Raw genomic sequence first — 576716 nt, 5'->3', positions numbered from 1 at the left:
CAATTTTTTACCCGATACGTAACGGGAATGTCCACGATAAATGTATACATTTTTTTCCAAATTACCTCTCGCGTCCTTCTAAATTTAGAGAGCAAGTCTTTAGGTATAATGTGAATGAAAACGCAATTAAATCTATTTTTCAAAAATGAACAAAAACGTTTGCATCAAATATGGCGGTGAAAATACCTGTTTGGTTGATCACAGTTCACTGTTAACAGCTGCATTTGAGATAATGGCTAACAGACCATTTTGGGTTAAAAGTATTTTATTCAACACGTACTTAGTGCAATATGGAAATGAGCATAGTCTTCTTATAATATTTACATTTTTATTACATATCATTTTACTGGTATATTTTTTCAAAGTGAAATTGTGAAAAAAAGTTCAAGCGTTCATTTTTAAAAAGAGATGTTAAGCAAATACAACAATGAACGTTATACTTACTAGACTCACTGAAGAAAAAACCCAAAAAAGTGTTTTAGACAAAGATAGAATTAAAAATTAAAAAAGGCATTTATTTATACTAAATCATAAGGACACCTGATTTGTTCACACTCAATTAACGAAAATGCAAGTGTGATATATTTTGCAGCTCGTTTGAAATTTCTCCACGGACCAGAAATATTCGCTCTCGGAACACCGGTTGGTGACAACTGCTCTGAAACCGATTAAATTCATAATTAAATGCAGAACAGTCAGGCTGACCAGTGTCTTTTGTTATGCCCCTATTTGAGTCTCCATGATGTTCCATTGAACATAAGTTAGCAATTTTTTATTTTTCAAATGGAGTTTACCAAATGTATCAACCGGGATTTGAACTAGGGACTCAGAATCCAGTAACTGATCGGTCTACACACTGATCTATCGTCGTTTCCTTCCCTCATTACCCAATGAAACTATCAACCGTACCGTAATAGACATGATAAGGGTTAAATGCTCCCTTAATGCAAATTTTTCACGCCACAGGGCTTGGCTCGAAGTGAGATTCATCTGCATTCAACGAAAAACTAATCTAGGCGATAATTACTGCGGATATTAAATTGACAATGGTTGGGCATACGGTCACAAATGCAATTTGAATAACCTGCCTGACACTGTTTAAGTTCTTCGAGTAACGGTTACTTCGAATTAAGAGCAAAATGGCAAATTTTTTCAAGGATAGTTTGAGAGAGTTAGAGAGAGACGTTGAGGCAGACGTGAGATTACCCGCTCACTGCAGTGGATTTATGGCGTCGTCACTTTCAACGACCCAACTTTTGAACGGCGCATAGTAACTGAAGAGCTCTTCCCTTAACATCCAAGTCATTTAAGAAACATTCCATTGGCAAAAACGCATATCATCCTCGTGATTTGAAACTTGGTGAGCGGCGCTAGTAATCAATATTACATGCTAGCCCTAACTCCAGTAACCGTGACTTCCAACTTCTACCAACAACTTACTACTGCTTATGGTAAACGTTCTGCACCATTTCTGGTCCGAAAATGCGAAGGCCCTCATAACATTTTAGCAGTTACCCGGTGGAGAGGAGAATGCAAGTTGCGAATCTACAAGTAAGGACAAACAGACGCAGAGAAGTCTATATTGAAAGGAAGATGTTGGTATAAGGAAACACGGATTTTCAAGTAATTCAGGATAGGAGCCTAAGTCTCGCAAATGAAAACTAGAAAAATTATCGGATAGGGTCATCATTAAAACCTGGATCAAACCTTGGGTTTATCTGAGTTGTAAACACAGAACCTTAATAAATTTTCAAGTAGGAAAATACATATAATTAAGTTAATATGACCAAAATCAGACTTAAAACTGTAGAATATGCTGTTTAAGCCCGCTCATTGTTTTAAAGTATTTGTTAATCATGATAAGGACTTGTAATTATCATTTACTTAGTATATAAAACTTATTAGGTGATCCTTATTTTGCACAATAGAATAAGTCAAAAGGATTTCGATATCTTTTCCTTGTTAATCCCATTATTCACTGATAGGTTAACAAGCCTTGATTGAGAACTCTTATTGCTAGAGTATATAAGCTGTAGTGTTATACTTGCCGGAGTAAAATACCTGCCTTAGTTGGTTCACAGGAAGATTTTCTTATATTTTGGTCATAAAAAAAGTCTGTCATCCAAATGCACAATTACTTTTTATGCATCAGATATATCAAATTTAAACCCTGCATACATTGCGAAATGTTAATGAAATTGTCTCGGCTGTTTCAATAATTTTTCAACAGCTCGAATGACATTTGATTGAAGTAATATTTACTCAGGCTAAATTTGAATTTGGTTCTTGGCGGCTGCGACATTCAATAAGCAAGTATAACGAGACATTTACTATCCCTTTTACAGTACAAGGTGAGTTTGAAAGAACACAATCTTTGAGTGAGAAAGGATGAAACCTCTTCTACTCAATAAATACAAGATTTGTCCAAAAAAAATAAGAATAAATCTGGGTAAAAAACCTGTTTCAGATCAATATACAAATTGCTAAACTTATTCGTAAGAGTACCCAAATGTATCGACACACCAATGCCCGATGCCTCCTCCAGTTGTGGAATGCTTCCTATTAGGAATCAACAGGACCCTCGTTCAGGCACCTTGTCATGGCATTTCTGACATACATCCAGTGGTCAAAAATGGTACTCAAAGGGGTTATACTTGGGTCGTACTCAGAGGCCCATGTCTCTTCACCAGTAAACACCTAGTCTAAACGTATTCGGCTTACTTTCACAGTGGTCCTAGAGGTCCAAGGCAAGATTTTCAAACAAGCAGTCTTCTGACAGCACCTTGGGGACCTCTTGGCACACCTTTCTCATAGATAAATCTCCTATTAGAATGCAATGCACTGTGGTTTTCTGAATATTGAACTCTTCTGCTAATATCCTGACACTTGGAGGTCAATCAGAATTGAGCATGTCTCACTCTTTGCACGTTTTCATCAAACTTTGTTGTTGATGGATATCCAGGGTATTCCTTATCGTCAACCTTCTCTTTACCCTCCCAGAACATCCTGTGCAAGCAGAAAACCATCAATTGGGGCATTTCGTCATCTTTATAAGCACCCTTAAACGTGGACAAGGTCTCTGAACCCCGATTTTGCCGAGTTAAGCCCCAATTTTTATCGCATATCATTGCTCCGTGGAAAGTGGCATCGTGAAGTCGTGACATGATCTTCAAAAAGGGGTTCAATCTAGCAGGAATCTGCACACTGTAAATGCCCGCAGGCAATTGATGCGGGTTGCGTTGCTTTCATAAGATCTCCCATTACCTTTCCTACCACTAATCAACCCACTCCAGCCATCTGCCTTGGTGGCAAAAATTCATATCCATTCCATTCCCATTATTTATGGAACAGACTCTTTATACCGTCTCATTAGGTCACTTTTATGAGTTTAACGAGAAATTGGACGAAAACTCAAAGATTTTTAAGATAGGGGTGAGCGAAAAAAACACTTCACTTGGTATTTGAATGAAACAACAAAGTAATGAAAAGCCAGAACTTCCTATTTTCATATATTTTGCTCAAATCGCGAATTTGTGTCAACTTCCATCGGTGGAATGTCTTAATCAGTACAGTACGGAGGGAGTAGAGTGTCTCACTAGGGAGTGTCTTACTTAGAGTGTCTTCGAAGGGAGTGTAGTAGAGACTTACAAGGAAGAGTCAAATAAAAACCTTGAAACTTATATATCTATAACCTTGTGATTTCTCGAATACAAAAGATTCTTAGTTTTCAGTATTATTTTCATATATACTCCCCATGATATTCCATCACTTTGAAACCTGATGGAAATTCTAGATAGACCATTGCTTTAACTGCTACTTAAGCCAGTGATGTCAATACTTGGTGTGCCTTACCTGGTCAAGGGGAGTATATTAGAGAATTGATGTTGTTTGGGAACTGCCTAGTTCACATGGAAACTTGTGGGAGTGACAGAGATGAATCACCAACATTCATTCATCGATGAATTTCAAAGTTTCTCTCCTCTTAACTACTCAACAAAGAAATGCTCCTCTGTGGTTCATGTTGAAAATGCAGTTACCATGTTTACACTATTGTTGCACCATTTTGTTACTTTCTGGCACCATGCTGCTAACTGTGGGACACTCATCAAACCTATCACTATTGCCAACTAACAGGGCAGCGGGACAGAATTCGAAATTTCAGTGCACTTTCAAGGATTTCATTTGATTCGTCCTTTTAATAACTCATGAGTAATCGCGCCTGATATTATATCATCAAACTATGTATCTACAATTATTCAATGAATATGTCATTAGTTTTAGCCGAGATATATATCCTTTTAAACTTATTCATTAATAAAATTCATTTCTAACATCCACTGAGCCGTGTAAACCTGCATTGACTCACAAAAACGAATTGAATGAGGTGAAAGGACGATTCTGGTTCGCTGTCTCCTTGAATATTGAAAATTCTAATGCATTGACCCGAGCTCCCCCTCCCCCTTCCCCAAATCATCCTCTTTACCTCATTCCTGCATTCCCGCAACTCTCTAAACTCTCAAGTCATCTCCGGCGGTTTACCTTCCAGGAGGTAATCATTCATCCCTGACGAGGCAGTTCGGTCGTCCTATGCGGGGGAATTACGCAAATAATCCTAGGAAATGTATTCGGCTTGCAGTTTTAATATTCCTTGGATGATTGCCTCGAATGGATGAGTAGAGTGCAGGAAGGTGAACTTCGAAGAAGTAGGATGAGTGGGGTGAGAGTACCCAAAGCTTCAGACACTTGGTTCGTAATTAAAAAGGGAAGATAAAAGAAGGTGGTAGGCTTTCCTTCCTACCTACTAGTGTCTTAAGAGGTATTTAAGGCGGGAATGTCTATCTCCACGAATTGATTTATACTCTTATCAGCTTTGAACTAAAATATATGAGTGGTTTGAAAAAAATATGATTCCGTTGCTACGAATCTTGCGTACTTTCAACCTTATGCTATTTAAGTGTTTTCAAGATACAAATCATACGCCGAAGTGAATATCCAAATGGAACCTAGAGGCTAAAATTGTCTTTAGGTGACTTTTGTGGCTCCAAGGAACCTTTTAATGAAATAAATGTCAACACAGACTGAAAATAATAATCATTGAATATCAATTTTTGTTGTATTTAGCTGCATAATGTGCCACTAAAAATACACATACCATTTATTCCTAAATAAATAAGGTGCTTTTTTCCTTCGACTTACATTATTATAGTCAAGTTTACGTTTATTAGCCGTTCCAAACGATGGATTAAGATACGTATTATATATATATATATATATATATCTTAATCCTTCCATAATATATATATATATATATATATATATATATATATATATATATATATATATATAATGGGACGGCACAATAGAACACAAATAGAATAGCAACATTTAAAAGGACACTCACACGGTAAATTGTTCGAGCTTTCGGCCCTCTCGGAGGCCTTCTTCAAGTAAGACCTATATACATATATATATATATATATATATATATATATATATATAAACGCAGGCTGACCATAAAGAAACTTACATTTCGGCCTAGTGTGGCTGTGGGTAGGGCTAGAGCCACCACCATCTTGCTATCTAAACGCCCGTACATTCAGTACGTACCCTACTGTGGTGGTGTGAAGGCTGTGTACTTTTACCTTGATCACTTCGAGCTGTTACAATGTGCGCTGTTATAGTAAATCCCGCCAGTTGTGAAGTGTGATCTGTGGTTAGGTTTTACTTGGCAAAAAACCATAAGCAATTAGAAAATCATAGACGACTTTGTGAAGTGCGCGGAGACGGAATGATAATTGAAGGTGGAGTGAGGCAGGGGTGCATTCAGTTTTAAAACGGCCAAAGCACCAATGTCCACGACGAGGACCGGAGTGTTCAGCCTAGCCTCGAGACAGGCCGACATAAAGCTTTATCTTGTCACCAGGTTGATTTTTTTTTCTAACTCTAAGCTACTTTCTGGAAAGACTTCATATATATACATTCACATGGATACAGATATGAGGAAAAGATATAGGAACACATATAAAGGACAAACCCAGTCATGTTGGGGAAGGTGAAATCGAACAGGTATACTTGTATGCAGGGGGCAGTTGGTTGCAGAAATCCCCCGCAGATTTGATTGTAATTTAATTTATCTCGAAAACATCGACAGTTGAGCGAATCGGCCCGGCAAGTCAAGAATCCGTGGTTCAACTCTTGTTTAAGGAAACTTTTCTGCACTAATAATCTCCTCTATTGCACCTTCTCCACCATTCCTTAGTTTGTCCTTTCTATGTGTTCCAAACCCTATTCTTTATATCTATATCCATCCATCTTCGTATTTACCCAAAAAACTGATAAAATACCTAAGCTACTATTCTTTATTTAGAGAATTGGAGACCCACTAATAAGTGAAGACTGGATGTGCTAGCTCCCCTAGAAATTCCGAAGAGTGTGCCGTCAGATTTTGAAATTTCTGATGATATGCTACGAAGAAATGTAAATAGATTTTAATTGGCACATGATTATGGCAAGGTACCTCGGAATATGTTATTGTACCAGGGGAAGTAACAAAAGTTTGCAGTGGGTTCAAATACAAAGGCCACAGACACTTTTCCTAGGCTTAGTGCATGTAAGTTCTCCCGTGCGATGAAAGCGTAATTCTAAAAAATCAAAAAAGTAGCTTAAGCTTTAAGCATTCAAGCAAAAAAATTGGAACGCGGTTCTATTATTTTGCTTTAAATAAAAGAAGGATATGGTTATCTGCAAACTTATGGCTATAGGTTTCACTGATTAATTTGAATACAGTAGCTAAAATTCGAAACATTTTCAAGTTGGACTTAAATGTTTTAGACGCTGAATGAATTAGTAAGATAATTGAAATTCTTGTACCACACAAAGAAAATGTGACAGCAATTGCACTTTGGAAGCCATTTTATGGGAGTAAATTGAACCTACTCATTTTATGTCGTTAGGTACAAAAACACCATTCCCTCTCAAAATGGTGTCCTTCAAATCGCATTTCTCTTTATTTCGACAGCATTATCAATTCAATTACCCATCATATGAAAGGTCGTTTACCTCTTCATTCAACTCAAAGAAATAATATGCTTAAAATAGGCTTGGTTCAATTTCATTAATTTTGAATAATGCAAGTAATATGCCTATTGGCTTTTTTATAGGCGAAATTTGAAACTAAATGAAATTAATTTTGCCAAGGCACCCATAAATATTATTTCACAAGAAACTGCATATTATATTGAATTGGAATATTGTATTGTACGGGTTTTTCCCAGAAATCAATTAAAACGATTTTTGATGACGAAGTAGACGACCGGAGTGGGACGATTTGTCGCGGGGAAAATGGCGAGAGGTCTTGGGAAAGCAACACGACCCGCGTCAGTTGTCCGCGGGCCGTTACAGCCTGCGGATCGCTGCTAGACTGAACCCCTGTTCGAAAGTGGCGTCACGAATTCACGATGCCACTTTCCATGGAGCAATGATGTGCGATGAAATTTTGTGTTAAACTCGGAAAATCGGGTTCGAAGACCATTACCATGGTTAAGGATGTTTGTGGAGATGGAGGAATGCCCCGGCAGAAGAGAAAGGGGTTTGACGATGAGGAACGCCCTGGACATCCATCAACAACACAGTGTGATGAAAATGTGCAAAAAGTGAGACGCATGCTCAATCGATTGATTGACCACGCAAGTGTCAAGATGTTAGCAGTAGAGTGCAATATTCAGAAAAACACAGTGCATGGCATTCTTACAGAAGATTTAGCCATGAGAAAGGTGTGCATATATGGTCCCAGAGATGCTATCGGAAGACTGCTTTTGTGTGACAACCTTGCTTTGGACCTCTAGGACCACGGTGAAAGTGACCCGATTTTTTTTAGAATAGGTGGTTAATGTTGACGAAACATGGGTCTTTGAGTACGACCCAAGTACAACCACTTTTGAGTACCATTTTGGACCACTGGATGATGTCAAATAGACCACGACGAGGTGCCTGAGCGAAGGTTCCGTCGACGCCTTCCAGGAGGCGTACCAGAAGCATTGGAGAGGCGCTGGTATCGGTTTGTTGATATGCACAAAGGTGGTGCTTTGCAGGGTTTTAGCGATTGGTACTTTGATCTGAAATAAAGGTTTCCACGGATTTATTCCACTAATTTTTTTGGGGTAGACCATGTTTATAAAATATGTATTATTTTGAAATAAAACACTGATTCTGCGATAAAATTTACATAATTTATATTTTTATCAAATTTTTATATTTAAAATGCAAGATTACTTACCATGCATTAGTTTTCGCATGAATCAGATATACTCTTATATGATTGTTTAACTCTGGATGCCAACGAAACGGAAAAGAAAAAATCTACGCATAAGACCAAACGAGATGAAAATTAAACTTTCTCAAAACACTATTTCCTTCTTTCATTTCCCTATTCATTGGATCTGCATCAGGATTTCAGTAGTAATAAATATCATTGAAATATTGAATCCCTCCTCATTCATATTCAATCAAATTAAATACTTTTTAAAAGTGGTTTTTGCAAGGTTAATAATTTAACTTGTCACAAAGAGAACCCTTTAGCTGCTCAGAATCTTATTAACGACTTCAAAGTATACTCCGACCTTGATCAGTATAAAGTGCTTAATTAAATCTGCTAAAGTCTTCTCCAGAACGCACTTGAGGCGTAAAAAAATCTCCAAATCGAGAAAAAAAGAAGTTCATAATAATATTCTTCCATTCCTTTGCTTTCTCAAAGGAAGGGGCGCATTTACGGTCCATTTTTTTTACATCCCATAGGAACGGAAATACGGCTGTCGGGGGGAGTTATCCGGGTGGTCCATTGCTCTTACAACACCAGCTAACAAATTACTACAGTCTCTTCATCCACCCACCCTTCGCTCCCCCCCTCCCCTTCCCCCACCCTCCTCCCGCCTCTGAGCTCCGGCGGAAATAAAATGGAAGGGAAGGCTCGGCCCTGCGTACCAATCAGATCCTCGTTTCCTTCGATTGTGCCGCATCATCAGTCCAGGAATTTCCTCCAGCGACCGCCAGCACTGCGTATAAAAAAATCATAACCTCAACCCTCCCGAGAATATCTATTTACGCCTTTCCGATTCACGTACAAAGGGAAAAAGTTTGTCTCTCTTCCATCTTTTATTACTGTTAACATGTCACTCTCCTCGTAATAACATATGAAATGCTGAATTAACTCACCAATAATTTCATCTCAGATAAATCTAAATCCTGAACTCTAGGGGGAGTGGGTAACGATTTCGAAAAGTACCTTAATTTTTTAGTTTCATGAAAGACAAGTATGTTTGAGAGCATGATTGTTTTCCTTTCCACTCATCAAGCGCTTTGAGTACTTGTTTCAAATTCTAATAGCCATTATTAGTACGGGCTATATGAAAGTAATAGTGAAAGCTAACGAACGTTCATACTGGTTATAGTAATTTTTTCAAATTAATGTTTTCTGTTTTTTCATTATGGTCAGAACAAAGTGCTCATTTACTCAAAGATAAGTGAGAAACGATCTTTTTCAAACATAAACGGTAAGCAAGTAATGTACCTACAATACGCATTAATAATTTCATTAATTTGAGATTTTTCTGGAATTAATACGCTGGGCTCAAAAAGGATTTTTCTTCCCTACTCTTCCACATAGATTTTGTGTGAAAATAAAGAACACTATACTTATTACTGTCAGAATATTATCAAAATCTTGTTTCTTCAATTAATACTGGTACATTCTTCCTTGATCCATATTTTTATTTAATTATATTCAAATCGAGAACTCTGTGCGCAACGTAAGGCAATTTCGCGAGTCTTCTATCAAAATTCGATGCTTTTACATTTATTCTATTTGTAAATAAAAATTAACTATCTCACCACCGTGCATTCACAGCACTTATTTTTTCATTATTTTCCCCATACGTCAGCATCACACTCTATCTTCTGCAACTAATCTTCGGCACGTGCTTCGAAAATAAAGCAAAGCATACGAATCAAAGGCCTTCTTCCAGTTAATTTTCATTAAGTTCGTGCCTCGTCTGCTGATGGGCAAAGTATTTATTGGAGTGTTCTCCAGTTCAGTCGTTTTTATTGATTAATTTTATTTCCACACCACCACTCGGTCAAATCTCTATCTTAGGATAATGTCTGGAAAATTGCCTTGGGTGACTATCTCACACTGCGGAAGAAGTTCAGTCCATTGCATTCTGTAGTTGAGTGATTTCAGCAAATAATTATGAAAAATTGAGCGTAATGTCTTTGGGAAATTTGGATTAATGTCATGCTGATATGTTATATGGCGAAGTTTGATTCAGTCGTTTTAAATAAGTGAATACAGTCCAGCTGCCTTTGAGAAATCCTACCTTCAAAATATTTAATGGAAAATTATTTCGACGCCTCATATCTTCTTTCCATAGGACATAAATTGATAGCATTACATTATATGTGTTCAAACTATCTCTGGTCTGAGCGTAACTGAGTTTTAAGTAAGATGAATTGCGATTTTTATCGTATTGCGAAGCTAAGTTGTTTAATTTCATATATCTTCATAACTTCAAGCGATTATTCAATAAAGCTTTCAAATAATTCATAATATTAATAGTTGTCACTAATTCATCTTTTTCCATAGTTTTTCCTACTTATTTTTACAGGATAATTACCTGAGAGTTCCGGTTTAATACGTACTTTCACCAAAATGAGTGTTGTCATTTTAGTTCCGTATTAAAGTTTCATTCAATTCATTTGTCTGATTAGGTAATGAAATAAAGCGGAGGGTAACAAGAAAGTCCGATGGCTAGCGTACTGGCTTCCCACCTTCAAGTTCCAGGTTCAAATCCCGGAGGTAGCTGCAATTTTTTCAGAAATATCTCGATAACTTCAAGGGTTGACACGTGGAGAGCACTTTAAGTGAGTACGCCGTCCTTCGGATGGGATGTTAGACAGCGGACACATCGGCGCCTATCGATAACGAGTAGGCTAATCCCGACGCCGGGTTTCTTTCCACCATTTCTTAATTCCCCGTGTATCCTATCCCTACCATATTATCCCTCACAAATACTGCTTATGCTGATGGCTGAAGTAATTATGCAAAAGAAAAATGAACATTAAAAATGTAACAATTATGAAATTTCTTCAAGCAATCATTTCACATTAGAAACATCTAATTGAGCAATTATCAAACAATACTATCGTTCCCTATGCATTGCAATAAATTTTTAAGATTACTCTCAAAAAATAATGTTTGTTTTACTGTTTATCCAATCAGGACAAAGGAATACATAAGCATTATGAATCTATATGAAATAACAAAGAAGAATATGAAGATAACTTCACGAAAACTTCTTGAATATTTCCAACTGTAAAATTTTTATTTCACTTGGATTCTGACAGGCAGGTGAAAGCAAACCAACAGCTTTTTTATTGCATATTTTAGCTGAAAATTGTCATCTCGTTGTCACCGATAAACTCCAAATCTCTGTTGACAAACCCAAAGCGAGACATGGCGAACGGTATTCATTTTTTTATGATGTTCCTGCATTTCTTTTTCGCTTGTCCACATTCTCTTCCAGATTTGCATGCATGAATGAAATCTTCCGACAAGAAAAAGAATCTCACAAACCGCTCCCTTTCCTCATGGGGATTGAAGATGGGGAAGGAATATATTCCTTTTTGGATATTAAAGCCTATTTCTTGTTTATTCCCATGGCATCTTATTCTCAAGAATTTTCGAAAATCCTCGGGAAATTTGCCAAAATGTTTGCCTCCATCGTTTCTTTGTCTTCGAGTGTATTTTCCCTCATGGATCTTTCTTTTCCGGGTGATGTGGTCTTCATATTTTTTCTGAGACTTCACAACATGAGATAAAGTACATAAAAATATACAAGAAATACTTCGACCTAGTTATTATTGTGATGATAGGCTGATGTCTTGCCTTCTCTTGATTTCAATTTTCCCGTAACACCAAAGCTGGCAAGTGTTTGGTTCTAGGATACTTTCTGCATAAAAAGTTCATCTCATTCAAGCGATTTCTGTAGTAGTAGTATTGTAGTAGTGGGTATAGTAGTAGTAGGTTTAAGTTACACTCGGAACAATTATTTGGTGTTGTTGAGTGTTGGCATTTCACTCTTGATAGGGTTAAAAAAAATAACATATCATTGAGGGTAATTTCAGTTAGTGTACTTGTCTTTAGAGGGGGCTGAAATTGCACCCATAGAAGTAGTTAAAAGGGAGGCGACCAACAGCTGAGGTCTACATCATGATGGGTCTCCTCTTATGTTACTCTATATTGGTGATGCCATTTACTCCAATGGCATCACGCGTGCCTCTCCCTTCCTGGAACCAAAGTTATTATCCCCTAAGTATTCATTTTCCCTGTTCTCTGTCATCTTAGTGATGATATTTTTTGTTGATTTATCATAAAATTATTGTGAATCTTAACTGTACGTATTCTTTTAGCTAATTTTATTTCGCAATTTCATTCTGCAGCAAGTAGTAGTAGTATTTAGAGGAGGCGACCGACAGCTGAGGTCATTTGCGCCTTAGGGGATGGGCAGGAAAGGATGAAGGGTGGAAAGAAACCCGGCGTCGGCATTAGCCTACTCTTAAAGAAAGGTGCAAAGGGGTCCGCAGCTTAACGTCCCATCCGACGGACGGCATACTCACTCAAAGTGCCCTCCACAAAGCACCTCAAGTAGGGATCGAGATAACACTGCAAAATATTCAAAACCGCCGGGATTTGAACCCGAGCCCTCTGGGTAGGAAGCCAGTACGTTAGCCATTACACCAATCCCGACCCCCACGTTTTCTGGCTTGCCTTCTTGTCATGAATCACGTTGTTTCAAATCTGGGAAATTTATTATTAGCTTCCAATAAATTTAAGAGTAGTACATCAATTTTATCAATAAAAAAAGCCTTGGAAAAATAACAAAAAATCGTGGCTAGTATTGAATTAAAAATTACCGATAAGTCACTTAATAATTTTCTAAATAGCCTGAAGGGTTTATCATTATTTAGTAATTTTGCAAAAAATTTCATGTAAACGTTTAATCTACTTTAATTAATTCGCCTATTCATTGGATTTTAAAATAATTTTGCAATCAAACTTAATATAGGATGAATTGGTAATAGCCCAAGTGCATGGTTCTCACAGTGTATTTTCAATAATGACATTTACTTCCATATATTTCGATATTGGTCCGTTAGAAAATAATTGCCCGTAAAAGTGTATATAGGCGCACCTGGGCATATTTATGTTACATGTACTGAAATACAGAAAACATATGCATTTTTTTCTAGATATATATCTCAAAAAGAGAAAAAAAACATTAATTTCCTGTAGGAAGGAAAAACAATTATACGATGGAATAGCTTCAATGTTCCTTGCTGCGACACCAAATCCGCCTCCAATTAAGTCGTGGAACAATTCCCAGGGAATGCTATTCCTTCTACCCTCTTAATCCTTGAACTTATATGATAACAATTTTTTCATCAATATCCACTTTAGGAACTTAAATTACTCTACATGTGTCAAATTTCTAACGTTCATCCTTAAAGTGTACACAATGAACGTGGTATTTTCTTTCAATCAAATTGCCGTCATTATTGCCGTTTAAACAAGGTTTGTCCGAAAAGTATCCGACATGCGTTTTTTTATTCTTTTTGATTCTGAGGGTGTTTTGCACAACGAATTTGCCCCGAGAGGCCAGACGATCAACAAAGAATAAAATGTTGAAGTTCTGAAAAGATTGTGTGATGTCATGAGAAGAAAACGACCGCGTCCCAGGTCAAGCGGTGACTGGCTTCTTCCCCACGATACAACGCGCCAGCGTATTCATTAAACCTTGTGTACGAAAGCTATTTTTGGCAAAACGCAAGATTGTACAGCTTCGCCAGCCTCCGTCTAGTCCCGACATAGCTTCCTGCGACTTTAGGATGTTCTCAAAATTGAAAATGGCGCTCAAAGGAAAGCGGTTCGAGACGACATAATAGTGATGCGAGCTGAAGGCTATTTCAAAATCTGCGTTCGAGGACTGTTTTAAGATGTGGAAGCACCACTGGGAGCGTGTGGCTCAATCAAATGGGGACTACTACTACGAAGGATGGCCGGGAGGACGAAGATAAGCACCAATGCGGAGATATTAATGAAGGTCGGATAGTTTTCGGACACACCTCGTATGTACAAATGGATGGACTCTTACATAACCCCCTGATTCATATATCAAAAAAGTGGTTCTTTGTATAAAACATACCATTCTTTCTTAAATTTGAGATCACATTATTCCTTACCAATCAACTTGAAATTTCCGTGAAATAGTTCGTTGATTGCAAAGCGCACAACCTTAGTAAAAACCAAAATGCAACCACCAAAGGAAGGATTTCGTACGACTTCTACGGTTTTATCGTCCATTGTAATGACACCCCCCCATTTTTACACCAGTAGAGTGAAAGAGGGACTTGGGTGAAAGAAATAACTGCAGAGTCCCCGGACTCTTGTATTTCCGTTGCATGAAATATGCACGGAACTTTTCAGAGGCCGAAAATATCAGCCGACCTCGTGCCCTTTACATATCCCTCATATGCCCGGTGGAAAATACGGAATCAAAATTCGCTTTCCACTCCCCATTTTTCCATGAATTATTCAAGGGTGGCTTCGCCTTCCTCTTCCAAACCCTTTCCTCGTTCGTCTCGGCTGCACCACACTCCCCTTTCCCCCTCTCTCTACCCCCGACGTCTTCCGCCAATTCACGAGCGCAGGCGTCACCACTGCCCACAACTACCCAGTCATCTCTCCATCTCTCAATGCGAACCACCCCTCCCCACACATATCTCCATTTACGAAACTGCGGAAAGGTGAAATATCTCTCGCCAAATTGCTGGGAATAATATCCTGAATTCTGTTCACGAGCAGAGGACGCAGTGAATAGGCGCTCGAGCAAGTGTAGCGAATGCTTGTCAATGTCAAGCGACACACATCGATCATGTACTTAGCTAGGCACAAATTAAAGCAATGTTCTGGAGAGAATAATATCACTCAGTCCTATATATATCTTTTTAGTTAAATTAATCTCCCTGATTTAAACATTCCTCGTAGACTATTATACGCAGACTTTTATGAATACCCGTGTTTGTCAATTCAAAAGAAAATGTGTATATTTTTTCAAAGCTTTCGTTTTATATTCACAGCGTTCTAAACTTCCTTGCCTTTTAACTCAAAATGAGTCATATATGTACTATTCATATAACCTACAAACTAAATTATGCCTTAAAAGTAAATAATTTGCTGCAGGGGGATCGGAATTGGTGTGGTGGTTAATGTACAGGCTTCTCAGCGAGAGGGCCCGGATTCAAATCATTTTTCAGTTAGTCACATTTCAAACTTTCCACGCATTCCGCGCCTTATGCATCCTGCGAGTGATTTGCAGAGTGCGTACCTTAGCATGGCTTTACCGCCCACTCCTATCTTTTCCGGTGGCATCCCGATCCCTACTTGACGTACTTTGTGGAGAGCACTTTGAGTGAGTACGCCGTCCGTCAGAGGGGACGTTAAACTGCGGACCCCTTGGCGCCTTTTGTTAAGAGTAGGCTAATGCCGACACCGGGTTTCTCTCCACTCTTCATCCTTTCCTGTCCATCCCTAATGGCGCAAATGACCTCAGCTGTCAGTCGCCTCCCCTAAATACTACTACTACTACTTACTGCAGTGTGAAATTGGGAAATAAAATTAACTAAAAGCATATGTACAGTTGATATTCACAATAGTTTTATGATAAATCAACAAAAAATATCATCACTAAGAGGACAGAGAACAGGGAAAATGAATACTTAGGGGATAAAAACTTAGGTTCCAGGAAGGGAGAGGCACACGTGATGCCATTGGAGTAAATGGGATCACTAATAGAGAGTAACATGAGAGGAGATGTATTTGTATGTTTCGTAGGTTTCGAGAGAGCGTTTGATTGAGTGAATTTGGTAGAATTAAAGAATTCAATGCAAAAAATTGGAGTAGATTGGAGGGGTAGGAGACTTATCAGCGTCCTATACAAGTATCAGACTACTTAGGTGAGAGATTCACTGCCTGAATGGGCAGTGTTAGAAAGAGGAGGAAATTGATGATAGGAACTGTTAAAAAGGAGGATAAGAAACGGCTAACCAAAACATTAATGTGGATCATAATTTCATACACCGCGGAAAAATGGTCATTGAAGCATGATGATAGGCATTGATTGGAGGCTTTTGAAATGTTGGTGTAGAGAAGAATGTAAATATTGAAAGGGACAGATAGAAAAACGAACGAGGAAGTGCGTCATGATGCATGGTCAGGGAGGAGAGAGAATTGTTGGAAGAAATCCAAATGTGGAAGGAAAGAAGAATGCAGATTGTTTTTAATTGAAATGGGATGTTGGCATTTTTGATACGGGGGAATATGTTAGGCGAAAGAGGAAGGGGTAAGAATAGAATGTTGGGCGGGATAAATGGATAAAGGACACATGCGAAATTAAAGAGAGGACTATTATAGTATCTGATAAGGTCTTGCTTTTGTTTAGCAGAGGCGAGTAACTGCATTGCTGCGCGGTTGCATAGCCCGTGCCTATGCAAAAGCTAAAACGAGAAAAAAAACACTCTACTGTTATTCATTGAAACGCATTCCATAAATCTTTGTTTTGAAGAAAGCGATTTGGACTTTATCCGCTTAACCCTATATTCTTGCCCATTTCGTATAGGAGATTAAGGCAAATGAAATAGTTCAGGATTTTCTTGAGTAAATAATGCAGAACTGAGTACTTTATGCATTACAAAACCATTTTGAAAACTTCCAAACCTGAGTTAATTTTCATACAGACTCATTTTCCTTAGACAATTCCACTATGGCTTTTTTTTAAAATTCAAATAAATAAAACATTTGTGGAAACTCGAAAGGTACCGCTAATTAAAAATGATGTAACGATAAAAAGATTGCTAACAATTTTCCAACGCACCAATTATATACTTTTTATTAACTTTGTAACCTCATCACGTAAGGATTACTTGTTTTTTATTCACTTAGGATAGTGGGGTAATAACACACCCAAATACGGTAGTTACAAACACTCTTCAGGTCTCAATGAACTCGTTGAGATGTTTTATACCACCGCCACCACTCTGTGCTCGGAAAATGAGGAAACCTCGCCGACACTTAATTAATCCGACTTATTCCCACTTGGATTAAGTTAAGTCCTGGGGGATAGGAAGACCACGAGGATGCCCCCTTTAAAGTTTAATCTCGAAAATGGCTAAAAGATTAAGGGAGAGAGTCTGTCCATTTTCATCAATCCTCGTTTGTTTTCAGTGCTCTGATGCTGAAAAAACTCTCCAAAATCTAGGAAATAGAATTCACTCGAGTAGTTCCGTGTACTTCAGACGCAAAGAGATGCCTTGACATTACCTATTTACAAGATGTGCTTGCGACATCAAAGCACTCCTGACAATAAGATTAAAACGAAGAATAGTATTTCGAGACCCTTTAAAAGTGACTTAAAATTCACGACAAATGTTTTAGCCATAGTGACATGTAAAAGTGAAATCATTTCAATGAAATATAGCTATAGAACGAATTAATGGTTGTTGCTAGCAACAACCATTAATTTGTTCACCATTACGAAAGCATTTAGTTTCCTTTTTTATTCACTGTCCCAGATAAATCTAAACATATTAGGCATCTACTATCGGAATTTAAATGCTACAAAATGTATATTTACACAAGTGAGACAGGTCTCTTAAGGGATTTAGGCTGGGAGCCACTTGAGATGCGGAGAGATCAAACGAGACTCAGACTTTTAGAAAGGTTCAGAACAAACGAGTTTAGCAATGACACTAAAGAAATTATTATGGCCCCACACTATACAGATAGATCAGACCATAAAGATAATAAGATAAAGGAGATAGATTCCAGTACATATAGATACAAGATACAACAATCAGAACTCATAATAGCAAAATATCGAAGTCACTTTAGATACATTTAAAATATTTAATTTACAAGTCCAAACAAAATATTGCAAAGACATCAGGTATATTGGTAGGTGCATGTGTATGATAGTTGTTAGTTAGAGTGTTTGCATGTGTGTGGGGTGTAAGGCCTTTGGCATGAATGCATACCATATTTTGTTTGTGGATTGTATAAATTTGTGGCTTTTGCATGTGTTTTTTTCTTAATTATGAGTGGTGCCCTAGCAATCCCCGCTACTCACCCTCGCGGTGGCTTGCGGGGTATTAGGTAGATGTAGATGTATAATAGATAATATCAATCTTAAAATCTGCATTTATCAACCGCATCTTTTGCTTAAGGAGGACTCTAAAAGTCCAATATTCAATGAAGTATATCGTATCAATGGACTAAATCTCAAATTTTCTCCCATTTCATTCATTACGAACGCAACAAAATATGGTGTCATTAACTCCCTGCTATAGCCCTAAGCGGTGTCTCCGCGGGTATAGCGTAACTGTGGATACAGAAAATCAAGTACAATAAATTAAAAGGCTTAATTTGAAAGAAAAAACTATCGTTACATCACAAAAAATAGTTTTTCTCTCTAATTCGCCCAAATGGGAAAGATGAAAAGGCGGAATTTCGGAATTCCTGAGAACACTTCAAATTTCAACTTCAAGGTGGAACAATTCTAAGAAAATATATCGGAAATTAACACACATGAAAAAATTTAATTAATTCGTGGGGCATAAGAAAAATGCTTCTAATAAAATACTCAAGAGATGAATTTACTTCAAAATATCCAAAAATAGGAGTTGCCGTCGATAGTTTTTCAATAGGCCATGAAATATGTACCCTTTCGGAGTACTTAGTAATTACGGTCAAAGAAATATGCCAGTTTTGTTGACTAAATTAGTGTATATGTAGAGTCATTTCAACAGAACTCAGAAATACAGTCATAATACAAAAATACTTACGAGCTTCATAAGTCCCAAGTTTCAAAAATTTTCCAGATAGGGTATTTTATGCATGAGTAAAAAAGGGCATGGTTTACCGTGTGCCTTGCGTCGAAACGTGTTTGTGACTCGGAAAATTAGAAACCCCCCACATATTTCCAACGTTAGAAATAGTGCATGGATGTTAACGAGAAACTATACTTGAGTATACCGAAGTGCATACCTGTGACTTGAATGTTGGGCGCCCACTTCTGACCGAGCATAACATTATACACTATCCTTCGCAAACACTAAGCAGTTCTGGTTTTCGTCAAGTCGTAGATTTTGACGCTTCGGCAACCTCTTCATTTAGGGCTTCGCCGAATCAAAATACCCATTGCCTTAACTAATATAGCGCAGTACCGCAATTTTCACGCGGTGTTCAAACATGAATACGTATGGAAAAGGCTGATTTGTTGTGAAATAGTCGACTTAACTCTATATCAGACAAATTGACATAACAATGAATATTATTTTATCATTTTTAAGTGAGAAAAACTGTTGAGTCATGAATGCATACCCCGGAGGCCGCCGTAAGGTCGTGTGATGGGAAATGTTACGACACGAGCTTTTGATGTACGAAGGTAGGCTGAAAACTAATGAATACATGCTGTTAGACCGCAAACAAAATAACTTTTAGCAGCTTTCCTGGTGGCAAGTGGAAGTAAAATTCCCCCTCAAAACGCATGCGTAGGTTTGAGGTGGTTACATTCATTCAGTGTATTTTGAGAATAAATGTACGGAGACGTGTTTTGAAGGTCATTTTGTTTGTGGTCTACACGCAGGTATGCACTACATTTCAGCCTTCCCTCGTATTAGTATGCAATTATATATATATATATATATATATATATATATATATATATATATATATATATATATATATATATATATATATGTTTTTGTGTATGCACAAAATACGCACGCTTACACATATATATGCCTTATCCATGCCATTTAATATTGGGCTTGATAAAGTAAAACTTAAAATTTTGCTTTTAGAATTAAAAGTGTATGAGTTCTTTCGTTCGATTAGTATAACAAACTTGCACTTTTCCTCAAGTTTATTGGTAATGTACAACGCCTTTCCGTTCACCGAGCTATCATCAGGTACAAGGCATATCAAATAGTTACTTTTTACGGAATTTCACTGATTAATTAAGAAAGAGTTTGGCCTGACATCCTAATCTAGCGTCCCGAATACATTCAATAGATTCAGGCGAGATGTAATGAAAGTTCGTCATTATGAGAAATGCAAATTTGTACATTTCCACAAGTATATCGGTTACCTACCACGCTTTTCGGTTCGCAGAACCTTCATCAGGTGCAAGACATATAAAATAGTGAAAGGTGCAAATTTATTTTTCTCATAACGATGAACTTCCATTAATCTCGCCTGAATCTGTCAAATTTTCATTCGTTCGATGTTGTTATGACTGAACGAGTATTGAACCTATCGGCTGGGGCGTCGACTTCTCTCATTTGATCGCTGTGAGCGGAAACGATGAGCATCGATACCTAAAACCATCGTACCGTCAACCAAATATAACCTAGTGGGTAGGGTTTTCGGCTAATAGAAAAACCCTTATTCAAATTTGAGGACCAACCCTCGGAAAACTCCACTTACAAATAGTAGGATTTTCATGTCTTATTGGTCATAACTTTATTGGAAAAGGAATTAAGGCATAAGGAAAAGAGCCGGCCACCTACCCCTAAAAATTTATGAATTTCACTACCCCTAAGGGTTTGGTACGGGATCAGTTTCTACCCTCCCCCCCCCCCGTCAAAACCAACATTCCGTAGCCAATGCTGAAACCCCTAGTGAAACCCTTTCACAAAAACCAAGGAGGAGCCTTTAAACTGTGCACAGAGCCTCATAATGAGGTGTAACCCTAACCATTCTTGTTGATACGAGGAAAATAGACGGAGTAAATACCCGACGTAAAGGATCCAGTGTAAGTCCCCAAAAATCTCTTCGTTTGAAAAAGAATGTGGGATTGGCGATATTTTTTCCCGATTTCACTTCCGTGCAAGGGGTGGAAATTTATGTGTCATGGGCAAGGCTTAGGCAAGGGCAGAATGAAAGAAACCTCCGCCCCATTCTGGAGGTAATCCTTGCTTATTTTTTGCTTCGAAAATTCTAAATTGATTTAAAGAATTTTCATATAAGCAGGAATATGCGTTTTCCTCGCGGTTCACTAGATAATATTTACGTTTTAGTGCCCAAACCTTGAACGCGAAGGAAACAATTGAAGACTTAAAGATTGAAAATAGAGGTATCAAATTTTTTCCAAATAAGGAAGGCAAAATAAAATCATAAGACAAAATATCAAAAACCAGTCTCCCGCAAAATATTACGTATTAATCTTAGGCATATACCTGATTTTTTTTCAATCCAATACCTTAGTGTGCACTTTAGCAATCTCACATTTAGAACCATCGCTAAAAAAATGTTCCCCATAATTTTGATTTTGAGTACACGCTGATGGCGTGACTATGCAATGCTGAAGACAGGAAATTCTGCGTAGGATTAATAGGGCACAAAGTTGGGCGCACGAAGAAAAGGTAGCAAAATAATTGGCATGTTGGCCGGAACGAAGGGAGGCAGAAAGTATGAAAGTTGGAGAACGGTTTATTGTAGTGTAAGGTGTTACGGTGTTTACAAGTAGCATTGCGCTTTTGAATGGACACTACATTTACTAAACGCGACAAGTTATCTCAAACATTTTCTAGAAAAGAACACATAAAGTAATCCCAAATACTTGCGATGAATAATTTTATTCACAAACTTAATAAGACCGACATGTAGGTGGAAACCAACTGACATTTAATTAAGGAATAATAATTTAGTAATTATAATGATACGAAGAAGCAGACCTGCAGAGCCACCCTATCATCGACGGAAGGGAACCCAACTTGGTGGGATTCGGAGGCGCAGTCTTGATAACTAGTACACACGGACTTCATCCGTTTGCAAACGAGAGTAGTCGCATCTTTTATTATTTTATTTGGTTCTTTAGCCATGGAACAGGATGAAAAATGCCGCATCCACAGTAAAATGAGACCAGACCAGAGAAATAATGAGGGATTTGAACAAAAAATTCGTACAAAACTTTTAAACTGCCCTAATATCCTAAAGAAGGGTTAAACCGATGATTCCGGCTTCAGAGAAAAAAAATGACTGAATTGATAGTGCCAAAGAAAGCTAAAAACACTGGTTGGACTCCGTTAAAGGAAGAAAGCGGCGTCGATGGAGAATCGAGGTCGGTGAGGAGGAGAGGAGATAGAGCAAGATAGAGAGAGAGAGAGGAAAAGGGAGCTTTGGTGTGTGGGAGGGACCGAGGGGGCAAATGGAAGAGCAAGCCCCGAAGGAGAGACGACGGCCGCGGGGGCAGGATGAGAGGGAGAAAAAATATGACGAAAAATATGGAAAAAATAAATGGTGGCGCTTATTGAAGAATCTTTTGATCTTTCACCCGCATTGCTAAGGGAGATGGTGGGAGGCGGGCGTGTGGAAGGAGACGTTGAGCTTGAGACTTTTAAGAGAGAGTTTGACTGGAATGGGGAAAGGAAACCTCGGCTCGTGTGAGAGAAAGGATGATAACGAAGGGGAAAGAGGGGGGAATGAAAAGGGGAAGGGGAATCTTTTATTATTTTTTTTGATTCCCTAACGGAGGTAGGAGACTCTCCTCCTAGCTATCCCTCGCAACCCTCGAAGACCCTCGGAGTGAAATAAAAATGCCCATTAAAGTGATTTATACGAGAAGGGGGGTGTGGAGGGAGAGGTGGAAATGAAATAATAGATCATTTGAAAATTACTCCTTTTAACTCTTCTTCCTTCACTTTTCTCCGGCGACCTCCCGTCCCTGGGAGTATCTCCATGCTCTCCTCCCCCCCCCCCCCGGTAGCAAAAAGGTCCTAGCATCTGATTTGGCCCCGGACGCGGTAATCCGAGTGACCAGAAGCGTCACGTCTTATGGGACATAATTCACTTCGAAATTATTTATCCTTGGTAGGGATATGATTCGAAAGTTGTGTGGAAATGGAGTGCACGTGCTCAAGAAAGAGATGAAAGTCCCGATAAGACACCGTGACTAGACCGCTGAAAATCTTAAGAATACACTCAGCACACAAATGTCATAGAATTTGTACTACTGACGTGAACTTAATTGGGTTGGCGACCACGGAAAATCGAAATATTCATCGAAATCTCCTCGAAAACCTCTTCGAAACATGGGAATATTTTCGTGCCGCATTCACTCTCATTGACTGAGGAAGGACTTAATTTCTTCTACATTTCTTTGTTTAATGAAAGTATAATTTTTTCTCAAGCAATATTTTAAAGCTTCAAACGGCATGCATTTATCACGATTAAATCATTACTAACTATTTCCCATAAGCGTGCTCGACTTTTACAGAAATTTCACCATCAACTCTACGGAACTAAATGAAATTTTCAAGCATCATCTTGCGCATTTAAACGTGTTCAGAACCAACTCTGGAATCAAAGATGAAGAACGGAAAATAATAGAAAATTTATGATGTTTATAATGATCATTTTCTTGTTCCGCCTCCAGGAAAAAGTGGAGGAGGTGAAGGAAAAAATGCCCACGCCCAAATAAAGGAAATAAAAAAAGAAATGATTAAGTTGGTTTGTCCGAATATTAATTTAACCTACGCTTCCCAGAAATCACTTCACGGAATATTGAGCGCAAATCACGGAATCGAAGTGTCCTCCCTCCGTTAACTACTCTATGACCCACTACCGAAGTGACCTCTATTGATACCTCCTCTGAGTAGATTGACGAGTTGGGTGTGCTTTTCCATTATCGTCGAATTGAAGTTAAATATTCACTGTTTTAAGCTATTTTACGTGTCTTCAAACAAAAGACATTTTTTTGGATGACAATATTTGTTTAAATACTCATCAAATAATACTCTAAAAAATCAAAACTGTAATTAATTCGGTTTTAAAACCAGTTGTATAAGTCAGTTCACACTGTGCATTTTGTGGTAATACTATCAAAGTTGCCAATTTTTTAGGATTTTCAGTTGAAAAGAAGCAGATATATTATTTATTCTCTGTCACTTACATTCTTTATCCGTAACAAACCGCCGATGAGATATTATATCGTTTCCTTCAATTTTTTAGCGATTATTCCAATCCGAACATCCGTGTTCAAAAGCCAAAGATTACAAGAACAAAATAAAGTTGATGAATTTTTTGGTCACGTGTTTTCTTATCACACAGCATCTTTCTATTTAGCACTTGTCCATTCACTTGGAGGAACTCCCATACAAAAGAGAGCAAAGGGTCCACGCTGAGCATTTCATATTATAATGTTGAGTGACATCATTCTAAATCATATCAGTCCTTGAAAGCGACTAATTCCCAACCAACCAAATTTCGGAATCGAAATAAAATCAAAAGTAAAACAAGGTAATTGTTTTCCAAGACTATTCGGGTCCCCCACCGGGTCCACGCTCGTAGGCCCGCCGACGCCTATTAACATTATTCGCCGGGAAAGTACCAGATCATTCTTCAAGGTAATTGTTGAAGAGAAAGGGTTGGCACATTTTTTATTCTTTCTTATCTTTAGTTATAGTAATAGTGCGTACCTTATATACGTATACATTATAAATATATATATATATATATATATATATATATATATATATATATATATATATATATATATATAAATTCGCACAGCTTCCCGGGATTGGATGCGGACTCTGACCACAATTTAGTTGTTATGAAATGTAGCTTTCGTTTCAAAAAGATAAGACAGGGGCAGCGAGATAGAAAATGGAATGTAGAAGCATTAAATGGTTTGAAAAGGAAGGAATACAAACAGGCGGTAGAGGAAATCATGGAGGATGGTAAAGAGCTAAGTGCTATCGAAGAAAAATGGGAAAGTATCAAGAAAGGGTTATTGACAGCCACAAAAGACACTATTGGAACCGTTAACGCTAAAAGGACTAGGAAACCATGGATCACGGATGAGATGATTACAAAGATGGATGAGCGGAGAAAATGGAAGAATGTAAATACAGAATTAGGCAAAATGAAGTACAAAGAATCAAACAATAAATTGAGGCGGGCAACAAATAAAGCAAAAGAAGCATGGTGGAAGACGAAGTGCGAGGATATGGAAAGTCTGCAGAGGAAGGGTGAAATCGGTGCGCTGTATAGCAAAGTTAAATCTTTATCGGGAAGTAAGAAAGGAAGTTCTATGCTAACAGTTAGAGATAAGGCGGGTAAGATAACAGTTGACACAGGAAAGATCCAAGAGAGATGGAAGGAATATATTGAAGAACTGTATAGTAAAGAACTTAGACCAACAAAGTTAGACTTAGAAAAGGAATATGACGTAGAGGAAGATAGCTTAGGTCAAGGTATACTCGACGATGAGAGAGAAACGGCATTAAGGGAGATGAAACTAAATAAGGGAGTGGATAACATTCCCGCGAAACTATTGAAATGTTTAGGAAAATGTGGGAGGAAGAGGCTATATGGGCTGATTCGTAGTATCTATGAGGAAGGAATCTGGCCGGAAGACTGTGAGATCAGTTTTAGTTCCTATTCCGAAAAAGGTAAAGGCTATAAAAAAATGACTGATGCTGGATTGCAACCTTAAGAGTACCATAGTTCATGCCATTGGCTTTGGATCTGGTGGTCGCGATCCTGTAACCCTTTTTTTAATCGGCGTAGTTGAAACGTAGCGTGAGCAAAGAGCAACTGTTGAATACCCTTAAAAGCCTTATGAATGATTTATACGGTCGCAAGGTCAACTGCCGAATATGGATGCATTCAGTTTTCGGACTGCTATGCATGGGATCGATTGGCAAGAGTTCGATTGACAAAATGAATGGCCTCATAACTGGAAATGAACAGGCACCAAACTGCTAACATAAAATGATAAAATCAGAACTGAAATCTGTTGCAAACACGTAAGGCGTCTTTGCATGTCTTTCATCAAAACCAAAATTTATGCAATGCAAAGATAAATTCCATTAAGTGTATTTTTCTCATTGAAATGAAATATAATTGTTTCCTAAAGGTCCAGGAAAAAAAATGACAATTTAAATTTTTCTATCCGTATAAATGTTTTTTATTCTTCAGTCCAGCAGACAATCGATTATGCAAATTAATAAACAGATCTAAAGCTTATTAGAGAGTATACTATTTTTCCCATAGCTCTAATTTGTTTGGAAGAATGAATCATTGTATCAATGAAGCTAACATAATTATTATTTTCTTTGCATGAGTAGTCCACAGTCAAAGGTTTTGTCGCTCTACACAGGGTATAAATGACAACGATCGCCGTTCTGAAAACTGACTGGCTTTTCACCGATTCAGGCAGTGTCAGCTGCAAAGTACAAATACCATTAGGACTCACCACAAAAACTATTCGGTAATTATATTTCAATATATCCGAGTATCGATAAGCGTACCTTTGCATTCCCTCGTCAGAAGAAAAAACCCTACCATTGTGTAAAAGTAGTTATTATATATATTGAAAATGCATTCTTTTACAATTTCTTACATTGAGAGTCTCTACCCAGACTATCCCAAACAGTCCTGCGCATTCGTTGAAGGTTGGAAAAAAATTATTATATTATATAGAGATATTATTCACGAGCTTGGAGATAAAATAATTAAATGGGGTGCTCTTGATGGGGTCATAAAGATTATACACATACTATAACTACAATTAGCTATAGAGTATGTAATAATAAAATGCTATAAATATGATATTGGACATTTATTTATGGTCTCTCTCCTGGCAAATGTTTCGCACAAAGTGCACATAAATTACAGTCTAATGCCTAGGAATAATGTATTACATATTCGGTGAATTCAGGGCAACCATTAACAAAAGATCACGTGGCGATAAAATATTAATGGCTTGCGAAAAGAGTATTTGTGGCCTGTTTATGTACGCGGAGATGAATAATTTAACTAAAACGAGAGTAAAAGCCTCCAATTAGCTGTGTTACGAAGCATTGATCAATTATCCAATTAGGCTAGCAGAAATAATCCTACTTTGATCTTTCGGCGATTAATTAGAAATGAAACAAAAAGGAAAAGTGAAGGTAAGAGATCCTGTGAGGAAGACAAAGAGACAAGTTAATACGAAAAAATCATAAATTAGGATATAAAACGGTAAAAATATTAAGGAGGGAATGAACAATTAATGGAGAAGAATGAAGGGCTGCGGTAAAATGAACGATCTTATGCGAAGAAGCATCTTCAAGCACTGTTTCATTATGTCGAAATGCATTAAATTTTAAATTGGTAGATGTAATAGTATTTAACTGTACAATATTTAGTAAATACTTTTTTTTGGATCAGTTACAAATAGATTAACCTGATAGTTAAACGTTTAAAAATCGTGCCAATAAAAAAAAGTAATATTACGATTAAAAAATAAACTTTATTCGGATCATTTCGGACAAAATATAATCATTTCCTCTTTCGCTCTGTGACAACACTTTATCGGCAAATATGAACTGTTAAATATTCAAGAAAGGAGAATCAAATGAATTTTTTCATCGACACTTGATGCGATGAAGCCACTCTCTGGGAAAAAAAGCTACAAGAAGGATTCCGTCAAATTCTCGCAATGACGAATATATTGACGATGGAAGCGTTGTGAGGGCGTGCTTCATTCCAACTGAGGGAGTCAACTTGTCATTCACTAGTTTCCCTGGGTTCATTCGAGTTCCTCTTTAATCAGAACTGCGCTCTCTTCAAATTGCTTCATAAAGCCGTGCCAGGATCGTCAATCCGGGCAAATTTATTGAGCAATTCGGATTGCCACAGGGGAGGGAGTGGGGCGAGAGTAATTGATTTTCCAACTGAATGATTGAATCTCCCCCTATCTGCCCCTTCAGCCACAGATACTTGAACGAGCGATATGTTTTAAAATGTTAAACATTTAAACCGAAATGGTGAAAGACCCTTCCCTTTCATATTCTCATCAATCGCCGGGAATTCATGCGAAAAATGTCTGTGAATAAGATCGCGAAATCTCCGGATCCGCATTTCTTCCCTTTCTTCTAGCTTGAAACAATTTCCCGACCGAGTATCAATGCCGGTGCCTTACCTCTGAGTAATTGGTTATACATATTTGAAGGATTCCCCCTTTCACTATCTTGCATGACGATTAACCATCATAGTGTCATAGCAGATATTGAATGACAAATCCACCCTGAAAGGTGATTAATCCAAAGACACATTTAGCTCTCTACTCCAACTCTTCGTTTACATGTATTATTAATTTGACCGCAGTGTTCGACCAGTGAGAGAATTCATCTCCCATTTAATGACGATTGCTAAGTACTGACGTCATGAACAACACAGTAAAAATGAGCACTTAGCACTTATCGTGCAACAAGGCGATGATGATTCGATTACTTCACTAGGAAAACTTCATCATGTTAAAAAAAATCAAATCACTTAAAAAAACAAACTAAGCTCGTATTTTATCTAATGTAATGTCTAATTTATTTGGTAGTTATTCGAAAATCGGAAAAATATAATGTTATTTACTAATGTTTACGTTCAAAGCTCAGTACTCTTGCAATATTACTGAATTTTCTCTTTAAATCAAGATACCATGTCATGTAATTCAGAAAAATGTGACAATATTCAGTTGTAAAATTGACAACGTACCTAAAGAATCTACGTTCAATGATTCACCTGAATAGCCATTATATAGCTGAAGAGGGCACCTTAACCTCTTACAGGGTTTTTGGACATAAAATTGGCAAAAATTGTCTTAGTATATATCCTAGAGTGAATGAAATTTTATCCGCATTCAATTCATTCTAGGATTAGGAATAAACTCCCCTATCACTTAATTTTAATCGTGAAAAAGCTAATACACAATATTTAAAACATATACGAGTACTTTCAGAAATTACCATATTCTGTCTTCAAAAATGACTTGAATGAGATGGTAATATCTTCAATTGTGAATGGATTATTGGTCAAATGGAAGACAGGACCCAGAAGTATCAATTTGGATTGAATCTGCTTGTCTAATGTTCGTTCTCGTTTCCTCTCTATTCTCGGTCTGATTCCGTTGTCGACGAGGACAGAACATCTCCATCCTGGTGGTGCTATTGCACAGTTGGAGGATAGGAGTCAACGCCAAACGAGCGACAGATTTAGGCGACGTGTACTATGGTAAGAAATTTAACTTCCTATTGCATGAAATGTAAATTACATTGGAATTTTGGAAGGTCACGTGAGGGAAGAAAGGCTCGAGGAAGAGGCCTGCTATGCTGCTTCCCTCGAACGCCAAGAATGTACAGTAGAATTGAAAAAGTCATCAAAATGAACAAATGTTACTTTAAGTTGTAGGCATGAATGCATAGCCGACAACTTCCGCCATTCCTACCAAAAATTCAAATAATGTTGACGTCCATTTATTCGAGAAGTAAAAGGAATGCAAAATATAGGAAGTGATTTGAGTATTCACCAACGAAAATGAGTGAACTCTCGCATAATATTAAGATTTTACATTTATAATGAGCACGTGGCTTATTTTAGCGTTTTTTCACATGGCTATGTACCAATATCTTATGTTTTTGGAAAGTAAAAAAATGTATTATCAGTAGATATTGTTAAATATCCACTTATATCGACTGGTACCACTTAATATCCACTTAATAGTAATAATATGAAATGTCATAGTAGTATTTAATTATTGGCCACTAGTTTATAAATACATACACACACCAAAATAAACATTCTTTCGTAGTGAATAATTGTTTATTTTGGTGTGTGTATGTATATGTATAAATATGCATGAAATGTGCAAATATGTAATATTTAATACTCATAAAATCTGTGACAATTAATATTTCAATTATGGCCTGTTGTTTTCAATGCAATTCTACACATCTAATAAAATTTTAATGTCGACATATGTCAAAAATTATAAATACGAGCCGAAGTACTATCAAAAAATAGTATATTTTTTGCTTTACATTAAGTGCATTAATATTTTGAGCACTAAAATCCTGTCCAAAGAAAGAATGCAATCAATGAAATTATTTTTACAACGTGCAATATTTAAAAAAAATCCATCACAAAAGAATTACAGAATCAGTTTTATTAAAAAAGGTAAAATATTCCCTGTCACTAAACGTATCAAACATAGAAACAGCAAAGTAGTTTATATGTACAAATGTTTCCATAAAATCGAGGGATATGAAATATTTGAATTGTCCAATTTAAAAATTATTATATGGCAAAAGAATTATTCTTTAAATTACCTAAAATGATCTTAACTTAATTGGGGCATTTTTTCCCATTGAATCAAATTATCTCAATGAAAATTTTATAGCAATGACTAAATGTAGTATGCACTCAGTGTTGAAAGTGAATAACGGCGCGACATCTATTGAGATATCACATGTTTACTGGACCTTTACCTTGTGACCTCATTAAAAATCATATGAATCTTGCTATAAATAAATACAAATACACTGATTACCCATTTGAACGTTCATTGATGAACACAATCTTTCCCCTGGACTAATGATTGAACAAATACATAATTAGGTTTTATGAGTTCTTTCCACTTGTGCTGTGGTCTAAAATTTACATAAATATCAACTAAAGTCTGAATTTTCTTCTCTTTAACGGAAAATGTGCAACAATTGGCTGACCAAAGGTGTTCAAATTTCCTATTTTGCCATCATCGGAACGCAGCTGTTCATGATCATCCTCAGCATAGTGTTACTCGTCGGAATATATAAGGTAAGTTCTACAGAAAAGTTTTCGAAACTAAAGCTAATTGTCTAGCTAGATGATAATCAATGCTAAAATATAAGGGATATTCTCTCCTGTATTTTATCCAATGGTTTTCGCACTATCATCAAGTTCCATTGGTATTAGTCGTCTAGGAAACTTGAAGCGTCAGCACATCACCCGTATCCGAGGCAGAATGTTAGCGTTAATCAGATAAGAGTGAAACTTTGAGATTATTCTCGTTCAAGTATAAACTGATTATGATTTTATTCAAAACAAATAAATGGATACGATCATGCATGACTTTCAAACATCTCCAAAGGAAGAACAGAGTAGTTCCACCGGGAGAATCAATCACGACCATTTACATATAATCGCCGTAATCCAGCAATCTGGATGTAACACGGACTCTAGCACCCAATCGCAGAGATAGGAAATTGCGAAAGTTTGTGACGGCTTAAATTAAAACGAAAATTGATGTTGGAACGTAAGGAGAATGATTGCATCAGGCAAAGAGGTTTTCACAAGGAGAAGGGAATTGTTGGCAGGAGTGTTGGGTAAGGATGTTCAGAAAAGACTCGCTAAAACTTTGATATGGAGTGTAGTTACGTACGGCGTGGAAACATGGTAATTGAAGCAGTAGGATAGAGTTAAATTGGAGGCTTTTGAAATATTGGTGTGGAGAAGGATGGAGAAGGTGAAGTGGACGGAAAGGTAAATTAGTAATTGCTGTAGAAGAGGGGACAGTTGGGAGAATACATAAGGAGGCAGGAAAAATGGATGAAATGGGGCGTACAGATCGGCAGTAGCACGCAGAAGAATGTAATAGAGAGGAGAATGTTAGGCAAACGAGGAAAGGGCAGAAATAGGATAGGGATGTTGGAAGGGATGAAAGGGGGCAGTAAGTACACAGAGATGTAGAGCGACTTGTAGAGTGTTGGGTTGTGTTTTTGTAAGGAGGAACAAAATATGTATTTGGTAGCTGTGTCCATTCTAAAGCTACAGACCTTAACTGGTGGATTACTTAAAATAATGTGTGTGCATTCATTGCATTAGGCAAAGAGGTTTTCAAAAGGAGGAGGGGATTGATGACAGGGACGTTGGGTAAGGAAGTTACGAAAAGGCTCGTTACATTTTTGATATGGAGCGTAGTTATGTACGGCGCGTCCGCTTCCGCTTTTTGCCGTTTTTAGTATGAAAGATGCATATGTTAGAAATAGATATTCTCAGGAAATAACCTTTGTCATCACGGAAATAAGTCATAATTCAGGAGAGCGATTCCACCTTAAGGAATTTAAACGCCCTTACAACCCGAAAGGTTAACTTCATCACCGGCAGAATTGCTGGAATCCTGAGTGAAGAGCAAGACAGAGGAATTGGGTTTGTCCCAGTAACGAAATTAGGCACTTTACACTCGCGAGACCTCTTAAAAGTCCGTTTTGATATTGTGTGGTGTCATCGTTCAATTCGCTCGAAAGGGAAATTTATCCATAAATGTTTGATAAGGTGAACGCCTCTTGATCAGCTTACGGACCTTTCCAGGAATACTTTCCGAGGATAATATTCGTGAATATATATATATAGTATATATATATATATATAGTATATATATATATATATATATATATATATATATATATATATATATATATATGTATATGTATGTATATGTATGTATATGTATATATATATATATATATATATATATGTATATGTATGTATATGTATGTATATGTATATATATATATATATATATGTATATGTATATATATGTATATACATATGTATATATGTATATATATATATGTGTGTGTATATATATATATATATATATATATATATATATATATATATATATTCATCCACATGGAAATAGGTACAAGGAAAAGGGATAGGTATCCCATATCTATCCCTTTTCCTAATATCCATTTCCATGTGAATAAATATTTGTTCGCCATATGGCGGGATTTAGTTTTTGAATGTGCACATTATATACATACGCGCAAACAGACACACACGCATGTATTTATAAATGTATATGTGTAAAAAAAAATTTTATACCTATATATAATTATTATTATTATTATTATTACCCAAAGAAATATTTTGTGACTCCTAACAAAACACAAAATCCACTATCCTACTCTACATCAGGTCCCTCTTCATCTCTGAGTACTTTCTTCCTCCCTTCGTCCCGTCCAACATCCCTATCCTGTTCCTTCCCTTTCCTCGTTTGCCCAACATTCTCCCCTCTATTACAGTCTTCAACACCCCACTGCCTGTCAACACCCCCTAGATCCACTTTTCCTGCCTCCATAGGATTTCTCCCAACAAACCCCTCTCTTCGCCCACCATACCATGCCGGCCTCGGTGGCGGCGGGGTAACGTCCTCGCCTACCAACCCAGAGGTCGTGGGTTCGATTCCCACCTAGGTGGATTTCCCTCCATCTAGAGCTTGGTTGTATGTGATTGTCGTCAAATGTCTGTAATGTAGAGTTAGGTGGAAGAAGGGACTATTAGTCCCAACCTCGCCCTATTAAGTCGATAAATAAATAAAATAAATAAATACCTCGCCCCTTCCTAAACCCAAACAGCTCATCCCCTAAGTAATCATATGTCCTAATCTCTATCCTTTTGTTTATGATCCTGAGAACAACTTTAGCTGCGTGGGATATCAAACTTATTGTGCTATAGTCCTCACATGATGTAGCCTTTACCTTTTTCGGAATAGGAACTAAAACTCACTAAGATCTCACAAAGTCTTCCGGCCAGATTCCTTCCTCATAGATACTACGAATCAGTCCATATAGACTCTTCCTCCCACATTTTCCTAAACATTTCAATAGTTGATCGGTCGATCGATATTAATAATAATAATAATAATAATAATACCAAGTACTTCCTCGTTTGTTTTCTTCTCGGTCCATTTCACCTTCTCCATTCTTCCCCACACCCACATTTCAAAAGCCTCCAATCTACGTCTATTCTCCTGCTTCAATGACCATGTTTCCGCGCCGTGCATAGCTACGCTCCATATAAATAGCTCCATATACGCTCTATAGCACGCGAATTAAACGCCCTCCGCGGAAAGGTCACGGGACAGGGTCCTTTCTCTAACAAGTCATGTGTGTTGAGTAAAATGATGGTTGCACGGTCCTTGGTAAAGCTAGTGTCAAGCGATGGCTTATCGTTAATCCAGTAGCCTTGTGTATTCCTTAACGTAAGATCAAGTTATAGTAAGAGTGATGAACAGAATAGGTTAGCGGAATGTGGCCTTCACATTTTGTATTTTTCTTCTTGGCTTCAACCGTGCGTGATTCCATCAAAGCGCGATTCCATTCTTCACAGCTTATTCATCGTTCCATTGGTGTGTTTCACGCATGCTATCTTATTTAAGTCTTAACGCGGAGTGACTCAACATCATCGAAGTCACGATCTCCAATTATAAAATTCAGTCTCTCGAAAGGCACGCTTGTCTGCCACGAATCTTTCTCTGAGTATATGTATATTTATAGCTTCAGTGCCAAAATGATCAAAATGAAGAGTATCCTCAATCTAGATAGCAAATTAAAGTGAAAAGGGAAATATGACTCATGAAAGTTAATCGCGAATAAAGAGACGCGACCCTTTTCGAGAACATGAGATGAATTTTAACGTCAAATATATCTTGAAATAATAGAGTTTGATTATATTTCGTGGTGAATTTCAAAATTTTCAAAAATATTACCAAGGAAAAATTATAGCCTCACAAAATAGTTGTGACAAATTAAAAAAATCAATAAATTTGTGTTATAAGATGTTTTCAAACATTAATCGTATTAAATTAGTACGGAAAAAGGTATTTAATAGAGAATATAAAATGATAGGAATAAATCTAGGAACCTAATTTTCAAATTTTCTTCAGTAGCTAGTTCTTTCGCTTCTGGGAGTCCAAGGGCGAAAAATTAAGAAAAATGATTTTATTTAAGAAATAATTCAAGCGCACTCAAGTAAAACTGATCCGATTAGACAAGAGTGTCAAAAATAGAGAGATAAACTGATGAAGTAGCAGATTCAAAGACCCTCGCACCTTTAACCATCTCAACTCGAAGAAATATACGAGTGAACATCATTTCTTCTTTCAGAAAGCGTCTTTCTTGCCGTCTATGACAGTCCGCCAAAATTTCTTTGAACTCCTTTCCTAGAACGTCAGCTATATTAAAAAGAAATCAACCTCTAATAATGCGTTCGCTCATTTTTACCTGAGACTCCGAATTAGCATCTATAACTCCTTAGGTTAACCCATCCTTCTCCGCCTAAAAATATCACTAAAACGCCATTGGACCAATTAGAACCTCCTGATCTTTCTTTCAAACAAAAAAATCTTTCGATTTTCCACAACTAACCTTTTTAATGAGGAACGATGTCGAGAGCACGGCAGCATAATTTGATTTGAAGAGCAAATTCTATGCAAATCAGCAAGTTATGCCGCTGTTTAAATAGTAATTTCGCCGTTTTTTAAGATTGAATTAAAATAAGTTAGAAAAAAATATAAACCACTGTAGTTGTTTTAAGCAAGAGTTCGTTTAAGATGAATTCGATGGTTTGAGCTTCTGCTTTGAGAAATATCACTAGATAATTAATCAGTATTTTTTCACCAAAAAATACAAGTATTCTATTTTTGTAAATACTGTTCATTTATTCAAAGAAGAGCTATTTACTCCACAGATCGGCTTCGCTCTTGATTTGAATTTCAATTATCCCAGCTGACGATTTTTTGATCGAAAGGAAATATTCAATGCAGTAATGCTGAAGCAGCACTCAAGTTAATCAATCATTTTTTCCACATTAAACATTAATCTTCCAAGCAACTTAAAGGATGTTGAAATTGAGCTTCTTACGGCCTTATAAGATCGTACCTTGAAAGAAATATTTTGTGACGTGCTACTTCGAAATATAATGGTTTCAATAAAATATAGAAAGTTATATATTATCGGTTAAGTTTTTTTACAAATTCATTTTTTATCTATCTTCTCTGTAAACGGAGCGAAGTTCTAGATTTAGATACATTGAATTGAGGAAACAATTCTTTTTCGTGTCAAAAAATCATTTTCTGGCGGTATTACTCTTTAGTTTTTTCAGTATGGATGTACTGAAAACTTCTTCCCTGAATTAATACATTCTGTCAGGGTTTAATCCTTCCGTAAAATTTCTTCAGTTATTTTTGTTTCAACTCCACCACAATTTTTCAACAAATGTGTCCTTATATTTTAACTAACAATAACTAATTTAGGTCAGAAGTTACGCTATACACAATCGAGTAAAATTATGTGTGTGTGTGTATATATATATATATATATATATATATATATATATATATATATATATATATATATCAGATTGATACCTACGAAAACACAGTAATTGACATGAAAGTTGGTTAAATAGGAGGGGACGGAACTCACCTAATACTAAGCCTAGGGGCGTATGTGACATTGAAACATTCATGATAGAAGGGTATTTCCCCTGTGCCACCTACGTTTCCTATGAAGACCTTGGCTTCAGTTTTGGTGACATTCATGGTGCACAGAGGTGTCACCCGAAATAGACATCCGTCTTCGCTACAGTAACCCAGCATTCTTCGTATTTAAACTACCACACCCTTAAATGATCTGCGAGGGTGAATCAAGCGGAATACTTGAAATTGCACTAAAATTTCACATGGTGCCAACTGTTCTGTTAATTGACAATAGTTTCGCCATGGTTTCATTATTGCTCCATAGTTTGCAGCTTGATGAGAGGAAGCAACAATATGGCGCGACAATAGTGTAAACATGTCACCTGCATTTGCACCATGCAACACAAAGGAACATTTGTTTGTGTTTACATGAGAACTAGGAAGTTCCTAAATTGCATTACTTCTCTAAGAGTTCCATTACGAACCCCCTCTCCAAGAGACCCATTTAAATAAACTTGACCAGGTCAGGTGCATCAAGTATAGACACCACAAGCCTTATTAATAGTTAAAACCATGGTATTTGTAGAGTTATTGTGGACTTTCAAAGTGCTGGAATATTTCTATGCGCAATGGAGAGTAGATATGGAGATAAGATTACTGAGATTTTTTTGCATTAAACAATTTGCGAGGTTAAAAAAGGTATCAATTTCAAAGTTTTTTATTTGACTCACCTGGTACCGAACCTACCTACAAGCCAAACCAATATCTATAGATAATTTGAATACAAAAATCTAATTAAAGGAATATCTAGGAATTTTATAGCGCCAATATAAATTGTACATTCAGGGGTTATGTGGTGGAAAATTTCAAGAGTTTTCGTCTCTTTATTATAATTCCCCTATAACAATATTACATTAGATCATTTAAAAGTCATGGGCAAACATTAATAGTATAGAGAAAAATATTTATGGAGCAATATCTACGAAAGTAAGTTCTTGTTTGACCTTCATTTTTAAACACCGAAAATAAAGTCACCGAGCCACACCCACACCCTATTTATTTTAAATAACTATCAACAAAAATCTTCTATTCACCTCTGGTGAAGGAACAATATTGAAAATCCAATTTAAATAAGAACTAAATTCTCAGTAATGGTGAAATAATTGACCAGGTTTCCATCTCTGAATAAACAGCTTGGAAAAATAATTCAGGCTTGAGTAGGTAGCGTCCGCATCGCTGAGAGGAACTCACGAGAAAGGAGAAGAACAATGCAAGACGTATTTCGAGTGACCCCCGGAACTTTGTTCAATTCACTGGAGGGAATATATTTCGCCCTGAACTCGTTAGTATGGAAACTACCGTTGAGTTGCCTTGGATATTGAAATATGAGAAATACTTTGAGAGAATTCTTTTGAGATTTAACTCATGCGCATAATGGACGTAAATTATAATTGAGACGGGACATGTCCTTTCTAAAAATGGTGATCGCTTCATCAACTTCGATTCTGAAGCTATTTTGTAAGTGAATTAAACCCACGTTTGAGAGTCCAAAATAGTGTTTAACTATTATCAATTAGAATGGATTTAGGCGTCACTTGGCCGAAAATATTCATATCGGAAAAGAAAATTCTTTCTTCCTCTACATATATTTTATCATGCACGACCTAGGTTTCGACCTATAAAGTCATCATCGGTCATCACCTGATAATGGCTTTGTACTCGTAAGTCGAAACCTAGGTCGTAAATAGTAAAATAAATGTGGATGAATAAAGTATTTTCTTTTCCGAAGGTAAAAATTTTCCTGAATTTGGACAATCTCGTACTGAACGATATTGAACTAAACTTCATGTCAGATACTTTTTACTATCGTCGGTAGTTTTGTTATACTTTGTGGGGAAATCAGAATGAGATCACCGGAAAACTTAAAAGAGTGAATATGTCATCTGTTAACTTGATTTTGGATTTTATTCTAGTTTAAATGCCTTTCTATGGATGAAATTTAAGGTTGTAAAGGTCATACTTTGCAAACATAGGCATAAAATATATCAAAAAGAAATTTAAATTTTATGTCAATTTTCCAGTGTCAATTTTTCAACACATGCATATTTGGGTAGCAAAAAAAGTGCGATATGAAAATTTTACACCAAAAGAATTATCTCGGAGCTGAGGCATTGTGAAATTGTACTTTTTCGGCGACTAAAAACATTCTTGGCCAATTTTTAAAGACAGAAAGACACTTGTATCCTACGATTCTTCAAATATACGTACTTTGAAAAAAAAATAACCTTAATAGAAATGCGGAAAACGCCACGAATTTGAACAGAGCGAAAGATTTTTACACGCACACCGTGCATTCCTACGTTACTAATTATAATTTTGTCACGCAAAAGGTAAAGCGAGGCAATAACTTTCTTATTATGCTATTTTACAAATTTTTATTTGATTGTTTTTTAATTATTTTGATAAACTAATTGGATGATAAATGAATTTATAGCCTTATAGATTGAAAGAATACTAATTTAGGCGTAGTACACTTATAAAAACTTAAGAGTCAACTTTCTCAGTGAAGTCGAAAGACATTGCGTAAAAAAAAGGTAATAGAGATAAAGAGGGAAACGAAAGAGAAGAGGAGGAAGGAGAGATCAAAGGTAATGGGTTTGAGGGTTATGTAGGCATGAAAAATAGATAGAAAGATGGAAATTTTTTTAAGCAAGTCCAAAGTATAAATAAGTCCTCCATTAGAGTGTAGCAATACAAATTAAAACAATTCAATACATTTCATTGGTGTTTCTGCTTAAATTGCATAAGTTTCAGAAAATAAAGCTTTGTGGTAGTCATAAACATGCTTCAAGCGTCGAACAATTGGCCAGGAACCCCTGGAATAAGGCATCTCTTCATGGAATCATGACAATATTACAAGGGACTTGTATGGCTTTAATAGTGAACCTATATACATATATATACAATCTGTACATTCAAATTGTAAGGGATGGCTACTGGATATTCAAACTGTGAGACAAAAAAGAGGAGAGGCCAAAATTAGGAGCAAAACATCGATTGCAGGACCCTCACATGCAGCCAGCATTTCTATATTATTTCTATATGCCAGCATTTCTATATGTCCTATATTATTTCCATTATAAAACCACCTCCTACAGGGTTTAGGTTCAGGGTAAACGCCTGAAAGGACGGGCGAGAGGAGATGGAAGGTGTGGGGGTGAGAGTGGGGAGTTGCAGTTGAAGGGAAGTGGGAAGATATTTCCTTATGTATATGAACATGTGTATTATATACATATATATATATATATATATATATATATATATATATATATATATATATAAGACACGTGCGTACATAGGAGAGAGAAAATAATACAGCTCAACTAGTCTTAAATATGACAAATGATCCCAGTAAAAATACTGATGGGAAAATGAGCGCATATTTTTCTCAGTCCTTATAATTAATGCATTTCCTTAAAATTGCTTTCCAATGAGCTAATGATAAGTTTTATTCCATTCACTGTTTCAGGAAAATTCGGGTCTCGTGGTGCCTTGGATAATCGGTTTCATCACCTTCATGGCCCTGGAAGCCGTGGCGCTTGTCTACTCAAACGTACTACGGGATCATGTCAACAGGGTAAGATTATCCCTAAGATATATTAGCCTCAACCATCCTTCACATGTCATTTAGTCCACGTCCCACGAAAATTGGCGGTGAAACCGTGAAATACATCATATGGAAAGGTTACTTATATATGTGTTTAAAAATCAAAATATTACTTGTCATTTTTATCAGAGTTTACGGGATAATAATATGCGAATTTAATATTAATGTTACGCATGTGTAATATTATGTTAAATATGACATTTTCAAAAGTTTTCACAGCCAATTCACCCTAATTGGATTTGTTAAAACCTCTTAGTAATTCATTTGATAAAGTATTACATGTTACCACAGACTGTAATTGCTGATCATGAAAAAATACTGGATCGCCTTGGTAAATACTTTAATATCTTAAAAATGGTTTTATATAAGTAAAATGTCAATTATTTTTCTTTTTGAGATATGAGACTACATAAAGCCACATTATGGAGCATAATATGAGTACCGTGACACTTAAATCGTTGGCTTGTAGTGCTAAACTGTGACTCAATAGTTATGAATATAAGTATGCTTTGTCTGCTTAAGATGACTGGTTGAAGCGTCCCCCACCCCCCCGGACGCGAGGAGAGGACTGAATTCCGCGAATACCGCAGTAGCGTTACCGACTGTTCCCTCCCAAACAACAAGGACTCCAAATCGCGGGGACTCGAGGCCAAAACACCACCCTACCCCCCCCCCCTGCCCTCTCGAACGCTGACGGGAACAAATGGCGACGACCTCTCCCCCACTCGTTTCATTATTCCCATGCTTCCGCAGCCGCCATAATCCTCCTTACTATCCGGGGACACGTAATCTGGTCCCCCCCCCCCTCCACAACGCAAGTTTTATCGCCGCTTTCGAAGGTGTTCCGAGAATCGAGGTGGAATTAGAACGGGGGGTTTTCAAAATTACTCGGAGGAGATGAGGAATAATCAGGAGGGGAATGATGGGGATGACGGAGGAACGGCCATAATTTTGACTGCATTTTTTTAGTGTTTTGAGAGATTTAAACCCCTCCCAAAAATTCTCATCAAATCAATCGTAATTTTTTTTCAAATCACACACATTGATGCTAAGTGTATTTTGTACTCTAAGCACGTATTTCCGAATAATTACGAGGGGGTATCGTAATCTTACTATTATTACTAATAATCAATAATAAATATAATTATTTTTAGCAATATAATCAACATAGAAACTTAATTTTTATGTCCTTTTCTTCAGACTTCTCTACATAGCACCATTAAGAGATGTACAGGATGCGTTCAAAAGTTATGCGATTAAATTTTCCGCGCCGCTTCTATTGATCTGAGTGGAATCAAATCACTTGGATTAGGTGGAAGAGGACGCTAAACTTTACCGCGAAATCTGTATCAGTGCTTTCCAAGCTGTGGAAGCGCTTGACGTCAGTAATTGTAAACCTCTGCGCGCCGACCGTAACACGAAAATAAAATCGAATCGATGATCGAGCAACGTTACGCGATCACTAAGTTTTGTACTAAACTGAAAAAATCTCTTGAGACTAACCAAATGATTTGTGAGGCTAACGGGGATTCTCTTCTGTCCTACTCACAAGTTTCGAGGTGGTCAATGGCCTTCAAGAAGGGCTGGGAAGAGTTTCACGACTAACAACGCTCCCGGGTGGCCGTCAACCAGCAAAACCGACAACAATGTGGCTCGTGTTCGATAACTGTTGGACTCTGACCGCCGATTGAGTATGAAGATGGTTACCCATGTACTGAACTTGTAATCTACTGTTGTGTTTTGAATCGTTACTGAAGATTTAGCAATGAGGAAAGAGATTCCCAAGCTTGTGCCCAAGGTGTTTGCCAAAACAGGAAGAGAAAAGACACCTCCGCTACCTGGCAACTCCATCACGACAACGCGCTACGAGTCCGCGAGTTCCTGGCCAAACAGCAGGTGCCAACGCTGCCTCCCCCCACCATAGTTCTGACGTCGTCCCAGCAGATTTCTTTTTGTTGCCTCGGATTAAGGCAGCCCTGAAGGGAACCCGTCTTTCGTCCATAAAAGAGATCCAATCAGCCATAACGAAGACCTTGCGAGAGATCCCCTAAGACGCCTTCCAGGGCGCGAATCGGTTACTGCAGAGTCGCTGGAAAATATGTGTCGAGGCCCGAGGAGAGTACTTTGAAGAATTTTAAGTGTTTGTGCAAATATGTTCACTAAATTACTTTTAAAAATTGTTTGCATTACTTTTGGAATCCACACTGAATACGGTTCCCCCAGCGTTTCTTAAATTTTATAAGGTCATCCTTGTAGAACTCAGCAGATTGCATTGAAAACCATTGTAACCACCGTAACAGTTTTTTGAGATCTGAGAATAAGAAAAAGTATGGGGTGGAACCCCCGGACAAGTGTGACAAATAACCACGCGAACTGGTGCTGATTTTTCTAGATCTCTGGAGTAATAATCCGCAACAGTGGCGTGGAAAATCATTCAAGATAAAAGTAGTTATGCATGAGACTTAACGACAAATAAAAATTATGATTATTCCATACAGTCAGCGCCTATTCAAAGCCAAATAGGATAGTCTGATGGATAACATATCCGAAAATTAGGCCGTAAAATTGGATTTTTATATAACTTCAGGTATGGGATTGCGGTAAATCAATGACTCCGCTTTTGAGTGACTTGGTGATAGTCAAATTGGTTAAAGGTCCAACAGAATTGTCTTCTAGCCAAAGAAAATGGGCAGCAAAGCATTAGCTGCAGCAAGCAATCCGACACCAAAGTTTCACTTGGCGCAAAAAACAAAGTAACCACCTTAACGGTTGGGTATCACACTTTACGTCTGATATCTTAAGGTCAGGTTACTTAATTCTCCTCTAAGAATTGGTTAATTTACAGAAATTTCAGACTAAAATCATTTCTCCGATTCTGTTCACATATAGGAAACGTATTTAACGGGCATGTTTTAGTCAACAAAAAATTGCTAAACACTATATAAATTTCCAAAAACAACAAAAGGAGTAGCGATTTTCACATCATATTAATTGTACTGTAATTCATACGTTTTAAGCAGAACGCCATGCTATTTGGGCGAGATTAGCAAAAACGTCAATTACTGATATCCAAGTACAATTATCAATTCATATCGCAGTTATTAATCAGGTATACATGTGATTTGGTTATTTCCAATGCTGAGGATCAAGATGCATCTAATGCATGTCCGTGTCCTGTTACGAAATTTATTTTTTCCAATTGAAAATTTATTAACTACAAGCATGTCATACGAAAAATAAATATTGACACTTTCATCTCAATCAAATAAAGTGGCATACATCTCTGTAGCATTTTGCATTTTGTAAGAAGCACGTGATATGGTTTTCACGCAGTAAATCGCCTTGGGGCGCAACTTATACCAACTGCCTCACGGAAAATAGAAAATAGAAGATGTCAAACCATATTCCCCATAGGCATACGTATTATTTATGAATCCGCTTAAAACACAGCAAAAATGTACAAACACCAGAGATGAATGCATACAACGGTTTCAAGAGAGATATGGGGAAGTACATAATTATAAGAAAAACAAATTTATACTTTTACACAAGTTTAAAACTTGTGGAAAAGTGCTAAATACTTTTTTCTCGTACTACTATAGATAAAATTACAAAAAACACATCGTATTATAAATTTAATTTTTGTAATAACTAAAGGGAATATAAGGGAAGTGCTACAATACAATATTCATCATTTGACTCCTACCAACAGGAGCACTGAATTACCCATTATCTAAATCTTAATTTACCATATAATTTACCTTTATCAGCACGAAAAACCAGTTACGATATGTTGGGAGCGTGACGCATTAAATTTAGAAAATGCATTTGTGTCCCATAATAATAACCATCTGATTACTCCAATTATACCAATGTCAATTAGTTTCAATTGGACTTGAGATACTGGCTGTATAAATGATATTTGATTCCTCTGCGATTAATTAAACATACAAGCATATTTAGTATGATTGTGAACATGAGTTAAAACAAAATTACTATCGCTATAAACTTCATTATCCCCTCTATGCTAGTATAAATTTCATAATATTGTTCAATGATTCTGCGCTATTAGATTTTGCACCACATTAAACCGCAGTCATAGAACTGCAGACTTCCTTTTACTCCGCTTTCTTTTTATTGCTGCCATTTGTATTTTTGACGCTTGTGTTGAATTCCCGTGCAGACAGCGGAGATGCCACATACGTTACGAAAAGAAATAGTTTTTCGACACATATTTTATTTAACACGACCTAGGTTTCAACTTACAAAGTCATCATCAGGTAAAGTACTACTTAACCTGATGATGACTTTGTAAGTCGAAACCCGGGTCGTGTTTAATAAAAAAATGTGTGGAATAACCAAGTATTTATTTTCGGAAAAACTAAGTATTAATTTGTACTTTACCTGATGACGACTTTGTAAGTCGAAACCCGGGTGGTGTTTAATAAAATACGTGTGGGATAACTAAGTATTTCTTTTCGAAATGAATCGCTTCGACAAAGCCTCAATCCATTCCACTACATTCGTGTTTTACTACTAAGTTTCATCCTCCTTCCCCAGACAATTCAGTGGAAACGTTTTTCAAATTAAAATATTTGAGGACTTTTCAATCCTTCAACCGCTAAATTGCCTTGAAGACACGGGTAGTTTTATACTAATTCAAAAAACAAAGAAGTGTGAGGTATAAAATTATTTCATTACATATATTTTTATTTTTTCATTTCGTTTGCGTGTAGATTTTCGTAAATTTATTTTTCGTATGTTTTTGCTGACTTTTTATTATTCAAATACTAACTGAAATCGACTATGTGAGGCTGATTATTTTTAAAATCTTAAGGCTTGTTTTATATATATATATATATATATATATATATATATATATATATATATATATATATATATATATGTGTGTGTGTGTGTATATATATATATATATATTATTAGGTAATCTACCGGTTAAGGTAGGTTTTTGGATGGACATAATTCATAATTAAATAATTTGTGACCCCTCGCAAAACACAACATCCTACTCTACATCAGGTCCCTCTTCAGCTCTGAGTTTTCTTCCTCCCTTCATCCCGTCCAACATCCCTATCCTGTTCCTGCCTTTCCTTTTTTGCCTATTTCATATATAGGATATATATAGGATTTCATATAGACGCACATAGCAAACGCTTTGACGGTGTGCGCTTACGTTTACAATTTTACAATCTATACAAGGATCTCGCCACTTAACGAATTCACCGCTTACAGATAGAAGTCAACGCCACTGAGGAATACTCGTAGACAGAGGTAGTCAAAGCTTTTATAAAAACTATTTCTGTTCCCATTAAATATTTTAGAGTGAATATACTTCAAGGACACCTAAAACATAAGGCTCAATTATTATTTATCAATGAATAATTCGCAAATTATAAAAAATAATTATAAAATGCAAAGAGACAACAATAACTACTGTTTTCAGCTAGCTGGTTGGTTTTATAGGCGAGGGCAGAGTTTACCTAGTCCGTACTAAGCCAAACGCACAGTTGTTTAGAACCGCTATTTCGGGACCATATTGCGAAAAATAAGGTATCCATTATTGCTATCCTTTTGTTTTGGTTGGCTGCACTGATTGATGAAGCTTCGAAAAATTCCGCTAGATAAGAGAATGATGATGCGCGGAAGAAGCAGTTACCCATGAGCAGTCAAGGGCCTCAACAAACGTGTGAAAGGGAAGAAGCGGTGCGCGAACTGTAAATCAAAGCCGAAGTTCCCAAATGACACCCATTTTCATTTTATAAAATGGAATCATATGCTGAAATTAAGTGAATTTCCATTACTTAATCCTTATGTTTCGTTGTGGTTAAACTATTATTCAAATAGTACGTGCGAATCTTACAAATGGAAATTATGTCAAATTTTTACACGAAAAATTATGAAAAAATAACAAAAAAAAGTGAAATTGATCATTAGTAAATGAAGTACGTAAATATTAGTGTATGATGCAGTGATAGTATCAAGAGACGAAAAAAAAAACATTTCGGAGCTGTTGACATTTTAGACCCATTTGTCAGTATTAAAATTCGATGGGAACTGATGGATGAATGAATTTCATGGATTATGGATTTAGAGAAACGAGGACCTGGAAATATGAAGCATATGGAGAGAGAGAGTATGCATAATTCGTAATTGAGTTGATTATCGGAGCGGAACCAGATGGTTCTTTCAACGCTAACCGAATCAGAATGCGAACAGGAGGCAATCTAGAAAGAGTGCCTCCTGTTAATTTCCACTACGTCGTACAGGCAAAGTAAAATTTTTATTATTATTAATTAATTCGTATTAATTTTTCCCTCCGTCCCAGCAAAAGATAACAAAAACCAAGAAAATTGGATAGCAGGAAAAAGGGCACCTCGTGCGCACTTTAATGCGGTGCCTTCGGTAACCTTAGGAGAACATAAGGACCACATTTAGCAACATCTGGTGCCCTCAGTCATTGGCCTCAAATGTTTCGAAGTTCGTCTCTCATTAGGATCCAGATTTACAGTCAATTTCAAGTAGTTCCGAAAGTTTCTGAGTTTGTAAAATATTCGTCGAGAAATTTATGTTCCAGATGCGTATAAGGCGCTGTTTCGCCATGTAAAAGCTAACTTCGACATTTTAACGGTCGACAGTTGAATTCTAGTAGATAAACACTCGTTTCTAAAGAGGATAGAACCTTAAGCCTTTGCATGACACGCATCAATAAAAGATAGCACAAATATAACAAAACTGTAACATTCGTTAATGATAAGTCATTGCTCAGGATTTACGATGAACTGCGATACGAAACAAAATTCCAGCGTAAAATTGAGGTTAACTCTAATACATATATGGATACGAGAGAGAGGATATGGATAGAGAGAGTTGGGAATCGAGCGTTTGGTGTGTACCCTACTTGGTAAGCCGCCTAAGTGATCCTCTTCAGGTCCGCCGTACAATTAGTTTTCATGTCCACAATAGAGTCGAATCGGCGCCCTTTCAAGGTTAATTTTAACTTTGGAAACAAAACAAATTCTGATTGAGCCAGATCTGGAGAATAGCGTGCATGCGGGATCACAGAAGTTCCGGTTCCATTAGCGCCGTGTGAGCAGGCGCGTTTCGTGGTGGAAACGCCGTGCATTGTTTCTTCTTATGTCAGGCCTCATTCGGCTCACTGCGACCCTCAGCCTCTTCATAAACTTTAAGTAGAAATCTTTGTGGACGGTTTGATCTTGAGGGACGTATTCGTAATGAATCACCCCTTGCCAATCGAAAAAACACATCAGTATGACCTTCATATTGAACCGGGATGTGAGCTTTCTTTGGTCGCGGAGAATGAGGACCTTTCCACTGAGAAGACTGGGACTTTGACCCAACATCATAACCGTAAAACCAGGTTTCGTCACCGGTTAAGATGGTTTTAAAGAACTGTAGATCGGCGTTGGCTCGATTCAGGAGTTCCTGACAAATTTTCACACGCTTTTGTCTATCCTGTTCCTTCCCTTTCCTCGTTTGCCTAGCATTCTCAACTATATTTACCTTCTTCAACATCCCACTGCCGGTCAATACCCCCTTCATCCACTTTTCCTGCCTTCATAGGATTTCTCCCAACAAACCCCTCTCTTCGCCCACCATACCAAGTACATCCTCGTTTGTTTTCTTCTCTGTCCATTTTACCTTCTCCATTCTTCTCCACACCCACATTTCAAAAGCCTCCAGTCTACGTCTATCCTTCTGCTTCAGTGACCATGATTCCGCGCCGTACATAGCTACGCTCCATGTCAAAGTTTTTACGAGTCTTTTCTTAACATCCTTACTCAACATCCCTGTCATCAACTCCCTCCTCCTTGGGAAAGCCTCTTTGCCTAGCGCAGTTCTTCTCCTTACGTCCCTACTACTTTGACCGTGTTGGTCCAAAACACTACCAAGATACGTAAACTGTTCTACCTGCTCTAGTTTTTGCCCTCCTATTTTAATGTTTAGCTTAGCCTTTTTCTTTCTAGAAAATCGTATAACCTTTGTTTTATTAATATTGATTCTCATCCCATACCTGTCGCACTGAATTTCCAATTCACTCAGCAATGCTTGCACATACACATACTTGCACATACCTTGGCTGACTGACAAACTAAAGCTTGGTCATCAGCAAAACTAACCTTTTTTGACGAATTCCCCGCCCAATTTCATTCCTACCTCCAGTTCCTCCCATGTCTCTTTAATCATTTCCTCTGCATACAGGTTGAACAGCAACGGTGATAATGGGCAACCCTGCCTTACACCCCTTCCTAACACTGCCCATCAGGACTCCACGTTTCCCACCCGCACCTGAGCAGTCTGAGACATGTACAGGTTGCGGATTAGCCTCCTTTCCCTCCAATCTATTCCTATTTTCTGCAGATTACTCATTCGTTTTTCCCAATTCACTCTATCAAACGCTTTTTCGAAATCTACGTAACAGGCAAATAAATACCTCCTGGTTGTGTTCTATATTCCTCTCGATTAATAATCTCATTACTGCAATGGCATCACGCGTACCTCTCCCCTTCCAAAACCCAAACTGATCATCCCCTAAGTAATCATATGTCCTACTCTCTATCCTTTTGTTTATGATCCTGAGAACAACTTTAGCTGCGTGGGATATCAAACTTATTGTCCTGTAGTCCTCACATGATGTAGCCTTTCCCTTTTCCGGAATAGGAACTAAAACTGATCTCACAAAATCTTCCGGCCAGATTCCTTCCTCATAGATACTACGAATCCGCCCATATAGCCTCTTCCTCCCACATTTCACTAGGTATTTCAATAGTTGCGCAGGAATGTTATCCAACCCCACGGCCTAATTTAGTTTCATCTCCCTTAATGCCCTTTCTATCTCATTGTCTAGTATGCCTGGACCTAAGCTGTCTTCCTCTACGTCATTTTCTTTTTCAATGTCTAACTGTGTTGGTCTGAGTTCTTTACTATACAGTTCTTCTACATATTCCTTCTATCTCTCTTGGATCTTTCCTGCGTCAACTATTACCTTACCGGCCTTATCTCTAACTGCTATCGTTGATCTCCCTTTCTTACTTCCCGATAACGATTTAACTTTGCTGTAAAGCGCACCGATATCCCCCTTCCTCTGCAGACTTTCCATATCCTCGCACTGCGTCTTCCACCATGTTTCTTTTGCTTTATTTGTTGCCCGCCTCAATTTATTGTTTAACTCTTTATACTTCATTTTTTCACTTTGCCTAACTCTGTATTTATATATTAACACAGTACATCACAGTATAACAAAGTAATCAACCCGAAGGTCGGTTTAGTAGGTGATGGTAGAGTTCACCCAGTACTAAGCCCTATACAGCGTGTGAAAATTCACACATAAGGGTAGGGGGGCCCTTTCCCTGTGCCGGTTATGGTTTCCCAGGAAGTTCTGGTACCCGAAAAATCACATAGCTTGGGTGGAGCTGCAGGTGCCCAGAGTGCCTTGCCCGGGAATCGAACCCGGGACCCTCCGGTCAGCAGTCCAACGCTCTACCCACTGGACTACTGCGACCCAGTATATATATTATATATATATAGAAAATATATATAACAAACTTTGACAGCAACAAACAATATAAGAACACATAAAAATATTACTTACACGTTATATCTTGATCAATTCGACGGAATTCAATTCCGTCTTCATCGGAAGAAATAGAAGTAATACAAGTATAGAATAAATCGAAGGAAGTATATATATACACTACGAAATTATATACCCATTTCTAAAAGTGTAAAATGTGATTTCAAGGTTGCTCAAGCCATAAGGGGCACTGGACAAAATAATGCAATATCCAGGGAAGAGAATATGGGCACTCAAAGTTTCCCCATGCACAATAATTTGGGCCAAAATAAATATTTGTTGGAACCCGATAGATATGCATTTCCGCCCTCGTTTCTCGTCTCTTATGACAACACGAGATCAATTCCGTGGCCGAAAGACAGTCGCACGCATGAATGCAAGGACCCCTCCGCAGCATTGATGCTCTCTCCAGAAGAAAATCCCAAATGTTTCTCAAGCTTTAAAAAATCACATGAGATCCATCGATAAGCCATGGAGTACGCGTGTTACGTCCCTCTTCGCTGACTGAATTATGGAAGTAGTCGAAAATCCCACGGCCACGTGCGTCTCAAAACTTTTTGCCGCCGGAGGAGGGGGGGAAGGGGGGGGGGTGTACCTATTTCCCCTTCTACCAAGATTTCCAATGTTGGTGGAAGGGGAAAGAATTTCTCGCACGAAGCGGCTGGTGCTGAGAAACAGGTCGTCGCACACGCACAGGTGCGATGGGAGCCGTATAAAACGTCTCGAGGAGAATGGGGTGGGGAAGGGGACCCGCCAAGTCTCTGAGGAAATTCCTCCGCATTTGAGAGCATTTCCTGGAAGATAATCAATTCAGTAGCTCCGCGTCTCCCGCCTCTACCTTTTCCCGCGACACTTATTCCGACACGGAAACGGTATTCCTACCTTACAAGCAATGCCCCCGCGAATTATTCCCTCCGTAATCTCGCATTTCTCTTTCCACGCGAAGATATCCATTGCTTTCACCATGTAGTGGAGCAGAGAGGAAAATTTGCTTCCGCGCACTTGAATCCCAAATTGGGGAAGTTGAGGAAAAATAATTTCTCCTTGAGGTCCTTTAATAGCCATTTTCAGGACATCTGTGCGTATAGTAATGAGTTTTGCGCGATAGTGAATTCCACAGCTAAATTGTTTACGATAATCACACCACAATTGTATGAAGAGTTTGTTTTATGTTTTTTTTCTCCTTTTTATTTCTTAACCTTCCTAATTTAAGACATGCTAAGTGAAAAGGTTTTCATATATACAATACATCAACGGTTTGACCACAATTCTAACAGCAAAAGACTGAATAAATGTACATTATGTGTGCTCAGAAGGGAAGATAATAATGCCGAAGTTACGCTAACAACCTTAAAATTACATTCGAAAAAACGATATCCAGTTATGAGATGGAGGGCGAGTTACGAGCAGAAATATGTAATATTTCATTAGTCGCATTGCACATATGAAAAATAAAACCAAAGTATACAAAATATGTTCATTTCGTGCGGTAAAAACGATTTCACTCATTTTTGTGTTTTACCAACATATTTAAAAGCTCATAAAACAATCGAAGAAACTAAGGAGGAGCTTAATGTCGTATCTACAAATAGTAAACTCTTTAAATTACGTTTAATGCCATGATATCTTATTAGGTCTGATGATTCCAATATTTCTGCATACCGATATGCTTTGAAAACAGAATGAAAATCTTAATTACATGAGGAGAGTATTGTTTAGAACTAATAATGCAATAATCAAAGTGTCGAAACATTTTGCTGGTTTTTTGACATCACCTCACTGCCAAATTAAGACTGTTGCAGCCGTTGATTAGAATAAACGAAAAAGTTGGACTAGGAACGTATCCAAAGTTTGGAAAAATGGTTTGCAGTGATCCAAAATGTTTTGTTATGGATCATGAAACAGAATTCCTGGTGGAATTTCATGGACAAAGTACCTTGTGACACGGAATATTTTCCACAAGTGTAATTTTACCCAGCACAAATAGTAAACATTCCTATCGAATGGTTTACATTCTTTAATTGTGCTTATTGTACATAAAATTAATTTTGTAAATATTTGGGAATTATGGTATTATAATTTCGTGGGGTATTTGAAAATATTAGTGCATGAAACAGCACGTATAGCAAGAAAGTGCATATTAAAATAATTTTATAAATTAATCATTGGCAAATTTTAATCCACAATTTTTATCTTTCTTCTAGCACTTCGATGCCCTATGCAAAGCTGAGGTAGCCTTCTTCTTGTCACGGGCGGTGTTGAACGTGAGTTATCAAAATCCTAGATTTGATTACTTGAGCTCCATTTTCCCATCAAACGTTAATAAATCATCTATCTCTGTATTTCCATGGTTGTCAAAAGGCCATGTTGATATGGCGTAATAATATTGGCAGTTAATTAAGTCACAGAAGCGAAGACTAACATCAATCCCAAGTAATATGCAATTCCCTTTGAGGCTCTGAATTCACTATTATTTTTACCGGAATATACATCAATGCAATAAATAATGATTTTATTGATGTTGTCAAATTTAGATGCATTTTGATTTTAAATTTCTTCATTTACATGTATGCTTGCTGTTCATCAATCAACGCCCGACGTGATATAAAACATCCTGAATTAATATTTGCTATTAAGATACTTTCAAGCGCTCGTATTTTTTAAATCTAATGGTGATTATATTATTGTGACTTGTCGAACTTTACCTTGATTTTTTCACTAAACAACGAAACACGAATTAACTTTTTATAAAACTTTCTGATATAAATTTCTAAAACCATGAAAAATTATCCCATCATGATAAATATTTTCATTTATTTTGTTGAAATTGCATCGTAATACAACATAGTTGGATGTCAAAAATATTAATAGAATGGTAAACAATACGTTTCACTTGTCTTGATGTCAATCGTCAAAAATGTGACGATTTCAATGTTTCAAATCACAAATAAAATTGTCCTCGTATCGTAATACAACATTGCTGGATGACAAAAATATCAAAAGAGTCGTAAACAATATGTTTAATCGTGTCTCATCCTTGTCTTGATGTCCCCATGAGTTTTTTCTTCGTTCTGGGGGTTCCATTTGATTAACCCGTGACCTTGACGTGATTTTTTGGCATCATAGCAAAAAAGTTACCTTCTTTACAAAAATAACTATATGTCAGTACTACTTTCTATTGCAAATTTTTAGTATGCCTAACTTTAAGTGATGCTTTCCCCAACTAATAAGGACCATTTTAAATGCATTAATCCTAGAGGTAGGAGAGCTTAATGAAAACCAATTATTTCCTTAAACAAGAAATTAAATTGCGATGAGTGGAATTTGATCTTGGCGAGAACACGTTGAGTAAGTTAAACCGATCAGAGCAGCCGAAGGTAATTAATTTCCAAAACAAGATCCGAAGGTCACTGGTGCATGCAAATTATATATCGTTAACTTAGGTCCTAGATCCTGCGACTAATTGCTTCGCAGCAGTCCTCCATACTACCTATTCCGTTACCGCCCAATCTCTTCATTTCTCAACAGTTCCTTGCACAGACGTTCTTCACGACCCTTACATCTCTCTGCAGTACATATTTGGTTCTTCCCAGCATATATTCCTTACATCTCTCGTCCAATATTCTTCTTAAAAATGTTTTCGTATTCGTTTCCTTCTCTTGCTTGTTGAATAAATTCGATGGCTTCTTCGCAATCTCTTCGAAGAGTAATTAATTAATCACTACGTCTACCCAATTTCAATGGTATCGGACTCAACCTTGTGCACATTCATCTTGAGGTATAACACAAACTTTGTAAAATTAACCAAAAATTTGATTAATGCGGCACCACCAGTTTCATCACATAGGTGATATACAGAGTGCGTTCCAAAAGTAATGCAATTAAATTTCCCGCGCCGCTTCTATGCGTTAGAGTGGGATCAAATTACTTGCAGTGACTGAAGGACACGCTAAACTTCACCGCAAAACCAGCTTTAGTGCTCTCCAAGCTGTGGAAGCGGCAGGACGTCAGTTATTGTAAACCTCTGCGCGCCAACCGTGCCACGAAAGACCAACCGAGCGGAAGTTTGAAGTGAACTTTTGCAACGTATTGAACATGAACCTGATTATTTAGACAACGTCATCACTGGTGATGAAACCAGAGTTTTAGAATACGACCCAGAAACAAAACGTCAAAGCTCTGAGTGGCGAACAGATCATTTCCCAAAGCCCAAAAAGGCAAGAATGAGCAAATCAAAAGTGAAAACAATGCTCATTGTCTTTTTCGGGAGTAAAATATTGGCCCATTAGGAGTTTTTCCTCAAGGACAGAGAGTTAACGATGCCTGCTACGTGGATGTGTTGGAAAGACTACGAAAAAGGGGTCATCAGGAAGATAAAAGACTCCTCCGCTACCTGGCAACTCCATCACGACAACGCGCTACGAGTCCGCGAGTTCCTGTTCAAACACCAAGTACCAACGCTGCCTCTCCCCCCCTACAGTCCTGACGTCGTCCCAGCAGATTTCTTTTTGTTGCCTCGGATTAAGGCAGCCCTGAAAGGACCCGCCTTTCGTCCATAGGAGAGATCCAATCAGCCGTGACGAAGACCTTGCGAGAGGTCCCCGAAGACGACTTCCAGGGCGCGTACCAGTCATGGTAGAGTCGCTGGAAAAAATGCGTAGAGGCCTAAGGACAGTGCTTTGAAGAAATTTCAGTGTTTGTACAAATCTGTTCAATAAATTTTCAAGAAGTTCTCTCGGGTTTCCCACCGGGTCAGGTTGCAGTACACCGACGTTTCGAAGGCTGACTCTGCCATCGTCTTCAGGGTGAAGTCACTTCACCCTGAAGCCTTCGAGACGTCGGTGTACTGCAACCTGACCCGGTGGGAAACCCGAGAGAACTTCTTGAATACCATACGCCGGGAAAACCTGAGATCCTTCACTGTTCAATAAATTACTTCAAATAAATAAAAGCATTACTTTTGGAACGTAGCCAGTATTCTGGTATAATTCTCTATTAGAACATGAATCAATATATATTTGTGAAGACTCTGTGAGAAAGCCCCCCATCCGTCACCTTATTCCAGCCACCTTACTACCCCTCCCCCCGCGTTTGAATCCCTTCTACGCAACCCCACTGATGGCACCACGTTCAACCCACAGGCCCTTACTTCCGTACCCCCACTTCCCCACCTAAAGCCTCCCCCACCAGCCTTACCTCACCCTCATTCCCCCCTTCCTTTCTCTCGGAGACTTCACACATATACGCGTATATTGACACATGTCCTTTCAGAGAATCGCACCTATGTCATGAAACCAGTATTACCGTATGAATACAAAAAAACGTTTTGATGAATTTTACGAAGTTTATTTTCTCCCTCAGATCTATCCAAGTTTATATCATTATTGTCGACACATTTCTATCGTTTGAAAACTTTTTTTATATTATCTGATTAACGGCTCGCATTTTTAGACTAGTATGGTCTTTTACTGTGCTACTGTTGCCATAGTGATTCCATGTGCCGTTAATTTGTTTCTGCTTATATAAAACTTTCATTGATCGGGCTATTTTACCCTTTTTCGGCGTTTCTTTTGCCATTGTAAAAAAATGCTACCACCTAAGTAAATAATATTTTCCCACTTCCTCAAGCGGACCTTTCCATAGTTTTATCCCTCAAAACTGTCCACCCTATCTTCATTTCATATTCACTTTCTACCGTAACTTGCCATCTCCTCCACTATAAAGACCAGTATCCTCGTCAATTCTACTTTTCTATCTGCAAACGTATGCGCAAAGCCCACAAAATTCCTGTCTGCGTGCCCTTCCTAAACCACCTTTCATCTTTTATTTTGCCCCGTCTTTATTCAGCTTTCTCGTATGCGATTGCTTTATTTATTTTATTTATTTGAGAATTTATATCGTTGCAATTAGGCAATTGTACTGGTGGCAACGGTAAAGTCTGGTCAACGTTCACTCTTAGGATACACATACATGCATACCCAAGAAGAACAGATATGAGACATAATACAATGACACTTGAAGATTACCAACGGCAATTTAGCCACCACACATGGGCTAGGTTCACACTATACCTACAACGCTCCGTCCATCGCCGCACTCCGTCCATAATCACGCACCCTTCAATTTCATATTCATCATCGCCGCACCGTTCACAACCAAGCACCGTTAGCACATCATTCACTTTTGCATTACAACTTCTCACGCCGCGCACATCACATACAAACAATATTTTAATAAGTACAATAGTATAATAGTTATCACTGATCCATGAAGTTTATCACCCAGTGGCTGCTTTGCACTTATTCTTAAAACTCATAAAATTGGCTGGAAAGGGCTCAAACAAACCTCCAGGCAACTGGTTCCATTCAATGATATCTCTGTTTAAAAAAGAGTATTTTTTTCTTATTTGTCTTTTGCGTTCTTATTTTTATTTTTAAACTTTGGTCGTTATTTTCCTTAAGGCTTAGTTTTTCTATCTCTTTCCATAAATCTTCCCACGCTTCGTCATTTTTCACAATTCTATGCATTGCGCCTTTCCTACTCCACTTTCTTTTATTTTTCAAACTCTCCCATTTCAGTATATCCCACATATATCCGATCTGCAGCACGAGACAGTCTACTATGCCTCATTCACATCACCAGAAGTGGAACAGACGTGGTTCCTATACAGTTTCCAATTGGATACGGTTACTGTAAATATACATATGTATTACATTTGCGAGGGAAGTTTCTCCCCAACGCTATCGTCGGAGATCACCTCCTCCATGCGCCACTAGGCGAGACAAGTGCTTTTGGCTGTCATTTCCATTACTATACTCATTCGGCTATATCTATTCCAGATGCGTGCTTTAAAAATCGAGGGCAATTTTGAGCATTCCTTTATTAATCAAAGCTTCACAAGTAACACTCCTAATCACAGAGCCCTCTGATCTGAAATTCATAGCGGTAGGCGTTAACCGGCGATGACACAAAAATAGCTAAAAATATATTTCGCTAATTTTCCGCATAAAAGAGGTTTAATTGACCTCCAACGAATTTCCCCTTATGTACATCTTAAGGAACATGAAACATTAAACATATGAGTTACTATATACATGTGCTGATGTATCAAAAGAGACGGGAGAGGTGGTTGGAAGAGGGGTGGCGGCGGAGGACAATTTATTCAAGGAGGGCGTCGGAAGGTTAAGATTAGGGGGTTGAGTTAGGAGGTGGAAGTAAAAGGTACTTTCGTCGTTGTATTAAATCATTACCTAGTTGAATTTCCATGTTTATTGGGCGCAAGTTCACCCATTACTCAAGAGAGTCAAGTCACAACGCCGCCTCTGCCTCTTCCACCTATCCCAAATGCCTTAGTATTTACACATCTGCCCATCAGATTTATAGCTCATTATTTAAAGAAGATGTTTAACGTGAAACTGGTACTTTCATTTTTAATTAATAATTTTACCATTAAATAAGTGAAATATACCCTTATGCCAAAATATCCCTCTCGCTCATATCAATATCCTTATGAGGACGTAGAATAATGTTTGAGAACACGCAGTCGTTCGTTTTGCTTTTTATTAATTATCTTCTCCACAAATTTTAATTGGCTCTAAATTGGTTGGCTCACTTTCATATTCTACATCTACATAATGCCCCTCAAGCAGCCGCGAGGGCTTTTAGTGAGGTCAAAATGGTTCATCTCAAATGGAATATTATAAGAGTTAGTTATATGGATGTACATTTTATACGTAACGCTGATGCATTTTCAATACATTCATGAAACTCGTCGAACGTAATTTTGGTCTCGAATTTTTCAACTTTTATGATTTTGGAGAGGTAACTACTTTAATGACGGCGCATAAAAGTGATTACTCAAATAATTGAAACCCAGAAAAAAATTCTCATGAGTAATTTAAATACAAAGAACTGGAAATAGATTCCGGAAATGCGTACAGTTACCGCGATTTGAAATTTCAGAATCGGAAAACATTTTGGGGTTCAATTTACTTCTGCTATTATTATAGGCAATCTATCAGTTAAGATAGGTTTTAGATAGACACAATAACCAAATAAATATTTTCTTACTCCTAACAAAACACGACCCAACATCCTACTCTACAACAAGCTACTCTTCATTGCCATATACTTCCTTCCTCCCTTCACTCCGTCCAACATGCGTATCCTAACGCTTAGCATCCGTTTGTCCAGGCTCCTTATCATTTCTCCCAACAATCTTTTACTTCATCATCATCAGTATTTCAATCCTAGGATTTGTTTACCGCCGCCCTCCATTCTACTCTATTCAATGTCAATTTCCTCCACCCCTGATACCTTGTGTTTTACGTCCTTCTTAATTTGTCCTTTGTACATGTCATCTTTTACTTATGCGAATGAAATATTTCAAATATTGAATCGATTTATTTATTCTTTTATTTATTTATATACCCTGCAAGCCACCACTAGGGTGTATGTCAGGGGGTGAATACACATCAGAATAATTTTACCCAAATATTACCCCTACCGCGGTCGAACAATGTTATTCTGTTCCCTTGTGGTTCGTGGAAAAAACGACATCTTAAATCTATCTGGTCTACACTTCATCTCTCTAATTTTTTTAACATGATCTCTCCTATCGTAATACGATGGGAGTAATAATACATCTTCAACATCATTGCTAAAGAAACCTCCTCCCAATAATGCAAGAGCTTCAATCTGTAATTTAACCTTCGCTCTGGGAGCGCTTCCAAGCATAGGAGAATTGGCCTTAGACGAATGAGTAACTAATCCACCGACCATCCAGAAATATCCCAGATTTTAAAATGTACTCGTATTAGGTCATGTAATAGCAGGCGTGCGATATTCCAGGTCTTGTTCACGGTGCTTTACATTCCCGCCTGTCAGAGAAGGGTAAATATTCAAAGGTCACTAGTATGATTGACATTCACGTGTAACACTTAGGTTTAAAATTTTAAAAGTGAATTCCAAGCTGCTTTCTGAAGAACAAACATGAATCACGGACACTAAGCACGAGAATTAATAACTGAGAATATATAATCTAGCATTCTATTCCGAGCATCTCAACATAGACTTAATTGAAATGCCACATCAATAATATAAACTAGGTAAAATAAACAGCAAGCAATAGATGCAAAGATTTTGTAACAACGATACACATTGTATTCAAAAGAAGGCTCAAAATATAGTGAAACTTATGTTTAGTTTATACCTTCAAGCAATTGTTTATGTTTAGCAATCGATGCATCAAAAACACTTCTCATCAAATCAGGTTGCTGAAGCAGGAATCGCTTGAAAGTTTTCGATGTTGTTAAATTCCCAAACTATAACGTTCCCTCACTTCAGGAACATAATTTTGATAACGGAGAATTAACTCATGAAAATCCGATACCTTCCCCCGATTTGCGAAACGTTGGCATTTCCGCCATAAATTCCTCACCTATACCCGAAAATCCCGCAAATTCCGGAACTCGCAAAGTAACATTTAAAGGCAAAGTAAAATCTAAGGTCCAGCTTTACGGACATATTTCAGATCACGCCTTTATCTATCCTCGTACATGAAAGTTTTCTTAACTGGAAAAAAAGGAGCTGAGCTAGGGGCGAACTCATACCCGAAGGGAAATCCTGATTGAATTACAGAAATGCCCAAGCGATCTGCACGCGACGGGGACTGGGCAGATGTAATCGAAATCCGCCTCACCCCCACCTCCCTCCCACCCGGGGCGACGGCCCCCTCTATGGCCCGAGCCTTTCAACCAGAGATAATTGAAACCCTTTATGATCACAGAGCCCCATTTCCTCGCACCCCCCCCTCCACACATACACACACAACCCTCTGAAGCCAGTTTCCGGCACTGATATCCTTCCTTTTCTCTCTTTCTCTGCCTTCGCACGAACCAGGTGGCAGCGATGTGCGGGGTCATGAGATTCCACAACCTGATACGCTCCGGAGTGACGTGGAAGGGGCCCGAAGCCATCGAACTCTGATGCATGAGCAGGGGAGGACCGGGAGATGAAGCGGGTTCCTTCCTCCTAACCACCCCTTCCCCCACGACGTCCATGTCCACCGCCTCCTCCTCCTCCAACTCATCCTCCTCCCCGCCCTCCACCGCGGCGATGTGTAACGGCAAGCCCACGGAGACCACGGCCTTCCTGAGCAAGGGCCACTGGGAGCACCGGTCGCCCCGCAGGGGGAAGGTTAAGAGGGTAATCTGGGGGCAGAACGCCACGCCGGTATAGTGGCCCTTTTAACTGCCTCGGTCGCTGTGAGGAGAGGAGGGGGGAAGGGAGTCTACTGGAAGGGATGCGGTCACCGGGTCGGAGGACGGAAGGCTACACCGGGGGTGAAAGGATAGCGGAACGGCGAATCGCTAGAGAGGAAGACCTCACGACCCCATTCGAAAAACTATTGCAGTCAACGAGATGGATGTTCGACGAATACAATGGAACATTCAAAACAATCAATGGATGTGGTCCACAGAGAGAAAGAGATGGAGGGATGCCAATTCTAAACAAAAGCAATGTGTACATGAAATTATCCATCGGCCACCGTCGTCGTCTTGCCAACGAGAAAAAATAACAAAATCGTATCCCTCAAATTTGTGAGTAGGAGGAATGACTGTCCATCCCGTTTCGCAAGGATTTAATTTTTAAGAAAATGATTGCAATGGACAATAATTACATTAGGTAATCATGATAATTGCCAAATACGGATGTTTTTTTAAGAAATAAGTGTTGGTGGTGGTGTGGCGTGTGACGAAGTCGCCAGACAACGGCGGATGAAGATGGAGCGCCACCTCGTCTTTGTATTGGGACTGTGTTCTCCCAAAGGCAGAAAGCGACCCCAGGGGATTTGTGAGGAATATTTAGAAATGTGGACACTTGGGACTTTTTATTAGCTGCTGATAATTTTTGTATAAATGTCCAAGATGTTGAGAAAGAATATAAACACACAACCAAAGAGCATTTATGATTATATCGTGGGTGCTTGTTCGAAAGTTCGGGTAAATGTAGGCTGTATTAAGAGAGACGTATTTTTTACAAAAAAATATGCCTTAAAACAAGTAATGAGAGCTTGAAATTTGAATATCTTCCTTGAAGGGATGTCTTATCACACCAGTGGAATTTCAGTAATGAAAAAAAATAAAGAAACTTGTTCCTGGTCTTAATTCACGCAATGTGTGTGGCTAATAAATTGTAATATTTAGACCAAATTAATACGTGTTTATTCGCTTAATTGAAGGTTTTAACGATTTCCAGAGTATTCTTTTTTTTCGAAAAACATGGAAAAATAAAATAATTCAGATGACCAGTAATATAAAATATAGGAATATATATCTTTTTTACGAATGAAGTCATAACGCAAACGAAATAAAATGATATTCAATAGCAGAGTGAAGTTATGCCGGACGTATAATAAACATGTCTAATTTGATGACATATTTTTGTTGAGTTTTTTTGGTTCTGAAGATAAAAACTGTAACCTAGTTACGAAATCCATCGTATTGCATAGATTAACTGTTTCACAAGGAACATTTGCTGACAATATTGAAAACTTCATAAAGCCTCGTGAATATGGAATATTTTTATTAAATAAACTTTTCAGTTGAATAATTTCTAGGAGAAAAAAATCCCGTTATGTTTTTTGTAAATTTTACTCGAAGACGTTATTGTTAAAAGTGGCTCATTTGTAGAGCAAACTTTTGAAATATTTGCTGTCCCAGAATTAAAGTTACGACATTTAACGCTTGCACAACACTTTTCGAAAATTATGATACCACATATTTAAAACTTTTCAGCGGGGTTTTTAAAAACTTTCAGACACGTTAAAAGTGCTTCTGTAAGACCTGGAGACAGAGAAAGATCCCGAATCTTTTTCTCAATCGCAAGTAAAATGACACGACTGGATCCATGAATTACTGGAGATATTCCAAGAAAGCAAAACATGTCATAAATATATTTTTAATTTACTTTTTAGAAAATTTAATAATTTAAAAATAATTTTTAAACAGAAATAACTTTTTTTTACTTTTTTAATGTCTCTAAATGCGATATCATTTTTGCAGATGACTAATGTACTTCAACTTTCCAAATAGCAAATATTAATGCAGATATAATAGTTTAGCCTGATGTATTAACACCTATAACACCGAAAATTTCAAATACAAACCCAACCAAGTTACAACGTTTGTGCACTATCCTCCGCTAAAATGTTAAAGATCATTACCAGAATGCAATAGAAATGACATAAACTTAAAACAGATTATGTACAGCAGGGATTACTTGTTAATTAACCTCTTCCTACTTGATATTCATTCCAATTTTCTCATTTTTTGATGGTATTGATATTTATATTAAAATATTTATCCTCATTTAAATACGCTTACAAAAATTAAATTTCACTTCACCTGGTATCTTCTAATTAATGACCCAATTACCATTAAAGACATCGTCGACAATGTGACTGTATATTTTATTTGGTTTTTATTGTTGTAAAGCCTTTAGCAATGTCAAAGCGGGACAGAATTTCCTTTTCGAAACAATTAATTTTTTGAATTCAGTGATCTTAGCTCAAAAGCAAAAATATTTCATTAAAATGTTCATTTTGCTTTTTAATTATCATGTAATAAATCTCTTCTATCATATTGTGAGGAGCAGCAGAGTTAAGACTGTATATGGCCATGTATCAACTGTCGTGCTACTGACAAAAATATGTATACATAAATATAAAATTAATGAAATCATTTCGTGTCTGTATTTATAAGAATGTGCAAAGAGTATTTATATTTGGCAAGGTATTGATCCAATTTTTTAAGTTGTCAAATACTTAAATTAGTAAAAACTGTAATGAATTTTGATAATTAATCTTGAACACTTTATTGAGTTCTTCCCGGGATTAACACTGAAATCGACATAATGGCCGAAATAATCAAAGGCAAAATGACACGAACAAGGAAATAGAGCATGAACTATTTCAAGGTAAGTGGAATATTGAGGTAAGTACCGAATTGATATTTAAATACATAAATCAACAATATTTAATTTCTTCTAATTCTAGGTTTTTAAAATTCCAGCTGTGCTAATGACGCCTAAAATATATTCAGGGATACAGTCTTACTCTACACGCGGAAAACCCTTCCGCTTAAGGGTGTCGAGAGGCTTGGAGTGTTTTTGTAGTACCTACAAATACTCTGACAGCAGTTATCAATGATCTTTGCAGCACCGTAATAATGTATAGTTTTTAGGTAGGTATTTATCGTTAGCGTACTATGAAGGAAAATCACAAAAGAATATCACTATCATCTGCAGCTCTACAGTCTGGCAGGTGGGCCTTGGCTTCCTCTACGATATGCCTCCATTCAGTTCTTGTTCTTGCTATTTCCTTCCACCTTGTAACTCCCATTGCCTTCAAATCATTCTCCACATCCTGTAGCCATCTCTTCCTCGGTCTATACCTCTTCTTCTGACCCCTTCCATCTTGCTATCAAGTATCAGTTTGGGCATTCTGTCATTTTCCATCCTTTCTACATGGCCCAACCATGCCAGCCGAAGTGACATGGCAAATCCAACTATGTCCTTCCTTTCTAGTAGCTCATTTACCTCCATATTCATTCTAATTCTCCATCTCTCTCCTTCTTGATGTGGGCCATAGATTCTCCTTATGATTTTTCTCTCAAATTTTCTAAGGGTTTCTTCATCCTGACTTGTTATGCCCATGTCTCGGCTCCATTAGTAAAACGGGTCTTATAAGCGTTCTATAAATTATCAGTTTGGTATTCCTTGATAGTAACATTGATTTGAGGAGTGTTAAATTCGCAAAATATGCCTTCTTACCTCCCATTACCCTTTGGTTTATCTCCTTGGATATCTTATTTTCATCGTCAAGTCTGACTCCTAGATAGGTAAACTCCTTGACACCCTCAAACTCATCATTTCCAATTATTGTTTTGCAGGTCCCGCTTGTTCTGAGAAGCTGACATTTTCAAGTATTTGGTCTTCTCTTCACAAACATTCGAGCCATCAGTTCTTTACCAGTGTTTTCTAAAATGTTAAACATTTCTTTTAGGTCGTTCACATTTCGTGCAATTAGTGCTATATCGTCTGCACATGCCAATCCTTGCTGGGATTTATGCACAATGGTCCCTCTTAAATTCAATTCTTTCATCGCATTATTTAGGGCCAGGTTGAATAAGGTGGCAGAGAGAGCATCTCCTTGTCTTACCCCTGAGGTCATATTAAATGCTCTACCAGCTACCAATGCATAAAGGCTTCACATTGTGATTCATGCAATGCCATTTGAACCAATCTAATCAGTTTCTCTGGAATATCATAACATCTCTACGCACGTAGCATCTCTTTCCTGTTCACGCTGTGCTTGAATTCAAACAAGCTTGAAAAAAGCTTGTTTGAATTCAATTAAGAGATGTAAGTCAACATTATATTCATAGCATTTCTCCATTGTTTGTCTTGCGGACACTATCTGGTCAATGGCACTTCTACCCGCTCTAAAAGAATATTCAATAATTAAAAAAATAAACTTTGAAGACGTCTAGATTATGGAGTTTAACACCTAGTCGACATGTTTTCATTTGTTTTAATTTTCGATGGATTTCAAAAAATCAAATAATATAAATTAGGGGTATTCATCTCCCTATTTCCAATGATTTTGGTTACATCTCATAAGAGAAATCCAAATTAATACTATTTATGGGATGTTTTGGGTCGACTACTTTTCATGGCTTAAAATATATGTTATTGCTAGGAAATGTACAATGCCAAACGGTGATTCAGTGATATTTCTCATCCCACGCATTGAAATAACGATATTCTTTTACAATACCTTTCCAAAACATTCCTAACTATTTTCTATTCTAATAGCGACCAATCCCCGTTTTCCGCGACATTTTCTTATTGTGATCAAATTTAAGCACCACTGTTTACATTGAAAATCGATCTCAAGGTTATATGAGGTACTTATTTTTCCTACCATGCATTTCCTAAATCTGATAAAATTTTCCATTTAATTAAGGATTTCCCTCCTCGAGAGAGTGTTCTATGGAACGATCCCTTCTTTACAGTTCCATTAGTCAGCATAGGAGCCTCCACGCAAAATATCAAGTACCTGGCATTAAGTATTAAGGCTCTTCCTTGATGAGATTGTGAGCCAAGGCTTTTAATTTACATAATTATATAATTTGTGTACATATATATGCATATATATATATATACTCATATATACAGAAACATATATAAGGAAAAGGGATAGGAACACGTATAAAGGACGAACACAATAGAGGTGGGGAAGGCGGAATCGAACGGATCACAAGAGTAAAAAAATTTCCTCAACCGGGACTCGAACACCGGATCTTTCCACTTGCCGGGCGGATGCTCTTAACCACTTGAGCTATGATATAAATTATTTTATTCGGCTCAGAATATTACAGAGTTTGTTAGCATTATGCATAATATCAGGTCACAGATTATGGGTATATCATGTTTTTCTTTAGTATAAGTGTATACATGGATACATACATGATACATATACCCCACATACATATCCACTTGTACATACATACGCACACATGCACATCCACACGCACATACATAAGCATATGCATACAGACGCATACTCGTACATTTGACCATTAACATTCAGAAAGAAAAAAGAAAGGAAGACAAGGTCCACAGATATTAGGAGGGAGATTTTAGCTAGCAAAGGAAAATTATGTATTGTAAGAAATTATCAATGGCAGGGTTGAAATTATCGATTCAATCAGTAATTCAGAAAAAAAAACTCTTCAACGATGGACGAAATGTGTCCGGCACCGGGTGGCTACCGGACATCACTTCCCAGAGTTCTGATCGTGGCTAGCGTCGCTCCGGTCGCGACTCGACCCCGGGCGACGAGTGCTTCGCCGTTTCCCGGGACGCCTCGTCCAACGGGTCGACGAGCGAGGACGCGGCATTTCGCCACATCCCTCCCCCCCGGCCTCGTCCGAAGAGGAAGAGCCAGCCGTGGTCTCCACGAAGACCGGGTAACTCGGCAGCGTTCCACAGGGGGCCTTCTTCGAAGGAGCACCGCTGGGGGCCGCCAAGGGGCAGGAGGTACCCTCGGGGAGGGTCGGAGTGGCGGGCTGGGGCTCATCTGCGGAACGGTTGTGGTCGGGAAAAATCAGGGGCGATAGTTGCTTGTGGTCCGTATCTTGAGAAGCGCTGGGAAGATCGTCGACACCTTGGCTGTCCTTAATGGGGAAAGAAGATGGGGTATGTGGGATTTTTGACTTTGGGAAACTTGTATGCGGGTCGACTTCCGGGGTCGGTGACGCTTCCTTTACAGTCAATGATAAAGGGGTCGAGGGATGAGCTGTTGGGGACGGGAAAACATCGCAATCAGATGCATCCTCCTCACCTGTCACCAGAGGTTCTCGGGGTGTTTGAAACCCGTGATGCAAGGATTGCGTAGCGAGGGCGTCGATGGCGTGAGCGTGGGGAGGGGGGGCGAAAGACCATCCCTCCTCATTTGACGAGCTCACGGAGACGGGGGCTGGAGGTCGTGTGATATTAGGCGAGGTGGTAGGTACGTGAGCCATTTGTAGATCGGTATTCGAGACCAGGAGCTTGGGTTTGTCTGTCCTCTTCTTTTTCGGTTCCCTTTCCTCTGTTGACGATTTTCGCTCCCGCTGACATTTCCCTCCAATTGAAGGGAGATGCGGGGGACCGACGGGAGCAGCCGGGGCCGCACCCTCGATGAGTAGAAGCGACCGCGCTCTCTCCTCCACAGCCACTTCGGGCTCGTCCATCTCCACGGCGGCGTTAGGGTTGGAGGGCATCGTCATTGCCTCCACATAGCTCTTACCTCCCTGGTTCCGAGGGCAGGTCTTGCGCTCGTGGCCTTCTTGGTTACAGCGGGCGCAAGTGCGGCGCTGACCCTCATAGATGATGATGGCCCGGTTGCCGCCGATGTGGAGGTACGAGGGGATATTTCTCTCGACCGTCATCCGCACAACCCTGGTGCCAGTAAGCACCCGCGCCATCTTGTCTCCCTCCCACCTGTTCTCCCACGAGCGATGGATTTTACCAAAGCGTTGGAGCTCGCCTGTTATGTCTTCCAATGGGGTCTCCACGGGGAGACAAAGAACCCTGACATTACACGGGCTGCCGGAAGTCTCGTCAATTGTTATTGTCGTCCTCTGGTCACTTAAAGACGGAAACGGTAGTTTCCGCGGAGTATTGTCTAAAATCCTTGTCATTGTACCTTCGGTTGCCAACTTCAGGAATATCAAATGGCGATTGTATCCAAATTGGATCGCCACTATCTCTTCGGGTGTGAGGCCCAGCGACTCTAACGTGAAGAGGTGGACTTCCAACGGGGTAGGGGGCTTCGCCTTCTCGTCAACTTGCAAGGCGAGCGTGTTTAAGCGGCGCACAGCCATTTGAAGAAATCAAATTCAGCACACTAGCATGACGAAGGAAAGCGCAACAAAAAAAAAACGAGCACTTTAAAGGGAAATAAAACACTCACGAACGCTCCCTCCCCGCCACACGCACCCGGCGGTAGCAAACAAAAGGAGCCTAAGCTCTACACCAGGAGTCAAGGTCAGTCTTGATCCACTAAACAAAACAAAAGTACGGCCTTCCCGGCGGAAGAAGTCGAGAGTCAAACTGCACGCTTCTTGATGAATAGGCGGTCAACCGCCGCTCGAAACAAAACACGATCGGAACCTCGATTTCCGAGAGAGTCCGGCAGTGCCGCTCTCCAAACCCCGGCGGCCGAAGCCTCGGACGCCGGCGATTTTAGACACTCGGTGAACACAGGCACGTCCTGCTGTCAAGGCAGCTATCGAGGATATGTAATTTACCCTGAGATCCGTGGGTCTTATATGTCGCCAAGCGCCCCGATTCTTTAGCCAAGAGATGGCGTCAGGGGGCTGTTTCACCCACCAAAGGAGAAATAGACAATACACAAGAGGAAAGGTGAGGGGTTAGAATTCATACAACATCATACAGGAAAAGAACAGTGTGTTTCGTGGCACGCATAGCCAGAAGAAAGAGATGAGCCACATTGGCCAAATACACATTCAGACACGAAATCCCGCCAAACGGCGAATAAATACTCATATATACAGAAACATATATAAGGAAAAGGGATAGGAACACGTATAAAGGACGAATCGGGGCGCTTGGCGACATATAAGACCCACGGATCTCAGGGTAAATTACATATCCTCGATAGCTCAAGTGGTTAAGAGCATCCGCCCGGCAAGTGGAAAGATCCGGTGTTCGAGTCCCGGTTGAGGAAATATTTTTACTATATATATATATATATACTACCTTGATCAAAAAGTTCCCGGAATAACCACCGTGTGGCGCTCCCATCGTTCCGATTTGAGTTCTGTTTTTTTTTGTTAAATTGGTACATCTGTTGTTGATATTCCCTTTAAATCTTAGTGTCATAACTTGACATTTGCAAAAGTTACGTAGCCAAGAGTACATCTATCCTTGTGTGTGTTGGCGATTTTTTACAATTTCAGAAATGGATTTAAATTTGCAACAACGAACTTGTATTAAATTTTGCGTAAAAAACGGATTTAGTGGCGCACGGACGTTGGAAATGTTGGAAAAGTGTTTCGGCAACGATTCTCTAAAAAAAACGGTCGTTTACCAGTGGCACGAGCGGTTCAGAAGTGGTCGTGAGTCAATCGAAGATGATGAACGCAGTGGCAGACCATCGACATCGAAAGTCGGTGAAAAAATTGATAAAGTAAAAGAAATGTTGGTCAATAACCGCAAATTAACCATCAGAGAAATAGCGGAGGACTTGAACATTGCCTATGGATCCGCCCAAGACATTGTGGTTAATGATTTGGGTTTCCGTCGTGTAGCATGCCAAAAGACCTCAATTTCATGCAAAAAAGAGACCGTGTTGACGTCGCAAAAGACATGATTTGCGAGGCTGAATCCGATCCCACATTCATCAAAAGGATCATTACTGGAGACGAGACGTGGGTTTATGAGTACGACACGAAATCCAGACATCAGGCAAGTGAATGGCGTTCACCAAATGAGCCGAGACCAAAAAAACCACGTCGTTTTCAGTCAAAAAAGAAGGCAATGCTGACGGTTTTCATGGATTACAACGGTGTAGTGCATCATGAATTTTTGCCAGAAGGCCAGACAGTAAACAAAGAGTATTATTTGGGCGTTATAACACGTTTGCGTGAAGCAATTCGCCGAAAGAGACCAGAAATGTGGGCAGAAAACTCGTGGATTTTGCACCATGATAACGCACCGTCGCACAGTGCTATCATTATTCGTAATTTTTTGACGAAAAATGCAACAAATACCATCCAACAGCCACCGAATTCACCTGATTTGGCTCCCTGTGACTTCTTTCTGTTCAATCGAGTTAAAAAACCATTACGGGGAACGCGTTTTAGCAGCCGAGAGGAAGTAATGGAAAAATCGCAGGAAGCACTGATGGACATACCGAAAACCGAATATAAAAAATGTTTCGAGGATTGGATCAAGCGCTGGCATAAGTGTGTTGCAGTCGATGGGGATTACTTTGAAGGGGACAATATAGATATAGATGAATAAACTTGTATTTTTAATTTTCTGAATAAATTCCGGGAAATTTTTGATCAAGGTAGTATATATATATAAACCATAAACACAGTAATCAACCCGGAGGTCGCTTTGGTAGGTGATGCTGGAATTCACCAAGTACCATGCTTCACGGCGTGTGAAATTCACACATCAGGGCAGGGTGGCCAGTGCCTTTCCCTGTGGTGTGTGGGGTGGAGTGGTGAAAATAGGGCAGGTTTTGCATCTTGCTCGATGACATGGAGTGGGTATGGCTCTGGGGGTGTGAGGGGATTTTGAGAGCGGCCTGGTGGATTTGAGGATATCTGCTAGGTTGGCGGGACATTTGAAGGTGACAGAGGGGCATTTGGGAAGAAGGTTGGAGGTAGTGTTGTGATTTTTGAGGATGGGGAATAGGTCTTTGAGGATGAATTTGAGAGACTGAATGCCTGGGAAGTAGGTAGTATAGATTGAGAGAGGCTGAGAGTCTATGGTTGAGGCAGGCTTGGGGGTGTAGGAATGTTTAAGTATTTTTTTATGGAGGAGAGAATCAGGGTATCCTCGTTGGAGGAGGGAGTGGTGAAGGTTGTTAAGGTATTTCTTAAGGGATTCGGGATGGTTGCAAATGCGGTGACCGCGGATAGAGAGGGAGTAAGGGAGGGAGCGCTTGGTATGGGAGGGGTGGCAACTGCTGTAATGGAGGTATTGCTGCTTATTAGTAGGTTTGGTGTGAACAGAGGTAAGGAATTTGTTATTACTGAGGGAAATATTAACATCGAGGAAGGTAATCTGAGAGGATGAAATGGTCGAGGTGAAAGACAGAGATGAGGAATCGTTGAGTTGGGAGATGAAGGAATTGAGGGAATCTATGTTGTGTGGCCATAGTAGAAAGATGTCGTCAATGTATAGGAGCCACAGGAGGGGTTGCAGAGGATAGTTTGAAAGAAAATTCTCTTCCAGGACACCGAGGTGGAGGTTTTCATATGAAGGGCTGAATCTCACACCCCCAGAGCCATACCCACTCCATGTCATCGAGCAAGATGCAAAACCTGCCCTATTTTCACCACTCCACCCCACTCCATCCCACCATTTAACTCTCTCCCGCCCTTCCCCTATTCCTCTTGCACTTCCAAGAATGTTGTTTATTTTCTTACCTGTAACCTCTGCCCGTCCTTTTACATAGGCCAATGTTCCACACCACTTAATATTAAGATTAATAACCACCGCGCCTCGTGCAATCCCTCCTCCCCGTCCGCGGGTCTCCCCATCCCTAAACGCTTCTATGCTTCCCATCATAATACCCCTTTCAACCAGTGTTACAATGTTTCCGTCCTAGCGTCCCTTCCCACATCCGATAAACCTATAGAATTAAAAACTCTTGAAATTGCACTCATTTACATCTGTATGGCCTATCAGCATCCGGGCCTCAATGTCGTTCACTGATGGGAGTGGCCTAAAATTGTTACTTTGTGGAAGAAAAGCATATCGGGGGGTGGACACTGTTTTTCCGAATGAGTTTTGGTGTACGTGGCCTTTGTTTTGACTCGCGAGGTCTTGATCAACACTTTGTAGGTTGAAGCCGGGGTCTCGTATGTTGCAATAGTTGCGGTGAGTATGTTGTTCTATTTTCCGATTTTGTGTCAATTCCACCCCCTCCCTCTCCATTTCCTCTCCCCAACCATTCCTCTCACTCCTCCTTCGCCTTCCGTTCTCCCCTTCCCCTGACCACCTTCCCATTCTCTCGCAACCCTCACCTTAACAATTCCAGCAGTCATTACTTCTATATCTTCAGATGAAGACGGATTGTTTCCGTCGAAATATCAAGAAAATACGTGTGAGTGTTCTTCTTTTTTTTGCGTTTCTATATTGCGTGTTACTGTGTATTGTACTATTCGGCACTTCCGTGTTACGTCTACGAAAGCATATATATATATATATATATATATATATATATATATATATATATATATATATATATATATATATATATATATATATATATATATATATATGTGTGTGTGTGTGTGTGTGTGTGTGTATTTATATAATATATATATATATATTACATAATATATATGTGTATATATGTATTTATATATAATATATATATTATATATATACATATATATATATACATATATATATATATATATAAATATATGTATATATATGTATATATATAATATATATATTATATATATACGTATATATATATATATAAACATATATATATACACATATATACTATGATTTTTCCATTACTTCCTCTCGGCTGCTAAAACGCGTTCCCCGTAATGGTTTTTTAACTCGATTGAACAGAAAGAAGTCACAGGGAGCCAAATCAGGTGAATTCGGTGGCTGTTGGATGGTATTTGTTGCATTTTTCGTCAAAAAATTACGAATAATGATAGCACTGTGCGACGGTGCGTTATCATGGTGCAAAATCCACGAGTTTTCTGCCCACATTTCTGGTCTCTTTCGGCGAATTGCTTCACGCAAACGTGTTATAACGCCCAAATAATACTCTTTGTTTACTGTCTGGCCTTCTGGCAAAAATTCATGATGCACTACACCGTTGTAATCCATGAAAACCGTCAGCATTGCCTTCTTTTTTGACTGAAAACGACGTGGTTTTTTTGGTCTCGGCTCATTTGGTGAACGCCATTCACTTGCCTGATGTCAGGATTGCGTGTCGTACTCATAAACCCACGTCTCGTCTCCAGTAATGATCCTTTTGATGAATGTGGGATCGGATTCAGCCTCGCAAATCATGTCTTTTGCGACGTCAACACGGTCTCTTTTTTGCATGAAATTGAGGTCTTTTGGCACCAACTTTGCTGCTGCACGACGGAAACCCAAATCATTAACCACAATGTCTTGGGCGGATCCATAGGCAATGTTCAAGTCCTCCGCTATTTCTCTGATGGTTAATTTGCAGTTATTGACCAACATTTCTTTTACTTTATCAATTTTTTCACCGACTTTCGATGTCGATGGTCTGCCACTGCGTTCATCATCTTCGATTGACTCACGACCACTTCTGAACCGCTCGTGCCACTGGTAAACGACCGTTCTTTTTAGAGAATCGTTGCCGAAACACTTTTCCAACATTTCCAACGTCCGTGCGCCACTAAATCCGTTTTTTACGCAAAATTTAATACAAGTTCGTTGTTGCAAATTTAAATCCATTTCTGAAATTGTAAAAAATCGCCAACACACACAGAGATAGATGTACTCTTGGCTACGTAACTTTTGCAAATGTCAAGTTATGACACTAAGATTTAAAGGGAATATCAACAACAGATGTACCAATTTAACAAAAAAAACAGAACTCAAAGCGGAACGATGGGAGCGCCACACGGTGGTTATTCCGGGAACTTTTTGATCAAGGTAGTATACATTCCGAAAAAGGTAAAGTCTACATCTTGTGAGGACTACAGGACGATAAGTTTAATATCCCACGCAGCTAAAGTTGTTCTCAGGATCATAAACAAAAGGATAGAGAGTAGGGCAAATGATTACTTAGGGGATGATCAGTTTGGGTTTAGGAAGGGGAGAGGTACGCGTGATGCCATTGCAGTAATGAGATTATTGATCGAGAGGAATATAGAATACAACCAGGAGGTATTTGCCTGTTTCGTAGATTTCGAAAAAGCGTTTGATAGAGTGAATTGGGAAAACTAATGAGTATATTGCAGAAACTAGGAATAGATCGGAGGGACAGGAGGCTAATCTGCAACCTGTACATGTCTCAGACTGCTCAGGTGCGGGTGGGAAACGGGGAGTCCGGATGGGCAGTGTTAGGAAGGGGTGTAAGGCAGGGTTGCCTATTATACCCGTTGCTGTTCAACCTGTATGCAGAGGAAATGATCAAAGAGGCATGGGAAGAACTGGAGGTAGGAATGTAAGTGGGCGGGGAATTCGTAAAATCATTTAGGTTTGCTGATGACCAAGCTTTAGTTTGTCAGTCAGCCAATGGGTTGCAAGCATTGCTTAGTGAATTGGAAATTCGGTGCCACAGGTATGGGATGAGAATCAATATTAATAAAGCAAAGGTTATGCGATTTTCTAGGAAGAAAAAGGCCAAGCTTAACATTAAAATAGGTGGGCAAAAAATAGAGCAGGTAGAGCAGTTTACATATCTCGGTAGTGTTTTGGACCAACACGGTCAAAATAGTAGGGACGAAAGGATAAGAATTGCGCTAGGCAAAGAGGCGTTCACAAGGAGGAGGGAGTTGATGACGGGGACGTTGATTAAGGATGTTAAGAAAAGACTCGTAAACACTTTGATATGGAGGGTAGTTATGTACGGCGCGGAAACGTGGTCATTGAAGCAGGAGGATAGACGTAGACTGGAGGCTTTTGAAATGTGGGTGTGGAGAAGAATGTAGAAGGTGAAATGGACAGAGAAGAAAACAAATGAGGAAGTACTTGGTATGGTGGGCGAAGAGAGGGGTTTGCTGGGAGAAATCCAATGGAGGCAGGAAAAGTGGATGAAGGGGGTATTGACCGGCAGCGGGATGTTGAAGACTGTGATATAGGGGAGAATGTTGGGCAGAAGAGGAAAGGGAAGGAACAGGATAGGGATGTTGGACGGGATGAAGGGAGGAAGAAAGTACTCAGAGATGAAGAGGGACCTGATGTAGAGTAGGATGATAGATTTTGTGTTTTGTTAGGAGTAATAAAATGTTTGTTTGGTAGTTGTGTCCATCCAAAAACCTACCTTAACCGGTAGATTACCTAATAATATATATATATATATATATATATATATATATATATATATATATATATATATATATATATACATTCAGGCAAGAAAAACTCGCCAAATGCCAAACACATTCATTCACATGGATGGAGACATAAATATAAATTAACATATATATATATATAAATATCCCCTCCCCGGACTACAACCTTGACGTGGTGGAAGGGCTTGTGCGTTCCGATGACCCCTAGAGCTGTGCTGGCGGGAATAATAATAATTGCTCCTGGTAGGGTCACCCATGCCAGAAAGGTCGAAGGTTAGCAGCCAGACGAAAGGTAGTCCACGCAGCGTCTGTTCCTCAGTGAGGCGGCTGCAATGGCGTCTGACCCCAGTGGGGCGGCCAGTAAGTGATGGTGTCACGTTAAAAACACTATTGAGGAAGGCAACGGGAAACCACCTCAATTATCATTCCCTAGAAAAATATGATGGACAATAGAAATATTTTGAGTCCTGGCAACTACGGGGCTCGGCCCAATCGGCCGTGTGTCGTGCCCGGCAGCGGGGGAGGCAAGGCTTCCGTGGTCGTCATCCCACGAAACCCTTGCAAGGGAAAACCAGCAGCAGCAGGACAGAAGACGCAGGAGAAGAAGACAAAATTAGTTAGAATAGGAACGTGGAATGTTAGGACAATGATGAGGACAGGGAAATTGGAGAATGTTAAGCGAGAGATGGAAAGGGGAAATATAGATATTTTAGGTCTATGCGAGGTGAGATGGAAAGATAGCGGGGATTACTGGAGTGATAAGTATAGAATAATATAGAGCGGTGGGGACGAGAGCCAACGAGGGGTTGCCATAGTATTAAATGAAGAGGTAGGAAGAAGCGTAGTCAACATAGAGCAGGTAACGGATAGAATACTACCAGTGGAGATAAAAGCAGAACCGACGAACTTAGTTATTATTCAGGTATACATGCCACCGAGCAACCATAAGGAAGAAGAGGTCGATAAGATATACGATCAGTTAGAGGACATGATCGCGTGTGTTCCTGCAGGGAAACATTTGATAGTGATGGGGGATTGGAATGCGACGGTAGGCGAAGGAAGAGATGGTGATGAGGTGGGGGACTATGGTTTAGGCACGCGGAATGACCGCGGGGAGAAAGCAGTTGAGTTCTGCAGGAGACAGGGGTTAGTCATCACCAACTCTTGGTTTAGACACCACAAAAGACGCAGGTATACATGGAAAATGCCAGGTGACTCAGGAAGATATCAGCTAGATTATATCCTGGTTAGACACAGGTTTAGGAATAGTGTGATAAATTCCCACAGCTTTCCGGGAGCGGATGCGGACTCAGACCACAATTTAGTTGTTATGAAATGTAGCGTACGTTTCAAAAAGACAAGGCAGGGGCGGCGCGTTAGAAAATGGAATGTAGAAGCATTAAATAGGTTGAAAAGGAAGGAATACAAACAGGCGGTAGAGAAAATCATGGAGGATGGTAAAGGGCTTATTACTATCGAAGAAAAATGGGAAATGATCAAAAAAGGGTTGTCTAAAGCCGCAAAAGACACTATTGGAACCGTTAACGCTAAAAGGACTAGGAAACCATGGATCACGGATGAGATGATTACAAAGATGGATGAGCGGCGAAAATGGAAGAATATAAATACAGAATTAGGCAAAATGAAGTACAAAGAATTGAACAATAAATTGAGGCGGGCAACAAATAAGGCAAAAGACGCATGGTGGAAGACGCAGTGCGAGGATATGGAAAGTCTCCAGAGGAAGGGTGAAATCGGTGCGCTGTACAGCAAAGTTAAATCGTTATCGGGAAGTAAGAAAGGAAGAGCTATGCTAATAGCTAGAGATAAGGCGGGTAAGGTAATAGTTGACGCAGGAAAGATCCAAGAGAGATGGAAGGAGTATATAGAAGAACTGTATAGTAAAGAACTCAGACCAACACAGTTAGACATTGAAAAAGAAAATGACGTAGAGGAAGACAGCTTAGGTCCAGGCATACTAGACAATGAGATAGAAAGGGCATTAAGGGAGATGAAACTAAATAAGACCGTGGGGGTAGATAACATTCCCGTGGAACTTTTAAAATGCTTAGGAAAATGTGGGAGGAAGAGGCTATATGGGCTGATCCGTAGCATTTATGAGGAGGGAATCTGGCCGGAAGACTTTGTGAGAGCAGTTTTAGTTCCGATTCCGAAAAAGGTAAAAGCCACGTCATGTGAGGACTATAGGACAATTAGTTTGATATCCCACGCAGCTAAAGTTGTTCTCAGGATCATAAACAAAAGGATAGAGAGTAGGGCAAATGATTACTTAGGGGATGATCAGTTTGGGTTTAGGAAGGGGAGAGGTACGCGTGATGCCATTGCAGTAATGAGATTATTAATCGAGAGGAATATAGAACACAACCAGGAGGTATTTGCCTGTTTCGTAGATTTCGAAAAAGCGTTTGATAGAGTGAATTGGGAAAAACTAATGAGTATTCTGCAGAAAATAGGAATAGATTGGAGGGAAAGGAGGCTAATCCGCAACCTGTACATGTCTCAGACTGCTCAGGTGCGGGTGGGAAACATGGAGTCCTGATGGGCAGTGTTAGGAAGGGGTGTAAGGCAGGGTTGCCCATTATCACCGTTGCTGTTCAACCTGTATGCAAAGGAAATGATCAAAGAGGCATGGGAAGAACTCGAGGTAGGAATGAAAGTGGGCGGGGAATTCGTAAAATCAGTTAGGTTTGCTGATGACCAAGCTTTAGTTTGTCAGTCAGCCAAGGGGCTGCAAGCATTGCTTAGTGAATTGGAAATTCAGTGCGACAGGTATGGGATGAGAATCAATATTAATAAAACAAAGGTTATGCGATTTTCTAGAAAGAAAAAGGGCAAGCTTAACATTAAAATAGGAGGGCAAAAAATAGAGCAGGTAGAACAGTTTACGTATCTCGGTAGTGTTTTGGACCAACACGGTCAAAGTAGTAGGGACGTAAGGAGAAGAATTGCGCTAGGCAAAGAGGCTTCCACGAGGAGGAGGGAGTTGATGACGGGGACTTTGAGTAAGGATGTTAAGAAAAGACTCGTAAAAACTTTGATATGGAGCGTAGCTATGTACGGCGCGGAAACGTGGTCATTGAAGCAGGAGGATAGACGTAGACTGGAGGCTTTTGAAATGTGGGTGTGGAGAAGAATGGAGAAGGTGAAATGGACAGAGAAGAAAACAAATGAGGAAGTACTTGGTATGGTGGGCGAAGAGAGGGGTTTGTTGGGAGCAATCCTATGGAGGCAGGAAAAGTGGATGAAGGGGGTGTTGACCGGCAGTGGGATGTTGAAGACTGTGATAGAGGGTAGAATGTTGGGCAAAAGAGGAAAAGGAAGGAACAGGATAGGGATGTTGGACGGGATGAAGGGCGGAAGAAAGTACTCAGAGATGAAGAGGGACCTGGTGTAGAGAAGAATTTAGGGTTGTGTTTTGTTAGTAGTCACAAAATATTTGTTTGGTAGTTGTGTCCATCGAAAAACCTACCTTAACCGGTATATTACCTTAAAAAAATATATATATATATAAATATGCAATCCGGATTTTTCCCCATGTGGTTTTTGTTCTCTGATATCTCAAAGCTAAGGTTTAATGAGGCTGATGGAAGCTCTTAAGGAGGTAATTGCAGATATCATCGCTGGAATAACGCAAGACATACTGAGACGAGTTGTCGAATTTTTTTTTAACGACTCAACAGATGCATCGCTTACCAAGGTCGTCACCTGAATGAATTTTTTTTTTAAATCTTATGTAAAACAATGCATTGACTGTAGTTTTCACAAATGAAAACCTTTTTTTATTTATCTTCGTTCTTTTTTTACAATTTACTCGTCAAATTAGGGATTCTATTCTGCTTCACCGTGTTTATGCATTTGTGCATATAAACAAGTATGTAAACTACCGTATTTTGGTGTATACGAGGGGGGGACCTAAAAGTAATGGAAATTGGGCTGCGGAGGGGAGCGAGAGGGGGGAAGGCTTTTGTTCGGCCGGTCTTACGTCAGTCTCCCGCGTCAGTATGCGCAGCGCTGTCGCTGAGACTGGATCGGTCCCTCCGTGAGAGCTGTTTCAGTGAAGCAACTTTTTTCATTTCGCCGAAAAACGTCATGGTGGATTATCAAGAGCAACGCGCTTCAGTGAAATTTTGTTTCCTGCTGGAGAAATTGGCCGCGGAAACTATTGTAATGCTCAAGACTGTTTATGGGGAAGTTGCCCTAAGCAAAACCAGAGTCTAAGAGTGATTTACACGTTTTAAAAATGATCAAATGTCAATTGAAGACCAACCCCGTCCAGGCCGCCCTTCAACATCAAGAACTGACGAAAACGTCGATAAAATCAATGCCCTCATTCGTGAAGACCGTCGCAGAACCATTGATCAACTCTGTGAGATGTCTGCAGTGTCATGGAGCTCAATTCAGAGGATTCTATCGGAAGATTTGCATATGAAAAGGGTTGCAGCCAAATTTGATCCCCACCAACTCACTCGCCGACTCATACCACCCTCTGTAATGCAGTTTTTGACAAAAAACGGACCGACGTCGATTGTCCACCCCCCCTACTCACCGGATTTAGCTCCCTGTGACTTCTTTTTGTTCCCCAGACTCAAAAGGGACATGAAAGGAAAGTATTTTGACACTGTGGAGGAAGAAAAACAAAAATCGCTAGATGGCCTAAAGTACATCCCAATAAATGAATTTCAGAAATGTTTCGAACAATGGAAGTATAGTTTGGAGAAGTGCGTTGTGGTGAATGAGGAATGCTTTGAAGGTGAACACAATTCAATGTAAATATATTGAGAACTAAATAATCTTTAACAACATTCCTGTTATTTTCGGGGGCCCACACGTATACATACACACGCACACGCACGCACACACGTGCACACACGTGCACACACGCACGCACGCACGCACATTTCTTCGAAAGCAATCGCTCTTCAGCGATGACACGAATGCATAAAAAATTTGATTAAAACATTTGTACACAGAAACAGAGAATTGTACGAACGCACAAGGTCGGAAAAGTATTTGGGGTCCAAAATAGTCTTGAGTGCAATGACTCACTACCATACACCGTGGCGTTTCCCTCTAAGGTACTATGCAAGGCAATGTACAAAATGCTATAATAAAAGAAGAGTTTGAGAAGAGATCCGGATATAGAACACAGCGACATCAATCCTTAACGAGCTTATCTAATCATCTCGTGAAAATTGTTACTTTTTATGGTGAAAATTTAAAAATAATAAAGGTTTATACAAATATGAATATTGAAATCCCACCAGGTCCCATTAAGTCAATCTAAAATTGTCGGTGATTGTCACAGTACAACTATACTATCATTCAGACAGATGTCAGTGTATTGAGAACAATGGCAAAAGCCTTCCAAATTATGCCAAAGTCATTTTTTAAGCTCATTTAAAAAATACAAGTAGAAACAATATCGATTCAGCTTGATCAGAGTGGCAACCGCGGGAATATTTCGGCCAAAGAGCTATCATTACCCAATCTGGACATTTTCGAGGTGATCTCATTCATTCACGCAAAAAGGGAATAACGAATCAGAAACAGTGAAAGAAAATCAAAGCCACCATACAGTTTATTTACCACCCTTTAGCATAGAGTATGTAATGATCCATAATTTTGATCCATGAACAGGGAGAATCAATTAAACATATGCGAGATACGAAGCGTTTAAATATTTTCTCGTATCTCAGGTGTACGTGTCGGTTTTAGCGGTTAGAGTTAGCGCGTGCTGCGAGCGGTGAGTGGCAATCGAATCTGCACAAAGCCCTTGGCGGTCTCGGCGAGAAGTAATCGCGGATGTGTTCCCGCATCCCAAACTACGATTTTAGAGGGCGCAATGCCCCCAAACGGACGCCTTCACTGCCCTCCCGCTGATGCGATGCGATCCCTGCGTGGATTATTGAACGGCGACTGAGTGACCCTCCTCCCACCTACACAAGTTCAAAAGGTGGCGATGGAAAAGGGTTCAAAACAGGGTTGTCTGAACTTTTGGGTTTCTTGGGTCACTTTGGCAGATGAAGAACTGCCTTGGGTCATACTCAAATGTAACTGTTGGATAAAAATATATCCATGGATAAATTTCGTGATAGCCGTTGTTATAAAAATAAAGCCATAAAAAATACACGTTTTTTAACATATGCATTGTTTGATCACAATAAACGGTTTCAATAAATAAAATATAAATACCTAAATAAACCTTAGTTATTTTTTTAAAATATTTCACCTTAAAAATAAAGGTAAGGAAATCAAAAGAGAATTAAAGAGTTATTTGACATTATTTGAGAAACTGAAAATGAATTATGTAAAGTGAGATGAAAGTGCGAGGACTGTTCAATAAAGAGCGTTCATGTTTTTTATATGCATAAGTTATTTTTTTTAATTTTATTTTTCTGTTTTAAGTGTCATAGTTGTGGTTAAGGTTTCACTGGTTTGACTCTAGTATTACGTCATCGGAAGACTGTATATTTAAATATGTTCTACGGCAGCGACTGAGTTAGCACTCGATGACATGCGAAGCAATATGCTGCATTTGCGCTCTCCTGAAAAAATAAACATCCTAGGCCAATAAGCTACAGGAGACTTATGAAGAGCCTGCTTCTCCTGTGATACAGCTAGAGGACTCTTGAAAATGTTGAAAGAGATGAGACAATGAAATTAAATGGAAGATGGAGCTGGAGATCCAGCCACTCCTCTAACGGGATGTAAATGTTACCACTTCCTCTGCTGTCACCGTGACTGTTGGTCGGCAAATAACGTTAAAACACTAATATAAATATTGAAACTTTTATTTAATACCACCCATACGTTGACAACAGTAGAAGTTACTTCAGGTGTTCCCCAGGGATGTGTCATCGGACCTCTTTTATTCCTACTTTACGTTAACTACGTTGACTTTGTAATCACTAGTAAGATACGTTTAATTGCCGATGACGAAGTGACTTAACGTGATATCCGCGATCCTGAGCGCACAGCAGCTTTGCCAGATGACCTTAATGCTATATAACACTGGTGCGAAACTTGGCAATCAGAATTAAATTTAAAAAAGTGCGTAGTCATAAATTTTTGGGAAAAGAGCCATCCCCACCCGAACGCCTACTGCATTGGGAATACCGAAATGGAATATGTGGACTCAATGAAATACCTAAACGCTACCCTCACTCACGATCCCTCCTGGGTGAAACACATACGGGGATTATGTGAAAAAGCTAATCCAATTTCGTGAGAATCCCATATACTTGCAGCATATTCTAAATGAGGCCTAACCAACGACAGATAACATTTCTCTTTGACCTTTTCCTCACATTTATCTAGCACTATTCTGATAAACCCTAATTTTTTTTAGTTTGTCCACATATTCCCCGCACGTGTTTTATTCAGGAGAGATCGTGAGTGAGAGTAACGCCTAGGTATTTAATCGAGTCTACACATTCCATTTCGGTGTTCCCGATGCATTAGGCGTTTGGGTTGGATTTGATTTTGTCCCAAAAATTTATCACTACGCACTTTTTTAAGTTTAATTCTAAATGTCAAGTGTCGCACGCCATTTTATAGCTTTAAAAATAGAACGATAATATTGAATCTTGATGAAATATTGAAATTTAATGGATGAAATATTGTTTCTTTCTTGTCGCTCTGGAAAGAAATAGAAATTTACGAGTCAGTCGCGCACAGCATATACCTGACCCATATCTGGTTGCTTGAATTTCTATCACGTCCACCTTTCACTTTTCAAAATTTAAAGTCCCAATTCAATTCGATATCCAACACATGCCTGCTAGGATGCTGCATTGATTTTCAATCTCACTCGGTCAGATAGCACTTATGACAAGACCAGGAGGCAGAGAGACACGCGGGGAATCGAGTGAAAAGAAGCAAAGGTAGATGCCATCCATAAATAAAGTTAAGCCCACTAGTGAGAAGTGAAGACAGAGGTGTAAAGTATTTCTGCTACTCTCACCGTAAGTATGACTTAACTAAATAAAACACTGTGAAATAAACAGTTCTATCGACCGTTCTTGACATGGAATATGCTTCCTCGTAGCATGATAGTATTCACCTCGATATTGCGGTTAGAGATCAAAAGATTTTTTATCCTATTCTAGTTCTCAAATTGCACTTCTAGAATTGTTTCCGATTGAGCGTCACGCAAAAGTCTTGCGGACACCATGACGCCATGAAGAAGAAAGAAGCGAATTATAAATAGCACGCTGAGGCAGATAATGCCCGCAAAATTACTAAGGACTTTTTGTTTATTAAAGGAGGCAACAACTTGATGTCGTTTCATGGGGACCAGAATGGAAGGGGTAGGTGCAGCATGCCTTGGAATAAATGATCAAAAACAAAGTGATGTCATTTATGGACGGCGCCTGGTAAGTTTCCATGGAAGACAATGGCAGAGACGTCGTGTGGCGACTTGAATACCCTATCTAACTCCCATTCTGCGCTGAAATTGCGGAAATAAAGCCCCTCTGGTTATATTGTTACGTTCTATTTAAGACGTCGGTAATTAAGGAATTTGCTAAACAAGTAGTTTCTGGGGAGTTGTAAGGATTTTTCAGTTTGTTTTGCATGCCCAGGAAAGTCACCCTGGTGTTTTTTTCACGCCATTGTCCTCTATTAGGTAATTAATTAGCATCGCGTGCCTTCAGAGAACATTTACCGTTCTATAGAAAAGTTTCAGGTTACTACGACGGTGGGCACATTATTTTAAAAAGAGAACGGCCATATAAACAATGTCATTATATTTCACTACGCATTCCCTGGACTGCATTCTATTTTTCATGATTAGGCAACCTTTTTACTAGCCCTTCGGAGTACAAAATTCCCATTCCAGTATGTTGCAGCGTACGGTGGATCGTGAATAAAAACCCATTACTAAATAAATGTTTCATTTACTAGTTATAATATAACTTCCTTCATGTTTCCGCTGGATATTTAAATGAGAAAAAAATGAAATCTAAAAGCGTTGGAATAGTTTCCTAGATCAGCAGAACTAATTTAAATGAATAATTAATGCAAAACACGACTTTTATTCTGCACCTACATAATACCCCACAGTCTACTGCAAGAGCGTGTGGTTGGAGGGTGTTAGGTCACCACCCATAAAATAGAATAAAACCAAATACAAAACCAACAAATTCAACCACAGAGGCGCACCGACCCACAAAGTATATGTATATATATATATATATATATATATATATATATATATATATATATATATATATATATATATATATTCATGCGAAAACCTTTTCCAATTAAACATATGTAAATATATATACTATCAACTAATATGAGCATGCACCCACAAATGCAGTAAAAATCTATCAAAAAACTTGCAACTTTGTGGATCTAAATCAATATCTTAATGATGCATACGTATATGCATGTACTCGTATACATTAATGCCCTCATATGACACAGGAATAAATGATATCCCATAAAAAAATAATAATCAGATGGATATGTGTGATAATAGCCTCTGTTTGCAATCCATTGGACGAAACTCCTTCATCAAGGACGAAAATAATTCAATACTGATTGACACAAAGCCAAAACCAACCCCCAAATACGTATTAAAATTACTGCATTTGCCTACGGCAACAAGTTGAGAACCGATATTCTCAGGCGATATCGGGACATGACTGCATTTTGCAATACGAGAGTGGAGTACTGGAAAGGTGGGGAGACCAAGGTTAACCTCGTGTCGTGGAAACACGCAGGAGAAAAGAAGGGATTATTTGTGCCCATTGCACAATTTGAGGAAGAAATAAAGGATAAAGAAAAAGGAGGACTTCTCAAAAACAAAAGCGAACGAGCAAGCGAAAAAAAGAGAGACCTGGCGAGGTTGCTCTGGCGAATGGAATGGTTCCGAATTTATGTATGTAGGCATGTATTATGTATACCAGTAGGTACATGTATAATGTATTATAGACCCCGCCACCCTTAGCGAGGAGGGTCAGTCAAGTCTCCAATTCCAAGTGAAAGGGGGAAAGCGGTAGCGGCGACGACCTCCCGTGGTGGTTAGCAGAATTACTCCCGAAAAGAAGGGGGGATATGGTAGCATTATAATTCCTCCGACCCCCTCATCTTTTATGTGTCCGAAGGGCCCCATGAATTCACTCGAGGTATGGGGGGCTGGAAGGGTTTAAAGGTCCCTGCCCCCTCCTCCCATGCTCCCTTTACCCAGACCTCTCCCCTTACCCCTTAAAAACCCTTATCGTTTCCCTGGACCCCTTTTAACTCCATCCTTATCACACTCTACCCCTCTCACACCCATACACACGCACACGCCTTCCAGCACCGATTTCCCTCCATCCCACCATCTCAAGACGCTCCACAGAGATCCCTAAAGGGAAGGGAGGGGAAAGGGTCACGACCCTCGACTATTTTTTTTCCTTTTCCCTCTTCCACTTTCTCTCGCCTCCTTATTTTTTCCTCTTCGTCCTCTCATGCAAGGGTTTTTTAGGAAGAGAGAGAGAAAGCACGGATTGGAATTCCGGTCGGCGGGGACTCTCACGCCCGCTCCTCCTCCTCTTCTCCTTACACACATCCCCGCCACTCTGCTGACACGCCCACTCTCTCGCCTACCCCTCTCCCCTCCCATCCCCTCTCCACCCCCGTGCGACGTCCGTCCGTGTCACACTTGCCAAAAAAAAAGAAAGAGGAAGGAAGGGACATGAACCGAACAAGAGGCTATCGGGCTGCCGGGGGAGGGATGGAGAGGAATAAAAGAAATCACGGAGAGATGTCGGGGCGAGTGAGGGTACAGGGAATGGGAAAAAAGCGTACGAATTCAAAACTGACATCTAAAAAAAAAAATAATGATAAAAGGGAGTGATGCAAAGCGGGATGACATGGGCATGATGCCAAAACCGAGTTTGCCCCTTGTTTCCCTTTTTACACCTTCGCTGATGTATGTACTTCGACGGACAACCCAAAATACAATAACTTTCCTTTAGATTGGCACGCCCCTGTCGACGAAGCGTGGGAGGGGGATCCTTTGGCGGGTTATTTTTGTCATTGCCGCAGCATTTCCTCGCGAGAAGGGTTGGGGGGAGAGGGTGGGGGGGGGTACGTCCTCACGATAATTGCCTGCCGTAAATCAATCAGCGCCGAACCCAAATTGATTTCGGGTGTACAAAGAAGACCGGAAAATAGGATTCCTGCGGCAAATAGAAAATTTGCTTGGATGATTCGTTTCGCTCGAGAATGGACCTCGAAACGTAACGAATTACGGCGCTCGACTGCCCAGAGGTGTCCTGATGGGCTGGCACTTAGCTCGGCCTCATTGGTGCGTGGATCGGAAGGGAACGATAAATAATTGACATGGCTGGACATCGAGCTAGCAAATGTTTTTGCAAATTAATAATTGAAAAAAAACCGTCGCATGTTGACGAATAAAAAATCGGTGAACTTCACAGTTAAAAACTCTCTCACACGTAACTATGGTTATGCGATGAACACTATGTATACTTACGATACGACACTGGGACGTGAACTTACTAGAACGAAATAAATATCGGCTGCTGTGGCGCATGCCATTTTCCACGTTGGTAAATATCGAGGTGATGATTGCAAAGAGTTGGGTTTACCGCGTTAAAATATCTTGACCCAATATCGCTCTCGGGAAATGCGTATATGACCATCGAGACAGACCGTTGACGCAACAAGAGTTTGGGGAAAATGACAGCTGAATAAATCGACATAAAGAGTCATTTCTCCTTCAAATGGTTCATCTTGTGATACCCACAGAGGTTTTGGAAGATTGTGGAGTTAAACCTCTTGAAAGAGGATTAACTCCACAATCTTAAGCGATTTGGCACCGATATTTCGACCTGAAATACGAACTCGCCGTTTCACAGCGTAACTTCATAACGAGGTAATTAAATCAAAATTCTCAAGAGTTACATATCCACGCGCAAATTTTACAAGCTCTTCCATACATATATATTTCGCATAAATGTGCTATTTGCACGTGGCATTGTGCGATCTCATTCCAAATTTGCTAGTTTAATGAAATAGAAACAGCCGCATGCAATTAATGAATGGGCTGAATTTTTGATACTTTGACTTGTAATAGGCATAATTTAATATCCCCAACATCAATCTTACCAAGGAGCAAATATGTAAACCAAAATGAGACTGATGTAAGATAAGAGTTCCCTCATTTCTCTCCTTTAGTTTCAATAAAATGTGTGCAAATAATGAACATCGGATCCGGAGCAAAAGGTGGACTCGACCGATCTTTCAAGTGAAAATATGACAGCACGTTCCAAGGATAACAGCAGCATAAGTACTCTCTAAAGATGTCCTCCATTTATAAAAACGTAACATTCCGATAGGGCATTTGGCAACTGAAGTTTCTATTGATGCGTCCATCCCCTATCTTCCAATTCTTGCAAGGTAATGCAAAAGCGAAAATTTTCGTGACCCCTGGCTTCCTGCCAAAAATATCTACTTAATTGAACAGAAAAATAATACGGAATGCTTCTAATCCAATGAAAGCTAAGGCAATCGACCCCTATTCGATTTCTACGGCAGTCAATCGTACTGCAATTGTTTTCCTTGGGGTCATCCACTTTTGCCGGCCTACTTCATTTCGATGTTGACTCATAGCACCAATCGGCAATAGAATATGTGGTGAAATGGGAGCAATTCATACTTTTGGATAATAAGTGCACATCCATAAGTCAACAGAGCGCCACAAAATTATTGGTCATAAGCGAAGGCATGACTGCTTTAAAAATAGAAGAAATCATGGCGGAGAGACAAGGAAAATAGTAACGTTGAGGGCTAATGAAATATTTTCTGATTCCAGCTATAAGAAATCTCATTGGTTCCTGAAAGGTAGAACTAATTTTCAGTAGAGGTACTAATACCAATTATTCAATTCCCTTTCTCATTCCCCCAGCAATTCACTCAAAGTTCCCGATTTGTTGCCCTAAATTTACCTTTTCCTCTCTGTTGCATTATTAAGTGGCCCTTGGAGTGATCGTATATTTAAACTTCGCAGACATATACTTAACTCTGTTGTTAACGTAAGGAATTATGCAACAAGTAGTAAAATATTTAGGGAAGATATTGAATATACACAAAAAAGACTGGCAAGTAAGTAAACGGAACGGCCGTGTAAGTCACATCATCTCATCTGAGTCAGGATTTAGGTATTAAGACAAATTACCAACCAAATAAGATTTAAGTTTCGACGTTAATTCATTAAGCTGTGGTGTCCGAGTGGTTAAGGAGTTGGACTCGAAATCCAATGGGCTATGCCCTCACAGGTTCGAATCCTGTCCGCAGCGAATTTTTTATTATGGTTATATATGCCTGGATGTTCCCACCATATTTATGATTTCTTATAACATTAACTACTCAAAAGGTAACAGGTATTCGCCCTTCACTGTCCAACTCTGCAATTCTTTTGCTCTGTGCCAATTTTCTGTGATAGACTGGTAATATCTCATTATTTTGATAAGAAAAACCATTTCCTGGTAATATAGCCCTTGTTCAATTGTTATGTGTTTTCACTTGTTTTCCCCCGTCAATTTTTTATTAACTGTTAGTTAAAACATAATCGAGTAATGTGCACTCAGCGAGTCCCCGCTGCGATGCCACCATCGGTGTCCAAGATTCTTTGTAAGGAATCCATACTGGTACTGATACACTCGAAACCAAGCCTCACGGAAAACATCTCTCTTCAAAAACGACCGCACAAATCAATGTGAAATGAACACCTGCGAGCAAGGGCATCTATTCTGCTCTCCCCGAGACCAACTGGGATAAAGTTACGCGTGAAACTTGAGATTCAATCTTGAGGAACTGCACTTTGAACATCGCTGAAAACCAAGCAAGTCCAGTTATCCGAGATTGAAAATTAAAATCCAATACAAGTCGTGCTGAACCTTAAAAAACATTATTTCGTCGATCCAAATTGAGAACAAAATATCGGAAGATATTTTTGCTTTTTTTAGCGCTCTTATGATAGTTGGAAATAGCAAATGCTCACAGTCATCTGTCATTTTACGCTTTCAAACATTTTTGAAAACAGTTATTTATTAAAAAATATGTGATAAAAGACGCAATTTACGTATATGAGTATACTTTTTGGAGAGATAAAGTCGTAATACAGTAATTACATATCAATAGAAAATTATTAACACGTCACTTTGAAACAGTGAATGGAAATGAAAGCAGACCCTGAAAAAGAATGAAAAATTGAATTAACAACTCAAAATTAGTAACCGTTTGTATTCACATTAGTTTGACAAATAACATCTGACATTGATTAATAATTAGATAATATTTCTTACGTAAATTTCCTTTTGGCAATTAAAAATGAAATGATGGTGTCTTCAACATATCGATTACAGTAATTTTAAATTATATCAAGAATAAAAATTGTTTTACACGATAAAAAAATAACGTCTAACACTTCACCCAAATTCCCGTTTAAAAACTTGATTAAAATATTTAGCCCAATACCAATAATAGATCTTATTTGAAATTCAATATCAATTTTTTGTTGCTTACACATACAACAGATGTAAAAGCACACACAAACCTTCATATAATATATTGGAAGTATCTAATCAATGTGGAGGGTTAAGTTAAAGATTAATGAAGAAAAGAATGCATCTCAGCAAATAGAAAAACGCGCGTATGTTGGCAGAGTTCCGCAAGAAAATAGAAGAATGTACATCCGAAGGAAATTTCCATTACCTAACTCACAACTGTGGATGATTGATGACCAGAGCTTTTAATTAAAGACTAAAGTAGTCATAAATATGTCTCTTTGAAATGTTAAGAGTTGAGCAGCTTTTAAAATTTGAGATATGAACGCCGGTGATTAAATATTAAGTTAGGGAAGGGGACAATTGAAGAAGAATTAGAAATGGCAGACAAACCCTAGCGGAGGCTCGGAGGGTACTAAATTAAACTGTAAAGAACTAGATACTAAGTTGGTGGATGAAATTTGAAGACAGGAAATGCAGATGGTAGATGTATTGAAAAGGTGGGTTTAAGAAAGATTCGATGAAATGGGCCGTGCTAAGCAATCACTGTGCAATTGATAAGACCAGGTTTCTATCATATTTAAGGAAAATAGTGGAAAGGAATGGCTATTTTGAACGAAAAGAAGAAAGCTGAAGACAAGTATAAGCAGATAAAGGCAAAAATAATGTAACTGAAACGTCGTTTGTATCTTGAAGCAAAGTTTTAACAAAAAGTTGAATTCCTACCATGGAAAATCCGAAATTCGTATATACCTTCACCATGGATTTCTTATAAAAAATACATACATACACCACCAGTAAACTGGTAATTATCCCGCCAATATTTTGAGAGCTTTAACTACGTTTATTTGAAAAGAGATGTAATATCCATGAAAGTTTTAATAATGAATACGTATACTATTTTACTTGGGCATTGAGGATGAGATCACTTAACACCACTTGTTATTTTACAGAGCACCGACTTGCATAAACTCAGTTATGGCCCATCCCCATCACATTTTTTTAACTAAAAAGGTAAAGGGTTAACAACCAAACCACGTGCAGTAGAGTAATATCATTCATTTAACCCGATTTTAACATTTCGATATTCAAAAGCACGAATCTCAAAATACGAGGGAGAGATCATCAAAAATTTTACCAATGTACTCCGTGCGTCATTATTCATCGTGTCTCAAAATGTAACTAAATAATTAATTATAAAGATAAGAATACGTGCGAGTGAGAGAGAGACGCACCACGGCTGATCGTAAAGATTCTGAGCATCGAACTTTGAAATTTTGTTTTGACTATAAGCGGCGCAGTCACACTGATGAGATAGCATATCAGCTGGCGCAAATCTCTCAAATTTACTCACGTTATTCGCTATATGTTAAACTTGTCTGCAAATATCTCTTAATCAGACCCTACAATCTGTCACGTGTGCACACAAAAGGGTGAGTTAGGGCACCAGACTAACAAATGGGAAAGAATTGGAAGAAAGTTTTATTTTTTTGTGATCGTGAGTAATGCGAAAGGGACAAACAAGTAATTTATATTGGAAATTTAATGAATGTATTGTAAAATATGAAAAAATCGGCTGTAATAAAAATTAGATGAATCTATTTCAAGAACGGAGTCATTGAGAAGAGCGGACCTAGAAACCACTAAGGGGAATCGGAACACATCTGGTAAAAGATTTTCATTGACACCCGGTAATTTGCAGCAATGCCAATTTCCACCATAAACAATTTCTCGGCCATTTAAATGTATGTTACTTTCCAGACATAATTTTAAACGGACCTGAAGAAAGTGAATGCATCACTATAATACCTAAAACTCTGGAATGCCTTGATACACAAGGATAGTATACAAGACTGAGCTGTAATAAAAAGGAATTATTCATGCCAACGAGTGAATATACGTAATAAAAAACATCAAATTTCAGCGGAAGGCATGATCGCAGTCCTAAGTTGTATATTCTACTAGCTGACCGGGCGAAGTTCGTGCTACCTAACAATCAATGAACAGTTTAGTTACCCCATTTATAAATAAAGAACAGCTGTACCAATTTTAATCGTATTTGACTTGTTATAATAATATTAGGAAAAAACGCAATAATGCTACAAAAATAAGTATTACAATGGCTTGTCAGGAAGACATTTTCTTTATTCAATCTATACATATATACATTCGGATTTATTCTATTGAGTCAAGCTCCTTCTGATATAAAACATTTTTTTGTTTTGTTATCAGGCGCAAGAACAAATAAAGCGGATGGTTTACCAATACGTGAACATGTCACATATAATTGACCATGGGAAATATGGGTTTTCTTGATTCCAACCATAAACACTCAATGATTGGCCTTGTGATTTGTTAATCGTTATCGCGAATTGTAAATTGAATTCGTTTAAACTCAAAGGGCATATCGGTTGCGATTATGGGAATCCGCGAAATGAGAACTTCCTCATCTTTGAATTTTCCTTTGAGTATAGTCGCATGAATCACATTGATCATCAATTTTTTATCACCGAACGCGTTCAATTGCATAGTTCTGGTTGTTTAGGTTTCGAAGCATCATGACCACCGAGCCAACCTTCAGCTGTAAATTGTGTGGTGGTAAGCCAGGCACATCCAAGGAGTTTAAAAATTCAGATGGACAGTTGGTGACTTCGTCTTCCTTGGTTACATAGTCAATAGATTTGAATGAATGCTGAGTACCAACGATTTAATTCTGTATAACGAAGTTTAAGCCATCCACATCTTTGTTCTTAGCCGCCAAAATTGCTCGCTCACTCAACCATTTGTGATTTTTGTAGTTATCGCTTATCTTTCGATGAAACGAAATTACAAAAACTCCGAGGAAATGAAATCAATCCGCTCGACTTGTCGGCAGCAACACGGCCATTACCGACAATCAACAATTGCTTGGAGAAATCTTCAGCAGATGGATCGTTCAGCAATGCAACTCTCATATTTGTTGTCGGTTGATGTTTCTGCGCATAGCGCCACAGATTTGATGATTTGAGGTGAGCATTTATTTCATCGGCTGCCATCGATCTTGAAATTACTGGCAATGTTTGGCGGAAATCGCCACACAGTAAAATCATTGCGCCACCAAAGCATCTCGAATCATTGCACATATTTTTGAAATATCCGGTCAAGTGTTTCCAATGCGCGTTTGTGCGCCATCGTCCATTCGTCCCAAATATTGATTTTAGATGCTACCAAAGCTTGGCCATTGCGGACTGTTTCGAAGTGTTGCATGTTACTTGTTTAGAATGTTGTATGTTTAACGGCAACTTTAACGCTGAATGATGCGTACGGCATCCTTCCTTATGCCAGAAGAAGCAATTGCTACTGCAATGTCCGATCTCGCAAGAACAGTGTTCAAAAGCAATGATATGAGGAATGTTTTCTCAGTTCCACCAGGCGTATCAACAATTTCCATCATCAATTGCCTTCATTAATGTATCATATGTACACTGCCTTCTGTTGGGGATTCAGCAAGGGTACATTCGTTTGAACTGATTGGTCTGATTCATGTCGATCATATTCACGTTCACGTTCCAATTCTCGATTAAACGCATCGTTCATTCCACCATCTGGCGCTGGTATTCCAAATTTGACCCATAAACTGCCGCAATTGAGGTGACATATGTCCTCAATCAACAGCGAAGCCTGGTTATGCGTTTCCTCATCCACCTCAATATCGAGATTTCTTGAACTTACACGAATTCCATGTGAAATGTCTTCTGACATGTTATACTTGTATTTGTTTCACAGGTCTCGTGGATTGGATGGGAAGCATGTCGAAAGGGTGATAGCAAATAATGTGTGGATTTGACTTGGAGATAGACTAGAAATAGTTGCTCCAGCCATTGTCGTGTCCGAATGATTATCGTTTTCAAGCAAAGTGAGCTCTTGACATGCAGCTCAGGATGTTTAGTCCACTATATCATTAACAGTTCGTAGTGATTCGAACGATGCTGGCCTTCGAAACAGCAACAGAATTCATCGTTCTTCGGATTAACTGTAAAAAACGGGCAAGAGCATCAGAAGAACCCACATCCGGAAGACCATGGACCGCGTCGCCTTGCTTCCGACGTAGAAAAATCTTCGATGAAGGATACGATACGATATTTTGCGATGCGATATTATGATACGATAATTTTACGATATTTTAATGGCTATTCTGTTATTCTGCGCTTAGACGAATCCAAAAAACCTAATATCATTCAAATCGATCGTATGATACGATAATTGACGATACGATAATTTCACTATATGTTAATGTGTATTCTGCTATTCTGGTCTGAGAAGAATCCAAAATATCAAATAAAATGAAATTCGACGATACGATACGATATATCACCATTGGGAATTGGATTGAATGCTTAGTAAGATTTCTACATGCCTCTGTCTGACTTGCTCTCATTCTAGTTTTTCTATCAAATCATTTTGAAGCTTTCGAAACCTAGAAAATTCCCATGGCTATTTATCATTAATTAGAATTTTCCCTTATGACTACCGATCACTTTCCGTTAATTCTAAATGTGAAAGAACTGAAAAGGACCGCCCTTATATTACGTAAGGTCATTTATGGCTTGTTGCCCTCTTACTTGCTCCGCATAAAATACATGTTTAGGTGAGTTAAATATCAACAGAGAATGTTCCGGTGAGCTATAGGCCATGATTTCTCTTTTCCTCGGAACGGAATGTCCCATCAAATGGTACCAGCATATAAACTCATTTTTGCCACTTCTGCAAGGACATTCCACAACGCCAAATTAGTCTATTGAAATTTATCTCAATTAAAGCAACTGGTTCCAGGATGTTCACGCGAGAACATGAAGAGTTTACAAATGAAGGGTGAAATGAGGGTTCTGTGCATAAACGTGTAAATCTATCAGGAATAAGGGAGAGTACAAGGACATTACAAGGCATACAAAGATAACACCCATGGAATCAATTAAGGCTTCACTAAAACGTGGTAGGAGAAGTTCTCATAGGCATATAAGGTTTTTATAAAAGGTGTCGGGAAATATTTCAGACAAATAGATTTATTTCAGATACTGCATCAATGCCTTAAATTTCTTCAAATTACATCCCATGAGCGTCGACACCCCTTTGCCAGCGGCTTTTACACGACTCGAAGGCTCGACCCTGGTCGGCGGATTCCGGAAGGTCCTATTGCTGCCTCCTTTGGATTTCTCCCAACAATCGTATCCCTTCCCCCACCATTCCCAGTATTTCTTTCCTTGATTTGATTTCTTTTCTTTAGTTCATTCGTTTCACCTTCTCTATCCTTCTTCACACCCAAATCTCAAAAGCACCAATCTACGCTTATCATCTTCTTTTAACAATCGATCAAGTTTCCAAGGCGAAAGAAACGTCCACGCCCCATACCAAAGTTTTCATTATTCTATTCTTCACCTCCTTACTGAAAGTCCATGTTATCAATCAAATTCCCTCCTTAAGAAAGCTTCTTGCCTTACGGAATTCTTCTATTTATATCACTACTAAAGTGCCATCTTGGTCCAAGACACTTCCAAGGTATCTAGACTGTTCCACCTGCTCTAGTTCGTGGACTCCAATTTTAACGTTTAACTTAGCCTTTCACGAAAACTTCGTAACCTTTGTTCTGTTTTATTACTGGCTATTCCCATCCCATAGCAATTACTTTCATTTTCTAATGTGCTCGGTAATATTGTAACCCTTTGGCTAACTAAAGCTTGACCTTAACGACTTTCATTCCTATCTCCATTTATTCCCACGTCTCTTTTGCCATTTCCTTCACACATGCGTTGAAAAATACGGTGATTAAGAAAACCGCTGGCTTACCCCTCTTTCTAATGCTGCCCGTTTGGACTCCCCATCTACCACACGCACCCGAGCAATCTGAGACATGCAAAAAAAAACATTTAAAGCACTGATATAACAAAATGATTGAAAATATTTAGCACGTCTATTTGCTTTGTACGCGAACCATGAGCACGTAATCACATTTTTCCTCTTTTTTATATTGCACCGCCGGTACTAGTATAAAAAAAAATATTAATTACAGAGGACAAATTCAAACACAGAATCCCAAGAAAAGATTTTGTGTTCATCTTTTTGTTCTCATAGAGTGCATCCTATCACAACAAATTATAAACCAATCTCTGTTAATAACAGTAATACAAATCAATTAATTTCCATAAAAGTTATTTGCAACGTCATTTTTTACTAACTTCAATTCAATAAACGTGTATGTGTGACCATTATGTAATCGCACAGCACAGATTGCATTATTTCAGTCCCAAAGAGCCATGTTTTTTTAAGCACGAACTAGTTACGAGTTCTCAGGGTCTCGAGACCCTGCAGAATAAAATCCTTTGATTTCCGTTGAAATTCATCATCCTATTGGATTTCCATGATCGTTAACGTCTTTCAAATGAATAACCATAAACACCGATCAAAGTTAAAAGAGTATGTAATAACAAATGCAATATGGGAAGGAATCCCATAAGCTCGAACTCCCTCGATCCCATTTTCGAGTACTGAAAAAGACATGCCATGATTTGAATGAGAAAATACCATACTCTACGAACGAATCTAGTAATCTTCTTTCCATTTGTGAGCTCCCCAGCTCAGCAGACCCTTAGAGACTAAGGACGAGCTGCCCTCAATGCCGTCTCCTGTCTGTGGGACTTGAAGAGGTTTCTGCATTTCCCGGAGAGAAAAACAATAGTCCGCGTTTCAGCGACCACACGAGTCGTTAGCGAGGATCGCTTAGCACACACGGTCTTCCAAAAAGACGTGCAATCGATCTCCGGGAAGAGGCTCCACTTCACTTCACCGGGATGTCAATTGGGATTTCCGCCCTGCGCTCCCAATTCCCGCCCGTGCACCAAGAACATTATGCGGACTTCTTTGAAAAGCTCCTAAAAAATTTGGCAAAAACATCTCGTCAAGATTTCACCCCCCCCCCCCACCATCACTAACTAGTCCGACATCCTATCTTGAAGACCTTTTGGTCTATTTTACCTCTTAGGAATGAACGTTTTTGGGAGTTTCCAGATTCTAAAAATGTTTCCGGAAATTATCTGCCGCACGATTAAGTTTGACGGAAAGTTTTCAAGATGATTACCTCCGACTATTAAACCCGTTACGGGGCAACTCGGAAGTTTAATCGAAAGGAGAGCCTTCCCCGTTGAAGTCTTCCGCCCTTTTGTCCGTCTATGCCTCTCTTATATCATTAGATAAGCCAAGAGTTTTAGAAGAGCTAAGACCATGAAACTACGACCATAATTATGTTACATCTACAAAAAAAAAACCTTCGCTCATCGATACAAACTAACGACATGTTTTAGTCCCTGCACGGCTAAGAGTTTGGTGTTTTTATGGAATTATGTCGTGGATCATTGAACTCGGCACTTAGGATTTCCGAAACACGTTCGAATAACTTCACTCTTCACAACTCTGAGAGGTTTCTGATGTAAAGAGAAAATTGATAATGCATAGTCACCTAATAGTTGGGAGCACCATCATATCCCCCAATGGCATCATATACTCTGACTGATGTGCCACGAACAACTTAACTCTTCTGATGATAACAAAAAGGAAGTGAGATAATATTATCCTTTAATTACATTCTCATGAATGTGAAGCATAGACACTAAATCCTAAAGAAAAGATTGAAAAACCTGTAAATACATGCACGTATGTGGGATACCTAATGGGAGGGTTAATGTAGATGTTATATATACTGAAGGAAGGAAGAATATCTGTGTATGCACCACTATGAATGCAAAATCACATGTCAAATATAATTGGCACGATAATGTAGAGAAAGAACTGCAGAAGAGGATTTGTGGCTCGAATTCGAAAACTGGACAAGAGGTGTTATTATCAATACTATTTAGAATTCTTCCGTCTTAGGTTAGTTTTGGAATGGCAGCCTCGCCTAATAAGACGTAACTTAACACCCCATAGTAGAATACTCTGTTCTTCAATTCCGAATATACAGGGTTTGTACCTGTACATGGTTTGTATAAAAAGTATCGGGACAATTTTCGGGGAAATAGATTTATTTCAGATAGCGCTACAATGCAGCCCAGGTTTCGACGTTCAACGTCATCTTCAGGTTAAACGCCATCTTCAGGTTCAACGCCATCTTCATTTTCAGGACCTGAAGATAACGCTGAACGTCGAAACCCGGGTCGTATCGCAATAAATTTTCTGTGGAATCACAGAGTAACTATTTTTTCATTTCCCATGTGAATCGATTCCATAGAGTAACGCTGGAAACCATCAATTGCTACAATGCCTCAAGATTTTTTGAAGTACATGACTTAAGCGTCGACACACTTTTGCCAGTGGCTTTTACAACCACTCGAAGGCTAACAAGTAGGTGGAGGATTGGCGTGTGAGCTTCTTCGACGGCGCTTAGGGTCCCATGGTGGTGTCTTTTGAGGGAGGATTTCACTTTTGGGAATAGGAAATAGTCTACTGTTAAAAGGTCGGGACAGTAAGGGGGTTGGGGAATCGTCGCGATGTCGTTGAAGAAGGCCTTCGCAAGCAGACGCTAGACTCTGCTCTCGGCCCTCTATCATGACCATCGGGACGAGTTTAGCGCAGATCTTTCACATCGGCAAATTTGCAGTGTTAATGGTGTGTGCACTGTCATCTTATGCCAATGCCAATACAACCTTACGATTATTAGCAAACTTAAACAACGGTCTGGATTCAGCACTTCATGCACACTTCAAGAAAAAATTATTGTCGACACTTTTTATGCAAAACTTGTATTCTACATTGCTGCTGATGACAAACACTTACTATCTTCATAATACCGATAATTTTTATTTAAATTATCCCGTACCTATTTGGAGCACGACTATTTTCTATTTATACTAACATTGAACCTTCCTACCTAGTTGATATATTTTAGAAAAGAATTACAAATGTTTTTATGGTTACAAGAATTAAATTGAGCTTTGCTCCGTATTTCCCAGCAGATGCTCAGAGGCTTCGTAGTTAACCTCAAATAAATTATAGGAAATGTTGGCGCCACATATTGACGCACCCGTCAAATTTAATATTTTTCTTGTCCTTAGTCACAAGTAGGAAAAGTTAAACTTATTCAAATATCAAAAAATAATTTATCTAACTTGTCCAAACGTTCCAAATAAGGGCTCCACGGACCATAAAATTGTGTCAAACACTGGTTTAAATTAAACCTTTTCTTATAGCTTCTCCGTTCTTTTCCAGAGATCCACAAATCACTTCTTTCCTCATTGTCACCAGTGAAGAAAACCCTCACTTCCTGGAAAATCCCTTTGACATTCGGTATTTCTCGGACGGAAACGTTTCATGTATTTTCATCGGGTCAAATATCTTCACACCAATTATTTCAGCATGTATATGAGCATGTATGAATTAATTTTTACGTATTATTGTGTACAATAGAAAATATATATTCACATACATGTACGTACATATATTAACTCATGCTATCGAATGTTTCGGAGTATTGTGTAGATGTATGTGCTTCAATATGAACGCCCAGTATATCATCAAGTCGAAGCTGTGAACATACATAGCCACGTGACGAAGGCATGGAAGAAATTCATTATTTATATTTATATACATATAATATTCATTCTTTTTAAACCCAATGCATGTTAGACTATTCCGGCGCATCCCTTTTAATGCAAAACCATCCGCCGCCTGGCTAGCAATAAATTTTTTTTCCGTATCACTCAGCCCAAGGTATAATCGTTTAAAAACGTGGCCTCGTCAACTTTTATCTAATCAAATGCCCAATTACTTGGAAGGTGGATTTAGGCTACTCGTTCAAAACGGTTTCATTGGAATTGTTGCTGTCGTAGAATTGCTAAAAAAAACTCAACAAATCTCTCAGAATTAAAAAATTGTCATTATTTAAGAATTGCATTGAACATTAGATAAATTATTAATATATTTGATGCTTTACATAAGTTCTTATTAAAAATATCTCTCGCTGTCATCTAATTCATCCAAACGATTTGGTAAAAATTAAACTGGTTCAGGAGTGGGTGTATGGCACACTCCTGCGTGTAATTACTGTGTTCAGTAACTATCGTAAAGATCGAATTCTAAAGATGGATTCAAATAGCATGTATTGAATTAATCTTTGATATTGGTTAAATATAAGTAAAGTAGACTGGAAGCTTTTGAAATGTGGGTGTGGAGAAGAATGGACAAGGTGAAATGGAGAGAGAAGAAAACAAATGAGGAAGTACTTGGTATGGTGGGCGAAGAGAGGGGTTTGTTGGGAGAAATCCTATTGAGGCAGGAAAAGTGGATGAAGGTGGCATTGAGCGGCAGTGGGATGTTGAAGACTGTAATAGAGGGGAGAATGTTGGGTAAATGAGGAAAGGGAAGGATCAGGATAGGGATGTTGGACGGGATGAAGGGAGGAAGAAAGTACTCAGAGGTGAAGAGGGACCTGATGTAGAGTAGGTTGCTGGATTTTGTGTTTTGTTAGGAGTCAAACAATTTATTTGATAGTTGTGTCCATCCAAAACCTACCTTAACCGGTAGAATACCTAAAACTTATGTAAAATCATGTGGGTGCTACTCTATCGAGGCCTCTTGAAATTATGTTACATCGATTCGGATCATTCAAGTCCTGACATCATCTATGACTTTATTGGAATATGTACGTATATGCGGTAGATTGAGCTTTAAACTCATCAAACAATTGCCTTTGAATTTCCCACAAATTTACATGCCATTTTAAAGGAATCTACGAGTTACAAAGTGTATAGGTGAGGGCAAAATGATACTATCAATACATTCTAGCATCCACAATGCTCATTATATCGCACTTATGAATATGAGTCGTTGCAGCCAGGATTTAAAGAGAAGTAGATTTTCCGAATACTTCAACTTTAAGAAAACAGATAGGATGACATGGATAAAGAGGAATAATCCGATACAAGCAGATTTTTGGAGTTCCAAAAATAATGACACTTCTCCTCCTTTTTTTTAAGAATTGCCTACCGGGTAGGTGTTTGTTTTTAATGGATCCAGGCACTAAATAGCACTATACTCCCAAGTCCTAACTAACAATTTGTAAAACATTCTTAAAATCCCTGTTGCAATAACTCTAATTCTCTAATTCGGAATTCTTTCCACCTCCATTAAATCCATTTAAAATGCTTATTCTTTTCCTCCCGTTAACTCGCTCCCATCTAATACCTTAATTCAGCATCCAATTTCCCAACCTCAGTATCCAAGTCACCCACTTGTCTTATCTTATGCGGATTCCTCCCAAAAGCCGCCCTTCCTCCCCATCTTGCCTAGAACTTCATCGCTTTCTTTTTTCTTTCCGTCCATTTAATTTTCCCCATTCTTCTCCACACTCAAACATCGAACGCCCTAAATCTGCGCTTACTTATCCTCTCGCCTCAACGATTAAATTTCAAAGACATGAAAAATGATCCTCCTTATTAAAGTTTTCAATAAGTACTTCCGTCTTTACTTGAGGTGCTTATTTTTCTTACAGGATCTGCCATCCACTTCCGCTCCTCCGTTTAAGATTTTTTAAGAAGCGAAATTCTTCTTATGATGTCCTTACTGCTTTTGCCACCTGTTAAAGCACTTTCTAAATAGGTGTGACGGTAGAAAAAGTAGGTAGGAACCATTCATGTTTATTCTTTCCAACCGGAATGCTTTTCTTCTTTCTCTTCCTGAAGCTCAAATATGATTATCAAACTAAGAGTATATAACGTTGAAAACTATTTCTCTGGTTCCAATGTGGCATACACTGACTCAAAAAGCACATCGCAATTATCAGGTGATTTTCTCGATTCGTTCGTTTACCGCTATGAAGAATAGACTTGACGATTTATATTGTTCATTTTATTGAGGTGAAATATCTGAGACGTTTTTAATCAAATTGCGATACTGTTTATAAATATTTCTATATTTCACGCAATAGGCTTACATATTTCAACATTATATGTCTGATGGTTGCAAGCGAATTCCAGAAAAAGTGGAAGATTGAGACGGGGGATTGAATTTGACTAACTTTTTAACCTTCTAGCCGTTTCCATATTAATAATTTTGGCTATAAATTAAAATAGAGAAATGTTAACTTGTGATTACAGGTATTTTTAGAATTTCATAAATATAAGGTCGTCATAATATACAGAAAATACGAACATTTCGGATTTTCTTTCAGTGGTAATTGATATCGACACCTGGTTCACTAAAGTGTGCATTGAAAATACAGCAATGTAGTCATTCGAAAGTGTATCTCAGGAACAATTTTTTCTCTCCAGAAGCCTTAAAACAAACACAATTCGCTCATCATTCAGGTAATGCCAAATGACCTAAATTGTAGCAAATATTTAAAGATCGTGCCTGAACGTCGGTAAATTCATGTAGGAGTTTTCTGCATTGCGTTAATAAAACATGCGGAGTGCCAATGAGCATTTAATTTAAATGCTGTGTGCAATGAATTTAATCGAGTTCGGTTGAATAGTGTACTCTGTCCAACGATTTTCACTAACTGATTTTTTAGGTTTGAATTTCAATTAATGGACGCTCAAAAAATTACCATAATTGAAACTCTCCCTCAATTTTTTTACCCTTTGTCCACACCTTTTTCCGTGCCCAAATATTTACGTATACCCCGTTTTTCAAACACCAAACCATCCAAACGATGATGGACATTCCACCAAAGTGACAATAATTCGCTTTTTTTCTATTGACATTGACTACGCTCAGGAACCGTCCACGTTTTAAAAAAAACACGTTTGTTTATTTTCAGCCATAAACTCTGTATTAGGGTCACGTCCCTGAAAAAAACCGGTAGACAACAGCGGATATTTATGCGCTTACAAATGCTCTCTTGTTTTATCGCCAAGGTTTCATTTCCGCGGCAAAAAGTTCGATTAATGTTACACGGACATAAAACAAATGGGACGACGAAGTCGCCACATGATTAGAACTGGAACTGAAACACCTATATATTTCGCCGTTTTGACGACAGATGTTTCGCAAATGTCGTGCGCTGTTTTTTCTCGCTCTCGTGCAGAAGAACTTGTTGGGTTGGGCGACTTTATACGTATATGAAAGACGCGAGAGCAATTATTACCTTTCAAGGACTCTCCACGAAGCAAAATCCCACGTTTAAATTAAAACGCACGGACACAGAATCTCACAGAGTAACCCCACCCAAACTGCAGATTACGTGTGGGCATGCATTTAATCTCATTACCCGAATGCGTGGGTGTAATATTTATTCTTGCTGGTGTTAAAAAAGTTGCAAGTAAACTTCGGAGGGGATCAAAGCGGGTGTGACCCAATGCTTCACAAACACTGCACCGCTACCGCAGGGAGACGCGTGGAATTCATTCGTATTTTTATGCATGGGTAAATTTTTAACATTAAAAATCTATACATTTTTTTCAATAATAAATTATAATGTTGGGCTGAGTTTGCTGATATTATTTTTTTAATTTTGAGATGCTTTTATATTGAAACAAATATAATCACAAATCTATATTCTTTAATTATTAAGGACCAATTATAATGCTGGGTTATGTTTTGTTGGGAGTGGAAAGGAATTTGTCCCTATACCGTTCGGAGGCTTGGTTTCTATCCAAAAACTACCGTAAAGGGTAGATTACCAATAGCAATAAATACAATAAATTCCTTCATTGAATAATTTTTATAATTAGTTTGTACAAATTCAGCGTTTTATTCTATTTTAAACTGCTATAAATAAACCCGCGGGGTTTCACTTTGTTCCGATGCATACTACACTACCAAATAATTACACAGCACTTCACGAGTCTATGAGGGTAAAATCGATAAATTTACAAATTTCTGACACCACATCGTACATAGTACTGCGGTTATCGTATTTGTATATGGGATAGCCTTATTACAGCAGACACGAATCCATTCAAGAACTTTTCCTAGTATTCAGGACCTTATTACAGAAAATGGCCTTGTTCTCGGCTATACTCTTCATGATCAACGAAATCTTAAAGTGTAATAAAACAACGAGTTATGCGTTAATTTATATGTATTGTGGTCCTACTTTCTGAACTCGACATATAAAGATACAACTCTGACTAATAAGGATGCTGTCCAAATAGTATGTCTACGGAATGAAACTGTAAATTCATTAATCATATAAAGTACGTATTTGCGTTCAATTTTGGAACCAAAACTCATATTTTTCACGGCGCATTAAAATAAGCCAGCCTTTTATCGGTAAAATATTGGGCATTAACTAAGTATAAAACTTAATCACCTACGCGGTGTACGTTTATGGAATAAATCTACTATACTGAACTTCTTCCTTTCCTTCCTTGCTTGGTGCGAAAAAATGAACCATGGCCCAGAATCTTCATAAAGTTACGACATCCGGTATAACAGGATATTCACACGCAGCGACGAACCGGTGGCATATCCTCCCATTTTATTATCTGAGGCGTTTGCACCATTAGGGATGAGTGGGAATGGAGGAAAGGTGGAGAGAAACCCAGCGTCGGCATTAGCCTACTCTTAACGATAGGCGCCAAGGGGTCAAGCACCTCAAGTAGGAATCGGGATGCCAGTGAAATAAAACTTACCACCCCATTGATTCAAACCCGGGCCCTCTGGATGGAAAGCAAGTATATTAACCACCGAACCAACTCGATCCCCCGACTGAATCTGAATTCCTAACCGACAGGAAGATATTAACCAAAGAAACCATTGTTTTAGGCTTTGAATTCCACGAATATTCCACAATAGAGACGTGTACTTTGAATTCCACAAATACATAGAATTATTTTCAGTGAACGTCCAAAATCTGACTTTAGTCGGTTGGCTGACTATGACGTTGATGTCTAAAACGCCATTCTCTTTTTTATGTAAAATTACAACGAATAATTATTAATATTTCATAATTGCTCCTAATGTAGATCGCCAAAAAATAACAACAATACGATGGGTACCGTAAGAAATATTTTATGATTTTTGCGCATACTGTAGCATAAATTCTATAATCATATCACCATCATCAAATAAAAGTACAATTCAAGAAAGACTAGTTTTGATGGACGAAGGTAGATGTCACCCCGAAAAAATCCTTGTGGAACGGCGTGTAGCTCATGCAAAACTGTGTGCGGTAACCAGTTCATTTCCCTGAGCCACCATCCAATTACCAACGAACTTCCGGTGGACATACAATTGCCCCGCTGAGATTTTAGATGGGATTATCGAAAAGCATCACCCGGGATTTGATCCCGGAACCCTCCGGCCAGTCGCTGGACTCTTCGGTCACTCTACTACCACGAATAATAGACTGAATCCAATTAACTGAAGGTTAGTAATGACAAATTCGCCCTCGTCATTCCTTGGACCGTTGTACCTGCACTACGTGTCACATGTATCAAGTTGATCAAAACGGCAAAAGATTGAGAGAAACTCAATTAGCTTCGTGCACCGCAAAGGTCATGCTTTCTGACTAACTAACCAAATGTCTTAACGCAGCTTCGACTGCAGTAATTAATTTCTCCATATAAAAACTTCATTCATGTTTACTCCAATAATGTTTTTAGCCCAAACTAATTTTGTTATGTTATCATAGATATGGTTTGAGCTGGAAAATGAGGTGCATTTTTGTCAGGAAAATATGGAATCTACCACGTGGCAGCACAGTAGCCAACCCAAAGGGTGGTTTAACCACACAAGGGCAGAGCTCATTTCGAAATTAGCCCAAACGCGAGCCCAATTCATACCCACGGGTAATGAATGAGTGGGCTGGGAAGTAGGTGTTTTCCTTTCCCCATACCCCCAGTTGTTCATTGCACAATTATGTCAGCCAAAAAATCGCAACACTTGATATTTTTTATGGGGTTGCCCAATGGGATCCAGGATGACGCCATTTGAACCCAGAACCCTCCGGTCAGCAACCCGAACTCTACCCACTAAGCCAACACGTTGCCAAAATATTAAATTGATAAAATGCAAATGTACGGGTACCATTAAAACAGAAATATATTTCCTTCAATGAAATTCCTGTTGGTACTTTCTTCGTATTCCACCGATAAACTGTAAAATGAGAAGCTGTTAACATGGCCCTGATCCGTGGAGACCTTATGTTGGTAGTGAAGTGGGCTGAACCACACAAACGTATCTGTACTCAAATATTAAATTGGCAATTGATTTTGACGAAGCTTTCAAATAAATCTATTATATTCTAATATGTGTGTATAAATATACATATATATATTAATATATACATCCCTCCTCGGACTACAACCTTGACGAGGTGGGACGGCTTTTGCTTTCCGATGACCCCAAGAGCTGTGCTGGCGGGAATAATAATAATTGCTCCTGGTAGGGTCACCCATGCCAGAAAGGTCGAAGGTTAGCAGCCAGACGAAAGGTAGTCCACGCAGCGTCTGTTCCTCAGTGAGGCGGCTGCAATGGCGTCTGACCCCAGTGGGGCGGCCAGTAAGTGATGGTGTCACGTTAAAAACACTATTGAGGAAGGCAACGGGAAACTAACTCAATTATCATTCCCAAGATTTAAATGATAGACAATACAGAGATTTTGAGTCCTGGCAACTACGGGGCTCGGCCCAAACGGCCGTGTGTCGTGCCCGGCAGCGAGGGAGGCAAGGCTTCCGCGGTCGTCATCCCACGAAACCCTTGCAAGGGAAAACCAGCAGCAGCAGGACAGAAGACGCAGGAGAAGAAGACCACATTAATTAGAATAGAAACGTGGAATGTTAGGACAATAATGAGGACAGGGAAATTGGAGAATGCTAAGCGAGAGATGTAATGGGGAAATATAGATATTTTACGTCTATGCGAGGTGAGATGGAAAGATAGCGGGGATTACTGGAGTGATAAGTATAGAATAATATACAGCGGCGGGGACGAGAGACAACAAGGGGTTGCCATAGTGTTAAATAAAGAGGTAGGAAGAAGCGTAGTCGACATAGAGCAGGTAACCGATAGATTAATACTAGTAGAGATAAAAGCAGAACCGACGAACTTGGTCATTATTCAGGTATACATGCCACCGAGGAACCATAAGGAAGATGAGGTCGATAGGAAATACGATCAGTTAGAGGACACGATAAGTTGGAGGATATAATCGCGTGTGTTCCTGCAGGGAAACATTTGATAGTGATGGGGGATTGGAATGCGACGGTAGGCGAAGGTAGAGATGGGGATGAGGTGGGGGACTACGGTTTAGGCACGAGGAATGACTGCGGGGAGAAAGCAGTTGAGTTCTGCAGGAGACAGGGGTTAGTCATCACCAACACCACAAAAGACGCAAGTATACAGGGAAAATGCCAGTTGACTCAAAAAGGTATAAGCTAGATTTTATTCTGGTTAGATACAGGTTTAGGAATAGTATGATAAATTCGTACAGCTTCCAGGGAGCGGATGCGGACTCAGACCACAATTTAGTTGTTATGAAATGTAGCGTCCGTTTCAAAATGATAAGGCAGGGACGGCGAGTTAGAAAATGGAATGTAGAAGCATTAAATGGTTTGAAAAGGAAGGAGTACAAACAGGCGGTAGAGAAAATCATGGAGGATTGTATAGAGCAAGTACTATCGGAGAAAAATGGGAATCTATCAAGAAAGGGTTATCTATAGCCGGAAAAGACACTATTGGATCCGTTAACGCTATAAAGACTAGGAAACCATGGATCACGGATGAGATGATTACAAAGATGGATGAGCGGAGAAATGGAAGAATGTAAATACAGAGTTAGGCAAAATGAAGTACAAAGAATTAAACAATAAATTGAGGCGGGCAACAAATAAAGCAAAAGAAGCATGGTGGAAGACGCAGTGCGAGGATATGGAAAGCCTGCAGAGGAAGGGTGAAATCGGTACGCTGTACAGCAAAGTTAAATCTTTATCGGGAAATAAGAAAGGGAGATCTATGCTAAGAGTTAGAGATAAGGCGGGTAAGGTAATAGTTGACACAGGAAAGATCCAAGAGAGATGGAAGGAGTATATAGAAGAACTGTATAGTAAAGAACTTAGACCAACAAAGAAAGACATAGAAAAGGAACATGACGTAGAGAAAGATAGCTTAGGTCCAGGCATACTCGACGATGAGATAGAAAGGGCAATAAGGGAGACGAAACTAAATAAGGCCGTGGGGTTGGATAACATTCCCGCGGAACTTTTAAAATGCTTAGGAAAATGTGGGAGGAAGAGACTATATTAATGCGGAAGGAATCTGGCCGGAAGACTTTGTGAGATCAGTTTTAGTTCCTATTCCGAAAAAGGTAAAGGCTACATCATGTGAGGACTACAGGACAATAAGTTTGATATCCCACGCAGCTAAAGTTGTTCTTAGGATGATAAACTAAAGGCTAGAGAGTAGGGCAAATGATAACTTAGGGGATGATCAGTTTGGATTTAGGAAGGGGAGAGGTACGCGTGATGCCATTGCAGTAATGAGATTATTAATCGAGAGGAATATAGAATACAACCAGGAGGTTGTATTCTATATTCCTCTCGATATTCTATATGTTGCCTGCTTCGTAGATTTCGAAAAAGCGTTTGATAGAGTGAATTGGGAAAAACTAATGAGTACATTGCGGAAAATAGGAATAGATTGGAGGGAAAGGAGGCTAATCCGCAACCTGTACATGTCTCAGACTGCTCAGGTGCGGGTGGGAAACGGGGAGTCAGGATGGGCAGTGTTAGGAAGGGGTGTAAGGCAGGGTTGCCCATTATCACCGTTGCTGTTCAACCTGTATGCAGAGGAAATGATTAAAGAGGCATGGGAAGAACTGGAGGTAGGAATGAAAGTGGGCGGGGAATTCGTAAAATCAGTTAGGTTAGCTGATGACCAAGCTTTAGTTAGTCAGTCAGCCAAGGAGTTGCAAGCATTGCAGAGTGAATTATAAATTCAGTGTAACAGTTATGGGATGAGAATCAATATTAATATAACAAAGGTTAAGCGTTTTTCTAGAAAGAAAAATGCTAAGCTAAACACTAAAATAGGAGGCTAAAGCTAGAGCAGGTAAAACAGTTTACGTATCTCGGAAGTGTTTTGGATCAACACGGTCAAAGTAGTAGGGACGTAAGGAGAAGAACTGCGCTAGGCAAATACTACTATAATACTATAGTAGCAAATACTATAGTAGGCTAACACAAGGAGGAGGGAGTTGATGACAGGGACGTTGAGTAAGGATGTTAAGAAAAGACTCGTAAAAACTTTAATTTGGAGCGTAGCTATGTACGGCGCGAAAACGTGGTCATTCAAGCAGGAGGATAGACGTAGATTGGAGGCTTTTGAAATGTGGGTGTGGAGAAGAATGGAGAAGGGGAAATGGACGGAGAAGAAAACAAACGAGGAAGTGCTTGGTATGGTGGGTGAAGAGAGGGGTTTGTTGGGAGCACTCCTATGGAGGCAGGAAATGTGGCTGAAGGGGGTATTGACCGACAGCGGGATGTTGAAGACTGTAATTGAGGGGAAAATGTTATGCAAACGAGGAAAGGGAAGGAACAGGAGAGGGATGTTGGACGGGATGAAGGGAGGAAGAAAGTACTCAGAGCTGAAGAGGGACCTGATTTAGAGTAGGATGTTGTGTTTTGCTAGGGGCCACAAATTATTTAATTAGTAATTATGTCCATCCAAAAACCTACCTTAACCGATAGATTACCTAATAATAATAATATATATTATTTTTATATAAATATAGATATATATATATATATATCAATAATGTGCGAGGAAAAAATTGAAGAACTGAATGTATAATATTCACAATGACCTGTCAAGCTATTTAAGCAGACAAAAATGCAAACATGATAATAATAAATATATGAAGATAACGTCAGACCTGATAGGAAACAAATTGGATTGTATTATTGATGGATTTTATTGTATACTATTGATGACATAATCTATTATAAGGCGAGAAAACGTTCCCATTTCTATTTTCTGTCGCTTCAGATGATGTAGAACTCATATAAGACCTGTTCAATGCATAAGGCACAGCTGAGTAAGGCTGAATCCTTTGCACGGAACGTAAGTTCCCTATTTTCCTCGTGAAAAAAACCATGACATTTACTGAATTGTTTTTCGGCGTTTTTTGTGTGTTTGAATTGCTCTTAACACGATCGAGTTTCTCTGACTACCTCCTTGGATTTTCTCATGCGCAACATTTTCATTAGTTTAAAATCTGAATACTCAGGGTGTACATCCAAAAAAAGAATATTTAAAGCCAAACGAGCGTAATCAAAACTTGAGGTAGGTTGGGTTCAAATCTCAAGTGGAATTAATTATTCACTGACCTAATTTTATCTTCCTATCGGGAAAAGGGGAATAAAATTTGAGAAAATTCAGCAATTTCGCCTTCACCCAGTGAGATCTTCAACTACCCGATAAAATTGATTGTTAGCAAAAATTGTTGTTTCCTACGCATAATCCCGTTCAAATTACCAGTAAAAGTATCATCCCTAAAAAATCTTTCCCTTAGTGTTTGCCACCTCTGCCTTATACTGTCAGCTGTCTTGTAGGAGATATATTTTGAAGCTTATGAACAAATACTCTACACATGTAATGCGGGTTAGAGGTCTCTGGAATTAAAAACTTCACCGTCTTCCTTACCAACATAATCATAAAAATAATTATGAATTAACAGCATTAACAGTACTAAACGACTGAGAACAAAGATAGGAAGGCAATTGAAACTGGAGAAATATATGATTAAAGTTGACAACGAGGATGGATTCAAAGTCTAAAAACCTTATTGGAAGAATTGAGCCACGCCGGAAAGGTTCCGCCATCTGATCAAGCCTTAATATAATAATGATCGACATCAACCAGCGATCCACCCAAAATGTTTGTGGCAGGGGGTGCCTGCACCAGGTGGGACGGATAGGTGATAACGAAGGATATGGAAGAGGAAGGGAAAAGGGGATAATAACTACTAAATTTAAATAACTGCTGGAGGAAGATTCAATTCAAGAGAATGTAACAATTACCATGTATCCATGTTATTTATTATAATAATAAAATGATTAAAATATTGATATATATTTAGAACAATTTATTTGGGTAAATATTTTATTGAAACGTGAGAACAACGATTGGAAGACCTTTGGAAGAATGACGGTAGGAATTTTCCAACTGCAATAACATCATTCCAAACAAGGCGGTGGGAAATGGCTAAATCTTCATGACACTTCTAAGCGGCAATAAATTTTCCTAGCAACGCTTTCAACGCCACCTATCGGTCACAGACAAGAACTAATGCTGCGGGGCATGGTGTTTGGAGAGTGGAAGGATTAAGATGATGTTGAAGATAAACAGAGAGAAAAATTAGAACCGTTTTTTCAAGCCTAACTCACTTGATTCTCCGACCTAACAACTATCTCTCAAGTGATGCTACCAGCAGAAGACGACCCAGTTTCAGATAAGTGCTATTCTACCCGGGACGTCTTACCCATTTCTCTTGTTAACACCGCATGAGACATATAAGGCTTTCTTTACCTTCAGTAAAAAATTACGGGTCACAGATACGCTTCCTTCCTCTCAGAGTTCGTGCTTGGCTGCGATATTTCATCGGTGAAACTTACATTAGATCAAACTGCTATGCGCTCACGTTTATTCAGGAAACGCTTAAGACATAGATGAATAATCGACGCGTCGCATGATTTTGAGGAAACGTTTACCATCATATATCAGCCCACAGAGATAGAGAGAGCTGATAGAGAGGACATTCTGAACATGCTCACGATCCGAAATTTGAGGCGCGCCATTTTCATTCAAGTTACAACACGGAAAACGATCCAGATTCGGAAATATTAAAATAAATTCTTTCCTGCCACTGTTACTTTGACGCTTACAGGTTTCACGAAAATTACTCTGGCATAACTCACAGCGAGATAGTTATTATAATCTAATTGGAAAATCTATATTAATGCAGTTTCTGAAAGTATCCAAACAATCGTCTTGATGGAAAATTTAAACTGGCGGTTACCTGAACTAAATAAACCAAAATTGGAAATTTTCAATTATTTATTTAACCACACTTTTTATAGGGGGCAGTCATTTATTGTAATAGACTGATTTTTTAACTTAGTGCATTAACAGTATTTTTTAAAGTCTACCATACAATAATCATTCAATTAGAATGATGGAGTTTGCCGAAATGGCGTAATAATTTTCAAAGTAATAGGGCAAAGGAAAAGGATTAAAAATTATTGTATTAGAGGTACTTCAGCTAAATGGTAATAATAATATTTCATTTAAATTATCTTCGCCCTATTAAATAGAATATTTTACGTTAGAACCAATTAACTACGAATAACTCGAAAAGTTAATTACCGCTGTAATACCAATGCCAAAAACTGAAAAAAATCTCGAATAAATTCGAAAACACATTCGGGCCAAAAACTACTGTGAGCACGGAAATTCGGAAATTGCGAAAACCTTTGTCATAATAAGTATTAATTAATATGAAAATGCAAGTATCCGAGGACCCATAGTAATAATAAGTGCATTAATTAAAACGTCCACAGTGTTTTATTTCTCTTTTATTAATGATTTTTTTTAGGTGTCACTCAATTTTTATGCCCAACACTAACAAAGTAATTTCGTGGCTGATATATATTTTTCACACATTTTATGTGCAACTTCACCCTTCCATTGTTTCAATTAAAAGAATGTCAGTAAATAGAATTTTTAAAAACTCGGTTTTAAAGTTCAGGTTCTAATGCTAGAAACACTTCGCCGATAAAAGGAATAATATCTGAAAATCTGAATAGAAAATACCACAAAACCTGTACATTACTGTTGTAGACGTAATTATTTCAACATTGTGCTGCGTCTCAAGTGATATTGTCATGAAATGTGGACGTCAAATGCTGGATGGAAATAATGAACAAGACACCACGCGTTGATTAAATACCATTCGCAATTACATTTGTGCATGAAAATATTGAAAGACTGCCGCAAGCGACATCGAGCGTAAAAATGTCACGATAATGCTCAATTGGAGGAATTTAAATTTCGCTTTTAGCATCAAAAAATCTGAGAAAGTATTCCTCCAGCAATACCGTACCGTAGCCATGGATAACAGGCATTGAGTAAAGATATGATCTTTGAAAAATGCGTTAAAAGAAGATTAAACCAATTATCTAACTGAGAGTCGTTAAAATAAGCATTATAAGGTGTAATTGTTTCAGTCATTTCCATCCAGCGGATTCTCACCTCACGCTCTAATTTTTTTCATAGTTAAATGATTAATAGAATGTTTTACTCGAAAATATTTTGCATTACTTCCCACTGATAACATTTACCCAATGTTGTCAAACCTGGTTCACTTGATAGGAAAATAAAAATGTTATTCAATAATTTATTGCGCAAATATTTTTTATTTATTTACTGAGAAAATAGACTGGAAATGAAAAATAGTAACTTTGTTATTCCAGTGAAAAACATTTTTTGTCACGAGACGACCCCGGTTTCGACGTTCAACGTCATCTCCCGGTGACAACTCTGACGGACATCCATCTACTTATATCTATTTCACTCCGGGAGGGGCGGGGAGGTGAGAGGGTGGGAGGGTGGGTGGGGGAGGGAATTGAGCAATGTTAGTTGGAGGGAAGGGTAGAAACATGAGGCACCCTATGAGAAGCAATCCTCTTATTGGTGGAGGAAAGTGGGTGGGTTTTAACGGTCCACAGGCATAAATTCAAAAATCTTTCACATATATCTGAGGTCAGGGGAGGGTTTGAGGGAAGTAGAGGGGTTCTTACCCTCATAAGCGCAGGCATCGAGATGTGGTTAGTTTAGGAAGGGGGAGTGGGAGTTGTACAAAAGGTCATTAACAATATTCTCTTTGGAGTGAACATTTTTTAAAATGCCAAGCTGCTCTAAAGCATATAGTCTAAGTCCTTTCTTTTCTACATGTAACATTTAAAGTCACTATCATGGTTATATCTCAATTAATGTTTTGCAAAATGTGACGCTGACTTTTTGTTCTTCACACAGGCTCGGTGCTCCTTCACCCGTTCTTCAAAATTTCGGCCGGTTTGTCCAATATACACTGCGTCACACTCACATCTTAACTTATACACTCCACTTTTTTCACTTTTTGGAATTTTGTCTTTTGCGTGGGAAAGTAGGTTCCTGAGGTTCGATTTATTATAACAGGCTAATTTAAATCTTTCGGCAGTTTTTTGCAAATTCTCATAGTAATGTGAACATTTTTCATTGGAATCACAAAGTTACTATTTTTCATTTCCAATATGAATCGATTTCAAACAGTTGCGCCGGAAACCATCAATTATACGAGAATATGTACGATAGTATCATTTTTTTAAACTGTCCGCGAGAACCTCATTTGCTCCACTAATGCCAAAATATATTCTCAATTAAATTACTGCCATCCCAATCCTAATTCATATTGTTTTAGTCAAGTAATTCTACACAACCACGCCTGTTTTTTATTGGATGAAATTACGTTTTATCTTGGGTTAATGTTCAATACCTGCCCAATTTAAAACCAGCTATTACATATGATACAAAATTTCCCTAGTGATATCTTATTTCTCCAGCACAATATACCCTGTATTCATGTAACAAAATAGCCTCGATAGCTAACTCCGAGGTTATAATTTTAAATTTCATCTCTTCACATCTAAAAGTATTCCAGGAAAGAAACTGCTCCATAGATATCGTATCATCGCCTTCATACACCAGAATTCAATATTTTTTCGACTCTGTTATGTAACCCCGAGAAGAGAATGGGAAGGCATAAATTCACCTGAACGATGAGTCATATTTGCTACTGTTTGAAATATAATCGTCAGAATAGAAGGAGTTGAGAAATAGCATCGTAGCGCAGCGCCTTCTCCTGTGACTTAACCGAAACTGGGGCAGAAATCTCGGCTCATTGAACGTCTTCCAAAGGAGTCTTCCCTGATCCGAGGAATTCTATGAATCCTACGGAAGACAGGATACAGACAGTTGAGGAATCTCACCCACGGGGTTTCAAGCGGCGTGGGGAGGGTTGGGGGGGAAAGGGGGGAATCATTTCCTCTGCGACCGTCAAGGGACGACACAGAGAATGATGGTCATAAAAAGAACTCTCGGTTTCAAAGAGAAAAGGACGTGAATTGTTTATTTTCCGTTACAAGTCGAATGGACCAACCAATGTGAAATCAATTCTGACTGTTCACGGTCTAATTCGACTGATGCATGGATTGATATAAATAAGCAACCGTGAAGAAACAAACGTAAAAAGAACAAGAATAATGTAATATGACGATCGGGTCATTTGTTTTGATCTCTTAACCTGAAGCATAGGAGTCGGAAATTGTTTCCTAATTTTCCAAAACATTTTCTTCTGAAAAGTGGTTTGAATGAACCATCCGCAAATAAATGCATGGTATGCAGTCAGGAATTCAATTTCCATTCGATAATTTAGTTCGCTTGTTTTTAATGCAATCCATAGTCTCCCATAGATCTTCGAGCCAAAACCAAGAACGTCATTGAATTGTTTCCTTTCCCATTTTCTGAAAGTATGCAAATTGACCAAAGCCGTCGGCGCACCTTAGATAAAAAACGCTACGGTTAAAAAATCTCCAAAATATCGGGGATAAATTCCAGGGAAATGTTTTATGAATTACGCTGTAATCCCCAATGAAATGGAGGAGAGGAATTGAAAAAGATTACACGTGTGAACCAAATAGTAGCGACAGCTGAGCTCATTGGCGCCATTAGGGATGGACAGGAAAGGATGAAGGATGGAGAGAAACCCGATGTCGGCATTAGCCTACTCTTGCTGAAAGGCGCCAAGGGGTCCGCAGTTTAACGTCCCATCCGACGGACGGCGTACTCACTCAAAGCACCTCAGGTAGGGATGCCATTGAAAAATATCTGCAAACCCGGGCCCTCTGCGTAGGAAGCCAGTACGTTAGCCACAGCGGTCCCCATGTATGTTCCAATGTGTGATTTAAAATGCAATGGGTTTTCCTCTATAGCGCGTAAGAATTGAAAGCTTTGTGTCAAACATGAATAAAAACATTAATTCGCTTCATAAATACGACGAAGTGTAGTGTTGGTAATAGCGATAAGCGACGACGGAAAGTCCCTGCACTAAAATAGGTCCAAGGGAACTGGCAATATATTTTTGTCTAAATTTCTCCCCCTAAGGGTTTGTCCATGGCATGCGTCGTAATCGCTGTAAAAACACATTATAATCAAGCTGAACATCCAATCATTTGCCATGAAGCGTTCGGTGCATAAGCAGAAAGTATTTAGTTGAAAAGGTCCTAATTTTTAATATTTCATTCATCTGTATTAATAATCAATTATTTCATTTTAATTATTTTTCCTACATATTTATGTGTAAAACAGTTTTCCTTATGTTTCTTCTCTTATTTTTCATGCATTGATTTATTTTTATCCATTATTTTGCTTCAATTTAGGAAATCACAGGGTGCGACAGCATAACTTCCTTTATTCAAACGCAAAACGCTTTCAAAAAAATTAAATTATGTTGCCGCACCTTATATAGCATTAGTATTATATATTTATTTATTTTATATTTTCGTAGGTTTTTGAAATTCCCTTTCATTTATGGGCGTTTTTTTTGCAGCGGATTTTCGTCGTCAAGGATAAAAGGCTTACGGGAAAAGCCTTAGGCCTGAAATGGGAGAGTTTGAAAAATAGAAGAAAAAGGAGTAGGTTAGGCGCGACGCATAGAATTCTTAAAAATGACGAAGCGTGGGAAGATTTATGGAAAGAGTTGCAAAAACCAAAAAAACGACCTCAGTTTTGAAATAAAAATAAGAACGCAAAAAACAAATACTCTTTTTCAAACAAAACTATTATTGAATATAACCAGTTGCCTGGAGGTTTGTTTGAGCCCTTTCTATCCTATTTTCGTAGTTTTAAGAATAAGTGTACAGCCACTACTGGGAGATAAACTTCATTGCTCAGTGGTTATTATACTATTGTAGTCATTAAAATATTGTTTGCATGTGATGTGGATGGCGTTAGAAGTTGTATTGCATAAGTGAATGATGTGTTAACGGTGTGTGATTTTGAGCGGTTTATGAAATTGATGAGTGCGTGATTATGGACGGAATGCGGCGATGGACGGAGCGTTGGGTAGGTGTGGGGTGAGCCTAGTGATGGTGCGGTTCGTAATCTTAAAGTGTCATTGTATACATATAAGAGCATTTTGTCTCATATCTGTTCTTCTTGTGTATGTATACATGTGCACTGTAATATTGACCGTTGATACCAGGGCAATTGCCTAATTGCAGCGAGATTTATATAATAATTTTCAAAATCCTTACGTTTTTCCCACAATTTTGTCTATATTTCTAAACTCTTTGTACTCATGCATATTCCTTGTAAATCGATTGTCAATATCTAGTTCTTTTTAATATTATTTAGCCCTAAAATGTAATTATATTTTCATTGAAAGTATTTGACGATGGGCTAGATGGAAGAAGGGACTGTCACAGTCTCAATCTCGCCCGAATAAGGCCGAATTATTATTGCTATTAATATATAAAGGAAAACTAAGTCAAGTATTTTTCCGCCGCGCTTGAATAAGCACACGTTTACTTAGAGCAGTAACAAGAGTCTAAACATACGCGATATGACTGCGTCGCCGTAATCGTCCCACGGGGGAATGGAAAGCTCGTTCTCCCGATCGAAATTCGGTTTCCCCTGCAAGTTCGTATAATTCAAACACGCCGCCATACGAACAGATTTATTCTAATTGTAAAACATTTCAGGCCCTTTTTGATACCCCTCTCCTCTTGGTATATGAAATAATATTTAAACCCATTTCCAAACAAATTTCCAGGTAGCTGGTTCCATTACATAATACTTCTATTTAAAAAAGGAAAACTTTTTTCTATTGTTTTTGTGTTATCATTTTTATTTTTAAACTGTGGTCGTTTTTTCCATCAAAGATTGATTTTTCTCTTTCCTTCCTTAAATCTTCCCACGCTTTGTACATTTTTATTCTTTCTATAAATTGCACCTCGCCTACTTCTCTTTCTCCTAATTTGCAGACCCTTCTATTTCAGAATATCCAACATGTCCGCTAAGCTATCTGAGCTCGAGAAAAAAACATTTCATCAAGTGGAAAAGTGCTTCGATCAGTTATTTATCAGTTAAATGCTGTTTAAAAAAGAATTCGATTGAATGAACTCACTTATGCGTTCGTTGAAAATTGAGTGCGAGGATTTTAGTACGGGATGTGATGGCCTAACCACCGTATCTGACGTCATTGCATTCAAGATCTTCCTCACTGATACAATTGACCTCTGGCCGATAATCTTGAGGACGGTTACAAGGCAACTGACGTCCGCTGACGCCATTTATCAATATTTCAATCCGAACGTTCAAATAATGCCAAGGCTTACAATTTTTCTAAAGGCGATCAATAGGAGTACACAAGGCAGGTTACCATCGAATATTTCATTCACCTTTACGATAAAATATATGAAAATGCCAATATCAAACAACAATTAATATTGCTTTGAATAAAGGGATCGAGGGACGAGGTGTTGGGGATGGGAAACAATCGCAAACAGATGCATTCTCCTCACCAGAGGGTCTAGGGGTTTTTGAAGCCCGTGATGCAAGGATTGCGTAGCGAGGGCGTCGATGGCCGGAGCGGGGGAGGGGGGCGGAAGACGATCCCTCCACATTTGACGAGGTCACGGAGACGGGAGCCGGAAGTCGTGTGAGACTAGGCGAGGTGGTAGGTACGTGAGCTACTTGTAGATCGGTATTCGAGACCATGAGTTTGGGGTCGTCTGTCCTCTTCTTTTTCGGATCCCTTCCTTCCGCTGACGATTTTCTCTCCCGCTGACATTTCCCTCCAAGTGGAGGATGATGCAGGGGACCGACGGGAGCTGCCGGGGCCGCACCCTTGATAAGTAGCAGCGACCGCGCTCTCTCCTCCACAGCCACTCCGGGCTCGTCCATCTCCACGGCGGCGTCAGGGTTGGAGGCCATCGTCATTGCCTCAGCAATAGCTCTCCCCTCCCTTGTTCCGAGGACAGGTCTTGCACTCGTGGCCTTCTTGGTTACAGCGGGCGTAAGAGCGGCGCTGGCCCTAATAGATGATGATGGCCCGGTTGTCGCCGATGTGGAGGTACGAGGGGATATTTTTCTCGACCGCCATCCGCACAACCCTGGTGCCGGTAAGCACCCGCGCCATCTTTTCTCCCTCCCACCTGTTCTCCCATGAGCGTTCCAATATATTAGCAGATCTGGTTTGGGAATCACTCACGGAGCGAAAGTAAATTACAGATTGAAGCTCTTGCATAAATTGGAAGGACGTCTCTTTAGCAATGATGTTGAAAATGTATTATTACCCCCATCGTACTACGGTAGGAGAGCTCAGGCTTATAATATTAGAGAGATTAAGTTAAGAACAGATAAACTTAAGATTTCATTTTTCCCACGAACGATAAAGAATCAGAATAACATTGTCCGATCACGGTAGGGGTGAATATATTCGGGTGAAAATTAGTCCGCTGTGTAGTCACCCCCAGCCATACATCCTAGTGGTGGCTTGCAGGGTACTAAAATATCCATCTAAAATATTCCATCCCTCACACCTTACGGAAAATGCAAAATATTATAAGAGTACAGCCTCTTGTTCTCTACTATGCACAGGCATGACTCCACTGTCATGATTTTGGTACATTCTAACACAAAACTTACAGTATTTCTCCTAGCAGTCAATCAATAACATGAGCTCGGATTTCGATGTTGCCTAATACGGACGACACCATCGAAGCAGATGCCTTCTTTTACTTTCAAGCAGTAAAATTCCAGAAAAAAATTCTTATGCCGCTCCAAGATTCTTGTTCCTCATTTATTGCTTCTTCGAATGATATCTTTGAAATCGTTGTTCGTGGATACGACGTGAAACGTGTACTCCTCCTCACTTGAACCACTTAAGCTAAAAGCATCGGCCTGTCGGCTTTCCATTTTAATTTACAGAGGCAGGAAAGCGTCAAAAGGAAACGACTTCATGGATGCACGCTAAATAATGAAAACATCTCCATTCGGTTTGGGAGGAGAGTTTAAATTCTTGTTACCCTGGAGTTAATACTCTTGAGATGTTACACAATGTGTGAAAGTCAAAAATGTTACACGGAAAAGATATATGGCTTTCATTGATCTTCAATAAAATGCCGTGAAGCAGGAGGGAAAGGAAAAATTACTAAGATATCCTTTTTTTCTAATTAAAATATCCTTTCATCGAGCGCTTAAGATTGACCAATATACGAGGTGAAGGCAGCTGTCAAGTCCTGGATTCGAGAAAAGTCGCGTTGGCATTGCACTAGAACACGTCTCCATACTTCCGCTTCTAAAAATAAAATGGATGAATGTAATGACCTCAAACCTGCGCATACGTGTTGAGGGGGGATGTTATTTCCACATGTCACAAGGAGCGCTTCTGAAGGTCATTTTGTTTGTGGTTCACAAGCATGTGTGTATCATTTTTCAGCCTGCCCTCGTAGTAGTAGTGTAGCAATTGTATAAGTTTACTACCCAGAAGTATTTTTGGCTTTTCCAATTACGTAAGTAGTCTGAATTCTTAAGCTTAAGTAGTTTGACATAAATTCATATGCTCTGTTCACTGGTGGATTCAAAGGGGGGTAATAATATTTTCTGAGCGCCCAAAATTGAACTTTTTGCTCTCCTTCTTAGTGTTTGGGCGTTGATTATAAAATACAGAACGATTGAAGAAAATTAGAATTAAAGAAAACGTCCAGCTATTCTCTACAAATATCAGCAAACGCAATAACTATTCTGCTGTTCTGGCAAACACTGCGTGAGGAGCTCCATACCTACGAAAGTAGCAGTGGAGCCCTGACTCGAATAACAACAAATTTCTTTGTTCTTTCCCTCGATGTGCATTTTGTACGTCTTTTTAAGTTGCGTCGAATAACTTATGCCAAAAATGGAAAACATCATTAACGGTCAACATGCATGCATGCATATACATCCTTCTACAAAAAAATACGGCTTCCAAGCAAAAGAAGGAAATTATCTTCTTATCTCGCAATGCAGCAAACATTCCGCAAAAAATGCTCATCGTGGAAGTTTTCTCCTCTTGAATTTGGGCTGAGCTAATTTAAATTGGTTACTAATGCTTCTTCTATGGTATATGCGTCATAAATTGCATTCACTATCTGCAGTTTACTCAGCACTTAATGATAAGGATCAGAATAACGATTTCAAAAGGTCTCCTCAGTGAATGCGTAAATAGAGCTAGAAATCACTTTTGCTAGTTGTCCAACTTGTCTTACTCAGGTTCGAGTGGGGAACGGAGTCCGGATGGGTGGTGTTAGGAAGAGGCGTAAGGCAGGGTTGCCCATTATCACCGTTGCTGTTCAACCTGTATGCAGAGGAAATGATTAAAGAGGCATGGGAAGAACTGGAGGTAGGAATGAAAGTGGGCGGGGAATTCGTAAAATCAGTTAGGTTTGCTGATGACCAAGGTTTAGTTTGTCAATCAGCCAAGGAGTTGCAAGCATTGCTGAGTAAATTGGAAATTCAGTACGACAGGTATGGGATGAAAATCAACATTGATAAAACAAAGGTTATGCGATTTTCTAGAAAGAAAAAGGCTAAGCTAAACATTTAAATAGGAGGCCAAAGCTAGAGCAGGTAAAACAGTTTACGTATCTCGGTAGTGTTTTGGATCAACACGGTCAAAGTAGTAAGGACGTAAGGAGAAGAATTGCGCTAGGCAAAGAGGCTTTCACAAGGAATAGGACAGGGATGTTGGACGGGATGGAGGAGGTACATAGAGATGAAGAGGGACTTATAGTGTAGGATGTTTGGTTATGTTTTGTTGGAAGAAACAAAATATTTATTTGGTAGTTGTGTCCATCCAAAACCTACCTTAACCGGTGAATTACCTAATAATAATAAAAGCTAAGGGTTGTTTGAAAATAATGTAAGATAAATAGCAAACAGCACGTTTCATTGTTTTCAAATCCAAGTCTAATGAAATTAAAAAACTCTGAATGATAAGATTTGAAATATGCATATATTTCATTGCCAAATGTTACTGGATGGCAAGCTTAAATATCTATTTACATTCCTAACAATCTAAATGCCAATTACCGAAATAAATGCTCACTCTCCTCCGTATAAATATCCACCAATGTGCATGAGTACCGCTTACGGGTGTGTTTCTTACCAAAACGAAACTTTAATAAACATCAAAAAATCGAAAACTTCAAAATAAAATTAATGGCTATTAAAAATATTGCAATTTTATTAACATAAGGGACCATTATTTAAACTGAGACAATTGTTTGTTATTTTTTATTATTATTGATATTTTTAGTTGGGGTAGCGTACCGTTAGTAGGATATCTTGAATGTACAGAGATTGAACATCGCTATATTTCTTAGCTTGTACTAACAAGACGCAACTTGACATTCAACGCTAAATTAAACTTATTTTCAATTCCGGATATTCACTTACTCCCTTCGTTCCGTAGCACGCATTGACTATCCTTTTCTTAACCCTACTACGCCTGCCTGACATTCTACCCTCCATCACAATCCAACATTCCATTCCAATTTAAATGTACTGAATCCACAGTTTCTGCCTCTCCGTTCTACACACTATCCTCCCCCACCAGTACTTCTAAGTTTGTTTTCCTCCACGTCTATTCACCTTCCCCATTCTTCTCCACACCCAAATTCCTAAAGCCTCCAGTCTACGTCTATCCTCCTGCTCCAATTACCATGTTTCCGCGACGCTCAAAACCACGCTCCATTTCAAAATTTTTACGAGTCTTTTCTTAACATCCTTACTCAACGTTCCTGTCATCAACTCCCTCCTCCTTGTGAAAGCCTCTTTCCCTAGCGCAATTCTTCTCCTTATGTCCCTATTACTTTGACCATTTTGGGGTCCAAAGCATTTATGAGATACGTTAACTGTTCAACCGGCTCCAGTTTTTGCCCTCATATTTTATCATATCAATGTTTTGACGCGCCTTTCCTTAAAATTCTTACTCAACGTCCATGCCACCAGCTCCTTAATTTATAATAAATATGAATGGAAACGGGTTAATAAATTGACTCCTTGCGTAACGAAGACGAGAATTAACTTAAGCGGTAAGCAATGTTTTATATTCCATAGCTTTTTATCTTTCTTTTTAACCTAGTCATACTTCTTGCGAGGACAATCCGGACTCCTCTGAAATTGAATGCGTGAAGTTTGGGTGTGGTGCAGGGGGCGGAGGGAAGGTTTAAAGAAAAGGGGCGATGGGGGTTGCGGGGGGAGAGAAGTGGTAGTATTCCCAGGGAGCCGAAGAGCGACGACGAATTCACGTTACAGCGTCGCGATACATTCAATCCGACGGATTCCGCGGATTTTTGCTATTGCACTCGGGAAGAGGGAAAAAACCTTGGGAAGAGCCCGGATGAATTTACGGCCGAGTGAAGCCAAACACTTCGCCGTACGCGAAGCCATTCAATCGAATACCCCCGGCTCGCCCGTCAAACACCGCGCCGTCACGGGTGGCTCTCTGGACCGACCGAGCATACGTACGCGGCGGCCCCTGTGCGTGGTGGGATGTTCCAATGGAGAAGGCGCGCAAAAGAAAACATCCCCCGAAATTAAATCGGTGGCAAAGGAAAACCCCAGGCAAAAATATTTTTAAAAAACCGAAAGAATTTCGATTTGTTTCACCGTCAGCCCCATCGGGCTCTCCCTTGCCGGAAACCGCTGCCGCCTTAGGCTCCACCATGCGAGCATGAAGGGAACTACGTCCGCAAGATCCACAAACTCGATCGCGCATAAAATTCCGCCTTTTTCTCATGAATTTTAAAATCGCTTCCGCCCCCGTTCCTCTCTGTAGATACACGCTGAACGGAACGTGTTACGTGTGTCCTTCAGCGCATCGAAAAGCTCTTCCACAAATGTATCTGAAGCAAATAGCATTCTTTTCGCAGAAAATGCGACGAAACATCGGTCGGATTGAGGGCGTCCTTTTCCACAGCTGCTTTACGACTGTTTATTTTTCCATTTCCTCCCAAATCTTCCTCGGGTACAACGATGGCCACTGGAGGCGATGGAATTGGAACGTATTTTTTTCCGATACTAGAGCAACCGTGGTAAAATATCATCGTGGATATCGAACTTGGTAGATTAATAATCAGATAACCATTTCTGACGATCGGAGCCGATTTTAACGCACGGTCTTAGCATTAGCCTATTATTTCGAAACTCAAAAGAGTTTGGAATGAAGACGTTCCATATAAAACGATGAAAAATTCTTTTGAAAATAGGTGCTCATACGTAATCAAATTGAATACGGAAATTAAAATATGAACGTAAACACCTGGTATTAGTATCTGTAGAAGGAAATGTCTTCGCATTGAAATCCCCTTTCAAATTTAAAAATGTAATACAAACTCTCACATAGTGACTAAAAGGCGTTAAAAAAGATTCAATTCAAAGTTGTCAGAGGTGTCATGGGGGTGTTACAGTGATGCCATCAGACAAGTTTGTTAAAGATAAGAAAATATGGAGTATTATGAATTACGCGTGGGGGCCTATTAATAACCAAATGTGAGAGAACCCATTAGAATAATTTTAAGAAATAACTGAAGGGTTTCAAAAAGAGGCTTAAGGATGATTATTACTTTAGATAGATGGTACAAAGTTGTAGAGTTCAAAGGGTTGATTCAATTACTAGCATGTTTAGAGCAAAGTTCTACTTGATAAAAGAGTTACATTTAAGTTTCTAACTTCCGTAAAACCTCGGGCATTGAAGGAACCGTAACATTTTTAGCGTATTAAAGTTTTCTATGATAATTATGAAAAAATCGTAAACACGGATAACCTCCAAGCTGCACAATTCATCCCGTTATTATAATTATTTTGATTCAATTTATTCGCAAAAAAAAAGAATTTAATCAAGCGCAATCTTCATATTTTGCCAACTTTTGCAAGGAACATTGTTAACGGTACCTTGAATTCTTCCCCTTCAATTCTATTTTCATCATACAAACATGCACTGAATTTCGTATTAATGCATCCTACTTGCTTCATTCAACATCACATGCAACGGGGACTTTCAGTATTTCTCAGGAAAGACAAGAAAGGAAAGAAATATGAAACTTAAGGGGAAATTTTAACCGTGAGCATTTGTATGCATGAAACTGTACTTTGAATCAATACTAATAACTACTACACGTATGAGGAGACCTTAATTCACCAGTGTTCATTTATAAACATTAATACAAAATTCCAGAGCATGAAGATGCCGAAAAACGACGGAAACACTCGTCAAAAACTAAAAGTCTATTTTTTTTACTAAAATTACTCTATAGCAACCATTGACTCGTAATTAAGTATCACCTGGTCAGATTTTTTTATGGCGAATCTTAATTTACTCTCGCTGCCAAATTGGAAAATATAATATCCTTTAAATTTGAAATGCTTTCACCCGTCATCAGAGCGTAAGGCAAAAGTTAGAAGTGTTTGTGTGAACGTTTATGCTGTGTGATGTTGATTTTGAAGGCCTTCGGCGTTCTTCTCCGTGCTGGTCAGGTTGTTTCGACTATAATCACTTTTCACGCATTCCTTTCGGCTTATTCAGGGCAGAAGTGGAGCTAGAAGTGAAACCTTCAGAGCAATAGATCGGGGATCAATAGGTGAATAAGGAAATTATAAGTGGGCGCATTGGCAGTGTTGTGTATTTATTTAATTTTAATTTTAACGTGCATCAATTTCAGGAAGCTCATGAGAGACAAGACTCATTTAATGGTGCAACAATAGTAACTAACATAGAGTTTCACACAAACAATATGGCGTATTTCACAAAAGGCATTTCGTATACGTACATATTTAAATTACATACCGAAAACATACCGAAAATTCGGTTTCTTTGTTTTATCAATAGAATTAGAGCTATTTCTCCATTAATAACACCTTTTGGTTCACTTGCTTACAATACCTCCCAGATATATCCATGGCAACGTCAGCAAATATGGAATTCCAAATAAACAATATGGCGTGTTTTAGGAACGGAATTTTGTATAGACGGTAACATAATACAACTTAGAAAGTATAAAAGCTAAACAAAACATCAATCTTGGATGTCATTCGAGAAGAGGATGGAGTCATCAAATTTTAATGGGGCAAATGACCACACTCCATCAAATTAATTAAAAAAGCAAAAAACACAATGAAATATTACTTTTTTAAAACAAGGTATGATTCAAGGGAATATTCGCTCAGGAGAATTCACAAAACCCTTGCTTAAAAATGTTAGTTCTCTTAAAAATCTCCTTGTAAGCTTCAAAGTTTAAGAAATAAGCACGATAAGACAGGGAAGTAATAAATAAAGGCAATTAAACTTCCTGATCTAAATTCAAACTTTTTTTTACTTTATCTTCTCTGTATATAACAGTCGAAGGATATTCATAAGTAAAATTTTAGACTTACCTAACGCCGCTTTTTAGTTCCACTAGATTTGATGTAACTCGTATTAAAATGTATAAATAAATAATAACCTGGCGAATTCGAAGCATTTCGGTCCTGAAATAACATGTGTTGCCCGGGGACAAGTCGGTGTGTTAGCGTTGCCAACTTTAGATACCTCCATCCACTTGCCCCGGGGTCCTAGAACTTCCAAGTCTCTCGAATTTCGAATACATTATTTGCAGGGCAACTGACGCCATGAGGATTTTAACTTACTAGCAAAGCTCTGCGTATGCCCTATAACTATCGAGTTCTGAGAACTTCTGTTTACTAACATATGGGATACCGAGGCCAATAAGAACGTCAAATGAGGCATAAATTTACTTAAAATACCGGATATTTTACAAAATTTGGGAAATGGGGAAAATGGGAAAATTAGAACATCGGCGATGTAACAATGGCGTCGCTCATGTATGATACCATGCTGTTTTTGTCCGTTTCCCGCTTTCCCCCTCTCAGTAATGCACATTGCCGCGTCACAATAGACCAACACTAAATTGACGCCACGTTTTTTCCAATACTCCCGCCTCATAATGATTTCGAAGGAGCTTCTGGGTTGAGACATAATCCATTCCTCTCGCGGTAAATATGGCGGGTACACAATGCACTTATGAGAGGTTCCCTCGCGAAGGCACATAAAGGAACACATAAAACCCCATTCAATGAAGGAAAAACAATGTGCATGAAAATTTCCCCATTGTAATGCATAATGGTAGGCCAAATATATGTACACATTTGGACAACACACTTTTAAAGTGCAAGATGTTTCAGTCACCGTGGCACTGTTCTAAACTGTGAAAACATAATGGCAGAGGAGATTGGGTGCGACAACATAACTTCCTCTTTTGAAAGCGTTTTGCGTTTGAAATGCGTTTGTATAAGGATCATGGCTGGGAACACGAGGTTACTTCACTAACATTCATCATCTGTATTTCAATCCTCGAATTGGTTTACCGCAACCACCATTATATTTTAATGCAAGGCTGTATATTCTAGGGAGAATAATGCGGCGGTTTCCCGTTGCCTTCCACAACGTAATACTGCGGCTGTTACCTTGAACTTCACTCTCGCCCGCAGCTGATGCCGAGCCGACCCATTCGGTCTGCGCCGCCAGTGGCTAATGGTGAAACTGCTGCCTTTCACCATGGGTTCAGGTAGCTTTTTAGTGGGAGTCTATTTTTCTCATTGTCTCGTTCCGAAATACCATTATTGTGTATATTTCTCTTAATACGTGGTTATCTCGTTCCGAAAAACCATTAACAAATTTTTTTCAAAGCTATACAATTTTCGCCGGGCATTGAACCAGCAAACTTCGGCTCCACAAGCAGACACGCTACCTCTGTTCTACCCTCGCCCCCTCACTAACAATAAGTTAATGAAATCAAAGCTCCTATCAAGGGATTTGAAATTCAAGCACTATGAAATGATGATTAGAGCAGACCCGTGGTCTATCGATCTGCATGGACTATGTCCGCTGCCAATGAGAACTCTTTACGTGTATTTCAAAGAAAAGTCCTACGGAGGACCTATGAAGGAGTGAGAGAGACTGACAGATGGGTGATACTCCGGGGAGAAGACATAGACGCGTGAAGTTACGATGACTGGCTTGGCGAGGTCACTTGGAGATAATGAGAGAGGAAGGAATGCCAAAGGAGTTGCTATGGAGGGAAAGAGGAGAAGGCCAAGGAAGTGATGGATACAGGACTTAAAAGATGGGATTTGAAGATCATGAGAGTTACAAGATAGGAGAAGGCTCAGAATAGAGTAGAGTGGACTGGCATCTTGTGGGAGGCCAAAACCCACACCACAGCGCCAATGAAGCAGAAGACAGAACACCCCACAGTGCAAATAAGATGGGAAATACAATATGACATGTCATTGGGTAGGCAAAATAATCAATATTTTCATAATAATGTAGCATGTACGCACTGTGTGGGTCGGTTAAGAAGACTGGTTTATTATTATTCTTATTAGGTAATCTACCGGTTAAGGTAGGTTTTGGATGGGCATAACTACCAAATAAATATTTTGTTTCTCCTGACAAAACACAGCCCAACATCCTACACTATAAGTCCTTCTTCATCTCTATGTTCTTTCTCAATCCCGTCCAACATCCCTATCTTAGTCCTGCCCTTTCCTCGTTTGCCTAACATTCTCTACTCTATCACAGTCTTCAACATCCCACAGCCAATCAATATTCTTTTCATCAATTTTTCCTTCCTCCTTATGATCTCTCTCAACGATCCCCCCTCCCCTTTCCTCGCCCACTATACGAAGTACTTCCTCATTTGTCCACGCACCATACCTAGTTTTCCTTTCGATCCACTTCACCTTCTCCATCCTTCACACCCACACGTCAAAAGCCTCCAATCTACGTCTATCATCCTGCTTTAATGGCCATGTTTCCGCGCCGCACGTAACTGCGTTCCATATCAAAGTTTTGGCGAGCCTTTTCTTAGCATCTTAACTCAACGTACCTTTCAGAATACTGGTTATGTTCAAATCCCGCCTCGCACCGTCTGGAAATCCGCTGCTACAAACCATCTGGGACTATGATCCCGGAGAGAAACACACTTATACACTGCCTAAAGAATGAATAAGAATATTACTCGCCTATGAGTCTTTACTATGTCTTTTAATTTTAAATTTTCTTCATTGTATTAAGCCGCTTCACGGCCGGACGGATCTCTTCCTCCGTCCTCCAAGTTATTTCAGTATCATTTTATCCGCTTCACGGTCTTGCTGTCACCCACTTCCTCAAGCCCAATTGTAATTTCCCGCTGTGGGAAATTGGGTGACCCTCGCCTCCGCTTCCTTTTTGTACCGCTCTATGCTCAGAGTATGCCGGTTGGCAGTTAGTGCTCTTAGTGACGTACTTTTTTTTCTTTTTTGTAAAAAGCCGTTCCCTGTCGGCTTTCCTTTCTAGTTAGATTAAGAATTCATATTTTATTGCTAGTTTTAAGTTTCGCTTTCTCGCAAACCGCACTTCCACCTCAGCCATGTTTCTTTCTTCAATGCCATGCGTTTCTTATGTACAATGACCGGTAAAGGTGGGACTTCACTCACCGGGACGGTTTATACTTTCCCGCTTGGGCAGTCAATGAACTTTTGTGTGTACTGGTTATGTTAGGCCAATTTATTTCATTCAAATGCCCATTTATTGAATTCGATTGTGTAATTTATTCCTACACGACACAAATACAAAAAGTTTAACCTCAATTTTCATTGCTATAAAACATTTCATTTTCAATTGACGAACAAATATTAAATCTTCTTGAAAGATTTTGGATCTTCCTTCTTCTGCTCAAAGCAGGTATTTAATGGCTTCAGGAAGTAAACGATGCCATACTCCCAAGCCCCTCCTGACGGGTCACTAAGTATTTTGGCAGTATAAATACCATTAACCATTCTTTAACTACACATGCCTCCTTCCCCTTTACATTTCGTCCAACATACCCCAACTCAATCTCCCCCTACCTCGCTTACTCAACTTTCTCCATTTTACTATTCCATTGCAACACAAATGGCCTTCCTACTCCTTTTCCGGTCTTCTTCAAACATCTATATACAGCCCTCAATGTCGTACCCCACCACGCTTAGGGCCTCTCCGTTGTATTTCCTTTTCGTCCATTCTACCTTTTCCGTCCCCATCCACATCTCCAGCCCAAAAGCCTCCAATCTACCTCCCTCCAAGCCTCAAATCCTTTTTCCTCAACGACCAAGTTTCCATACTATACAATACTATGCTCCTTGTTAAAGTTTTAACTAGTATTTTGTAGGCTAGCTTGCTAATGGTCCCTGTTATGAACTACCTCACACTGGTAAAAGCTTCTTTAACTAACGCAGTCCTTAGTTTAATGTTCTTACCACTTTGTACACTGTCGTCTAAAACACATCCTAAATGGGTGTGCCATTTTACGAGCTGTAGTTAATGGCACCTAGTCTTGATTGTCTATCTTATCATTCCCATTTGTGGAGAGCTTCATTACGTTTGGTTTATTTTCATTGCCCCATCATGTCGATTAGGCGACTCGAATATGGATGACTAGAAAGCTTTCCAACTCTGAAGTAAACTCCCAGCATCATGAAGTTGCAAAGATTTTTCAAATCATTTTCTCAAAATCAAGTCCTCAAAAGTTATTTTATATGCCTTCATGATATCATCCAAAAGTGAACTTTGTCTATTTATTTGCATTTGACTTATTTTTTCAATTATTTTTTATCGCCCAGGATAAAATATTGATGCTAAAAACCAAGTGCAAATCCTTTCAAAAGATTCCTCAAATATTCTCATAAATTAAGCAAACACAGTTCCTCTTATGACCCTAAATATTTCCTCATCGTCCTCCAAGTTTGCCAAAATTGCCGTCTTTTAACAGCAGCCAGTAGCGAGACTAGACCTTAGCGAAAACTATTGCGTGTAATGTGATTTGATTGCTATTAAATGTTTAAATATGAGTAACTATTGATGGTTCAATTAAAAAAATAGCATAATCAGGGCAACAATCGGCACTTGCACTCCCGAGTGATTGATGTAGATTAATTAATAAGATTTCCAATTTAAAAAAATAGCTTCTCATTCTAAACGCCTTTAAAACAAATTATAACGTCTAATATTACGACAGACAGAAAAATATCGCATCGAAGTAGCACCTAATACACACATTGATGACGAGGGTAGAGTAAAGAGGATATAATACCCACCGCTTTACACTAAGAGTAAATTTTCATCGAAATGTAAAGTCGAACCCCTTTCCTCTGAGGAATAAAAGGGAAACCATTCTCACCGATGTCGTCAGAGAATTCAACATTGTAAAATAATGCACAAATAGTTACAACACTCGAAATGAATATGACATTTACCCTCGTCATTATAAATACCAAAATGAGCGTGATAATACTGAATCATTTGACGAGCATGCTAAAGTAGAATTCAGAAATCTCTCATAAATGGTACCACTAAGAGCTCATTGCTCATCGCACCCGCATACTATATTTCGTCGTACTAAGGATATTGAACGATTTAAGTAAGCAAAGATTTGGCGGAACTTCGACCAAAATCAAAATATTAATACCAACCGATAATGGCCGATACTGCTCATATCAATCTGGGAAATGAAAAACCATGAGCAGAAATTTGTGAAAATGATAATTGCTAGTAGTCTATGGCTGCGTAGATTTTCGCGGCGGTGGCTTGAAGAATTCTGCATGTCCGGGTTTTCACCGCGTTGTTGTTTGAAGCCGACAACAGTTTCGCCGAAGTGTAACATCCCGATTAAGGAATCGGTGGAGATCATCAGAGGCCTAACCACCAACGGCATTCCGGAAGACTTCCCCACACTGGTGGAGCATTGCCTCACGAATGCTTATTTTTTGTGGAACGAAGAATTCTACGAGCAGACAGAGGGTGCAGCCATGGGTTCGCCGCTGTCTCCGGTAGTGGCTAACCTGTTCATGGAGCATTTTGAAGAAAAGATCCTTAATCAGTACGAGAAAAAACCTAGGATGTGGTTAAGATATGTGGATGATACTTTCGTCATCTGGCAGCACGGCGCAACAGAACTTCAGAAATTTCTTCAATTTCTCAACTCACAACATCATTCCATCAAATTTACGATGGAAGTAGAAAAGGACAACCAACTACCTTTCCTGGACGTCTTAGTCAAAAAGAAGAGTTGTGGGAAGCTGGGACATGCTGTTTACAGAAAGAAGACACACACCGACCGTTATCTAAACGCAACCTCTCACCACCATCCGCTCCAAAAGACATCTTTGGTGGACACACTAGTTCACAGAGCGTATGAAATCTCTGACGCCGATTCTCTGCTGACTGAAAAGAAACATCTCCTGAGAGCACTAAAACAAAACGGCTATCGGAACGATATGGTCCTAAAAAGGACCGCCAGGGAAGAAAGGCGAAGACGAGATTCTGACAAGTCAATCAAGCAGACGGAACCGGACCCAAAGGCATACGCGACTATCCCCTTCGTATCCGGAACATCCGAGAAGATAGCCAGAATCCTTAAAAAGCACGACGTGGTGACAAGATTCAACTGCACCAAGAAAATAGCGGACGCGCTCCCCGGACCGAAGGACAAAATCTCGAAAGACCTATACGAAGGGGTCTATCAAGTACCGTGTTCATGTGGGAAAGCCTACATCGGGGAAACATGCCGAGCTATGAAAGTTCGGATGAAAGAACACCTCCGGGCCACTACGAACAAACAGTTTCACCTCTCGGCCATCTCCGAGCATAAATGGAGTGAACCCGGCCATGATATTCTATTCCATGACGCTACAATCATAAGTAAAGAAAGTAGATATTACCCACGCCTAATCAGAGAAGCTATTGAGATAGCCAAAAACCCGGCGAATTTCAATAGAGATGAAGGCTACCATCTCCACAACGCGTGGAAGAGAGTCCTCCGAAAAAGGACCAATCAGAGAGCAGCACTTGGACGGGACCACCTATATAAGGACGGCCAAAATCTGAGTCCCTCATCTTCGACCTGAAGACGCCGGATGAAACTTCGGCGAAACTGTTGTCGGCTTCAAACAACAACGCGGTGAAAACCCGGACATGCAGAATTCTTCATTGCTAGTAGTCATTGCAATTCTAGAGCTACGGAAGAACAGCATACTAGGAATACGAATTATTTCATTCAATAGTAAACCAGGAATACGAATTATTTTATTCCAAACTTATATTTTACGAATTTTATCTACTATTCTTCATTTATCTTATTTATATGAAAATCATTGAATTCCGTTAAAGGGTTGAATTGAACGCACTTCTAAGATACTTGGTTCTTTTAATTTAAACGAACCCATCCCCAAGTCCGCGCCCTTCATTTGTCTCTTCAGCACTGCTCCCCGTGCGCTTTCGCTTCTCTGAGTTAGACGCCATGTCAATATATCGGCTCCATTTCTCAGAACCTCCGGATTGTTTGCGCTCGTGTAAGACTCAGTGGTGTTAACTGTCAATCAAAAGACCGAATGAGAAAGCGTGTGCCCACTTAGGTTAGTTTAATTCTTTTTTACTTTTAGTATTCAAAAGAGTTCGCTGTCGAGGGAACAATTACCCCATCAACACTGGGTGTGCACGCGATTGAAACTCCCTAATGTTAAACTGTTAATCATCATGATGAAATAATTGAATAACATACAAAATTACTGCTGGTGGATGATTTGAATAGACACATGGTTTGTACAAAATGTTTCGGGAAAATTTTAGGAAATTAGATTTCTTTCAGATATTACACTTCAATGCCTCAAAATTATTCAAGATACATCCCTTAAGCGTCGACACACTTCTGCCAGAGGTATTTCCACGACTCGAAGGCTACCTGGTAGGCAGACTCCGGAAGATCCTCAAGGGTACACGTGCAACCTTCTTTGACGGGTCCTATGCCGGTGTCCTTTGAGGGAGGATTTCAATCTTGATATTAGGAAAAGATTTGCTGGTGCCCAGTCGGGATTGTGAGAGGGTTGGGGAATCGTCGCGATGCCGTTGGAAAAGGTCTTTGCAAGCAGACACTCGACTGCTTTTGGTCGTCCGTCAATACCTTCGGGAAGACTTTAGCGCAGATATTTTGCATCGCCGAATTTTCAGTGATAATGGCGTTCACTGCCATTTTATCAATGACAGTAAAATCTGGGATCATGCGTAAATTTAGCCGACGGTATGAATTCAGCCCTTCACGAACAACTCAGGAAAAAATTGTTACCGACAATTTTAATACAAACCTTGTATTCACCGTTCGATTAAAATATTTCAAGAATTGAAAGTAATGGTTTGGTTCAAATAATGCTGTAGAGAACGACTCGCTTTTTTTGCGCGTCGCTCTTAAGAGGGCGTTCACTTCCTCCACTCCTGCGCACAACTTCTTCCAGAATAGGCTGGATGGCTAAGGGAGTCTAAGGTGGCTAATCCAGCTAAATCCTCCCCTAATTGAGAACAGAGACTCAAGCCTGGCCCCGGCAGAATTGTCCCCCCTTCCCGAAAATAAAGCCTTTGGATAAAATCTTGCCAAGGTGGAGGCTAAAAGGGTTAAATGTAAGGGAGGAATCTGAGAGAGTTTCAATTATATTCCGAATTCAAGAAAGAACGCACCTTCTGGAAGACCGCTAGTTTATTTTCAACCAATTCCTTGGGCTAAACTCAGTTTTTCTGTCGTCAACAATATGTTATTGTTTCCAAAATTTAGGCGGGAATGGATTAATTCCAAATTTTAATCGCTATTATAGTTATAGAGAGGGTTAATTGAGCTTTTTACAATTTTCTTTTTTACATTGACAAAATTAAATAATATTTCCTTAAGCTGTAAATGATTTCTACATATATATATATATATATATATATATATATATATATATATATATATATATATATATATATATATATATATATCGTCAAATCTCGTTACCATGCCACCTCGCTACTATGCCACTATTTTGTGACTGTTGAAAGGCACGAGTCGTGAAAAATTCTGCATTTCTCCGCAGTACTCGATTATTACACTCACGTCCCAAAGGCGAAGCGACGAGCTACAGTCCATCTCGATACAACATAACTCCATACGTACGTGCACAAAAGTGACATTTTTTTTTAATTCAGCCCATAATATCAGCTCAGAAACGCAAGCGAACCGACTATCCGCTGAAGGAAAAAAAGAGAACCATTGATGCCGCGAAGATGGAGCCGAATCAGCCCAAGTTGGCCAGGGAGATTAGCAAGAAATGGGGCGTCGGAGTGAAGAGGGCCACCATGAAGGGCATTCTCAGCGAGAAGGGTAATATCGAGGCTGTTATCAAAGCTGGAGATCCACCGAAGCGCATGAAGTTGACGCAGGCTCACGACCCGAATCTTGATGAGGGAGTCCTCATGTGGCTGGAGCAAGCAAGAGGATGGAATCTGCCTGTCAGCGGCGATCTGATCAACGAGAAGGCGATGGACCTGACCGATCTGATGCATATCCCGGACTTGATGGCGAGCGACGGTTGGTTAGATAATTTCAAAAAGCGCCACGGCATCACGTTCAAGACAGTGCAGGGTGAAGCTGGAGCGGTGGATTCGCAATCCCTTCTTGAGTGGCAACAACAGGTTCTCCGGCCCTTACTCAGGCAGGTCTCCGCAGACGACGTCTTCCACCTGGACGAGGCGAACTCGAAGGCGTGAATGACGGCGGAGCTTTTCGAGGAGATATTGCGTGTTTGGGACGGACGAGTCGGCCAGAAGGGACGCAGAGTGCTGGTCAGTCACGATAACTTCTCTGGCCACCCTCCCGAGCTCCAGCTGAACAACACCCAACTGGTGCACTTCCCACCTAGCACGACAGCCAATTCGTAACCTATGGATCAAGGAATCATGAAGAACCTCAACCGCCACAACAAGAAGCTCCTGCTATGCCGCCGGCTTGATTCCATGGACGAGGGAAAGGAGTTCAAGTTCACGTTGCTCGACGCTCTAATAGGCGCCCAGCATGCTTGGGAGCAGGTCGGCAATTCGACGATCAGGAATTGTTTCGCGAAGACCAAGTTCATCGAAGAGATCCAAACTGAGGCACAGGATGCAGAGCTGCTCAAGTTCTGGGAAGCTCTGCCTACCGAGGAAAAGATACACTTCAACGGGTAGATCGAGCTGTCTGACTTTCTCGAAGCCGACGAGCACCTCGCGACGTGCGGGTCTTTCACGTTGGAGGAGATTGCGGAGCAGATGCTGTACAGTGCGGTGCTGGTGGAAAGCGGAGGAAGCCCAGCACGCTTGGAGCACCGTTCGAAAGTTCATGCGTCAGAGAAGCGGGAAGCCCGGTGTGATGCAAGCGTGCGATCGGCTAGACAAAGGGATGGACGAGATCCGCCGAAAGAAGATACGCCTGCCGACGATTCTTAAGAGCTTTGGATTGATGGGTAACTTGAGAAAATAAAGCCGTTTTTACAAACCTCATTACTATGCCACTCTCGCTAATATGGCACTCTTACTCGGTCCTTACAGGTGGCATAGTAACGAGTTTCGACTGTATACATATATATATATATATATATATATATATATATATATATATATATATATATATATATATATATATATATATATATTGCAGAGAATAGGAATAGATTGGAAGGACAGAAGGCTAATCCGCAACTTCTGCATATCTCAGACTGCTCAGGTGCGAGTGGGGAACAGGGAGTCCGGATGGGCAGTGTTAGGAAGAGGTGTAAGGCAGGGTTGCCCACTCTAACCGTTGTTGTTCAACGTATATGTGCAGGAAATGATTAAAGAAGTATGGGAAGAACTGACGGTAGGAATGAAAGAGGGCGGGGAATTCGTCAAATCGTATATTGGCCGTATGATGTTGTTGTCTCGCTGTTTGGCACATATGTAACTCAGTTGGCACGCTGTCCTGCTATTTCCACTACATTTGATAAAATACTTGAGTGAAAATATCACATAAGACAAAAGTTTGATAGTTAACCAATCATTCAATAAGTCCCAGGACTTATCAAACGGGATATTATTTTGGAATGTGCAAGGAATAATTTACATCGACTACCTTTAAAAGGAATAATCTATCAACGGCAACTACTACATTGAGCGATTGTTGCTTTTGAAGGACAAAATCGCAGAAAAACGACCGCTAATGAAGAAGAAAAAATCATCTTTCATCAAGACATAGGCCAAGCCATAGGCCAAGTAAAGCAATGGCCAAATTGAACGAGTTGGGCTTCAATCTACTTCCCCACTCACCATACTCTCCAGACTACTGGCTCTTTGCTTATCTCAAAAAGAAGCTCCAGGGAAAAATATTTGGCTCGAATGAGGAAGTCATAATCGCTGTGACTGAGGCTTATTTTGAGGACAATGACAAATCGTTTCACAATCATAGTATCGAAAAGTTAGAATAGCGTTGGAATGATTGTAAAGCTCTTGAAGGTGATGAACAAAAATGAATTTTGCGAAACAAATGTTGTTTCTTAGTTAGCCCCGGGACTTATTGAAAGATGTATTAGATAAGATCTCATTTCCTATTCATTGTAGCCACTAGAAGTAACCATATGCCATGCTGAGTGAAAGAACAGCGAGCAGTTGAAATCAATACTATCGCCATCCAATGCTTGACTCGTTAAATTCTTTGCTTTCACCACAGGGGGCTTACTGGACATACAGAACCCTAGCGCAGCGCAAAAATTCACTTTTTGACTCCCTCCACTCCCCTCTCACCAATTCTAGCGCCGCTCCCGAGTGGGTTTCAGCACCAAAGAAAGAATGGATGGAAGAGGAAATACTACTCCGACTTGGAGGGGGGAAGGGAGGGAGGGGGAGGGGCGGGGCCGGCACCCTTGTCGAGCCAACGGTGAATTGATGCGAACATCCTCTTTTCCCTCAAGTACGTACTCACCCTCGAAAACCTTCAATTTCCTCATTTCCACCAGCAGCCCTCTCTCTCTCCCCCCCCCTCCGCAGCTAAGACGTTTGAAGAGAGGGAGGGAGGTGACGGAGGAAAGGGTAGGGTGGCTAGGGTGCGGGTGGTTACACAAATATGGCCACCGGATTCTCGTCCGAAGAGACGAAGAAGCACCCTGGGACTTGTACCCTGGGAGAGAGGAGGGAGCTGGCAGAGAGATAAGAATGGATGTCAATTCCTGAGCGATTGTGAAACTGCAGGAAGGAGGGGGAGGGGTGTGCCTGGCAGGGTTTCGTGAAGGGTTTGGAAGAGGTAAGTAAAGAAGATCTCGGGTGGCGAGAAGAAAGACGAGGGAAAGGGGTGTAGTTGTATCCAGTATTTCGATTTGGGGAAGGAGGCAGGATGTATAAAACGGGGAGAGGTAGCGAATGGAATGGTATGAATGTACCCAAGGCACTCCCCACACCCCCCAATATTTGGAAAAGGGATGGATATGGCAGTCTCTCTCGTCTTCCCTCGCCGTTTTCTATATTTTTTTATTATTCGGAGGAGAGGGACTAAAGGAGGAGAGAGTCGAATCCTTCTCCTTCACTATCTCGCTCAAGGATCCGAAATCCCATGGAGCCGTCTCGTCCCCACCCCCCATCCAATCCCTCGCTCCAATTTCTTCCGCAGGGAATACCCCAGGGGATGAGAGGCGGGGAGAAAATCCCGCGCGCCCTGAGATGTTGGGTATCCAGAGATCTCTTTGATCGAGAGCGAGAGGATATTGTCCATCTCTCTCCTCTCAGCCCCCTCCACCCTCCCGGGAAAAGGGAGAAAGTCGAATGGAAGGAGTGGCCGTTTGGTTGGTTGATTTAGTGGTCTTTCTTTTTCGTCTCGGAGGATTGGAAAAGGGAAAACGAATTGTCATGAAGGGCCCGACGGGATTGCGTCGCCGCACGAGTAGAAGGGGGTTAGCGCGGGCGACCGCTCCAAGGAACTCCGCCTCGAAATCTGTCTCTCGCACTAAGGTCGGTTGGAAAGTCTCAAAGGCGGAGTTATTGCCGATAAAACTCTTATAGTACGGTATTTCGTCCTTTGGACTTCCTTGCGATAGTAACGAAAAATTACGAAAATCAGGGTTTGCCGCCGTTTTCGACGTAAGAGTTTTCTCCTTTCGTTTTCTCCCCAATGAATAAAATTTGATTTTCATCAGGTGAATTTTTACCAGCAAAGGTCACTTGACGGTTGGGAAATTTGGTACTCTAGCATTCAAAATCAGTAAAAATGACTTGTTTTCCATGACGATAAGAGTGCAACCGAACTCAAAATTACAGAAATGTCTGTTTTGTAACGATTGACTCTAGGCTAAAGACTGGGTCATTGTGCGTTCTTACATAAGCAAGTCAATCAAGAGTGTGTTTGGAACCATCCAATTCATGAAAATAATTATTGTTAGTGAATTATTATTTATTATTCTTTCCCGGGGGAGTTTCCACGGTTACATTCGTTTAAGTTGGAGAGAATCACTCAAGCAGATTAAGAAGTGTGCGAAGCCCGAAAGAAAGGTTGTTGGAGTATGATATAAAAGTACGTATATAGTATGTAAAATCGGAGTACTTATATAAAAATATAAGCGGCCACTATTGGTAGCAAAATTGAGTGCATTTATATATATATATGTATATATATATATATATATATATATATATATATATATATATATATATATATATATATATATATATATATATAACTATATATATAACCATAAACACAATAATCAACCCGAAGGTCGGTTTAGTAGGTAATGGTAGAGTTCACCCAGTACTAAGCCCTATACGGCGTGTGAAAAATCACACATCAGGGTAGGGGGGCCAGTTCCTTTCCCTGTGCCGGTTATGGTTTCCCAGGAAGACCTGGTACCCGAAACATGAATTTAGCTTGGGATGAGCTGCAGGTGCCCAGAGTGCCTTGCCCGGGAATCGCACCCGGGACCCTCCGGCCAGCAGTCCAACGCTCTACCTCCTAGACTACCGCGACCCCCATATATATATATATATATATATATATATATATATATATATATATATATATATATATGTATGTATGTAAAAAAATGAATATATATATATATATATATATATGTGTGTGTGTGTGTGCGTGTATTCTTCTCAATATCAATGTATGGAATTTAAACTTGGATATGCCGTGAAAAGAATAAATGTCAATTAAATATGATTTCTCGGGTGCTTTAAGAGTATATTTTTATACAAATAGAATAGAGAGGGTGAAAAGTGGGTGTTATGAAATAATAGTAAATTGAATGCAACAGTGACAGTCGAGTATTTGCGTCGTATTGAGAGAATGGCTGAGAGTTGAATCACTGAAAAAGATATATGAGAGAAAAGTACGTGAATGGTTTGATATGAAGAGATTGGGTGGGAAAGTTTTGGACGAATATGGTCGAAGATTGCCCCATGAGTCTTAAGAAAACACCAGAAAGTACCAGTTTTACTGGAAGTCTTGAGAAAATAAGAGTGTTTTCATGAAATAATATTAGAACATGGCAGGAGTAAAATGTAGCAAAGCAAGGCAGTAGGAAACCAGTAAAACGCAAGAAAGAGTATTGATCCCGAACTAACCAATATAAAAATGAGGCATAATTGACCTGTTCTACAACGAAAGGGAACGGGGAACAACGTCAAGGTTACGTATTGTGACAAATTCATTCATCGAGTGACACAGACGGCATTTTGACGAAGCAGTTAAACGCCTAAGTACTACATATTACGCGCAACACACATATACAACTACATCAACACCCTGCGAGCCACCAAAAATGTGTGTGGCAGGGGGTGCAGCACCAGCAGGAAAGGGTAAGGGATGAGGGGGTTGGGTTTTTCAAATGGAAGGGGAAAGGTTGGGAGAACCTGCAAAAAAAATTATAAATATACTAGTATTCCTATGCGCAGTCGCTAGCTTGTAGGTTAATACTTATTATGTCGAGCCGACTAGTGGGGGATTTTGATTACAAGCATTCTGGTCTCTTGTTATTCTTGGAAAAAATGACCATCTAAACCTGTCAGTCTTGCAGTCAATCTCTCTAATCTCATATCCGTGATCCCTCCGCCCGTAATACGTTGGGGTTCGTATTATGTTCTTGATGTCATCGGAAAAGGGCCCATCTTTAAATGTTTTTAATAAGTCTAATCTATATTGTAAACGCCACTGTTTAAGGGAATCCCAACCTAAATTTTCTAGCAAAGTAGTTACGCTACTACGTTGGCCATAACAATTCTTTACAAATCTACCCCCCCCCCCCGCTGAACACTCGCGCGCGCGCAGGAGAACTAGTGCTTAATTTACAGCAAATAAGCCTGGCCCGTCAAATACAGAAAAAAGTGCCAAATAAGCGCATGGGTTCTCCATCAGTTTCGCCAATCAATCACCGGTTCCAGCTGTCAGCAGAACTGCCCCGCTCCACACCACTCTTCAAAAAACAACCCTCCGGAAGGCGTATATTATCTCTCTCTCTCTCTCTATATATTATATATATATATATATATATATATATATATATATATATATATATATATATATATATACACACACACACTGAATTGTAACTAACTGGTGAACATTCCACATTGTAATAAAAATAGCCTTAAGCCCAGTTATCAACCCGAAGGTCGATGTGACAGGTGATGATAGAGTTCACCCAATACTAAACTCAACCGCATGTGAAATTCACACATCAGGGTAAAAAGGGGGGGGGACAGATCCTTACTCTGTCTCGCCTCTGCTTTCCTAGGAAGTTTGAGTACTCGAAAAATCACTCAGGGGAAATTTTAGGGTACCCAGAGACGCGCGCCTGGGAATGGAACCTGGGCCCTCCAGTCAGCAGTCCAACGCTCTAAATCTGGACTACCACGTACCCATCCACATTGTAATACAATGCTCATAATCCGCGAGCCGTATTCTGTGCAACACTTAAGTTTCAAAAAGAGGTGAAATGTCCTTGCTTAAATATTCAATTGGGAGATCATAAACTGGAGCATGTGAAACAATTCGCCTATATCGGGAGTGTAATGGGCCGAAATGCCCAAGGTAGTAAGGACATAATGAGGAGAATTGAGTTAGATAAGGAAGCTTTCACAAGGAGGAGGGAATTGATTAAGCGAGTAAGGATGTTAAGAGAAAGTTCGTCAAAACTTGAATATGGATCTTGGTTTGCACGTTGTGGAAACATGGTCATTGAAGCAAGATGATATCCGTCGAAATTATTTAGAAGTGTATGTTTGGAGAAGAATAAGTTCGTGATTTGGACAGGAAGGAAAACAAACGAGGCAGTTCTAGGTATAGTGGTGAAGGAGAGGGATCTGTGGGGAGAAATCATAAGGAGGAAGGAAAAATGGATGAAAAGCATATTGATCGGCAGGGGGATGTTGAAGGCTGTGATAGAGGGGAGAATGTTATGCAAGCAAGGAGAGAGTAGGAATAGGACAGGGATGTTGGATGGGATGAAGTACACGGAGATGAAGAGGGGCTTATTAAGTGACCGATTTCAGGTTGCATTTTTTTAGGGGATGCAAGTAAATGTATCGTTGTGTATGCTGTGTCCATCCAAGACCCAATTTTAACTGGTAGGCTATCAATAATAATGATAATTTTCTTAGCTGCGTAAACATTTTCACAGACGCGCGTCTATTTCATAGATACGTCGAGATTCTTGATCGACGCAGGATGCAAATGGAAATTAATGAAAGGGTAGAACTGCATATTAATGCACCACGCTCCGAAAATGTTCATTGAATATCCGACAGCAGCTGAACGGACTAATAAGTTATCAACACGAATCAATTGAAACGCAATAAATTTAAAGCTGCACAAATCATATGCTTTGTGTAGCACGCATTTTGCATTCTCTACAGACAACATGAAAGTTCTTATTAGACTTCCAGAGACCGAATGAACCTAAAACCGAATAAACCCCTTCAAGCAGCTCATCTCGCGGGACTAACATTGTATCCATTTGAATTGAAAATTTCGTTCCTCTTAATATCCAGGCAATCCGTATCAGCAATGCTCTCAAGGATGTTCTGAGAAGGAGAAGTTCGGAATTGGGCTCTGGAGAATTCCTAATCGTAATTAACGATTAAGCATTCTCCATCGTGTTGATATCACTCATTGGAGAAATGTAAGTAGGCATGTGACATCTTGGAGATATGAATGCGGCAATCGAATATCTAAACTTTGTAACGAGGAATCAAATGGCATACGAAATGATTTCCTTCGTAGCTTGAAAGGATTGAGGTAGTACTCAAATGAACAGCAAGCTCTCCAAAGAGAACAGATTTACGCATTAATTCGAATTGATATTTATCACGAAAGAATGTATTCGACTAACAACAATCAATTAATTAATTTCATAACAAAATAATTATCATTGGCAACAAGAAATCCCTCAAAAGCAGTCAATAACTGGCCGAAATATGCAAAACACGAAACGCATCATCAAAAAAACAGTGATACTGAAGTGAAAACGTGATTTTTATCGTCGAAAATTGAGAATCGAAAATTCTGTTAAATAGCTATAATATATGGACGTATGTTAGAGATGCTATGAAAAGAGAACCTGGAGAAAAATTCCTTGTAAACATTGCCAGAGTGATCACAGGACAGTCGCAAAACGCTTACCAGGGTGTTTTAGAGTAAAATTGTTTCTAGTCATTCAAAGACTTGAATTGCCATTATAAAAGTTCTTCACCACTGTTGGAAAGAGGGCCAACGTATTAAAATATAAATAAAACATGATTATATTTAATTGATTATTGATTAAAATTAACGACACGACGCTAAAATAGTCACTTCCTAAGTCAAGATACTAACATACTATTTTTTAACTTCAAAAAAGAAAAATCTCACCCAAAATGATATATATAAGAAAAATAGCGTTTTGCAGGCGTTTGGCGTTTTATAGCTATTCCGAAAAAGAAGTTTTATTATAAATAATGCCCACGCTCACGTGAAATTCCAGAAAGCTTTTATGGTGAGTGATATCTACCAAAATAATCATTTCCTTACGCTCGTACAAATCTAAAGATGACTTCACATATTTTAAGTCTACCATGAATGAAATTTGGTGTGATAATTTTGAGGAAAAACATCTCCACGCGTTGTTTCTCAAAAACATATAAATGTTAGCGATAACTAAGTGGAAATAGTTTACGAATGGATATTAATAAATATAAAATCATTATTTTTTCGGACTACTCTGCATTTATCATGCTATCCGTTTCACAAGCTAGTAGCAAAAATAACAGCTTTCTAATCATGTAATATTTTTTTTCTAAGTTTTACGGCTCAATTGAGTTAATCTTATCTTTCTTTTAGCAAATTTATGGCCCCATTTCTTACCAACTAAAAGGGGCTCACTACTGGCTTCGCTAATAAACCAAAATTTTATTTGAAGGCAGATCAAATGTAAGCAGAAGACTCAGGTAAAAATAAATGAAGAGGATCGGGACCTAACCGGGAAAGGAAACGACGACTTCCCTGGTTATCTTAGGCACTGGCTTTCATTTAGGGACATATTATCACAAAACCTCCCGTTAATTTTCCATTGCATGTATTTAATATCATGTGCAACCACTGCGAGAGAACGGTGCCCAAATACGGTGGTTGGATTTATTCCATTTAATTTCGCATATTTTTTATGTGATGTGGTGCTTTAACTTCAATGGCTCGGAAGGTTCATTATCGCATGTTTACATAAGATATACAGGTATTCCAATTCCCCATCTATCCGCCGGTCAGATATTTCATCGAGAATCGTGCGGGAGCAACTTAAATAGACAATAATATTCGGGGTTGGATTAAAGACTCTTTAAATGGACGGGTTCAAAGGGTAGTGACAGATGCAGTTAGCTCAAATGTAGTAGAGGTAACTCCAGGTGTTGTCCCATCTTCCCAGATGAAAGTGTCATCGGGTCTCTATTAATCCTAATTTACTTTAACGACATTAACTCCGTAGTCACTAGTAAGATACGTTTATTTACCAACGATTCAGTGGTTGTCCGTGATATCCGTGATCCTGAGGACACAGCAGCATTGTCAGATGCCTTTAATGCTATACAATGCTAGTTCGGCACTTGACAATTCGAATTAAAGTTAAAAAAAGTGCGTCGTCATAAATTTTTGGAAAAAGCAATTGACACCCGAACGCCTACTGCATTGGGAACGCCTAAATGGAATGTGTAGACTCGATTAAATACCTAGGAGTTACCCTCACTCACGAGGTCTCCTGGGTAAACACATACGGGGAATATGTGGTCAACCTAACAAAAAATTGGGATTTATTAGAAGAGTACTTGGTATTTTTGATAAAAAGCTCTAAGAGATATGTTATCTGTCATTGGTTAGTCCTAATTTAGAATATACTGCAAGTGTATGGGATCCTCACGAAATTTGATTAATTGCCGAATTGGATCGCGTACAGCGTAGAAGAGGTAGATTTGTAAAACGTTGTTGTCATTAACTTATTCGCGTATCCATAATATTAGAGCAGCTTGGTTAGGGATCACCCAGGGTAAATTACAGATTGAAGCTCTTGCATAAATTGGAAGGTCTCTTTAGCAGTGATGTTGAAAATGTATTATTTCCCAAATCGTACTGCGGTAGGAGAGCTCAGGCTAATAGAATTAGAGAGATTAAGTGTAGAACAGATAGATTTAAGATGCCATTTTTTCCACGAGCTATAGGGGATCATAATAACATTGTTCGACCGCGGTATGGTCTTGTTCGAGTAAAATTATTCTTTTGTGTATTCACCCCCTGCCACACACACTGGCGGTGGCTTGCAGGATATAAATAAATAAATTCGTCTGCTCAATTCAAAACCGGCTTTTGACTTCTCCTTAGGCACGAGGGAGCGAGCTCGGGTAAAGCGTATAGAGGATGGAGTAGGAATGCGAGAGATTAAGGAGAGTTAGGGGGAGGTGGGTGGTGAAGCAATATAATGGAACGTGGCATACAAAAGGGATTTAACGAAATGAGCTTTGCTCGCACCATTAGAGTAATGACCTACTTAGTTAAAAATAAGATAGTTTCGAGAAGGCGCTATTTCAGATTTGCAAACATGAAGAGATGTGAGCTAAAATATTCGACGAGCGTTTCCGCTGTGTGATTTTTTTCACTTCGTGAGTTATCTTCGTTCCTGTGGGTCGTTTCCTTTCGGTATTTATGGTTTGGAAATGAACACACGCTGCTGAAGGCCTCGAATTGGCGCGACACTTTAGATTCTAAATCAATGAAGTACGGCTTATGCGAATAATGTAAAAACAAAATCCATACATATCAATGAGAGAAAATATAATTTTAAATATTTACTCTAGTTTTGACACAAAAAATCATTAACAATAATTGATTCAAATGAACATTGTTACGGAGAATTAAGTGTTTTTAACGAAACTTATTATGAAAGTTGGGACTGGTTATGAGAAAACAATCCAAACACTCAATTATCTGCTCCCTTCTGGATAATTGTGTTAAACAGGTTTCATATCTCATTCAAGTGTATATTAGAGGATGAAATGTTAAATATTCCATTGAAAATTCATTTTTAGACAAAAAGACGATGTTTCCTGTGATAGTTTATTCTATACGTATTTAATATCTATTATGGACTCAATGGTGCATAACGAGACGGTACTTTGGTCCTAAACACGTGAACACTTGATTCAAGGGAAAATGCGAAGTAATCTTAATGTCGCTGGGTAAAAAAAGTCAAAATAAAAATTGACATTACATATATCAATTTATTATATTTCAATGCAACAGTTTCAGAGCGTAAAAATCATTCGCCTTGACCGGGATTCGAACCCGGATCCCTCGATGTCCGGCCGAAAGCTTTGGCTAGTTAAGCTATCGAGTCGTCCGATAGCTTAACTAGCTAAAGCTTTCAGCCGGACATCGAGGGATCCGGGTTCGAATCCCGGTCAAGGCGAATGATTTTTACGCTCTGAAATTATTGCATTGAAATGTATATTAGCGGAATGACTCCGTTGCAGTTAATATTAGCGGATGACTCCGAAGTTGCAGTTGGGGTATATTCCGCAGTTTCTTGGATTTTTTTCAATTTATCATAATTTCTTTACGAAAACCAATTGTTCAGCAAAACCTCAATCAGTCGCAATATCTTTCATCTGAAAACAATAAAAGTTGATTGTGAGGGATATTTCCCTATACGCCATAAGTTAATTAAATGAATCCACCAAATCAGTTTCAACCACATTTATACGTAGAAAATAGGATGCTGGGAATGAGTATCTTGGAACATATTACGCAATGTGCCGCTTAACGGCATCAAAGATGATAACTGTGATGAAAGGTTTCCAGAGAGCATACATACTCATAAAACAACGATGAAAAATTGAGTGTATTTAATATTCTGAAAGAGACAAGTAACTTTGGAGTGCGCGATTTCGGAATGGCGTGGAAACGTCGCTCCTTTACACATGCACGCTATTCAACCCGCGTCTGTGTGGCTCTGCAGCGATATTCCACTTAGCCTTTGAAATGCGGAGTCGGAAAACGTTTACTTTTGGTGCTGGCTAAGAAATATGATTCGAACTTTCAAGCTCATGAGTCGAGGAAACTTAAGTGCAAAACCGATAGCAGGGCCGCCGACGCTGTGAGACCCAATGGCATGATGAGATCAATATTACACAGAGGAAGGCCCGTTTCGAGGAAGGAGATGTAATCCAAGCACAAATGCCTACTTAAACGGCTAAGGTGCAGAGAATTATTAATACTTTGCATATTAAATGAAACAACTAATCGGGATGCAGGACTACGCAGGAGCGAAGCATTTTTTTTACGCAGCGAAGCAAGTTCTATTTTATTAGAAGGTACCATTAGCTTTTGTACGAAGGTCATATAGGAAAACCATAAGTAAGTGAAATGTACAGAGAGTACGATGCACCATGATATTGAAAAGCAATTGTAAGCTTAAAATAGCCCCGGGAGGTAATAGTCAATGAGTATTTTTTTTCACTGATTGACCAAAAGAATATTTAAAGTCCACAAATGTATGATTTCTTCAAAAAAATAATCATATCTTTAGGAATAATGGCGAAATACTAAATTTTATTCATAACAGATTGTGCAACTATTGAATTATCTAGAATAAACGCTTAGCGTTCATTGCCTTACCCCATCAGACGATTCAAAATTCAATTTGAAAATTCAACCGTCGGATACTGAAGGATCGCGCGCCTCATTTATAAATCAATTAGATTTATCCATTTACTAAGATAAAATTAAGACCCCTTAAATTAGCAATCGCTGGAAGCATCAATCTAATAATCTGCCAACATTCCAGCGGCTATGAATTCCCATTCCATGACGTCGTTCGAGACTCCTCTTTGGTTCGATGACGGTCACTGACTGCGCGTCCGTAGTTTTAAACTGCAAAATAATCGATTCATTTGAAAATTAAAACTGATGGCATACGTTGACTGGTAGTAAGTTTCGTCCATCATATCCAAGTTGGCACCGGGCTAAAAATATTTTTTCTGTCTACCAGGAGTATTGTATGGATTCCAGGTTTTTTCGGACATGCACGTACAGCTGTATCTGCCAATAATTATACATACATAATTATATTCACACATACATACACACACATATATATTTATTTATTTATTTATTTATATACATGGGCTTTTCAGAAAGTAAATTACGTTTTGAAATAAAATGTAAACTTACTTTAAAAAAATTTACAAGATGAAGTTTTACTATAAACATTTGAAATGGCCATTTTAAAACTTTTTTCCTACATAGCCACCATTCAAATTGAGGCATTTATCATAACGACGCACAAGTTGTTCGATTCCGTCTCTGAGGCCATCTGCCGGCCATTACAAGGCTAGGCCGACCACTGCGGTCCTCGTCGTGGTGGATATTGGTGCTTTGGCCATTTTTAAACTGAATGCACCACTGCCTCATTCCACCTTCACTCATTATTCCGTCTCCGTAAACTTCACGAAGTCGCTGATGAATTTATATTTGCTTGTGGTTTATTTGCCCGTAAAACCCTTATCACGGATTGCTCTTCACCACTCGCGGGATTTTCTATTGCAGCGCACATTTTAACAGTTCACATGGGGAGATACGTACGTAGAGGAACCACAGTCTCCGCACTACCACAGCAAGATGCGTAGTGAGTGTAAGGACGTTTAGACACCAAGCTAGCTCTGGCTCTAGCCTTACGACCCACCGTCACTCTAGGCCGAAACGTAAGGCACTTTCTGGAGAGCAAATTTAGTATTACCGTAATAAGACCATTCCCGAAAAGCGTTAAATATGTCAATTTTTTAAATTTTTTCTGGAATCAGAAACACAAAATATTAGTGATGAGTTCTTCGGAGAAAACGGAGCGGAGACAGCGGAGAAAGAGCAAAGCAAGAGTACTTACAACACATCTAGAAATTAAAAGGTGGGATATGGAACAGGATAGGGATGTTGGACGGGATGAAGGGAGGAAGAAAGTACTCAGAGATGAAGAGGGACCTTATATAGAGTAGGGTGATGGATTTTGTGTTTTGTTGGGAGTAATAAAATGTTTATTTGGTAGTTGTGTCCATCCAAAAACCTACCTTAACCGGTAGATTACCTTAAAAAAAATATGAAAAAGACAAAAAAAATTCAAAGAAAGGCAGCAAGATATGAACTCTGAAGGTATAAAAGAACAGATAGTGCCACGGAAATGTTGGATACACTGAAATGGGAGAGTTTTAAAAATAGAAGACAAAGGAGTAGGTTAGGCGCGATGCATAGAATTGTTAAAAATGACGAAGCGTGGGAAGATTTACGAAAAGAGATAGAAAAACCTAACTTCAAGGAAAAAAACGACCACAGTTTAAAAAAAAATAGAAGCGCAAAAAATATAAGAAAAAATCCTCTTTTTTTAACAGAACTGTCGTCGAATGGAACCAGCTGTCTTGAGGTTTGTTTGATCCTTTTCCATCCAATTTTATGAGTTTTAAGAAGAAGTGTAAAGAAGTCACTGGGTGATAAACTTCATCGATCAGTGATTACTATTATGCTATTGTACTTATTAAAATATTGTTTGTATGTGATGTGGATGGCGTGAGAAGTTGCATTGCAAAAGCGAATAAAGTGCGTAAACGGTGCGTGATTTTGAACGGTATGTGAAATTGAAGAGCGCGTGATTATGGACGGAGTTTGGCGATGGACGGAGCGTTGTATGCATGGTATGAACCTAGGCCTTGTTTGATGGTAAACGAGCGGTTGGTAATCTAAAATTTCATTGTATATAAGAGCTATACTTTTGTGTCATATATGTTCTCCTTGTGTATGCAATCAGGTGCATTGTAAGAGTGACCGTTGCCACCAGGACAATTGCCTGCTTGTAACGAGATTTATATAATGATAATAAAATGCCAAAATTCCATCCGTCTGGTGGCGTTGGTAGTAGCTGGAGTTGCTGTTCGAGCGAATTCTAATTCCGAATAACTCATTTGACTTGTCTTCTTAGCGCAGCTGCTGTGATTCTCCAAAGAGACGAGAGGCATTTATTGCCGCTATGAGCTCGCAATTGTAGAAGCACATTAATGGAATAGCTTGAACGAATCACCTCAATACTTATTACTATTTTTCCTACCTACAAAAAGTTATTCGTGTTATAATATCTCTCGAACAATTTAATATCACATTATGGCTGTTTGAGTTCTCTTGAAGCCATTTAAACTAAGTTGATGATCATAGATATTAAGCAACTACGCAATTAAAGTCATTTGTACCTATACTTCTACCTGTACTTATGATTACTTCTCCTTGGAGGCAAAATCGTCAAAATATATGGCACGAAAAAGTAAGGGACAAGAGAAACGTAAGAAATGGCCAAATTTGCAAATATTTCCTTCCAAAGAAAACCCATCGTAGCCACAAATATGTGACGGAGATGCGGCAGAAATAAATGAATTACACGTGATAATGTGGCATATTTTAAATACTTAGTAGAGGACCCTAAATAAATCGGTTTGAAAGATTCACGCACTTTGGCAGTTCTTATGGCAAAATCGAGTGTGTTCATTATCTCATCGTCAAGGAATTGTCCGATTTTTCTAGTTTTTTTCTAGAGGATTTCGTTTAGTTTTTAATGGAGTTCTTCATGTATTACACAGTCAATGCAGTCGACTGAATGTACCAGTAGTACCGAGGAAAGCAACTGAAGTACCATTAACAATTCATTCGTATCATCAGCAGAGAGAAATCTGAAAATAAAGTATTTGAGAGAAAAATAACATTTCTATGGGAACAGGGAGCCATAGAACAAAAATGCCCTTTTCCTCCGATTGAAAAAATAAATAAACTGTTATAGTATATAAAATTAAACTAAAATAACTGAATGGATACATTTCTATCGTTACATTTCCTGTGACGTTTATAGAAACAATAATTCCCCAGCATCCCATTCGGTTTCTTTGGGTAAAAAGGATCACGTGAAGACGACACTAGACCTTTTTAAAAGCCAGAATAAAATAACACAAAGGAATAAACATAATACGAAATCCGGAATCCATGAATTTTATTCATCAGAAACATTTCACGGAAGCCTTCACAAAAATGAAAACGATTTGCCGGAGCATCATGTCTGGGACATAGAGAATATTACGTAAATGGGTATGGATTGTGCCCAGGTATATTTTAAGAAAGATAAAATGACATCAAAGGAATTGAAATTAAATAAAGATGAGGGGGCAGATACCCTCTAAGCGGATGTAATTAAGAGAAGGACGCATGACCGCATTAGAATGCCATTAAATAATTTACTGCTCTTTACAGCATTGCTTACTCTGCCTTGTCTGTTCTTAAATTTCCCTTCTCCATCTCTCGTCTTTCTCTGTTGGGGGGGGGGGGGCTCCCGCTACCTACAGCGTTGGGTCACGTTCCCTACCTGTATCCTTAGGAAGGAGACCGTTGTTTGATTCATGTCCATGTGGTACGGGAATTTCGCCTTTTTTTTATATTCTAAATTGCACGTTATTAGATAAATTTTTTACTGCATCCTAAGGTGCATTTCTTTCAATGCAACAATTTCAGAGTGTAAAAATCATTCGCCTTGACTGGGACTCGAGCCCAGATCCCTCAATATCCGGTCGAGTGCTAGATGTTGTGACGAAATACCGTACATACAATGTCACACAATACAAATGCCTGTGACTACAACATCTAGTTCCTTTAAAAGCCCCAAAATTTCAGAGTTTAAGAGGACGCCTCGGTAGCCTAAGTGGCTAAAGCACTCGACCGGATATTGAGGGATCTGGGTTCGAATCCCAGTCAAGGCGAATGATTTTTACACTGAAATTGTTGCATTGAAATGCATATTAGCGGATGACTCCGTTAAAAGTAACTGTTGTGGCATCTCCGGCAGTTTCTTTGGAATTTGTTCAATTATTTGTTAGATGAAAGGATTCTTGCATGAATGTATACGCCTCCGTGGGTATGAATTCGCGTGTATGTGTTTATATTGCATGTCGTTTAGTTCCCATTTACCGGTGGCTACTAACACCCCCCGCCACACGCCCTTGCGGCAGCTTGCGGGGTATTGTGTAGATGTAGACGTCATCCAACGACGAGGAGCAAATATTACTGAATAAACCCACCAGGGAGAGAGTGATCGTATTCGATTGTGGCGTCCAAACAGAAGGCTGAGAATTATTTGAAGACAGAAGTTTGCTAGGGAAATTTGCTGAGATACTTATCCGGCAATAGTGCAGACATCCAGGAAGATATGTTTTGGTACCCCTACCTAGAATACTACCTCGATCAAAAAGTTCCCGGAATAACGACCGTGTGGCGCTCCCATCGTTCCGATTTGAGTTCTGTTTTTCTTGTTAAATTGGTACATCTGTTGTTGATATTCCCTTTAAATCTTAGTGTCATAACTTGACATTTGCAAAAGTTGCGTAGCCAAGAGTACATCTATCTCTGTGTGTGTTGGCGATTTTTTACAATTGCAGAAATGGATTTAAATTTGCAACAACGAACTTGTATTAAATTTTGCGTAAAAAACGGATTTAGTGGCGCACGGACGTTGGAAATGTTGGAAAAGTGTTTCGGCAACGATTCTCTAAAAAAAACGGTCGTTTACCAGTGGCACGAGCGGTTCAGAAGTGGTCGTGAGTCAATCGAAGATGATGAACGCAGTGGCAGACCATCGACATCGAAAGTCGGTGAAAAAATTGATAAAGTAAAAGAAATGTTGGTCAATAACCGCAAATTAACCATCAGAGAAATAGCGGAGGACTTGAACATTGCCTATGGATCCGCCCAGGACATTGTGGTTAATGATTTGGGTTTCCGTCGTGTAGCAGCAAAGTTGGTGCCAAGAGACCTCAATTTCATGCAAAAAAGAGACCGTGTTGACGTCGCAAAAGACATGATTTGCGAGGCTGAATCCGATCCCACATTCATCAAAAGGATCATTACTGGAGACGAGACGTGGGTTTATGAGTACGACACGCAATCCAGACATCAGGCAAGTGAATGGCGTTCACCAAATGAGCCGAGACCAAAAATACCACGTCGTTTTCAGTCAAAAAAGAATGCAATGCTGACGGTTTTCATGGATTACAACGGTGTAGTGCATCATGAATTTTTGCCAGAAGGCCAGACAGTAAACAAAGAGTATTATTTGGGCGTTATGAGACGTTTGCGTGAAGCAATTCGCCGAAAGAGACCAGAAATGTGGGCAGAAAACTCGTGGATTTTGCACCATGATAACGCACCGTTGCACAGTGCTATCATTATTCGTAATTTTTTGACAAAAAATGCAACAAATACCATCCAACAGCCACCGAATTCACCTGATTTGGCTCCCTGTGACTTCTTTCTGTTCAATCGAGTTAAAAAACCATTAAGGAGGAAGTAATGGAAAAATCGCAGGAAGCACTGATGGACTTACCGAAAACCGAATATAAAAAATGTTTCGAGGATTGGATCAAGCGCTGGCATAAGTGTGTTGCAGTCGATGGGGATTACTTTGAAGGGGACAATATAGATTTAAATGAATAAACTTGTATTTTTAATTTTTTGAATAAATTCCGGGAAATTTTTGATCAAGGTAGTATACCATACCGGGCTGTTAACTCTCCCACCGTCCATACTCACTCCGCCAATTGGAAGGAGGACTCCCAAATTTTTTCTTTGCGTCTACAGCAGTTCTTGTCCCACGCTTTTCTCGGACAACATACTATATGTAACTTCACACAGATGCGTGAGTGATATGAGTGCATTGGTTCCCGAAACTCTGCCGCGGTAATAATTCTGAAAGGCATAGTAGTGCAGCAACATATGTTTATTCAGAAATGAGAGTTAGTTGGTGGTATTCAGAAGGAAAATTTCAATCCTCAGACTAGGTGATAAACGGAGATTCCCGTCCACTGAATGCCCCGTTCCTCTGAATTCTCTGAAAGTCGACTTTTTGGAAGACAATTAGAGATAACAGAAGGTATGGGAGAGAGGAAGAAAAGGAGACGAAGAATCTTACAGAACCGAAAATAATCACTTGAGGTTTTTAACGCATGCCGTACATATTTAACTAGATACCATAGCTTGCACTAACTGTCATTGATATTCAGGAAAATTATAATGATAAATGGAGAATTTCAATCATAAATTAAAATCCTATATCGTAAGTTATCACGAGTGTTTCCAATTAAAAATAAAATCAACATAGATCAACCCAAAGGTCGGTTAGGTAAGTTATGATAGAGTTCATCCAACCAATATAAACTATATGTACTTCATATTTTCATTACTCTAACCCGTTTGCCTAACATTGCCCCATTTATCACGGTTATAATGGATTTACAGTGACGACAAATTTCGGCTAAATCGGTACTCAATAAAAAATTACCCCTTCCATCTTAAATTAGTATTGAATTAACAGAGAATATCAGCACGCTCTCACTTTCCATGACTTCGTGGAAATCTGTTTTCCCTGATACCGATGAAATTCGTATTCACATACAAATGCTAAATGCATATTCATGACATATTGCAAAGGCTGTGCTGAATATTTATCGGAAAATATTTATCTAATACCGCTTCAATCTTTGTCTGGAAAGATGTATTGTGTATTGTTGATATATGCGTGGGTGGGTGTGTGTATATATATAAAACTACCTTAACCAGTAGATTGCTTATAGTAATATATATATTATTAGGTAATCTACCAGTTAAGGTGGGTTTATGGATGGAAACAGCTACTAAATACATATTTTATGACTCCTAACAAAACAAAAAATCCATATTGGACAAAAGCTTGGTCATCAGCAAACCTAACTGATTTTACGAATCTCCTCTACACCTCTTCCTCTTCCATTACACCTCTTCCTAACACTGCCCATCCGGACTCCCCGTTTCCCACCCACACCTGAGCAGTCTGAGACATGTACAGGTTTAGCGGATTAGCCTCCTTTCCCTCCAATCTATTCCTATTTTCTGCAATATACTCATTAGTTATTCACTCTATCAAAAGCTTTTTCGAAATCTACGAAACAGGCAAATACCTCCTGGTTGTGTTCTATATTCCTCTCGATTAATGATCTCATTACTGCAATGGCATCACGCGTACCTCTCCCCTTCCTAAACCCAAACTGATCATCCCCTAAGTAATCATTTGCCCTACTCTCTATCCTTTTGTTTATGATCCTGAGAACAACTTTAGCTGCGTGGGATATCAAACTTATCGTCCTGTGGTCCTCACATGATGTAGCCTTTACCTTTTTCGGAATAGGAACTAAAACTGATCTCACAAAGTCTTCCGGCCAGATTCCCTCCTCATAAATACTACGGATCAGCTCATATAGCCTCTTCCTCCCACATTTCCCTAAGCATTTTAAAAGTTCCGCGGGAATGTTATCCACCCCCACAGCCTTATTTAGTTTCATCACCCTTAATGCCCTTTCTATCTCATCGTAGAGTATGCCCGGACCTGAGCTATCTTCCTCTACGTCATGTTCCTTTTCTATGTCTAACCTTGCTGGCCCAAGTTCTTTACTATGCAGTTCTTCTATGTATTCCTTACATCTCTCTTGGATCTTTCCAGTGCCAACTATTATCTGCAATAATTTTTTCCATAGATGTATTCTGCTTATTTTCGGGACATATCTTCTATGGGTGTGGAGAAGGATGGAAAAGGAAAATGGACGGAAAGAAAAACAAACAGATGGGATTTTTGGAGAAACTCAAAGGAGACGGTAACAGTGAATGTATATCATTTGTAAAGCCAAAGAATTATGAAGACTGTAGTAGAGGGGAATACGTTAGACATACGACATATGTGGAGAAAGAGAATGGGCATGCATGTTGGGCGGAACAGAGAGAGGTAGAATATATGGGCAGTTAACGAAGGCTTTATTGCAATGTAGTCTGTCAGGTTGTGCCTTGTTAGAGAAAGCTAATAAATGTAGATTTTTTACGTTTTCGTCCATCCCAAATCTAACTGAAACGATAGACAATCAAATAATAATATCAACCGACGTACTTTGTGCGGCTAAAGGGCATTTTCGTAGTAAAACACTCAGGACGTCAGGGAAAAGTTTGCGTTAGCCAAAGAATCATTTACAAATACTGATGGTTGAATTGATGACCGTTTGTGTAGTCTAGGACCTAAAAGAAATGATACATCTATATTTTAATGTGGAGTTCTGCGTTTCTTAGTCACAAATTGATCTTTCAGGAAAGCGGTGGACTTGTGGGAGGATTTCAAATTGAGGGTACGAAATATGGCGAAGAATATAAGTTTAACTTAGAGAAAACTAAATAAAAAAGTTGGGAAAGAGATTTCGGGAGGGATTCAAGAAAGGCAAAAGTTGTGGACGGAGTGAAGAGGGGTAGCTAAAATGAGAAACTGAAGAAGTCAATAATGCAGGGCAAAGTTCTTCTGCTCTGCACTAGACTTTAGGAACCAAATAAAAACTGCCTTTAAATGTGAGTTAACTAATATCGGTATACATGATAAAGGTTTTGTGCAATAAATATGGGGGATTTTTTCAAATATCACTATTACTCACGCTAGCCAAAATGTCGCTGGTTTAATTAAGGTTTTTATCGAATGGTCGGGGATTTTTCGCCGACAATATAATCCATTCTTTTGACAAGGTGCCTGAACGAAGTTCCCGTCGACGCCTTTCATGAAGCGTACTGCGACTGGCCGAGGCGCTGGCATTGGTGTGTTGATACATAAGGGTGCTCTTATGAAGAATTTCAGTAATTTCCACTCTGATCTGATATAATTTTTTCCCAAATTAATTCTACTTTTTTAGATAGACTGTATTTATTTTTACTAATATGTCTGTATATACCCACATTTTTTTGTTTTACGCAATATAGCCATAGTGTCAGCCAACAAAATAAGTACTATATCGTTACCCTGAATTTTCATATCGGCAATATTGCAAAACATCGAAGAACGACATCATTACTTTTCAAAATGATATTCAACTCATTATTTATTCTTTGATCAATGTTTTATGGATTTATATAAATAATCGTTCATCCCACAGCAGGATTTGTAAACGCAAACAATTAAGGCAATTAGTGTATGCTTCTTGGAAAATTAGTATGACTTCAAAATTTGAAATTATTTCCAACAAAGTTTTTTGGTGGAAATGTTAAGTTTCTTTTTACCCTAATAAAAATGAAAGGCATTTGAACCCTAAGTTGGAATTAAGGTTACCCACAAGAAATTAAGAGTCCCGAGAAAGAGGAAAGTTAAGTTTAACATCAAATTAGGAAGGAATAAACTAGAGCTTGAGCAGCAGTTCATGCATTTGACTAGACGTTTCGAGGAAATGTGGCATGCAAGTGAGTAGTGGGGGAATTAGGAGGAGAATTGCTGTAGCGAGAGGTATTTGCTGCAAGCAGAAGAGAACTGATGTGAGGTACTCTTGAGTAAATATGGGAAGAAAAGATTAGTAAAGGATTGAAACATGTAGAGCGTAGTGCTTTATGGATGTGGGACTCGGTCGTCGAGGCAAGATGATGAGCTTAGGAGTTTGGGGGCTTTTTAAGTGTGGGTGTGGCGGAGGATGGATTGAAAAAAGCTGGGCAGAGGGGAAGACATACGCTTGAAGTTTTAAATAGGGTGGGTGAAGAGAGGAATTCACTGGGGTGAAATTCAAAAAAGGCAGATGAAGTACGAGGGTCATCCGGAAAGTAGTACCCGTTCGTGAAATAAAGACACAAAAGTAAATATTAACAAACATAAAAAATTTTATTTGAAAGAGGATACTTTAAATTACTTCTCAACATAATCTCCAAGCAAATTAAGGCATTTGTCATAACGTGTGACAAGTTTCTGTATTCCTGCTGCATAGTCCTTCGCCGCCAGCTCATTGAGATACGCGAGGGACCCATCTTGCACAAATTTTTGCATAATGCAGATGGTGTTTAACAATTTCATGAACAATTGTTCGAGAAACATTGGGAAAATGCTCACAGATGTCATCAATTGTGACGCGCCGATCGTTCCTCACGAATTCGTCAACTGAGCTCACCAGTTGGTCTGTAATGACAGACGGTCTCCCCGAACGCTCATCGTCGTGTGTGTTCCCCCTCCCCATGTTGAAGTTGCGACACCACCGCCGAACAGACGACTCGTCCATTACACTGTCTCCATACACCTCCTTTAATTGGCGATGAATATCACATGGGCGAACGTTTCTTGCATTGAGGAATTTAATCACTGCCCTCACTTCACAACTGGCGGCGTTCTCAATTTTTTTAAACATTGTAAACAATCACAGAAACAACACAGGCAATGCTAGCGTCACGCAACTTGGCTCAGAGAAGGCAGACAAGCCACTGAAGCTATCTGACCTCGTCCAGCGGCTACTCGCGTCGTCAGCACTTCATGCGGCACGAACGGGTACTACTTTCCGGATGACCCTCGTACATAGAGGAAACATTGAGAGGCAGTGAGATATTAAAGTTCGTCTTAGAAGGAAGAACGTGGGGTTGGCGGAATAAGAGAAGAAAGATAAGAGGCTTTGTAGAAAGCATTAAGGCAAAAACAAAGTTACAAGATAATGAATAAAGAAGTAATTTGACTTTAATAAAGAGGTTTTCGCAATTATTAGAAGTAATGAACAATGAACCGTCCGAAACCTATGTACAATCGGAATAATAACATTTTAGTATGAAAAGTATCGGGAACATTTTCGTAAAAATAGATTTACTTTGGGTATTGTTACTGCCTCAAGATTCTTCAAAATAAAATCCCTCGAGTGTCGACACAATTGTTCCATCGACTTTTCCACGACTCGAAAGCTCCCTGGTTGACGGATTCCGGCAGCTCCTTCAAGGTACGCATGGAAGCTTCTTTGACGGCACTTAGGGTGCCATGGTGGTGGTGTACTTTGAGGGAGGATTTCACTTTTGAGAATAGAAAGTAGTCTACTGGTGCCAAGTAGGCACTGTAAGGGGGTAGGGGAATCGTCGCGATGCCCCTTTTCGCCAGGTAGTCATTTACCTTGGAGCAGGTGTGCCTGGGTGCCTTCGGGACGAATTTAGCCCAGATCTTTCTCGTCGCCAAATTTTCAGAGATAATGGTGTGCACTGTCATCTTATCAATGCCAATATACGATCTGTGATTATGTGCCCACTTGAACGGCGGTCTGAAATCAGCACTTCACGCACAGGTTACACGTTGTCGTCGGTTCTTGATACCGACGGCCATACAGCGCGGGGTTCGTCCTCCACACCCTTTCGGTCATCTTTGAAGATCTTGAGCCGCTTAAAAACTGAATTTATTGTCATACTTTCTTTCTTGAACACTTGGCGAATCATTTCTAACGTCTCCATACCCGATCTTATCAGTCCAATACAAAATTTGATGGCGTTCGCTACATTTTCCGCTTGCACCCGAGTCACTCGGCACTAAAAACACAATCTAGTCTGATTAGCCCTGGGTTTGTTTTGGGGGTAAATAAAAACCAGATGACAGCTAAGGGGAAATTGAAAAATCACAAGGGTGTGTTCAGGAAAACAGTGACCCTTCTTAACCGCAGTCACACACAAACAATGCGAAAATTAATGGCAGTGGAAACAGCTTCACGACCACTCAATCACTCGGATGCGTTACGGAATTATGGTGATCCCAATGAATCGCATTCGCACTCAGCGTTTTCAAGGATTTCTCCAATGCCAGTGACCCGTCAATCTCACACAGGAAAGAAAAATAAGGAATGAAACTCGTTGACAATCACAGTCACTCAATCACTCGGGTATGTTCCGAAACAGTGACATTTGTGAATCAAACTTACTCGCACACTCAAGGTTTGCAAGGATTTCTCCTGTGCCAGGGACAAATCAATCACACTCGGGAATGTGGTAGGTAATTGGAGTAAGATAAGTGCCCAGAGTGTGCCTGGCATTAGGTGTTTCGCCTGCCATAACATACTCGCATGGTATCCTAAAATTCGCAGTTTCAATTGGATCAGAGCATTGATGTTACCTTCGTGGAAATCATAATATTTGGATGCAGGAAAGAACTACTTTATATTCTATTCTAAATTGAAGAGTAAATCAACACTTTCCCATCAAATGAAATAACTTTCATTTTCATAATCTCCTAAATAAACCAGGTCTCATTATTTTTTTTAATCGTATTTTACCGATAAAAATTATATTTAACGCTCGTTTAGAGCCAACCAAGATTCATTTCACCCTGTCAAAAGTGATTATTTTCTTCCATCATCAATTTAACCCAAACACCAAATGATAGCTACTGGCGATGAAAAGAGAATGCCTTTGCCGCATTTCGTACAGCGAAATTTCCATTATCATCCAACAGGGTTTTTGTTTCCCACGAACTGTTTGTATCTTGTATTTGTCGGCATTATCTCATTGGTTATTCACTCTTTACCATTGCAGAGGTCGGTGGTAAACACCGACCTCTGCAATGAGATTTTACGAAACCCCTTGATAAAATATATATCGCCCTCGGTTAAATAGCTTCCTTCACCGCTACAGCCTTATCTCTATTTTCCACAACGGTTTTTCCGGGCCTGGAGTTCCGACTACTCAACCCCCGCAGGTCCAACACTCCTTTCGTAAAAAGGGGGAAAAAATGGAGCGAGAAAAAACTTTCCGCGGTATTTTATATTTATTTCACTTTTCAAGACCCCACGAACGTGGAGAGCAGTTTTCAGGGAACTTCAAAATGCACCCATCGCTCGCTCTTCCAATGGAGATAACTTGGGAGAGCAGTGCGGAACAAAACAAGGGTTTTGTTGAGAGGCGGAGATGGAGACTGGAATGGGAAGACAGGTTGGTGGAATGAGGGTGGGGTGGCCTTTAAATAGCCATTCTCTCCCCCCTCCCCCACTGCTTCCCACGCAATGGCTACGCGGCCCTATTCCCACGATGCACACGAGGGTGGCGGTCGTTAAAGGGTTGGGAGACGGATCGAGTTATGCTTACGGAAAAAGAAAGAATGACAATAGTTTAGGATACTGCGGCTGAACAGTCTTTTTTTCACCCCTCCCGTGAACGACATTGTGCTCTCCGAGCAGACCCATACGATTGGTCTCCATCCACTTTTCGCTTTGAAACCTTATCTAGCACACTTACCCAACATATATTTTCACATATCCGCATTTTCACACCCTTTTCCACAAAGATAATGAAAGGGCTCGCGTTTCCAGTGTCGAGGATTCTATTTCTACTCAGGAACAGCCTTTCTTTTCATGCGGGAACAGGACGCAGGCACTCGACGCCATTCTGAGTGTACGTAGAATGGATTATGGAGTCTATTCTTTTCCCTCCTTGGGCATATTTTTCGAGGTTTCCTCCTCGGCAGAACTTAGCTGAAGTGCCGTGAGAAACAAGGTTGTAGACACTTCTGATCCTTCTGAGGAAATCAACTGGTATTGCTTTCTCACTTGATGCATTCGATCAGAATTGAAGAGGACATTTTCCTGAAGTTGCAATCTCCATTTATTTAGATTCGTGAATTGACGAGTGACCAGATCCTAGTCTCAATTCAAAGGTCCTTCCAAGGGTTATTTATTCTTATTCGTGCGCTTTCATGTTTTCAAATCGAAAAACGCCTTCGCACAAGGATGATGATTTGCGTGATCCAGAAATGATTTACGTGCACCAGTGCTCCTTATGGGCACGATCAAATGTAAATTGAGAAACCGAGAGTTCATACGAAGAGAGAGAGAGAGAGAGAGGAGCAATGATGAGAAATGGTTTTCTTCACCACCAAAAAAACTCTAAATTAGACAAAGGTAACATTATAATTCACGAAGAACTTATTTTCCGTATAAATCGCTCAGGATCTTATTTTACACCGATAATTTTTCGATAATATATATATAGCTTTAAAACCATAGATCCTATGACATCACATTTCCACAAGTAACCGTGCATTTTCACGAGGGTCGCATCCCAGGATAACCTACACACAAAATACAAAAAAATGTAAGAGTAAAATTGGCACAGAGGGAATTTCATGATCGAAATCAAAGTAAAAGAAAATAAATTGCCAAACAATTCGATGCGATAATTCTTTTGAGCAGTTAAAATTTGTCGTCACAATAACATTAAACATTAGGCATAGTCCATTTAACCAATGTTACTATACTGCTAATTGTTGATGTTGAACGGGCCTTGCAATACATATCTATCGGAGGTAAAACTTAAATTTATCTCAAATGTTTCATTGACAGCATAACACTCCTCAAGGTTGTTTTTTTCTGATGGACCCAGGGAATAATCTAACCCTTACCCAAGGCGTCACTAAATACCCTAACTCAGTACATTAAAATCATTCATTTTTCAGCAATGCATAGTTTCTACGAGTTCAAAATGTCAATTCTTTTCCTCCCTCTACTCGCCTACCCAAAATCTTTCCCTCTATGGCAGCTGCCTTCAAAAGGCCTCTCCCTTTTAATATCTCCTGTGTCCACTTTTCCACCCTTCTTCGAATTTCTCCCAACGCCCTTCTTTCTACTCCTACAATCCATGGAACTTTTTCTCCTCTGATCCATTTCATTTTTTCCATCTTTCTCGGCATCCACATCACAAAAGCTTCCAATCATTGGCCTTCCTCTTCACTTCAACGACCAAGTTTCTCCACGGAACTTAAAAAAACTGTAAGCGATATCCCATTTTTTTATGTTTCCGATTAGAGATCGATATGATTTCGAATAACCTAAGAAGTAACTTTTTAAAGTATTTCCTGTCGAAGTTCGGTTGTATTTCATAGGCTTCTTCTCCCTTGGATTAGAGAATGAACTTCAATTCAATCGGAAAATCTAACAAAGTTTCCGACAAAAAAGAAGAAACGCAGGCAATAGTTTCAATACCGACGCACTCTCCACGAAAATATCCGCATCTCATCCATGACCGAGGACGTATAAACAGAACCTAGTCACTAATCCTCAATTGCCTATTTAAGCCCCCTCCGATTATTTTCTGCATTACTTTTATTCACAGGATTAAGGATATAATTAGCGGTTGACACTCTCTTTTTCGCATTGAGATTACTGCCCTTTCCTAGCAGGGTAAATATTTACAAGAAACGATATAAACGATTTACGTAATAATTTGATTTATGTGTTGTGTAAAATTGTATGTAACAGCTTAATTTTTGATATTTTTCTTGTTGATTTGGGAAACTGATGTTGATGAGATGGGGATTTTCATTGTTTTGTGTTGGAGATTGGCATTTGGAAGTTTCCTTTAAGTGTTTTTTTTTACTGACTGATTTTATTCATTATCTTTTGTGATATTGATAGGATTTGAGTTGTTATGTTATTTTTCCAAGGCAAGTTTGATTGTAATTCTTGGCACTTGTGTGCCACGTGACATTGTCTATCTGCACGTGTGAGCTTTAATAATAATAATAACAGTGACGTTTGAGGAGGGACTTCGTTGCCATGGTAAAACAACAGTAAAAATATCATAAAATTTGCGTTCAAAATAATTTAATCAATATTTCCTCGGATCGGCGCCTCGTATTTTAGTAATAACTTTAAGATAGCTTCAAGAATACTTCAAAGTTAACATCTGGCGAAACCAACGGCTTTACGGCCTGGAGCGGCAAAAATTAATGTTTCTACTATGTCTCCATCAAAATGTTGAAACTGTATGAGTCCATTGCGGAAAATGAAATCTAAAATAGGTTTTGAGACGGTTATTGTACATTTACCAGGTGGACAATCCCTAATTTATTTTTAACAAAGACTTAAGCTAGTTACAAATAGCTTTAGTGAGTTTCATGGCCCGTGATTAACACAGTCTGATTTTCGAAGTAATGAGTATTTTAAAAATTCAAATGGAATGTAGTATCAATTTAAAATGAAATAAACATCCATACGAGATCGAGCAATTTCAAAAACGTGGAATTCGCGTTTCCTCGTTCTTCCTATGGCCGCGGACGCCTTTTCTAGCCCGTTGTTCTAATGGTCCTCTCTTAACACAGAGCTTGTCTATGTTTATCTATGTCTATGTCTACGTTATGTATCTCCAAATGAGTTTTTTTGAGGATAAATAACTAGAGGCTCTTCGATATTGCATGGGAGAACTGTCCATTATGATTGACTTCTGCCCAAATGAAGAGTTTGAGAAGACGAACTGATGACCGCAAAGGACACATTTTGAGACGCGGCCAGATCAAGTCGTCGATGGAAAAGTGAGCAGGCAGAAGTATAGGGATGAGATAAATAGAACCAATAACGACAGGCGCCAAAGGAAAGAAAAAGATTCAATGGAGAGAAGAATTGAGACGAAGACTGCGCCAAACCAATCTTATGACTGATGACGCGAGAGATTGATGAGTGTATCTTGCCGAGAACACCACATGAGCGTGTATGTGACCATAATTATTGGCTTAAGTATCATCTAGTCGATATACTCTAGTCCAATCCCAATGCTATCTATTATAAGGTGCCGGAGAAGTTATAGTTGCTCCTTGCTTGCTTGTGGATTGTTGCCGAATAGAAGGCTTGTATGCCTCAATATAATGAAGTTCGGTGCTGTTGGTAGTTCTCTGCGAATAGTCACGTTGGACAACCGTCGGGATGTGCAGCATCCGTAGATTTAAAAATAATCAAGAAGGTCGGAGTTGGCGGTAAAGTCATGCTAAGGAACGCCTTATGGCCTTGCTTATGATTCCACAGGAATAAATTTCTTTCATCCAAGCAACGTAATTTCCCCATCCATAGGTGCGTATGGATAGGGAAAAGGGTAAATGAAACTCTGGGCCGTTTCGTTTATTTGACAATTGGGTCACGCGGGTCGAATAGAATATTAAACAATATCGCTTCTATTAACAATGATGGAGTTATAATTAGATCATGACGAGGACACTCGCGAAACCCGATTTTTTCTCAACTTGTGGTAAAAAAAACCCTAAACTACTCCGCGCTAAAATGAAACGTTCTCATTTGCAACCCACAATGAGAGAAATAAATGTTCGAGGGTATTCGAGTCGACCTTGACTGGAGCCAACAACTCTCGAACTTCTGCTCCGAGTGTCGGCACAATAGACCACTGTTTATAGGAGTTCTGTTGACAAAAAGGAGAGGGGTCGGTGACGGGACCGAGCGGGGTCGATGCGAATTGAAAAGGGGAGGGATGGGCAGAGGGAGGAAGGGAGGAAGTGTGGAAGGAGCCCGAAGGTGCCCGAGGGAATCGGGGGACAGGCCAGTAATTGGGATTCGATTCCCTCTTCCCACGCATTTCTCCCTCTCCCTCCCTCCCTCCCTCCTCCCCCTAAAACCTCTCCCCCGTTATCCTTTCCACCCCTATTCACCCCCTTTCTAACCCCTCCCCCGATCCCATTACTCTCCATGCAACAGCAATCGCCCTCCCTTCACACACAATTTTATTCGCCGATCCCAATTCGGCTGTTTTTTTTCAGCGCGAATTGCTTCCATTATCCAAACACCAAGTGCTTAAGTGTTGATACGTTTTCGACCTTTTTTATTTTAAATATGTTCCCTCCCGTGCTCGTAAATATACTTGTAAATCGAAAAGTAAAATTTATGAAACACTTTCACCCAATGACGCGGAGATTGGTCGCACAATACTTCATTTCTAATTTGCTAAAATTTTCATTACCATGAGGTTGGTCAACAGTGCTATTAAAGTGGTTTCTCCAAACGTTAGCCTTTAACTAAGTACTACGCAATGAAATATCATTGAATAAACATTAGGGGGAGGCGACCGACAGCTGAGATCATTTTCGCCATTACGAATGAATGGGAATAGAGGAAGGGTGGAGAGAAATCCGGCGTCGGCAATAGCCTACTCTTATCGAAAGGCGCCAAGGGGTTCGAAGTTAAACGGGCCATCCTACAGATGGCGCACCAATTCAATGTGCTCTCCACAAAGCATCTCAAGTAAGGATCGGGATGCTACTGAAAAATATCTGTCTCCATGATTCGAATTCGGGCCCTCTGGGTGGAAAGCCAGTACGTTAGCCCCCGCACCATTGCGATCCCGAAGTAATGAAATACCTATGAAATTTGTGGCTGAGGTCATTGTGAGATGTTTTACCCGGCCACTTGGGGGTAAATTAAACCTAATATCATATGCAAAGGGGCTAACACTTGCTGCCTGCTTTATGTAACTATCAACCGATTCCAAGGTCCAAGTTACTAGAACTGTGCCGCTAGAATGATCATATTACTGGGCAAAAAAACTAAATAGGATATCTTAACTGAAACAGAACAGGTGTAGTAATATGAATGCACGGAGATACAAAGAAGAATTAAGCTCAGAAGAAAGTTAACAACGGCAAATTTAAGGTGAGCGATAGAAAAAATACATTAATTGATTTGGGCATGCAATAAGAAGCTATGGAAGTAAAGCTTGGAAGGAAGTTCTAGGAGTGGAACGGAAGACGGTTAAGACAGAAAACAGAAGTTTGGACGACTCAAAGAAAATTTTGATAAATAGTTTAAGGGAATGCATTTTGGCAAGCAATTGATCTTACAAAGAGGATAACTCTAATTATTATTCCTGAATAACGGAGCTAGGTCATGGAAGAAGCCCTCAGTAATGCTGCCATTGGGTCGAACATAATACGATGTATTACTGTAATTACAAACAATAGGTGCACCAAAAATAGATAAATTTAACTCGTGAATACTTCAGCTTCCGAGAACATGCACTATTCATCTGTGCAATGCAGGCAAATAATAAGTGCTGCGCCAATTATTGCCACCAGCAGACTTCGGGAGCACAAGTTATTAGGTTATAAGCAGCCTTTCATTTCTGAGAACCGGGATAAACGTAGCAAACTTGAATGAAATTAAATTAAAGCAACCTTTTGACGACAAAAATGATGACTAGAGGGCAAGGCACGTGGCAGGAACGCAGAAAAAGCAACAAGATAGACATAAACGTAAATGTTCGGGCTTAATGTAACCCTTCTTCAGTAGTAACTCAATTGGAGGTGACTTGACTATTGAATTCCAACTCGAGAAGGAATTGGAATGCAATAGTCAAGATTATTATTCTGTCAAACATACATTGTAATACAGCAATTATTGCATATATTCAGTTGAACCGCAAACCAATGTACAAATTCGTTAATAAGTTCATTCTTATTCGTGCTTAATGCCGTGTATTCCGTCTCCGCAGGAGTGTAGAATAATATTGAGCTTCATTTGACAAAGGAAATGAGGGGAAATATTAAAGCCAAAGGGTTATAATAGGGCCTAAATATATATACTTAGTATTAAATTGGTTTGATTGAAATTAAAACTGGAAATAATGAATGTCTGGACTTACGTAAAACATTATATTGAAATCATATAAAAACTGATGTAACCGACATGAAGCGATACCTGGGAAACATTACTACATTTCTATGAATGATATCGCATTTTTTCGGTCGAAATTAAAGTTTCACAAATGATAACTTTATTATCAGCTACAATATCAGTTTTTTTCCATGGAGGAAGCTATGAAAACGAAGAAAAAGAAAACTCAAGTAAAATTCGTTAAGAGAAAGTCCTCAGAAATTATCGGAAACAACCAAGAAAAATCTGTCTTTTTATAACTAAAGGATTGACAGTATTTTTTCAGTCTCGGAGACGACTAAAAAACGAAGGGAAGTTCTGCGTTGCCGATGCCGTAAAATCACGTCGTGAGTGTCTCGCCATTTTTCTCTCCAATCCATTGCCTCGAGACCGAATCCCACTGAGCCACCATGAATAGCGCTAGTTTAAGTTGATTCCTTTGATACGATAGACCATGGATTGAGTCATTTATTCATCGCTAGGCTTATACATATATGAGTCGTATCTCCACGCACCCTATCCCACTTCAACGCCGTCTCATATAACTTCTACTCGAAGGGCGGATTACGTTTTGAATGAGCTTTTGGCTGGAAGTTAGATATTTCTTATTTTATCAAGTAGGCCCAACTTGGTTGATTGAATTGAGCTCTCACGGCTAGTAGTAATGAATGAATGACATGAAAACCCCTACAGCCATGAACATTTTACCTTTCAAAACAAAGTACAAATGAGATTAGCTGGCTAACGCCACAAGTCAAAGGATGGGGTAAAGGTCCTCACTTAAAATTGTGCTGTCTTGACGATTCACCTTCAGTACGCTGAGGAGGACTACTTTGTGGACGAAATACGCGTATTCGTATTCACCTTTCTTATCCCTTTCCTTTTTTACCCTTTAGCCCTTCCCTTGAATTGTGGCGTTAGCCCACTAATATCATTTGTACTTTGTTTTGAAAAGTAAACTGTTCACGGCTATTGGAGTTTTTTCATTTATTCAAGGCCCAACTTTACTCAATGCTACGATTTACCTTCAAAAAATAATCAATAGTATCATTCGGATTGTAACGTAATTCCATCTCAAAAAATCCTCTTCCCAACCAAGGTTATCTAAACTTTGTGAATATTTCAGCTCTCTCACGGTTGGCAATATGGAACATGATAAGTCCTGGATATCGAAAGTACGTCGTAGCGGGCATCCGTAGGGCTCGTCAAAATGAAAACAAGAGAATAATTAAAAATGATTTCAGTTCCAGCGTTTCCGCGGAAAACGATGGCTAAAAATAAAACAACTGAGTGAAAATATCAACTGCGTCAAAATATCTCCGTAGTAAATACTGCTGCTGAAGTAAGTAGGAAAGTATAGCAAGGTTATACCCTAATTTCCGTCTATATCTTTTGTAACTGCGATTTTAACCAAAGGGTGATTTTCAAATAGTAAGGGACTGTACATGTGGGAATTAAGTATGATTAAGTCTCATAACGTAGATGTCAAACAATTTAAATAGACAAACCCTCACGCCATTGCTCAGCGTGGATCAAAACGACTGCTCTAACGGTCGTGAGCCAAATGTGAAACCAATAAGTAAAAATTTGTGGATATGTATTCAAACTTGAAGTTAGGGTAAAAAATGGAATTTTGAAAAAAATATATAATATGAAACATCTAATGGCCTGACTGCGACTCAAAAGTGGTGCGACACATGGGAGCTAAAATTAAATTTGAAGACATGTGTTTCGATGCATTTTTGCTGTAAGAGAATTTCACCCTATAACACTTGCACCATACAGGGAACCAATATTTGAAATTTGCGGAATAGCAAGTAAAAATTAGGATTCTTGAAAAGGATACATGGGATTTTAATGAGATGGCTAAGGAGCTTCGTTATTTTACGTTAGTTGGGCCCCACGTAGAGTGTGCTGCGCGTGTATGGGATCCTCACGCGGTAGGCTTAACTTTGGAACTGATTCGAGTGCAACGTAGAGCAGGTAGGCTTGTGAAAAGTGGTTGTGAAAAAGGTTGCAGGGTCACGACACTATTATAAGAATTAGGATGGGAGCCACTAACTGGCCGTAGGTTGAAATACAGGTTAAATTTACTGCGTTAATTAAAGGCAGGTTACTTTTATGATGATATGAAAGACTTAATGCAGGCCCCTACTTACTATGGTTGATCAGATCACGTACCTAAAATCAGGGAGATAGATAGCAGAACGGAAACATTTAAAACATTTGCGGCATTTGGTCATTTGCGCCATTAGGGACGGATAGGAAAGGAAGGGTGGAGAGAAACCCGGCGTCGGCATTAGCCTACTCTTGTCGAAGGGCGCCAATGGGTCTGCAGTTTAACGTCCCATCCGACGGACGGCGTACTCACTCAAAGTGCTCTCCACAAAACCCCTCAGGTAGAGATTAGGGATACTTTAAAACACATATGCCGTCTCCAGGATTCGAACCCGAGTCCTCTCGGCGGGAAGCCAGTACGTTAGCCACCACATCATTCCCGATCCCCAACATCAGGGGTCAAAATAGGTATAACCGCAGGGGCTTAGGAGATAATTAGTATTGGTAGTATATATATATATATATATATATATATATATATATATATATATATATATATATATATATATATATAATAAAGTACATAGATAGAAGAATATTTAATAGCAGAATTTATTCAACTCATACGAGAGGAGTGTAAAAAAATCGGTCTATTTAAAATACATGCAGGATTTCGACATTATATAAAAATATATAATGTCGAAATCCTGCATGTATTTTGATTTTATTTTACCCTTTCTCCACCTATTCAACCCCTAAAGAAGGTCACGACCGCACAATTGTCTCGCTTTGTAAGTACGCTCTATGATCTACCTCAACATAATAACCCACAAGCAAGGGCGTGTGGCGGGGGGTGTTAGGTTACCAGCCATGCATGCATAATCCAAATCACGTTACTTCTACAAAAATATCGGTTTGATCATGCACTGGAAGAAAGTTAATTACACAAATAAAGTACATAGATAGAAGAATATTTAATAGCAGAACTTATTCAACTCATACGAGAGGAGTGTAAAAAAATCGGTCTATTTAAAATACATGCAGGATTTCGACATTATATAAAAATATATAATGTCGAAATCCTGCATGTATTTTAAATAGACCGATTTTTTTACACTCCTCTCGTATGAGTTGAATAAGTTCTGCTATTAAATATTCTTCTATCTATGTACTTTATTTGTGTAATTAACTTTCTTCCAGTGCATGATCAAAACGATATTTTTGTAGAAGTAACGTGATTTGGATTATGCATGCATGGCTGGTAACCTAACACCCCCCGCCACACGCCCTTGCTTGTGGGTTATTATGTTGAGGTAGATCATAGAGCGTACTTACAAAGCGAGACAATTGTGCGGTCGTGACCTTCTTTAGGGGTTGAATAGGTGGAGAAAGGGTAAAATAAAATCAATGGTTCGTGTGTATGTAGAATTTACATTTATAAAAGAAAATTTTCAATTTTTGAGTGCATTTTTAACCAATTAAATGACGTCTGATACCGCTTGGCTAGCTCGGAAACTGTGAGCAATTTTCACCTCGTAAAAAAAGACCCTTAACGAGACCGTGAACCCGGAGATTGTTGAAGGCCCTTCGTGAGTAATACGTGAGGGTGGAGCTCAGCCCGAACCAAGCCGTAGCACGTGTGAATGCGAACAAGCAGGAGGGATTGCTCCTTTTCATATTCAACCTCTCGGGCTCCCATGAAGTTCCAGTGGCCAGAAAATCCCACCTGTTGGATTTCAGATTCGGTTGTCCGAAGGAATCACCCGGGGTCTGCTACACATCACCTCAAAATTCACTTTATGGTCATAATAACCCCAATATTCTTTCCTGACCTACTAGGGAGAGTCAAAGGAAAACCTTTGTCTGTACAACTTATACATTTTTAGCCTCGTAGTCTCTCGAATACAAAAGGTTCTCAGTTATATTGTTTCCATGTGCAATCTCAATGGTGTGCAATGGAAATATTTCAGCTCTTTGAATACTCACGATACTTCTAGAAATACCACGGCTTTAACAGCTGCCAAGACCGGTGCTGTCAATACTTGGTGTGCCTTATCTGGTCAAGGGGAGTCTTTTAGAGAATTGATGCTGTTTACGAACTGCGTAGTTTACATGTAAACTTGTCGCAGTGGCAGAGATGAATCACCAGCATTCATTCATTGATGATGAATTTCAATATTTCTCTCCTCTTAACAACACAACAATCAAATGAGAGTACAAGCATGAATGAAATTTGTATTTTGTTCTTCTGTGGTGCATGTTGCAAATGCAGTTGCCATGTTTATATTACTGTTCCACCAAGTTGTTTCTTTCTGGTATCATGCTGCTAAATGTGGGTCACTCATCAAACGATGGCTATCACTATTCCTTACAGAACATTGGGGCACCATTTTGCAATGTTGGTGCACTTTCAAGGATTTCACGTAATACACCCTCGTGTAACTGACCGAAGTGAAAACCTAAACCTCATATGCATTTTGTAATAATTACAAAAATCTACCAAATCTTTTTTAACTTAGCCTTTGTCTTTCTTGAAGCAAAATATAAATAAAATAAATAATATAAACAAAACCTTGGTTTTATTTATATGGATTCTCATTCCATACCTATCGCACTGAATTTACAATTCAATCATTATCATCAATGATTGCAACTTCTTGACTGACTGACAATCTAAAGCTTGGCCATTAGCAAACCTAACTGGTTTTATGAATTCCCCGCCGACTTTCATACCATTATTCAGTCCTTCCCATGCCTCTTTCATCATTTCCTCCACATATGTATATGTTAAACAGTACCTGTGACAATGGACAATCCTGACACTGCCCATGCAGACTCTCCGTCCCCCACTCGCACCTGAGTAGTCTGAGACATGCACAAGTTGCGGATAAGTCACCTATCTCTCCAATATACTCCTATTTCCTTCAATATATTCATTAATTCTATTAATTGGGCTGAGTCTCGCAGTTTCAACAGCGAGAACTCATTCTCAACACTGCGCCCATTATTGCTTCTTCAGAAAGTTTATTGAGTTGGTATCCCATTGTCTTCCTCAATAGTGCTTTGAACGTGACACTAACACTCAATGGCCGCCCCAATGGAATCGTACGCCTTTGTAGCCACCTCAATTAGCAACAGACGCTGCGCGGACTACCTTTCGTCTGACTCCGACCCTTCGGCCTCCCTGGCGTGGGTGGCCCTACCAGTAGCAACTGTCATTGCTCACGCCAGCACAGCTCTATGGGTCATCAAAATGAACACAGCCTTCCACCACGTCAAGGTTATAGTCCATGGGGATAGATACACAGAAAACTCAATCGTTTCCAAAAATCCAATGCGATAGCTTAAATTAAAATCGATTCCAATCATGATCTTTTGATACCAAATCGAATATTTGCGGTTCGTTGCGTTATAACGGAGCGTTGCGTTCATGATTCCATACTCAGCAGAAATATGACATGAATCACAAATTATTGCAAAGGTCCTGATGAGATTATTCAAAACTAATTTGCTGAATCAAACTGGACACACTGTTAATATGTTTTCACAGTTCTATTTACGGTACAACTCATTCGGAAAAATTAGGAAACTTTTTTAACATTTTTCTTTTGATGAACATCTTCGTTCGCAACCCGTGATATAACTACTTAGAACGAACTACGGGGAAATTTTTTATGAGTGGGTGTATTATGAAGAAATGGTCAATCTCCTGTTGCATTCAACTCCGAAGAGCTGCGGGCCACTCGGTTCACCGCACCTTTGTAAAGACGCACAGAGTGTATAGCATCAGAAAATTACCTGATCACTGTATCTCAAAGCTACGTGTTGATTTAATTCCTCGAAAACCATGCGTCCGCAAAATACAAAGCATTCTAAATATGTGAAATATAGTATAGTGTTAAGTTTGTTTATTTGAAATATATGAAGATTCATTGACGATGAAAGGCTACGTCGGAGTTGGAGAAAAGCCTTACGACGGTAGCGTTCGAAGGAGTTAGCTGCCCTAGCTAAGCGGAATCAACCCCAAGGAAGGAAATTCCGCTGGCTATAGGTACGAGTAACTTAACTCCTGACATCTTAAACCTATCTTTTCAGCCCTTAATCTCTCGAATGTTATGGATATGATCTTTCCTATCGTAGTACGACAGGGGTAATAATGCATGTTCAACAACTGCTAAAGAGACGCCCTTCCAATTTATGCAAGAGATTTAATCTATTATTTAACCTTCGCTCCGTGACTGATTCCCAGCCTAGCTGCTCCAATATTTTGGATACGCTACTAAGTTACATCATCATAAGAACGTTTTACAAATCTAGCTCCTCTACGCTGCACGTAATCCAATTCGGCAATCAATCCAAATTCGTGAGGATCCCATTTACTTGCAGCATATTCTAAATGAGACATAACCAGCGAAAAATAACATTCCTCTTTGACCTTTTCATCACATTTACCCAGTACTCTTCTAATAAATCCTAATTTTTTATTACCTTGTCCACATATTCCCCGTATGTGTTTAACTCAGGAGACATCGTGAGTGAGTGTAACGCCTAGGTTTAATTGAGTCTAAACATTCCATTTCACATTTAGCGCAGTATCATTGAGATCACCGTGCTACCGCATGAAGCGCCAGACCGTGCGTCACGCCGTGTTACCGCAACTATAAACAAATTGCTGAAGATATTAAAAATAGGCAACAATCATAAATACACCTATCGGGGCCAAGATACAAAAAGGCCTTCCGATTAATCAAGTCAATTTACGAGTCCCTTCAATGTGCGGAGTCTGCTGTTTGTAATAAATTGCTACTTGCCTGATTACAATGATTATACGTATTTGAAAGTTTTGTACAAAAGTTAAAGGCTGTTTTCAGAGGACTTGTAGATTGTAGATGTGTAGCCTTGTAGCTTCGGAGGGCATTATTCCGGACAGAACGCTAATTTCAAAAGAAAATGATAACTTTCCATCCCAAACTAAAAAGAATGGCTGGCTTGATCTTTCTGCTCCTGTTAATATTTTTTCTAGTTTATAATTACAATCGGTGAGCCAAAAGTAGCAAACTCAGAAGACATCTTAAATGAGCAAAACGTTCTTTCCTTCACTGGAACAGAGAGGCAAGCAAAGTCAAAGTATGGGAGCATTCAAATGAGCTTCCACACTTGATATGATCGTCCTATTATTACCTATTAAATCTCCCAACCAAGTTTTATTGTGGCTCTAACTATAATAACATGTTTTAACAACATTTGATTTTTCACGTTCCGTTTTAGGGAAAGAGTGCAGTTCGCACTTCGACACGTGTTTCAAGCTACAGTGCTGTGGGTCATGTGACTTGTTAGCTAAGAATTTTAATATGCATCCTTCCACCGGGATATCCTTTTTGTAATTTATTAGAACAAAAGAACTCAACTAAACAAAGCACAGCTCGTAGCCTGTATTTCAAAAAACAATAATCATCTTCAGTTATGAATCATAACATATATTTATTTATTTAGTTTAGTACCCTACAAGCCAACGCTAGGGTGTGTGGTAGGAGGTGATTACACATCCGACTAATTTTAAGCCGAATATGACCCTACCGCGATCGGAATATGTTATTATGATCCCTTATCGTTCGTGGAAAAAATGAGATCTGTTCTACACTTAATCTCTCCAATTTTATTGACGTGATCTCTCCTACCTCCTAATAGGATGATCTCTGGGCAAACTGGTTCGAAACTACCCTATTTGTTGAAGCTTCATTTGACTTCGTGAGTTGTCTTATGTTTTTGCTTATGAAGTAAGTGCCTAAGTAAGACAAAACGGCCCAAACGTAACGGTTAAACAGTACGGTAAACCAGTGCAGTAAAACGGTGAAACAGTGCGGCCCAAAAGGGACCTACAGTTATTGTAAACCCATAATCCATAGGGGTTCGATAAACGAAAATCTAATAATAGTGAGCCACCAACACTACGCTACCCTCCATCAGCAAATTCTCTCGAGACCAATTTGAAACCCGCAAACCCGCCCACTGGACACCCAACTGCCTTGCAGATGCATATCAAAATTAAGCCGAGCACAAAGACAGAACACGCCACGAAATGCAAATCACGACAACAGGGAGCACAAAACTTAAATAACTTTCCCTAACAAATGAACTCCGGAATTAATTTGGATGGTATTGCTAAAGTAAGTAATTTTCAACCTTTTCTATCATATAAACCAATTGCATAAGGTTACGGCCCATCAAAAATATGTGTGTCCCTTTATTATCTTTGTTCAATATTTCTATGCAACAATATTCATTAATATTTGTATCGCAAACTTCTTTTGATTGTGTCAGGCTCCACAGTAAAAAAAAGTCTTTAATTAGCTTGAAACTAACGAGTTATGGCCCTCTCACGGCCACTCAATGTGCCACGATAACACGTGTGCCAAGTGCCGAGAAAACCGCTGGCACGGTTGATACGATAATATGGAAATGGGATGCTTCAAAATGAAAATTTATCAGTTGAAATATTTCAAGTGTTCAAGGGAATCGTAAATATGAAATTTTTTGTACAACCCATCACTGGGAGATCGTAAAATACAATATATTAACAAAACAAGCGTTCCAGACAACATCGACCCATTTCAAGCAAGACGCGATTAAGTTCGATTGTCAAAAATCCCGCCAACACGTCATCGAAAGGAACAATTATTGCCAGACCGAGTAATTCAACCAATCTGAAACAGAATATGAAATGTATTTCCCTACCTCAATTCCCGTCGCAGGAGGAAGATACTGCAATTGTATTCTTTAAGAATCTCCATCGGCGAATGGCACTCGAAGGACCACATGTATTAGGATGATCGGATGTTTGGTGCACTGCTTTTCCGAGTACAGGAATTGGTTGAAACACCAGTAGAAATGGATTTTGTAGTCTATTTTGATTCACATGCATACTTGAATGCCGAAAGGAGAGGCCTTGAGGCTGCCACACAGTTTTCATTAACCCTTTGGATTGAAAGTACACTCGGCGCCATTCGTTTATGGGCAGGCTAATGCCACCCCACCTTCACTTCTTATAAATCCCTGGCTGCGCAAATTGCTCACAAATTGCAAATGAATCTGTCCCGGTTTCAGGTAGAGTAGGCCGAAAATGTCGCAAAAGATATAGCCGTCGAACAGTACGCACAGGGTTACGCCAGAAGGTTCACTTCCTCGCTTGAGTCACGACTACACGTGTCCCCGAATACTTAAGCCCGACTAATCACAGTTGCACTAGGCGACGAAAAGGCGAGTCTTAGCGACCCCTACGCGAGTAAACAGAAAATAAAAGCACATCAAAAACCGCAGGCAACTTCGTCCATTCGACCAAGGTCAAAGCCAAAGATAGAGGAATAAATGGAATATAATATATTGTTCCAGGACAAACAATTTGACCATTCCGAAGCTGGACGCTTTAATATACCGAACGCGGAGTGGAAAGTGCCAACAGCCTTTCGTGCGTGAGTCCTCCGATGAATATCCCTTGTCCTTGCGAAATCCCAGAGCAAATTAGGCCTGCTCTCTTTCCTGTGGGTCGCTAAATTATCCAGGGTCGCATCTGGGTTTCCCAATGTGCATTTTGAGTTTAAAATTCCATTTTTGCGATCAAATAGGTATTAATTTGAAAATTTTGCCAAAGGTGTAGAGAAACAATTTTCCTTAGTTTCCATCGGCTAAGGTGATTACTTCGAACGTCCGAGAGATGTGGCTCAGGGAGGGCCCCACAATGTTGTCTCAATCAGAAAATGAATGCCCAGGTGTTAAAACTTCCAATTCGAGGGGACAAACTTGGGACGATTCGCGAAGCGATCATCGGCCCAGAGTTCTTGTCCACCTCCCCCCCGTTGGTGACGGGGCAACGTCTTCGCCTGCGACCTCCAGTCGTCGCGGGTTCGATTCCCAGTTACGTACATTTCCTACAACTAAGCCACCGCCTTTTTAGCTGTCTTAATTGCAATGTGGAAGACGCGTGGAAGAAGAGGCCCATGAAGAATCAATTTCGTCCCAATAAAATCGTTCGATTAATAAATAAAACTATGGTACAGCAAGTAACTATTCTGCCCCTGTTAGGATAGGGATGATGGATGGAAGGAAGGAAGGAAATATAAGCAGCTGAAGAGGGACTTGTTGTAAAGTAGAATGTTGGCTTTCGTTCAGTTAAGAAAGATCAGGTAGTTGTGTCCATCCACAAACCTACCTGAATCAGTATAAGTTGGAAGGATGTCTTTTTAGCAATGATGTTGAAAATGTATTACTACCCCCATCGTACTACGATATGCGAGATCATGTCAATAAAGTTATAGAGATTAAGTGCAGAACAGATAGATTTAAGATGTCATTTTGTTATTTTTTCCACGAACGATAAAGGATCAGAATTATATTGAACGGACCGCGGTAGGGGTAAAAATATTCGGGTCAAAATTAGTCTGGTGTGAATTAACCCCCTGCCACACCCCTTAAGGATGGCTTGCAGGGTACTGAAATATCTAAAATATCTATTGTCTGAGATTCATAAAAATTAACAATACCAGATCGTAATAAACGACATTTAATTACTAAAATTAAAGGTGTTAATTAAATTTAAAGGTGTTGCTGCAAAGGACCTCGAGCTTCGCATCGCAAATCACTGAATCTCATCCATAATTGTATCCAAATATTAGGAACTCTAAAACAATTAATACGAAGAAATATCCCGATGCAGCACGTATTTTTAAAATTTACAACAAATTCGGATGAATTTTATGCTGAAAAAAACTATGCACTCGTAAGAGAAAGGTCGGTATTAAAGTTAATTAAAGAGCAACTATTCTACTCTAAATACGACTAATATCATGTATCGGACGACCACTACAAAAGGGTTCACACACACAATTTTAAAAGACATCCTTTCTTATCTTTTCGACATAGCATATCTATAGCGTTTGCTGACTCAGTCAATATTCGCCAAAATCTTACCAACATATAGTATGTTGGTTCCAGATCTCAACGGGATGGCCAGTTTGTAATAATGACTTGTATGACCTGGTGTTTGTACTAACTAGCACACACCGTTTTTAGTGGATTGCGGGGTTTTTATATAGATGAAGATATAAAGTTGACTGTTCGCATTCCAAACGATAAGAAGAATGAATGGGAAGTGGACGGAGGATTGAGAGCAAGTAGAGAGAAGGAAAGAGAAGATTCCACGGCCCAGCACTCTCATTAAAGCGTAACCTTGACCAAACAATATCAAAAGCATTTGCCCATCATTAACTACTACAAAAATGCCACTCTAAATTCATCTTGAAGAAGGACCATATAATCCAGAATGTACAGTGCTTCCCTTCCGTCAACTCCCAGCAGCGTAATCTTCAATAAATGCGACCATCTCCGTGCGGTATCTTTCTTCTCCCTTCCACCTACTTCCACCGCTTCCTCCCTTCAGTTCCTACCCTTATTGTTTCCCGTTTTAAATAGCCACGTTCAACTCTGTATAACTACTATGTAAGCACATTCTACAAAATTTTTTTAATTGAATTTCAGCCTCCATGCTTCTATCACCGAGTTCCCTCTTTCAATATGCCTACATTCCACTTCAGCCACCGAAAAAAAAACCTTCACATTTCTCGGGTGACCTTTTTTCTAATTGGGGTAAGCTCGAATTTGTCGTTCTTGTTTTTTTTAACAAAGTGAACGCCCTTTCTTTGACACGCGTTAGAATCTGTGGCAGTTACTCTCGAGTGAGATGCTCTTTGGCACCATGTGGCTGCTCTTATCCCATCGTCAGATGCATTAGTCACACAGTAAGTCCTCATAGATTCATCACAAGACTCCTCACACTAAGAACCACATCACAAGTAGACATCGTAAATGCCCGCCGCATCGTCTTAAAATGATTCACAATCAGAATAAATTACTGTGTGAAAGGCTGTTGGCCTTTCATGGCTCATTTTATCTCACTTTTCGCCAAGCTTTCTCCGAGTTTTCTTCACGAAATTATAATATCCTGACATTTCCTGACTGTGAGAACCCCGCACATTATTGAAATAATTAACCATACTAACTCTAGGAAACGAGCTCTACGGCCTCATAAAGTAAGAAATTAAAAGGAAACTCCTAAAGCCGTAATAAGATAGCACCACTCAAAGAAATTAGTTTTCTTTGCGGAACGAGTGGCGCTAACTCATTGCGGCTATAGTAGTTTCCTTTTAATTTGTTATCATATCAAAGTTCAAAACAATAGTTCCACAACTAAACCATTTGATTGATGTGTTTTAATCAGTGTGAATCTGTTCCGAGAAGCCTTTAGATTGCATATCGTTTCGTACGAACTTTATCACAGCTGATTTTTCAGCACCAAATATGTGACAAGGACAGTGCTTAGGTTGAATTAATCATTTCGAAACAAAAATATTGATTTCTCTCTGACCGTGCACATTTGGCATTCAATGCGTTACTTTATCTCTTCCACAAAATTAAATCAGAGGTGCATCCTATCACTCCAATCCGTAAAATGGTAACAGCAGAGGCTTTCGAGCAATTGAAAAAAATGAACGCGCGCTAGACACGAAGAAATCAGAGATGGAAAACAATAGAAAATCCCACGAAAAATAATTTTTCTGTCGGAATTCCATTCGTTTCCAATCCTACATTAAAAACCGTCCACCACAAAGCCTCACTTCGACCAGTGAGAGAGCATCATCACGTGTACATATATCTGCAGTGGGTGAGCGGTTAAACGCTTGCTTGTCCGCAACACGTTAACAAAGGGATCACCAGTCAGGCTCACCAGACAATGCCCACGCGATATAACACCATCTTCATTGTATCCCGTGCGTCACTCGAACGATTCGGGAACGACAATTACCGGGGGGGAGGGGGGCGAGAGAACGTGGGGGAGTGGGGCGAGGGTTAGATGAGAGGGTGGGGATGGAACAAATGGGTGAGAGATACAGAGATTCTCGATAAATTCCCCCGGCGATACAACGACCCTCGCGAGATGACAACAATGGTTGTCAACGGTTCATCCGGGTCCCTTCCAGAGTCGAGCGAAAGCAGGTTGGCTGCCTTTATCACCACCCTGCCAACTCTTATCACCTCGACTCTATCTCGCACATCGCGAACATGTCAAAGTAGGAATAGCTTAATTAAACATACTCGAGATTAAAGGCAAATAAAGACAGGTGTATGAGATGACCATTTGGAAGCACAAAGGGCTTAGTTTCGGTGTTAACGCACCCTTATTGCGGAAATCAACAGCTTATCCAATCGACCGCATTTCCAAATATCCTATTGATTAGTTTTTTTTAGGAAAAGATTCATCGAAAGCTTTCCTATGAGCAAACCGTTTACATAATGCTACACGTAGCTTAATATTTCGGCGCTCATCTGGTTGAATAGCCCTGACAACGAAATAGATTGTAGTACGCCCCAGGATAGGGAATGAGAACTTAATTTTAGAGGCCAGAAAACGTTTTGAGATGGATAAGACAAATATGAGTTAAACCATATCATGACTACATTTTCATTAGAAATTTATAAAAGCTCTTAAAGATTTCATATTGGTTACATGAGATTTCAACAAAACTCTAATGTGCGATCCACTCTTCGATTTTTACTTTTTATCGATTGCTCATTATTCAATTGGAATTCAGTTCTCGAACTCCATTTATCGATAACCGCGATAATCAAAATACACATCTAAAGGATTTTTTTCAAAGGAATGTGTTACCAATTTCATTTAAGGCTCTATGCATTGGCTACCCCATTTATATTAAGTAAGAACACCTTCAATTTCCTAATTCCCAGATTCCGACACCTTCAATTTCACAAATCATCTTTCCCAAATTTTATTGGAAAAAGTACTGAACGCTGACTCCCATTCACAGAATTTTGTAGATTTTTGTTAAAATCATAAAATACACAAGGCTAAAATTCGCACGAGAGAGTGACAAGATCAATTGGACATATCGAACAACCAACAAAGAGTTTGCTCAAGGGAAGAGAGGAAAGAAGTGTTAACTCTGGAAATAAGAAGTAATAACCTTGAAGGACACAATATGACTTGACGGAGGCAGTCGCCGAGAGAAAAGTGGACGGGAGAAACTGCTGAGGAAGGCTCCAGATGATATAGTCAACACAAGCAATGACGGGCCTCCCAAATAAAAATATATAAAGACACGTAGAGGTTAACCGATGAATAGAGATCTGCGTAAAACCAATTTTCGGAATGACGACAGTGATGATTTTGACCTTTTTTATTACGAGGGATATTTGATGAAGAGCCATCATATTTTTTAATACTCATAATTTCATCGCACAAAATTTTAATTTTGTTATATTACCAGCTTAATGTTTAGCGTATACGTGGTATGAGTTTCATTGACTTTAACCCCATTATGACGTCAGCCAAAGTCTATTTAATGTTGCACGAGGCTTATGGAGAGTCTGTTCTTAAACTTCAGCGCAGCTAGAAGATGGTTTTAAATGTTTAATGGGAGCAAACAATCAATTTCAGAGGAAGCTCCCGGTCCCCGGAGCTCCAGTCACTGCTGTTACGGAAGTATTACTTAAATATTAGCATCGCTGCTGGCATTTTGAGAGAACATTGTTGGAGTGATAGTAGTTATTAAGGGATGCGACCGACAGCTGATGTCATTTGCGCCATTATGGATGGATGAGAAAGGAGGAGAGGTGGAGAGAAACTTGGCGTCGGCATTAGACAACTCTTAACGAAAGACGCCGAGGGGTCTGCAGCTGAAGGTCCCATCCGACGGACGGCGTACTCTCTCTCCCTTACGCACCTCAAGTAGCGATCGGGATACCATCGAAAAAAATGTACGTCATCTCCAGGATTCGAACCCGGGCCCTATGAGTGGGGAGCCAATACGCTAGCAACCGCACCATCTCGACGACGTCACAGAGGTCAAATACTTCCATGCGCAGCAAACTTTGAGCCTCCAGTTAAACGCCAAAATATTTCGATATAAGCCTTAAAAAGTTACATAACACTTTAAAATGTGTACTGCAATGCTTTGCTTTTTTTCAATTGAGTTGCTTCGAAAATTAAAAAAAAAAACTAATGATCGATAATCATGTTTTCTAGTTCTCTTTATTTTTAATCATATACTATCATGCAGTGAACCCATTCCCAGCATTTTTCCACCAAGTAACAGTAACGTAGGAGTGTTGTCAAATTATTTAAATCCAAATTTTACCATAAAAAATTGTAATTGCCATTGTAGCGCTGAACTTAAAGTAATATAATTGAACGTCCAAGAAATTTGTGACAGTGGGCGTTACATGAAGCGCTCCCCAGTGGTGGAAATAATGTTTAGGCTGAAAGTCTCTTTAGCATCCCAAACTAAATGAAGTGGCAGTTCGTCCTTTCACGGAAAAGTGTCTAACGTTAACAACTTAAGGGTATATTCACTCACTCACCAATTGGCGGTCACTCCTCCCAAAACTCCACGTCCTTTCCAAATAGGCAATTGGGCAACTAATCTCGTGTATAACCGCTCACTTAAAAACTTGAAAGATATACATTTAATTAATTACCAGACCCTGTACTCATCATGGCACGTGAGTAGTTGGTCATCTTTGTTTGCGAAACTGATAAATTACATCTATAGCATTGTCCTCACTATCTGTGCCTCACTCCATGATAACCTGTAAAATAGTTGATAAGAGAATGCTCGTTTGGGAGACTGTTTACGCCCGTATAATAAACATAAGCTGGGGGTTGACATATTTGCTAAGAACGTACCACGAACAAGTATATATTTTTAGCAAAGGTGTTGAAACTGTGTTATTAGCCCCTCCGTGCTACGATAGAAGAGATGATGTCAATAAAATTCGAAGGATTAAGTGCATGAGATAGACAAGATAGATTTAAGAAGCCATTTTTCCCACCAACGATAAGGGATCAGAATAACATTTTCCGACCGCGGCAGGGTCATATTCGGGTCAAAATTAGTCTTTTTATTCACTCCCTGCCACGCACCCTAGCAGTTGCTTGCAGAGTACTAAAATATCAAAATATATTATTTCGTAGTGAACGCTCTTAGTTTCTTGTATTTTACATAAAAAAATTATTTCACCTATTGAAATCTATGTAGATGAAAAATTTTCTGGCCAAACTTACGAGATGAAAACGATAGTACGCACTTATTACAATCAATTTCGACATTAAGACCCTCCCCGCCATTCATCCATGCAACATCTCTATCAGATTGGTTGCATCATTCCGAAGGAGGCCATATGAAGACGCAAAGTAAACGCAAGCAAGCTTGAAGGTCGACCCTTTGCAATAATCCCAGCGACCTCTAGTTGCTCAACGCAGCCTCACCCAATATGATACGGATGCTATTGACTCGAAACGGCCACGAGTAAGAGGACGCCTCCGGGGGCGAGATGAGGAACTCAACTTGTTGATGCCACGATGTCATTACAAAATCTACAGTGAACCCGAAAATGCGAACCTACCGTAATTAAACAATGAGAAATTAAGAAAATATGCGATATGGCCGCTTGAAAAACTTATCCACCAATCAATTCGTACCCTCGTTTTCGCATTTTAGCGCCAGTATCATTTACATACACCTGACTGTTTTGTATGGCTGGATGAAATTGAATGATGAAGATAACATATTTCGTTTGCACACGCGCAGTAAAATGAAATTCACACAATATTCATTTCAGCTGAAGATTAGTCCAACGATGTCACTCCCAACTATCAACGTTTACTTTACAGAAGACTAGACAGGGGCTGATACACGTGATACGTCTCAATAGGATGTGAGTCGATTTTGAGCGTCGATATACAGGCTGGTACTAATGTTCACACTTTTCGCTGCCTCAAACTAACACAATATTTCATTCCGTTATGTACATTTTCTTTCCATAAAATTCTCCAACTTACCGCCTCTACTTGGTCGTTGAGGCAAAAGTAAACACTTTGGACAATTTAATGGGACGCTTTTAATCATATTGCGTGTGGAGAATGGAAAAATGTAAAACAAACGGAGAGGAAACCAAATGAAGTTCTAGGAATCGTAAGGGAGGAAATAAGGTTCGGAGTCTTTAAAATAATATAGAAATAAGAAAAAATGAATGTAGGGAATTTTAATGGCAAGCGAGTGTTGAAGATAGTGATATAAGAAGGGAGGATTTTGGGAAAGCGATGGAGAAGGATGATTGAGCATGTTGGGCGGAATGAAGGGAGGCGGGAATTATTTGACTGAGTTGATTAATGGTTCATTGCGGTTTTAAGGTTTCACACGTCGTTATTGTCGTGTTAGATGATGCTCAGGAGTGTAGTGGTGGATGGTCTGCGTGTCCATCCAAAACTTTAACTGCTTCATTACAATTAATAACAGTTTGTACAAGGTGAACCACTAAGGCCGGTGGTCTGGATATGCACAGATATTGTCGTGAAATACATACAAGAAGACATCGCACTCAAATTGCATTAACCTTAACCCTGCGCTATTTGCCGACATATTTAGGATTTGACGACTTGTTCCTTGAGGGTTTTATGATATTGATTAATGGGTAAGACAGGAATAATAAAGATAATATAGTTTAATCATCTCGATAACTATATTATAGAGTATCGTGACTACAAAATGGAATATGGCACCGCTCATACGTATATCGCAATATCGAGTTAACACCGTATTCCTTAGCGTTTGCGCATCGCAATGGGGTATCGTACCCACATTCATAAATTGCAGCATCCCTCAACGCTGCCAGGCAGAGAATACAGGAATTGGTCTGTCAAAAACTAAGGTTAGAGCAGGCACTCCGGCTGTCACACCAGCAAGTATGCTATATTTGTCGTTGCCATGACCCGAGGAGTCACACCAGAATGTCCGCAGCCCGCCCCTCTCTTCTCACTCCTCTCCGTTCGAGTCTTCGCGTGGGGTATGTTGAACTAGCCATGAGAGCAATGACCTCGGTGCGAAACCGTCTTGTAATTACGAGGGGTTGCTGGTGGGAGGTAGGGTGTGTAATTTCATTAAGTTTCCTTACGGGGAATGGGGGGGAGGGGGGTCCGGAGGAATCTTACGAGAATTTTATCACCGCATTGCTTCGACCTTTTTTTTCGAAGAAAGGATTTTTATTTTCCTCGATCACCAAATAAGACGGTGTGCAAATGCCAACCAAATCAACTGTCACTTAAGAATCATTTAAGAAATTATCCAACAGTCATACAGAGTTTCGAAATGTTGGTTACAATTCACTGCGTGTAATCCAACACAAATACTGGTAATACTGGTTTTCATTCATGTTAATGTAATTTTTTCAATTCAAACATATAATTGGTCAGCATCAGCAGTAGAGATAATCGTAGTCAAAAAACGCTTTCGTAGAACACATTCTCCTTTTCTTTTATTTTTTAAAGTAAAGGGTGCCCGATTGATGTGTTGATAATATTACCGATAATTTGGTTAGATGAAGGAAGGGGGGATGTTAATACTATCGCACTGATCCTTACAGTGGGGAGAGGGCAAAAAAAAATCCGGGAAGGCTTCAAGTAATTTCAGGACCGTTCCAGTCTCGGAGGGCGAGAGTGATGTGGGGCAGGGAGAGCTGGGGAGGGGGGAGAGGGCGAAGAGAGTTGGGGGTGGCGGAGGGAATTACATCTGCTCAAATAACTCGAACGCCTACTACTGGGCGCATCATCAACCACGGAGGTTTTTCTTGCACACACACAGGCGTGCCCCATGGGAGGGGGGGCACCGCTGACCTTGGAAAGCCCAGGCCAGAGTCACGTGACCGCGGGAGTTCTCTGCGCTGATGAGGAGAGAAAAAAGGCGGGAGGAGACTCGGACGGTCAAGATACTTCTTCCCCTTCCCTCCAACTCTCGCCCTCCCCCACCCGACCTCACTTTTCTACAGTCCCTGGTGCGCTATTGACAGAGAAGTCCCACCCTCTCCTCTCGCTTGAGCCGAGCAAGGAAGACAATGGAGCGTTGGGTCGGTAAAGTCGCTGTGGTGACGGGTGCCAGTGCAGGGATTGGTGCGGCGATTGTCGAGGCCTTGGTGCGCCATGGGATGATCGTGGTGGGCCTGGCCCGAAGGGAGGAAATCATACAGGTCTGTAACTACGCCCCTCTCTCCTCATTCCCATGCTGCTGTGTCCATAAAATCAATCCGACCCATCAATTTGTCTTCAATTTCTATCCGAGGCGATGTGTTTGGACATGAGATTATTGAAATACATTCCTGTGCAGTTCTCCAAGACATTGCTCTTAATAATTCCATTTAGCTGTTTTTCTCGCCAATAGCTTTCTCGGCGTGGTGATCCGTTAAAAGGGTTGAAGTTGCACTCGGAACAATTATTTGGTGTTGTTGAGTGTTGGCATTTCACTCTCGATAGGCTTAATAAATAACTTATCATTAAGGGTAATTTCAATTAGTGTACTTGTCTTTAGATGGGGCTAAAATTGCACCCATAGAAGTAGTTTGAAGGGAGACGACCGACAGCTGAGGTCCTTTGCACCATTAGGAATGATGGGAATGGAGAAAGGGTGGAGAGAAACCCGGCGTCGGCATTAGCATTCTCTTAACGAAAGATGCCAAGGGGTCTGCAGGATAAAGCCCCATCCGACTGATGGCTTATTCACTCAAAGTGCCCTCCACAAAGCACCTCAAGTAGGGATCGAGATACCACTGAAAAATATCTATCATCTCCAGGATTCGAAACCGGGCCCTCTACATGGGAGGCCAGCACATTAGCCAGCGCAATTGTAACCATATAGCACTGATATATGGATACAATTGCGGTGGCTAATGCGGTGTGGATACAAGTTCGGTGCAATCCCTTAGTCTATACTCATATCATGAAACAACATTGGTAGGGGCACTGCAGAATTGTATCTAAAATTTTTGTAAAGTGCTTTGATTTTTCAAGAGAATCTACCATCTGTGGGTTCTCCTCACTTGTATTTGTAAGAAACAGGTATCTTGCACTAGATTTTTATCCACAAGTGATCTTAGTTGTTGGTGGGTTCTCCAAAAACCACTACCAGATTTTTTCATTGATTTTTCAATTCCAACTAGAGGGGAATGTAACGCTTAATGAATGCCTGGAGCACCTGCCTTACCCACTATGATACATCGCGAAAGCAAATAAAGTGAAGGTGGAAGAATTTTGTGCAAAAAAATCTATCAAGTTCACTTCAGATGTCACAATCAGCATTTTTTTTCCTAAATTGCAAGAGGGGAGAGGATATGCCATTTTACTATCATCATTTGGGATGTTTCATTGAAAAATATCAATACATTCTGCCATCCCTTGCTCATTGAGTTTTAATCATTATTAGCTACTTGATAATATCATTAGGATACTTTTGAGTCTTGTTCATCACGCTGCCATTAAATAATTTCAAGCTCAGAGATAGTACTGACGATTATTATTTGTCACAGATGCCCACATTTAATCTTATAATGTGGTAATTTGATACTTCTGCAATAAAATATGTTCCTCCTTGAACTTGTTGAAATGGTAATACCATTAATTAATACTTAGGAGGCAGAGATTCAGCAAAAAGGAAATAATTCTGCAAATTACTCATTTGTAGGATATGGCCAAAAAACTCTCTGGAGAAAAGGGCAAGCTTTACGCACTTAAGGCAGATGTTTCGGATGAGGCACAAGTTGCCAATGCATTCCAGTGGGTGAAGGAGAACCTAAAGACATTGCATGTGCTGGTCAACAATGCTGGTGTATTGGGGGACATACCAATGACAGGTAACCTTATCCAAAACACAGGAAGAACCTGATTAAAACCTTTACAATACCAAGTTAAACAAAAATGTGTTAGAAATATTGCCAAGAAACAGTTAACAAAATAATAATTGATTTAAGTAATTATATATATATACATATATATATTATTATTATTATTATTATCAAGTAAACTACCGCTTAAGTTAGGTTTTTGGATGGACACAACTACCAAATAAATATTTTGTGACTCCTAACAAAACAAAATACAATCCAGCAACCTACTTTACATGAAGTCCCTCTTCATCTCTGAGTACCTCCTTCATCCCGTCCAACATCCTTATCCTGTTCCTGTCCTTTACGCGTTTGCCTAACATTCTCCCTTCTATTACAGTCTTCAACATCCCACTGCCAATCAAAACGCCCTTCACCCATTTTTCCTGCCTCCTTAGGATTTCTCCCAACAAACCCCTCTCTTTGCCCGCCCTACCAAGTACTTCCTCATTTGTTTTCTTCTCTGTCCATTTCACCTTCTCCATTCTTCCCCATACCTACATTTCAAAAGCCTCCAGTCTACGTCTATCCTCCTGCTTCAATGACCATGTTTCTGCACCGTACATAGCTACGCTCCATATTAGAGTTTTGACGAGTCTTTTCTTAACATCCTTACTCAACATCCCTGTCATCAACTCCCTCCATCTTTTGAAAGCCTCTATTCCTAGTGTGATTTTTCTCCTTGCATCCATGTTACTTCGACCAAAACATTGAGTTGGTCCAAAACACTTCCGAGATATGTAAGCCATTCTACCTGTTCTAGTTTTTGCCCACCTATTAAAATGTTTAGCTTTGCCTTTTTTTCTGGAAAGTCCCATAACCTTTGTTTTATTAATTTAGATTCTCATCCCATATCTATCGCACTGAATTTCCAATTCACTCAGCAATGCTTGCAACCCCTTGGCTGACTGACAAACTAAAGCTTGGTCATCAGCGAACCTAACTCATTTCACAAATTTCCCACTAACTTTTATTCTTACCTCCAGTTCTTCCCATGCCTCCTTAATCATTTCCCCTGTATACAGGTTGAACAGCAACGGTGATAATGGGCAACCCTGCCATACACCCCTTCCTAACACTGCCCATCCTGACTCCCCGTTTCCCACCCGCACCTGAGCAGTCTGAGACATGTACAGGTTGCGGATTAGCCTCCTTTCCCTCCAGTCTATTCCTATTTTCTGCAATATACTCATTAGTTTTTCCCAGTTCACTCTATCAAAAGCTTTTTCAAAATCTATGAAGCAGGCAAATAACTCCTGGTTGTATTCTATATTCCTCACGATTAATAATCTCATTACTGCAATGGCATTATGCGTACCTCTCCCCTTCCTAAACCCAAACTGCTCATCCTCTAAGTAATCATTTGCCTTGCTGTTCATCCTTTTGTTAATGATCCTGAGAACCACTTTAGCCACTTATTTTTCTGTAGTCCTCACATGATATAGCCTTTACGTTTTTCAGAAAAAGAACTAACACTGGTCTCACAGTCTTCCAGCCGTATTCCTTCCTCATAGATGCTATGAATCAGTCCATATGGACTCTTCCTCCCACATTTTCCAAAATCTTTTTGTAGTTCTGCAGAAATTTTTCTACCCCCACGGTCTTATTTGATTTCATCTCCCTTAATTCCCTTTCTATCTCATAGTCCAGTATGTCTAGACCTAAGCTATCTTCCTCTAGTCATGTTCCTTTTCTATGTCTAACTTTGTTGGTCCTTACTATACAGTTCTTATATATATTCCTTCCATCTCTCTTAGATCTTTCCTGTGTCAACTATTATCTTACCCGCCTTATCTCTAACTGTTAGCATAGATTTTCCCTTCCTACTCCCTGATAGTGATTTGACCTTACTGTATATGGCACCAATTTTGCCCTTTGTCTGCAAACTTTCCACATCTTCACACCACATCTTCCACCATGCTTCTTTTGCTTTATTTGTTACCCGCCTCAATTTATTGTTTAACTCTTTGTGCTTCATTTTGCCTAACTCTGTGTTTACATTCTTCCATTTTCCTCTCTCATCCATATTTGCAATCATCTCATCCATGATTCACGGTTTCCTTGTCCTTTTTCCGTTAACGGTTCCAATAGTGTCTTTTGCGGCTTTAGATAACTCTTTCTTGATACATTCCCATTTTTCTTTGACAGTACTCAGCTCTTTACTGTCCTCCATGGTTTTCTCTACAGCCTGCTGGTACTCCTTCCTCATCAATCCATTTAATGCTTCTATATTCCATTTCCTAACCCTCCGCCCCTGCCTTATCCTTTTGAAACGGACGCTACATTTCATAACAACTAAATTGTGGTCAGAGTCTGCATCCGCTCCTGGGAATCTGTGTGAATTTATCACACAGTTCCTAACCCTGTGTCTAACTAGAATTTAATCTAGCTGATACCTTTCTGAGTCACCTGGCATTTTCCATGTATATCTGCACCTTTTGTGGTGTCTAAACCAAGTGTTGATGATGACTAACCCCTGTCTCCTGCAGAACTCAACTGCTTTCTCCCCACGGTCATTCCGCGTGCCTAAACCATAGTCCCCCACCTCATCACCATCTCTTGCTTTGCTTACCGTTGCATTCCAATCCCCCATCGCTATAAAATGTTTTCCTGCAGTAACACATGCGAATATGTCCTCTAACTGATCGTATATCCTGTCGACCTCTTCCTCTATATGGTCACTCGGTGACATGTATACCTGAACAATGGCCAAGTTCGTTGGTTCTGCTTTTATCTCTACTAGTAATATTCTATCCATTGCTTGTTCCATGTTGACTGCGCTTCTTTCTACGTCTTTATTTAATATTATGGCAGCCCGTTGTTGGCTCCACTTTATATTACTCCATAACTATCACTCCAGTAATCTCTGCTTTCCTTCCATCTCACTTGGCAGAGACGTAAAATGTTTATAATTCCTCTTTCCATCTCTTGCTTTTAACAAATAGCATAAAGAAGTGAGGTCTAAATTCATTTTTCATTCATTGATTTTATCTAAATCTTGACCATCTTACTTTCAATTCTAATTACCTCTCCCAAGACCCCTAGAGCCAGCAACCCCCATCCCACATCCCAACTCGGCACACATAGTCAATCTCTTGTCCATAACACTCTATAAAAGTATGCTTTCATTACTCACTAAAGGCCTCTCCTTCTCCCCATTCTGAGAATCAAACATGTTAGCATCATTACTGATACTCTTAATTTCAGCCATAATCTACACTTGCTTGCTTATTTGAGTCCTTAAAGCCACCAAAAAACCTTTCCACTTATAGGCACATGCCCTCAGACTTTCAAATAAGGCATCATAATCATATGGATGAAAGGTCAAGGGTCACTCTACCAGAAGAAAATCCTCCCTCCCCGTTCCCAATCAAATAGGACCCAAAGAATGCCCTTCATCCACAGTTACTTCAATTCCCAAGACTTCTACTTGCTACCCAAACTGCAGGATATGAAACAAATAATCTGGATGTCAAATTATCTCCAGCATTAACATACCCACCACATACACACCACACCCTTACATTAATAGACTGATACCTGCCACTCATAGACACATCCCTCCCCTCATTCATCCTTATGATGGACTATACACCTCATGGACTAAAGATCAACAGGATCATTTTAATGGATCCCAGTAACTATGGGGCATGACTCCTTTAACCATTTATCATACCTGCCAGCAGGAGAGGTATGGCCTCCACAGTCATCATCACATGAAATCCTTACAAAGCGAAAGTAGCAGCACAGAAGATGACTGAAATAGTTAGAATAGGAACTTGGAATGTTAGGATGATGCTAAGGACAGGAAAGTTATAAAATGCATATAAAGCTAGATATGGAGAGAGGAAATATTGGTATTTTGCATATGTACGAGGTGAAATTAAAGGATAGCAAAGATTACAGGAGTGATAGTTATAGAGTAATATACAGTGGAAGGGAAGAGAATCAGAGAGAGGTGGTAATAATATTGAACAAAAATTTAGGAAGAAGGTTGGTAATTAGTAAATTAGATTATTAGTAAATATTATGAGTAGAAGTAAAAACTGAACCAACAAACATGATAATTGTTCAGGTCTACATGCCACTAAGCAATCATAATGAAGAAAAAGTGCATAGACTATATGCTCAGTTAGAGGGCATAAACATGAATGTCCCTGGAGAGAACTATTTGATAATGACCAGGGATTGAAATGCGATGATAGCCAAAGAAAGAGAGGGCAGTAAGGTTGGGGAATAGTTTAGGAATAAGAAATGACCGTGGGGAGTAAGCAATATAATTCAGCAGGATAGGTGGCTTTTTGACACCACTTAAGGCATGGGTATGCATGGAAAATGCCTGGAGATTCAGGAAGATTTCAGTTAGACTATATTATGGCTAGGCACAATTTAGGAACAGCATGATTAATTTGCACAGCTTTCCAGAAGCAGGTGTAGATTCCAATTATAATTTAGAAATAATGAAGTGTAACATCAGATTCAAAAGGATGAAACAGGGAAAATGGTTAAGATATTGAAATATAGAACATTGACCAGAACAAAAGAAAGTATTATCAGTACGCTGTAGAGAAAATAATGAGTGAGAAAAGGGAGCTGTTAACTTTAGAAGAAAAAATAGGAACAGATCAAAATAGGGATATTGAAACCACAAACAAAACTACTGGAAAACTAGATGGGAAAAGGGAAGGAAACTATGGATTACAAATGAGATGAATGGAAAGATGTATTAGACAAGGAAACGTAAAAATGTAGACATAGCTAGGTGAAGGTACATGGAGTTGAATAATAAATGGAGGTACAAATAGAGTGAAAGAAGTATGGAGTAAGACAATTCATGGATATGGAAAGTTAACACATGAAGGGTGTAATTGATGTGCTATACAGGAAGGTTAAAATCCTGTTAATGAGTTAAAAGGAAAAATCTCTGATAAGGTTCAGAAATAAGTCAGGAAAAATATTAGTTGAACCAGAGAAGATTTAAGGGAGATGGAAGGAAAGTATAGAGGAACCAGTTGGTAAGGTGTTAGGCCAGCTAGCTTAAGCCTAGAAAGAGAATATGATGTAGATGAGGATTGCTTAGGTCAAGGCTTACTCAATGGCACGATAGGGCATTAAGGAGAATGAAATCAAATAAGGTCATGGGGGTACACAACATTCCTGCAGAACTTCTATAAGGTTTAGGAAAATTTGGGTGAAAGAGTTTTCATGGACTAATTCATAGCATTTATGAGAGAGAACTTTGGCCAAGAGGCTTTGTCAGATTAGTGTTAGTTCCTATTCCAAAAATGGTAAAGGTGGCAGAATACAAGGACAAGAGAACAATAAATTTGATTTTGCTCATAGATAAAGTGGTTCTCAGGATCACCAACAAGAGGATGCAGAAAAAGGCAAATGATTACCTAGGCTATGGGTTCAGGAAAGGGAGAGGCACGTGTGATGCCATTGCAGTAATGAGGTAACTAATAGAAAAGAATATAGAATGCAATCAAGAATAAATAATTTATGTATAATTATTAATGTTCACTTTTGGTTTTGATGTTACTTAGCCCAATCTTTTCTCTTCCTGATATATTCTATTTTTGTCTTATAGAGCCTATTGATTCAATGGTGTTCAGAAGAATCTTCGATGTGAATGTTATTGGTTTATCCTTATGCACAAGTGAAGGCCTTAGGCTTATGAGGGAGAAGGGAGTGGATGATGGCCATATTATCCACATTAATAGGTAAGGTGAAAGCCATTATTGGGTGCCTCATTCTATCATTTATAGGAAACCTCAAGTTGATGATAATGCCACAACACTTGAAAAATGCAACTCTATTTTGGGCAACAATGATGCATTGGACATTAAAGCAGTGGAAAGGTCGGGGAGCCAGGTTCTGACCCCATATTATCACCAAGAGCAGCTGACTTTTAAACCTTAATTTGGGCCATTTGATGCCCTGGTCTATTCAGACTTCTGACTAATTGACTACATAGGTGTCTTAAAAAAGTTGCAGATTTTCCATTTAAATTTTGTGTGCCTCGCATCAACTATTGAAATTCTATAAGGTTACTCCTTTAAAAATTATCATTAATTTAATGGATGATTGTACAGTATCAGCAAGGTATTTTTTAGCGGTAGTAATTTTTGGAGTAGAGTCTGGTACATCCAGTAAACTTTCACCAATCTGAACCCACTTAATCCAGACACCCACTTAGTGTAGACTGAGTGACCATGGCCTTGTGGCATGGTGGTTCCTTAAAAAATGGTTGCTCTATAATATTTTGCTTGAAAGTTTCTCTGGATATGAGTGAACACCATTTTTAATTTCATCATTTTTCCACTTATATTGTACATTTTGAATTACCAGTACTGCATGAAGCAAATCATTTATTCAACAAAATAGTGCATGCTGCATTTTTGCAATAGATTTGTTTATGATAGATGACCACTTCTTTTAATTTACTCTTGTAACTTCCCGAAGCATACACCTCTTCATTTAGAGTTCTTCTGGCTATAAAATGGGCCGACAAAAATGGTATCAGAAAAGGGTGGCTCCAACTGAAAATACATAATTTGAACATTTGTAGACAAGGTGAAGCTTCTTGATATGAAGGAAATGGGACCATGCTGCTATTATGGTTCATGATTTGGTATAGATAAAAAAACTCTGTTTCATTTTAAAATGAAGGAGGAAAAAAATCAAGGTATCTGCTCCCAAATTTGATGTTGAAGCCCAAAACATCAATCGGAAACCTTGGTTAACACACTATGGTTACCAGAAGATGAAAAGTTAGAATGAGCCTTCTGCAGAGAAGATTAGAAAAAGTAAAATGGACGGAAAATATACAAAATAGAAAGCAACTAGAGTAACAAAAATTCAACAAATAGATATAAAATAAGCAGTGTGCAGAATGCACACTAAGAATCAAAATATTAACACATCAATAAAATATCATTTGTAAACAAATGAAATCAGTTCAATTTATTTGTTTGCATAAAAGTGAGATCAATATGGTTGCAGCAGATAGAAATTCCAAGACAAAGAATATGCGTTAGTTAGTACAAACAAGAGAAATCAAATGATAATACATAATTAGCCATTAAGTGAACAATTGGAATATATACTGAGTGCAAATAGGAGAAAAGTACATAGCACTAAATATTGGGCCATCGATGAGAAGATGTTTCCCAGAGATATTTCCACAGAGCCCTTTAACACAAGAAATTATTCCAAAGTTTTTGATATATTTGGGAGAGCATTCCATATTTTGCAAGATCTTATATGCAAAGACTATTGGTAATTTTCATATGGGGTATTTCTAGGTTGCTGTTATTCCTCATCTACTTAAATTTTTGAGTTGGTTTACACCATGTGATTCATAAAAATAGTTTGGTTCCTTGACTTTAATATTTTATGCATAAATATACTCATTTGAAACTGTTTCTTCAGAGAAATTTTTAGCCACTTGTACTGACTTTAGTCCCAAAAGGTCACCCAAAGTTTTAGCAACAAAAGTATTAATCACTGAGGTGATCAAATGCAGCACAATGAGGCCATGATTCTTCTTAGGTGACTGGTGAAAGTGTGATAGAGAGCATAAGGGGACAACTGAGAGATGGGTGATGTAAAGTGAGTGTAATAACTTTGAGAGTTGGTAGAGCAAGGACTTCAGGGAGAGTAAAAGAATTTAGGCATGTGTATTAGATCACTGTTACAGGTGGTGTGGGCTGTGTGTATGAAGGGAGAAGCAGGGAAGATATCAATGCATTAGAAAAATTACTATTGATTGCAGAATGGAGGTTTTTAGGTCTTGAACAGTTCTGTGGATGGACAAAGGGGGCAAGGGTGGACATGATCACACTGAAGGAAGAATTTATGCAGGTAAGGAACATAGTGGCAGATGGTGGAAAGATTAAGAAGGCACTCAAGGAGTTGTAAATTACTGGGACAAGCATTAGACCGAATGAGTGGGGAGCAGTAGTATTAGAGTAAGGGAAGCATGCAACCAGAGAAGGCAATTAATATAAAAATTCACACTACAGTATTCTCATTAACAGTGGACAGAACTACTAGGACCGATTTTAATATCATATATACTTAGACAATAGGTAACAATAATAAATCCATAAAAAAGCTCAAGTAACAGCAGGGAATGCTCACAGCTGCTGGTTTCTCTCATATCTGGTAGGAACACTCACTTCCAACAAACATGCTGTTTACCGCTCCAACGATGCCAGGCCAGGAAGGGAAGAAGGTGTTTGCAATTCCTTCTGCTCTACAGTGTCACCATGCAAGTGACAGCATTGAGCAAGAGCATTCTGGTTTTGAAGGCTTGACCTGAAAAGTATGCTCCTTACCTCATGATTTGAACTAACCCACTCTACCCTATTTCAAGTGAATGCAATTTATAATAGATTGGCGAATGGAAACATTTTCTGAATATTGCATAGGAGAAGAGTGAGTTAGTTATCCAAGTCAAAGCAAAACCTCTTGATTATTAGCAAAAATTATTTTTCAGCATTTCTGGCCATTCAATTCACCCAACCCCAGGGACAGGAGGAATACCATATATAGCATCCAAGCACTGTGTAACCGTTCTTACAGAAGGCCTTCGAAGAGAATTAGTGGAAAGAGGATCTAAAATACGTGTCACTGTGAGTGTTGATATAAGTTACTTTTCTTGTCCTAAACTTATTGGTATAAGTTAGAAATTCTTTGCTGTGATGAGATGATGTTACTTTATAAATATTTTTTTTATTTTCTGCATTTTCTATTGCAATATCAATCATAAAATTGAAAAAGTAATATTTTTAGTCCCAGATCACACATTTTTTAGTACCACAGACCAATGTAGAAACTTAAACTTCTCATGCCAAAAGTGACACAGGTCATTCAGCTCCTGCATGGACAATAATTAAAATAATTACAAATAATAATATTTTGGTAAGATAATTTTTTTATTGGCAAAATAGTTAATTTTCTACCTTAAAAAGCATATTTTTGCAATATATTTAGCAGAATATTTTATGCCTTTTGTGAGGTATATTTTTCTAATGCTCTGAATTTTATTAAAATATCCCTGGCATTTCTCATTAATACTACTTAGAAAGTAGGTGGCACTAAAATTGATCAATACTAATTTGCTTTTCTGTTAACATTTCTTTTTTAAAGTGCTATAGCAACAGTATGACCATCTCACTTATCTACAAATAGAGGTGGTGTTGAATATGCTTTTGTTTACATGATATTTTAGGATTAGTTCTGTCAATAAAACATACAGGGTATATTTTTTAATGGTTTCACTGAGTGCATCGGATGAAACAAACTGATTTCAAAGAGCTATTAGCCCAATTAAGCCCAATGAAGGGAATATACATGTCTATCCATGTACTCTCCCCCTGACAGGAAGAGCAGGAGCATATTAATTGACAAGGTTCATAGATACAGTATTAAACCATGAAAAACTATTAATTTTGAAGCATTTATCAAGTGGCCACACCATAAAAGGTCTTGAAATTGTAATAACTACCTGAATTCGTCCTGTCATTTCCTATGAATTCGTTCTAAATTCAAAACTAAAATCACAAACATTTATTACTGCAGGGAACTCACACAAGAGATGGCACATGCATGTTTTCTCCTTCTTAAATCAAATTAATGGGACGATCAGGACCAGGGATGATCCTAGGGGAATATTTTCTGTTTAAATAAATTTGAAAATCAAATTACTTATATGCCGAACACTACTAAGGAATTCTTGCGGTTCCCATATCATCAAACTATTTACTGCAGGGTGGATTGAAATCTCTAAATTGGTACAATTTATTATTAATTATCATATGTGAAAAAAGGTCAATCTTTAAAGATTTTCTTGATCTGTTGCTATGGTACATAGTTATAACCCCTCATTATGAAGATAATGGTACATGAAAAAAGCCACTTATCCCACTTTTAAGGATTAAAATGGCACAGGCTTCAGAAAGTGCCAAATAATACTGGAAAAAAGCCATACTTCTTCCAGATCTATGATGTAATGAATTCCTGAATGAAAACAGGTCTTCATGGAGGGATTCTGTTCATTTATGTTCTATGCTATTGCTGATGATTCCCGTTAAAACTTCAATGCATGAATCACCAGGATTATTGCTTAAAATTTTTTACATTTATTGGTATTGCATTAATAGGTAATAACTTTCTCTAGGCCAAATGTTTTATTTGTATCGTAGTGGGCAAGTTTAGCTATATGCAGTGCATTGTTATTCATGTCATGCAAATGTCCCTTACTTAAATCTAGTGAAAGGAATGCATCATGGTCCATCAATGATGCTCCTGGCCAAGATTGAATAATGTCCACTTATTCAACTTTTTATTGCCAATTTTTGGATAGAGCATCAGTCCAGGAGTTGTGAAAACAGAGATTTTTGCAGTGAGCAATGACAGAAGAGCCTCAACAATTTTCCAAAACAACCCTTCTTTGGATCCCAAAGATATTGCAGATGCATTGATTTATGCACTTGGAGCACCACCTAATGTTCAGGTAGGTAACAAATGTATTATTAGCCTTGGGCCAAAGTTATCAAGGAAACAACTTGTCCTACCCTGGTAAGGGATTCCTCATTAATGTTATTCAGTGGAAATCAATTTTCATAGAAAAATTTCAAATTAGGGAAAAATATGGGAAGCATGAGCACACTTCATCTTTGAAACAATGTAGAGAGGGTTACATTGCTCTAGGACTATGTAAGCTCTTCCCTAGATCAGTCAAATTTTATTGATATATTCCTTAGCACCTTTTTACTGCATCAAAAATTTAATTTTAAGATCAATTGCTGTAAAATTTATCTTATTTTTATGAATTTAATTTTCAGTGAGACTCCTGTGATAGTTGCCTAATTTTGAAGCATTTTTTTTCCACCCATATTCTTGTCAATCTCATGAATATTATTCCCAGTTGTTGTTCTTGTTGTTGAGCAAATTAAGTCATAACTCAAAAATCTCCAAGCCTACTCTAAACAGCGAAGCCTCACAAATCCATATATGGCTAATTCAGACTCGTACACATACTATATAACCCAGGGTCTGGGTGTGTAGTGCGGCTGGCTTACTAAGAAGTTGCAAGAGGCCGTACAGCCCAAAAATATACTTAGCATGCAAGTCCCTATTAATGTGATAAAAATCACTATGTATCAATAACTATTCCAATCATGAATTAGAAATTATTAATAAATATTGCTACCAAAAGAATAGTACAAATTTTCATCTAAACATCGCACATTTTGCATATGAAAGACATCTATTTGAAACAGACGTCAAATTCTTTCCATGTGATTTTGTGACTCACAATATATATATATATAGGTATTTATGATACTGCTTCTTGTGGCAGACAAAGTGAAGTAACTTTTCACAACAGTACAAAAGTAGGGCAGCAGTAAAACAATGTAACTTTGAGCATGAAACAAGGTGAAGTTTCTTCATAAATTGGATGCAAATGTTCCCGATGCGAGGATCCATGTTCTGTCAATGTTTTTGTGATTTATTAGAATTTTTCTTATGTTTTCAGATCCATGATATAATCATCAAACCTGTTGGAGAGAAGATATAGATACAAACAGGTTTTATTACTATACAATTATACCTGTATAATTATCAAGAGCCATTTTCAAGCTAGCATTTGATAATGTAACAAGAATTATAAGTTTGCAATATTGCTTTAACTCATTTAGACACTGTAAATCTAGAATTAAGGTCAATAAACAACTAATTGAAAAAATAATTTCTTAAATTGTTTTCATACCAAAAGGACTGTCTTGTGTAGGTGTTAACTGAACCAAATTTCAATCTTTGAGCCATCCATGTCGTCTGCCCTAATCCAATTGGTGGCCAGATTTATAAAATCACTACAAAAAAGAAAAAAACAGTTGGTCCACCAAATACCCAGAAATGAAAAGTAGGATCAGAATTAAATATTCCATTAAATTTAGGTTTGCCACATCTGTTGCCTTATCCTCTCTGACCACCTGAATTTTGAGAAATGGGGTTTCAACATTCAGTGCCACATGAACATAAATAACAATCAGATATTTTCCAACTCATCTCGATTCATTTAATTCATAAATTTTAAACTCAATTCTGGTGCCACCTACCCTTTAAATTACCTGGCATGAGGGTCCCTGCCAAGAGTAATTACGGTACTTAGCATTAATTTGATCAATCTATGGGTCATTGGTATGTGCCATCCTTACCATCATGTCGAAGTTGTAGTCCATGAGGAGGGATCTACCTACATGACGGACACAAGTATTAGCAGAATGAAGTCTGATAACAATGGCACTTAGCATAATGAGGTGGGGAGATGAGTCTGATATCAGTAGAGACAAATCACCATCCACTGTACCAAATCCTTCCACATCTGAGCCAAACAGCAGCAGAAAATAAGGCATTAATGAGGATGACAGCCATTAGAATAGGGGTATATGTTATGAAATTGCCGAGGACAGTCCACAAATTAGGTGTGTGCGAAATGAAATCGTAAGATAATATTAGTTAAAGGAGCAATAATTTCAGTGTGATTAGAAGTGTATGGGAGGAAGACCGGCTAGTGGAAGTCAAAGTACTGAACAGAAAGAAGAGAGTAGAAGTATGATAATATGTGCATCTCATTATTTTAGCATGCTATCACTATCATTCTCCATAAGATTATCTTCCTCTGTGGCACAGATAATTACCATGGGTCTTACCAGACCTATTGGACCAGAGCTGTCTCCAAATTATCCAAATAGCATCAGAAACTGCTCATACATCAGGTGCAATTGTATTGATGGTGATAAAATTATTGCTTGTTCTTGATGTTGATCATGTGTGTATGTAATGAAGATCAATAATCATGTTTAAAATGATTGATTTTATTGAGATTAAAGCAGGTGCAATAGATTTAGTTGCACTATTATGTGTTTAGTTGGTCATGCTAGTTCCAGGGAGGAGGTATTGTATATGATCAATAGATCAGTGGCTTCCACCAGTGTGCCATTGCATTTGAAGTGCTCTCCAAATGGCATCCCAAGTAGGGATTGAGACACCTCTGGAAAACCTTCCTATCTCTGGGATTTGAACTCTGAGCCCTCAGGGTGGGAAGTCAGTATGTTAGCCACCACACCATCTCGATCACCTAAAGAAAATATTTGGAAAGATTCCTTGAGGAAAACAGAAGTGATGGCAATTGGAATTCAGTGGCGAAGCAAGCAAGAGATGAGATCGATATTAGAGGATTAAGATTTAGGAACAATAAATGATCACGATGAGAAAATTAAAGTTTTGTAATAAATATGGTTTAACATGAATTAAAAACCTGTTCAACTATTACTTAAGTAGTGGTTGCATTGGAAATGTTGGAAAGTAAACAAAAACAATATTTGAATCATATTATGGTTTAAGATTTAGGAACCAGAACATTAATTTACTCAGTTTGCTGTTTTTTTACATTTTAATGGGGTTATTGTGAAATATAAATGTAATTAAAAGGAAAGAATGGAGGGAGGATGAGAAATCGTAGTTTTGAGTTATAGTCGAAATAATAGCAACATCATATTTTTTAAGTACAAGGAAGGCATAACTATCTCAAATAGGAATAGTCTGTCCTCTTGGAAACAATTGGAAGTGTGAATATAAATAGGAGTCAATGATTATAGTGGAGATAATATGAGAATAAAAGAGAAGAAAGGAAGTACAACATTGGAATGAAGAATACAGCAAGAATTGAAAAATAGGTAAATTATTAAAAGGCTGGATGGAATGTGGAGGAAAAATTGGTTCAATATTATAAAGAAATTTTCCAGACAATATATTGTACAAGCAGCTGAAATAAGGCCAAACAATTAGTTGGAGCAAGAAAAGAAAAAATATTATCATGGTTGAAATAGATGAAAAAGGTTGTTGATTTTAATGAGAGGAATTCAGGAAAGGTGGACACAAATATTTGTAAGAACTTCATAATAGGATGGTAAGTTTATTAATGATTCAAGAGTTCAATAATTTCCCTCAATCTGATCAACTCGACTATTGTCTCCATCTTGTAGTGAACACATCATTGATCATTCACAGTTTTCAAATGCCCTCGTGAGGTTTTCAGGTAAATTTTATTAAGGTGTCATATTTCTCTCAGTTAATTGTGCACATTTGCAGAGATCATCATCAAGCGCTGCGAGGAATTGGATTAGGTAAAAGAGAAAACATGAATAACAAAATAGAAAATGGGCACTACATATTTTGGCAAGGAAGGTAGGGAAAGGAACGTTGAATGGGAATGAAAAGATGCTTGCTATGTAAATGCATTTTTAACACTGTTGGAGACTTCAATAGTACAGCACATCAGCTAGGAGAAATTCATATCATCAAAATTCACCACAATGCTCTAGCGATGGTACTTGAATTTGGGACTGAAAGCAAGGTTAAATACCCACCTCAAATTTTTGGAATAGTTTCATTGTTTCAAAGGGCACAGAAGGAAGTTATGTCCACAAATCCTACGCCAGGATTCATTTCCTGGGGATGCCTCTGTATACCCTCAGCTTCACTCAAGTTGTTTGATTTTCTGGGTACCAGATCTTCCTGGGAAGCTATGGGCAGCACGGAAAGGAAATTGTCCCTCTACCCTGATGTGAGACTTTCACAAATCATTGGTCTCAGTACTATGTGAGCTCTACCCTCACCTATCAAACAGACAATCATATCGCAGGCTGCGATTTATCTGTTATAATTCAGACATGATGATAAGAATTTAACATAAGGTGTTCATTATAAGGAATGTGTACATAGTAATAAACTGGCTGACAAAACATTTATGCCATTTTATATTTGTCTAGAATATTAATAATCTATAGGATATTGATCGGCAGCAAAAGTATCTATGAATTATTTTATACATGCTGTCTGTCTGTATTCCCAAGAATTCTAATTTGAAAGCACAGGAAATAGAAAAATGTCATTGATTTATGGGACTTTGAAAGAGTCCAAATCATTCACTTCACATGTCTGGCATGTTATCAATATTAAAATTCCAGGCTAAGGTGTGAATAAAATGTGGTGATCCGAAGGATGATGGTTTGATGGGTTGGCAGGGTAGGTGAGAATAAATTAACAGTCGACAAGTCATCAAATCAGTTAATTTATTTTAAAAAACATACTTCACAAATGTCTCATGAATTTTTTCAACCACTCAAATTTATGGCTGTGTGTGCACCATAATCAACCAGGTAAAAATGATTCCATTGCAGTGCACCAGCCCACTTTTCCAGGCTAATTCACCTACTTAGTCAGTGTACATCAAGTTGAAAGTTATATAACATTACAAAAACACACTTTCCACAAAGTAAAAATGCCAAGCAAACCTCAAATAATAAATGAGTAAGTTTCGATATTTTTTACAAATACAATTACAAGTGGCATCTTTCCCTCACAATCAAATGGCATACCATGAACCGTCTTCTTACTTTTACTGGATAAATTTCTTTTATATGTTAATGGAATCATTAGAAATACTTGCGTCAGATGTAGCAAAGCTTCCGTCACCCCATCTTGTATGATGCGTACTTGAGTGAGTATCAATGCTCAAAGACTTGCTACATTCAGAATAAGGACATTCCAAAGAATTCCCCAGGTAAAGTAACTTACAAGCTAACTATATACCAAAGACATATTTTTATGTGATTTTGGTATTGTGGTTCAAATATGGAATTATACAAATATCTAAGGACAAACAAGAATTAGATTTTGTGAATTTAAATATGACAAAAAAAAGGACTGAACAAATCATATATTATTAAAAAAAAAGTAAACTCAAATAAAACACTTTCATGATAAAACTCATTTTCTGTATTAAAATTAAGTGATCCAAAAAATAAAAAATATTACAACCTTTAGAGCTGACTAATGTGGACACTTCCATTAACATACACACAAAGAAAATTAAATTCTATTCTTTAAAAGAACAGTTACAAAGTAATATTGCATTTTGAACAGTCAAATAAAACAGTGAAATACCTCTTTCTACCAATTAACCAGATTTTTAAAATGAGTCAAGTTTGGTACAATCAAAATAAATCAGCATATATCATCAGCTGTTTCTATAGTAAATATGACTTTCAAATTTAATATCAAAGGTCGATATTGAAATAATGACCTTCATGTAAAGAAATTTAATTCCTTTTTACAAAAATAATTTTCATTTATCTGAAATATATCCTGGAGTCTCAAATAAGTATATTACTAATTTCGTATGCTTTCTCTACTTAAGTTGGAAGACATGGATGACTATTTACTTACAGATTTCATCATAAAGTGCAGAATTTTCTTCAAAAATTATTTACAGATATATGTCATTTAGCTATTACAACTAATGAAGTTTAGTTCCAAATAAAATTCAAGGTTAGACAACAAGACAAATAATCATTATGCTATGAATTATGAGATATTCTAACAACTTGTGAATCTTTGTCAAAAAGTATACACATCTGCCTCCTTCACAGCAAATTCTTATGATGTCTCTGTTTCTTGAGAAAGTAAGTGATGATGTTTTAAAATTTCAAAAAACAGCATTTATAATTCAAAAATGCTTGCGTGCACTTAAAAAGAAAGTCAAACTCCAGTTATTCAAATTAGAGACGCTTGGCGTGTGAAAGTGAAATCAGACAAAGATAAAACAAGACATACTACAATTAATTTTATGCTCTACACATCATAAATGGACAGGGTAACAACTTGCAGAAAACTGGCTACATCTGAACAACCACTTTCAAACTTAATTATAATATATAGCTGCTGAACTTGTACTCACAAATTATCATAATACACTTCACAAAAATGATATATTCCCATTTTTCAAACACCTTTTGGCAAAGGGTAAATCGCTCAAAATCTTTTAAAAAAAAAAGAGTGAAGTTCTACAGAAATCACCGACGCTTGCCTAATTTTTCAAAATTTTTGAAAATGTAAAAAAATAGCTACCAATGGTTTTTACAATCGTAAAAAAGGAAATAATTAATGCTCATAGAATGAACAAAATGAAAGAGGGTGGAGATGAAGTCATGAGACGCAAATGAAGCCATATTCTCAAACATTTTAATGTATCTGTACAAAATATTTTGTCTGGAATTTGCATATCTTTCTTTTGGCTACCACTAATCTGTGGATCATAAGACAAACATACCCAAACTTCCGCGGCGACTCATTAATAAAAACTACAATCTACAAGAGACCAAACTAAACCCAAAACCATAGAGAAAAGCTGCAAAGACATGAGAAATGGGATTGATATCACAAAACACAACCTCTTGGGACACAAATCCGAGGCATTATTTGTTAGTGGCTCAACAATGTTCTTCAATGAATATCCTCTTACACTGTGGATGGATGCTCGCAGAGAAAATAATACTTTACTCCGACTCAATCAGCCATGAGTAACACCAAATTACCCTGCTCTATTCTACTTAACACTCAACAGGGAATAACCCACACACTCTAGATGAAATACAATATTCAACATGAACAGAAAGAATTGCACAGATTTTTTTTATAATCCACACCGCTCTGATATGAGCATATCATACACTGCATGATAAGATATTCAAATTATAATCATCCCATAAACAATTTTCTCACATGAAATATGGCAACTTGGCAATATAGAACCATTTTTGTACAAATTAGTGTTAAACACTTAACTCTGCAACTAAATAAATCACGGACGTAAAAATGCTCTCTGAATCTCAACTATGTATAAAACACTCAAAAATAAAAAAAGATAAAATTTTACATTCACACGAGCTGTCAAAAAAACAGGTGGGCATGATAGGACCTATCACAATGATAATGTGGTAAACATGTCCACATTGCTACAAAGGATGCAAAAAAAATGATTTTTTGATGATGTAAAAAAACTTGGTCAAGAGCAAATATCAACACACCAAAAGAAAGAAAAGGGGGTTCGATAGACATGCAAATAAAACTTCTTTCATTTAGGAATTGAACTGTAAATGTAGTATGTAGTAAAAGCTCTGAACTATTTTGTATCATCTGATGTATGTCCATGCAAACTTTCTTGTTTAAATCTGATAAAGGATTACATAGAGCATCTACAAACAGTGATATTTTGGAACAGTCTTCAATTATTTGTCACGCACATTAGGGAACTTTGTACAAAGATGGACTCGAGAGCTTTTACAAGTATTCAAATTCCTCAGAAGTATACCTTGTTATTCCCCTAAAATATTGTGGTCTATTATTGTACAAGAATCATTTCTGAGTTACTTTAGAATGTAGCCAAAGTTTAAGCATTTACTCATAGATAAAAGCTCTATTACTCAAACAGACAATGCAGACAACATCTTGACCAATTTTCTTTTTCTAAAATACATACGGTATATGCAAGTAAAGCACAAATAGATATGACTCAGTCAATATGAAGAGTACAGAAAGGCACTTGATGAAGTGCAAAAACTGCAACAGTATTTTTTTTGTCTCATACTGCATTCCAAATACATTTTTCAAGTTTTACGAAACTTTCCAAATTTTAATCTAATGTTTTCTTAAGTACAAGGAACATTTCTGTAACCAGCTGATATGGCATGTCAGATATGGCCAAATTCATTACATAGATCTGCTTTAAAAAAATCACGCATGATTTTTTTTCTCTTCTCCATATTATCATACCAGTAGCACACAAGGCGATTATATCAGTGTACCACTTCATTATTTACACTCAAACCTTTTCCTAATGTATCAAAAATGAAGCCACACAATCTTCAAAGCCACATTGCATGGACGACTGCTCCCACTGACATGTCCCTCACCAAAAAAACACCATTCTGTCCTCAAATGAACAGGAAGGCCTTGCCAGCGTTAGCTCTCCTGTTCCCTTCCTACATCAAGTGTCATCAGTCCTTGGCATTACAAGCGAGAGTTAGTGAGTGAGTGAGAGAGGGAAGTAGGAGAAAAAGAGAGAGTACTTACCATTTACATCTTCACAGAAGATAAAAAATCAGAGAATACATACAGTCATTGTTATATGTATAATATGATAAAGGGTGATGCTGGATCCAATCACAACTCTTATTATAGCATTTTATTTTCTCCATATAATAAATTCTTTACTTCTTTCCTTTAAAAAGTTGCTGTCAGAACAGGGAAGGGAAATATATATATATATATTTATATATTTAATAATAGGCTGCCAGACCGCTAACGTAAAAGTCTCACTATAAACAAACTTCTTCCATGTTCCATTTTTCCTCCTCAGCTTTCTCCTTTCATGCTCCTCCCACTTCACCCACTTTCTCCAAAAAACCACTAAACGCATTCAGCTACAATAGAAAGAGATCAATTTTTTCATTCATTTTTTTTTGGAGACATTAAACAACCAGTTTTCACATGTCACCTGCACGCACACACACTTCACCGTAAAAAATAAGGACTGAGATACCATTGGCCGCATTCTCACCACTTGCTTGGCCCTCCCCCCACTCCGCCACCCTCCCTACCTCCCCACCCCCACAAGAAGGAGAATCCCCGCCAGACCTCCTCGAGTTCCAGACGCTGCAGGTTTTGTCCACGTCCTGAAGTTGTGTTGGACCCAGGGTCAAAAAGTCATGGTCCTTAGGTGAAGCTTTGGACCCAGTGCGCATAAAACTGTCAACACTCCCGCCAGATTGAAAAAAAAGAGTTGAATATTGTCAAGTATCATACCAAAAGATTCAAAGATGTGCAGAACCTTTGTCATAGTAGATGTCGTCCTTGCTTCGTGTCCAGCATCTGGTGAGAACATACGCAAAACTTGAGTGAAATCGATTAAAGAGTGAGTGGTGAGAGCAACTGAACAATTACCACAATATATCCACAGGTTCCTCTTTTGTATGTGTACATATAATAATATATATATATATTTCTATACATGGGCTTATATAGATATATACTTAGGCACTGACTGGTGTTAGGGGGTATAAGGGGATGCAGGAGAAGGAAGCGAAAGACTTTCCTCTTCTGGTGGCACTCTTCAATGCTCATCGAGCCGTACCAAACAAGTCTTCGTGGGAACTGGAGGGAGGGAGGGAGGAGAGGGTGTAAAAGGGGGTGGTGGGAGGGCAGAGAGGATCACAATGCGCTCTTCCAAAGGGGATGGTGGTGTGACACCTGACGGTGGAATGTGCCACTCAATCAATCACTAGCATCTCCTTGCCCATGGCTCCCTCCAATCAAGGAGGACCACTGCAGGTTGATTATTTTCAGATATGAGAAAAGGGTTGTCTCTCTTTAATCTTTTACAAGTCTGTAGATGTGGTGTTGAGCACCGTGCTCAGATGTCGACACCTCAAACACGTAAGCTGTGCACAGTAGAGTTTCCGTTGTTTCCCTGTTGGTCACCACCTACAGAAGAGTGAAGAAATTCACAGTGGATTACTGAATGAAATCCATTTAGTGCGGGCATGACAAAAGAATATTTGCCAAAACATTATTACTTTTACAAATACTTTTGTCGACAAAAAGAATTCAATGAAAAAATTGCAATCTCCATATTTTGAAAGCTTAAAAAGATCAAACTGAAGCAAGATGAAAGGTCTTTTTATCACAGTTAATATTATCCAGAGAGTAACACTCAGTAGCATTCAAATTAATATCATATTTAATAAACAAAAAAACCTTTACATCATATTTACTTCATGTATTCTTCAAGAACAAGACTCTGGCTCTATGAATGAGCATAAGAAGGAGCAATTTGACGCAAAATGCAAGCAATGAGAACCAAGAGTCTACCGACTATATTACGGTCATTATTATGAATTTTCGCAGTCATACCTGTAGAATAGTGAAGTTTTCCAGAACGCTGTTCATCATATACTTTTCAGGAAGGCGCTTCAGTTTGTGGATGAAGTTTATCATGTATTCGCACATGGGGGATCGATGTATTCTATACACAAATCTTCCATTCTCAAACCTTGCATACTCAGTCTCCACCTTCTCCACAACTTGCTTCCCAAATGAACACACTTTAGTAGAACAAGTGATTGTCATATTCTCATTGCTTTCATACCTGAGAGAGGAAAGAAGAAAAATTTAGCAACACAAAAAGAAATGATTAAATGAAAGATACATGAATGGCTACTTGACATTAGCTTTCAACTACTTCCATGGAAATAATTCACCAATGCAAGATGAAAAGGTTGAAAAGTTTTTATCTATAATATAATTAAAATTATAGCACTCATAAGAATCAATGCAGATAATAGTAAAAATGCTAGTACAGGATACTAGTACTGTACATATGGGAGTCATGATATGGTAGATTGAGCACCACAGGTGTGCATATAATATTAAAAATAACGCTACCCTGAGGTTATAATATGTAAAATATTAATGAATCTCTTAAGTAATCTAACATATTCGATAATGAAGATAAATCATACTACCTTGATCAAAAATTTCCCGGAATTTATTCAGAAAATTAAAAATACAAGTTTATTCATCTAAATCTATATTGTCCCCTTCAAAGTAATCCCCATCGACTGCAACACACTTATGCCAGCGCTTGATCCAATCCTCGAAACATTTTTTATATTCGGTTTTCGGTATGTCCATCAGTGCTTCCTGCGATTTTTCCATTACTTCCTCTCGGCTGCTAAAACGCGTTCCCCGTAATGGTTTTTTAACTCGATTGAACAGAAAGAAGTCACAGGGAGCCAAATCAGGTGAATTCGGTGGCTGTTGGATGGTATTCGTTGCATTTTTCGTCAAAAAATTACGAATAATGATAGCACTGTGCGACGGTGCGTTATCATGGTGCAAAATCCACGAGTTTTCTGCCCACATTTCTGGTCTCTTTCGGCGAATTGCTTCACGCAAACGTCTCATAACGCCCAAATAATACTCTTTGTTTACTGTCTGGCCTTCTGGCAAAAATTCATGATGCACTACACCGTTGTAATCCATGAAAACCGTCAGCATTGCCTTCTTTTTTGACTGAAAACGACGTGGTTTTTTTGGTCTCGGCTCATTTGGTGAACGCCATTCACTTGCCTGATGTCTGGATTGCGTGTCGTACTCATAAACCCACGTCTCGTCTCCAGTAATGATCCTTTTGATGAATGTGGGATCGGATTCAGCCTCGCAAATCATGTCTTTTGCGACGTCAACACGGTCTCTTTTTTGCATGAAATTGAGGTCTTTTGGCACCAACTTTGCTGCTACACGACGGAAACCCAAATCATTAACCACAATGTCTTGGGCGGATCCATAGGCAATGTTCAAGTCCTCCGCTATTTCTCTGATGGTTAATTTATTTATTTTATTTATTTATTTATTCAGTATAAGTCCGAAAACAGCACATTCTGGCCTTTACATCGAACTATTAACAACGATAACAATGATCACATTTACAAACACCCAAGCCCTAGGTGGAGGAAAACTCACCCAGGCGGGAATCGAACCCGCGACCCTTCGAATGGCAGACGAGGACCTTACCCCGCCGCCACCGGGGTCGGCTTTTGCTCTTTTACTTTATCAATTTTTTCACCGACTTTCGATGTCGATGGTCTGCCACTGCGTTCATCATCTTCGATTGACTCACGACCACTTCTGAACCGCTCGTGCCACTGGTAAACGACCGTTTTTTTTAGAGAATCGTTGCCGAAACACTTTTCCAACATTTCCAACGTCCGTGCGCCACTAAATCCGTTTTTTACGCAAAATTTAATACAAGTTTGTTGTTGCAAATTTAAATCCATTTCTGAAATTGTAAAAAATCGCCAACACACACAGAGATAGATGTACTCTTGGCTACGTAACTTTTGCAAATGTCAAGTTATGACACTAAGATTTAAAGGGAATATCAACAACAGATGTACCAATTTAACAAAAAAAACAGAACTCAAATCGGAACGATGGGAGCGCCACACGGTGGTTATTCCGGGAACTTTTTGATCAAGGTAGTATAGTAATCGAAATTTAGTATTAATTCAACAAATACCTTTCATTTGCAAAAAATAGCTATAAATTGCAAACAATATAGACTCACACTCTAGGCCATGTACATTGATTAAGACACTTTGTGTATGTTTATCCAGCATAATTATTAATTAACTAAGGAACATTTTAATAAATACAGACTAAGACATACTACAGCATCTTTTTATCCTTTACCCATTTCTAAATGTATGAGACCATTTCACAAGAATTAACTAAATGAAAATATCCTTCCGAGAAGAATTTTTTCATGAAGACTCCTTGTTTTCATATGTCGCAAGGTAGCAATAAACATGATTCATGTGGATGTGTTTATCAAACGTTAAGGTTCACTCACTGGCTTGTGACTCCGTAGAATGCTCCAGCCTCATCTTGGATGTTGGTGTTCAGGTCTGCCCAAAACTTGACAAGGAAGAAAGCATTCTGTGGGCCTTTGTCATATAGTTCCTTCAGGCCACCCTTCTTCTCTGGAAACTTGTCGTAAATCTGCCTAATATCTACAGCCTGTAATAAAATTATACACAGTATAATTAATATGCTAAAATACGATGAAAGATACTACATGAAGAAACCACCAGAAGCAGATAAAAATATTTATTACTGATGGAAGGTCATATGCAAATAACACATTTCTTTTAAAACACAAGACAATAATTTTAACTATTTAAAAACATAATTTCAGATCTAAATCAGATACTAACCTCTAGTAAAGAATCTGCATATGTGACGGAGCCTATGTGAACGAACAAATGCTTCTGGTACTGAAACAAAGAAAAAAGCAATCCACACGTTAATACAGAGAGAACAATTGAGTATCAAAATTGGCCATCAGATATAAGATTCTTTCCCAAGCATGCAAGTAAGGAGTTTTCCCTGAATTTTTTTGAGTCAAGTACTATAAAAATGAGAATTTAATTTAATGCCGTTTTTCCACACAAGAGGGAAAAATACACTAACATTCTTCAAATATTAAAAAAATCACATGCACGTCATCCCACAGAAAAGCTTAAAATGCATGCATTGGGCAAATGAGCAAAAGTTAGCGTTCCTCTTGGAAATTATCAGGGTACACACACCATACCCTTTTCTCCTAACAACTCTACCTATATGGAAAAACCATTGTTTTCCTAACTTAGGTGAGAAATGAAAGAATGAATATAATGACATGTAGTAGTTTTCAACAATAGGCAGGTGCGAATAAAAACTTAAATGAGAAAGATATACCTTCCCAGGCATGTGACATGGGATCTGGGGCAATCAAAAGATATATACTAACTATACATACGAGGGTCATCCGGAAAGTAGTACCCGTTCGTGAAATAAAGACACAAAAGTAAATATTAACAAACATAAAAAATTTTATTTGAAAGAGGATACTTTAAACTACTTCTCAACATAATCTCCAAGCAAATTAAGGCATTTGTCATAACGTGTGACAAGTTTCTGTATTCCTGCTGCATAGTCCTTCGCCGCCAGCTCATTGAGATACGCGAGGGACCCATCTTGCACAAATTTTTGCATAATGCAGATGGTGTTTAACAATTTCATGAACAATTGTTCGAGAAACATTGGGAAAATGCTCACAGATGTCATCAATTGTGACGCGCCGATCGTTCCTCACGAATTCGTCAACTGAGCTCACCAGTTGGTCTGTAATGACAGACGGTCTCCCCGAACGCTCATCGTCGTGTGTGTTCCCCCTCCCCATGTTGAAGTTGCGACACCACCGCCGAACAGACGACTCGTCCATTACATTGTCTCCATACACCTCCTTTAATTGGCGATGAATATCACATGGGCGAACGTTTCTTGCATTGAGGAATTTAATCACTGCCCTCACTTCACAACTGGCGGCGTTCTCAATTTTTTTAAACATTGTAAACAATCACAGAAACAACACAGGCAATGCTAGCGTCACGCAACTTGGCTCAGAGAAGGCAGACAAGCCACTGAAGCTATCTGACCTCGTCCAGCGGCTACTCGCGTCGTCAGCACTTCATGCGGCACGAACGGGTACTACTTTCCGGATGACCCTCGTACATAATTATGATTCAAAATTTCTGTGCAGCTTTGGTCACTCAGTAAAATGAGTATTTCTGAGTCATTATATGTTGCATGAAAAGTTGTAATCATCTAATGAATCAAAAATCCTTGATGCCAGCATGGTGAATAGCATAATAATATTTCAGATGAATGCGTTGCATACACTTTACAAAACTCAAAACACCAAGCGGAATTGAAAAAATGCTACATTTTGTTGTATAGTCATTATATTTGATCAACTGAATTCACTGATGCCTATAGATTTTCACCATTACTGAAATGTCATCTTTGAAGCAATCCCATGCTAATTTTCCCCAATGAATATTCATTTCTTACTGCTAATTTCTCCCCAATGTTCTTGTATTTTTATTTCTTTCATTATTATTCTTGCAATTCTTTAATTTCCTGTTTCAGATGTCTATTGACTATTATCCCTGGTAAGAGTGCGGATGATCTTACAACCCAGAAGAAGAGATTTCAATCCTTTTCCAACCTCATTACTCTATTGTTTATTTTCACCACCAGTTATCTTCCTTTGTTTCCGGATAAACAATTCAGTTCCAAATATTTCCAACTTTCCAAATTGATCCTTTTTATACAGTCAAAGGCTTCTCTTAAGTCCCGAATTGGAATGAAGCATAGCTTGCTCATGCAAATCAACGTTTCTACTAACAGCAGAAGAAAAATTTGGTCACTTAGTTTTCTCCTTCCGTGATCAAAATCTTTTTTCGAAGAAGATATCGCCAAGTATTCTTCTCATATCTTTCGGCTAATTATTCATGTTGAGTTTTTTGATACATAAGACATTACACTCATGGCTGAACGGTCCTCCCACCTCTTGATTCTTTTTTTTTAGAGGAATCACGACCATTCCTCTCTCCTCAAAGTCCTTCAGAAATCTTTCACTTTCACAGCAGTCTTTGATAATTCCAAGCAGGATAGCTTAAATATTAACCGTGTGAGAGCCTTGATAATTTCCGTCATACTCTTGCCTGCCCCATGCACCATGTTTTCCAGCCTGTGTTTCACTCACTCATGAATACCAATGAATCATATCACCATCATTAGATTAACACAGCAATCAATCTGAAGGCTGGTTTTTACAGGTGAGGATTGAGCTCATCCCAGACTAAGTCTTAGTTGCTGTGTAATTTAGAAATTGATAGTAGGGGGGCCCAGTTCCTCTCCCTGTTCAACAACTTCCACGTTTTCCGGAAAATACAGTAAATATGAGGAGATAAGGAGGGGATGGTGCCAATGTGAAAGAAAGCAAGGGGGATCGAGATGGTGCGTGGGCTAACGTACTGGCTTCCCACCCAGAGGGCGTGGGTTCAAATCCCAGCGGTGTTGAATATTTGTCAGAGGTATCTCGATCCCTTCTTGAGGTGCTTTGTGAAGGGCACCTTGGGTGAGTACGACGTCTGTCAGATGGGACGTTAAACTGCGGACCCCTTGGCACCTTTCGTAAAGAGTAGGCTAATGCCGATGCCGGGTTTCTCTCCACCCTTCATCCTTTCCTGTCCATCCCCTATGGCGCAAATGACCTCAGCTGTCGGTCGCCTCCCCGAAATACTACTACTAAAGAAAGCAAGTGCATGCCCTAATTTTAACTTAGCAAAGAAAATCCGGGAACCTAAAGCAAGGTGAATGATTGAGGAAAGGTTTTCCCAAGAGACGGTACTCACAGTGTCTGGATCTGTTTGCTGTTCCATGAAGGCTGAGAACTCAACGAGACGAAGTTTGTGTGTGGCGATGGCTCGTCCCTCCCACGGTGGAGGGGCAGGTGCTTGGCTGGCGCTGCTCCCAGACAGTAGACCTCCTATCGCTCCCGGCATTGTGCCCCCACCACTGACTCCACCAGCAATGGCGCCAACCTCGACGGATGATGATACGGCCGTGGCACTGGGTTTGGATCCAGGGACAACACCCAAGCTGCCAGCACCTCCTCCTCCCGACACACCATAACCTCCAACCTGCGAAGCAAATGGTTTGACACTGCAAAGAAAAGACAAAGAGAACCAACCATTAGACTACACCATTTAAGTGACTCGGATATTTTTAGACAAAACGCAGAAGCATGTCAAAAATTCAATTCTGAACTAATACAAGATTTTCAACATTCAATTTCATAAGGTACCTAATAATGCTCCTTTGTTCCAAGAAAATTGTGAATTAGTGAATGTAGCTGAATGACTTCAACATTCTCATGGAATTTCAAATCAGCACTCACCACAAATTCCAAAAGACTAGTCAGGGTAAATGAATTAAGAATTGGTTACCGAGGGAGAATGCATCTTCTTAAACTGTTAACATTTTCTTTTTCAATAACTGCACAGGATTTGACGATAATCACAAACACAACTTAATCTCAGTACACACGGTAAATCATACAAAAAATTATTCATAAGCACATAATTCCATTTCAAGGGAAATAATGAATTTAAAATAGATAGTATTAAACTGAGTAAATAAGCATAATAGGGGTCTTTATCAAGGACATGAATTATGTCATCACTATATTTCAGTATTAAAAAATTAATACTTACTCTTGAGATGTACCAGGCTGTAATCCAGGCTGCCAAAACTGCTAAAAAAGGAGAGAAAAAATTAAGTTAGCATTTTATACCAAAACAATGCCATTATTATACACACTAATATGGAAGAATTATAATAACTTAAACCAATAATAAGGATTAGAATTACATTTTAGAATTTTTTAAATGAAAATACAACTAACTGACACCAATTCCATAACCCAAATTGATATTTGAAGAGAAATTCCCTCCCCTCTACACTATCATTTCTAGCCAACATCAACCGTAGTTGCTCTTTGCAAAATATTTTTCATTTTATGACTTTCAAGACCTGATTCATAAATTATATTCTTAAAAACTTATGCAGAGCAGGATTCATTTCTACTAAAATGAATAGATTTCAATGCATGGTAAACTAAAAATAATTATTCAAATGGGACTAATTATTATAAAATTTGTGTACTTGTGAATGTATTACACTATTTTAACGTTTAGCAGAGACCCGAGAGAAAATTTTAAACAATGGATGAAAGACTAAGTCACACAAAGAAATACTGTAACACATCAAATTCCATGATTAAATTTGAATAGCAATGATATCAAATTAAAAAATGCATATTCCATTTAAATACTGTGTTCATTTGGTAGTATACCATTTACGGTAAGTTTTAATTATATCCATGATCATCAGAGGTGCAGAACAACATTGTCTAGTCAGAGGTGACATACAAATTTCAGTGCTCCCATTTAAATTGAACCAGTATAATAGATATTACACAAAAATAACATAAAAGTACAAGAGCCCACACAACCACAGAATAGCAACAATTATCACCATATCCTACATCATGGACAAGCACAAAAACATTTCCAGTTCATATATTACATTGCCAGTGCATCTGTGTTGAAATACAATCAAATTGCATGAGAGAACCAATAGTATGTTGATTATGAATGAAATATGTCTACTACACCAGAGTTTAAAAGCCAAAGCTTAACATGTATATATTCACAACTTATGATCGAAAAATTTCAGGTTAGGAATGGATTGATTAATTGAAGAATGTTAGATTTAGTAAATAAGAAAACCCCTTCCGAATCTTTGCAGACATAGATGACAATCAGACTAATTATTTTAAGCCCTAAAACTGAAATACATTTAATATCTAACCAATGGAGTGCACGTACGATTTTTTTGGAGAAGTAGATTTCAATTGATCATTCAGTTTCCACTCTGATTTACAGTTCTAGCAAACTGATATTGATTTTAAATGGGCATTTATTATCACCATTGAAATCAAAATCTGCACTACAAACAAGTAAAATTTATATCAGTCTTCTGATTTTATGTACCTCCAAAATTTTGCCATTAAAAAGATATAAAAAAATATGAACGGAATTATTTTCAGCAACCAAGTGAAATCGGAAGGGGTCACGAAAATCAAATCACTCACAAAAATATTATTATTAAAATTATTAAAAGGGGGATTTTGTTCCAAAATTAATTTTATCATCTTTGATCATTTTTGACTACTGACCGCGCCCGGGTAGGAAACTGGGGATGTCAGCCCAAGAGTGGCGAGACCGGCAGCTGCTGCCTTGTTGTGCATCGCTGTGGCTGACACGATCTGCGCACTAGACATGCTTGACATGGTCTGCAGTGCCTTCTCCTTAGCTGCCTGATCCTGAGCGGGTTGGAATGTACATGGGAGGGATGTGGAGACGGGATTGGGGTTCAAGTGGGCGAAAAGGGAAAGGAATCACTGGATTAATTTGGGGCTTCAAGAGGAGAAAAACATGAGTGACAAACTCGAGGGTGGCGTTGGATCCAGGCTGTAGGAACAGGTCAGGGAGGGAAGAGTGTGATTCCTCAAAGAGTCAAGATTCAACCGTATTCACCCAAATCAATGACACCTCTCAAGGGCGTCCACGCATTCCCCTTCATCCCACCCTGGTCTTGGCCACTACCTTTCAATGAAGAGCAATCACTGATTCAACAGCAAACTGCAAAACCATGCAAAGTTACTGCCATAATATCCACCAAGGAAATTATTGATCGGTGGAACAGTTAATTCTAGAAGGGACTGGAAATCTGAACAACTAGTCTTGTCATAAATTAATCTAACTTGGCATTCTAATGTGATTACAGAAAGCAGAATAATATTTCAGGTGCTTAAGATTCTGGCTATTCCCTTTGAAAAACAGTATTTATCGAAATCCAATGACTAGGAAATTAAGTTAAACAATTTCCAGATACTAAATAAATGTATTATGATTTCTTTAAACAAACAACAAAAACTGTGGTAACTGATACCTTTGAAATTTTAAAAATAAAAATTTTTATGGCTGCAAAGTCAATTGAAGATAGTGAGATTTCTGATAAAGTAGAATCTGAGTGTTTAAATCTTACTTCTGGTAAATTGAGGTATTTTGTGGGGAAATAACCCAAAATTTAAGAATTGTGCATGACAACATGATTGAGTCATGTATTTTTTTCCCTGAATTAGCAAATTGCGTTTATGCAGATCAAATTTTTTTCCAGTCCTATCAATTCATTGACTTATGACAGACACCCTGGTGGCCCAGCTTAACAGAAATATTTCGAAACTTGAGACGATCATGGATTTGAGTGAATACAATACTCATTAGGAAAGATTCTACAGAAATATACACCATGCAACCAAGATGGTCCAAAGAAAGAGAGTTTATAAGGGCCCACATACCATTTAAAACCACAACCTCAAGGATAAATGCATTCTAATACTAATCAAAGATACATGAGAAATCAAAGTTGGTAAGCTTTCTGATTCGAGTGTTGCTTCTATCTGTGCACACCATCTTAACTAAGTCATAAAATCCAATTGCTATAAAAATACACGGTGCAAATAGGAAGTACAGACAGTGAATTGTAGTAATTATCAATGAAATTCTATATTTAAATGCCATTAAATACTCATAGAAAATGTCTTCACTAAATTAACAAATCAGCAGATGGATCAAACTGTTTCCCCATAGCTTTACTTTTCATAGACTCGGGTGAACATATTCATTACTCTAGGCAACTTCAAGTGGTAACTACCAGGAGATCTAAAATGTATTACAAGCATCCCACTGAAAGCCATGTATTTTGTCTCAAAATCATTAAAACATGCCTTGAAGAATAACTTTTAAAATAGTCAAAAAGTGATTTTAACATAGCACATTAGCAATATTTTCTTTGTATTTCAAAACTTTTTTCATTCATTTAAAAACCTATTTCATGTAAATCTGCAAAAGACAAAGGCTAGCCTCATTTGGGGTTAAGTTTTGAACATAATTTTCATTATTTCCTGCATTATACTAATTAAAAAATTTCAGGTTTGACCAAAGTACGCCACAATGTAAATGTATGCAAATAAATTGGAGAAGGCACTAATACTTTCAGAGAAAGTTAACGTTTCAATTCTAAATATTATGATCCTAAATGGAATTGCTTCAACTAAGTAATTTCAAAATGTTCATCGTTAAAGCTATATTCATAAACCTTTCTCTGACACATCTCTCACACCTCCCTCAATAGTATAGTCTTGTTGATGTTTGTATGTTTGTGTCCTTATATGTTCCTGTTATATGTGTCACTGTAAATTGGCAATCCTGCTGTATGTGCACAATTTTTACTAAATAAATAAATAAATAAAATAGTTTCCATCAATAAATATATAAAATTGCAAAACTACTAATTAATTCATTGCGCAATCAATTCCATGGATGAGAGAATCACTGCACCTTTTAATCCTCTACATCATAAAATAACAGTATGTTTTTATAAAATCGGTAATTTTAGGCTTTAGAACTTATCCACTGCAGAGAGAAAAAATTTCTAACTTTGTAAATTCCACTTAATGCTAAAAAAGTAGTGTGCATTTTTTATAAAAATGAAGAAATATAGGGCAAATAATACTTTTTCACATAAACTTCCTTGTCTGATAGTGAAAAATCTGAAGACACTCATCGGATTGCCCGGGAGTTAAAATTTCCAAAATGAAAACTATCACGTTTCCAACTTAGTTGTGTACATTATCTATTATTAGGAAATTAACTGCGTGGGTTAATGTTTTCAAATTTTAATCAAGAACTCTCTCAGCTGTGATCAACTCTTTGCACCACTTTGTGATCATGAAGACTATCCTATGGAATCATTAAAAAAACCATTGCAAGTCTGATGAAGAACTATGCAGACACTCTTGATGTCTTGAAATATGCCCACGAGAGAAATATTTTAGAATTCACAAGGAAGTATCACCCAAGTAAAAACTGATACATCGTTTAAACTAAGTCAAATTAAAAGTAAATACATGGCATGTAGTAATTATTATATTTCATGTTTTGTAATTAGGGAAGTGGCACTCATGGAAGAATGAAATGTTATGGCATTACTTAAAATTTGTACCCAGAGTGTAATTTTTGTTAGCCAACAGCATAGGTATACTCTACAGAGAAAGTTTTACACAGTTGTGAACACAAACAGAGTCAGTACATAAAGTACCAACATGACACCAAAACACTAAATAAATCGAGATAACTCATATCCTATTTGCCCACATAAACATAATATACTCTATCAAATTTTGTGACTATCCCGTTGACATTTAGGGTTAGCTAAGAAAAAATCTAATGAAGAGGAGATCAGGGTGAGACAGCACCCACAGCATTCAACAACTAGGGAGGGTATATAAATTTTCTTGCACATTATATTAAACAGATTAGATATTTTACGGAAAATGTTATTAAGGTATAATCCCACTTAAATGAAGGTATAGACTACACTATATGAAGGTGCCCACACATAAATCAAGGTATTTTCCCAACAAATTGCGTCAGAGGGACCAAAAGACAAAGAGTTGCTTCACTTCAGAGAAGGGTTAGTAAAGAAGGGTCAACTTGAGGGTAAGTTGCAGTGCTCTTATTTGGTGTTCCCAACGATTTAAAGGAGTGTTAGCATGCTTGCAAGATTTCTATCGGATGATCTAAGGTCACACCATCATCATGAAAAAGCAAATTAACAATTATTTTCATTAAAATCATTTAGTAAATTCAGTATGCCATTGAAACCTAGGAATTTCAAAAACCTAGGAAGAGCAAAACATTATCCTGTTCACAAAGAGTTTAAAACATTAGTATTAATTAGATAACAATAATTACTCTCAGCAAAAGGCACTTGTTAACACATTTTAATGCACTGTATTTTTCTCAATTTCTTAGCAAATTTTTCAAAAGTAATTTTAAATTAAAATGATAAAGGCTGACATTTGACAAAATAAATATTTATAGAGCATATAAGTTGAAAATTTACAGTCCAATAATGCTTTAAAATAGGAAAACTAGCTTTACAACACTGGTCAGCAACCTAGGAAATGTAGGTCACTAAATTAAAATCACTGCTAGATGCAAATTTTAGTTTGAAAGTTCTCTTAAGCACAATATTTATTTCAATTTTATTTTTCCAGCATAAAACGTATAGTGACCAAATCATGCAAATTGGTTCATTATGAAATGGGTTTATTGACCAGTGCTATCTATGCATCATGCCACAACTTTTGAAGCGTGGAAATGAAATGTTATCTTTAGTATAAGTGATACATGGAAAGGTAATTAACAGCCAAAGCCATAAACATATAATGCTGCAATCAGAATGGTTATTAACACTTGCAAAAATAGTGCAAAAAAATGAACATTGCAATATAAAAGAAGTCCGGAATAAGAGAAGATACAAAAATAAAATTAGGACCAGAAAAATGCTAGGTAGCAAATACAGTTATGAAAAATATATCACAAACACAAACAAAAATTTAAAAATTACATTAGTACATGCACAACAATAATGGAAAAAATGCTGTTGATTGGTATCAAATTTACTGAGGAGAGGAAAACTTAATATAACTAAAATACCTACCGAGGAAGCAATAAGCAAGTTAATAACAATTGTGTCGGGTTTACTGGAGGGCGTTCAAATTGTACAAACCCTTAACACTGATGCAAGGGGTACACAAACGAAGATTAACTAAAAGAATACTCACTACCTTCAGCTTCGCTTGGATTTCTCGTAATTTTCTTCTCGCCAGAACTTGTATGTGCGAGCTGACCTGTTTTCTGGTTCTCGTCTTCCCGGTGCGTAATTTTATATAGCGTGCTATTAGCTCATTTCGACCTGAAAGATACAAGAGGAAAAATAATAAGTAAGTGACATGAGTAAAATCTCACGCAGTCAGTAAAATCTCACGCAGTCAGTTCTCAATTATAGAATTTACAACATTTTAAAGGTTTTATGCATTTAACAACATTTAGTTCAAATTCATTTGACGGATCTACATCATTTATACGTTCATGAGTATGATAGGTTTCTATTTATTTATTTATTCAGTATTAGTCCGAAAACAGCACATTTTGGCCTTTACATCGAACTATTAACAACGATAACAATGGTCACATTTACAAACACCCAAGCCCTAGATGGAGGGAAACTCACCCAGGCGGGAATCGAACCCGCGAAGAGGAAGTTTCCTTTCAGAAGAGGAACGGAGGTAACAAGCATAACTGACAACACATGAACACATGTTTATCCATAAAACCATGCTTTCCTTTTTTTGATTTTGCATGGCTTTAGGGTAAAATACGAAGCATTTTGCCTCAATGGATATTCCGCCCACTACCAAGCATAACATTCGTCCACACAATAATGATCATATGGCAATTGTTTTCCATACATGATTTTTGTCAGCCAAATTATTTGTATAATTAACTTCATCCAGGATTCATAAAATTAATGCACTCATAAAAAAACACGAAACTGCTTCAAATGTTCATGTAATGATTAATTAACAAGTCAAAGGCGACATTATGAGATTAAAATTAATTTAAAATAGCTTAAATCAAATACTTGTCAACGGAAGAGATCATTAAAAATATGGGAGAATGAAAACGTATTAGGAACGATTAACATTATATTTTCGATTGTCTGTATACTGCTTTCAATATTTATAAATATAAACCTGTACACCAACCAATAATTATTTGCAGAACGGTTGTCACACCGTAATGAGTAAAAGAAAAGGTTTATCTGCTGAGATTACGATTCCTGATAAGAATTTATTATTAAAAGATAATATATTCTTCATTATTAGATGCATGAATCTTATAAATTTATATTTAATACATTTCGCGGTGGGATGCAATGAAAAATTAAGTCTGCTATTGTGTTTGGCGAGTAGAATTAGGTGGAGTTATTTTAATAGGTTTGATCCCTCGTCGGTCACAAATCCAATGAAGAAAATGAGCACAGATACGAGAGCAAATAAAATCAAGTCGTGCTCTTGAACTTATCGAACAGGAGTAAGCAGGCAGTCGTATCGCAATCTACCGGGCAGAATAAACTTTACAGATAACTGAACATGGGCTTTCGTCGACGATTATTTCAAGATAAAGGTAAGAGATAAGGAGGCGATAGCATCAACATCAAGACTTTTCCGTGGGGAGGAAGCCCCGAATTACTCCAGTGGATGACCAACTACGGCACCTTTTTTAGAACAACCCGACGATGCACATGCAGTGGCTCCTAGACGCCATTTACGTGGACAATGTCATAATGCGTCCAACTTTGCGTTTCCTATCAAATCTTTTTTCAAATCGGGCGTCCAGACAGAAAGGTCTGCAGACGAAATGTTGGCTCACTTTAGTCAGCGACGTATTTCAATTTTCGGTTTCTTATTCCGGGCGATTGGGTATTAATGAATGCGTTGCAGCCGCTAAATACCATTCAGGAGTTTCCCACCAGGAGAATTCTTTTTTAAGCTCTAATACCAAGCACCTAAATTTCGGAGGTGTGGCTGACTATTTATCTTCTACCATGAAGATAACGAGGCAAACTCTTTAAGAATACGCTTCTTAATGACACGATCGAAGGAATGAATTCTCGATCCATAAGATCGGGAAGCATGCCATTTTTAAAAAGTTTAAGGAGTCGTGACAAGTAATCGGGGAAATGGAAATCTCTCTCCTGCGCCCTGGGGCTCGATTCCATATACCTGTAATTCAGATTTCTTTAAGGTGCTCATTCTGTCTCGGTGCGCGTATCCGAGTGTGGGGCGCCGGAGGAGTAGATAGGGGGGAACTGACCAGGAGTCAAACCCAGAGAGAGCAACATGGCATTTGCGGCTTGGCATTGGCATAAGACAAACAAAATATCAACATACATCAAAGTGGTTGATGGAGAGAAACCTACCACGCGTCGCTGAGGACGAGCAATGAGTTTGTTATCATTCGAATGTCACCCACCTACGTGAGTGTCATTCGAGTGGGTTCATATACGTACGTGTATCGTACAATGGCTTTTTAAGGGGCTGAGACTGACTGGATGCACCTGGGTGATGCTTATGGAAGACCTTTTACAAAATCCAATTCTCTTGGGACAACTTATTGAAAAACCGCAGATGGAGAAGTGAAATAAATGCTCTGAATGTGTGAATTTAACATAGTCTTAATTGCTTACCCAATAGTGACCCCAATCATCACCAATCAAATCCAACCTTTTTGACTTGATCATTGCTGTATTGGGGACATGCAATTTACTCTTCCGCAGCTTTGTGATTCGGACGATGAAAGCAGGAGAAAAAAGAACGCGTCGAATATGTGGTGCCATCTAAGAATGATGAAATTAAACTGGTTGGCCGAGTAACTAATGACGAAATCGTTCTAACTAGCATGAAGGAGTTGGAGGAAGACATTAACGAGCAGAGGAAAAGTAATTGGGCACTTCCTGTGACAATTGTTAACTGAAAACCCTCATGGAAGGTAAAGCTTGAGAGGAAACTTGATTGCAAAGTTGGATAAACACACAATGGCGATGAACACGATCGGAAAAGACACCATTTTAAACACGATACATTGTACAACATCACTTCGTGTTCGATACCATACAGTAATGACAAACAAAATAAGGAAATATTAAGTTGTGGATGAGATTTCAATTAGCAAATAATCCTCCGAAAATACTCTCGCATCTCCTAAATATTTGGAATTTTTCACAGAGAATGTTCGATGGCGTTAACGACGGTAGCATATGAACATGCGGCACCAGTTAAAACAACAGACAGTGAGGGAGCGATTCGCAGAAATGAAATTGTCAAAAATAAGCCCGCAGGTTCGTAAAATGAATCGAAAAGAACGCCCCATTTTCCTATGGTGCTGCTTCGGGACGCGGGCATACGCAGTGCGGCTGGGGGTGAAAGAGGAAGGCGGAAGAAAGAGGGAAGGGCTCAAGGAAGGTATGCGGTACCACACTGACACCCAAAAGCACCGGTGGTCCCCTCGCCTTGCCAGCGGGGTGGGTGGCGACGTCCTTTCCCCCCGCTGTCGCGAGGAGACGTCTGAGCGCCAGCACCCCCCCCCCCCCGACCCCCTGGGAGGAGGAGCGGATCCTTTGAGGGGGCACGCCCATAAATCCACCCTGCCGGCCCTCTTTTGTCCGAGGCGCGTCGCCTCCGAGGGGCGCCTCACAGGTGCGAGCTGCAGCGTATCCTTTTGCCGAGAGAACGGCACCTACCCCGGGGTGAGAGGGCGTGTACGTGCTTCGATGGTGAAATATTGCACATGCGAATGATCCAGAAGATATCACGCAGAGAACCCGGAAACGCACACTACACGCGTAAACTATCGCCTAAAAATTGATGAAATATTTCTAAATTTTCGAGAGGATTATTTAGGAAATAAGGTCAGAGATCACTTGGATCTAAAATCGCTAACCTCCAAATTTTAACTCGCTCCGCAGAGGATGAGATTTGCAACATTCCGCGCGTACAGTGGAATAGAGCATTCGCCGGTGAGACTTCGTCCTCTTAACCGTAAATGGCATATGCGAGTACACCCGACATGAAATACACGGTATTTTCAACGAAAAATTTTCCGAAATCAATGATCGCCGATTTAAAAATTAACATTAGAATAGATTATCATTCCAAAGACGAAATAAAAAACACCTCCTCAGGGCGAAATCATCACTCAATTGGAAGGACGTCTCTTTAGCGGTGATGTAGAAAATGTGTTATTACCCTCATCCTACGACGGTAGGAGAGATCATGTCCATAAAATTGGAGAGATTAAACTCAGAACCGGTAGATTTAAGACGTCATTTTTTTCCAAGAACAATAAGGGATCATAATAACATCGTCCGACCGCGGTAGGGGTAAAAATATTCGGGTTCAAATTAGTTTGGTGTGTATTCACCCCCTGCCACACACCAACCATTGGTGGATTGCAGGGTACTAAAATAAAAAATAGCACAATACCTAATCAGTCGTTATAGTTCATTGTGCGGTTACCTTTTATCATTAATTACTTATTATGTAAACCCTGTTTTTAAAAAAGGTACTAGATGCATACTTGGGGCTTCTTATAGGACTCCTTGTACGCTCTTATTAAAAAAATGAAATGATCTTACCATTCCGCCCATGTATATATATTTACCACGTCTGCCTTCATCAAAAATAATATCCATTTCTTTCCCACAAATGGCGATATTCACTCATATTCAAAAAGAAATCATTACCACACCCACACAAGTTACCAACAAATCATGAATTTCACATTAAAGACCAATTGGCAAAGGGAGACAGAATCGATACATTTGGCGAAACTCATTGAAAACGAGTGATTAATTACAATTCCGTAGTTTCACATTGAAACTCAAAAACCTCCTTTTAATGAAGTGTAATTGTTCATTGAATGAAGTTTTCAACGACAAGCAGTCTAAGTAGATAATGTTTCTATTGCGTTCTTTAACGTATAGGCTCATTTTTTAAGCACACTCACAGCGTACTATTCGGTACTATGCGTTCGACGACCCCTATGCCTACATGATATGTATGGTCAGTTGACAATAAACATATTATAATGATGAAAAGAGGAGCAATTACACTCTTAGCAAAATCTACAAATGCTTAAAGAACAACGTGCTCTCCCGGTTCTCTCAAGAGTTGCAAACTGAAACAACGGTAATGAATGTACGTCCAAACGGAGAAACGTGGTCGACTCGGGCGGGGAGAAGGGAAGTGAAAAAAGAAGACATTGCTCACTGCAATTCGGAATGAAGACACTTATCTCCGCCCTATTCGCGTGCCAAAACTGACAGCGGTCACGAAGCGTTCACCCACCGGAGACCTAATGGAAAGGAAGGCCCAAACTACAGACCTCGCGACGGGGGGAAACTCAACTGAACGCACGGCGTGCCCAACGCTGGAGATGAAATCATCAGCGTCATCATTCCAGGAGTCCATCATGCCGAAACCTTCTGGTTTCTCCCTCGGACCACCCGAGGGGCGACAATGAACTCTCCCCGTGGCCAATATTCGAAAACATGAGCCAATACTCCCACGTTAAATACCTCCTGACCAACGGTCCCGCAAATGACACCTGCGCTGCGGCTGGTTTCACACGAGATATGGGGGGGTTGTCACATATGGGAGGGTGGATTGGGGGGGGGGGGGGAGATTCAACGCACAAATTAATAACCCCGCAGTCACAAAACCTCCGACCAGGAGGTACGACGAAGCACGGCCCACGGTCCCCGCGAGGACGATAATGAGGTGTACCCGACGTGTAGGCCTACGCGCGGGGTGGCAAAGCGACTCCCACGTTATGAGCATTATTAAGGCAGCCGCCCCTGGGCTGGCCATCGCGACTTACGCGGGCGGAGGTGATCAATAACGTAAGGGTTGACGTTGATATAATCATAAAGGAAACCGAAGGGAAAAACATGGAAATTTCAACTTTTGTTTGAACTAAACTTCATTTTTTATGACATTTCACCGATTATTGAAATCAACAGTTCAAAATCTTGCGTGTTAAGTTTTCCAGCTGACAACTCGGGTACGGTTTATTTCGCAATGGCGCAGGTACCATTAAAATACTTCCGTTTATGGAAACGTTCGTTACCTAAAGGCACTTGATATCGCAAAACGGTCTGTATTCATGAGAGATAGGGTGCATTCCAACAGTAATGCAATGATTTTTTAAAAGTAATTTATTGAACAGATTTGTAGAAACACTTAAAATTCTTCAAAGTACTCTTCTTGGGCACCTACACATTTTTCCAGCGACTCTGCAACGACCGGTACCTGAACCTTATTATTATCGTAGGCGTCAATTATAATAGCTAGGAAACTTCAGGTCCGAAGTAGATAAACTAATGCGCATCAAAATACGAAGTGCCAGAAGAAGTGAAGGCCATTTTCGTCGCATTTCTCTCATTAAGCTTCCGGTGCAAGTTAAGTAAACCAGTCCCTCTCTCTCTCCACCTTCGCTTCGAATTTCATCATTCTCTCGCTGTGTCCACTTGATCTCTTCCATTCGTGTTTCAGGACCGAGTTCACATTGCCTGATCTCATTTTCTCAGTTGCCGTCACTGTCAGTGATTCATACCGCAACCCAAATTGACCTCAGCCCACACGCAAGAAAAAAATTACACGCGAAGGCCAAAAATTACGATTACCCGACTGTCGTTCTATGACAAACACGGGTTCCTGTCCTCTCTGGGCCAAGGCCCTTCCACTACCCCTTCCCCCATGCCCCCCCCCCCCGTTCCTCTATGCCAGATTGAAAATAGCCACACGCTGAGTTCGCAGCGAGATCTCCTTCCTCCTCGGCCTCTCGCATCTACGACTCCTGCGGCACTTGGAAAGATTCTCGGAGTTCCGAAGATTTCTACAAAATCTATCGCGAGCGGATTCTTAAATGGCGTGCCACCTCACTAACTCGGAGGGGGGGAGGATGAAATAATTTGGCACGGGCCTCAAAATGTTTAGAGAAAGCCCGCGGACCACGCAAGGCGACGTCGTCGGATTGGACGTTCACCGGATTGTTGCGTCCCAGGATTTTGAAGAAAAAAAATGACGTCACCCTCCCACCTTTCTCTTTCCTTCCCATTTCGCACGGGGGGAGGGGGACCACCCTGATCTCTGTGGTCAGTTACTTATAGTGATGACGCCGCCTCCTCCACATGAAGGAGAAGTGGTTCTTGTGTCGTCGCCTTGGCAGCGCCCCCCCCCCTCCCCCCCCCCCCCCCCGCCAAGCCCCCGGAGTCAAATGAGGGGCACTTAGGTGTGGAAGAAGAAGGTGCTTGACTTGCAAAATGATTAGCCAGCCGAGAGTGTGATTTGCAAGCGAGTTTCACAATGTTCGAAGTGCAACTCCAGAATTACGACTGCGATTTCAACCTTGGTGCGGGAATCACTTGCGCGCGCACAAGTGGGGGAATGGAGGAAAATGTAAATGTCTCGAGCCGAAGAAAAAATATACCAGAATTCAAAGTTCAAACAAGCGTGCGTTTTGCGGCACAGGGTGGCATTTTTCGAGGTCTACATGCGATGGGTTTGATCCGGAAGGGGGCGTTCAATTCCCGACCAATTCTCTTTTGCAACTAAAACTATAACCAATTTGACTAAATAACTACCTTGTTACCACGGAAAAAATAAGCCCAAAATTAAGAGAAAAATTAGAAGAGAAGATATACTTTCAAGTTTCGCAATATCCCAGGATCTGCGGCATCAGATCTCACGGATCGCCCATTCGTCGAGTTTGTTGAAAATGTATGGCGAACTGCTTCCATAAGATTTGAATAGGTTCACCGATTAAAAACGAAGTAATAACGCACAAATACCGCACTGAAATTTGCAACCTGGGACAAGACGGGGACGTGCTGGACGGTGCTTTGCTTTCGCAATTGAAGGCCAACGAGTGAGAAAAAATGCTTCTTCAAATGCTAGAGATTCGAAATTCGATTTTCTCATCTGATTCCTACATACAGTATTTAATCGACATAATTCGATGCTACAGATAGAAAAGTATGAGAATTCGGCATGGGTGAGAGGGAGGTTGTCTTAAAACGTTTCACGGGGTTTCACATTAACATTGAATTCCAACACAAATCAGAGACTTTTTAAGGATCCTACGATTTTCCCAAGACTTCCAAACATTGATTTTAAAGGAAAAAATGGTTTTTTTTCGATTAGAGCTAGGGCTAAATCTTAATGTTACTCTCTTTTTTGCATTTGGATTTAGAATTAAACCAATACAAACGCCGAGAGTGTTTCCATAGTCGACGCTAGGGTAGTCTACGACATCACTCTCACTTACAGAAGAGCAAACGAGAAAAACTAATAACAGGCTACTGCTCTACAAAATGGAAGAAATAGATCGATTGGACAGAATTACAGAAACAACAATTTTGTTCCACTAAGAAGACCAAGGGAGAACAAGGTAGATGACGTAATGAAGAGGATTATGAAGGATAAGAGAGAGTAGCGCGCTACAGTCAGACAATTTAACGTATTTCCAGATTCCAAAATTAATAGATTATCATTAGTTATACGAGGATTATTGAGACGACAATAATATCAATAAAAATCATATTTTCTTCCATTGCTCACTACTTTACTTGAAAAATATTATTTCACCGTAATTCTAGTATTTACGAGTACGCTCGATCTATGTTATTCCAGTATTTCGGAGTTTTTTACACACCAATTTCGTTTTCAACAATCCAAGGACTTTGGGTGTTCGTGAGCACGCAGGAAAATACAAATCAATTGACTCATTTTAATTGCTGCCCTCATTGCATTTTACTTCTCCTCTTTGAGCGCGCCCAAACTTCCCCCCCCCCCCAATAAGATAGATGCTGCGATCCACCGAAAATGAATCGCCCGCAAACTTCTGCCTCCAGAAATTATTAACCATGGAGTTCCCTTTGGGGCTTTCGGGTGACATTCCGGGACGCCAGCCTGTGCCAGGGGGTGCCCATTGGACCGGATGACGCATGCACCCAAGGGCTGGTGCAATCTGCGGGGAGGGAATAAAACTTAAAGGAAAGGAAGGGGGCGGCGGCCAATATCCACCGTCCCCAGGGATATTAATTCGAGCTCGTGAAGGATGCTTCCTGATATTACTCCATTCACATTTATGCAAAAGGGAACTCTTCCTGCCGCACGCCATTTCCAAACCGGGTCAAGGCATCAACGCCGCGGACAATTACCTACAATTTGGCACACACGCTGCAATTACGAACACCTGCCGCGGGGGCATGCCATAAAATTTTCCGGAAATTCCAGGAGGGAAAAAATGAGAAGGGATTGGTGGAGGAGGTGGACACAAAGAGGGAGCCCGAACGGGGAAATATAATTGGAATGATTCCCATTTATCTTATCGCTCCGAGGGTGCCCGGAAAAAAAACATAAAACGACGCGAAAAATATAGCCGAGAGAAACCCTCTCGCCGTGCACCCCCCACGCAAGAGATTAATTAAAACAACGTGCCCGATGTGATTTAAACCACCCCAGTGCAATACCCATCGCCATATATTGCGGTCGGATACGATTATGATGAAGGGGTGGGAGGAAAATTGAAATACTTCCTCACCTTCCTCGTCCTCAGTTTAAATTTTCGGCGAGATGAGTAAATTAACGTGGGAAACCGTCGTTTCGTTTTGAAAGGTCAAGGGCAAGAGATGACAGCATATTCCGGGGACGCAAATAAACTAAACATTAAGACGACCCATTAAAACCACCAAGGACATACATCTCCGAGTTTGACGAGGAAGTAGTAAAACGAACCATCTTCAGTGCAGTGTCATTGTCGCTGCCTCATTAAACTCCCAGCAGCTTCTGAATGATGTGATAAATGCCTCGCAATTTATTCAAAGTCGTGTGCAAAACAACACAAGCCGCCGAATGACCGAAGAATACCTATGCCACTCTTTAAGTTTACGGTATTTTACTTCTTGCAATATTTTTCGGGAATTTTTTTAACAGAACCACAGTTTAAATGACACGTAACCCGGGGGGTTGTAATGTACTAGACTCATTATTTGGCCATGTGTCGTATAAACTACATTCCGTAAAAGTTTCCATTCAAAAATGAAATGCATAAATGCAATGCCACAAAATATCTAAAGAGTATTGTTTTAATTTTCCTTCTGTTTCAACCAACTCCACAAGACAAACTCGCAATATCAATTCAATTTATACAATAGGTAATTTTAGTAAGATACGTTTATTTGCCGACAATGAAATGGTTTACCGTGATACCCGTGATCCTGAGGACACAGCATCTTTGTCAGATGCCCTTAATGCAACAAGGCTTAATGCTACGAGGCTTACTGCTCGTATACAACGCTGGTGTGACACTTGGCAATTAGAATTAAATTTAAAAACGTTTTGACTGGGAATCATTCACGGAGCGAAGGTTGCATTACAGATTGAAGCTCTTGCATAAATTGGAAGTCTCTTTAGCAGTGATTTTGAAAATGCATTATTACCCCTATCGTTATACAGTAGGAGAGATAATGCTAATAAAATTAGAGAGATTAAGAGTAGAGCAGATGGATTGAAGATTTCATTTTTTCCACGAACGATAGGGGACCATAATAACATTGTCCGACCGCGGTAGGGTCATATTCAGGTAAAATTATTCTGGTATGTATTCACCCCCTGCCACACTAGCGGTGGCTTGCAAGGTGTATATAAATAAATAAATTAGACAGTTCAGAGGAAATATGTAATGAAATAAGAGGACTGGGTGGAAAAATGGTATTTCCATCCTTAACGCTCCTCAAGCAAGAAACGGACATCTTTATACTAATCGTCGTACGGTGCCAAAAAGAGTCCTTTCATCCGCTTTAAGTTTGTGCGAAGTCAAAATTCGCCACACCCCATTACGTGCTCGACTACGAATGACTCCTTGTCTTCGTGCGAACTAGTGCGACGTACTCGAGTCGGCACGGACGGGTACGGACGCTGGACCACTTGAGTGAAACCAGGGTTTAAATCGTGCGCACTTCACCTGCCTCTACGTAGGGTAATAAATACGAACACCCGGAACTTGAAGGGACTGAAAATCATACGGGGAAACTTAACTTTGTAATGCAAATATACAGCTCATCAATTTTACGAAAATGTATGCAGATGTGAGCCGTGCTTTACCCTAGTTTAAAAAGTTTAAAAATGTACTCCAAAAACATATTTCAGTGGAGTGTCTCGATCAATTTGAGGTCGATGCATATCGACATCAAACATTACCAACCCTGAACACTCGACCAAAATTTGATACGGAAACGAACTGATGAAGCTATATGGAGAGAGGACGGGGCAAATGAACGAAAGCGCTACGCCAAATCGTCGCTTTATAACCAAAATTGAAAATTTAATTTAATTAATGAATTGGAATTTTCAATTAATACTAATTGAAGATAAGAAAGAAGTTCCGTCGTGTCGGCGCGGTGATATCAAAAATATTTTTGCCACATGGCAGCCCGCGCGAGATCTTGAGATTAGTAGCACAACAACAGGTTGAGAAACATTTAACGAGGCGGGCACTTGCCGTACTTGCCGTCCAGTCGACTGAATAATCTCTAACCTTTCACCTTTCCCCATCTCACCGACATCATGCGCAGTAGTTATAGAAATATTCATCGTCAGGGTAAGACCATGCAACCCAACTAACAATGAGACCTTTGAATTATTCGCATCTTTTAATTATCTCAACCACGCATTATGCTATGTCATTTAAAAGTTATTATTATAATATATTTTGTAACTTCGCTAGACGCATCCCTTCTTCCATTGGTTCTTTTCGACGAGCCGATGAAATTAGGTGCATGGATAACGCTGGGTCGCTTCCGATGCCACCATTAAGTCCCTCGCTGCACTTTTAAAACCGCACACAAATGAACACTTAGAGAATGAATTCGTTCATTTCACCGACATTAAATCTGTGAATCTTTGACTAAAGAGGTCAAGGTACGTAATGGGTGGATTAAACGTTAAATGTAGGGGAACGGAGTTCTGTGAACATCCCGCGAGCGTTATAATCTCAAATTCCTGATGAAATCACGAAATCATTTAGTTCAGCAAGTTGACATTAGATATAAGACATTTTAGTACCCTGCAAGCCACCGCTAGGGTTTGTGGCAAGGGGTGAATGCACACCAGACTAATTTTTACCCAAATTATTTTACCCCTACCGCGGCCGAACAATGTTATTATGATCCCCTATTGTTCGTGGGAAAGATGACATCTTCAATCTAGCTGTTCTACATTAAATCTCTCTCTAATTTTATTGCGTTGTACCGGCGCTTCAAACAATTTGGACCGTAACAACTGCATCAACAAATATTTATTTATTTATTCGGTATTAGTCCGAAAACAGCACATTTTGGCCTTTACATCGAACTATTAACAACGATAACAATGGTCACATTTACAAACACCCAAGCCCTAGATGGAGGGAAACTCACCCAGGCGGGAATCGAACTCACGACCCTTGGAATGGCAGACGAGGACGTTACCCCGCCGCCACCGGGGTCGGCATTCAAATTTTTATAGCAAATTGGTGAGTGTTCACTAATAAGCCATTGCAAACTCATTAGTAATGTAATTTTCGCACGAAAAACCAGGGAAGAGGAACAGAAGTGAGCCGCGACGGGAGCTACACTAAACATCGCCCTAGATATCGAAGAGCAGTGGATTAATAGACGCCGGGAGATGAACAAGGATCACATCATGGCTTTTCTCGTAGTCCAGCTCTCACATATCTGACAGTCAAAATAAGAACCCAACTACTATATCTATCGACATAGTTCCCAACATGAAACGCAGTCCACTTAGTTTAAGGCGACAACACTCGCAGGAATCCTCCAGATCGAAAACGCGATGGGAAGAGAAGTCCGAGACCGACGGATGGATGTACGTTCTGCGTTCGATTCACCCAGATTTGACAAACCACGAAAGGAAAGGAAGGAGCCCGCTCCCGGGGGAGGACTCTCAAAGGAGATGAGGCCGGAGAGGCAGAGAGGGGGACGGGGGAGGGTGGAAAAACGGGGGTGGATGACGGCGGGGGATGGGAAGGACGGTTGGCTGTTGGAAGGGATGGTGCTATCGGCTTCGAACCCTTTGTGGGAAAATCTACCACACGCTACAGAAAGGTTGTCAACTGTTAAAACAAATGGTGGAGTGTGGGAGGCACCGATGGCGGGGGAGGGGAGGAGAGAGGCCCTCCGTGCACCCCACCCACACATGCCCACGTGCGTACACGCAATAAAAGCGACATGCGCGCCACGGCAGCATTCGCAATACTTTCGTGCACCCACCCCCGCGACACCCTCCACCGCATGGGCGCTCTCAACTCCCAATAAGGGCTGGGGGGTGGGGTAATTTGTGGGTGAAAAATGAATTAACTGAATTATGCTAATTCATTGTTTCTTGCATCCCTGGAAGGGATGCAGAGAAACAATGTAAAATAGTGTGCCTGGTAGTTGCGCTTTAATATATGTACAGTGTCAAGGGTGGCTGAACGGGGAGAAAATTCACCTCCCTAAATGGATGTTGTGGACGGGGTTTGGCGACGCTCACTTACCAGTGTCGATCCTTGATACGAGTATAAAAGAAATATCATCGGCAATGTGATAATTACCGGATATTCTGAGCAATGCAACCATTTTGACCAAATCTTCGAACGGTATTAGTGACAATATCGTCCATGATTGATTATATCTTCCATGTTACAGATTTCAGGACATGGACAATTTTGCAATTTTCTTCGTTCCCATGTCGAAACGATTCCGATATATCGCGCAGATCTTTTTATTTAGTTGCCTAAACAGCAATTTTATACATTCTAAGGCCATACCATTAATGACATTATACCACCGATGAATAATTGCAGATAATAATGCACCAGGCAGTTAATTGTTTTAATGATAATACAATCCACTACTCCCGAAAGTATATACGTCATTTTAAGATCAATTTTTTATCAGCGCACTATAATTACAGGGTCGGGGGGTTGAACTAAATCTCCCTCTGCGACTGAGTCAAGAGTACCGCGTCCCCGTCAAACGCGTGCATATGTTGCGCACGGACGCCGAAACCCCTCTGCCCCCCCCACCCATCCCCCAACCCCATTCAACAGTCATTTTTATGCCCGAGGAGATCGGAGGGGAGGAGTGGAACGCGCGGTTGACGGAGCGGGCATTTCGAGGGAGGGTTAAGCGGGTGAGACTATGGAGGGATGATACTGGACGATACAGGGAATGGGAGCCATTCCGACGCAGTACCAAGTGGGAAGGGGGCGATGGGGGGGAGGGGCGCGTAGGGCCGTTTCAGTGACTAATTTATCGACTTCCCAGTTCAGTGAACTGAGTTCAATTTCAAAGGGGTGGGTGGGAATTTTCGACGAAAACCCTGATTCTATTCGTACCTGGCAGTTAAGACTCAGCTCATGCCGTGGCAACGCTTTGCCAAAGCAAACGGTAATGGAGAGTTGCAAAATTTTTAAGACATCGATTGTATTTTGTTCAACATGTAACATTCGAGGCTTTGATAAACTCGCACTTTAGCTCAAGGGGCGTCTAAATTTTACAGTCCAGGACAAACAAATTAAGACTAACACAATAGAGATAAGAGCCTAGAGAATTGAGGCTTAGATGCATTGGAAAATGTTTGTTCTATGGGAAATTTCATAGGCTTTCTCGATTACTGTGCCAGAGTGCTGCTATATTAAACAGGAGAAATTTCACCGAAATTATAGTAAACGTCCTCTCGACAAAGAGACAGTTCGATAGTTAAAGAAAACAAATATCGGAGGAACTAGGCTGGGAAAAACCCATGAAGAGAATATATTCAACGGATTCAGACGAGATGTAGTGGAAGTTCTTCATTATGAGAAAAACAAATTTGCACTTTTCCACAGATTTATTTTTAACGCACAACGAGTTTCAGTTCATCGAACCATCTCCTTGTACCTGAAGATGATTCAATGAACTGAAACGCGTTGTACGTTACAAATAAATCAGTGGAAAAGTGCAAATTTGTTTTTCTCATAACGACGGAGAGAAGGTTAACTTACAGATAAATTCAACACTTGCATAAATTGGAGGGGCGTCTCTTTAGCAGTGATGTTGAAAATGCATTATTTACCAAATCGTACTACGGTAGGAGCTCTCACGTCAACAAAATTAGAGAGATTAAATGTAGAATGTAGAAATGTAGATAGGATTAAGATGTCATTCTTTCCACGAACAATAAGGGAACATAATAACATTGTCCGACCGCGGTACGGTCATGCTCGGGTCAAAATTATCCTGGTGTGTAATCACCCCCTGCCACACACCCTAGCGGTGGCTTGCAGGGAACATAAATAAAACATAAAAGAACATCCGCCACGATAATTTTTAACTCAGAAGCCTAACCGATTTAAGGAGTTAATTCCATACGATTTCTTCTATTCGTCCAGAGCAGTTATATCGAAGGGCTGCCTGCGAAGGATCGATTGCACGTGCGATCTTTTACAACCTTCGCACACGCGGGAATCGAGAGGCTTAGCCGAGTCGAATCCGAAAGAGAGGTGTCCACTCGTTGAAGTTCCCGGGTGGGGAGTAGGAATATTAAAAGGGGGAAAGCGGGGGAGACGGGAACAAAAGGAGCGACATGATGCGCGGGGGGTTAACGGCAGGTGAAGTGGCATCGCCGGGCTATTGGCGAGCCGTCTTCTCCCATGAACCTTTAAGTTTCTCCCAAACTGCCCGTATATTACAGCGAAGTGAACGTTTACAGTGACCCAATCGCCGCAACCAATATTTATGGATTTAACTGTGGACTGAACTGATTGAGAGTGCAGACATACATTAACCAAGTACCAATACTTATTTTGTGGAAAAACCTCATAAAAAGAACGGGGGCTTTAAGCATCCCACGCCTTTGGTTTTCGCGCAGTAACACAAAATTGAGCACTCTAAATTTCTCTAATTCTATAAATCTCTCCTACCGTAATACGATGGGGATAAGAATACCTTTTCCACATGATCGCTAAACAGACATTCTTACAGTTTATGCAGGAGATTTGATATGTAATTTAACTTTTTCCCCGTGAGTAATTCCCAGCCTAGCTGCTCTAATATTTTGGATACGCTACTAAGTTTATCGTAACAAAATTTTACAAATCTAATTCCTCTGCGCTTCCGGCTATCAAATTCGGCTATCAATCCAACTTCGTGAGGATCTTGGGGACTGGATGAAATTTATAAAACCGTATCATAGAGGTATGTATCACCTTCATATCCGTCTACAAAGAGAAAAATCATTTCGGTCCCGATAAAAAAACCAAATCCCAAGAGGCCTCCCACATTTTTTTAATGAGCCGAAAAGCTCTCTCCGACACCCAAAGAGACACACCAACCCCCTCCAACAGGGTTTTTATATTACCGGGCGAGCTGCACTGTGCATTCCTACCCAGGGCGAACGCGGGACCGTCCCAACGAAGGCAAACCCCCAGGGGAGGGAGCTGGCGGGAGAGGGGAGGAGAAATAAATCCCACCGACGAGAAAAAAAATCAACCGCATCAGCGATGAAGAGAATCAAAAGGGTAGATAACGGCACACAGCCAGCCGTGATACAGGTGCCCGCACAAAGGCACGCGCTGTCGGGAAAGCACGCGTAGGGATTCGTCAGCAGGAGGAGGGATGCAGGAGTGGGACAGACAGCGGTGGGGGGGTGGGAGGAGAGGAGATGAGGTGGGAATTAATTAGCTGGGGGAGATTAAACGAATCAAAACTGCCGACATTTAATGCGGATCGGTTTTTCGGGGAGAGAGCGCGGGGGTGGAGGAGGGTGGGGTGGCCGAGGGGGTTGAACGTGGAGAGGGTTGGATCGAGTTGGGTTCGGATTCACGGTTCGCGTCGGGTGGGGGAGGCATTGGAGAAGGGTTTGACGTAGATGAGAGGGGGGGGGTCGCGCACGACCCCTCGACGCACAAGCGAGGATGCGAGGCATGCACACGAATCACGCGGGGATCGATCGGATGAGCACTCGCACTGCGATGCGAAACGAGTGGGCTGTCCGGGAATTGAAAAAAAAACTTTGCAACCGAAACTTTTTAAATCCAAAAAAATATTCATCGCGGATAACGTTATTTTTAGGCAATAACTTAAAATTGCACACGATAGCGTCAGCAAAAAGCAATTTACCCTTAACTTTTAATTGTACCCTCATAAGACTATAAAGTTGGCAGTCAAGACGTAATGATTGAGATTAAATGCGTTTAGATTAACTTTTCAAGCTAAGATACATTCGGCTTAGTAGGAGCATCCACGGCGTTTTACGTGCATCTTCGTCTAGTTGACAGCGTATAAAGTGACAGTGCGGGTTGGTTAAGTTGGATAACAGGTGCTATCACACGCTCGATGAACAAAATGTGAGTCACAGGATTATAAGATCATGTGAGAATTGCTACATGGGAGTGGAAGACAACTTGTAAAGATAAATAGACACCAACAATATAATGAATTGAACAGACATTCCCCTATACCCCATCCTTAAACCGGGAATAACTACAGATACGTTGCCCAACATTAGCACAGACTAATGCTTCATATCCGAAAGTAAAATTGATTCAAGTATTTCGATCGCTTTGGAGAAGTAAACTGTATGCCGGGAGGTTCTTGGAGGCAGCTATTGACTGAGGAGAGGGGAAGTAGGAAGGTATGCTCAAGCGACAATTATTATTCCTTGCTTTACATGTACTATTAATAGTCAAGAATACTCTTTATTACACCCATCATTTATCTGACACCTGTTTAATGTACGATTCGTAATATGCGTGCATATCTATCCGTGTCAACTGATTATGGTATTACCTAACGGAAGCTTTGAAAGTTCACGTTATCACGGTTCGTACTTATTCAGCGTAGTTGAAAAAAAATAGTACAACATTTTTCTCTATAGCTTCATTTGACGCCGACAAATAGGGAAACTCGTAGCACTATTATTTTATAATTCTGAGGAAAAGTACTGATCAAAATAATATGAATCCGTTTTTGTTTTATCGCACACACAGCCAGACCATAGCAAACAACCCAAAAGATTTATTTGATAAGTGAGGGTAGAGCTCACCTAATACTAAGCCCAAGGGCATACGGAATTCGCAGCCAAGAGTAGGGGGGGGAGGGAAGGCAGTTCGTCCCCCAGTGCCGCCCACAGTTTCCCAGAAAGGTCTGGAAGCCGAAAAATTACTCTGCTTGTTGAAAGCAGAGGGTGTTCGGAGATGTCCTTCGGAATAAGCCCGGGGCCCTCTGGTCAATAGTCCGTCGCAGGACCCACTGGACTGTCGTTCCTTGTTGCTAATAGAAATCACCAAATTCTCAGGAATAATGGGCATGCCATCAACAGCAAAATACACATTGGGTAAAACAATCGTCTTTATTTTTGGGACAGTAATGAGACAATTTAACAAGACTCGAGTCTCTTCTTCAACCTCCAAACCTCTATTATTGAAATGTTAATTATTGCACTTTAGTAAAATGACAAGGTAAATTCTCATTCTCTGCTTTCCACGAAAATACTTGTTTCCAAGGAGAGAAGTTCTTAGCTAAGCGACCCGCCATTCGGTCGGTCGATGGGCATCCTTGCATGTGTGAGGCGCAGGGGATGGTAAGGGGGGGCGGAGAGAAGGAGATCACGCGGATGGAGCAGTGGAGCAGGAAATGAAGTTGATTGAAGGTAAAGATGGGTGGGACATCGCAGGGTTCCCAGGACGTCGCTTCCAATTTGCAACGCGCGCACCCGGTGGAGGAGTGGTGTCCAAAGCTGGGGTTGACACACGGAGCGAGGGAAGGCCCACAAATCCACCGCAAGTGCAACTGCGTGGTGAGGGGAGCGTGATGAGGGCAGAGGAGAAGAGGGAAAGGGGGGAGGGGGGCAGGCGGGTCCATCGCGGGCAAGGAGACTGGGGAGTGGCGGTGGGTGCCGCGTCCTCACACAAGCCGGGTGACAAGCCCGCATCTTTTGGGGGAGTCAAGAGAGAGTTGCAATTTTCAGCCCGTCAAGGTCTACACGCAATCTTACAAATAAATTAAATTATTTCTTTTTTAGATTTCTACGGGATGCACATTATTGCGTAGTTTCAGGCGTGATATGGTGGAATTCGAACATAATAATTAATAAATTGTAACAGTTTTCCAATAGAAATTGATTTATTACGAGACCGATTTTGATGCCCGTCTTGAGGTCGTCTCAACTGAAGACGGTGTAGCACATCGAAACGGGTCGAGGATTAAATCAATATATAAAGTGTTATCATTTGTTCATTATTTTCTACGGGGTTTATTCGCTATGAAATACTTTTCGGCCATTCTTTTGTCGATTTATGTCTCCTACGTTTTGCATCTAATACTGGACGCAGCATTGAGAAACTTCGGATGGATGATAAAAAAAGGCGGCACCTGAGCTTCCCTAGTCGGCAACATTTAATATCATCCATCAGAATTCCAACAAATGGGCGCTGACCAAGAGAGAACACGACTTTTTCAAGGTTTCCTTAAAATATTGCCGAAAAGTGTAAGGAAAATAAAAATCATTAGAGTTTAACGCTGACACGGTGTGAGTTTAAACGTTCATTGTCTCAGAATCTCGGGTGGCGTACACTCAGCTCTTAAGAGAGTAAACCAAACTTAAAGACTTTTAGAAGCTTAAAAAAGCAACTCAGTCTACTTCTGACACCGAGGAAATAATTCAGACGTGGCTGTATTCGGCAGATTGCATTATCCGTATAAAATAACATAAACTATTGCGCTGACCACAAAATGAGATTTGAACACGTTTCTATCTGAAAACCTCTCTCCGTGTCTTTCACAGTAAAATCACATCATAAAAAATGAATAAAATACCACTGAAGTTACATACTTTAGACTATGAAGTATGAAGTCCATGCCACAAGTACGTGAAGGCTCACAGGGTGTCATCTAGATGCAGTAACATTGCACAAGTTCCGTAAAATTACGCGTAGTATTCATAAATTCATTCGACTCGTTCGCCGGATCGGAATGGTCCAGAGGGTCAACGATTCACTTCATTGGCATTGTCAACGACGGGTAATTGGCGAGAAATTACTCCAGCGTCATAAATTGGCGCGGAAGGTGTGGCGTGAGGCATAGGTATTTGCCAGTGGGATATCTGCTAGCTTAGCTCACGGCGAAGTGGTCGTATACATCCGTTTGGCAAATCAAGGCCTGGCGCTATTTTAGTCTGCGAGGGAAAGGACCTGTTCACGCCCGGAAATATCCGTGTCGTTAAGGGATCCCTTATCCACTCATTTGCCCTGTTTGCCTTTAAAGCAACTCCAGGGAGGGATAACCTTGGAAATTCAGGGTATGGGAACATCATGGGGGTGAGGTGGAACAATTTATATGAATATCCCTAGAACGTATGCCAGCTAAAAATAACGCTAAATACCTACGAAGGCCACTTTCAAAATAACTATTCAGGGTCGAAAACGGTATTTCAAAAATGGGCGAAGGGCAAGTAGCATTTCGAAAAAATGAAGCTGTAAAGATTATATAGATCTTCTTTTTTTTAAGCAGCTGCGTCACGAAAAATCCATAGCAATACGGCCATTACATATGCACGACTGTGGGTATTTGCCGTGCATGCATTTGACATTTGTCCTCTGTGCCCCAGAGAGGGTAAAAAGATCGTCCTCATGTTGAAATGAATGACGGTACAGTAATTATTTCAAACAACATCGACTTTCAACGAATGAAAACATCAGCGAGAGTTTTCAGGGTAAACGATTAACACCAGGCATTGTTTGTCCTGGGGGCAATGATATAGCACTGGGAGGCTTAGTCTTATTCACCGCGGAGTCTTTCAGCCACAATCCGAATGAAAAATAAATTAGCATCGGAGGAAATGGGCATAATTCATTGCCTCGACGACGACGGCAGGAAGGAACCTTGGCAGCAGCAAATAAGAAATAAACCCCCCACAGAGATCAGTTGTGTGTATATAAATGTAATATATATATATATATATATATATATATATATATATATATATATATATATATATATAATGGGACGGCTCAATAGAACACAAATTAAATTTGTAACATTTGGGAAAAACAATAAGTACACATAAAAATAACACTCACACGTAATTGTACATATATAATAACAGAGACGAAAACTTTTACAATTTTCCACTGAATAAATATTTAATTTCAGGGGAAGCAGTGCAAGAGCTACCCCGGTGCAGACATAAATAGCAATCATTTCCTAGTAATCATGGCGAGCCAACTTCGCCACAACAAAATTAAGAAGACCAAACAAGAGGTGAGGTGAGAGTCAAAATTGCTGGCGGAAAAAGACAATAGAGAAAGATTCGCCACGGCCACTGGCGTTAAACTAGGTGATGAAGAAGAAAGGACCACCGAAGAGAAATGGGATGAACTGAAGAGAGCAACCGCAGAAGAGCAACTGGTGAGAAAGAGAGCAGGCACGAAGACACCATGGGCCACGACGGAGATAAGGGATAATAATAGAAGAAAGAAGAAAATACAAGAACGCGAGGAATGGGCAATCGTAAACGTAGACCAAAAAGACAAGACACCTTCGAAACCTGGTGCTGTAGGAGGTTGCTTAAGATCAAATAAAACGGATCAAATAAGAAATAAAGAAGTATACTGAAGAATAGACGAAGAACGGACCTAATGGAACAGCATAGGGAAAAGAATAACCAGATGGATTGGCCACACCCTGAGGCACAATGTATTCGTGAATAATATAATAGAAGGAAAAATAGACTGAAAGGCCCCAGAGGGAGAGATAAATGAAGGACATATGGGTAAGGGAAGGTAAACATGGGACAAATAAAGAAGAAAGTACATTGCAAAAAATTCCAGGAAGTAAGTCAATTAGCATCAGACAGGGTAGGAAAGAGGACTGCAGTCAACCAATCTTAGGATTAAACGACCGATGAATGAATGATATAAGAATCATTTTTCATCGCGGTCATGCTTCAGGGAAGGGGCCTGGTTAAAATTTCAGTGTTAAAAACGGCGCACTTCCAAAGCCAGGCATCGGACATAAGCGCCGACTCGGCAAATATATCGCAAGGTAATTTCCGGCGGAGGGGGGGGGGACCCACGTCTGTCTGCTTTCGTGCATTCTTTAACTATATAGTCCTCTATGGGTCAATTTCCATTGTCTTCTGCTCACGTTGAATTTTAGAGAAAAATACTGGAGTAAGCAACCGAAAGGTCTATGACTCTCGCATTAGCGTAACATTCAAGAAAAAGCAATTTAGAAGGCCTTTTTTATGAATTGCTCAACGGAACCCCCTAAGAATGGTCCCATTTCAAGACATTTTACCATGAACTATTCAAACATACAGGAAGTCATCGACTTTTTTATTATTGAGGAGAACGAATTACAGACGGAGTACATATTTATAAAACAACACGTAGTTCCGCAGAAATCTTACAAAATGGTAGGGTAAAAAGAAATCACGGGTTTATTCTGTAACTGGGAACTTGTCCATCAGTGCATCACATTACTAACTGCATGTAAAATCTATATTGGCCAATAAATCGTACCATGTAGACACGTGAGAAATTTCACGCCTTAAGGATGAAGAAAAATGAAGACGGAACAACGAAATAATCGACAAATTTCATTAAACATTTCAATGGCAATTTTGATACGCACTGGGCCAATGGATGATGCGTTCATAATTAGAAACCCTTGAGTCGTCATTAAAAAACACATTTGGCATGCATGTACTTTAGTTTTACAAAATAGTAATTAATTCTGAATCAACCTCTTCCGGTGAACAGGAATGTTCGGGTAAATTTGGCTAATTTTCTTGAAATTCTGCGTAATTTTTGAACTTCCTCATTCATTTAGCATGAATGATAGGTTTTTGGGACAAATCTCCTTCATTTTCATATCTTGAATACGTATGGACGAATGTTAAGCATTTTTGCCTCTCTCATTCCCCTCTTCTTCAATTCCCGACGTTTCCTCTTCTCCGTCCCTAAGGCATTCACCACCTAATATCCCCTGCAATCCCCTCTCACGTTGACCCCTCAATGCCAGGCCAGGAACAGCTTCCACTCTAAACTTTGGCCCAGCGCCACTCCTCAGTACATTCAGAAACTTATACGGTTGTATTAACTCGGTATCTAGGGTTCTCTATGATTAAGCCTAAATATCACACCTTCGTAACTCGCCATGATAAAGGACGTTGAATTGTAGCGCTAGTCCCCTAAATTAAGTGGCGATGGAATAATGAAAAAGTCTATCTCAATGGGAGCACTTATAAATTATGTTACCAAGTTATCTTTCAGGCATGAGGGCAGATTCGATCACTGCGAAAAGCCCTCTTACATAAAAAGTAAAAAGTCATTAAATGCTACATAAATATCCACTGTACACATGTATACACACACACACACTCATATATATATATATATATATATATATATATATATATATATATATATATATATATATATTTATTTATTTATTTATATATATATATATATATATATATATATACACACACACATATATATATATATATATGTATATATAACACTTAGCACTAGTGGACCCAGACAGAAACACACAAAAGAGAGACTCGCTTATTTTCGAATTTTTGGTGGTCGTGACCACCTTTATCAAGGAAGAGAGGGACAAAACTGTTGTTTGTTAGTAGTTCCACTAGTGCTAAGTGTTATACATTATTATTCACGTCCGTGAGACTTTCAATATATATATATATATATATATATATATATATATATATATATATATATATATATATATATATATATATACGTATATGTACATGTATGTTTTCACTGTTTTATATCAACAACAAAAGTTGATTACCCTCATTTTAGAAATTCCCATTTGAAAAAAATAAAGAGCGTCATTTCCTCAAAACTGACTTCAGCGAACTTGGTTCTACTCGTATTGATCTGTGGAGCAGTCATATATTATCAAGCCAGAAATAATTTTTCCTTCACAATGTTATTAATTTGAAAGTTTCCATGAACGTATTTAATCACGTCGCACTTTCTAAAACATAAGTTGAGCATGAAATCCTTTACCCGGATATTACGCATGCATGCCCTAATGGAACGAGCGAGCAAACTGGAATTCTCACCGCAGAAACTGCGAGTCGTAGTCAATTTTCAACGTGGCTTACTAGTTTCTAGTCTCCCACACCACTTCTCCCAGCCCCCCCCCTCTCTCTCTCCCCCGTCCAACAACTCCGCTCTATATTTCTTCAAGGAACCCTCGCTTGATTCTCACAGCCGACAGACAGCCAAGAAGATCAGCAGCCTCCCTTCCCACAACGACCTCCTCCGCTATTTAATCGCTTTGGCAAGATATCTGTAGGAAAAACCCCTGACGGAACCCCGAAAAAAATAAGCCACACGGTGGAGCGGGAAGAAGAAGCGAAACACCACTGATTTACCAAAACGGGAGGTCCTTTCTGGTCCTTAACACCCCTACTCCCTCCCCCGCACTCCGAGGATACCTCCCAGGGCTCGTCGGCCCGTCGTCGCCGGCGAAGAGAAGAGAACGGCGCGGCGAAGATCCCCGCCGCAAATCGCGCTGGGATCCGAGGAGGGATCGACCCTTCCGCGCCACCGGAGGATGTCGCCGTCAGCCACGGAGAGTTCTTTCGGCGAACGCGTAAATCACGTATGGAGATTGGCTCTTCTCGCTGCTTTGATGCGGATTCAAAAAGAAAACTACACATCACAGGGGATGCGAAACAGCCTTGCAGTCCATCCCACATACTCCGGAAGTTTCGTGGAAGAAAAAAATGTTGGAAGGCTCCAAGGAAAGAGATGGATCTCGGCCTTCGAAACAAAACCTGGCCACCTGGTCCCGTGGGCAGAAATAACTCCGTCCCCGTGAAGATCACGATCGTCACATAATTTACCGAAAGGGTAAAATGGATAATTCGTTGTCTCAGGCGTGACTTCATGGAATCGACTTAACATAATGAAAGGAGAAACTTTGTAATTCCACATAGATTTATTCGACGGACGACCTAGGTTTCGACGTGGCACGTCATCATCAGGTACATTTTGTAAAGAAGACAGAGAATATATAGTCACACAAATTGGGGGGGGTGTGGGTTGGGGGGGGGGGGGGGTGGGGGGGAGCGAGAAGAGAGACAACTCCCCGGTCTGAGGTGAGGGTTAGGGGGTGGAAGAGGGGAAAAGGGAGTCCTACGGTTTACGGAGTTCCTAATCCTTTCCTTTCTTCTAGCCCCTGGCTCTCAACCCCCTTAACCACCTCCGGGCCAGCCCCCCCCCTGGGTTTTTTCCCCTCTTCCACCCCCTAACCCTCACCTCAGACCGGGGAGTTGTCTCTCTTCTCGCCTTCCCCCCCCCCCCCCAACCCACCCCCCCCCAATTTGTGTGACTATATATTCTCTGTCTTCTTTACAAAATGTACCTGATGATGACGTGCCACGTCGAAACCTAGGTCGTCCGTCGAATAAATCTATGTGGAATTACAAAGTTTCTCCTTTCATTATATTAGGGTAAAATGGATTTAAAAAAATTAAAATGAGAGTGGACTCCACTGATTTTTGCCGATTACAACCAGTCAGGAGGGATAATGTAGCTCCCAGTCAGCTGTCCAGAAGACGCGTCTATATGTGGCTATGACTTCGGTAATGAGGGGCAATATCCAATGAAATGATTTCTTATGATCCGTGAGCTGAAGACTTCAGATGAGACCTCGATGGAAGGAACCATAGGGGTGAGAATTAGGGCGAAATATTACGAGAAGCAAGTGGCCTCGTATAATGAGCAATTCTGGGATTGATAACGTTACCTTGAAGTCACCTCTTGAAAGATGAAGAGGAGTAAGAACGACAAACGGGTGGAGTTGAAGAAGGCAGTGAGGGAGAAAGTGCGAGAATTGACCGACAGTGCTGCAGCAATTAGTAATGATTTTCTTTGGAAAAAAGAATTGTAGGACAAACCAGCCAATGACTAATGACTCGTTTTCTACTCTATTAATTAAGTGGAATCAAATCAGACGAAAAAAAATTATTGCTACGAATATTTTATACTAATACTTCTTTTTTTCAAATCGATAGGAAATAGGGAAGTGGTGACTAGATTCAATCTCTCTTCAATTCAGAATACTTCTTTCCTCCCTTCATTCCGTCCAACGTCCCTATCCTATTTCTGCCCCTTCCTCGTTTGCCTAACATTCACCCCTCTATTACAGTCTTCAACATTACATTGCTACTCAAAATCCTGGCAAATCAACATTCCATTCAACGTATATGGCGGCCAAGCACTAATACTTGTAATAATATCTGCCACCTGAGGAAGAAATCACCTGCGCTCATGATTTATCCAGAGTAAAAGTAAATTCGCCATGCTTAGAGGAATTGACGTGTTCTGATGGACGTTATTTACTTTGAAAATCTTTTCCAAATGAAGTCTTTCTTTCTTATTGCAGGGAGGGAGTCATTTTCTGCAAAAATATGATCCATTTAGCAGAGAGCGATAACGAAACAAACACCCTCCAAGCAAAAACCTTTAGCTGGTTTCTCCCGTGTTGATACTGTCTCCGCCAATCCTGACCCCACCCAGCGACGAAGTCAACTGGCAAACGACCGGGGGAGAGGGGGGGGGGAAATTCGCAATGACAACATTTACAAAAATAACTCCCGACTGGGACACGCACATATTTTACGCAGGGGGAAGAGAAAAAAAAAGACGAGCGAAAATGGCAAAACTGACCGTGGCGGGAAAACTGGAGGGGGAGGGGGCGTTGAACTGCGTGGCGATCAACATCGGCTTTTTTTTATGGGCGCCAAATGGAGAGGTGCTCCCCGCGTGGGAAAGTCACGCACGTTAAAAAGAATTGAAGACCACTGATCCGTCTCAATCGCTCAGATAAAGGGTGGGGAAGGGTGGGTATGCGGGGGATGAAACCATTCGAATTCTCGTGAAAAATCATAAAACTCGCGGAAAAAAATATCGATGGAGTGAAAAGAGCTATTCGAAAAGCTAATTGAAAAGTAATGGCGGGATATAATGGAAACGGACCACAGGCATTTCTTCGCGGGACGATTTTCCGAGGCACCATCTCGCTTTTTGTCCCAGACTCTCAGTTATTTCCGCGGAAGCACACGGAGTTGCAAAATAAAACAACGCATTCCTTCTTCGTGCATTATCGAGTTCATTCGGTTCAATTGATAAGAGAACCAAGCGATTCTGAATTGTCTAACGATTATTTATCTACGCGGTCTCTTGATGAATGGACAGCCACGTCACCTCAGAGACCCCGGCCTGAATCACCCGATTCGTACCACTTCACCGCACTCCCAGTGAAATTAACACAACAAAAATATGAATAATACACAGGGCCATGAGACGAAGACTAGAAGGGACGCACACAAAAACTGCATGAATGTGACCATCGTTGAAAATGAGACTTTAAAAACACGTTGCAATTTTCGCGCGAAACATTAACGATGTAAGCGCAAAAAAGATCTTACGCCATGGAAAAGTGGCAAAAGACAAAAAAAATATTCAAATGTGCCACGACACACCTCGGAAGATTAATGACTACTGCATTAAGTAAAGAAAAATAAGACGACGACAACCCTGACGTGTCTTGAAAAAAATAAAAGCATTCACGGGGACTATACACGTATAAGACATACTTTTTGTTAATATTGGAAGCTCTCGCAAAAAGTTCATTTTCCAGGTAATTAATTGGAAAGACAATTAACCCCGCTTAAGTGATACGCACATAATGCCACGCTAAAATGGAAAACGACAGAAATAATTACCCGACTGAGTAACTAAAACGATCCGATAGACCTCTTGCTTGAGGACACCGGAAGGGATATTTGGACAAGATGAAGGGAGATCGAGATATGGCCAGACTATCGCCGGCTTCACCACCTCCTATCTACGCATACCAAGCTCATTTATCAACTTCCTATGCATATGCCGAGGCGGCCCACTAAATTGCTGTAAAAGTCGCAGCGCTAATGAGACAGGGGCGGGTAATAAGGTGGCGCTCCTCCCTGTCTTGAAAGGATAAAGAGAAAGAGATAAAGGATTGCTCGAAGGGCTCGCCCATGCCGCACGTAGGATTTCCAGCCGGGAGTTAATAAGCGGGGATGGGAGGGCGGGGGAGTGGCATGGCCCAGGGAAGGAAGGCGTGTGGGAGGGACACAAAAAGAGAGTTGGAATTGGAAAGAGAAGGGAACCTGGAGAGAGAGAGGAAGGTGGGAAAGTAGGCAAGATTAGATGAAAACGATGTGCCAGTAATCCCTACGGTGGTGCAATGAAGCCGTGGACCTCCTCCTCATCCCTTCCTTTCGATAGGCCACACCTTTGAACTTTCCCTGCGAAACGGAGAACGTTCACTGCGAGCGTGACGCATTCTCGCATCGCGAACTCTTCGACCCGGCGAGGTTGTGACGAGCAATATCCGCTCCGCAAAGATTGATTTCCCACGTTGTGGACATGAGATGGTTCAAAGAACGCAATAGTCGACGCATGCACAAATTCTAAGGCTTTGTAACCCCCGCTGAGAGGCAACTATGTCCTTCGACACATCCTTTCTTAGCGAGGTCCGCTATGCTCGCCGTCCATATCAACCATTTTCCTCCTACGTCTTTGGGGACATGCAGTCGGACTCGGTCACCATGGAATTTGTATCGCCCAGATTGCTATTGATAACATTTTTCAAAATAGGTTAAATTGGACAAATGCATCCACTTCAAAATTAGAATTTCGAACCGAGTTCTCCAAGTTATACAAAGTCATCCAAATAACATTTCCGTGAAAATTTTGGGCGTTCGGGTCAAAGTTCTAATTTGGATGAAGTCCAATAATCTCCAAGCCCTCGACTGTCTTCGCGATCACGTCCGAACCCGTTCTGTAAGATTTACACGACCAGCACTCGGGATAAAATTTTATTAGATGTCTCCCTATCCCGCCTTATCTGGCGTCTACTTGTGGTTTGAGGAACATCATACGGATGATATCAATGAAAAACCGATTGCCGATGCATTGTTCTACAAACTCACGGACATCACCATCATCCATATTGGACGACATCGGATCGAGTACCGAGGAACACGTCTCAAGAATCGCATTTCAACTCAAAGTGAACATAGGCTCATAGTGTCTAGGAATCCAAGAAAAACTCCCACACGACCAGCTCCGACGCGAACGACGCCCTCCGTGCATCAAATCGAAATCTAAGAGAGAGAGGAGAGTTTTTTTTTGGTGGCATCAAGTCAATGTAAAAAGGAAAGAACTTGCCAATCCAGAGGCGATCCACCCTTAATTTCTATTTGCGTGTAAAGAGAGACAAAAGAAATACTTGGGAAACGTTTTGCAATTATTCATTCCTTCGACATAACTTCCAACCTTACTTCAAAACCCCTAATCGGATCATTGATCAACGTCCGGGAAGTCGCCCGTGCGCCACTCGATACATTTGAAAAATGCACTCGCCACAATACGGGAATCGGGCAATTAATTGGCTATGCTTCGTCGGGGAGAGGGATAGAGGTCATAAAAATTCACAGCAGGGGAACAAAAAATGATTTGCAGGCACACTGGAAGAAATAGATCACTGATGAAAACCTTCAAGGATGAATTACCATTTCAATGATTCGAGCAATCGAACAATGCATTTGCATAGGCCTGGCTGCCAGAGAGAGGATAGAGGCGAGATTCTTATCGCAACGGTATAGCCTCTCTTTGATATAATCCTTCATCGCGAACAAACGACGGAAACACCGCGTACTACGGTAAGTCATAATAATGTACTCGTCACACAAAATATAAAACAAATACATTTGCTTTGCTCACTAAAAAATTTACAACGCGTAACCATCACTTTCCAGCACGTTTAAACTGCATGAAACATTGTTATTATCGCCACCCGTGACTAATTCCCCGGGCGATAAAGATAAAAAGGATAGAGAGCGCAGCATATGGGTAGACTTGCACGTGGAGCCTCTCGGGAGATTTACTTTGACGTGAAAACAACGGAGCATCGTCGGGGGGAACAATGCGCGATTAAGTGCGAGGCAGCAACAATGCAAGGAGGGGCGAACTACGTCGCAAGGGTTGGACGGAGGAGGAGGAAGTTGAGGAGGAGAGGGAGAGAGAGAGAGGCCGGCGCGGAGAAGCGGTGACTCACGGGGAAGGAGGTTGAAGGAAGCGGAGGAGAGGAGAGGAGATCCGGATGAAAAATATACAACCGCGAGCGCACACACGTACACGCTGGCAGGTCTCCAGACATAACCGCCCCGGTTATTACGCCTACACGGAGACCATTAATACGGGCGGCAGTTACCATCACCCGAGCCAGGGAGAGGCGGAGGCCGAGACCGGCGGGAGACGGAGGAAGGGAGCGCGAGTGGGAAGGAAGACTTGGGGGGGGGGGCGGATGCTGGGAGGACGGAAGGAGCCCCCGGGGGGAATGGGGGGGGGAAGGTTGCTTCGGGGGGGGGGGATCTTCCGTGGCCATCGATGAATGGGGCGCGCGGTTCGAGTCCCATTGACGGCAGTCGGTAGCGATAAGACTCGTGTGACGCACGGCCGGGAGAGGGTGATCATCCCGTGGTCCGATCGGGTGACCGCCGACCGTAAAAACCAACGGGGAAGAGGGGATGGCATGGAGTAATTAATGCACGAGAGGAATAAATTACCCTCAGTGCACCACAAAATGAGAAGAGAGGAGCGGTTAGCGGGATGGACAGGGAAATTGTATCACGAAATTCCTCGACTTCCCCAGGATTGTCCAAGAAACTCTCTGAATACAAAAACCGCCACTGACTACTTGGAAATGCAGGGAGTTTTTATCGGTTACACCTAGCATTGTGTAACGAAAATATTTGCCTCACTTTCAAGTATAACGGAAGTAAAGGATTTTAGATTATCCTTTTGTACAACGGCCTGAAGCCTCGCTCGAACTTTTTCCCAAAAGGTTTTTCGCATAAATATGTCAAAAAATGCAGGTCGCTTCCAAATATAATCTTCTTTTAAGCAGTGATATACAGATAAAAATTTAAAAACGAATAAATAAAGGCTACCAAAAGTAAATTTAACATATTTAAATACGATAAACGATAGCAAAAAGTATTCCCGCTGTTTAATTATTATTATTATACAGCGCAAAAACGTCTTGAGGCCTTAAATGCCATTCTTTCTTGAAGTTCGTGATTTTTGCGATTATAATTATTCAAAATGGTAAAAGTTATTTTGAAATGCATTAAAAAATGACTTTCCTGTGTCCCTTGAAGGACTAATTAAACTTTCCGCAACATATTCTGACCTTCCCCAGCTTTTTTCAGACTCCTTCTGGATTTCTCGTTCGTTCCGGTCACGGGATCAAGACGCGTAATTACATTTACGAAGACGGCACATTTTTTCCTCATAGTCATCCTCATCGATATTTACATTTCTTTTCAGCGCCATCAAAAAAGAAATCGTTTAAGATTTTAAAAAAGATGGATTTAAAAAAACCTACCTACAAAAAACAACCTTTAAGTACCCCAAATTAACCAGGTTTAGATGATAATACACTTGCTTAGTTTAAGCTTAATTCCTGTAGTTTTACGAGCTGAAAATTGACAGCAACATTATTTTCAATAATCAACAAGATCAAAGGTTGCTTCGATTTAGTCACCAGACCAAACCCACCTCTCTCCCAATTATTTATTTAGTACTTGAAAATTATTTACCGGTAATCACTCAACGCACCGAGAGGACGGGTATTCCTTTAGAAGACCCGAACGGATGCTCAAGAGAGAGAGAAGAGGCCAATCCCTCCAAAACCGTGGACTCGGATATTTTAATTCCGGCCCGAGAATATTGACAAGGGAGGTTGGTCATGAAACGCAAGTTTTCCGTGATCCAAGGAGGGAAAAACTTTATCTGGCGGAGCAACAAAACCGCCGAGGAGTCTCTTCAAACGGGAAGGAGAGGTGGCCTCTCGAAGGTTCCACTCACTCCAGGAGAACCCGCGGATGTTCCGGGAAAACGAGCCATCAAAGCCTCGATCCACGCTCGACGAAACGTATACACCTCGCCATGGGAATATATTCCACCAAAATATTTCCTCCCGGAATTCCTCGAAGAGCGAAGGGAGACACAGGGAAGTGGAGCATCTTCTTTCATTTTATTTTTTTAAGGGAGGAGCCTGGCAAAAACGCGCGCTCCATGAGGCCCTTCATTCATGCGGAGGTCATCTGGGAGATTGGAGGATGGGGAATGGGGAGTTGGTACAAGGTTGGAGGGGAATGAGAGAGGCAGGAGCAGCCGGACGGCCGAATCAAACGCGAGGGGGCGGAGCGGGAAGGGGGCGGCAGGGGAGTCAAGAGGACCCAGGGAACAGCGGTGGCCTTTTTATTGAGTGCCCCACATCTTCCCACCTACGCCTCCACTCCTACGCTCCCTCCCCCACTATCCATGAAGGGAGAGCAACGAAGGCAAAAGAAGTCCAAAAACGGAGAGTGCATCCTCGCGTAGTAGTGAGCCCGGCGCATATACGTAATAATATGACGCACGTATTGTAATAATAGGGACTTCAAAGCGGATTCTTATCAGTGACGTCGCACGTGACCATCTCTTTGATATTTATTCACAGGGATTCTGTATGTGTACAAGGTGAAGCTGAGAGCATATACAACGAGGAGATGACTGGAACAGTACAACTTTTAAGCCTCCAACTCCAACCGGACACTGAGTGAACACAAAAATGAACGCATTAAGTAACATTGGTTTGGGGCATCAATGAAGGAGGATAATTTCATTCAAAGGAAGAATGAAACGAGTGCGATATTTTAAAGGCGGCATTGAAGGAATTGGAATTCTTGTCTTTCTCTTCGACACTTTCCTAATACTCTCGGACCTTCAAAAATTATGTTTTTTTGTGCAATTTTCAACCCGAAAAAAGTGTCCATACAATTTATCCATAAACTTTGAAGATTCCAGGACATTGAGTTGACACAAAATTTCCTAGGATAGGACATCGGTGTAATTCTTGATTTGGTCGCATTTTCGACATCCATTCGTGATATAGGGGGCAGGAGATGTTTGAATCCGTCCTGTGCGCTACCGTGGCTCGGGAGTCCAGACTAGGTCGGTTCGATGTTCGCCCGGCCGTGAAGAGTCGCATAGGTGGGTTTGGGGCTCGGACGACGCCTGGGAGTAACAGAGGTGGCCAGGGGTCTCTTTTAGAGAGAGAAGAGAGGTAGAGGAAGAGGACTGCCTGGCTCTTGGGGAGCCGAAAGGCGGACAGAGCCCGCGGTGGGAGGGGCCACTTGAAAGTTTAATCGGAATTGAGGGGTGAGTGGCGAGACGGAGGCCACACGGCTGAGGGAGGGCGGTTGTTTAGGAGGGTTCTCCACTGGGTTCACACACGTGGGAGGGATTTCTGGAGGGAGAGGTAGGGTGAGGTCGGGTAGGGGGAGGAAAAGGAAGAAAACGTGAAGGAGGGAATAAGTACTAGGGAGGGCGAGAGGGGTGAAAGGAAGGCGAAGGATGGGGGTTGGGGGGGGGGCAAAGGGGTGGGGGGGTGAGAGGTGCGGGCGGAAGGGAAGAAGGGTGGAGAGGACCACGAAATTTCGGGAGTTTTCACGGACACTTGACCCTGCGGCTACCCCTCGATTTCGGGTTCCCGTCGTTTGCCCCGAGGGTGGGGTCATCTCCTTTCGTGAATCGCAGCAATACAGGCAATTAGTCTTGTTTCCGAGAGGATGGCGCGAGCACTGTGACAAAACGGTTCCACGGACTAATTTATATGATCAGTGAACCGACTGGAGCAACAATTTCAACGAATACCCGGAAAATTGGGTCCACTGTTTACAAAGAAATATAAAATATACGTAAATGGTTGTATAAATACATTATATACATTTTATATATATATATATATATATATATATATTATACTATATATATATATAAATGGAAGGGTCGTGGTAGTCCATGGGTAGAACGTTGGACTACTGAGGAGGGCCAAGGCAAGCCTCTTCCAGAAACCCTCGGCTCCACCCAAGCTATATGATTTTTCGGGTACCAGATCTTCCTGGGAAATAATAACTGGCACAGGGAAAGTAACTGATCCTCCTACTCTGATGTCTCAATTTCACACGCCGTATAGGACTTAGCACTGGGTGAACTCTATCATCACCTGCCAAACCGACCTCCGGGTTGATTACTGTGTGCATGGTTTTTATTCGCAAAGATAAGGAAGCAGCAAAATTTTAAACTTCCGAAATGAAGCACCGGTCGAAAATTAGAACCGAAAAGGAGGACGGTTTTGTTTTACGAAAATAATTAAAGAGCTTCGGGATAACTTTTAAGACACGGGCGCAGCACTGGCAAAGGGGAGTGCAATTGAGTCGCGGCCGCAGTTTGATTCACATCTGCGACTTCCGATGCGAACTCAACGATCCGCCCTCGCGATGGGGTTTCGGGAGCAGGGTTTTCAGAAGTGGTGGGGGGAGGGGTCGACCGCGGCGGCACCGATTGAACGCGGAGGCAGAACTAATTGCCGAACACTCGAAACCGCCGGGACGGAGAGGCCCGCGAGCGCGTCGTTAGCCGCCGTCGAGCACGCCCCTGACCACGCAAGATTTCACCCGATGGATTTCGAGGACCGAGCCGAGGTCGCAAAAGTGGAAAAATGGAAGGGAACCCGAACCCCACGGGCGTAATTGGTGCTCCTTCTCACGCCGCGCCGAACTCACTCGTGGATGCCGAACTGATAAGGAAGAAGCGGGAAGGCACACGCAAATGACCACGGGGCGAATAAAGAGATAGAGAGGGGGAGACGGGATGTATAAAGGTGGGGTTGGGTGGTGGAATAGGGCTCTTTTGCAAACGGAGGCCCGCGCGGCCTTTGACCTGGGAGATGAATGTCGATTACGCGGGGAAGTCTCCTTTGGCCGTGTCCAGCAGAGTGAGAAGTTCGGACGGGGGACGATGAAAGGAATACGCTCCGAAAGAGGACACGTGTGGGAGAGGAAAAAAAAAAGATTCCGGTGAAGCGTCGTGCATGCCGTAGTCCAAGTTTGGAGCTCTATTCATTCGGATCTCACTTCGAAAGGTTGGCGTACGTATGAGAAGGGAAATAGACGCCCGCGGGCGCACATGGAGAGGTGAGGAGGATTCGGTCGAATAGAGTCGTGCGTGTGTGAGTTCAGCATCACCGAAATTGGACGCGTGGCACGCCCACGAGGATGGGGGAGGGGTGCGTAGCCCGGCTTAAAGTCGTATCAAGCCTAAGTTACTGCTCCGAAAAAAAAGGCGCAAACTCCACGATCGAGGATACGAATTCCAGAAAATCTTGGCTCTCGTATTAGAGCGTTTTTGACGCAACCGCTTCGGGTTTTCTCAGGATACCTTTTTCGATTGCTAAAATAGAGAACGCAAATAAAGGAACGAGGCAACTTATAGATTCGAGTTCGCCTACAGACCGAAGAGCTAAGGTTCGACTCCCGGCGAGCGTTACAAAACTATGGACACCCGCTGAAGTGGGATGTTTACATTGGTTCCATTCAAATATTTCCCCTCACCTACAACGGATGAAGAGATAGGTTTGCAATTCACGCTTAAGATTAGGTCAGGTTTAAACGTGAAGAGAACATGGAATCTTATTCGTTTTATGCGTCTATGATTTTCCGATAATAATATTTCTCCAGGAGTTGGAATGTTGGATCCTGAGATTATTATTTAGTAGCCCACTTTTTATGGCACGTTCTGGATGGACACCGACATCACATCATTACATTTCTTATGTTCGTCTAACAAGACCCAATCTGACACTCCAAACAACATTAAATTGTATTTTAATTCCACATACTTCCTTAATCCAGTCTAGCATGCCCATCCTATTCCTACCACCTTCTTCTATCACCCAAAGCACTAAACTTCCCTCACAATCTTCAACGTCCCATCGCAAATCAAAATGCTCTGCATCCACTTATCCTGTCTCCTTTGGATTACTCGCAACAAACCCCTCTCCTCCCACACCATGCCTAGCTACTCCTCGTTTGTTTTGCCGACCATTTTATTTTTTCCATTATCCACAAACACATCTCAAAAGCCTCAAATCCACTACTGTCACCTTACGCCGACGACAAAGTTTCTGCGTTGCACAAAACCAAGCTACACTAATATTTTCTTAACATTCTTATTCCACGTCCCTGTCAACAACAATTACTGATGAGAGGGGAGAATATTAGTAGCGAAGTAGGGGTTGGAAAAGGATGGGTATGTTAAACGAAATGAAGGAAGGCACAGATTATGAGGAATTGAAGAAGGGTTTGCTATAGTAATGTGACGTTTAGAAATTCAGCGGTGGTTGGCATGCGTCCATCCAAAACCTACCTTAAACAGGAGACTAGCATTATAAATAAGGTATTCGAATCGCATCGATTGCGACGAGCTGGCATACGAGCATCGTAACAACCCGGCAAATGTATTGAAAGAGAATTTTTTTGTGAACTTTCATAAATATTTCCTTTCTACACCCACAGCTGAAATATAACCCTCCCTCGAAACGGCAATCTCGATCAGTTACGTTGGTAATGAGTGGTACGAGGGATCCTCAACCCCGCCTTTAGAATAAAAAGGTCAAAAATGCCATTCAGGCCACCGGGGATTTAATCCGAGCGAGGGAAGAATGGACGGCGGAGAATACCGAAATGATCCATCATCGGGACCGAAACCGAGTGAATCAATGAGCTTTTGCGGGACGGGTCCAGCGGGGACATAAGTTTCCCAACCCCCCATTCCGCACCCCATCCAGCCCTCCCCAATATATCACCCAGACTGCATCAACGCCATGAATCTCCCCCGCGCACAAAGGGGGCGTCAAAAGTCGAAATAATCAATCGACACACGTTTTGCCAGTTATTTCCTGTCCTCCTCCACCACCCCTACCTCCCTCCCTCCCCTTCCCGGTCTCCACACACCCACACAGTGAATCCACGATTAATCCCTTTCCCGGAATTTCGTCGCGCCGAAAATAATAAAAACAAAACAAAAGCGCGTCCTGTGGACGAAAGAGGGAAAAAAAAGATTTGCCCGAAAAAGCACGTATCGCCAAGGGTGAGGCTGTGAGAGAGGGTAGGCGGGGGTGTGGGCGGAATGGGACGATCATCGGAGCGGGCCAATCGTATTTCTCCCCTCCACCCACCCCGATTCTCCTCCCCCACGTGCATCCCCCCTTTCCCGAACCCCCCACATTTTTACCCGCCCGCGCAATCTTCGTCCGGCCCACACACCATTCCCGCCCCACAAAATGGTCACCGCAAAATAATTAACGCCCTCGTAGAGAGACTAGGACGCGGGTGAACGCATGTCCGGACCCGCCGCGTGATCCATAAATCATGCCCGGGACGGGTGGGAGGAGGGGTGGGCTCTACCTCCAACCCCCACACACACCCCCGCCTGCACATGTGGGTGTAGAGATGAAACAAAGAGTCAGTGAGAGAGGGAGAGGGGGGGGGAGCGACCCGCAGTGGTTATTGCCCTCATTAGTGCGCGGGGCGACGGCGGGGGTATCACGACTACGCCCGTCCCACCCAAACCTCCCCCACACCCCGCTTCTTCTCTCTTCCGAGACGAGAAGCGGCCCGCGAAATCGGCCCGCCGAAGGAAGAACATGGACGCACGCGATGACATTTTACATCAGAGGGTTAACGTTCGATGCGGCAACTCCATAAGTACTCTCTCTGACCACAATCGAGCAATTCGCGTGCCATGGACGTTAGGCACATTACGTCCGGGGTAAAATTTCGGAAGTCTGCCATTGATACCGTCCAAATGATGCAGGTGGCCTAAGCCACGTGGTGGTGGAATTTCGCTTCTTATTTGTCAAATTCTAGCTTGCACGTTATTGGATATTTTTTTACTGCATCCTAAGGTGCAATTGTTTGTCAGTTAATATTATACGTATTTTCATGCATGCGGAATGAAATGATTTTTTCATGAATGTATACGCGACTGTGGGTATAGGTTTGCATGCATGCATGTTGATTTGGCATGTGGTTTTGTTGCCTTTTATAGGTGATGACCTAACACCCCCCTCCACACACCCTTGCAGGGTATTATGTAGATGTAGATTTAGATTTAAGCCGCCTTATTAAGTCCTTGGCCTTTCTGGTTAAGGTTCTTTGGTGTATGAGCTGAGAAAAATGTCGTTAAATGGTGTGCGCCTATAACTATACTTGTAAAATTCAAGACATTGGCATTCCCAACATTTACCTTCGAGCACCTTCTGGGCAATCGTCATCACCAAGGAACGACCGATAACGATATTTTGAAAGCACTTTATCGTGATTGGGATGAAAGTGATGGTGATAAATAAGCGGATATTGGCGATGGAAACATTAATCCCACAGAACCTTCGAATGATCATGGTATTAGTAAGAACGAAGCAAGATGACTGCATTCATTCCTCCCTTTATAATCTATTATCTTGAATATTATAAGAAACTAGTGCAGAGGATGTCATACTCTTAAACTCCTCCATCCATACCATTGTCTCTAAACAATGAGCTGCCTAGCTGTCAGCCTCATCAGGCCCAAATATCAGTCGATAGGTTCCGTCTATCCAGCGTAAAAGCTGATCGTCGATTTTCAGGGGACTCCGACTGACCGGTTATATTCGGCTCAATTAACGATTGCAACAAATAAATACACCATAAACACAGTATAAAACCCGAAGGTCGGTATGGTAGGCAATGATAGAGTCCACTAAGTAATAAGCCCGACGGCGTGTGAAATTCACACATTAGCAGGGTAAAAAGGGGGGGGGGGCAGTTCCTTTCCCTGTATCGGTTATGGTTTCCCAGGAATATCTGGTACCCAAGAAATATACTGCTTGTGTGGAGCTGAGGGTTTCCAGAGAGGTTTGCCTGAGAATCGAACCCGGGCCCTACAGTCAGTAGTCCAACGCACTACCCTTGACTACCACGACCCACCAACAAATAAATATAACAGAGAATACAAGAATCTCCGGAAAAATGTTCATCACACAGATATTTTGCCTGAACATCGATCCAAAATTCACATAAGCCGTCAACAAGACTGTCAGAATTACATAACAGAAGAAGAGATTCCATAAGCCATTACAGCTTAGAGACTACGAAACAAAGAATAACGTCACTATAGGATGAGACAACGCTTAAAAAAATTCAGATGTGATTTCTTTCTAATGGATACAAAAACACGAACTTCATAACATCTGAATGCGACGTTCTACTTGACTAGGAAATCGCGGACACCCGTACGTTTTTCGGCCCGTCCATACGACCAGCATTCGTAAGAGTAACACACAAAGTATCGGCCGACACGAGGGTGATATTATTATTAAACGAAAACAACCTGCCCGAAATGATAAAAACGATGTTTTTCTAAGCATTTATGGTGCACCCACCGACGTTCCCCGACACGATTCCCTTCCTTGGCGTCTCCCCCCACCCATCATCCCCTGCCTCCTCCGCAGGCAGCTCCTCGTTTTACGCCCCCCCCATTTCCGCCCCTCCCTCCCCAGGTCTATTTCGCCCCGCAGATTGCATTCCGGTTCCAAACGAGGGTGCGCGGAGGGGGAGGGGCATAAATCAAATCGCTCACACACAGCGAGGACCGCAAACTACACTTCAGCAATCAACCTCATGAACGATCCGGAGGGGGAAACGGCAAGGGGGGTGGGCGGTGAGGGGTCGCATGGGGGAGAGACGCCGACTTCAGGAGGTGTGGAGGGAGAGAGTGGGGGCGGGAGGGCGAAAGAGAAGAAGAGGAAACAAAACCACGGCGGGGAAAGCAGAATGGTACGCGAAGAACAAAAGGGAATGGCGCACCTATGACTTGGGACGAGGGAAGAGGCGAGGCCAAATTGTTTGGTAAAATTTCATTTGAAAATCACTCGCCCGGGTAAATTTTAGAATGGGAAGAACCCATAAAAGAGCATTGTCGTAAAGAAAAGTGCTCCTAAATCTTTTATCCCAAGTAAAAAATACCGGGAATGTGCACCTATATCCAGTGCAATCTTCGATTTATCAAAGCGATGTGATAGGGACTTTTTGTCATTTATACGTATATAAATTATATATATATATATATATATATATATATATATATATATATATATATATATATATATATATACGTACACACACACAATATTTTCAGGTGATCAAGTGTGGTTTCTAACTCCTTCTCGTGGTGTGACCCGACCCCGGTTGTAAGACGTAAAATCACAACACAAAAGTCGGGGCTTCGTATCCTGGTGCGTGCAAGGAAAATTTGCTTACCCAACTCTCTTCTCCACTAGCACTTCCTCCTTAATGACGTTTGAGATACCAATTAAATATCAATACTAAGTTACAAATGCTGTTATCATTTGCAGTAAAATGACCGCGACTATCAATATCTAATTATGCGAGTTTTGCACTAGGTAACATCATGGAAACTTCATTTAAAATTTAATTATTAAGTGTTTAACATTAAAGTCAACTAAATGAAACACGATGCAATAAATTTTAAAACCAATGTGGAATATAGTTAGAGAGAAGATTTTATTCACATTTATGAATTAAGTATTTTCTTAAATAACTCCATTAAAATGAGCAGTTCTCTGGTAATAACACCCGTTCAATATTGATTGAATGTTTCTCTCTCATGTCTCATGAGTGTTACCATACAAATAAACAGAACTCAACACGATTATATTACGTTTCAGATTTTCCAATGTGCCCTGCCACTCAAGATTACCTGGCGTATAATCACCCCTGCCACACATCCTACTACCAGGTATAGTATTTAGTACTGTATAATGCTCGAGAACTTAACTTGGCAAAGTAATTAAGTATTTAGAGGACAACCTTAACAAGTCCCACGTTCTCTGATAAGCTAAGAATTAAAAATTGGTGAAAATAATGATGTTAGACATACCATAACGACATTAACCTTCTTTTCTGAAAGAGATCCCGAGGCGACAGGATCGAATCCGTCGGTCTATCAGCGGTTCACTTCTACAGTCTTTCGGGTGAAACTCAAGCGCATGGATTGGTGTGCAAATGAAAAATCCTTTCGAATGAGATCGAAATCCAAAAAGAAATTCAAAATCCAGTGCACTAATATCGCAATGTTTCTCCGTTTTCGTATTTCTGCGTACAATTTGTGGCATAGGAATACATTGAATTCTCGGGACCGAAGCTGAACCACAGGCAAATACATTCTGACCCCATGTCATCAGAATCGACGGGCACGATGAACATCTCGTGCGATGCTTTCCTTCAAAGTCAAAGCAGAAACGGGACGGCAGAAGCTCAACTTAGGTGAACTGCTGGTCGGCTACGACGCAGGGGTAGGATAAAGCATCGACGCCATACCCACATAATGGGCGGCAATTTTATGACCAACTCAGTTTCGCTCCACCAACAACTTTTTGCTACACCTCAAATTCAGTTAACGGCGGCGCCCCTGCGCCTATTGAAACACGAGTAAATCAAACACGTGAGATGGAGTCGACGGGAAACATGGCATTCTAGAAATGCGACACTATTCCAAGTCCAGGAGAGTAGGTCCAACCACATGTTCTAATTTCTTAACGAAATATAATAGATAAGGACTTATTATTATTGTTTTTCTACCGTATAACGTTTGGAAGGAAACAAGACTGTACAACGTAGCACAGCAGTACAACGATACATTCATTTGCCTATCCTAACAAAGTCAACTCGATATGAAACAGAGGAATGCATCAAATAATGAAGATTACAGCCGTCGTCAAAACTCTCCTACTTGAGAATTTTACAGAAAATAATTACTTCTCGGCATCAATCAAGGATTACATAATATGGCGCACTGATTTTTAAAAAACCTGAGCGCAATAAATGGGCGTACGGCATTGGCACTGTTTTCGCAACTGTATGATGCAACCGCGACGATTCACGTACCACGCTCCGGATCACGGATCCATATTTTTGCAGAGGGATTCAGGATATAATTGCACTTGGCAGCACCAAATCAACCGCACATCTTTCGAGAGAATTTCCCCTCGAAATTGCCCACTTGGAGAAGATTCAACTGATTTCCACGAGCAAATCTTTCCCATGACCAATTTCAAAAATCCAAAAATAAATTTTTTTTTGCGCAGCCTGGGTCACTATGGATTGATGGGGAAATTTTAACATTGCTCGCTGGGGATCAAACTCATTTCACAGAAACCCTCGCCCCAAAATTCTACCGGTTCTAACCGACGGCCATGAGTCTCATTCGGACCCTAATTACCGATATAGCACACCGCGATTATTAATTCTGGGGAAGAGGCAGGGGAGATTTTGGAAGGGGATACGGAAGGCGGAGTGGGAGGGGAGAAGAAATTAACGCGGGTGGATAACGCAGTGTTTTTCCTCTTCGGCGGGAGGCATTTGGGGGGGGGAGAATGGGTGTAAAAGATAGGAAGGGAGGGAAGGAGGGAGAGAGAGGGATAAGAGATGGAGATGGGTCCCAGTTTGGGATGAGAGGAGGAGGATGAAAATAAAAATCAAGAGGGGGTGGTGGGCGTGAGGGGCGTGGGGAAGGGAGGAGAGGGAGCGTGTGGGGCACAGGCTTCCAGATAGGAGGAGCTCCCTTCAGCGAAACACACACCCACGCCCAAGAGTGCTTGCGCCTCGCCTCATTTCTCCTCACCCCGTCCACACACCCAGAGCACCGCTTTCTAGGGAGTTCGCCCCACCCTCCCTCCCAAACCCCCACTCTCACCCTCTCCTCCTTCCAGTTCCGCACCGAGCCACACACACACACACGCAAACACACACGTACAAACATGTAGCACACCCCCTCCCCTCCACCTGCCCCACACACCCCCCGCACCCGGCAGTCCGCGCCGGGGCCACCGCTTCTGCCGGAGGCGGCCCCTGAGAGATGCAACCGAGCGGAAAACAGGGGCGGGAGAGCGGCCGAGGCACCCCCCCCTCCCTCTCTCCCCCTCCCCCCCCACACTCCCTCGGGCTCACACACGCAGACACAAGGGCCGGCCGGCACCATTCCTGACCCCCGGCCCTTCCCGACTCCAACCAAGGATCCTCTCCCCACCCAACCCACCACTCCGGCAGCTCATCTCCGCCGTGGGTTCGGCTTTGCCCTTCACTCCCGCCGTGAAACCGCACCTTCGCTACTCCTCTTCCTCCCTCCCTCCGCTCTCCACCCCCACTTTTATCCCCCTTCCTCATCCTCCCTCTCGTGTCCCCGTCACCCGCTTCGGCGTCGCGAAATGATTTCGTCGCTTGCCGCCGCGGTCCACGCACGCCGTTCGCTAGGGTGCGCAGAGGATATTCTCTGGCCGAAGCGCGTGCATGCTGGAGCACAAGGATCATTTTTTTATTGTTGTTGACGACCCAATTCTCCACTGCTGAGCGAGCAGTCTATTCTTTTCGCTCGCCAATTGAAGGTATTTTCCGCGAAGTAAATTTTTTTGTCAATCTGAACCGTCCGATAACCTTATGAATACCGTCCCGTATCATTCCCTCGGAATGACGTCAAGTCAAAACCGAAAAGTGTATTTATATTTTCTTCCAAGTTGAAAAAATTACCTAAATGAATTCTATTACCCACGAATTCGAACAATTTTGTAATCAAGACAGCATTTTTACGTTCCACTGCGTTAAACGATTTCTGTAACTGACAATTGCGATTCAGAATCATTTATACATTCTTCATAATTTCCTCAGAAGTACCAATAAATATTAAAACCCATCTAAATTTTACTGATACCCAGGGTAAATATCAGGCACAGGTACTGATATATTTTATGTTTATTCACAAAAGGCTGCAGTTATATAAGTATTTAAGGATATGAAAAACAGACATACACATATTCAAATGCTTGTAAATTAATGCACAAATATATCGGAAGCCTTTATTTATTCTGTGGCATGGTTCCGGCTCAGTGCTAATGCTTTTTTTAAATATTCTTCGTACTTACTACTATGCAATTCATACTTGTTATTCCTGGACTGAGGCTATGACGAACTCAGGCTATTTAAATAGTGTGGCGTTGGAGACACAGAGTATGGATTCAGAAATAACATGACACCGACGCTCACATCCGATCGTTGCCATCAATCTTTTTTCCTAGCCGTTGTACAGCCACAGACTATCTTACATTCCGACAATAAATATTCCCCGGAATGTTGGGAAGGTTAGCATCCAACTTGGGACAAAAAAAATACGCCAACTCGCTCGCGAAATGTCGCCAGTATTGGCGAAGTTTGGGGGACTTGAAAAATATATTGGTAGGTATATACTGAGGGGATATTGCTCTAATAAATAGTCGGGAGGGTTATTTTCGTATTCGCCGTTGATGCTTCATGGCAACCTTTCATAAACCCAAAGCGAAGACGTGGAACGGCTTTTCCACGCCCATGACATAAAACAAATGCCAAAGCTCCCGTGCCGGCCCACAGAAATGAATGCCCGAATCGAACGAATACTTTAACATCATTTCTAACGGAGTGCCACTCTGCCGTACGAATTCAAATGCCATTTTATTTACTGCCATCTCCACGATTATTAATTTGGTGCACGTCTAGACAGTAAATGGGAGTAAATATTCTTTCTCCCATAAGGCACTGATATCGTATCCTTGGTGCGGTAATTGTCAGGATATTTTAATATACGTCAACTATACGAAATCCTAGAGTCTCCTTCCACTCGCGCATTTGCTGACTTTCCTGGCCCGCATGAGAGCACACCATCTTTTTTACCCTTGCTTCCCTTGTCTGGTCTTGAAATAATGCCGAGTTCATGCAATGCTATTGGTAATACTTAAAGGCGCTCGGAAAAAATTGTTTTTTAGAGTCAGAACTGAAGAGGAGCAAGTAAGAGTCCGCAAAATTCGGGCAATCAAAGAACTTCAGTTTGCGAGGGAAAGCAACTTGTTTCAGATTTAGCATTAATCATTACGTTTTGTCCTAATTCATTCATCAAAACTAAATGATTTACCAGTTCGTATTGCAAATTTTAATTTTCTGCTTTTAGAATGAAAATAACCCGAGACTGCATAACTTCTTTTATCAAAATGAAAGAGTCAAAGGAAGGTGCCTTAATAGAAATATTCGAGAAGAGCATTGAAAAAAAAACCTGTTATTAAACTCTCCGCTTCACACAAAGGGCGCCTTTGTGAAACTACCAGCGCCTGTATGCATTAAACGAACCAGAGACCAAAAATATTTTTTTCCCAGGGTAAATTTTAAGGAGGCGGCGTTTACTTCTAGGGGCTTATTTGGACCCTAGAAAAGACTCAACGGCCTAGAAACAAAGAATTCGAGAAAAGGAAGCATAGGAAAAATATTCAGCGATTTTAAAAACGTCTTCATTCCCTGGGAAAAAGTTACTGGGTTGGCTGCGCCGGACATTGTGAGAAGACAATGCGGACCCCGAAGAATGAAATGGAGCAACACACTTGACACGTCCTAAGACGGTTCCTTTTCATGGGAGTGATTGCGTATTCAGTAAGATTAAATAAGAGGATAAAACGCTAAATAAGCACCGGACATCCACATTGCGCCAATCACTCATACGCTTTCTACAAGCAGTGAACGAAGTCAATGGAGATGGAGGTAATTAATTATTTTTCTCTAACTTTTAAATCTGGGTTAAGGCAGGAACTCAATATAAACGTCAGCGGGAGAAGAGACGAGATTAAAATTAAAAGTTCTTCCTTGACATAATCTCCTTTGTTAATACCTGATATTCATAAGTCGATCGACACGCCTACATAAATGGATGTATAAATAAATACACTATTTTAAACATCTGTAAAATAAGGTACTTGACCAAGGAAATCATCGCCTTTCGAGTTGACTTACTCGCCTTACCAGAGGCAGAAAATAGTAATACCACCACGAATTTGAAAAATTACACTTGTATTATGCGTAGGATGAGAAAACTACGACAGAGGGGTGACAGAAAAACCAAAACATACTTGAATAAATAGTTTTTAGCTCGAAAAACACCCTGCATGTTAGATGAGAGCCTTAAAGAATCTAATACTGAACCTTTTCATCGGATTAAGAATCGAAAGGCTCCTGAATGAATATTGTTACATAACGTATGGAACTTTCAAATTATCCTCACGCCCTTTTCCACATCATTTCCTTCCTCAGCCCGACAAAGTGAAAATTGTATGAAACATACGCACGCGAATCTCCAGGTAGCGAAAGGGAATAAGTGGGGCCAGGAAATTCAAAAGTTGACTGAAAGACTATACCACGTGAATAAAAGATCTAGATTCAACGCCAGGGAAACATCCAAGAAAATGTTGAGCGAGGTCGAGGTGGAAGTGAAAGCAGAGGAGACAAAGGTCGGAGTTCAAATCACTCTCTTTCTCTCTCGAGGACCAGTGAAGGCTCTGCGATATTGCTGTGTGTCTCGTAGAAGACCAGGGATACCTCACATCGTACGGTAATGCAACGCGAAATCATCAACCACGGTCTTCATGTCGAAGGTCATTTCGAGAGCTCAGATTACAAGTCGTATGGCACTAAGCTACATTTCGTGTGACATTTATACATTAATCTTAAGGGAGTGCTTCCCGAGGCTTTCCAATAAGCGGCGATACGAGGAAAATCGTAAGCTTAGGGAGTCTGAACGCATCACCCTAATTTGGAGCGGGCTTCATTTGCCCAAGACCCCAGAGTCCCAACCACAGGGCGACTAAGTCGCTGTTCCAATGCCATTGCGATGAAACCATGAGCTATACAATAGATAAAATAAGTCATTTTCACCATCGAACCTGGATACAATAAAACGTCGATTGTATGGATGGAAAAGAAAACATAAAACATTAGTCTGTTCTATTTTTTACTCACTTATTAAAATGGGTTTCTGTACACTTCCATCGGACCATGGGTCGCTATTCTCGGAAAACAACATCATTCGCAATTTCGAAATCTACTCTCAAATTTGCGTCCATTGTTAAACTATATTAATCGACAGATTCGGCTGCACCTATGCGTAAATGCGTAACGGTGGGCAAAAATAACTCCAATGTAACATTCATTTCCTTTTCATTGTTTTTATTTTCAAATACCCCGATTTCCACATGCAACGTCCCTGGTCATACGAAAAGGACATCAGAATGTTGAAATCCAGATTGTGAAATATTTTTTAGATTAAATGAATCACACAAAATTATTTTTACGCGACAATTGTCAACATAATTCTTGTTCAAATTCGCTGGAGAGTGAGTGGTAGGTGGTAAGTTCGTGCACTCCACTAGAGTCGGGAAGGTCACTCGGGGGAATAATCACGGGCGAGAATGGGGCGGTATCCACCACTGTCGAAGTGTAAAAAAATCCCTTTCGATCGCCATCTCGGCGAGGGGGTGGAGGAAAGGGGTCGGAAGCCACACCGATGGCGTCTTGCTTAAAATGGAAGCCCCCGCTCCCCCCCCCCCCCCGGTGCCGTCAACACTGAATATTGCATATGAAAATAATTCCGGTCCATTTCGGCGGGGGAGAGAAAGTGACTCAATTAGTGCCACTCGTCCACGCCGATCGCGGTCTTCGTCCGGGGGGGCGAAAGGGATTTCCTCCTTTCGGACGTCGTAACAGCGTCGAAGGGAGGAGGTCAAGGGAGAAAAGGTTCGTTCGTTTCCGACAGAAAGCAAGAAAGGACAGTGTGGACGAAATCGTGGTTGGAGATCCATTTTCGATCGCCGTTTCAGTGAATTTCATCGCGGCTACAGTCTCCTATTGTGGAAAGAATTTCAGATCGTGCTGGTGAAATATGAAAGATCGGTAAAATGAAAAGTTCACGCATGTGTAATCACAAACCGGGGATATTCGTGAACTCAAAATGCTCACTTCATTCTTATTTATTCAAACAGCTAACCATTCCTGATCTTACATATGATTTTTATTATGGGAAGTTTTCATAGACTATTATAAACAAATATATTCGAACAAAGAACAACATTTGTTTCTGGATATGGCGAAAAACCTGACGCATGTAAAGGGGGATCTAAATAAAGGATAAAATATTTCCTCGCTAATTTTGTCTCATATTAATATTAATATTTTCCAGAGGAATAGACGATGACTTTTCTCAAAACTTTTTCAACAGCAAAATATACAGCATCAGAATCGCCAAGAAACGAGATTCTCAGAGAAAGATAATATTTTGTTTTATTCGAATTAATTAATAGATCCATCTTTAAACTTCAAACACATATCCAGACTAATAAGTATAAAGAGATGAGCTTTAAAAGTATCTAGTTCACATGCACAATAGAAACACATTATAACATGGAACAGGGAAAAAATTTACGGTCATCCGTTCGTCATCCAAGCAATAAAAATACCTTCACGCAATATTAAATTCCCCCTTGCGAAAGTAGTAACAGAGCACAACAAACAAATCGTAACTCCAGCCACCCCTCAAGACGGTATGCAAAGAAAGGAGAACATGATATCGCATTCACCCGAGCGTCGCAGCGGGGTAACCGTCTGCAAGAGAGAGAGACTTTAGTAGCAACGGAGAAATCTTGAAAAACAAAATAGGGAGGAGGCAAACATTTCGCGGAGTTTTCCATAAACCCCTCGCACACATCTCGGCCCCAACCTCACTCCATACCCTCCCACCCCCTAATCCTGAACCGTTCCCCCCACCAACCCCCCCGAGCAATATCTTCCGCCTTCCCGACAAATTGAATCACAAATCTTTTATACGACTCCGCGAAATGGGCGGAAATTTCACATTTATATGTGCCGTCCCCCCCTGCCCGCACTTCTCCCGCGACCCCCAAGCCGCCCATGCGCGGCCGGCGGCCCTGGTGGAGGGAGGGTAAGGAGAAGCGTGTGGGAGGTGAAAGAAGGGGGGGGGGTTTGAAAGATGCCACGCGGAACGTAAAAATCAGAAATGTGCGAGCACGAACTCCTCATTCCCTGCTCCTCCACATCTCCTGCACTCCGAGGGACTGAAAAAGGAAGGGGTGGGTCGGACGAAGGAGGGCGGGCGCGATACCGCGATATCGATTCACGTACATGTTGGGCCTCCAAACGACGCGATGATGCAAAGCTGCTATGTGCGATATTCCGTGGTAATGTCGAACATTGTTATGGACGATATGAGGGTAATTTTCAATAATATACTCTGGGTCCACTCTTGAGACATTCTCCGAAGAGAACTTCAGGAAAATTGACCCACATTCAAACCTCTTTTCCTTGCAAAATTTCATTCCTAAGCTAATTGCGTCCACCCTCATTCGTGTTAAGCAAAATGTTCAATCATATTTTCGTTGCTAACGTCTTATCCGATTCTCTCTCTTCTATAGCAACCTCCTCATCTCTCGACGTCTACTCCACCTTTCCCGACTTCCCGAAATTCCTCTCAAGAACTTCCTTCCTCCCTGCTTCCTCCTGCCCAATACTTATCATGTCTTTCATTCAACTTTGCTTTCCCCACTCCTCCCCACGTCCAAACCCCCATAGGGCTCCATTCTATGCTCGGTCTCCTAACACACACAGAAGTTTTCCGAAACACGCAACTTCAAACCCCAAATTAAGATCGACGATTGACCGGAAGACCGGGAAAAATCAATCGACGATCAGGTAGAGATAACAATAGATATTGTAGTCGCCCACGCGGAAAGGAATGGCGGATGTGACGTCGTCAATATAGATCGCGATGCCGATACTACTTCACAGGTTGACGCCCGAACTAAAACATCGCCCGGTTTCCCGGAGGTCTCGAAAGGGTGTCTACGGCACATACATCCCTCATCCCTCCTTTCCCACAGGCCCACTCAACACAGACATTTTTGTTTCCATTCGCCAGATTGTCTCCCTCCACGTCCCCCACCCCCGATGCTGCCGGGAAGAGAGTGTGTGTGTGGGGAGGGGGGGTTGACTTTAACCTGATATTGCCCCCTCTCGCCACTTTCGCGACCACGCAGAGAGAGAGGTGGGGAGCTCCTCTTTCTCTCGGAGAGGAAGGAAACGAGCCGCCGGGAAGGAAAGAGTCTGGAGGGTAGGGACTGTATTATATCCTTCCCCCCTCCCCCCCGTGCCCGTCCTCTCAATGCTCTCCACCCCCGTGCGACCACTTAAAAAAGTCTGGCTCCACGGCAGTCGGGGAACATTTGTAGACTTTTCCCCATCCCCGCTCCTCCGCCCACCACCCCCTCCCCCGGCACCCCCGCACCTCGCAGAGATCCCGCTCCACCCCCACGGAGAATCCATTCCAGGATCCGATTCGAGACCTGTTGAAGATTTGCCCAACCCCCCCCCCCCTACCTCTCCCCGTCCCACTGCCATCGTTGGAAAGAAAATAAAGAAATCATTCCAACTCTCTCTCTCTCTAACTCTCCCCCTTCCTCAAGTCACACCCCCTTCCCCCGACCCCACCACCAACCCTAAATTTTCATATCCCTTTCCCCTTCCAACTCCCACTTCCTTCTTTTCCCAACGTCCGCGGTCGTCTCTCCCCTGGATGCTTGGCACTCTTTCCATTCATTCCCGCGGAAGAGGATCGCGTCCGCGCGCCGATGATTAAGAAGGGATTCGGGGCAAGTTGTTTATTTGAATTGTATCAGCGCGGGTAGAAAGGGTGTTACTGCTGAGTCCCCCCTCCCGGCACCCCTCAGACAACCAGGGTTCGAATGAGCGAAGTGAAGCGCTGGATAAAGGGAAATATTAGATAAATGAAAACGGAGAGAGAAGAATGGAAAGTGGGACAAGTGATTTAATGTTAACCGAAGAGGAGGAGGGGGACGGAGCATCTGGGGGATGCTTACGGCGAAGGTTACAAACTGCTAAGTCCGAATCATCATTCAAATTAGTCTCACGACTGGAGGCTGGTTTTGCATCAACTCTGTAGCATACTACGCAATATCCTGCAAAACCAAACAACTTTCCATTTCTAACCACTGAGGGCCAAAAATATCTCTTGCGTTAGAGTAAGGCATATTACAGTACCGTAAGTGTACTTGTAAAATATTATGCACCAATAAGATTCAATTCGCGAGTGACTGGTGCAGTCTCTTGTTAACTTCACCGTCTCCGTCCACGAAATGTCCCACTTTTACACCCTTCCACACTTATTTTAGGAAGTACGTACATACTTGCAAGCATACCTCTAAATGAGGACTCTTCCAAATAATATGGTTGATCCATTAACTTAATGGGTGACGCTCTCACCGATTAGCCTCGAGGGGTCGGATTCGCACCCCACCCTCGGGTAGGCATTCACGATAAAACAAGACAACAATTTAATTTAAAAAATATCAAGTGAATCCGCAATCGGTTATCTTTAACGAACATTGCCGGGTTAAAAATTGAAACGATACCCGAACAGCTAAAGACAAAGTCTTCGTTATATTTTGGTCAAATTTTACGTGTCATTGGGGAAGAGGTAGTCCAGTGGGTAGAGCGCTGGTTTACTGACTGGAGGGTCCGGGTTCATTTACCAGGCACGCCTCTGAGCACTGTTAGCTTCACCCCAAGCTGTGTTATTTTTCGGGTACCAGGTCTTCCCGGGAAACCACAGGTGACAAAGAAAAGGAACTGTCCCCCATCTCACAGAATTTTACACGCCGTTGTGTTTAGTTCGGTGTGAGCTCATCAACCCTCATCTTACAAACCGAACTTCGGTTAGGTAAATGTGGTTGATTTACGTACGTGTGTTAAGCCATTTCAAAATTTCTAATTGTGAATTTAGTCTCACCTTGTGCAAAAAATATTGGGTTCAAAATATGTGCTTGGATCATCCTTCTATCCTTATCAACTTTTTAATCTATACTTCTAACTAGCTTGAGTATCATGATGATATTACGATTGCCCTAAAGGTCTCTAATTCGAATCTCACCTAGACAAGGTTAATACTAGGTAACGTTTTTTATGCGGATTATGTCACGGTTTGACATTTTATTACAATAGAGCCGTATCGCTCTAAATGAAATCAACTTAACATTCATGACTTACACTAATGTCGTCATTTTACGTGACGATGGACGGACCCTTGTTGACCCAGATTTTCCAATGCATTTAAGTTTTTGAGGCCGTTGATAGATTCACAAAAACTAGCTATCGCATCCAAGAGCAGTGCCAAACCTTCAGAAAACAATTTAGAAGCACAATTCAGGTGAATACTGAAACACTGTATGATTTCCACAAATATTACTTCAGGATTCATTTTATAAATTAAGGTGAACTATTGCATAAATGAAAAACTCCAAAAGCCGTAAGCAGTTTACCTTTCAAAACAATGTACGTGGGCGGTTCAATAACTACCCGTGTTAGAAATGAAGAAACCATTTTTTCAAAAACATCTTTTTTTCAACATTGTACCCTTTTAGAGAGATTCACTTCTCCCAACGTTCCTGTCATTTTTTTAACCCCTCCAAAATATAGGTTTTGTCTAACTCTCCAAAATACGCCTCTGTCTCGGCGATAACTCCCTCGTTTGATCTAAATTAGCTAAACATTTTCCTGCGAGCCATTTCTTCATGTTAGGGAATAAGAAAAAGTCGCAGGGAGCCAGATCGGGTGAATACGGGGGTGCGGCAGCAATTCATGACGTAGTTCATGCAGTTTTCGAAGTTGAAAGCCGGATCAGCTCGTTGTCCACCGTGAACAATCGCGGCATCCATTGGGCCGACAATTTTTTCATCGCCAACTTATCATGTAAAATATTAATAGCCGTTCCGGTCGACACACCCACGGCCTCTGCTACTTCGCGCACTTTCGTTCGTCGATCAGCGAGAATCATGACGTGGACATTTTGAATGATTTCCTCGGTAACCACGTCTGCCGGGCGTCCTGGTCGCTCCTCACAAAAAACAGATGTTCGCCCACATTTAAATTCGTTGAACCAATATCTAACTGTGGTCATAGATGGCGAAGAGTCCCCATAAAAAGCATCCAGCTTTGCTTTTATCTCCTCGCATTTCTTACCATCCAAAAACAAAAAGCGAATTACCGAACGATACTGCTTTTTCCATCTTAGCGAAAATCACGAAACACGTCTTACTCGAATGGCTGCCAAATCCAAACTAACCTTTAAATCAGCCTTAAATTCCTTTCACCGTCGTTTGATAGTTGACAGCAAACGATGATAACATAAACTTCCCTCAGGAACGCCTTTTGTCGTCAAACACGGGTACTTATTGAACCGCCCTCGTACAAATGAGATTAGTTGGCCACCAGTCAAAGGATGGGGTAAGGGTAAAAAAGGAAAGGGATGAGAAAGGTCTCACTTCAAATTATGTTGTCGTGACAATTCACTTTCAGTACGCTGAAGAGGGCTACTATTTGGCCGATGCACGCGTATTCACCTCTCTCGCCCTTCCCTTTTTTACCCTTTACCCCATCTTTCACTTGTGCCGTTAGCCAACTAATCTCATTAGTACTTTGTTTTGAAAGGTAAATTGTTTACAGCTATTGGAGTTTTTCCTTTATTTAATACTACTAGCCGTAAGAGCTCAATTCAATCAATAAAGTGAACTAGCCTAGACAGACCTTCGGAGTAGGAATTAACTTATATTGTAGTTTTCATTTCCAATGTATTTAATTTCAACGCCAATTTTCCTTTGACTGCTTCTCTCTGCCATTGGCCAAGAATGTGATCACTCGACAAAGTAGATGACGAGATCAAACGGCGTCGTCAACATTCGGTAACAAATACAAATAAAAGTCCGAGGAGTGAAGAAAATTACACCGAAGAAGTGTCGCACCAAACACTCGCCATTTACATTTGATCTGGCGGCCATAACATTCTGAGAAGCCCTGTTTCCCACACCCACCGAGGGATGAGGAATTCAAAGAAGCAAAGACACCCACGAAATCTTTTCCCCGGGGTGCGTTCCGAAGGGAAATTCCTCCCACCCGCAGCATGCACCCAAGGGCGGTTATGGGAGGGTGTGACCTGCCTTAACCTAACCCTTTCACAAATCCTAGCCCGTGCAAAAACAAATAACGAAGCTTCGTCCTTATTACGTATATACTTTTTTTTAAATTTTTTCTCGAGGAAAGCAGCGGAATTCGATGGAGGCCAAAGACGCCTCGGGCGGAGTGAAGCGAGGAGATGAAGATATAGTATAATCGGAGAAAGAGACGCCCTAATGGTTCAGGGTCTCTCGCTTTGGGCGAGGGGGATCTTGGGGGTGGGCTGTAGAAGAGAGGGCTTGGAAAGTGAGAGAGAGGGAACGAGGGCGGAGACCCTGGGGGGTGGGAGGGGGGAAAGGGTGGAGGGAGGCAGGGCTTCAGCCGTACCGCATGCTGGGGGTCAACCGCTATCAACTTCCACCACTCCTGCGAGAGCGTATAAACCTTCAAACCTCTTCCTTTTATGCCACCCCCTCTCTTTTAACCAAGCCGGAAATAGTTTCGACGGGGGATATATAGCGGGAGAACAACGGGCCTCCATTCTTTTTCGGCAACACCGGACCACTTGCTTTACTATGAAAAGGACCCTTTTTGGGGCCAATCCTTCCTCTCCACACTCTTTCTCTTTCTCCCTCTCTATCTCTCCACTCCCCCCATCCCTCCTATGTCTCTCACGGCAAAAACTCGGTAACTTTCGCAACGGGTGGAGGCGGATAGCGGCTTTCCTCGTCCCTTTCCTCCTCCCCCGCCCTCCGCGAAAAGCATCCATACTCCATTTTCGCGTGGATTCCAAACCGACCCCACCCTTCAGCATCCCCAGCAGCACGCCCTCCTCTCCATTCCCCCTCGGCCCTAACCCCTCCCCTCCCCTCCCACACTCCATTCCCCTCCTTGGGCGTCCCCTTTCGCCCTCACAAAAGGGCCGATAAAACCCCTTTACAGCTCCTTCCCCGCGGCGCATAACTTCCTTACTCCGTCGCAGCTCAAATCGTGCCACCATAAATTAAGCCTTTGGCTCTTCAGCTTGCTTTTTCATCCTCCTCGTCCCTCCTCGCCTCACCCCACCCCAATCCACCCCACTCCTCCCCCGCAACGCTCATGACTCGGTTAAAACAATGGCGCGAAAACCCTTTCATCATCACCGATATAGCGGTGTCAACAGACGTGAAGTTATTAAAACGTAAGACTTACGACTTAAACAATCGCCAACAAGGAGCAAGCAAGTAACAAGCTGAACGTGAGGGAACGGGGTTTTCGAATTATTAAATTACTCCAAAATTTAAAGCCGTAAATTAGCCCGCATAAGTGCATCCGGTAAATCTCGACTGCTATACTAGACAGGCAAAACTGGGACCGACAGCATGGAGACAGGCAAGTAACCGAGGAATGGTATTAAACTAAATAATTTAATCGTGTTTTAATTCCGGATGTATCCTAAAGCGAACGCATTGATAAATGAAAACCGGAACCATTAAATAATATGAAAGCATTTCCACATGAATGCATACGTATAAACGGCCGACGGATAAAAATTAAAGTCATACATACAAGTAAATTATTGAAAAACTTATCAATCTCACGGACGTTTCTCTTCAACAAAGTATTTAATTATAAAAAAAATGGTGATACCAATTTCCATTAAAAGCCGGTTTTATAAGTTAGACGGAGAATACGACGATATTTTCATTTAATGCTTCCTATTTCCACCAAGTTAAGTCCGGGTTTATCGATTACATAAAGTATTTCATCATCTTCCCTCCCACAATTCCTGTTGAATTTTGAAACGCTCCCCCACCTACGACACAAAGGAAGAATTGCGGAATAAATACGTAATGGTGGTGGCATTGAACGAGATGTTTTCGGCGATTTTTTTTACAGCTTATTGGCTGCCGGGGTCACCAAGGAAGCAAACTGTTGAAAACCTTCCACTCCGGAACGAGAGGTGCCTCAGATAGAGGGGGAGCAAAGGGGAGAGAGGGATTTTGCACCCGCCCCTCCAACTCCCTCCCGCACCCATGGGGGACGAACGAACGAACGCCGATTTCATTCACCGCGCCACTGAATACTGGAGCGTCCCACCATTTCGTCGAGGCCACCGAATCAAATTGAGCGGAGAACTCGCAACAGTCGCTCATAAAAAGAAATAAAAAGGAAGATAAAAAGGGGAATAAAGAGAGCCACGCCTCGGAGAGACGGGGGAGGAAACGTGGCGAGGGGATGACAAGAGTGATAGAGAGAGGGGAAAGGGAGGGGAAGTCATCGCCCGTCGAGGGAGCAGGAAAAGAAAAAGGAGAAATAAATAAGACGGGGAAAGGGGAGGAATTCTCTTGATAATAGGCGGAAGGAACCGCTGGGGTGTTTATGGCCCGACCTCCAGCCCCGCGTGGAAAAGCGAAAGGGGGGGGGGGGAAGCGTCGCAGACAGAACACATGAAATTGTCTGGAGACTAAGAGGGTTCGAACGGTGGATCCCCCACAGGGAGGCTATCGATTAGATCTTACCTATCTCCTAGGTATCTAACCAATTCCCACGCACCAAAACTATCAATTTCTCAAACGCAGGAAAATAATTTAAGAATAAAAGCGACTTATAAATGATACGACGGAAATTAAATGCTTCTTGGCCCTAATATTAACAAGAGCTAATAGCCGAGCTAATACTCGACTTACAAGGTTTGTCTAATAAATATCGGAAATAATTTTTTCCTGGCGTGATTGTATGCTACAACGCGCTTGCACCGCGCAGGATCGGTGGCGTGGGGTCTTAGCTTGAATATGCTCCAAGCGCCAATCGCCTACGGATGTTTGCTCAGATTAAATCGTGTTTTTAGTCGACCAATTCGAGTGACTCGGTGCAAGCGCCAAATGCAGCGAACACCATCGAATGGTTGGACTGATCAAACCGGGTACGAAACGTTGGGCATGACTCTCTAAGTGTTCAAGGATGGAAGCATGTTACAAATGCAGTTTTCAAGTGGTACGAGTTCTTCAAATATGGCTGAGGGAATTTGAAGGACGAGCTCCGCGCTGGACGGCCGTCGACGTCAAGAATCGACGACTACGTGCAACGGGTGCGTGAAGCACTGAATTCAGACCGTCGGTTAAGTGTGCGCATGATTGCAGATAGTATTGGCATTGGTAAGATGACAGTGCACACCATTATCACTGAAAATTTGGCGATGCGAAAGATCTGAACTAATCTCATCCCGAATGGCTTGACGATCGACCAAGAGCAGAGTCGAGTGTATGCTTGCGAAGACCCTCTGCAACGCGTTGAAGAAGACCCCAACTTTTTGGGCAAATCCACACTGGCAACGTCAGACTATTTCCTATTCCCAACAGTGAAACCCTCCCTCAAAGGGCACCACCATGAGACCCTCATTGCCGTCGAAGAACCTTGCACGAGTCTCCTTAAGGAACATCGGCATCCGCCTGCCAGGGAGCTTTCGAGTCGTGTAAAAGCCGATGGCAAAAGTGTGTCGACGCTCAAAGGATGTACTTTGAAGAACTTTGAAGCATTGTTAGCAATGAAATAAATCTATTTCTTAGAAACTTTTTCCGATACTTTTCATAAAATTCTGGTATACTACTGAGAACAGCGAACAACTATCACCGGGTCTAATACAACAAAATCAATTGTAGTCCACCCAGGTTCCGCTGTTGGTCCGCGAAGGTTTTCTATATTCAATTTTTATAAATGAATTTGTTTTTCATAAGAATATTTTCCTGGAAAAATTCATTAATTCTACTATATCATACATGTAATATTAAAAAATGCAATGTTACAAAAAATAAACTTTGCTAATGCGGCATTAATTTAATAAAACACTTTTTGCTAGATATTATTTTAATTATTGGGATCCCAACGTTTAATGTAGTTTTTCGATGGACACAAGTCAACTGTTGCGGAGCAATGATTTAGTATTTCTTTGACCCTCCAAACAAAACAACCTGACATACGACACCACAATCAACCCTTCCTTTTACAAATAGTTTTGGGAAAAAACCTTTTGCCTGAAAATGAAAACTTCTGGAAGTGAGTCATTTGCCGACCCCGGTGGCGGCGGGGTAACGTCCTCGTCTGCCATTCCAAGGGTCGCGGTTTCGATTCCCGCCTGGGTGAGTTTTCCTCCACCTAGGGCTTGGGTGTTTGTAAATGTGACTTTTGTTATCGTTGTTAATAGTTCGATGTAAAGGCCAAAATGTGCTGTTTTCGGACTCATACTGAATAAATAAAAATAAATAAATAAAATCTAACGGTCCGCTGGATCAAATGCTTGGGAAACGCCGATATGGAGTGCACATCGTAGGCATGTATAGTTTGCCCTGATTGCGCTATTACTTGATTTCCAGAGGCGAAGGAAGATTGAAAAATAGATTTCCTCACTACGTTCAACTATTTGACAGTAAAAAAAATTGTATTGCTAAAATTTCGGGTTCTTCTGCCCTATTCAAACTTATTTCTCCGGATTCTTACAAAAATTTCCCTATTGATGGCTTTTCTCCGTTTTCCAAGAATCCACGTATTGCTAGCCATCCTGGTCCCAACCCAACTTCTCTCGCACTCCTGACGGCGAATCTTAGGAACCCTCCCGTCCACCCCTTTCATCCCGTCCCTCCGAAAAAACTTCCAAAAACATTCCGTTCCCACTCATGACCTCGTTTTTTTTTATTCGCCAGAGCGAAAAACATTAAAGGATGGGGTGGGGGGATTCGTCCATGCCTTCGCTCCCTTAGAAACGAAGAGAGGACGAATTAAATGGTGAAATAAAGTCGGGCATCTCTTGAGAACTAAATAAAAACCTCGCCGCTCCCTTGAAGTCATTTAAACAAAAATTACACAAAAAGATCATTCCATCGCGACCCCGCCCACACCCAGGCGGCTACCGACAACATGGATGCCGAAAAGAAGGGAGGCATCATGAAAATATGAGAGTGAAGAAGCATGGTCGTGAACAAGGGAGGGGAAGAGGGATAATTATTACCCACGCCCCGGAATATCTAAAATAATCCCTCTTAAATCTCATCCCTCGCGCAGAGTAAGGTTAAATCACACGAGAAACATGCACATAATAACGCGGATATTATAATTATTGATACCGTTCAGCAAAGCTATCAATCCATTAATTATAACAACGGGGAGTAGAAAAGTTCCATGACATGAAAGACGGAAACTAATGGATATTAGAATATTCCTCAAAGTCGAGACTAGAAAGTTTGATCTCCTGAACGATTTAACAGAATTTAATGCTGAATAAAATTGGATCAGATAACAGGATGGAGAAGATAGTATCAATGCAGGCTAGAGATAACACCACCAACTAGGACAACACAATATTATAGCCCTTACCAAAAACCCTTACGTTTTTTTGAAGCCATTCAATAACATGTTATACCTAAATGCCAAAGAATTTCTCAATTTTTTAGAATTTTTAGTACCCTGCAGGCCACCGCTAGGATATGTGGCAGGGGGGTGAATACACACCAGAATACTTTTTACCCGAATATTTTAGGCCCTAAGGCGGTCAGACGACGTCATTCTGATCCCTTATCGTTCTTTTCCACCTGTCTATTATAAGGTATGATAATGTTTACTGGTCACAAAGGTGGCCCTTGCGAGCAATATATTTGCAGTCGAGTGCTCTGTCCATGCGAACGATATTTAAAAAAAATAAATATACATTTAAAATCGATCTATATCACAATATATACATATATATATATATATATATATATATATATATATATTTCATTTCTTCCTGCTTAGTAACCGAGTATCAAGTTGAGTAAGCTGGGCATCGAGCACGCTGCTTTTCATTCGTCCCAACCACCTTCTCCCACTGAATCCGGGCGCGAGGGGGAGGGAGATGATGGTGTGCCGGATGAGGGGAAGGGAGAGAGCCGAGAGGGACAACGGGGAACTCGAGAGGGATTTCGGGAAAGGATGTAAGATTAAGGACGGGCCCTCGTCTCCTACGTTGGGTGAGAGGTGAGGGAGAGGGGCGAGATTAGACGGCGGAGGCGAGGGTGCGAGGGCCGCCCTTCAATTGCCATCGGCCAAGGGGGGGGGGGACGGATTCAAATCCCGATTAGGGGTAGAGGGGCACGCGGGGAAAGGTCATCAGACCAGCTGCCCTGCTTCTGGCTTGTCCATCGCGGCAAGGGTCACCTTTACTTTATTTTTTTAATATAAAGTTTCCATGCTGTAATAATCTACCAAGCTGAAATTCGTGCCATAAACCATGGTACTTTTAAGGTATAAGTGCTGGTGGTGTAATCTGAATTCACTGCTATTAACTGCAGGTGGATTTTCAAAGAGAAACAGAAAAACAGAAAAAGGTTCCATTTTCAAAAGAAACATTTTTCAGACCGATTCAAGGTTTACATTTGGGTATTCTGCATTATCCATTTCCAGTTAACAAGAACACGAAGTCACAATGAACAACTGATGTACCCCGGCAGCAATCATTCTTTGGGATACACGATCAAGAATTCGGTTTAAGAGGTAAAGTTTATAAAGACTGTACCCAGGACGGTCAGGTATACGTTAAACCCATTTACAGGGACCTGTACCGTATACACCATTCATTCAAAGAGTGTACGGTTAGTAGCAGTGAACGCATACCTAACGCCATAGCTTCACACAAGGGAAAAAACATGTTCTGCCCACGAGAGTATTAGTATTTTCACGAAGATGCATTTGGACCAGTATGAAATCGAATTTAGACCCAGAGTCCTTGAGTTCGCTCATATATATTATACGGCGAAGTTCACGGATTTAGTAAATGTGGACTGATTTTATAGAACAAAACTTCCCATTTTCTATGAGAGACAAAATACGAGTGCTTAAGATTTATACACTTATTAAACAGCTCATTAGTTTGAACACGCTGGCTATCACAAAGCAAGTCTCCACTTCGGAGCTGGTTCAGTAAAATTCAAAACAGCGGGATAGCTTGAGGGAATTAAAAGACTTTCCAGGCACGAGAGAAATAAAGACAATATACCATGAATAAAATCTTTCAATTTTTCGAGTTTCCCCCCCCTCCCAACAGGGTAAAACAAAAGACGCAGCGCAGCAGGAGTTCTGAGAATCAACGGGTCTAATTCCATGATCGCGGGAGTATGCATGCGGAGAGAGGAAATGCTGAAGTAGCGAAAAACTTATAAAAAAAAAGACTCCTGGGTGGTGACCCGTGCAAGTCCTCCTAGTAAATGAGGTCACGTGCAAAAAAATGAATGAAGGATATCCCGCAGCGGACGGCGGGAGAATCCTTGCGAGAGTAGGTAATCCCGGATTCCCATTCCATATGGAATTAGACAGACCGGAAACTGAGAAGAAACTGAATCTACTCCACCCGCCTTCCCCGGAGAACAATCAGCAGAGCACGGATATTAAAAGCAAAGAATGAAGAAAAAATAAAAAAAGAACACTTAACTTCGCGCGGAAAATTAAGTTGGAAAGCAAACACATCGTTTGGAGAACACAAAAACTTCCTCCCTCTCTCGGACTTGAAGTTCTTCCAGGTTTGGAATCGTGGGGCGATGATTGAGGAAGAACAGAGGGAGAAGGAGATGACGAAAAGCCACGGGGAATTCATTTTACTTCTTAATGGCCTCTCCTCCTGATCACATCGGGAGTATGGTTCTCATCGCTGTATTGCAATGATGCATCTACAGGTATTTGTAACCTGTCATTGAGTCATGGGATACCAATATTACTGCCTTGACTTATTTTTAATCGGTAAAACGCATTCGAATGTGAGAGCTCCAACAACAATGACCACTGACCCGAGCGTCTACACGTGTTACAAGAGACACGGGTAATTCGTGAGTGAAAGGAAACTTAGCACGGACATATCGTATAAATTACACTTAATAAACCGATCTTTAACTACTCCAAGTATTACTGCGAATGAATCCCCGCAGGAATTTCCTCGGCATCTCAATGGTGTCGAAAACGTCCAAGTTTGCCACGCAAAGAATATATTCCTTCCTTTTACCTTCTTGGAATCGATCAAAACTATAGACAAGCAACATAAACTCCAACTAGAATGCCCTATTTTCAATTATCACAGGCCATAGAAGAAACCGTGATTATAACATAGAAATATCATGGCGTCATGGCTAAACCAGGTCTAAACATTTAATATTCACTACAAAGAATTCAAACTCATGTGGAAAAAATGAGAGACCAAAGGTCTTCGGCTTGGATCACTACTTCAAAGAGCTATTTCGTTCGGCAAGTAAGGAAAGGTCAGCCAAGAGAGGAAAACTGAAAAATATGACCCAACGACTACGATAGAGGCTAGTTCGAGGGAGTTATATTCTGAGAATTGCATATTTCTCTTCAAATGTGAAGTTTGAGACCATCTAAAGTCACAATCGCTGGGGAAGCTGAATGTGGTGAACACAATAAATTCAGCTAACACTAGTCACCTCATTCTAAAAAATTATGCAAATTCACACGCAAAAATTAAGAGAAAACAATATGACATGTAACGAAGTACCAATTCAGAGGCAGCATTATTTTAAGATTTTTTTATATTCCTCCGACGGTTCATACTAACTCTCTCTTCGCAAGCTCAGCGAAGAAAACTACAAAACGTGATAATTTAAAGTTATACTTTAGCAGGGATTCGAACCAGACATATAAGTGGTGGCCAACGAGAGCTTTACCTGACTTAACTCAAGATGAGAACCTATTTCCTGAACATTTTCGTTACTCCCTCATAATAAACGGTCGAGAATCTCGCAGGAAGGTGGCAAGAACGAAAAAGATTCTTACGGATCCTGGAATTGAACAGAAGAATGCTTTAAGAATGGCATGGTCGTGTGATCCGCAGAATAAAGCACTCCTTCCCGAGCGGGCAGGGATCATCTTCTTCCGGGGCAGAGGGTTGGAGGGGAGAGGAGCGCAAGTAAACTGAATGGGGGATGAAAGATAGGGGGAAGGGAGTGAAACGGAGTGGTCAAAGGGAGGGAGCGCCGAAACAAAGGGAGGTGGAGGGCTGCGGAGAAGATGATGCTGAGACGGGAGGCGATGCATAACGGGAGTAGGAGGCGGCGGTCGGAGGGGGTGAGGTGGAAGGAACTCTCCGGGATCCCCGGTTGATTAAAATCCCTGGACGTCTGGGGAGAGGGGTTCAAGGAGGGGGATGGGAGAGTTGCCCGGGTGGAGAGGGGGAGGAAGGTGGGCTGGGGGTGGGGTGGAGGCGGGGGTGGGGTGGAGGCGGGGGAGGGGAGTTGCAGAATTTTCGCCCCGGGGCCGAGAGGGAGGAAGAGTTGAAGCGTTTACCACCAACTCCCTCCTATTTTATATCCCTCCCCCTCGCCCAACTCCACGCATTCTTACCCCCTCCCCTCTCCCCAGCCTCACTCCCTGGTCGCCGCTCATGCGAGCCTAATGCGCTTATCGTTTTGCGGAGGGGGGATAGGGTGACGGTCTCTAAGGGGTGGGGAGGGACGGGGGGGGAGGTTGAGAGGGGTGCACACACAAGAGATGGCACGGGAGGGGGAGATATCCTCCTTCCCTTATAGTCGCCTCCTGCAGGGAAGAAAACAAAAGAAGGCGTGGGGGGGGGGGAGAGGCGAGAGGGAAGGGATGGAGTTGAGAGAGTTTGGGTGGCAAGCGGAGGGCGAGGGAGGAGAGGGACTTGGGGGGCATCCAAAGGGAGGAGGACGAGGGATTATTACGTCGGGGGGGGGGCGGAGGAGGGTAAGGAGGGAGGAGGGCCGAAAGGGGTTGATGAGAAGGGAAAACAAAACTGCATCCGCTTGGCCACCGAGAATTTTTGCCGTAAAAGACCCTGGCAGCGTATGGCACCATCGCGAGGAAGAAGCCTTGAACGTATCCAAATCATCGCGAAAGTAAAGGAAAACGCACGAAGGAAGTAGAGCGGAGGTTTCCAAACATCTCCCTTGAACACAAAAATTTACCTGCCCATTGTGCATTTTCGCTATTCAACTTGATTGCAAGAAAGATTAAAATGTAATCGTTCAAATAAATTTATTACATTGTATGAAATTCATTAAATGGATCTAAAATTGATAACGGAAATCACAATTTTCGAAATGATCTAATTACCAAAAAGAGGCGCAGAAAAGTTCTCAATCAAATTTCAACAATTCTTAAAGAAGCGCAAGAACTTGTAATTCATTTTAAAATAGAGAGTGAATAGAATTTTTTCTCGCTATTTTCTTGAGCACTATTCTGAAATGGGCTATTATGGGATCTTCAAAACCAATCTCAACTAACTTTTGGGCACAAATGAGCCCAAATAATCAGAGGAAAATGGAGATAAAATCCTGACGGAAGGATTTCTGTTATGATTTTCGGAAATTTTCTGAAAAAGAATGCTTTTAAAATCAAGAAAGAATCCTAAGAGTGAAATTCCAATATGTAACAAATGTATAACATTTACAGGAGTCGGAATAATGACATCCACAAGTCTAGAAGTCCCATCTGAAGGTTGTCCCAAGTAGTGCCCTACACTGGGTGGTTAATGGGTAGTGCCCTCTTTGCAGTGAAGATTATGCCCAAGTCGAGAGTCAAAACGTCGACCAGACTAGAGAGACTCAACCGGTGGAATAATTTTTACTTTAATACGACGGTTATAAATAATTGGTGAATTTTGATGTCTAACACACAATATGAATGTCCAGTAACTAATCAACACAGATTGTTAATATATGATATTTTCATTAATAAATACGAACCCTAATCGACTCTTAGCAGCTAAAACTATCCCTATGACTGCACAATAAAATTAAGTTTTCGACCGCATTGGATGGCCCCAGGGCTACTGCTGGAATCGCGCCGTTCCTATGGATCCAATTTTGCCGGGAGCTTCTACAAGCTTAACGAAACAATACAAAGAGTTTATTAGTAATACCAAAATTGTGTCTTTTATTTCCCCATGGATATTTTACATTTTCCTATTCGGGACCTATAGACGGGAGAATTTTGGGTGAGAGGAGCATATAGAGTTAAAAAAAAGAGATTTTGCAATATGGGGTTTTAAGGTATTTAGTGTCGTTCAACAAATTGCAGGGCTTAGTCCTTCAATATATTAACATCTCACCGAAACGGGTTGATTACTGCTAATTATATACCTTATCAACTGATAGCTCCACGTTATCACTGCTTTTTCTCACTCATACGCCTTAGTGCTTCAATTATTGCAGTTCATAGATGGTAAATTTCTCGACTAGCATATTTGCTCTCTTACCGATTTACTGCAGAAATTAAAATGCAATATAACAGAAAACCACTCAACCGTTATCGCTCCGCTCGAGCGAACAAGCATAGGAAACTTAAGGGAGAGAGGTACACACCTTTTCCCGACAAATGAACGCAGTTCCTCCGACACGAAACACGTCGCTATCGATCAAGGTTTGAATCGACGCTCACCAAGGTGGGAATCGGGCTGGACGGTCCATTGAGTTGGTCACTTCGAAACCCTCCGGCGCTAAAGGCAGCGGCGAGGAGATATATACGGAGAAGGGGGATTATGCAGCAAGGGATGAATGAAAATGGCCAAGTGGAAGAAGGGACAGGTGGATGAGCACGGTGCGGTGGGCTTAGAAATCAGTGGTATGATAACAGAAATCCTTGCCTTGTCCCGTCCATGCTTTCCTCATCGATGACGGTCCACGAGAGCAAGCGGCCTTTGAGAAACCGCCCGGGGAAACATTAGAAGCCTGCTTCACTGGTTCTCTAAGAACACTATTTTAGGCGCTCCTATGTTTCCTCTTTAGCCTTGTCAAGCAGAAATCTAATCAACACGGCATTATCTTATATGTACCAGACTTTTCAAAGAAAATCATCGAGGTTACTTCCTAAATTTGATGATTTAAAACGGTTTTCAGCACGAATCGATCGTCCAGCAGCTTCCTTTATTAGCCATTTAATTCAATGTTCCACTTTCATCCGATAGATTCGATACATTCTTCGATATATATATATATAAATATATATATATATATATATATATGTGTGTGTGTGTGTGTGTGTGTGTGTGTGTGTGTGTGGTTTATGTGTGTGTGCATATATATATATATATATATATATATATATATATATATATATATATATATATATATATATATATATATATAATGGGCTGACATAATATAACACAAATAGAATAGAATAGCCACATTTAAAAGGACACTCACAAGGTAAATCGTTCGAGCTATATATATAAACCATAAACACAGTAATCAACCCGAAGGTCGGTTTAGTAGGTGATGGTAGAGTTCACCCAGTACTAAGCCCGACGGCGTGTAAAATTCACACATCAGGGCAGGGGGGCCAGTTCCTTTCCCTGTACCGGTCATGGTTTCCCAGGAAGACCTGGTACCCGAAAAATCACATACTACTATAGCGACCCACGAGGACTATAGCGACCCACAAATATTTATGTGTGTGTGTATATATATATATACATACACACACACATATAAACTTACAATAAAATACAGAAGAAACAGAATGAAAGTCGGAAACAACCCTTTCGACTCGGAGGTAATAAAATAACTACCGGAAAATGAGCGCACCATAAAAGGTTTCGCTTCATCTGCGAGTGTTAATTCGATTAACCTCGGCATTCAAATAATTAAAATATACCAAATAAAAACTGAAGTACTTAAGATATATTTGTTTCACAAGCGCTAAGAGTAAAATCGTGGAAATAGCTGGTCAACGTAATTTAGAAAACCACTGCCACCTACCCTGCATTCCAGTTTACAAGGAACACACCGTTCACAGGAACAAGGATCTTTCTGATTATGAATTAATTAACCATTCCAATCATAGATAGATATTCTTGATCCCAAACCCGAAAATGAAATCAGCTTACAATTTAATCGCGCGCCCATTAACTTCCTATACCCAGCATCATTTGGAATTTCTTCGTTTTGCTATGGAAAGTTATCTCAATCATACCGAGTTTTTATATTTGACAAATATGTTTCAGCATTATTTTTGATGTCCATAAATAAATAAATAAATATATATATATATATATATATATATATATATATATATATATATATATATATCAACATACGCAAACCTACAAATGACTCAATAAATTTGAATCTTTCAGATAAAGCAATTCCTTTTCACAATGCAGTACCCCGATTTCCTCTTGAGTAAAAATTCGGCAATACCTCCACGGCCGAAAACCTGGGAATAAGTAATTACCACTTTGACACGCACCTATCTTCGACAAAAGAATCATTCAAAAAAAGAACACTCTTAAAGCTGGTCGGAAAGATACCTAAAGACCGAATCTAACACTAGCTGTCAATGATTATCTTCGTGATGACGCGATAATGCCAATTGGCTCAAGCATTTAAAAAATAAATCCCTCTGAGCTGTGTAATACCCCAGGACCCGAGAGCGAGAAGATGGAATTTGAGTCCACCGGCACATATATGTCCATGTAAGCCGCCGATGAAATTTCTGGGGACGAAGTGGGACATTGAGGACGATATCAGATGCCTGCAGGGATAAATGCGGGCAATTATATGATGGGGGAGAAAGATGGTGAAATGGGGGCGGGGAGAAGGGAAAACTTAATTAATCACTTGGGTCTCCCTCCGTCACATGAAATGTCTCCCGGGGGCACTATCCACTACGACGAGAAAGAAGATTCCATGGGCAAAGACGCGGTTTCGTAATAAACTCTTCGAATATGCTTATCCCCTGCCGATGACGCTGGAGTTTTCGTCCTTGAGGGGTGGGGGGGGAGCCAGGAGCGAGAAATTCTCCTCCATTAATTACGCCACAGCAATTTCACAAATCCACCTAAAGATTCTTTTGACATTTTATCGAATGAGATGCCTGTCTCGGTACCGAAAACGTGAGAGTAGAGTCTTCCTAAAGTGTGGACACATCACAAGAAAAATCCATTGGATGAGCGATCACTTCATAGTCCAAAGGGTAAGCCCCAGTGGTGTCATATTTGACTTTTCCCCCGAGGCGATATTATTAACTCGACAAACCTATTTGTGAAAAAAACCCTTCGTGATGCCATTCTGTAATGAGTGCATAAAAAATTATTGAAAGAAAACAATGTGTTCTATGCGAAATAAGAGGAACATACGGCTCATGAAAAGTACAGGTCAAAACCAAAATAAGCATGAGAGAACATTATGAAATTTAAATACGGAATCTACGAACTACATGAAAACCAAATTTTCAAAACCGACAGAAAGAGGATAAATATTTTTTGCTGTGCCCATTTCTCAATCATCTATTTAGTTATGAAAAACTTTTACTACGCATATATGTACAGTAATAATTTTTAATGTTAGGGCTAGGATATCTCGTGGCATGTTCCTCGCATGTTCATTCATACGTAATTCCCGTCTATTGGCGAAAAAAATACTTGACATAAATCACCCGAAAGAAAGTGGAGGCCAAAATTCCAAAAAGTTGAATAACCTAAAGTTTGTTACGGTGGTTATACCTGGCGTAAGTAACAACACGATTTGTAATAAAAGAGTTAAATGAGCGATATTTACAGGAGTTGCTTGGATATCTTAAAGGAGGCACGCCGCACGGTGAGATTTTCACATGCGAGCAATGGATTACATATTAAATTAAAACACACCCTAATTTGACGCATTGCTAGCTCTAAATCAAGGAAATCATTCACTGCTGATTTTTTAAATCATGCTATCAATTCCCACTCCAGCTAAATGAAATAACATTGAAGCTGTCGATCACAGATGACGGAATGGCCGGTATCTCGGAACGAAGCGATACACGTTGTATGGATGATACAAAGGAATAAACGAAAATAGAAGTGATGCAAGTACATAGTTTCCTTTTTCCAGACCCGAGAATTTAACAGAAATATCTATGATACATGGAACAATTATGGAAGAAAACGTGGGGCAAAGGAAAAGATTTTGAGCGGCCGAAAAGATTATACGGGAACAAGGAGGAATGAGGAAATGATACCGCGAGACGAGCAGATGGACACGAGAGAGATTGAGAGTTATGATGAGCGAGATCGGGGAGGGAATGAGGCGGGAAGGGAAGGGGGGAGGCTATGAGTCCCCTGAACCCCAAATTCATTCCGACTTACACGCCTCGTTTTTCACTTTCGGCGTAGAGGATATCTTCCACGAAAGGGGGAGTGTGTGTGGAGAGGGGTAGTTAAAGTGACGTAGCCGAGGGAAAACATCCCGCTGGGGAATGCTGAGAAGGGGGCGAGGAGAGGAGAGAGAGAGGGGGCCGAAAAGGGCCGATCACGACGAGGGAGAGAAGGAGAGGTGGTAAGAGAAAGGGTTCCTATGGATACACCCACCCCCCACGCGCACACACACACGCAAACCATTGCTTTATAAAATAAAGAAAACTTAGGCACTCCAGGCGGGAAGAATCAAAAGCCAAGGGAGAGAAGAGGGGGAAATGATTTGAGAGAAAAAGAAACGGATCGAATCTGGGGGGTGGAATGGAAAGAGGGAGAAAGCCGTCGGAAAAGGAGGCGCGAAAAAACCGTGAGGGCGGGGGGGGGGAAGAACAGAGGGAAGCTTTGAAGGATCGGGAGAGAGTGGGACGATCGCGGATGAGAGGGCTCCAGAGGAAGAAAACGAGAGGAGGGAGGGAGAGACAGTGGGATAGGGACGACGGGGCGAGGAGGGAGGCAGGAGCCCCGATCTGCGTTTCCAATTCACTGAGCTTCTTCCATCGGTTCATTACTCCGCCAGATTGATGTCTCTGGACTCTTCTAATTGGATACCATCCACCAAGGCCAAGAATCACACGCCGGCCCACACGGGGAAACTTCGAGCACAAGAGGCAACCAACTTTCCGGGGGGCTTTCAAACGGGGTAGCTGCAGGTCTAAAGGGGAGGGACTACGGGACGGGGATATTACGAGGGGCGAGAGAGAGCGAGAGAAAGATAGAGTGGAGTTGATAAAAGATTTCGAAAAGAGGGGAGGGCGGGATTCTGGGTTCGGAGCAGAGAACGGCTTTTCCTCTCATGGTGATCGAGTTAAGGGTTCGTTTTCTCTCCAATCTCGGTTCAACCCCGCGTTTCCTTGATTTACCCCCCTCTCGAACTCCTCCCTTGACACGATAACCCCCCCGGCCCCCAAGCTAGTTCCGTAGGCGTATGGCCAATCACCAGGGTCAGGACGCCGGGGATTGTGGAGTTTAACAGGTAGCTGGACAGGATTACATTTGGGAAATGGAGTGAGGGATGGGAGGGAGCCTACCCGGGGGGGGGTATAGGGGGTATGGGGGAGAGGGGAAGGGGATACCTGTTAGGGTGGACCGTGTCACGAACAGAAAACTCTTAAGAGATTCCCGTGAAAAATGGTAGGTGTTTTAGGGGGGATGGAGTGGAGAGAGAGAGGGAGGGAGGTGGCGTAGATTGACCGAAGAATCCCCGAATACCACCCTGCAGGTCTCGGAGAGGGTGCATGTGCGACTGCGTGGTGCGGGGACACGAGTCAAAGAGAGCAGCCTCACACTGCGGTAAAGGAAGCCCATAGTCCAGGTGGATGAATGACACATACACGCCTCGCATTACTTGGGATATCAAACCGTATATATTACTTCCATCCAACCTATCGTTCTGTTGACGTCTTCTTCATAAGTCTTATATGAGTTGAATCCAACATTGGAGAGGGTTTGGGGTTTTTTTTCCAGTCAGGGGAGGTGAGGTAGGGGCTCGTCGGAAAACGTTGAGCAAAAAAGTCCCGATTCAAATAAGTTTCGTCTTTAAGAATCTAATCCCTCCTGATTAGAGGCCATTGAAGTAGTAAACGAGTGGCCTTCGTTAATAATCATCCACGGTTTTACACTGTGAGCCTAACAATACTTCGGGAGCTCGTGACAGCATTAATAGACACTGCTATCTTGAAGTATTTACCGTCTCGTTTCAAGTGTTTCAATGGTTAACTCCCTTTTCGCACTTGTCCAAATAGGAAAGAACTACGAGATAATACGCAAGTAAGCTTTCACAGTAAATTTTCTGACAATAACACGTCTGCCACCCATTTGCCGAAATTTTAGACACAAGGGGAAGTAATTTAACTCTAATGAAGGCTATTCTTTTCGCGGGCCACCAATAGACTTAACGCCCTTTTTATACGACAAGTATATTGGCATGGAAACTTTGACCGGAAATGATGACCCAAAATACTTCCCCAGAAGGGGATGATGATATAATAATATTTTTCCATTATTTTTAATTTGCCTACAATCATCATCATCGGCATTCAATCCTGCGACTGTCTTTCTACAGCTGTCCATTCTTCACCATTCGGTTCTAATTCCCTCACTCCCTGATATCTTTTCTGCTTCCCATTGTCTTCAGTACGAATTGTGAAAAAACCAAAACCTTTCTATTATCCCTCGGCTCCCAGAAACTACTCTTAGATTCTAAGTTTCGTGCCTATGATCATTAATCACTACATATGTACATTTATTCCTTGGAACGTGAGACGACAGTCATGCCAGCACCAATTTTTACATCTGCAAGACTCGGTTCAACGACAGAAGTCAATAACTCAGAGAAGCCCAAATGGGACATAATCCTTTTTAAACGAAGGCCTGTGATTAGCGAAATGATATTCCCCCAGATTTCATCCTCGCATAATTTTAACTACGTTTGAAGTAGAGAAACGACAGTTACTCGTTCCGGGATACATTAAATTCAATTTGCACTCTGGTGTGGCGCGCCGTTAAATTCACAATCTGGCTTTTCGGCAATTTCCGAGACCAATAAATGAATGGAGGAAACGCCACCCTCGCCGCCTCAAAAAGTACCGTCGGACGAGGGAGATTATTACTAATTACGCAAAACGTTGAAAGGAGATGGGGAGAATGCAGGGTGGTGGTGGTGGGGGGGAAGGGGCTTACGTACTAAAAGGAAGAAGAAAAGTTTTCCCCCTCGCAGAAATTAACTTTTCCGCCCAAAGTGCGAAGAAAAAAAAACGATTCCCCTTTTTTTGTTTCTGGCACGAAAGAACGACGGTGAAAGGAAGATTACCCGAAAAACAATATACCTACGCATTTATACATAAATATACGAACACAAAAAAACACACACCCAGATACATTCCCTTAGTCCGCTCCGCCACGGGGAAGAAAACGGTTGGGTATGAAGAAAAAATTCAACTGTTCCCTCTAGGGCTAGGCAAAGAAGGGAGGCGTGGGGGTTGGTGTGTGTGTGTGTTTGGGGGGGAGTGCGGGAAGGGGGATGTGGGGGTGGGAGATTGAAACGGGGGAGGGAAAAGGAAAAGGTCGGAGGAGTCGGGAGGAAGGGGGGGGGGGGCGGCGACGAGGAAACCCTTAACTGCTTCCGATAAAATTACATCGACCCCTTCAAGAGCTTCAAAGAGAAGGAATTTATCCAAAAAGCAGCGGGAAGCGGTGGAGGTACCACCGACACACCACCACGCAAACTCGAGCCGGCACAAGCAAAGCAGGCAGGATTCCTCCCACCCCCGCCTTGCGTCCCAACCACCCCTCGCCGCTCTCCGTTTCCTTCACTTTTGCGCCCCCCCCCCCGTCCCATTTCACCCCACTCCTCTCCTCAACCCTTTCATAAGGCCTGGTGATCAAAGGTGAACCGGAATATAAAAGAGGCTCGGGGGCAAGGAAAACACGGGGAGAGAGAGAGAGATGGTGGGGGGGGCGGAGGGATAAGATAATGAGAAGAGAGTCGGGTTGGGAGGGGTGCCGCAGAGGGAAGGGGGGAGAGGAATGAGGGGAAGGATGAGAGGGGATGAAGGGAGAAAGAATAAGGAGAGCAAGGAGGGTTACAAGGGGGTCGGGGGTAGCAGAGAAGGCAGGGAGTGGGTAGAGACTCGTGCAGGACGCTATTCGGAGGATTTACAGTCTGGCTACGCTGGAGGTCGGTGACAGTGAACGGTCACATTCACGGCCGGAGGTTAAATAAACACGGTTGGGCACGGGCGGGGCAGGCGACCCCCCACACAACAATGCAATCTTCATGGCGAATGTTGGTATCCTGAGTTGCAGAGGATCTGACACGGTAGCACGCGTGTGATACTGCACCGAGAAAGGTGGTCCGCTAATCCCTCGCGTCAATCATAGTCCCTTTTCAACGATGTATCACGAAATGACAGGATAATTTCCAGAGTACGATATATTTAAAAGTACACCCAAGGAAATGTTTCTAAGGATTATCATTATTAGGTTTTCTACCGGTTAAGGTAGGTTTTTCGATGGACACAACTACCAAATAAATATTTTGTGACTCCTAAAAAAACACAATCCAGTATCCTACTCTACATCAGGTCTCTCTCTTCATCTCTAAAATACTTTCTTCCTCCCTTCATCCCGTCCAACATCCCTATCCTGTTCCTTCCCTTTCGTCGTTTGCCTAACATTCTCCCCTCTATCACAGTCTTCAACATTCCACCGCCGATCAATACGCCCTTCATCCATTTTCTAATTTTTCATTAAGTTTCTTAGGATATGCACATATTAATAAATAAATAAAAAATATATGAATCGAAGTTTATCATTAACATTTTAGTGCACATCCAACTTTTCTTCGAATAACGTACCTACTTGGAGAAGACGGATTGTGCTAGGATATGGTACGTCAAAAGGACTCTGTTCATATCAATCAATAGGTTAAACGTACCTTGACTGAAAGATTATTCGGTATGGACCGAGGTTGAAAAATTATAGGGGGTCTTTTAACTCCTGGAGCACATTCCAAAGCTTTCCTTGGGAAAGACTAGACGGCCATTTCAATCAGAAATACTCTTCTTTGACTCTGATATCCATAAAAGAACTATGTTGTCTTTAACCTGGAGGGTTCTATTTCTACCGATAAACCAATTGCATATTATTCATCAAGTTACGCCTAAATCATCACAATTCAATGCACCAGAAAAGATAATACGATATTGGAAATGCACAAAATCGTAATTGGAAAATCTTTAAGACGAAAATCCACCCCCCTAGTCTTCCCTCCGAGGGAAAGGAGATTAGATTATCAACTACTTCGCATATCCTTGCCGTTGGTGCTTCTGTACCATTACACACAACACCCTCGTGTGACTTGCACGTTATTCACGTAGATGTATACGTACCCGATTAACAAAAAAAAAGCCCCGCCTGTTTCGATCCACGGATTTCCTCGACCGCGAAGTCTGCCGAGGCGTTCTCGCGTTCTACGTACGTACAAGAGGAGCGCCCCGCGCGCTAATCTAATCTCTACTGAAAAAGGGTTACGACGATCAAGAAGGTGATGCCTTAAAATAAAAAGGAGAGAAGGGGGCCGCGTCAATTGAGATCACCTCCTTCCTACACGAATCCCCTACGCTCCTTTGCATAAGGAGCAACGTCGAAATTAAGAGGTGGGGGAGGGGGGGGAGAGAGAGAGGCGCGCGCGCACAAGGGGCGCGCAACCGAGCGGACTCTTTTTAAGGGGGAAGGAAAGCTCGGAGACTATTTTGTGGAGCGTGTAGATTAATAATGCGTGGGCGACGACGCTGCGAGAGAGTCGACAGCACGGGTTGGAAGACACGCAAACACACAAGAGTAATTAAACCGGAGACATGACTACCAAGGAAACAAGACTCGTTTTCCAGCAATGTAGGCGCCGAAGAAAACGCTGAAATTTCAATGAGGATGCAGGCACCCGATCTCTTTTCGGAGTTCCAAACGGTAATTTTGCTTGTCGCAACGGACACGGTTTCGCTCGGATTTGGTCACAAAAACACACAGGTGTCAGGCTTTCCCAAAGCTAAGGACAGAAACCAAACGGGGAATAATCTTGAATGGAAATTTTTACATGAATGATTCTGTTTCTATCATTGTTTAAACTGAATCATCTGCATCCTCGATTAAACACTGGATCGTATGGGACACGTACAAAGATCAACGCGAGGGTGGTTTGGTGGTACGAGGACGAAGATCGTCCTCGTACTTTTCCCTACGCCCGATAAGGTCAGATAGATCGCCAACGACGGTGGTAAGGGAAGAACTTTTTTCATGACCAGCGTCCCAGTATGCGGTATTTATTTTATCCTTATCATATTAATAGCCCTTCTTACTATCAGCTCGTATCGGTGGATAGAAAAATATTTTGAGCTTACCGAAGGAGATACATAACCTTTCGTGAAAATTATTTTCATCATTTATTAAATGAATTATGTATCATTTTGGTTAGTAACTGACGTGCCTAGAGTGGAATCACCCACAAAAATAAACACTAGTGGCGGCTAGCATATTGCCATGTAGACGCTACCTCTACATCGTGTGAAAATTACACATGCACAGTGGGGTAGTGTAGTACACACAATGTGGTTGATTGCAATGGGCAATCTGTGGTTGACCTGGAAGGTGCCATGTGCGACAAGTAGTTCAAGAGGAGTAGCGAGATGCTTAAGATAGGCAACCACATGTGTGAGGGGATATAACTCGGGGGGAAAGGGGATGAAAAGAGGGAAAGGAGGGAGGGAAACATTGCTACGAAAATGGACCGATTCCACTAGGACCGAAACTGAACATTTGACTACCTGCCCTATTGAAAGTTAATCGGCGGACCTTTGCCCTTGTAATATTTCTTTGCAGACATATATACCTCCGATTCTACGACGGAACCGCACCCATTTCTCAGAGAGTACGTTTTCATCTGCAATTTACTGCATTCACCTGGCATTCCAACAGCCTCGTATGCCGCAACGGGTCGATCTATCTACGGGACGTAAACTTGATGCTAGGGCGTCCGACCGCCCATTCGTTCGTTAATTTCAGCGAGTGAACAGCGTCGGACGTCGGGTAATCGTTAAAATAATCGTAAGATGACGCGCAGGAGCGGATCCACCAAAATATTCAGCCGAGGGATAGTTACTGTGAATTAAAAAACCCTTCTCGGATAATCTAAGAGTGTTTTTTGAGGTGGCTACTCGGATTTTTACCGGATCTTGGCAAACCAGCGCCTGTTCCCGATAGAACATGTGTGCTTATAACCGCGGAGGTTTTTATCGCAGCAAGGGAATTTTTAACTGAATAGACGGTAAAAGATGCTAAGATAATGAAATGAAGAGAAGCACTCGCATTCCATGCTCCCTCAAGAAAAGATAAGAGCAGCTAGAAAGATGACCAGGCAAGGGTCTTCCCGGAATGTGAACTGAAATATTATCTTGAAGGCATCTAACGAGACGGAAACTTCTAGAAAGACCGCCGAGGTTTTTTAAAACTGCCGTGAGATTATGATTTATGGCTTGATTTACAATGGGCAGAGCGTCCAAAAAAAACTGCGGTTTGGAAAATACCAGAGATGTTAAGATATAGAAGCTGTAGTTGTTCCCTTTATCACGTAAACGCGGCTCAAAAGTACTTCCTTTCCCCCTGCTCGTAACTATGACTTGAGATTCGTTTTTCAGGGAAACAGCGTGAAAGGTTTCCTAGGCAGAAATTAAAAAAACCTTCAAAAGAATAACCACAGCAAATAAAAAGAATAATGATCCTAAAAGGAGAAAGATAGTTCTAGAGCGCATATATACGTAGTCTGCCCAATACACACGCGAACTGGAGCAATCTGGCGGCCATGACGTGAACTATATCTCCGCCCACTAGCGGCGCTAGTTGCCTGAGACCAAATGAGCCATCTGTGCTTGGCGGATCGTCGAGCTGTGCGTACGGAGCCAGTTATATTAGTTTCTGTCGTCCTTGTTTTTAGTATTTGTCGAAAATAGAAATTGACGAAATCACGTAGCAACAAATCAACATCAATATATAGATGGAAAGATATGGATGGATCAGATAAGGTGGCTTAAGTCAAGTGTATAAGCAACGAGCATCCCAAGAGTTTGTAGTAAGACATGATTCAGATATAACGTGCTTCACAAACTTTTCGAACAATCAAATTTTTATCAGTTTGACTTTCTCTGACTCAGGAAATAGCCTCTTTGCAAGTTGCGGGGTCCAATCGGAGATCCCAACCTCCAACCTACGCTCCGTCCATCCCTCCCGTTAACTCGAAGAAATTCATCAAGTCCTTACTGCATTTTACCCTGACACACTAGTGCCGCGTCCACTTTTTGCGGTTGTGCCGATCTTCCCGGCTTGGAAGGCGCAAGCAGCATCGTGAAAAACTCTTTTCCCAGCAGTAGTATATCGACAAAGGTTGGATGACTGAAAGCACGTATAAGATGACGCATTTCCGTGCATGGGACTGAGTTCTCGGAGCGGGGTGGCAGGGTTCCTTCCGCGCTTCGTTAGAGTGAGGTGATGCACCGAAGGGGAGGACCCGACCGATGGAAAAATGGGAAACACAGAGGGTGGGAGTGAGTAGGTGGATGAAGCAAGGGAGGTGGAGATGACGGAGGGTTTCAAAAGGAGCCGCTTCATTGGCTGCCGCGAAGGGAATCTCGAGATACTGATAACGAGAACATCCCATCTCCATCCTCAAAAATCTCCGAAAATCCATAGCCTCCCTTCTACTCTTCACTCTTCCCGGAGCGAAGAGCAGAGGACGGAAGGAGACTCGACGAAACAAAGAGCGCCCTTATTCTGCGGCAGAGCGGCGCTCGGTATTAAACGAAAAGAAAAAACATTACGGAAACGGCATTAATTGAAAACCGGTCGTATGTTGCTATAACGCACAATCTCTAACGAAGATCTCGTGAGAAATGGTACGATTGACTCTTTGGAGAGTACTGATCATTTTATCAATGAACATTCCGATGTTTTCCAAGTCAGGATTCCTAAAGAGTTGCCGTCTTAAGAGTAGATGAAGAAGGGAATGATCACCTTTGAAAGATAAGGTGAAACTGTTAAATAAATGGAATGAATTAAATTGATAAAAAAATAAATTAAAAAATGGAATGGAATAAATTAATATATTTAAACTTGATTCTCACCATGTTTAGGCTTCAAGTACACTTCATGCACAAAGTGCAAACATCAGGGAGAGAAAGAGATCAACGTACTTCGCGACAGGATCCTTCCCTCTAAACGCCATGCTAAATAATTTTCAATCGGAAATTTCGCGCACGAGAAATTGTGACGTCAATCCCGCGCAGCAGTTAGATTTAACACAATTTGACTTCATACTTACAGCTCACACATTTATAAAAAAACGGGTAAGGAGTCTTTGGAAGTCTAAGACATAAGATGAGTCCAAGACACTAGATTAAACTCATTACAAAAATATCGGTCATGAGATTAAAATACGAATCTAGTCCCATCCTGGTATTATCGGACGGAGAATAATAACATAATTGAAGATAATTACTCTATCAATAAATACTTCGATTAATTTTCTTTTGCCTCATAAAATTCATGGCCACCTAAACCTAAAAAGAAGCAAAAACCAAAACACTGAAATGTATCTCCAACATGCTGGCAGGCGTCTCATCGGAGAAGAAGTGATGTTAGGGAAACGCCCTCATAAGGCTAGTAAAACTCGTTTGGAAAACAATAGCTGGCTGACTGACAACCTTCAAGGCGTTTCGGAATTTCGAAAGCAAACATATAGCCCCATGTCGTAAAGCGTCAGCTCCAAATTTACATGCATATGACAGAACGTGGGCATTAGTGTTTACGTCCGATAAGTAAGCGAGAGTACAATTGAAAATAAAATGTTGGAATTACCACATTAAAATCCACATTGACCTACAACGACAGGGTGAAGGCACAAAAAAGTTAAATTAAGGCACCAAGAGAAAAAATGGAACGATTCGTTTCACCATTATCACCTATAAAGCGCGTCCCACAGTTAAGAAATGCTAAAGAACCGAAGCATAAAATCCAATTTTTTTACTAAAGCAAGCGATCTTTCTTACTAAAAGTTGATAGTTATACCATTTCAATTGCTACTTACATCTCATATCGCCTCGCCGCACTACTAACAAAGTGACGGTTTGTTTCTTCTTCAACGATTGCTTTTGAAAATTGAAGATCTCAAAGTTATCAACATGCTTGACTCAAACGGTCGATCTTCGAGCAGGCACGCACAATCTTTATTATTTCTCTAACACTATTATCAATCAAGTCCGCCCTGCAGGGACTAGCGGAAAGGTTACATCTTAACCTCTACAATATTTCCCACGTCCCGAAGGAACAGGACCTGGCTCGGGTATATCTCGAGAGGGTAGAAAAAAAAGACTGCGCGTGGAACACGTCTCATTAGCCACCCTCTGACATCGAAAATTCAAAAGAAATTCACAAAAAAATAGAGCAAAACTCAATTCCCTCTCCACTTCTCCCCCCCCCCTCCCACGAGATTTCATTAAACACTTTCAGCGACAAAGGGACGAACAATTAATTCACTTTGAAATCCACCCCCTTCTTCCTCCATACTTTCCTTCCCGCCAACCCCCCTCCCCTTCCTCCCGGTGTAACCCTCTTCCACCCACCCTCCCCATCCCACCCCTTCAATTGAGCCCTCTCCACGAGTGAGAAGACGCTATCTGGCCGTAAACTAATATTTAGCCTTCCCTTTACGCACATACACATCCATACCCCCATTTTCTTCTCCACCTCTTAATTACATGGATTCTCTTGTACGTAGCCGCTCCGCGCTATACGTCGGACGGCGGAAAGTCAAGATCCAATTTCTCGCTCCGTGCCCGCGCAAAAGGATACTCCAGATACGCTAATCACATTAAACCCCACGCTCCATTCCACCCACCCCCCTCGGACCCCCGTCTACAAACCCCCCTCTCCTCTTTTAATCTTCCTTAATAGAATAAATGAAGCGAGAATTGCCTTCTGCCTCTCCCCCCTTCAATCCCACCACCTTCCCACTTCTTTCTTCCTTCAATTCCTTTCTACATTTTATCTAAATATAATTAATATTCCGAGAAGCGGCATTTTCGGTGACCCCCTTCCCGGAATACATACACCAACGACGAGTGTCGAGAGGAAGATGGTGGGATGGTGAGAAGGGTTCTGAAGGGGGTGGGAGGCGTGGGAGAGAGGGGGGGCGGCGTACCAGCTCGTCGTCAGGATTGAGTTTCGATCCTTGCGAGCGAATCAGCTTTCGTCCTGGCATTAATTATTAATGGCTCAGTGTTCCACAAATCCAATTCGTGCGATTGCAACTTATTAGTGTAAGATTATTAATTGCTATCCGTGGTTTCGTATCTCACCGTACAGAGCCTTATTCATGGAAAGTCGTAAATTTGGCTATCGGAAACTTCCTGACAACACTTTCAATTATGCACCGCTAACATTTCATTCGCAATTTGTAAATAAAAAGACTGGAGATGAATTGATACCTTTCATTTAAGCGAATATGATTTAAATCCCTTATTTTTACAAAGCTTTAAAACCGTTAACACGAGCATAATACATAACACGAGTATTTTTCATAACGTGAAAAGAAAGTTTTCGCCAAACGATGATGTCTGCATAAAACCTATCAATGAGTCTATTTCCATCTGATGGTGGAATTTCCCCTTCTTGCTTCTCCATTCTAAGTTTCCACGTTATTGGATACATTTTTACTACATTATAAGGTACATGTGTATGTCAGTTGATAGTAAATATATATATTTGAATGCGTGTAAGTTAAAAAGGTTTTCGCAGGAATGTATACATTCCACTGTGTGTGTAGGTTTGCGTTAATATTTTTTTAAGATTTTGCGTATGGTTTTATTCTCTTTTACGGGTGGTGGCCTAACACCCACCGCCACATATCCCAGCGGCGGCTTGCGGGGCATTATGTACATGTAGAATGCGAATGTGCAAGCCCATCCGTACGCCGCTTGTTATCATTATTTCGGAGCAATTTGTGAGCACGTAAATCGTAAATTCAGGCGGTAATAGGAACGAGACGGACGCTTACGCAGAAACCCTGAATATGAGAAACTATACAGCACATGGGGTGGTCCTACTCTCACTTATTAATACGTCTATGTGGGTGTAAGTAATCATTGATTTGTTAGTTCTGCATATGGTTTTATTCTGTTTTACAGGCAGTGACCGGACATCACCCGTCATACGCCCTTATGGTGGTTTGCAGGGTATTATGTAGATGTAATACAATCCTCGGGTTAATGTCTGTTTCTTTTATTTTTACTTCCAAGCAGTCTCTAAATGACCAAATGTGCTATTCTACCAGACGCATTACATTAAATGTGAATACGTAAAATATTCCATATTATTTGGTGCAATTTATTACGCAAAAGGACTGATTTGGAATACATTAACCCACCAACATCCCTTCCAACTTAAGTAGAATTTTTAGCAATGTTAAACCACTACCTTAAAAAGCATTTCAAAAGGAATTAATATCAATTTAATGATGCAGTCAAAGGTTCTGCTTCTATGAATTCATTGATTTGAATACTATTCCGTCAATTTGAACGTGATCCATGCGGCTAAAGGGTTGCATTGATTACTCCATTCGGAGGGGACGAATTTTGGTCTTTTCAGGAAATTCTATGGCACTAATCTCCAAAAAATAAAGGGCAGATAAAATGTCCCGAGAACTAAATTATCCAAAGTTTCGAGGGGTCTTTTACGAAATTAGACCCAAGAGTTTGGAGAAAAAATACACCGCGACTTCACGCAACAAACATTTATTTTTTAAACCTTTTAAAGCACACAGTTCCGCGAACTGAAAACAACCAACAAGCAAAAAACCTGTGCGCCGGAAGAGAAAAAGTAAAGAAAAAAAACACTCCCCCAGAAGCCACTTTTCTTTTTAAATGGGTACATAGGAAATACAATGACTCTCCGAGGTGAAATCAAAGCTAGCGGAATTCCAAACCGCCAGCGGTTCGCCTTATAAAACTCACCCAATAAAAAAAATACACTCCCCCAACCTTCCCCATTGAAAAATAAAACATCCCTCTCACACAAAAGTCAGGGAGTGAGAGAGGGGAAGGAGGGGGGTTTGGGGTGGTGGGAGGAGGGTTGAGGAGGGTGGTGGATGGTGCAGAAAATCACAACCACCACGCCGCTCAGGAAGCAGCGGAGAGAAGAGTCTTTTAACTCCATCTCCGAATAGCATTCCTCGGGCGATCCAGTGCGTCTCTCCCCGCATTCTCTTTCATCCACCGATCCCCTCCATTCCCTCCCTCCCCACCCTCACGACCTAACGTTCAACTCTTTACTTCCATCCCACTGACACACACACACACACACCAACACGCGCGCAGACAGGGGGAGCGGTCCAGTGGGCGGAGAAATACGGTCCAAAGTTCATAAAAGTGCTCGAGATTGGAGAAAGAATCGGCCTGAGTTACGGACGCAGTCCCTCACACAAAGGGAGCGCGCGTCGATCGCAAATATAAAAGGCGTTGGGGGTGGGGGGAATCTTGTTCTTGTTTGTATCCGCGTGTGTTTGTGTGCACACATACCTTAACATACGTGTGTGTACATATGCACACACGCACCTTCTAAACTAAAACCGTTAACTTGTACGGTTAATACACTCATCCTCTAATCTTTCAAGATTTTCCCCGATGATATTAAGATTTATCTAAACTAGCAGATATGTACAACTCGAAGACTTGTACAAGCTAAAATTACGCACCTAAATGCCTTAAATATAATATAAATCTGCTGAACCGTTAAAGTTCAATGGCACCGCAGTGGTCATAAACTAATTATATAGCGTGCACAATTACAATTATGTAGCAGGCACAAGTTGGTTTAATACTACCAGGACACCGTTCATTTAATAATTTAAAATATATTTGAAATTACCACAACGGATATGCGTTCTTCAAATCTAATATTCACACCTTTTCCTGGGGGTATATACGGAGACTATTCCTTCCGCACTTTAAAAAAATTCCAAGGGTCACCCTAGCGCGGTACTCGACCCACACACACTACATACATCTCCGCCTTTCCAAGACGCTGGGTCTCTCTCGAACACTGGTCCAATAAAGGGCATAAAAAATCGTGCGTGATTACCACCCTTAAGCCAGTATCCCTGGAGTGGAGGAGCGGTGGAAGGAGGTGTAGGGGGAAAACCCTAAGGGAACAGGCACATGGAGGTGTGGAGGGGAGGGAATGCCTCTGCTCGCGGGGAAAGCAGGGGAAGGGCAAAAAGCGATCGATCACGAGTTCATTATTTCACGTGTTTTGAGGCACAAGGCGTAAAAGTCGGGTTTTTAAAGGGCAGCGGGGGAAGGGAGCGAGGGTAGAGGGGGAGAAGGAGAGGATGATCAAAGATTTCGTTACCGAAGAGGGGGGAGGGAGGAATGTGGGGTGGATGAGGAGTGGGGGGGGGGAAGTTAGGAACCAATAGGGGCGTGAGCTAAAACCGTGCGGTTTTTTTAAATAAGGAGGTATTTCGAAAGTGGAGCAAGGACCATTAGCGGCATTAAGGCGAGGGAAGGATTCAATATCTAACATGGTAATTAATTACCTGAAAAGCATTATCGGGGCGACAATGTCACTTAAAAATAGACATGAGGATTACTTCCGTTACCAAAATGAACCCGGTTTTAAATCTCCACAGCAAATGAAGTGGTAACAAGTGCTTCTTGCACAAAATGTATCCTTACAAATACATACTATATATATATATATATATATATATATATATATATATATATATATATATATATATATATATTAATATGTGTGTGGGTCGCGGTTGTCCAATGGGTAGAGCGTTGGACCGCTGACTGGAGGTTCCCGGGTTCGATTCCCGGGCAAGGCACTCTGGGTACCTGCGGCTCAACCCAAGCTATGTGATTTTTCGGGTACCAGATCTTCCTGGGAAACCATGACCGGCACAGGGAAAGGAACTGGCCCCCCTACCCTGATGTGTGAATTTCACACGCCGTAGGGCTTAGTACTGGATGAACTCTGCCATCACCTAGCAAACCGACCTTCGGGTTGATTACGGTGCATAAGGGTTATATACAGGTATATAGAGAGTTATGTAATATATATATATATACATATATTACATAACTCTGAAATATAAGAAGTGAAAACTATGTAGAATATTACATCTACTGCTACTACTACCTTACCACTCCAGAAGAAGAAAAAAACACTCGTATTCCCACCTATTAAGATACCCATAGGGGCAAAGCTGCAGCATTCAAAATCTGCGAACACTGGAGACATCTTAAAGTGCACATTGGCTACGGCAATTACAAAGATTGGAGAAAAATTCCTCAAAAAAAAAGGAAATAAATGCAAAACTTCGTCTTGCATTGCAAAAACAAGTCATAAGCTTAAAAGTGTAGACAATGAGGAGGATGTGGCGGCGCTACGAGGCGAGGTGATTTATTTCACGGCCAAGGAGAGGAAAAAAAGGCAAGACATAAGGAGAAGACGCGGCAAAGATTTCCTTCGCCGGCACTCTCCCTGGTGAATTTCTTCGGGATGCGAGAACGGGTACGACGTCGGGTGGGAGGGAAGGCGGGGGTGGGGGGTGGGAATGGGGAAAGGACTAAGGGGAAATCGGGACGGGGGAGAGAGGGCGGGGGGGGGGGCTCACCGACGGAAATCGGATAGGGAATAGCTCTCTTAGGTGCGTATCTAGGATTCTTCCCTGGGGAGGAATGGCGGGAATATGAGGGCGTCGTCGTCGAGGGGGTGTGGGAGGGGCGAGGGGAATACATCAAGGGAAGGGTGTTGGCGACGGGGGAGCGGAGGCGAAGAAATAGATATCCATCTCAAAGATAGGAGTAGAGAGGTCCACGCAAACACTAGCACACACACAAACACGGGTGAGGACTCGTCACTGCCCTCCTTCCTCGCCCCCATCGCACATCGGCCGCCGGGGGTGTAAAGTTTTATAGCCCCCGTCCCCGCCCTCCCCGCCGCGCACACTCCCATCGCCAGCCGTGTCCTCATCCGACGCTCCTCTCTTTTTTTTCATCGCCCCCCCCCCAGCCTCCAATCCAAGACGATCTATTTGCCTCCCATGGGCCTCTTTTCTTTCTCTCTCGGGCCTGCATCCGCGTTTCCGTGCATCTCTCCACCCCCCTGCCAGGAAAACTGAGGGGGGAAGGGGTGAGGAAGGGATGTTCATGATCGCCCACGTCCCACCCCCCTGCCCCGAAGGTGATGAAAAGAGAAGGGATTCCGGGTTTCGGAGGGAAGCGGCGGAAGCGAAAGGCGCCGTCGAATGATAAGAAAGGAAGTACGTACAATGCCGTAGGAAAGAAGGGAGGTAAACCGCGGGAGGGGAAGTAGGGGGGGGGTGAGGGTAGAGCCAAGATCCAGTTCTCAACGTGACGCTTCCGGTGGGAGTGAGAACGGCGTAAGATTTTCGTTTCATATTGGGCGCGATCGTTTCGAGGCGTTCGACGAAAATTTCCGCCTCGTCGGGAACGGAAATCTTAGTGAATGCAAGGGCGAGGGGACGTCCAAACTTGCAGAAGGTATGAGCTCTCGGCAGAGTTCCAAGCATGTTAACTTTAACCCATTCCCGACCGCAGAATCCATCTATGATGAAAGACAGTAATTCCTAAGGAGTAATTACACGATAAAACCAAAGTATGAACTGATTGCTTCATTATCTCAGTGAAATATTATTTAACAATAATTAACTTTCAACTACTATATCTGAGGAAATGAGGTTCCTCTTATACATTTATGAATTTCTCGATTACACAGCTTGAAAATATATCAAAGAAAAAATACATATTATGCATGTATGTATGTATATAGGGAATATTGGTCGGCAGTGTGATGTTGAAGACCGTAATAGAGGGGAGAATGTTAGGCAAACGAGGAAAGGGCAGGAACAGGATAGGATGTTGGACGGGATGAAGGGAGGAAGGAAGTACTGAGAGATGAAGAGGGACCTAATGTAAAGTAGGTTGCTGGATTGCGTTTTGTTTTGTTATGAGTCACAAAATATTTATTTGGTAGTTGTGCCCATCCAAAAACCTACCTTAAACGGTGGATTACCTTATAATAATAATAATTAAATATATATATATATATATATATATATATATATATATATATATATATATAAAACACTTTGATGGCACAATAGAACACAAAAAGTTACATTGAAAACACGCAAAAGGACACATTTAAAATAGTTTGACTTTTCAGCCTTCTTAAGAAAGAAATGTCTAAATATTTCTCCACAGTGACTATTATTATTTCATTTTCTTCCGTTGACAATTAATTCACTATCATTACGTAACTCTGCTGGGACACCAGATAATATGAAACCGATAATTAATAATGAATGTGCCACGAATGCATATAACTGTTCCTCAAGCATTAATAACATAAAAGCATATTATTTTTCAAAGTTTAATTATCCCGGAGGACATCAGTAGAAGTCAATGCCTGTACTTTCATTCAAAAAAATTAAGTCGTCATAATTGATTAAATCAAATGCAATCGAGATACGTTATCTACTATATACCTACAAAATAAAATGACACTTAAAAATAAATAATTCCGATTCAATACAAACGCTTTGCAGAATCGTTGCCCCGCGCCATATACCTGTACATAAACGGTCGATTGATAATTTCACGCCAGCACCGATCTAGCCATCTATAGGTACGACGCAATACCCCCGTGTGCGTTTGGGGAGAGGTGTTAGGTCACCAACCATTAGGGTTACTGTTGGATATAGCATTTGATCACATTTAATTTTCGGAGAGTCTGAACGGCCATAGGTGATGCTCCTTACTGCTACGGTCACGAAGGGAAAGAGGTCTCCGTATAGGTAAACACTAAGGTTTCCCTGGGCTTCCGGCTGCACATAGACGAGAGGTCAAAATTCCAATTACTACCTCAATTTTTGATGAGCCACTGGACATAATTCTGGGTGTCGCTTACAAAGCTAACTATTCCCAGCAATTTTAAGCAAACGAGCAGATGTGGACCCCCTGACGAAGGTGGAGACTGACAGGAACTTTTTCTTAACCTTGCACCCCTTCCCAAATTTCTCGGGGCTAATGCGGCTTACCTCTTGATTTCGTAGCAGTGGATTCGGAAGGGTGGCATTGTTTGGGGGGGAGGTGACGGGCGCAAATCCCCCGTCAAAACACGAGTGGGGCTCAGGCAGGGATAGGAGGGGTCGCCGAATCGGACCAGAAACAATCATAGCCCACCTGGGATCCGCTTCTCCACCTCCGTACCACCGAGGAACGTACTCTCTCGAGCAGGGATTCGGAAAAGAACGCCGTGGCCATGACAAACTGCCCCCGGAGAGCAAAATGAAAACGTGTGGCACAAATAATTACTCCACGACCGGGGATGCGAGCATGTGCGGAGATTTAAAGAACCAAGAGTAAGTGTAACTTGTCCCAATACGTAGGCATCGTTTCCTGTGAATTTGCACGCGACGTCGGACAATTGACACAACCCACGATCAACAGTAATGGCTAAATTATAGAAATATGCAGTAGAGCCAATCGACACAAGAAACCCTTATTCCTTCCCGCGTAATTGACGATGTTGATACTAATACTAATATATAAATTCCACTCTACCACTTTTAGGCTTCATCCCCTGTATTGTTATGGCTCATGTCGTGACACCCCCCCTCCATACGCCACTGTGGCGGCCGGCACGAAATTACGTAGATGTGATCTTCCAGCGTCAACCTCACTGGAAATCCAATAGTCAGAGCAATTTTCCCTTAATTCCATAGACTTCTTCCATGAAGAAATACGTATATCTTCTACGTCTACGCCGGCAAACATACACGAGGCCGTGTGGCAGGGTGAGTTAGGTCCAAAATCAATTTTAGATTATTGATTAGAGTAATTTCCGATTAATGTCATATCCTCCCTATTTTATTCTTGTGAAATTGGAACTCCTATATGTGATTTTAGGGGTCGGGATGGTGCGGTGGCTAACGTACAGGCTTTCCACCCAGAGGGCCCGGGTTCATATCCTGGAAACAAAAAATATTTTTCCATGGTATCCCCGATTCCTTCTTAAGGTGCTTTGTGGAGAGCACTTTGAGTGAGTATGACGTCCATCGGATGGGACGTTAAACTGAGGACCCCTTGGCGCCTTTCGACTAGAGTAGTCTAATGCCGACGCCGGGTTTCTCTTCACCCTTCCCTTACCATCTATCCACATTGGCGCAAATGACCTCAGATTTTGCTCTACTCCCCAAAAAAAAAACTACTGCATATAATGTATTCTATCGTTTTTGTCACGATTTGTGAGAGAGAAAAGGGTTTGCTATTTCGCTCCGTTTGACAGAAAACCTAATATAACTTCTCGTCGCAGCCTAACCCACAAATTTAATGCGGGGAAAAATCAGTTTCTGTCAGTAAACATATTATACCACGAAACTGAGTAAATCTGGTTTGAAAAAATCTTTATGGAGAGAGCAGAGGTCGTTCCTTGGTCCTCATGGAATGCAAGAGGTAGAGATGAAGAGAAGGAGGGCCGGGGGAGGAGAGAAGCATCATGGGGGAGGTGGGGAACAACACCCCGCAGAAACCAAGGAGTATCGCCCAGGGGGATGAAGTAAGGGGGGCGAGGAAGGATAAAGTGAAGGAGAGGGCGGGAAGGTTTGGGGGGCCCCTGTGAGAAATGAGAAGGGTGTGGGGGGGGGGAGAGTTTCTAAAGGGGTTTTTGGGAAGGATGGGGGAGGGAAGAATAGGAAGGGTTTACGGAAGGTAGGAAGGAAGGGTTACTCGGGAGAGAGAGGGAAGTCCAAACGCGAGGAGGAGATGAGGCGATCGATGTCCCTTCAGTATGGCATTCAAACCACTCCTCCCCCACCCATCATCTGCACACACATACACACTCACCCCCTTAAACCTTCCATAACCTTCTCTCCGCCCCCCACAGCCGCCCTCTTCTCTACCCTCTCCCTCCAACCCCTTAGCAACCACTTGAGAGGGTACGATCAAAGGGCACCTAGGACTGGGGAGGGCAGGACCGTGAGCGGAGAAGGGCTTTAAGGCCTCCTCCTCCGCCGCCACCACCCTGGGACGCGCGCTCAGATGCTCCGAACACACACACACTCACGGACACGCTCCCTCGTAGGATGAGGGCGTCCATCCTTCACCCCCCGACGGCAGGGCCGACACATAACCCCACCCCCCCACCCATCCCAACCGACCCTCCTTCCTCCTAAATCCTGGGGCGCCCCTGGTATTCCGCACACCACCGAGGCACCCCCCCCCCAATTCCGCCTCACCCACCACCCCCTTCCCTCCGTTCACAGACGACCGCAGCGGCATCGCACATCCGAGAGACCGGCACCCTGCCTCCCCTCACCCTCCACTCAATCCCCGCCCCCAGTCCTCCCTTCCGGCCTTTGCATGCACACACACCCCCCCACACACACACGCCGCCATATATGCCGCCACCACGGTTAGCCTTCGATCTCGCGGCCCCGACCCCAGCCATTCCCCCCAACCCACCCCACCCTCCTGCCCCTTGATCGCCCATCTTCCAGTGTGCAATTACGTCTACCGCCGCGCGCGCTCTCGCACGGGTGGGAATGGACCGGAGGCCCCTCTGGGGGTGGGAAGGGTAGAGAGAGAGGTTGAATCTACCCGCCCCGGTCTTCCTCCTCACCCTCCTCCCCCCTCCAGCCTACTCCTCCGCACACGACTCCCCCCACCTCTCTCTCCCATCTTGCGCCGTGCGGTCGTCTAAGTGCACGTGACGGCAAAGGGGATGGGGTGGGCGAGGTTAAGGAGGGGGGGTTGTGTGTGGAGCACTGCAGGAGGAGAGCGCGCGCAAATTACGCACCTTGGCGATCGAGATGTCGGCGGCTAACTGAGGGGGGGGGGGACCCGGGATGCGCCGGGGATTAAGATAACGGCCGCGGCAAATTGCAATCGTCCGTGTGAGGGGGCTGGGGGAGTGGGCGGTCGGAAGGTAACATTATAACGAAAACGGATCTAGTAAAAGGAGCGCATCGTCTGCTATGCCATCGCCCCCCCCCCCGGGCGATCAGGTGCGTCGAAGGGGGTCGGCGGACAAACTAGCCGCGGTGCCACGCTGCTATCGATGTCTCTGTGGTGGGTTAACGTGTCCGTTTATTCGGGACTCGCGATTGATCTGACCTCCACGGATGACTCAGTGGATACGAAATGATCCCCCCAAGACGCCGTGGGGTAGGATAATCATTGGGCTGCGAGTAATCGAGAATATGAGGTTCAAAGGAGGAAAATAGGCGCAAGCACTCACTGACGTTTTTTCACTCACGCTTTTCGCGCGACCAGGGTATCAGGGTATGAACAAGGTTCAAAGAACCTCCGAGGGTTAATCAAGCAAAATCCTTGACAGTGCAGTCAAATTTCAAAATAATGTCCCACTGTCCTGTTAAGTTGGCAGTAGCCTTAGCCATGGTTTCATGAGCGTTCCACAGCAGCGTGGTGAGAGGAAGCAACAATATGGTGAAATGATAGCGTAAAAATGGCAGCTGAATATACAACATGCACCGCAGAGGAACATCTGTTTGTTGACTAGAAAATAAGAGGAGAAACAAAGATATTCAATTAATTACAGTCAACAAAGACAATTAAATACAGTCGGTGATTCATCTCTGTCACTCCAAAAAATTTAGATTTGAACTAGACAGTTCCTCAACAGTTTTATTTTCTAAGAAATAGCGCTTAAACAAGTCAGGCACACCAACTATTAACATCATTGGTCATAGTAGCAGTTAAAGCCATGATATTGGTAGAGTTATCGCGAACTTTCGAAAAACTGGAATATTTTTATTGCACACCATGGAGAATGTATATTAATGTAACATAAGTGAGAATCTTTTGTATTCAAGAAATGACGAGGTTAAAAACATAAACCGTTCATTGATTTCATTTGAATCTCCCTAGTACTTGTAGCCTGAAATCTCAACTGCGAAAAAATAGCATTCAACGTGAGTTCAAAATAGCAGAGGGCGGTGCGCTGAAGTCCCGGCCTCACGCTCTAGTAGTGGCTCGCAATAAATAACGCAAATTAACATTTATATTTGTTCACCTTATCGCACGAAATCCTTAACAGCGGTACGATTCCCTGGAGAACAATTACTCGGGGGAAACAGTAATTTAAGAGACAACTTCAATCGATGATTTACGATGTAAACCCGTTCATCACTTTAAATTGAATATCTCTTCTCTAATTTTCTTAAACATTATACTTATCGACTTAACAGAAACGAGTATATTGCAATGCACAGGTCTTCAAAGTGACATTTATTGCCCATCTTAGCTTCACATACGGGACACTTCTGAAAAAAAGTGTGTGACCAAGACAGATTAACCTGCTTGATTTGAACTCACAACGGGAGAAACGCTTACAGCACAACCACATACACATATTACCGTTGGCACAAAGACAAATTCGCAATCAACAGATTGCGCAGTTGCATAGAAAGAAGTGAAATTACAAACAAGAAATCCCTAAAAAAACGACACTGACCCCTGTTTTGTGAATGATCCGTGGGTCTTAGACATTCATCAATGTTCACGATTCGTGCATGTTAAATCGAGAATAACAATTGTGAATAAAAACTTTGTTGGCATAATTTATGCGCGATTAACGCAAAAAAATTTAAACAACGTTGATTACCATCAAGATTAACTTATCTTAAAGATTATAAAAATAAAGATTATTTTTAAACATTAACTGGTAACAAAATGGAAAAATTAAAGCCTGTTTTTCTAATGATTTGGCAAACGAAAGGAAAAGAACGGAAATTTCTTTTTTTTTCACAGAATGTGGATAAAATACTCTCGCAACCTGAATGTATTCGCGGTGAAAAAAGGACAAATCTTCCTCACTTACTCAAGTGGAGGTCCCTTCAAGTTCTTCTTGAAACAAGGAATGAAAGGATCCGATCTCTTGGGGAAACGAGGGGATTTCGTGGAGAGATTGAATAGAGCACGTAATGCTGCGCTCGTCTCGCGCAGAGAAGGAATATCGTGACTCCGATCGGGGGGGGGGGGGGAGTTGTTGGAGGGGTGGTTTACGGGCGGGCGGGAGTGAGAGGCGAGAAAACAATCGTCAATTTCCTACTCAAGTCGGTGAAGTGATAACTGAAAAGAGGCAGAGGTAATTGATCTCGACCACGCCTATTCCAACGCAGGGGAATGCTGACGGAAAGTCACACACGAATTTTCTCCAGGTCCACCAAGTAGGTAACAATAATTCATCTCTCAAGCTGGTACTCCAGTTTCCAGTACGGCTAAGGTCAAATAAGTCCGAGTTATGGCACATGCTGTAAACATATATTTAGATTGCATTTTTAATAACTTTCATAACCATTGAATAGTACAATCAAAACTAAAATATTCTTCATGTACATATTATAAAAAATTAATAATTGAATTCAATATTCACGGGTTAAATTTTACGCAGAATTTCGAGAAACAGTTTTATTCGATTAAATCTCCAGATCTTCAAGGCCTTAGAGTTATTAACGGCGGGATAAACAAAGTATTATTAACTCCGTTTCTTGAGCATTAAAACGAATGGTGTTTACCGGAGAGAGTTATCAAAAATGTTAGTTTTTGATAGCGACTAAAATAAGATCGAGATTAAATAGAACGGAACGAAGGCCGCCACTGCGAGCCACAGAAAAATCCTAAAAGAATCTCACCTAAAAATAAAGCGACCTAAAAGAATGCTCGATTATTTATTATTCAAGAAAGTTAAAAAATTAAACAAAAAACGATTTTTGTTCAGGTAACTCCCTTAGTGAAAAATGGACGTTCTTCAACAATATCAGGTAAATCTAACTTTTCAATGCGATAACAAAGTTTCTTTTTCCTTATCAGGGATGAGTCACCTCAATGAAAAATATGAGCATCTACATTCAGAAAAATTACTTTTAAAAATATTAGAATTTTTTTTATTTCGCTTGAACGTGTTTCACTTTCATCCTTATCAGAGCACAATCAAAGGAATTAAATTTGATTTCCTCGCGTAAACAGCGAATTTGCATTATGTTTAAAAAGAATACTGTTTTTTTCCCTGTGATCAAAATAACATTTCGCGGGACCGACGATAATTTGCTATCTCCGTGATAATTAATAGCTTTTTAATTACATTATATTCATTCGCAGAGGTCCCCGGATACCCATAACAAAGGCTTACCATTTACAGGAACGAGCTGGGATAGAATCGCTACTGTATTTATCCAGGAGTGGACAGCTTAATAGTAACATTCGGTCGTCACTTCATGAACTTACCTGCAAAAATAAAAAGGTATGACATTAGTATCAAGACAGAAATATACAACAACAAAATATAACAATGCGATATAATTCCAGCATTAAACCCACTTGAGTACCACAAACATAAAACGTTTCTTTTCAAATTGAGTGCAAACACGTCTTCTGAAATATGATAATAAATTTAGGGAGTTCCGTTCAATAAAATATTCTCAGTCATAATGAGATGGATAGGAGCGAAGACGGTAACGAAGCGTCTCAGTCACGGCTTCAATTTAAACTGAACCGTTTCGATCGCCGCGGACCACAATGGCAATCCGGAAGAATCGTGATGACATCCCGCCCTCGGAATTGACTGCACGGAATCGATACTCTCCCTTAAGTGTCTTCTTAGACGAAAAACCGGGGAAATGCCGAAAGCAGAAGAGCGGCAAAATAATGAAGCCCTCGGTATTCATTACCGCACGTACGGCAGGGACAATAAGGGGCGCTGTCCCTCGCTCGGAATGGGTTGGGCTATATACTATTTATTAAAAAAAGCTCCCATTCCTCAATCTCCTCCCCATTTCCCGAATTCATATCACCAGAAACGTGGGATCATTAGGATTGGGACCGTCGAGAGCTCTGGTGAAAATAAGGAAGCATTAAAGGGGTCGGATTTATTCTATTTTCCACTGCCCCCCCTCTCATCTCCTCTAATTCGCAGAGGTCTTGCGCGCTTTCTTCGCGCGACTAAACACCCTCTCCTATCGCACCCTCACCCCCCTCCCTCGCCCCCTTCCGCCACCCCGCGTGTTTCGCAGACGCTACCGAGCGGAAAGAGGCGGAGGTAGAGGAGATCTTGTTATGGCGTCTATGGAAGACGTGGGAGAAGGCTGGGGAAGGAGCGGGGTGAGAAGGGGAGGACTCGCTGGGTGAGAAATACAGCGCCAGCATCTCCGACGACGCCTGATTGTCTCCGTTAAACCCCCTACCCTCTCAGGAGACAGCTGCGAGGGTGCCCGCCAACCCCGCTGTTCAATTGTTGTGCGGTAGGGGCGTCTCGGCGGTGTTTGGGGGGGGCGCGATTATAATGAGAGGGCCTTCCTGTCGACGCAGGCGAAGAGTGGCTAAGTACGGTGTGAATGCGTCAGTTTATATTTGTGTATATATATATATATATATATATATATATATATATATATATACACATGCATGTGTGTGTGTGTAAAAGAATTTAGCAATATCGGACAAAGAGAAATACCCAGAAACACACAAAAAAGAAAAGAAACTCACTAGTTTTCGGATTTTCAATGGCCCAAGCCACCTTTCTGAAGGAAGAGAAGGAGGTATTCATATATATAGCTCACACATCAGGGTAAGGGGGCCAGTTCCTTTCCCTGTGTCGGTTATGGTTTCCCAGGTCTGGTACCCGAAGCACAACACATAGCTTGGGTGGAGCTGCAGATGCCCAGACAGGCTTGCCCGGGATTCGAACCCAGGCCTGGCTCAGTAGTTCATCCCTCTACCCCTGGATTGTCGCGACCGTAATATATATATATATATATATATATATATACATATATATATCCACATCCCCTCATTTCCCCCTCACCTCGTTCCCACGCTAATTGCCTCTCAAAAAATATTATTTATCATTTGTCATGCAAAAAATTAACTTCATAGGCGAATGCATTACCCCCTTATCCATTCGAATGAATAATCACCGGTACTCCTGCACTTCTGTCTCATTCTCTTCTCTTCCAATCCCTTCACACGCAAATTCCCACAACCTTTCATTCGACCAGTGTTTTGCTCTTAGCGTCCTAGAATCCCTACCCGACTAAACCACCAATAAAGAGGTGAGAACTCGAGAATCCGGTATATATTTGCTTTCCGATCTTTCAAAATTCCCACCCTTAACCGCCATCTTTGATTTCCTTCACAGCATTCCCTGTACCTCCCCTCGCCCACCCAGACCACTCTCCAGCAACCTAACCACTCTCCAGCAAATTTTCAGTCTTACTTGAACAAGGCTTCGGAGAGGGCCGAAAGCTTAAAAAATGTACAATGTGTGTCCTTTTAAGTGTAACTATTTTATTTGTATTCTATTGTGTCGTCAAAATATTATGCTGCTCGTGTGAGTGTTTCTATATAAACGATATAAATATATACACGATTCTGATGATCACGGCCGTGCCGTCGAAACTACATATGCGAGTTTCCTTTCTTTGTATTTCTAAGTTTCGAAAATCTATATCACTGTATATATATATATAAATATATATATATAAATATATATATATAAATATATATATATATATAAATATATAAATATATATATATATATATAAATATAAATATATATATAAATATAAATATATATATAAATATAAATATATATATATATATATATAATGAGGGAGGGAGGGCAAGGAGTGGGACGAAGAGATAGACCGTTAGGCTGAGGTATGTCTGTTTGACGAGGGAACCAATTACTCCCCCGTGCTGTTGCCATCAAGCGTGCGAGCAATTGTCCTCACCCTGCTCAAGCCCTGCCGCCGAGGAGCAATGAGAAGGACGAATAAGATTGGAAGGAGTGGCTTTGTGATACCGGCTGATTAACGGGCCCATATTCAAGTCACGAAGGAGTGAGGGAACGACGCGAGGAGTCGCGGGTAAAATCGAAAGTTAATTTCAATAAAGCGGAGGAATGGAATGACGGACTTCTGATGGGAGAGTATGGGGTGAGGGAGAACGATTAGGTGGGGTCGGAAGGAAGGGAGTCATTCTCATGAAGCTGCCGAGCGCATGCTTATGACATAATTGGTAGGGCTCTGGAGCGAGAGAATGAAGCTCCTCATCACAAGAACTTTTGCGAACTGGTGGTAATCAACGTTTATGATTTCGGAGGGTGAATGGTATTCCGAATGATAATACATCTTAGGTCAATCGTAATCTATCGTCGTCACAGTGATATTAGATTAAAACTTTTCTTTCGCATCCATATGAATGCTTTCAACTGATTTATCCCAAGATAAAATATATACATCCACATATCACCTCGCCAATCGCCACGATGACGCGTGGTAGTAGGTGTTAAGTCACCAATCATTACAGTAATTGCTGATCAATGGGAATAATGCATATGTTGAGCCCATAATGTCCCTCACTTTTTGAAATGAAGGCAAGGAAATGAAGGAGATAACTTTGTAGTTCCACACAAAGAGTGTGAGTGTGGAATTACAAAGTTACTTCGTTCATTGAAATATATCGCGTGAATGTCATGAATTTACGTCTGAGACAACACATTTTATGTCTCTCACTGTTTCTCCAGCTAACCCATCTCATCATAGCATCAAGAAAGAGCAGTGGCAGAAAACACTCGCCCACATAAGTATCTAAAATATGTATTTTTTCAGCTCTAAACAGGATAATTACAAAAAAAATATTTCTGACACAAACCAAAATTGATGTTTCTCTCATTTTAAGGGAAATAATGGAATCTGAGGACAGTCCATGTTACCTGTAAATGTACAGTATGCTTCGGTAAATACTAAATGAATATAAAATAACAGCGAGATTTCTCATAAATTAAGCTGCATTCTTCTGTTATTCTACTGGTTATGTTGTTATTCTACTGTTTAAGATCGGTTTAGGATGAACACAGGCTACACACCGTATAACGGTAATCCCCTAATCTCTCGTGACAAAGCACATGGTGACATCCAACTCTGCAATAAGCCCCTCTTCATCGAAGTGCATTTCCTTCCTCTCGTCATCCCATTCAACATCCCTATCCAATTCCAGCCCCTCCCTCGCTTGCCTAAGATTCTACCCTCTATCACTGTATTTCATGTCCCATTGCCAACCAGTAATATCTACATCCATCTTTCCCGCCTCCTTTGGATTTCTTCCAACTTCTTTCTTCCCCCTCCCCCACCATGTCTAGAACTTCCTCGTTCGTTTTCTTTTATCAATTCCATTTCACTTTTTCTATCCTTATCCACACCTACATTGCAAAAACCTGCAATCTACGCCTATCATCTTGCTTGGATGACAATGTTTCCGGGTCGTACATAACTACGCTCCATATCAAAGTTTTGACGCGTCTTTTCTTAGCGTCATCACCCAACATCCCTGTCATCAACATCCTCCTCCTTGTGAATGCTTCTTTCCTTGACTCAATTCTTAAAATGTTCATCCTACTTGGACTAATTTGGCCCGCAAAACTTCCGAACCCACCCCCTCTGCTCTTATTTTATGAACTATTTTTTTAACATTGTATCCATATAATATATCCATAGATTTTGAACTTTTCTACAGATTCTATTTAAAGGTACAACGCGTTTCACCCACTTGCGGCATCATCAGGTACAAAATGTTTCCCACGAAGTGAAGCCTAAAACCGTAGATTAAAGTAAACCTTTGTTCTTTTCACATTTCTCATCATGCCATACCTATCCTACTGACTTTCCAATACTCACAAAAATGCTAGTAAGCCCTGGTCGTCTGGCCACCTCAAGCTTAACCATCTGCAAACCTAATTGATTTTATAAATCCCCCGCCGACTTTCATTCCTATCACCACTTCTTCCCATGCCGCTTTAACCATTTCCTCCGCGTATGCACTAAACAGCAACGGTGATAATGGAGTCTTACTCCTCTTCCTAACACTCCATCTCGACTCTCCATCCGCACTCGGAGACTTGTACAGGTTGCAGATAACTCACATATTCTTCCAATATACTCCTAATGTTTGCAACACATTTTACCTCATTAAATCAAAGAAACGCCTTTTCGAAATCTACGAAACAGCAAATACAATGTGATCGTACTCTATGCTCCTTCCTCTATTAGAACGATATTATGATATTAACAATGAGCGAAATACAATCAAAAAAACAATAATAGATTCCGTTGAATTAACCCGCAAAAACACAGACATTTAAATGAAATAATCTGCAAGGCTCGAGAGAAAAACTAAAACTGATGACCGAAAACTCATCCCGCAGGATCTCAGATTCGCAAATACCACACACTCTACGTCCGTCTGGAGGGTGGGAGGGGGGTTTGGGAAAAAGGAGACCTAACGTGGATACAAAAAGATAACAGGAAAGCAAGAGCACCCGCGCATGCGCAACCTATCTCTCTAAACACACTCCGTCCCCCACCGTAGTTCTACGCCACCTCTCTCTATCTCCGCCGTCCCCCACCGGGGCAAGCCCCCCCCCACACCACTCTAGGCCGGTAACCCGTCCCCCTCCCACCATCTTAACCCTTCCCCTACGCCGAAATTCCCTCCATCTCACCCCCACCTTTCAACCGACCGCCCACCCACTTCCCACGCCCACAAAAGGTTCCACGCGAAAGAGGGAGTTATCTTCAAAGGCCAAACTACTCCGGAACTCTCTTCTACTCCCGACTACTCCTGCCTTACACCCCCTCCACATCTGCGCCCTCCCCTTAAATATCCTTGGACGAGCCTCTTCCCCTCATTGAACCCCCTTTGCCCTTCCTTCCAACCTATCCCCCCCGCCTCACCCTCCCCCAGGGCTCTCCCCCCCCCTCACACCGCCGAGACCCCGCCCGGCCCTCTCAAAGGGCTCTCGCCCTCCCTCTACCCCTGACCCCGCCGCCACACCGGGACTCCTTCAACCTGCACCACCACACCGCACACCCCTCTCTGTTCGGGCCCCGAAAACCTCTTTCCTGTCCTGCGGCCCGCAGTGCAAACGCCTGGCGCCCCGCCACGGCCGTGCGCTCCCCCCTCTGGTCACCTTGCCCTCCTCCCCGCTCGCTTCTTCCTCTACTTGCTGTTGACAATGCTCTTCTTACACGTGCACCCGTTTTATTTGCGTGTCATTTCTTTGCTAATTGAACAAAAATGACTGCGAACTACTAATCGGAGGGGCGAAGATTTTTGTGCAAGCTACTACTGATAGCAGTTGTCCCCCCATTGGAAACATTTCACCGAAGCCATTAAAGGCATTTGAAGAATTCACCTCCCGATAAAAAACGTTCCCGTTTGCCTGAGCACAAAATACTGATATTATTTCGAATCAGCCAAGATTCATACATTTTCCCATCAGTCAAGGGGAATAAGCCCTTACGTGACAACACAATAAGTACCGTGAACAGCCGGGATTGGAACCGGCGATCTCCCGATCGGAACTCCTAATTCCCGATCCTATGATTAATTAGGTCGTCAATATAAGTTTCATTTTTTCTGATATACCTCGATCTTTATGCTCCTCCTGATACACCTTCTTCACACTTTCAAAGAATGGATTCTATATTTGAGCTTTTGCTTGAGTGTCAAAATTAGCGTCCATTTTCGAGGTTTCTTCAGATCCTCCCTTTTTTCTTGAGACTGTTCTTCAGATATACTCTATCCATTACTTCCAATAGGCAAATTCATTCCATTTCTTACTGAATTGATTGCATTTAACCATTAACCTCTCAGTCCTGCACTACCGATCAAATGTGAAAAAAATACTAAGGCACGCCAAAATCTCGCAATTCCACCTGCAAATATTAGCCAAGCAAAAACTGGAAAAAGTAGAATAATATAGTTGGCTGGGAGTTAGCCCCATTACTAATGGAATAATAAAGGTTTTTTCGGACAAATAGTACAAATAAAGAAGGTATTCACCCAGAGGTCAATCACACAGCTACCTCTTACATTTGTCAACGGAAGCTTAGGAATAAGGGCGTCAAACATGTATGCGTGGCGAGCCATTCTATGACATGACGAATACAAGATGAAATTATGAAAGGAGAGGACCAAGAGAAATAGAAACATGCTGTTTTCCCAGAGATTATAAAGATTCAATGGACGGAGAAAACTGTCTTGAAAATGCCTTGTTAATAGAACGGGAAGAATGAAATTTGTTGAAAACAGGTGGAGAAAAGAAATAAAGATAAATTCATCGAACTTCATTTATTTCGGCAAAGCTCCTTCCTAACGATATTAGAATGAAGATTGGGATGAGCTAGAGGGGAAGGCCAACACTGGAATATAGCTACAAAATACCCCGTAAGCCGTCGTAGGGACGTGTGGCAGGGGATGGTAGGTCACCAGCCATTCTACAAATACTATTCTTTCTATTTCCTCATGCACCTGGCACCCCGCCATCCACCAAAAACCGCGTGGAAAGGGAGCGACCGAATACCAATCATAAAACATGCATCCACATATTACGAGTATTACATGGTTAGCAGCTATTCCTATGCATACACAAAGAGGAAAAGAAAATACATAAAAAGAGAGCAGGCACACATTTCGGACGGGATGGATTGCAAAGAAATGCCGAGACTACAAGAAAAGACAAGAGAGCTACGGTAAACTGATTCTCCGGGTTAATAAAAGCTGGCGACAACGTATGTCGTAAACATTATGGAGGGCAACCATGAAGCACACCATTGCCAAACTGTCGAAATGAATTTCTGTCTTTTCTCCCAAAATATATTAGGGAGACATTTAAAACAACACCAAATTTCCGAGTAGTCTAAATAGCCGAATAGAAAAATTATTATCTTCTCCAGTGCAGGCCCTTATTTCCTCCACAGAGAAAATCGACCTCCCATTCCATTCGGGGCGAGTCGATTCGATCCGTAAGTGTATCTTCCCCTGCTCCGAAGGTTCGCGTCCTACATCAACAGACCGCGGCCACGGCGATGGGGAGCTCACCGCAATGTATAAACACACGAAGAGAAACCAAGGGGAACTGTCGAAGCCAGAGGAGAGTGGAAGATAGAGGAGAGCCGAGAGTGAAGTGCTCGCCGGATGTATCTTATAGACGGAAAAACCTTGAAAGCACACACCAGACCAAGAGGATGTGTGCGTGCACTTTTTCCGCTATCGTGTACAAGGTTGATACACAATGCATCGTGACGAGAGGAGGCTGACTGAGCGGCCTGCTCATGCATAGGAGATGTATGTATACATCTTAAGTTCTTGTGTATTTATTATTTGCAACAAATATTTGAGGAAGGGATTGCTGGAAGGGGCGGCAGAGGCGATTCCCGTTTCCGACAGAAGGCCCTCAACAGCTATTTTCGTGGGCTGGGCCATCAGTCATGGCGCCACTGAAAAAATATCTTGCTAAACGAAAGTCTTTCACGGTTGTATCAAAGAAAAGGGTATTGTAAACGTTATGCCATGCTCATAACGCAGAAACCGGTAATCGTAATTAACTCAACGACGATGATTTGACCGATAGCCAAAAACTTTGTCCAAACGTTTTTTTTTTCGAAATCGAAAAGAGCAAAGGGATATTTCCATTTCGAGAGTAAAGGGAACCTACGCTAGAAAGATGAGGTGGATGATTCGGGACGTAAAACATACAACATAAAAAGTCAGAAATTGTATTCTCCCGGCATCGATAGAAGAAATATGAAATTTAATATACGTCTCTGCAGTGGCTACGCCCTCACTTCAGGATTTAATATATAATTTCGATGCAATTCGGAATCGCCATTAAACTTTAAACAAAGACTAAAGACCCTTTCATTCTTATTTCTAACGCAATGTGCCCCCAGTAAATGCTAATAATGTAGACTAGACTACACATCCATCAACGACCACATCCAATTTTACATTTTCTAAGGCCAATGCTGATTTATGGAGCGAGAAAACACCATTCCGACGTCCAGTGCTTAGGTAAACTTGACGGATATGAAATTTTCCTTAAAAGATAGCCCCACATTTATCGACTTATTGAGGTTTGTGAGCTTTATCCCTTTACATATTACTTTACAGAATAATTATCCCATTTCCTTCCCTTACGATTGACCTTTCCACGGACCCACGACCACAAAACATGCCGCACTCCACATCATCCGAGGAATAGCTAGCGTCTGCGAGACCTCACGATAAAAGCGACCCATTCGGCATTCTGCGTGAGTCAAGAGGCTACTACTCCCGACCACAAAATACGACGGACGCCCTCGAAAGTAAACCGTGGCAATTTTCCCTAAATCCTCCCAAGAGTCTTCGAGAGAGCTTGACCCTTTATGCCTCGAACATCGGCGAAAGTCACGGCGGCCCGCAGCGCGGCAGAGCCGGCGAGCGGAAAATCTCGCATTCCACCGGGATTGGGGGAGGGAACACGGAATCAACAGCGGCGAAGACATTCCCCCTCTCCGCCCCCCCCCACCCTTCCGCCTCTTCAACCCCCTTTCCGGGAGATGTCCTCTTGCATGCACCCGAAAACCGCGACATTCCATTGTTTTACTCCCACGTCGTCGGCCCGGGAGAGATGAAGAGAGAGAGAGAGGGAGGAAGAATAGGAAAAAATTCCACTTACGCTTCCACCCACCCTCTATTCCCACCCCACCCCATACCGAGTCCCCTTCCGCAGTCGCGAGGGGAACGGGAGGGGGCGCACCAACATATCATCATCTACCACCTCATATTTCAACCCCTGTCTCGTCGCGACACATCCTCCACTTTCCTCCTCCACTTGTCCGTCGCCCTTAAAGAAAGTGCCCCCCTTCCGACCCGATCCTCCCTCCCTCCCGCTTCCACAACGACTTCCCTCGCTTCACGCACACCTTTCCTCCAAACGGAACCTGTCAGCCGGGGAAGAAGAAGAAGGAAACCGTCTTCCTACTACCCCGACCCCTTGCACACCCCCCCCCCTGAGCCCAACCCCGCACCATCCTCCAAACCGACCCAGCTCCTCCGAAAAAGCCTTTCTCTTCTGTCCACCCACGCTCTCCCCTCTGCACAACAATCATCCCCCACCCCTCCACACCTTTTTCCCTACCTTTCTGCAACCACGCCCCCAGGCCCCCCTTTCCTCCCCGCAACCCCTCCTCCCCCACACACGCCCAACATTCCTTTCCCAAAAACTCCACCCCACGCTTGGCGCCACCCACACCTTATTCCCTCTTTCCTTTCCTTCCTCGCTGGCTCCCACCGAGACGAGCTTCGCAAGTTAATCCCCCTAGCGCACAACCCCCTCCACACCCCCTTGCCCCCCCCCGCATATACTCTTTCTTCTCCTCCAGGAGTTCCCTGGAAAACCTCTCTCTCCTTCGTACACCGAGTCCCTCCCTACGCCCCCCCTCCGAACCCTCCCTCCTAGTTTCGCCTACCTCCCCCCCCCCAACACAGTGGCGTGCCCGCTTTTCACCCCGTCCCCCCACCCTTCCCAAAAGACATAACTCGGCGGCGCATTTAATTAAACCTTTGATTTAATCTCTCGTTCTTGCGGCGTTAAATTATCATTGGCACATTAAAAATAATAATGAGAGAGCCTCTCTTCCCTTTCGAAGAGGGAGAAACATGAACACCGCGGAAGTCAGTTGCGAATTGTTTTTTTCGTCCTAAGGCGCTTCTTCTCTTCTCCTTGATCGGGTACAGAGGACGGAATGTGTCGGGTGGGGAAGAATGAAAGCACGTGTGGAGGTCAAGCGAGTGAGTGGATAACGGCGGCATTAAGGGGATGCGCTGCTTCCACACACCCCCACCCCCTGTCCCCGGCAGGAAGGACGCAGGTTCACTGAGAGGCTGCGGGATATTATACAGGGCTTAAAAACAAAAAAGAAAAAACAGAGAGCGACATCTATGTAAGCGGGTCAAAAACTCTAAGTTGAATGATTTCAAAAACTGCCATTTAAAAAATGAACCAGAAATATGATTAATTTCCCTGGAATACGGAAATTAAAACAGAAGAAATCCGATTCTAGTTAAGCCCCATTAAGGAACATCCCCACTGCAGAGCATGATTTACCTTCTAAAGATATCAGAATACATTTATGGAAGTTTAACATAAATAAAATTCATGTGTCCTCGCTAATTGGAAGGGAACTGTTTTCAGTTTTTTTTTCCTGCCGGCAGATTGTGTTTCCTCATTGATAATGCAATGTCGAGAAATTCAAATTGAATTCACGGGCATGAATACATTTTTCTGAAACATTCTGGTCCTAAGAAATTGTATGTAGCGGGACGAGCAAGAGAAAGATTTTACGACTGTTTCTCGGGTTTAAAATTTTGAGCTCTATTCACGTCACAATGCGGTTTGGCTCCACCACGTAATATGATGTCATTCGCATTCTTGCAGCTATTCCGCTAGCGAGCGGCATTACATTGAAACGAAATATAGGGAAAAGTTTGGAAGCACATTGTATCTGAAATTCCTTTTTCATTTCGCATGGCATATTCTTTTGACGTCAATTACAACCCTCATCAGTGCTACAGTTGCAACAGAATCCCTGACGTATAAAAGTAATGATCTTCCGTTGAATGTTTCTCACAACTTTGACACTAAGGACTGGGACATTAAAATAATATCATAAGTCGATTAACCCAAATTTCACCCCCCCTCGCTCCTCCAGTGTCAATAACGCCACGGGATCCGGGAATTCCTCTCCGTCCCCACCTCAAGATATGAAAACTGCATAATAAATAAATTAGGGTGACTTCAATTAATTTTGCATTAAAACCCAGAATCAGTTTTTAGTACTTAATTTCCACCTCCTTCGGTGAATGACGCGAGGGCTGGACGGGTTAGGGGGGGGGGGGAACGTGACTCCGTGACCACCTCCTCACGGAGCGTGTGACCAGCAGCCGCGCCGCCGATGATCGACCCTACTCCGAAAGACCGCATCCCGTCCCAGCATCATAACAGCCACCGACGGTCCACGGTCATCACGATCCAGTCCACTATAAGTGCTCTCTCCCCCGCGCGTGAATGCCCCTCGCTTGCTTGGCCCGCATCCGAACGACACGGTCACGGATGACCATTGCAATCACACAAAATGACTGACGTGGGCGTCCTTGGGCGCATCACCCAAGAGAGAATGCAATGAATGAGAATTGAAGCCATTGAAAACTTTTAAACTGTTTCAATAATAACTTAATCATATTCCGGAAATTTCAGGGCGAAGAAACCAGTAAGAAAAACTGTGTCCATTAAAAAAATATATCATATTTTTTAACAGAGCACCCAGCAAGCCACCGCCAGGGTGAGTGACAGGGGATGATTACACACAAGACTGCCATTGACACAAAATAATTTCCCTGATTTTATTCTGATCCTTTATATTTCTTGGAAAAAATTACACCTTAAATTTATCTGTTCTACACTTGATCCCTTTAATTTTAATTATATGATCCCACCTACCGTAGTACTATGCGGCTGAGTTTAAATTTTCAACATCATCGCTAAAGAGATATTCCCATTTATGCAAGAAATTCAATCTGTAATATAGAAATATCAAAACTGTGAGGAAAAAGACGCATTTTAGCTAGAATATTGAGGAGGCTTAACAAGCAACACAGAACATAGTGTATTTACCAGAAGAATTTTCAGCTATCAATCATTTCATATTGAAATGAACGCTTTGATGGGCTAATGACGATCGAAATCGGACTGATGGCGTACGGAATGATGATTTGAAAATATTATAAAAGAAAATAAATTGCATTCCATACATAATTAATTCAACATCTCCATCGAACAAATAAAATCCCAAGGTTAGTGGTATCATGAAAGACGTAACTCGGTTAGACGAAGGTGTTAAGTACCATTTCAACGTCAATAAACGCAACAAATCTTAAACAAAATTAATTCCAGGAGATAATTCATGAAAATAGGCACTTTCACAGACCCTTTTAATGTCGTCAGCTCAACGTGAGCTGCTTTCTTACCTTCCAGATCTAATTAAGCTCCCTTGGACATACATATTTCTCGCAACGTAACTTCCAAAGACATTTTTTACCTCCTCACGCATAGACGCGACCAATTCAGCGACCCCGAGTTCAGTATCAGCAAACGACGATCGCACACGAAGATCTTCCCCTTTCCCCCCCCCTCACGTCGGTAACACGTCCTCGGCACTTCATTAAGTTGAATTTCATATATTTATACCTCGGTTCAAACTGCCAACGATCCCGTCTACCCTCCGCCGTGGCAGGCTGCACTTATTTCGGTCCGCCTCAGACAAACCACCCACCCCCGCCGACCCATTCTTCATGCACCACCATCCTCAAACACATTTCACGTCACTCCCTCCACCCTGCCCCTCCAACCCCAAATCCGTCCGCACCCCTCCCCCCCATATAACCCTCTTTCATCTCATCTCATGTCCTATTTCCATTTGACCCCACTTTCTTATACCATGCGTCTCACAGGGTAACCCCCCCCACACACCATTCCACCCCTCGCCCTGGAAAACCCTCGGCGTCCCCCAGCCTCCCGCCATACACCTTTCCCCCGAAACCCCTCCCCTTGGCGCACACACACCATCACACCCCTGCCCTTTTAACCTCCCCAGGACACAGAAGCGCTTCCCTACATCCTCACGTCTCCTCTTCCCCGCCTATCCCCCTGCCTCTCCCGTATATACTCCCTGCGACGGACTCCCCACCCCCCCGGCGCAACTCTCCCGTTTCTCCCTCTCTCTCCCCCCCCGCCCCCGGAGAGGGATATCCTCCACCCTCCCCTACACCCCCGAGATCCCTCTCGGCCCCCTTCCCAGTACACCCGTCCTTCTTTTCATTTTCTTCCCTCCGCCCCTTTGCCCCTGCAACGCCCTCCTCTCCTCGCTCACACAAAACCCTCCCCCTCCCAGGATATCTACAGCCGCCCCCCGCTCCACGCGCAGCCCGTCCCCCGCACGGCCTCCCTCACAGACCCGACCCCCACTGCCTCTCTCTCTCTCTCTCTCTCTCTCCCTCTCAGCCCCACACTAATTGCACATTCTTCGCATAGTTTCCCTACAAATGCGTATCACCATGGCAGTATTAGGGTTTGGAGAAGGCCGGGGAAGCCGGGGATGGGGGAGGCTCCAGGGGTCCGTGGCGGCGTTGGGGAGGGATATAGAGGGGAAAGGAGTGACGGGGGACCTGTATACCGGCGTCCTCCCTCTCTCCCTCCCCCGGCCCCCATTCTCCTCAAATTCCCTTCTCTCCTCCCTCTCCCTCGCCCCTCTCCATTTCCCTTTCTGGGCGCTGGGATCAACTTTAGCGTCTCCTCCCGACCCCCACATCCCTTCCCACCGCCCCTCCCGCTAAACCCCGACCATCCCTCCTCCTCCTTGCACCACCGCGCCTTTACCCACTCTGGGGAAAAGGGGAGCGGAGAGGGGGCAGAGGAAGATGGGGAGGCAGAGAGGAGCGACGAAGGGAGGAGGGCAAGGAGCGCCAAAACCTTGGGAAACAAAAGGCCCTAATTTACGCGTTCGCTCCCTTCACTCGGCCCCCGTGTGTCCCTCTCTCCCTTTATCGCCCTCTTTCACCTCTCTCTCTCTCCCCATCCATTCTCTCTCTCGCCCTTTCTCTCTCTCTCTTGTATCTTCGCTCGCTGTGTGGGATTCCGTACCGAATAATATTAAGCCCTCTCGAAATCCGGGCCAATTTGAGGCCTAAATGTTTAAATATTTACATGAATGGTGTCTACGAAACGCGAAAATGTAGAAATAAATGTATAAATATCATAAACAATAATCAAGTTGGAAAAAATGGACTTTATTTTTCGATAGCGAATAAAAACTCTCTGCACAACAATTAACTCTTTGCCAAGCAAATAACGTGGCTAGAAAGACAAAAAACACAGTATTTTATTAATCACCCAAAACGAATCTTCCCCAAGCGACATAAAACTTGTGATTCAAACATATAAATATAAATATAAATATATATATATATATATATATATATATATATATATATATATATATATATATATATATCTTTGAATCACAATTTATATTTATATATATATATATATAATATAACACTTTTTGAAAGTCTCACGGACGTGAATCATAATGTATAACACTTAGCACTAATGGACACAGACAAAAACACAGAAACACACAAAAAAAGAGACTCACTATTTTTCGAATTTTCGGTGGTCATGACCACCTTTATCAAGACGGAGAGGGACAGAACTCTGAGAGAAAAGTTCTATCCCTCTCTTCCTTGATAAAGGTGGTCACGACCACGGAAAATTCGAAAAATAGTGAGTCTCTTTTTTGTGTGTTTCTGTGTTTTTGTCTGTGTCCACTAGTGCTAAGTGTTATATATATATATATTTGAATCACAAGTACGTATATATGGATATAATATATATAAATACAGATACACACGTATCGTATATACACATACGTGTAGGCACGACGGCGTGTGAAATTCACACATCAGGGTAAGGGGGCCAGTTCCTTTCCCTGTGCCGGTCATGGTTTCCCAGGAAGATCTGGTTCACGAAAAATTATATAGCTTGGGTGGAGCTGCAGGTGCCCAGAGGCTTGCCCGGGAATCGAACCCGGGACCCTCTGGTCAGTAATCCAACGTTCGAAAATATGATTGATTTTAGCATAATGGAATAATTTTCGTCTAACAGTGGTTGATGTTAACTATCTTGACCACAATTAGGCATTGCCCACCAAAGCACGCGACTAAAAATATCGGCGACTGCTAAAGCTTCCGAAGAAGATTTCAAGCAATAAAAGCGAAAATCTCCCAACGGCATATAACACCATCATGAAAATCAGGAAAAGGTTCATAGAATTTTTATTCATTTTTGTTTTACCATCTAATAGCCGAGAGATATGAACGACCGCATCAACAGATAATTCATAATGCACTGGATTACAATAACGCCAGTGAAGCTAAAATACGACAGCTACACCCAGTGACTCAAATTGAAGCCCTATGAAGATTAGCTGAAGCGAGAAAACAAATAAATACATGGACAAAAAGTTGTGTACATCTTCACCGCTGCCACGAGGGTATGTGGGAGGGGCCTTAGAAAACCAGTATACTATATAATACTACCTATGCAAAACAACATTAGAGATAATAGCAAACTAAAGTTTAAATGAAATAAACTATGAATTTTTCATGAGTTGAGGACCTAGGGCTAGTATAAAAAGCAAATACTGAGAAAAGAAACTAGATATGTCATTCCGCATTGGTGAGAAGACGTCTGGAGTTTGCAGAAAGCAGTAAAAATCCGAAGGAGAAAGTAATCATTAAGAAATTACACATGTTTTCAGAAGGTCGGCTATATTTTACTATTACAATTAAAAATAAAAGAGTTACGGTGGTAGATATTTGAGAAACCAGAATGGGTGTACCTTCAAACAGGAGGAGGATAAGCGAGCCGAAGACTTTTAGAATAGCAGGGGCCAAATTAGTTTCCCTGAGACACCGAAGGAATTATCATGAGACCTGGAACAAATCTAACTAAATGCATCAAGGACAGCTTCAGTTGGTCAATCTTATCGCTTACGGGTTGAAGAGAGATAGTCAATCATCCCATCCAAACGTCTATCAAAACAGGAAGTACCTCAACAACACACCTCCCCTGCCACACACCTTTTTGGTGGCTCGCAGTCACGGTCATGTCGATGAACACAATACTCAAATAGCCTGATTGTATTTTCAAATATAATTAACAAAACACATAGCTCGCACAAGTTTAAATGATAAGGAATGAGAAACTGACACTCCGTGCCACAGGTCTCCATGGTAGCTCACACGGTATCGACATCTACAACAGGGTATAATGCAGATGTAAACGATGGGAAGAGGCAGCGTTAAAAACACACTAGGAGAGAATTAATAGGTTGCACAGAGCGTAACAGCTTTAGAACCGCAAAAAAAAACAATACTGGAGCTGACAATTTGTGATTAGGATATTAAAATATTGTCGAATTCTGTTAACTTTAGATGTTTCAAACTTTTACAGTGTCCATTTTACATGCTACAAACATCATCTTTAAAAGTAAATATCGAATTCGCGAATATTTTAGAATTAAGCATTACCGCAGTTAGTTATCGCTCATCCATACCTACTTGGGTGATATATGTTTTCACGGGATTAAATACCTATCACTCGGAGATTATTGATTTAGCTAGAGGGTTTGCTCGCCGGCCATCGAGCTTCGTCATTTTATACATCCTCCTACTTTCCTCCCTATCCTTCTCTTCTCCCAGCCTTTTCTACTTCGCTCCACTTCTACCCGTCCTTTATCCGGTTCATCTAAGATTGCGCGTCCGCCCTGCTCCCCTCGTCCTCTCCCTCGCCTTTAAATTGCACATCTTTCTCCCGGAGTCAGTTCCCTCCCTTTCTCCTCCGGGCGAAATCCAGACTCGGGCTTAGACCCCGGGTTAGGAAAAAGGGATGGGCCGGCACTCGTTGTAGCTTGCAAGCCCAAATCCCGGCAATAGTTTTTTACCCAGGCACTCCCCTTACAATTTATGGGGGGTGGAAGTTTATCTGCGTTAATTTTACTTCTAATTTCCCCTTCCCTCCCAACTCGAGGACCACTTTTTTTCTGCCAGAATTACTAGCGCTCTCACTCTAGCCCTTAACTAAGGGGCGCGCGCCAGGGGTGGCGCAGGAGACGCATGCGAACCTTGCCCCTCCCCTAACCAACCATCTCACATTTTATGCCCCTATATAAAAACACCTCTCCAAAGAAAAAAATACGTTTGTTTAAATCAACGCACCATGACTACGACGAAAAACGAACAAACTCAGGTACTACACGTTTTACGGTGGGGCAGCTGTAAGATAGGCGGAAATCGTATTTACATCATTGTGAATACGGACTAGAACATTGCAGGATTTATGTTCAGTCAAGAACAATAACTTACATTCACGCGTTAACCTGTGAGCTGACATGTCGTAGGTTGTACGATAATGACAAGCATGAAAATGAATTATTTACAATTTGATCGTGCAAATTTGAATTCTGGCAATTTAGATCCAATCACTGCAAATCTATTACAAATGATTGCTACCCATTCATTGATATCACATCCTGCAGGCTACCACGAGGCCGTTGAATATGGCAAGTGTCTTGGGCACCGGAAAAAAGATTCCTCCCAAGGACTGATTCGGCGATCCTCCATCAAGGCCTGGTGTTCTAAAGTCCTCCTGCCGCACGTCATCGCTATGCACCGAGGCACTTTGGCTGGCACACCTCAAGAAAGAGCCGTGAGGGTTGAAAAGCTTGGACATGAACGGAGTCACCTTCAACCGCAGATAAATAGAAGCAGGTGTATACTTGTATTATCATCGAACTTGGTACTCCCGGCAAGGCAGCAATTAAAGCTCCGCTAAAACGCATCCATTAATTTCGATGGGAAGTTTACAGGGGCGCTGGAACAAGTAAAACATTGGAACACGGGGGAAAAGAGGGATGCCGAGAAAAATCAACGAGGATGAGCGAAAAATTTTATATAAAATGATTGAGGGTCAACAAATAAAGGTAGCAAAACATTAAATGACTATAGGATAAATTTATTCACTCCCAAATCATTTTTTCAACCTTAAAAACTTTTTTTCTTCCCAACAATCCACCATACCCATACAAATTATCCTCAATTGAAAAAAAACACAGCCCCGCGATTTCAATTACTAAAACGTCGCTTTCAGAATTTATACCAATCATTCCAATTCGATTTTCATCCGCCTTCATCGTAGCCAGCCAAAAAATAACGCACCAAATTACGAAAAATAAATTTCCCGGGCAAGAATCCTACGCCTCTTGAAGTTCTGATCGTGATTTTCTTTCGTCATTTCGTCAAGATTTCAATGCATCGGCCTCACTCCCGACCTACATCGCCGTGGATGCATCGGCCTCAGCAGAGAGCTCAATGCGACACTTATCTGCGGCACTATTACCTTTCTCCTGCCACAGTCGCAACCACTTTTATTCCCTCGTTATTGCTTGGATTACGTCCCGGGGCGAGGAGTTGAAATGTAAGGGAGCGTCCCATAATCACGAATCCGCCCGGAAAAGCCCATCTGTTTCCTCTCTTCTTTCCGCTAATCCCGCCGCCACCACTTTCCTGCCTCAGCCCCCACCCCCCGCCTCATCCACACCCACACACTCTCCATTCCTTTCTCCATTAGCAACCCTCCTCCCCCGCCTCCGAGCGACGCCCCAACCCCCTCCCTTTACTCGTACCCCCCAAAAAAGGCACCACGAACCCTAAGAGGTGACCATGCGAACGTGTTCACGTGGGAAAAAGCAAAATCGGCTGCAGGCGCAAGTATTCTACGCCTACTTCCTAACCTAAACCAAACCATGAGGGAACGTATGGAGAGGGGTGCTATGTCACTAGTCACTGCAAATAATCGCCGATTATTTAAGTTGGATCACATTTTATTTTCGGCAAGTTCGTGACGTAGCACTTGAGGTTTCCTCTTGTTGTGGCCACTAATAGCGCGTGGGAAAAATCATGCATCACATCGGCCTGTTCGGAAGTCCATTTCCTTTAACCCCTCCCGAGGTCTCGTTCATCGATCGGGGCTAAAATTATTTCATGTCGGCGGCATGTTATGTATTGATCTATGACTAAAGATAATACACGCTGAATGAATGCAGGTTTCTGATTAATATGGTAGTTATTTATTAAATATTCGCCACATGCCCTGAAAACGGCTTTTAGGGTAAAAGTTGAGATAGGGTCGGTTCGATCACAAAGGTGAGAACAAACAGTATTATCAACACACCCTGCGAGCTCTCAGGAGGGAGACGAATGGGGGACCATTATCCGGTAGTCAGAGGGACTCGCAAAACAGAAGTGGGATAATTAAGCACAACATGCTTGCATTTAAACCTTAGTCCCAATGCTTTTGTAAAATAGTGCGAGAGACTATTACTCTTCAAGCTATAAATTGCCGTTACCGTGTATTTATTCCCCTTACTGGAGCCATAGGCTGATTCAAGTGCCCCCCGTACCTTTCCTCCTTTCTCTTCACCTGTTTCCTCTCGACGCGACTGGATGGGAACCCCACATTACATGGCAACCACCAACAGAGTGAGTAGGGAAAGAAAGTAAACAGCCTAAGCATGAAACGTTTCTCGACGCATTACCCCCGATCGTAAATACAAAAAAACTATAGAAAAGCTACGAAGCATTATATCGCCACACATTCTCCACTACGGTTGAAGCTCTAGCTCGCTCGCCCCGTCGCGTCTCCAGCTCGGCGCCTTTCAGAACGATACGCAGACATCCAACTCCCAGCCAACATGTGCGCCCTCTGTCATTTTATTTTATTTCATCATAAAACACATTCATACTCTACTCGGGGAAGTCGAGGCGAATAAAAAAACGTCACTTTTTTATTTTCCTCCTCCGTCGGCAGCGCGTTTTGCGCCTCGGTCCCTCTCCTCCTCCCTTCCCGAGGACGGGCCACCCTCCCGTCGCCCCCCCCCTTGGTTCAAACAGAGTGATGAGGGAGAGAGGACTCGAATTAAAAAGCTCACGTGAGGGTCGGGAGACATTCCCCCTCCCCCCCCTCTCCGTCATCCGTAATTTCGGGTCCATGGCGGCGTTTCAATGCTCCGACGCTCATATTTTTTTCTCCATTACCCCCCTCCCCTTCCCCAAAAAACCCGCCATCGCCCATGACCCCCAGTAACAAGGTAATCGACACAGAATGCGAGCCCGAGCTTTTTTTCTTTCATTTTCATTCCTTTAATTGTTGCTTTTTTTTAATGGTAAAGAGATTAACGTCATAACTCTTCCCCTCCCCTCTCTCTCTCTGAATCCCCCCTTCACTCCGAAACTCCATTTCCTTTTCGAGTGAGAGCCAAAGTGATGATTTTTAATTTGAGCTTTTTTTCCCCTTTTTCATTTCCATCCCACATCCGGGAGAGAATATTGTCACTTTCACGCTGACCAAAATTTCGTCGCTCAGAGGGAATGAGAGGGACAGGGACAAAGCTGTTTACATACGGTAGATTACGTTGTTAGATACGACTCCCCGTGTCATCGTGGGACCGAGTCGTAAGGCGTTTGGCAAGTGCCGCCCCTCGACGCACACTGACGCCAATTAACAGGCGGGATGGAGCGAGGGTGGGGGCGGGGACAAACAAAACTAGTGCACCTTAATTCGATGGTGCCGCGGAATGACGCACGCTGCTATGTCCTAAAAAAATAAGTTCAGAGGCGAGGGAGTGGGAGCCCCGAGTTATCGAGAGAGGCTCGCTCATTCCCTGATCAACAATCACTCAATTAAGATAATGTCTCTGAAATGGCAACATCAATTAGAGTAACGTGCGAGTTGGAAGAAATTTGATTGAACGAAAAGGTTTGATTCATGGCGCATTGCGCAGGTGCTAAGCCAATTATATTAAAAATTCAACCTAAGCTAATAGAGCAAAGGAATAGATGAGACTCAACGACCATCAACACACTATTTCGTCCTCGAAATGCACAAGAGATCAAATTTCCAAAAAGTTCGATTTCAATTCCGATCTATATTTAGACAAAAACTGACTTTGAGATACTCACAATTCAATTGAGCTTAGCGCTTTCACAATTACAAGGTACCCTACAAATCACCGCTACACATACGCTATTTACAACAGCCACTAACTAACTAATCGGGATTTCGAAAAGCCAAAATTGAAGTAGATTGATGCCAATAAATGTGAGCCTGAGCAAAGAAAATGAACGTCAACCATAGGCTCAAAAACGAAAAATAGTAACTTGGTGATTCCACTGAAAAATCTTTACTAAGAGACGACCCGGGTTTCGACGCCCAACGTCATCTTAAGGTTCACCGGAAGATGACGTTGAACGTCAAAACCCGGGTCGTCTCGTGATAAAATTTTTCAGTGGAATCACAAAGGATATATTTTTCATTTCCAATATGAATCAATTCCATAAAGTTACGCCGGAAACCATCAATTATAGGCTCTGAAGTATTACTCAATAGAACTCAAGTATAAATAGGATTATTCACTATTTAAGGGAAGTGGAATGAAATTCCTAATCTGGAATAAGATTGATGAGAAATTGTCATGTGGTACCCCGAAGAGTTGCGATAATTAAGTGACGGGTGATCCACTGAGGACAAGTGAATGAAAGGGAGAAAGAGTAAGGATTAAGGATGCTGCCGATTCAGAGGGGGATGAACACGGAAGGGGTGGAAAGGAAGGGGCGATCGGAGTGTTCAAATTCCTCTTTGATCTTACATTCTGCGGCATCAAGTCTCTCCCGGGGCATTTGAAACTACACGCACTCGGGGCAGCCCTTAGCAATGGAATAGCAATCATAAACCAAAAATAATCAAACGGTTCCTTCTAGTGATTCGCCTCGAGAGTAAAATAACAACAGTTTTGTATAAATCCCCATGACAACCGTAGAAAAAGGAGATTATGCCTTGCATAATATAGATCAAAAGTAGACACGTCTATCTTACGAGTAATTCAACAGAAATTTCTTTTATTTTTTTACCATTGCGGAGAATTTCACGGGAATGCCGTTGAGGAAAGTGGTGACTTGCTTCGGGATACTGCACCTAACAAGACTGCCAGATGAAAGAAAGAGCGTATCACACCTCCACGAGTCAAGTTTTGTGAATCTCATAAGCCAAAGTTAACGAAAAAAGGGCAACGAAAACATCATTCGCGCCTGCCACCAAAGCCGTCCAATCATCTCCTTCGTCCAAAAAATCCTTCTTCAGTTTCCAAGACTCCCTTCCCTCCCCCTTACTCACCCCGCCTCCTACACTCCTCCCCGCACACCCTCGTCTTTTACCGTCACCTCCGAGGCCATCCGCGCCTCTCAACATATGAGGTAATCCCCCGATGTTTGATGGAATAATATTGAAGCACTGCGGCAGGCGAGAGAGGGCGAGAAGGGGAAAGGGTCTGGATGGGATCACGAGGGTGATGCGAAGGTCTACGAAAAGACATGGAAGGGGGGAAGGGATGAGATAGGATGCGTAGACAAGCAGAATTAATTTGGGTAATAATAGTCAAGACAGTTTTACACACCCATAGAAAATTACACGATTTCAACTTCAACATATTTTGAAAATTGCAAAGAAATAAACGGCACAAGGACAAACAAAAATCACATTTGCCGTAGAATCTGTACCAAATAGGGTCTCTGTATCGAAGTTTCAACAGATTATTTTGGATGAACGAATTTTTCCCCTGATAAAGAATGCAAAGTTGGTCTCCAAAAAGTCAGTATGTAACAAATGGACCTGTCGTAGAGCGCGTAAAATGTTTGCATATAATGACGTGAAAAATGAAATAGGATCGCAAAATATCCTGATGAATTAATGCATATTTTACAGTCATCGCAATGTGTCAGCTACGTGGTTACAATGCTGTTTATTCTCAGCATATTCTAAATAATTGGAATGAACGAGGCGATGAAATTAAATTTACAAATTGAGTTAGAATTAAGTTTATCTCAAATTGCTCATTTCCTCCGCCAATATTCGATCTTTTTTCAAAAAATACTTATCCCATGGTATTTACCTATTGGTCGTTTGCTTAGGAATGTGCATATATATATATATATATATATATATATATATATATATATATATATATATATATATATATATATATATATATATACGGAAGATACAATGAAGAGGACGAACTGCACTGTAAAACCGTACAAATTTTCTCCTCGGCAAAATAATAAAGACGCACGTTGTGCAGCTTTTATGGGAGTGCGACGTCAAGGTTTTTACTGCCTCCCGCCCACTATTTAGAGCGCGTCGGTATCCATCAGCCGGAGATCCCTGCGGTGCCACGCAGGGGAGATTGCAGTGTCGGGACGGGAAGAGGGCTAGGCGCGGTGAGGTTGCGAGGAGAGGCTGATTGCGAACCGAAAATTGGGAGGCGATGGGAAAGGGGCGGAAGAACCCGTGGGGAGGGGGGGGGACTGTGGTCCCACCCACCATCGGGGGTGCGCCGCCCAGGGCTCTTCCCAACGACGCGGAACCAAAGAGGCTGGGGGAGATTTGAAGATCAAATGAAGGCCGAAGGGGAACGGATACGGAGCTAGTGCATGGGGTCGGGGGGGATGTGCGAGGTATGTGCAATAAATACAAGAAATAGCGGCGCTAGTTGCCTGGGACTCAATGAGCCGTCTCTGCTTGGCGGATCGTCGAGCTGTGCGTATGGCAACTGTTCTGTTAGTTTCTGTGGTCCTTGTTTTAACTGTTTGCCGAAAATGGCAATGAACGAAATCACGGAGCAAGGAATTAGAATCAAGTTTTTGGTGATGTGCGGAAAAAGTTATCAAGAAATTTCTGAAATGTTGACAGCTTTTTACGGTGATAATGCTCTGAAGAAAATATTCGTTTTAAGGTGGATTAAATCAAACCAAAAAATCAAGAAAAGGCTGATCGAATGTGCATGTTTTTCCACTTTCCAAGTTTTTCACATAAAATACTTCTCTTCGGTCCGCGGACGCTAGTCTGCCCCGGGGCATGCCACTCCTGGCTGACCATCAGGCGCCCGAAGGCCCTAACTACTACAGTTGGCACGATACCCATTCTCGATGCATAAATCGAGCCCGTGACCTTTTGGGTTAGTAGGCTAGTACATTACCCACCCGCCTAAACGGAAGATCGAGGTTAAGTTGATTACCTTAAATTAAAAGAAACTGGGCGGTAGAAGGAAACACTCCCACTCCAAGTTTTCATCACGCGAAGAAAATCTGTTCAACAGATCGGAGGAGCATGCGTATTTGACAGTATTTTGCGAAAATGATTTCAGGCTGGCCAACCCCGGGAGAGCGATATGGTGTCGTTATTAATACGGCGGAGTAAACAACACGGGGTGGTATGTTAAAAACCATAAACACGACCAGACAAAAATGGTCAAATTGATGAAGGGAGAAAGAAGTAAAATTCTAAAACTAGGGATTCAAACTCCGAATAAAAATCAAAATTTTAACACACACCTAACGTCAGAATCAAATGCGAGGGACTTCAAAGTTTAAAATGCATGTTTACGCAAATTTTACATAACCTACTCGTATTAAGACAGGTCCCTCATCTTGTGCATGTAAAAGGGATGAAATAGAAATATATACATATAAAACTGTCGCCATGGTGCCTTTAAAGACATTTATAAAAGTTAAAGCTCTACAAAAATTTTTCTCCGGCAAAATCCTGCTAGACTAGGTAAGAATGAACATTTAAACGATCAGAGACTCGATCGAATAGCTGGAAATACTATTCGACTAAGGGACTGATACATTTCTCGAGCCGAGAAAGGGCGCAGGATGAAAGGGATAAGGATAAGCGACCACCCCCATCTCCCCCCCTCATTAAGGGATCGACACACCCTCAGAGTAATGGGAAGGAAGCGACTTGCTCCGAAGGCCGACGACGAAAGGAACCCCGCGCGAGGCACGCTCGACCAATACGCCCTTCCCCTCGCTTCGGCCTGCGAGACACTCGGCAGCTCCGCTTCCAGCCAGGCTGCCTCCGCTGGTTGCGCGAGAGGGGGGGAAACGATGGAGTTAGAGTGGGTGGGCACCTGTTACAACAAGGGATGTCACCAAAAGGGCCCTGCATTTCAACGTTCCACGGAGGAAACTAGGGCCAGCGCAACCAAATTCCATGTCACTGACTAAAGAAAAAGACTCGAAAAAATTAGAAACTGAACCTTGGCAAGAGAAGAAAAAACCCGCAAGCAAATCATAAGGCACTCGACGACTGTTATTACACCTACAGGGTAACCAGCAAGCCATTACTAAAAGATGTGTGACAGGAGGTGATTCAACACCACAGACATGCAACATCAAAATTAAATATTACCTACAAGTTGGTTACTAATGGAAACGTTACTTAAGTCGAATGATTGAAATAATTTTATAAATGGCTTACACGCACTACAGTATCAAAGTTTTTATTACTATTCCACGCAGGTGGAGCTTATGAGGTTCATAATAAGATATTTATTTCATTTTATTTATAGACTTAATTGGGCGAGGTTGAGACTAATAGTCCCTTCTTCCACCTAACCCATACATTACAGACTTTATATTGAAGACAATTACAGACAACTAAGCCCTAGATGGAGGGAAATCCACCTAGGCGGGAATCGAACCCGCCACCTTTGGGTTGGCAGGCGAGGACGTTACCCCGCCGCCACCGAGGCCGGCTTGATAAGATAAGTGTTCGATAGAATAATAACAACATACTGGATCACAAATGATACAATATTGTAAACTTAGCACCATTTGTGGCAACTCGCATTTGTGATCCCCAAACGCAAGAGAGAAAATGAAATTTTAAAGCTGTCGGACCTACAGCTCATTTCTCCAATTCTTTTCATCTATTTATTCATCCTTTCTATCATGCTGATTCCTCACATGTAATGAGATCTGATGGGGAGGTGGCATCATAAATATACGGATCGCGCCCTTAAGATTAAAATCAGTTACTTCACCAGAGGCAGGTGCCTTAGGTTCACCTGCCATCGATGAACAATTGAAATCGCTTCCACCAGATGATACACCCTCCTCCATTATGGGAAATGGAATCTCAGGGATTTTCTCGCACCCGATGCAACACTAAAACTATTTTGGGTGTACGTGGTAGAAGACCAAGATCGGCATACGACTGGGAAGGAGTACCAATTCTTTGGCACATGAGCACAATTTTTGGCGCTAAGCCCTTACATATTATAATATTACTGCTAGCAAGTGGGCCGATTGTGCTGCTCAACGTACGTGAGTAATTGGAGAGCACCGTAACAGTATACGTATTTCCACGGGTGGGCTCATTTACGATGCCGTAACCAACAGTAACGTGGTACTTCGCCGAGGTCACGCACCCATCTTTGTACTCGGACATAATATTAGAGCGACGCCAGCCAAACAATCTATTGGCGCATTTTGGGGCCCTAAGACATCGGAGGGCGGCACTTAAGTCAAACACAGGGCGTGGGACGGGCCACACCTACCACCTCATGTCCCCAAAAACCGAAACGGCAACCCCCTTCTCCGAAGACAATCTGCGCGGGAAATCCCCTCCCCCCCCGCCCGTCCCGACCCACTCCCGCCGTCTCTCCCCTTCCTCAACTCCCCCATCCCCTTCCCAAATTTCCACATTTAGAGAAAACACCACATGCACACAACTACTGCTCAACACTCGCGGCAGCCTCACCCCTCCGGTCTTCCGAGCCCCACCCCCGCATTCCCCACACGAAGAGGGACTTGCTTTCCTGACTGCCTGCCTGCCGCCCCCCACACCACACAACCCCGGGCCTTCCGCGTCGAACACCAAACCGTCACCATCGCCCCCCGCCTCTCTCTCTCCGCCCGTGAAAAAAAGAACCCACCCCTCACGTCCCGGTGTGTCTGTCTCCGCTCCCCGACTCCCGAAACCTCCCCATGTCAGGGAGAGTAAGATGGGTGAGGGTGCGGGGGGGCCGTAGGTGGGGAGGGAGGGGGAGAGGAGGAGAGTGGTTTGAACCTCGCCTTTCAACCCGCTCGACGACGCCCCACGTTCTTCACAGAGAGGGAGGCGAAGAGAAGAGAGACAGAGGGGGACGGGGAGAAAGAGAGAGAGACGGAAGGGAAGGGAGCGAAACAACCACTGAGCGGAAAGGGAAGAAACAAAGCGAAGGAGAAGAGAAAGGAGGGTAGGAGACCAGAAGGAAATATTCCGAGCCAACAGAGATTCTCCAAAGAGAACAATTCCAACAAATTTAACATGCGTTATTCGCCCTTCGATGGGGGAAACACAAGGGGATGCAGTCTGCATCACAATAAAATTACCATAGCCATTAACTGAATCACTACAGCTATTTTTAGCATTCTGTCATTGATAGTATATTTTAATCATCCTCATAAGAGTCTGAAAAAAATACCACAGTGATCACTGATCAACCAGAATGTCATATTAATATATTATTATGAGATTCAATAATAAGGGTAGGATGACGGTTCCATTCCCTGTTGATTTCTCAAGTAAGAAATGGTGCCCAACAATTCCCAGCGCCATACCCACTGGACTACCCCGCCCTATCAAAAAAATGCGGCGACAATGCAAAGTCAGTCAAATTGTATATCGCTTTTCACATGGAAACATTTCAAGAATAGCATCCATAATTTTTATGCGCCTAAGGAAATTGCAGCAATCCTTCACGAGATGATCCAAAACGCATACCACTATTATAAAAGCTATTCACCCACGCAAATTGAACCGAAATTACAATAAAAATAACCTTTTTGGTGACTTCATCCCGAGTGTGTCATATCATGTACAGGCAAATATTTAAGGTTGACACTAGTGCCTGTCAAGGATACGAGCATCTAACGCATTTTGAGATGGATACTGAAAATAATCAGCAAGAGATAGTTGGAGATGCATGGATTAATAGAACTAGGGAAATGGTCGCTTTGAATAACCAAGAAGGTGACAACCGAACGAATAAGCAGCAATGGGGAGGATGAATAATTTTGAGAAATGGAAGAAGAAATTGGAAGATCGGAGAGACTGCTCCAAATTAACTTCTAAAAATCATATTACCGATAGAGGAAACATTTTTCACCGAGGATGAGAAACACGAGGAAAAAAAGGAAAGCTCGAGGAGAAGAGAAGCATCAAAGGATGCTGCCCCATCGCCATCCCTTCCAATGGGATATTTTGGTTTAATCCCTTGGATCGATTCGTCTCACGATACCAAAAGATTTTGATGAGTCAAATAAGTCATTTATTTTCAACGACCTCCCCGTTTTCTTCTCCGTCAAAAGCCTTGCCGTTATTGCTTCTTTGCGCCGAGTGTTGACATTCATCTCAAAAATTAGTTCAGATGGGTAAAAATCCATCATGGCGCACACCGCTGGTTTCAGTGAATGAGAAAAACTCTCGTGTTCCCACGTAAGTAGCGATGGAAAGGCCTTCCTTCCTCCATTTCCCGGACTACCTCAAGGTGCCGATGACCAGAGCCATTCACGTCCCAAATGTAAGCTAACATCAGTGTGGTTGATCGCAGCTCTTCTAGGATGTGTTACACCCTTTGCTCAATCGGAGCATTTGGAATATTATTTCTTCAGGCAACAACCAATTACAATCATGATCTAATCAATCAAAAACGCGCAAAACGACAAAATACAACTTTTACAATCGTAACAGTATTTAGTCCTGACAGGAGGCGAAATAACCACACTCTGGTGGATCTAATTTAAACAAGTTCGCCGTCTTCTCGCCCAAAAGCCACAACGGTACTGCCCGCGCCTATTTCTTCTCCCTATATCCCCTCGGAAGCGATATGACGCTGGCTGGAACTCATTCTCTGCATTCTAAATATTTTCACGGGCCAGCGATGATATTTTAAACTAATTTCTTTCTTTTGAGGTTCTCCGACAATGATTCCCAATAAATATTTCCATTTCAAATCATGACCCCAATAGACACCCCATTCCCCCTCCATTATAATGCACATGAACTATCCTAAAGCCTTCGCCCCGTCCGTGGTATTTTGCACACGCGATCCACCCACATGTATACCGTATGAGTGACAACCGCTAATCAAAAAATATCAACTATCAAAACCCCCGTGATTTTTCTTAAGGTCTGTCGGGAGATATTCGCTGCAATTGAACTTGAAAATGATGCCGAATGGATCAGATCGAATAGGAGGAGTAACAAGTGCGTGGGACATTTTTATAAAAGCATTTCATCATACAAAAAAATCCCTTTCGGTTTCTTCATCCGTGACTAACCCCTCGCGTACCTAGAGTCACATGCAAATGACCCCGAATGTCGAGTGCCTTCAGGATAAACTACCACTGCTACGAAGAAGTGTAGTAAGCGCGATAGTGGGGAAAGGAATGTCACGAGAGGGAAAGGAGCATTCTCTGGTAAAAAAGAGAGAGAGAGAGGTCCTTACGGGCGGAAAAATAAGGGAAGAATTCCCGAAATACGCTACAGACAAAATCAGGAGGAGGAGAGGAGGCCCAAGAGGAAGAGGAAAAACTTGAGGAGCGAAGAAGGGGGAGGGCGATGTTAAGGAAGGGATCTTTCGAGATGAGGAGGAGTCGGGGGAGCGGATAGTTGGGAAAGGAAGAGACGCCACGCGAACATGAGCCCGTGGGCGACAGTCCTGGGGGAGGGGGAAAGGAGAAGAGATTTAAAAAAGTAAATAAAAGAGTAAAGGAGTCATGAATAGATGGAAACGAAAGCAATGAGATCATCGCAAACGCGCAAATGACTGCGCCCTTTTCGCAGCTGGCGAGGCAATATTCGACTCTCCATGTTCAGAAAACCTAAAACGGTTCGCGAAGTCACAAAATACAATTCACCAGCCTTTTTGAACTATTATATTTGAACATCATTCGCGATTCGAGGAGTTCTTCAATTTCTCGACTTCTTCGATTTTTTATAGTTTGTTATGCTGGGAGATGAGAAACAAAACATTTATTTGGTAATTGTGTCCATCAAAAATCTACCTTAACCGTTAGGTTACCCAATAATATTAATACAGAAAGATAAGCTGTGTTGTCTCACTATCGGAGAAGTCAAACGGATTTACAAAAAGTACACAAATCTCCAAAGAAACCATTAAATGAATCCCTTTTTGCTACACCAAGAAACCCTTGAGTTTCTCGGCATAGCAAAACTATTCTGGCGATTGTGCCTTAATTATGACAGCCATTCAATCAAAAAGTACGTGAAAAGTCGGCATTCACGAATTTCTATACTAGCTGTTCGATTAGAATTATAACTATTAATCTGGAATGCTATCCGGAAGGATTCTTAGATTTAGAATTATGCCACGGCCCTTAAAAGGATTAAAATGATTCTAAAAACTTACGCGTTTTGTTTTCGATCATTCGATTTCCGTTTTAATTAATCCATTTATAATTTTCGATAGCTAAAAACTGACTTTTTAAGGAGTCGGAAGTGGAAAGGGATAGTTGGCAATATGTGAAGGCCTGACACTAATTGGCAAAATCGGGAACTTGGGCATCAAAGCATTTATCTGCTCACATTATGACGACCAGGAAAACCTCCAGTCATTTACCTACCTCACTCACATTCATACACGAGTACTACGGTCACTCTAATACTTCCCTTAGATCGATATAAAGGAGAAAGGGGGAGATGAAATGAATCTCGCTCTCTTCCGACCTTTTTTGAACTTGTCCCTACTAGAGCAAACGGCAGACGGGAGAAGGAGAAGAGAGAGGAGGGAAGCAGGGGAAGGAGAGGAGAGAATTAAACGCCGCGAAGGGTGCACGGGAGGGATGCTGTTTTGTTGGTGGGAAGTCACTGTGGGCAGGGGTGGTGGAAGGGGGGGGCGGAGGGGGAGAGGCGGCGAGTAAAGGAAGAGGGAGAATAAAACATGCGGGAGGCTTAGGGGCGTGCAAAGGAATTTTAAAGAGATGCTAAGGCTTAAAAATAAGGAAGAGAGAAATAATAACGTTAAGAGGTGGACCAAAATGGAGAGTGAGCTGGAATAAAAACAGTCACGTGCGAAACTCTTTTTCGATTCAAAAGTTGTACGCGAAACCCTTCATCATTTATGAAGGGGTGGGGGGATGGGGTGCGAAGGGGCAGAGGTTGGTTGGTTGGGAAAAACATAAATATCGTGTACAAAGAGAGTTTCAAGTGCTTTAATTGACCTAAAAAATTTCGTCTTTGTTAGTTTTTATCTAGCGGAAAATACAATTTCTTCCATATCGCGAGGTCAGGAGGGAGAAGGACGATGAAATCATTTGGAAAATTCCTAGAATTCTTCGACATGCATTACGCATGCATTACGATCAAATAATATGCATGGTCTATGCCAAATTTGCTGAAAATATTCCAAAATTTCCAAGGAAAAAAAATCCTATTTCCCCTCATGCCGGGCGGTGCCGCAGAGTAGTATAGCTCACAGGATATAAGGCACGTCCAAATTGCCTCTATTTCTTTATTTACGTAGATGGCTTCCTTACAACTGAGATAATGTGAATAACCAATTTATATTAATACTACTCTGGTCGCAAATATAGTGCCTTCTATCAATTCCATTGCCTTAAAATTAAATAACCCTCAAATAAAAGTACACACTGTCAACAACCAAACAAAATTATATTACGAAACCATTAGATATTTTGCAAGATTATCCTGGTCAAAATTAAACACGATTTTCAGCGTGCCATGCGCAATGCGGTTGAACATTCCCTGAAAAAGAACAAATGTGTCTAAAGTTTTCCACTTAATAGTGTTTTTACTTCGATAATTTTCGATTACAATATCATTTTCAACAATGAAAACTTCTTTGAAAATTATGTACACCTGAAGAAACTAGCTATAAAGACAATTTTACTGAGAGAAAAACTGCGATATGTGGATATACAGGGTGAGGGGATTAACTCTGGACAAGCTCGATTGAGATTTCCTCGCCGGGTTGGCGACACTTTCCCCAGACTTCTCCGAAGCATTATACATAGTCACAAGATCGTAAACAGTTGATCTGGGATACCCGAAGAACCGAACTATTTCACTGGGCGAACACACAGCGCGAACACTTTCGATAACAGCAACTCTTCGATTATATTCCGCACATGTACGTAAAATATCGGCAATTTTGAGGCTACGACTGTTTACTAGATGCCTATAAATTTCAAGAACGCCAATCGCGACCTCCAGTCGATATGCGATATGGCGGAAAATTCAAATTGAAACACGTCCAGATTCGAGCGCCGCCGCACACTCTATGTTGTCATCACATGGATATAATATGGTTTTTGAACTTACACCTTGAGAAAAAGTAATTTTAGGCATCCTTTACTTGGCATAGCGATGGAGACTGATTATCGAGTCCGCGCTGAACTGAAAAAGATGCGTTTGACACCGAAATCCGCTGTCTAACAGAGGTTAATGCCCGTGAGATTGGTCCCTAAGAGTCCAGAGATGAAAAAGCACGGAAATCCCCAAATTTCAATGGAACAAAATTCATCCGGACTATCTGCTACGCAAGTTTCCCAAAGTTAAGTATATTAACCACCTCAATTCCTTGATTATAAACAAAGGGTCGGACACAAGTGAGGCAACAGGGAAAGCAGCTATGACATCAAAAATGAGAACGAAGAGGAGCAAAAAACAACGGAAGAAGACGAAAAACCTACAGAAACAAGTACGAGAAAAGTCACACCTTAAGACAGAAAATTACATTCATCCGTCCTCAATTATATCCCCACGCAGGAGAGTCGAGGGTTCCAAGAAAGACCATCGAGGGATGAGAGTATGTAACAAGAATAGTTATCAAGACAAACAAGGCAGCAAATTGGTAAAAATTTAACGGGAAGAGGAGGAAGAAATCAACGCAATTACACCACGGTGTCGTCACCCGATCCAAGATCGGGAAAAAGAATCAACGCCTCCCCATCCCCGCCCTAGCCCAACCCCCGCTCATCCTCTGCCCCGAAAATAACCCTGGGGGTCCCTGAGAGACGGGAGGGATTTTTAGCGGGACGCAGAGGGCAAGGAGAAGAAGAGAAGGAGACGCAAAATGGGACAGGAGGAGGAGTTTGAGAGAGAGAGAGGGAACAGAGAAGGGCGATGGCGGAGGTAAGAGGGCAAGAGGAGAGGGAGAAATAAAGGCCGCGAGATCATAACGCTCAACACGTAATAAAGGGCGGGGAGAGGAAGAGGCATTGGGGGGAGGGGAGGAGTGGGTATGGGCCGAGGGATACTGTGGGTGTGGGGGAAGAAAGTAGATGAGGGAGCCCATACGGTCGATAAAAAGACAAGGGTTATGGGAGGAATGCGGGGGACGCCGTGGCAGTGAGGCGGACCCTTGAGGGGGTGGACTAGAAGCAGGAAGAGAAGCGGGGGTGGGGGTGTGGAAAAGTAGGCTCGGGGTACGGATGGGCGGAGGGATGAGGGACAGGGGTCCGGGAAAGCGTCAGGAGGAGGGAGGGAATGAATATAAGCCTCCACCCCGCTCGGGGTGGGAGGACGCTCGCCGTGGAATCTCCCACTGACCCGCCTCCATCCCTTCCCGACCGACCGGGGGCCAATATAGAGACAGATACACCCCCCCCCCACCCCCCCCCCAACCCCACCCCGCCACGACTAGAGTTTTCTCACCCTCGCCGTCCCAAAGCGGAGAGGGTCGTCGGCAGCACGCAGGCTAGGGATTGAGTCACGGTGTGCCGCGAACACAAACCTGGGGCGTTTCTTTCACTCCCGAGAGGAAAGCAAAATGGATATGGGAAAGAGGAGGATTAGGGAATAATGAATCGGCGATACGCGCGACTAAAATTTCCACTCTACGGAGGAATGCGACATTTTAAGAGTTCCCAGAGTGGCGATATGAGACAGGACACGGTGAAGAGGTTAATTTCCGTGAGGAGTAGAAGCATTACAAGGAACCCGGAGTCGCGAAACGGAGGACCGAAGGGAAAAGATGGCCGAGTCGTTGAGGCCATTACGGGAACGCCGCGGATAGGAATCCGTACGCCGCGTTTGAGGCCCATTCCAAATAAAATGAGAACACAATGTCATTGCCTTAATCTTTCATAGAATCTAACGGTACTCTTTGAGGATTAATCAAATCCCAAATCAATGAAACAGACATCGAATGCAATGGATATCTGATTGCTAAAAAAATACTCAGTGAGCACTACATTTTTTTCTGTTCCTCCAAAACATTTACGAGCATTCAATCTTGATTTGTAAAACCATTGAAAAAGAGAAAAATGTAGATACATTTGCAAATTATTTCAATCTTCACTACCGTTTCAAAAATGAACGGATCGAGTTTTGAGACCAAAAATCTTTTGCGTGACATTCGGACACCGTGCAAAGGAACCAGAGAAAATCAAATTAGCAATCACACTTGAGCGACACCATGATGGCCGTTTAGAGTCGAAAGAATCCGGGTAATCGATAACCTCACTAGAAAAGAGTACAATTATTCAGAGAATCGGATGAATGGAGGCAGGAAGCACGAGAGAGATTGAATATCCTGACGAGAGATAAAAAAACAAAGAACGCACGAAAATAAAGTCAAAAGAGACGCGCACCGCGAAGATCGCGGTCGGAGGCAATTTCCGTGGAGGAGCCCGATGCCGACACTGAGGCATTATGGGATGGAGAAGGAAGGGGGAAGATGTGACCGGGAAGGATTAAGAGGGCAAGGGAATCGAATGAAAAGGAAAGAGAGAATACTGCAGAATTCGGTTTCAACTCATTAGCCAAATTATTAAGTGTTATCCACAGCAATAATGCGTCCCTTGGTGCGCATATGGTATATCTGCAAATCAATCATAAAATGTTACGGAGCACTTAATCTCTAAGAGGTAAAAATACTTAGTTAAAATCAAAATCAACTCTTCAACTATCATAACACTGCGACGAAATGGATTCCCTCAAAATAAGCCGGTGAAAAGCGTGATAAAATGTGTTTGTAATTCACATTTTCCAATTACGAGCATAATTAAAGAGCCCAAGGCATGTTAGTCAAGGCAGGCATTGGATGAGAACCACCCAAAGCATTAAAACTGTTTTCAAATCCTGAGGTCAAAACACAAGGAAAGAAAAATCATGAAGAATAATTTATACCGATACTGAGATGGGGATTAAAACTTACTACTGTGCCTTGAGGCCATCCAATCTAGTCGGCACCAAGACGACTACACACCTCGCAGCGAAATTCAAATTAGATTATAATTTGAGCGCAGAAACATGATATAACTTTCGCAGTCGATTAAGCAATTCAACATCTTTCTTTTAAAAAAAAATGATACGACTCAAGATTATCGCGGCAATAGAAAATCAAAGAGAATACGTTAATAACTTAAAGAGAAGCAGCAGGATGGGCCGAGCGTGGAAGTTCCGGCATACTTAAATAAAGAGTGCGAGCAAAAGGAAGGAAAAGGAAGCAGGGAAAGAGGAAGAGAGATCGTGCAAGAGAGCAGGGGGTGATAAAAGGGAAAAAAGGAGGTGTGGGGTGGAGGGGGAAAGGGAGAGGGCGAATGAATGACAGGAGAATGGGAGGGAAGGGAGGAGTGAAGGGGAATGAGCGAAGAAGGGCAGGAATGAGAGGAGAGCGACGAGGAGGGAAAATAAAAGGGGCTTAGCGAGGCGAGGGGGATTTGGGTGCACACACACACACACACAATATATATATATATATATATATATATATATATATATATATATATATATATATATATATATATATATATATAATATATAATATAATATAAACGCATATATATAATATAAACATATATATATATAATATAAACATATGAGTTAATATTTATACACACATTACGCAATAAATAAATACATGTGTGTGTATATATATATATATATTTTTTAGAGAGAGAGAGAGAGGGGGGGAGGAAGAGGGAGAGAGGCAGCCACACACAGGCACACACCCATACATGTGAGCCTTAGCAACCGAGGGGAGGGCGAGGGCAAAGGACAGGAGTAGGGGACACGAGCACGAGGGAGGGAAGAAAAGGACGCAAAAGAAAACCCCACGAAGGGTGCGGCAAAGAGGGATGGAAGGAAAATTAACAGCGGAGAGACAACACGGGTCGCTGACAAGGAGGAGGGAGAGGGAGTGGGAGTGGGGCGGTGAAGAGGTAAGGGAGGGTGGCGTGGTGTGGGTGGATGGATAAATTGTCTTTCCGGGAAAAATTATGGGATCAGTCTTTCGGAAAGGAGGGGGCGGCCCCAAAAGGCATCTTCCGAGGGTCCACTCACCAAAAACCCATGCGGAGCCTCCCCCTCTTCCCCCCCCCTCTTTCATTTCCTCCCCCTCGCACGGGATGGAAAACACATTCTCCCTGGCGACGAACGCCCCATTCCCACATGCTCGGAGATGAGGGGAAATGAAATATATAAATAAATAAAGGATAGTTCCCGATCATACAATGGGTAAGGGGAGGGATGAGAAGAGGGAATATCGCTAATCGTTTACAGGGCTGTGAACAATACACCGTGAGAATAAAAAACAATCGTGACGCGTTCCTTCGTCCAAAAAGAAAATATGTTTATATTTTCTTCCGTTTTATTCCCCCATTCGATTTCTCCCATTCTATTCTCCCGTCGCTAATAACTTTAATCGTAATACAATCTCTATTTATATCAATACAATAAACTTGATAACCATAATGTCGTCGAATCAAAGAAAAATTATGGGTACGCATCTTCTTTTAAATTTTCATTAAGACTTTTGACTCTCCATAAATAATTAGAATTCCTTGAGACCCGAGATATTTATAACGGCGGTCCCTTGGACGCAGCTTCCCAGCAAGCGGAAGTTCGTGAATGTAATTCGATATATTACGGATTCTTTCCTTTATAGAGAGAGGATCATTTCGTCTCTGATTCCCCCGGCTCTGTCTCAATCAGCGCTGCTACATTATTTCATTCCCTTCCTTCATGGTCCAACATGCTCCTCTCTTCTTGTCTTCTCGCTTGCTGTCCCCCGTGATTACTTCACCAAAGATATTCTGCCATGTTCATAAATCAACCAAGGAACACACGTTCCTTCTTATTGATGATAATTACGTGCGTAATGAAAATACAGTAAAAGAATGAACTGACAGACCGTTATTCGCGTCATTGTAACAATTCTGAAAATTCTGTTTAACGGCTGAGGACGCATTTCAGTATAACATTCTCACTAATGCAAACTCACTCCACAACATGTATAAGTACCTGCTCCACGTCATAGGGTCGGCAAACAATCACCTCTCTGGACAGTGCTTTAAGTTCCCTCAAGTCCACCTACATACGAGTATGCAGATATTTATTGAAAATTTCATTGGTCAATTATATGTCGGCGGAAGGAAAACTGGAAGACTACATTTGAAAACCAAATTATGTAAACCCCATCTAATGTTCCCCCTTTCATGTACTTGTCCTTTTGCCTACAGGCAATCGGTGCACAGAGTTCCTTTTACATGATTTAAGAACTTTCACACTCCGAGAACATTTTGCATAATAGTCGAGAAACAGCATCAGGGCTCGTCCTATAGTTTACAGCCCCACAAATTTCGTCGCTAACCAAATTATTTGAGGCTGATACCTCCCGAGTTTCACGCTCGCGAGCGGAGAGAGGTGCACGAGGACTTTCCTCGAACGAAGTAAGGGGAAGTAGGGCGACGGATCGCCGCAATTTCAACCTTCCAAAGAGGGTGGGCCACCAGGAGGCAATTTGTGTAAACAAAGTCTACATACACAACCGTTAATGCATACTTAAGTTTGCCTGTGCTTATGTGTAAACACACCCCCATTATTACACAAATGCGGGTGTGTGTGTGTGTATATATATATATATATATATATATATATATATATATATATGTATATGTATATGTATGTATGTATGTATGTATGTATGTATGCATGCATATATATATTGTTTTTTTTCAGTCGAAGGTTCGTCGTTCGCGTCAGGGAATGGAAAATTTTCTGCTTGGAATTCACTTCCTTCGACTTTCGCCACTAACCCACGTGTTCGTCCTTTATGTTTGTTTCTAACCATTGTCCCAATATCTATATACGTGCACATACACACACACACATAAATATCAATATATATAATATATATTAATATAGAAACCCTATGCGTGGATTCACAAAAAGAAGGGTGAGCGGAACACGCATAGGATGGGCAGAATTCGGAGGGTTGGAAAGGGGGGGTGGGTGCGAGGGATGGGGAAGGGGTCCCGGGTAAACGCAGGGGGAAAGGGGAAACGGGGCAGAGGGAGAGAATTTCATTCCATGAAGCCTGAAACGAGACCGAAATAAAAAAATCAATTGAAAAACGGGATTTAATATGACGACGTTACGCTGCCGAGATCTTCAACGCCCCCCATCCTAACCACAGCCGTTTCGCCCCATCACTCCCTATGACCCCCAACCTCCCAACCGCCAGCTCCACACACGTACTTATTCTACGGCGAGAGAAAACGCGGAATTCCCCCTACAGCCACACTCCCTCACACACACACACACACCTTCCCACTACGCCACCACCTCCCACGGAGTCTTTATATTCCCCGGATTACCGGGAGTAAAAATAAGATTAACTCGATACAAGGGATCCAGTCCGCTAACTTGGCCGTACGAAATGAAAAATGGGAGGGGAAATTGGTCGAGGAGCTGGGATGGGCGGGCGGGAGGGAAGGACGGGGAGGAGCGGGGGAATACCTGAGTCCCGAGCTCCCCGAGGCTAAATACGATACGACTGCCAGTTCCCCGCTCCGCCATTCCTCTTCTTTCTCTCCTCGAGTCTTTGGTGACACGACATGGTGACACTGCTTAGGGCGAACAGTTCAAGGGCAATTCAGTCGCAACATTACAAGCTCCTACACCTTCGAATTAATTTTCCTTATCCAAAATTAAGAACCCCACCCAGAGATCACGGGGGTTTCTCATGAAATTTCGTTAAACCTGCTATTTCATGACAGGTAAACGGCAACGGGGGTGTGAACAAAAGTGCCTAGACTATTAGTCAATTCATCGTAATATTCATTCACCCTCCTAAAAAAACAAGTTTTCAGAGATACCGAAAATAGATAGATATAGTAGTGGTCTTTATTTGGGCGAAATTGAGACCAAATGGTCCCTTCTTCCATTTAACCCATCGAAAATAAGGAGAAGCCCAATGATATTTTTTAAAAGCAAACAAGAAACGTATTATTAGATGGATTTTTAAGTACACATATTTCCCGTGCATTCTCTGTTCCAGTCCAATCATTTAATTGGTGTTAAATTGGAGAATCAAACGAATAACCCCAACTATTTCTAAGTTTACTAAGGATTGTATTCGTTATCACGGACGAATACACTTTATTAATCGTTGGTGATGTCTCTTTTAAGTTTTTGACGGTCCCCGATTACTACGCAGCCCCCCTTTTTAAATGAAGTATATCAACATTGCCTTCACCATTACATTCTAAGTGTCCCCATTTACCCTTATTCCCCCTCTTATTGAGTGATATTCATTGGATATAAGGGCCTACAACAACCCGCTTATTCCTCAGTATCACCTCCACCCCACGTTTCTACCTCGTCCTGCCTCCATCACCTTCCTCCACCCATAACCGTCTCCACGTTTTATGCCTGCCAACTTATTTTCTCCATCCATCACGAACCAATAACTTAGGCCCTAATTGTTATCTCCATTGAAGATATGAAAGATAAACTCTCAATATTTACAAAAAGAAATACAATAAAAATGAATTAAGACACAAAACCCCCCGGACAAAAAAATTGATACACCATATTCTCGGGAAGGTAAAGCCTAATAACTGTGTGATACAGAAGGACAAAAAAATACGCCAAGGACTTCACCTATGACCCTCGACCTCCAAACAACCCCACCCCCAATTGAGCTCAACGAATTTCAATTCACTTCGTCCCGTCTTTATTTCCTGTCGACGCCCCCTCGACGATCCACTCCTCGGAAGTCCCATGGCAATTATTGACCACCAAAACAACTCAGAATTCCACGGCAACGCCCCCACACCGCTGCAGCAAACAAGCGCCGCTTCATCTCTATAGAGATCAAAAGCTCCAATATGGGAAACGACGACACCTTTGGGTGAAGAAGCCGAAATTCCACCGCGCGGCCACGCACACCACCATCACCACCACCTCGTCGCCACACGCACGCACACGAGAGAGAGAGAGCGCGCGCACGCCGGGCGATGCCATGGAAACGACTCCCCCTTCCTCCTTTGGGGACGTGGAAAGAAAAAGCGGCCCACTCCACTCGACCCTCAAAATGGCTCATTAATTAATAACCATGTGCACGGTTGCCGGGGCAAACGACGTCTAATTTTACGTCTATTTACACCCCCGGAAATAAGAGCGGGAGGTGGGAGTGGTGAGGAGGGACAGGGCGGAGGAGGGCGACGGGAGGGGGGGGACAAAAGGGAATCTCGACCTCTTTCCTGATGACGCGTTTAATCGATGTAATTCCCTTTTTTCCAATCCTGAAACTCACGAGGGGTGCCCCCCCCCACAACCGTTTGATTGGCCGGAATTAGCCCGGAAGCATACCTAGCGCGGTACAGGGCCGAAACCATATACGTCCTAATATTCAGCAGTTTCGTATGACATTTCAAAAAATCCGATCGCTTTGATACTTTTCCCTCAATTTTTTTTCAACTCCTATCAGATCCGTGGCTATATACTTCGAGATGCCTTAATCCCATCCACCAACTGAGCACCGGACGCCCCCGTACTTCACTTGAACACCAAAACGACTCAATGAGTTGTTTTTATGGGAAGTAATTGCCCTATGAGATGTTGCGGTACATATGATATCATTATCATGATTCTAAAACAACTGTTATCATATATATAATGTTTTCCGGATAATTTAGTATCTAAAATATCATAATTCCAAACGTTTTAAACAACTGCCCTCATAATCCAGGACAAAACATCAATTCTCCTGTTTTTCTATGGGTCCTCAATTTCAGATGAAAGAAAATCTATTCTACATTTCATCTTCTTGCGGTCAACTATTGAGTCGGAAACAGGCATTATTTCACGTAAAAATTACGTCAGTTCCAACGTTTTCTCCCACGAAAAAGGTTTCCCACTTCCCAGGATTGAACAATTCTGGATCTATGGCCACACTAGACTACGCATACGACTGCATTCATGTACAAGTCAAGACGCCAATAATGCATAGGTTTCCGAGTTCAAATCCTTGAAAAAAAACGTCTTTCGCGGCAGATTGTTTTCTCCCGCGATTTGCAAATCCCTCGTTGATACAAATCCTGTACTTAATCACAGAGACGCAACTATACGTCCGTAAATGGTGATGAGGAAACTCAAATGCCCCTACAACTAGTTCTGCTAATGCAGAATCTTTTTTCCTTCCATGCCTTCTCGGCATGAAGAATGCACAGATTAACTTAACTGTTTACTCCGATGCGGTTACTCCAAATATGAATGAACCATTTTGCTTGAATATTGTTCGAAGAGGCATTTTTTTTGAAAAGGTAGCAAACGAGGAAGAAAATCAATTTGTTGCATTTCACAAGTGGTCGTGAAAAGTTAGTTTCCATGTATATCACAGCATACGTGTATGTTTAGGAGCAAAACATTTTTGCAAACGTCAAGATTCTGCCCGAACTTCACCAATTCTTGGACGTTGGGCCCGTATGTCCAACAACGCACGAGAAAAATTTCAAACCATGCAAACATCTTTCATCCTTTTAGCCTCAATTTAATTATTTATTAAGAGGACGAATCGTACATTCAGACATTGAATCGAGGCAAGAATACCTCTCCCACAATCCTAGATCCTTTCTCTCGTTCGCAGTAACAGAAACAACAGAACAAGGACTAAATAAACACGTCAATCAATTACTTCCACGGTCTCTCGCTTCTGCTTGCTACGAAATTCTACCCCCACCACGCCCAAAGGACAAACCCGGTGGGTGTGTGGGGTGGCATGAGGTGCGAGGGAAGACACGTAAAAACAAACGCCTCCACGGAAATATTTTTACCATTTCCAACCGGCTCCCAACCACCCTCAGTGTAAATACGTACACATACATTTCCTCCCTACTAATATATCCGAAACCACCCCTTCAAACGGCTGCGTACCGAACCACCTTCCCACCCCCACCTTCCCCGCACTATCACGCGGTGGGACCACGCCCCTTCGATATAGCGCACACACAAAGTCCCCCAAAGGCCCATCCACCCACGCACGCACGCAAATGCGCACCGCCTTACGCTTGAACTACGAACCATTTCCCCCATAAACCTCCCCCACCCCACTCAAGTCCCTCTCCCCTGACCGCACCACCCCCTCTCTCACGGCAAATTGCGATATTTCTGCGCACAGACTCCGATTCACGATGATAACGCGATATCGCATTGTGATTACCAGCAGACATGCAACGTAATTACGCCGGTCGAAATGCGAAGGAGAGGAAATAATATGACATTTGGATATCTCCCCAAAAATATCGATGGAAAATGATTCCTGGAATTCAAGTACCTAAACAAAATATCCTTCTCGACTATCATCAATCGTCTACTTACATTAACGTTCATGCCAAGTCGTGGAAAGGGAACCTAAATAACTTCAGGCTATACGCTAAAGAACTGGCTAGTTACTGACCAATTTTTTAGACGATTCGAAAACCAATGTCAACTTCAACTTGCAAGGTGAAATCGCCTGCACATCCAAAAGCATCGTCACCCTTTTCGGAAGGGAAAAACGCTCAGAAAAATACACATGGACGCCTCCTTCATCCGAACATCCAACTTGGTGTGATAGATATTAAACAAATCATAAAGGTGGTTAAGGCAGACAACAAAAGTCGACCTTGCAATTGGAATACAATGGGCACGAATGGGCACTCATTTCGACAGCTACCACTTCACTCGTATCGCCACCATATATATATATATATATATATATATATATATATATATATATATATATATATATATATATAACTTTTGTGAATGTCTCACTGACGTGAATAATAATATATGAGTGATGTATGAGGGCTAACTTCAAATATATATATATATATATATATATATATATATATATATATATATATATATATATATATATACACATATATATATACATATATATATACATATATATATACATATGCATATACACATAATATTACTAAGTGCCTCGGCGCTGTGAATAATAGGTGATTTTGACGACGATAAGAAATGCTATATCCGTATATGTTATACATCGCACTGGTGATGCAACTATATTTTTGCGATACCGAAATCGCATATCGCACCGCAGAGCTCACTGCCGGGACTCGGCACACGGGCCATCGCATCCACCCACGCACACTTCAGCAGACAGTCTCACAATCCCACGCACGCACACTCGGAGATCTCCCTTGGCAACGAAAACCTCTTCCTCTTGTCCCTCCCCTCCGAAGAGAACGCACCAACCTGCGAATGAAGAATGCCCCGAAGGTGCTGCCAATCTCGCGGATTTGTAGTTACAATTAGTGTTACCGATCCCAGAGAGATATGAGGGCGTGGCAACAACAGTTTAGGCCGAAGCGTCCCCCGGATATAAAGTTAACGATGCCTACGTACCTCAGACGGCAACTGCCAGCATAGACTCACCGAATGAAAAAATTCTATCTGTGAGACTAGCATAATTCAATTAAAAAATTCCGTAGAAATAGTAATGTGTCCGTTTTATCGTCTGCAGTATAATAATCGGAATTACTACCGGGAAGCTGAGTGGAATGGCTTGAGAAAAATTAAGCCGAGTTTTCAGCATTTTAACATGTATTTCAACAAACTAATAGCATCTAAATGTACATGAGATGATTACTCAGCCTTAGATAGCTAATGATGACTATTCGATTACTTACTTATAAAAAAAACTCTAAATGATCGATCGAATGATTATTTGTCATTAGCACCAGTTTCAACGTCACCAACAACTTTTCCGGGTTTAACTGCGAACTAATATCTCTAGCGTGAGTCATGGCGTTGATAGGATACCCACCAAACTAGCTCTGTTTAAACAAATGTAACAATGAAAAAGAATTGCTCCTCCTGGGCTAAATGAAACGGATTAACGATCATTGTCAGACTCCACTAAAACATTTGAGATAAAAGGGCGAGGTTCGTTTTTTCTTTCGCGCGACCCTTTATGGTCATACTTTCCGTCAGTTACAAGCGCAAAGATCGAAAATCACCCCTAGTTTTCTTGAAACGCGGCATGAGCGATGGATTCAAAGATGAGCCTAAGGGACAGGCGCAGATCTGAAAGTGATCGAGACTGGAGGAAGCGGATCCCGACGGGGGGGCCGGCTTTTGGGGTGAGCGCGGAGGTCACCCCCCCATCCTCCGCCTCCAGTTCCTCGCCTGTCGACAGTCATCACCCCACCGCTCCTGGCGTCCGCCAGACTCCCTAACGTCCGTAAGGCAGACCGCAGCACGCGGATGGGATGGCGAAACACCTGGGGGGTGAAGGGGGGACAGAAATTTCGAGGGATCCTCCCTGGCACGATGGAGTGGAGAGAAACTATGGGTGAATCGAACGTGCAAAATTGTGAACTAAGACGAATCAATGCAGAATTGTTGACGACCCCGTTGGCATAGCGACGCAAAGCGACAGGGCTCTCGTGCGAACACTCGCGGTAATGAGGGCTGCTAAAAGCGAAACTGACGTGATCTCAGGTCTGAATCCTATTCATAATTTGCGGCAAAAGAACCCGATGGAAAACTAGTACTGCCAACCATAATAAACCAACGTAAACTGCACATCCTTCAAAATATCGAAGCACATGGAATTAGTTCGGAAATGTTTTTTTCTAATCTTGCCAATATAATAAGGGACACATTAAAAAATTTCTTATGCAGATGGAAATATTTCTTTGATACACTGATAACCTAAGAGAAGTGAGTGGCAGTCGAGTGGGTAGAGCAGACGGCTGCTGACCGAAAGGGTCGAGCTGTGTGATCTTCCTGGGAAGCCAGAGGCGGTACAGGGACAGGAAATGCCCTCCCCACCCTCATGTGTGAATTTCACTAACCGTTGCGCTAATTGCTATTGGGTGAACTCCACCTTCGCGTATTAAAAACCAAACCTCACCTTGATTTATGCGGGGAATAATTCATGATCGAAAATTTTCATGAAAAAGAAAAACTACTTACGCATTTTGTGTGCTTCCGTGGCATTATTAATTCTCCGAATGTTTTCCACAGCGAAACATTGTGATAACTTCCGTTTGATCTTTATGCATATTTGTTCATTCACGTGGATTGCCACGTTAAATATAGTACGTATTTAAACGGGTCGCTCTGCTCTTTCAAATAAAAATGTGCCCCAAAGACCTTTTCTTCCAGTTACAATTTTCTACAGATTTCCCAAAGTCGATAAAGATAAAAGTGCATTAAGCGTCAAGTTGACTCCTTCCCATCCGAGGCGGAATGATGGCAATAACTTGATTCAATTCCGCACTACAAATCGCTCTCCTCCATAACCGCGACCCAGCAGAGAGGCATTTTTATCAGATCTTTCCCTTCCCGGGGCTCCGAGTGCTCAGCCCAGAGAAGTAGCATTCTAGTTCCTCCACGCACACGCGTGTGGAAGGAAGGGCCCCTCGCATTTATCGCCCCTCTTACCTCGCTCACTGCCTTCCAAATGTAAGCAAAAAGGGAACGTCGGGGGAGGAGGCGATAGCGCGCGCGGATGTAAATGCAGAGGGGGGAAATTTTTTAACCTCGCCCCGACAACGCAGCCTCTTGGGCCGCGGGTAAAAAAGGGATTGGGAAGGGAAGGGGGGAGGGAGAGGAGGAGGAAAGGGGGGGGGAACCGTTGGGGTCGTCGGAATAAAAAGGGGGTGGAGAATAAAGCAAGGGGCTCCGTGGTGGTGGGGAGGGGGGGGATTGTGGGGCCAGGAGAAGAAGCAGGGGTCCTTGCGTCTGAGAGGGTGTGGACGGAGGGGATGAAGGGATGCGGAAGGGATAGGGTATGAGGGATATAAAGGATCCAGAGGGTCGGGCAGGCAGCTGCGGGGGTGAGGGGGGGAGCGAGGGAAGATGTCCCTCCCAACCGATTATGCCCGGTACAAAAGGAGCGGGGGAAGAGGGAATGGGGGCTGGGGCGGGAGAGAGGGAGGGAGGGGGTTGTGTGTGGGAGATGTTGAAGATTGTGCGGGGGCAAATGGGAGGGAAGATGGGGTGGATGGGGGGCGGGGCTGAGGTCGCTCGGGGGAGGGAGGAAAAAGAATAAGGCCAAGCAGGAATTCTGGGCAATCGAGGAAAAAGAATGCCAGGGTGTGAGGCAGGGAAATGGGGGAGGCGAAAAATGGCGACCAGGGGTGGAGGAGTGGGGGAGGGATGGTATGCGGTGGAGAGGGGGGGGGGCGGCGGAGAACGAGACAGAGGCGAGGAATAAGGAGAGAAAGAAGAGAGAGAGAGAGTAGGGGGAGGAGAGAAGTTGTAGTGGGAGCAAAATGTAAGGCAGATGGATGTGTATGCATGCGTAATATTTGCACACAAATGTACATACTATATGTTTGCGTGCGTGCGCGCGAGAGAGTAGGTGTGAATATTAATAAAGCGTAATCCTTACGTTTATATCACACACACACACGCATATATACATGTGTTTAAGCGAGTGTGTGTGTGTGTGCGTGTGTATATATATATATATATCTATACAAACACACATACATATATATATTTATATATGAGCCCTTAAATACATAAACACACAGATATACTTGAGTTTAAATAAACGATACAAAATAATAGGCGTGGCACATACCAAAAACATAGGTTACAATATAACGTACACACTGTTTCATTTATTTTCGGTGGTCCCAGCTACCTTCAACAGATCATTCAAATTCTCACACAAATATATGAATGTGTATTACGTACGCACATATTACGTCGAGTAATATTATGCCCAAGACAGGCATAAAATTAATATGACAGATACGGGCTTATAATAAAATGTTTTCCCTACCTTGCTGGCGACAATAAAAATAAAACAGACGAGAGAGGGATGGAGAGGGGGAGGGAGAGAGTGGGGGCGGTGGGGGAGAGAGCGCGCGACCCGTAAAATCTAATAACGTTGCAATAACGCCGCTGTGGATTTCGGAGCGGCAAGATGATGCGTTTTACGCGGAGCCTGCACGAAAAATAATCAAATATCCAGTGTTAGCGTCTGAGGAAACTACAATCCAATTGAGCAAGACTCAAAATCCGATATTCGGTCCTGGAAACGCATTTCTACAAGGTGCGATGTTGAGCTGTTTCTAGAAACCTAATCGTAAAATAATGATACACTCCCAATAAGGCAGGTACGCTTGAAGATCGCATAAATTCATATTGCGATAAAAACCATCCGAAAGCAACAACACACTTAAAAGTAAGTGGGGAAAGAGCGTGTTACAACCACAGGACGTCAATTTAAAATCGAAAGTTACAATTCAGTTAAGACGAATTTGCCCATCTGCGAAATATTAAGTAGATATACCCACACAGGCACTGCAGTGTATGCAGGATATTAAAAAAGCAAAGGTTGTCGTTTAAAGATATACCTTCTTGAAACACGGAACTTAACGCACGTACTTTGAAGTATTCAATTGACGAAGAATATTATTGGGAAATTTTCGAATGAAACTTACTTAATAATTGGTCCCTCTTGATATTTAACCCATGAAATTAACAATTAAGATTATATATTTTCACATTTTATCGTAGAATACCTTTAATAGATTCAGATGTTGCATAAAATAATATGCCCCGCCACTCTTTAGTTTTATTATTTTCTGAACGAATTCGGAGGCGATGACAAATTAGTTAAGCTTCGTTTCATTTCGTCAAGTTACAATCCATCAGTTGACTAGGAAGGTATTCCTTCCCACGTTTCTGATCACTGAAACGGACAAACGCATTCATTGAGTTTTGATAAAATGCATTCCCACAGACTTTGCAAGTCTTTCGATTTTGCTGTACATTCACGACGTGGGAAATTGAGATTCATTCCTCATGGGTAAGGTGCATGAATCGTGAAAAGAAAGATCTGCGGCACATAATCGACTTTACTTTAGACTAGATTATGCAGAGTATATTTTTATTGTCAAGGGAGAATCCCAAACCAACCTACCATGCGAGAATAATCACGCCAAATGGGTAGCAACGATTTCTTGCGCACGGAAAATCCCTCACCGCGTGAGAACGGAGAGAAACGAATGCGGACGAAGGGAAGAGGAGGGAGGGAGGCGAAAAACAAGAGAGGGACAAGGGGGAGGCGGGGGTGGGACGGGATGGAAGTCAAAGGGAAACGAGTGGCGATATGGAGTCGGGGTCCCTCGACCGGAGTTTCCCGTTGGAGCTCTCCCGCCACCCCCACCCAACCGCCCCCCCGGTCCCCGAACTGGGGGACGCATCCGTGAGGAGGAGACGAGGGACGGGGCACCCTGCAATGCACGGGCGGGGGTGGAGGCGGTAGAGGGGGACGAAGTAAGGGACGAGGGTCCGAGAGAGGAGTTTCGTCGGATCCCTGCGGAAGACGTGAAAGGGGAGGAGGTGGGGGGTAGGGGGATTGGAGGGAGAAAGGAATGGGGGTGGGATTGCACGGAGGCGGCGACGGGCTGCGACTACTACTTCCGGGCGACTTGCAAAGAGCCAGGGGCGACCACGACGACGGGGAGTGAAGGGGAGAAGGGGGGGGTCAAACGGGCGTCATCCAATGAAAAACTCCTTGGCGAATTATTCTTTATTTTTTAATTTTTATAGCCATTAATATTTCGATATAACGCACGAAAACAACCCTGAAGACAAGTGTGGATGGGAGGACGAAAGTAATTAACTAAATGCGATAATCACGAACAAAACAATTCAATTACAAGCCTTAATCCAGGTATATACAAACGAGGTGACGCAACCTTAGGTTTCATTCAACATTAAGGAAGATAATTACAGCTGTCCGCATTGCAGAAAAATCCAAAATTTCCTTGGTCAAGCACAAGGTATAAGAAGAAACATCACCTTTGAATGGAGACAAATACTCTTTAAGACCACCCAGGTACTTCATCTGAGATGCGAGATGACTATTTAACCCCATTGAACATTAATACGCATTGAACATTAATACGCATTGATAATTAATAGCATACCAAAAAACTTACCAAAATTTCAAATAAAATTATCGAGCTTCTCCTTCCAACATTAAACTTTCATTTGGGAAAATTTAGCAGGGCAATAGCTGATAGTGCATTACCAAGAGCAATAATATTTAAAGGGAGAGAAATAATACTTAAGAATTTCCCGAAAAAACAAGACATGAATGGCCACGTATTTAGCACACACTGTCAAGAGGGATCTGGCGTGGCTTATAACAAAAAAAATCACTTATGAAACAGGATTGTCGCAACTGCAAATCCCGAAGTGCAAAATTACTACTACTGGCGGGTAATTCTCCGAGAAATATCCCCAGGGTACGCGGGGATACACAAACGGCTGGAGGGCGCCAACACAGGACATCAAATAAATGCGCCATTGGAGAGGTTCCACGAAAGAATGTCCACAGGAGGAAAAACCACAAGCGAGTCGCCGCATGCCCTCCACCTTCCCCGCCGCGGAGGTCGTGACGGGAGGGGGCAAGAGACAGCGGCCGCTGGAGGACGACCCGAACGGAAGAGGCGTGCAGCCATCCGGGGCACACGGAGAAGAATAACGAGGGGAACGGAAACGAGTACGTCCATGAGGAAATAAAAAATAATTCGGAGAGAGAAAGAGAGTCCACCTTACGTTCCCACTCTAACCGGCAGAGGTAGCATCCGAAAGAGAAACCTTCACCACCGCCCCCCGAGCATGCCTCCAGGTATTCCACCCCGAAACACCCCCATCTCCGTCCGACCTGGCCCACCCCCGGGTGCTCCTTCTCAAGAGGGGTGTGGGGAGCGACGGAGGAGGATCCAAATTCCACAATGGCCGACGCACGTATGGTCTGCGTCAGAAAGAGATGTCTTGGGCTCTTCATCGAGGGTGTGTTGACCCGCGAGAAAGGACGGATAGGAATGGGGGGAGGGGGGGGGGAGTCTGGCCGGGAGCCCTGAATTATCAAAACTGTCGGGCGAGGTATTTTCGGAGACGATCCGCGCAGATACGCATGCCTCGGAGCCCAGAACACGCCGCCTGTGAGGCGGGGGCTCCGATGTGCGTGCCTGGGAAAGGAGTCCACGCGACGACCGTATCATTCTTCGGAGGGTAAAGGACGGGAATTTGCGAATCGAGGTAGAAAATCATTCAATCGAACGACCATGATACTTAAACAAATCATCTTCGTTAGGAATCTTCATGGGCACATTCAAAGGAACATCACTGTCGGAGATCAGGGTTGAAAATCGCCGGGGAAAAGATTTGAGGCCGGGGGATTTAATTGAAAGAATCGATTCATAGTTCAATCAGTCATCTACAAATAACTCAGTGAATCAACTAGAATAAGTTAAGGGATAAGGTTAGCGCTTTGAGCTATAACTCTTTTTAAGAGCAAGTAAAGCTAAATTATGTAAAGACACAGACGATAAGTTTTACAAAAAATAAATATAATCTTTGTGGTGTGATAGACATGAAGCTTTGATATGGATCTCAAATACTTTTCAATGATATTGAGTGTCCTGAATCGCAAAATTGAGCGTAGGAAACAAAATAGATATATGAAAGGAACGTAAAACAAGTGCTTTCTACGGAAGGCTTATGGTTACACGAGTCTCTGTGAAAAAATTCGGAAAAAGTGGGAAAAGTGAGTGTCAATGGGATTCTGAAAGTCATTATAGTAATAGATTTATAGATGTCCTTATTTGAGCGAAATTGAGACCTAATGTTCCCTTCTCTAGGAATGAGGAGGAAAGCACGGGGCTCGATCTTAATAATATTTAAGCTTAGATCAAACGGTTTTCATGTTAAACTGTTCCCTCACCTATTTTACCATTCGGAAGCTTTTGCCCATTCAAAATATAACTTAACCGGTAGAATACACAGTAATAATAATCGGAATTCTATCTCGGGTCGATGAACTAGTACTTCTAAGAATAAATAAATCTAAAAATATACGGGTTATTGAGAATATCCATTCATCAGACCCAAGAACATTTTCCTGTTGCATATAACAATGGTCATATGCTACGTCATCTTGAAATTTCTTCTGAATTCAAACCGCCCCACTAGCTTATCGAAGTCCCCAATTTTTAATGGCACCCTTGACGAGCGGAGCGCATAACCTCAAGGATACACATCCACTCCATTTTATCGGACGTTGCCCAAGCATTGCGAGACAAAGAAAGGTGGTATTAAAATACTTTCCGAAGCCTCAAAGCAGCAGATGTGATGCGCGACGTAATTTCCCCGTGAATAAACCAACTCGGTTGTCATCGACGCATTCACCAAACCAATAACAGAACATGTACAAGGCTAGGCTGAAAACATGCACACATGCTTGTATGTTGACCACAAACAAAATGACCTTCAGAAAAACTCCTGGTGGCATGTGGAAGTAACATCCCCCCTAAAAACGCATGCGCAGGTTTTAGGTTGTTACATTCATCCAGTGTATTTGGAGGGGGGGGAAGTTTGGAGACGTGTTCTAGTGCTACGTCCACGCGAGTCAACGCGATCTCAAACCTATGTATGCGTGTGGAGGGGGAATGTTACTTCCACATGCCACCAGGAGTACTTCTGAAGGTCATTTTGTTTGTGGTCTACAAGCATGTGCGCATTAGTTTTCAGCCTACCCTCGTATTAACGAAATTTCAACCCTTATTTCGGACAAAATATATTAAAAGGTTAAACAAGTAAGATACCATAGTATTTTTTAGTAGTTAATATCGATAGACTGGAAGGGATATTAAGGACTCGAGAGGATTCCAATCAGATGGGCAATAAGAAGGCGAGTTAACTGGAAACGAGCGTAGAAAAACTCCAAACCTATATTATCTAAGAGAAAAGAAGTTTTCAAAAAGAAAATACTCTTAAAGTGAACCCGGAAATATCCCCTCCCGAAAGAAAATATGGGAAATCGAATAAGGTTCTGGATTCTAAGTGTAGGGTCAACAGAATGAAAGCCCTATCTAAGAGAGAGGGGCGGGGGGGCTGACCATGAGATGCCGCATAAAAATGCTGGAATCGTAAAAGCGTCTTTAGACGAATAGGCAAACACAGGCCGATATTTAAACAAGCGTCTTTGAATATGCATTATCATATAGACGGTTGGCATTTAGTCATCGATTCCTCGGCAAATACATGGGATAATGAATTTTTCACTTTTTATTTACAAAATTATCTACGAAGTTATGCTCAAGCCATGAGTTTTGGAAGATCGATTTTCACGCTCATCCAAGTGCCTTGAAACTGTAAAATTTAAAAAGGCAGTGCCGCTAAAGCATGCTTTCATTACCATTCCTTGTCCACTAATATTCAATTAACACAATAACATTCATTTAAACCAAATTGTGTTTTATTCGTACGCGTTTCAGATGGCCGAAGTATTTATGCACCACACTCACTTGTAGTAAAATATAGTTTTTAATGTATGTTAACACCTCAAATGCAATTCGAAATACAACAGATATTTATTACAATATTACCGTCGCGTAGGTGTGGTGATGGAAGACTAATTCCCGGAAGCAGCATGGGTCCTTCATCAGATAGACGTCGTGGAAGCCTACGGATTAATTTATTACAGTACTTGTGTTTTTAACAGAACATGTCAGGAATAGATTGAAAAATGTCTTCCTCAACGCTTTCCATATTCCCCCATGTTTCCCAAAGCAAATAATGCTGCTGAATTTCCAAGTACTCGTAGTAGATCTTGTAGTTGGTTCCATGAAATGTTTTCGTGGCTTAAAGGCCGAGTGACTGAAGAGCTGAAGTCAATCAATGACTTCAACAATTGGAATCTCATGTGCTGATTTTGATCGGGAAAAATAAGATAACCTATTCACTACTCACATTTTATAATGGGCATCCGACTGTTTCTATACTCAGTGAAACTTACGGAGTAGAATTACCGGCATTCGGAGCCATTATCTTGTAAAAAATTCCATATTTATCAGTTATACTAACGTTGGACGGACATTGAGTAGCCCCAGGCTGCACACTATATCCATTAGCGCCGAAAAAACTAAGAGCACCGCCGGGGAAATCAAGCTCGCGTCGTCACACCGAGCACAGACAAAAAAAAGGCGAAATCCTGTTCAAGGGAAGGACGTCAACGACTCTGTCACTAGAAAATAGCATGGCTGCACCCATCGCGGAAGAATTGCAGGTGAGCGGATTCAACGACACCCTGGAGATAACCGAACCATTTTCAATTAGTGCAGGAGGTACACGATGGCACATCGGATGCACTATTTTTTTCGCCAAAAACGAAGTTACCGGGATTACGACGAAGTTGGCCGAGCCCTCAGCGTCAGCCACCGCTGTAACAACCGAAACCCCAAACCCTCGACACCTCCAAGCGCCACGCGCTCCAGTGGCGGTTCGCAGGTTGTACCTAACGCGGATCTAGATTTAGCTGAGCATTCACCCGGGGAAGGGGAACATTTTCGACGGGAGGGAATGAAAACGGAAAATCCGAAACACGTGGCGTGAAGAAAGAGGAAAGACGCCGCCCAGATATATTACTAGAGGGGAGTCGGTCGGGAGTGAGGAAGGAGGAGGTAATCTTCGTAAAAGAAGGGAAGAAGCGCACGGAAAGATGTGCAACGGCTGATCGTTGATCCATGGGAGATGATTGCCACACCCGAAAGCCAGCATACCGTCCGCTAAACTTGTTGATAATCCTGTGATATTCCATATGAAAGCGTAATCACAAATTTCCAAGTGTAACGGACGAAGAGTTAAGATATACCAAGTGATATTGTTGAAAAATTATGAATATATCCGTCACATTGCTTGAATGAAGAATGCAATTACCAAAAAAATAAGAACAGACGAACCAACAAGTGACTGTCCCTCGAGGATAAAAGATGGAGTTGATTTTTATCGATCGATTCGTAAAATTATCGGTCACAAAAAAATTGACATGCAACGATTGATTTCGAACTGGTGCAGGGTAATCTTCGGAATCCCGACATTTCATAAGTTTTTCCCGGATGGCTTTCTGAACTCCGCAGTTTTCCAGGTGCAATGAATCCCGCAGTTCCAAGACTTAACAGGCTAGGAAGATACCCGGCACAAGGCATGGCGGAAGAAGTTAAGGATACGGCGCTCGGGGGACGGTTGTAGCAAGGAGGAGGCAATCGATAATGGGATTGAGGAAGGCGAACGGTAGAGAAGGAAGGAAGGAAGGGAGGATGGTGAGGAGTGGGGGGGAGAAAGGGGAGGGAGAGAAAAGGGTATAAGAGGCGCTCGTATAGGGGGCGCGTGGAGGGGAGAGGGGCAAGGTGGAATCTTCTCCCTTCCGTCATCCTCCCACCAGACTCCCTCCCAAATTCAAACTCGGGAAAGATTGAAAAGGGGCGATATACCCAGGGCGGGGTGGAGGGGTGGGTCGAGGTTGAAAGGGGGAGGGTTTCTGGCATGGGTGGGGGGGAAAGGAATAGGGCGAGGGGTCGTCCGAAGGGAGGAAGTGAGTGTGTTCACGCACCGAAGAGCCTCGAGTAAAGGGGGGGGAAGCTGATCGCCACCACGGGGTGGGTGGGTGGAGGGGGTGCAATGGCGGGACGGGCAAGGGAGGGACGCGAATGTGGGAGGGGGGGGGTGCGTGACGCTAGAGGGATGCTAGTGGATCGGGATGACATGGGGGAGAAGCACGGGTCCGTTTCCAGCGGCGGGTCTGGAAATATCTCCCCAGCACGGCCACGTGGGGAAATTCTTCTCCCAAAGAAAGGACAACCGGAGAGCTCCGAACGTATGGCAGATTCGTAGCCGTAAATTTAGCCATGCATATGATAACCAAAGGAAAGGCTTTGTACCGTGCTCCCCCCGGCATTATAAACCTATGGGTGACTTTTCGTCGAACATTTCCAACACAACTCTCGAATATAACACAGGAGGCCAGGGGGTACTAGTACAATGCTACAGGTTCCTCCCCTCTAAAGCCCGAAAGTCTACTCTGACACAGGAGTCCCCAGGGGGAGTGGGGGGGGGTCATGGCGCAAAGAGCGTCGGCAAAATATGGGCGTGGGCGGTGGGTGTTAGGGGGGGAAGGTCGATTAAAAAATACCTTATTTCCTTAAGTGAAATGGTTGGACAATTATATTTATCACTTATTTTATTTCACATCAGTAAAAGAGTGATAATCTCTTTTACTTATGCCACATATACTTAATATTAAAAACGTTAACATTCATTTTTACAATCTTACAAGTTTACGTAGAGCAACATGTATTTGGACCAACATTAACCGTGTTTCCCCCTCCACCAAACCCTCACCCAATTTTTCCGGTGGGAGGTTACGGTGACGGGAGGATGGGTAGTTTCTTTTGGGAGAGGGAGAGAGTCTCAAGAGTTTGAGTGAGTGGGAACCCGTCTTATATACACCTAAACGTTCTTGCTGCGGAATGTAATAGAAGACCAATATTATTACCGGAGGGATTCATATTTTCATTCACTCACATTAAAGAAAATAATAAAACTATACGAGCGAATCCCGGTAATACGTACACAGGAAATAAACGGTTAATTCATTCAGAAGATTCTGTCGTTTCTTAAGGAAAAATCTCCATAACAATAAGAAACTATATCATTATAACCACCATTAGATAAATTTCAACGTGAATGTATTAGCAAGGAGAAGAATTTTGGTTGATATCGTACATTTTTGCACACATTAATCTTCAAATTTCACAATAAATCGCCGAGCTCTAAATCTCAGACTCCATCATTTAATTTGGCTTAACCTTGTAAAAATAGAAAATAATCAGCAATATTCAGATAAACGTTAATATTCTTTCGAGACGTTCCGATGTGCATTTTCTATAAGAAATACTATTTCAGATAAGCAACACCAGAGAGAGGGATCGTGAAGGTTAAAAAATAGTTTTTTTTTGCGCTGGTTCTTCGAGATGCTCATGTTTTAGATATCTATAAAGGGCATGAAAAGTATATCATTTGCAGAGGAAGGGTTAGCGATAGATATGAATGGAGAAGATCGCACGTCAAAATTTTAGGAACAGGTATAAAAGATCAGGATAATTAGCGTACTCCTGGTAAAAAAACGTCGTTTTGATGAAAGAGGTTAGCGCAGACACAACCGACACAGACATTCCACAATTAACAATTCCACATTTCTTCAGAAAATAAATTCACAGCGGAGGGCTATAAGGGCCGAGGTGCTCGTTTCACTCACGCGGCAGCGACTTGTTAACAGACGTGGATCGGGGACGCGGGCCATCCGCGAAGTGGAATACGACTCCGGGATGTTCGGGGTTGGACAAGGAAGAGGAGGGGTTTGATGTGAGGATACGTCGGAGTCGCGGGGGAGTACGGCGGCGGTCGGGGGATGGGAAGACGAGAGGGTGTGAGAGAGGGAGATGGGTAGAGCGAGGCCGATGCTGACTGTAACTTGGTTGGTCGGGCGTGCAAGGCGGCGGGGGAGTGAATTGGGGGGGGCGAAGGAGGAGGAGTCTGACCCCCACGCCAGCGGAATCGGTCAAAGGATTCAGTCGCCTGGGTCCCGGACGTTTGTGATACGGACGTTTGTTAGCTGGATGGAGCGGACCTTAGGTGGAGGAAGCGGAGGAGAGGGTCTGAGGATATGGAGAGGAGTCGGGTAAGGGGTGGGAAGAGACAGAGTCAGGGGTGGAGGGCACAGGCGGAGGGGCGAGAGGGTGGAAGAAAAAAGGTGAAATAAAATAGGACGAGGGAACAAAATCTATTTTTCTTCTCCCCAAGGAAGGAAAGGGTGACGGGAGGCAAAGGAGGAGGGATGTGGGGAGTGGGGGGGGGGAGGTTCACGAGGGGTCCGGTGGATTTTACAAGTTCCGTGAAAACGAACAGATGAAACGTCCCCCTTTCTAGCTCTCCCCATCCCCTCCCCTTTTCCTCGACCAACTGAACGATGGAGGAGAGGAAAACGGTGTATAAGAGGGTGTGTGAGAAGGGGCACACAAACGGTGTTCCAGCCTGGTGATGAGTACTGCGGCGACGACGAGAGAGCGCGTGTAATTACTACTGCCGTCAAAGCCGCATGCCCAATAGTGAACAAAATGAGCAAAGGTCTAGATTGAAAACTCCAAAAAATTCCCGGCATGACAAATCTTGAAGCGAAAATAAAAAATCAAATTCTATCAATTATCATGAAAATTAAGTCGTCCATATTTCGTCATTGGAGTACAACAATACAATCGAACCCTCTCTTAATTAGAGACACTTTTTACGTATTAGTTTGCACAGAAAAAAAATCCCAGATGCCACTGATAACTATTTTACGTTATCGTAATACTTAAAAAAACATCTTAGAACCGGTAAAATAAATACATTCCCCAACTGAAATGAATGTGACAAAATTGATACTCTTTAAAACTATATTTTTTTCGCAACCTGTTAAAAACAATTACTAAACCATAGCATCAGGGTTACAACAAAGACGAAGAATTAATGAAATGAGGATATCTGAAGTAAATCATTTCAGTTGGAAGGACTACGTTGCAACATGAGCCAAGTTGAGATTAATCATCGTGGAACAACTACATGTTTTCCCAAAACACAGTAGACGGCGCTCCTATGATACCATGCCTGGCAAAAACAAAGCAAGGTGAATGAAAACTCTTTCGACACGCAAGGACTCAAATTGTCTCTTTACGACCAATAAATCACTATTACAAGCAAGAAATTCGATGCATGAATAACCTATGACCCCCCGCCACAAGTAGTAAAACTCGGGGCATGCCGTGAGGAGCAAAGAATCAAGTGGCTGCTATTGGGTGGGCCTGGAGTAGTATACGAACCAATACCATGAGCCACAAATTAAAAGCGATGAATCTCCACCAAAAATCAACGTAATTCCTAGTAACATGAAATATTGAATTACAGGAAAGGGCCAGAAATACTGACATACGAGTACATTAGGACATAAATTTACTCCTTATACAATTGTGGCACTCTCTAGAGTCGATCGCTTATACTTCGGAAGTCAAAGAAGAGGGAAACAGAAAAATACAAGCCGAAATTTCAAATTTAACAAGCAGTCTAATATAATATCCAAACATGGAATAAAGTCGTTTGATTTACACAATTACTTGCTGGTTGAATGGGCAGAAAATTAATCCATCGTCCCGTGATTTCGTTCCTGGATGTCAAGGATGTAATTTCAATATTACTTATTTGCAGTTCCATTACACGAGAAGCATGCTTTCAATTCTCACTGTTATCTGATAAATATTTACAAAAAAATAAATTTATAACTAAGATGAGGGGAAAGAAATATTCCCTGATTTCAGTTTGTACACTGCCACCAAAATTCCTCATTACGCCAATTTAAAATTGTATTTTCCCAAGCTACTCAGCAACGTGTAGATGCACAGGGGTTACTTCAGTTTCAAACTCTTTGGCCAAGGAACATTAGAGTAGATTTTATGTTTATTCACAAGTAGATATTGAAATAGAAAACCTCCTTGAAGCTCCCACCTCCAGTAAAATGCCCTCCACAAAATGGCAAATACGTTCATTTTAGACCAATCTTGATGAATAACATCGCAAGAAATATCTTCTAGTGAGCTTAGATGTAAGGAATAATGGAATTCTTTAAATCTAAATTAGTCCTTACAAGCTAACAGTTTCTTGGTATACCATGGGATTATGTGCTTATAGGTCTAAGCAAAAAACCTAATTTCGAACGGCAGAATTCAGCTAGAAAAAATGGGCATTAATATTTAATAGATCATCGGAAGTGCATATGTTACGCTGTCACACAAGTTAAGCACAAATTGAATTCAACAAGGATTACGTAGGAACGATTTTTCATAGACAGAGAGAACATTAGCCGAGATGTGGCATTTGATCCGCGACCCGGATGAAAATTGCAAGTCTCCGTGAAAGTTTCCGACCCCACGACGAAAAATTTCCTTCTCTCAAAGAGTGCAGCCGCACACATTATCGCTAGGGATTTTCGTCACCGAAATAGGGATGGAGGAAGGAGATAGTCGAAGGGGAGACGACTACGACGAGGGTGAATCGATGAATCGTCTCCATTGATGCGCGAAGTGAACCCGGGTGCCCAGCGGGACGAGGCAAGCGGTTCTGTCGCGAGCCAGATCCCTCAGAGGGGCGTGCTGACAAACAAACCCTACTCCCCCCTCCCGCACTTCCCCAACCCTCCCTCCCACGTCAAAGATAGAGAGAGAGAGAGATAAAAAAAAGACGCCGTCTATACGACGACTAGCGGAATAAGAGAACCTCGCGAAAAGTCAAGCGGAGGGAAGCGAAATAATTGCGAGGGCACCCAAAGAGTAGGAATGGTTGGAAGGTGGGAGGGAAGGGCTTGTATTAATCTCCTCAACCTTTCGCTTCATTCGAGAGTGGGGAGGGTGCGGCACGAGGGTGTTGGGGGGGGGGGGGAGGAGAGAGCAAAGGAGGTTGTCTCAGTTGAGCGGAGGTTATCCGTGGCGTGAAGGGTCACGAGGCGGATTCGCAAGAACACCGGTTTTAAGACACGGTAGAGCGGGCAAATGATTCCGCGTTTTTGAAGGAAGCGACGGCACGGAGATGGGATGGGGATTAAAGGGAAAGGTGGGGGGGTGGGGGGGAGGAAAAAAATCAAAATAAAACCTTTTCCTTTTCGGCCTATCACAGTCTTTTGTCGTCGTCTCGGCACGGTCGGCTGAGCGTATGCATGGAGAGGGGAGGGGAAAAAGAAAAATAAGAACGCATTCAATCGCCTTTTATCCTCCGCCCAAAAAAAAACAGGAAAGGCTAGTACGCCCGGCTGATCAAATACGATCCGAAGGCGGCCTTGGGATGCAATTTTTCGGAGGAAACGACGAAGACGGCGGACGCTTTGCGCTCCACGGCAGTGCATGGGCAGTACAGGTGACCTCGGGTTTAAGGTCCTTGAATGAGAATATCGCACCACAAGCAATTGGAGAATCGAACTTGTAACAGTTTTGACTCGATGATTTGCGGTTGAATGATGGTTTAAACTCTTAAATGTCGCAGAAAAAGTTAGGCTTTTAACAGTACCGTAATACATTCGTGATTACGAAATTTCAATCACAGAATTAAGCCAAAAAGTTCAACTAAACAAATAGCTGCCTGGACCACATCCATTACGATAGCAACGAGACTTGAGAATACGGAGGAGATTAGAAGAAATGGAAAACTGACAATACATAGGACTGAAATGAAACATAAATGGAGCAAACGAACAACCAATATGTACACCCCTTGAAGACCGCGGGTTGAAAGAATTACGTTGGGAACTATAAGAAAATAAAAAAATACGCCCATTATTGGCCGGACTAGAAGGAATAGCATCAACCTGAACAGGCAAGTAAAAGGACGAATGTTTGGAAAGAAACTTATTGACATTCCATCGCTCAAAGTTTAGTGCCTTAACTGGCTTCTAACAAAGAACCTCATGCCAATCGCTAAAGCTAAAATAAAATAAAAAAAGAGAGGTTTTGGCCTCTAGCAAGTTAAGTGCCACCTCATTGATATAACATTCCGAAATACGAATATTTACAATGGCAAATTAGAAAAAGTTATTCATACTCTTATTCCTAAAAACGGGGCAGTTTTTGATCCTTAGTAACGAAGCATTCGGCCGCACTATGCACCCACCATTGAAATAAAATGCAATAGATTTCTCCTTAAAGAGTCCCTCGTGAGACTGAGTTTTCATTTTCCCCTAAGATCCTATGGGCTCCACTGTAATGTTATTCTCAGCAAAACTAATTTTCGTGAAATTTGTGCGTGCAATTATATTTCAACTGAACCACCTTATTAATGTGCTCCAACAACTAAGATCGTATATAATAAGGAACTTACTACGATAATATCTTTTATAAAGAATCTTATAATCCCACCAAAGCGGAGTTCGAACCCACAAAAAAGGCACAGTTTGCATAACGATTGCGCCTTCCGAGTTTTTAATAAAATCAAATGATGAGTTCCTCCTCTAAACGTAATCTACAACGACCTGCCGGGATAGAAATTCTCACAACCCTTAACCCATTCCCAATGGAAAACAATGTTTCACATTCCTTGAGGATTAATTGTTCGTAACTCCTCCTGCATCAACGAATCATACTAAGATTGATGCAAATAATTGTTAGCCAATATGAGGAACATACCAAGTGCAAGGGGAACATTTGGGTGAAAAATCAGCGATCCTGAAAAACAAATCATAATGCTATCAATAAATTAAAATCACTTTAATTTGAGGATATTCCAAGCCATTTGATTTATTCCAACCAATCCTCTTTAAAGGAACACCCAATAACGAGAAAAAAAGAAGACGTTACGAAGAGAGGAAGAGGTAACGGAAAGTCAAAAGGGAATCTACGAAAAGAGATGAAGATGCCCTTTTTTTTCATTGCAAGTCTCGGTCCACTATGACTCCGAGGGCTTTTCCGAGATCGAGCGACACACTAAATTTTTCCCGAGCACTCGCTCGTGTAAACGCATTCCTCGCTCCCCTCATCGCCTCCACAATCATCCCTCAGACACAGTATATCGCTCCTTTTATTTGCCTCCATACTTTCACGGCTTTTGGGGGGAGAGGGGGAGGACAGGGTCGGACGGAAGGGAGATCCCGGCCGATTGTTTCGGAACCCCCTTTTGCCCTCGGCGACTTAGGGGGAGATGGAAGGGAAGGGGGTGGAAAGAGATCCGACGACGGCGGGCGAAACGCACGCCGTCGTCTAAGCGATTACTCCCAGTCCACAGGGAAGGAGAGTCCCGGGGAGAGGGAGGGGGAAAACACGGGTGAGGAGGATCAGAGGGGATACCGAGAAGGACGACGGTGAAAGCGGAGGAAAAGAACCGCGCTTCGGAATATTGGGGAAGAGGGGGACGAGCTGAGGAGGGGGAGGGAAGGGAGGCCGTAAGTTGGGGCGAGGGACGCAAGGGGCAAAACCGGGGCGGGTAAGGGGGGGCATGGGACCGGAGCTTGAAGCGATCCCGAGCCGAAAATAAATTACTCCGGACTCGAGGCAGAGGGAAATTTTATTTTGCTATTGTATTCCACACAACGGAGCCCACCTGTCCACCTTTATGAGTGGAGCATGTTATCGGCAATGGAAAAGGGCCGAGCACACACGCATTGAATCACGACATTTTAATGCAAAAGCACTCGATTGGGACCCGATTCATCGGAAATGCTGAAATGGCACGAATGAAAAAATGGATTGATTGAATGCTCTTCAATTCGATTATTATTAAAAACCAAACATCCCAAACGATAGAGTGTCCCTAGAATGTTTTCGAGTGTTTTAGAAAGTTTCACGAGGGTGGACGGCACTAGCATTTCTATGGAACGCCAAAATAACTTCAGGTACCATGACACTCGACTAGGATTTAAATCCACACAATATAACTCAAATATGATGAACAATAGAGGGTAATTTTTTATGCCGAATATTTTACTATCGAAGAGATTTCACGATTTCAGTTCGAACGCCATTTAAGGAATATATGGGGAATTTTGGTGAGTCAATACAACGTAAAAACTAATAAATATGCTACAATGTAAAGTTAACGATTTGGCGTATGAAAAGCAAATACTATATTAGAGATAACTGGTATAACGCGGGCATGCACTAACTGCCCAGCGCCTACAAAAAACAATCGACCGAAATGAATACTATGTAAAAAAATGGAGGAATACTTTAAAATTATGCCTCAATTATTAAAATAAAATATTAGTCCATACTATTAACTATTTATGAGTGATTACTAACGCAAACTGATACGTTGCATTACTCGTACTTAATAAAAAAACGCCTGAATGACAATTGTATTAGCTGTTTAATAGCATAATTTGAGGGCAAAAAGAGCTCTCCCTTTGACTTAAATCACAATTTAATGAGTTCCAAATGTTCTGTTTCTTTTAGCTTAGGCTTTATATTTACCCGCCATGACCATCTTAAAATTATAAGACAACATTTTAATCATTATCTATTGCGTTTCAAAATATTAACACAATTCCAAAATAAACTTTTTACACCAGGATATGGATTAGTGAAAATATGCACTACTCCGGTCTAAATCCCGACGAATATATCGTTCTGTCGTCAACCCTGATCTCCTGAACTGCTGAGTAGTTCAGAGCTACGATGACGTAAGAACTATATGACTAATTTTTTAAAACTCCAAAAAATATTTTCTCCCCATACCATTTTCCCTCTTTGTTAGAAGACTTTCAATTATTTTTTTTCAGATTGATGAAAAAGTCTCGACAGAAATAACGCCTAAAATCTTTCAAATAAAGAGATATATTGGATAGCAAAATGTCTCAAATAAGAACCCGATATATAAGGGGTCGAGATAGAGTGTAGTTGATACTGGTGATGATAACCTTATTCCTTAAGTAGCCAAGTAAAAGTAATCTAATAATGGATCACGCCAATTATAAAATACGATCAAAAAAATTCTCCGGTTCAACAGATGATTCCGCCCCATGATATTTCAGCGGCCTACGTGGAAAAATCACAGTTCCTCAAAATGTGAGCCGACCAACGTGTTCCTCGGAAAAAAATTGCCTCCCTGGAGCACGTGCATCAATGATGCGTAAGAGGGGGGGGGAGCGTACGCCCAAGGACACAACGCGCTAGCACCACGGGGGGCGGATGAGCGACAATGTCGACGTGGAAATTGAAACTGGCCTCTTTCATCTCCCTAGAGTGTGCTAAGAAGCGAAGTGGTGCTGCGAATAAGACGTGGTGGGGAAAACACGGCCCGACCCGGACACCAAATTTCTTCCTCGGAACCTCTCCCTCCCACACTCCTCTACGCGCGGGAGAATCAAATGGGGGGCAGTCATCTCCACCCAACTTGCGTCACGCCAAAAACCTAGCCCACCGTCAAACCCTGTCCATCCCCGTCCCTCCCTTGCCTCGCTGCACAACCTATGGAAATTGAAATGGCCGACGGCAAGGGAGGGAGAGTTGCGGGGATCTGTGAGGGGGAGAGAGGCGAGATGGAAGGCTGGGGCGTGATTGACTGCTGCGGCCACCATGAAAAGGGAAGATTATTGGGTTTTCGAAATACCTCCCCCAGGTCCCATAAGGTATTCGCACGACCCCCGCCCTCCTCTCGTACCGCGCTCGCTTCTCGCCTATCACCCCCTCCCACAGGCCAACCCCTCACCCCACCCCGGCCACTCCACACCCCCCTCACCCCAGCACCAGCATTCAGCTTGTAATCCCCCGGGGGCGCTGGTAATTGCTACGCTATATGAGCGCGTGTGATTGCAGGCGTCGGAACGGAAGCGTGAGACGTTTAAAGCATTTGCCATGCGAGGGGCGTGACCCCGTCTTGTCATTCTCTCCCGGGTGTCCACCGCGGGTCCTTTTCTGAGTAAGGGAAAAATCCCTTTCCAAGCACCCTAGTCCCTTCTGGAAGGGAACGAGGGGTTCCGCGGTCTGGAGAAATGGATTCGCGGGAGGTATTTGATTGCCTATGGCTGGGGGGGACGGGGCACCAAATCGATCCCTCCTCGGGTCATACGTAATCTTCGGCCGGTCGACGGAGAAACCGCCCTTAAGTGAGAATATATAGGAAAGAGAAGAAGTGAAATGGACATTTTTAAGCAAGTGGTATGGAAATGGCTATGCGAAAAAGGTAGTATCTCCACCAAAACTTGGCATTAAAAAGTGTAAAGGCATAGAAGTCGGACAGCTTGATTTCAGTGTTGCCATGAATCGCCTAAAAGATAAAGATGCATGATTTTTTGTTGAAATAAAAAACAGTAGGCAAAATTCGAAAAACTTTTTTTTACACCATGGGCAGTCATCCGATGCGCATACGTGTATTTTATGGCAACTACGTCCTGTTACTAAATGTTGGCCCTTTTACTAAATTTTGCCATTTTAATGATAGCCATATATTGTTTGCTTTTGTCTAATATGCCTCCCATGTGTAAACTCAAATTTTAACGCTAAGGAAACTCAAAAACCTGAATATTCAGAAACAGAGAGAGAATTCTCTTTGAACGCTAATTTTAATTTTATAATAAAATTTTTTAAACCATTGAGAGCAATAATTGGTCACATTTAATCATTGGCGAGCTCTTAAATTTCGGATAAACTACCCTACACAGGGCTCATCTTCCAATAAAAATATATGGTTTCATTCGCGGTCTTTAATTTGTCGGGATACGTCATATAAGCCATGAGAAACGCGACCAAGAGACTTACTACAACGAAATACGTTGACAAATGCGTCCCAGGCGGTTCTACGATGGCAGAATAATTGCTTCCAATATCTCTGGCGTGAGCACGGGTGAACAGTACAAATACCCTGAATCATGACTCGAATAAGTTACGCCAGTGAGCGCACAACCACTCACCACCAACAACCTCCCCCCCTCACCCCCGTGCAGTACGTGTATCGCGAAAGAATATGGGGACTGCCTGAGGAGCCGCGCTACGCCGGCGTCTTCTGTCTTATTAAAAACACGGCTCGCTCTCGTGGCCTGCGTTGCGTGGCCTCACGTCCCTCATCCTGCACGACAATATTGCCCCTTTCCGATCCCCCCCAACCGCAGTTCGCCGTCCGCAAAGGACGTGGACGCACTTAAAAAGCCCCCTTACGCGCGCGCGAGCCCCTGCGATGGGCTCATGGGCCGGCGGTCCCCTTCCCCTCGGCACAGATGAGTGATGAACGGGACACCGGGTCTTCGTTCGCCTAGGCAAGACGGAAGGGAAGGGGGGGGATAGCAAAGGGAAGGATCGGGGGAGAAGGGGTGGTAACGGGAGCCGGCCGAAGGGAGAAGGGTGTTGTGTGGAAAGAAGGGCATAACGCGGAGGACGTCACAAAGGTGTCCCCTGAGGGACTGGTGAAGGGGTGGAGGAGAGAGGGTTGCAGGCGAAGAAGGCTGGCGGTTTCATTCCCCGGAAGGAGAGAGGGGGGTGGGGGGAGGGGAAGGGGTTGCAGGTGATGGCACATGCAACTGCATCGTATCCATACCCGCTGCGACGAGAGGTTGGGACGGATGGCTCCTTATAACGTTAACGCAGGGACATATGAATTTATTCCCATGAAATTATTAAAAATAAAATATGCAAATTATTAAAAAACCTACAGTTAGCTATTTGCAACTGCCGGGATTTTTCACCTCAGTAAATCGAGGATATAAATAAACACTGAGAAAATTTTAAAATCCTCATACCACTCGGTTGATGCAAGAGTTTTGACGTAGTTTGGACACTAAATGATTCATGTGAAAAATGAAATACATGTAGACTCTCAATTTCCTTGTACATTTCTAATAAACTTCTCTTGGTTGTCAATGATTGAAATTCGTAAGGGAAGAATGTTTCCAATAAACCATTGAAACGCATGGTCATACCTAAAATATTTTCGAAAAAATCCATTAATATTACCGTAACTTGTACCATTGATTTCTTCATTGATAATATACTTGTGTCCCAAATACTTGCGTAAAATATAAATGTGGCCTTGAATAATTTAAAATGAAACCACTCCTTCTGAAATGTAATTGGAAAAGGAATGACAGATCGGAGGAGAGTGGGAGGGTGACGTTACAGCGACGTAAGAAAGGAAAAGGAACAAAGGAAGTGCAGACGGAAAACGAGAAATGCAGGAAGTGAAATTAATTTTTTATTTGGCAGGCACGCAAAAGCTTTCTTATATATATTTCCACTGAATCCATTATCGTACTTAAAGCGCGCATATCACGCTCTCATCTTTCAACAAGTTGGACATGGATAAAATCCGATTACGAGAAACTTGAGAGGAAATATAGAGAGCAGAAAAGGGAAAATATGCTGGGTATCTGATGACTGACATTACTCCAAGTGCCTTGGAAGTAAAAACAGTGTTAGTGGCAGCGGTTTCGAGAAATCCGAGGAGAGATAAACTAGAATGATTTAGACAGGAGCGGGTAAAATTATAATCCCAACAAATTTCGTAGGTCAACTTGTTTAATCCGCGATTATTTTCACGATAATATTCACAACTCATATAAAAAATCAACCATGCATCTAAAAGAAAAGAATTCCTTATGCCATAAATACTCTGCATGGGTTGCCAGAGTGCGCTTTGACGTATTTTTTCATCACTCCGCAGCATTTTTGTTAACTTTTTCAAAGTAAACTTCACTAACTTTAATCTGCTTCCTGAATGAAACAATTCATACGGACATGAAATAATAATTATATTTTATTTAGCATATTTTGGATCTATTCAGGGCATCTTTCATTTCTTCCTTCTATTATATAACCTGAATTACGTTTGGAAAACATCGTTTTCAACGATAATCTAAATCCCAAAGAAGAATCATTTCTTCTACTTTCAGGAAATAACGATGACAAACACTTTTGAGACAACTCTCAGACCCTCAGGAGAGTGTGATACCCCGAGAAGGAAGAGTGCAAATGGGACGAGGGTCCTGGACGGCACAATCCCCACACACACCCCTCAAAGAGGCGCGAATGCACGCGAGCGCTTTCCCCTTTTGCGGCCCGCGTCGCGAACGCGGCTCTCTCGTGCGGTTACGAATGGGAGAAAGGGGGGTGGCGGCGGGAAGGGAGGCTTTTGTCCCGGGTGGGCGACCACGGTGGATATAGGGATGGAGGCATGCGGAAGGAGAGGGGCGCATCCAAGATGCACGGGAGAGACATTATCGAGGAGGCGTGAAGGGAGAGGCGGGGGAAGAGGGATTCACTGGAGCGCCGATCCGCATGGTGGACGGACGGCGACCGCCAACGGCACACGCCCCGAGAGATCCATCCCCAGCGCAATAACGCACGGAGTATTTTAAAGAGTGATCCCTTTTAGCGGGATTACGACCCTAAGGAAAAGTATTAAATGAACATAAAAGCATTATTTTGAAAGTAATGGAGATTTAATCAAATAACTTTTTCACTATCAATTAATAATGTAAATTGTGCCAATAATGTCGTACTACAGGATGGTTTTGAAAACAATTTATCTCATCTTTCACAGTTTCAGACTATATTTGGATAACCCTTTTTCGTAGCAACAGGGTTTCATGGATTACACGTAACTATTGGTACCTCTTCTCTAATAGTCTGTTTAATTTGACACTCAAAAGATCATTTCTCCGCAAAACATCACTTTGGATTTGAAGTAGCAGCAGGATACTGACAATTTGTAGACGTAGCATATGGTATCCAAGTATTACAAGTTGAAGTATTTTCTTATGAAAGCACTCAGTTGCCAGAGTAGTCCAAGTATGAATTATGATCAATCATTATGATTATAAAACTTCAGCTTTGAATTATATGCTATGGATGGGATTTTTAACGACAGCCTAAATTTTCTTCGTGTGACAAATTTACCCAAAGCGATATTGCACGGCAGAAAAATAAACGCCTCCAATTAATACTGGATCAGGATCATAGCACACTCATCGAAATAAAACATGCGGAGAAAAACAAAGAGGAAAATTATATCCTTCGAAACAAGGGAACGAAATCCTCCAAAGGGAAACCAAAATACCGTTAGGGATGTTGAATGTAACAATAAGTGATTCTAAAGGCGGGGTCTAGTACTAGAGATATAAATGTAAAAAGAACACAATCAGGCAGAAAGATCTGATATTATTATCTCAATATTTCCGAAGAGTATGAAGGGAAGAAATCAATTATATTCGGACCATTGGCCGAATGCGATGAAATTCATCATCCACATTTTTTCTCGACCCGCAATTACTGTGGCTCATCTGCGCCCAATCCCAACCCCCCCCCCCCACCCTCTCTCTCTCGACGAGTCTCGAATGGAAATAATCTAAGAATGGTAAATTAACTTCCAGTCATCGCGGCGGAAGTAATAGAACCTCACGAAATGAGTCTCCCGAGGATGCTGGAGCACTCATCCGGAGCGGAGTGGGAGGGGGGTGGGAGGGAAGATATGGAGGACGACTCCAGCAAAGGATAAAACTGGAGAGGCATCTAAGATTAAATGGCAAAAGAAAAATACATAAGTGTAGCGGAGCATGGGATATAACAGGTGGATCTGGTGGGATAATTAAATCCATTGGGGACACCTGGGAAATTCCTGAGGTTTTTATTAATTGATCTGGAAAGAATTAATAATGGGAATCTCTTCCGCAGGAAGAGCGATAAAAGACACATTAAAATTTTAAAAATGAGAGAGGCTAATGTATATTAGATTGACAGTTCATGGGGTCCGTTTCCAAAGACATGTGCAAAGGAAATGCTCTAATATAACTCGAACCTGCTACGGTACAACGAAAGGAGTAAACCACTAATAGGGCTCCCTTTGTAGGGAATACTATCATACTTACTGGACGGACAATGGCACGAGAAGAATATTCCCTGGTGGTGACGGAATTAAAAATATAAAGAAATTAAAAACACAAAGATACACAAAATAGCCACAACAATGTAGTTCGGATATATTTTGTGTCGTCTGTCACGTTTTAAGACAGCGAGCACGATTGCAAGGAAAGAAAAATTCCAAGCTTGCATTAGCCGGACATACCAAGGCACGTACTCACTTTAAAAATGCTAATAAAAATAACAGCTTTAATTACATCATCTAAGGACGTAAGAGCACAAATGCGTGTACTAAATTAAGTCACGACGACCTTACTGGAGCAAATCCGAAGCTAAAGTCCTCCCATCTTCCACACGAATCCACCAAAAAGCATCAAAAGTTCTCTTCACAACAAAAAACTAACTTAGAACTACAACAAACAAAAAATTGTTCGCACACGAATATACACATGCAAGAACTAGAATAAATGGATGGGATTTTTGAGGTCAATTGAGCACGTGGTCCCAAATGAATCAGTTGATTCATTTGGGACCACGTCCATGAAAAATAAAAATGCCATTAAAAGTACTTGAGAACGTCCGCAGACGCGGAGGTACTCCTTATCCCTCAGCCGAAAGTCGAGCTCAGTCGCAAATAATCTCCGCTGCTGGAAACACAAGACAGCACGAAAATGTCACAAGTGTTGCAAAAAATCAGGAGAGTTAGTCAGAGAGAGAGGGGGCGGGAGAATGGGAGGCTTAATGACAATCATTTTCTCGGCTACGCTCAGAAAAAAACAACGAAAGATTCGTTCCGAAAAAATAGACGAGGAAGAGAAGGAGGAAGCAGCGGTCCGGGGTCGGTTTCTTGCGCGAGGAGCATCTTAGGAAGGACGGAAAGGCGAGACAAGGGGATGAAGGAGGCGGGGTGGAGACGAAAGAGGAAGGAAGGCTTGGAGGACCTCCCGAGTGAAGGTCGGAAGGCGTTAAAGAAATGAAAATAGGGCGAGGAAGAGGTTGGCCTGAGGATGAGAAAGGACGAGAGAGGAATTGGATGGATGCGGCGACGGACTAGGCTGGGTGTGGGGGCGGGAACGGGGTGGGGAGGGTAGGGTGGAGGGCGCGCTTGTTCTTCTGTTTCCGCTATCCGTTAAGCCAGGATGCGAGCGGGGGACGAGATCTAGTGAGGCTGTGGGGAGGACAAGGGGGTGCAGGAAGAGACTCAAAAGGAAAGGGGCTCGTCTCAAATCCTGTAAAACCGCTACAAGGGCACGGGGGGCGGGGTATGTGCAACCACGACGCCTCCGACGCCATCGACAAAAAAAGAGGAAATGGGGCTGCGAAGAAGAACAAACAGGATCTCTCAGGAGGAGACTCCAAAATCCTTTTCGTGCATAAAATTTGCAGGCTCACGAGCGATAAAATCAATGGGATTAGAAAAGTTGCTCTCGTAAATTACACCCCTCGACGAAGGAAGGACTGATTTGTAACTGTGCAAAAAAATTGGTGACATTCTTCTGAAGCCGGTATCCAACCGTCACTGACTCAATATTCAAAGACGTATGATTTGGATGTACGTTCGATTCCGAAAGGCAGGCGAAATGATCAAATGATTAAACAAAAAGTCGCTTATGCCTGCGCAAGTGGGTAAGACTCTTTCGGAATGTACTTAAAATATTACCGACCTAAAAGGTGCAAGTTCGACATATCGCTTACATCAATGTTTCAAAAGGAACTCTGAGGGCAAAGTGGTGGAAAGAATATTCCATGAAACCATCCACAGAAAAGGTGACATCCGTTTCCCCACTAACTCTCTCGGTAACAAAATTTGGCTCAAGTCAATTCCGCTTAGTTTGAGCAACTGACTGAGGCCTAATTAAGATCAATGCAACGAGATGCAACTGAACTAAACAACGTTCAAATAACGAGAAGGTCCGTCCGACCAGTTTACTAGTATGTTAAACAAGCCCTAAGGAGTGCGAAATTCTGACGCTTGAGATAGGGAGGCGTGTTCCCTTCCTAGACCCGCAAAAGATTTCCTTGACGGTTCTGGTACCAAAGTAATGAGACAGCCTGGGTACATCAGGAGGTCAGAGGCATCACCTGGTTTTAAGCTTAAGTCACCATACGAAACCGCTACCCTTTAGGCAATCATATCACAAGAAAATGATGATATATGCTTAAATAAGAGAACCCACTCAATAATGACCGGTATAAAGGCCATGCGTGAATCACTAAAAATAGATCATTATTTTACGCAGGGAACGTAAAGACAAGAGTATTTATTTTACAACCTCAAAATGGCAAACACGCGAGGGTTTCTGCAAATATAACGGGGGATAAAACTTAGCATTGTGGACGAATCAAGTGCTCACACACAAAACCTGTACCACTATCAAAACCTTGTCTACTCAAACGAAACAAAACAAAGCTACGCGATCCATACAGCAAGGATTTATCGCAGTAAACTTCAGATTGCCGCCAGACGACTCCATGCGACAAGTTCCCGTAAAGCACGAGCACAAGACGTAAACCTACTCCCAGGATGGATCCTAACGGACGAGTCCCCATAAAAGCTCCCTGTTGAAGTATTTACCTCAGGTCTCTTTCTTAGGCATCAAGGGGTGGGCGGGGCGCCAACGATTTAATGGACGCGAAATCCCCTCAGCACGCGTCCTTATTTCCAGGGGAAATCCCACCAGCATTGGACGGGAGGGAGTTAAGCGAAGGAAGGAGGCTTCGTGGGGCTTGCGTGTCAGGCGCCCCGGGGACACAGGGGGCAGGGTAAGGCTTCTAGCTCACTCTTTTGAAAGTGGAGCAACGCCTCATTGATCGCATGGGAACACAACGAACGGAAACAATGCGCAGATGACCATGAATACCGATCGCCGCAAACGCGAACGTCAACGTAAACACGTATAGACGCGTTCGCGTTTCCTCAGTCGAGGACTGAAAACGGGACAAATGGGGGAATGTTTCAACCTCGTCCAATGAGGGCGGTGAACACTTCGATGCACCAATCACGACCTCGGTTCACTCGCATTCAAGGGCTAGCAATTTTTGCCGTGCTACCTACACACTGTCAATCCTAGAATCAGCAGGAAGGAACACTTCAAAACATTTTGTTCTCGACAAAACATATGATATCACTGTTTCTTGCACCGGTGCCTCTTTCATCATTCCACTCTCGTCACTCTAGACATTTTTCTTAACTCATCACTAATTTTTTTCCTTTTCACCTAACGTAGCTTTTGCGTTAAAGTGACCCTCCCCTATATGCATCTCCAACATATTCCTTCCTTCGCCCACTCTTTCTGGTGCTCCCTTATTATACTCTCTATTTATGCTTTTCTTAAACTTATTAAGCATTTAAATTTAATATTATTTTCCCCTCATGACATGGCGACCCCTTAGATATTACGATCGATAGCAATAAGATTGTTGATCATACGCTGAAGCCATGGAACTGATCAGCTCCGTGTGATTGATTTTAATGATAGAATCGAAATTTAACTGCCGCTAATAATTCGACTAGTAGAAATGACTAAAATAACAGCAAATAGATGAAGGACATAAGAAAAAACCTCAGGAAATATTTCCTTTTTTTCGTTTTAAGTCTTTATTGGGGCGAGATTTAGACTTGATAGTCCCTTCTTCTACCTAAACCGTAAACAATTATAGCATTGAAAACAATTACAAACACCCATGCCCCAGGCGGGAATCGAACCGGCGACCTCTGGGTTGACAGGGGAAAACATTCAAGCCAAACAGCAGTTTAAACAAAGATTGATGTATTGGAGTGATGGAAATCATGGGAATGGCTTGACTTTAAAAATCAATTCATGACTTCGCCAATAATTGATTCAATTACACTATTCTTACAACTCAAATTTACAATAACATGGATGTTTCCATGTAAGAAGCAATGGAATTTCACGTGAATATTTGGGGGTGTGGTCTTTCATGCATTTCTGGACACGGATCATTAGCGGAGCACACCTTAAGAAATGGAGACGGTAACAAAGTTTTGAGTGCGAATTATTAAGATCAAATAGAAACAAATATTGAGAAATGAGAACGTACGCAGAATAGAACGGCAACGGCCAAGTAGTGGCCACGACAGAAGAGGACAAAGTGGGTTGGATGTGTCTTCAAAGAAAAGAAATGTCGGGAGAACAAGGGAGGGTCGCATAGGAAGACCATGCAACAAATACGAGGACAAAACAAAGTGAGATGCGAGAGGGTGGAATGTATAGGACTTAAAAGAAACATCAATGCATATTAGCTCTGAGGAATTATGCCCAGCAGTAAACTAACCTACGGGTGTGCGAGACTAATAATTAATCATTGATGGGCACCTTCGACAAAATAAAAGGCGAGCACTTTCGCTGCGAAAGGAAGAAGGCAAAGGTGAGGAGGAGGACGGGATGATCACAAAAGTGGACGAAATTTCTTCAATCGGAAAATACTCGATGATAGGAGCGGAGAGAAGCGAAAACAAATGGGAGCAACGAAAATTGAACGACGACGAAGTTAAATAATTAAAGGAAGAGCGTGAAATCGCACATGGCGTACTACAAAGGACTAATCCTAGAACCCTCGGAAGTCAATTCGCAAAGTCGACCGCGAGGTGTTCTGGCGTGGCCAGAGTGACAGCGCCGACAAGCGAAGGAACCAAGAACTTCTTGGGACGGAGCAACATAAATCCAGCCGCCAGTTTGGCGCACGGCGGCACCGGGGGGAGTTGGTGCGAATATCGCTTGAAGGCGATGAGTAGTGGTGGGGTGGGGGGGGTGCAAGGGGGGGGGGAGAAGTGGGTAGGAGAAGAAGGCACGTGGGGAAGGCTGGAGGAGGAAGACATGGATGGGCTAGGGCGGAAAGAGAGAGAGAAGGAGAAATGATATGAAAGGGGTGCCATAAACAGCGGGGGAGAGTAATCAAGTGAAACTAAATCCCTCTTCATACATGGCTTTCTCGGTTTCTTAGAACTCTCTTCAATATCACCTAACAGCACGACGGTGAGATACGACGCCGTTAATTACCATCATCGTACATCTAGCATGTGTCCTCCGAAGATTAAATACTGTTATTTTGACCGGCCGTTATATTTGTCAACTTTCACCGCAAGTTCAATTCAAAGAGGTCGTTTCCAGCAAGAGTTAGAACATTACAATTGGAAGAAACTAAAGCATGCGACTCCGGGAAACAAAATCCCTTACTGATTAATATATCCATAAGTTCGCAAATCAAATCCAGATGTATCTCCGTGGAAACGATATTTCTGTCATAAATACAATTTTAGCCAATTGCGAGGTCGTTAGCTAATTAAGGCGACGTACGCGCAACAGGGAACACTTCCAACCATACCGTAAAATTTTTAAATGGCCCGAAACCATCGAACTAAGAAAAAGAAAGATGATACGAGCAACGATAAGAGAGTCACGGCGGACGACATCACCGTGACCGCGACAAACGCAACAAGCTTCCAGGGAAAAAATTGATCTCCTGCGCCTGCGAAGAAATGAGGAGAAAACCAGGGAGATGGAAGAGGGGAGGCGAGAGACCGTCTAAGACACAAGACGAGAGGAACTGCGCGGGGGTGGGGGGGAGGGGAAAGTGAAGGGAGGCCGGGTGGAGGGGGTTGGGGGGGGGTAGAAGATGAGACTTGGAAGGGGAGAAAAAGAGAGCGAGGGCGAGTGGGTGGGTGGAGGGAAGGGGAGAGGACGAGATAAGAGAGGAGAGGGGTGAGGGGGGAAGGAAAGGTAAGGAGGAGGAGCCAAGGAGGTTGAGGGTGCAGGAAAAGGCAGGGGGAGTGGGAGAGGGAGGGTGTCCAGATATTGACCGTGTCCGGCCGGCTGCTCCCACCCCACATACAGCCACACACACACAGGTCGGGGGTTCGGCCACGCACACGAACACCGAGGCGGATAATCACACGGGGAGAAGGGACGGAGCGTGAGGGGGGGCTTGGAAACGGGGGGGAAGTTGGGATGTAGGGGGAGGGAAAAGGAATTTCTCTTCGGGGGCGCCCACCCCACTCCCTCCCAACGACGGCGCCCCCATCCCTCCCCCCGTAACACCGCCCCCGCTCCCCCAAAGGCCTCCTTCGCCTCGCCCCCCTTTGCTACGCCTCCGGAGGGAGAGGGAGGAGGCTTCTCCTTTGCCACTATCAATCCGGTGCCTGTCCCTCCCCCACCGGGCTTAGCCTTCTCTCTCCTCCTATAGCCTCCCCCTCTCCCCAATTCCCCTCCCTCCCCCCCGAAAACGCTCTTTCTCCTCCTGAAGGAAGGCCCGGGTGGAAGAAAATTCAATGGTTGCCCCCGCCTTCTTCTCCCCCCCCCCACGTACGCCTCTTTTATGTGCAAGGGTATAAATAAATGTACGTACGCATACAATGTACACCATGTGCGAAGAATATATATACTATACACACACACACACACATACATATATATATATATATATATATATATATATATATATATATATATATATATATATATATATACACACACACACACATACACGCACAATGCGATCAATCTTTCTCACCCCCTCGGCACACAGAAACGCACGCCACCCCTGGAGAGAGCGAGCGTCCCCTCTCCAAGGGTTAGGAAAAAAGGGAAGTGGGACGCGTGGGTGGGTTGGGGAGGGGAGTGGGAAGGGGAATAGATATTATTCAAAGGTTTCTTCTCGCCCTACTCCTCCAAACACGCACGCACGCACTCACTCCCTCTCTCTCTTTCTCACTCACTCTTCCGACTACGTTTCCTTCTCCATTCTGCCATCATTTCCTCCGGTTTGCGCGAATTCCTCGCATTTCATCCCAAATTCCCATTTCTCTCTCTCTCTCTCGTCGCTCACCTTTACATAACTTCCCGCATTATTATAAAACGCGTTCTTTCCTTCTCCTATTCTCTCATTCCCTCCCTCCCCCTCGTCCCATTCCCTCCCATCCCGAGACCCGACCCGAAAAACTCTCCCCCTTAAGGCGGGACGACTCGCTCGCTCCCATCCGAATCGCGGAATAAACATCTTTCGGCGTCTCTCGAATTCTCCCCCCCCCAAACCCGTTTATTTTCCCTCCCTCCCACCCCATCAAGCCGCGGGTGCTGTCGCCGCTCCCCTCACTCCTTCACATCCGCGGGTGGCTGTCGTTTACTTCATTTAAGGGAGGTTCGCGGGCGAGGGGAGGGTGGGGGGGATGAGAGAGCGAGATCAGGAGTGAGGATCGCGAACGGATTGACACGCCCCACGGGTACGGGAGAAAAGAAAGAGGGGGGAGAATTTGGGGGTTTATTAACCGTCGCGAAGGCAACGACGCCCTGTCGACAAGAGAGCTCCGCGGATGGAGAGGGATGATCCGACCAACCGCGGGGGTGAGCGAGGGGGTGAGGATCCGGCCCATGTGCGTATCCTTGATGTTATGCCCCACAACCAACTCGTTTGGGATGAGTTGGCAGGCCCCGGTCCTCTTCGCTCCTCATCTCCGTCCTCGACGACAAGGAAACGGCCCCTAGACACCACCGGTAACGCACTGCGGATTCTGGGAGCCGCCCCTGTAATTTGTCTGTCGGACAAAGCCGCCCAGGAATTTGTCCCCCTCCCTCCCTCTCTTCCCGAACGCACTCAGGTTCGCAAATTCGCCGCCCAACCACAACTAAAACCCCCTGACCTGATCCTACCTCGGCGAAGACTTAATGCGCAAGCGAGGGACTGAAAACAAATGAATTGAATGTCACTTTACTTGTCCAACTAATAAGATCTAGAGGTCTAGTAATTAGCCCGAATACCGGGCGAGACAAATGATTTATCCGTCAGCATGAATGGCCAGGCAGTAAGGTTTAAATCTAAAATCAGTGCACGTGATTGCTCACCATGACTTTTTCTTGGGCGCACAATAGAGCTCAAAATAGCGATATTGGTAATGAAAAATTGAATTCTACGAAAGTATAATATTGCCTGACAATGGTCCCCATCCCGTAGGACGAAGACAATTATCTTAATGCATAGCTCCCTCCCACGAATACGCGATAAGCATTGCCATTTGAAATGCTAGCTCTAATTTAATTCACGCAACTTTTTTTACGCAATGTAACAAATGACGCATTTTTAATAATTACATACATCTACAACATTGGTAAACGGCGATATGTACAAATAATCCCATTAGACTTAATCATACCAATCAGGGCCATCTCTTTCATTCGATAGATAAACAATGGTACAATTGCATACGGCAAATGGTAACCGACTCCTCGCGAAGATGTTTCTATATTTACGCGTCTTTCTTTGTGAGAATGCGCTACGTTACCAAGCCAACATTCAATTGTTTGGGAAATGAAAACTTGTCTTTTCTTGAAGCCTCAGTGATTCATTAGATATCCGAGTTCTTTTAAGGTTAGCCAACACACAAAACTGAAATTACCCAGGCTTACCCTGGCATGAAAAAGACCCATCTTGCCCCGAGATTCAAGGAATAGTTTGGCAGTAATTCACCATTAGGCCCAATAATGAATGGCACTAGAGTACATTTTTGAACAGCGGATTACTCCAAAGCGTAACGAAACATCAAGATTATTATATTAAATCTTTATGCAATTCTACTCGTAAAACGCGAGGAATGGAACAATTTTTCGCATTCCCGCAAAAAGTAAACATTCCACCAAGGCAACGTATTTAGAATGTGGATGTGGAAGGGGTGAGAAAAATAACGCAAAATTGAGGCAGTGCATTTGCTTTGATCGAAATTCTCCACTCACTGCAGCGGAGAATTGTACCGAAGTCTGCATGGTTTCCAAGGGAATCCTCAAATCCAGAGGCTGTAATCTCTCCCCACCCCACCCCCAACACCAAAATCTAATCTGAATCCCAAGTATATATGCCCGCAAAACCAGACGGCAAAGGGTGGGTATCTCCCTCCTCGGAAACGCCGCAGAGACACCCAGGAGAGAGGGGAGGGAACGAGGAGAGGCCTGGATTCCCACGGCGAGCACACGGACACGCCGGGAGAAAGAAACACCCGCCCCCCGCTCCGGAGTGGGAAAGGGAACGTGTGCGGGGGCGGGGGGGGGGAAGAGAAGTCCCCCGAGGCAGGGGGCGGCGGTGAATGCATGCACACACACCGAAATATATCCTTTCGTACCGACCGAAGCCCAGACCGCGCACCAAGAGGTACACCGCAAACTATTAAGAAATACGGCAGCGAAGATAGAGATACATATCTTACGTACAAGCGCATTCGTGTGTGTGCCTTCGGCAGCGGGTTCTTTATCCCATCCAACACTCCCCGGCCCCGGGACCCACATCCCCTTTTGCTCAGGGAGAGCGAAGGCACAAACACACACACACACACGCACGCACGCCCTTGAGGGGCCCAACCCCCCTCTCCGCAAGGAAACCCAAGGGCCAACCGACCCCTCCACACCACTCACAGCCCCTCCGCCTCCAGACTACGGACTTCCGAACTACGAGACCACTCGCCCCCGCCCCCACAATCCGCAAAACTCCTTGCACTCGCCATATCTTCGATTCTAGGGCACGGCAACAAGGGGCGGGGACATCCACCCCTCTCCTCCCCTTCGCTCCGCCTCCCATCCCTCACCCCTTCGAAACAAGGGGGAGGATAAGGGGGTCCATTGGAATACACGCACACGCACAAGACCGAAACACACACGAAAAACAAGTAAGCGTGGATGTGCAAAGGTTCGGGGTAGGGACAGGGTCGAAGGGCACAAGACGGGAGAAAGGGGAGCGGGTCAAGGGGGTGGGGACAATCCGAGGAACCCGAGGATTGCATTCCGTTCCGCTTACTACTCGAATAAAACACCTCCACAGCAGAGCGGGAAGGGGGGGAGAGAGGGATGTTATCCAAATGTGTGGGGGGGCGGGGAGGGTTGAAGAATGCGAGCACGAAGGTGACGGGAGGAGGGGGGAAAGAGGGGATGGAGATGAAACAAAACGGAAAATTAGGAAAGGGGGGAGGGGGAGAAATGGGAGATGAGGCCTCCGAGGACAGGAAAATAAGCGAAATATTGAAAATTAACATCCTCGTAAGAATTCATGCAACGCTGAGCGGCATGGGCACCAAAGCATACTTTCGACGCGGAAAGATACTTAATGCGTAAGAATTTGAATGAAGGTATTCTAATAAAGTTTGACGCAAATAAGAACACGAATATGACGGCGGAAACACACGAGGAGCGATTTCCTCACAAAATTAGTGTCTTTCCGCTGCCGCCGGCTATATTTTTTTTGATGATCTTCAGAATTTTAATATTCCAGTTAACCAGCGTCATGTCTACTAGGTAACTAAAATCTTAATCTCGCCTCCTAAGAAATTCTGATGTATTCTACAATTTCTGGGATCCGACACGCACATGTTACATCTTATGTACGTCTGCTTTATTAACTAATTGCAGTTTATGTTGGCTGCAATTTTCACCATCGAGATTGGACAGTAGGCTACGACACAATAAGTTCTCAGTTGGTAGTGACGACAAATTTAAACGAAAATGCATTGGTTTCAAACAATGTAATAAAGTTACAGCCTTTATTTAGTCACTATGCGTAATGGTTTAATAAAGTCATGTTTGGTGTCGCGTGAAAAGAAATACAAGCATAAACAAACATTTTAAAGTTAGTCCGTGAAAGTTAGTCAAAAGTGTGTTTTGATACTTATTTTTTTAAAATACAGCTACGGCCATCGAAATGGCACTCAGGAGACAGCAAGTTTTCATGAAACGAATCAACAAGTACCCCGACACCGGTAGGAGAAAGAAAAATTTAATTTTTTCATCAGTTCTTGTCTCGCACGAAATTAAGGCATCAGACACAACCTGGAATAGAATTAAACCTACCCAACCCCAGTCAAGTCATTGAAATCCGACAAGAGCTGACGCATGACAATTTGTGTTAAGTATTTAGACGCAGTATCAGAGATTTGTGGACTATTATGTCACAGTTAGTGCCCATCCCGTGCACGGCTCATGACAGCGTGTCTCAAGACGGTGCGGGAAATTGTCATTCAAGCAAGATGATAGGCAAATATGGGAGGCTTTCGAAACGTGTGATTGGAAAAGGATGGAAATGGCGAAATGGACAGAAGGGAAAACGAACGAGGATGTGCAACGCATGGCTAAAGGAGAGGCGAGATGGTTGTTGGGATAAATCCAAAGGAGGTATGAGCGGTGGATGCAGAGCATTTTGATTGGCAATGGGATGTTGAAGACTGTGATAAGAGGGGAGAATGTCAGTCAAGCGAGGAAAGAAGGGGAAGGAATAGGATAGGGATGCTGGACGGAATTAAGGGAGGAAGGAATTATTCGGGACCGTAGAGGGGTTTACTATGCATAGTGCCCGACTTCTGTCTGTGTTTTGTCGGGAAAGGAAAGTGAATATATGCGTTGTGTAGGCTGTGTCCATCCAAAGCCTAACTTAAACAGGAGAATACTAGTAAAAAATTATACAAAACCTTATGAAGGTCTCTGAAGTGTGACCCACTTGAAGAGTCTTGCATTAAGGAATTTTCATCTATTATATTAAAACTTTAAGAATTTTACAATTTGATACAGAGACCCATTAATTATAAGTACTACGGGAAAATGTACGCATAATCACTGGATTCACTCGGTGAGAAATCGAGAAGCAATAAGGATTACGATTTTTTGAGGTATTTCGTATCGTATCACCAATAAAATATTTTATGGGCTCCCATAAACTTCGTATCAAAACATTATCATGCATTTTAGGAGCACATTTTTGAGTAGTTTTTTGTAATACTGGACCACTGCATCGATTATTAGGGGATCGGAATGGTGTGATGCTTATTTCCCCCCGAGAGGGCCCGGGTTCGAATCCCAACGACGACAAATATTTTTCAGTGGTATCCCCGATCCCTACTTGAGGTGCTCTGTGGAGGACACTTTGAGCGAGTACGACGTCCGTCGGATGGGATGTTTAAGCTGCGGGTCCCTTGGCGCCTTTCGTAAAGAGTAGGCTAATGCCGACGCCGGGTTTCTTTCCACCCTTCATCCTTTCCTGTCCATCCCTAATGGCGCAAATGACCTCATCTGTCGGTCGCCTCCCCTTAATACTACTACTATCGATTATTAAATACGCAAGATGGAGCACGCAGTCCATGGGACTGAGTCTAGCTTTCACAGAGTAGACAAGCCATAAAATAGATTCTATAATATTCCCATAATATCACCGAAGTGTAATAGATTCAATTCATCATGAAGAAGTATAGAATGAGGGAATTCATTTGGAAGTTCTGTCGAAAGGTAAGAGGCGCACAGTCCACATGCAAACCCTCTCTCCATCAGTCTGAAAAGTATTTTTTTCCGCCGTAACCAAACGGAGTACGTAGGCGGAAGCTTCCCGGCAGTCGATATAAATAGACATGCATGCATAGCATGGCACAAAATGGTCGACAACCTCCGGATCGGACGCGGGTCGCGTGATGAAAATATTGTCGCAGAGGCGGTCTCGACCGGGCGCCGCAGCGATGCCATCAAGTGAACGAGAGAAGCAGGCGCACCACGGAGCGAAAGACCAGGCAGAGATTGTACACCGGCGAACTACTATCTGTGCCAAGGCTCTCAAGCCTTATGCGAGCTTTTTGCCGTCCTCAAAGGGGAAATTTTACTCTGCGAAATCCGGTCTATTTGTGGAAACTAAATGATAAGAAATCTTCCGGCATGTAGTAGTGACTGCCGAAAGTTGTTCTGGACTCATTCAAGGAAGTATTTCTCGTTCCAATCAACTCGATAAATGGTATTGTACAATGTGATGGCATACATACCACCTGAAACGGTATTTTAAGTTAAATCAGTTAAACCTAATGATGAGATAATCTTTCGTACCATTTAGTTTCGGTTTTATAATGTCTCATTTAATCCCACCGTCACTTACCGTAGAGGTTACCTATGGGCCATATTAAATTAAAACATCACGCAGGGATCATCATGTCATTAACATTCGAACTGTCTTTATCTCTAAGGGCACTTTAACGGTTGGTTTGCACTTAAGTAGCGAATATAAAACTTATATTTTATTCAGCTAAAATAGGCGATACAAAATGAGGTCATAAAGTGCACTTAAGAGAAAATATTCTTGAACTACTGGGCCTCAGTCCTGAGAAGATATCATTTGTTCATAGAGAAATGACACCGGAATATTCCGATCGAGTCTGAAAGCCGGAAAATTCCAACTGTGGACTGGAAAGTAAGCAACGGGCAAAACAAAATCCCATCCGTTCCAAAGACCCCGCCTGGACCGTGATTACCATGCTGACCCTCCCCCCTTCCAATACATTCTGTGACACGCTCAACGAGCTATGTCGCTCCGGCTTCCGAGGCGAGAGAACCCCTCCTTCACGTCTCTTTCCCCCGCACCCTCGCGCCCCCCTCGATCCCCGCAAACCCTGCACTCCAAGCCCTCTCCGACGGCCATTTCCCGCGCCCTCAAAGGAGATCACGAGGAGCAAAGGGATACTCCGTCTAGCTGACCACAACAGGGGAGTGAAAGGGAGTGCCGGTCCCCCGCCGTTTACCCGCTCCCCCGGAGGACGCGGCCAAAGGGGGAGGGTGCGGCGCAGGGGAGCGGCGAGGTGGTTCGAGTACGCCTCGCGTGTGTCTCCAAGGGATGGCGTTGCGGGGAGGAGAGAGGGCGGAGGGGGGTGGGAGTGGGTGGGGAGACGGAGACGTGGCAGGGGAGGAGAAAGGAAAAGTAGAGTAGGACTAAGAAGTCATGAGAGGGGGACATTAAGAATATTTATCGCACGCCAGGGGCCCTTCATAATCCACTTGGGTATTTGGCGAGGGGAGCATTAGTATCAAGTTGAGTGAAAGGGATTCTCCACCAAATGAAATATGAAACGTGCGATTTGCCATTTGAGCAATCAAAAGAAAGTGAAAGAAAAGTAAAATATATCTAATCAATCCATCTTTTGATCTTGCATCTGACAATTGCATTATTTTACCGACCCTTTCGAATACGGATTACAAATAATAGGAAGAAAAAAGGAATAATAGGCAAAAACCAAACTAATTTCGCCAAGAAAGTCTTCGCCTGTGTTCACAGAATAAATTCGTCACGATTTATATTATCATGAAAATCGTAGTAAAGAGCAGACGTTGTTCCAAAGAGAAGCGAAACCACTGTAACTATTATAGTGAAATGATGTCGAAGAAATGGGCAATTCTCTCAATAATCAAATGGCTGACTAGAGTGTAGGGGAAAATATGTAAATATAATTTTTGTCGACGGGAACAATAACTAAATAATTACATGGCAATGGAACTGGATCGCAACAGCGCGGTAACACGCGGTCTCATTACCGATTCCTGGAGGTGTCGGATTTTCAGAGCCGTTCCAGTTCAGTACACTAAGTCAGTTGGATGTGACGTTAACCCGTCGTCTCTTTGGTGCCTCTCATAAAGAGCAGGTTAATACCTTAGAGCCCGAGTTTCTCCCTTCACCTTCCCCCTCAACCCGAAATTCCTCCCTTACACGCACCATAAAGACAAATCCTCCGTGCGCCTCGATGATGAAGGTCTCTGAAGCCTCCTACCAGAACGAACACTAATTACTCTTACTGGGAACACAAAAGGTATTTCTTACTAGCCAGTCCTTTATGAGCGCATATTCCAAATGAGTTAACTTAGCATTAAAGTGAAAGTACATGCAGGCATATCTCAAGCTGTCAGACGCAAAGTCATGTGTGGTAGAAATACAAGTATACGGGCGTTTCTGAAGTAGGGCGTCTCTATCACACTGTTACTCACACACATCCGAAAGCTGTACGAAGAAATTTCTGATGCATCACCCGTGGAATCCATGTTGAAAAGTTTTAACTCTCCAAATAATCAAATTTTGATCAGTACATTAATGCATCAAAAGTAATCCTTCTCCGGTTGCTAAACATTTTTCACGTGTCCAAATTAAAATGGAGTGAGAATATTTATAACAAAAATGGATACAATACGGATAAAATTGGTCATGGAAGATTTGAAATTTTCACGCGCACCGAGGAATTGCGGTAGTTTGCTTATCATCTCGATATTATAGCGAGATGAGGGTAGGTAAGGGGAGCATGGTGCGGATGAATAGGAGACAGGAAGAGGGCGAACAAGAAGAGGGATCAACGGAAACGGGGAGAGGAAGATGAGAAGGGGCGAAAGGGATGAGAGAAAGAACGGAGAGAGTTGGAGAGAGGAAGGAGACGTGCGTGTGTGCGTGCGTGCGGGGAGGAAGGTCTCAAACGGATGGAGAAAGTGGTTGACCAGCACAAAGGGAATGTAGGAAATGGGCGGCCCTGGGGTTAGGGGTGGAGGAATGGAACGCACACTTTAATCACGGCGCGGAGACAAAGGGCCGAAGAAGCGCATTAGCATTGAGAGGCGCTTCGTTCTAAAAAAAAACCCCTCCTGTAACCGGGAGAGTCGAAGAAGAAGTTGGCAATGCGAACATTTACACAGTCACGACTCGATGAGCCAAGTAAGGTCATCATAATCACTCTCCCTCTCTCTCTCTTCGTGTGTCCAAAGAAATCAAGTAGTAGTAGTATTTAGGGGAGGCGACCGACAGCTGAGGTCATTTGCGCCATAGGTGATGGACAGGAAAGGATGCAGGTTGGAGAGAAACCTGGCGTCGGCATTAGCCTACTCTTTACGAAAGGCGGCAAGGGGTCCGCAGTTCAACGTCCCATCCGACGGACGGCGTACTCACTCAAAGTGCCCTCCACAAAGCACCTCAAGTAGGGATCGAGATACCTCTGAAAAATATTCAACACCGCCGGGATTTGAACCCGGGCCCTCTGGGTTGGAAGCCAGTACGTTAGCCCCCGCACCTTCTCGATCCCCCAAAGAACGATGCGAAGAGAGATTTCTATTGACAAAGTTTATCGAGAGTTTTTTATTGACAAAAAACGATGCGAAGAAATCAAAGACGCGGGATAACAGGAGAGGGGGTTTCAACATGCTCTACCACACGCTCCCATGGCGGCTTTGCCGAGTAAGTATAATTTGGATATAGATATATTCGAACCCCAAGCCTCCTTCGTATGCTCATTGTAATATATTTGAGCATAGGGGTGTCTCGATAGCTAAGATTATTCGCCCCTCGCCGACTTGGCTATTCTAGTACCTCCCACTTAGGTGTCCCTTCTATCGGAGGAGGCTAAACTCATTGTCACGGCCGCACTTGACGACAGAGCATGACCCCGAAGCAGAGCATCCGAGCGTTAGAACTCGACATCAGAAGACTTAAAACATCCGCATAGTGGGAGCGAGGACAAATTGGGTCGAGGGCGCTCCCTCGGGAGGGAAGGACACTCGGTGAAACATCCGCTTGATATCCACGAATCCCGCACCGGACAGCAGAATTGAACAAAAATGGGAAGGACCACGAATCAAAAAGATAAAAATAATAATGATGACAAGACGAAATTTACACCTCCCCAGGTCGACTCTCGAAGCAGGCAAACGAACAGCAACCGACCACCTACCTCCCCCCCTAACCCACCCCCCCCAAATCCTCCGCCTTCGGGTCTCCATGGAAATTAATGAGAGAGCCCAGGAGGTGACGTGTGGAACACAAAGACGAGACCACCGCGTATATTCCCGGCCTCCCCTTTGGCTTCCTACCTCCCGCACCATCCCTCACAACACCGGCAAATTTCCCTACCGCTCTCCTCCCACTCCAACGCACACACACACATCCACGCACGCACAAACACTCACACGGACTTGGATACACGAGCGCACCGGGAGGAGGAGCATCTCTCCCTGGCGCACACCAGCCTCACACTTCGTTCGTTCGTCTCATCCCAAACCGCGACCTAAACTTTTGATAGGCAGGCGCACGCTTCCTCTCTCTCCCCCCTATCCCCAGGCGCCCCTTGGGTGAGGCGGGGGCGCGTCGTTCTTGGAACGAGGCATTGGCGATGTGGGTGGGGGAGTTAAAAGGTTTGCGGGGAGGGCCAAAAGGGAACCATGCTGAGGGTGCGGAGGGAGTGATACGGGGCTGAAGACGCGAGTGAGGGAAACGAAGGGGGAAATACTATATACAGAGAGAGAGGGAGACGGAGAGGGGGGTGGCAAGGGGTTGCGGCGTGCGAGGGAAGGAGGGAGACAGGAGGGCGTGATAGTCGGTGCCGTGGCACGCCGGCAGATGCAAGGAATCGGGGAGCCGAAGGAAGAGCAAAATTACCGCATCGATTGAGAAGGGAGCACCCGGAGACTCGAACACTCGAGACTAGATTGAACTTATTAAACAAGTTATTCATCCTCCCAACTCCGCTCACGACATCCGAGGAAGTAATCCAATCCTATATTACATCGCCAGAACAGAGAATGGTGGCTAAACTGTGAGTTGCGGACTGTCTAACCCTTGACTTGAAGGGTTCCTCACCTTGATAGGAAAGTAACACCGACTTTTGAATTCCAGAGAAAATGAAATTTATTGGTAAACTATTTTCACTACGCTCGCTCGGGGTAAAGAAGCCCCCTCCTAGCTATCACCTCCGGACGAATTATGTAAGCATGTGTGTCTGTGTCGCGTACAATCAATTCTGAAGCTGCTACAGCGTAGTGGACCAAGTTGGCAAATAAATTACATTTTCTGAAGCGCTATTGTATCTCACTTTCTGTGCGTCACTTTCCCATCATTATTAATGGATTCGACAACTTTTCGGCCTCAACTATCTCTCATATCCCACCTTGTCGCGTCGGTAAGGTTCGAGTTCCCTAACCGTTTCCGGAGCTACTCGAGAGGCGATGGCCGGGCCACCATGGCAGGAGAGGTCATTAATGAAGAGCCGGCCAAAGATGATAACCCCGGACCTCCTCGCTCGGGGATTTCGAGGAACCTGCCCCAAATAAGAATCCTATTAAAGCACTCACTAACTTCAGAAAGAAGTAACAGTCTGGACTGTTGAATAGGTCAACGAACGAATAGATTGAAGAATTGGATTTTCTCCCTCACACGGAACTTAAAATGGAAAGCCAACACACTATCACGGCCCATTTGCGGAATTAATTTGCTTCTCCCTTCGTGCATGGAAGCCTAACACACGCACTGGAGGAGGTTTGTAGATTTGAATGCAATAAAAAAAGGACGACGTCGGAGGGTCTCTTGACAGCAGAAATAGTCACCAATTATCTTCGCTTACTTTGTTTGTCGTGATTAGATAGCCGTTGCAAGAAGATTTCCGTGTTTTCAAATGAAATTTTACACATCATGCAATAGGTATATTTGCAATAAAATTTGATAAAACATTTTGTTCAAATTTATTGAAAATATTTGCATCGCGGAATACAATCTCCATTCAACGACATTTTAATTATTTGCATTACATGTTGCAATAAATCAAATCACGTTAAAAAATATCACCATCAAAATGTGCGTAACTTATAATAATACCCTCATGCATGGAATATTTCTTGCACGCTATGTTCGTCCATAATGTAACAAGATGAAGCGCAAATTGGACGGGTAACGACGAGGAATTTTCAAAAACTTTCACCCAAGACGCGCAGGCTTGGGGACCAATCGAAAAAAAGCACGCCTGAACGTTTGCCGACTTCTTTAAATACGTATCACTTCCATCGAAAGAGCCCTGGCGCCTAATCGGCAGCCAACGATTACGAAGGAACACTCGGCTTCGGAAAGGAAATTGAAAGGAGATTTTACCGACCCCTATGCGAACGCTTCACAGGAGAAAACTTGACGGATTGCCGAGGACAGTCGAGGGAGGACGGGATTCGACGAATGAAAGGGGAAGGGTTGAGTTGGGGAGGGTACTCACGTCGGGATGGAAACGGCGAACCGAAGCGAGAGCGAAGCGACCAAGCGAATATCCCACGCGCGATAAAAATACGACAATAATTTAATTAAGAGCGATTCATGAGACTGGAGGATAGGGGGTGGGGCGGAAAATGGGAGGCCATTACGAGGACGGCAGGGAGAGGGAAAACGGAGATGAGAGGAGGAGGAAATGAGGAAAACGCAGAGAGAGAAAGAGAGAGAAGGAACAGGCGAAAACGAAGACAGAGGTGGGGAGGAGTCTAGGGTGGCGCGTTGAGAGAGGCGAAGTGTGTACGGTGGGGGGGAGGGGTCTCGTGGATAACTAAGGGGTGGGGGCAGGGGAGGGGAGGCTCTAGCGAGCTGTGGGTGGCGCAAAAGGTTAAAACGGCAAGGGCGCACGGGGCGGCATACAGAATCGCGCCACCCATCCACCCCCTCCCCCTCGTACGCATCCTCCGTCCCACCCTCTCTCGGCAGTTCGCGGAGTGAATATTTAGGAGATTAAAATGACAATAACCGTCGCATTCCAGGCTTGATACCCTCTCCGCGGAGATAAGCAAACGAAATAACGCGCGCGGAGGTAGGAATATCAATTACGGAGACGACACTGGTGTTCTTTTTCTAACCCCCCACCCTTTCAGGATAAATCTCGCGCAGGGGGGAGGAAGGGAGCCCTATTCTTCGTCATCGCACGGGTCCGGATGGATATGTGGGGGTGAGGTGGCTGGGTGAGGCGCTCATTATAATTATTAGTTTAAAAAAAACAAAAAGGAAAGCTACGCCAGGCACATGCGCGGATGAATACGACACTGTCACATTACACCATGAGGTCCGTCACCTGGGGGGCAGGGGGGAGGGGGGGGGGCAAGCTTCTTCCCGCGGGGGCCCCGGGGCGTTGGCGTTGGTGATGAAAATTAGCGTCGAGTGGTGCTCGAGGCGATATGAGGGTGGAGGAGACCTATCATCTCATTCAGACGCCCCTCGTGCACGAAGCGGGCTAAACTGAAATGGTGAGAATTTGAAATTGCCGAGGAAATTCCTGTCATTTCAGCTCTCAAACGCTGAATGCATTCGGAGGGATTGGTGACCCTGAATTATTCATGGGAAGTTTTGGGCGCGTATGCGCACGGGTCTACTGCCGTAGTTTGATGCTTACTGTGATCGCTTCCAACGCAGAAATCCCCGCATGAACTAAAGCAATGACACAAGTCTACGGAACTCAATTCTCGTCCAATATAAAATTGGAGAGAAACGGTGGACTCCATTTACTTCTCTGTACGTATACAGCAAACATTTACAGCTCCACGTAAGTCCACCTGGGGGAGTTGACAGGTTTCACTCACGAAAACAATACAATTTCTCCTTCTACAATATGCCTAGTAATGTAATACCGGTTAGGGTAAACTGTGAAGATTTAATATTTGATATCTTTCGATGTGATTCAACTTCGGTATCAAATCCATACAAGTTCCCTACCTTTTATACTTGTGTTAACAAGGGGAAATTTAATTTTTCATTTTGTGCAATCTAAATGCATCGTGTGTTCCTTTCTTATACGAGTATCCAATTAAAAAGGTTCTTATATACACTTTTAGCACACGGCAATGATGTAGAGAATGATTTCTCACCTTAAAACTAGAGCCGATTTAACCAAGAACTTGTGCGCTAACTGAGCCTGTAAAAATTACGGCCTAGTGTTTAAAATAACGAACAAAAAATTCATCAAAAAATAAACACCACAATTTTCACCAAGCGGAGTAAAAAGAAAGGATTATGTCACCTTCAGTGTCTGGAACAAAGGTGTCGTGTTCATATTTCTAATTATACGTCATGCTCAATTTCCCATGGTTGCATGCATACATCGAATAAACGAAGTGAATCTGCTTATAGGAGACTTGAATGTAGTATATGTTTATGGAGTAGAACTGAAATTCGATAAATATCGTGTCGAGAACTGGGGATCCATAAAAATTCATTCGAAATATCTTCCGAGTCATATGAACCGCATTTGAACAAAATATTACGGCATATACGTTCATAAAACAAAAGAATCGTACGGACTGCGAAACTCCACAGTTGATAGCCAAATAAAAAATTCGAAAAACTCCGGACGATGTCTGGGAAAGCTATAAATCTACGTTCGCTGAAAATAAATATATGAGTCCTCGTAAGAATAAAAGGTACTTCAAACATTCACTGACCCATGTGATGGGAAAACTTTTCGTGATACATGGCCTCACCAATGCGCGTTAAGCAAAGACGAAAACGAAGGCGTGCACTTTCCTAATATGCACCACTACTCAGCATCTTCCGCAGGTCGATTTGATTTTAAGGGCTAACTGAAAAAAAGAGATTAATTTCAAAACGTCTTGTCTGAACGCCCATATGTATGCCATATATCAGTTGTCCTGAGGGTGTTGGAATTTTAGTTATAAAAGTTCTCACGACGAAACTGAAAGCCTAAAATGATAAGGCCGAGACTCACTGCTTACCATAAAAGTATAACAAATAAATCCGACAGCCTGTGATATCTTTAATCCAAAATTTATGGCAGCAAACAAGAGCAACGCACACTTCTCAATGGAGGACATGTTACAAAATTGCGGAAAACTGAAGAAGGTACACAATGAATTTTAAGCAAATCCTCCCATGGCTTTCACCACATTTAAGAATGTATTCCTACATGCCTTTGGGCAGATTCTACCTCAGTCAATCGAGGTATTTTACCTATTTTAAAGCTTGGTTTTGGAACGTCTCAGACGGCTATTAATTTCAATATAGCAGCCCAATTTCCCTTGAAAATAAAATATCCCAAGATAAAAAGCAGTAACTCTCTGCAATTTGCATCATCATGATAGTCGTTCATTTTTTTCTAGATACTCTTTTGGTTTTCTTAGATATTATGTGGCAATTGCATGCCAACTATTGCGCGTGATAATAGTTGCGCTTTGGTTATTATTTTATTGATCGAAACTCAACGTAAACATTTCTCACTAAGTTTTCCATCGGCCTAATTCAAATATCTACTATATATATATATATATATATATATATATATATATATATATATATATATATTGTGTTCGTCCTTTATGTGTGTTCCTATCCCTTTTCCTTATATCTGTTTCTGTATATATGAGTATTTATTCGCCGTTTGGCGGGATTTCGTGTTTGAATGTGTGTGTGTATATATATATATATATATATATATATATATATATATATATATAGGGTATGATTTCGTAAAATTGACAAACAATGATCTAAAAGAATGCTTTCGCTATCGTTAGACGACCAAAGAACATGGAAGCATACAACATTCGTCATTAAGACATTTAGGAGTTCGCTCCAAAATGAGTGACGGACAATAAAACCATGAAAATATATCCCTGAACTCTCATAAATCGCAAACTAAACGTCTCTACGAAGAGCGTATTTTACTTCAATGAGCTAAGAAGATACAAGAAGACAGTACAGAAGGGCCGTAAAACAATTTTCCTAGGTTGTTTAAAGGAATTTTTACTACAACCAATAGTTTTTATACAGCAGTAATATACTTATTGGTGAATTATAATTTCAATGCACCCACTCGGCATTGGATTTATTATGGAAATGGAATTAAATGACCGTGTCCGATAAGCGACACATTCGTCCGTCCAATATCAGTGCCCATAAAAGGCTCTGATTCAGCCTTTCCATTGAGCCATTTCCCTCTTCCTCGACCAGATCAGTATAAAACGCCACACGGCCCTGCGTTTAGTACGCTGGGGCGCTTACCAAGAACTTCAGTCACGCCAAAATAAAACGGCAATCCAATGTTGCAAGTAACAAGCGAAAATCAAGTTTCGTCGTTATCTTAAAAGCCTTTTCGGTAAATGAATAATTACTTATTTACGACTAGTATGTAGAATGCACTATCAGCAGGCATAGGCCTCCGAGGAAACACGCAAAAATGAGAGTATGGGGATCGAAGATTTAGCTACAACGTGAAAACTGCCAATTAGATTGACGACTCTTGAATCACGCGTCACGGATGGGAATCCGTGGAATAGAAAACCGTCGTCAGATGCCGATTCAGCAGTTAAAAGACTTTTCAGTGCCGCCATCAGCACTGTCTGACACAGCTGGAGGGGGCGGGGGGGGGTGTACGAATCGGTGCGGAGATTAGAATGATTTGATAGAACTTTAACCTCGACAGAATGGCGGAGCTGGAAAAATTGTGGAATTCCGCCGATACGCGCTTCGAAATCGAAGTAATTCCTTCCTCAAGTGAGTGCTAAATTTAAATTTCGCACAACCCCGGAGTCCACGATTAGACACCAGAATTTCCTACTAAAACATTGGAGTGACCGACGCAGGGGATTTTCGAATACATAATTGCTTTAAACTATTTACAGGAATGCAATATGAAGAGAATTATAATACATCTTCACAGGCTTTACGCGCAAAATTTGCCAATCAAGCCTATTTATGGAGTTGTGAGGGTTACTGAAGTCTTAAAATTCCTGCAAAACTCTGCAAGTTTTCTCATTGTATTCTCCAACTTAAACGATCTTGATGATGACACTAGTTGGTCGAAATTATGGTCGGTTAGTTTAAAAGATGCAATGTGAAACTTAACAGTCATCTACAACCATGGATATTAGAAATTGTACAAAACTACACCTGTTATATCGCGCTGGAAGAAATAGGAACGATATCATTCAGACTGTTTTCAAATCTCATTCAGATAATTAAAAAGTAAAACGACAAACATTTTAAATGCTAAGATATTTTAATTAATATACTTGAGTTATAATATCAATGCTATATTTTTTAAAGGGAACGCATGATAATTTCCTGGATTTGTTTTACTATCATGGATGGTCAATTGCAATTATTCCCGCATAAACACAAATTGCTGGTGATGGAAAATAGTGAAATGCATAAAGTACACGTGACTGATTCATGGTTTGTCGTTTGAACATAAGTTGCTACAACGCAAATTATCCATAATAACTGAAAGGTAACGATTTGATACTTATGTTCCCACCCTATTTGATGATGCCTAGCGAACAAATACTGGAGGGTGACCTTTGCGACAAAGGGCGGTCTTCATCCGTCTTCCATTATTTGCCCTCTCGCCGCTTCCTCTGGGTCTGCCCACCTACATTTGACATTTTATTTCATTTCCTAAACCCACGACTCCCATCTTCTTCACGAAGGAAAAGAAACAGCCCGGGACGAATTTAATCAACGCCGAAAACATTTTCAGCATTCGTCCTTCGTCGAAGCAACAGCACCTCCAATTGCAGGGGTTAAATTAATCGCAATCCCTACAGTGAGATACTGAATTGGACAATAGGTTTTTGTTTAAATTTCATTGGTTTTTTATTAGTATTACTATAGTATTAATGAAGACTTTTTGCCAGTTCAGAATGAAAAACAAGAAAAATACTGAGTGATTACATGACATAGAATGTTTATTGTAGCTTATGATTGTCTCCGGCGAAATAATTACCGATACTAATATTTTGAAGATTGGGGACCGGAAAACCGGGCAATGAAAACAAAAGTGTAACCAGTGCTGGACGTTTTTTTTGCTCCCTACATATATTAAATAATTTCGCATTTTCGGCAACAGGGAAGACTTAAAACGTGTTCAAAGCGGGTTACAACCGCGCGTAGCTAAAGCGGAATTATCGACATACAAATAAATAAACCCGCCATTATTTCCAGTTTAGCGTGTTACGATCGGCGCGCGTGGACAATACATACAAGAAACAACGCCCTTGGAGTGCGAAGTGGAATTGGTACTCACCGTACATCTTCCCCTCGTCCGAGAGAATGATTTTCCGCCGACCGCACGGCGGATATATGGCCAGCGCCTCCTGGAAGCTCTGTTCGATGTCTGGACTCCACACACCCTCGGCGTCCGACGCCGAGAGGTCTTTGTCGTCCTGCAACGACAACGCCGCCGTTACCACGGGAATAACAAGGCGAGAGGTGGGAATAGACGGGCATGCATTGATAACGGAGATCGAGGATGCATTTAACTGTCGAAACGATCTCTGATCTTGTTTCACGGTGTGAAAGGGATGCATTTTTGAGCGAAACGTTTTCATTTTTGGTCAACGTCTATGCTGGAATACGGAAAACCGATAATGACTCGCGCACATTCAAAACAGAAAAGTAGTTCTATTAATTAAGTGCGAATTACACGGTTTGAAGAACATTCCCATCAAATTAGGAACTGTAATTACGCCAATAAATGATTTCTCCCGAGGGAATATCCAGAATAAATATGGAGAATTAACAAATTGCATATCCAGAGAAGCAATGCAGGAATTAAAAATAATTTACAATAGATTCTCGCGAGAAATTATTATTATTTTAATCACGAAAATAATTAATAACCAAGAAAAGTTATGCAAATTCCACATGCAGATAATCACCCGTCTCATTCATAGTTGTACCATTCAGGGGTTAATATTACTCTGACCTCATGATAATGGTGCGTAAGCATGGAAGCCGGTCAGGTTATTGAATTGTATAGCATATAAAAAAAGGTTTTTACTAGCTTACATGAATTTCCACAAAGTCAACTGGCCTACCATAAATTTTGCCAGTCATATGTTAAAAACATTGGTCGATAAGATAACCATTATATCAATAAATTCAAGATAATTAGTTGAACGTGAACATTCAATTACTCCCCATCGATAGTGACGAACGGGAATGAGATTTGTGCACAGACAACTTTAAGGGACGTGCTCTTTGTGGAAGAGGAGAAGTATCAATTTGAAATAAAAAAATAACTTTAAGAGAGGGAACGGCCGAGTAATTAAGACGAGACCAAGATGGGATGTAAAGGGTACTGGCAGTTTTATGTGGCCCGAACTATCTAGATTTCGGGGGCCGCGTTTAACGTCGTCGTTCGAATATCGCGAAATTGAAACGCGCGATAAATCAGAGCAACGCCCGTCACGAACGCGGGCGAGTAGGCGGGGGACGCAGCGCTGGGTGGCGGCGGGCGGGAAACTCACCTCCCCGACATCGAGGTGCTTGGAGTCGGAGCCACCAGACCCATTGGTGTCCGCGCCGGCCGAGGCGGGGGCCGGGGGCGGAGGAGGCGGCGGCGGAGGGCCGGCGCTCGACGGGGCCCACGGTGAGGAAATCTTGCCGGCTGCCAGCGGACTACCTGCAATCACACAAGAGGAGAGATGGGAGGCTGATTAGAGCGGGAGGAACATGGCGGGAAAGTTAGAACTTTCCCGGATGACTCAGCTTACTTGAACACATTTATCTATTTTAAATAGAGAAGAACACTGAAATGCATTAATAATAAAAGGAATTAAATCCAGATTCTAATTAAAAAAAAAGGAATACACCAAGTCTCAAGTAACCAACTGAACCAACTGCCTCGATTTCGAAATTCAACCTCTTTATTTCACCAAATTGAGGAAACAATTAGGAAGCGAATTTCTTACGGCATTGATGACACGTCCCAAGACGACTCACTTGTAGAAAAGTGACAACTAATATTAGGTATAAGTTTCGGCGAGCTAGAATGTGGTTAGGCTCCACGTCACCTTTTTCATCAAAAAATACTGCAATATCTGCAACAAACTCTGCACCCTGCAATGGCTTTCATTCTGTGAAATAAATATCATTCCGCAGTCCCACCATTAAAGCCTGCAGTTCCATGTCGCAAGGTTTTCTCATCGACCACAAAATACAAGGTATGCACGTTTACAAGTTGGCGGTCAGCGAGGGCCTTCATTTCTCTCGCAGGGCGCACTCAATGCAATAAATAAATGGCAGTGTTAAGGGTGAAACGATGTGCACAGTTTGCCCAAAATATCGAAATAAAACGCCTTAAATTAATCACCCCCGTTCTCTGGAAACATGTAGTATATTCATCTACAAAAATATTTGCTATTGTATAATTCTTTTGCAAATCCAGATACACGGATATATGCAGTATTAGAATTTTCTACCTCTTTAAGACCAATGTTCCCGGGAAAAATTTTCGCGAGGGTAAATTAGCAGAGTGAAAAATTAGTATTCTAATGCACTTTATCTAGCATATATTATTATTCATTATAAGTGGTTAATTTATGCGCATGCGCTGCTACGGAGTAATCAAACCACTTGAGAAATAAAATAATTCTGTGATAACTCTCATAGCTGATGAAGGCTTAATATTTAGAAATTAACAATTCAAAAAATGATCATTTTGTGATCCATTCATAAACACTATCAGTTGGGAATATTCCTCACAAAATCTGTTAACTCACGAACTGAATTTTTACTGAATCCTAAGGATTCCCGACCCTGAGTAGTTCATTCATGTGATTTCATCATGAACCCTTAAGCGACGTCCCTCTTCCAGAAAACTAAAAGGATACATCAAAACCAGAGATGGAGGTGTTTTGACCTGATTATCACATTGATGATCTCTACGTAACGACTATTGCCGTACACAATATTTTAGTAATTTTCGTAACTGGCTATTTATGAGACCCCATTACTTACGGAGTTCGTCCCTCCCACTGGATTGCGGGGCCAAAAGACAACAAGGTTAATAAGGAAGTAGTGTGGAAAGAAAACTATCAAAATAAGATGGATTGGTGGTCGTTTCCACGCGGACAACATTCGTTTTAAATTAGTATGAAAAAACAACCATTGAGTTGAACCTCAAGGGTTGAATTATGGCCAATCCCAATGCTACGTAAGGGCACGCGTAACCATTATTAGCCACTATATCCTCCTTACTCAGCTCAAATGATGTCTTCATGAGTTTTTTCTCATGCACCTACCCACTAATTAATGCCAATTTAAAAGATTGAGGGAACAGCACGATTTGCAGGAGATATCCATCATTTAATCATCACCGCCGTTAATTCTACCACCCGAGACATCTCTGGAGCTATTCTGTTTTTTTAATTACAGTGGTTACTTCTTCTTTCATAATTAGTATACCAATAGGCATTTCGATATGATTACGTGTCCATAAACTATAATGGCCAACAAGCACTCATTTACGCATTGTGAACAATGAATTTTCGATTCCAAGTTTTATTCAGTTACCAACTCCGAGGATATACGCATAGTAAACATGGTACAAAGGTGAAATAAAATAAAATAATGGGCAAAATTTATTATTTATACACAATGGTACATGGATATCACGGCAGAGAGGTATGCCATTCTAGAACCATTTAAACTGATGACATTATCAGCAGCAACCCTACGTAGGGACCACATAAATTTAAATTTAGTCCAAACAAACTTACTAGCAAGTGAAATCATTAGATGCGGAGTCAAAAACATCTCTATTAAACTCCCCTGTTTAAGAATTACTCCGTGCTCATAGCGCGCATTTGTAAGACTCGACGCAATGTGCTCGGTGTCAGAGATAACTTTTCTACCGCTCACGTGTCTTAATTTCCATTCCCAATTCAGTTCCTCATTGCGAGGCCGCCTTCACCCCCTCGCCCCCCCCACACCACACCACGTTCGCGGAGGTATGAACACGGCACCAATGACGGACAGCGATAACTTAGAAAACAAGCATTTTACCTTCGTGATACGTATTCGACGAAACACAACCAGACTAAATCACCTCCTGCAATCGCTTTATAATGATTTACAGGCGTCGGTATCTCGCAACAAGTCAACGAATGGAAGGGAAAGCAATGATGCGGAAAGGGAAACAGAGAGAGAGAAAAAAATGTAGCGAAAGTATAGAAATCTGGGCAATCGCAACAAAAAAAACGTTAACAATTTGGGCAATCGTCCATGATGATGGAACAAAATGCTTAGAAGGGATGGAAGGGTTTTATTTTAATGGAGCGGAAAACGCCAAGTTATCCAACACCTGCCCGGGCTCATTCACAGGAAATTCTCGACTGAAGGCTTCAGCTTCGAGATTTAATGCATCTATGACTTCCCTTTCGTAAGTAACGAATCACCGTGGAAACACCATCATAGATACCTAAGATAGAAAACTAGGCAGTCACTCGAGATTAAACATAGAGGCGGAAAGATAGAACCGTAAAGAAAAACAAAACAATGGCTATTTGAACTGAGGTCAGTAGTGCTTTGCAGAACCGAGTATTGTTTCGAACTGTAGATCCCTGGTTCAGCCTTGAAGAAACTAGGTTTCAATAAACGATTTGTAGGAAAATGTATTGATTAAGGTAAAAGAAAGATGTTATTTCGCTATAGTTGGAATACGCTGTAAGTATTTGGGGGTCCATGGGTGAAAACGTCCATTACGGAATTGGAAAAGATTCAGAAAAAAACCTGACGGATTTGTTGACAGTTGCTACGAGAAGAGAGTGTGACGGGTACATTAGAGGCATCATGTTGAGTCACGTGATTCACGAAGACGTCAGGCAAGACTTAAAAATACTTAGAAAGGTACAACACACTCGACTCGTGAAAACTAAGGAATTATTATAGCACCAAGCTTTATTGCCAGTATCGATAACCAGAATAAAATAAAAGATCTAACCTCACTGACAAATTTAAGCCCTTGTTCTTCACTCGGACGCTACACAATAAATTTACCAATACAATAAAATTTCATGCGTTAGTCAAACAAAAAAGCCTTGCATGATGGGTTCCTTCTTTCCGTAGAGGAAGGTGGTCTTGCCATTGAAAATTTCGGAATTCGTGTCTTTTTTTATGCATTTCTCTATATTGTTGTCGGATAAACCCATATCGCTCCTTCGTTTGAATCATTATTCATATCCGTGAGACTTTCGTAATGCACACACACACACACACACACACACACACATATATATATATATATATATATATATATATATATATATATATATATATATATATATATATATATATATATATATAGATGATGTATAAACACTCATCAGAGCAATATAACATTAGGACGGCACAATAGAACACAAAATAAACCAGATAACACGTAAAAGGACACATTTCAGCAAGTTTAACCTTTCGGCCTTTTCCGAGGCCTTTTCCAGGTGTGACTCTAACTAGCTAGCAAGGGTGCTTTGTATGAATGAACTAATATTTGTGCATGAATGTCTGGTGCCCTATCACCCGCCCCACATGCTACCCCCCGGCGGCCAATTGCGTGGCCTTTAGTGGATTTAATCATTTCTCTTCTCTTAACGTGAATCTCCACAAAAGCGTTAAAATGCAACAGAGAGAGTCTCATTGGCCCTGTACAAAAGATTTAGGAGACCACGCGACCCCTTAAACCAATCAAACCGACCCTACTTCTTGGGGCGCGATGGACAACGAAACAAAGAGTGAGGAGGGGTCTCGGGGTTGAAAATAAAGAAGTTGGATACGTTCATGTATTTCCGATGCACACACACAGACACGGGGACTATTCAATAAAGAAGAGTCGGAGGGGGGAGGGTAGGGGGATAAAAGAAATACCCTGGGCACTTGGTTCAAACCCACCTCCCCGAGGCCATTTAACATTCACCGACTGCCCAACCTCAGACACACTCACTTGGCGGAGGGGAACCAGAAGGAGAGAATAAAAAGGGAAGAGGGGAGGAGGAGGAGAAGAAGAAGCCATTCCCAACTCCCGTCGCCGCCACTCACTCTTCTTGTCCTCCCCCTTCGCTCCCCTTCCGATCTGCTGCTCCTCCCCGCTCGCTCCCTGGAGACGGATGGGGGGGGGGAGTCTGAAAGAGTCAACGAACTCCGCCCAAAGCCCCATCCCCCTCGCTACACTCCACCGACGCTCTCCTTGAGAAGAACGTGGGGACACCAGGGGAGTCCGGCGCATCACGGAATGGACCGGAAGGGACACACGCTCCCGCGCCCGCACACACACACACTCCCTACGAGAGATACCTCTTGAAATAAATAAAAGGGTGACCCGGGGGGGGGGGGGAATCACGCAGAGAGGGACACGGGGAAGTGAAAGCAGACAGTTTAGGAAGCCAACCTTTTCGATGATCCGATTACTCGAATTTCGATTAACACTTTACACACATTCCCTATAATATCGATTTTGCATTGATTCAATGGTGTGGAAGCATCGATAATTTCGATTAATCGGTGATTTCGGTCTATCTAACCGGGCTAGTTAATCGATGTTTTCGAATATTTGACTATTTTGTACGATTCATCTGTTTATGACGACTTCATGGACTCGAAATATTCGACGGATAGAGCAGCTGATATTATTTAGATTCTTTCGATTAGATTTATAAGGCAAGAAATTCATATGAAAAATATCGACGACCCGCTGTTTCCGATGGCAAATGCACAGGAAAGCAAGGATAAGAGAAAAACCACACGAGTGAAAGACCGCAATAAAAGTTGACCGGTTAAACTTCGCGCAGAGATGGCCTGAAACGGATGTGTTTGATGAAAAAACTCTTTCCAGTTTAGAGGAGGAGAGGAAGGCGTTCGAATTTTAGGCGGCGCTCAACGGCGAATTTCGCAAAACTTGTGGTGACTTTGCGTCATTCATAAACGAATCTTTATGGAAGGTGAAAGATCCATCCCACTCAGTGTTGAGCACGCTAATCAAACCGAGGGATTCCAACCGCCACCCCATGTATCGATCAGAATAGGCATGGAGTGCCGATGCGAACGCATGACTGTTTAACCCAAGTGATCCAATGACTGACAGTGACTAATCCAATGACTGTTTAACCTGAGTGATATAGTTAGGCGAGTCAAAAGCTAGATGAGGTGATAAAAAACCTGGTTGCGCAATCGCTAATTAGGGAAATGCATTGAAAATATCGCTCGTAACGCAAAGAGGACTAGATAAATCCACTCATCGGGACCAATGTGAAATTTTCAATCAAACTCAATACCAGTCGCACGAATACTGCCCTGTCTGGATTCAAACTTCTTGACGAGATAACAAAAAATAGGTTGAGCAGATACACAGACTCAAATTTCCTGCTGGAACTGATAAGTTTCACACCTCACCACAAAATGTAAACGACACTTTCCAACAAGCTACAGTCCCGTTTCTTCTTGCGCCCAAGACTACACCCCCATAAATTCAGGGGATGAGGAATTACTATGCGCCCTTTCAATGCATTAATGCGTCACCTATGGATGATTATGATGATGCTACTTCGACCTCCATGAATTGTTCCCTCCACCACAAGTACAACCGGCGTCCCCTTCCTGGATTCCCGACGCGGGAGGTGGGGAACGGAACAGGGAAGGAGATACGAGGGCGCTTTCCACGTCCGCCTCCTCCCTTCCTCATCACGCACACCGCGTATATACAACCCCCTATCCCTCATCCCATACACCTTCTCCCCCCCCCCCACCTTTATTCCCCCTCCTCTCTGAGGCCACAACTCGCACCGTGACGTGGGTTCTCAAACGAGCCAGTGGCTCCGGTAAGTGTTTAGTGTGATCGACTGCGTATGCGTAATGGAAGCACGGACGTCTTCCTCGGGACCCATTCCAATCCCGCGCATCAACCCCCCAACCCCAACCCCTCTCTCCATTCGAGCCTCAAATATCGGTGGCCTATGGCTGACGGGAGGGAGGTACAGGGGGAAGGGAGGGGCAGGCCCGGAGGGGGGGGAGGAGGAGATACACTGTCCGAGGGCTGAATCCGAGAAGAAGACGCGCACGGCCCTGGACAGGGTTCGGAGGGTAAGAGTGAGGGGGGTAAGGGTGGGGGAGGATGAGTACGATTCGTGCTCGAAAAAATCAAACGGAGATAAAAAGGGAACAAAGGAGGGAAACATGCCGAGGATGGGGTGGCATGATGACTCCGATCCGGAAAAGGACCCCGATTAACATTCAAGAGGGCGCGAGTGATTCGTAAGCCGACGGCCGACGTGGGCGTGCAGACAGGAGCCAGGAATCCCGAGAATACCTCCGCACGACGCCTAAGTACAGCCCCGGGGAGGAAGGCAAGGCTGCGAACATTAACCGTACATGTATCGTCCAATGGCTATCAAGGACTCACTCATGTTCCGTGAAGGAAAAAAAGAAACTGATTCGTGAACCAGAAAAAAATGTAGATCACTTTTCCCGGACCTCAACTAAGTTCTCCTGGGCTGTGGAACCGGCGTTTTTGGGGGAGAAAAAAAAAACTATGCAGAGGGCTAAAGTGGAATTTGTGTCAATCGATCCCACCGGGACGGGAAAGCTATACATAGAGTACAGTATCCGTCCAAGAAGCTATGCTATATTGCCTACCGTTTCACGTACAACAAAACTGCAAATTTTAGCAACATCCTCGAAAGATCCAAGGATGCGTAGGTGTGCACACAAGATACATTTGCCATTTTGGATACTCGTGAGGTTAAAATAGGAAAATGGAAATTAAGGACTTAATTGCCAACATTGCGGAAGATGAAAGCTTGTGGCGAAATTCGCGTTGCACTGACAGGAATTAAAACTACCACCACCTCGGTGGCAGCAACTGATATATTTTGCTGTTCGGAATGAGATGGAAGATGTCCAAAGGTCATGTAGCTAAAATCATGTGAAGATGAGAAGGTTGTCATGATAAAGGAACAATTTACGAGCTCCAAAAGCTATTTTGCTCACAGAAGATCTACTTCCTTAACCAGGAAGCAGCACGAAAAATTATTTGCGTGCATTGCCACATACCAATTGGAAAAGCTGAAGAAAAATATGATTCGGCAGGGAGTGGATCCTGAAGATGAAATTATAGACTCATAAAATTAAAATCTGAGAATTCAACAATAGAAAAAAAGTGGAAAAGACCACGTGAAGTAGCTACTACAAGAAATAGAAGAACCCAGATGAATCAACATCTTGAGACCAATGGCTTCATAAGGAAAAAATAGTGCGGGAGATCACCTGAAGAGGAATATCAAGCGAAAAACATTGGGATGAAATAAAGCGATATTCAGCAAAGGTCTGTGAAGACTTTTGAGTTGAAAGTTGATCGATCTTCGGAAAGAAGGGACTAATAAGCAGGTTCGCAGCAAAACCTTCTACTCCCAGCCACCATTCTGCATTCAAACATAAAACGAAGTCAGAACAGAATTGAATGAGTATGAAACCAGTCCGAAGCCAAGCCTAAACTGATACATAATACAACGAACGCATTATGACGCAACCGAATATGTTAGTCAATTTATTTACTACCGAATATTTTCAAGCCAATTTCAAGACCACTGCCGATTTCCCATTATCAAAAGGCAGTAAAATAAATTGGCAAATAAACTGAATGAAAAACAAAATTGATCTATAAGTTTTATATGGAACGTTTCCATAAAATAAAACCCTCTCCCAATCACTTACTAAAGCATTTCCCTTCACGTGGTGTCGGTTACGTAACCGAATAACCCATTAGTGCGGTTCTGTTCGCGATCCTAGCTCTGGGGGAAACTAGGAACGTCGTGACCGTGCAATATCTTCGATTTATATCCGTTCAACTCTCTCTCTCTCTCAAGAGGGAGAGAGCTGGGGGGGGGGGGCGAAAAAAATGCGGGGAGGGGAGCGACAATAAAAAAACACCTACCCTCGCACTCCCCTGCCCGATTAATATGCCGGGGGACGGCACCGCTCACACATCGTCACTAATACATCTCGGTCCCAGCGGAAGTGATGTCAAACGCGCTCGTGAGCGACCGATGCTTCAACCTGCATTACCCTCCGAAATCACTCCGATTGGTAGGCATGAGAGGAAAAAAATACATAGGTTGATGGCGCGTACATCAAACCTCATTTAAGTGACAATGAAATGAACGAAATACAAATAAATACCAACATCAACTCAAAAGTTCGTCAGGAGGGCGGCGAGGATTGATCAACGGGTGCAAATGAAATTGACTTAATTTCAACGTTTTCACGGCCAAAGATTAGCAGATAAAAGTTTAAAATTCCCGAACGACGACGTCCATGCGTATGAAATCTCTATTTATAAGTACATCGATATTAAATAAAAATATTTATTAATGTGGGCAACCAACGAAATACAACTTTCAGTCGAAGTTGATTTTTTCGATCTTCATTATGAATCGAGAAAAACACTTAAATCTTCCTTATCAGCAATAATGAATTGGCAGTTCCTGTTTCCCTCATTCAAGTTGTTGATAACTTAAACCGTAAAGTAGTACACGGCCTGTCTATTCTAACGGTATGGCTCTAGAGATGTTTATGTATCCATATGATCTAATATTAAATTACTCCACGAAACGGCGAACGTCAAATCCCATATTAATTCCTTTTTGTTTATCACGACAGGAATATGTCTACTGGATGAAACTATGTGGAATTATCTGAAACGCGTTCTGCCTTTTAAACCTCCCGAGCACATTCAAACTACGGACTTGCTTCTGCACGTGAAATAAGTCGACTTCCTATGACCACTGGAACTTGGAATACTGAATTATCTCGAACCGAGTTTGGTCCAAATAAAAACCATTGAAGGCTTAAATTTTCAGACGGTAGTAGAGAATATCGTATCTAGTATAGATCACCGAAAGACTCGAGGTGTATTTGAGAAGGATTCTGCGAGATTGTCAACCGTTAAAGAGAGGGATCCATTTCGTCCTCGAACGTGATCGTCAAGGTTACGATTCGAAAAAGATTCGCGGAGATCCGCGAGGAATGAGCCTTCTTTTTTTCGTCCCCGAATCACTCGAAGGAGAAAGCGGGCGTGCATCACGAAATTAAATCACGTCCCTTATCTTGGACCAGCAAACGCCTCGGGTTTTCGCGGAGGGCCTTCCGTCCTGAAACCACACGAAAGGGAGCCTTTTTATGGAAACGCGCGCTTAATTTGCGGGGGCCGATGCTAATCGAGGGACTGCCGCAACAAAATTATATATATATATATATATATATATATATATATATATATATATATATATATATATATATATATATATATATTTATTTATTTATTTATTTATACATATACAAACACACTCACACATAAACTAGCCAAATAACGATATCGACGCACTCGTCCAAAGCGATTAACAATAAAGGGTATCCGCGTATTACGGAAATTACCGACCGCCGAGAAAGCCTATTAACCAATATCGACTCCAACACCCCCTCCCCTCCCCTTACCGTAAATTTAATACAAACCCGATGCACGGAAATCCGTTTGTTTTAACGCCCTTATCGATTCGGGGGCGTGATTTCCACACTTCCCACCACCATTTCGAAGCGGCGACGGATGAGGACGGCGAAGAAAGAAAGAAGGAAAGAAAGAAAGGGGAAAGCGAGGGAGGAAACGAAACCGGTTCCATCAAAACCAATGTGATGGCCCTTCACCGACTCATTTTTAGAATGAAGCTCAATTCGTTACGGCGTTAAGGAAAGAGAGAGAGAGAGAGTGAGATAGAAGGGGTGGGTGGGGCGAGGAATATGACGCAAGCCGCACGTATTTCGGCCGCCCACACGGCCGTGCCAGTTGATGCGGTCGGGAGGAATAAAAAAAATTGCACACAAATGTATATGAGTGCGTATATGTAATACGGTCGTAAATGTATATAAATCCGCGGTCATGCTCCGAGCGATGTGTTGGAAAAATGCCAATCAATTACATTTTTTTAATACTCTCACCTCCTCCCTTCTTTCCTGCCTTTCCCATCCCCCTTCCCCCCCCCCTCTCGGAGGCAACGTCCTGGCCGACGAATTTCGAAAACTTGCCTCCCGATGCCGTTGAAATCATCGCCGTAGTGCTGAGAAAACAAAATACTTGACACGAGACATAAAGCACATGTGGCCAAGTTTATCTCGAGCAATAGACCAAGTGTGAACGAGAATCATCTGAGCATTAAAGCTCAGACAGACCCAGATGACTCACCGGCCTCAAATTTTTCAGAAAACACAGAAACTTAATACTATGACTGAGGCCCTAAAAATACGCTCATCCACGGAGAATACAATTTACCAGCTGGCGAGCAGCTTAAAGTAGACGAGACAAATATTACTTGAAATTGCAATAATAAAATATTTGTAGTCGACGCCATGATTAATGCTCTTCCACCAGGAATCGACGCCGACGGCGGAAGGCGTAGTGACGTGTCCCATTTTCACCTGAAGAGTAAAGTTCTGCATAATGTTTTTAATACAGGCGTTAGATAGAAAAAAGATTACATATAATACCCGTGTTCGAGTAGTATACTAAAAAGTGAAAAAACGTGAAGGTTTCACTTCCTGAGATTTTTTTATTGTTAAAAAAAACGACACCAAATTAGGCTGTGTACATACGAAAATGCAAAAATCGCGACATCACCACCCTGAGCTACGTACAATCAATGATGGGCAAATTTGGGGTGAGGTAAAGTAAAACGAGGAAATTAAATTATCAACGTTTACAGGATCACCTCATTTAAGACAACGATTCAGGGGCCTCATCTTTCCCACAGGGACGTCTCTGTCGGGAGGAAGCAAACAACTACCAAAAGTCCACCTTCCACTCCATTCATCCCACATGTAATGATATACAAATTCGCGAAGATACTCTCTCGTAAGTCATAAAAAATTGGGCCTCTTGCTTTCCATCAAATATGTTGAACTCATTTAACAGATGAACTTTTCTCTTCATATTATATCTTTCTCCAAGGTGATTTTTTTACGGTGTAAGTAAATAATAACAGCATTGAATGCCTACTACCTACATGACCCTACTCCAAACAGGAAATTAAAAGATTAGATAAATATCACAAAAGAAGATGTTGTGCTGGATAATTGAAATTTCCTTCGGCTTAATAATATTTGGCCTTTTATCTGTTTCGTACACATGGAGTATTAAATGAAGGTTTTGGAGTATTAATCATTGAAATTAGAACGTTGTTTCAGGTCAATTGCACCTCATTCATGAAGAGTAATTGCATTAATGTTTATTACTTCTTAATTTCCCCTCGAACACGTGCACTTTGATTGAATAAAGATTCTCTCGAATTTGGACAACTCCCAAAATATTGGAGATTGAAATAGAAAGCTCTTTTTCACACCTTTCCATCGATGTTAGCGGAAATTTTGGATGTGTGTATATTTTTATGTGTATATAAAAATATATATACACACACACTCACATATATATATATATATATATATATATATATATATACATATATATATAATTTATATATATAATATATATATATATAATTTATTTATCCACCATTTAAGAACGCTTTATTACAGGCAATAAAGCGTTTGATGATCCAAGTGCGGCCTTCTCTGACATGTCTCGGACGAACTGAATTTATTTAGAGGTGGAGGAAAATTTCTTACCAGATTTTCTGACCCTGGACTCGTTTGAAGAGGTATGTTAGAGTGTCGAATCCGCGGCGGAGGAGAGACTTGCCATTGAGGCCTTCACCTGTCCGAATCTCCACCTCTTTCCACTCAAAAAACCTGACCAGGTTGGCCTCATTGAAACCTCCGATTGTATTCGGTGAAAATATAAAGTAGCTGGGCTCGGTGAAAATAGATAGCTGCAGCAATGGAAGTTAAAAGGTTGTTATGATCGAGGAGAGGAGGAACTTTTGACGCATGGCGAAATTCCTTATTTGATGGACAAAGTCCCAAATAAAGGGGACATAGTTGTCTCAAGTATTCCGCCATTGGGAGGCAATTTATTTTTAAGGTTTTAGAAGATTAATATTAAAGACATGGGACCTCGGCAAACAGTTATTTTGAGCATATGGTTCAACTCGAGCAAATTTAGCAGGACTCTGTCATGTCATTGAATTCATTTTTGGATGATATTAGTTCGTTAGCGATCGCAAGCTTGTTTTTGCAGAGTTCAGAATTTACTGTGTTCGAAATTTCTACTAATAACGATTTAAATCAGTCCTACTAAGGACAAGAGTAAATTCTATCATGATCAAACGAAGTTCACGATGCCGGGGGGTGCTGATCAAAAAAAAAAAATATATATATATATATATATATATATATATATATATATATACACACACACACACATACATAAGTAAGTTTCTCGATCTTCAAAGTCAATCCAATTTCTAAGGATACCATCCCCATTTAACTATGTGATTATTTGATCGAGAGAATTCTCTCTTTGTCGGCACTCGGATTTCCCGATATAATATAGTAATAATTGTCATGGAAAGACCAACGCTATGAATGAGCTCTTTGAATCCTTAACTTGAATTTCAATAGTCTGGCCCCAGTGGCGGCGGGGTAACATCCTCACCTGTCAACCAGAGGGGTCGCGGGTTCGATTCCCGCCTACTTGGATTGTCCTCCACCCGGGGCTTGGGTTTATGTAATTGTCTTCAATGAATTGTGGAGGTTAAGCGGAGCAAGGAACTATATAAATCTAACTATATAAATCTCAATCTCGCCCAAAGTCGAAAAAATAAATAAAACAGTTTACTCCCTAGCATGACGCTATATTTTTCTCAAAACAATGATGAACATAAAACCAAATTTTTTGTTTCCAAATTCCCCTGTTCAACCTCGGTTAGTCCGGATTTCATTCCGCAAGTTCCATTACCAATCCTTGATCGTCCGATTTGGAAGAATCCTGGCTTCCAGGTGGTGGTGGTGGTGTGGTGCCCAACGCGAGAGTCTTCGAGCCTAGACGAGAGAGCTTGTTTTTTTCCTGTCCGTGACCGTCACGCCTGACGTATTTCCTCCAAATGTTTTGAGCGTGCCCCGTGAACTGATCAAGGTCTTCTTATTAACGTTTTCCCGATTTACGCCCCCCACGCTGAGTTGACCGCGACATCAACAGCGTAGCGGTAAGCCCACGTGTCCCCCCTTCCCACAATCCTCCAGCGCTAATGACCTTATCTGACAACGCAAGTAATACGCAGTCGATTCATAAATCAACGTCGATGGATCGATGGGGAGAATGACCGTCCTATTTGACAGATTCAATTTCAACCTTTCCGAAGCCAAGATAAGAAGGATTTAGATGCTAACGAAGCCAAAAGCGTCTCACTCCCTCTCACAGCCAGGGTGAGTTGACTAAATAACAAAATACTTTCCCTCACAAATAAATCCATTTTAAAACATACCACCTTCCCATTTTTTTCAAGTGAATTTCTTTACGTGGTTTGATTTTTCCGCTTCACACACTTGCGTTTCCTTTTCAGCCACGATCCAAATATAATCCCGAACTAAAAACCACTTTCAATGAAACCATTACCTACTATTGTCTTTTCTGGACTCATATCAGTTCAAATACAGGGTACGGCAACATAACTTACTTTTTTCATAAAGCAAAGCCCCTTGAACCCTAGAACGACCACGCTATTTTTTTCACCCTATTCTGGTAACGTGCGGTGACAATTTTCAAATTTTCATATTTGACACCCATTATGACTATGAGAGTCCTATGGGGGCTCATTTTTTTAAAAATGTAGGATCACGTGACACATCGATTTACGTGAATTATGGTAAAGGTCCCGAGTCGCAAACGCAAGCCATTTTCGTTTGGCGCGAGATTCCAACCCGCTCTTGGATGTTTTTTTTACCCACGTTACCGTTCTAGAGTTAAAAAAGGAAGTTTTGTTGTCGCACCCTGTATTTCGAGACGTGCTTTTATCAAACCTGAAATCGTGCATTTTACAAAAATTAAGACGTGCCAAAACTGCGATACCAAATAAGCATTCCTCTTGGCATGTTTTAACGGTTATCAAAAACGTTCATTCATCGTGCGTGGGACTTATTGAAGGAAGAACAAAACATCCCGTACTTTTTAAGCGAGGAAAGTTGATATTTTGGACATGAACGACCAAATTTAATCGCAAGGTGGAGCACTTTCTTGAAATAAATACACCGACTTCGATCTTATTCTTACGGTCAAAGCGTGTACCTGCCCACCCTCGTTAACCAAGTGCGCCACCTTATCTGGCCACGCAAAAAGGAAATCTCACGAAAGTTACTCATAATTCGCCTCGGAGGGGGCTCCCTCTTTTCCCGGCCGTCACGCCCGGCAACTCCGAACGACGGGGGATGGTAAGACAGTGGCACGACGTCCACCCCCCCCCTTGGGAATCCCTCCATACCCCTAGTGAGAAACGCCCACCTCTTGCTTAGCTCAAGTGCCATCGGTCACCCAAAAAGCGATTAATTCGACATCAGGGAGAGCAACGAGATCCGACGTCAGTGATTTACTATACGGAAAGGAGAGAATCAAAGGAAAAAGTAAAAACGATCGAAGTCCTCGCGAAAGTCTCTAATGAGAATGGGGTGGACGTGGAAGGGGGTGAAGAGGTATCACGCATTCATAGCCGCGGGCGTGTGATAGATATAAATAGATTCCTTCAGGAATGAAAGATTCCTCCGGCCGAACTGCGAGTTGCCCGAAAGATAAAAATTAAACGACAAGGAGGTCACGGCCGCGTGAGACAACCACTCTCCCCGTCGCGCGAATCGAAGCGAAAAGGGAACAATGCCGCTGAGGGAAGGAATGAGACAAAGGAACGTACGATCAGACTGGAAGAGGGGGAGGGAAATACGCATACGTCGTGAGGCACAGCCGTGAATTTGATCCGAGCACATGCGGGGAATGGGTGGGGGAGGGGGGGAAGAAAGAGATGTGGAAAATTGGATAATTTTGCCTCCGCAAAGACAACAGTCACCGGCATGAATCCGCGAAATAACATCCAATTGGCAGAAACACCACGAAAGCAATGGAAGACTTACATACGTTCTTCTAAAAAACCAAATAAAATCAGAAAACACATTTTGTGAAATCACGATTACACAAAAGGATGGTAGTGCATACTCGAATGAACGTTTCTGCATAATTCACACAATAAAGGGCGTGTTAAGTAAACATTGGAAACAGTAGAACGTATTTCCTTCATTTTTCAATAATAACTTACATACAAGTACATAAGTTAACTCAATCATAATTACATAATTTAAGAGTTTAAAAATACATGTGCAAACACAAACACTAGCACACAAGAGTAAAAGTCTTCATATGCTTCTTCTGTGTGTGTGTGTGTGCGTATTATTATATCTTTTATATATATATATCCTTTTCGATGTATATATATATATATATATATAATGGGCTGACACAATATAACACAAATAGAATAGAATAGCAAAATTTAAAAGGACACAAACGGTAAATTGTTCTTTTAAATGTTGCTATTCTATTCTATTTGTGTTATATTGTGTCAGCCCATTGTGCCGCTCGTGTGAGTGAGTTTTTCCGTACAATCGTTATATATATATATATATATATATATATATCGATTATACGGAAACACTCACACGAGCAGTATAATATTTGGACGGCAGAATCGAACACAAAATAGTAACACTTAAAAGGACACTCACATGGCAAATTGTTTAAGCTTTCGGCCTTCTTCCAGTAAGGCTCTATATATATATATATATATATATATATATATATATATATATATATATATATATATATACACACATATGTATATATATATGTATATATATATATGTGTATATATATATGTATATATATATATATATGTGTGTATATATGTATATATATATATGTATATATATATATGTATATGTATATATATATGTATATATATATATATATATATATATATATATATATGTGTGTGTGTGCTTAAAAATAAATAAAAACAAGCAACACCTAACAAGTCTCTGTCATATCAATTAACTTAACGCAAAGCTGCTCATTAGAAGTTTATAAAATAAAATATGATCTGTAAATAAATGTTCATGCGGAGAAGCTTATTAAGACTATTGCTGTCTGAAGCGAAGGAGATGCTCTCTTTCCAGAAACTCACTCATTTTACCCTTATATCTTGGCAGGGTCACGTCACTTAGTGGGTGAGCTCCTGGCAGACGAGAACGCGAACGCAACGAGCGAGGACTCGTCACCGCAGCGTATTTATTTATGGTCCTATCCGGAGAGGGGGGTCTAAGGTAGGAGAGGGGGAGAGTGAGTGGGGGAGAGGTTGAGGAGGAGGGGTGACAAAAGTCACGTAACTATGGAACGGAAAAGGAGTAACAGTAAACAACAATTAGGAGAGAGATATAGCAGGGCTAATGAATGAAATACTAAGTTTAATTTGTGAAAATGTCAGGCCCAAGATATATAGAGAAGCAATCATGCATACCGAGAAAAAAATACCGCGTTGAAACTCCACCATTTGACGGAGGGATTAAATGGCAAAATTATCACGCAGGGCACTTTACTAGCGAGTGGCAGTTGAACCCCTGGGTGACTTTCGTTAACCTGTAAATCAATTCCGACGACATGTTCCTGTCAACCATTCCTCTACTCCCTTAATTCTACCTATCCGAAATTGTGTAGATGACATCATCTGTAGGTTGCCTCGTCTCATTAACCATGTACCGCCGCTTCGTGGAAAGTCATGATTATCAAAACCGTCTACCGCATCAGTCGCTGTCATAGGAATTAACCGAACGGCAAGCTGTTGATTAGATTTTGATAAAATAAAATATGATCGGAAAATAAAGATATAAGAGGGTTTCCAAACTATGGGCCGACTCCTCCCGGAACTTTATACATGAATTTTTACGCAGAGGGGACCTTTCTTCAAGAATGAGGCACGAACATTGAAGAACTGAGAAAATGGATACGAAGATTGTTTTAATTTATCCAAATTCTTATCAGTGGTCTCAATCAAAAGAATGAAAATAGGAGGATCGAGATGGTGCGGGGGCTAACGTACTGGCTTCCCACCCAGAAGGCGCGGGTTCAAATCCCGGCGGTGTGGAATATTTTTCAGAGGTATCTCGATCCCTACTTGAGGTGCTTTGTGGAGGGCACTTTGAGTGAGTACGCCGTCCGTCGGATGGGACGTTGAACTGCGGAACCCTTGCCGCCTTTCGTAAAGAGTAGGCTAATGCCGACGCCAGGTTTCTCTCCAACCTGCATCCTTTCCTGTCCATCACCTATGGCGCAAATGACCTCAGCTGTCGGTTGCCTCCCCTAAATACTACTAATTCTATGAAAATAGGAAAAATGAATTTATTTCTATTTCTAAAAAGATCCAAGAAAACCATTCACGAGGGGTATCAATCTTTCAAGTTTTTAAAGGAGCTAAAACTCCATAAGTTGAACTGTGATTTTTAAAAAAATTTCTCTAATTTTTTTCGTCTTGCATTATTATCTTCTACAACAATTTCAACCCAGTCCAGGATGTCGAGGTTGGGACGCCATCCGCTAAATATGCGAATGGTGAATAAAGATTCCATCAATTTTCCATATTCACGCAGGACTACTTTCTAACCAAGTCATTTTTATTCCAAGGCTTGATGAGGATCTATACCATCCACTTTACGACATGATTTGTTAATTAAAATTGGAGTCAAGGACTACGTCTTTCGTTGACCCGAGGCTACGAAAGATCAAAGGTTAGGGACTCCGACGAATTCCCGTTTTCGCAACATCATCGTTACATCATTGCGATCAGAACTGCCATAGTTTTCGAGAGCAAAGTTTCAGCGGCGATGGGGAGAGGGAAGCTGCGACGCGGCTGAGCGCGGGAGGAGGAGGAACACGTGGCGCAAATCACCTCTTACCTTCACATCCCATTTGAGAGCGCTTTTCCATAAGTGGAGTCTTTTAATCTAGCCTTCAGCACCGAACTGGACCAAGAAACAAATTATCGAGTGGCTCCAAAATTCGGTTCTTTTTTTTTTAATCATTCGGGTCTCACCGACGGGCGTATTATATGTATAACGGGAAAGTGATTTATCAGGAATTGCGTCTCACGCGATAATGCAAAGCGTCTCGCACATTCCGAACGATCCAATTAATCCGAAAGTGGCAAAAAAAGTACTATTTATAGAACTGCATACATTTTGCTTTCCAAAGTAAAAAAAAACAGTTATGGGTCTTGTATTAATTCGCATGGGATGTATAATGTGACTTAATGCTTTCCCTACTCGCCTAAAACACCTCACGGCGACAATAAGGAAAATCAATACTAAATCCTGAACCAGAAAGGCCAAGGGACGCGATATGTCTCGACCCTCAAGGGAGTAAATCAAATAACTACGTCGCATAGATTTGACACTGCTTTGGAAGACGTCGGAAGGAGAACGTTTGCCTTATCATACAACTTTACTGCCTATTAGCCATAGCGTGAGGAGCACACGCGGAAGAGAACATCCCTAGATGATATGTATAGAAGCAGAATGGAAAAAAAGGAAACCGCCACTCAGGTTAGGAAGAGAATTCTTAAAATATGACGGAGACCGCATGACTTCCATCACCATAAAGCACTGGCTTCCACCGCCTGGCGCACACGCCACAGCGTACTCTTGAAGACTTGACGCCAGGCGAATGAACGCGTGCCCACTCTCGTAAACACATTTTTTTAATGAGGCAGGCCTCGTGCTTCCCAGCGGATTAACAGTAAGCCGTGGCAGCCACTTAACGCAAACCATCCTTCTGTCCGGCTCGTCAGTGCTTTCCTCCCAGATCACATTCCCGCGTGAAGGATTCTTCACGAAACGGCGATTAAAAAAGCTGGTCCAGCACATAAGTGCCTTCCACCTTTTGTGCCAATGTAAATAATTTGCATAATGCAACTGGGTACATTTTCTTTGCGCACAGCGAAAACTGCGTACTTTCTATTTTTATAATTTCCTTTTTTTAGAATATTGGAATACAGTAAATGTGCTCCTAAGCAATGCGTCAGGTGATGGAGGGGGAGTTCTCACCAGAGTTGTCAAGATTTGATTCTGGGAAATGACCTGGAAATCAAAGCTGTAGCTTATAAAGTGAAGAGTTGAAGATGCGCCTTCGATGGATTAAGTCTTCATAAGTTACACAACAATAATTCTCCACGAAAAAACAATAACATCGATGTCCAACATTGCGGCCTACTTTTTTATGCTTCCCATAATTGGGACTTTTTCTAAAAAAAAAAGACTCCTGATTTTAAGACTTATCACTGAATTTACTTTCACAAGATGTTCTACGCAAACGAAATTGGACTAACCACTCAAAAATGTTTCTAATTAAAAAATTAAATCGGGTCATTCATTAATAACGAACAAATGAGAACACTTTTCCACTAGACATTTAATTAATCCACGACAGGCTTTGATGTAATGCATCATATTCAGGAGGGTCGGCACATCGAAACGAGTGGTGTAGTGAGTCAATATCTACTGGAAAAGTGTTCAAAATTTTTTCTGGAAAATTTTTTCATTAGTAAGTTCAAATTCCACCACACCACGTCTGAAACTATGCAATTTTGGTCATTCAGTCCAAAAGTAAAATAGATTTTCAAATTGTCGAGAAAAAGAAATACGTGCGCATCTGAGGATCGTTCATAAACCCAAAAGCAAAGAAATGACTTCCGAGGAACGAGTGAGGAGGAAAAAGGCCAGCACAAACAGAGTAATATGAATAAACAGAAGAAGAATTTTAACCAAACAACATTGACAAGGATTGATCAAAACCAATCCTAGGCCCATTGACGGGTTTCGATGGCCCTCTTACACGTACAACCTACGAGAATGATTTTAGAGAAAGTCCAACCAATTCCATGGGTAAGAGTGCCAAGAGGCAATTTTCTTTCTGAATATAGGGATGCAATGCCGACTCATGGTTTGACCCGCCCAGCTTGTACCCGGCAGGCCGATTTAAATCTTTCCAGGCGACGGAGCAAAGAGTCGGGCCGCGCTAAAACTTAAATCGATCACCTTCCGAAATGATTTCGCCAGGAGCACCTGATAAGGGGCAGGCCTCTGCATCTTTCCCTCTCCTCCAACCACATGGTTGCCTTAACACCGGTCTCGCCTCGCCACTCGATAAGACGCGCCCACGGCGTGCTCCAGCATCCGGAGAAACTGCGACCAATCGACTGACCGAGCAAACTCCCACCCAGCACCTACGTGGCTCCCCAAAAGTGGGAAGGGATTGATACTACTGAGAGTAACACCCTATTTTAGGCCATCCATAAGTTAAAAATACCTCACGGATGTAATACGACAAAAAGCAAGACGTGAGGGGATCCAGAACCCGTTTTAGGAAAGAAATAAAAATGATGATGTTAATAAGTGGTAAAATAATAAGCAATAATATTACCACACGGTTGAAATAATAAAAGCTACACTTCTTCGGTGATACAATTTATGAGCCCGACTCTTTTACTTTTGCCCCACTATTTTTATTCTTCTTCATTCATCAATTTAATTGCCGTATTCACCCACACCGTTTCCTTCCTAACTCTTGCTCAATTAAAAGCGTACAAAATTATGCATTAACCGAAAAATGTGGATTGCTTCAAATCTGATTAGCCAAATGCGGTATTAGTTAGAAATCCTTAACTCAAATTACTATTACCATTATCAGTATAATGATATGCGAGAAACCTATAAATACCGAACAATGATACACATTTTATTGCTTTAACTTCGAATCGTCGTCCTCGTGATAAGCCGTCCTGTAAAAAAGGAACGGATGCTGAACAAGGAAGCAGGTGCCAAATATCCATCGTTCTTGGAAATACATGGGAGTTGCGATGCATTTCGAGGCTGATTTCGGAAAATCAGTTTCTCGTCCTCCTTGATTTCCTAAAGTTAGAGGAAACAGGACAAGCAATCACAGTGAAAACCAAAGCCCTGTAAAATACGGCAATAAATTAATTACGTACCAATATAGCCGTGCTTTTCTGTACCGGGATTTTGGCTACGATGTTATTGATACTATACAAAAAGGGGAAAGGGACGTTCGATATTTGTTTTTAGACGTATTAAATATCTTAAAAGTATATTTTATACGACGCCAAAGAATAGGACTGGAGTATTATTGTGAGGCGTTCAATTATCCCGAATTAAAGCCGCTACTACGCTCTATTTACTCCAACTACAAAATGGAGAGGGGGAAGGGGCGAATGGTTTGATCTCGCCTCCATTCGAACGGTGACTCCCAAGTTGCGGGTCTCGAGTGCGCCCCGGTCGGTAGTCGAAGCGCGGGCCACCTCAAAGGCGCCAGCCACCTCCCCTCCTCCGCACCCATTGTTACCAAGCAACCTGGGCACGCGCCGCAGCAAAGGCGGGGGGAGGGGATGGGGAAGCCGCCTCCCGGGAGGTGGGGTGTGGGGGGAGAATCAGGAGTTGGGAGTGGGCGGGTGTGGGGGGAACGGAGTGGCAGCAGGATCAGATAGAGACCGAGGGACTCCCAACTGCGGTTCTGGCCGGATCATGAGAGCCATTACAAAACACGTGAGCAAGAATTATGGGGTTGACTACCCATTGCAACTGGACTCCCGACCAAGAGACGAGGATATCATGAAATTTTCCATTCCTGTCGAACACAGCACAATGAAAATCTAACTCGTTCTGAATTTCGAAGGGGGAACTCACGTCGATGAGACGGAAAGAAAAATGGAACACCAATGCGTGAAATATCCTTTTTCGTATCGCAAATGCCCACCCATAAATAATAAAAAGGGAATAAAAACGTTTCATTAAATGCCCATAAAATAAAACCTAAAGCCATAATCTCCATTGTGGCTTAGTTTAATACTTTCAGGCTCGTCCATTTCCAAAAATGGAGCAGGTTTCATATTTAGGCATAGACTACCACAAAAGAAATGGCAATACGAACAAATTTATAAAGTTTTGAAATGTGGGAGAGTTTCAACCTTTTCAATACCAATCAGTTTTGGAGTAACTTCCGTGAAATGTAAATTCGATCCCATGACCCTCGAGTGCTCTCAAGGGGTCAACAAGCCATGAGAATAACCCTAGCGGCCTTGAGAGATATTCACGCTAACCTAAGAATGAAAACAAAACTTCAACCAAGAATTCCCCGCATAACCGCAGCATTAGGAAGGAGATATGATTTGTATCTTTAACTTATCAGAAAGAAAATTGCATAGGAAGGATATTTGGTATTACAGCTCGGAAATAAAATGCGAAAAACTCATCGCGAACCAAATATTTAGAAATATTATGAAAAAACAGAACCACCAAGGCCTTCATTATGAATGCAAATACCATATATGCATGCAAATACCATGAATGCATACCATGATACCATAAAGATTCTCGGCTGACGTCGCTGTTGTGCCCTCTGACGTTTGCCTGACGCATTTATATTATAACTTCCTACCTCGAGAACTTGGCACATTTTTACGCACATCTTGATCCGGACTTCGATTGCCCTGATAAACAAGTAGACTCCTGATGTTTGGGCGATAGTAGAGAGAATTAAGGTAAGCGCGGGTGGAGACGGCGGATGGGAACCCGAAGAGGCACGGGGAAGGGTGAGGAGAGACGTGGGGGACGGGAAGGCCGACCCGAACCTGGGGCGAATGGAAAGGGTGGCAGCTAGATGGGTCCGAAGATAAGCGGACTTATTCAAAGCGCCATTTGGAAATCACGCAACATGGGCGTTCCTCTTTCTCGCCCCCCTGTAACCGAAAAGGGCGGGGGAGGATTAGACTTGGCCCAATTAATGCCTCCTCCCTAACCGAATTAAAGCGTTGCGAAAAAAAATACGACACGCTCCATAAGAATGTAATGACTCAGTTATAGGAGAGCGCGATGGAAAATGGAAACGAGACTCCCTTTTCTCCTCTTGGGCCCACGACGAGGTGTGCGATCACATACGCCTCTTTCGGAAATCCAATTCATCCGCCCGAGGTTCTTGTACACGAGTCCTAATTTGAGCGGTGAAATAAACTTTTGGAGTACACACATTTATTGGGTGAACTCTTCAAAGGGACGTTTCATAGGTTTTGCCACGTCGTCAATCATCTCAAAATCCTTCTCCACGTTGAGTTATTGGCGAAATTGTTCCAGCACAAACCAAGGCTATAGACTTAACTCACCTTAAACATGCAAAATAACCTCCGATTATCATATAGTTAGTTACATCTAAATTGTAATCCTGGCATATCAGTACTCATTTGTCAAGTGCTGTTACCAGCAACGTCCATGAACAGGACCGGTAAATCCTTATCATTGATTGCTTTCTTTAAAATACTTTGCGTTTTCCTTGAATATTAATAAAAAATTAATGAAAGTCGAGCCGCTTTAATTTTCACACAAATACAATGAAGTTAACTAAGGCTAAATAAAAAGACGACCCAATTTTTATTTTCTTTCTCAGAAACCGACAGAAGTTTGAATGAAAATAGGTATACAGTTCAACCTTTTAAGTTCTCTTTTAAGACGGAAGCCACCAAAGAAACTACATACATACAAGTGTGCAACGGAAGACTCACGCCACCGTTTTTTTCCCTCAATTATTGCTTGATTACTTGCAAAAGCTTGGTCTACCAAACGACGCCCCTGCGATTCGATCCGAATACCAAGCGGACTGGAAGTAACTGTTCCCGTTCCCGGTGGCTCCTTCCCCTCTCCATAACACCCCGGCCATTACCCCATCTCCCTCCTCCCACAGCCGTAATTACACGAGGAAATTTAGATCGAGCAATAAAATGTACCCGCGACGGAAAAAAGTGAGCACCGGTCTTGGAGTCGAATAACTTTATACATTCACCGACCGCACAATGGAATTACGAACGGCGGTGGCCACAGGGAAGTGAGCCACGATAAAAATTCGAACACGACCTCAGAGAGAGGGTCGGGAAAAAAGTTTATGAGCCTCATTTACTCCTCGGAAACTTAAGGTGAGGGGGAGGAGAGCAAGGGGAGGAAGGGGTGGGGAGGGGGTTGAAAGGGGTAGGTGGCGGACAGCGGAGCGGAGGAAACCAAGAGCAATCCACCGCATCAATTTCGTGCGCGGATGTCCATTCGAGAATCGATGCATGTCGACAAAACATTAGTCCACAAGGAGGGTCACGAGGGGTGCGGCGCACTCAACGGAATGACCTGCCTCTCTCTCTCTACCCTGACGCCGACGATCCCCCCCGACTGAACCCTCTCTCGCCACCCCCTTCCCCCGCGATTCCTCCATCCAGAGGCCTTAACACGCGCCGCTCTGAGTCCTTACCTCCGCGCGTGTAATCAATCATCCGCCGACGCGACTATTCCGTCGCCCACATTAGCGACGCATTTCAGGTCACAAAAGGGGGTGGGAATGGGGAGGGGGTCGGGAGGGCAGGAAGACCGAGTGCCCCATCGTCGGGGGAGGGGGGGGGTAGGGTGGCGCTGGCAGTCGAGCCGCTGAGAGGAGGGAATGACCCTCCTCCCCTCGCGTTTCAATCCACAATCCGACTCGCACATCAACAATAGTACCGCGCTCCAGAGTCAAACGCGTCCATCCCCTCCAGCCTCCTGATCCTCCAGAATTTTCGGATCCCGATTGATTTGCAGAGAGATCAACCCACTCCTTCCTAAGCAATCCATTCATCCGGGATCGTCCGTGTGATTGATTCGGAAGAAAAACGTCCAGTTCTGGGAGCTTTAACTGGCAGAGGCCTTGGGTACTGACTCGCCATTCATGAAAAATAAACACACACCTAAACACCTGTAAAATAAGTGGATTTCTGAGTTCATTGCGCCACTACTTCAAGGCCTTGTCTCTCCAAAAATTTAAGCTAAAGCAATCGGAGGACGAATACAGGAAAAGAAGAAATAGCACGAAAAGAAAATGCATTTCGGGCTCATGATATCTTCAGCTAAGGGTTTACAGCACCGACTAAGTAGCCAAACAATAAGTAGTGAAGAGTATCCACGGCCGAAGCAGGATCATATCCCGCGGGGTTTTAGTTCCACATCTGGGTTTGTGCAGGAAGACCGAGTTCCCCATTCACTTTACCGACTACCCCTTCATGAGCTGAAGATAAATTAACAAACGTGTATAATATATTCAGAGATTATATCAATAAACACTCATTTTTACCGAAGGTACTTCATATCTTATAACCGCTATTTTATGAGTTCAACTTGAAAACAATTTGTAACAATAGTAATTAAATATTGTGGAATGATTCAAAATCCAATCTAGCTAAAATCCGTTTAACTCCATAACCACCACCAGCGTTTGCAATTACCCATCAACACTAAAAAAATTAATTTTGCCCGAGTTCTTGACTGAAGCCATGGGGAACATTCAAGACAATGACCGCGAATCATTTATAAAAATCCAACAAATGGCCAAAAATTACGGCGAAATATAAATCACGCAGAAAAGAAAGTAAAACTGAAAAGCGAAATAGGAACGAAAATGCGCCAAACAATCCGGGAAACGAACAAAACAGCTTCGATTCCATCCCGCTTTATTCTTCATCGGCGACAAAAATGCTAATGGCACTAATGACTTTTTAAGGAATTAAATTAATTCGAAGCGAGAATTTCTTCATTAAAGGGTGAAGAGGGTAGGAATGTCACGTCGACAAAGTTGGCTTTAACGGGCGCGCCCTTAATTACCGGCGACCTCCCATTGGTGAGACCACTGGGGAGCTTATGTAATAATCGTCTTGTCTCAGAAGAGAGACTCGAAAGAGCGACGGGAGGAGGGGACGGACGCCTAGGGTTAAGGCCCACAAGACACTGCCAAGGGCATGTGGCAAACCCTGTGGACGGGGGGGGTTGGAGACATCAATGCTGATGGGCCGTGCTGAGTGAGGATGACGTGGACCCCACCGAAACCTAATTTATGAAAAGGAATCGGACAATCCACTAGGAGGCGCATTCACATATTCCTCATAGGGCACCACGTTTCAATGAGGCATGGTAATTACTCATCCCGAAAAAATAATAGGAGAGCCGAAGGATTCCAAAACGTTTTTGGCCAACAATTCTTATGGACAACGAAGGACCACTCCACGGAAGAGGGGTTAATAAAGGAAATGAATTTAGAACAATTAAATTTTGGGCAAATAATAAAAAAAGTTATATGCATTACATCTGTTGGATAATTACTTTGGAGGTATGCTTATAGAACCAAAAGCACAAGGGACATGAATTTAATGATGAAAATAAACAATAAAGCATCCATCAAGCATTAATTCATCTTCAGCAAAAGTGTCTCGGGCAATGATTTTTTTTTTAATTCGACGCGTATTCGTACATTTTCACCCCAGAATTCTTTCAAATAATTTGTTTTATCACATTCCATCGTTGCAATCCGCATTTCCCAAAGGAGTAATTAGGTACAGTTTTAAGGACAAGAGGGATCGGTATAGTAAGAAACTAGGATTTATGTCAAGGCAACACAGCTCGATCTCAAAGAATGCATTGCGCCCTTTAAACGCAATAGCTCCACATTTGCGCAATATTTTCTCTCCAACAACGACACCCCCTAGGGAGTCCAACGGGAGAAGATTGTCCCGGCAATGCGGCGAAATACCAACGTGAAAAGGAAAAAGCGGGGAGAGAATAGTGTGGGTACGATAAGGGGGGGAGGAGCGCATTAGGAGGAGATACAAGCCCGCACAGTACATGTCCGACCCCCCACCCCCCTCCGCTCCCTCCACCCCCCCCCTGCCGACGGTCGGTCGCGAGGGAGGAGGGAAGGATGTGGAGAATTCATATCCGACGACCAACTCCTTCCCTTCCCATCAGACCTCACCCCCTTCCACCCACCGCCATCCTACCCTCCCCCCAGCACAACACGTCGGAGATGGCACTCCCCGAGATCATCCATCATTGTTGCCCGCCGCCAGGAGAGGGGGGAGGGCGTGGGCGGGAGGTTTATGCGCCCCCACCCCGAAAGATGAGGTGGCGTCCGCGAGGGAGTGGCTGACGGGGTGGGAGGGGAACAGGACGCCTTGGCGCGGGGAGAGGCGAGAATGGATGGCGGAATGGCGAGAGGGAATGAAGGGGGCTTTGGGGAGAGGGACGGGGTCTCCCTTCTCCCCCTGCCTTACGTGAGGCGCCACGGCACACTTTCCCTCTCGCACGGGGTCCACGGGGACCCCGCGGAGGGAACTGGATCAACGTGCGGAGGAGGACGCACCTGATGCGGCCCTTCGGACGGCCCATTCCAATTCGCCCCTCATTGCTAGATTAACATCCGCCATCGTATTTAAATTCTTCCTCGGTAAACTTCTGTCGACCTGTGAAAACACCCATGACGATGTACATGTGAAAGGCGAGTGAATACCTCTAGGCTAACCCTAGCTACAGCCAGTGGAGCCAGCATATTGCTGGAAATTACTTTTAACACGTGGTTACCTGGGTATTTTTGGTACACATTTAATAATTCCCTACACTGTGTTGCCTCCAATGCCTTCAGCTAAGATATCCACGGTGTTTTCGCATGTCTTTCACAACCTCTTCCTCATGAGTGCTTTCAATGGATGGGTTAGACAAGAAAGCTAATGTCTGGATTCCGTAGGCATATGCTTACTTTCTTCTAACTAATTTGATCGAATAATAACTGAATCTGCATTCATAATATTTTTATTCAAGTGTTACATCTACGCCCATAAATGTTAATAATTAGCTTAAAAGTTAGACGATTTTGAACTAAAACAGGCCAGCAGACCCGAACGGTAACTGGAGAGATTCGGATTGACAATCCGGAGCTCGTTTTCCCCTCGAGACAAATGATTTTTTCCCTGATTATCTCCACACGTAAATGCATTATCTTTCATTAACTAGTATGAATTTATTCTAATTTAGTACTAAAGTGTAATGCACTTGTGCCCAAAACAGAAATAATAATATTAAAAAACACACAATTCTACCACCACATTAGTTCCTACTCTTGGAAGCTTCCCGTTCGTTTATTGCATATGCTAAACACGGTCGAAGATAGAGGCGATTCAATTTGTTTCTTGAAATATGGTTCGACTTATAGCTTCCGGTCTCTGTAAAATTGCTTCCGCCGATGGAACTATCAGGTGTATTGCCGATAATATCCAACTATTAATGGGGTCGGCGGAGAACCTCATAACAAATTTTGATGGATTCTTCACATGCGTGATTCCTCTTTTATTGGAGACTAGTAGTTGACAGAGCGGAACACACATCTTCGTATCTTGGGCGGAATACCGCGGAAGAATATCGCTTCACAGCAAACAAACGACCATAATGAATATTACGAGCCACCCCAGAGAAAATTTTTAAGCCTTGATAACCACTCCTTAACTTGTAGCTCTTTGACACTTCCGCTCATTGACACACGAATCGTTCATTTCCGCGCGACACTTTCACGAAGAAGTACGGTACGGTCGTCAAGTCTCCCAACTCGGGTGATATTCTTCGGCTCAACCGCATCAACGGCTCCACCAGCCTCCCCGCAACCCTCCTCCTCCTCCCCCCCCCCATGTGCCCAAAAAAATCTTTAATTCACTCCAAGGCTTGCTTCAACCCCTTGCCGTCTTACCCCTCTCCCCCTCGCGATCCCGTCCCGGGGTGACGCCCAAAAGGAAGGAAACGCGGACACGGAAATCCGTTAAGCGGATTGGCGGAGCGGGTGGGATACGGGAGATGCGACATCGCGACAGCCCTAGCACTCCCTCACGGGGGAGTGAATGGATGGGAGAAGGGGGGGCGAAAGAGGGATTGTTTGGGGCGACGGAATTGAGAAATGAGGAATGGAGGCGCCACCCCCACCCCCCCTCCTCACATTGTTCGCCTCAGAAGTTCCCCCCGGCAGGGCCTTAATTACTTGATTGCAAAACCGAAAGGGGAGAGGGCTGCTTGCGTGCCCCTTCCCCCCACAACCTATTTGGCGAAAAGATAATTTCGGATTCTTGACATTTTTAGGGAACGGGAAAGGGTGGAGCGATATTACGGGAGCATGGTGAGTTGAAATCAAACTTTCCTACGACGCCATTGCACACATGACCGTTATATCCCCGTATGGCGACATGTGACCGGATTCTCTTCCCGTCATAAATGTAGAAGACAAGTATATTTATTTATTATAAGTACCTCAATTTTATTCTGAAATCCTGATTTCTTTAGTAATTAGGAATTGCTGTCGATATTGTGAGAATACTTACTTGAGTGTTTATTTTATATCAGTAGGGTCACTTTTCGTGATATTATTATTCTCTTATTAATAGAGAGTACCTTCATCAAAGCTACACAACATTTTATAGGCCACGCCAATTTCGCGATTCCTCATTCCAATCGGTTTGTGAAATGTTTTCCCAAAGCCGAGCTTCGGTTAGACGCGTGATATCTGTTTAATCAACGAGGTTTGGGTAAACTCTTTTTAAGTGAACCTTTTCCTTCGGGGAAGTAAACGATAAAAAAAACCACGCGCGCATCAGTTTATGCGGTAAAGGTTTTGAATTGCACATGCATCCATTATACCGCGCCACTTGCATTCAACAAAAATGGAGCCTGAGGCATGCAGGGAAGCATGCATATAAAAATACTTGAAATAATAACGATTCAGTTGAATTTCCGTCTGATCTAGGGCATCCCATGCAGGAATGAGTGAGTTTATCTGATTGATGCCATCTCAGATATCCAACAGGTTGCTGTCACTGATTACAGTGCGAACATTCAAGAAGCGCCTATACGGTAAAAAAAATGCCGCCGAAATATAATACGAAATGAGCAATGAAACTTGATTAAGAGCCCCCTCGTTACGCTTGCATTTGCCGTTACTCTTTCGAAGTCATAAAAAGTAGCTGGTGGCTCAAACTGAGAAAATGGAACATGAAATTGTATTTTTTTTTCAGATCGAGTTTAAGCAGAGGGAAATAATTACCGTACCAGAAGTTCATGAAGGAAAAAGAGTCCCAACTCAGCAACGACCTAAATATGATATACAGGTATTTGTATACCCTTATGTTGCCGGGAAAAGTAATGATTCATAAATAAGAAAAAACTCATTCCTCGCTCCAAACGATTAATGTTAAATCAAGCATGAAATTTAACTAACACGAGTAATGTAGCATGAATTATTCATTGTCCATACATTTTTTTCATTTGAAAGTGCTGGCCAATATATTTTGTAATCACGAAACTTTTCAATGATGAGATATGAGAAGAGATATATCTTTGTTTCTCGCTCCTATCCGTAGAATAGAATGAAAGGTTAGGAATAATGACTACAAGCTACGCAGGAGCCCTCAAAATAAGCAGGACCTGAGAAGAGAAAATAAATCGCTTTCCCTCACGTTGGTTGGACAGGGCCTCGTAACATCTTTCGCATTAGGGCAAATTCAACTCCAGACCCAATAAGGCGGGGAGGGAGAAGAGAACGGAAATGGAATGAAAGGAACGGCGCCGAAGCAATGACGGAAGTGACAACCGAAATAAGGGGCGAAAGAGCTCAATTCCCAATATTCGCGACGCCCACTATCCGCTCACTCCCATCAACAAGCGTCCGGCGCTCCACAATCCTTATTCCCAGCTCTGCCCGCGGACTTACCGCGGCGTCTGTTGTCCCCCCCACCGGGGAAACACCGTGATGACATCGCCACTAATAACACACGTGGGTTCTCCGACGGATATATCCCCTCGCGACCCCCTTAAAAACAAACATCCCCCCCACCCGCCCCCGCCGCCTCTAACCACTTAGCAGCAGCATCCTTTTTTCAAAAAATAAAATAAAATCTCCCCCATCAGCTGATACTGGAAAACCTCCCAAGCCACTGGGCCGCGCCCACCTCTCGCGACCGTGACTGACCCCGCATGGATCACTTCCCACCCGCCTTCCCCAGCGCTTTAACTACCGTTTAGTAAAACTCCCTCCCACCCATTTACATCTACCTAAGACTCTGAAGGTTGCCGTAGGACCTCTCTTATTTACCCATCTTACCCACCTATTTCGAATGAAAGGCAGAGAGTACGCGGAACTGGGACAAATGATTTGCAGCGATGCAAACTGTGAGGGTGACCAGCGTAAAGTTGGGCGGGACTTAAAATTATGGCAATGTTTCCTTATGACACGAACTTCAACATTCCGCTACATCCTCCATAATGGTATGTATCTAATTAAACGTTCATTTTTTAGTGGGCACGAGTGAATTAAGTGAGTGACAAATGAAATTAGTAACAAGGATAAACGAATAACGGAGAAATAATAAGCTTTAAGAGTTTGAAAGTAATGTCACAAGCAACAGGTAGTACACACGATTGAAAACGTATATTTTTAAAGTATTTTTTGACCCTTGAACTTGTCGTTCTCGTCCATCGTGGAGACGATGCCGTCCCCCCCTCCTGCCCGCCCCCAATCCCCCGAGGCCTTGTGACGATTGCAAAAGATGCTGAACCAACACACGCCCGCTGAGGAACGGATCTGGAACACGGGTCGATGACCAGTCGGTCCAGGAAAACCACCCTATGGTGGCCCATTTGTCTTTTCATTTTCTCTCAGCTCCTTTCTAAGGGAAATTAACAAAACCGCAGGCCGTAAATCACGCAAGATATTGAACGAGTGCCTTTCCTTCAGAAACCAAAGAAAAAAAAACCGAAGTTATCCTTAAGTGAAGGAAATGTATTCATATAACCATTCGACCAAAATAGTAGTCCGACCAGGGTCTAACCTATATCGAACTTTCGCCAGACTTTTTTTTCCGCGGGGGTCTTCGGTAGATCTCTCGGTGTTCTGAGCGTCACGCTTAATCGAACAATGGAAAAAAAACTCACATCGCCTTCGCCCGGAGAAAGAGTGGCACGGAGGAGAAATTCGGAGTGGATAGATTTCTCCGGCGAGGCATGACAGATATCAAGACATGTCGCCCAATCCACAACAACAATCTAAAGGAACATGCAACAGCGAAATGGCTACCACAGTTAATTCAGCTAGCACCACAATGCCAATTTTCAAATCAACTCCGAAATATTCAATCGGAAAATGATTAATTAAATTACGGAAGGGGCAAACCTCGATTCTGAGGATTTTTACGTTCTATCTAAATGGAGAGTACTGTGAACACCTTCATTTTAACGGCAGAACGAGTTTCGTTCCATCTATTTCCGAATGCATTGCGTTAAAAAAGACAATCTGTTATTAAAAGCAGGAAATCAGCCTAATTTGAATTTGTGGCGATTACCATTACATTGAGAATGATTCTTTTGCGCAACCTCACAAAATGTCAATTAAATACATTTAAAGAATGCTCTATATTAGCATTCCAAGCTATGAGACAAGTAAAAGTGGAGTTTTTAGTTTCCCCGAAGTGATCAGTGCAACTCACTCCTTTTAATCATCTGAGGAAAATAATGATATCTTTACAAATACAAATATGCATAAGGCACGGCAAAGAGGCGTGCCTTATGCATAAACTTAAGTGTATTAAGACAATTGCATTATTAAAAATCTGCTTTCATATTTCAGTTAAATTGTGTCATTTTAAAACCAGTGATGGGATCTCAAACTCCAATCACCTAAGGACATCGCATCAAGTCAGGGCATGTGTTTAACAAACCCTGAGACAGCCTTCGGCACTTATGAGGAGGTATACGACAGTCACGATCTCTGGAGACTTAAGGGGCTGAAAATACGTTCTAGAGTTTTGAGTGACTAGTGGAAGTTTTGAATATCCTTAACGGCTTACATTCTTAAGTTTCGTTTTCGAAAACATGTACGAATAGCTTCAAAAATTTTTAATTAGATCATTAAAAACAGTCTGTTTCAAAGCTCCCGTAAAAGGATGAAAACAAAATACGGACATAATATATTCACGCCAAACTTGACGAAAAATTTAAAAATGAGGAGCAATCAAATGAAACCGAACACCCGCTGCAACAACCAACCAGTCGGCGCACCAACAAGGACATAACCCAACAACAGCATGCGCCTGTGAGTTGCCACCACGCAGTTCTACTATCACAGCGAGATCAGTAGCGATACGTAAAAAGCTAGTTTCTACTTTCTATGACTGGTGTTCAGTTTTCATTTGACTACTCCTAGTATATAAAGTAAATATTAGAGTAACAGAATTCTCTCAGATACAAAAAGGAAGCAATATAGATATATGCAGATAGAAAGAAACTTGAAATTCATTTACACCGACAAAAACGTTTCCTAGAAAGTACACTGGGATTGCCCTCTCTTGCGAGCGAACCAACAGATTTCGTCAAACCATGAAATCAAACACCGCAGTACTAACAAATGTTATTCGATCCAATATCCGAATCGGTATCTTCGCATATGTAACGAAATATTTCCAAAATCATTCTAAAACATTAGCATTGATGAATAGATTAAGAGCTTTCCACGTATAAACACCTTTAAAGAACTAAAGATCTTTCACCATGGAGAGAAAACTCTTTGAAAAAAATAACAAAAATAACGCGGTATTTTATTCGAAAAATTTAATATCGTTACAATTATATTAAAACTTACATAGTGATCCAGTTTGCTACTGGCCACAATATTCAGGTCTCACAAAGAAATTGTACGGTCTGCAAAACTTCTAGTAATTTCCGTCTAACACTTGTTCCCTCTCAACTTCGAAGAAACTATGTATGGGCCGGTCATCCATAACAGCCACCCTCATCTTGGGTCACATCTTGACCCTTTCACCTCCCCTGTCTGAGTCCGTGTGCTTAAGAGGACGCCCCAATCAAAATTACGTACAAGTTGACGACAGCCGCCCTCCCTGTCTCCAAAAATCCATTAAATGCGATTAAATGAGCGAAACTGAGCAGGAAAAAAAAACATTTGAACGATTCTCCTCGAATTTCAATTCAGTTGGGAGCATTGAAACATAAGGTTTAAAAGCTTAACGAAATGAGCTGACTTACAGAACAGAAAAACGTTCAGTATTTCGGTTTTCCAGGCGTACTCCACCTTACTCATATTTCGTATTTAATTTCTAAAGCAGTAAACGAAGCACGCCAATTATTTTGAATGATTTTTTTATAAAAGTACACGCAAAAAATGCTTGATCTTCCTGAAGCACATATCCCTTCGCTAGTCCCATTCTCTCGTTTAGCCATATTTTATTCTTCCCCTCGTATCTATAGACGTCACCCCCGGACGGTCTCTAAACTGGATTTTATAAAGGATACCTCAAGGTGTAAAGGGATTACCTGTCCTTTAATTGACACGGAAAAGGCAACGGGAACCAAAAACTTTACGGGGACAAACTCGCCTCTTCAGGGCTTCTCCCTGGCTTCAAGCCCCTGTCCTCCACCCTCTTTTCGTGGGCCCGGGGCCAAAGAAAGACGCAAAAATAGCATCCCCAGGGACTGCCGGGGGGGGGGAAGGGTTATAGAAACCGGTGTGGTGGGGGTGGGTCGTTAGTAGCCGTCCTTAAACTGAAGGGGAGGGAAAATGGAGATGTGGAATGAGGATGTCAAGTGGGCATCGAGAGGCGACCCGCTCGGACTCGCCCCGGGGGACGGCTGGTGGTGGACACGACCGACCGACCGGCGGATGGACGTAGTCGGGAGGGACGGGATGCGAGTCGCCGTTTCCTCCGATTCGCGCGGCGGATGCGCTCCAGTTGAGCACCCAGCGCGAATCGAAACCGCGAAAAGCGAAGAATCAATTCCCCTTCCCTAAGAAGCGAGAGCGCATTCAGAAATGCAAGCCATCGATCGGTGACGCTGAATCGAGGAGTCGGAGCATAAGAAGTGCTCAACTTCCAAGACTAGTCTCTCCAAAGAAGGGATACGAAGGAATACGTTGCTGTAGAATCGGACACATCTAAGGATCCAGCATCCTATTCTGAGAACCTAAGTTTGACCTAACTATCAGCAAGCTCCCTCTTCCATAATTCCGATCTTTACAAGGCTCATTTTGGATCTATTTCGTAAGATCATGTAATGTAAGGGCTTGAGCCGGAATCTCCTCCTCCTTACCTCCTTCCTACACTTCCTACCTCACAATGATGACATATCAGCGGTTAATCGCGAAAATGACAATAGCATTCGCACATCTTCCTAAATATACATTAAATTCATTTTCAAATACGTCATAAACTTCAAAAATCCTTTTGTTCACACACCACAAAAATATATAATTTCCTAAAGATGGACGAATGAGTTGAAATTCATATTCTTTTATAATTCACGAAAACAGTGCCCTTTTAATTATGAATGCAACAAGCAAGTCACGATTACGAGTGACAAAATACATGCGATGTTCACAACGACACGACTGGATAACTAAAACAACCTGAAAAATAATTTTACGACAAAATTTAGGATTGCCAGCGTTGGATAAACGTAATTCTCTGACTACAAAACAATTATGTAATTTTTTCCAAAAGACAATTACTCGAGCAGTGAGTGGAAGCACATATGAACAGTTTCAACAAGCAAGAATTTACTCTCAAAATGTTAATTATTTAAATTTATTGTTGTCTCAATTCATGATTTCCAAAAATATTATTCACTTGGCTTGACTTTTCCAATGCTGTGGACCCAGTCATGAATTTTAAGTTCCCCTTGCTTGAAGTGTTGATCTTTTCTCAATTCGCGATGATTTTCTTGATCGATCAATGACGCCAAAGGACGGTAATTGGATAGCCTTCAATGACTGAATCATTTATTTTCTCCGAGGGAAACGGCTATCGTCGTAAGCGAGGTTGTAAAAAAATACAGGCATAGGAAAACAATGACGGGACTCGTGGGTCGCTTTTAATGACCTCGGGTGCGGTTGTGATAACATTGTCCATCCGAAATGAGCCGAGTTCGAACAGGTACATACCTGCGTAGGAGTAAAAAAATAAGTAGCCCAAAGAAACGGTGGCGTGATAACCTAGTTGATAGGCATATGTACCGGCGATCAAATTCCAGGCTGGGGTCTTAGGCAACCCCATCTGAAATTCACTTTACTGGATATCAGAGCTTCACGAGTTAACGCAGGTGACACAGGGTAGGGAAATGGTCACTATCCCAATCGTGCCATTTTACATAAGCTTTCGAACTTTCATCCGAGTTTGACTCTACCCTCGATCTATCTAAAACGTACGCGTTGATTGCCACAGCAATGCGAGATCGGTTCCATCTAAACAAACTTTTTCAAATAATCAACGGGTGAATACGAGGTGTGTCCGAAAGCTATGCGACATGCGTTCATGTCTCCGCATTGGTGCTAATCTTCGTCATCCGGACCGTGGCATTCTTCGAAGTAGTCCCCATTTGATTGAACCACACGCTCCCAGCGGTGCTCCTTCCACATCTTAAAGTAGTCAGTCCTCCGACGCATATTTTGGAATGGCCTTCAGCTCGCGCGACGCATTACTACTCTATGTCGTCGAACCGCTTTCCTTTGATCGCCATTTTCAATTTTGGAAGCATCCAAAAGTCGCATGGAGCTATGTCGGGACTGTACAGAGGCTGGCGAAGCTTTACAATCTTGTATTTCGCGAAAAATTGCTGTACAAAGTTCGATGAATGCGGTGGCGCGTTATCGTGGTGAAGAAGACAGTCACCGCCTGACGGCTTCGCACAACCTTTTCAGAACTTCAGCGTAATACTTTTTGTAGATCGTCTGACCTCTCGGGGCAAATTCATAGTGCAGAACAACCTCACAATAAAAAAATAATAAAAACCGCAGGTCTGATACTCTTCGGACATACCGTGCCTATGTGTGAGGATCTAAGTGAAATAAAATCACTTCACTGTCGCCCAGATATGAAAGAACCAAATAAATTTGCTCAAACGGCTCAACGAATAAAACGTAACTTAAAACAGCAGGAGAGATGACAAATAAGGAAAAGAGAAAAGTGAGACAACAAGGGAGAGGAAAACTCCCGTCCCCTTATTTGAAAATTTAAAAAAATTGTTCGCGGCGAGATTTGAATTCCTCTTCAGAGAAGACTCCTCGCAAACAAACTTTGGCAATCCTGAAGAAACCAACAATTGGGAGTTTGAGCGAAGGAGATGAGGGAAAGACGGACCAAAGTCGCCCGCGGTAAACGAACCCGGCCTCACGTACGAAGGGGGAAACCTCGGGGATCTCGCGAGCCCAATCCCTTTGGCAGCTTGATTTATCACCGAGAGGACAAGAGTAATTTTTCAGAGGTTTAACAGCCCACCCTCGTCGTAAACTCCATTAAGGCCAGGGTAGAAAACGATCGGCAGAGATCCGAGCCGACGATCGAATGTGATCGAAAACTCATGTTCTCTACAACTCTGGCCATTCAATGAAAACAGCTGCTCAAGCACGCATGGGCTGAAGAGACATAAGCTAAAGAACAAAAACCAACAGAGTGATTGGGGGTCGGGGGGTTGGAGGGAGGGAGGGAGGGAGGGAGAGAGAGAGAGTGAGAGAGAGAGTCCGGTGGAAATAAAAATCAATCTCCTCCGCAGGCGACAGGGAACGATTGAGGGTCGTGATTTTAAAATCCCGCTCACCGAGAGAGAAAGAGAGAGAGAGAGAGCAATAAGGAGGCTGAGGAAGAAGAAGAAAAAAGGTTGCTTCTAAACGCCCCCGCCTTTGGAACGAGAACCACGCCCGTAATAAAAATAAACCTAACGGAAACTGCGGGAATGAGAACTGCTCCGGAGGGAAAGACGGGAGTGATGCAACCGAGTCGCGGCGGGTGAGAGCGAAAATGGGGAACGATATGGAGACGGAAGCTAAGCCCAGGAAAAAAAGGAGACAGAAATCTACACTGTAATAATTCCACAGATGAGGGGAACTTCACGTCGAACCCTCCGAGACACGGTTTTACTGATGCGGACGTTTTCCCGAAATAATGCATAGAAGAGTTCCGTTGTCAAGAGTCACGACCCAATAATATTGTGACTTGTGAGGGCGAAAACCCGTTTGAAGGGGAATTTGACAGCCGGTTAATCGAAAAGTATACCATTCTCACATCGGTTGGGTAAGCAAAAGCAAAACGGTAAACAATTAGGCCTCGACAACATCTAGGGAAGACACGTAGTTATTTTACATTTCAGTGGCAGCGACCGTGGCAAGGTCATCCCTGGTGAACTTCGAAATAACACTACCGAATACTAATCCACTAAATTCCTTATCCATTATTGAAATAGAAAGAAAGACTCGTACTTTTCCACAGATATTATTATACGGTACAACGCGTTTCACCGACTTGCGGCATCATCAGGTACAAATTTGCAATTTGTTTTGCAAATTTGTACCTGATGATGCCGCAAGTCGGTGAAACCCGTTGTACCGTATAATAAAATCTGTGGAAAAGTACGAGTCTTTCTTTCTATTTCAATAATGGATATCAATTACTTCCACGAAGTGAAGCCTGAAACAATAGAATATATTCACTAAATTCCTTTTTCGAAAAATAATTTCTTCCCATACCTTTTCATTAGTAAGGCTGTATTGGTTCATTCATTCATTATCCGTTGTTTGTTCGATCATTATTTTTTCCGCAAAACCATTTTTCTTTCTATAATTGGAATTTCCTCTCAAGCATGCATCCTTATCATTTTAACACTTGATAAATGTAATCAGGTAGAATATTAAGAAGCTTAATGACAGCGAAGAGTGAAAACAACTAATTCTCACTAACCACGATGACTAACGTATATGAAAAGCGTCTCTTTACTTTCCTAATACAATCACACTTATTTTAAAATATACTTACATTTTGCCACAGTGGAGTTTATGACCAACTAGATTTTCTTCATCTGATTTAAAGAAATATCCTAAAAATACTCTTCATAAGAGTATATCACACTTATGATTATCCTATGATTAATCAATAGGTACCTGGGTCCACCATTGGTGCCGACCACCTTACGGTATTGACTCGCTGGAGTTAGACGAAGATAGAAGATCTTGGGCTCTCAAAGCGGAAGGGGAGACTACCGCGGCCGGGCGTTAAATATCTAGGCATACGACGGAATAGCGATATTTCTTGCGTATTCATAAAACCAATTGCTACATCCGTCCCGATGTGCTGAGACAAACATGTCGACGCACTCGAGTCACTAATAGACGGATACATTTTCTATTAACAAGTAAAATGAAGTGATGGCATTCCCCTAATATAAACACGATTCACTAACATACTTAACCCTAGAACGGTAACGGGGGTGAATAAAAACCCCAGAGCGGTTGAAGTCTTGCACCAAACGAAAACATTTTTCTCTCATCCGATAAAATTTGAAAGAAAAGAAAAGAAAATATTTGTGTCACGTGGTACTACATTTAAACAAAAAAAATGAGCCCCTATAGGACTCTCATAGTCACAATGGGTGTGAGATACGAATTTTCGAAAATTGTTACCAGAAAAGGGTGAAAAAAATAGCCTTACGGTACTAGGGCTAAAAGCACAGTAAGCATTCGAATTATAACATCAGGACAATCCGTTGGGGCTAAATTTAATTTTTACACTACACACGCATATAATATTCCAAAGCTAGGCGAAAGGAATACAAAAGGAGTAAGTTTTCCAAAAAACTACAATGTTATTTTGGTTAACATGCATTTCCATACGGTCCCCTTCATTTAACAAGGATATTCTTTTGATGCACGTATCAGATGAATTCACTACTAAGGTTCACTCAATATGTAACATAAGAAATTTGTAAAACAGCTCATGTTTTACGCAATGGCCTACATTTGGAAAGACTGAAAAGTTTAGCCGTAGATTTGAAGACTACAAACACTTCTCGCGAGGCATCACGGAACTCCTTCACGAAGCTTCTTCCGACGCTCACTGTCAGCAGAAAGACGAGCGCCGCTGCCCGCCATGTGGGAACGTTTTCCGAAGGCCAGCGATACATTACCGATCCATTAAGAAACATGTATACATGAGATAAAGAGTGACCACGCGTCACGGCCACTGTGGCCACGGTGAAAACGGCGGCTCCCTCGCCTCCCGATGAAATTCGAACAAGTGTCACGACCGCCAAGTAGATTTATATTGCTACTTCTCTCTGATCTTTCAATTTTACTAAAAGCATTCTTCCTCCCTTTTCCATTGTGGAGAAAAACTCGTTTGCTCTCAGGTGCAAATAAATACCATGCCTATTCAGATGTGAAAGCGATTTGTATTTTCAAACACTGAAGTCAGAGAAATCGATATTATTATTATCAGCATTGCCCATCGCCACAGGACTCCCGAGAGGTAATAAAAGCCGCAGACTTGTATGAGGTGAGGAAAGGGAAGTCGAGGAGAGATACAGAGTGAGGGAGGGAGTGAGGGAGGGAGTGAGGGAGGGAGAGTGGGGGATAAGTGTCAAGGGTCAAGAATGTGGAATAAGGAGGCTGATTCCAGGGGATTGGGAAAGTAGGCGGGGGGGTGGGGTCAGGGAGGAAAGGGGTTGAAGCGCGGTATACGGAAGCCTGTCACCTCCCCACTACACCAACTACCCTCCTCCATCCCTCCTCGATAAGGCACCGCCCTGACCCTACACCCCACCTCACACCACGCCCTTTTGCCCGAGTGTATGTGTGTGTGTGTGTGTGTGTGTGTGCACTACGCCCCTACTATATCACTCCTGCACCACTCCGCCCATGACGTCTCCCTCCCCCTCGCATCGCGCCACCACCATTCACTCCCACGTGGTAAAAATATGACCTTCCGCCTTCCTCTGCCGCCCCCGGAGTCGCAGAAAAAATAACAAAAAGACGAAAGAGGAGAGGGAGAGAAATAAAAGAGAGAGAGGGGGGAGAGAGAAAAGGAGAACACTACTGGGGGTGGGGGTGGGCGTGGTTTTAAGGGACCGCTCCCTTGATTGTTTTCACTCCTACCGGCCGAACGTTTTCTCTCCTCCCTCCTCTTTTATTGAGATCGAGAAAAGGGGAATGGGGAGCGGCGGGGAGGGAGAGAGAGTAAATAGTGGAAAAGGGAAAGAGAGAGTTGGTGGCTGGCTGCTTCAGAGACGCGGGGGCGTGGAGGTGCCCCACGGCCGCAGCGCTTTCCCCCCCCCTCACCCGCTGCCCCGACCCCACCCTCCTCCGTGCCGTCCGAGTGTACACACATACCCCTCCGGAGCGTGTTTTTCTCGACCGATTCCAGGCCTCTTATTACTTCGTAGGGGCGGTAGAAGGGATACTGACATGCAAGAGAGAGAGAGACACCCGGGGCGATTCGAACGGTGGATATTACAGGGGGTCATAGCACGTTTACAATGATACCATCTATAATGCTCAATAAGTATCATAATTAAGTTGAAAGTTTTAATTCCTCACAGATCTCTCTCTCACACACACTTACTTCTCGCAGAGGTCATTTTGAAACAGAAATAAAAACATAAAAAGTATTAAAAAAGACAGGACCCAACTTTAACTCAGTAAATCGGTTACACATGAAATACAACATTGAGCACTAAAAGATAGAAGATCGCGTACATAGTAAGTACGAGTATGTTTCTATAATGACTGTCAAACTAAATCTTAATGGCTCTCAGCTCATCGAAATGATAACTCCAGATGGGATGCCAAGATTCCAGGGCGAGAGAGACCCCAGTGAACGAATAGCGAGCTAGGCGCGAAGCAATTACTCCGTGCACAATATACTTGGATGCTTACCATCACTGATTGCATCGATTGATATCTGCGAAAATCATCAATCAATGTTTTCGCAACGAAAATGGAAATTTGAGTACCACGCCTTCTAAACCGAAAGGTCTGCTGGCTACTAGGAAGGCGAGACGTACACATTGGCGATGAAATAACGTGTGGTTGAATGTGAAGTGATGGGCTACATAGAATGATCCCTCATCCTTGATGCGCTGCTTAAAAATAGTCATTCGATACACACTTCTCATTGATATCATTAGGATGCGGAAAAAAATGAATCGTTGGAATGCGAAGACGAGCAGAGAGTAACTGGTAGGATAGCGCCACTTAATTTATTTACAAACAATTGAAAATCCCACGTCAAAGCAACCAAACCTCGCACGAGTGCAACCCATCAACACAAGGGTTTATGGTGCACAATTATACGACGAATTATGTGGTGCACATGTATGGGTAACGCGCGAAAATAAATCCAAATGGGGTTAGATTCTTGTCGTCACGAATTCAATACCTCCCCTAAAAACGTAGGCATTACATTACGCAGACGAAATGCGCCCTTCGTTACTACATTCTACATCTCCTTTAATCCTCAGTACATGAAAAACCACCAAGACATTACACAAACCCCTTCTTGAAATACACCGACTCATTACAAATTGCAAATATAGCATCAGCTGATACGATAACCAACGGGATAAGAAAAATCACGGTCACACGCTCCAGAATACTGTGAGGCAATAAAAGAATACCACCACACGCGTCTACATATTACGTCTATTATATGGCTCCCGAACCCCCGCAAAGGCTCCACTACGCCTACCTGAAAACGATGGAGTTCCTACACTTAAAGGGAGCCGAACGACGAAAACAAATAATTCCAAATGAAAAAGGTGGCGTCCGAAAGGGAAAGAAAGGCAGGCAGCTCCCAAAACCTCTAAAGACAAAGGCCCTTTTACCCCCTCTCGCCCGGTTAGCAGTCCGGTCGAGTTCCCCCGATGCCCAAAAGGTTGAGTTACGACTTCGGGGCGAACACAGTCTAAACCTCAGGCATTCATTACCACCTTGTCGGCCTGCACACGAGGTATTGGCCTCGGCCCTGCTCTTCTTGAGACGTGTGTGTGGGGGAGAGGAGGGAGGAAGGAGGAGGGGGAGGAGGAAAGAGGTTTCCTGAATAATAGTCGAGAGAGAGGATGAGCAACTGCAAAGGAGAGAACAGCGATTACCTTTAAGGCCTAACAGTGTTTTTCAAGCTCTTCCAGGATATACTTGGACCGCTGAAAGCGTCAATATTCCAAGAGAGCGCACAGCACCGTTTCAGTTTTTTTTAATACGTGACCAAATGAAAAAGGAGTTTGAAATTCATCACACTTGGAGTAACTCAACTGAAAAGGAGCGCAAAACAATCGTTTTGTTCAATATTCGTAATTTATGCATTATGAAAATTAATTAATGCAAAAAACAACAAAGAAATCAATAAAATTTGGATGACCTTCGAATTTTCTAAAAAAATCTAAAGAAAGCAGGAAATGTGGATGAAGAGTATTTGTAATGGAATTGCGATAGCGGAGAGATTGCTAGACAAGCGAGGTAGGCGGAGTATAAGAATAGACATGGCGGACGGAATGGAAGGTTTTATAGCAATATAAATAATTACAAAAACCCTAGCCCTAGGGTTTTTGCTAGGGAATTGAACCCGCGACCTCTGGCAGGCGAGGGCGATACCCCGCCGCCACCGGGGTCGACAAATGCTATATTCACCAATAGTGAGCACGGAAAGAAAATAAGTAATTCAGGCGTGGAGGACACGGATGTGATACAATCCCACGTGCTCGTGCTTAGCAAAGTAAAAAAGGAACGTGGAGTGGGCGCCGATGACGCCACCAGGGAATTGTCCAGTCGGAGAGAGAGGAAGGAAGAGTGCAAGTGCACTTGGCGCTGTACGTAAACTCCTTCGCGGTGACTGAGGAGCACGCTCTCGTTAACGGCCGAGGAGCCGGACGTGCCGAATGCCAGGGAGGAGGGAGGCGAAATGAAGAGGAACACGAGACGCCAAAAGCACACGCTCCGTCAAAGAGAGTTCCCTTTCCATCCCACTTGCCACCGAGCACTGCTTGGCTCGCGCTCTCTAATTACTCTGACGCTATATGCATTTCCTCTCTTACTACTCTCCAGACACCCAAGTAACCTAACCGGAAAATTTCATAGTCCACCTGACAAATGCTGACATTCGCCACGCAATCAACGTCGTTGAGAAAGAAAGGAAACGAAAATTGATTTAAAGGTTTTTTTTTAAACGATATCCTTTCAAGATAATACTGACCGGCTAATCTTAATTTTGCGCGAATGTTTATAACGATCTTGGCTACTGCAACGATCTATGCTGGAAGATGATTTAACACGCTGAGTGACGAATTTCTCTCTACCAGAAGGTTTACCGATTGCCACGGAATGTAAAATACGCCCTATCCTTAAGTCATGTAATGACGGCTTTCACAATAATAAATTCACAGGTAGGCCGAACTACCAGGACGACAGAATAGAACAGCGGCAGAAAACTAAAATCAATCACTGGAAAAAATCTATGATTCTTCCTTTATCAACACTTGTGGTGAAATAGACGAAAATGTGAATAACTTTAAAAGAAACAGCCAATAAAAATATTTGGGACAGGAGACATATTATTAAACTATTTTGAAACTTACATGAAATTCTCTAGGGGAAAATGACCCCGGATTCGAAAAAGACTTAAATTTTATCAAACCATCACTTGTAATCAAAAATGCTTAATAGATAAAAATATATCAATGTTCAAAGTCCGATTTGAAGGTCGAAGAATTGTTTTCGGACTAAAACAAATTTAATAAATAAGAAAGTTCATAGCGCCAATATAAAGTTTACCTTGAATCCTGTTCACGGCTCTTTTGCCATGGAATCACCAAAATGAAGTCATTAGGTACGTACCAATACCTACGTAAAATATTAATCGCGTTTAAGCAGTTGGACAAATTATTGTCCAGGGATACATTATATTCTTGCCAATTTTAAAAAGCGCCATTTCCAAAAAGAATCATTTTTAATAACGTGTAATAAATAAATATAAATAACATTATTTCATCCCCGGAGCGAAAATCTGTGAAATAACTTAACTAATGTGGCAGCATTTCTTCCTGCACTGACGGAAGGACAACAGAATACCAATTGCTTTTCCCCTTCGATTATACAGTCAAATACATGACACAACACTCAAAATTGACGAGGATCAATCTAAAATGGCTCACGTTTGAGAATCACTTCTTCCGGCACTAACAAAATTCAACAACTTAAAAACATTTGAGGCAATAGTGGTGGTCCCATACGATAATGCACCAGTTAAAATAGACACGCTTCACTGATACACTACCCATTAGTGAACTAGATAAGGGTAGCTTAGTGCACCTAGCACTGAGCACTGAGGGGCAATAAACAGTCACCCTTCTCTCTCTCCTGCTATGATCGTCAACAGAGCTCCGCGCTCCTTGGCCAAATCTTGGCTTTCCGCACTCCAAGAGGATATACGTGCCGCGAGGCAATTAATAGTCGAATATAATACATACTTCATTATTGACCAATGAAACGAACAGGAAACAAACTGAGACGTCTGAATCGTTAATAACTTGTGAAGGAGACGAATCGGAGGCCAGGTGCACATCTCGTAACGAAATTTATTTTGGAGCTAGACGGAAACTCTTGGCAGAAAGTGTATCATCAGAAAGGAGCAATAGCCACCCCCCCCCACCTTTTTCCCTATTTTTCCTCCCTTGAACGAAGCGGCATCAAAACAAATCGTCCAAAAAAGCTTTTAGGATGCTGGGGGGGGGGGGAGGCTAAGGCGAGACGCGACCATAATTTCCAAACCGCGGACGTGAGAACCCAACAGAAATCTTTTGAGACTGGAAGTCGGAGAGAAATATTTCATGACAAGAAATATTATTCGCACTTAAACTAGCACCCAAAATTACGAATTTCAAAGTTGAAATACGTTTCAACGTCATAAGCGAACCGAAGTGAATAGATTTTTTCTTCCAGATATATTCCTCATGAGTCAGAAATAAGCCGCGCAAAATAAATTAGCGAGTGACTAGAATACCTCTAGCATACAAAAAAATACCATTCATTAGATATTCCACGAAAATCCGCACTTTGAGCAACAAATCTCTCTCAGTTTCTTTTAAAAACTTTCCCGCCCTAGTAATAACTCATACCAAGGATGTCGATACAAATATCAGATGGGAAACGGGAGAATTTCAATTTTTAAACAACTTAACTATTAATTTCTCCGGATGCAAAAGAACGGCTGAATGATAGAACACGCCAAGGTCAGCTCCAAAACGACTTCATTGAAAAATAATCCGATAATATGACCCCGTGCTTACTCCCGAAACATTCCCGGGTCACGAGATTTGAACTTACGTTCGGATGCCTTTCGGATGGAGAGCGATCGTGACGGATTCTCGCCGTCGTAGTCGCCCACGCCGAGCCCGATAAATACGCCAATAACGGTGCACAGCCGAACTGGAGAGGGAGACGAAAGAAAACCATTCGGCTGGGGAGGGGAGAAGAGAGCAGGGAGGGAGGTGGGGGGGGAAGAATAAATCGTGCGGGATATCTCACACAACCGCCTCTCCCCCGAGCCATATAAATAAAAAGAAGGGAAGAAGAACAACAAGAAGAGAGAAGAAATAAAAGAGGATCTGGGACCACCCTCGAGAGTTCCTTCGGCTTCGATGCGAGAGGTAGTGCGGTGCGCAATTTGGTTTGCGTGTCAGCAACACCGATACAACTGTCGCTTTATCGCCAAGTAAATCACTTTTTACACTTGTGTGTACATGTGCATGCGAGCGTAGGGGAGAGAGAAAGAGGGAGAGAGAGCGAAAAAAAGTTTACGAGGAGTTGACATAATTCGTAAAAAAGAAACAATCAAATGTTTTTAAAATTCCTCAGACGTAAAAGATGAGTACTGTGGTTAAGCATGCGTAACCTAAGTTATTCCATTTGAATATTTTGAAAAATAAGTAAACTTAGTATTTTGTCACACTAAAATTGATCACACCACTAACGGTTTTGATGCACTGGCGACACCAGCAGGTATTTCATACTCGACACCTGATGCATCGCCTATGCGTCGAATCTGGTAGTAGTGTGATAAATTTTAGTGTGACAAAATACTAAGTTTAATTATTCATGTGAATATTAACTTACGAAAACTAAGGTCAGAAACCATCGATTTCATTAAATAAAATTCTTATATAATAGGGAAAAATATGAGGAATGAGAAAAACGTTTTAAATTCACCAAAATTTTTGATTAATAAAAATATTTGGTGAATTTTACAAAGTTTACCGTTTTCCTCAAGATGAATGTTCACAAAGTTGAACCCGACACAAATGACAAGAGAAAGTTATTTCGGCATTTTGAATAATTAATTCGATTAAAGAGGGAAAAGAGGAGATCAAATACTGTCCCGGAGGCCCTTAAACACCTGTAACATGAAAGAACTACATTTTTCATTCGGTTCGAAATTCTGCATAGTAAGCATGTAATTCATTGCATCAGCTTCATAAAGCATTTGCGGGAGATGAAAATTCTTTGTAAGGGAGGCAAGATGGGCATGCTTGGACTGAATGGTTTAAAAACTAGTGTCATCGCCGAAACATTAGCGGTCAAAATATAAAAAAGCCCACTAATAATAACGCTGCTTCAATTACTATTAGATCCGGCTAATGATTGCTTTCTAATGCTGATTGAAATCTTATCAAGAGCTACAGTACAGAATTCGAAATTCGCCGATTTGGCGACACATTTCAACCAAACAAATAGAGCGCAGGATTGGTGTTTTTCTCACGACCGATGTCGCAAGCCACAATGGAAATAAAGCATTCCAGAAGAGAGTAAAAAAAGGTTTTACTCGTGTCTCAAATTTCCAATGAAACGGAGAGCCACGAGGAGAGAGAGAGAAAGAGGGAGCGATAACATCTCGAGTGTGCGATAGCACCGAACGAGTTCAGTGTCGTCAAAACAATCGAATTCCGTCATGACCCACAAACTCACAACCAAATAAAAACAAGCCGTAAACCGCTTAGCGTGATCCTCTCTCCACCCACCCACCCTCATGGTCTTCAACGGCGTATTACAACTGGGTCGGTGCAAGCGGATCAAAACATAAAAAAAACCCTCAAGCACAAAAGAGTCGGGTACCGAAAACCATCCACTCCATAAACCAAACGTGAGCCGCATATATGTACCGTTAGCCGGCAAAGAGACCGGCCGGTGCGAGCACGCGATTTGCCATTCCACTTCGTCAACTCAATTCGAATTTGCCAACGTGAGACGTCGGAAGTTCGGAAAGTTGGCAACCCTGCTCTCCCTAAGCCAGGGGCGGAGACACCGAGTGCGAATTTTCCGCCCCCCCCTCCTAAACTCTCGGTGGCGCCTTCCCTTATAACCCTTCCCAAAGGATGCTCTCCTCCACCCCTCCTTCTTCCCTTCCCCGCCCCACCCAGACGCTCCTTGGCGGCACCCCGCTTTACTGCCGCCGGTGACTCATGGACCAGTTCGAGATATCCCACAAGACTTCCTCCTCCCAGCCACCCATCTCTCCCTTCCCCTCTATCCCCACCGTTTACTGGCTCTCTCTTGTTTCTACGAGTCGTCCCTTTTCCTTAGCCATTACTTACCCCCCCCCACGGCCCTCACGACCGGCGCACACCGATAAAAACTCGTATTCCCCGCGGGGAGACGACGAAGATGCTCCGGAACGGGATATCGATTCCTTCCCGAAGGAACAAATCGGAGAATCATTCTCTTTTCCGGGGTTCCCACGCACACCGAATCGATTCGCGTGCATTTTGTGTGTCCTCTAAGCGTCGAAAAGTAAAACACATTTCCCGTCGCATAATCAGTCGTTCAAATACGAAGATTTACTTACACCTTTCCGTATTCACAATTTACGGTGGAGCATTAACGGGCCGAAAATAAGAAGAGTTCCGACGGGTCTTTCAGTATTCGAATGCGAAACTACCTCAGTAAATTTATTTTCTAGGACTATTACTAAATCTGCTCATGCGTCAAGGAACTAACAAAATAATAAATCTATTGAAACTTTGAATAATGCAACAAAATCTCTATGTAGCCAAGACACAGGGGCATGCATTCGCGGAAACATACAGGTTCAATAACAACTGGACAGCGAAATCATTAACAATTAAATTGGCACAATTAGTAAGCTCTCAATTCCCCCCATACTATGACTCCTCAACTTCATATCGCATGGTATCACTTATCATCGTTTATCACATTGCAGTGAGGACGGTTGATGAGCGCTGTGCAATTTCTAAACACAGAGATAAAGTTACACAAAAAAATACTTTGGCTGCAAACACACTCCGGTATTGCGTTTCTTTGCCATGGCATCCCGTATCCTGAGGATCTATTTGATGTTGGCTGAAGTGCATAAAGTTTCGAGCAATTAAGGCTCGAACTTCATAAGAAAGGGAGGACAAGAAAGTTTCTTTTTTTATATACAAACACACACACAGGATCGAGTGGGAACGCATCACTCCTGCGGACCCGCAAGACTCTCAACCATTCCTCCTCCCTTTCCATGTTCCCCCGTCGTGTATTTCCACTCCCGACCGCGAACCACCGGGCCCCCCCCAATCCCCACCCAACAGCTCGTCTTCCTTCCTCACACAGCATCCCCACACACAACAACCCCCTGCTCCTTCAAGAGGACTCGTATTCCCAGACCGACACGCGGCCGCACCACTGAAGTACCTAATCTTACTTGACCGATTCTCTCTGGTCGCGCAACACCACCTCTCCCCCTTTTCCTCCCGCTCCCCCCGCCCTGCCCCTCCCCGGCCGCGAGATACGGCGGTCGCCCCGAGTCCGACGAGGCACCACAACCCCGTGCGCTCTCGCGGGATCCCCTCAAAGACGGTGGGAACGAGTAAAACGCGAGGGATAAGTGAAGACGAAATAAACACCGATGCTTCCCCTCCGTCCTCCTCCCACATCTTCTTGAGTCTATTTTTATTATTATTTTTATTCTTCGCCTCTCGCACCGAGAAATCTCACGTCTTCATCTCTTCTCCTTCTTCTGTGTGAGCGTATGTGCTTGTGTGTCTGTCTGTATCCATCTCCCCCCACCCTACCTTCCTTACCCAACGCCTAAGATCGCGAGGAGAAAGAGACAGGCGGAAGGGAGGGCAGACCGTTATACTTCCTCCTCCCCCCCCTCCTCTGCCGAGAGGGTAATTTTCTCTCGCGGCGGAACTCCTCCTGCCCCCTCCCCCTCTTACGTTTTTTCTCTCTCTCCCCTTCCTCTCTATTCCTGTCTTCCCTCGCTCGTGAAGTACCCACCGTCCCCTGGCACTTAAAATATAGACATGTTTTCATTTTTTCAATGCCAGTTTGCATTGAAAAAAAAGGAAGTTACGTTGCCGCGCCCTGAATATATATATATATATATATATACATATATATATATATATATATATATATATATATATACATGAAATTTCTAGTACCGGGGTGTGTGAGCGACAACGAAGGAGGGTAAAGAGATGTGGAAAAGAAGAAAACGGAGATGACACTAGAGGATAAAAAAGGAGAGATGATGCAAAACGAAAGCATATTTGGTGGGGAAGAGATTCTTTTGATATTGAGGTGAAACGTGAGGAAGGATGCAACAACAAGCCCCTTAAGGAGACCTCGCCCTGAATACATAAACACGCCCCCCCTTCCTCGTCCCATCCACACGCCCGTGTTCCCACTGACCGCACTCGAGGGCCGCCCTCGGCAAGGGACGTCCCTCAAAAGTGCGTTGCACCTTCGTCACCCCTTCCTCCCCTCCCCCCCGGAACACCCCAGAAATGCACCAAGTGGGTGGGTAAAGGGTTAGAGGGAGGAAAGGAAACGGTGTTAAAAACGTTCCCCTTGACGAGTGTCCTCCGAGGTAGGAAATTGCGACGCAAGTCTCGTCTTTTGTCAGAGAACGAGAGAGAGAGGCCTAGTGTCCCCGCAATTATTTCACTGCAACTACTTAACTTGACACTTGGACGTAGTTGTCGCAGCGACGATTTTTCATCAGAGTCGAGAAGACCTCTTATTTCTGCGAATCGCTAAAATTCCAAGTCCTCGTGGGGATTGTAATAACCAATTAATAATATGCAGTATCGGACAAAGAATTTGGCAATTCATGTTTTAGCTAGCTAATACCGAAATGCAAACAATATGAATTTTTAAAAATATTATCTAGGCGCAGGATAAAATTTGTTTTTCATTTACCATAATCCCAGGATGCATCAAAATCGCATCCATTCACACGTATGTTTCCTCTTTTAAAAAATCACTTTGTCCCAATGAGACACGGCCGCGAATAACTTTCAGGCATTTATACAATAAAGTCATTTAATCGACCTTGAAATTAATACAACTACCGAAACTTCATATTAGATCAAAAATGTAACATCGTGACCTCTTGGCTTTCTTCCAAAAGAATATGGTGTAACGTAATTTTCAAAGCGTTTTCCACTCATGAATTTGCTGAAGCATCCTTCACTTAGCCAATCTGAGTGACTTATCGTGTTACAGGAATGTAGAATTCAACTGGGAAACAAATTACTCACAAACATTTTTATCTCGTGGTGTTCTTATTAATTAGTTCCGCACAATTTAATTTCCCCTTTACATTTAGCGTGGAAGGTACCCGCACCCATCGACACGGAACGTCAAGCCATTAATAACAAAACTAAAAACGCTGGAGCGTAAAATTTCAAGAAGTTACTTAATAAAGCGCTAAATACTTTTTGACGGTGAGATATAGCAAGGGGAATGAAAATGGAAGAAGAAAAAAAGCAAATAATGGAATGGGCGAGAGAAGGAAATCAAGGAGGGGGCAAAGACAGTCGTCTCTATCCCTCTCCCTGAGTCCCCAGCTTCCATTCTTCACTTCTCATCCCACATGGGACACAGGGAGTGTCTGTCGTCCCTCCTCGTCCCGCGCAACTAATACACAGCCCTCCCTCCAACTCACTGCCTTCTGAAAAACAATGCCCTCTTCTGTAAATCATCCCACCTTCAAAACACCACCTACAATGCAGAAGACTGCATTGAGATATTGCTCCACAAATAAGCAAGGCCAGAGATATTATAACCCATTAGTAATGATACCACGTAAAAATATAGTAATGTGTCCAACTCCCGAGTTCAACACCTTAACATCTTTCACACTATAGATGGCAGAGAGATGAATCTACTTAAACATTCCCCACTCGACACTCCACATATCTATCACGAATTATCGATCGAAATACCTTAACGCAACGAGCGCAATAATCTAAGAAGATAAAACAGAATACGTTTAAATACAAAGGACTACGGGAAATACCGCACCAGCTGCTTTAATGGACTACCCCACAAAATAAACACACAATCGGAGTTTATACGCAGTGTATAAATGATTTCCTTGGACCGGAATGTGACCGGGCAAGGAGGATTAGTCATAGCACACTGTGAAATTCTCACATTAGCATCCGTTAAGTTCAATGAATGCATCAAAATAATGCAGACTTAAAGAGAGCATATGAAGACAAATGCTACGGACTTGATGTGACTGAAATCATCGCCGGTGAAGTAAAACAAGGGAAGTATATTTTGAGAGGAAATGATAGAATTATTTAGACTCTGACAAATGTCGAGAAAGATACTTCGGACGGGAAAAAGGAGTCAGGAGGAGGAAGTACCTTTTGGGCACCCCCCCCCTAATACGTGCCTCATGCACAGTTACGGAAGGAGAACTTACTCGTATGTGCGCCGCTTCTAGAGCGCACTGGGACGGGTTGAAGGAGGACCAATGAGGCCGTTCGTTTCCCGTCGTCATTTTTATACGCGGGGTCAATTCAACAGCCATCGTTACCGACAACGCCGAGGTCGCAAAAAAATAAAAAACTCCGCGACACCCGCGAACACTTCCCACTCACTTCCACCGCTCGCCTCGAGATCTTCCTTCCTCCCTTTTTTTCCCACGACGAACTCCCGAAATCCGCTCCCATTTCTTTTTGTCCTCGCTCACACCCCCATCCCCTTCTCTCAACCACGGAAGCGCGTCGATTTTACGCCCTCTTCCCTTCCTACCCCCTCGGAAAAGAAGAAAAAATCAAGTCGCCGTGCGTGTCGCCATCATCAACAGCGTCTCGAATACATACACATGCGAGCAAGCGCAAGCAATACGAGCGCACGCGCGCAAGATCTTCGGCCCTTGCCCTTCGAAAAGGAATAAAAACAAAAGGATGGCAGCTTTTTTTTCTCTCCCGAGTATGCCCTTCACACACCGAACCCGCTAAGGTCAGAAAGAGTGACGACAATGGTAAAAATGTTGAATACCCTTCGACCAGACGACGTCGCAAAATGTGACCTCCTTCAAGAATCTGCCATTTTTTCCAATTCCACTGCACTGGGTAATTGATACCAAATAAAAAGCGAGCAGAAATTATAAAATCATGTTAATGTTAACGATAAATAAGATGACTTCAATTTTAAGTGAAATTGCATTATATTTATAGTCGAATCAAACAAAGACACTTCTGCGAAAACTGATGAAGACTATCCGCACGACTACCTCTTAAGAGTGAAAAAGAAGACTTAATTAAATGAGTTGGTAATTTTCTATAGGTTTTATTTTAGGGTACAACGCATGTCACCAACTTGTGGCATCATCAGGTACAAGTTACACTTACAGCGGTTGAATATATACCCAATCGGAAAGAGGAGTGGGAGGGGTGGAAAGTTGAAGGTGGGGGGGAGGGGGTCGGGTTTTTCGTGAATTCAAAGTCGGTGGTCGGGATTTTCTTCGGTTTCTTCGGTGGCGCCTTGGTCATTACTAGGCGTTGGGCCTCGCCCGGGGCATGAGAGGGGTAGGGGCAATAGAGAGAGAGAATTCTACGAAGTGAAGCCTGAAAGTGTTAAGTATATGTCAAATTTATTTGATGCAAAAACGAACGTTTTACAAGAGGCATCATTAGGAGCAAAGTCCCCTTGTTGGATTACACCCTTACGATTGGAGATAGACTCTGGAACAAATCCCGCATCCTCTTAGGATTCTGAAATCACTTTTCAATGTTACTCCTTTCTCCTTAAACCAATTTCATCTTTAGATTCATATTTCCTAGAGTCAAAAATTCCTATTACTTCCTTCCTTGAATTTCATCCCTTTAATCGCTACACTAGATATTCCGCCACTGCCTTACATCTAATCCACTCATTTTCCGTCATCTTCGAATGCATATCGGCAGTTTTTTTTCGAGATGCTGCGTCCTCGATCATAACGAATAATATTACAACAAAACTTTGTCACTACATATGAAAAATATACTTTATTGCGATCTAGGTTTCACTGCGGTGAAGCATCTTCAGGCCCGAATGCTGCACCATAGTGAAATCTGCGTCGCAAAAAAACTTATTTTTCAGGTGGAGTTACAAAGTTTCCTTTTAAAAGTATTCATTATGGAACAGTTCCAAAAGGTTACGCCTAAAACTATTCATTACTCGGGCATAACTTTCACTTTTTCACTAAGTAGGCAATAGCGCATGAAAATTCTTACGGGGGTGGATCGGGATGATTCGGGGGTAGACTCACCGTGTCTCTACCCCGAGAGCTCAGGTTCAAATCACGGTAGCGGTAGAGGTTTTCAGAGGTATCCCAATCGCCACTTGAGGTGCTTGAGGTGGAAAGCACCTCAAGAAGAGTAGGCCGTACTTCCCTCAAAATCAGGAAAACAAAAATACAAGATCCAATCCAAAAAGCATCAAAACGTATAGCGACAAGCAAAGGCAATGTCGAAATATGAGAAAACAACAATCAATCCAAAATAAATTGCGAAATTCATATTTAGATTGTTCAAAATAAAAATCTAAATGATGGGTGATGATGTATAATAAGTAGCCGTCGAGAGGAAAATAACCATAATTTTCCACGAATCCAAAGTCGTAAAACGTCCAAAAGCGACGAAAATACCAAAAATGAGCTGAGGATATCCTTCCACTCAACATTCAATTCACACAGAATATAAAACGAATTACGAAATATCCTGAAAATAGCCAAGATTTGATGCAATAAACGTCGCGCGACAGCTGCTCCCCCTTTGAAGAAACGTAAAATACGCGAAGTAAGGGGACGACGGAACTAAATTACCGTGCGCAAGCAAGTTTATGTGGCCTAAAAGAAGCCAACGAATTTCCACGACACGTCTAATTTTTTTCCATCTAAAGCTGCGTTTCTTTTTTCAATCCCGAAGCCTGGAGGTGTTTTTTTTATTTTCCCAACGTCCCCGACACAAGATCGGGGATTCCCTAGAGTATATTCCACCAATTTCGTCGGCCAACTCGCTGGCCCGAGGGGAACACGTGCCAGACTGTGTTTCCCGCTCAACCGGAAACTGTGACAAACGAAAATAGGAAAAAAAACAATGGACTCGTCTAGCTGCGGTGACATTTTGGCAGCGGAATCGCTCGGCGCGAGTCGAGCCCAAATCGATTTATGGGATTATTTTGGTCGTTTCTTCCGCGATGCCTTTTAAGACTTCCAGTGTTTCTCGAGAAAGCGGACCATTCGCACAAAATTCAATTCAGCGTGAAGGAAACATTCCCATTGGAAACGGTTATTCAGACTACACAACGTGACGCACGCTGTGATGCCACACTTAAGTTTTCTTTTACATCACATCCCATTTCGAGGAGGAGAGCCACAATTTTATTTTTACACCACAGTGATTTTCTCGGCGGTAGCTAATCCCTAAACGCCCCATTGAATTTGGGAAAACTGGAGATAACCCATTCGATACTGAGCTTATGACACAAGATTATGAAGACCATATCATCGATACAAGCCCTAAAAACGTATCAAAGATGGAAGATTAAATTATACGAAATAGTTGAACAGTTATTAGCTTATTAACATTTACACAACATATATTCCAAAAAAGGGAAATGAAAACTGAATTTAAACTAAATGCCAATTCTGAGAAAACTCTCGATGAGCTAACACTTAGGAAGCGGAAGTCTAGATCGCCAGAAGACGTCCACCATCGACATAAAAAAGACGAAGACGTCCGTAGATCTCGTTAATAAATCCAGGCACATGGCGGAAACATTTCTTTAACCAAAGGATTCTGTAAAGTGTAACTTCCGACCCATTGAAACAATAAATATTAACACACAGTGTTAATCCATCTACGTAGTCCTAATCAGCAAAGACGTTTACTTGACGTAGTCACTTGTCTCACTTAACTAGAGGTTCCATTTCTCCGCGTTGACTACAGTGGTCACGGTAACTACCGGAGGAATGTACATATATTCTAGGGATACGGAATTCAAGCGTGCGCCGTTCCCAGACAGTCGATTGAGGGGGGATAAACCCCATACCGGCTCCCTGGAGAGGTCCGCGGAACGGCAGACGACAGGTTACCGGCACTCCACTCCATCTCCTCACGCGCGCGTCTCTCTCCGATTGCCACACGCCAGTCCCAAGCACCACGGTGCACGAGACCACTTCTGCTGCTGACCGCAGTAATGCATGGCCGTAATGCCGACAATGCATTCAAGCAACCACCGTCCACCTATCTCTCATTATCCAAATAACGCACTCGCGGCACTGCGATTGATGAATCCAAGGCTAGCGGGCTGATGTGGGGAGGGGTCGTGCATCCCATTTCTGAGCGAAACCAACAGTCAGCCAGAACTAAAATCCAGCAGTGGCGACTTTCTGGAAATTAGCATTTTTTGGGAAATTTCTGGTGGGACCATGAAATGGAGCAGGGTCCCACAAACACAGAAAATGAGATCCCCACGCGCCATAAGGTCTTTTCAAGACCACAAAATGGCTTACACGGCCATTTAATTCGACATACCGATCAAAACCAACCTTCATGGTGATTCATTCCCGTGGTTGCGGTACTCACATGCTTCGTAAAACACGTACATCCCCGTCTCCTAGAGATCCGAGCAGGAGGTCCAAGACCGAAGAGTCACAACACAGTATGTATTCCACAATATTCGACGTCGAACGCACGAAGGAATGGTTTATTTCCCCCCCCCTGCCGCCCTATAACAGGTGACGGTCGCTACGCCAACTGGGGAACGGCGGCGACAAGATTGCGATGCGTGGCGTGGGAGGGAGGGAGGAAGAGGGAAGGGGAAAAAGGGGGGGGGGTGCGGCGAGGAGTGAATCGGAGGAAGAAGATATGGACCAGCAAAAGGAGCGGCGGGAGAGGAAGCAGCAGGTGGGCCCACACCGCGAACCAGGGCTGCCAACCGCCGATGGTGAAACGAGTCGCGGGGGAGGCTGGGCGTTGATACCTGCGGGCGGAAACCACCTCACCCCCCCCCTTCACCCGAAAAATCCGCTAGGAACCCGACACCGAGAGAAGAGTTCGCAAAGAATTATCGCGTTTTTTTCAGCTAACCTTCCCGTTCCGTCACGCCACATACGACACACCTCCCGCACAGACTTCCCCCGTGCAACTGCGAGGTAGTCAAGCCGTCCCGAAGATAAAAACGCTCGAGGAAATTGAGATAAGGAGCAGGCAGATATAGAGAGGAAGGGGGAATGAAGTATTAATCATTATCGGCAATAGATAGTAATGCCCCTCCCCGCTAAGGGGATCTAATCCTCACTCTCTTTTCAAGGCGAAATTGAAGGGCTTAAATGCGAGGCGGCACCCTGAAGAATGTAAGGTAAAGTGGGAAGTGCCCCAAACATGGGAGCTATCATGAGACATCCCCACTTGTAAAAACAACGCGAATTATCCAGCTAAGAAAGCGATTCAGAAACGGAATGAAAATCGAAGACGGTTAGTGATTCCTTGCCGGTGACGAGGTCATGTAATCTGTCAAAGGGTTCCGTAACAAACAAAATCACGTGTTCTACGTACATGAGTCCTGTTAAATAACCTTGTTTGGCTTAAGAGAAAAAAAGCCAAGGGGTCCCTTCGATGAATGAAAGACGGGACGTACTTCCTGAGGAAACTGAGCATCGGCGGCAATGGAGACAAAATCAGTTTCAATTGATTACGTCAATTATCGCGGATCATTAGTAAAAGAATAAGTAATTATAGGTAGCAAGACATCGGATCAAACATTTTTATCTGGTCAGAAAATAAATATTACTGTTCGTCAGCTAGGCTTCACATTGAGAGGCCAACAAATTTTGGAAGACAAAATGAGACAGAAAATCCGGCTTATCGTGTAGAGTAACATGCTATTTGCAGAAGGGGCAAGCAACATTGAGATCATCTACAAGCCCTGCACACATGTCGAACCGAGCCCGTTATACACATAAGTACGAGATGAATTATTTTGGTTAAAATATTGGCATGAATTAATTTACTCCATATATATATGTATATATACATACACACACACACACACACACACACACACACACACACACACACACACACACACATATATATATATATATATATATATATATATATATATATATATATATATATATATATATATATATATATCTTGTTGCCAAATCTGTGCATTAAGAAATCTTATCCGTAAAGGAAATAACTTGACACGCGGTAGTTTGTTTTCTGTTTGCTTCGCAGGTTTCCTTGGTTTTACAAGATTTTTCCGGTTAAGAGTTGTGGAGTAGATGAGGGAATAGGATGGAGGAGGAGAATAAACGATAAAGGCGTTCGCGTGAGGGCGAGTTATAAGAGCGCGAAACTTCCACCGGACACACATTTTAAGAGACGACAAGTCTCGTCTTAGGAGCCTAGGATGCAGTTCCGAAGTTCGTCCACGACCACAACGAAAGGTAAGAGGGAGAGCGAGAGAGGGAAAGAGATGGCCAACATTATAGGTTGAGTGAAGAGGGCAGAATGAAGAGACGGAGCGGTCGAGTCGGGTTTAACAACCTCTTCATAGTACACATCAGAGGAGTGGAGGAGGAGACGGGTTGGGGCAGGAGAGAGCGTCCGGAAGGAGGGGGGAGGGGAGGGAGAGGTGCACGTAGCTCTCAAAACACAGGCGCTCCGAGGACCGTGCGGAGATTACAAGTTGACCAACAATAGTCGGGATCTCCGCTGACCAATCAACGAGGACCGTGAAAGTTATGCATGCCGCTCTTAATCAATTACCAACATGATGCCTCGCACCGCACAGCCACTTCATTTTTCACAAAATACATCGCTCTCTGGGGATAACGCTGTCGTGCACCAGGCGGATTCGACCTCGCCACGGATCTTATAGCGATACTCTGAACTTGAAAAATATAATTTTATAAATTACTACTCATTGGTGTTTTTCATGTTTTCAAAAGCATGAAAGCCTACAGACAAAACATTGTGTGTGTGTGTGTGTGTGTGTGTGCATATATATATATATATATATATATATATATATATATATATATATATATATATATATATATATATATATATATATATATATATATAACATACACACACTTGAACGGAAATCAAATTTATATGCCTACATAGATATCTAAAAATACTAATGTTTTTCCAAACGTGTGTGGCTCAAAAGAAAACAACCATTAAAAAGGATGTACAATCTGTATAAAGGAGTAAAATAATATAATACGCTAGTAAAAAGTTATGTAACAGCGATTTCAATTAACCTAATTCAATTCTCAGTGACTTCAGACGTGTCTGTATCATCGCGAAAAAGTTAGGAAAATTATCGATACGAAATAACTTAACAGCAAATTAACACGGAATATGAGTATGAGTATGACTATCAAACAATTACCATAAATCATTTAAAAAATCATATCCAGTCATGGGTTATGACCAGGAAATGAGCAAACACCCCAAGTAACAAGGAAAGTGCGGCAGTGTACACGCAACATGGCGTCCTCTATCCGACCCGACACCGCCCCCCCCCGAAATCACTTCCCCCTCCCGGACACTGGTAGCCAAACTACCTCCGACACCTCCAAATCTCCCGGGGGCTCTCCCCCCCTCCCTTGCCCGTCCAAGATTGCCAGTCACCTTTGCACATACTGCAAGTGCGATTCCATCGGGAAGCAAAGACTTCCCGTCACCCGTCAGGGTATCAACTACTCTCGGCTCTTCGAACTGCAAAAATTCATTCGTTCCTTTTTGCATTCAAACTTAAAATTTAAACCACCACATTACCTGAGATAAAACTTACAGGAGTGGATTATGTCAGACTTTGAAGAATGATTAAGAAAGGCAACAACTTTTATCTTCGTAAATCTGCAGAGGATGTTCAAGTGTCTTACAGCCTCGTTAATGCAAAGCCAAGTCGGTATGAAAAATTATTCTATAAGAATACTTAAACGGGATAACTACCTAAAGAATTTGAAAGATTTGTTTACAGTCAAGAAGAGTCCGGTGACACGGAAAGAAAAGCCACCATCAAGAGTTTTAATAGTTTTAATCTGAGGAAGAACATTCTAAAGAAAACAATGACATGCTCATAGGAGCAAAAAATAAACATGTTTTGAAATCCAAAAATAAGGAATAGATTTTTCAATTTCAATTATTGATTTATGGGAAAAATACAGATAGAAACACGCGAACTGATAATTTTCGGTTTATCTATTTCTACAAATACCTTTTACTCGTTTGCATATCCGCCAGAGAGATTAATCACCTGTATTTAAAGGAGTTCACTATAGAGCTTAGCAAGATGGCATTTCAAATGCTCATCCTCTGAATTTCATTGATTCAGGATATTACCTGAACACAACATTACTTTGGGAATGTGGTTACATCAGTAACGCAACACTGATCCATAGCGTTGATTATTTTAAATAAGCAATCAAATATTTTCATGGAAAATAGATTTCCTTTTGTCGTACGTGTCATTTAGAAAAGTGTCACTGTGAAAATGACTAGAGACAAGTCCCGGAAATACCAATGCCCTCAACTGACTGCAATGGATTGCCAATCTCCATTGTAAAAGCAGATTTTATTAATGGAACAATTTCCGCCGTCGTACATGATATCCTATTTTTAATTTCAATCCATAATTATGTAAATCAAAACATATGAAAAATAAAAAACCAAGGTGAAAAATTCTAAAATTATTTCTAGAACCGAAATTACATTATTTATTAAACCCTATGGAATTATGACCGATTTTTATTAATTAATTACTCCTAAAAGCTAATGACTGGCGTAACGAGACTTTATGTCGGTAAACAATCAAGGACTGCTGCTGCTGCAAGTGGGAGCTACTGTCGCCGACGCACATTACTAAGATAAACCTTTGCTGGCGCACCGGAAGTCATGTTCACGTTTTTCAAGCACACCGCAGCATCAATTATTGCTTTTTGCGCACTGCGAGGTAGGGCGAGTTCTTCCTGAGGCAGTAGCATGACTAGATGACGGATGTCATCATCTGCCTCTTCCATCAGCGTTTTTTTTCTCGCTGGACCCGAGAACGACTGGCAGCGAGGGATCATGAGAGGAACGGTAAGGGGAGGAGTGCCATGGAGTGGGTGGGGGGTTGGAAAATACCACCCTCCGGCCTACGTGTCCCCCCCCAGAGGGGTCCCTCCTCCCCATGCCAGGGTCACAAGAGAAAAGGGCGTGATGCCCGTATAAGCGAGGGCACCTCCGTCTCGCTGCTCCCCCCTCCGCCATCTTAATCTTTCACCCTCCTCCCTCCGTTTCCCAGCATCACTCAGAGTTGGTTGGCTCTCTCACGGAGGAGGTGGTCCCACACACACACACATTGCCCCGCTACACCTTCTGTGTCCCTCGGCCCCCACACCGGGAGGGAGGGACCCCGCGTGCGTGACTCACGCCTGTTCCATTCATGGACGGCGCCATTTGCGAAAAATTAAAAATAAAAAAACGACTGACGACGGGTGCGGAGGAGTAAGCGGACGCGAGACCAGTGTTGCCGTTTCTGCACTTTTCGCGTTCACAGAGTTGGCGCACTAGTTCCCCCCGCAACCGGTCATCTTTGCCTCGGGCGCTCTCGGAAACGTTTGCGATTTCGGACAACAGGTTACGGGACCCCGAGCTTTTTTTCTCGGGCTATGCCTCGCCGTAGGAATACCCAGAATGCCGGTCGAAATGAAGGGAGCAAGGAAGTACCTGCTAAGTCGAAGAATTTTTCCTGGAAATGAAGGTTTTATGTAGAGTATGTACTTAGTGTATTGTTAGGCGGAGGTTAAAAATGTAGCAGTACTTATACAGTGGATCCATTTAAAGCCTGACTCGACTGGTAGACGACTCAAAAAACACTTCCTCTAATTTCATTCAGGCTACTCCAATTCGGTGAACATTTACATAGCTTACGCTTTAGTTTAATTTACTATTTGCACGAAAAAAATTGACATCTTCCGCGTAGTTATTCAAGTTTTAAATAATAATCAGATTCGCTCCATTCAGTTCCGATGGATAGTTCGCGCTGATGTTTCGAAATTTTACTCTGCTCACATGGCAACGCAGAATAACACAGAAATTGATTTTATAATTGTTTAAAAAAAATAAATTACTGCGAATAATTATAAAATGTATACAATACTTAACTTAAATTAACTTAGGTAACTAAAATTGGAATTAAAATATCCTCAGGATATTTAACACATCCTTGTTATGTATTTAATTAGATTAGAAATTAACACGTAAAAAAATAAATGCAAATTAAAAAAAAAGCCCATTCAACACTTCAGTTTGGTTGAATATTCTCCAGGACCGACGAATGAAAGATGCGATGCTCTGAGAGAGAGAGAGAGGCATCTGTTCCGTGATGGAAACTGATCGAAAGGATTACCGGTCGACATGTCTCATCTTTACTTATCAGATGAATAGCGCTTTACTTCTCATCTTCCAGAGTCGAGCATCAAGGAATACCTTTCATCAGTCCAGTGCGCCGAATCATAAGCACGGCGATGGGAAATTAAAGCGCTGCCGTTGAGATCCCCACACACCCCCCCTCCCCACAACCCCACTAGTTCACCCCCGCTCTCTCCGATTCCCACGCAGGCACAAATCGACACATGCACGCACGCGAGCTGACCGAACGGACGCGGCGGCTATGTGCGACGCATTCCCCCACAGATGGGAATCGAAGCAGCTGCCGCCTCTGAGCCCATATCGGGGGATGCGAGAGGTCAAATCCCAGGCGCTCGGATATGAACCCGAGATGGAACTTGACAGAGAGGACACGCGGACGGGGTCGCAACAAAGAAGGATTCGCGCAATACTTCGGGAGCGGACGGATCAAGGGAGGAGTCGAACTCAGTCGTTCCGAAGGGATAAGGGAAAAAAAATTCGGTGAACATCTCCATCAGGGAAAGCCCGTTTTCATGACGCGTCGATTTTTTTCTTGCGTTGAGATGCTCGACAGAGTTGGGTAGTTGACAGGATTCAAGAAAATATTAACATACCTGTTGCAATACGCAATCGAGAAGTAAAAACTTCTTTGAAAAGTGCGTCGATAAATGAGTTTATTTAAACAACGCAAGCTAAATGAACACCCATCCATCAATTCAGTAGAGAATGAAATATGTATTTCTTGGCAACTACCTTCATTTTAAGTTCCCTGCATGTGAACGTATTTGTCTACGATTTGGCCCATGTACTCGGAAGCAAGAAAACTCAACTTCGGGTTCCTTTCAAGGGATTTGCACATGCGTAACTAGTAAATGATTAAATAATTAAAGCCTGGCATTTTATGGATGTATGTATGTGTGTGTATATATATATATATATATATATATATATATATATATATATATATTTGTATATATATCAACTTAACTTTAATAACAAAAACTGTCTAACAACGACATTTTATCAATAAACTTCTTCGTTCCTGTGTTCCGCGCCAACTGGAATCAACCTTCAGATGTCGAATATACTCATATTTTAACTATGTAACATTTAAATTGTATCGAAGGTAAAACTTGACATGCACGAACAAAGTTTAAATTTGATGCGAAAAATAATTAATGTCAATTATATCAACGTAATACATAAAATATTACTTTTTTTGAACTAATGCATCACGCGATGTATTCAATTCAATAACCGCCAATAAAAGCTGAAATAACTCAGACCATCATGTTACCTGAAGGCGTATGTAAAGGTGTACCATTCAGAATCTCTACTTTGTAGTATCTCCAATCCATTGCTTATTAGCACAATTTTACGCGCAATATATGTCAAGGCGAACGATCGGCTACAAAAAACATATCGGAGGATACGGTATTGAATTCTAATGAGCAAAAGAGATGGAAAACAGAAAAAAGCAAGAGTAATCTAGAAAAAATCCAAGCTCAACGTCATGGGGACCACTAAGTCGAGCTTGCTGAATTTGTTCTCAGTAGGCGTACTCCCGTGAAGATATTAATGAACCAATGGCGGTGGGGGGATGGATTCAGGAGAAAGAGAGAGAGAGAGACGAGGAAGAAGGAGAAGTGAAGGTGTGTGTGGGCGTGAAATACCGCATTCAGAACTTGGCAGGACTGAGGAGAAACATAAAAGCTGCGGCTATGACTTCATAGATCGTGACCTCGAATGTCTTGAAGGCATTGGAAGACATTTATCTCCGCACCGGAGACGGAGGAAGAGAAACATCGCGGGATAAATATCGGGACGTCGCGTCGGCCGGCCTCGTACCCAGCGCGCGCTCCATCCCCAGTTCATCCGATTGATGCAGGACTTCGATTGTCTACGAGATCAAATAAATATGCCCAGCGCTGTTAAGTGTGCAATAAATTGCCTTTACGGTCTGAAGGAACTGTTAATTTGCGTAGAACGGCTTAACTGCTAGCGGGAAGCGAGGGAGGGGGCGCGGCTGCATTAGTGGGTTGCCACTCCAGAGTGTAACCCAATGCCAACGAGCCACGCTCAAGTGATGTTTCCTCACAATTCCTCAGACCTCTAGTGGACCTCTATAGTAGCTTACTATTAGCACTCTGCTCGCTGCATGAATTCTATCGCAAGATACACCTTGATGGTATAATCTCCGTGGTTAAATAATAGCACAACTAATTAAATGTCATGTGATACTGGAACACAAAAGTGATTCAAGTATGGGACGCCTTTTATTAAATCGAACAGTTATATACAACACGAATGAATTTGACTGAACACGGGCGAAAATATCATTATGACTATTAACTGATTGATAAACCATCAAATAATCCAAATTACGACCGCGACCTAGCAAAAATATGTATCTATGATAAATATATACAACAGATTCAGGTAAGATGTAGTGGAAGTTCGTCATAATGAGAAAAACATAATTTGCACTCTATCACAGAATTATAATTCGATACTTGATTCGCTAAGGCTTTGCAACTACTTACATTGAGCAAAATGAACGCTTTCCCTTTGGCAAATTATGTGATACCCAGAGTTAAATGCGGCTAATACTGTCATGAATGAAACTATGGTCAAATCAACTCTCCTTCAACGTAGCACCTCATCTCCGGAAACACACAATGTGGGAGTCGAGTTGCCGTAAAACATTTCGATGGCGTACTTTTTGACGAAACAAAAAGCCTTTCTCCGGCAATAATAAGTATAATGGGTAGGAAAATGAAGGAAAGACGTAAAAAGATAGCGTAGGCAATAAATAGTTGTCAGTATACGCTTGAGAGAAAACGGAAAATTAAGTGGCCAGCTTCCTCCTGGAGATAACCCGACTGAACTACTAACGCAGTGCAAGACGGATTTTATACAGACCTCTGCTCAGAGCTCCGCAACGTCGGACCAATGCAGGCTGCACACAGCGCAGTGGGTGTTGATGACTCCTATATCTTCATTTCAAGGTTAAGAAACCGCATCTACGGACACCCGAGGGAAATAGAAACAGGCCGTTGAAAGAGGATGAAACGCGATAAGGGTAGGGAGGGGTGGGGGTGGGGGTGGAAAAAGAATTGACCCGGTCACCGATCCAAAGAAGTAAACAAACAGCAGCACGCAGATGAACACGAGCCGTGAAGAAGAAAAGACCGAAGTAGCTCACTGACCTACAATGAGAACGAGAAAGTCTTTCCCGAGACGGCTTCGGTGGAATGAATCACCGCTTCTGCACGGAGGTGCGCGCGCGGGGGTCGACGGGTGGAGTGCCTTCTACATCCAGAATGAAATGTGCGTGGACGACGTCTTCTATATGGAAATTAGTTTACAGTCGAGACGATGTTGGGCGTCGGCGGAAATGTCCTGAAGACGCCCCGCGGGAAAGAAATTTCTTCCCGCCATTATTTGCTGAGAGAGGGAGACGGCAATTCTCGAAGTCGGAATTTACAAAATGCGTCGTCTCCCGCCGTCGGATCCAGTCCGTTAAGCTTTCCGTGGGCGAGGCATAGATAACGAATTGCATCCGAAGCACATCCTCAAAACCAAGCGAGAGGAAATAAAGACCAAGGCAGTCCAACCGGAGTGGATTTGCCAAAACGGGACGAAAGACTCGTAAGCCAACTCCTTCGGCCAAATTTATGCGCTTCCTCGGGAATTATGCGTTACGCAATAAGGCAAACGTCACAGCCATGATATGGCAAGGACACAATGTTCGGTAAACGCCTATACAAATGCGTTGGGGCCCTAAACATGTTAATCTTAGAGGATTGAGTGCAACCGTAATTCCGGCACTTTATACCCAAACTTATCACATTGACTACTAAATTCACAACTGTTATACTATATTACAAGGCTAAATACTTAAAATCGAAACGTAATACTTTAAACTTCTGATAGCACTTCTGTGTTACCCTAAGCATGGTGCAATAATTCAGGACGCATACTGATTATTACGAGAAACCGTAACCCGGTGATTCGCGAAACGATGCAATGGTTCCCACTTTCGATTAGTCAAAAGATGAGGTTAGAACGCTTCATACGCACTAGCATCAAACAGAATCTCGACGCAATTCCACCGGATAAGAGCTTATAAAAGCGATGGCAGCACATGGTGGGATGCGTTATGCAATGCCAACAAAACAATGTCTTTTCGCATCGCTGAGGAAGTAGCGAAAATAACATTCGAACGGAAAGCGTCTGGAAGCGGCAGACTAGACCCGCATGTTGTCTTATTTAATTTATATAACGAACAATCAACTACTAATCACTTTCCTCGTGAGCGCAACACGAGTCGATTTAATGGCTCGGGACTCATTTGAGTGTATGCGAAAGAGAGAGAAGGGACGCCGACAAGAGAGAGGGAGAAAGGGAGGGAAGGGGGGGGAGCATTTGCGGAACCCTAGAGCCAACTAATCAAGAGTCGGTGCAAAAACAAACTTCGGCCATTTTTCACGCGTTGAGCAAGACGTAAACAGAAGAGGAGAGAGACCTGACGGGGAAGAGGAAAGGACGGGCTGAGGAGGTAAGGAAGCGAGGAAATCGCAAATGGGAGAGAGAGACGGGAGGCAGGATTGAAGCCGCAAAGGAAGAATAACAGGGTCAGACGAGAAGCGGGACGATGACGGGAGAGGAAGTGGGCACGGAGGGGGAGGAGAAGAGGGCGTGGCGTCCGATACGCCGGGGAGATTAATGCCCTCCCGCGCTCCCAACAGGGCGAGGATGGAGAGAGAAACAGCTGAATGCCGGTGGGCGTCTTGTATGTACATACAACCACCCTTGGACGACGACCACCACCACCCACGCCACCCCCAAACCCTCCCCCCCCCCAACTCCGTCCACTCCCATTCCTCCCCGAGCGACCATACTCTGTGACGCCGCACAGCGCCATGAGTCGCGAAGCCCCTGTTTTGCGCGACGGCCCTGAAAACTTCCGTCGTTGCAATACCTGGGGGTCGATCTTCGCGCATGGGATACCTTTCGACTCTATATCGCTCCCTCACCACGGATGGCCTTCCTGAGAAAAGCCTCAATTTTTCGTGTTTCCCAATCAACGCCAACAGGAATATAAGAACCGTTTCAATGTCGTGTAGGGGTGGGAAGTGTTGAAAATGAGTACATCCAGAAAGCCTGGGCTTTTCTGAAAGGATGCTCTAAGCCGGGTATTGAGTCCCAAACCACCGATGAATATTCCAAAAGCAAGACGGAGACACGTGTGTGTTCTTAAGATCGGCGGGAGGGATACGCCAAAGAGGAGTCTGAAACGCGCATCGGATTGGTGCAGCGTCCATTGACTGACAGCCCCGAGATGCTGTGTTCGGACGTACATCGCAGCATTCTACTGAACACCTACGAATGAGTGTGAAACGGAAACCATTTCCCGTGTATTAATCCGCCCGTCGGAACGGACAAGTTGTTAACAACGAACCTCTTCATGCCTTTTGATACAAGCAGGTTATCACCGGTTTTGGGTTTCTTTTCTTTCTCCGCGACTTACATCATAACCTTCACCAAACTGCCCCTCTACCAAATTACGAAATTTACCTCAAAAGATGTTCACCAAGCATGCCACTAATGATTTCGAAACCAACTCCGTAAAACCTAACTTAAGTGCGTTGGATCCCCTTACCGGGGATTGACTCTGGTAAAAATTATCCAACAGCCAACTGGAATGCCAAGAGTAATATATAGTATAACCTCGGTCGGAAGAATACCACCCAAGTCTAGCCTATGTACGCAGAACATTTTGCTTGCTACTTCTTTACCCAGGAGAGCCCCAGTGAGTGAAGTTGGGATGTCGTTATAGCGTTATGGGTGCGTCCAGAGCTTAACTTCGCTCACTAAGGTGATCACCGTGGCAGAAAAAGACACCAGAGTAATACCAGCAGTTAACTTCGAGGGCGGAAAAATTCTAAAATTCAAACTCTTTTTTTAAGGATCGAACTAAAATTTTATGATCTTGCCAGCCTTCACTGTCGTAAAATGTTGACCGCATTAACAAACGGAGAAGGTTACTTTTCTCGCCATCAATATTCCTCCGTCCACATGTTAAAGGCCTTAGAAAGTCACTGATAAGAAGCAAAGCCGATTTTCACAATTTTTGCCGACGGAATACATCCACTGCCGCCATGTAATTAAGCCTCTCCTGCGGCGTACAGAAGTCCCATATATCTTGCGGACTGTTATTCCTTCCTCTTCCCACCTACTTACAAACCTCTCTCCTTTTTTTTATATTAGCTCATCGCCGGTGGAGTCGGGACCAGCTTGGCTAGTGGCCCGAGCAGTGCGGGAGTCAGTTGGGAGCGATCGGCTGAGGATAGATGGCAGAGCGTATCGCTCGCCTGGTGATTGAGATGGTGCGATGGAGATAAGAAATGGAAGAGACGAGGAGGTGGGGGGAAGGAAGAAAAAGGGTACCGAGGGGAAAGGGCGAGCGTGGGAGATGCCGAAGAGGTGCCCAGAACCGGAGCCAACATGAACTTCGGTAAATTTGGATTCAATCCCCCTTCCCTCCCTCCGGTTGGTACGAAGTAGATACTATTCCACTCATCCACCTTGCGTTTTTCTGTTTTCGGTTCTTCAGATTCTCCGAAACTCACGTTAGTTTACGCTAGCGCTCTAAATTGAAATCATTCAACCTTTCACTCGCCCTCGAAAAGGAAAATACGCAGGGGAGAATTAATTGGGCCCTTTTCTAATACCCCCGATACGTACGTTTTCAATGAGTGAAAATTAATGGCAACATCACCTGCTTCACTAAACAATGGTTAACAAAATCCGGATGGAAATTTTCTCGAGAGTTTCCGGAGAGAGCGAAAGGAAAGTGAGGAGGATCCAATCCTCGAAATACCCGAGCATTAGAGTTCTTTATATCTAACTGAGCCTTCTAATCTTCTGCATGAGATCGCAAGTAGTGTTTTGTTGACAGCAATTGTAATAATACTACACTTCAATTAAATCAAGAGGCTAAGCAAGACTGGTTTCAGTGCAACCAATAAATATACGTCAATTCAACCATGAAATCCACGTGATCAAATCTGATACAGGCGAAACTAATCCGTATGGAAAATAAATATGCATATTTCCAATTAATGGCGGAAAACTGCGAGTTAATTTACATCATAAGTTAACCAGATACTGATTTCTTTTTTCGCAGATAATCGGGATGAAATATTTAAACAATGCGCTATTTGCAATAATTAACAAATATATTCCGCAAAACGCCCAACATTTCCGAAAAATATGTGGAACGTATTCTTTACGATATTGAATATATTCCCAATTTCTTGTCCTATTATTCAAACGCTAACCAGTGACGTCTCCAATGCCGTTCGAAAGGAAAATCATTGGTAGGTTTAAAAAAAATCATCTTAGATCCAAATAAGACAGTTTTGGTCGAATGAAACGTGAAAACATTCCTTTGGAAATCTATTGCCTCTCAACCAGTAATTAAGCGGATAAGACGATAGTATTAACACTAACACTAATCCGTTTCTACGAAAATCCGTAGTTGCATTAAAAACTCTTTCATTTGATACGATCCCCACAACTCTTAAATGATTCCTCTACGACTCATATAAACCATTTATAAAATGGGTATTACTCTCTTAAGTCTCTTGAAAATTTCTATTTTTGCGCGCAATTTTTTGGTTATTCGTTTCGCAATTACAGTCGAATCTTCACTGCTTATTTACAATTTTTTAAAAATTCCACTTCGTAGTCCAATTAAATTTTAGATTTCGCTCTTATTCCAAGTTGCCTGTCGCCTTCGCGGATCCAATGCGTCGAAAATGGCCACAGACTTTATTAGGTCGTACAATTTGCGTAATTTATCCCTTTGATTTAGGGGTGTCTCTCGGGTCAGTCAAAGTTTTTCCTTCTTTCTTTACGGAGAGATCCCAGTGTACGTGACGCTACCTGGCCCAAATACGATACGTTTTATCAGTCGGATGAAGTGGAATAGCGCGGCGAACGGTGCGTGTGGTGTACGGGTGCAGTGTTACTCCTCGTCGGCGAGAAAATGAGAGAGCGAGGACTGAGGAGGAGGAAGAGAGGCAGGAATGAAACGCCCGAGTCAAGAGGGTGGGAGGGAGGGTGAGAGGAGCGAATGCGGCGATCCTCTCGCGATATCACCATGGGTCGTGGGTGAAGAAGCTGACGAACGGTCAGGATGGGCCGAGGGCATTAAGGAGAGGATGTGGACCTCCACCTCCTCTGACCCTCGGACTCCAAATATGGAGACCGGATGGAAGGCTAGGGAATCACAAGGTGATCGACATCAACCGGGGAATGGATTACCTTTCCCCGCGTCGGAAACGAATATGAGATGAGAAAGAGCTAAATGGAGAAGGGCATCGGTAGCAGCCCCCCAACAGTTTACATTACTAAAACTCCGCGGGACGATCATCGTCGGAAAGAAGAACAGATAGAATGGGCGAATAAGGTTCTGTTTAGGTCTTGTCTCATTTTCATTTCAATCCCACTCGCTCGCGAAAAAAATTGCCACCCTATCTACCCTTCCACAACGTTGCAAAAACCTCGATCCCTATCTTTTCAATTTCCTTCCCATCGGGGGTCGTTCCTCCCTTGTTTCTCCAATTGTTCTATTCCCTTATCACCCTCGTCGAAGCACTCAAACCACTTGGCCATCGGGCCGGACGTTGTTTGTTTTTCTCCAATGCCATATGTTACAGAGTGTGAGTCCTAAGCGAGCAAGTGAGCAAGAGAAAAAGGATTTTACAATGTTATTTGATATCCATGGAATATTTCATTCCCTAATCAAATTGTCAATATATGTAGCATCTAGCACTACTAATTCACCAGTGAATTATATCATCTATGCCACACATAATACGTCACGGATAGAGATATAAGGAAAAGGGATAGGAACAAACATATAAAACGAACACCAGAGAGGTGGGAAAAGCGGAATCGAGCAGATCACAAGTGCAAAAGTATTTCCTTGACCAGGGTTTAACCCAACAGGGCCAATACTCTAACCACTTCAGCTATTGAGGAAACGTAATTTACCCTGAAATCTGCGGGGGATTTATGCAACCAAGTGCCCCGATTCTTTGGCCAGGAGAGGCGTTAGGGAGCTGTCTCACCCACCAGATGAGAAATGGACAACGACACACGAGGAAAGGAACGCAGAGAAAGCAATCATAAAACGTCATAAAGCGGCTTTATCAGATGAGCTTCATGCTATACAACGCAGAGTACTGGGTAAAGGTGATGACAAGGTCGAAGAGAAATGTCATCTGCCATTGGTTAGGTCCCATTTAGAATATGATGCAAGTATCAGGGATCCTCACAAAGTTGGATTAATTGCCAAATTGGATCGCGTGAAGCGTAGAGGAGCTCGATTTGCAAAACGCATTTATGATAAATTTAGTATCGCATCCAAAATATTAGAGCAGCTAGGAGATCGGGATGATGAGGTGGCTAACGTACTGGCTTTCCACCCAGAGGGACCCGGTTCAAATCTCGACGAGGTTGAATATTTTTCAGTGGTATCTCGATCCCTACTTGAGGTGCTTGGTGGACAGCATTTTGAGTGAGTACGCAGTCCGTCGGATGGGACGTTAAGCTGCGGACCCCTTGGCGCCTTTCGTTAAGGGTAGACTAATGCCGACGCCGGATTTCTCTTCACCCTTTATCCTTTCCTGTCCATCCCTAATGGCGCAAATGACCTTAGCTGTCGGTCGCCTTCCCTAAATACTACAAATACTGGAGCAGCTAGGCTGGGAATCGCTAACGGAGCGAAGGTTAAATTACATATTGAAGCTTTTACATGAATTGCAAGGACGTCTCTTTAGCGGTGATGTTGAAAATGTATTATTGCCCCCATGCTTCTACGGTAGGAGACATCATTTCAATAAAATTAAGGAGATCAATGGTAGAACAGATAGTTTAAAGATGTAATTTTGTCCGTGGACTATTAGGGATCATTATAACATTGTCCGACCACGGTAGGTTCATGTTCGGGTAAAAATTAGTATGGTGCGTATTCACCCCTTGTCACAAACCCTAGCGGTGGTTTGCAGGGTACATATGTAAATAAATATAACATTATATGACTGTGCATGTATCTATCCATTAACTTCCAAGGACTATCGGTACTAGTAACAATCCCTCGACCACTCTCTTATCTAGGTACAAGATTTTCACGAGATGGAATTCAACATGAAAAACATAAATCCTACGCATAATGCAAATTTTTCATTTATGACTCAAACAAAGCTTCCAAGGAATGGTTGAGAACTCTTCCAGGGTTCACGTCTCGAGAACTTCTGGCCTTAAAATAGACACACCACCGTAATAACTTCACGAATCATCGGCCATGCATGCAAATTCAGAATTAAACCGGACGCACTGCAATAGGAGAGGGAGGACAAGGATTTATGGAGAATGAGTGTGATAGCCAGCCGCGGGAGCCCATTGCTTTCAAATGACCGCATAAGACAGGACAGCACGAACCTTAAAACGCTCCAGTCTGTCATTTGATGCTACGGCCATTATCAACGCCACCTTTCGTGAAAACGGAGTTATTTCACTCGGTATCAGAGCTTCTTTGCACAGGAGTCGTCACGTGTGTCAGAAATTCTTTTTTTAAATTTCTCCAGACTAAATTTTTCTTTCGCATGACATTTTACCCGTGGGCATATTCGCACAGTGGACAACGCACTCGAATTTAATGCGCAAAAAAGATTTTTCTGCAAGTAATTTCGCAGAAGTCGTTTCGCAAATCATGCCTTCGTGGAACAACGAATTTCGCTTAATCATTTTGTCAATCAGGTAACGCAAATTAAACTTGAATGTATCTCAGCTCCAATCTTGTTCTCCAGGCAGAATATGTTGAAATCACCTTGAAAGAACGCCGGTGCATTTATTTATTTATTTATTTATCGACTTAATTGGGCGAGGTTGAGACTAATAGTCCCTTCTTCCACCTAACCCTTACATTACAGACATTACATTGAAGACAATCACATACAGCCAAGCCCTAGATGGAGGAAAATCCACCTAGGCGGGAATCAAACCCGCGACCTCAGGGCTAGTAGGCGAGGCCATTACCCCGCCGCCACCGGGGCCGGCCGGTGCATCAGCGGAAACGTAAGACAGACCTCCAAAATTAACCATACGCATGAGCCCCCTTTCTACTTTACAAACTCATTCAAATCGAAAATTCAAGTTTCAATTTATATCGACGATAAACTTGGGAAGCATTAAGAGAGGAAGCGACAAATATCAAATTCCACTAATGCGATAGAAACAAGGGCACTATCTAATAAATTTGATATGGTCAACATGACCTGCGATCCGGGACATGAAAAACGACTGGGTATTATCGATTGCGAGTCACCCAGAGAAATTCGCTGTGAGCAAGAGAGGGAGCTTGCAAAGAAACAAGGGAGACTTGTGAATTCGGAGAGGGGGGGAGAGGAGAGGGGGTGGGCGTAGATGAGCAGATGAATGATTGAAAATCGATTAGCAGTTGACGGCGTGGATCGATAAGTGGCATGAGAAGGGAGCGGGAAACGACGTGGCTAGGGGATAATTGGATGAAATAAAAAAAAAATCCGGGATCATTATGAGAACCGGGCGGCCAACGCTGAATGGGGGAGGATATCGGGACTCATTGACATGGAAAATTGAAGGGATAATTGCGCACCTACCTGGAGCGAGGACGGTTAATTAACGATTGTGTCCCGCGGGAAACGGAGCCGCCTTCTCCTGATACGATTGAAATATATGGCAAAAACTATTTACAATACGTATTTTCGGTCCGATGAAAATAAAACCGGAAGAATGAGAAATGCCACCGGCACCAATGAAACACGACGAGCCTGATGCATACGCCTTCGTGCGCGCCTTCAAGACATAAATATATGAAGGTCGCGGACAGGTCATGTGATTTGGTGAGGCTAATATGAACGCCATTTCCATTTGGATATTAACGTCGCAAGAAAGTATTGCTTACGTTTTCGCGGAATGGGCAACGCCGAAAGACAACTCAACGTTGGTACATCTCTTGTTACTACCCATAAAACACGTCGAGCGAAAGGTAGAGCAGCTCACGAAATGTACCTGAAAAAACATTCCATCCGTTCTTTCAAAACCTCCGTAATGATTAAGGCACTGGGAGATGAAAGTAAACTAGTTTAACAAAAACAACATCAACAACTACCTTTGCAAAGAGATAAGGTATGATTCCGTTTCATTTAAAACGCTTCGAAAGTACTATAAAATCTTCATAAAGCACTTTTATAAGCATTGACATATTGAGTATGGCTGATCGTGCATTGGCGTTAAGTATGGAATCATAATACGTGAGGCCACAATATTCACAGCACAGCAATCTTTACTAACAGTTACGATCACGACGAACAAATGAGGCGTGTGACGTGTAATGCGTTTGAAAATGACTTCGTCCATATCCCGGATTAGACTTTGCCGACGTTTACTTATGCAGGAGAACTAATTAACTGGATTGCAAAGATTATAAATCCGTGTCACGGAGTGGTATAGAATATTAACACATCAGTCATCATTCAGGAGTAAATTTATTCGCACCGCATTTCTTGCTTTCTTTATTCACGGATGTCGGAGAATTTACGGCTCACTAATAAGTACTCGATCATTCCGAAGCCGAGGGAAAGGCGTGAAACAAGCTCTCTCGTAATGCGAGAGAGGTGCCCGAACTTGGGGGGGCAACACACAGGCACTTCAAGGCCATCTTTAAGTGGCAGAAAGCTCCGCCGTAAAGTCGATCGACGCGAAAAATCGACGTCGAATCACACGCGATCGATTAATTTTGCAGGTATGAAACTCGGTCCAAATATTATTCTGATAACTGTACTGATTATTTAAACGGCGAATGATCACGCCATTTGGCTTAAAAATCACCCGAATCAAAATAATAATAGCGATAAAATATCGAATTCGGTGACGGGAGCATCACTGAGCGTACATAATATACCAAAGCAGAGTGCATATGTATGACCGCATTATCTAAGTAAACCAAACTCTTCAAACTACCACGAAGGAGTGTGGCAAAGGCGTGTAAGGATATCACATTTTGAATATGTGATTGGGTAACATGTGAACTGCTGGTAAAAGGAACAGCAGATTGCAAGAAGACGGTTGATTTCGTCGCAATTTTTATTAGTTATGGGCCAGATCGCGAACTAGGCGAGGGAAAAAGGAGCATTTTAGCCCAAACATTTTTTCCGTGCTTCGTGCTGATGGACTAATCTGCGGATAAAGGGTGTGACCCTGAAAATTCCATCGGTGTGAAAGAGTACCTTGGGGATCCATGCCCCTTTCGGTAATTAGCATCGATCCATCCCTTCTGGGAAGATCTTCTCCCGTCTTAATTCTCTAGTAACATCGTTTCACTTAACTTAGTTCTCTTAAATATATTAACGAAATCTAGGAGTTCCTCACTTCATCCTTATCTAGTGCAGAAATTGAAAAAACAGGTATAACTTGCAAAACACAAATCATTCTAACACATATTGTACATTTATTTGCTTTTGATATTATATGGGAATTTGATCACATGTTGACACCGTGCCATTGTCTCTTGTATATTGTACGTACGTTTCACTTTCACTTGTACATTATACTGTTTACAATTCACGCAGAGAGCCTGAGCAAATATTTGACGTTCATGTATTTCTTCTCGTAGGCCACAATAGATTATCGATCAGGTTCATTGGTTCAATGTTTAATCAGTGGTGCCCCATCACTTATCGAATGTTCGAGTTATAAGATGAAATTGCCATTCCCTCCCATTCTTAGCGCAGGTCCGAAATGTATTCTAAATCGCGAGAGTGTAACCCGCCAGCAAATGGAGTCTTTATTTCCTTGCATACTACCGATGGGGACGGAAACAATCCAGTGTTGCTTCTAACATGGGGACTTATGTCGCTAATATGTACTTGGAGTGACATAGTTCCTATTGCACTTACTTGTGGCAAGCCGGATGTTGTTTTCGCTTAATCTGAACCCACGAATTACAGAGTTACAACAAAGCTGTAAGACAAATTATGGTACAAGAGCACTGGAACGAGATAAGAATAAACTATTCATAGCGGCACGGGAATTGATATGAGCCCACCAATTAAGCATCGATTTATGCATCTCCGTTTCTCTAGCATTGCTTGCTCGGTGTCCACAGCTTAAGAAGAACCAAAGGGGGCGACACCGCTATGAGCAAGTAGGATGGGCATTAACGTAATTAAAAAGGTGCAAATAAATATTGTGGAATGATTACGAGACAACAGAATGAGCCAATTCAAACACTTATGTTCAAGTAGCGGATAGTAAGTTCTTGAGCGAAAGGACGCCGATTGGATAGCACAGTCTCTAATGACGCAATTCGCAACCAGGTCAACGAGAATTTGCAGAGGGTTGCAGAAAAGAGATAACTGGCTACCTCTGTATGTCCCAAAAATAAGTAGATTAATTTTTTTCCACTAACGCAGATGAGCATTTACAGTGTGCAGGTTGCTGCTAGACTGGACCCCTGTTCACAATGACCCTTTCCATGGTGCAACAATATGCGATAAAATTGTGTGTTGAACTCGGGAAATCGGGTTCGGAGGCCATGTTCATGGTTAAGGATGCTTATGGAGATGGAGAAATGTCCCAAGTGATGGTTTTCTGCTCCCGCACAGGATGTTCTGGGAGGTTAACGAGGAGGTTGACGACGAGGAATACCCTGGATATCCATCAACAACGCAGTGTGATGAAAACGTGCAAAACGTGAGACACATGCTCAACTCTGATTGGCCCCGCAAGTGTCAGGATGTGAGCAGAAGAGTGCAGTATTCATAAAATCACAGTGAATTGCATTGTTACAGAAGATTCATTTAGCCATGAGAAAGGTGGACCAAGATGGTCCCCAAAGTGCTGTCAGAAGACTGCTTGTGTGACAATCTCCCCTTGGACTTTCCTGGACGACGGAGAAAGTGACACGAATTTTTTAGAATAGGTGCCTACTGGTGACGAGACATTGGTCTTTGAGTACGACCCAAGTCTAACCTCTTTTGATAACCATTTTGGACTAATGGATTCCGTCTCAGATGCCATGATGAAGTGCCTGAGCGAGGACCCTATTGATGCCTTACAGGAAGCATACCGCAACTGGCGGAGGCACTGGAATAGTTGTGTCGATGCAACTCCTTAGGTTGCTCTTATGAAGAATTTGATCTCCAATACATTTTGTTCCTCAATTTTTTCTATGCATTCTTGGGACAGAATTTGTATGAATTAGACACTTAACGGGCACTATATTTAACGGCAGAAATGGGATAAAATTCATTGTAACGAAGACTTCAATTCTCGAGTTCAATTAACATCAGAAACTTCTCGATATAATCTCCGAATCATTACACAAAATATGAGGCGCTGAGAATGAAATTAAATCTATGGAATGTAGAACAATTAAAAAACGGATCACACTCACCGAATAGTAACAGCGGCTCGTCAACTAAAAAAGCACACTCTGCCGCTTATAACCAATCCGGTAGAATTCGGTATATTTCCAGTACATTAAACGGAAAGAACAATTTAGCAGTTTGGTGAAAATACCGCCAAGCCATGTTTATGAGCGAGATGAAAATGCCTGACCGACAACTTCCCGACCAATCATAGAAGCCATAGGGCAGGAGATGTGTGCGCCAAATCCGCATTGATACAAAATGTATCCTTAAACTCGATCGCATACCTTGAAATTCGCTCGAGACCAACCCAATCAAACATAAAGGCGTTTTATGAAACAGAATTAAGACTATATATAGAATTGCGATCAGCAAACTTCGGAAATTAGATGCCATAAAGAGGTTACCACGGTGCGTGCAAAGTCCGTGTAATGTCCGTGTCAGAATAAGGATATACCACCGAGAATCTCTAACTGTTAGAACTTTCCGGACTTTCCCGAGTCTTTGATAGCTTTAAGTGTGTGCCGTGGCCCCTGATTCCTTTTGAAATCGACCCAATATTAGCCCTCACCTCTTTTTGAAAAGAGAGAACGAGTCGGATAATTTTTTTCCAGACTCTCGGTAAGGGATCAAGAAGCCCTCTAAGGTAGGGGATATTTTCACACACTGCCTATTTATAGGTCGGTTTTCAACGGTCCTAGCGACTATGTACTTCTACGTATTACGATGACTTCGTCTTTCTTCGCCTTATGCTGTTTCTTTCTTCATTTTTTCGTACCATCTGCCTGCCTCTATGATAACTAAAAGGTCCACTCTCTCGTCTTTCCTCAACCCCGCTTACTCAACACACATTCCTTCTATCACAGCCTTTAACATCCCAATACCTTTCGATATATCCTACGCCCCATATATTTCCGCCTTTTTCGCATTTTCCCAAGCAACTTCCTCTCTTCACCAATCATGTTTAAAGTCTTCAGCGTTCATCACCTTCCTCACTGCACATTTTTTTCTCCATTATTCGCTACGCCCACATTTCAAAAACTACCAAAATTCACTCATAATGTTTTACACACAATCATGGACACTTTCATTAGCTAATCTCTCTGCAATTAGATCTGGAAACCGCACGCAATTTAAAACAAACCACTTTAATTTGTAAATGCCGCAATGGACTGCGAAGAAAATAATTTCATTCCCGGGCGAAAGGTATTTCAAAAATTTAAATGTCAGAAAAATGAGCAATATCAATTTGGAAAAGCCAACAATATTCGCCAAGGGGGAAAGTATTCGTATGTCGCGCTCCCCTTTGGATCAGGACGGGCGGCAGAGAGTCCATTCGTCCGCGGTGGAAGAAGAAGCGGGAAAGGAACGGAAGGAATGAAGGTGTACGTAGAGGACCAAGGGAGAGAGAGAAGGGTTCCCTGCGACTCCCACCGCTTGACTCACCTCCACCCCCGCCCATTCAACCGCCACGTCCACCCACCCACCCCCAGGCACGCCCACGCGCCCATCCCAACCCCTCTCCTCCACCTCCGCCCTCCCGTTTCACATCAACCCGCCTCTTGGAAATAATAAGAAATAAACGCACCGCCCACATGTTCCCAACCCCTGCCGTCTCTCTCACGTGGGAGGAGGGGAATAAAACGTGCACGGGAGACAGGGAAGGAGAGGCAAAGAGTTTTAGAAGGAGGGTGAGGAAGGAGAGACCTGCTTGATTCACTGTTCTCCCGCACGCAACTGTCCGGGCGACTTGCAAGACTGCTTTCTTTTCGTCCTCCCTCCTCCTCCGTTTGCCTTTCCTCTCTTTGGATTTCTCATTTCCTCTCCCCTTGCCAACTACAACCACCTCCCCCCATTTCCACTTCACCAGGCGCATCTCCCAACCATTCCACCCGCGAGCAAGCAGTCCCTTCACCTCCACACGTAAAGATAAAAAAAGAAGACCTGAGGAGGCGTGGATGATAAGTAAAGGGAGTGAGCGGGGTCAAATAAGCCAATCGGGAGTCACTCGAACACCGAAACCAACATGGAGGGAAACAAGTTTGGAATATCTGCGGAACTGCATTGATGAAACTTGGGCTTCGACCAACGAATGAAACACTGCAGGGAGGTAGGGGGTGGATAGGGTGGGCAAAGCTTTGCTCTGAGTAGACCGTATCTTGTAAATGCCTCGACAATCTAGGAAACAGAGCAGAAAGATTTAATTGGTGGATTATTGAAACACGGAGAAAAGCCGCCCGATTGGATAAAAAATCTATATTTATACGTGCAATACAATGAAAAATATACCACACAGTTCTTCCCATGAAGTCTATTGCATGCGTTTTTTCTAATTGGTGACTCGGCCCTCCCACTTAGTTTTATTTAATATCATTATTACAATGATAATTATCGTAATTATTAAAATGTAATATGTGTATAATAATGAGCAATAAAATGAAATGGGAGGGCCGAGTCACCAACATAAATAAACATCTGCAATAGGCTTCTTTGGAATAACTATGAGGCATGACACAGACTAATTAAGTAAATCATTCAAGTGAGGAAAGGAATGGAGAAGAATATAGGAAGGCCACGCATGCAATACGTGTATCAAATAGTGAGAATTGTAAACGGAGTTTTTCCGAAAATATGACACTATTTAAGAAGCGAACGGATTGTGAGTTGATAGACTAAACCCATCTCCGGACTGACAAAGCGAATAATGACCCATTTATTTAGTCATCAATACGAATATCAAGAACACATTCAGAGCTAAGATAATTTTACGAAAAGCGAATGATTGACAGCGGCAAAATAGGCAATGCTCTCGCGAAAAATATCAAAATTGAAACAGTGCGCGAATAAGTATAGGGCGTATATGTTGTACACTAGTAAACGGTAGAAAAAGTCAACGAGAAGAATACATTTTTGACCCTCCCCGCGGAGTTCGAACTGCGGATCCTCATAATTACCGGAAAGCAATCATGATCAGTAAACCAGAATACATGGTTGCGTGCCAGGCCAACGCTGCTTTTCCGAATTTGTAAATACAATGTTCGAATCACAGTTAGGTCAAACGCGAGTTATTCGCGGTAATATTGCCTCACACAAGTTATTTAACATTCACATAGCTTTCTCTCAAATCTCTATCTGTCAAGAGAGTTTAGTACCGTGGCCTCTGGGGCATTATCCGACTTCTGTATCGTGTAAACATCTATTTTAGCACGCCACGGCCGGTGGCATACGCCGCACGGTGGTAAGAAAAATTATTCATGTGGAACTATCAAATCATGTGGCCGTTGGGGGCTAGTGAGAAAAGAGAAAGAACTTCCATTTGTTAATTCACGACACAAAACCGGTTTGCCCACATTATTAAGGATTATTTCCTGGACGTTACGTTTTGATCTTTGCAATTTGGATGCTAAGCGAAACGGACGTATCAACGAGGGTATTTTGATGCAGAGAGGCCAGTTAAAGAGATTAACTCTAAACCAAATTTTAGGCATTTCACCCGTGGAGGGATGCTGGGGCGGAATTTTTTATGCGTACATTTCCACCGAGTTGGGCATCAGCTGTTTCGCCTTCCGAAATACGCCTACAGCACAAAAAAAGAGTTATTACATGGGCCTGCACGGCAAAGTAGCCGTGATGCAAAGCAATATTGTGGAATGTTGGCCTTACGCGTGTGCTTTATGAAGTGTTTGCAAGGCAGTATACGGCAAGAACTATGCATAAAAAATGTCGGGCAGTTGAAATATTCTTGCCATCACGAATCACGCCGATTGAAAAACGAAAAAAATAAGTAATGGTTCAGTGCACCTTTCTTAAAATCTTCGGTTGACCAGTACGATTCGCGAACTTCCGGTGATCCTAAGCTAGTTTTTCTTCCAACGGTTTCAAATTTATATACTTCCCACCATCTCAAATCTTGTCGGTTTCATACGCGTTTCATTTACAATTATTTCCAATCGACTCATTCTAAAATGGACCCAACCAGGGCGAACATTATGCACCATTTAGTGTAATTCCCTTCCGTCCAACACCTTCGCCGGTAACATTTTCGACTCTCCATTAGGATGAACGTAACCATAGGTCAGTAGGGCGTCTCAATCAAACGAAGAGCCCCATGCCTTCCGATCTTTCCCAATCGCGCGCCTTCTCCGCCTTTCCGACAGCAATCAAAGTCGACCGTGAGTCTCGTATCTCGTTTTCGTGGCGTATGGACGGAATATGAGCGGGGGTCGAATTTCTTCTCGATACTAGGAGTAGGATCAGCCGGATTTTGAGCCGGGAAAAATTGAATACTGCCATTTCTTTATTTACTTTACTTAATTGGGCGAGGTTGAGACTTAGGAACATTCTTACACCTAACCCTTACATTACATTGAAGACAATTACATACACCCAAGCCCTAAGTGGAGGAAAATCCACCTAGGCGGGAATCGAACCCACAACCTCCGGGTTGGTAAGCGAGGACGTTACCCCGCCGCCACCGGGGCCGGCTGGCCGTTCAAAGGGGGAGAGAGGAGGGTGGCAAGCGGCGCCCCGCGCGAAAAGGCAGCCCTCCGATCCTCATTCACCGGTCCATCATATCAGGGCACAGGGATCACCGTGGGAGGAAGGGTGTGCGGGTGGGGAGGTGAACAAGAAGAGGAGGAGGAATAGGTGTTTGGCCGCGCGCCCTAGTGCGTGCGATTGGAAAACATTAAAAGACCAGTGGTGAGAGTGATGGACGCCAGGACTGGGGCGTGTCAGGAGGACGAAGGAGACCGAACGGTCATCGGGGCAAAAAGAACGCCACACGCCCAATGCATCTGCGCGGGGTTGCTGAGCGGTTCTCTGAACCGGGCGGACCACCTCGGCGTCTCTCACCGGGAAGAACCTACACCTCTCAAAACCGACGGAACGACTCGCACGCGAAGCATTCATTCGATCGTTGGATAACGATCGAAATGTGTCGACAAAGGTGTGATACTTACGATACACATGCATGGATACTGCCTCAAGCGTCAAAAAGCATTATCCCTGAGGAAAGCAATCAATTTCCTTGAAAATAATTACGGCTCTATCACATTTAACTCCTTCTCCAAATAGCCGAGCTACTCTTTTTGCTCACTTCGCAAATAGAAATAACTTTCGATCATAAAAAGATTAAGAGTGACACCTTAAGAATGCAAACTACAACATCTAAAACTAAGCGTAAATGCTGGCACGATTTGTGCATTTTCCTCAAAGATACCTGCAATAAAAGAAAGTTCAAAATCGGGTAAACAAGTGGGTTCCTATTGAAATGAAAGAAGTAACTTTTACGGAAACTTTATTGAAAACACGACCTAAGTTTCGACGTTGGACGTCGTCATCATCCAACGTCGAAACCTAGGTCGTGTTTTCAATAAGGTTTCCGTGGAATTACAAAACTCACTTCTTTCATTTCAATATGCCGAGTAAATTCCATCAAGTTAAGCCTGAGACAACAAATTTCATTAAAGGAGTTCCTCTTTAGCATTTAAAATTTAATTAATTGAAGAAGATTTTCCCTCAGCAATATATCTCTCAAAATCCTGAAACCATATCTTAAAATTCTTCCTTTAACTGGAAGTGAGCAGCGCATGGAGGCTTGATTATACCAACAAGGATACAAAAACCAACAAGGTGAAACAAAAACTTATTTTCAACAACATTTGTTTAGGGTTTCTACGCTTCAGCTTGAGTAATGCCACGATACATCGCCAAATGATCCTCTTTTAAGGACGAAGAGCTCTCAACAACTTATTAGTAGTGAAATACGTACCACTGAAGCGCTCATTCACTATTTATTGCAACACCTATTCCCCAATTACTTCTTTTCCCAAAACAAATCACGGCCCGCGCACTCGACTTCCATAGCAAAGGACACAGGTTCGCCGCAGGGAAACGCAAACGAAAGCGTTCGATTTAAGGCGGAGGAATGTTAAAACATCTCCTCCGAGATGAGGAGAGTGGCGGTAGGCAGGAGATGGAGAGACGACAGTAAGCACTCATTTGCCCTCTCCCCACCCCACTCTCACGCTTCGCGCTGGCCCCTCGACGACTTTCGCGCTCTTTTAAATCAATCTCGCCCCTGAGGGCACGGAGATTATGCCACAACGGTCCCTCCCCCTTTACGGTACCGAGGGGGAGGAGAGAGAGAGATCTGCCTCTTCTGCCGGAGGGAGAGGAGGAGGGGCGGAGGGATGGAGGCTGGGGGGGAGAGAGAGAAAGAGTGGAAGTGAAGAGGCGACGACGAACCGAGAAGAGAGAGGGAGAGAGTGATGGAGGAGGTGAGGTGGTGGGAAGGGTGAGGGTGGAAGGAGTGGGTGGCGGTCGTTGTTAAGCCTCAAGACCCGTTTCCATTCAATTCCTCCTCTCGGCCCTACCCGCCCGCCGCAACCCCCCCCCCCCCATCCCTTTTCCCATCCACCCTCGCACTCACCCGATCTTACGACCCGCAGATTTCCCCTTTCAAATCCTCCGGCAGCGAGAGAGTAGGAGTACAGCATCTCGCGAGGGAGAGAGATGCTATCCAGATCCCTCATCCCCTTTCGATAGGCATGGGGCACGGTACGTACACACATAGACACACTCCCTCAAGCGTAAAACCATAAGGCCGACCCCAAGCTCGAATTAGTGCGTCGTAATTTGTTATATGTAAATTGAGCATTGCATTGAGTGTCGACCTAGCAACGTAAGATTGCCATCAGAGTCGCATCGATCTTTTGCTAGGTGAATGGGACAACGACGCCGCGTGTTATTTCATATCGCACTCGCCACATTTACGTTTGGGCTGACCGACTGGATTATTTCACGGTGGCTCCACCAGCACCCCGCGACGAGAACAAAACTGCATCGACGCGGGCGATCTCCAAATGTGATCTGACTGTTTCGATTCTTTAAGGAATACCCACTCATAATCTCCATATATTCTCATAGACACGTAGTAAGGTAGAAACGCAAGTGGAATACACCACTAGCGTGTCTACCTTACCCACAAGTCGCGCAATGTAACTCATTAAATGTGAACATCGCGCACTGCGGTCGATGAGAAGAAATTTTCAGAGACAAAAAAAGAGCATTTTATCCCGAGGATGAAATGAGTAACCAGGACTTTCGAGCACGGCTGTAAAGAAAAGAGCTCTGATATCCTAAATGCGGATTCGATGATTCATAAACTCAGGATTTCGGTGAAAGAGGGCGAGCGTGAGTTGGGATGTTTTCGCAAGCGGGTAAGGAGAATACGGAAAAATAAACTTGATAGAGAAGAGGACAAACAAAGGCCAGGGAGGAGAAAAAATTGAACGGATGAGACAATGAAAAAGTCATATAATTCCGAGGGTCTGAAGAACGAAGAGGCATCAGGCACGTTTCTTTTGTTTTTCTGAAGAACTTGGGAGCCCACAAAGACAGGAAATAGTTGCAGGGACCATCTAAAGACAACATTCTGTAGACTAATGGTTACGATAACATCGCGATGTTGTACTTAAGGCCTATCTACACACGCGCGCGCGCGCACGCACACCATTTAATTTGGTCTCTCAGGAACACAAACGCCAATCGATCCTCCCATGACTTCCCGGGCAGACAAATGAAAGGCGATCGGCCGCCCCATACGCCCGTACGCCTTTCGGAAAGCACAGATGTTCCTTTCGACGGCGGGCGTGGGAGGGAGGAGGGATGCCTGCCTCTCGGCGAGGGAATAATTCATTCAATGTCGATCCCCAAGTCGGATAATCCCCTCCGAAGACGAGCCGCCTCATGGACCCCGAGTGCGGGAGATAATGCGCCTCGTGGCGAGTCGGTTGGAGAAGGAAAACCCGTTAAAAAAAACAATTCTCCGCTCAAGAGGCAATCAATCCCGCTAAAGTGACGTTACTTCGGCACGAACGCGCTCAAATGTCAAATCAAGGAAGTTAAACGAAGCAAAAAAAAATGTTGAGCAATTTAAAAAAAGACCAGGATTATTGCGGATTTCCTCAATAAATTCACCGAAGCTAACAATAATCTTCAAACTAGACATTTGTGGAACCTTGCAGGATTTCACGCACGTGTACATTTTGCATCTTAAAATGAAATAAAGATTTTTACGAGGGAAACATTCATTTATAAACATAAACTATAACGAAACACACACTACGTCACTTCTGTGTTACCCACGGCAGGATAAAAATTCAAAGAAATGCGACAATTGCTGAATCATCGAAGAGTCGTCAACGGGATTAGTGCCAACTGCTACAGCAGTACTTCGCTACTTCAGACATAAAACTGATATTGAGCCAGGCCCTCGGGCCGTTCCCTGGAAAGTGGCTGCGAAGCGCCACTTTCGTAATTCTCTCGCATTGCTTCTTTCGAAGCTGGCAATTTACGGAACGTAACCCAATTACCTGCGTCGATGCGAAACTTTAAACAGCGACCGCAGAAAATAGCCAAACACCTCCGCTTGCTCCGATTACTGACTTTCCGTTGCATTGGATTTTTGATATAACTTGATCGAATGAATCATTCTGAAACATAAATCCACTTTCCTCAACAAAATATCCGTTCTTCAGTATCAGTCACACTCAAGAAGGATGTTCCGTGAACCTCTTAACAAATCGTCTTCCGACAGGATTTTTTCATCGGCAAACGACTGAAGTCGCGGCAGAAATTTTAGCCAACCAAAAATATTGGCCTGTGCCAAAAAGCGCACCATTTCCATTTTCCTGCTTTTTCCCACTATCCTATGTGACTGGGGGACATGCACGAGCAAGTCGAATCTTCTTCCATTTGTGCTCTTTACCTCAAGAATTTTAGCATTTCTTTTATGAGTGGAAAAAGGAAAGAGAACGCCGAAAATACACCCCTCCAGCTATTTTCCATTATTGCCGTCATTTTTCTGCCAACCTTCATGATTGATGTCACACTTCTGTTCTACGAATAGGAATAAGAGAAAAGAAAAAAAACGAAACCGCAATACCATTCATTTGGCAGTTTCTCTTCCTTTCCTCAGAAAGCCTCCAATGCAATGCATAGTCGCAAAGCCAACGATGGGGTTTGATTTATTTATTGTGTATCAATGTCTTTTGCTTTTCGCAGAAAATTTCAAAGTAATCTTTACAGCCCATCGCTGCACAACACCTAAAATCCTCGATTAACACCTTCCTGGCTGTGCCTCAAGTGCATTCAGCGTATTTCGTCGGTAGATCCATTCGTTCTCATTTCGAGTCGATAAGATACGATATTTTCAGCGGAAGAATTGCAGACCCCGATGGTCGACACGCGATCGAGATTGCGCCGACGGCCGAGAGGGCGTGCCGACCCGGGCAATCAAAAACCAGGGAGGAAATTCGTGATTGCTGGCTGCTTCCCTCCCGAGAGTAACCGCGCCGCAGCCCCGGGGAGCTTGGAAGCCCGCGTGGCGTGATCCCCGAATCCCACCCCCTTCGGAATCCCAAAGATTAAATATTAACGCAGAACGCGGCCCTGGTTTGAGTAGGGCGACCGGTAATGCCATGGGAACATCTAATGGCTCGTCGGCTCGTCAAAAGGATGCGGTGGCTAGTTTCAGCTCAGGGAACACAGGAGATATTCCCGCGATTTCGGGTCGAAGTTTCAAGCGACGTTTAGGCGAGAAAAGTACAGTAGGGAATGCATTTTCACTGCAGCAACCTGCCAGGAGGAAGACGCACTCATTCATGTCACTTTTCGAAGGATTTCATCAAGATAACTCGCACATAAACAACTGTTTAGTGATCTACTGCGTTAACTTTTCCAGATGTAAAATGCTGCGGCCGAAAAAAAAGAACGCGAATTCGAACTTAAGACAGTATTACCTCGAATTTCTCATGACGCACTAAATCTTTAGTAAGTATCAAATTGTGTTCATAAAGGCACTCTTCTCGCGTATAAAATGCTCCCATGAGAGGTTTTAGGCAAATTATCACTTCCACCGCAAAATAACATAAAAATAAGCAAAGAGTTAACAATTTTTTTCGCCAATCTTCGAAACAACGATAAAAGTTGTATTTACTTGTATGTACCTATAACACCAACGGCAAGTTCGTTACAACGATTACTGAATGTGCTAGCCATTGTGATTTCGATAGTACAGATTCACTTACAATTAGCGTCACAAATTTTCCAACTAGCCAACTACGATTCGCATAAACAATCGCCACGAACATAATTACCAATTAAAAATATTTTAAGCTAAATGACTGGGTGGGTAATGGCTACGATTATTCATTTTCAATTGAAAAAAACAAAGCATTACAGGCAATTTCGACGCAGCAATATCAATTTTAAATTTCCAGTCAATTGTCATAGCTCCACGCCTGGTAAACAATTAATTGATTCCCCAGAGTAAGCTCCGAGAAATTGCACAAGTCCATGACTTCATTAGGCGAATTATTTGAGGAAGTAGGCCATCAAAGCCTTCGTAAATGATTTCCTGGAAAATGTAGATTGTCATAGACACGCGAGAGCATGGGAAACTTTTTAAACCGAAAAACACACATAGGATAGCGCACTATTTAAAGGGAGAATTACTCCAACCTGCGATAACGCTATGAGATAATACGGCCGGCTTCCAAACATTCCGGAGCGAGACGAAAGGCGGAGGGAAGGGTAGAGAGAATAATGTATTCGTGCAGCACAAAGTATTCGTGAGCGTCTCACAGAGAGGGTTTGCACGACATTTAGCCCTTTATTCGATTCTATCACGGATGGCCCCGTCTTGATTCACAATGCGGTAGCTCTTCCACGAATCATAAACCACAGTGCGAGACGAGGCAGCGGCAATAAACAAAGGCCTCAGAAACATTCCGGTATTATATGAGAACAGAACGCGCATGAGTGATAAAACAAGGATGTCAGTCATTCTGACGGGCCAGTGCTCGGTGAAAAACAAAACAATACCCATTTCCCGCATCACTCAAAACAAATGAGTGGCGTACTTGGGTATGATGATAGCATCTGAAACAGCCTCGCGGCGCGCAATTAAAAAGAAAATCACAGGAGAAATTTCCGAGGAGATGGTGGATTAATAGGAAAGTACAGCCTTTAATTTACTAAAAACCAACTTCCACTCCGATATTCCATTAAACGAGTCCTACCCAGTGGAAACACAAAATTAATCCACCGAAAGCATGTTATTAAATTTTCTCGAAGTATTACGAGACAAAATCCGCCTAGGATATCGTTGAATCAACACACACCACGCAAAAATGGTAGGATTATAATAAGCAACATTAACCTTTTTAAGACTCCAACAGACAACTTTTCCAAAGCCGGAGGATGGGAGTAGACGGAGACTTTTGAGATATTGGTACGAGAAGAAATGTAGAAAATGGCAGAGAGAGCGGAAGGTGAGACGCGAAACCTAACACAATGTGATAGGAAGAAAGTAGCAAGGCGGCATTCGAGGCAGATAGAAAGAGTGGAGGTCATGGGATGCTGAAGGCCGTGATAGAAAGGGAGAATGTTAAACAAACAGGACGAGGAAGCAGGAGCAATACTACGTACATGTATTTCGGACAGCACGAATTCGGAAAGAAAACATGAAGAACTACAATTTCATGACTCATTCAAGGAATTCTCTCTGCAATTATAGTATGCAGAACAAATAGTGTACATGTTGAATGCTCCTATAAGCTTACCCCTCTCACGTCCATCGATACATTTATCATACAATCATATTAATTTTGCTTTGGTATCTGTTATGGTTTGTTCATGATTTACTTGCTCTACGTTAACTATAAGTTTGCTGCTACATTAATGATCCTATTTTATTTACACTGATTACATCGCTCTACTTTTAATGCATTTCTTGCCATTTATTTGTACACTAGTTGCTAATTATTTATTATTTATACTAATTGATTAATACGTGAACGTTTCCAACTATATTTTTTTACAATCTTAACAGTGGTTATAGCTGTAGCATAAAGTATCAGATAATATGAAAATTCTTATGCATGCATCCTCTTTGGATATCATTTGATACCATAGTCTTTCTTCTTTACAATTCTCTTTAATTTGTCTTTAACACTTTGACCGGAGGCCTCCCTTTTTCCCGGTTAATTGTTGGTGTCTTAAATCAATGTATTTAGTTTATCATACATATTGTTTTTCAAGTAGTAATGTATAATTACGAAGGAAATAACGTGAGAGAAAGAGCAGTTATTTTACGACGATTATTTATACTATACGTACTCTTACTATACTCCTCAAGAGGTTTACGAGAGAGATGTGGGAGAAATATGTGCGGGAGAAATAAAGGAGACATCACGTGGGAGAAAGAGTAGCTGTTTTACGCAGATAGTTTGCACTATACTCCTCAAGAGGTTTACGACAGTGAATTATAGCGATGGCGGGCTAAGTCTACTTCAACAAGGAATACCGCATATGAATATCTCAATACCTACGGCACTTCAAGAATGCCTTATGGGCGTGACACATTTCACCTGAGCATCGCGATTCACTGAATGAGGATTTTGCACACCAGTGAAACGCCTTGCAAGGATAAAATGCTTGAAACACTCGTATCACATTTCTGAAAACGGGTGCCGTAAAACCCTTCCACAAACTTCTAATGGATATCGGGGAATACGACAATGCAGTGATCAACCGAAAGTCGTCAATAGCGTAAAAGAATGTTCACACTGGATAAAGGACGGGTACATAAAGAGTGGTCAACAACTCCACAAACTTCTGAAATGTGCGGAAAGAATGACTACTGACTCAAGGCGAGATTTTACGGCAATAGAGAGTTTTCGGGGAACTAACTCAAAGACTCCCTCCTAGGATGCAAATTTCACATTTAAATTAAATAAAACTTTAGATTGAAAAATAGTGTTCAAATATTACTATAGAAAAAAGTTTATCCTCGGTTTTCATCCCACAAGAATTAAAAACTGCTCGAATGGTAGCATTCATTAGAGCAAACACCCAGTTTTAAACTATATCAGAATATCATTTAAAAAGGGATAGAGATAGATCGCCGGTACTAGTGATGAATTTCCTAAGATTTCACGAGGGTCGCCTCTCACCTACATGTCTCTTACCTACAGGAGAACGCACGCGCAACGCGATCACGAAGAGAAGGCCTTATTGCGGGCGGGTCGATTGGCAAATCTCTACGCGCGATAACAAGAGTTTCACGCCACCAGTCGTCGATAGCGCGCAGTGGAAAAGATGACGGCTGCTGAGCCGAGAGGCGTGAGGGGCGCGGAGGGCCACTAGAAGATCGGGATGATACGAGATAAGCGATGAGGGAGACTCGAGAGGGACCCCCGAAATAAAAAAGGAGAGCTCAAAGCAGCACACCCCTTAGGTGAGGGAGTAGCGTATTTTTCGCCCGACTTCCCACGGGGGGTGATGGTAAAACACGGGGACGACTTAGCCATTATCCCTGATAGAAGTCGAACATAAATGCTCTTCGATTTCACGAAAGAAATCAATGCGGCAAAAAATTAAGCGTGTTCCCAGTTGAAATAATCGGAATATCTTTAAAGAGAGGGATGAAGTTGAAATAACGTGCCCTCTTGGTTAATTTAATGGCGTTTGTAGATACCATGACGCACCCACAATTTCAGAAGGATAGTACTCCACGGATAACACATCTCCCGCCTCTTTGTGGAATTAAATAAATGCCTATCCATCACTAATGGCCAGAACATAAGTTGCAAATGCCAATACCAAGCGACAGGCTAGACACTGTGGCCAATCTATGACTATGGATCCTAGGGATTAATTACCAGGGAGCCATATTTAACTATGAAAGTCTAGGTTATTGCGCCTCAGATGATGAGTGCATAAAAGTTGTGTGGAGAGGTCTAATCTCACCATACACCGTACTGTTTGTACAGCATTTTATCGATAAATACTTAATGATTTTATGATATCGACTAATGAGTCAATAGATAATGGTATTCGAACGCAAGCAGCTATCTCACCATCCCTCCTCACCCACGAGTTTGTCCGTAAACTTCAAAATATCTGATGACGGCCTTGTCATCAGTGAAAATTAGCGGGACGAATCAACTGCCTGAAAAGTGACTACCGGACCGCATCTCTATCTTCTCTTTTAGGAAGTGACAAAAAATCGGAGAATGGTGCCTGCGCTCTGAATGAATGGGAGTAACCATCAATGAGCAAGTCGAATATTGTGACCCATTGAAACAAGGCAAAGTGCGTGAACGATACTTAACTTCCGTGCGTTAACCTCGGCCTAAATGCAGATAACGCAAAAACGAGAGGGGGGTGGGCTTCGCAAAATCTACGGCACGACGGCATAAGAGGCGGCGAGCTGAATCCTGGGGATTGTGTCCGAAGGCGACCCCTTGACGCGCCGCATAGGTACGAGGAGAGTTAAGTCGTAAGTTACGAGCTGAAGTTAACAAGGGAGTGGAAGGATAAAAGAGGGACGTACTGAAAACATACACAAAAGAGTACTGCGTATCCCTACACACACACACAATTCTGTCAGAGGGGAGGAAGGAGGCGTTATGGAGAAAGATAGCGCGAGTCTGTTGCTTTCGGGATTGTCGGAAGGGGAGGGAGAAGTCGCGTTCCCGCGCATGAATGTGTGCGAGGCGAAAGCGTGTACAACTGATTACACGCTCCATATAAATCTCCGCGGGCCAGTGTTCGTTTCACCGAGGAGAAGAATAGAACGAGTTCAGAGCGCAGGGAAGGGAGAGGAGAGGGGGGAGACTGGGGGCGCGGGGGTGGACAGGGAGGGGCGAGGACATTTTCACTATGGACGCATTAAAAAATATTCACACTGTCCTATCCGGATTACGTTCGTTCGCAAACGTCCACATGCCAAGGAAGCAAAGCCGAGATATGTTAATGCTCATGCTGAGGAAAAGAAGGCAGGGAAGCAGGGGCGCAGAAAAAAATATATGCTAGCAGCCTTCGAAGATTTTGCAACCCAAGTATACACCCGAAGCATTTCGCAATATTAAGAAATTAACTGCATGTAACGGAGAAAAGAGGTGGGCCGTGTAGTTTGCTGGATTTATGGGGAACGGAGATGGACGAGAGGAATTAAGTTGCGGAAACACAAAAAAATTAGATATTTGAAGAGGCAGACATCGAACTGCGTGTAAGAAGAGAATGCTAGAAGAGAAGTGAAGTAGAAACGTAGCTAACGTTTTCAACGAAACAAAGGGATGCAGATAATAAAGAGATGATACAGAACGCAATCGCGTAGGGTGGGAAAAGTTTAAGCAGTGTTGCAGTAACCAATGATGTGTAATACTTAACGCAGAGTGCAAAACACCTACTGCCTCCACATATGATCATGATGCCTAATCATTTGAAAAGTTAGGGCATATTCTTAACCAGCGACGCATTAGACTTTCGCAGACTTTCTTTAGATATACGTGCATTTCGTACATATACGTCGATACTGTGATGTCTTCCGAATTTGTCAGCGTGAGGAACCTTTTTGGGTTGAATTGTTCAGCAAGCGTCTTTAGGATGGAAGTAGCGAAAGTGACTACATTAAGCAAGCACCTACGTTCCGGAAGTAGCCCGGAGTGACGTGGGTGAAACGTCAAGCAAAAAATATCCTCTACAAGCAGTCGGTCTCGTAGGAATGCGAAGAAATGGCCAATTACAGATCACAAATTGACGTAGATCACCATGGTACACAGAAAAATCCTATTCTGTGTCAATGAAACGACCAAAACCACTTGTGTTTGAAAGAGAAGGAGCTCCTTAGTCGAGAAAGTTTGAGACAATTAGGAAATGAGAAGTAGATAGACGAAAGCAAGAGGACCGGACAGGTGGACGAGAGGATTGCAAACTTCAATACCTATCCAAACATTGAGATACTCTCCAAAGGTTGCACTTGAACATGGTCGTGTCTGTATGAAAAATAAAAGCATTTCTCCAAAGGAGAGCGGACCTTCGCATCAAATTCATCGCCATTCATTTATAAGGATTCTTTTCGCGGAGCGGTCGACCTGCGCGGACAAGAACAAACGGGAGTGGCAATGTTTCCATACCTCCGCACGACTCCAAAGATTACCAGTCGACACTAACCGCATCCACGAAAACGCACCCATTCGTGAGGTACGTGACATGAAGGCGGACTGTTAACCAAGTGCGCACTTCTTCGGCCGCAAACAATCACAACGGATTTGTCACATGAGTCGAGATTCACGTTCCCGCAAAGGGAAAGAGACGCCCAGTTTCTCCACAGCTAATCATTCGGAATGACTCGTGTTTCGCTACATTAATGGGATGAAGTCTGAACAGACGACTCACTGATATACCTTGAGGGGCGGGAAAGGGGCGTCCAAAAGCATCGAGTTCGATTCACGAGAGTGTCCGAGGGGTTACTCAGATGCAATCCATCCCTCGTGTTCCCATTTTGGTCATGAAATAGAGACAACATTTACAAGGTCTGTGCCAAAAAAGGATGAGACTGATAGCGAACTGCTCGACGGTGGGTGCCATCTGCCTGAAGGATCACTATAGGAGGGATGTCGCCTTCTAGCGGCGTCTGTGAGAAGTAAACCACCGCTTTGCCGGTGGCCCTATCTAGACTTGTCTCCGCACAACAGCGATTCTTTTCTGACCCTGTTTGCTGAATTTTGTTTTAACCTAAGCAAACGTACAAATGTCTAAAACTTATGCAACGATTCAGTGCAGCAGGGCGATGGTCCGATTTGGCTGCGCTAAATGTAAATACCACTTTTTCTAGCGAGATTTATCCGAGCCGATTCCGTTTATCCAACTCCAACCTCCTCTTCCCTTGTCGCTTCATCCACATGGTTACAGAAATACCCCAACGCCTACATTCCCAATTTGCGTGTATGCTGAGGCCATCTGGGAAATATCGTCTGTAGGTGATTTCTTTTTAAATATCCGTACTAAAAATTTAACCGATGTTGTGATTTTATAGATCACAAGTTTTGATCATTGCGCGAATGAATGAGTTTCAATGAAAAATCATCTTTCCGATACGTATGAGATAATTCTACACCTGGTCACTTTCGTTCAAAATCGGTCAAACGATTTGTCGCTGGGTCAACGGTTTCAACCCGGAATTTTTTTAAGGAGAGATCATACGCACGCACACAAACACACATTCACGACTCCTCGCGCGTGACGCCGATTGTTTTTACCGATTCTGGATTGCTGCGTCCGACGAACCGTCCCTCCCCCTTCCCGCGCCCGGCAATCGCAAAAGGATCGGAATGCATTCGTGTTAACAGAGTGAAACGAGGTCCCTTGCCCACCGATCACCGCCCTTCGCCATCACCGCTCTCCCCGGCGACGCCGCCTCCCAGTCCGGCCAAGCGAGGGAGATGGGGCAGGGACGCATTAATCAGACGACCCGTGTGATCCAGTCCGATTCCCCCGAATGCAACCGCCCCATCGGCTGGATCCTTCGGCTCGGAGACCCACGAGGGCGGGGTAGGGAGCGACCCGCCCGAAGGGATCTCCAACGCAACAAGTGAGGAGACGCACACGGAAGAGGAGACCGGCTACGCGGGGCGGAGCGACGCGCGGAAGCAGAGAAGCAGAGGGCAAGAGCACTCGCCCCCCACGTGATATCCACGTACGGATGAGAACAGTGATAACGCCCATTGCCCCTCAGTAACCTGAGAACCAAATTATGATCCACGGTCATAAACTAAGCGTTTCGCCGCAGCGAGACGCGTATTACGGGAGAGAAAGCTTGGGCAGAACTAAGGAAAGAGGCGGAAAATCCAAAATTTTATAGGGAGGAAAGAACACAAATTCAAGGTAAAATGCCGGGCAAAAAGAAACAAAAATCATTTCTTAATAAAACAATTGTTGATTGGAACAGTTGACCTGCAAATCTATTTGAACCCTTTCCTAACAGGATAAGTACTTTAAAGAAAAGATGCAAACAATTTATGTAATAATTTGATTGATGTGTTGTGTAAAATGGTATGTAACAGCTTAGTTTTGATTTTTTTTCTAGTTGATTTGGGAAACTGATGTTAATAAGATGGGAATTTTCTTTTTTGTTCGTGTTAAAGATTGGTGCTTAAAAGTTTCCTTTGAGTGTATTGTTTTCTGACTGATTTTATTTATTATCTTTTGTGATATTGATTGGATTTGAGATGATGTCATGTTCTTTCTCCAAGGCAAGTTTCATTGTAATACTTGGGGCTTGTGTGCAATCGGAGATTGTCTATCTCCACATGTGAGTTTTAATAATTTTAAAATGTACGCACACTACAGTGTACGTAAATAGTTCATGCAGCGATTTTGGTGAAGAGAGTTTAATTTGAATATTTTGTGTGTAAAAAACACGATAAACATGGGTATTGCGAGAATAAAAAAATAAGAAGAATACTTATACAACACATTTTACGAGTTCTTGTGACATGGCTGTAAGACAAAGTATGAAATGATCTGTTTAAGGGTTCCAAGAGATAATCAGATGGCCGAAACAGATTTTAATTGATTTACAATTGATATTTGTCTTTAATTGCTTGGTGGTGTGTACCAATGATAAGTTGCAGATAGAGTGAATGACTGTTGCTACGAGGACTTTGAACAATAGGATCCTCATTTTTATTGACCTTAAATATATTAATTTCAAAAGCTTTTCATGATGTAAAATTAAATTACATAATTTACACCGATAATTTTAATATCGAAAAATCCATGGCAAAACTTGTCGAAGCAGCTTTCGATTGCGAGTCTTTATCTCCTTAGAAACGGACAAGTTCCCATGGCGTTAGCTACTTTTTTGCAGAAGATGCTTATTGGGAAATTTTCAATACTTTGAACGCTACAAGAAGGTTTGTTTCCTTCTAAAGAAGTAACATTGAGAATAAAGCACGGCTAACCTTGATGCCTGTATTATATTGATTTAACAAGTACGCAATGGGAAAGGATTTGCCTCCTTTTCACGTCTAAATGACAGCAGGTGTAGTTTCGCGCGATTGGATCGGAAGAATTAAATGCCACAATCACCACTTCAACGTTTGAGGCACGGACCATGGAGTATGGAATGAATATTGGTCATCGAAAGTCGATACCAAGCCACGAAAAAAATCTTGCGGGCGAATTTCATTCCCTTCCGGGAAAATTGGCCAAATGAACCCTGAATCGCCGATACGCCCTCGCACTTACCCTTTTCCGAACTCAACCGACGAGGCGAACGTGGTGAATCCACGGAATCATCCCGTAACCCCATTTCCGCTCACCCCCGAAGCAATCGTACTCGGCGGCACAGTCCATGAAACAATGCCCGACCGCGCGCTCAGCCGGCTTGCAAAACTCTCAGGCACCCTCCGCGCGACCAAATAAACAGAAAGGGGCCGAGGGGGGGGAACCCCCCCCCCTAGGGCCAACAAAGCGTGCCGCTTGCTTCACCGGGTGGAAACCGAACGTTCGCTTTGTCATCGTGTGCCTCCGATGAGAGCGCGCTAACACACAAAATTAAAACGACAAGGGCGGGAGGGAGAGAGAGAGAGAGAGAGATGGACGCACGGAGAGGAGATGGGACGAGGGGCGGAAAAAAAGGGCAGATCACTCGAACGTGAGGTCTTTTGTTTCTCCTCTGACACGACACGAAAAAAAATAGGAAAAAGAACGAACGCGGGAGAGGGCGAGAGCGGGCAGTAGCGAGGAGAACGTTAGGTATGTCGAGGCGTCGGTGCAGAAAGACGCAGATCTCCCGCGGAGCGTAATGGACGGGTCGCGCTTTTGCACGGGACTGCTTCTGCTGTTGGAGAGGATCAATTTTATGAGCGCTGGATGAGGAGAGCAAAAAGAGAAAGGAAAAGGGCAAAGAGAGAGAGAAGAGGAGCAGTGCGGGAGAGGTGAACTGTGGTTTCCCAATTGCCTTTGATCGAGGGAGCGCAGACGCGCAGGTATTTCCGAAAATGCGAAGGCCTCGCCAGGGTCATGGAGAAATGGAACCGAAATAGCAGGGTAACAAATGATATCCCCTCTCGGAGAAAAGGTGATTGCTCCGTTTTGTTTTTTATTTTTGCGGTGGAAGTCCGCTCGACCATGAATGCGAACTTTCTGTCCCGTGCTATACTGTTCATTGATTTCCAAAGCGCCATATATTCATTTTCGAGTTTGTTTTTTTTCTCCACGTGACACATATCGCCTTCGCACACGATGGCATTGGAGACCTTTTACCCCGAGTTCCGCTTTGCATTGGTTTATTATGGAATACTGTGCGAAAATTCACTTATCATCGCCCAGTAATAAATCTGTCTCTCGCTGATGAACAAATACTGAGTGTGCCCAAAAGATAAAGCATCGCGCATGAATTAGTAATAATAATATTAATAACTTTTATAATGCATAACCTATAGATGGGATAATGGTTCCGCATGAAATGAAAAATTCTACAGTTCTGTTTCTACACTTCTTTTTCTACCATCGAGAGCGAAAAATTAACACTTCTGTTTTGATTCGCTCCTAATACTGGTAAAATAGGGAAATTTTCAAAGCGCATGACGAATATCGGTTACACAATATTTTAATTAGACCACCAAATCACCGAAGAAATCAAGATGAAGACGCGCAATACGGTGTAAATGGTCATCTATAAATAAATGCATGCAGCTTCGAAATAGAATGCTCTTTATTTTATAGTTCTACTCGTTATTATCAGGTCGCCTTGCTTGCGGAGAGACGTATTTTTACACTCTACCGTAGTGCATGTCGCCGCAGTTAACATTGCTTCATTATTTGAAATAATTTAGAAATTTATTATTAATATGCAATTAAATAAAACATTATTTGATTTTGCACTGCTAACGTTATATCACCCCCTGCCCCACACCATAACGGTGACTTCAAGCGTAACATGTGGAGGTACTGCACCGTTTTGGAAAATTTGAAGTATTTTCTGATCAGACATCTAGTTCTGAGGAAATCGAATATTGGTAGAATCCATTCTTCTGTCACAATGTTTATTCTCGTAATATCGTTTCACTAAATGCATTTTACGAAAGGAATTTTCTTATTCCAAACATAAAAAAAGAGAGCATGTGGGAAATAAATGTAGATATGGAAAGAGTTACACTTGTGAACAACTAACGCAACCAAGTAAGGGAACCAAATAATTTGGAATGTAACTGTAATCCGATCAAGTAAATTTGGGGAAGGGGTTAAAACATTTTAATTTTTTTGAGCACCTAACTGGAGTAGAACAAACAAAATCACACAATACGCCTATCTGATTAAACTAATCAATTGCTAACACAAAGTCGAGGTTTTCAAAGGGCAGCACTGTGAAGTCGATCTAGGCTTCGGGAAGTTTAGGCATTTTCCTCGTTTAAAAGATATTATTTAATGATTACCTCGATCAAAACTGTGGGACAAATCGATCAATGCTAACGAAAACCAAAATCGACGGGTATTTACACGGTATAATTTGCTTCACAAAACTTAATATATTCGCCGACAAGTAGCGTGGATTTTATAGTCATTTACCTTTGGCCAAGATCAAATAACCCCTAATGCTTTCGGTATGGCATTCATGATTGATACCCCAAATTTTCACTGCTCCAACAATAAACATTCACCAAAGACCCATGAAACAACGTCCTTCACCAAATGAATAATGAAAGGATATTTGGAAGAAAAAAACACACGATCAATGGTCTCATCATTAAAATTCAGGGCTTTGAACGATAAAAGCTCTTCGGCGTCAGAATAGCTTGGAAGCATAAGGTGAGTGTTATTTTTAACTCTTGAAAGTCGGGAATTTCGTCTCACCAAAATGTTTTTGTGATCACGCACGACGAAGGGACGGACCAAGGGGGGGAAGGGGGGTCGGAATAAAATTCCACATGGCATACATTCGGGGACGATGAAAAACGGTGCTGTAAGTTAGCTATAATCAATATTAATTTTTAAAAAATAAGTACAATGCTAGAATAAGCCTCATTCATTTGCGTACACTGTTTTTTAGCACGATTCTAAGGAGATCCACTCCCGAAACGAAGCAAAAGGGAGGTTATGAGAATGAAAGACTTCCACGCCGGAAGGTTAAGCCCCCTACTACACCTTAGAGGAGTCCGAGCCGAAGCAGGCGACCACTACTTTTCTGTTGCTTATGACGTAGTCTCTTCACGCCAAACCCCTCCACACCACCCCACGGAGGAGGAAAAAAACCTCCGCCATTTCTCCCCCTCCCTTCCACCTTCGGAGAGACTGACTACGCCACACAACCCCCCACCCCTTTTGCCATCCCCCCAACCCATTCCCACCGCCTCTCCGACACCACCTCCATCGTCTATTAGCTGCCGTGTTTCCAGTGAGATCGTTGACCCCTTGGGGGAGAAGGGAAGGGGTAAGAAATGGCCAGAGGGGGAGACGGGCAGAAAGAGCCTCTCCCTTCCCCACCACCTCCTTAAGCACTTCCTTCCCACACCCCCCACGCCCTTCGCTCGCGCAACACCCCCCCCCCCCTAGCGACAACCCTGCCTCGCACCACATCTCCCCTCCTCAACTGCCCCCCCCCCGCCGTACTGCCCGCCCCCGTTGGCCCCAAGGGCTCATTCCTCGCGGTCTCTCGCCCACACACTCGCCAGCAGTCGGCCGGGCCACCGCACGGCTCTGGCGATATGCGCCGATCGATGTGTATCGATTTATTGGCAACGCGCTCGTAGGAGTAATTTTCTTTAATCGCACCAACACCACTCCTAACAATACCGGCACGGATAACTTAAGTGTAACCACAAGGAGTCCCCAAAATTTGATGAAAAAAAATCCGATGATTTTTTTAGGTTCAATTTTTTCCACGATTTCAACATAGCGATACCTGTACACGTACGTACGTCGGCTCACAGGCCAGAAGTGAAAAATTCAGACTGTTGCACTTGTTGCCTTTATGACTCATCCAAATTTTCCCAAACAAATAATGAAATACAATAACTAAATTGACAGAGATGACTGAAGAGTCATAAAAAAATGGACGAGTAATTTTCCTAAAAGTTTCCCATCCCAAAATATTGAAATATTATGCTTAATTATGAATTGCGGGAAGAAGTCGAGGGTTAAATTGATCGACAATGAATCGGAAAGTAATCGGGTCATTAATGTCATTCACGTAATCGTAACGCGCTTATGAGAAACTTGACATAAAAACAGTGGTAGGCATCACTGTATTAACGATGGTGTCACAAATGAGAGAAGACGGCGTCGACTCTCGCCTAGCAACGCACCCACAGCCAGCTAAGGGTGTTAAGTGACAGCCCGCTCACCCAAAACGCAACGACCGGTACGGGAGGGGAGGTGGTGTATTGTGGCTGCCGCCTGCAAGAGGCCTCGAAGGACGAGGACGGCGTTCGGACACAGAAAACGCGTCGAAGAGTGAACTGCGTTCGCATTACGCCTTGCTCCATTCCCGTCATTATATTTGATCCGAAGCTAGGTCAACAAAAGTGGATACAAGGGGAGGGTATGGGAGTGGTGGGGCTAGCCCTTCTCCGACAGATTCTCAAAAAGAACCACCCATTAGACCTCATCCCTCTGCACAAAAAGAGAACCAAGTTAACGTACCGGAGATGCATATTCATTTACATCGGGAAGTACTAAATGCAAATTTCAATAACTCAAAAAATTACTAAGCAAACATTTGGTAAAACGGATGTGACACCAAATAAGGTTTTCGTGGGTAAAGAACAACAACTGGGCGTACCACTGACAAGTCTATTATGATGACTCAATCTGGAAAATCATTCCATTGTCATTAACCTTGACATCGAGCACACAATTTTCCACGATCTATTCCATTAACTGATTTGAAATATTTGAATGCAAGTTCGACTTACAAGTTCACGTCACTTAATACATCATTCGTGAATAAAACCACACTCGGATCAAGTCCGAAAACACCGGTCGATCAGAACCAGAACTGTCGAAAATTATATCTAGTCACTCCCCGAGGAGAGGGTGACATTGATTGTTCCGAATGATCAAAGCCGTGATTCAATTCCAGGATGTCAACACGCGGTACAATTAACGATGACGACATTTCAATTAATGGAAACGAAATCATCTCCTCGAAAAAAAAAATACAACTCGGTGGACTGCGAGCGGGAGAACCGAGCATTGCGAAATCATAACCGAGAGTGGCGATCGAAAAGGGCGCAAATGAGGCGAAATTCGTGGAGTCATTAACGAGACCTTAATTATAATGAAATCCATTAATGGAGAAATATACGCTCGACCGTTCGCCTAAAAAATATTGACTGGGACCCCTAAAAAAAACCACAGCACTGCGTCACAGTACACACCAAGCGTCGATGGCAAACGAATAAGAAGGGAGAAAAAGAACTTGGCGACTCCACCCTGATGCGAAACGCTCGCATCGAGATTCGCTGCACCGCCCCGCCCAAATACAAATCCCTCCCGTGCCTCCTCTTTCGCAACGCCTTTATTAAGCTGTTTGTCTTTCTCAACCCACCCCTTTAAGACCCTCTGAAACGCTTTCTCGGGAAGGAAACCAACTTCCCATGATAAAAAAGCAAATAATTAGAAATACATAGAGTGGTATGAGTTGTGAAGTACAGAGGATATTTAAATTACGCACGGAAGGCCAAGTTTAAGTATTCCATCGCATTCGATCTTCATGGGCGTAACCTAAAAATAACTGCAACCTCACTCGAGCACAACCATCATTGCTTGATTTAGAGAGGCACGCATTTGTATAAATATACGCGCGGAATATAAAAGGAAATGAGCCTTCTCTCCCAAGAGGAAGGTGGTTTGGCCATGTATTTTTTAAGATAATATACCGGTTAAGGTAGGTTTTTGGATGGACACAACTGCCAAACAAATATTTTGTGACTCCTAACAAAACACAATCCAGCAACCTGGTCTACATCAGGTCCTTCTTCATCTCTGAATACAGCCTTCCTCCCATCATCCCATCCAACAACCTTATCCTGTTCCTGCCCTTTCCTCGTTTGCCTAACATTCTCCCCTCTATTACAGCCTTCAACATCACACCACCGACCAATATGTCCTATATTTTATATATATATATATATATATATATATATATATATATATATATATATATATATACACACACACACATGCATATATATACATACACATGCAAATCGCTGTGTGTGTGTAAATATAAATAAATATGTGTATATATATATATATATATATATATATATATATATATATATATATATATATATATATATAGACATATATACACACACAAATCGCTGAGGACAATAACGGGAAACTTACACTTACGTAATACCGTTCCGCAGATAACGCTTCATTGAGGACCAGAGCACTACATTATATACCTCCTTAGACCAAAAGCGCATAAATTGCACGGTGGCCACCTGGGGTGAAATCTCAATCGCACTCAACCAATTAACGCGCGCTCATCCATTGAGCGAGCAACCAACCATTCACTCCTTCCTCGACCCCTCCCAAGCCGTCCCGATCCCCGCCACGACTTTCAATCCCTCCGCGGGGACCAAGACCATGAATCCTCGCGGACGCGTGATGCTCCCTCCCTCGCGGACGCCACGACCGACAGACGCCAACTCCGCCGATCAACCCTCCCGTCCCCCGATCGCGAAACGGACAACATCCGCTCCGAGCAGGAGAGATTGGACCACTTCAAGGCCTCCCTGGATCTCTGACACTGCCCCCATGCAAGGGTGGAATGAAAGGGGCAAGGGAGACGTGAAACGTTTATAATGTCACCGGCGTCGGGACGGTGGAGTAAGAGGGAAAGAGCGAGACGCGGTGCGGGGTCGCTCTGCTGGGAACGCGGTTCGATGAGGCGGAATCCAAGCGCCCGGCCGTGCCTGATCACGCGTGACCTCTTGACACGTCGACGCTGCGCCGAGCGAGATGCCGCCATCCGAATTTATTCCGCCTCGCCTCCCGCACGGACCATGGATGAAAACATCAGTTTTCATTCGGGCTCCCCCCGTGCGATCACACGGCGGCGAATTGGCACTCGGCGCGCAATACCGCGAGCCACGACCCCGAGTCAAATCCACATAGTGGGTCGAATTTTATTCATAAAAAATATTTACTAGTCCTTTTCGGCTAGGAACTGCACGACAATAAAAAGGTAAAACTAGCGACAATCCTTCGAAGAAGTTAATACAACAATTGTATCGTTTTGAAACTAAGAATGTTCAGTCCCATGAAAGAAATAACGTAACGCGGTGCAGGAAAACTACAGTTCCAGGCGAGAAATAATGCATCACCAACTTGCCATTCTCTAGCGGAAATCATCGAAAGCCCAACATGACATTGAAATCGATTTCTGCGGAAGCCCAAGAGGTGAAATTCAATTTTTTTAAACTCCTTCAATATGCAATAATCACCAAATCTCGAAGCGAGAATCTTTTTTTTAATTAAATAATACGTGCATACCAATCCTTTTAATATGAAGATGTGTTAAATACATTAGATTTTCCTTTCTCTACATAGGTACATACACAAGGTGTCCTTAATATTAGTTTTCCTGTTATATCTCTGAAGCGCTTGATCCTTTCCGCCTAATGATGTCCGCGGGCTATCTAAATACTCTACTATTACCGTGAAGCCATCTTCGAAATGGAGCATGTTAATTTATTTCCGTTCATCTTCATTCCTGCAATGCCCATTCCTCGCGATTATTCCAGGCTTCTAAGAAAATAATAGATTGCGGATTTAAATGCCCTCAGCAATTATCAAGGGAAACCAAAAAAAAAGCTTTCTGCACAGACTAATCGCGAAAACAAGATTAATGCGGCCACATTGGCAAGATTTACCCCATGGCTCACTGCAGGTTTCTCACGCAATAGCAATAAAGTTAGTCAACCGTCTCGCAACTTGTTTCCCTCGGCGCTTGTATCACTTGCGGCCAATTAAAAGTGACGCCGAAGAGGTGACTTTCTAGGGCCAAAGCTCTATCATCGAGAGGGCAAAAATTACTTGCTAATGCATGTGAAATTATTTTCCAAAGTGGCATGCTTCGGAAAATGAGAAAATCTCATTATCACGATTTAATCCCCTACCTCTCGGTCCTCGTTATTTCTTCCGCAGTAATTTCCTCCATTACGCTTACCTCTATTATCCTAATTACAACGTGCAATTACTGCAAATGGCCTCGTCTTTCGAGAGGCCTGCCACGAATACCATCACAGGTATTACATACAAACTGCAGGTAGTTGATTTTCTAAAGCGGAGATAATCAAATTAGCGGTTAACTGAAATGAACAACCTAAACAGATACATGAGTAAACCTGAATTGCCATTCGGAATTTCAAATCATTTTGACAAATCTCCATTTCAAACAACCTCATTGCTGAACTTTGTTGCAATCCCGGATTAATATGAGGAATTCTCAATCCCTTTCTCGGCAAATTACTCCAGAGTAGGATGGGATAAAATAAAATTTTTATGATTTCCATCTTCCACCCTAAGAAGCTATTTTTAAAATAACTAAGCCAAATTAATTTAAGTGCATGAATTATCGTTCTTTTTCACCTTCCTCTAAATACTGAAACGTGTATAGGATGGCGTGCCTTTCGCTTCCTAGTTTGCGATGATTTTTCAATGCTCGCGGGCGACTGATTTTAGAGATCTGACCCATGTCAAAGGCTTGGAAAACTAAACAGGATTTATTTTAACCAGCGAAGAATTATTATTTTTTCGGTAGAAAAATATTTGCAAGTGGCAGCCGATAAACTGGCCAGATATTTTCGAACAAAATAATGACTCTCTCGAGACACATTAAAGGATATGAGGGACACATACATGCTAAATTTAATCCGGTAGAGTGAAAATGGCGACAGTAAATAATGCTCGAAAAGCCATATAACGAAGGGGTACTTCGCCATAAAAAGATTTCCCCTCGCGAAACCGTCCCCCAAAATCCTCGCCTGAGTGTGGTAAGATCACGAGTGAGTGGGCGACGGTTAGTGCCCGGGTAGGTTGGACGTGAATACAATCACGTGACACGCTGTCACCCTATTCCACTCCCATTCCGCATAAGTCACCCTCCCCGCCCGTAGTCGCATGCAACACAGATGTACGAACGCGACGGTAGATTTCCTCCTGCGCTCAGTCAGAGGGACCCCTCGCCCCCTACCTGGCGGCGGGGGACTCTCGGGGGCAGACGACGCCCGAAATTCCGGCTAACCGGGATATGTCGAATGAGTGGCGTTGTCGGAACGGACGGGACCGTGCCCTAACCCTCCCCCCCCCCAAAACGAACTAGCCACGCGAGGGAGAGATGAACAAACGCGCAGAAAAACGAAAGCACGGATGGGCAGAGGGTTTGTTGGGGAGGGGATCCACCCCACATACGACCGAGCACCATGGAGGACCGGCGATACCTTTGATGATCGCCGGGAACGCGCCAGTAAACCACTCGGAGGGGGGGGGGGTGTAGAAATACTCACTCAGAGCCTCGGAATCTGGAGGAGAAAATCGGGAGATTTTCCGCGAAAGCTAGACAAAATATAATAATCACCCTTAGAGTATCTGACTTACGGAAGGCAAAGGATGAGGACACTCCTCAATTAATTCAAAGGCTATTTTTATTTAATCGGAAGAAAAAAGAAAAAAAAAACTCGTGTTGTTTCCTAATTCTCAAAAGGGAGAGAAGCTATTTAAGGAGTGCGTCCACTTTCTTACGCATGACTGTAAGGTTGTAGTGAATTAACATCCAGGTCAGTAATTTTCTATCAAGGGATTTCGTACCACTTTGAAAAAAACTCCCATGGAATTTAATGGGCTCTGTGGAAATTACAATACATCAGAAAATCAATTAAAAATACCTTGACGTAATTCAAGGCACATTTAATTTCGCGAAGATATATGGTGCGCGCTATCGATTCAATTATCTTGCCACGACTCATTCGATCATTCTCCATTGAAATTAAATTAGAAATTATACCAAAGGTGCCCTCTTTCATCTGCAGGAGAATGTTTTTCACACGTCACAAAATTACGTATCTCTCAACAAATTCACCACTTGATAAGCTAATGACTATTTGCTCACGTATTATCGTTCTAATCTACGTTATCCTGCCGTTTCTATACCTCTAAACCGGGCCATTGTGGCAAGAGTAGATTTATTCGAATTACTATAAAAAAACCATACAAACCATGCCAACCAGTCAGACATTTCCATGAAATGTAAGAGAAAATAAACTAATATCCAAATCATAATTTGGCATTCGATAAATATTACATAGATAGAATGGCTTGCGGCGACCGGTTTGAACAAATAGTTCTGCGTATTTTGCACGACGTTCGTGGTCTCAGTCGATATAAGACAAGATGAGATTCTTCTCTACTGCTGCTGGGGGACGGGGGGGGGGAGGGGGAAGAGAAAGGAAAAAATGCCCGCAAGAGCTGCGATGGCCAAAAGTTGAAATTCCCTCTCCCATTTGGAGAAAAGAACCAAGGGCAACGCGAACAGGGAATTGCCATACGCGAGTGAAAGAGCGCGCATTAAATGAATGTCAGGACCACTGAAATCTCTTTGCTGTGTGTACACACTACTTCACTATTCATAAGATTTGATCTTCATCTCATCATGCATAAAATAAATGACCATCACCCCGAGGTCCCACTACCCCGGGTCACTTCCCCTCGGGCCCTACGTCGACTAAGTGTTCACCATCTTCTTCCCTCAAAGAGCTGGAGGAGCTTTAACTCGATCCCGAGAGTTTTTTCGGGAAGCTCTGAATAACCATGCATTTACTTCTCAAACCGATTACTAGAAAAACGCTGCTGCTAGAAACAAGGAATTCACGCAAACACACAAACCAAATGAAAGGTTCGATTTACCCGTTGGCAAAATATGATACTAAAACTATGCACCAAAATGGTCCTTCCCCATGAAAATAGACATGGACTGTTGACGACTGCACCCATATGATACCCTGTAAGGAGAGTGGCAGGGGGTGCATCCCCCAAAATGAATGCACAAAACACGAAAGGGTCGCGTATATTAGACGAACATGAAAGAAATATTCACAAACATTCTGGCACATTACGAAATGAAATCAGTCATCAAATTCGTGGAATAAGGACTATAACCTATTTTTCGAAAGATGCACATTAAGAAACAAATTATCTCTTGAAAACAATTGCGTATCGAGCAAGAACAAAACGAATAAGAGCTACCTGATTTGAAATCCATCCCTCTGATCTTGAGGACTTCCTGATGCAGCAGTAAGTGAAGGAGATCATCATCCCGCTTCTTGGCTTCGAGATCTTTTGCATGCGTGACGGTATGGGATTATATGAAAATGCTTTACCTTCTGCAACCTACAGGATATGCCCCTGTCTCGGATATATCTAAACTTCATGGAAGTCTTCAGGTAAAAGAGTTCCAAAGAAAATCCTGAATGACTGAAGATGATTAGTGGAGAAGGGAGGCCTCAAAGCCATTCCTAACGACCATTACACCACACCATTGTCGCCCAACGTTAGAAAAACCAAGGACCCCCTCCCGGGTTTTCGTCATTTTTCTTTCAATGTGTCAAAGAGAAATAAATCTATTTCAGAAAAAAACTGCTCTCCCCAGCCGACATTGATGGAGAATCATTAAATGAACCCAGGCACTAAGCGCTTTTTTCAGCACCAATTAACCTTTGGCCGCGCAACTTGGTAATATGTTATATCCAACCGATAACCTTGCAAAGGAACATTTTTTTTCATGGCATCTGCGCAGGAAAACACTTCTAGCACAACTGGAGTTAGTTCCTCGAAAAACCACAGTTTACCTTAGTACTGCGAATATACTTTGAATAATTATTCACCGCCTCTTTCGAGAAGTCATAAACTCATTACAGGAAGTGCATGAAAAAGATTTTCGTCTTATTTCGAAACAACACAGATTAAAATAGATCGCCTAATGCTATCGGACGACTTGAGTAAGTATTCCAAGCGAATTATTCCGTACAACATAATGAGCAATGTATGCCAAAAACAGCTCCTGCAAATTGAAATTTTTCGAACGCCATCCAATTGCTCATTAACGAATGATCGCAGACGAAGTCAATCGGGAGGGAGCCGAGAGACGCCGTCCTTAAACCGTGACGCAATAGCAATCCCTCGGACTGGCGGGAGGCCCTCGGAAGATCCTGTTAACTCCTTGAGAAAAAAACAAAAGACGCCCGTAGACCCGAGACAGTTTAACCGAGGGGTGTGTATGGGGGGGGGGGGGGGGGGGAAGGGCGAAATGGGGGCGAGAGACGACAAAACAAAATCGCCTAGCCATCCTTAGCCTCACTTGCTCTTCCCCCATTAAACTTCTCCCTCCTTTCCCTAGCCCACGACACAACCCCCACACCACCCCCTTAAGTAGCCGCTCACCCCACCCTGGAGGCGAGGCCGAAAGAATGGGCGGCCGCGGGAGAGGGAGGAAGAAAGGCAACCGAGCATTTCACGCAAACGCCCTCCCCCCCCACCACCCCCCACTTTCCCCTAGTCCAACCTTTTAAAGTCAGTGCCCGTTCGCCACGCCCACCCCTGCAAAAAATATACCGAAACAACCCCCTCTCCCTTCCCTTGTGCAGAGCAGACCTTAAAGACCCTCCACATACACACACACACCCTCCCCCGCCCCCCCGCCATCCCGGCCACCCACCGCTTGATTCACCGCTCCCAATGAGGACGCACGCCCCTCCCCATTCGCGTCGCGCCACTCTACGTAACGTTTCCGCGCGCCAGTGCAGACGCTCGTCGGGGGTGGGGGGAGGTGCCGCTGGGGATCCGGCGGCCCTACCCGGGTGACTACAACACATGCAGGCAGATCATCTACATAGTGCCAAAGCTGAGTTGTACGGCAGGGGCCGATTCCACTAAGTCACATCAAAAGTAAACGTTGCTTAAATAAGAGTTACTAACGTAATAGTTAAATAATATAAATTAAGGAAATATTTTTAACAACAGTTTACATGAACTAGGGCCGGAGTGGGTAGAGAGCTGGGCTCCGGCCCTAGCGGAGGGTCCGGACTCGATCCCGGGTGACGCCCCTGCACACCCTCCTCATCTTCCAAACTGTAAGATGTTTTTGGGAAACGGATTTTCCTGGGAAACCAAAGCCGAAGCAGGGAAAGGGACTTATGGAAATCTCACCCTCTCTCTTACCATTATGTGTGATGGTCACACATCTGAGCTCTAATAAGCCTTAATTGTCAGAAATGAACCTTCGGGTTGGGTTACTGGCGTAGTACATACACAAAGGTATCTTAAAGTTTAAAAAAAACTCTTCTACGTAAGCGAGACGAATGTACGGATCCCAATTAAAGTGTTCAAATGGCTGAATGGCAATAAACTAGGCCAGTTGGCAATATAAAAACATTGTTTCCCCAGTGCCGCTGCTAACTTGCATTCCCTGCCCCGTTTACCTCCGCAACCACACCATGGGGATTTTTTGAAAATATCTATGGTGCTTGGGTGGGTTGCAGCGGGGGTGAGAACCCCGGGCGAGTGAGGGTTAAAAGAGGGCAGCGCGTTATTTTAGTGCGTCTCTTAATTATCGAGCGCTCACATTCAGGAGGAGGGAGCGTGAGCCCAGGAATCCTAATTACCCGTTACGGCTGACTTCCTCCCTGAGTCCCGGGCTCATTTTCAAATATCCGATCGGCTTTACAGCCTAGTGCAAAACAAAACATGCGACCGGGCAGAGGACTATTAGACCATTTTGGGAGGGGACGGGGGGTGCCTACTCAACGTCAGGCAGTAAACAACAGTAGTTCAGAACGACAGTTTCGAATGCGGAAATTAAGGTACCTCTGCACTGAAAATGCAATAAAAAACCGAGTGCCCGACACGCGCAAAGTCCACTTTTCATATGCGACACCAATGTCCTTGAATAAATAAATATTTTTTAATGAATACGATTTCAAATCGGAGCTGACTTAAACCAAATACTGGAGGAGAAATCTTTAAACTCGAGCAAGAGTTTATTTTTTTAGCTGATTAAACAAGTTTAACGGCGCTTTTTTCACAGAAAGCGCACAGCTAATTTGTCAATACTATAGACACAAGAATAAGGAATATTCTACTCTATCGCTTAGTGCACTTGTCAAAACAATCATCATAGCGTCGTGAATTTATGGTTAATTTGAAACTAACGGCGGAATGAAATTGAGCATCATCTGTGAGTGCGTCCTACATGGTTTTCAAAATGAAAGACGCGACGGAGTTAATAAGGCGAGCGAATTTATAATTGGGAAATATTTCGGAGCAAAACAGCGAAAAAACGAACAAAAATATCTTTATAAAGTGCACTTGTTTTGGGATACGATAACAATCCTGAGCTCAGAGAAATTGCATGAATAAGTATGTTTATAAAAAACAAACGGCAAAGAAACGTGAAGACACCGCTATGCGCTTTATCACGCAGGGGAGTCGAGGTGAGCGACAGATTTTCATACCACCTTCCTTAACCTTCACACAAAGCAGGGGGTCGATGTGACCGTTATCTCCTTTTAAAAACAGCACTACATAAATCTCGCGGCATCGGTTAAAACACGAAACGCATTGAGAAAAATGTTCCTTTTTATAAAAAAAAAATAACGGACAACCTTTTCCCCAAGACGCGGTAACTCATTCAAAACGTTCCGGACGATGAGAAAGCCTCGTAACATTTTTTTAAATGAAACTTTAAAAATTGAGGAAAAAATGGGAATACTGGAGAAGATAGACCAACACGGAAGATGGACCGTCAAGAAAACAAGAATGAAAAGAGGAAGACGCCCGTCGTCTCCTCCTGCCATCGACTGAAAAACCGGTTCCTTTCATTCCCTTCAGCAATAGCTTAACGCCGAGAGCGCCCGTGAAGTAGTAAAGAGGCAGGCGCTTCGGGAGGCACACTTCAGAGGAAGGCGAAGGCGGGGAAATAAAATAACAGAAGTGCCTCACAGAGAAATTATCTCTCTATCCGTGGGAGCCGCAGAACCACGGGGGGAGAGAGAGAGATGAGGGAGGGGGGAGGGTGAACCGGAAGATGGAAGACGACCTTTGGCCCTTCCCTGGACACGTCAGCATAGAGCCGACGTTCGAGAGTAAGGAGGCCCCCGTGACTTGAAAGAGTCGGAAGGGGTTGCGAAAAACGGAAAGATGGTCACGGCGAGATCCCTCCAGTTTAATATAAAGATTACCTTAAACCGTGGGACGACGGAAGATAGAGAAAAAGATACGACGACATCGCATTCATTGTTTACTCTCCTCATTACGTACCATTATTTGAATAAAATAAATCGCTAACAGACTTCATACATTGACTGTTTTAAGCGAACTTTGTCATTTTCCGTACGATTTTAAGCATTTCCCAACCTCAGTTTCAACGTTAGAACGCTACTATCCATTGACAATAGTGATATTAACGTTGAAACCCTAGCGTGGGAGAAGTACAAAGGTTGTTTCATTTAATTAATTATGAAGGTCTGGCACAAAGTGATACCTGATTGTATACAAAGACTTACTGTGACCTCAAAACCAGTGCGGAAACTTGAAACTTGAAATTTACTGCGCTTCTGTGGTGATCTGCGTTTGTTGTGATCAACAGAAAGCTATTACTAGAGCAGTAGGAAGAGATTACGATGGATACTCATGGGTGGTAATGAAAACACACAACGAAATCAATTATCTGGTCATTTCCTGGAGAATAGCCATGAAAGAAAGAGGCAATTAGTAATTGGAGAGCCTGGGTTGGGCTCCACTGGAAGCACGAGTTTTTCTTTTCGATTAATACACTCATATAAGATCATTCGAGCTAAACGCTGACTGCATTACTTGAGACCTCAATCGTGTAATTGGCGAGACTGCAACGAGAAGGGAAACTTTAGGAAAATTCGTGAACACAAGAGTAGGAAACATCACGCACAGCTAATCGAAATTCCGAAATATTAAACAGCAAGGGATGCCAATACTCAACAAATACCCAAATGGCAGGTGACTTAAAAACCCTCTGCCACACGCTCTCCTGACAACTTAAGGCAACGAAATTACAAATTGTTTGTAGATATGAATGATAAGTAATTCAGGTGGTACCAAAGCGAAGATAAACAAAACGGTCACACTTGTCCATCCGTTCTAGGAAACTGAGGGACTGCCACCTGGTTTTTTATTTCTTTCGCACTTTCATTCCGTCCTATCGAAGGGGATGGCGACGCGGGCTGACGAAGACTGCGTGTAAGAGTGATGAGAACATTACTCTCTACTCAGGACAACAAGGGCTAACGTTGTCGCAAATGGAGGATATATCACCCCAAATACAAGTACAATGCAAAAAAGTAGAGAAAACGGCGTTGATTTCAAATCACGTCAAACTGAGGAAAACGCATATTAACTCTAAGATAAGAAGAAAAAAAGAAATGATGTGTTGCCATTCGGAACGAATGCATGCGAATGAATGCATATGCAAAGAATTGATTTCTGTGGTCGAAATGACTTCATTCATTGTTTTCGACCGCGGCAAATTCGTATATTTCTAAATCTAGAACCGTTTTGTCACAAAATGAGCCTAACGCATTCAATGGAGACTATCTGCATAAAAATACCACGGTACCTAATTATGAGATTTTTCGTGTTGTTAGGCAGTAATCAACCCGAAAGCCGGTTGAATAGGTTAATTACAGGTTAGAACTGATCTAATTCTAAGCCCTCCATATATGACGCCTGAAATTCACGTGCCAAGGTAAGGGATCGTGGATTGCCAGGAAAGTAATACTCATATGGTACCGGAAAAAATGACAGTTCGAGTGAAGCTTAAAGCACCCAGAGGTGTTACCCGGAATCGAAACCGGACCCTACGTTCAGTAAACGCTACGCCATTCCCACTGCACTGCCTCGCCCCAGCATTTCGTGCGTTGAACTCGTAAGCATTTTACTGTGATCGCATCACAGCCGATGCCACGAACGGCGTCAATAATTTGGCGATACGTTTTTTATTCAATTTTCGAAGAATATTCCTCAATTTTTTGACCCCTCACTGAACGGTCTTACAGGTTATGCGTAACCGAGATCCGCTGTCGTTAAAATATTGTTCCAGACGTATGAAAAAACAACGCAAGGGATAGTGATATCAAGGCTATGACGACCGCCACCAACAATCCCAGAGACGACACCAGTCTTAGAAGAGGCGGCAGAGACCTGACTTTGGCATTGAGAGCCTACTAGAAATTCGAATACGCTCAATAAGAGGTGTTGAAGACACGACTGCGGGGTGGGAGGCGAGATTTAAAGGGTTTGGTGAGAAGGCGCAGCGGGGAGTATCCGGCTTTGAAGACGAGAAGTCCAGAGAGGAAAGGAGAGAGAGAGAGAAAAATAAGGGAAAAGGCTGGAAGAGAGAAAGAAGAAGGAAGCGAAGCGAGGAGAAAAGGAGGCGTAAGAGCCACACGAGAGGCCAAAGGGGCTCCGAAACAGTGTTGCCAACTCCCCTTTGCCTTCCCGATCACGAGAACCGTCTCTCCTTCCCTCACACCCCAACATAATGAAAACATACCGGGCGACCATGAATACCTAAGCGACCATAGTCGCAAGTGTTGTTTATTAAAATCTGAATAGTGGTTTCCCCTTCCGGATTTTCCGAATTCCTCCGAAGTGATTCCTCCCGTTTAAGGAAGCGGAGGAATTGCTGAGGCAGGTGTCCGCCCGGCCAGAACCTCCTCGCCCCCCCCCCCAACTCTCCCCAGTCGACGGCCCAAAACAATTATTTCGGCATCAAAACCGATGATTTTGAGGGTCGAGAAGCAAGAGCGCCAATCCTTCCGCTTGATTGATTGCCATGGCCCTCGGTCGAGGTTCCTGGAATGGGAGGAGCCGTGCGAGGAGTCGAAAAAGAAAGCAACACGGATAGACAAGACGACAGTCGAACGTCAACGTCGAATGGGGAGGGGAGCCCTCGGTGCCGATGCACCGGAACGAAAGCGCACGCCCCCCCCCCCTCTATCGCTGCCCTTGGCGGCGTCGGTATTCGGACGTGCATTACGGAAACGCGCCTAGCTCACACGCGGGCGCCACCAAAATCATCAATGCGAAAGACCTCTCGACGAACACCACACGGTCCTACGGCTTCGCTTCCACCCACGCGATACCGAAACAGGCGTGGCTAAGGCGTCTTGGGTCAATGAACACGAGAGGGGTGGGGGATTAAATAAAATTAAATGCAAACGACGAATCTTGGACTAAATTTGCTAGATTCTTTCCTGTTGCAATTGCAATGCCATGCCTCATTCAAGGAATTATTATCAGGTAATCTATTGGTTAAGGTAGGTTTTTGGATGGACACAACTACCAAATAAATATATTTGTGACTCCTAACAAAACACAATCCAGCAACCTACTCGACATCAAGTCTCTCTTCATCCCTGTGTACTTCTTTCCTCCCTTCATACCATCTAATATCCATATACTGTTCCTGCCCTTTCCTCGTTTGCCTAACATTTTCCCCTATATTTCCGTCTTCAACATCCAACTTCCGAGCAATATGCCCTTCATCCATTTTACCTGCCTCCATAGGATTTCTCCCAACAAACCCCTCTCTTCGCCCACCATACCAAGTACTTCCTCATTTGTTTTCTTCTCTGTCCATTTCACCTTCTCCATTCTTCTCCACACCCATATTTCAAAAGCCCCCAATCCTCCTGCTTCAATGACCACGTTTCCGCGTCGTACATAGCTACGCTCCATATCAAAGTTTTTACGAGTCTTTCCTTAATATCCTTACTCAAAGTCCCATCCAAGGAATGTGTCGTGTTTATTGCAATTACAGAATACAATACAAATTGTATACGCATAGAAAAACCCAAATACTCACGGTGGAGTTCAAGACATTTAGAATAACTTTAGTGAAAAACAATGTTTCACTCAATTATTCATTGTTATAATTGCAATGGGCCCAATTTGACTGATAATCTTTAGGCAACGAAAGAGTTCCATTGTCAGTGTGACTATCGCCAATAAAATACTTTTTCTGGTGAGACAGGCGCTTTTTAAACATTTCCACTTCTCATAATTTCCTTATTAAAGTAAGTAGGCAATCACTTAATACCCAAGAATGAAATCTATTCTCGTGTGTTTCCCTGATGGCATTTCGCGGACAAAATTGAAGGGCATTCAGGTTATGGTCATGCTCACGAGACTTAATTTGGCCAGCACTGGCAAAGAAGTTACAAAACTCCACGCAAAAAGCGTCCACGGCTCCATGAAAAAAAATAATACGAACAATCTCGCAATTTCACCGGACTGTCAACACATGGAATTGCTGAAACGAGTAAAATAGGTTGTGTAACCTATGCATTTGAGCCCAGCTTCACATGGAAATGGAAGGTCTAACGAGTTGCTGTCGTTTTCGGAAGCAGACTGAAAGCGAGTTGAGTTTCCGACATCCATTGGCGAATGTGACGAAATAGCTTGGAGGAGGTGGGTGAAAATGTGAGCGATACCGATTACGGACATGCGGAGTGGAGAATGAAATGGAAATAACATTGGCGATGGCAGGAGGGCATTGGCAACTTCCGAACATTCGTTCACCATTCACCGCAGTCCAAATATAAACGAATTATAAGAAATAACATTGTTAGATTATTAATTCCACGTCTAGTGTCCACGCTCACTTCCAAAATAAAGATACAGTCCATACGAGTGGTAGGCACATCTGAAGCCGTCGCTAACGTCCGACTCCTAATTCAGATTTTATTGAGAGTACTACACCGATCATCACTCTCCAAAAGTCAATACGCTCAATTTCATCGCGGGAGGAAATAATATCCACCCATTTGTCAAAATCCAGTCGGTCAACTCCGGATACTAATAGTTTATTGCTATGTATCAATCATTGGTGACCGACCATCCATTGGGTAATATCAACACTCTCCAACTTCGAATAATTTCCATGCAAAAATATAAAGAATTCTAGCACGAAGGGCACTCGGTTTATGCTGCGCAAGCTCCGCGCAGATTTATCAATTTCGATTCAAAATGGTCATCCAACATGAGGAGGAGGAATATTGGATCCAACTGTGGTCGACTTATACCGATACCCAGGCGTCGGCTGAGGGAGATTAATTGCAATGGCATCTCAGAGGACTTATCTGAAAGGCAGACCGTAGGGGCTCGTAAGGTTTCCCTTCATGCGCCCGTGATGATGGTTGACTCATTACAACAGAACATGCACAAATGAAGGATTGAAAACGATATGTTTGGCACATCACGTATCAGAAAAGGGCAAATATGAAATATCAGAGGAATAAAACTGGACGGCGATGTAACTTACAAGTCGACACTTCACTACACACTATAAACTGATTTTGAAATATTGGGCTTGATTACCTCAGTTCTATTTTCAATAAGGAGTTGAAAATCATTTGCGCAATCGAAGAAAATTTAAAGAAAAAATAATTCAGGAAATTGAAAACTACTTGAACGAGTTGTCATGGATATATTTTAACTGCCGCAGGTCTATTTAAAAGGTATTAATAACAGATGAATTTCCAAACGATAAAGGTATTACTAACAGGTAAATGAAGATTAAAATTAAAACCATAGTCAATACACCGCACAATTAAGAATCGGCGAAAACGGAATTCTGCATTAAGGTTTAAAGGATTAAGATAGAAAAATATTCCGCCGATCAATGGTCTAAGAGTCTTCCTCTTCCAGATGTAGTAAACCAAAATACATTCACTCTTACGAAATGCAATCATTACCAAAGTGATACTTGATTCTAAGAGTATTCTCGCATTGCAAGACCTTCGTCGATTTCTAATTACAGCAGAAGAGAAAGAATAACTCACGTATTGCCCAAATGTTCACTGGTCAAATCAGAAAACCTTCCTGGACACAAAATAATAAGAAGTAAAGGAACCCCTGATTTCTCCCTTGATATTTAATCAATTAGATACGTGTTACATAAATTTACCTTGAAAGCAGGAGACCTCGGAGTACAACGATGGCTCTTAATGCAAACTAGAAGCAATATACTATATATCCATTTTATCCCTTAAGAGTAAAAGACCACCAAAACGTACCTGTAAAAAAAGAAAGATATTGTCAGTTTCAAAGGTAAATTAAAAATCACAATGAAACACGTTAGAAGGAGAATTCTTACAACAGTATTTTCCCTGAAGCAAAAATGGAGCATCGCGTGCAATTATTTCTCTTAAAAGAGTCCGCATTTATGCTCCCAAACATCATGCACACTTCCTGAAGCTAAAAATCGCCGAAGCCGGAACTCAAATTCAAGTCGAAGTAAAAGAGTTACAGTGTGCTCACATAGGGAAATTCTTTGATTAGTATTAAGTAGGCATGCATTGATCATTCAAACGATAGACAGAGCAATAAGCAGAGTTAATCACTGGAATAATTGTAAGGTAGCTATTGGGAGGGTTTACATACAGCTACACGGATCAATGTAGGTATATTCACATAGATGGTAATCGATTTCACAGTTCCAGACGCAAAACATTTCGTCAAACATAAAGAGAGGAAGAAACACACTGATTTCTAAGAACTAGAGCAGGAATGAAGGGGAAGACGGCTACAACGAAACAGAAAACTAAACAAAATGTCAGCGCATCAATCATGCAATAGGAAATTGTGGAAGGGGAGTTAACTACCGCGGGGATAATGAGATCTGACCGCTGACTTCGACGGACCTTAGAACCCGATGCAAAGATCCAACTCGGGACGCATTCATTCAAGGGGCGGAGCACACCCCACAATCGTACGAGGGGGCGCAATTACGATCCACGCAGGCTTTGCACGCGGACTATCTCCCTGACCTCTCAACCAGGGCCCCTCCTCGAGTGCACCAAGACATGACTCGATGATTACATCCATGCTTTAGTCGAAATGGTGGGGGTAGAGATATCAGGAGGAAACTCAGATAAGGAACTCGGAGAAAAATTAATGAAAAAATGGAGCGAAAAAAAAAATCAGCCTTTAGTGGCTCGTGTTCTCCTATCTCGCACAAGAGCTCCCACAATACGCAAGTGACAGAGTGCACCCTCCATTATGACATTCCCATTCCCCACCCCCTCCCGCATTCGAAGCTGCTTACTTCCGCCGGAGAATGACGTCACGGCCGCCGGCAAGTTGAAGACCGCGTCAACGCCGTGCGACATGGAACTAGCCGCTCGAGCGACGTCAGATATGCCCACCTCGGCTATTTTTTACCCGCGCGTCACAAGACGAGGACAGATGGGTCTTCTGCCGGCAGGCAACGAGAGGACAATCGAAAGGATTTATTTGCACTTCGACTGAGGATCATCACTGAGCGCAGACGTTAATCGCGACGGATATCCAATCGATAGTTGACAGTTTCCATATCGAATCGTTGACAGGGATTTCTTCCCGAGAATCGCCCCGTGGCGTCGACCCGAAACTTCCCCGATGGCACCTTCGGTTCTTGTGAGCGAGCATTGCCTCCCTTCAAACGCAAATGTTTCCACTCTACTTCTTCTATCAATTATGCGTCCTACGAGCGTTGATATTGATATCATTTTTAGTCGAGTTTCAACACGATATCCTTATATTTTTTTATAATAATGAAAGTTATGAGAGCGAAACAAATGACTAATTTGCAGATTCATGAGTCCATATAATTAGGGAAGATAGGCCTCGAAAGACCATTTCGACACGAAAAATGTCATTCCTTCATGACATAATAAACTTCTATTTATTTCAGTGGGGAAGATGAATTATTTTATTGGTTCTAACTATTTTTACTGCACATGAAAACGACAGTGCCAACTGTTCCTATTTTTTCTTAATTTTAAATTTATTTTACATAGCCATCAAGGCCGAAAAGAAAGTCACATTAAGTTAAAAAGGCGTTCTCATATTTCGAAATGTAAAAAATAACTTCAGTGTTTCAGAGTTAATTTTAATATCTAAGACCAAAGACACGGGAAAATTACTAATGGGTGACAGGAAGAACCTGCCCTTTTATCTATGCAGGACAAGGGAACAGGGAAATGTGGTGTACTCAGAACCTTGGCCCTCTTGAGTATTGTTGCCCACCCCCACACGTTTAGGTCAACATACCACAAAATCATTTCTATTGGTCTTCTGGTAATAAGGAAATTTTGAAAATACCCCGAAAAATTTAACGGTGCAATAAAATGATGATATTGTCTAACACCCGTTTCAATGTTAAAAACATTTAGCCTATACCACTGTCTACTTCCCTGCTCTCCAAGGGCATAAGTTCAATCCATTATGCCCAAAATGGCTTTTCATTCCCCCACTTTGCCCACGGGTCTAACAGTCTCTCTCTCTCTCCTACGGGCCTTCAACTTCCTGCCACCTTCTCCCAACCACATTTTTCTCCTTCTTCGAAATCCTCTAACTTACTCCATCTTAGTTCGCCCTCCTCTCCACCCAGCTTATTCTTCATATTCACCTCTCTTCTCACCCACATCTAAAGAACCAGTAGTTATAATATATACCCCTAAGAACTAGGTGGATCGGGAATATGCCTAATGTGAAAAGGTCGCAGGTTGAGTAAATAAATATTACATTTGCTCTCTTGAGTTGTCTCATCTATCGGGAAGGCACACTTGTTTTGTCTATTTGAAACAGGATTCATTTAAATCGCGACAAGACGATATACTAGTAAGAGAAGCCGCCAACGCAATGGCACACGCTTAGAAATTGAGCCGATATTATCACACGGTAAACCAAACACGTAATAACCACCCCAACAGGCAAAGATAAAAAAAGATATTATAAAACTCAACTCACTCCTCATACAAGATACCGGCAGCTAATGGCACTCACAATTTCAAATCCTCGATGACCAATTTTCGACATGCATTCATCTGGCGATTCAGGACTGATTAAGTCGTAACGACATTTTCTCTCCTATCATTCCCATTATAACTTGACAGCAAATAAGCTTTCCCCCATCTTAAGAACAAACGCAACTAATTAACAAAGATAGGCTAGGTGCAGTGGCTTTGTATACCAATTGATAGCCGACAGTGCAAGTAGACTTTGGCCTTTAGACGTCCATGGGAGCTTAAGGAAATTTAGCACTCGCACTGTTCTGGTAAAATTAAATTTCGCGGCGCGGCCCGAAACACGGGAACCTCAAAAGTGTCACTTTGTGAGATGATGGGAACGTCATCCACCTTACGAAATCAGCAGCTAAACTACGCCGACTCACATTATCGCTCCTAAACGGGAGAAAAATGGGGGAAAATTGACGAAAGCAGCAGCCGTGAAAGAGTCAGAAAACGTGGGAGGAGGAATCGTAATGAGGGGGAGGGAGGCCGCGTGCGATCAATCAAGTGTTGTCCACGAAAGGGCCGAACTTCTTTGCGTCTCCCGTTGTTTAACAAAGGGATGGAATATGTAAATGACGGAGACGCTGAAATTAATCAATCGACCGCCCCCCCCCCCCGCCAACCTCCTCCGACTCCCCCTGCCTCGAGTCCTGAGCAGAACAGTTATTTCTCCTCTGCCGAAGCCACGCTTCTCTCCCATCAAGGGGCTCCTGTGACGCTTATTGGTGTGAGGAGCAGGGGGAAAAGGGGAGGGAGAGGATTGGGAGGGGGGGTCAAAGACCTTTTTGTATACTTCTTACCAGGCAAAGCCTTTGATGAATCCCAAAGGACCTAGACGAACACGGCGAAACGATGCAAAAGGGAAGGATTCGGTGTCTTAATGTTAGAAAAACGACGCTTTTGGAAATGGATTTTTGAACAAGAAACCGAAACGTAATGACTTTCAAAGGATGCTTTCCGGAAAGGGAAAAATAAAAAAAAAAGGAAGCAATTGAAACGAGATGCCTCGGCTGCGGAGGATGGCAAAGTACAAGACGGTGGTGCATTCGGCTGCAAGGTAGCATCGTCTTAAAGTAAATGCGGCCGGCATCCCTTCCTCTCGCATTCCCAACCTGCCCCCCCCCCCCGCCCCCGGTTGCTAATCACGGGGAGTTGAGGATTCACCCTTTCCACTCCCAGCTCGGGAAAAGGAGAAGCGAAGTGGTGTCAAATGTGTAACGACTGAATGACCCACGGAATGAATAAGGGAAGAGTTCGCGAGCTTCACAGAAATGAGAGCGGCCTAAGGCATTGCGAATGCAATACAACCTGCTCAATGCCTTGGAATCCTCAAAAGGAAAAAATAAGGGGATTCATGACCCTGCTTACAGGGAGCGAGAACTTTTTCGCATTCTAGGGTACGTGTGCTCGTGAAGCATTTCCCAAAACTTAAGCACGCCCACCAGGTTCACCAACATCATCTGCATCGAACACTCTTTAAAAGCTGAGATCCAGACAGAATAGACCAAGATTGTAGATTTATGAATTACAACTTACAGGGGCATGAAGCAAATGGCTTTGAGATGATTCTATACATGAAGCATACCAGCAGGACAGTGATTGAAGAAATACTAGCACAAAAAATTCCTCAGTAGAAACTGCCGGACATGTCAATGCAACAATTTTAGAGTGTAAAAATTATTCGCCTTATCCCGGTCAAGGTACACTTTGAAATTGTTGCATTGAAATGCACATTAGCGGATGACTCCGTTAAAAAGTTACTCTTGCGGTATCTCCCGCAGTTACTTCGAAAAGACGGAAGTGTGTTCTCTTGGGACGCAATTTGCAGAAATCACACGCGTTTCGTCATTCAAATGGCTTCTTTTTTTAAACTCAGTGAAAAATTCAAACCGGACAAACAAGTGTGTTCCGGTATGTATGATCACGCAGAAGTTTTAGTTTAATTTAGTTTAGTTGAGGCGCTGATTGAAATAAAATAAAACAAATTGTAAATCGCTCCGCTATCTTTCTAGGGACTGAAGAATAAACTTTCAAAGCAAGTTTCTCGAATGATTCATTTTTACTGGTTACGTAGTCGGAGTCATGTCTATTTAATACAAAAAAAAAATTTTAAAGTCTATTAACAGAGCATCGTCGTATTTTGATTGTTTCAGGTGTACCGAAGGCTAAGGTCAAAGAGCACGATGGCTTCTAGAACGGGAAATGCCCCACGTAACAGAGCAATCCTCACCAGATTGAAACCAGCAACCGTCCGGTTGGCCAACAACTGCGCGACCCTTAGAGCTGAAAGGGCAAGAGAAGTCTAATGGCTCCAGGCACATGATGAATTTACAATGAACTTTTATTACGCCACTTGAATCTGCCGATTAGAACACAGCGTACATGCCGGAACTGGGCCGTGCGATTTACGTATGCGCACCTAATGATGCCAGTTAAGCGATGAATTGCGTGGTTCCGAGAAAAACGTTTCGTGAATAAGATTAATAAAACCTTTGGCTTATCGGTTATTTTACTCCAATCTAAGACTCAAAACAAGTCTCACGTGAATGGAAAATGAACAGACGGGAGGGATGGGGGGACGCTTGCTGTCGTATTTAATTAACCTCTTCAAGAGACTTTCATAAATGAATCACCCCCGCAAATTCCCCGGGATTTTTTTTAAATTGCGAGAGGAAAGGAAACATTCCCACAGTTGAGGTCCTAATGCAAGGAGGAATGGGGAGAGGCCATTGTGGTCCTAAGAAAAGGAAACCTTTCCTTTTTCCCCCACCTCCAAATCCCTCCTCCCCGTAAATACGCACTGATAAATCTCCCACGGATGGGCCGAGCAACGCGGCATACGCACGCCCATTTATATTTACACGCGACCGTTTTATTCTTCTCTCTTCGCCAAAGGGAGGAAGAAGTCGCGGAGTCATGGCCTCCCCGAGCAATGGGAGGGGAAAACCTCATCTCTCCTATAACGGCCAGCGAGCGACAAGGGTGGGACGGACGGTGGAAAGGGGGAGGGGAGAGAGGAGAAGGGGGGAGGGGGCGTGTGACGGGGGAGGGGACCCGGGCGCAGGTCGTGTAATCATCATATCGGGTAGGGGAAAGTCCGTTTCCGCCGAAGCCGCATTGCGAAGGGCCGGGGGAGTGGATTCCGGGAATCGGGGGAAAGCGGGGCGAGCGATCGAGCATGTCATCGGCGGAGGCAGAGCAGGGATCCATCCCCGTTTCTGCAAGGAATCACGGAAAACGGACGGAGGGTGTGTGTGGGCGTTCTGAGGGACTGAGTGAGTTGAAGTGGATATGGCTGGAAAGGTGATATTGCCCAGTCCTGGGCTTGGCCCCCCTGTAACACGCCGGAGAATGCGGATTAATAACACACCTAATTGCGAGGACTATCATTAGGAACCTGGGGAATTTCAGCCACTTAATTTCAAGAAAAGTTCATATAAAAAATGTAAAAATAAACTAATTCGACGGTACTGTGTTTTGCGATGATGTTATTAATGCATTACTCAATACAACACAAACTCCGTCGTATATCGGGGGCAGGAGGAGATCACAATATTAGGATGAGAGACATCGTCCGAGGAATCAACAGATTCAACATGCCATTTTTTCTCACGAACGATACGATAAGGAATAACAGCACACGATGCCAGTCGGAAAAATATTCTAATTAGCCTAGCACCGTCCATTACTTAATCTATTATTTTTTCTACACAACAATACGTCTCACAATTGTGGAGGATTATTTTATTCTTAGCCCATGAGCTGTTATCCAAATTATATCCAGTAGTTTAATAGTTTGATAAACCTACACGTAACTAACATTCATTCAACATCTTACGTCAACGTCCATTACATTCAAAGAGACATAATAAAACTGGGCCAAAGTCAGATAAATCTGTATTCACTAACCTTCACTTTTACACTTGTATCTTACAAATTACGTGAAGCAAGTTAGCCACAGAGATTTCGACATGGAATATTACCTACGTGTTTCTTTCTCTCTAAGTAGGTCAAAACTTCACAACGTGTCGAGCGTTAATGCTATCCGAGAGTGGAATCTTCATCTCCGGATTCCCTTCGATACGATGATATTTTAAATCTGAATTTAGAAATGGAACTGCCTAACGAGATTCCCAGGTCGCCGCGGGCCAATGGGTGAAAATGCTAATGTCCTGTGGGCTGGATCATTTCGCGCTGGAATGAAACGGCTCAGAGGCTATAAGCCACGCCATCCGCCGATAAAAGAAAAAGCATTTCCATGTTATAATGGTATACATACTACATTTTCATAAAAACGTGAACAATGCGAAAATAAGAGATTCATATTATCTTTTTTTGCGTCACTGATGGTCCGCCCTCAATGAAGCTGACGCGAAATACCGCTACGTGTGACATATCGAGACGATAAATCGTAGGTTAGTTTGGTGCCGGCGAGGGTAGAGCTCATTTAAAATGCACTACAACGCCCTATGGTATATGAAGTTCACACATCACGTTGAGGGAACCATTTTCTACCCCTTGCGCCGCATAAAGCTTTCCGGGAAAGATTTGGCTCCTTCCCACTACGGCTGTGCAATATTCAAATTAGAACAACGCATTGTGATGTAAGTTAAATATCTCATACCAACATCCAAACATTGGATAACTAACCAGTAGAACGGACAGATTTAAAATTTCATTTTTCTAATCACGATAAGGAAACAGAATATTGTCGAAAAAGACTGTGACGTCAATAGTATAATGTGTAGCCATTTCTGCAATTCTTATTGCGATTCGACTATTGCATACTAGCGAGTTCTGTGGTATGTGCCGAGTGGTGCTTCAAAATTAGATACCGTAGCGTGCGTAAGGACGTTTTTAAAAAAGGCGGTCATCGTTTGAACTACGCAACTTCTACGTTAGACTACAACATTCTGGTGATACATATTATGAGTAGTGAATGCCTGATGTTGAGTCATCATCACCTGCCACACCCCCTAGTGGCGGTTTGAGGGGAGCCATGTTTTTATTATTCTACCAGTTAGGGTAGGTTTTAGATGGACACAGCCTACACAACGCTACACAAATACATTTACTTGTCGGGAGCCACATAGACCCATGCGTATAATACGCGAACACAATATCGTCTGGGTATTTCCTCACAGGCTTATCTTTTATTTCATGGTGCAAATATAGTCCGTTTACGCTTCCAGCGGTTGCTTATTCATCAAAACTTTCTATAATCGCGGCATTGGTGTTCGTCGCGTTCGATAAATTAATTGCAACTAGACATCCACTTGAGATGCTATCAGGGCACAGCACATCGTATTGCAGCATCGCCCGCACATAAAAGATGCGCCACTCCATATCTTGACAGTAAGCTCACTGAAAAGCCACGATCTACCCTTACATTATATCTATAAACCATTTGATGAAATTAATGCCGCTCAATAAGCTCCATTAACACACACCATATCCCCACATTACATCACCATAAATGGGATATTGATGAACTGAAATTTACGTCGTGGCCCCACGTAACTATGAATTAAACTCAAAAATTGCAATCGATTAATAGCAATATCGAGCAACACCAGACGATCGACCTCTCCAGCGGACTGGCGGCGGGGGGTTGAGGGAGGGAGGCACGCTGAATCATTCTCCCAAGTGAAGTAATACCTCAACACGCTGCGTGACGCGCCTCAAAAACTAAGCTCGCAAATTCACGTGGACACGGAACAAGTCCTGAAAACCCCATGTGTCACTTATTCCCCGAGGCTCTCGGGAGTTGGGAGAGAGAAATCGCGTGAGAAATGGACATTTGAAAGCGCAGGCGACTCCGAGGCCCGGAATATAGAGCGGAACAGCACCGACGACCAATGAAAACGAGAGCCAGGGAGAAGAGGGCCCGGGGGCCGGTCGAACGGCTCTGGCCCCGCGCCGTCGGCGTTCCGTGCCGCGCAGCCCCCACGGACAGGGAATGTAGATGGCAAAAAACCACTGAGTATCGAGTAGGAACGATGAGTGTTTAATGGCCTCAAGTCGCGCATCCGAAAGAGAATTCCCGTCGACGCACACCTGGCCGGGAGGGACGGGGACGATGAGAGATAACAGGCGATCGAATATCAAAACAATGGCACAGGCGATGGGCGATGTTTCTCCGGAATTCTGAATCGCCCACGGCGGCAGCGCGCGACTGCGTTGGCTTGGGTCTCTCGTCGCAATTAAATCGCGAGGCTTGCAAGCCCATTTTACACGCTCGAACGTAAACGCGAACGTTTGCCCCCCACGTCAGGACCCGAGCTCCTTTAGGGGGAAAGGGGGAAAGAGGCGGGGAAACCCTGAATGATAAGTGATGTACCGAGAAAATAGGTGTTTTGAAATGTTGTCGTTGAAGCTGGAATTGAAAAGGACGGTGTATTCTGAGGAAGAGGGAATGCATTGACAGAAAAGGAAACCGTAGCAGCCCAACAAGGAGCGGCACATCCACGTGTCTGTATTTTACCCACAAAACCTCACTCTTCCATAAATATACGCGCATATTGCGGATTGACGTCTACCGCAGATGGATGACTCCATTTAACGATACCATTTGCAATAGAAAGAAGTCCTCGTTCTGTAATTTAACCACCAACCACGCGATAGACGAGATTTTAAAGGAATTTAACAGAGCGTTAAAATAACCTAGCGCGAGGGTGCGTCGTAACCCACATTTACCCCAGTGAAGAGGCTCAATTACGATTTCCGTGACCAATGAATGAATGACGTCTTCATGATGCATAAACTTGCAAAAACTTGGTAAGAATGAAATATTTTAACCCAACAATCCCAGGAAGACATCGGATAACATTAATGTTTATACATACACTTTTTCCAAACAGCTGTTTTTAAAATTCCTTTTGATATTTCATACATTCCCATTCCTTATGCCATTTTTTTCTCCTTCTATCACTGTGATTGCTTAAAATGAGATGCACATTCAACAGAAGCTTTCATGTTATCCCAAATGCCGCAAATAAGTCGTTCCCATAGTCCCACCTTTAATACATGATGATTGCCAATTTTGGAAGGGGATTCACAAATTCACGTGAGATCCTGGTACAGCCGAATGTAAGCCAGATATTTTTACTACATAGGTAGGACTACAAAAAGAAGGCCAGAGAGAAACTGCATCGGACAGGGACTGTGAAAATGGAGGGAACGGGAGTCTAATGGGAAAGGTGAGCCACACGGATTGGGAATATTTTGGAGGAGAAAACAATGAACCCGGAGCGAATAAAAACATGTCAAGTAATTCACTAGAGAAAACGGAAATTAACCGGCGAGAATGGAAACAAAATTTATATTATTTACGACCCATGTTTCATGCAGTGCAACAGAGAATAACGAGAAATTTGAGATACGAAAAAAATTAAGTTTCATGGTCCACTTTGGTAGCGGTAAAAGTTTCCGGAGAATATCGGATTTCCAAGCGATCGAACGATAAACGCATTGTATGTAATGGCGGCATGAATGATTATTTGCCTCCGCAAAGAGTGAGAGCACCATACACACACACACTCCAAGGCGAAAGAGAAAGCGAAAACGAACACTGCATTAGAATAATGCACGACCGGATGTTTATAACATCAAACGCTGTCCCTTACCGTTGAATCGGATGTGAAATATAGTAGCTCACCCCACGACGCCGACCCGAGAGAGGGATAAATAAAAGTCGGATGTTAACTTCCTTCGCCGAGCTTACGGCGCCTTTCGGGCACTCGGCCCGACAACCAATGCATGTTGTGCCAGGGGGGACTAACGCCTTAAAAGTCCCAGCACTTCATTCAAACGATGTAATGGATTCGCAAGCGCCGCTGGTAATGGCTGCACAAGATAAAAGCGTAGGCAGCCAATGGACAAGGGAAGAAGACTTTTAGACGGGGGGGGAGGGGGTGGTCACTGTGCTGAACGATGGGCGAGCGGCGAATGTCACGCGTTGCCATGACGACGAGGGAAGGAAGACCTAATTGTCCCGGAAGGGAAGATGGACGACGGGACAAAGGGAAGGGAGAATTGGCTGCCGGCCGGACGACAGTTACAAATTGAAGTTGGCAGAGGGGGGGGAGGTGGGCAAGCGACAAGGGGAGGCGGAGGGCAAGGGATGTGTACTTTTTATAATGAATGCATGAAAGAAGAAGACGCTGAACACATTCTGAATCCATAACTGGAACGAATCCCATCGAATATTCACCCCTTGATGAATGACAGGAACAGTTTTCGGGAATTACCATAACGCATACTGTATTTGTAACTACGCCTCTCGTGGTGGCAAATAATAGCCTTCCTTATCACCAAACTCAAGCCAAAAAAGTTTTAGATTCAAATATCATCGGCGGCACGATTCCCAATGGTACTTGTCCTGAAGTACTTTAAGGTCGCCGGTGCACTGTTCTGAACGGAAAAACATGTTCTCCAACGGTTACCATTGGACAAGGCAAGGGATATGCGATTTAGAACGATAACGAATGCATTTAAAAGATTTGAATGCTATGATAAACGGGCCGCAACTGATACCCTTATAGGAAATGTTCGACGTGAAATAATCTCAGCCCTCGAAGTGCAAAAACAATTAATGCTAAAGAATACAAGCGAGCGGTCTCTCGATACCTCTGACCAGTTAATCTTGTATCAAGTCTCTAATCGACTTAACGTTACTTAAAGTTAACGTATCTTCCCTCATAGATCTTCAATAACTGTAATGTATATATGCGGCAGCAAATGAAAATTCGACCTCGTAGGCATTACATCACGCACTGCCTATAATAATATTATGTTCACTGGGAATGTCAACAGAAAAGCTTATAGGAGATACGTCGTCGAATTTTAAGACGTGTCTATTTCCTTCCCTGAGTTGCGTCCAGGATCTAGCTCTCCGAAATACGCATATTTCACATACTAGGCATTGTGTATTACAACTCTCTCAAATTGTAATTACAAAACTAGTATTTCACGCCCTTAGTTATACGCTACTTCAAATGCACAACTTACATCGGTGATAGCATACATTATTATTATTATTATTATTTGAGATACGTTTTATAAAAGACTACTCCGATTAAAGCATAAACGTGATAAGCCAAAGTTATCGATTGACTATTGCTTCGGATATAGGTAAGAGGCTGAAGAGTAATCCCCCTGTCACCTCACCATGGCAATAACGCCATTTGGAAATGGAGCAAGCTCCTCCCATTCGCCGCCCATGATTTTCCAGGTGTACGCACGAAACAGCGCAGGTTGGATTTAGCTGCTTTAGGGCTCATTACTTAAGCCTTGAGCGGATGAGGGCACTCGAAAGAAAACTATAATCTCACAGAATACAAACGCGGGATGCCAAAAGAAACGAAGACTCGACTACAAAAAAATAAACTTGATTTTTAAAATGATATCACTAATCTAATTTATAATACAGGACTGTATGCCTGTATGCCCTACTTAATATTACAGAGTACATTTTGTATGAATTCTTTTTCAATGCCAAATGTTTTTGCCGCAATATTACCGCGAAAATGGCAGTATATCATTTACGGTTCAGTTCGTCGATAGATTGACTGCGCCGGCAGTGGCTACCTCCGTCATCGGTGAGAAGACCTGCCACCAACCAACACTATACGTGAAGATACGTTGAATTGAAATTATCACCAAAAATATTAATTGACACTTTATTAGTATTTCAGCCACAATATTAGTCCACTGTAGTCCCTTCAATTATCCCTTGTAACATTAATGACAAACGATAACTTGAAACTCCCTGAAAATAATACGATATAGCATCAACAACCATTCAAACTCCGGTGACTTACGAGTACATGCAATACACCCTGCTACACGCCCTCGTAGCAGTTTGCTGTTTAGTGTATGATAGTGATGCAATGCTAGTCCTTTCACACCCTGGCGAGCCCTTTCTTCTTTCTCCACTCGCCTGAGATAAGTCTCTGCCTACCTACACTCTGCCTACCGAGGCCATCCCTTAAAGACATTTTCCTTATTTCCGGAATTACTCACAGCCCACATACTTCTTTTCTTCAGGGTCTTCCATATTGAAACAGAGGGTGACGATTTTTGCTAATGTGGACCCGGAAAAGATGCTCTCTCAATGTTTTTATCGCAAGCGCTGAGAAGGGTTTACCTCCGGATTTTGTAGCAAGAAAAAAGAAAGCTGTCGGCGTAATTCGCCCTTAAAATGCGAACGGGAGGGCATTATCTCGCAGCGAGTCTAAGCAACGCAGAGTTACGGCGCCTCAGGTCATCTTGTTTTTAAAAAAACGTGCCCGTCTCGGGAAAAGGACGCTGATTCGAGGCAACGACTACGGAAACAAGACATTAACGAAACTAATAAACGCCCCGGCAGTAAATAAGAAAATAAACCCGAGCAAATCACCGTAAGAAACTCGATTCCATTCGGGTCCAACTCTGGGTCGCAAAGGGGAAATAGATTATTGGGGTCGACAATTAAAACAAAAATACAGCGGCAACGTTAAAGGAAGGAAATGGGGACGTGAGTTAGAACGCTGTCGGTAATGCCCACACAGAGGAATACTGTAGGGATGAAACCATCAAAAGGTAAATGTATAAATTACAATTATGACACGATACGATTCTGGGAACAAAAAATAAGAAATAGTGAAAGACAATGGACGAGGACAGACAGACTCTTATAAATGGGAATAGAGGCAATTAAAAACAGATTTCATAAAATGATGAATTCCCTAAAAATTTAATTATAAATACCAAAGTACAATACAGAGTACGTCCAAAAAAATAAGTAGAATGATTTTTTGCCACCAACGCCGATGTCTGGAGTGGGGTGATTAGTGGTGGGAAAGGTAATGGGAGATCTTGGGAAAGCAACGCGACCCACGCCAGTTGTCTGCGGGCCGTTACAGCCTGCGGATCGCTGCTGGACAGAACCCCTGTTCGAGGGTCGCGTCACAAATTCACGATGCCACTTTCCATGGTGCAACAATATGCGATAACATTATGTGTTAAACTCGGGAAATCGGGTTCGGAGGCCATGTTAATGGCTAAGGGTGCTTATGGAGATGAAGAAATGCCCCTAGTGATGGTTTTCTGCTTGCACGTGATGTTCTGGGAGGGTTAACGAGGAGGTTGACGATGAGAAATACCCTGGATATCCATCAACAACGCAGTGTGATGAAAACGTGCAAAACGTGAGACACATGCTCGATTCTAATTGACCCCGCAAGTGTCAGGATGTTAGCAGAATAGTGCAATATTCATAAAACCACAGTGAATCGAATTCTTACAGAAGATTTAGCCACGAAAAAGGTGGACCAAGATGATCCTTAAGGTGGTGTCAGAAGACTGCTTGTGTTACAATCTTGCCTTGAGCCTGTAGGACCACTGTGAAAATGAGCCGACTTTTTTTAATAGCTGGTTACTGGTGACGAGATTGGGTCCTTGAGTACGACCCAAGTGCAACCCTTTTGAGTAGCGTATTGGGCCACTGGATTATGTCAAAAAGGCCATGGCGAGGTGCCCGAACGAGGGTCCTGTTAACATCTTACAGAAAGCATAACAAAACTGGCGGAGGCACTGGTATTAGTGTGCCGATACATAAGGGTGCTATTATAAAGAATTTTAGCAATCTGTATTTTGGTCTGCAATAATTTTTCCCCCAGATTTACTCCACTTATTTTTGGGACAGGCTTGGTAGATTTTCAAATTAACAAAATTCAAATCGCACACACGTCTTGCAACTCGTAGATTCCTCCAGGATGACTACCGAACACACACACGCACACACCACCTTTCGTGTTTTCATGGGGGATGTTTATCATTTCCGAACCTTAGTCGTTGAGAAGAGAAATAACGTAGATTCTGGACGTTGGAACTAGAAAAGACTATGGGAAATAATGGCGAAAATAAAACGGACGAAAGGAGATAAAAAGGAAGAAGTGATAGACATGGTAGAGGAGAAATGGCAGTTGGCTGAAATTTGAAGAAGGACGAGAACGTGGAGTTGAGTGATAATTGAATGAACTGCTATACCGAAGACTGGAGTGTGGAAGGGGGAATGATCTGAAGGTGATGTAGGGGACGAAAAAGAAGAGATATCATGAAATACATGAACAGCATGAGGAACTAATGAAGAAACTTAGATTTGGAAGCTAAATAACTATACAGTGTAATTGGCAAGTATTCCCAAATTAATAACGGTTGAAAGTATAAAGTTCCCTAAGGATACCGCGGACAATAGAAAGCAGTTTTCAGAAAACCTACCCCTTTCCCCGTGGAACACCACTTCTACTGCTACTAATAATAATAACACACTCTGTACCTTCTTTTCGTCCAAGTTAAGGCGAACAATTTGTATAATGAGAAAAAATCATTATAAAACAATGACCGACTCATTACATTATCACGGTATAATGATTGCAGAAGTCTCCCGGTAGAATGTGCGAAGAGTACAAACACACTCGCATGAAGAAACAAATTAAAAACAAAGTAACATTACAGTTAAAGCAAGAATAGTGAAGGGGATGGAAGGTGGATAAGAAAGATAATTGCGACAATAACAAACGGACAAAGGACGCAATTGGACCTACTTGCATTGAGCACGAATGCATTGATGCATTGAGCACGAATGATGGGAGCGGATGGTAGATACGAAGAAGAAACGGAGAGGAAAGCGATGATAGCGAGGAAGACAAAGATCGGAGAGCGAAGCAGGTAGAAAAGGGAGAGATGACAATGAAACAAACATAAAAAAGATGAGTGAAAAAAGGAGCTATAAAACTCAACGGTGGGAGGTTCGAATAGAGGGAGGGAGGGAGAGGGAGGGAAGGATGATGGGGGGTGGGTTGAAGGGAGGAAAGAGGGATGGGGAAACCGAGAGAGAAGCTTCTCCCACTCCGGAGAGAAAGAGATGGATCCCCGTGACGTCACCGAAGGAGGGAAGCTCTCTGGTTGGCTGCAGCCGAGCTCCGTGGACCGCGGGGGTGGGTTGATGGGTAACAAATGGGAGGAGAGGGTGGGGGGGGGAAGGCCTGGCGTGTACGAGAAGGGCGGGGGGGCGGGCGGGAAGGGAAGAGGACGTTGATGGTGAGGTGGGCAAGGCAGGAGTGACTCACCTCTGACGAAGCAACAGGTAGAACGAGAAAGAGAGAGAGAGAGACGAGTGCAGGAGAGAAGGGGTGGGGTGGGGAAGGAGGGCGGGCCGGAGGCGGAGTTGGGCATTATACGTATGGATGGATGCATTGGTCCTGGGAGGGAATAAAAATGCTCATAATTTCGACCTCACCCCCCTTCGTCACACCTTCCCCATCATCACCCCTCTCTCTCCCTCTCCCCACACCCCTGTTCATCCCCCAAACACGTATCTCGACCCCACCCTCCGAGGGAAGAGATTCAACCACGTCAGCCGAGAGAGGGGAGAGGAGAGTGAAGGGAGGAGGAGGAGGAAGATCCGAGCGCATGGAGGGAGACCCCACTCTGTTGCTGGCACCGCCTGGCGGCAGGATCCCGTACCACGACTCCCTGCCGAGGAGACGGCACCGAGGGACGGCGACAATGGGGGTCCCCGGCGTATCCAAGCAGAGAGGTTGCCTTGATAACTGCGAGTCATCTGGGGCTTCCTTCCATCGGCAGATTAGACCACCCCGATCAAAGGAAAAGGAATACAGCATCACGCATCGACAGGCTTAAGTGCACCCTCCGCGTTCGCACGATTGAAGATCAAAACGAAGCCAAGTTGAAACACTCCGGCCTCTGATATTAAAAAAATAAGCATCCTTTATTCTCCTCATCTGCCATTTCCTTCGGCTACAAATTCGGAAAAAATTAATCACACTCTGCACTTAAAATATTCCATCGTAGTGCCATATAATCGCTCTAACTCACGATCAAGAAGGTGAAACTCTTGGAATAATTTAGAGATGAATAACTGAGGTGCACTACGTTAAAGAGAATTACATCGCCAATGAAAACCACCCTTTAAACGTTATACAACTAGAACTCTCACCGGACGACTAACCAAAGACATCGAAGTGGAAGTAAACGTTACACGCTTAAGTCATTCTGTTACATTGTACGCCAAATTGGAATACTTCGTGAATAAAAACACTATAAAAACGTTTTTTTCAATGACACTAAAAAAAATCTCCACAAATTAATGACTATAGTGATAAGATATTCGCAGAAAATATATGGTTATCACGAAGACAAGAAGTACATCTTAGGGCAGGTGAGCGAGTAAGTATTCCGAAACCATCACTTTTATAAAACGTAGTAAAAAAGAACTGCGACAGTACTGAAACCACATGCATGAAAGTGACTGTTGTCGACTGACTTGAATGTAACTGAGAAGGGTTTGAATAAAATTTGATATGGCCACGGTGAGAGACAGATATTGCCATATTTTAAAATCAGTTTCAAGTCACCATAGGCCTGGAAGCACGACCTCATCATAGATAAGTGATTGCGCCTATTGCCTGGCCTAATAGGAGGAGCTTTATCATAGCTGTTATAGAAAAGGGCTCTTCTCCATTGTCATTTTTATTCCACGATTAATTGCGTTCATCGAGATATCGTGCAATGATATTTTCATCTTCTTCTGGGTTGATTTTAATTTCCCAAAGAAAAGAAACCGTTCATTTCCTTCGCTCACAAAATTCGGACGGCTTGGCTGAGAACTGTTAATTCTAATTTCACGATAGTGCTGCCTCACATGTTCCTGTTTCCTTGGATTTCCAGAGAGGAACACCTCTTGTCGTATCCGGTGTCTGCTCAAGCGTAAGCAAACCCTCAGCAGTTTCAATTTATCACCTAGAGATAATGGCAAGCGTCGTAATAGCGGGGTCATCGGTGGTCAAACCAACAAGGGAAGAGGAAGTGCTGCCCAGGAAAAGTTCTAAGGATTATAATTCACGTCCCATATATGCAAAAATGCTCAATGCTAATTACACAACAGGAAATAGACTTAACAAACAGAATATTTCACGCATGAGATGAACACCCATTCATTTAAGTGGCCACGAAAATTCTGTCTTACTTTGTGCTGGCGGTGCTTCTCGACCCTTTCAAGTCTACTGACATTTTTTTATTTGCTCATGTGGCGCGGTAAACCTGTCGCTCCACAACAATCTAATTTCAGCGATACACGCAGCATTAATTTCCTTGAAATAGTCGGCACTTCATGGGCTTCCCAGAAACGCATCACTTTCCCCCGGGGGCACGTCGGTTGAAAGTTCTGTTCCGACGCCAGCAAGCGAAGCGAGGAGACTAGTTACCCGCTCATCATTTCTTTAAATCACCGAGGAATTTTCCATTCGTCGCCAAGCACCTTGAGCAGGCAGGTTCGATCACACCTGAAAACTGTCACCTCAACGGATACGTACGGCACGATCTATACCTTGGAAGAAGGGTGAACCAACTGTGCTGGAGAATTCCAGTAATTGAATATGTCTGTGATAAGAACGATAATAACCAAAATCACAAACGAAGAAATTTGGGTACTTCCACCAGGAAGACCTAACTATGCTACGCTTTCAATTTTCATCGTCCGTCTTCACGACGCATGAGCGAAGTCCGTTTGATTCAAGCAAAAAATAACACTACGTTTTTTTATTTGTAAAGCTTCCTTTAAACAGAGTAAATAATAATCATTTGTAAGTTTACAGGGATTGATTCAAAATCTACCTCTACACTTTAAATTGACTGTGATAACATTATTGAGGCTGTTTCATCTCTGTATTGTTATGCCCCGAGTAGCGACAGTGAACAGCATCTATTCCCCTGGAGTTAATTACTACGGCTAACTACTCGTAGAGTGATTTTAATATTCAATGAATTAGAAATAGGAATAAGAGAAGATCTAGCCATGAATTCAATAGATACCCTGTGCGGAAAAACTGAGTGCCACTATTTGAAAAACAATATGTCTCGAACAGCTATCCAAACGAGGCACACGACATTCCAGCGACAGTGAATGGAATGAAATCGGATTCCCTGTGACGGGACAACTTTCAGCAGTTTGCCGAGCCACAAATAACATGCGCAGTGGTGTACTCAGTAGTCCGGCAGGCAAACAGACGTGAGATAATGTTTGGCTTATCCCACGTGGCAGTGAAGTGCGCGGAGGGGGAAAACGTGCTCGCAGTAATGATTTCTCCCAACTCCCGCCCCAATGTCAAGAAACAAAACGCTTAACATCCACAGCCATTCCCATTAAGCAACAGGACCTGATGACCGTCGTGGGATAGACTTAAGATAGAGCAATTACAAATTTAATTAAGTGTCAAAACTTAGTCGAAGGGAAAATGGCGTGCAGAAATGAAACAAATAATTGATTGGAGCCTTACCAATTTTCCAATGCAAAAAAGAGTATGTATGGATAAAAAAGAGTAACTAGGAGAAAAACGACGCACGTTCATTATTTACACCATTGAAACAACACGTACCATTATTTTCAAAAGTCTGTAATCTACCACCGGTGCGGCGAGCATTGGGAAGGGGTGAAAACGTTCGCGTGTGTTAGCACTCAACGGCTGGCAGACACTTGGGCTGCGAGTTTTTTTTTTACATTGTTCCGAGAGGTTGGAGTATCTTCCAGCAATTGGCTGTGAACAATTTGCGAACGTTTCCATCCTTTCCCCGATTCCCAGCATGCTGGTAGCAGCGTAAAGAATTTTGAAAAGGAAAGTACATTAAGATGATTAATTGGAAGACAAAAAGAGTTAAATCAATCTCAACAAGACAAAATAATCTACAATTCAAGGCCATGGTATTTCTACTTCTCTCCTAAATCTAATGCATAGCATTTCACAGCGAACGAAGCCAAACGGATTTGGGATGATTGGACGGAATGCGGCAGGGAAATCAATCAATCAATCAAGGGAAGCTCGGATATTATTTCATGCACAGAGGTTGGGGGAGCAAATGAAGCTAGTAAAAGAGTGCAAGGAAAAATATTACATTAAATGATTTGCTTATAAACAGGAGGTACCTCTAATTTGGAGCCTGTCGTGGGAAGATGAGGGGTTGGAGAAATAGTCCAACATTTCGGAAGGGCCAGAGACCCGTCCTCGATACGCCCCCGCTGAAAGTACATACGGACATTTTAAGAACGGCGTTCAGGTGAATCAGACAAAATCCCTACACGCAAACCTCCCCTCAAAATATTTCTAACAACATTCAAATTGAAGTTTTCATTTTCATGATATTGATTTGAAACGATGCAGGTGACATTACATAGGACAATACGAATTCCACATAACTGAACAAAACATAATTCAGTCAAAATTAAATGATTGAAAACAGGAAACAATTCACAAAATATTAATTGCGTGACACATTGTAATGAAATCCGTTGCGACTTAAAATTAATAAGGTGAGTATCTGAAAGCAAAATCTACACACTAAAAACAAACATTACTCGAAATAAGCGCTTAGCACTCATATCGAGTACCAATAATTATATTCGTCAATCCAAAAACGATTCGTGGCGCAGATTTTTGTAAATTTCTAAACATCTAAAAGGACATATCAAGCATTAACGAAAATGAAAGTAACAAATCTACATACTAAAGCAAACACATCTCTCATAACAATGTCCTATTGCTTAAATTGAGCATTAGTAAGTTGTTAATTACAGAACGGTGCCCAGTGCAGGCTTTTTAGGCTTTTCAAAGGCTCAGAGAGTAACCCAACGACACTCTTAAGGCCGTGATTTGACAGTCGGTTCGAAATATAACAAAACATTACATATATACACACAAAATGTATTTGTGTGTGTCTGTATATATATATATATACATATATATACATATATATACACACACATACATACACACGCACATACGGTCCGTCCCAAATAGTAAGTAAAACGATTTTTGATGACGCAGCGGACGACTGGAGTGTGACGATTTGTGGTGAGAAAAACTGTGAGAGGTCTCGGGAAAACAACACGACCCGCGTCAGTTGTCTGCGGGCCGTTACAGCCTGCGGATCGCTGCTAGACTGAACCCCTGTTCGAGAGTGGCGTCACAAATTCACGATGCCACTTTCCATGGAGCAATGATGTGCGAGGGAATTGTGTGTTAAGCACGGGAAATCGGAGGCCATTTTCATGGTTAAGGATGCTTATGGAGATGGAGAAATGTCCCAATTGATGGTTTTCTGCTCCCGCACAGGATGTTCTGGGAGGGTTAACGAGGAGGTTGACGATGAGGAATACCCTGGATATCCATCAACAACGCAGTTTGATGAAAACGTGCAAAACGTGAGACACATGCTCAACTCTGATTGACCCCGCAAGCGTCAGGGTGTGATAGCAGAAGAGTGCAGTATTCATAAAACCACAGTGCTTTGCATTCTTACAGAAGATTTATTTAGCCATGAGAAAGGTGGACCAAGATGCTCCCCATGGCGCTGTCGGAAGACTGCTTGTGTTACATCTTGCCTTGAACCTCTTCGACAACGGTGAAAGTGACCCAATTTTTTTAGAATAGGTTTTTTTGGGACGGACCCCGTATATTTCTAAAATCATGAAATAAAACTAATTCCCGTGATTCGCAGTCAGTGATGATGCCGCCAGTTAAACGGGTATCCTCCTAACAAACATCGACCAGGGGATTTATCTGGGATCCAGAATCGCCATGATAACATTCGGAGAAATCCATCGAAGAGTGTAAGAATGATCAGGCAGCTAAAGATATATCTTCTCTCAGCATCATCACGCTTTCTTATCACAGGACTGTACGTTGATAATTAAAAAACAAACCGAACTTAATTTCCCGATAAAGGTGACGAGAAAAAATGATTACGGCCATCGGAAAATGACCGCGCAGTAAAGCAAATAGAGTTGCCGGAGCCGTTAAAGGCTATCGACTTGACATCAGCAAATATAGTATATTTCCACACATGAATTAGAAATCACATATCAGAGGAAGACCTAAGGAAAAGCGAGCATGATACACCACTCTTCACGATACTTCATCCACAAATTTAACGCAAACCTATAAAATCCAACACAATCTGGTCTCGTCTTCATTTCAACAGAAGCACGTCGAAAGTTTCGTGACTATTCATTAGAAAATGTTAACATAACCCAAAATAATTCGAATAAAGCTTTGCTTCATCTTTTAGTTTTTTTATAACCAAAAAAGAATGGAGGGCCTACACCGTGACAGAATTTACAATATAAAATTAGAGAATGAAAGGAGGATAATAGGGAAATAGTTGGAATTGAAAATATTTCTACCATGACGAGTGAAATAGCAGACTATACTAAGAACCCAACGGCTTATAAATGATATAAGGCGTACGTGGTGTTGGTTTTATCCTCTTTAAACCTTCGTCAACTGTTGAATTTACAATGAACCAGTAAAGAACGTAATGGATAATGTAGCAACATATTGAATCAACTAAACAACAAATGATCACCAAAATGTTCAGCCACGACGAGGTAAAGATACAGAAATCATATGAATTAGTGAGACATTCATTGCATGATGCACGTATGAGCACGAATGTTATGTTCACGTACTTATTACGCTAGCGCATATTCAAATGAATGTATAAACTGATAATTCTGCATCTATGGCCAGTACCGCAACACCTCCCGCCACACGCCCTTGCGGAGTATTGCGTAGATAAAAACCTTTTTACTTTTAACTTGAATGTACCATCTTTAGGTTCAGAAGATTTTACGCGGTAGCGGAAAAGTGGATAAAATTTAAGATTTCGTGCTAGGAAACGTCGTATTGTAATTATTATTTCCATTGAAATCGCGAAGGACTTTCTCAGAGTCGATCTGGGAACCTTTTTTTTAAACCAGAGTAGAAACACTTTGTCCACTGAAGCACGATATAAGTCCATACGCACAATTTCGAGTTAAATGATATTAAAAGTACATTATCTCCAATTACTAAAGCGTATATGTCCGGAAAAAGTCCTACTCTTTTACCTTCGTCCTTCAAGCAAAGATTCTAACGTTAAAAAGGACAGGAATGCAAATTTTCAGGTTCCATAAAATCCTGATATGGACATGAGGACTCATAAAAATCCTTATCGCCTATATCCTCAGCGAATGCGGGCAGTGTTTGGGAGGGTAATCGCGAGGCTTGTCGCACGTGGAGGGTGGAATGGGGTTGGGGAGAACACATCACCATGATCGGAAGGCAAGTGAGGCAATTAATTGCTTTAGGACGCCCTTCAGGTAATAGCCTCTGATTAGCCACATCCAGTTCAGTCGTAAGATAGGCGTGGAAACATTTCACCAAGTCGAAAAGTTGCAAAAAAGACGATACTAGCGAGGGTGATGGATGGCTGGAAACTCACTTCAAGTGAGGGTGAACACGTTTCGGGCCAACGCTATGGGTTGAGATTACGGCGCCGTACTTTTCTGGTAAGGCACTGAATGATAAAGCGATACATTTTTTTCGTATCAGTTCAGAAACTATTCTGTGTCAATTTATTGCCTATCCCCTATCATCATGGTTTGAAAACGGCGACAGCTGGTCGAAAGCTACATACTGAGAGCCAGTTAGACAGAGAATGGGAAGGGCATATAAATAGGGGAAAAGCCTTTTCATTTTATTATTCCTGTCACTATTTCATTATCCTTGTGATCTTAGACTAAAGTAACGTGGGAAAAGATGAACAAGATGTAAATTATATAAAAGATGGGATCGAATCAAGTAATTTGGAGCAGGCCAAATACGATACCAGAGTGTTACACTGACATCAAACCTTTCATGGACACGGGCATTTGAAGAATATGCTGGGCAGCCTTAAAAGAGCTGGTTTCCACGCAGACGGGTTGTAGGAAAATGTAATAAAAAGGTAAGAGAGAAGTATTACTCCACTGTACTTAGGCCACATTTCTAGTACGCAACAGATATTTAAGAGCTAAGGGAGAAAACGGTTATTCAGAAATAGGAAAGGACTCAAAATAAAATCCGTTGATTTTGTTAAAAATTACGGCGAGGTGAAAATAATCGTGATGAGCTAATTGGAGGAATTAAGCTGGGATTCCCTTGATTCACCGAGCGCGACTTTTAGTAAGATACATTACCCCTGGGAGGGAACTGTTATGGTACTAAATTATATCGGTAGATTCAAACACAAGAGTTAAAATGAGAGAGATGGACACCGACATAAACAGATTCAAGTGTTCGTTATTCCCTCGAACGATACCCAATCATAACAAAATCGCACCGGCGCATCCACATTTATTTACTCAAAAATCAAAAGCCAATAGTTTTATGAAAAACACCAATTTTTGCATTGTCACATGATTTAGGTGCGTATTGGTACGAGTGTTTGCACAAATGAGCATTTTTACATGTAAGTGCACGTTGGGACTAATTATTTGTAGGTGCATGGAGGTTACCTAACGTCCCCCGCCACACGCCCTTTGGGCGGCTTGATGTTGAGGCAACTTAAGTAGTTTAAAATGAAGTGATAGCAAACAAAAAAAACTGCAAATGATCCATTATGGGGTATGCCCAAGCTTAACGGAAAATTTTAAACCGTGAAAGTTCTGCATTGAGGTGGACATCAATATATAAAAACCATAAACACAGTAATCAACCCGAAGGTCGGTTGAGTAGGTGATGGTAGAGTTCACCCAGTACTAAGCCCGACGGCGTGTGAAATCCACATATCAGGATAGGGGGGCCAGTCCCCTTTCCCTTGTGCCGATTATGGTTTGGAAGATCTGGTACCCGAAAAATCACACAGCTTGGGTGGAGTTGCAGGTGAGAAAATCGCCCATGCTGCCAACTAACATCAATAAAAATAAACCTAGGCCATTACTTTCCAAGTCTTCTAGCTATTATGCCGTTCTTATCTCGTCCTAAACCAAGTAATGCGATAACACATAGTCCTTGAAAGGAATTCCACGTATACTCCCACCAACGAGTTACGCGATACCGTGGTGAAGACAAATATTGGAACAAGTTTCTGATATTGCGGACTTCACGCCCAGCGGACAGTTTTCTTTATTTTACCAGGTATTTGGTAATCAAGAGGATGTTCAGACCGACTCCAACTGTTCATTTAAAGTTCCTGGCAGAGATAAGAGTGAGTGTGAAATCATAACATAGCGATCAAACATTCATAAGCGAAAATAACTTACGTGATACGTGGCGCGCAAGAAAACACTGATTTTTCGTCGCCCTTACCAATAACATGTTCCAGGTAGAAATCAACTATGATACCTCAATAGTAGTACACATTGCATATCTACGTCGATGTCATCCTTTACCATAGAACTAAGCAACCTCGAACTAACTGTCCGGTAAACGTGAATTTCAATCAAGCGGAATGGCAGGTGACAAAACGGTGCTATTTCAATTGAAGAGAGATGCTTTATCTTACTTGCTTCCTCCCTTGCGGTCGGGCATTGTGTTTTGGTGTAACGAATGTTCAATTTGTCAGCCGTGAAGTCCCTCTCTCTTATTGTATCTTACATGGCTATCCCATACGCAATAAAATATTTTAAAAACACAATTGCACGGCGACGAGTTCACAAACACGAAATATCTGACATCAATACGCCTATCTCTATGATGGCTTCCCAAGTCTATGCCTTTGATAAGAATAACGTACCTCCACCGTTTAAAGCCAATTTCCCCAAAGTGGATTTCATGAGCGAGACTCGAGCTCACCATTGGCTAATACTATATGTAACGTATACATGAATGAAACTCACGCAGTCAAGACTCTTCGAGTAGTCTAACCAGACTGTCTTATTCCGAAAAATTCTTCTCCCTAAAAAGCTAAGCGGCCCTGATTATTATCGAAGTTTGAACTCTGGTCCATATGAAGGTGCTACACCATAAGCTACGGTGTGGGATGAAAAAAATTAAGTTCGAACACCAGAATCAAATCATGTGAAATAAGCTCCACCAACAAGATCCATCCAAATGAAACGTTCACCGACAAGAGAACTCAGAGAGATCAAAACACCAAAGAACGACGAACGAAGTTATACAGATTAGTTAATTCGCAAAACCCATTTCGAATAATCAAAACCTCGCTCATCCAACGTGGGACGTCTTCACAATCAATCCCAGAGGTACGTCACCTATTATTTTCGCTCATAAAACTGTTAAAAGAAAACCGAAAAAGAATCAGTTGAATTAATCAAACTGCTGACAGCTCATCTAAGAGTTGTGCGAAAACGGTTAATTCGAAATGAAAATAGTTTTAAAATAATTATTTACGACTCTTGAACACATGGGCGGAGAGTCATCATACCCAATGACTTTTGTCCGATTAAAATCCAAACAATAAAGAACACAACAAGGAAATAACTAGTCTCCACAGTAGTCGGAGGAGGGGCAAGTTTACGTTAGTTTTTGGCCTTACCGCGTGAGCTTAAAAAGTTTCGCCATTTGAGTAACAAGGTTTCCGCCCAACTAAATGCCATGGATAATACAACCAGGAAAAAATTCTGATTACATTTCTCCATAAACCAGCGAAGTAAATAGACCGGTATCGAAAAATTGCCAACTCAAATTCATAGCTTGGATACGAGTTCCGCAAGGCATGCGTCTGGGCCCACAAGTTTAAGTTTCCGGGAGGAAAAGGGACAGAGGCGGGGTGGGGTGGTGATTCAGCCAACGAGGAGTCAGCCACGTGAAAAGGGGAAGGAGGATGCATATTCCGTTCGAACAAGGAAAAACAGAGTAAACCAGCCAAGTGCTCGCAGAGAATATAGTATAAAAGGAAGAGAACAAACACAAATGACGGAGCGGGCCCTCTGAATGGCCGGAGCCAATAACTTCCTCCCGACATAATTTTCGGGAACCGCTCCCCTAGACGAAGCAACTTCGTTTTACGAGGGGCACGGTGAGGAGGAAAGGGAACTCGGAAACTAACTTAAGCGCAGAGTGTGAATATGCTGTCTGAGGGAAATATTAGGAATAAACGACAAATGCAAGAGAGAGATCATGAGGGGAGGCATACGCACAGTAGGAGACGACAAGCGATGCGCGTGTATGTGTTTTCCCACGCATTGAAAAATTGCACTCGTATCCCCCCACCCCCCAACCTCCCCTACGCATCCACAATTCCCCGTCCGTCCCCCCCTTCGCATCAAACCCCCCTCCCACGCCCACTCGCCCCTTCCAGAGTCTCGCCACCCAACCCCCTCCCCTCCTCCCCATTACCCCTTTCATACCCTCTCTCTTCCCCTTCCCACCCACTCACGAAGCAACAGATGGATACGCGCACTTCGCGGAAAAAAGGGGTTAGGTCTTTTTCCCGCCACACCTCTCCCTCTCACTCGGCCGGTTCGCCCGCACCGGAAATGCCAGATGCTGAGGAGAGAAAGGGAACGATGAGCTGTGTGAGGGAAGAATATGAGGGGAGCGTGTGTTGGGGGGGGGGTCGATAAAGAAGGTTAAAATAACGCCCGAAGAAACGTAAAGGTTTCCTTGGTCCTAACCCTCAATGCCAAATCTCAAACCGCCAATCCTTTTTCTCCTGCCTTCTCGATTTCATGAAAACACACAACTCTCAGATGAAAAATTAAGCACGTTCTCGGCGCGTTGTGCTAAACATTTCGAAATCGACATGGCTGAATTTGAAAATAAGTCAAAACTAAAAACAACCGAAATCTTGCAAAAAAAATTAGCCATTTTCTTCCAAAAAAATTCAAATCACAATTTAATCCATAGATATATTTCCACTTTATTACTGTAACTATTTTTGATTACGCAGTTGGATTTACCAAATCTATATTAGTTTTTGAAACATTCACAAACAAAAAATCTTTCACCAAACAATACATAGGTATCTTAAATGAACCGTCCCCCCATACCTTAAGAACTTATATTTCGTAACACACAAAATATGAATTTCGAAATCAATTTGAAAAAGAAATTTTGGTCAGAGAAACTACCGCCTGTAACAACAGCTGAAGTATTCACCTTGGACACCTACTCAAGGGGGACCCCTCCGAGTCTCTTCCTAAAATAATAAGCACGCAGGCGTACGTCGGCTACGTAAATCCAGGACCTACTTGACAATTCATCCATGTGATTGCACCTGGAATGGAAAGTGCCACTTAGTTGTTTTCCAGACCGTAACGGGTTCTTCATATTCTTTTCATTTTCCGTTCTTTCATAGTCCGAAGGTACAGCCGCCGAATCCCCCATCGTCTTTGCAGCGTTCAACCTCCCTTGGTCCAAGTCCTTTCATATTAAAGTCTCCGCGACTTTCATTTTTCCCACGTGAAACTTACTTTACACTTAACCGATTTCAGCGGAATAATGTGTGGATTGAAGCGGAATAATTTGCTTTTGCTGTGTGTAACAAAATAGAAAGGATATTCGAATTCAATTCTGAAAAGTGTTGTTGACAAGAAGACTTGGAAACTGGAAAGTTGCGGGTTTCTAGATTACACACACGCCCATGAATTTACCTTCGCACAAATCACATTCAGCAAGCCGCCGGAATGGTGTGTGTGGTCCTGAGTCTGGTATGGGTCCTTGATTACATCTTCCTGGTAACGTGCGCGATAATACAAACAAGTAACCGATACAAATATACTCCGACCACTTCGCATTCCAGCAAAGTTTTAAGGATATTCCGGCAATTTTTCCGACCATCTTCGACTTAGGACTCCCTTCCGCTGCTCCCCGATGGATAAGAATTGCAACGAGAAGCGAGTAAGCGTCACGGAAGCGCTGGTGGATTTGGGCTTAGAGCCTATTGATTCTCCTCCAATAGAGCAGGCAAGACTAGTAATTTTAGAAAGGCCCAGGGCACCCGAGTTGCGACACAAGAGGGAATTATTATGGCACCAAATTATATCGGTAGATTCGACCACAGAGAAATAACTAAGAGAGAGAGAGAGATAGACACAGTCATCGACAGATTCAAGTACTCTATCTTCCCTCGCAAAATACGCAAGCATAAAAGAATCGAACCCAAGAGTCTGAAAAAATTACATTTACTTCAATAATACAACTTTATGAATTGGTCAAGAGCAATAATGATTGCCTGATACATATGGGGACACGAAACTCATCACTCAGTAAGTCCCGGGACTTATTGAACGGGATATACATTGTATTTTGGGATGCGCAAGGTATAATTAACATCGACTACCTTGAAAAGGGAAAATCTATCAATAGCGACTATTACATTGAGTTATTGGTGCTTTTGAGGGACGAAATTGCAAAAAGAACAACCGCACATGAAGAGAAAATCATTTTCCATCAAGAGAATGAACCGTGCCACAAGTCAACGAAAACAGTGGCCAAATTGAACGATTTGGGCTTCAATCTGCTGCTTCCCCACCAACCAGTTGTACTCTCCAGACTACTGGCTCTTTCCTTATCTCAAAAAGATGCTCCAGGGAAAAAGATTTGGCTCGAAGAGCAATCCATCGCTGCAAACGAGGCTTATTTGGATGACAAGAGGACAAATCGTTTTCCAAGCATGATATCGAGAAGTTAGGAAAGCGTTGGAACGATTGTGAATAGCTCTTGAAGGTGATTGCGTTGATGAATAAAAATGAATTTTGCGGAACAAATGTTGTTGACGCAGTCCCTTGACTTCTTGAACGACGGGTTATGTGCACGAGAGTATTTGCATATGAGCTAAGATGCATTAAAGTGTACGAATGAACTAATATTTCTCCATTTACGGCTGGTGTCCATTCGAGGCATTGCGCACATGTAAGTCCAAGGCAACGCCCATAATCACGCCATGGCGACAAATTAAGTCAACTGTACATCATGAATCCCAAACAACATGACAATGAGAAAAAAATTAACTTAATTAATCAAATCTAATTTACTCCACGCCATAAAAAATACAAACACCGCGGTGCGTCCGTGTTATTATATGCACGCACGGAGAGGTTCAAGTTATTCATTCCAAGAAGAACGGAGGAGAAGAAAAATAAAATGCATGTGGGAATAGAAGGGAGAAAGTGTTACATCTTGGCCGTTTTATTTTGGGTAAAAGTGACTCTTCGCGAAAAAAGACTAAGGAGGAAAGCGTAAACTTGCGCTTCAGTGCGAAAATTCCCTGAAGGTGACGAGTGATTTATTGATATCGTTATTTTAGGGTCACGGGAGAAGAGGGGAGCGTGGGGGGGGAGGAGGAGAAAGGGAAGAGGATGGCGCGGAAGGGTGGGAGGAGGCGAGAGCCCTTTTGGCAGAGCCCAAGGGCGCAAAATCCATAAAGGACTCCCCAACGTCAGAGCACGTGACGAACATAAAGGGCAAGGGAGGGGAAAAACACAAACGAGCCGTAAATATAAGATATGCATACGCCGCCGAAACAAATTAATGCCCGCAGCTGTGCTCGAACTCTGCTTGTGCAAGCGAATGCAAGGGGCGTAAAAATTTGACACCGCGGCCACCGTTTTTGACGAATATGGGGGAGGGGGGGGGGGCAGACAGAACACATAGTGGGGGGGGGGCGTGGTGTTTCCGATGGAACCGACCGTAGTTGCGCCGAATGCGCGTCCCTTAAGGGCCGGGCCTGATGTGGTGCGGGAAAATCGAAAATTTACTAGTGTATACAAGTAAATGTATAGCAGGAGTCACAAACACTTGTGCCGGCCCAGAGTACCAGGGCTAAGTCTGGAAACAAAAATCCTTGGGTCGAAAGAACATTCTACGGGATCTCCTGAATTATGCGACGCAAATTTCGTAACGATCCCATTGCGTTGCATTGACCTCATTCAACTCCAATGCACTGACCTAATTCTAGCGAATCGAGACTCAAAAGGATCGGGATGCGTCTAAAAAAACAACTATATGATACAACGGTTTCGTTAAACCTACAAGTTAACCTTCCCCACACCAATACGATCTCTCTTTTACAGAAGTATATAATCGAGATGATGCCTTGCACTTCCTATAGCACAAAAGAATTAAATTGTTGTCACAAGCATCTGAAATACTGCCTCAACAAAAGGATGTTAAAAGACATAGGTTTCCCCTAATCGTAGCCATTCAGGAGTATAATACTTGGTCGAAATAGATGCTGGCAAAAAATTAGGGGTTATCTTTATCGAATGACATAGAGAAAACAGTCACAAAAATCTTTAAAAGTTTGTTCAGGATTGTATTAACAATAAGAATCCAGTAAAAAAGTCGAAAAATATATCCATATACGTCCTCAATAATTTACTTCAATCAGAACTCGAGGAAATACTTTTCCCAAATAACCAAAACTAAACTTGGCAGATATCTATATACGACAATAACAAGTAAAAGCCCTAAATTGTAGGGAGCCAATCTCCAAACCTCACCGTAACTATTTCAAGCCATAAGACAGTGATGTATTGAAGTCAGATGACAAAAAGCTGTCTGCAGACACTGGGGAGACGCGAATGCACAGAACTATTCCGAAAATGGGGTTTTCAGGGAAGAATTTAGACCGGCTGCCGTATTCTTTCAACGCGCCGATTCAAGTGGTCGATCACCGCACGCTATCGATAGATATGAAATCGGTTACTCTTTAAATTATACGCCCACAGTTCCGATTCGGAATGGAGACAAAGTAAAATACTAAGATAGCGATCGACCACTCATGAGAAGGGCAATAAAGAATTCAATCACCGCAAGAAAGAGTACGAAACCAATCGGTGGAGTTCCTGGGTCTCCAATGGGTTAAAATAAATCGAAAACCGACGCTTCGACGGCTGACACTCCTGTCATCTTTTTGGTGAGGTTCAGAAGAAAAGACCCGAGAACTCTTCATCCGGGCATTTCGTCGTGAAAAATTAATGTTATACATAAATAAATCCGTGCAACGTTTCGTATTTTCGGTAGAACTAGGTGCGCGAGCCAAAAATACGTCTACGCAGAAGACGATTCCACATTTTCACGGACCGAGTCCGTTCCCTGACATTTGAACGCCGCCGCCCGCACTGCAATGCTCCGACAAAGCCCACACAACAGCATCCTCCGTCTTTCACCCCTTAACCCCTCTCCATCTCTTCCGATTTTTTTTTTAACTTCCTAAGGCCAGACCTGCCAGGATGGAATTAGGACCTCGCGTGCTATTTATGAAAGAAATACGCAGAAATCGCGGGGAATCCCAAAGTGAGCAGAGACAGTGAGGGGAGCGAGGGAGAGTGAGTGAGTGAGCGGAGGGGAGAGGGGAAAAAAGGGGGGGAACTCCAAAAGGAAACAACAACATCCACGGCGACGCGCAGGTGTTTTCACTCAATCCCCTCTCTCTCAGTCCCACCCCCCGACGCCCCTCCCCCTCCGTCTCTCCGCGGAGCCAAAATGCGCCGAGATGAGAAGATGTGTGTGTGTGAGGGGGGGGGGCGACGATATCCCGCGGGAGGGAGCACGGGTGGGTGGACGGGGGCAGGAGGAGAGGAGGAAGAAGGCGGAGGCATCGTTAACCCTTTTGGCTGGGACACGCCCGAACGAAAAATGAAAGAGAGGTGGATTAAGAGGGAGGGGGGAGGGAAGCGAGAGAGAGAGAGAGGTCACCCTTCGACCGGCGGATGTTGGAGATAGGATTGCCAACTTTCCCGGATTCTCCAAGATTTCGAAAGACATCCTGAAATGTTCCCGAAACACAAATTGTCCATTTCTCCCGTGTCTTTTGGATTCGTCATCATCACCGTAATTTTCCCAAAGCAACAGTGTTTCTTTTTCGACGTGAGGCGTCGGATTCGTAAGAACAAACGTAAACCAGTCTAGACTTATTTATCACTCGTGGAATAAGTTTTTCTGCCAAGAAAGAAGATGAAGAGATTATTTTGAAGCTATAATTTCTCGTATAACACTTTCTATTGAAACACTCCGAGCAGTTATCGCAGACGTACGAGTAGAGTGGTACTTTATTCTCAAACACTTAACTGTACATGAAGCTATTTATTAAGATAATTTCCATAGTTTGAATTGATTAACTCATTAGTTAGTCAATAGCTCACGAGTGACACATGTTCATTTTTCACACCTAACGAGAAATCTCCCCTGACACACACCTTACTGGTGTCTTGTAGGTACCATGTAGATGCAGCATTGGTCATTAGGGGATCTAACCAACCACTTTCTCCACTGAGGACATGAGGGTAATTTGGAATTCCGTATGATGTTTTAAGAAATACAGAAAGGGTGTCCTGCGTCCTTGTTAGTCTACTCACTAACGAAAGATGTCAAGGTGGATCCAGCATGAAGCGATTCATTAAGAAATAAATAGTATCGGGGACAAAGTATTTTTTGATTGAAACGCAGTCTTTAAAATGTTCTCTCATTAGAGATAGTATAAAAAATTAAAATTTGCGAAAACGACGAGAAATTGTTTCATTTAATGGATGGGGGACTTCATCTTTCAGTATAAAAAAAGTAGTTAGTCATCGAGGACACGAGGCCCAAAAGAAAAGTGAAACACGTTCTGTCATTAGGAAGTGTGATTGGGGGTCTACTATTCATAATTTGCATTGAAAGCATGAGTTGGCACGTGGGAAGCAACAGTCGATCGTTTCAATACGACTAAATAATAGAGAAACAAAGATACCAGTGGACGGAAAGATATTTCCATCGCGATTTAACCCCTAAGGCGTTGAAACCCCGGCTCTAAGGTGTAAAATAAAACAATGACGAATAAATAATGATTTGAATTTTCCACAGTCATTCACTACGTAAAAAATGATTCGATACTAACGCAGAATCATAATAACAATAATAACAACAAAATACCAGATATCATGTACATGACAATGATGTACTGGCACTTAAACGCCCTGTGCACAGTGAATCACGGAGCAAAATTGCAATTTTTACCATTCCGTAACATTAATGCAATTAATTAAATTAATAGAATTAATAAACGAACGACAGGGGATAATAAAAACATTTTTCGACTGCAGTAGGGTCATGTCTGGGTAAAATTATTCTGGTATGAATTCACCCCCTGCCACACACCTTGGCGGTGGCTCGCAGGGTATAAAATATATATTATTATTATTAGGTAATCTACCGGTTAAGGTAGGTTTTTGGATGGACACAGCTACTGCATAAATATTTTGTGATTCCTTGTTTAGGAATATATATATATATATATATATATATATATATATATATATATATATATAGAAATATATATAATTTTATATATATTTATATATATATACATTTATACACACATGTAAACTATAGGTAAATCATAACGAATATACAACAATCAATTTGCACATTAATATAAATATGAATATTACTGATAACATACGAGTAGATGGTATCGCATTGAGAAGTTTGGAAAAAACCGAAAGTGGATTGCTTTGAATACATTTCACGTTAATATTTTTCGATATTGGTCGGCGTTTAAGTGTTCGCAATCCTCCATTCATTTTCTTAATATATACTTCATTACACAATGCGATTCCAAATGAAAACGATAACATTTCACCCCAAAATTCAACGAAAAGGAGATCATCTGTATTTGGAAATGAAAATCCTTGTTCCCAGCTATAAATATCAGGAGATTTTAAAGAGTGGTGAATCAAAACTCGGCACGTTTGAGTTCAGCTGGAGGCAATTACTAACTGTAGCCATTCAATCACCAATCAACAGTCAAGTCTGTTCAAGACATTTTTACAAATTTTGAAAATTCTCCTTGAGCATATCATCCTAAAAATCCCACGAGAATATTATCTCGATGGACGAGCCGGATACCTCCAGCAATCACAAACATTTGAGAGTTGGTATCCCTGGACTGGTGGAGCGGTGGGCTGCTAAGGAGAAGGACTGGGAGGAGCGAGATGGAGACAGGAAGGATGCGCCGAGGTCGCAGAGGCGAAGGGATGAAAGGAAAGGCAAAAAACAGGAAAGGGTGCGCGAAAAGAGCGTGATCCCAGCGAAGATGCCTCTTCCAAGAAGGAGGAAAAAAAAGTATTGGCCCCCCCTAGAGAAAATCACGCGTTCGTGTCCACTATTGCCTAAGGCGAACGGGCCGGGCAAAATAATATTCGTCGAATGAAGCAGGGGCTGGGGAGGGTGGGTGGTCGGAAGGGGGAGGGAATGAAGAAGCATCGTCAACGCGTATCTGGGGCCTCGATCTCCCAATCACGGCAGGGGAAAGGTTTGGGAAAAGAAAACGAAGATTTTTTTAAATATTTTTTTTATGATGGCCGAACGCCAAGAATAAGAAAGAAACGTCCTGAATGAATGAGTAGTCCGCGTGGGAGCTTCGAGGGTTAAGGGAAGAGTGGAGAGATGGAGAGTGGGAGATGGGGAGGTGATATACCTGTGTGTGTCCGTCAAGTGGGGAAACCATCGACAAGAGAATCACTCTCTAGAACCGTGAGGAACGCAACAATTTCCCACACGGCGAAAGGCAAAGGATTTGTGACGGAGGGACTTCAGCCGAAGTAAAAACTGAAACAAATGTAATCGCAAGCGAAAAAAATAATTTTTTCGTCGTTGAGCAAAAATCGAAAACGAAGCTTACTGACCACAATTTTCTCACAGCGCACAGTCTCTCTAATAAACCTTTGAGTAAACACCATTGGGTGCCCAAAATACAAGGGATGTTTGCCCAGCCCCAAGTGACTCAACAAGGAAAAGAACTGTGCCTCAAAAGTTTTTTCACCAAGAAAACTCTTGCCAAAAACCAGGCATAAAGCCCAAGTCCTTGAAGTTGGAACCTACTCAGCTCCTTAAATGTAATTACATTAAAAGTTAAGATTTAAGACTTCCGTTATTCAGACTGCTGTACTGATTTCTGTCAACAAGGAAAATAACTCCCAAGTCAAAAGAATCCTTCCCAGAAGCCAGATATTATTATCCAAGCCGTCGAAGTTTATGCCAACACAGTTTCTTAAATGTATTTACATTGAAAGTTAAGCTCTACTCCCTTCATTATTCTGACTATAAAACCACCGATTGATGTAAGTGATTATTTTTTTCACTCGTGCAAATCGATGCACTGAACAGTAGGCAACAACAAATTCTTACGAGTTACGACAAATCAAATAAAATACTTATGTGGATCTTTTCGTAACACTCACTGCCAAATACTCTCATGGCAGATTGCAGAACAAGATGGAGATCCACGTCCGGGAAATCAACGGGAGAACAGAACAAACGGTCGATCGTTGTTTTTTGAGTCCATTCTTATTTTGGCAAGGAGCACAACTCTCATACTTATTTAAACATCCTGATTTCCCTACTAATTGCTTATAGGCCTATTTAAAACAATTTATTCATCCAATTATAGCTACACGCCATTGTATGTGTAATTAAGCTTATAGATATTCCATGAAACGGGAAGATTAAAAACCGGATGGGAACAAGTTTATTGCGACAATGCTCTCGCAAACCCTTACAGGATTCGGTTTATTAATGGTACTACACTGATTAAATAAAAGTATTTTATTCCACGTAGTTCTAGATAAAATAATTGAAAATTATGGGAAGATTAAGTCTTCAATTTTAAATCGAAGTGAATTACTGGATCAAATGGATCTAAAAAAGTGTTCCCACTGAACATATACTATGCACGAGCGCCAAATTAAATTGATGGACGTTTAATTACTAAAGTGCAGCGGTGAAAAATCCCTGGTATCCGGAGCTTGGCGCGTCGATGCTCAGCTACTCGAAAACTTTAATTCTCGCGATGGCGCTTACTGACTTGACACGCATCCAATCCACGCCCCCCTTCCCTCCGCCACGATCTCTCGCCCGCCCGCCCTCCACCCCCTCTCTCGCCGCCGCTGCATCCGCCTCCGTACCGCTCCATCCTCCTCCCACCATCGACGGCGGCCACTCCTTCCAAGCTCCGCCCCTCCCTCCCCCGCAAGTGAGATCGGCGCACGATTAAAGCAGTGCTCGGCGGCGTCACTTCCCGGCCGTATCGTGACTAACGTGGGCGCACTTCTCCCCCCTTCCCTCACTCATTGCGCGTCCGCTACCTCACCCCCCCCCCCCCACTCCAGCATTCGACGCGAATAGAAAAAAATAATGACAGCGATAAAAAGAAAATAATGGAATCGAAACGAAGGAACGACCGGCGTGGCGGCAGCGGGCGTGTCCCGCCTTCTCAGCCACACGCTCCTGCCAACGCGCCTTCCTCCTCACTTTTTTGTTCCTCTTCGACGATATTAACCCACGAGACCACGGTCGTGCGATGTCATTTACAAAACGGCCCGTGCCGACGAATGCGAGAGCTTATAGCACGCGGAGCGCGGATGACAGAAAACATTGAAATCCCACCGAACGGCAATTCTACGTCGGGAGCGGACCTAATCGTACTACGTCGTTGAAAAGAGAGAGAAAGACCGAACCCATAGTTCGACGATGGACCGAAATCGTAAATCGGTTCCGCAGAGACTACTTTTTATGTCTTCGTAGCGCGAATATCCTTGTGAATACAAATGCAAATCTTGAACACAAAACTCTTTGAGCATACAGAACACATTAAGAAAAGGAGACTCACGATAATGGATGAACATTTCGGCCGTCAAGCCAGCTCCCTAAGTAGTAAAGAGGTCACTTCTTCACTGCCAATGAGCATACTCGTACCTTGACCTCGGAAGAGTTTTGAGCATTTACGAAAACTCCTCTTTATGCGCCCCCTACACTTGAAGACATTGAAATTGATCAATATTGCGTGTGGCGCTCCCCACTCCCCGATGGCAGAAAGACAAAAAGGAGATCATGAAGAGAACTAGGTAACGTTATTCCAACAACATTAAATAGAAAAATATCTTGTAGCTTGATTTCTATCACCTGAATTCTGTAAATAATCCTAAAAAAAACATTTAATATCATGGGAATTTATGTTCCAGACAATCTTAACAAACCGACAAGCAAGAAACTCGATATCAGTATTTCCATCAACAATAAAGATAAGTATTGGCCGCAGACGTAATTTATTTTTCTTTAAACGATACATCCTCAAACCCCTAAAATCCTTAATTCATTACACACGATGCTTTCAGACAAATTGATTAACATCAAGTAAGAGAAATGAAATTATAAACACTAAACCGAGGCGTCGAAAGCGAAAAAATCATTGGGAGGAACCGAAAACAGGCCAAAAATACAGCAGCAGAATTCGACATTAGGTGTAAATTGCACTCGGCCTCTCAATTAAGCTAACCCAGATCACTTAAATGTCCCTCCCTAATCCAAACTAATCACGGAAATGTTTCGTCTTTCGCCCTCGAAACCCAAACCATATTAACCTGCGAATTCATTTTAAAAAACCTACTCGGGAAAAGCAAAATGAGACGCTCACATATCCGTCGTGATCACGAGCAACAGGTTGCGAACCCAGAGTTCACCGCGACGTGAACGCCAACGCTCTGGGATTCTCCGTCCTCCATCACACAGAACACACCTTCGAGACCCTCCATCGGAAGGGACGGAAAAGGCACTATTCATCCATGTGCCAAAGACGTGAGTTTGGTGCCGTCGATCGAGCGAAATTCGAGGATATGAAACAAGTCAACCCTTCTCCTATCCAAATCCATGCAATTTCGGATCCGAGATTTGTCGCGAATCTCCCAAGAACTCCCCGTCAGGCCAGTGGTATTTCTCGCGATGGGGGCTTTCTGATTTTAACCGACCCTACTCGAAAAAAAATGAAACCGTCGGTCCCTTTGAACTCGCACAGCTGACAGGTGTTCCCACCGAAAATTATCAACTTCCGTTTTCTGCCCCCAAGATTATTTTTCCTCGGATATCCACACAAACATGAATGAGTTGTTTCTTTAAGGTAATCATCGGACACTCTTAATACGTCCGGTATGGTGTGATAACAATATTGTTTCATTTTACACAGTAAATGTAAACAAAAAATCTAAATTGAGACTCCCAGCGGCTGAAATATTCGGAAAAGAAAGGAAGAAAAGCAGTGGCAATGACTAACATTTCAGACAATGAACCTACCTTCCAACAGCAAGTACGATTATGAAAGCATACAACTCTTTCAGTTCACCAAGGAACACACTGATCACGAGCAATACGGAATGAGACCACTGCCATCATCTTTTCTCCCTTAAACGGAGTAGAAATAAGACTGGTCGCCTATAATAATCAATTAGACTTTATTTTTACCGATGAGTGTTACCACAAATGACGTTTCTGAATACGGAGCTACTTGAAAATAGTTAGCCTCTTGTTTATGCTGTCTATTACTCATAGGATAATAGTATAATCTGCACGAGTGGCATTTCTTAAAACTTATTTATTCATTCAAACTACAAATGCTGTGCTTTAGATTTGAACGATGGTCATCTTTACCGACACATAAATAATCAGTAACGAAAGGAAATATACTCCCAAATTGAAAAGTAGCGGAACGCTATTTACTCACTTATAAATAAACGACGAAATATCTCGAATAGTGTGTTATAAAGTATTAAAATGCATATGCGATGCTCCGCTGATACGTTACAAGGCAATTCTTTTGTTCAAGGCACCCACAAATGTTATTGTGGACGGAAACAGAAAATCCCAGGAAAGGTGGTAAACACTAATATTGGTGTTTTCATACCATCTTTTTTTTAAAGGATTTTATGGCCCTTGCGAAAGCCACACAGCGCTGGAGTCAACGAGCGTGGAAGAACTAGTGCCATATATCGCCCGCCGCCACGGTTTTATGGCACTAGTATGGTAATACTAGTAGATATATATATATATATATATATATTTTTTTTTTTTCTATAGAAACAGATATCCCGGTCTAGGAAATATTTTTACATTCGTCATCTCCTTGATTCCGCCTTCCCCACCTCTCGTGTGTTCGTCCTTTATGTGTGTTCGTATCCCTTTTCCTTGTACCTGTTTCTATATACAGGGTTCGTCCGGAAAATAAGTGTACTGACTCCTGGGCTGGGCGCGCCGCTCCAGGCGCGCCCAGCACAGCTCTGACGGGCTGCGATTGGGGGGGGGTATGTTGGCAAGCGACGCTGAAAAAGGCAGTCGGCTCTGAGCTGTGGTGTAGTGAGGAGCTCTGTTAACGCGAACCTCCACGCTCGACCCACGTCACGGAACGCGATGCCGAAGCAGCGTTATTCCATCAAATTTGCGGTAAAGCTTGGGAAATCGTCTACCGAAACTGTCGGTATGATTAACCAGGCTTACTGGGAGTCAGCCATGTCCAGAAACATGATCTTTCGGTGGCACAAGATGTTCGTGGAGGGCAGAGAAGAGGTCGACGACGAGTCTTCGAGAGGTTCCCGATGATGCCTTCGCGGGAGCGTTCCAGGAATGGGAACGGCGCTGGAACAAGTGTATCGACTCACAAGGGTGCTATTTTGAGGAATATTAGCTAAGATATGTAAAAGTGTAATAAATTTTTTTCCTGAGCTCAGTACACTTATTTTCCGGACGAACCCTGTATATATATGACTATTTGATCGCCGTTTGGCGGGATTTCGAATGTGAATGTGTGTATATATATATATATATATATATATATATATATATATATATATATATATATATATATACACACACATTATATATATATATTATATTATATATATATATATATATAATCCGTTTCCCTCTATCAAAACCGTGGATTTGACTCAGAAAGCACGAAACGCAATGTTTTTTTAAAAGGGCCGCGAGAGCTATGGCCACTCAAAAAAAATAGTTAATTCCTGCCGGGGTGATTCACGACGCAAGTCAAAACTTCCACACGCCTGGAAAACGAGATTAAAACCCGAAGAATTTTGCTTTAACAGTCTCGAGTACTACGCCATTCAACCGGGCTGACCAGCAAAAGAAAAAAAAAAGAAAGAGACGAAGAGTTACACGAGAGTTTATGTGCCCGCAAGGAGCGCCTCAGAAATCCCCCCCCCCGTTTTTCGCGACCCATTTCGAGAGACCGCCGAGTGAGTAAAACCCATGTACGTATGCTTGCCCTCGAATTTGGAGCAACGGGGGGAAACTTTTACAGACGATAAAAAAAGAAACAAACCGGAGAAACCATTTGGTTCAAAGAAATAAAGCAAGAAAGGGGACACCGTGGGAGGGAAAAAGAAAGAGGGAGAGAGAGAGACAAAAGGGAGGGGAACAAAAGGGAGGATGAGTGAAACACAAACCCTATCCTCCCTCGCCGCCTCCTCAATACCCTTTCTCGAAAGCAACAAAACTGTTGCTGACGTTTTTCCAAAGGGGGAGGAGATGGTCCCGGAATACTAATGATGCCACTCTATAAAACTCCCCCCTCCCTTGTCCTTGTAAGAAAAAGGGGGGAGATTGGGTGGTGAGGGGAGGGGAATAGGGGGGAGAGGAGCGTGCACGGGTAAGAATGGGCAACGTGGAGGTGATGCAGGGGGGGGAGGGTAGGAGGGAGCGAGAGAGGGAGAGAGAAGGGGGGTAGGCAAGGGGTGACTCACGCGAGAGAGAAACATGTCGGCCGGAGGAGATCTCGGATGGGAAAGGTTGGGAGAGTCTTGCCACTGGGCAGGATACTATATAGTATACAGGAGAAGAGTACGACAAAGAGGACTGTGCGATATTTCGATTCATCGAGTGCGATCAATGCTCGAAATGTTTACGCTTCAAGATGCTTACGATGTCAACGCACTGTTACGTCGATATGCGAGTTTCACGACAAGCAACCTACCCTGATGTCACAGGATCGATTCTCGCCTAGGTGAGTTTTTCTCCACCTACACGTTGGACTTCGGGTTTTTGTGATTTTCTTTTCTGTTACTCCCAAGTTCCAAAATCCGAAGTGCAAGCCAAATGATGACTGTTTTTGGATTAATTATAAATAAATAAAATTAAAACCCTTGTTAACATGAGAATTTATCGAAGATGATGAGGAAAAAGGATGATGTACCCAAAATATCGACTTCGTCAAATATCCAAAACGATATCGTCGACAGAAAGTACACGATTGGACGGATCGTAAGACTCGGTCGAGGGCGGATCGATCCGTGACGTTCTGAGCAGCGAGATCAGGACGCGATGAGTGACTTGAGATGTCGTCCAATCAGGTTGAAACGTCGACACTGCATCGCTTTTACGATTTCCCCTCTACAATATCCGACCGCGCAGCGATTTCCGAACTCGAACATCGCCCATGCACTAAGGAGGTCGGGAAGGAAGCAAGTGACGACGTCGAATCGAGGGAAAACTTTGAAAGGAGGAGAGGAGACCGCGAGGACATGTGCACCATAGCATGTGGAGGCGCGGGGGGTAGAAGACGGCTCTCATATTTCTGAATCTGTTTCGGAATAGATATCTTTCTTCTCGCAAGGCTCAAGAGTATTCCGGGAGGTTTCCACAAGTAGACTTGACTACTAGTAGTCACGATTCAAACAGATATGAAAACGACACAGAGATAGCCTAATTATGAAATAGGACAATTGGCTTTCCCACATGTAGCATTTTTATTACGACCTAGGTTTCGTAACACCCTAACATCTTCAGGTCAGTGTTACGCTGTAATCTGAAGAAGTTACGCTGTAACGAAACTTGGGTCGTAATAAAATGCTCTATATTGAGAAGCAAAGTGTATTATTTCATCATGAAGGATTTCCACCAAGTTGCGCATGAAACTGTGTTATTCAGCTAGCCTAATATTTGATTAATTATTTACGCACAATGGCACGGTACCCTTTTCACGATAGGATAATTGGCCCATGAACAAAAAAATACACAAACTGACAAATATTTCTAGTTCGAGTCTAAGGACTCGAGATCTACTGACACTTGCGTTATATCATCAGCGATCACATAACATTAAGGCGAACTAGTTCTCTCGGGAGGTATTTTGAGAGAGCCTGCGCTGTTATAAGTCTCCTTATTTCCTAATTCCTTTCCTCCCTGGTGTTAGTTTAGGATCATCATTTGCTACGGAGTATTCTCCTCTCTCTCTCTCTCTCCATTTCTCAACACAGTTGGTAAACGCGAGCAACCGTGAGGAGAGAAAAACGAATGACGGCGGAAGGAGCAAACAAAAAAATGAGAGTTGGTGGGTTGGCGTGGGACGGCCCAGAAAAGTGGTTCCAGGAATAATGGTGAAGGGAGAGTTAGGGAGGCGGGAGATGGAGGCGTGGTTGACCCAAAGATGTCCCCAATAGGGAGGAAACATGATTAATGAAGGCGGGAGAATGGAACGAATAGACGAGTCTAACGCACGCATAAGTCTCGCTCGCACAAGGCGCACAGACTTCATCGACGTCTATCACTCACAAAACTCGCGGATCTCCACACTCGTCCCATCAAAACAAATGACTCGAGTAATAAGCAAAAGATCCCCCCCCCCCGTACAATACCACGCGAGTGGAGAGCTGAGGAGAACTTAACTTCCGAGAGAAAGTTACGCCGAATGTCAACTTCAGAACGTAGTCTATTCTGCTTTACGCCGAGGAATTGAACCCGATTACGCCCCCAGCCACTCGCTTCGATACTTCCGTAGCCACTTCAAAAAGGGCATGAGAACTTCACCGAGCTTCCGAGACATGTGGCGTAACCAGGAAACTGATACGAGTGATCCTACGTCTTAAAAAAATTAAAACCGCTAATAAACTGCGGAGAGGGCCAATTATACGAAAGTGATGCCATGTGGGACACCATAAATAAATTCATGGGCCCTAACAACGAAAAATTTCCTTCATTAGCCGGGAGAGAGCCATGAAAATGGTTAATTAAATCATAAAAATCCTCGTAATAGGTCATATACATATTATTTACAGATGGCGTAGTGCCTTACGGCAATTAACATTTTAAGATTCGGTTTGAAACGCGAGCCATTCGAATTTGATCCCACGCTTCTCCGAATTTCTCGCTTCCCACAGGTGTTCATTTCTTTTTTTGGTTCAAGGCATTCTATTCAAAAGAATTCGAACAATTACTCTCTTGGATTGTCTGCATCACGGGCGTACACAGACCAAAATTATTATTAAAGGGACCAAGAACCATATAAAATCAATTCACAACAAATATCATAAGGATTTTAACAACACGTCTATTTCAATGCGTCACCGTTGGTGAGCGTAAACAAATTATTCCTCCGAAATAAGGTCCATAAAATTCAGGATGCTCATTTACTTTATCATAATTTATATATATGTCAATAGTGAACAGAATTTGCTTATTAATCCATCAAGAACTTAAAACATGATGAATTGATAGTAAACTCCGTTAATTTACAACTCTAATGAACCTTGAATAGATTTAAGGCCTGCACACGTGAAAATTAATTCCCAAATAATATCTGACTGATTCAAATACAAGCAGATTCAGCAATCATTCACAACGACAGCTATTCGCGAGATATTTTTCAGGTTATAATAATTATAACATCATTAAATCCAGATAGTTCTCACAATAGAACAAGAAATGATCCTGATGACTGGAGCTGGTCCCATATTGGATTAAATGGCTCAATTTAGGAGAAGAAATACGTCATCAAAGAGGATTGGAAATCACGACTGGGTCGTAAAAAAACCTGCGGTGTATCCAAAATCATTTTTTTACGAAAAAACAAAATGGCAAAGGGAAGACCGAACACACACTCATTGAAAGAGTAAATTATACAAAAATGAAAACTGATTATTAACACTCAACCAAGTTATATTAAATTATAACGCAAAATGAAACCAATAGAGAGTTTAAAACCGCCAAAGGAAGTATCGTCGCAGTCATTCACACGCATTGAATAAAAAATATTTTCAATAAATCAGTTCAACCAACGCTCGAAAATAAATGTTCAATTCGAAGGATGTAATTAATACCAGCTAATGCTAATAATTTAATAGAATAGCCGTGGCAAACGATATTAAATCTGTGAGTATAAAAATGGCAGGAAAGCATTAAATTTAACCGTACAATACAATGTGAACTAATCCAATACCCAAAGGTTACACAATGAAATAACGACGCAAAAATTCACGACGTTTCATAATCAGTCATACCACTGGATCCTATCGATATACGAGGGTCATCCGGAAAGTAGTACCCGTTCGTGCCGCATGAAGTGCTGACGACGCGAGTAGCCGCTGGACGAGGTCAGATAGCTTCAGTTGCTTGTCTGCCTTCTCTGAGCCAAGTTGCGTGACGCTAGCATTGCCTGTGTTGTTTCTGTGATTGTTTACAATGTTTAAAAAAATTGAGAACGCCGCCAGTTGTGAAGTGAGGGCAGTGATTAAATTCCTCAATGCAAGAAACGTTCGCCCATGTGATATTCATCGCCAATTAAAGGAGGTGTATGGAGACAATGTAATGGACGAGTCGTCTGTTCGGCGGTGGTGTCGCAACTTCAACATGGGGAGGGGGAACACACACGACGATGAGCGTTCGGGGAGACCGTCTGTCATTACAGACCAACTGGTGAGCTCAGTTGACGAATTCGTGAGGAACGATCGGCGCGCCACAATTGATGACATCTGTGAGCATTTTCCCAATGTTTCTCGAACAATTGTTCATGAAATTGTTAAACACCATCTGCATTATGCAAAAATTTGTGCAAGATGGGTCCCTCGCGTATCTCAATGAGCTGGCGGCGAAGGACTATGCAGCAGGAATACAGAAACTTGTCACACGTTATGACAAATGCCTTAATTTGCTTGGAGATTATGTTGAGAAGTAGTTTAAAGTATCCTCTTTCAAATAAAATTTTTTATGTTTGTTAATATTTACTTTTGTGTCTTTATTTCACGAACGGGTACTACTTTCCGGATGACCCTCGTATGATACCCACAATTTGCCTTCAAGTGAAAATTTTGGCATTGTTAATCATTGCTCTACTTATTATTTTGCACTATTACATCCAATACCAAATACGTAAAAATAGCGTCAATACAGATATTTAAAACAATACACCTGGTAATATGAAATATCAATGCTTTTTTAAACTTAAAAGAGTCAGAAATGTACAATTCATAGTAAACTGAGCTTCCAAAAAAACCAATTGACATGGATGGACACTGTAGAACCGAAAAACAAAATGGTATCAATGTATAACCACATCTTTTAACGGGACGAAAGAAACTATATTATGTTGTCATTGAGAGACCCATTTATGTATACAGTTCGATTATTAAATTATGCCAGCACGCACGTTCTAGGACTTGAATAGCTAAGAAGACCGCGGCGGTCAACAGTTGGTTTAAGATCCGATAAATGGGACGAATTAGGATCTCTAGGGGAAGTAATATCAAGCTTGACAGGTCTCCAAGGATATGACCTTAACCGCGAGTGAAATCAAATCGAAAAGAAACAAAGGGATAGGATTCAACAGCTGCATCGGGGAAAAGAAGAGGACAGATTTACATCCCAGGACACATTCACACTTCCCGGATTGCTTTCAAAGTTAAATTAGACTGCAGGAAATCAGTTACTAAGAAATACTGCTTAGTAAACACTCCCTAAATGAAACGTCGCCAAGTTTAAAATTAACTACATGCTAAACTAAATGATGCCGTTGAAGAAACTCAAACGGTAATAATATAAAAAATACACCCTTAATTAATAATTCTTAATTATCTTTTAATTCTACAATTAACACATTTTAAAAACTTAATGCTCACAATTTTTTCTTTCAGCGCCTCTTTCAATCAAATAACAATGTGAACGCTACTGGAGGCGGGAACTAGATAAACGCACCTCACATACCGATGCGTAGTAGTAGTAGTAGTAGTTTTGAGGGGAGGCGACCGACAGCTAAGGTCATTTGCGCCATAGGGGATGGACAGGAAAGGATGAAGGGTGGAGAGAAACCCGGCGTCGGCATTAGCCTACTCTTTACGAAAGGCGCCAAGGGGTCCGCAGTTTAACGTCCCATCCGACGGACGGCGTACTCCCTCAAAGTGCCCTCCACAAAGCACCTCAAGTAGGGATCGAGATACCTCTGAAAAATATTCAACACCGCCGGGATTTGAACCCGCGCCCTCAGGGTGGGAAGCCAGTACGTTAGCCCCCGCACCATCTCGATCCCCTCCCCACGGTCCATATACGTTCCCACAGAATAGAAGCCGGAGGAGGTGGAGAATAATTTACTCTTCCGTGGTTCGAAATTACTATTTGACATCAAAATAAATGCCTATGCAATGGAAGGGCAAAACAAAGAAATTCATGTGAATGTAATGGAATCGATGCCCTAACGGGGAAACGAATGCAGACGTTAATTAACACTAAATACACCTATTTACACGCATCACCGAAATTCCAATTTGACATTTAACTAATACATTTTTCACTCGTGTGATCAATGAATGAACTTGTGGTCTCCAAGTTGGTTCAGGAAGCAAAGCGAATAGCGCTTCGGAATTGAACGATTGTTTAGATGAAATGAAAGCGTCAAATTTACGCCCCTGATAGCCTGGTGTACGAGACTTCTACCGCCCGAACACTAAAAACACACCAATTATATATTACACAAGGTAATTTCGAGGGCTTTGGAAAAATGTAATACGGGAAAATATTTTTAAAAAACAAGTGAAATGGGTGACGATATAATACAAAAATTAACTAAGGCGAACAGGAAACATATCACACAGTACATGTATTCGTATGTACAGCAGGAATATTGAGAATTGATTGCATAATAAAAGGCAACGTTTACTCATGAGCACTAGACTCACTGAATGGCCGAAGCTTCTGCATTAGAGAGAGCAAGGCAGGAGAGAAGAACGGCCGTAAAAGGCTATTTCAGCTCACCCATTTTGATCACTCTGAACTTGGACTTAGTCCACGAAAGCCTGCTTGGAATTCAACGCAAGGAAACCTTTGGAGGAGCAATTTTACTTCACTTAATCATCAACGATTCCTGGCTTTAAAAAAGCTACTCTTTATACGCGAAAGTCATTTATTTTCGGTAATCTGAGTCGAAAACTCAGCAATGCGCGATGCATTGAAAAAGAGAGAGAGATGCATCGCACGGGCGCTACACACCCTCATGGATACTTATTTCTGAGGGGAGCGGGGTTTGTTAGCGTGACCCCCTCCCCCGGAATTGACAGTGGAACGAGTTGTAGACGTTTTGACACGATTCCGAATCGAGAAGTAAGCTTGCAGTTAATCCGCCAAATTCCTAAAATGCGGAGAATCCCGCATTCCCTCACCGCCGGAAAAAAATCTTTTTGAATCCATTAGTTTGTGTCGCCGACGTATGGGCTCTCTTCTCTCTCTCGGTACCCTTGATCCGGCGGCCACGTTGACTCATGTCGCGCTGACCTCTTCAATATATACCCCGCGTGTCTCCTCCAACTCCCCTTAAAACACAAGACCATGAATCTCCTCGGTAGCATCCAGCGAACGACCGCCACCTAACTAACTAAGCAACCCTAGCACTGCCTCCCCTTCCCCCTTCACTCACTTTAACTGATTGATCCCGTGACCCTAACCAATGCTCTCTTCCCCCTCCCACCCCCTCCCTACCACCCCTCCAGAGAGAGCCGCCCTCTTCTCCCCGACTCCTGCCATCACTCAAGTTGTTGCCTTATCGTTCCCAGAATTCCACGAGACGGACGAGAGGAGACTTATTTCTTCTCCTTCGCTTGATATTCCCTCTATCGTTCCCTCCCCTGCATGTGACGAGCCTTTTAAAGGAATCCTCGAGCTCCTTGCGACTTCAAAAAAAAGTAAAAGGAGGAAGAAGCACTGATTAATTCAATCCGTCCTATGCAACGCGCGTTGGGAATCCTTTTCGCGGGGGGAACGCGGGAGGTTTCCGTCGCGACGACGCTTCGAATGCCTGCTACATGGAAATCGAAGCGATTTGTTGACGCCAGGCGGAGAGGAACGACCATGTGAGGAGGGGGTTGGTTGGCATATCATTCCGGTGTCCCGTAGGTTGGGATTAAATCTTTCCGAAAGGGTCTCTCCGCTGACACCTCAGCTCGAGTGAAATACGTGCTTCATCGAAAGGGCGGCCGGATGGAACGGAAACAATTTACGCACCTGGGACTCGAGCAAAAGAAGCTATCACTGAGAGACCGCTGAACCTCAGAAGCCCACTCGAATCCTCTCGAGAACTATCAATTCGTAACAGTCCGTCTGCCGCCTGGGTCAGGACACCCAATTTCGGTGGGCTACGAGGAAACGTAGCATACCCACATGCGACCCATCGCCGCTGTCGAAATTGAGAAAAAGGGTAGAATAAATCGCGAGATTTAAAAAAAAGGAAAAAAACCGTCACTGAGTAACAACTTCCATGAGGTTAACTATGCAATTATTTTCCGCTGCGAGAGAGCATTATTCCGAAGCAGACATTGGGAAGAATAAGTAGGCAGTTTTCAGGCGCTACTCTGTGGAAATGGTTCCGAGTGATGCACTTAGCATTAACACATAAAAGTCATCAATTCACGACCTCGGTTTCCATTAAAAAAGTCACCTTTAGACATAGAGAAGTACACGAAATAATATGAACATTGGTCCGTTTCGTCTAGGACATAATTTGACTGGGAAATAATCCGACCAGTCCCACCGCCAGTGCTAGGCGTTAGATGTCAATGTTAACTGACAGGAAGATGACCTTTTTAAAATCTTAAACTATGGCCGTGAAATAAAGAAGTTTTTGTGCTTCACGTCATAGAATAAAGTAACTGAAGATCGGGACTCGAGGACGTGATAAATGGCAGGATCAATGACGGCTAAGATGCGGAGCTTTTAGGGGCTGTGTGATTCCAAAATTTAAATCTTAGATGAAACATGACTTCCGTCAATAGAATGCTTTAGAGATGAATGAAGATGGGTGAGAAAAAAAAGATACCGGCATTAATGTGTACGTACACTGACAAATGAGGAAGTGAAACGAAATTGTGTTTTATTTGACAAGGGAAAAGAAAATAAA

At 42.1% G+C, this 576716-nt stretch overlaps 3 protein-coding genes and 1 non-coding gene across 6 annotated transcripts in view; 3 read left to right on the top strand and 1 right to left on the bottom strand.

The window, feature by feature from the left end:
* Positions 1 to 60632, top strand: part of LOC139697769 (uncharacterized) — a 387739-nt gene extending 327107 nt beyond the window's left edge. Inside the window, exons 4-8 of the mRNA XM_071596608.1 lie at positions 29077 to 29164; positions 30660 to 30745; positions 39703 to 39810; positions 51658 to 51717; positions 59354 to 60632. Coding sequence (XP_071452709.1) covers positions 29077 to 29164; positions 30660 to 30745; positions 39703 to 39810; positions 51658 to 51717; positions 59354 to 59440 — 429 coding nt within the window. The 3' untranslated portion in view covers positions 59441 to 60632. The remainder of the gene's footprint in view (positions 1 to 29076; positions 29165 to 30659; positions 30746 to 39702; positions 39811 to 51657; positions 51718 to 59353) is intronic.
* Positions 60633 to 87040: 26408 nt separating this feature from the next.
* On the top strand, positions 87041 to 87122 carry TRNAS-CGA (transfer RNA serine (anticodon CGA)). Its single transcript has one exon. It is a non-coding gene; the product is annotated as a tRNA-Ser (tRNA).
* Positions 87123 to 184987: 97865 nt separating this feature from the next.
* Positions 184988 to 198654, top strand: LOC139697693 (farnesol dehydrogenase-like). The gene is made up of 6 exons (XM_071596512.1): positions 184988 to 185235; positions 186723 to 186891; positions 192512 to 192644; positions 195425 to 195560; positions 197294 to 197443; positions 198470 to 198654. Exons 1-6 carry the CDS (start codon positions 185104 to 185106, stop codon positions 198509 to 198511), a joined length of 762 nt encoding a protein of 253 aa, XP_071452613.1. The 5' UTR covers positions 184988 to 185103; the 3' UTR covers positions 198512 to 198654.
* A 7802-nt stretch (positions 198655 to 206456) lies between these two features.
* On the bottom strand, positions 206457 to 547046 carry sd (TEA domain transcription factor 1 homolog scalloped). 3 transcript variants are annotated; one of them, XM_071596520.1, is made up of 11 exons: positions 546961 to 547046; positions 408799 to 408953; positions 407574 to 407712; positions 220547 to 220677; positions 216029 to 216175; positions 214503 to 214543; positions 213642 to 213951; positions 210615 to 210674; positions 210251 to 210417; positions 207751 to 207985; positions 206457 to 207321 (listed from the first exon to the last, which is right to left on the bottom strand). In XM_071596520.1, the coding sequence occupies exons 1-11, from the start codon at positions 547013 to 547015 to the stop codon at positions 207208 to 207210; spliced, it is 1554 nt and encodes a 517-aa protein (XP_071452621.1). In that variant the 5' UTR covers positions 547016 to 547046; the 3' UTR covers positions 206457 to 207207. The 3 variants fall into 3 exon arrangements, with proteins under 3 accessions (XP_071452621.1, XP_071452622.1, XP_071452623.1); XM_071596521.1 differs by having other exon boundaries at positions 214503 to 214540; XM_071596522.1 differs by lacking the exon at positions 546961 to 547046 and adding an exon at positions 465920 to 466007.
* Between the last annotated feature and the right edge of the window lie 29670 nt (positions 547047 to 576716).

This window comes from Hetaerina americana, unplaced genomic scaffold (assembly GCF_022747635.1).
Source record: "Hetaerina americana unplaced genomic scaffold, ioHetAmer1.1.p SCAF_8, whole genome shotgun sequence".
Taxonomy (NCBI): domain Eukaryota; kingdom Metazoa; phylum Arthropoda; class Insecta; order Odonata; family Calopterygidae; genus Hetaerina; species Hetaerina americana.
This window is presented reverse-complemented; position numbering and strand designations above follow the sequence as displayed.

Excerpts from the sequence above, each read along its gene's own strand:
- LOC139697693 (XM_071596512.1), top strand. The coding sequence starts at position 185,104 with ATGGAGCGTTGGGTCGGTAAAGTCGCTGTGGTGACGGGTGCCAGTGCA. Across the intron at positions 185,236-186,722 it reads GAAGGGAGGAAATCATACAG|GATATGGCCAAAAAACTCTC; the intron begins GTCTGTAACTAC and ends ACTCATTTGTAG. Across the intron at positions 192,645-195,424 it reads CATATTATCCACATTAATAG|CATTTCTGGCCATTCAATTC; the intron begins GTAAGGTGAAAG and ends ATTATTTTTCAG.
- sd (XM_071596520.1), bottom strand. The coding sequence starts at position 547,015 with ATGTTGGACTATTTCTCCAACCCCTCATCTTCCCACGACAGGCTCCAA. Across the intron at positions 216,176-220,546 it reads TCCAAGCGAAGCTGAAGGTA|GATCAGGCAGCTAAGGAGAA; the intron begins GTGAGTATTCTT and ends CAACCCGCTCAG. Across the intron at positions 207,322-207,750 it reads AAAACTTCACTATTCTACAG|GTGGTGACCAACAGGGAAAC; the intron begins GTATGACTGCGA and ends ACTCTTCTGTAG.